This window comes from Drosophila sechellia, chromosome 3R (genome assembly GCF_004382195.2).
Source record: "Drosophila sechellia strain sech25 chromosome 3R, ASM438219v1, whole genome shotgun sequence".
In the NCBI taxonomy this organism is placed as follows: Eukaryota; Metazoa; Arthropoda; class Insecta; order Diptera; family Drosophilidae; genus Drosophila; species Drosophila sechellia.
In genome coordinates, this window is record NC_045952.1 from 11830460 (window position 1) to 12385481 (window position 555022).

Sequence of the window (555022 nt, forward strand, 5' to 3'; positions counted from 1 at the left end):
GTTCATGGATCTTGTTTTGGAAATAGTGTAGATAAAGAATTTAGATTTAATGAAAAACATATGCCTTTTACAAAAAGGGGTCTTGGGTGTTAATTATGGGTAACGCGCCATAAGCCCAGTCACTACATAAATTATTTAATGCATATACTCTACTTACACCAAGCATACATTTGTATCCCAATAGAGCCTGATATATGTAATGAGTACTTCCAAAGAATCGTGGCATATATCAGAGCATGTGTTTAGTATTAAGTCCATTCAATAGATTAATATATTCACATTCGAGGCATAAATTTCCACTTGCTAATGTCGCTGGCAAAAATATTAATTAACGAATGCCATTTTGCGCAAATTGATTTCATGCCTCGTCGCAGAAAAGATTGGGGTTAGGGTTCGAAAAAGGGAGATTCGAGATGTGGCCATGCAATTGGCAGCATAGCCACGTATGCGGATATGTTGCAGAACGCCTTTAATTAAATTTAATTAATGCGCCAACAACTCAAAAGATTATGATAATAAGCGCACACATAACGACGCCATTTTCGGCACGCCCACATGTGCGTACAGGACGAAGGACGACCACACGAACAAGGGGGACAGGCGGGACTGGGTACAAATCCTAGCCCGTCGAAGGAAGTTGTGGCCAGACGATACACCCATCCTGTTTTTGAAGCTGCGACAGCGTAATGGCAGCGTCAACGAGCTGAGTCCTCGACGGCGGAAACGGAAGCCCCGGCAACCAAATGGCTCATGTATGCAATAAAAGAAACTTTCCAAAACGTCAGAATGGCGTTCCAAAGATTTCCCCAATTCGGGTTCGTTCTGGGTTGCTTATTGGGTTCACGGCGGAACTCTCCATTCCGAGCACGTAGACGGGCCGGGCATAAGTTCACATTTGGATGCTGTTATTGGAAAAGTTTCCTGCGTCGCTCAAACTGCCCCAAAAGGCGATCATCGACGCGATAAGGCAGCGCGTGATATATATATTTTATGTCATATGCGCTGCCAAAACCATTTAAAGCAAACTGTCCCCTGATTAATAAATATATATTTAATACATAGAGCAAAGGAATAAAACAACCTGATTGGATCAATCAAAATGTAACTATTTCATGGCAATTCATACATTATTAAGGAAATCATCTACCTTAAAATGGACCCAATTGATATACTTTTGTTTATATATTTATGTTTTGTAATCACACAGATGTCTGCTCCCACCAATCCATGATCTAAACTCAACATGTTTTATTCATATTGTACAACTGTATATCCGCCACTACGCGAATCGCCAAAACCGCGGATGGCTTTAGTCGGCCCTGTAATTCTAATGCCAAATCGCACATAAACTCTTCCAGTTTATAGCATTCAAATTCGTTAGCGAACCGAGCCCGGCCGAAAAAAATTACAATATTTTGACAGGGCAAACAAAGCCGCAAACGCCCTGATCCTACTTTAAATTCCGTCCCAGCCCCGCGACTCGAATTGTGGATGCTGCGGCATATGCGAAGCCTAATTACAGCTCATCGCAGATGTTGCCATCCGCGTCCTGGATTTCAGGGTTTCTGGCTTTCAGCCCGACAAAATGGCGGCCAATTACGGAGTGCGTTGCGTTTAATTGAAACATAATTTTGCATAAATAAAACAACGCATAAAACACCCCGTTTCGATGACGTCCCCACCCCGGGAATCCATTGCGAAGGGTGTTTTTGTTTAACATGTGCAAAAAGGGTCCCAATCCCAAAACCAATCCGAGTCAGATGCGTTGGTATCTTTAACCATCCCCACTCCACAGATGTCACATCTCCCAGCTCACTGCTCACAGCTCATTGCGAATGCACAGGTTGATTTTATCCCCTGGAACTTTTTCATGCCTCCGCCGGAAAAAATTGGCCATGTATCCGGGTAGGCCTTTATGGACATGGCGAATGCCTCTGCCGCTGTTGTCTTCTCTCCACCTTTATCTCTTGTTGCAAAATTTCACATCCCGCCGCGCTGCTACATCATAATTTATTAACACTGCGAAATGAGTTTTTGCCTGCTTTTTTCACTCGACGCTCGCCTAACGCTGCTTTAAAGCCCAGGGACTCATTTATCACAATTTTCCCTTTCAATTTCAGTTTAAAGTGCGGCAGGGGAATCTGAAAGTGAAGTTTCAATTCAATTGATTAAAAATGGTAGACGGCGAGCAAAATGGACGCTTTTCCAAAAGGTTTCAGGTATTGGCATTCAGAACATTTTAATTGCAAAAATATTGAATACAAGTATAAACAAAAGTCAAGGAAGCTCCATAGTCTAGTGCCGCGACTATTCGATTCCCGGTACTCAGATAGTTCAGTGCTAGATTGATTTAAATATTATAAATTAGATATCAAGGCTAGAAATAGAATCTAATCAAGGCAATGTTATTACCTTGAAAACAGGCATAAATGTTCACAAAATTGTTCTACCCTACGCAAAAAATGAAAGAAGTCGACAGTATACAATCCAGAAGGCAGAAACTGTGAATAAACGCCATTTGCCCCGCCATTTTGCCGCTCTTATTGCGCTCATAAGACCCCATTGGCATTAACACTAAATTTCAACTAAGCGATCTTCAATATATTATAATAATCCGCCAAGAAACCAACCGACAAATGTGCACCGCATTCAAATGGAACACAATCTTTTTAATACGAGTACCCCAGAGCCGAAAACAACCCAGTCCCGTAGACATCCACCCAACCTTCCACCCCGAGGTTGGTAGTTTCAGCACGGCTACTTAGTGCTCCCTCGGATGCCGGGGACAAGGGCTGAAGGACCGACTAGGACTAGAACTGAGACTGAAACACGTTGCCAACATTGCAAATTTTTGTTGATTTAATAAAATTGCACCCACGAGACTAATTTATATGGAATGTTGGAAGTGGAGGAGAGAGGTCGAATTGGTTTCAGGTACAACGCAGCCATCCTTGTTGGCTGCACAGTGGTGTTTAACCAGGCTTTTTGGGAAAACTAATATTATACATATATTTAGAAATATTGTTATATGAATATCAAAGAAATTTAGCATTTCTAACTTATATACTTTTAAATAAATTTTGATTGAGTTAATCTTCCAAACATTTACATTTTATAAAGTAAATATATGCAAAGATTTTAGCGTAATAACACATCGAATATCAAAAGCTTGCTACATATAAAACAGGTTATATTTTCCTAGTCAAAAAGATTCGAATCACAAAGAACTTCAGGTTCCTTTAGGGATATTTATTTCCTTCCTTAATATTTCAAAAATATTTGTAGGAGACGTCCTCCGAAAATTTTCGTTTAAAAATATGGTTTTTGGCCTTGACAACCCGCCCAACTGACCAATTAAATGGCTGTCCTTGATGGCCTTAAAATAACCCATATCATAACCCACCGAGCAGCATGTGACCGCCAGGCGGAACCACTGTGCGGGCAATGGTGCCCAGAAGTCGGCTTTGTTTCCCTTCGTTTTCACGGTGGCTTGTTACATTTTCGGAACTTCTGTTATCATTTCGAATTAAAGTTGCCATCCCCGCCGGCCGAGGCCTTCACCTTGCCTTATCCGCTGGGTGGATTTGGCCACCAGCCACCATTTTGGGCGGGTGGGAGTTAGAGTGTCGCTGCCATTTGCTGATTTATATTGCATAATATTGCTGAGCTGAAAATGGCCCCGGTTATCGCCATCTCGACATCATTGGAGGAGCAGGGAGCGCAATTTGCCAACTGCTCTTGCAATAAACATTTCGTCCTGCACCGACTCCAATTGTTTTGATCTGAAGCAATTTACGAGGCGTTTTCAGGGAAACGCTTGCCCCTCCATATCTACAACCAAGGGAGTTGTTATCGATTCTGTTGTGCCAACTAACCGTTCTCATAATTTTTATGCGATGCAATGGCCCTTTTGAAAGCGACCGCTCTCCTTTGCCAGCCACTTGAACAGATGTCAGCGCAAATTTTCTGACTTTCACCCAATACAATCATATTTAATAAGGAGTTTTCGGGACAGGCTGTGAGATATTCGTTTACCTGAGCGGAAAAGATACGAGGAGCGGCCGTGACGTATCTGTCAGATTAAGGAAAAGTCGTAAAGTGTGGTGAGCGAGGATGACAACAAGACGCGGCCATTGTGCTGCCTTCCACACAAACATGGCAGTTGGTTGCATCCTCCACCCTTCTATCTTGCCACTGCCACTACCCCCACTCCTCGGCTGTGATCTCTGACCCACCACTGGTTATAATTTTAATTGTCTGCCGTGGGCATTTTACATTTGAAATTGTATGGTATACAAATATCGGCCGACTGGCTGGCAATTGAACGGCATTTACGACTGTAAACAGAAGATAAACTGTCGCCCATCCATCGGCAGTGCTTCCTTGGGAACGCAACGCCTCTCGAATTTGATCCTGGCCAGCTTCTGTTTCTGTTCCTGGGCGAAGATTTCGGTCGGCACCTCAGCAGTCGGCACCTCGGCAATTTCCGCTATTTCCCAGCGCCAGCCATCACTGGCGACAGTTATGACTGCGGACGGCACATTAAACTGACTTTTACGGCGGTAAACAGTTCATAAAACGAACTCTTACGGCCAGATACGCGTATGAGCTCCTTGAAGATGCTCCTATGTCCGGGGATTTCATGAGCGAAGCGTGTGCCCTGAAGAAATTACGCCATCGAAGTGCAATTTATAAAATGAATCATTAGGAAGAGAGCTAATTTGGTAATCCCATCAGTTGGGTCCAATAACATGCAAATTGGAATTGTGCTATGTTTTATTTAAAAATGGTGTAAGTCTGGTTCAAAACTAGTTCAAAAACTTAAACTCATTTTTTAAAAGCACGATGTCCTCGTTCCGACCCTTAATAAATTGTTAAAATGTAAATGTATATTCAATGTACATTTCTAATTCCTCGTTCCTTGCATCACTTAATGCATATCATAAATACTATTAAACAATTGATATGTTGATTAAATAAGTAATAAATTAAATATCCCAATTACGAAGCTCATAAACGCTCTTTATACCTTCAAAACACATCTCCAAATTAAATTTTATCAGTGTTTATTTTCACTGCATTGTATTTATTTGATATGTAGATTACCTTTAAAAATGATACAATGAAAAGCACTAAACGGGACAGATATGGCGGCAGATATTGCCCAGTTTCTATGAGCCGATGAAGCCGATATAGGAGGTATGCATATGCATAGTGGTCGGATAGCTCTTTCACCCGAATCAATAGAAGGTTGATTTCAGTTTAGAGATAGAGTCACACCAAATTCCACGCATAGGTGGGATCTGCTCGGATTACTGGGCTCTCTCAGCGGAGTCCCTTGCAATTCGAGCCGAGAATCTCCCGCATTTTGTTCCAAAGTCGGCCATCATGTGCATATTTTTATGTATCCAAGTCGGGGCCTCTCTACCTGTGCGTGTGATCCCAAAGATGCAATTTATCTTATTTGTAGCCCCTTTATGGGCCATCTTGCTTTTGGCCATTGTCTCGTCCGCTGGGGTCTTTTGTATTCCGTTTCCTCCGTCCCTCCCCATTCCATTATTCCACTATTTCTGACTGTGCGCCTCCGCGTTCGGTATCGGTTTTAATTTAAAACGAAATGGAGATTCCGAAGATACGAGACCGCAGCGTAGACTCATACCACATGCTCACACTGGAAAAAGTTAATGTTGTCAAGATCTATAGCAAATTCAATGCTTTTAAATTAAAAAATCGAGTCGAACCTACCTACTAGGTACCAAATATATATGATATATTAAAAAACGAAGTGATCTTTTTTTATAGCAATGTAATGTTAGTGATTTCAATTTAATTTTTGTTAAAACTCTTTTATAAGGGTCTTCATTATTCCGATAGTTAATGTATGACAGAAATCACTTTGGTTCGCCCAGTTTTTCCAGGTGCACTGCGCCTAAGCCTTCCCAATTCCCGAGTCCCGGTCCCCATCCGTTTACCCCTCCCCAATCGTGGGTCTCCGCCTCTGACTATGCGCGCTTCACTCGAAATGGAACGAATGACTTTGTCTGTGATAATTTATGGCCACAAGCCGAAAACTTGCACCACAAACTGAGACCCAGACTCAACTTTGTGTCACTGCTGTCTCAGAAACCCTGCTCTTTTCAGTCCGTCTCCTGGCCGTCCTTTGTAGATACATATATAAATATATATATGTATATAAACAGAGGTATGGGAGTGTGTTGCCACAAAAGTTTTTGCGTTGCGGTTTCGGATTACAGTTCTTAACCCTTTCACAGAGGAAGGCACCGGGCTGGTATGGCTCATTTTCGAAATTCTGGGGAAAAGTTTTCCTGCGCTCGGCGCTCGAACTAATTAAAATTTTAAATCGCGTCTGTAACTGTTCCTGACGCGTCCGTGTTTCTGTTGTTTTTGTGAGGCTGTATTCAATTCGGATTAAATTTAATTCAATTCCATATGCAAATGTCGCGCATGTTAGCTTGATTATGTGTTAATCTCATTGGGCCCCAAAGCCCCTGCCCCTGCCCCACGATTTCGATCCGATTCCGATTCTCTGCATCGTTTTTATGGACCGCAAGATGTCGTAGGCACAAATTTATCGCTGCCATTAATTGTAACATAAATTTATTTTATTTTAACATTTCGCATTGGCGTTGTCGTTGTCGTCGTCTTTATCGAAGGCGCATTATACTTATAAGTCGGCATTTAGCCAGACTCGGACCGAAACAGAAACACAGACTCGAACTGCAAGGCCTGGTTCCAATTGTAAGCTTGTTTCCGAGCCGACAACACCAAAAACCGTTGGCGGCTTTTATTTCAGCCAAACCGCCAATTGAATCATTTTTATGGAGCTCATTTAAAGCACTGAAATACTCGCTCCACATCCCAGCTGTCGTCTCGATTGGCCGTTGTAACTTAGCATCCGACAGATACAAATGGAGGGAGCGGAGCGGTCGAGTTTGGTAACAGAAACATTCGAAGAAAGCAAAATGTCGTAGGAGCCATTAGCCCTATCTGCCCAGATAAGCCAAACTTGTTTGCATCTCGGCGGGCTTTGTCTTTCAACTTGTGATTCCGCACTTCAAATGCTTTATAGTTATATGCGGGAATAACTTATTTTAACAATTTATCAATCAAACCTATGAAACGGTTTCGTTAATAAATTCCATTTAAATTGCATACGTTAATGTTGAAATTCTATTTATTTTGAAATACATATAACTACCTTATTTATTTACACATGTACTGAAAGTTTGAATATTTTATTAGTAAAATAACTTGATGTGACACATTATCTACAAATTAATTAGCACAACAAAGAAAACTTTTTAAACTTGATACCAATACCGTTGAATAATCAAAATATTATTTATTTGCTTGCCTAATTTATTTAGTTGTACTTTGCTTTTATCGATGGGATCGCTTTATCCATATCTAAAGGCGAAATATAAATATTCATATCGCGATAGAACCAGTTCCAGATGAAACAAGACATTGTATACATGGGTACTGAATGGGAAATAAACAATTTAAACTGACATAACTTATTGAGGTACAAATTAAGTCGCAAAATTGAGCGAATACAGTTCGCGCATTTTCAAGATACAATCAGCAAAGCAATTCAAATGATTTTATTTCGCAACTCCATATGGGTTTTATTTATATTTTATGCATACCGAGGTTATAATCGGACACATAAAGTGCACGTTTTGATGAGCTGATACATAATTCGGAAATATTAAAGGAGATGAGTGTACAACTAATTAACTCCTTTTGGCAAAGGGAGTGGCTCATCCAAAATTTAATTCCAAAGTAACTTTTTGAAAACACGAGTAATTTTTAAGTGATGATAACGAAGGCCCTAAAAAGATTATTTACTGTTACATTTTCAACTTACTTTTAAAAAGAACTGTCATACATAAAGCGTTTTAATATTCAAAATCTCACATATTGTGTTAAAGATTTCAAATTAGGTGTAGTCACCTTAATACCGATATATAAACTTAATAACTGTGTTGAAATCAACTGCGTTTGTCCAAATAAAATTAAATAATTATGTGACTAGAAACAAGCAGTTGTTCACACTATGCGAGATGTAGATGTCGCCTTTAAGGTCACCGCGCCCCTTTCGGCAGGTAGCTCAAGAGCTTAATCCTCGAATGGTTATGCCACCGATCGCGAGAGGGCGCACACAAGCAGGATGGTGGAACAAATATCTGCATACTTTCAGGCATGCTGGGGTCCTTGAAGAGTAAAAAACTGCAGCCTATTCTTAGGAGGCATTCGATGGGACAACAGTTTTACACTCACTACAAATGTATTCCATGATTTTTAATTTTATAATGACATGGTTCGGGTACTCGCTCGACTTCGGTAATGAGCACACCTGACAATTGCTGATTGTTATAGGTTTGATTATTGATTAAAGTCGAACATGTGTAGAAATATTATTGGCAACTCTAGACATCGGTAGAAATCAAGTTGGCAACATCTGAAGCATACCTCTCTCCCTAAAAGTCCGTTATCTTAAAAATTAGATGTAGAAAATTTACATTTTCAGACATTGCATAGTTATTTTTTTTAGTTAAAGGGAATATCTATTAATGTAGGTATATTACTATTGATTAAATGTTGTTGGTATGGGTACGGAATCACGAAAGTGTTAAGAAAGGCTGTAATCCAATGCAAATGGATGGATGGAAATATCTACAATGTAACATTCACTTTTTATTGGAGATATTCACTTATTTTAATATAGCAAAAGTCATCCGACTGCTGTTAATTACCTTGAAGATGAGAACCTTCCGCCCACTCAGAAATGTAGATACGAAGCAGATGGGCGACGGTTAACCTGCTCGATCCGACGATAAATTCAGTAGTCAACTTAATCATCGCGATGTCGGAGTGGTTTCTACCTGAACTAATGAACACAACACGGCCACTTCAACAGCACCGACAACAATGTCGCTGACACGTTGCAATGCTCGAAATTAATTATGGCGCGGATGGGTTTTAAAAATGTCGCTGTCGCGATGTTCTGTGTTAATTACCACCTTTTGTCGTTTCCAGTGCCGGTTACCAAATAAACTCACAACGGCTAACTAATGGCCCGAATTCTGCATTGGTCCAGCTCCAGGTGGCCAACGGACGATCGGAGGTGTGGCCCAAACGAGTTTGCTTCTCTCAGCCGCCTCAGCTGTCTTTACTTTTAGGTCGTAAATCCATTTTACGATCCTCCGAATGGCGTCTTTGATCATGGGTTCTCTTTGAGCCATATTTGTTCGATTTCGGACTAATGTTGCTTGGCTTGACTCAGTATCTTCGACCACCCGGGAGTGAAATTTAAATAATATTGTATTGATTAGCCAATTTGGATATCAAATTATATACAACTAATTGTAAATGTAGAGCACAGTTCGATCATAAATGAAATAAATAAAATTATCTCAGCCCTTAGTGATTCTTATAATATTTACAGCATTTGCCTTGCAACCGATTCAAAATATTAAAGGGGAAATTCAGCGAAAGGATGATTCTCATTTTAATTGGTCTCTGAATTGCACAATCGCCAGGGCATTAAAATGCCACCAAAAAAGAATCAACACGACATTTGCGCCACTTGAAAGCTGGGATGCTCCTGTGGTCTTCTGACTCTTTGGCCGGTGAACCCCAGCTGGATCTTGATTAGAATTCTCAAATATTTATAAAAAACAGAGTGGAGGGCCACACCCACCTTGCCACCATCGCCATCGCGAAGGCCGTACGTGAGCTCTGGGAATTTACATAGAACACAAATAAATGAAACTACAGTTAGTCGGGCACGATTCGGGTTATGAAATTAACATTTTGAGCAGCCTGCCACCCACATGGCGGCACCCACTTGCCACCATCGCCCATTGCTGCTGAGGCAGCACTTTCCACTTGGCCGCAACTAAAAATGCGAAAAGTCGACAAAAAGTCTAAAAAGTTTTCGTCCACATTCGGAGCTGCTGCGGAGCGGATCTCTCTGGCCAAACGAAATGAAATTTTCAGTTGAGTTGCCACGAGCCCTTCTCCCCCCAAAAATCGAAATGAGGATGGGGAATTCTGCTGAGTTGCCTCTGCCTTTGCCTTTGCCAGGGACAGTGCAGTGGAGCCTGAAACTGGGAGCAACTGGGAGCTGAAAGCAGCAGAAAGGAGCTGAACACGACGACGACGACAGTCGACAGTCGACGGTCGACACATTTAACGATTATTGCCGGCCATTAAAAATAACAAGCAAAACTTTTGCGCATAAAGCCGCTTCGGGGATTCATTCAACGGCGGGCGAAGCTCTTTTGCCGAATCCTTTCTCGATTGCAATTGTTGATCCTTTCGCAACTGCTGGGACCTCGATTCGCTTTCGGTGCGCCTTTCGCCCGCAGTTTGCACTCCAATCGCAAAAGTTTAAATTCAATTGGAGGAGTGAGCGAGTGCGAATTTTCCTAATCAAAAAGGTTTTCCGAAATAAGCCTGAGCCAAATCTTGGTCCAACCTACTGGAAAGTTTGGGTAATGTAAAAAAGGCCTGTACAGATCGATTATTTTAAAGGAAATTGTTTAAAAGACCATCTATAACATATTATATGTATAGAATTTTACTTTATAGGCTTGTTCTTATAAATAACATGTGACATGTGCCTTTCATTTCCGACTTGTTTTAAAATGTCCATTGGCCAAAAATGATTGACATATACCAAATATTATTAAGCGTTTGTAATTATAATAAGGTAATACATTACAATACGCAAACTTACTATCTGCTATCTAAGATACAAAACTATTTAAAAAGTAATCAAGATGCCAGGTTTTTGGATCTGTTCGAAAGCCTTTAACTTTCCCATATGTTCCGCGGATGGCTTCTCCCTTTTGAAGCCCTTCCTCGAAGGTTCATGTTCGATAAATGGCCCCAGGCACTTGGCAATCGAATCACGTATCGTTCATGTTTGGTGATTATAAAGTTTTAATGAATACGCACCACTTGTCCCACATGGCAACTGCCACGCCCAACAGGAGCTCCTCAGTTGCCACATGAGTCGCACTGCCCCCGAATACCCTTCTCCTGAAAATCAACTGCAATGGCATTTTATTTTTACAATGGTGCCGTGCCGGGTTGCGTGCGACTCAAGGATATTAACACGTACGCAGGGTGTTCCATCGAAGCTGATGTGCGAGCATCCGATGTCCTGGCCAGGCATAAATATGAATGCCTTGCTCCGACTCCACCTTCCCAAAAAGGGCAGGAATCTCAGGCATTTCGCTTCTTTCTTTCTTTCTACCGCTCGATTGGCTTGCGTGTGGCGCTTTTCCAAATTTCCCAAATGCTTCGGAGTTCTTGGTTCTCATGGACTTGGAGGCGGTTACAAAAACGAGCTGCCGCCCTTAAAAAATATATTTAAGATATATTCTTTACATATTCCTTTTAATACAGTGGAATAGCTAGAATAGGCAGATCATATATAACACATTGGCACACAATCGGGAATATCGAATCTTGAATCAATTTTTGAACTTTAGTGCACTCTACTTTCCAACTTTTAATCGGCTGCAGACTCAAATTTTCAATTTGCGCACGAACATTTTTCCAACTGTACGCAATTTTAAATATTCCACTCCGTAATTATATTTATGCAAATGCGCAGCGCACATGTGGGCGGGCAGTGGGTGGTCGGAGATATTGGTTTGAATATGCGTGCTTGGCAGCAGCTTCTGGCAGAATATAATTTGCACTTTTAATATTCTTTTGCATGCACGGAGTTTGTACATTAAATTTATTTATTGCCGCAAATATTGGATCGGATGCCGATGGCTCGGGTCTCTTTCCATTTGCATTATGGCGGCTCCTTTGCTCTGTCGCACACAGATGCATGCACATGAATTTTTCCGATATATGTATTAATATTTATATATACGCATATGAATGGGGCTGGAGTTTTCTCATAGACCTCGTATCCTACAATAATGAGAGTTAATGATCGGAAATAGTAAACCATTAACATTAAAATAGCTAAATGAGAATACAGTTCCTCACTATTGTACAAGAATTTAGAAAAAGTATCTTAAGGTTGACTTTGTAAAAGACAGTAAAGAATCGGACTTAAGTAACCAACTTAAAGCATGGAAGCGGTTCCACTTGTTCCGATTCGAAGCCTCCTTTTCTGCGGGAGGGGGTGGGGTTGCGTGGGAGGATTTGCCTGTTGTTTGCTCAAATGGAATTTCCAAAGTCGTTTAGCTCCTTATTTTTCTCGTTTCGCTCTTCTTAAATGCCATTTTTTTCCATTTCGTGCGTTCGCATCCAGAGGCAGCTGCCGCCAACTCCGAGAAACTTCCTGGGGTGGCTATGCGGAATTCCTGAGTGCCGGGGCACGATGGCGCACGAGAAGATGGCTGGCTGCCATCGCAGGAATGGCAACCCACCCTTAAAGGCGCCTTCCTCGCCTTGGCCGATTGTTTGCTTTTTGCCGCATTTCTTGGCAGCCAACTGTTTCTACACGGACAAAAAACCATACAGGATTCAATAAATATGCATTTTACTGAAAACCTACTACGGACTTAATACTCGAATAACACTTTTTTAAATTCCATGAACCCAGGCTAAGATTCTTTAGTATCACATTGAAGATCTCAGTTATTAATAATTTATTTGTTTTTGCAATCTAATCCGTTACAGAAAATGTATACATTATAAACCGAAAAGCATCAAATATGTTGTTTAAAAATGTTGTTTAAAACATATTTTTTTTGTCCTGTGCAGCTTGTCGGGAGCAGCATCGTCTTAGGGTCTGAGATGCCATTCGGATAGTTTGCTTAGGTTCATTTTCCGTGGGCGAGCAAGTGGGTGGTGCGGGCGGTGGGTTGGTGTGCCAGAGGGTGGTGGAACAGCCATTGTTGCCAGAGTGTGCGCTCGTAAAGAAGATTTATTGGGAAGACGCGCGCGCTTCTTGGGGCGCACGTAGCCAGCGGATTCCATTTAGCCGGGAAGGAAATTGGGTTTGCTCTTCCATATCCCCACCCCTCCTGTGTGGCTTTCCGCCCGCTCCCCTTCCCCAATCCACGACCTCGGCCCAGCAGCTTACTAAATTGCTTTTTCTGCTGGGGTGTCTCAAGAAAAATTACTTGCCCGCTCGCACTTGTCCTATCTGAGGTGTGGGTTGGATATATATACATTCCTATATCACATTTCTCACATCTGAGACTAATGCTATTGCGTTTTTGAGAGTTTTTCTAATTTGCATTTAATTTTTGCAGCTGTTACAGTTTCTCTGGGATGGACTTGTCTAATTTCAGCGTCTTCAAGTGGTTGGAAATTCAGAACGCGTTTGCCTTTATTTTAACGACGCTCCATATTAAAAGATAAACATTTGAGAGGCAGGATTTAGCTTGTGGCACTTCATATGCAACAGGATGTTGTCCCTAACATGCGAACCCATTAAAAAGTTCCTTTAAAGGAGGTAAGAAGAACTTTTAGTCATAAACTAACTAAAAACGACAAAATCTTGACATTGGATTGGAATAGGTATTACAAACACTTTCTGGCACTTAACTTCCTTTTTAATTAATCATAATCATTTTTAAGTGTAATATTTAATATAATATAAATTAGTGGATGAAGGTCATATTTTGGCTAAAATCGCTGAAAAGTACAGCACTTGTGTTCCAAAAAATCCGAACTCAAATCGGTAATGTGAAACCAAGGACAATTCATTGTAATGTGCATTTATTCTTTTTGCAAGGTGCTCACTTTTTTGCACTTACTAACCCACCGCAACGGATGCGGCCAGTAAAAATTCGACCAAGGTTAATTGCCAGGGCATAAAAAGAGAACGAAGTACTTGCAGATTTCATATTTCACGGTTATTATCACCAGCTTTGAAATTTGCACTTGGAACGGCAAAAACCAAACAGGTACGAGATGCAGCTCTAAAGGAAGGTCCTGTCTCGAAGGTTAAGTCGAAATCCTTGAGTATCGGCTGAGTATAAAAAATACACACGAGTTCGGGAGGAGGATGTAAAGAGATGCACGAAATTATTCTTGGCATTTCCCACAAGACCAATACAAGAAAATCGAATCTGAGGAGCAAGGAGCAAGTACCTGGCCCGGTTCCACTAGCTTGGCTTAGAACTGCTCTTTTTTGTTGCTTTTTTTCGGTTGCCAGCAGCGTTCTTAATCTCGTTTATGACCTCGTATATCCTTGGCAGGGAGCGCAGCTCCCAAAAAGCCGGATGGGGACGGGTCCTTCGTCCTGCGGCGCCGGTACAACGGCCATTACAATAAACAACGAGGCGCTGGCGTCGCCATGCCGGGAGGCTGAGGGCTGGGGGCTGGGCGCTGGAGGTCCTTCCTCCCATATCGCAAATCCCAAATCCCGCCCCCCGAATCGCGTATCGTGCCCGTATCTTCGGATGTCCCTTCGCCATTTCCGTTCGCTGGGATCGGCGAAAAAAGGGCGATTTCTAGGGGGTTCGTGTACTTTTTTCGCCGCCTTATCCTTTTGGGATTTTGCACCATTAACGTGAATTGCTTTTTGGCCAAATTATGTATACCCCGTACACAGCAGCAGCACAGCGCCAGGAGCTTTAATGTTTTGTAAATTCACATAAGGAAACCATTATCACCTGAAATATGAAAGCAATTTTCATGCATCCTTTTGAGCGCCTGCGTTTCTCCCCCTTTTTTCCCATGGGTCCTTTATCATTAGGCTTCCATGTGCGTTGGTTCGATCGATTTGATCTGGAGATTAGAACATTTTCATAACCTTTTCGGCAGTTTTCATCAATGAATTATGATAATTCATGATAGTATGAATTGTTCATTGAAGCCAATTTACTACAACAAATGCTCTCATTATCTTAAGCGTATGTCTAAAAATGGATTGGCAAAACACTTAATTAAGCCCAAGTTGTAATCTGTTCTCCCATTTAATTTAAATATTTGTGGTTCAACAAGAAATTAGCCATCGCCCGACGGCAACTTTGAACAAAAGAAATTTGAGATGAGTATTTGGCTGCCAGTCTGAGCTTTTTCCCATCCACAAACTTGGCCAAGAATGCTGTTGCTAGCTTCTGGTTCAGCTTCTTTGGTGGCCACAAGCCGAAGACGATGACGATATCGTCTCAGTCTCAGACTCGTTCTTGGCAATTGCTGGGAGCATCGTTTGGAGCCATTTCGGTGGCCATAACAATTCTCGTAATACTTCGGGCATCGCCGACTAAACGATAATCGCGCGTAAATGCGCCACTAAAATCAATACGACGACTTGCCTTTGCCGTCGAGCTGGAGCCACGTTCGTGGATTTCAACTCCAGTTTCACCTTCGTTGGCTGCGAGTTTTGGCCATCTTGCCATCCTTTTCGCAGGAGCACAGCCAAGGAAAAGTCGGCACCCACGCAAATGGGCGGTTATGCACATGCGCTTCTTAGTGGCAGCTTCTTGTTGGCTTCTTTTTTTACTTAGCCCCCCTTCCAGGGGTTTCCACTTGGCCAGCATCTCAGGGCGAAATGAAGTTGGTCCGCACACAAATTAAGTGTATTTCAGGGTTTATCAGATGCTGATTTATACATTCGCATATAAGCAATTGTATGTGCAAATCCAAAGCGGTTCTTCAAATGGCTTTAAAAGGTGCAAATAGATCACTGATCTATAACCAATACCTGACAATTCAAAAAAATAATCTTGGTAATTGAAAAAATATTTTGATTCCTAACTTGGCCGAAGAAAAACTTTAAACTTTAATATGGGAAGCATTTTGATTTAATTTCAAATATTTGACACATGCGAGCTTAAACTGTCATTTCAATTAGCGAATGCAGCTCATTACAATTCAATTCGGACTGCCTTTGTTCGAAGCGCACATTCGAATAATTAATTTTCCATTTCACTTTAAGAAATTATACATTTAAATGTTCCCCAGTTGTGCATAATTAACTGCCGAGAAACCCAAGACAGGCCGAGCTGAACATTTTAATCAGCCTCTGGGACTGGGAGCACATGGCGGAGTCCTCCACTAATTTACGATTCGGCGGCATGGCGATCCGAGATCGGAGATCGGAAGATCCCAGCGGGCAGGTAAGCAAAATGAGAAATTTATCAAATTTATTGAGGGGAATGAATTGAGATATAATTCAGGGGAATTGGACTTACAAAGACCCAGGACCAGCCACCAAAATGGAGGCTTAAAACCCCAATAAATAAGCCAGGAAGAAGTCCGGGAAAGACAAAGGCCAGAAGGCTCAGCCATTATATTTTTTTCTGTCCGGCGACCGCACGCTGTGTCCGTAATTAAAAGTCGTAAACTATTTTTATGGTGCCTCGTATTTTTGCCGCAAAATGTCAACCCCGATTTGCATGCGCCGCTCGTGGGAATGTAAATACTTATGCGGTGGACAGGTGAGCGGGGTATTCGGGTCGATTTGAATTCAATTTAATTAATTGCGGATAGATAAATCGAGATGATCGCAGAGTACCACTGCGAATCGGCCCACTTACCATCCATACCAATGCCGCACATCGAGACGAAGTATGTCGGCCATCGCAGCTCCTTCTCTGCCATTTATCTCAATGAGGCACCCAGTTGCAGTGGCTCATTAATTGGACTTTATGGCCGTCTAAATCATGTGGCAAAATGCAAATTAATATTTATACTCGCACCAGAACGCCAGTGGAACCCGATCCCAGTTTGTGTTTGCCTTGGCGCAGCTTTCAGCACACACAGCGCATAAATTCATAAATGTGCCAGCACCGCCAATGAATTTACAGTGCAAAACATAACTTTTAATTACGCGCGCAAGGAAAAGTGCACAAAACAGAAAATGTCGCCACACAAGTGGCATAAATAAGTAAATGCTTAGTAATGATTAAGACAATGTAGTAAGAAATATGACACGAAGTACAGCAAATATATATATAATCTCATAAATTTGCTTATAAGCGCCATAAATAAGTAAATGCTTAGTATTGATTAATACAATGTACTAACAAATATGGCACGAAGAACAGCAAATAGATATATATTCTCATTAATTTGCTAATAGCACTAATATATTACTCATTCATCTTTATCAGAAGCGATACATCACGAACAGCAAAAGTGCTTCCCTCATTGGGTTTAACCCATTACATTTAATTTAATGTTTTTATACCTTGATTACTAAGTTATTGACCATTTGCAAGTATCACTTGGATTTCTTTGATATCTCAAACACTAAGCGTCCGAGGAGTCGCTGCTGGATGTGAATGTGATCACTGCCGGCCGGTTCATGAACCCGCCCATTCTTTGTTGGATCTTGGCCGAGGAGAGTTTCTTGGTCTCCGGGATGTAGATCAGCGAGAAGAGCAGGATGAGCGAAGCGATGATGGCGAACAGCAGGAACAGGTAAGGCTGGCACTTGACCCCGTGGCTGCCAAACCAGCAGATGACAAAGAAGGCGGTCAGCCAGTTGAAGGCACAAACAATAGAACAGCCCAATGGTCGCATGGGCCTCACAAGGAGCTCCGCATTGAGCACCCAGGTGAGCGAACCCACTCCGGCGGTGTAGCAGCCCACAAAAATAGCTATGCAGAAGAGTGCAATCCAGGACATGACGGTCAAGCCCATCTTCATCCATACCTTAAAGTGCAATCCAAGGTAGATGGACACAAAAAAGATTCCGGCCGATGAAAAGATCAGCAGCGGTCGACGGCCCAACCGATCTACGAGAAAAAAGCAAGCCAAAAAACCTAGAACCACTCCCAGACATAAGACCAATGCAAACTCTCGCCCAATCCTTAGACAATCCATCATATCAAGGCCATAGAAGATAAAGATCAGGGCACCACACAGCTTTTGGAGCAAGGCAATCGCCAAGGATCGCGCCAGACTTCTTCGAACTTTCTTGTACTTGAAGCCCAGCAGCGGTCCTTGGCGCACTTCCCGCTCACTTTCTGTGGGATCCCGTGTGAGAAGGTCGATCTCTCTCCTGGTATCATACTCCTGGCCACGCAAAAATCTCAGAGAGTCCTCCGCCTCTGGAATGTTATCATGATCCACAAAGTACGCCGGCGACTCCGGCATGAGAATCTGCAAAGGGCCCAGTGCAACCAGGCCCAAATTCACGTAGTTAATGGTTCGCAGTTCAAGGAAAAGGGACATTGTGAAGCTATAGATCACCCCACAAATGCAGGCCCCTTCGAATACTACGCCCATGGCTCCTCGTTTTTTAATGGGGCTGATCTCGGCGTTGTAGATGGGCACCACCACGCAATGGGCTCCGCCGCACATTCCAAGGAAAAAGCGGCCGGCATAGAGCATCGGAACACTTCGGGCGAAGACCGTGAGGAACCATCCCAGGAAATTCGGCAGTAGCTGGATGAGGATGGTACGCCTGCAGCCCCAGAGTCGCACCATCATCCCCATGGGCAGACACCAGAGAGCCGCCCCGAGTGTCAGCAATATGCAAACTCCGCTCCATTGCAACGACGTGGGTTGAAAGCTGTAGGAGTGCTGCTCCATCACACACCTCTCCGCAGTTCCTGACCAGCCCACTGCTATGCCGAAGAAAAAGGACCCTATGTTGCTGTACAAGGTTGCCTTGTAGAGACCCACGTTGTTTATTTTTTGGCGGACCGGAGCTGGCTCTACATGTCCTGGCGGCGGTTCAGACGGCGTTTTCGCAAACCAAGCGCCACCCTTCGTCGAAGATTGGCGGGGATCGACCGGTTCCGCATCTTGATTTCCCCCTTTCCTCATTTGTATTAAAAATAAGAATACAACTACTTTAGAATCCAATTTTCCAAATTTAAGGACAATTTCGTTTGGGCTACTACGGTGTAAAATTTCCTAAATTGATTCTTCGCAATTCGCTAAAAGTAAATTTTAGTCGTTTATCAATGATGTTAACTTGAGGAGTCAAAATAAAATGTTGAACACGATCACTTTAGGCCGGGTAATATATGGGCGAAATATGCCTTGAATGTGCAAAATGGGCTTAAGAGCACTTTCCAAACATTTGGTTAACCTGAAAGCACGCCCAGTAATTATATGATATATGATCATTATGATATTCCCAGCCAAAATATCCCAGTATAAAGCCCAAAGCAATGAGGGGATTGTGGGCAAGCAATTTACAATATTGCATTTCCAAATCCTCGTACCGCCCAACTGAGCTGAAAAGGGACATCGAGTCGTCCATAAACTGGCATCTGCAAATATTTGTTCGCTCCCAACCCATGGGCACATGTACAACCGGACTTTGGGTGGGTGGGTATTTATTCCGAACTCGCATCCGAGGCTGTGTTTTGAATTTGCACGGGTATCTGTCCGGGTGTACTTCTGGCAAAGTGCAGATATTTATGCGTATTTGATAGCACTAATGGGCCATTAAATGCGTACGCAAATACACACACGTACCCGTTCGTATACGTATATGAAGCGGGGATCGTGTGTGGGTGCCAGGATGAAAATGTACCTAAGCGAATCTAAATGGCATCGGGGGCACCGAACATGCAAAATCATGTACTCGTAAATCTCCTTAATGCCATCGGCCTCCGGACAAACTGAGACACCCGGGAAATGGCAGGAAAAGCAGAGGAGCAGGTGGCGGGGATGAGGATGGGGATGAGGATTCTGGGGGCACACTGGGGCGGTGTGGGGTTAAGCTGTTCCACACATCGCATGTGCACGCATGGTGGATGCTTGCTTTGCCCCCAAGTGGAAAATGTGGAAAGCGGGAAGGGGATTTTCCGTAATGGAACTCGATATATATGTATATGGCCTGGTATTTGTGTGTGGGTGTGGGTGGGGTGTAAGGTGCTTTCGAATACGTATTACGTAACTAACGAAAATTAACGTTAATAGCCCTGAGTATCAAAATAATGGCACTCGCCTGTTGGTTGCCCTCTCCACGAGGCCGCATTTCGGATTGGATGGCTCCCTTCCCTCCACCCGGAACCCAAAATAAATTTCAAAAACTCATTCCCGGACTTGGGAAAAACGTGAAAATATTGTTACGACCTCCTTCGGGTGCAAGGTTTCTTTGGTGTGCGAAAAAATCATGGGGAAGCAAGCTTCCTTTGCCTTATGGAACATTTCCCATCGAACTAAATTAGATTTTAGTCTCAGACTTACGATACTACAGCGGCTAATTGAGAAAAGTGAAGCAGCGATTTTTAATGATGTTCTGATTTCGGGTGGTGATGTCGTTGAAAAAGTCATGCTTATATGGTTTGGGTAATGGGATCTTAAAGCTATGTGTGTGCACAGAGTGTATAGAGTAACTTAGTATATTAGTGAATTATTAGAAAGTATGTTATAGTTTTTAGGAAACTTGAACGTAAGCTATCTGCAAAAACTTAAAGCTATGTCCTTTTTCATTTTAAGCATTCACCTAAAAACGTAGGAGTGTGGAAACCTCTTGACAGCGCAATTCAGTTTTCAACGAAATTGAAATTTCGAACCAACCACCAAGCCAAAAAAAAAACACAGAAAAAATAAGATACTTTATATAAAGGCCAACATTTCGTGAACTGGGTATGCGTGTATCGTTAATTTTTATTATATGGCGAGCTCTCGAGATCCCCTTTCGCATTGAAATCGAATGAAATTCAGTTGTTGGTCCTTGTTTGCTTGTTGCTGGCACTCATATCCGGACCCCAATGGCTGCCCGTGCTGGGGGTTTGGATGGGAAGGACGAAAACGCAATAAGCAGTTAAAAAATACTCGTAATTGCAGCGGGAGTCAAAGCCCCGGAGACGGGCTTGCTGCATGCCTCATATGAGATGCCATTGTTGCTTTTTTGTGGAACATGCGCATCTCATCGACTCGATTTCGATTGCGCCCCTCTTTCCGATTGAGGACAACGGCGGGAATGACACTCAGTGGACTCGTTCCGCCGGAAATTCATGAATAAGAAGATGAAATTGCTTGTACTACAGCGGCCTCCTTTTAGCATTTTCGCCCGATGTGCCCAATCACAAGTTTTTCTCGAGTTTGCCTATCTTAAAAAATTTTAAAGAACAAAGCTAGCACCTGTTCATCTTATGTCCGATATGCGTTTGTTTGATTTCAGAAAAAGCCCACTCAAAGGTCGACCATCGAGGATGGCTTTTCCTTCCGCGGACCTTACCGCGTTTTCTAGTTTTCCTTTTGTCCGTCTCGTTATTGCCGTAATATCGCTCTGCCGGCGAGGGCGTCGCCTGTTGTTGCTGCTGCCGTCGCCCTTGTTTTTGTAGTTATAATGGACACGGACTACTGGCATTGTGGACGCTCGGCAGCGGCAAAAATGTTTCACAAATGGGTTCATATTTTGACGTTTAATGTAGCGAAAATGAAGCGGGGATTTATGGAATGTGCACGTTGCCCTCGCGACGGTTCGTCTGCCCTCTTTCCCAGTTCCCCTCTGTCCCGGCGGCCAATTTCGAAATGGAGAGTGCAAATCAAGAATCAATTGCATTATTAGAGGCGATTCGGAATCACCGGGGCGTAGAGCGTGGATACGCCGTCTGGACATCTTTGTCTGGAAAATATATCAAGGAGGAACTTAAACGGGCCCCCTCTTTAAGATTAAAACTCTGGCATATTTTGTACCAAGCTCATAACCTGCCACCGGTGTCCTTAATGGCCAATAGCGGATGATGAAAACGCCATCGCTTGCGGCCCGAAGTTTGCCTAAAACGGCTAATCGACTGGCTCGGGCACTTGAGGCCAGCAGTTACCAGGAGCAGTCCCGGCCACCCCTCCATAGATCCAGGACGCACGCCGGGGATCAAGTAAATTGCGAAAACTATGTGCAAGATGGCCTGTTATTGCAGCCGAAGCGCTTGTAATGATGACTCTAAGTGTCGTTTCCTTAAGTGTATTACCTATAAAAAATTTATACAAACATGCTGCCGAATTCGTTCCCATTTTCCCATCTTCCCACCACCGAAGAGGGGAGGAACTCGGCTCCGGCCTCATCTGCCTTGGATGCGATAAGGTGAGGGAACCAGAGCGTCTTGGCGATAAAATGCAACATTAAGTTGCTGATTTCAGCCAACCGCCCCTTTTCCGTGCCACGGACCTATCTTTTGGCCTCGAGTGGCGGCAGTTCATTAGGGTAACATTGCAATTGGGTACGAAAAGGTTATCGAACGTGCCCGGGGTGTCGGTGTCCCAGTCGCAAACACCGAGTTGGTAAATATTAATTGGTCATTATGCATGCAAATGTACCAAACAAATTCCTGAAAGGCCAAGTCAGCAGTCAAATGAAATATGTTTAGGGAATGGATTCGTAGATGGCATCTTAAATTACTGGATTTAATCTCATGAATAATCTTTTCATATATAGAACTATTGAGTTAATAAATATCAATTCAATATTAAGAATATTTTAATAAGTATTATTTTATCTCAAATTTAATATTTTAAAATTTGCTTACAATCTGAAAATATTTCTTTTTAAGGTCTTGATTCAAAATAAATTTCAATGTACTCCATATAAGCGTTTAATTAAAAGCTTAACTCGAACGTATTAAAATGAGAAATTATAAATGCTCGGTATATTGGAATATATAATGGCATAAATTCCGCAGAACGAGCTGGTGTCCCGGTGTCCTGTCTGTGTATCCTGCTGCGTGAAATCACCATCTCGCGAAAAGGACGACCGCTCCCTTGGCGCTCGTAGTTTATGTTTACGTAGAAATTAAAATAAACGCCGCAATGAGATTTATTCAATGTTTGTATTAAGCTGCGCTGTCCAGGAAACGGGGAGCACAAGGAGCACCATGGGCAAAACCACCCGCCTGGAACGATGCCCCATCCAGGACGGCTGAAACCGGAGTTCCCGGCCATTCGGGGTGATATCCTTAATGGCCTAGCGAGTCGCGTCCTTTGTACTCGCTCTTGTGCGAGAGCAGGGTTGCTGGCTGGGTGGTGAGTGCTTGGTGGGTGGATTGGTGGGTGGTTTTGCCCTGCCACCGGATTTAAATTCTAATCTAACGGGGACAGCGCCGCTTGGAGCGCTAGCGTTCTGCGCCGACTGCGCACTTATCCGGCATGGCGGTAATAGCTTTATCTGCCAGCTGAATTATGGCCATTCGGCTGATTCATGATCCCTCGCCAGGACCTCAGATCGAAAAGGGGTGTTTGGGTGTTTGAGTCGCGCAGGAAGTCGCTGTGTAGGAATTGTTGAGCTTTGCTGTAGATTTCAATAGAGTGATAGGCACTGCCTATAGGAGGCTGCCTTTCAGCATTCGTATCTGTATCTACACGGCCGGCGGGCAGAAGAGGAAATCCTGTTCGCCATGCTAGAGACTCCACGGAGCAGCATGGAAAATCGATGCCAACATGGCGGTCCATGGTGGCAGCAGCCACCCCGGAAAAATCCGGGCTCAGCTGGGGATGTTTGTTTAATTTGCCGCAGTGCAAGTGATGAAAATCTATTGAATGTGCGGCTAAAACTCCCGAATTCCCGTTGGCGTCCTGTGAAAATATTTATTCAGTGCAGCGCAGAGTGAAACGGAAGTGCGATTGCCAGGCGACGACTGACTTCGATCCTAACTTCCAATCTCAACACAGGCGATTGGAGGGGGATGATGGGCAGGACAGGCCGTGAATGACACGCACTCGCTTAAATTGACATTTAATGCCAATACAATGACAGTTATTTTAATTGTGTTTGGGTGCTGCGGCAATTTATGTTATGGCTGTAATTGTTATGGCCAAAGCGAAGTGTTTGGGGAGAGCATCTCCATGATTTGGCATTGTATCTGCTCAAGGGCTGTGAGGGTATTTTTGGTTCCACCAGTTGAACTTGTATAATTCTACCAATTTAATTAAATTTTTAAGTCAAGTCCTGGGATAACTTTTTATTTTTTGTAAAAAAAAAACATGCCTTAAATTAAGGAATCAGTAATTGAAGAATCTTATATCTCACTCTTTTTCTTCTTTTTACTTTGCTTCATTGACCATATTGTAATTTTCCAAATTTGACTCATTTCAGGAAACTGAGAATTATCGGATCAGCAGACATATATGTATATTGTCTTAGTTATTGAGATGGCTCCAACTATTTATTCCCTAATCAGACAGAAGATCAATGTTCTTATATATGAATATATTGTTTTACTATAAAAATGTATAGAAATAAAGATAATCATTAAAGTGAACCAAAAATTGCTATATTTTAAGATTTCATTCTTGTGATTTTGGCTAGAATTCGGGGCCCCTAACCCGTTTCAACAGGAACTTCGCTCCCGAACCGAAAACAGGTTTTCCTGGCCATGGCAGATAGGCAGGTTTCGCGGTCTGGCCGGAAAGTGAAGGGGTTCGCCGGGCTAAGGAGGGCGTGGTCCGCCCCATCGCGCCGCAGTGCGTCCACATGCCGCTAGATGGCGCGCGGGTCAATTTAGTGGAATTAATGGAATTGGAATTCATGGCGCGGAAATTGAATTTATGGCTACGAAGGAGGTCGTCCAATCGGCGCAAGCAAAATCCAGGGTCAGAGGGAATAGGGTAGAGGCAATCGACTTTTAATGCGCCATTGAACGCTTCGAAACTGTTTGCGATTCCCAGCCATTGGCAAGTGCAACCAGAAATTCCACAGTTTTCCGAGTTCGGGAAAACTTTTTCCGGCTAAAAGGCAAGTTTACAACGGATAATGTCGCCCGTAAATAGCGAAGGGGGCTCCGTAGTACGAGTAATTAAAAACACGTTTTGTCCTTTTGGGCCATTAAGGCAAAAGGGAAACCGACCGCATTTCTCGCATGCCGCTGCCTGGGAAAAGTTCGAAATAAACTTCTGCGGCGAAACAAAAGGCCAAAAGCACATACATACATATTCGTTACTCCGTGATGTCAACTTTCGTGTTTGGTTTCGCATTCCCATTTCTCCACCTCTTGTTTTCGGCTTTTTGTTCCCATACGGCTAACATCACCGGACTCACCTTTCCAGCCAGTTGATTAACGCAGACGAATCACGAAACGGGCTCCTTTTATTTTTGGCCTGCCGTTAGTCATTTCGTTGCTGCCGGCGAACAAAAGGATTCGGAACTGGGATTTCAGGAGGGCAGAGATCGATAGACGGGGAATGTGAATTGGCGGAGTCATTGGAGGGTTAGGCTTTAAGGCATCCAGTTGAGCTTTAACGGTTACGGTAAAGTCCTAATTAATGTGCTCAGAAACTGAGCTCCCAAAAGAGGTTTTATTAATATTTTTGAAAACTATAATCCATTATCACTATCTCAGTAAGTATGTATAATTAAATTTGCATCGCTAAGCAATACATTTTTTTAAATGATAATGACTTTAATGGCAAATTATTTTATCCGGGGAAAAGTTTCTCAATTTCTTTGCCAATTTCGTTAATTTTAAGTGACCTCTTGCTCTGGACATGTAAATTTATGGCGGAAACTTGGCCAAGAAAATGATATTTGGCCAAGTGTCCCATCCTCTTCGGTCAGAAACCGCCTCTTTTTCGTTTCTGGAGCCGGGCCAAATCGTGCAAAGTTGCGAAACTTTGCTGAATTAATTTGTTAAACTCTGTTGAAATATGTATTTGTTCAGAGGACAACCACAGGACCGCTAAGACCGCAATAATGCCACATAAGCCACGGGCTGGCGAGGCTGAAATCCAATCTCGCAAATCAGGTTGATAAAGCGCCGGCACGCAACCCTGCGAATTGAACCCTTTTTCAGCAGACCATCAAGTCATATATGGCCACCGTAAGCCGGCTTTAATTACGCTCCACCGAGTCACTGAACCCACTCCTGGACCACCAGCATCAGAAACATGCGACACAATTAAGCATTCATGGCTACTGGTGAGCTTAAATTTTGACATTTTCCTGTTTGCTTACGGATGCGGCTGGGTATGGGCCCAAGGACCAAGGACCAAAGAACGAAATGGACGGACGAAAGGACAACTGGGTCCGTAATCAGACACACGTCCTGTCCCTTTTCGCTGATCCCGGCGACCATTTTATAATGTGTGTATAGCAGCTTAGGGCACCCGTGAGACCCATTGCCAGCGGCACTAAACAATTTTATCATTTTTAATCATCAGAGTGGATTTGGGGTTGTCGCCATGTGCAGGACGACAGACCGGGATTAAAAACTCATATTAAGTTATTATCGGGATGGCAGATATGATACTTCCACCCACCGCCAAAGCAAAATTCATGACTCCCTGACAAATGCCAGAGAAAACCTGCTGGCCAATAAAAATTCATTCCAACCAGACGATGTTTAAAACATTGTCTGCACTGCGGCAACAAAGGATTGCTGCCAAATTGGTCTTGAGCAGCAGAAAGCGGGTTCCAGGCTCATGTTTAATGCATGATTTAATGCAACTCGGACCGTCTCACACGCATTCTACAGTCGCCGGCCAATTTGGCAGCGCATCAACACGCCATTTGGGAACTGGAATGGTCACACAGCGAGAAATAGTTGTGGTTAAGGCGTAGCTTATGATCAATTTGGGCTTTGTCGTAATTGCAAGACTGATGAGAAAATAACAATAAAATATTTTATTAACTCAAATCTTCCAACTACTACTAGTAACACAAGCAATTTTATAGTTTCATCTATAATTTTTTTCTGTGCACTCCAAAACATGGATCCCACTGCAGCATCCCGACATCGACCCGGCCCCTGCACATGTTTCCATTAATGGCCTTTCGCATCCTTGGTGGCAAATTGGAGGCAGCCTCGATGGCCATAACTCTGCTGCTTAGCTGCCATTTATGGCCTGTCGAGAGTTGGCGGCGGAGATGCTCCATTGTTTCTGTTCCTCTTAAGTGAATTGCCGGTTTTCCCCGCGAGGTTTCAGCCATTTAATGAGCTGCTATTGCACGGCAATGTGCCTCGTCAGCAGTTCAATGACGTAATGAATATCGGCATTACTAAACGGACTGAAATCGGCTGGTAAATAGGTAATCAGTCGTAAGTTAGAGATTCATTAAATTGTAGGGGGAAAATCAAATAAACAGGCCTGCCAGGGGTGTTGTGGTGTGCTACAATATCCATGTACTCCTTAAATTACAATACAATTATTTGCTTTTCATAATTTCAGTATTACATTTTAAATATTCCGGTGCTTCAGTACTTGAGAAGTTTGATAATGCTCGATTCCACGGAACTAGCTACGATTCAATCCTCCGGTGTTTCTTAACCGCAGCCGGATAAATAGGATTTGAAAATGTCCTCTTCCTGCAGCAACCGCAATCTGCATACGTGTAAAGTGAGCTCAAGTTTTGCTCATCCAATTGCCCATTCTGCAGGCAAAGTAAAAGTTTTAAACTCGAATGCCGTAATTGCTACACGTATGAAATGGTATATGCCGGTCCGGAACAAAGCCAAAGCCATTAGGTGAGCACACTCCGGTCCGCAGAAGAAGTGCCTCCGCCTGTTGTGAGTCACAATTTTAGAATTAAAACCCGAAATGCATAAATTGCCGTTAACCGCAAGAAACTTTAGCCTTGGCTCGACTCCATGCTCCCAGCTTCGCCGCCTGCCCCTCCATCGTCATCTCCATGCTCATCCACGTCCACAGCCTCGCAGGCGGACAGAGGAGCTGCTCCTCTGGGGAGAGCACAAAAAGTTGCTTAATTTAATGTTATTTGCGCTTTAGCATATAAAGAATTTTGTGTCTTAATCTTTTGACTCTGCGGCGAGCACGACAGCCTCTGGAGGCTTTGAATATGCTAGTGCTATTTATGCCCGAGACGTGAGTCCAATCTCCTTCCACGAAATGTATTTGTGCAGAGTGAAAAAAGTACGAAAATAATCACAGCGTTCCGAATATACCATATCAGAAGAAACCTATGTCTTCCCTATAAAATCTATATACATTTTCCGATACTTCGGATTAAGTTGTTTTTCCAGATTTTCTTCATGGGCAAAATAAATGTTTATATAAAATAAAGTTGAAAGCATATTTCCTTTTCTAGATGTTTACAATAAGTATAAGCATTTATACAACATGTTTAAGCTGTAAGTATTACAATATTATAAACAACTTATAGGAACCGAAACAAACATTTTTTTCTGTGTATAAACTGATTGCAGCACACATAGGAACGCAAATGCTGCATCGGTGTGCGAGTGTGTGATGATCTCCAAAAGGGATGCAAATTTATTTCTTCATTTGCATATTTTAAGGAGCTCTCTGCGAAATATATTTTTCGCCATCTTCGCCGCCGTCGTCTTTCCGACTTTCCGATATTCATGCTCCTTGTGTGGACCCGGCCTAAAACCCTTTCTGCCTTTCTGCCTTAGTCTGATGAAACTTTATGAACTTTGGCTTTGCGCTGCGAGTGAACTATAAATTCGCAAGGCTCCTCTGATTGCTATTGTTGTTTTTCCGTATGGCTGCATGTAAATCGCATCTGTATCTCCTGCAATTGTGCGCAATCAGCAAAATTGTAACGCAGCTCGTTTTTCAGACAGCTTCAATCCGGCAACCGATCCGCAGATGATCCCGCCTCAAAGGCGTCGTAAATTCACCACCATCCGCCATCAGCTCGAAAATGTTTTAATTAAATATCCGCTGTGCCGATACGCCGGGCATTCGTTTCTGGATTGTCATCTCTCCGTGTGGGAGTTGGCCTTAAAAATAATGTAATGAATATTTATCTCAGAGGCGAAACGACATTTCTGCCTGGCTTAACAATGGAAAACATCAGCATCTTATTATTCATTTGGATGAGGCGTTTTAATAACGAGCTTCAACATGTGTTCTTGAAAATATTCAGTTTGATTTGAATTTAAAAACATATATATATTTAGATTCATGGGCTGAAACAAGAAAATGGCCTCTATTACTCTATCTGTTTTATTATTGGCAATCTTACCACATCATCCACACTTAATTATAAGCTGAATCTGTGCAATAATACTTGCAAATTAGTAATCAGATAGCATTAGTTGCACTTTTAGATGCAATCATCGTGTGCTCATAAGTAATAACAGCTGGCAGTAATGCCTCAAGCAATCGCAATAGCAACTAGAATTGCATAAGTACATACATTTGTATCTTTGAGTTAGCTTTGGAAGTAAGGTGGCCGGTTACTCTGTCTGATCTGTTATTATCTGCGAAATCAATTTAAGAAGTCGAGATCTACACCTAAAATATCACAAGGTTGGGCCCGTTCTTACCCCTCAATTATTATTGTTTTCTTTTCCACCGATTTCCAGGAAAAATAAGGCACAACTATTTAAAGCTAAAAATGGCCGTATCATTTACCATGGTCCTGCAATATTTCACCCTGATTTCGGATAAATTACCAATCCCATAACACTTCCGTCGCTCCCTTGGTTTCCCAATTTTAAATTCTTTTATTCCCATTCAGCGAAATAAAAAACGAATCAGAATTGGAATAAAATTATGCGACAATCTGCCCAGGTTCTGGGATCCGTTCGACCATAAATCGCATTAGAATGCAGAGCAGATCCTTATTGATTCACTAATCGAATCGGCAATGGCGGGCGGAATGGCGGGCGACTGGCGACCCCCTCGCAAATAACTCATTTAAGGCGCGGGCCGTGCGAGGAATCGAAAGCGATTATGCAAATGGGAACGCGGACGCCATGGGCATGGGTGGCGATTTTTTCTGTGTCTGGGGGATCCAGAAGAGGCCGCCACTAGGGGGAGACAACGCGTCACGCGCCGCATAAATATCTGCAAAATGTTTCTAATAATAGTCGCCCAGACGGATATTAAGGAGGCTAAAGCATCAGCTGCACGGGAAGGAAAAATGCAAAATGGAAATGGATATCCAATGGATTTTTAATTTGTCTGACAGAATTTATTTAACACTCATGGCTGGCTCGAATCCCCCACACACCTCGTTTTGCTCCTGCAATTGTGTCAAGGATTATTTATGAATGGCGCATCAAACATTTCACACAGGCAGAAAATAACAAGAAATAACACAAAAACAAGATGGAAATTTTCAAATAATCACTTAATATTGTTATTGTAGGATCATGTAGTATTACGTATTTTTTTTTTCCATTTTAACATAGCCACACAGTTGAAAAATATTTTATAGATATACCTACGTTTATAATTTGAAATTATTTAATCCAGCTATTTGCTCTTTTTTCTGTGCAGCATGTGGGTCTGGAAAATTGAAACTCCACTTTGGTTTTAATTTCAGTTATGTTTCGCCCTTTATTTTTTTGCGTCGAAAAGACCATAAATAATAAAATTACTCATCCGCATTGCAATCTACTGATAAAAATATTTAATTGGCTTTTACTCGCACGGCAGCCGCTGCAGCTGAAAAATCGAATCCGAATCGCATTTTTGCTACCGCGCATAAATCGCGGCTGCGGCGATGCAAAGAGTCTGATAAATAATTTAATCGAAATTTTTCCACGGCGCGGACACAGTGCAGTGCAGCGCGATAGGAGCGAAAATGGAAAATGAAAAGCACGCACTTCATTTATTTTTAATTTACTAAGACGCCGCTCCATGTCGGAGCCGGGGCGAGTTCTAGCCAAAACCTGGGGATCCGGCCATTACAGGCGATCTCATCTTACAGCGCTGTTGCAGTTATTTTTATAACTAAATTATATACGCCTGTCTTGGCAGCCCACGGCCACTAGCTCCTTGCTCCTTGCTTGCTGGCCCAGAAACAGAATCGAGTCGGAACCAGAGGACCATGTTCAGAATATCAGCTCCAGAGCTTGGCAACCAGGGCGTCTCCTCCTTTTCCTGCTCGATTTATGGCGCACAAGGAGCGCGAAACCATAAACAGCTTTTATGGCGTTCTACTGGATTATTGCCAGCGAGTCGGTCCAGGCCAAGCCCTAGAGTCCGGGCCAATCCCCAGATCCTTTTGATTTAGCCAGGCCAATAAATTGCTTGCCCCACATACAATTGTTTCTCCATCTTAAGGCCTCTCTTCAATTACCGGAGTACTCGGCTTGGACCATTCGCAAAACGTGTTGCAAATATTTGATCGTTCGATGCTCAAGATGAAGTGCGGAAAATTAAGGGATCTCGTGGATAAATCTCTAGCTAAGTATCAGCTGCACTTATTTTCAATCAATTGCCTTACGCTCTACTTTATTTATTTTGTAAACAAAAACTGGATCTACTTTTGTATATACATACCATGAAAGGATACCTTACAGCTCAGTTCTCACCATTAAAAAACTTATGAATATTTCAAAAATCAGCTTCTAAGAAGAACTCTGTTTGAAAGTAGTCCCCAACGGATTTCTATTTCAATCAACTTAAAACAAGTTAAGGCGTTTATTTATGTGCCTTCTAATAAATAAATGTATGAGTTAATCGATATTTGCTTTTGTTTCAGGCCCAAAGTATTTCCTTATGTAAACGGAATTAATTTATTGGGAACATTTGAGTTGCCCCGAGGAGCGGAGAAACTTTTTTTGCCAAAGTTGTGGCGGGCCAGTCTGTGGCGACATTGTTGTTGTTGGTGTTGGCGGTATTGTTGGAGCTGTTCCTTGGCCACCACCACCCCCCTGGGGTTTATTCATGACGCATAAATCTCGGCGGCAACACTTTATGCGAACTCACAACCACACCAGCGGAAAAGTCGGCAACCACACGCCATGTACTCCTCGTAAATTTCGTGAATAACTTTTTTACGAAATTAAATCTTGTAACAACAACAGCCTACAACAGCATGTATACATATATTTTTATTTATATGTAGGTATATTTTTTTCGTATTCATGTAATGGAGTTGGTTGCGCCGTTTGGTCAGCACACGGAGAGAAAAAAAATGAAATGTAAAAAGAAATTAATTTTTGGCATCAAGCTAAAGCACTTCATAAACACATTAAACTTCAAATAGTTCTAATATTTATATCACAACGATCGTTTGCGAAGGCGGCTACAATCTATGCCTTCGTAAAATATCGATTTACGCTTCGTCCAAAGACACTAGAATAATTCTATTATTATTATTATTCTAGTGTCTTTGCTTCGTCGCTATGTGAACTTAAGTTCTTCATTTTGCTGGAATTGGGTCTTCAATTTTTCCCTGTGGATCTAAGGCCAGTGATTTTGGCGGGCCAAATCTGAAGCTGGACAAACGGGGCTTCAAGGTGGGCGTCGTGGTTGTTGGTGGTGCTCCGGGTGTTGTCTGTGGTGCGTCCGTCGGTGGGTGGGGCGCTGTCGTGGGCCAATGCGTGTTTATTGCCCTGCAGCCGGGGGCCAGAGATTTACAGGCCAGGCAGCCGGGCCGCATAAATCTGTCCACTCAGTTGTCCTGCTGCCGGCCAGAAGGGAATTGGAAAGGAGTGGAACTTGGAGCTGTGGAATTGTGGAATTGTGGGCGGACTGCCGGAGATACGAGGCTGCCTAGGAGGATCAGGTTACCGGGGATGGATGGGTGTACGGGGCTCGAAATGGGAGGTCACGCTGCAGAGGAGCCCAATGGATGCGGTCAGCTAATTGTTAATGCACTCGCCATTATGGCCGACCACTGGGCGAAAAGCAGCACGTGAATGTAAAATGCATTTTAATTACCCGCCATATATTTCACTTTGAGCATTTCAATGCAAATTGCCCGGCAATGCAGCGCAGACCGGGGAGGAGTCGTATTAAATGTAATTATTTGGCACAAATTGCGTGTTTAGGATTAATTATGATATGAATAGGCTAATAAAGCGGGCCGAAGTGCAAAAAACACATTTTCAAATTATGCGCCGTCGCTCTAAATGAGCTTTGATTGGTGGCCATCGGATAGGGTATCGCATTAAAGTTAATACCACGCACCTAAATAATGCAGTCACCATATGTGAAAATGGGTGTGCGTGTTGAGAATTTAATGTAAACCGCCTTGTTTTATTAGATTTAAAGTGTTGGCGACATAAAATGGTTTTGGGGCTTTTAAAGCCGTGTTTATTAGCCAAATTAGGAGCAAAAATATTTAATTTTTCTGCATCCCTGTGCACAGTAGAAAACACTGTAAATAAACGCTATTCTGTTATTTAATTAGTCTCTTGCTTAAACCTATCAGAACCAGAGACTTAATAAGCTTCCCTAAAGTGAAGGCTTAAATTCTCTTGTGCAGTTCTGCCAAATTTGTAGTCAATGAATTTGTGTGAAAGCTAGATGTTCTCCCATTCCATTAAACATGACACTACATAAAACAAATTTAATTACGCAAATGTTTTCATGTTCGTGTAAATATTCGTGTTCGTGCAACGCCTGTTCGAAATGGCAGACATCCCGAATTTCGCAGGACGACATAGGGGAGGTTATTGAAATCTGTGGAGGGTCTAAATGCAGCTGGGACTGAGCCAAGTTAAGGGGGGTCTAAACAAATTGAATAAAAAACCTTGGAGAATGCTCAAGGTGATTTAGGATATTTCCCTTGAAAATGTTTTAGCAGGTTGCGTCATTTTACAGGATATAAGAAAATATGAAACAATCATAATTTTTTGCCATGGCTAATAAAAAACTGCGTCCAAGGTTAGGTCAGGTTCCTCATTGAAAACATACAAGTGCAGCTGCTAATGAGCGATCTTTTACCGCGGTATCTATTCCTGTCTCTTTTAGCCCTCATAAAGGTGAGCGAAGGCACCTTTTTTAATGGCCGACGGCTGTTTTGACCTTGGTGCGAATTTTTAAGCGGAAAAAGGCAACACACATTTTTTATGGCGCATTCCCGTTGCGTGGCGAACCGTTTCGGATTTGGTTTTTTACCAACAGCCTTTGGAAATTTATGATTTATGACCCTGGCCGTGTCCAAATCCGTCCGAATGCCCACATCCGTGACCCTTTTGCATGCGGTCCAGGATCCGTGCCTGTTTTAGGATCCTCAGGGATCGGCGGCTGATGTTTTGTAAACACTCAGTATGAGTTCCAGTTCCCGGGTGCTTGGACGTTGCGGATCGGCTTAAAAAACGCATCGGAAGCGAGAATATTCTGCTTGCCAGCAATTCGAAATGAGTTAAAATGTGTGCAAAATATGATAAAAATATATGCCATAAATGTCATATGGGCTGCTATCCATGAAAAAGTGTTAAGTGTAGTGTGTCCTATGGTCCTAAATAGGTCCATGTGTTAAAGATGTGCTTGCCAAATAAAAAAACCAAAAAGTAGAGGGGGTTAATGATAATTCTCTAACCGAATTGGATAAAGGATTCTACGGTAAGATTTCTACACATCTTTTTAGAACAACATGTAAGTGCTTCTGTAACGGAATATATTCTTTTTCTGAAATGTATGTTCAGTTGGTACATTAAAAAGCATTTATTTTTTAATATATTTTCTAAGGCATTTATTTTGGTTATTCTTATATAAGCATATAGTTACATATCGCATATTTTCTAATTTTTATTTCAACCGCAATGATTTTAACGGCCATTTTGCTATTCAAATATCACTTCAAACTATAGTTCTTCGCAACCATCTTCCAATTAATTGTGTTCGAAGGAAGCTCACAAGCCTTCTTAAGACACCAACACAACGGGGGAATTCAAGAAGGGACTAAGAAACGGTGAAGATAAATCACAGACGACGAAAACGCAGACATGCCTGGGCATCTCATCTGGGTAGCATTTCACGCGTCCCTATCGCTCCCCAGATTTTTCTCAGCGTTTTGAGTAATTCCGCGGAATAAGCAACGAAGCTCCGTCCGAATGGCCCCAACCCCTGAAAAACAAAAATACTGAAAAATAAACCCGCTCCAGGTATAAAAACAACGAGATCGGGCTGCGACAAATCTTGAGAGAGCAATAAACAACATGGTTGACAATCTTAAATCTTAAGACTTGCAGGCCATCCCACACAGATACAGATACAGACAGATACGGATACAACCGCACAGATACGAATGCGAATGAATGTCGCAGCCATTATGAAACCTCTTCTTTTTTTTGTTGTTGCCTCCTTTGTGTTGTTTTTCTTGGCTCGCTTCTTTTCCAAACGACCAACACTATCGACCAACACACAATCCCAATGCCAGTTTTCAGATTCAGACCCAGTAAATGTTGCGGTCATTGCTATGCCGGAATGCAACAACAGCAGCACCGCCAACGGCAACAGAGCAGGGTTCAGGCCGCTCTAAAGGCTTGGCCTGTTCTGCCCCGATACGGCCCATAGCTAGGTAGAAGAAGCCAAGGCACCCCTGCTCCCAATACAAGTTACTATGGGTCACGTACGAAGAGTCTTGTGTCGATGTCTAATGTGAAGAAAATGAAACACAGAAATGTTAAATCCTTGAAAAATATTTTGTAAGCTTTTGATTCCTCCTTTGCTATTACATTACAAATAATTACACACAACAGTTTTGAAAGTTCTCCCACACTTCACCACTAGCTTGTAATTTATATATTTTAAAATGATTTTCTTTTCAGTTCAAGAACATTTTTAACCACTTATTGTGTGTTACCTTCCACTGTAAAAGCATTGGCTTGGACCAAGTCAGCAGTTGGCCTTTTGGCTTCGCGTTGAGTCTTTTTGGCCGCTTGGCCTGTTTGTTGTTTGTCTCCTTTATGGCTTCTTCTCGTACCCTTTATCGCTATCTCCGATTGCAGTCGGATTTTTCCTTGCTTTTTTATATAATTTTTTCTTTGGGGTCAAATTTTCATGCTTTGCAGGTAAGAGAAGCAAACGAAAACCCTTTTCTCTGGTTATGGTCGTTGTCGTTCAAGATTCCTTTGCGGAATCCACATCCATAGCTTGGATATCAAGTGTCTGCTAAACATTCAACTTTAAGGTAAAGCTCAACAAGACTTTTACTTGGAAAATAACCACTTAATATTTGAGCCCGTAAATCATCCCAGAACTGGTTAACGACATTTTAAACACCCGGGAAATCAGGGTACGACATAAAGATTCAATGAACAGCCAAGATATAAAAACCACAGACAACAAGCTCGAACAGAAGCGTTTGGCATTTGATGTTTATTTAATTTGCCGCAATTCATAACAATTCCGTTTACGACATTTTTACTACTCGACAAATGCCGTAAACAAAACAAAGCGTCGATTTGCTCGAAGCCCTCCTCTCCTTTTGGCCCCTGGCAAACGCTCAGGTTTTATGGCTTGGTGTCCGTGGACTTGGATCAGCTCTTCGGCAATTAAACGCCATCATCATCGAGTTGATTCGAAGGCGAAAGTGCAGTCAGCACCCCAGCGATTTACGGTCGTTTTATAGATCGTAAAAGCCGCTCTAACAGCCGGCCAGATGATTTTACGACGTGTTGAAATGCCACCAGGACGAGATGTTCTACGACACCGCTATTTGGGCCGGACTGGATCGCATCGGATGTGGTTCAAGTGCAGTGCGTCGTAAAAACTTCCTCCGTACTCCCGTGACTACTTGAAAGAGCCGTAAAAGGGCTATAAACAAAAGTGGCGCCGCAGGAGACACCGCAGGTTGGCCAGACCTACGTGTCGTTATCCGGGCGGATTGTGTGAGGGATTCGATTCTGATTTGATAAGGATAATTATGTCTGATCGCCATAAAAAGACAATCAAGCCAAGAAGGTGGAATGAGCATATGCCCAGTAATTGGTCTATTTAGGACAGGAAATTAACAAAGGTCTGAAATTGGATTATTCCTATATAAAAACGGAACCAAACGCGTTTAAAGTTTGTTGTATATTAAGTAGACACATACCAACTCTACTTCCTAAAGTTAATTAAGTTTATATTGGGCAATAAACTTAAGTAAATGAATAAATTATTTATTTGTTATTATTTTTCAAAATCCAGAAATGAGCAGCGAAAAATATGCATTAAATAATAAATTAAAACCATTTTATATTGCTTTTCTGCTGTTTCAACTTTCAACAGATGTATGAGCATTCATTTGGTCGCGAGTCCTTATCTAAAAACCCAAAAAAAAAACAAGTGCACTTGCGGCTAATTGAAGTCTGCTAAAGACAACAAAGAGCCCCCTTAACCGCGCTATATAGCTTATCCATATCGTGCGTGGTATCCATTATTAAGCCAACCGAAGACGTGTTGAAGCACTGGGCCAGGAACCAGACACTTCAGTCATTTCAGACGGGTCGGACAATGCAAAGCCAAAGACAGAGGCCCACGGACAATGAAAAGCGAACAATTGAGCTAATGACGTGACTATGGACACTCGGTGCTCTGGTCGGTCATTTGGCAACCGAAAAAAAGCAGACCCATTCCGATTTGGATGACCATTCCTAACCAGCCCGTCCCACAAAAGTGCCCGTCTGGCAGTGGTTCATTGTTATCATTCGAAATGGCAACGTCCAAACTTATGCATCGACAGTGTTGTTAAATTACGCCAAATTGCTTAATTTCAATAATGAAACGAACCGATGGGTCGGTAACCACTCAATGAAATTATAAATTTTCGGACCAAATGATATGCAAAGAGCACTGAAAGGGCGGAATGATCCGTGATCGTGATGTCTCCTCCTTGAGTTTCTTATTTCGAATACGATTTCAAGTGTGTTTCCCCAATTCCAACACACAGAACAAAATGTATTACTATTTTGAGACGTGGGCATGTGCTGCTTAGTTTTTAAGAAAGGAGAAATTTTTCAGAACTATTGTATTTATATTCTAAACAACTCATTTATCATGACTTTTTGCACTTCTGCTAATAATTAATTTTTTTTTCTGTGCATATTTACTCGATTCCGTCCAGACGGCGGCTCGACTCTTCCAATTTAATGGCCCTATTGAATCGCTCGTTAATGTTGCTTTTTATTTGGCCTTTTATTCGGTCCTCTGTGTTGCTGCTTTATTTTCCTCTGTTTTAGTCTCTTTTTATTCGCTTATTGTTGCTGCAGACTTACTCAATTGTGTTATTGTTTATTTATGCAAGCTTAAGTAATGCGCTGCAATTCAAATTTCAAAAGATAATTTCAAATTTACTGTCAAATAATTTATTAGATGAATGCCTCTCCACTGGGGAGCTACTTCGACTGGAGCTTTATGGGCTTCTTTGTTTGTTTTTTTTGGATGTTTGTGTTCTTCGCCAACAAAAACACTTCCACATTTTTGTGTGTTTTGAAAAGATAAAAGCGAAGCCGCAACGAAAAGTTTTTATAAAGTTTTACGTATTATTTATGGCTTGGCTGTCGTGGGCGTATACGTAATATTTCATTATTCCCGAGTCAGGGGACAGAAACTAGTTGAACCGAATGACTTGTGATTTGACACGACAGACAGTTTTGATGGTCCATTGATACCACTTTAATGCGTCAAACGTCCCCTTAATCAGTTTTAATCTTTTACAGCTTTTATGATTAGTGAATAGAAGAATGGGAGGTGTTCAATTGGATTAACTTCAGATTGCAGAGATATAGCGGACAAAACAGATAAAACTGATTGAATATGAATAGTTGGTAATAATTGTAATATTACAAAATGTGCATAAATAAAGTAACCTAGCTATTCGTAGGGCAATCATTTCGTAATTTTTATAAAAATGGTAGAGCTTTTATTGCTATCATCAAACCAATACCTGTAAATCGAATCAATAAACCTAACGAGTTTTTCGATATCCCACTTCTTTTCAGCCAATATATATCCCTAGTTTATCATTATAAATTATGGCCAATTTTGGCTGACGCCATCGTAGTCGTTTTACTGAATGCAGAATCGGCGGCTCACGTCCTTCGTGGGCTGGTGTCTACTGTGTCGAGTATATAGATATAGTAGTTCCTGCTAGATCGAGAGACATTGCCCCGATGAAGGCGTTCAACCCAGAGCGCTCCATGGCATGGAAATTGCGAGTGGACTGGTGACGTTTGTTGGCACTTTATCATGGCCGTGCATCATAATTTAGGCAGCCGTTCCACCCACACTGCCTCGGCTAACAAAGAGGCATACATACTGACAGAGGTTGCGAATAATAAATTCGTTGACATTCGCTGAGCGCTGACTAAGCAACCAAAAGGCCGAGGACGTGTGCAAACCTGGCCAAGATGGGCAAGAGCGATAGCCACAAAACGCTGACCACGCCCACCCATCAGACCTGGCCCTGCAGCTCAGGGCCATTTCCTGCGACAACTTTTTGTGCTTAAACACTAGTATTAAGTATTAAGTATGAGCATATAATGGTTCTGTTTTCATTTTGCGACCCAAAAAATGTAAGCACAGTGCTCGGGCCCCATTGATTAAGTGAATCGATTGGCCAGCCAACCTAGCTATCAGCTCTTGGCCCAAAACACTGAAATTAGTTGGCATTTTAACACGAACACCTGACACTCCAGTCCGGCCAAAAGCAGCAGCTTCCTTTCGTGATGTGGTGGGGCTCTAGTTTCTCTTTAGTCAAATGGATTATATTACAATCGGAGGGGTGCGGAGGTCTGGACGTGCAGTACGTGGTCCACCATTATCAATGAGGCCTGACGCAGCAGCAAAACAAAATCACACTTTAAAAAAAAAAAATTTTAGGTGACATGAAAAGTGAAAGACTTTTAAATTGTTTTATTTAATGGTAATGCAATGTTACGTAATGTAAATATTGAAAATATTTTTGTCTTGTGCTTCAGTGACAGTGACTTTAAAGTTTAGTTTTTCTCAAGTGTACCAATGGGTTATTGATCGATAATTCCATTTAAGCAAATGTTCGCGCTGAGCACCAGAATCGGCCAAATTATATGTGTGTGGCCTCTGCACCGAGTATGAATTAAAAAAATGCCCAAGTTTCTTTAAAATCAACTCATTTTACCAAAACGCTGCTAATAACAGAGTCACCCGAGGGATCGGGATCTGGGAATCCGGGAATCGGGCAGTCTCTCACTGCCGAGTGCGTTTGTCGCTGGTGGATGTCGGTGCCGCCAACTCATCAGAACCCAACCCATCTTCATCTACATCCCATCCGCTTTCCAAGCGGATCCCCAGCATCATCCGCATGCACATGCACATCCAGAAGATGTATTTTCACTTAAACGTTTTACTCGACGAATAATGGCTTTAATGACTTTAATGGCGTTCGGATAATTTGGCCTCCGGGCAGCTGCCCGGACTTCATCTCCATCTCCATTTGCGTCCGAACTGCTCCTTCGTAATTGACGAAAGTAGATGGCCGCCGGTGAGATCCACATGCACATCCTGGATGCCAATGCGAAATGTATATAATTTGTAATTGTTGTTCCTCTTTAAAATGCACTCGACTGCGGACCGAATAATTGCAATGAGCAGTTGCAAAGTGATCAAAAATGAAATGAATGCAATTAAATGGGTTTTCTCCATGGCTTTCAAAAATTAAAAGCAATGCTTTTTTTTGTGGACTTTCTCGCAATATATAAAAATATATATATATTTTAGTGAAGAAAGAAAATTTATAGCCCCTTTTTTTTTAATAAATTGTACTTGCCAAAATACACAAACTTAGATTCCTTGATTCATCTATGTAACTTACTTGCTTTGCAATTAAATTATAAAGGGAATTGTCGCAACTTAAGATCTTGGTTGACTTTTACATTATTTTCTTAAAATTCCTTGATTATTTCTGGATATAAAGCTATTAGGCCCTTGCTTAAAAATTAAACAAAGCCATTTAAAAAATCGTAATGAATCGCTTTTCTCAACTTCTTTATTATATCCTTGACATTCGATTTTGCCAATAGATAGCACCGGTACGCGTCATTCACCCGCCGCGATTGACCTTGAGCCAACAAAAAAATCCATTGAAGCAATTCGTAAAAAATACATAAAGAATACAGGTATGGCCAAAAATTACAGGCAACCTCGTCACATGGCTATACAAATCAAAAGGTGAAGCATAAAAAGTGGCATTGGGAAAACAGATAATTAAGGAAAGGAGAAAGAGGGGCAAGTGGAAAACGGGATGTCTGACCTGAGAAAAGGAGGGGTGGAAATGATGCTGTCGAATGACAAGTCGCACATTTTCAAAGAAATTACCAACGAAAAAATTGGAATAGACAAGAAAGAAAACATTGGAAAAGTCTCATAAATTTACCGGGACACATCCACAAGCGGACCAGAATGGAGGAGTATCTGGAGAGCCGAACAGCTGCCGGGGTAAAATGGGATTGCGATTGGAGAAGCGTTGATGGAGGGCCGGGAAATGAAAGGAAAAATATACAAAATTAGTCAAACCGGGCGAGTCAATTAAATCAAATGGGATGCCAGGCAGACGAAATATATCGGATCGCTCATGGCGGAGCTGCTACTTAAAAACGCATTTTCCCGAAAGAAAATATTTTCTTAATATTTGTTTACAAAGAGATTCTGAAATGTCGCCTTGCTGAATTAACAACCGGCGTTCCCCATGCGACTTTTTAATGAAAATTCCGAGTGCATTCAACGTCAAAAAATGCTTTCATTATTTTAATTACCCATTTTGGACTTGGATGGTCCCGCGGCACTCAATATTAATTTCATAAAAATAACTTGCCGCCATTCTTTCTGCTGCTTCTGTTCATTATTGTCTCTCTTTCAAAACGTGTCTTTTCTTTGTTTTCCCGCCAGCTGGGTCCCAAAACAAATACCCCAAAAAAGACCCAACTGTTTTTTTCACAAAAAGAACACCAAAACAAAATAAAGCGCCAAACATTCAGAGGATAGATACGCATTTGTCCGACGTTCGATAAACATTTATTGGGCAATCCAATCACGGAACTCACGTCCCCAAACCGTGACAGTTTCGTTAAATGCTTTTTCTTTATCTGACTTATTTCTCTTCTTTCGGTTTTATGCTGCCAGCTTGTCGAATTCCACAAGAATTATGTTTGCCTTATGAAAACGAAATAAATAAACTATTTTTGTATGCGAAAGTTATATCAATACCTTTGCAATGAAACTGAAACTGAATCGCAAAATTTATGGAGTTTTTTAATATGCCGATACGCTTTTTTAAACAGTTTGTGGAAATTATTTTCGTGAATAAGCCAATGAGAGTAACTCGAAAATTTCTTTTAAAATATTTATGCCTGGAAAACTATGGTCTGCTTATCAGGAAGTCCATATTAATATTAAGAAAAAGTTGTATATTTAAAATAATTATTTTTATTCATAACAATGTAAGACTACAAAATATTATTAAATAACTCATAAATACATTCGATTTTAAAATAATAATGAAAGCATTTTATTAAAATAAAATATGACTTTTAAGAATAGCAGGTTTTAAATTCATAAATACATTGTGGAATTCGGCTTACAGAACTGTTTCATAAAGCATATGCAACCTAGGATAAAAAATAAATTTTTCATCCAAAAATTGTCAATTTCAAAATAATGATATCTTTTTAAAAGCTTTCCCAAATTAATATTTAAAACCAGATTTTTTTGAGGCATCATGCATGACCACCCCCTAACATCCAAAGAGTGCATCCAAAGTTAGCCAACTGAACAACAATATAAAGGCGGTGATAAGGTCCATAATCTTCTGTTGCCGGAGCAATTTGTCACCGCAAGGCACTGGGCCACTAAAATCACTTAATGCGAAATAAAAATATTTTTTACGGCCCTTTTATAGTTGTTGCAACAATCTAATAACAATCCAAATAATTATCCAAACAAGCGACGGCAAATGTCAAAGAAGGAACCCTACAAAATCCAAAACACGAATACAAGCCCGAAAAAGAAGAAGAAGCGGCGGAAGAACGCACTCAAAATCCGAAAATGAGCCATAAAACCCCAGTGCGAAATGCTACTGCTCTCTAGGCCACGCCCCCTTCACACGGAAGCCATTACGGCAGAACCAAAGTGCCGATAACTCAAAAAGAGAGAGGGCTATTCCAAGTCTGACGTGCGTACGAGCGAGATACAGATAGGACTGCGCGCACCATAATGGCTGCGCCGTAAAGAGAGAGCGGTCAGAGCGAGATGGCTGTCCGTACCTCTCCCTCTCTCCGCAGTCGCGGCGCAGTCGCTGCCTCTGCGGCTCCGTCGCCATAACTGTCGTTCGTAATGGCCGTTTTAAGTGCGACTGAGATGGCCTCATAATCGTTTGCTGAATCTGAATGGTTTGGCTCAATTGTTTGGCGCTCTCTTTTGCCTTGCTCTTTCTTCTCTCTCGCTGGTTGTGTTTGCCCATGTTTGCTTATTAATTAGTATTGATTTAATTGCCAGTGAAAATTTGGCAGCTTGCAAAAGCCGCTACGAAAAGCTCTCGCTTGGGGCTCTCTCCAACTCGTATTTTTTTTTTGCTAGAGCGAGAGAGCAGCGTAAAAAGAGCGCGCGCATCTCTCCATACCGCACGGCTGTTAGAAGGGGACATAAAATGTGCCAGGCAGTTAAAATGTAGATTTAAGTAAGTGGAAACGAGATCGTTACGTTGGCGCATAAAAATAAAAATCATTGTGCTCGGGAACTGATTGAAAAAAAAACACGAGAGAAGAAGCGGAAAACGAAAGAGAGCGCCAAGGCAACAGGCGAAGTTCCACTCAAAGGGAAAGCCAACGGAAAAGCGAGTGGAAAAGCCAGAGCAGCAAACATGTTGCGAGTGCTTTACCATATCAATCAGGAATCACCTTAAACTTGTTTTTCCTCCTCCTCCTCGTCGTTCTCTCTCGAAATTCATCGCTTCTTGTTGCTCGCTGCTTTTTAAGATTCTTTTCATTTTCGTTTTATGGTTTTTATGGTTTTTATGGTTTTTATGCGGGTCTTTATGACTTTTATGGGGTTTAGTGCGTGCCAAAAACAAGGGAAAAAAAACCAAGCCCCCACAACAGCAACAATTTTTAATTGAATAATGCCGGCATCGGTTGTTTGTTGTTTCTGTAGCTTAAAGGCGTCGGTAATTAGCCAGAGATAAACATTTAATTGGCAAATTCAAAATTGAAATTACCGATATGCCCATTTTTAAATTTCCATCGGCCACATGCATTCTAATTGGGTCAAAGAACTCGAAATATGATTGGGTTCCTTCTTAGCGAGTTGATACTTGGGTGGCGCCGTTTAGGGTTAACTTTTCGGATCTGTTTAAAATATATAATTCAAAAGTAATATGAATATTGTTTTTTAACTAAAAATATATTGAAAGCTAGTTTTAACGTAACTTTTTCGTTTCATTATATTTCCCTTATTAACCGAATACATTGAAATGTACCATAATTTATCGAACGAAGGGTACCTTAATGGAAAAGCCGCTTACTTATCACCCCAATTATTCTTTTCAAGAGTCCGATTAAAATAATGCACTTGCTAGTTTTGCGGACGCGGAAAAGGTAAAATGATTAATTATAAAAAAGAAACTTAATAATATAAATAAGAGGAGCCGCAACCTGTCGCATCGACTCACAACTCTCGCGGTAATTGGCAAACTGGAGGCACTGGCCGTACTTAATTGCAGTTTTTAATATCCTGACCCTCTTTGCTGGATTTTTTAAGGGGCATGGGAGGGAGCTATTGGGAAGTGAGTGTAAACACGACATGAAATGTTGCACGGCCACTTGGCCACCTCGGAGTGGCTCGAATGGAGGCCCAGACCCCCCGTAGCACGCTACTCCTTTTGCTTTTCCCGGCAAAGGACTGAATTTATGACTGTGGGAGAGGGTTTGTGTAATTGCCACGCAAAGCTGCATCCGCATCCGCACACAATTTTCAATTTACAAAAATTAAAAATAAAAAGAAAATATGAGACGTACGCCGGAGGGAAAACAAACAAGGTGCCGAGGTGTCCCTTTGGCACGACACGTCCTTTCGACCGGACACATGTGGATGTGGAATGTCCTTTTAATGGACTCTGCACTCTCACACTGTCTTGCATCCTTTCGCCGCGTGTGCCGCGCTGTTTGATTGCCGTGAATAGCTGCCTGCAGGATTCCGATCCTTTTCTTTCTCTTCCTCATCGCCCTTTGTTCCATCATCGCAGATGTCATATATTTCGCGTAGTCAAGCAATTATGGCATGGTAAAAGCACTCGCACAACAGTTGACCAGCTGGGAGACCTCCTACGGTCGAACTGAAATAAATTTTTAGGGAGTTTTGTGCTCACAATCGATTCTTAGGATTAAAATATGATATTTTAATTTAAATTTCCTGTAATGAGTACCACTAATTTACTTTTATTTGGCTTATACACATCAATAATATGTATCTTATTAATTATTGCTACAGCCATAAATAATTGTTATGTTTATAGGTTTTGTTGAACACTAAGCGAAAAAATAATCTTATATAAGCTTTAAAAACTCCTCCTCTGAAATCAATAGAATTTCTTTAATAACTTTATATATTAGGACATAAACTACGTAACTGCTGGATCTACGATATTGCCTTAGCTTTGCCCTATAAATATTCACATAGCATGCTAAAATGTCACATAAAAGTCGCCAGAAGTTGTCTTGAAAAAGAGGAGAAGAGCGTAATGCTGCCTTTAAAGTGCCATGGATGATGCATGGTACAGTTAGGCCAAGAGGTCGAGAGTGGCTCTGGAGGACCAAGTGTCAGTGGTGCCCCCGGAAACCCCAAGTGGAGTCCATTGCTCCACAGATGCGATGGCGTGGCGTCAAATGTGACGCTGAATTTATTACGGGGGGCTATATTTATGCGCTTATCTCGTTGGCAGTGCTGGCCTTAGCACGTTGTCAAGTGTTTATCTTGGCCTCGGACCCGAGACCCAGCCCCAATACTACGTCCCCAGTGCCGACCCGTATCCCCAAAGTCGGAACCCAAAACCAGATCCCCGGCCAGACCGAAATGAAATACCAAAAAGCTTAAAATTGAATTTATGACTGCACCTAAATCATGCGTCGAAAAAAAAACTCAAGTTACGAATATATGCGAGTGTTTTGGGCGCGAGAGTTTGTTGTTTTTGAATGAGCCTGTCGCATGATTTAGGGCCACCGACTCGCTGTCGAAAAATTTAAATAATAAATATTCCATAGTTACACGAGCGCACAAAGCCAGCAAATGGTGGCTCAAACCCAATTTCGATTCAGATTCAGAAGATGCGACCAATTCGTAAAATATTCAAAGCGGGCGCGACTAAATCAAAACGTTGTCGAAATAAAACGTTTGAAAATTGAATTTGGTTCGGGCGAAATTGAAAAGCATTTGTAACGGAAATGAAAATCGTTTGAGGGTGGAAACGAACCAAACTCAATTCACTCTGACTCTGAATTTAAATTAAGAAATTTATCTTTTCAATGGCCTTTGTGTGTGTGCGCCTTTGTTGTTAGGCCAAAGTAATTTTTTCCAGCATCTCCCACCTTTTTGAGATCATAAAATTAAATGAATTCAATTCCTTTGTTTTGGCAAGCGTTTTCGCTTCGACTTCAAAGATTGCTGAAAGTTGATATTCAATACGCTGTTGGTTTGTTTTTATTAAATTCTAAATTTATTTGCGCTGAAAACGAGTCTCATGAAGTTATTAAAATTAGTCGGGGAGATATATTAAATCGCGCCGTTTTGCACCTCTTCTAACAATTTGTACTCGAGTGGAGGGCAACCATTTCGAGCGGTTCGAAATGGCTTTTATGGCCGACTTCATGGCTAATAAAAATTTGCATTGTTCGGCCGGGTAGTATATTGTCGATTCTGTTGGTCGAAACCAGATCGGTTGTGGCCATGCCTGCCGCTTTCATAAATTAGCAAGCCAACTGCCATGGGAATTAGCATACGAAATTACGCTTCTTAAAGATAAATACCTTAAATTGGTTGTTATTTAGAAGTCCATAACATAAATTTGAAAAGCAAATAATGCCATTTATCAATGGGATTATGAATTTGGGGATGCAATAAGTTCACAGTTTTATTGTTCTCTGAGCATCTCAAATGAATCGATCGACAATTTGTCGTTAAACATATTGCAATCATGTGTTAATGAGTAATCCCTTATTTTATATGAATTTTATGAGTGGGTTGTAGCTTTTTGAGTTATATTTATATTTAGGAGAAGTAGTTTTAAATTTTTCGAAAACTGTTATCATAATCAAACATAAATATACTTATGGAATGTGAATTTAGTTCACTTATAATAGGTTCATTAATTCCCGAGCCCATTTAACACTTTCCATTTAATTTTCAATTACAGAGCACTCACACAGCCAATAAATTGTCCGGCCGCCCGATTGCCGCTCCAGGATACCAAATATTACACAACTCCAGAGGACTGTTCTCCATTTTGGGCACATTTAAAATTCAGAACGCGTATTATATGTGTGTTGTACATTATTTATGGGAGCTTCGGAGTCCGTAATCAAAACTGGGTTTCAGATGCTGGTGATATGCGAGCCGAGAAATTGTGTCAGTGGGCCTGTGAAGGAAAGGGTGGCTAAAGGATACATTTGAGCCAGTTGGACAAGGGCGAAGCCCTCGGCCAATTTGTGCCATGTGTGTGCGACGTGTCCCTTTCGCCGCTCAAGTGGCACAAATGAAAGGGGCCAAAGCAGAGGGCAAAAAACCAGATACCCAGATACACCGTTTCAGAACTGACCGAACTGACCGCCGGCCAATGACCGGACTCTAAAGGGCCTGAATTCCAGCTCAAGTAGCTCATTTGCATTTTCGGGAGCGAAGGCAGAGAAAGTGTTTTCAAATTGTCCCCGTATGTCCTGTATTTTGGTCTTTGTGAGTTTTTTTTTTAAATTTCAGTTTGCCAGTTGGTTTGCTGGTTTTTCTAATTAACGAAGGAATTTTCCATTTTGTAAATTTCATTCTCTTTGGGTGTTATTTATCTTTTTTAATACCGCCCGACCTTTTCACCTCATCGCGGTTCGCAGGGGTTGGGAGAGTATCGTCCATTGGTGGATGAATTATGCCCAAACAGCGATAGTCATCTAATTAAATGAGTTATGGCGCCGGCATAATGCCGAGTATCTTGCTTTCGGATAAGCGCTTGCCGCCTAATCCCGCCCCGTGGCCAAAACCAAAGCCCAAATCGGCACCACAGATAGTGAAATAGTCTGACTTGGGCTCAGGGGATTTACGAGCATGCATTTTGCATAGTTTGAAATGGCACCAGGCCCAACTTGAACACAATTCATTTTCCGGGCCTCAAATCTCTCGTTTTGCATTTGGCGGCCATTAATCATGACTAAAAGGGGAGTTGGTTTGGTGGAAAGGCTGTTTTTAAAATTTATTTAATTCTTTAAAAGCGTATTGGGTAAAGCTCAAAATTTTAAGTTTTTTATTAAGTTTTATATTATATGGTAAGTGCTTCAGATGTTACAACCTTAGTCTATTTACTCTTTCATAACTTTACATTTATCAAAGAATCCTATGCGTATTATTACATCTTTTCTGTCGAAATATTTGAGATAGGCACCTAAGAATATGTCACAATCGCCAGTTTAAGGACTGGCCAATAAATAAAATGTACCCACTGTACTTTCAGTTTGACCCGATAAATGCAAAGGCTTCTCCTGGACGGGGAGAAACGTCCACATTTTATTGACCAGCTCAGAGGGAAAAAGCGGACCAGAGTTGGGAGCTGTTTGCTGGGCCAACAGCATGTCCAAAAGTGTTTTATGGCCGTTGTGGGCGCTCGAGTGGCCATTTTGGGTCGATCCGGGGATATGGGTATATAACCGGGCACCCACATGCACTCTGGACTTGTCCGACAAGCACTTCTTCCCGAGGAGATGGGCAGATGAGGAGTTGAGCAGACTGGGGCCCTGAATGTAGATGAGCGTGGCTCTGATGAGTGTTGTACTAAATACTAAACACCCGCCAGAATTCAGTATTGCACCACAGTTAGCACTGATTTATGGCAGTCGAATAGGGTTTTAAGTGGGCTTTAAGCTAAGCCAGCAATTGGAATTAGTTTAAGTAGCCGGCGGCAAGTCAACGACCTGCGACAGTGCAGTTCAAAGTCAAAAAGTCAATTATACGGATACCTAAAAATACACCAGCGGGTGGAGTGGGAAATCTCGTTAAAAGCCAATAACAGACGCCATTAAATGTGCATGAAAATTAAATGAAAACGGCTTGATGATGAGGTTGCCTGCGGGAGGAGGAACTCGTAGCAGCCACGCGACCACTTGAACTTGGGCGGGAATATCAGTATTTGTGTGCAGTAATTTGAACTGACCTCGTCGAGCGTTCAGATCCAATTGGAGGGCAAGTTCAATGGCATTGGGGATTCCAGGGGGACTGGGGATCGAGGGCCGCAGCGAGATAAGGGAACTCCGATAAGTTTAATTTATTCAACCGCACTGCCATCTGTTGCGATACAACCAACACTTATTTAATCAACGCGATAGGAATAGGCTCGTGCTGTAATTACAAATCGGATTTAAAAGCATCGAACATGGAGGCTCAATTCAGAAGGAGGTAAATGAAAAGCGAGAATGGGTATTTTCATTTTATACGGGACCTAATTGATGTACTCAAAAAATTTAATAGAAAATTAAACAGCCTGCATGAATTTCTTTTAATACAGCTTGCATAATTAATAAACTTAGTGAGTGCAGGGAAGTCAAATTGTAGTTAATTTCTAAAGAATGCTGAGACTTAAAAGTCAAATTTAACTTCTGTATTTGATTCGATCGTCTCAAAAAAAATTTATTCATTTCTGTCCTACAAATTCAACAGGGAAGTCAGCTTAATATCAGTCGCAAGCCAAAAAAAAAATAGTTAATAATCTACACTTGAAATAATGAATCGCATTCTCGAGAAGGTGATTCACCAGAATGGAACCATCGTGGATCGCATTCTATCGGAACATACTATTGGGTATGTGGTGTCCGATAACACAGCCAATGCGGTGGCCGAAACGTCCTTCGATAACACAAGTGCTCAGGCGATCCTGAAGCACTTACATGGACTCCTGGTGAGCACCTGCCAAAGCGTAGTCCGGGACATTGACCCGTCCAACAAACTCTGCTTCATGCGCCTGGCCACTCGCAAGTTCGAGTATCTCGTGGCCCCCGAGGAGTACTTCACTATTACCGTGGTTCAATAAAATGACATGACTCTAATGCTACAGAGGATTCATGCGAGTTGAACGATTTCGGAAGAAACACAAAGTTATTGCTGCAAAACCTAAAATTAAACTAGACATTTTAGGAGCGATTTCCTACAACTGGGTTAAGTTTTTAGAAAATTGGTTCCTAAAATCTGAAGGTATTTCAAAACATACACGAATCTACAAGGAATGTAATGTTACGAAGACAGCATACAAATATCAACAAAAACAAAAATATAAGATAATCTTAGCAAATTAACTTTTACTTGGTTTTTTATTCTAATTTTTTATTTTAATATTAATATACGGACAATTAACATTTGATAGTAAAATGTCGATCAACATTAAAACATTCAAAATGGGGTGGCCAAGATCTTGAACCCTTTCAAATGCAAAGCAAACACAGGAATAATTCTTAAATCAACAGGGCTGCCCGAAAATCCTTTATAATGCCCCAGCGACGTTCCGATCCTGATTATTTATGATATGGCTTCATCGGGCCGGGAATCTATCTGTGAGAATGCGGCATCTAATGCGATAATTCAAGAGATTTACTTCTGTCAACATGACCATTTTGTCCGCTGGATTGGGTTTTCAGGGTGGAATTGTATGGCCTTTGACCTTTTTCCTTTCGCCTCGACCATCTTGCTGCCACAATGGAGGCTGCCTGCTATTTTAATTTAAAATGGCAGGACTCGTAACTCATTTTTACGACGCACCCTCCGGGCAGATGAATGTGTGTGCGAGTGTATCTATATCTTGTCCTATTTTTACGAATCCCTTGCAGGGGTTGCAACAATAACTTATCTGCCCTTTTTTTACCCGGCTTTCAACCCGAGTTCATAATCACCACGAGACGCTCCTGGGGGGCTTTGTGCCCCGGCAGCTATCTTTAAGCAGTTTCCATTGTCTGGCGTCGTTTTGTGGTGCTGGGTAAATATGAAATTGTACAAATTTGTACTGAAACTTGATTCAACTATGTCTCGGGGCACAATGGACCAACATCGATGGTGGCAAGGTTGAGCGATGCTTTCCCCCCAGAACTGCGCACTTCATTTGAGGCAGCGTGAAATGAAATTACTCCACGGTCTATTCCCGGTGACGACTTTATTCGTGCGAAATTATCAATGCCCGGGCCAATTTGAAACACTTTGAATTAAATTCGAATAAAACGTTTTCCAAGCCATTGTAAAGAGGATGTCCACGGCCAACTGCTCATACATCACATTTTATGAACTCGTCAAGCGGCTACCGTTCCCATATCATGGTGTTCACCGTACGGGTGTGCCAACACGCTCTATGAATTCAATTAAGTTGTGCCGCAAACCTGAAAGTGAAGTTGCAACACGACGAAGGCATCGAGTGTGATGAATACTCAAGCGCAACATCTGTCAATTACATTTGAATATCTACTGAGTTGTTATAAACTTAAGGTCATGAGTCAGTTCGGTTTTTATTTAAAGATAAATTTGAAAACTACGAAACAAAATTTAAATCATCTTTTTCTATTAGCATTTGTAAAACAGTAATATTCTATTTGACAAATTGGTTCACAAATTGAAAATTGGCTGCCTTTACAAAATTCATTCATTACAAATTCGGCCACCTTATATGTTGTTAGTGTACTGCTGATTTTAAAATTACCATTTCCAAGAAAATACACATTCTTAAAAGTAGATTAATAGCTTATACATATACATGATTTAATTTCAATATTTTTCAGTAAAAACCTTTTTATATTAAAGAAAGAAGTATTTTGTAAGTTCTCGTGCCATTTCTTACATTTTGCGCCGACTGGCTATCAAAATAAAAAGAGTGAGAGGAACCTGAAGAATCGGAATCGAGGAGAATGAGTGCCTCGAAATACTCACTCAAACAAAAAGGCCAAGCCCATTTTCTTGCTGGTGGTGGTGATGAAATGCTGGATTTTTTCTGGCTCGTTCAACCACCGCGCCACATTTCCAGTTTCGATTTGCTCCGGCGCAGACGTCGCTTGAGGGGCGGATGAGCGATATCTGACAAAAAGGCCAAAGACAAACAAAAGCAGAGGCTAGTAAACCAAAAAAAATATTGGAAATATTTCAAAATTAGATCAGTGAAAATTTGTAAAATATGAAATAATCGGAAGAAGATAAATCTACAAAGCTGCTAGATATAACTTCATTTAAATATTAACGGAAAATAGGTGGGAGCTGCAGATTTCTTACGTCAGATGGCGGCACTGAGTCGCATGCGCCATCTATGGATTCGGTTTTCATAGTTTTGGAATCATATTGTTCGTCCAGTTTTAGAGCCACTGTTACTCCTTTGAAGTTGTTCTATGTTACATAACATAAATATGTTAAATGAAATGTTAGAATTAAAAAAGGAGGGCGAAAATTTGCGCGTTCAGCTTGTTACGTCCTTTCTTAAACATAAAAAAATTACCAAAAAAAATCCTTTAAGAAACGATTATAAAAGACTTTCTAATATCTTTAACCACCTTTTGATGATTTATACAGCATATAAATGGAATTTTTGGAATAGTACTTTACCCCAATGAAAACTTTAATGTAAAACCCTTTAATTTAAGTCATATAAAATTATTTCCATTTCATGATTTTTTTTGGCAATGAATTCAACTTAATTCTCATACTTACTTCCGTTCCAACCAACCATGTTTATTTTTAAATTAAATTGTTAACTTTTAAATTAGAAATTCCAGTATTTTCGTGATACTGCCTATTCGCCCATTTTCCGCTCCGGTTTACGATCGACTGGCAACTTGTTTAGGGGTCAACGGAGCATATTGCCAATCAAAGACTTCAATTCAATTTCCCCGACTTGCCAGAGACGATAATGGCAATGGGACATAAAGCCAAGTGCGGGTGTTGCAGTGCAAACGATTCCATTCAAAATCGGGGCAATCAAAGCATCAAGATGTCAGTAAATGCGGTTAAGACAACAAAATCACTTTGAGCATCGTTAGGGCCACGATTCCAGCTCAAAACTGGTGGAGCACTGGACACGCTGAGGGGGGAAAACATGAAAATCATCTTTCAACGCTATGCGCTTTCGACATTCGCAGCATACAGCCATCGCCATCCGCTAAAACGGCTAAAACAGAACACCAATCGCAATCAGGGGAAGTGGGCGGTGGGGCTGCAAACTGGAGTTGTTGGCTTCGAGTTGCACATGTGGTGGGCAGAAAATAAAGTAAAAAATAAAGAAAGATCCAAGCCATAACAGAGACAGCCAGCAAGTGCAGAGAAAGGAACCAGAGGAGGCAGCGACTGCTTTTCATTTGGCTGCCGGCAATGTCCATCCAGTCGGGCACCAACTGGTTTCTTTGGAGCGTATCTTCCCACCTCCAGCACCCATCATTTGAAACTCGACCCATCATCAGGGCTCCCAGACTCGGCAAAGTGTAGTGAAAACCAATAAAAGCTGACTTTTTAAAAACCCCTGATTCTAATGCGTAATAAGCAAATCACCTATTTATTTATTTTATCTTTCTTCACTTCGAACAGTTCTTCAATTCTAACTGGAACGTGTGTTAGTGACTGTTTAAAATTTGCCTGCCACATTGACTATTTAGGACGAAATTGTGTTTGTTTTGGGGCTCTCACTGCCCATCATGCAATAGAGTACTCACTCCACACTGACCCCTGCACCACCGCCCCGAAATCCTGCTCCCTATATCCATGGATTCAACTTCATCTAAGCTGATGCAACACCGATACAGAAACGGTTCCATCGCTCCTCGGTCCACAGTTGTCGTCTCTGTCTCTGCTCGTGTTGCTGTCCCTTTCTCCGTCTCATTGCTCGTCTTTTACACTTCTGATTTTTAGTGGCCGTAAAATAATCGTAAATGTCGTGGTTATTGCGACCGAAAGTGCCCATTTTGAGTGCTCCCCTTCCAACGCTGCCCCTCTAACTGATATTTTCGCTCAGTGCAGCTTGTCGATGTCGGTTGGGACGTGCTGCCACTGCACAAACAGCCCGAATGCCCGCCAGTGCAGCCAAGTGTTAGTCTAAAGCCAGATCAAAATTATTTCCAAAAAGAAACTCTAAACGCATTCTGTATTAAATTTGTTAATTATTTTTATTAGATTAAATATATTTAAATACTGTTAGAGAAGTTATTAAGATAGTTGTAACGCAAAATAACATCAAACAGAATAACATTAATGGTATAGAAAGTCAAGAAAATAAATCAAAAAACTACATATGTATTACTGTTATATTATCAAATTATTTAATTTATTTTTTATGAAAACCGAGATGAACAAAGTTGAAATTTCTTAAATTCTTTATAACCATAATTAAATTGTTGACGGCAATCAACCTAATATAAAAATTTGCGCATTTCACCCAAAACCCTTTTAGTTACAGATTTGGATAGGTACCTAACTTGGCATCACCGATACCCTCCGTTTCTTTCCTCTTCCCCCTTTTCACCAACCGTTTTGACCAACTCGCTAAGCAAGCTGCACTTGTTGTTTTTAATAAGTTTCTGGTTGTTGGCTGTTGGTTGTTGTAGCTCTGGCTGGCTTTCTTCCTTTGATGTTTCGATTAAGTTCGGAGTTCGCGTTGCCGAACTGGTTGGTTAGGTCCCCGCTCCGTCCTCTCACCCCCTTCTGGGAACCATTCCCCTCAGTGGGAGCATTTTGGCTTAAGTTTATGGACATTTCGTTCGTTTCACTGTCTTTGCTTTTTGGCGCTGCTCCTCGTTGGCTTCATTTTCTTGAGCATTTCACCCATTTGCCATTTACCTTTGCTTATTTGGGCTTGTGCTGGAAATTTTCTCACATCGCCGCTCTGACGCAACTGGTTGCCGATTGGCCCGCTCCACTTCACTCCCCTTCGTTCCGACCAACTCCCTATCAGCCTATCCACCCACCGCTCGCAAATTTCGAATTTGATTTTATTGTTATGATTTCAATTGTTTTCGCAACGTAAACACTAGAGATTTCCAAAGCAGACCATGTCGAGTTGTCGGTTAAATAATTTTCAATTTTTATTGCCCTCCGCCAGAGAGGTTTTGCACTTAGCGCATAGTGTTGGAGTGACTCAGAACAAGAGGCTCTGCAAATATGAAACCGCAGTTAGGTATACCAACTCTCAAAGGAAAAATCAAAATCTACGTTTTTTAAGTAATCGCATATTGTGTTATTGAAAAACTTAAAAAAATTTCTCCGAGAAGTGTACTGATTCGATTATTTGCTTGCATAATTAGTAGCCATCTTATTAGCATTCGCAGACAGTTTGCCACAAACAAGTCACATTAGGACGCCCAATTTCACGAGAACAATTATGACCTGGCACCGCCGAAGGTGATCCTAATAATTGCACCAATATGCTTCGGTAATCGTTTTGAGGCCAGACTCTCCCAGGACTCGAAGGCCGCCTATCCGAAACTACAAAAAAGGTATAGATTGTGAGGAAGAAACCCAAAGTCGAAACCAAATCAATTCATAAATCATAAAAATGTGTCATAAAAAATATTGCTGCCATAAATGGGAATGGTAATGCTGCCTTTCAACATGTCCTCGACAGCGTAAAAAAATGCCAAGCGAACGATACTTTTTGGCTGACCTTAGGAGATTTGTTTTGACTCGTTGTTATCGCATCTCCGCCAAGCGCAAAAAGGACACCCAGGTATTGTCTATTCGATTATAGCCGCCTTGGTAATAAATCATAAAAATATGCCTCAGATGCCGCCCAGAACTGGAATGGGCCTCGTTACACGGTGGATTCGTAATTCCCCTGTAAAATTGGTGGTGCCCCTCAGTAGGTACTACGTGTATATGTATGTTCCGTATTCGGATGATCGCGCCTTCGAGGATATGATAACAAAACCACCGGCATGGCCAAATGCCCAGGCAAACAAAAGGGCCAGAAACTTTCTCTTTTGCGCCAGCCGATTCGGGCCGCATTCATCCTTGCCAAATATGAGAATTTTGATTTATTTCCCAAAAACATATTCCAGCAGAGGTTGTGTTTGTTTGGCTGTCAGTAAGAGGCGCCTGAAACTATTTTCTTGTATCTGCATTGCCCTTCTTGAGTGTCTTATTGTGTAAGGAATTCTTTGTATTTAAATGTATGAAATTAACTTCATTTACTTAATCGTTCTTCTTTTACACTAAAGCACATTATCACTTTTCATTGGACCGAGATGACTTCATTTTCGTGCCATATGCCTGTGCCGGTGCTGTACTTGTGGTTCCACCCGCTCCTCTTAAGTCGCGGCCATGATTTACTACAAGCAGATGATTTAATATAACCGCATATCTGGATATAGAAATACGCACACACCCGGCCAGAGTGCACTTCAGATGCATTCAACTGTATTCGACTGCACTGGAAACAGGAACCCGTTCAACTGGGCCACAAACAGAGGCAGACACCCCACACATGTTGTCAGTGAAGCGTCCGTTTTAGAGGAAAAACGGGACGACTGTTGAAGGTCCTCCATCTTGAAAACTGACGCCTCTAAGAGGCGGCTCCGCAAGACGATAACTCAATTGAATATTTAAACAAAAAGGAAATTGTAAATAACTTAATACTTTAAACTATGGTAACTAAAGGGTAATTTCAATATTATTATTAGATTGTGTGATCGGTTAGAATTTAAAATATTTCCTTTATTTATTAACATTGTATTATGATCAAGAAAATATTTAATAAATGACTTCTCCTGGCTTAAAACCACAAAAATTCGATATTACATTGTTTCGATTTCCTCGGCTATCAACCAAGTTGGGGAAAAATTTTCTACATTTGGTTGGCATATAGGTTGAAATTGGCTTTAAAAACTAATACAACTACTAAATATAGAGCCATCAAAATGAACTTCTGGCAGTGCGTAAATCTAGGCGTCGACGAGCTGCGACCCTACCGAAGGGCTCATCAAGATGCTGGCCAAATCCGACGTCAAAACAAATCGTTAAAAGGCCATAAAAACCGTAGCCATATGCAATCACTGAGCCCCGGCGAAGCCAAATGCATTCGAATAAAATTTTACCGCCATTTCCTCGGGCATCATCAGCGTCATGAGGAGCATCTCATCACATCACATCAAACCAACGGCGGCAGCTTCCGAGGCACCTCGTAAAAGTAATGATGTCTATGGGCCATCAGCATTTGTATCTACACGAAGGGGATATCACAATAATTATGGCATACGTCACGGAACTTGGGTTTTATGTCTCTTATATTGATTGTCATCGTGTCACACTAACAGATCGTAAAAAGGTCGTAAAGTCCGCCGACTCAAACTCGAAACTCACTCACGCCGAAAATGAAAGCAAACGCACATCCCCTGAGGCACTCAGGATCACAAAGGACACTCGAACCAACTGGGTTGGATGCTGAGGATGTTCGGATCGCTTTGAGTGCGTTTCAGAAGACAATTTTTACCATAGGATTTCAGCCACTCAAGTGGCGGTGGCGTCAAGTCGTAAAAAGAACATAAAACTTCGGCCTGTGTTTTGGTATTAACCGCAATTTGTTTATATAGTTGTTAAAATGCCATTCTATCTTGTTCCGCTCTGTTCTGCTTAGCATTTAATTGCCGACTGCCGGTTTTTCTTTTTACGAGCCAATAAAATTTATTTTACGACAATTTAAATGGTTTCATTCTCTATTTGGTGGTAAGACATAGGTACGAGGGCTAAAAGCAGCAACAGGTTCTATCGCATCTTGTCACACTACTTCAATGTTTGCTTTTTTATTAGCCAGCCCTAAGACTCACTAATCCCAGACATATGTCAGTCACAAACGATTCGTTGTGAGTGGTTCTGAATAGTTCAGATAGTATAATCTACTTCAAAAAATCTACTTTGCGAAGTTTTATGCATAAGCTAATCAAAGTAAGATCTGCCTTTATGCTATCCCTGTATATATAATAAATATAAATTCTCAATGACTCAAGTTGCAATTCACTGATATTTAAGAAACAAATACCCAATTTATTCTGTTTATATTTTCCATTCAGCTATATTTTAAGCAAGATGTCCGTGCCATCCCCAGCACGATTCCGGTCATAATTCTTCTGGGTTGATGACCGCATTCCCACCTCCAAAACAAACGGCTAAGGCGCCGCGGTAAAAATTTGTTTGCGACTTGATGGCTTAATCCACCGCAAAGTGGCTCAGTGGTGCCTGGAATGGGCTCATTACGGGTCAGAAATCAATCGCTGTGAACCAAAGCAACTGCTTATGCAAAGCATGCCATCCAAACAGAGCAAAACAATGGAGAGCGAAAGAGACCAGGTCAAAGAAAATCCTCGGACACAATGAAGACATTTGCTGCGGACCATACTACCTACTAATCCTGGCAATGAACCCTTGACTTCTGGCCGCAATTCATCAAACAATTGGTCGAGCATTTGCATGCGGTTGTTGGCAGCTCTTCATTTTCAAACTCCCTTTGCCGTATCTGCATCCTAATCCGGAGGACTGAGGATTGCGGATTGAGGGCGACTAATTGAGCACTTTTGTTTGAGTGCGGTGCTGCGCGGACTTCGCCTACTTGTTAGTTGCTGCCCAAAAACATCGCTCTCCTTCCTCATGCACTGCGGAAAGGATATTTGATTTTCAATAAATCCTCTCAATTAATTGTATCCAAAAAATAAACGAAAATGCTAATACAATATATTGTGTTTATAGATTACTTAATTTAATAGAACTTAATTTATATCCAAAGGATCTATGCAAGTAGTGTAGAGTAATCAAAGTTTTCTTTTTCAGTGCACCATTATTAACTGGGGCGGTGTAAGCCTGAGCGAAATCCTTTTTCACTTTCCACGGCCTGCGAAAACGTGCAAAGTGGGTGTAAACGGATCGAAATGATGATTGTTTATTGTAATTTTTATGACTGCTTTGCACACAAACACGCCAAGGCGCCGATGATTGCACTCCAGGGGTAGGAAGGCCAAAAGCCGGCTGCCTTTGGCCCGAACTAGTGGGCCACATCCAGCGACTGGCCAACTTTAAGGGTGTGGGTGGAGCGGAGGCATCAGACCCAACCATGTCCTGCGGATAGACCAGCGAACGAAGTCTTCAGCGACGACAACTTGAACACTTGAAAACTTTCTAATTAAGCCATTTGCCAGATAGTTATTGATGGTGGAAAGTAATGTGAATGGGCGGACCCAATGACAGTAATATGAACATCAAAATTACAATTGCACTTCATCGCTAAAAATATTGTGTTTTAAAATGAAGCAATTCGAGTAGAAAGAAGGAAATAAGTTAGTAGATAAGTAAGTGTAAGTGTACGGTTTAAATTTTATTTATAATGATCTTGGGAAATTAAACGATTAGCAATATTTTCAAACACAAAATACTTGTGAGTCCCATAAAGTAAACAACAGCTTATGGAAGCGAATAAAGTGCATTGTCTGATCTCATATATTCTTCATCCATATACATTATATTTATTTGAACGATCGGAGCAAATGACCCTTAATATCACGTCTTTGAGATCTGATTAAATATTTTGCATGCTTAAAGTTGGCGAATCAATGGCGGCTTATCAATTTCAATCAATTTCCCCCGAGATAATTTACTTCTTAGACACACGTTACGAATCCATCAGGCCGATCTGCCAATCAAGTCCATATTGTACGAGTTTCTATCGTGAGTGTGGCCATAACATGCATACGGATGACCAGATGGGTGGCACTCCACCTGGCCGCAGCATCGGATGGTAATGGATATCGGGTTCCGGCTGGCGGGGTGCCATAACACTAATACGCAACTATTACCTGGGACTGGTTTGCTTTATGGCCAGAATCGCTGCGGCCGTTTTTCCCGGCCCACCGATGGGGAATAAATTAAGCCAGCGTTTATGGAATGGCGCTGGGGGCGGTTATGATGCATTTTTAATTGACGTTCATTTGAAGAAACGCGAAGAGCGCTTCGATTCAATTATGCGCTGCTGCCTCGCCGCTCAACAAGCGGTTCCAAGTCGTCAGTTGGCAGTTGGCTGTTGCCGGTTGCAGCTCCGTCTGCAGCTATGTACGTCTCTGATTGTATAGACCATAAAAGGCGCTCGCAACGGTTTTGGGCCCAATTGCCACTTTGTGTGCAAATTTGAATTGTGGAAATGCTGCGCATAAAATGGAAAATCGCGCGCCTCGCTATTGTTCAGCCATCCCAGGTACACCCAGAAAAAAAGGTCTTCTTGATACTTACCATACTTTGCAAGCCACAATTCATATTGTTTGAGTATAGTACGGATGTGTTAGGAAGTTGGTAATTCAATTAAATCGTTGGCCTTATAGAAAAAAAGGATTATTTTTAACCTATGAAATTAAAAAAGATATTTATATATACATGAGGGCACTTACCAGAAATGAAGCAATTGTGCTGCAAATATATTTTTTTGCTTTAGTCTATTCAAATCCTTTTTTCTGCGTGCTTGTCCTGGCATTCGTATCTCGCGAATGCAATCTGCAAACATTTTAAGCGTTGCAAGCTGCAATGGCAATGGCAGCCACTCCCCCACCCACACACGCCTCAATTACCACCGGCACCGCCAACGTTGGTGGCACTCGCTAACGAATATGCACGCCCAATTGTTGCACATTGCGGCTGAAGCTGCCCCTGCAACTGCCCCTTGGGTGTGCATTGGGTCGCATTTGACAGCCGGCGGTGGATCGTCAGTCGGTGGCACGTCAACTTAATCATTAATTCATCAAATCGAAGGAGCTCGCTTTGGAATCCCCTCACGATTTATTCGTACTAACGCAATCGCTTTGGCAGTCGTCGTCGATAGTCTTAATTGGCTTCGTTTCGATTCGATTGTATAAAATAATCGTTAGGAAACGTGTTCTGCTTAATTGGAAAATTTGTATGTCTTGTCCGTAGGCCGGGCTTTTTGCGTTCATTGATTTTTCAACGGACTCGAGCTGGAAAATGCATCGAGTTGTCTGTCCAGGTCGCGAGTAGTCCTATAAATTCACCTAACGGTGGAACGACATTCAAATGAGACTTAATGGTTGCCTAAATGACATTAGCTTCAAGGATATTTAACTTCAGTATTTCAGTTGAAAATATAACTTTTATCTGTTTAATTCTATGCAAGACAAAGAAATATAACTTCTTTAATCAATAACAAGATAATTTTACACGCGATTTCAAGTTTAACGCTTTTTATTCTTTGTTTTTCTGTTTAATATTCATATTTAATATTTATTTAAATTCCTTTAAAAAATATACTTAACAAAGTGAAATTAACCAGAAGTAGAGCGAAATTCTAAAGTTTTTTCTTTCGATTTTTCGATTAGAATAAACGCTATTAGCCGAAATTCAAATTCCCATTGATTTTGCTAACTCAACTGCAGTTTTCTGTTCGATTTTCGCCTTGCACTGACACATGTTTAATTTTAAGCGGGCTTAAATAGAATGAATGGTTGTGCCCGCAATGAATGGGCACTAAATATTCAACTTTGTGCACCGCATTTCTCCCTCCAATCGATTCACCTGAATTTGACGACACTTGCACACAAATAGGCCTTAAGTTTAAATCCGCAAATATTTATAATTCCGTATTAAATTCATAATGCAGAATGCTTAATGCATAAATACATAATAAAATTTTACGACTTTTACCTTATCTTGTCAGGCAAAAACAATAATAAACTTTCATTTAAAAATGAAAGAGGAAAATTTTTTCCGTTGCTTCTGCAGCGGTCGGCTCAATTTTACGAGTATTTTATTTGTGCACGTTGCATTTGCCGTTGCTGGCTGTGCTGCTACTGCAGTTGCAGTTCCAGTTGCAACTTGCAACTGGCAACACACGTGCAAAAGGGCAGGCGCCACATGCAAGCGCCAAACAATTTGTCATTTTTTGCCATTCGAGTGGGAGTTGGAGGCGATGATCAATGCTTTGAATTATGATGAGGATTTATGCTTGACACTGTCGCAATGTGGCAGATAGTGCCGGACAGCCGGACATCAGATGGATGAATGGATGAATGGGTGGATGGATGGACAAGCATTTACGGCCCTTTCCCGGTTTAGCTCGGTTCGGTTCGGTCCGCCGGCGCTAGTTTTATGGCCACCATTTCCCCTCCAGAGGCCGACGAAGCGTCGTCAATGGAATGAAAACGAGCTCCAGGGGCGGCTGGAACCATCCTGCACCACCCACCTCCAGCCGCCCTCCTATGATTTATTAAGTGTTAATAAAGAACTTAAATCCGTTGGATTGCATTGCGCATTCGGACCTCTGTTTGTGCTCTTATTCGCATCTCTGTTTGCCATGGCCCTTGCTTTCGGGTCAACTGCCACTCCCCAAGCCAAACCGAAAACGCGCCCAAAAAAACCCGCTGTATGGCCCTCAGGATTTCCTTATCAATGCGTTCCATATTCGCGGCGCGCCGATTTCATTTTGCGCTCCCGCCAATTTCGCAATAAAATTTCGCCAGCCTGCAAATTAAAATTGCAATGTAATTGGTTAATCCATGCGTACATTATGACCATTGTAGCCGGGGCCATTCAAATTTGCAGAGGAAGTGCGCCCGGTAGTTTCATTTCTGTTCGCTCCTTGGTCCATTCGTTCACTCATTGTTTCTGGCTCATTTTTTTTTAGATTACATTTTTCATTAAATTTTTCGGAAAAGCGTCGGTGTGGGAGGTCGCACTATATGGGTAGCTCTGATTGTTTGGGGGCGGGGCTTTATTTCAAATTTCTCAGGCTTTAGTTTGGCTTATTTCAAAAATAATTCTTGGCATAAATATTTACAAAGTTTGTAGGCCCCAATTAAAAATAATATCAGTAAGGATAACATAAAAGAATTCGAAGAAAATTAGAGGTTGTATTGTTTTATTATTAAAAATTTATTGTATTTTATAAAAACGACATCAAAATATTGATTTAAGAAAACGCACTAAGGTTGCGCAATCTAATTAGTGGTACTAATCAGTAGCAACATGAGAAATTTGAACACCAAATGCATCAAATTCTGCCATTTGTTGGCCCATTAACTTGTCGACACCACGTGGTTCGCGATCATTTGGCTTCGGTCTCATCAAAGACCGAGAATCGACGGCGAAGCGTATTGACTTTGAAAATTCTGAACGATTGGGGTGATAAATTTGGAGGGCGTTGAGATAGGCCCCTTCAAAGTACCACCCAAATTTACACAGAAAAAAGTAAGAAACAGTAAAGTTATTCAACTAAAATGGATATTTAGTTTTAAAAAGCAGTTATTAAAATCGAATTCAGTTAATAACTACATATTAAAGCAAGATCTAATCAATCTCTAAATAATACTTCACTCTAGCTACGGCCTTTTTCATGTATTTTTTCCCAGTGCACCATCTAACAGGTGCCGCGCCGCATCGAACAGAAAAATGCCGAAAGACACAGCCGACATCCTTATAGACAATACGTAAACAAGTCGGAGAGTGCAGGCAGTATTTTGTTGAACATTTCTGTGTAAATAAACCTCGGGGCCACGAAAACTTTGATCTCGAATGGAGGAGGGCAACTAGTATACTCTGGTACTGGCCGTTTGATGTTTCTGGACTGGCGTCAGCGCCGGCGCTTCCAGCTGCCAAATTGCTGCTTTATTAGCTGCGTAAGTGGCTCCCCCCGATTTTCCTCCTTTCCACCTGAAGCAAATGTATCTGTTTGGGACTATGATTAGATTGGGTGCGCCCATCGCACGCATACGGATGGCATCGCTCGATTTGAGCGATTGTGGCCAATAAAACAGCGGGTGAGGAGGCAAACGAGCTGCCAAGGTGGCAATTAAACGGCTTGTCTAATTGCCCCGCACCAGTTCTCAACAGCGAACGGTGAACGGAGATGGAGGCCATCAATCAAGGTGTTGGTGTGAAGGAGGAGTCAGGTTTTGGCCACGGATTGGGCCGCCTCGGGGCTAATTGGCCACATTTAGCATTGTCCATATCCACTGGGCAACTGGGCAACCTCAGGCTACTTGGACAGGTGTGAGCTTTGCACTTAATACCCCTTTTCGCGAAACGGAAGCTCTCGTAAATTGCTGCAACAAGCTACCGATGACAGTGAAGCGGGGGCGCTGGTGGTGGCCATATGAAAATGAGATCGCTTTGTATGCAAATGCTTGGGAATCGAATTGCGAATCGGGAATCGCACAATCTCATTGCGACTTTATGCCAAGACAATCGAAGCCTCCCTTTTCGGGCTGTGTGGGCGTGGTGGGGCTTCCATTGCTAAAACGTGTTTACACATCCAGAAGAGAGAAATAAATAAATGCTGCTGTTATAGAGAACGTTAATAGTTTCTAAGTAAAAAGTTCTTTTAATCTTAATCGTAATTTTTAAATTAATAGGATTTGTGAAAACTCTCCAACAAAAACGCTTACACTTTCTGAAAGAAATACATCAATTCATAATCGAGCAGTAACTACAAGCACTCCTCTTATTTCAGCCAACTCGAGAATGCAGAACGGAGGAAAAAACAATCATCGATGTCGAACAAAAACAAAACTGCGGGTTCCAACTTTCTGCAGGAGGAGTCGCTCCTGCAGGAGGTAAGAGCAACGAGAGGAGCAGGAGCCACAGAGGGGAGCTGGCGCTGCCCATTGCATACCCCATAACGTAGCAAGTTTGAATATACTCGTACCCGTAAGATTCCCGAGTATATTAGGTAGCAAAATTTTTACGAGCTCATTATGGCTCATTTCGGCGATTGTTGTGATCCTTTTATGCGCCTTCGAATGGCTTCAAATGGTTATGAGGCTATTTCTCTGTCATCCCCGCGAGTCCTTCGCACTCGTGTCCTTCCCCTGGGTCCCAAATGCGGGATAGCGAGTTTCTGGGTCCTGGATTCCCGACTCACGATATTTAGTTTGCAGTTGCGACTGCGATTTTTACTTTACTTTTGCTTTGCTCTGGGTCTTCTCGCCTTTTGGCTTCGCTTTTCCTTGGGCTTTTGGAAAATGTCGCCGCGTCTCCGAATGTGATTCAAGTGTTTGTCAGAGTGTGTATGTGGTGGTGTGTATCTGTGTTCTGTGCAAGTTTTTGTATCTTTCGCTTGTTGTTGATTTTTAAGACTTGGCACCGAAAATTTGGGCGGTGGAAAATGGCGCTGGCAGGGGTTGGAAAAGTAGAAAAGTAAATTTCTTCTTATAATAAGTTTATTTTGCAAACACTTGTGGCAAGCAACTTTGTTTGTTCGCCGTCGGTTTCTGGCTTAATCTACGAGCCGTTTGTGCGAATGTGGAAACTTTGACAAATATTTGCGAAACTTTCGCGAATGGCGCGGCGTTCTCGGTCTGCAAGACCCCGATCTATTTGCATTATGCATATGAATTTATTAGCATCAATTCCCACCATATTTACATTGACATTAATATCCCATTGAAAGTATTGGCGAACGGATTGAACATTTGGATTCGAATGCGAATTTTAATTTGAATAGGAAAAGGAAAACCGCAGCACACAAATTTTCCGGATCCCTGGCTTGTATTATCGTACACTGCCGAGTTGGGGTTGACTTATCATTAATAAACTAATGCCAAACACGGGAATTTTTTTTACAAAAATTATTTCTTTATTAATATATTATAATTCGCTTTTAAAGACCTAATTGCTAAGTGCTAAGTATCCTTTATTTATTTATATACATTTCCTTTTAAGTATCCTATACAAATTGGATTAGCCTTGTAGGTTGTTTTTTACCTCCATAGAAATAAAATTAATAATTGCAATAATTGCAGTACTACTCTTTTAAAAACAAATTTTAAAACAAAAACTTTGAAAAGACAACATGTTTAATATTTGTTCTTGTGCGCTTCACACAAATAAACATTGACGACTTGAGTTCAAAATATTTCCTAAAATATTGAAAAATTAAAAAATGGGCGGCTTAAATTGAAAAGAAATAGTTATAAATATTTTGCGTAAGCCATATTCTAGCACAAAGACAGGGAACTGAAATTGTATTCATGAGTGCGCTAAAACCGAGCAAAAACGGGATGCGCATCGTTTGGCGTGCAACTGGCAACTGGCGGGCAGCCCGTCGTCGAGCGTTTTTTCGCCACTCAGTTGAAGGAAAATCAGCCCTCCTCCATGATGAATTTCCCGCGGCGAGCGCATTTTCCTTCCTCGCGAATGAATGAACGAGAGGCGCCCACCCCGATAAACTTGAACTGAGCACTCAAGAGAGAGCGCAAGAGCGCTCAAAAACAATCTGGTTTTGAGCGTTTCGCTGGCTCTCTGTTTCTGTTTTCCACTCGTTTTTAGGCCGAGTCGAGTGAGTTGAGTCGGAAGAGCAAAGTCAAAACACTGGCAACTGCGATTTGGTGCCACATTCGTTCGATGGCAACGGATTGGATAACAGGCGCGCGCTTTGTTTTATTATCCACATTATCAGCGGCATTATTGTTATTATTGGCCCTCAGCGCTTTACCGCTCGCCCACGCGTCCGCCCGTGAATGCCGCGCGGAAAAGTCGCTTTCCACTAGATTGGCGTCCAGATTCGAGGAAATCCGTCAGCAGACGCATTCGCGCCCGTTCGGTCAGCACTAAGGCTAATAACCGTTCAAATCGTTCAAATCGTTAAAACCATAAAAATAATAATAATAATTGCAATAACAATAAACATAGTAATAATCGTAACGCTTACGAGCCTTTGATAGTGCCAAGGCAAGCGCAATCCAAGTATTCAAATTCGAATTCAATTAACAGCAAAGTGCAATTGGCTAAAAACCGAAACCAAAACGCAACAAAGTATACGAAACACTTGTGAAATCGTACAAACAATTGTGGAAAAATATTTAAGATTATTAAGATTGAAGTCTCAATAAACATTAGTGCTTAAATAAATTTTAAAACCACACGCGTGGAGAGTGCAATAAAAATATTAACTTTTGAAATAAATATTTACCAAGCAGAAAAATATTTTATAAATATTTAAATAAATGAAAAACAAATTGGTTACTTAAAAACAAAGAAAATTCAAATTGGTGCTAAAACAAACGAGAAAAATTTTCAAGAATATTTCAAAAATAATAAGACATAATTAACTATAAAAAACAAAAATTAATCAACAAAGACTTGGAGTGAAAATACTAATTAAATCTTAAAAAAAAGTTTAACAAAATTTGTTTAAATCCAAAGAAGGCAAAGGAACATCACAGAAAGCGACTAAAGTGAGGAAACACTCAAATAAAATCCGCCAAAAATCGCAGATCCCTGGAAACCAATTCGTGTGAAATCGGTCAAGCCCCCAACGACTTTTAGCCCGTCTCAGACGGAGCACCGCCAAGATTCTCACCGCCAGCAGCGCAATGAACTCGTACTTCGAGCAGGCCTCCGGCTTTTATGGCCATCCGCACCAGGCCACCGGAATGGCGATGGGCAGCGGTGGCCACCACGACCAGACGGCCAGTGCAGCGGCGGCCGCGTACAGGGGATTCCCCCTCTCGCTGGGCATGAGTCCCTATGCCAACCACCATCTGCAACGCACCACCCAGGACTCGCCCTACGATGCCAGCATCACGGCCGCCTGCAACAAGATATACGGCGATGGAGCCGGAGCCTACAAACAGGACTGCCTGAATATCAAGGCGGATGCGGTGAATGGCTACAAGGACATTTGGAACACGGGCGGCTCGAATGGCGGCGGGGGTGGCGGCGGAGGTGGTGGTGGCGGCGGAGCGGGCGGAACAGGTGGAGCCGGCAATGCCAATGGCGGTAATTCGGCCAATGCAAACGGACAGAACAATCCGGCGGGCGGCATGCCCGTTAGACCCTCCGCCTGCACCCCAGATTCCCGAGTGGGCGGCTACTTGGACACGTCGGGCGGCAGTCCCGTTAGCCATCGCGGCGGCAGTGCCGGCGGTAATGTGAGTGTCAGCGGCGGCAACGGCAACGCCGGGGGCGTACAGAGCGGCGTGGGCGTGGCCGGAGCGGGCACAGCCTGGAATGCCAATTGCACCATCTCGGGCGCCGCTGCCCAAACGGCGGCCGCCAGCAGTTTACACCAGGCCAGCAATCACACATTCTACCCCTGGATGGCTATCGCAGGTGAGTGTCCTGAAGATCCGACCAAAAGTGAGTGTCCACTGCAGCACAAGTCCACTGAAAGTCCCCCGAAATCCCATCCCTTCTCTACTCATCCCTGCAGTGCCAACCAAAGCTTTGTTGTTTTCCCAGTTGTTATCAAGCTCAACAGATTGCAGCTATGGCAACAAAAGTCATCCTGTGACTAATTGCCGTCTCTGCTCCGATTAACAGACAAGTCAACATGTAAAGCAATTTAATGATGAAGCTCGAATCGATCATGGGAAAAACAGATAACAACTTGTAATGTAAGACATATGAAAGCAGGCAGAACAGGCCTTTTAATGGGATGTACCTAGGAGTATTGTACACCTTATTGGCAATCAAAAACTTTCCATTGAAAAAACTAAAATAGAAACTAAAAATTTATTATAGATTTAGGATGCAAAAAATAAAGTCCCAGCTAATATTGTGTATATTCAAATTGGCTAAAAAGTTCCGAAAAAATATGTTATTATACTTGGTAAACACATTAAAAATTAAAAAAAAAAAAATAGTCAAAATATATTCTTGAGAGGAAGAAAATTAGGAGGTACATTTTTGGTTTAACCAAGTGTTAAAAAGTCAAAAACCCCCTTTGGCTAACTCTAAATTATATTCCAATCATTTTATTTAAAGGCAGCCTTTGGGGTGGCCGATCCGACCATAGTTTACTCGCTGCCCGCCAATTTCAGCGATTTAATCACTCTAAGCAAGATCACAGCCATAAAGAAGAGCCATGAGTAGCTAAAAAAAAAAAAAGAAAAAACCAGCTCAGACCCTCCGATTTCACCTGCTCCACTCCGCGACACCTTGCAGCGCTACGTCTGCCTCATAATTTTCAACACTTTGTTTACTAATTTTTGTCACCTTTGCTTTTAATGATGCTCGGCGGTAATTGTTGCAGCGCTGGCAGCCCAAGTGAGCTGCAATTTGTGCAACAAGAGAGCGGCAACGAGCAGCGTGAGTTATGGCATGCGGCTTAAAAAGAGCTGCAAAATAGCAACGGAGAAGGCTAGAAATAGCAAAAGGCAGCAAAGGCAGCCACAGGAGTCGGCGAGAAAGGGCAAGAATCCTTTCAGGACACACACTGCGCGCAGAAGTCGCGCTTATTACGGTTAACTACGCCATTATGTAATTACGTTCAGCACCTCACCGCCCGACTTTTCCACGGGTTTCAGCCACCAGCCGAGCGAGGCGAACGGCTTGCGTCTGGGCCGAGATTGCCGTTTGGGCCAAGAACAAAGCCAAGAGTAGGTCAGCCGAAGGAGGTCTAGGTGCTCGAAGATCGAACATAAACTGCACTCAAGTTGGCACTAAAGAAATAGGGAAAATAGAGAGCTTACAAGTTATTATTTTCAAAATAAGTTAACAATTTAAACTTAAAAATTATTAAATTTTCTTAATTGTTTGGAAGGCTCAAATTATTATTTGCCTAAAAATTTTTATCCGTGTATGAAAGTGAGCTTGAAAAATACCCTTCAAAAATCAATCAAATTTCACTTATAGCCAACGCGAAGAGCTGGTTAAAAAACAATTAAAGTTGAACTAAATTCGCGAGCCTTGCGACAGGTTTTCCCTCGGATCGATCCGATCTGCAAGATGATCAGGGTAATGAAATTTATGCGCAGAGCCTGACCAGTCTGAAGTGTCGGTGATGAATTGGCCAGGCCAAGACCACAGAAACACCATTTCCGAAAACCCTTCATACAGGGTGTCTTGTATAACACTTCCAGTGTGTCAGACAATCTCTGCGCGATATAACACCTTAAGTGGAACATTCCCTCTAAGAAATTCAAATGCTTTCTTACCTGAAGATGGTCGGACACGTTTATCTGAAACTTCCATCTTAATTTGTTTCTTATAAGAAAACGAGACGAGCTGGCAGTTACGATATTCAGACTGAATGAATTTTTTGAACTTGAGACCTGGAATTCAAAATATATTATATGTATATGTATATGGCCTTATCTCTAATTCACTAGATCCGCATTATTGCCATTTGTCACTGTTATCGCCGATTTGATTTACTCCAAAACATATAATGCGAATATAATTTAATTTTAAGCGACTTGCTCTGAGCGAACTGATTAAATCTGATGATCGCAACGGAAAATCAAGTCATAAATAAATCGGCGCACACTTCCAGCGATCATCGATCATTTGCCGCTGATCCGAGGCCCCAAATGCAAACCAAATTCAATTTTATCGTATCTAAACATGGCTTCACATTTGAAAAACCCGCATCAGAGTTTTCTGGCCTTTGGAGTCGCAGTTGGCGTTGCTATGTTGTTCTTGGGCCGCTGTTTGTTGTATGTGCGAACACGGCGAGCGGCGGGCGGAGGGCATTAAATCATTGTCCTGAAGGCTTTTAAGTCATTATCGATAAATTTCAACATAAATTCGTAAATTTGCTTTATTTGCCCGGGCCGGTGTGTGAGGTTCACGTCGGCGAAGTGGTTTATGGCCGAGTTCTGCGGCTGTTCGAAATTTGTCGGTCGCCTAATTTCGAACGTGGCACAGGAAGAAAATTATAAAACGAACTACGAAGTTTTACAGGGAAAATCATTGCAGCTGTATTTAACAAATTTTACAAAAACTAATTTATTAAAAATGATGTGCAATGTGTGATTTTGGCAAAGCAAAGCCAATAATTTTGAACTTACATATCACTTATGAACGAACTTAAACATAAATCAAAATCTAAGATATCTCTTTTGAATATTAAAAATTATTTCCATACATTGTGTAATAAAGTCGCATGCTAATTGATGTTAGTGCTAAGTGATGTTAGTTTTTCCCAGTGTAAACACAGTTCGAACTCATAAATAGATTTTGTTGCGGCTTGTTACTTTTTTTTTGTCCACAATGACCTTGAGAATAGCTGGGCGGCTGGGCAATTGACACGTTTCGGTGCAATCATAATTCATATTTGCCGCAGTTCCCGAGGAAAGAACTCTCACGCTGTGACGTAATTATCAGGATGCCTGGTATTCCGGCATATACACTTACATACATATCTACCTGCAATTGTCGGGAACACGTAGGGCCGAGGAGGGCACGTCATATCCCTCCAAGGTTAATGGGCTGTGGGCTGCAGGAGACACACCAAAATTGTGCAGTTCAAATGTCGGGCAACAGTTGCCGTTGCAACATGCAATTAATTGCCAGGGGAAGTGCGTCGATGATGCCGCTGATTATGTAAATGGCGAAGTGCAAGCGAACGCACACAGGAAAACCTTTCAACGCGCGCTTTTAATCATTTTTTCGCGGAGCGCAGAATGCAAAATTCAGCAAGATCAGAAACAAATCAAAGCGCCTGTGAGCATCGCAATTTCTGTGGCGGATGCTAGGGATGCGGATGCCCCCTTGCCAGTCTCTCCCCGTTCTGGGGCATCGATTCTCCTTTTTCGGGGATTGGTTTTCGGGTTCTGGGGCAGCTTCTTACATTTTTTAATGTATTTTTAAATAAGGAATTTAATAAGCACCTTGGCGGTCCTCAGTCCTCAAGTCGTTGGACTCGAACTGCGACTGCGACTGGCGGTCGAGGAGACCAAAGTTGCAAGACTTCGACGTCGCCAACGACGACAACACAAAGTGGCCCAGACACATGGCCCAACAACAACAGCAGCAACAACAACGGTCACTACGTGGAGCTGCAGGGCGAGGAGCAATTTTGGCTTTTCCCTCGTATTTTTTGAGGCACTCGTCGTTGCACTGGGCAGATGCTAAGTTTTTTGATTCAAAAAATTGATACCATGAGCATAATAAAATTAAAATACATAAAAAACGTTACTCTCCAGAACAGTTAAACTACGAATAACTAAAAATTTGAATCCGGGAAATATATTTATATAAAAGTACATAAATGATTAAATTATATATATTGTTTTATAATATAGTTAATTAATTAGAACGCAAGTGTGAACGCTGAAACATATAAAATAAATTTTAACAACACAATTTACGGCGCTAAGTTGTTAAACTTATTACAATCCAAAGTATCAATTCAAAATCATTCGCTCTCCCCCAAATAACCCCATTAAAAATGATTAGGTGCTGTATTTTTTATAATAATTTCGTGATCAATAACTATTATACATGTAGAACCGATTGCAGATAAGCAATAATTGTTATAGTATATGTACAGTGAGTTTCTTCCGTATGGTGACATTGGCAATTTTTCGTTATCGATCATCATCTTTGACATACAAATGCCATGTGCACAAGCCGTTATTATTCATATTTGTGGGCCCACTGTGCGGACGTCTTCCCGTGGCAGTTGCCAAATCATGTTTTAAGGTGTTTTTGATACCTAATAAAAACAACAACACACGGCCCGGCCAAAAATCACATGCAAAGGGGTGAAAGAGAGATGGATAGAGCGCAGCCATGCCAGAAGGGAAAGGGACAAGGGTCGAGAATATGGGGATATGTATGTGTACATACGGGGGAGTATGGGAACATACATACAAACATATAGCAGACGTTAGTGACCGAAGCAGAAGACCCCCACCATTAACCCTTTGGTGGCTACGTCATAACCATATCGCCACTTGGAAGACGCCAACATTGCTCGACGCTCGCCGTGTTTATTATAAAACAACAAATCATTCATTATAACCACTTGTGTGTCTGTATGGGAAAGTGGCGTAAACATGAAAAGAAACAAATACACACGCACGCGTACACAAAACGCTCCATGTTGTTTCCGATAATATGCATATTTGCGTATTATTTTGATTTTAATAATGATTTATTTATTATTAATAATTCATTGGTGGTGGCCTCTTGCCGGGATTTCGGCCTGATTGCGATCTGATCCCCACGATCCAACGGCCCCAAGTTCTCCGAGTGCAAAAGCTGCCCACCAGTCTCCCAGTCGCCCAATCTCCATCTCGTTTGAATATCGCCTGTCTTCGGGTTGTGTAACAGAAGTTGGGCTACCAGCAAACAAACACGCCGCATCGTAGGAAACGCATATTATAATGAGCTTCAATTAAGATAGAAATCTCCAAGACTAAAAAGACAAAGATTAATGGGTTCACAATTGTCCAGTCGAGCGGCTTCAGGTGGCTCGGCCAATGGAACTGGACAGAAAAAATTTAGCTTTATAAATTAAAAACTAAAACTCACTTTCTAAAGAAGCCCTTAAAACTAGAAGCAAATATTGAAACAAACTATATTTTCCAGTGTAGACACACGTTAAAAAACCACATGCTCACAAGCTTGACGATCATTAAGCATAAATACTTCTTTCGTTTGTTCACGCCATTTAAAATATGTAAGAATATTTTATATGAATAAAGAAGTTAATCAGAGGCATTCAACGTTTTAATAAGGAAACCCCCGTGTTTTCCAAACTAGATTCCCCTGCCCACTCTGCGGAAAAAATGAGGGCATTTCGGATTCGTTGATACCTTTTCTCAAGAGCCTGTTTGGCCAGCTCTTCATGATTTACGAGATTTGCCTTGGCCAAAAATGTGGGTAACTGTTATGGCAGCTTGGAATATATTTTTTCGTTGTTGGGTCATCGATTGCTTCGAAGCATTCTCCAAACATTTGCTTTTACACTATAATTTATAGATTTTTATTTTGATTTATCTGAACTAGAACTGTGGTCAGAACTTTCGGCTCCTCCGGCTGAGTCCTTCGCCTCCTCCGTTTGGAACCACATTAATGTCAATTTAATGTTTCCTTAATGACTTCTTCTGGCTGCAACTTCTCAAACTTGTTGTTGCCGGCCAGTTGTTATCAGTTTGCTGGTCAAACTGGGAAAGTGTTTATGCTAAATAGCTAACGAGTTTTCCACTCGAAAGTGAATCGTTCGGATGTTCAAGTTGCATTCTGTTGAGTTTGATGGTCTGCTCAAAGTTCTCCATGCCACATGCTCTTGGCGTCTATTTATTTGGGTCGGCAATTAAGATTTATATCAGACCTTTTGATGGGCAATAAAAGGCCAAAGACGCCGCAAGCTGCAGCCGGAAAATGAGAGCATTTTCCCGCAGATCTCTCTCTCTCTCTCGCTCATTTATGCGACTGGCGGCTAATCCGCCACAAAAACTAAGCGTGCGCCGCCTTAAAGAGTCATAAAAAATCAGTTTCTCCCGTTGAAAAGGTGTGAAAAAGAAAGGTTCTGGGGGGAGGAGCAAGAGCTCAGTTTTCAGGGGGCAAGACCGCAAACTAAATGTTTAATTTTTACAAGTCGCGTCGCATGTAAACAGCACTCAGCATCCCCCCTTTTGCCAGCCATTTGTTTGAATTTGTCTAAAGTGGCGGCTGGCCGTTTTCCTCTTTTTTTTCCTTCATAATTCCCATTTTCATTTACAGAAAGAATGAAAAAAAAAAAAACAGAGAGGAAAGCGAGGCGTTTGTCAAATGTAATACCCTTTACCCCCCCTCATAGTTTTTGGCCGTTTTCTTGTTCTTTTTTTAATTTAATATTTTCTTTGTTGTTTCTTTGCGTCTGGATGGCCACATAGTAGCAGTATCTGTGTGCGGCACTCGGCTGTCTCTGTGTCTGTTAGCTGGAAATTACGTTTACTCAGGCGCCAGGCGCGCATATTTAAATACACACGTGTTTTATCGCTGCCATTAAATCATATTTTTATACTTTTACCTTTTACCTCCACGGCAAGCTGCCGACGCCCCCTCATCGACCCTTTTCGAGGCGTTGGCATTTCGGATTGTTTACATTTTGCACTTTCATGGCATAAACAAAGCTGAGGCGACGCTAAATATCGTGAAAAAGGCGAGACATCCAGCAAACTGCGATAGAAACAGGCGATAATGCCGCGATTGATAGCCCTAGTTCAAACTTTGAAAGACTCTCGTAGTGCCAGACGAGATATCATGAGCTATGAAGTGCACTTTGAGTGGCTTAGAAACAACACCCTTCTTGAAACTGACTATTAAATGGGATATTCGAAGGAATGTAGTTATAGTTTACACCTGGGAGAATGGCTTATTGATTGTTTTCTAATTTATATTTTTATACAAATAATTAAACAATTAAAATAGATCTATTGACTTTGATTTAATATTGCTATAATACAATAATCCGCGTGCCTCTAATTGATTCCAATTATCATTTATCTTTTTGTACCTTTTCATATTTCTCTAGTCAGTAGCCAATATTCCATCGACAACAACAAAGCTTCGGTTGGCAAATCTTAACCGGCTCCGCAACACGTGCGGCTGCTTAACCCTACGATCCCCTGCCCCCTAGATCCCCACGTACCCCCATATAGTCCAAAGACCATCCATCTGCATCTCGAGATCTCTTGAGAGCAAACAATTTTGATTCCACATTTTTTAAACGTTTTCTTCTCTCCGCTTTGCTTGCATTTTCAGGTAAGATAAGATCTGATTTAACACAATACGGCGGCATATCAACAGACATGGGTAAGAAAATTTCCACTTTTATTTCGTTACATTATTCGCTCTTAAGTTTTCCGAAAAATAGAGTATAGAGTATAGAGTGTAGAGCAGGTCCACTAACAAACCGTAGAGAACTAATCCCATTATGGTGTTGGTGGCTAAAATATTGTAGTATTCCTCTTTTAGGTGGGCAAAATTCATGAATCAATGGGGCGGGGCTGTGGGTGGACCGGGAAAACCTGGGGGCCGCGTGTGGAAATGATTGATTCACTGTCCCATGATTACGCTCCAGCCGAGGGAGCTCGCCATGTTCGAGCTGCTTGCTCCGCTGGCAATTAATATTAAACATGGCAATTCAATTGGCCAACAAACGCGGCCAACACGCACGGTGGATGGGCAGGGGGAGAAGAAATCCAGATCTTGGCCCGGTTGGAAGCCTGGTTTGAGCGGCTCCCTTTTCCCTAAAGTACCTCGTGCTATCGACTCTTGTTCCCGCCGACGATCAAGTAGCCGAATTGCGTGTTTTCCCTGCATACCCTACACTTTGAGTGTTAATTTCGTTAATTAACAGCTTTCCAGATAAAATATGAATTTGAATACATTTTTTTTGTTTAATTATTCATTGTCTGAGTTTGCTAGAGCATTCAAATGATTATATGAATTTATTAATTTAATTATAATATAAAAACGTAACAAACATTCCGACCTTCTTAAGTAATAGATGTAATTCTATAAAGCTGGTCGACTGCAGTTTACAGCTGGATTAATTATTCTCAAATAATGCATACAGCGATTAAAGATAATGCAAGTTAATAATGGAATTTTCATTTCTTTTTCCATATTTAATTCGCTGGAATATTTGCATCCCTTTTTATTTCAGTGTATCACAAATTCGTCTATATCTGATCCTCTTAAGATATTCGCTGCCGAACGCGAACATCAAAGCCCCAGAGCCACTGAAGGCGTTTATTTCAGCCTGTTGTTTGGGACCTTTTGATGTGAGGTTATCAATCAGTCTTGTCTCGCGCAGCTACTTCTTAAAATCCAATTACACACGTGAACAAGGGAAAAGTCGGGGACTCGGGCATGGATGCCTCCCTCTGATCAGCGCGGGTCTTGAGTTTTTTTGGTTTTTTGCGGGCAGGCCACTCAAATTACATACATTGTTGCCGGGGCATTGGGGCGAAAAATTGCCGGGCCATCAGTAAAGCTAAGCCACCCAGATTGCTGCTCAGTCAGCTACTTCGCTCCCACTTATTATTTATATTCAATTGATAATCTCGTGCAAATCGGTAGCTAAATGTTGGCACAGGCGCAACAAGTGGACAGCTACTTGGGAATCTGCGATCAACTATCCCCGATTCAAGATCCACCAACTGTGCACGGAGAGAAAAGTGTGTTGCTAAACAACGTGTTTTGATCGAATCCAAAACATTAGTGTAAATAGAAAATGATTAGCTTGCAAGAATACATAAACTGGTTTTAAGTAACCCTATTATATATTTTACATGACAAAATAGAGAATATAGAATTTGATTTCCACTTTTCCCCGTGTGGCATCACTTTTGACTCTCGCAGATAAGCACCGATAAGCCGCACAGCTTCTGGCTGTGGATTATGCCCAGCACTTAAGCGGCAACTTGTGGGGGAGGGGTCCTTCGACCCAACAGGGAAACCACTCTCTTCCGGCTTCTCTGACATTGAAAGCAGCGATTTGGGTCCGTAGCCGCAAGAGATAATTAAATAGCGGCCTTAATAGAATTAAATGCCGTGTTTGCATTTCAAAATCCGCAACGTGCCAAAATGCAATGGCCAACGGGCTGACGCCCCCAACTCTAAAATGCATGTGCGTCCACCTGGCTGGCCGGGAAAAAATGTCATTTTGGACAAGTTTTGATAATTGCTGGTCCCCCTAGTTACTCCATATGTTTGTGTGTGTGTTGCTACTGTGCGGCGCGTTGCAGGTTGCATGTGGCCATGTTGCATGTAGAATGTTGCAGTTAATAATTATTGAAATGTGCGGCCTGACAGGAGTCGTGCCATGCTCCTTGTGCTTCCTGCGCGGCTTCCTCCATCTGAATGTCCGTATAGCTGTCCGTTTGTCCGTTTATCCGTCAGTGGCTGCATGCTTCGTTACCTTTTAGCCTGGCCAAAAGGCTAACAATGCTTGCATTTTCCCACCTTTTTCACATAACTTTTTTTCGCCTCCCCGGCTTTGTTTTGTTTTCAGCGTGGTTGTTTTTGTTCTGTTTTTTTTTTGTCTGTTTTTCGCCTTGTGTGTTTGCTGGTGGCAGGGTAAACAAGTCGGCCACTTGGCCAACTCGTTACTTCCCGCTAAAACCCTCCCCTCACATGTCGGTTGGCGATGTCGAAGTTGTTACCACTTTGGACGCGCGGTTCGGCCTCCGTCGGCCGGCACCCCTGTAATAAATTCATATTCAAATTGTTAATTGAATATTATTTGTTAAATTTGCAAGCATTAAATGTAAATGTCAGCGGCGGATGTCCGACGCAGGGGGCGTGGCCCATGGGGGCGAACGAGAGCTCCTTATTTTTTATTCGTTTGTATAATATTGGAATCGCCAGAGCCGGTGTTCGATTTAATTGAATTTATGTGGGATTTTTTCGAAGTGCGGGATTAACGCATTTTATTTATTAGAATTCTGGTAGCTAGACATTCAAATTAAGCAAGGATTCTTGATCATCCTACATAGTTAGCAAATGTTAGGTCCAACCTTTAAAAGGGATCGAATCCATAAAAAAAAACCAAACTCGGTCACTGTACCAACGACCTCAAAAATCGCCTGCAAACATGCGGAAGCACCGCCCCCAAAAATCAACAAAAAACCCTCCCAGGAGAGTTTTAAAATTCGCGAACGAATGACAAAAAATGGGCAACAAAAAATTGTGCCAAATGCGACTGTGAGTATTTTGAATACTCAGGCTCTTGTTCGCTGGTCGTTGTCCTTGTCGTTGTGGCGCTGCAATTTCCATAATTCATATTCATAGACATTACACAATAACAGCCAGTAGAGAAAGGAGAAATGGAGAAAGGGAACGAGAAGTAGACCCAGTCCAGACAAACAAACGACAGCACCTGCAATACGGACAAATGTCCGTCCTGGCACAGCCAACAAAAAGTAGACAATAAAAGAATGTGCAGAGTGCGAAAATATGCCACATATGCTGGAAACGAAAAAGAAAGTCCAAAAACTGTCGCACCACGCTCATGCATAAATTATTCAAGCAGCAAAGCTCAAAGAAGAATTCTGCCACTAATTTGATGGGCTTCAAATCACTGGCAAATTAGCCCAACACACAGCACCCATGTTATCCGACAGATACTCCGCTCACACATCCGCATTCGCAACGTGCTGGCAATTTGATTTTACACACTTCGAAATTATTAACTGGGGAGCACTTTGTGTGTGGCAAGTGTAAGTGTTGTACTCTTTCCAACGGAGCAGAAACAGTTCATAAAATGGCAACAGGGCACTTTCGTTTTTACCGTTGGCATTTGCAGCATCTGCAGGACGGGCAGGACGAAAAGGGGGTGGCCCTGGCAAGGACATCGTGGCGTGTGTCGCCAACGAGCAAAGAGCCAATGGACATCTGGCCTGGCCTGGTCAACACCGGACTGAGGCAGGTTTCAATTAATGAATTAGTAATTTTGGCCTCATTGCCGTAATAAACACTTTGGGGAGATTTAAATGAACTGGCAAAGTATGTGCTAAATATTGGTACGGAAGTTCAGAAAATAATAATAATAATTTTAAATTATTAGAAACATAGAATGTTGTTTATCACAATGATAAAATTCGTATAAAACAGGCCTAAATAATACATTGAAATATTATAAATAGCTTGTTTTATAAAAATTTCCCGTTTAAATATCTTCTTTTTCCCCAGAGCAACTTTGTTTGCTTCAAAATCTCCCAAAACACACGTGTATTTAATATTAAGTCAATAAGCACTCCTCAAACAGCGCAAAACACTTTAAGCTCCTTTTAGGAGCCGTGATTACAGGCCACAGCTAATAGCATTTACACTGGCGTAATTTACCATATCATTGTGTCATTAAAACGTGCATTTGAATCTTTGATCCAAAGTGAACACACGTTGGAATTGCAGTTTGTTTTTCTAAGCCACACTTAATGAACGGTTGGAACTCGAAAAACAGATACATCGTAGATGGAACCACCTCTTTGGGGAGTAGTGACCATATTTGCTCGCGATGAGCCACTAGCTTCAAATGTCCGGGAATCCGTCTTATCGCGGAATTTACATCCGTATCTTTTCGGCTGCTCTCTTTCGATTCACTTTTATTGCCATTCTGTTTGCTTCGCTGTGGGTATGCAATTAGTCAATTAATTTGAAAATTTATTAACCGCCAAAAACCAATTTGCCCCAGATCAGCAAAAACACACGAGAAACGAAACGAACGGGGGGAGAACGAAAACAAAAGAACGCGCTGCGAAGATCGCGAAATGCCGGCGGTAAACTGGCCTCGATCTTGGTCAAGATCACGGCTGCGAAAGCTGTAAGATCCGTTCAAGGCGTTGGTCAGCGTACAAATGAAGGGTCTTTAGTTTGCAGGACTTTCAGCGAGTTAGGGATTTGAAATCGGAGCCCCTAAAGGAGTTTGGTCCCCCCTGTTCAAGTTTCAAATTTGTAGAAATGTAGTGCATATAATTTATGGGTTCGGCGGCAGCGGAAGTGCGTGTGTATCTGGGAGATACGAATCGAAATCGCAGCGGCTACCGATGATTTTCTAGGTCAAAAAGCAGAGTCCGCGAAATAAATGACTTTTGTGCATGTCGCGGACTGCTTGCCGTCGGCTTGGCTTCAAGCCATAAATTTTGTGGTATTTGAAAAGCGTTTGTTGTCTTTCCCACTCACTCTGTTGGAGGTGCGCTCTCTTTCCTCTTTCGGCTTATGATTAATAATGCTCGGTTGAGCTGAAAACCTGCTTTTGGCGGCCATCATGATCAGCTGATCGCGCAGACCCGAAAAAAGAGCAAACGTCTTGACAATGTCCGCGTCCGTTGGGCAAATGAAATGAACCTGGTGGTGATCGCTCATAGAAACAAGTGACTGATCGCCCATAGGGACAAGTGTGCTGGTGTGCGTGCATGAACCCATTTTGGAAATGTCAGATGGCTGGAAATCTTCAGTGATCTTCACCTGATGCACAGCATAAGTTGCTTGCTCACCGCACAGGTATGCGCTCGTTCTTTCTCCCTCGGCTTCTTATTCATCTGCTCTCTTTGCGCGTTCTCTCTATTTATCTGGCTCCTCTCTTTCGCTCACCTGGTGATCGATCATCATTTCGCTCAGCCGGTTTAGTGGTTGCTTTGGGAATAAATTTATCTGCTCTCGGCGGAATGAATCTCAATCTCACCTTTATTCGAATTGGAACAATACAGGTGACCGTAGACCGTTTACGATATTCGCAGCTGTCAATGGGAGTCCGCAGAGGTGAGATAATTCTTCTGATTAGACCAAGGTTAGAGCTGCAAAGAAGATTGTTATACCAGTTAAGATTACCTGGAGATGTTAGGGGATCTTGGTTGGATTTACCTGTATCTTATAGATGTTAGCTTTTGAAAGACATTAGAAGTTATGAACAATTATAATGATGCCGCTTTCATATTAAAAGATTTTATTTTTAAACTTTGGTTCGGAAAATTGATTAAAATGCTAAATATATTTTGAAATCAACATGAAAAGTTTTAATTATTTTCAAAACGTAGTTGGTTTTACTGCGGTCTTGTTTTAGTGGAAATATACCAATCACGCCCCGCCCTTTTACCAACCCCCACCGAACTGACAACAAAATCACGTTCCCCCGATTTCATGAGAATTTTGTAGGGAGACAGACCCACCGCAGTAGGACCGACCCAGAATCGAGCGTTTCCCTGTAATCTCAATCGATGATCTATTAACGAGTGTCCATAAAAATTATGCAACTTTCCGCTGCAGCAACAAAATGGATGTGCACAACAACAGCAACGACAATTGAGCCAGAATGCCATTTCCTTTGTCAGCTGGGGCCATAAATCTTGAGCATATTAACATGGACGTGCGATGAAAGTGCCAGCCAAATATGTCATTGTCAGTTGGGTTTTGGTCAGGAAGAAGGGGGATTGGAACGGATTGGATTGGATGGGATGGTATCGGATAGATTGGGATTGGATTGGAGTAGGAGGCCAAGACGCCTCTGCGGCTGCCGGAGGCGAGTGTATTGACACCTGAGCAGCCCAAACATTCGAACTAGAGGATGGAAGAGAAAGTTAGGGACTGTTAGGGCCTCAGATCAATAGAACAGGTAGTTTTCTGTTTTGGGAATACTTTCGGCAGTAAATCACCGAGCCAAACTGAAACTGATAACTGGCCAAAAGTCGTATGCCAAGTATTTTGGGCCCTGTTTATCGCACTCGATGCATTTGGAATTGGTCAGAGTATTTTTACGTATTTATGCGCAAGTTTGTTGTGTTGTGTCTGTGACACAAACACAAAACATGACAAAATTTTTGGGCGTGAGCTGGATTGAAGAGCGAGAGAGAGAGAGGGATAGATAGAGAGCAGCAGAGAGAGAGAGGGCATACTGACAGCGCCCATAAATCTTTGTAACATGACACTTTTGGCAATGGAAATAAAATATGGGATTCGGCGCACCAAAATGTCGCACCAGGCTCCCTCGATTTTTGTTCTGTTCCTTTTATATTTTTGGCATTGCCCCCGACATTTTTGGCCCACTGTGCCATGCGACACTCAGCATTCAGCTAATTACAAATGAAATTACAATGGTCAGATTGAGCCCCCGCCCACCGCCATGGCGATCCTCTGAGCTGCTGTTACTGCTGCCGGCCAAGTGTCACTTGCCGCTGTCATTTTCGTTTCGTTTTCATGTGTCACTTGGCAGGCCTTCGCTCCGAGCCCCTCTTTACTCCTTTTACCCCTTTTGGGCCCAGTCCTTGTCCTTGTAATAAAGCAAAACGGCTGCGCATGCGCGCAAGTCACTCAGCAACGATGCACTGCGGGAAAATGGTTTAGTGACCATTTAACTATAAAATCCTTAAAAAAATTGATTTGAATAATTCGGTATAAATTATTCCAAGCTTCATCACACGTGCTTATTTCGCTTTTAAAATGAAGATGAAATATTGGAAAACCCATTTTAAACCATTTTTCTAAGTGCAACAACAAAACAACTCGGTAAAGCCGCTGCCTCTGTCAGATTTTGTGAGTGTCACTTGGGCTGCTTTGTTGCTGGGACCCGGGTTTTGCTCGGATCCCGAGCCAGACTCTTGGGTGTTATCTGTCCCGTCGACCGTCTTCAGTTTCGCTGCGGTTGCATCTCGACGACCGGCGAGCGTCCGGTGACCGTCTTCGAATCTGTATCTGTATCTGAATTCCTGCGGAAACACGCGAAATGCGCGCCTCGGCGTATAAAACTGTTAACTAACTCAATTTTGTAGCTGTCAGTTGGCCAAGGGGGCTGCAGAGTTCAGCATGGGTTAATGAGTTGTTGTTGGTCGTTGCCGGCGTGCCGCTTACACATGTCACAACAAATTGCCAGCCGTTGAGGTTCGGCTTGCCCATAAACAAATCACTTGACCTGTGAGGCGAAATTTCGCCAGGCTTTTTTTTACATTATGATGAATCCAGATCTGGTTAATATATAGGATTACCGTGGATGTGGAGCAGGTAAACCGGCGGCTTAGAGCACGTGTGTCAAGCAGCAAACTCACGGATGCACGCCGCGCACATGTCTGTCACACAAATGTCACTTAGAGTTGCAAACGCCGCGGACGCTTAACAATTTCATAATTGGGTGGAGAAACGAGGGGGCTTTCTGGAACAGATGACATTGGCCGAGGAGAATCGGGAATGCGAAAAGCGAGTCCGGATATTTAGTATTCACCGCGCATTTGAGCAGCCAAGTGACCAACAAGAAGCAAAGATTTCTGCACGAAAAAATGTTTATATAATTGGGAATATAAAAGTATCTATTATTATTAAATGACATAGAAATTTCATATTTTTTTGAGCAACTTTAGGATTCAATAATTATTTTTGATTATATTCAAACTTTAGGTCATCGTTTCCAAAAGATTTTCAACAAGAAATAGTTTGTTTTTGGTAAAAGAAATGTTTTTTGTGCAATGTAAGCCCCTTTGGCACCCGCTTATTCCCAAAAGGAAGCAAAGTTGACAATTTAATCATTGTGGGTTCTTGGCCGACCGGAGGCGCCATTGCAGCTGGAATTGCCGGGCGCTTAATATATAGAAAATAGTTAGTTGTATGTTTGTGTCACTTGGCAGCTTCGGTGTTGGGGAAATGAAAGGAAAATAGGAATGGGGACGGGAAAAAGGGGGCACGTTGACAACGGCAACAATTGCAGCCACAACAGTAAAAGGGGGACAAAAGGCGCACCACGCGGCAATTCTGCCCAGAAAGAGTTTTGCTCATGGTCTAGTGTGCTGGTGTGTGTGAGCCAACAAAACTTGGGGCCATAAATTTGTAGCGGATCACATAAATCACATTCAAGTGAAGCTTAACACACGCGCCCAAGTAGACGACACACACACTAACTCGTTCTTGCAAGTCCCTGCCTTGGTGTGCAGAAAAACACTTTTTCCAGTTCTGGTAGAAGAAAAACCGTTGTAATGGGAACTCGCAGGGTGCAAAGTGTCCCCAAGGGTCAACAAAGGTCAACGCGAATGCACATTCTAAAAGGTGTGTAGCTTATCTTACCTTGAAATTTATTAGCTCAGATAAATTAAGATGTATCAAATGGTAGACACATAAACGAAAGTATTAAGCAAACTAAATTAAAATGCTTTGTGCTTGTGTTGAAATAATAATAAAAACAAAAACGGCTTAACAAGTAAAAAAGCCGTCTTTTGAAACACTAAAACCCCTACTATCTAGAGTAAAATGCCAAATTCCAAACATATTGTTGTGGCCAACTCTCCATTAGGCTACATATCCGAAATTACCCCCAGGATGGCAAAACTTTCAAGCCAAATTAACTAAACGGTTAAAGCAACAATTGCAAATTGGCAACAAATTCACAGATCATAAAGTGCAGCCGAGGTGGGACAACAATTCCAGTTGCACTTCCGTCTGCAAACTCCGGTTTCCAGTTCCCGGCACCCAGCATCATTTCATTTGAAGAACTTTGCCATTTGAACTTGACATTTAGCACACGGTTCGAGGGGACTTCTTTGCAAAACAATTGCAGGCCAACGGAGAAAGAGAGGGAGAGAGAGAGCGAGAGCGTGAGAGGTGGTTGCGGCGAGAAAGAGAAGGGAAGTGCACTTTTGGCATTCCTCGACTGCCAGGGAATGCCATCACACAAGCACACGAACCCACTCACACACACACACATGTGCAGGCTGTCAGGACGAAAGGAAACAGTTGCAAGGGTGCGAAGGGATGGGCCAAGCCACCCCCTGCCGACAGAAAGAGAGGGGTAGATGGTGACAGGGAGGGGCGAGTCCGCATCAGACGGGCGGCCATTGCAGCACCTGTCGGCCATGCGGCTGAGTCGCGTGCTCGTCTCTTTATTTGCTTCCCGGATTTTGCGCCATTAAAAATATGGTTAGAACCTTCCCCTTATTGGTCACCTCTTTACTTAACATATAGATTGCATTGAACGCAATCAAGAAAAACTTAAAATCAAAAGTGGTGTTTTCCTCTTCATGTTTTTTTAATAAGTAATAGTATTGGTGTTTTTTTTTTATTTAAATGTTAAAAGTATTACAAGTGATAAAGTTTTGGTACTCACTTATAGATAATCTATCTAGTTACAAAACCACCAGCTTCGCACCTCAGCCAGTCCCTTGGAAAACTGGTGAAATGGGGAAACGCCGTGCAGTTGCTTATAAATTAACCCATTGGCGAAATGAAAATATTGTCTGTTAATTGATCAATGTGTATGCAACGGGAGTGCAGTTGTGCCATTTGGCATGTACTCAGATGTTTGGGGCGTGCGTAGTGCAGCTAAAATTTAATTAGATTCCGTATTAGCTGCTGCGCCAAATGTTCTGGTCCTACAGGCTTTATCAGCTGCACACAATTGCATGGAACCCAAACTCACACACACCAGCGCACTTTATGTGGTACGGGCAGATTTATTGTTATTGAAATACAATTGCAAAATTAACTGTCAAAGTGTGCGACCCATCGTCAATGTACTCGCAAAATGCCATATGTTTTCCTATTCAGTTTGTGTGGGGCAAGTACCACCCATTTATTCAGCCAGCTTTCGGGATAAAAAACTGGTATAACCACATTAATTCAAATTAAAAATGGGAAAAATAGCTACAAAAAATATGATAAATCTATAAGATATCAATTCAGATTTGAATATACATTTAAAATTTAATCATTTCGTAAGCGGTCGTCAAAATACATATTTTTATTACCATTTCATGGCAGTTTCAAAATTAAGTTTTAATGATCTCTAACGCTCAGTGTACTTTTGTCATGGTCATGATTAAAGACACGCTTATGCACTCGTAGGGGCTTTATTTTGAATCCATTTCTTTGGCCAGCACCAAAAGTTGCCAGTACTCTAAATCAGTGGCTAAAACTCGCCCAAGAACCCCCTTAGAACCTCCCTCCACACCTCCCCGAATAAACCCCCAACTGTTTGCGCTAAACGAGCTTTGCATATTTACTGTACTAGCAGCAGACATTTTACGATATATTGAGAGTTATTTGCAATATATTTTGCAACGGGCAACAGCAGCAGCAACAAGGACGACAAATGTTCCACCGACGGCGGCGGCAACAACAAGTGCAGTGTGTTCGGTGTTCAGTGGAAATGCAGGCAGAGAAAGCTTCTAATTCCGGCACTGAAACCATAAGTCTTTGTCGCATTGTACACACACACACACTCAGATACCCACTCGCAAATACACTCGCAATGGGGAAAGGGATGGGGGGTTGTATTTGTATGGGTGGTCCTGGCATTTCAGGAGGTCCTGCGAGGTCTAGGCCTGAAGTTGCGTCCATTACTTAGGTTCGATACACAAGTTTCGCCTATAAATTCGAAACTTATTTTTCTGTCTTCAAAGATTTTGTTTAATTTAGGTAAATTTGCATAAGATACAATTGTGCACACCCCATAGGATATGCAGAGTCCTGTTTGCCTTTTGCAGTCTCTAAATTTGTGCGAAAATTGAGCCAAAGTTCAGTTTGGCTCTGAAAGAGGAGCAACAATCGATTCTTTCAATTTCTCTTTTTTTTGCACATTTTATTGCCCCGGCCTGGTCTAAATTTGAATTCAGCTCAAATTGAAAGTTCACAACGCACATATACACTTGTAGCCAGATCTGGCGGGGATTCAAACATACAAACGTGCATACATACATTCATATGTATGTACATACATACACTCGGGGAGACACACCGATATTTATGCGTTTTCGAATGCAGCTCAACTCAGCTTTAATTTAAATGGATTTCTCTGGCTGGCAACCCTGGCAGACATATGGCAGCATTTGCAATTTGCAGCAGAAAGGGGGTTAAAAGGGGCTAAACGGGGGTCCAAATGGATGGGAGGTCGCACTCCCTGGATGGCCGACTCCACTGACTGCTGAGGATTGATTGTGCTTGTTGATATTTTGTCAAATAACGCAAATAAATACACAATTACACACTCAAGTGAATCCGTTGCGTGAATGGGATGTTTTCGAGCGGGGGGCCAGGGGGTTCCGGTGTTGCCAGGGGTTCCTGGAGTCATGGGGTTAACCCGAGCATGGACGTGCTCTCTCTGTGTTATCCTCGTTTAAAGGATTTTCATTTGTTTAAATGTGCTTTATCGAAAATGGCCAAAAGGCCGCTGGCGGTTGCTACTGTTGTTGTTGCCTCAACCCCCTGTCCCTTGTTGGCACGTGAAATTTATTCTCAGCGGACAGTGGTTACAAAACTACTGGGTCATTTTAGAATCTTATGAACGAAATCAAAACATTAAATAATTTTGTTAACAAATTACTTGTGATAATAAAAATACTGCCATAAATTGTCAAATTCTAACTAATTTCTTTAAATTTTTTTTGTTCTATTTAAAATGCTTTGGAATTGTTATTTGAAACTAATACAGTTTCAATATATTTTGTTATATAAATTTCAATCAATAATCCCACTAATATGTACCACTGTTCCGCAACTTTTGACTTTGTCACTGTTTGTTTTTGCCTTTGGCATTGTTTTTGTTGGGGCTTTTTTCGGCGCACGCCCGTAAATTCCAATGTAAAATGTTGCATTTATCTTGTAAAAATAATAAATCCGGGCAAAGGGACTTTACTCTCTCACGCTTGGCGGCACATCCAGTAACAGATTGCGCCGCCCATCTGAGGGATGCAATCGGAAGGGTTCGAGATGGTATGAGATTGGATTGCGGGCTGCGGGATCTGGGCTTTCGGTTTTGGGGATGGTCATTGTTAATGGCCGAATGGGTAAAGAGACGTAAATTTGGCTAATTTTATTAACCGTCAATAGAGCAGAGGCAACGACAAAGGACATAACAACGGGGAAGTGGCGACAAAAAATTAGTCAACACTCGGCCATTAATTTAACTTATTTATTGGCTGCTGCGCATTTATTCCAATTCGGAAAATCCTGAACTGCTGGCGCGATAAATTTAGTCGAATGTGAAAATGGTGCTGCTGCATTTCCACTGCATTCACCATGCACATGTCGCGGATTTTCATTATAAAATATTGCGGAGGGCAGCGGGCAACGGGCACAGGCGACTGTCGCAAAAGAGTTTGCAATTTATTTTAAAATAAAAGTATCTAAAAGCATGACAAATAGTGTGAGATATGTTTTTGCGCACTGCAGCAGGCCGAAACCCTCGTCCAACCCCCCCGATCCGGAGACATATGATGGGGCGCCGCTGATTTATTTGCATACAACAGCGCGGCAGACAGAGCGAAAATACAAAATTCCTCGGCCTGATTCCTCCCGTGGCTGATTTTATTTCTCATTTTTTCTGAGCTACGCCCATTTTTGACGCCAACAGAGACGCGCCAATTGAGTTGGCTGCAGTTGCCAACTTTCGAGGGGGGTGCAAAAAGGGGGCTGTTGGGGGGATGTTGGGATACCGACGGAGTTCATGAAAAAACCATTCAAAGTCAAAAACCAAAATACCAGCAAGCTACAATGAAGGTGGATTGTCACCATGGCAGAGAACATATTATCAAATGGGTTTCATTGCACCCAAAATGATTCGTTGTTGAGCTCCAGTAAATGTGTCACATTGCTTATTCAGCTAATCATTGTTAACATAACCAAAAAAATAAAGAAATATGATATCTTATCAGATCATATCATAAAAAGTTCTCTATTTAAATATATTTAAACTGCTTTATAATTGGTTTCAAGCATATAAATAATGTTACTAAATATTTTAAACCAAGCTGGCATCAGCATCTTTTCATTTTATTCCTTCGTTTTATGACTCATCGTAAAAAGTTGAAGTACAACCTGGTTATTAAGAGATTTCAGCTTTTCCTGTATCTTTATCTGGCTTAAAATTACCCTGTGTGTTTGCCTTCCCTGTCTACTGCTCAATTCATCATTTGGCAACATTTTGCCCAGCGCCAAGTTGCATTTAGTTGTTATTTATGCAAATTTTACATGCTTCAACTTTTCGCCAAGTGCGTCTTGTCGTTTTCGATTATTTAAAACTTTGTACGGAATTTACTAGGTTGCTAGGGATGGAGGAGGTCTCCTTTTTAATGCGCACACCTGACGCGCTCCAACGTCTTCCGCCGGGAACACGGTTACCTCCGGGCGGAGGATTAGGGTCTGCCCTCCGTGCATAATTTTGTGCGCTGCTGTTGAGGCAAATAAATTCTTGAGACGGCTAAAGTTATTAGATTAGCATTAGAGAGCGCTGCGAGATGGGACAACAGTCCCCGGGCTGAGCTTAGAATTATGATTTACCTGGGGTTATTTACATGCGCATAAACGAAATTCCTACGGCATCCTCAAATTTATGAAAAACTCTCTGTTTAGCGAGTCATGTGGCTTTTATAGTTTCTCAAACGGCGCGGCAATTTAAACATTATTATTTTTTTACATTTTACAACCAAAGTGGAAGTTTTCAACCTTAATATGCAAAATTATCTGTTTGCCATATCGTTGTATTCCAATTCTTATATATGTGCGCTAATATTTTTATATTTGCTTTCTGTCTTAATAAAATAAAGTGTTCCTTATAATATTATATTTATTTATATCTTTTAAACCCAATATTTTTAAATGTCTTTTAAGTTTCCTACTAATATAAACAATTCTAATATACCTTAATTTAAAAATTGAACTTACTTTAAGATTAAATTTGTTAAGTGTATAATTATATTAATTTATGTATTAATATTGCTATTTTTTGATTTTTTATCTTTTGTATTTATATTTATTACGTTTTTTTATATTAACTCTGCTTCAATTAATTTACTAACATGTGAGGCAATATTGCGTTCCTGGACCTTTATAAACTTTTTCTCTCTATTTTTTCCAGGTAAGAGATACTCAGAATCTCTTGCGGGCTCACTTCTACCAGACTGGCTAGGTAAGTCGAAGTTTTGTTATATTTTTTGTAACCCCTTAGCCTATAGTTTTGCCTATGATTTAATTAGAATTTTTTGTGAGAAATCCCATTTTGAATTTTCACATATATTTTTTTTCACTTATTCGATATGCGTTGCAAAGCCATTTTTCTTTTTTGTGGAACATCTCTCTTTTGATTTTGAGATTGCCAATTCCCGAAATCCAAGACAAAAACATGCATTTCGAAAGCAACATATACACAAAACATACAAAACAAACCAAACCGAAACCCGTCCACTCCATAATGTCCAGCATTTTTCCGAAATTCTCCATAAACTCCGGATCCATTGAACCGAGCTTCTTTGAATTTTGCGTTGATTTTTTGAGTTTGGTTGTTGTTGCTGTTGTTGGTGTTGCAACATCATCACATCACCATCATCCAGATCATCCCGTTTGTCTTCATTTCGTGTCAGTCAAAAGGAAGCGTCTCCTGCCAGAGTTCGAGAGGTAAAGCGATACTTTCAAATTCCAATAAATCTAGTAAGTTCTGTGTTGTGTGCATATCCTCTAATATCCATATCCACTATACCCCTAGATTCCCAATGTACATACATACCTATCTGTATCTCAGTGTCTGTCATAGTTCAGCATGTGCATGCCTCCAAAAATAGGTGTTGGCCCAATAAATTATGCAACTCTGTACGTATAATATGTGAAATTATCAGCTCGTAAAATTTGCCCAAAATAATTGCCAATTATTCAGTTTGTCAACTCGGGCCAAAGCACACACACATATGTACAATACATACCAGTGTAACTACCAAAAACACTGCACACACAGAGACACATTTTCCTTGCTCTTGGTGTGCAATTAAAGCCACCCACCGCCCAATGAGGAAAATCGGGTAAAAGTATCACTTGGCACGCAAAGAAAATCAGCGAGAAAAATGGTGATGGCTGACTGCGAATTTTACAAGCGTATCATTTTGTTAGCAGTTTTTCAGCAGGCTGCACTTGACAAGAATCGCCCCGGGGCACGAAATACCAAGTGGCACTGTAGTGCAGCAGTCACACAGTGTAGTACAGTGGCACCTCCCCCGCACAGCCAATTAAACACACATTTAATTTACTTTGCCCGTTTAGGCACTCGAAAGGCTGTTAATTCCTGTTTTTAGTTATGTTAACCAAACACTCGACAGACGGCCAACCAGCAACCTCTGCAGTTTCCTATATGTTTATGGGCAATTTATACAATAGCATAAATTACCAGCACAAACATAAACAAAACATCCTTCCACCGAGTGCCATTTGCCAATCGTAATCAATTCCTGTCCATAAAAAAACAGAGACACAGCCCGGAGAGTCCTGTCGCCGACAGTGGCAACAACAAGTACGTTTCCAAGTTCGTATCTATATCCTCATAGCTACTCAACCTACCAACCTACCAGCCAACCCAACCCCACGCATAAATATTTATCTGAAATGTTGAAATCTTCAACTGCAGAAAACGTAAAATCCATTAGAAAATTAATAAAGTCTATGGCGGGAAATGTATTCCTACGAATGCGGTTTTCCACTCTCTCTTTGTCCCACTCCGCATTTTCCTGACTTATTTTTTGTCATATAGGGAAAATTTGTGGCTGTTTTTTGAGGGGCCAAATGTATATTATGCCGACGCTAATAGAATAAAGTCCAATCGATTACAATAATGCTTCTTTGTCTGGATAATGTTTCCGTCTGAGTTTCGGAGGGAGGAGTTTCTGGAGCGGTTGTTGTCAGCCATTTAAGGATATAATCCATTAGACCAGTTCAAGGCAGATGTTGCAGGGGATGGGCGGCAAGGATGTTTACGTTTATAAATGAGAGGTAATAGTTGTTGGAAATATTTTAGTGATTTATTACACATGATAAATTACTAATTTTACAAGTCAGCTGCATTAAATTAGGACACTTGTTATAGAAGATACATTAATATATACTAATACAAGATACATTTTCCTTAGATAGATTTTTTGTCATCCGTTTTTATTTTATAATCAATTACAATTTAAAATCATTTTTCCTAATATAATAATAGCCACCTTTGTAGATCCTCAATTGCTTTGATTAAGATAGCCATACAAATTCCTATATTAGATCAATTATATTGTTATTGATATTAAAGATGTTATTAAAGATACATTTTTATTCCCAGTAACTAAGCAAATATACAAGATTTGTACACGAGATATGTAAATTCCCCGATGTGTGCGGCTTTGATCGTTTTGTTGGCCAGATGTTTGCACACACTTTGGAGTAGGCTTCATTATCATTCGGGCGGGGTCTATTTATAACCGGGGGGAACATGAATGGAGCAAATGTCTTAATGTCTCGACAAGATCGACGCGTCGGCGCCCTCTTCTCCCTTCCCCTCCCGAAACGAAAGCAAATGGCACGCAATTCACAATAATAACATAATAATGTGCAATAAAGTATCTTAATTTGTTGAATTGTTGATAAACTTTGGCGCCACTTCGCGGATAAACATGAAACGAAGCAATTGGAAAATTCTGGCCCCCAATCCGCCTATGAACTGTTCCATTTGGTGAACGTAATTCGGCAGGTTGGAAATACTTTTACTTTGGGTTTGCTTATCCCACACCAATTACTTGCCTCATGACAAACAGAAAGTTCTCCCTTTGTCATTTCCGGTATTTCGATCCACTTTGTTCTATTGCAATTATCAGTTCGCTTGACTTCTGACACGGCCAGGTGAGCGGGGCAGGTAAACTCTGAGATGGGGACAAATTCCAACTGCAACAAGTTGAATTATCTGCAAGTGCCTCACGTGGGTATATATATATATATATGTACATGTTTGGTGGGCCAGTATGAGTGCACTTCCCTATCTGGTCGTTGGTCGTGTCCTCTTAATTGACCCTCAGAGAGAGACTTGGCAAATTAGTTAATTGGCGGACAGCTCACTTTGAACTGCTCCACGGCCACTGGCCAACAACGTATCTCGGAGATGCAGATACTGTGGAAGTCCCCAGATATATTCTACTTCTTACTTCTATAGGGATAAACCTGTGTCGTTAAATCATTTTAATTAATTTGCCAAGTAGTACCCATACATAGAAAAAATACACGAGTTCCTATTACACTGAATTTGAAACATTTTTTAATGAAATTAGCTTAAACACATGTACAACACATCTCTCTGAACAAGATCCATTTTCATAGGGTCAAATACCAAAATTCGACATGAAAACACAAATAAATAATCAGCTTTCCTGTTCTCTCTCTTCAAACGTCCTTTGATAATGCCGCATTCTCAACGTATTATTATTAACACTTATTATACTTGTGTATATATCTTTGTATACCTACATGTATATATTTTCTGTTACCGGTTATTTGAACTTTTTTTTACCTTTTTCTCTTCTTGACTTTAAAGTAGTGTATTTTTCGACAGTAATTACTGGTTATAGTCAAATTATATTCTTATATGAAAGGTTTCAGATACTTTAGAATGACATTTCAAAATAAACAAGAAAAAAAAAAACAAGATTTCAGGGTTAGAGCCAATACAAAATAATACCCAATAAAATATCAATGTTTATTATTTGTTTGTAAGCATTAAAATTAAAATATGAAAGCATCTAACTCTATAATAGCGCATTCGCACTTTGTTGTTGGCTAATAAAGCCCGCCTGCAAATGCTAATTTAATCGCTCTCTCTTAATCTCCTTAGATGAATGATAAATGGCCGCCGAATTTGAATAAAAATGTTTACAATTAACAACGGAATTAATATTTGAATGCCGTTCGTTTTCAACTCGCAATTAAAACACTCGTTCGTCAGGTGAACAGAAATAAAACCAAGTGGCTGTTCTCCTTTTATCGATTTTTGGTGGCCATTAGCTTTCGCACAGTTACCCATATTTTCCGCCATTCGGAAAACTCCCCCAAAAATGGGAAATGCGAGCATTTTCAGCTCCACCCTCGCCGCAGGCAATGTGGCAGATATTTTTCTCGTTCTTTTGCCAGCTCAGCAGATGAATGCGTATAATTTTCGGTTTGATTTATGGCCATTGACCCTGCTTTGGGCCACCTTTAGTCGCACACATGGCTAACATCCGACAGCCAACCTCAGATTTTCTATGGCTTCTGATGCTGCTCCTTCGGTTTTATCGCTGCGAATGCTAAACGCAGGCCATCCATTTGTGGGAATCCAGGGATCGAGCTTTTGGGAGGGTGGGCTTTATTACATTAGGCGTTCGTAAAGTAAAAATTGTGCCACTTTCTCAAAAACACGCACAGCACAATAAGTGGGTGTGTGCGTATTTGCCACTGGCGTTCAACCTGCTGTGGCAAACAACCAAAAAAAAGCCCGGAAAATGCCAAAAGATACAGGACCCAAATGTGCTTGCCTGTACGCTTTTGTTTGGGCTCACTGCGTTTCCTTTCGCTTACATAATCAGTCATGTTATCCTTGTTTCGCCGCCCGCCACCCAAACACATTAGGATACACAACGCGACAGAAACAGGCAAAAAATAAGAAATATTATTTATTTATGTCGCTGGCCTTAGCCAGATATTTTTTTATTTCCATTGCGTGCGACTAGGGTGGTTTCAAATTCGGTCAACCTTTGCGTCGAATTCGTGCGACTGTATAGGAATGTCGAATATTTGCAATGGAGTTTAGGAATTTTCCTAGAACTTGATATACAAATCATTATTTTTTAATGAAAAACACATTTAGTTGTTGAGCAGTGACATTATAGCTCGATGTATTAAAAGCCTTGATCTAAAAAGTCCATTTAATTTCACTCGCATCTTGACCGTGTGTTTGCTCGCATTTCCATTTCCCCAGCTTTTCCCAGGACAAAAACTGGGTTTTTGGCCTTCCGCACCGAATTCCTTTTGCAGTTGATAAATGGCTTTCTACTCGGAGCTTGTTGGTTTTATTGCTCTCCGGGTTCTGGTTTCTGGGCCTTCTATGCTCTGCTCTCGCGCTTTTGGCCATTTGTCCTTTTCGCATTCGCCGACGGCGAAATTTTTGTTTGTTTCCACTTGCCTTGCGCCGGCTTTCTCCTTGAGTTCCTTTTTTTCTGCTTGCTCAACGGAATCTGTGCTATTTATTCACCCAATTTCTATTTTTTCTTTGCCTTTTGCTTTGCACATTTATCATTGTGCCTTCAAATGCACACACACACATTCGCAGGGTAGCACCCACCAACTTGTACACTTGCGAAAACCACCGAGTTAATAGTCGGTGACCTTCTTTTCTCTGCATCCATTTTGGGCTCTTGACATTTCCCAAAGAGTCTCAAGTCTATAATCTACCATATTTTATTAATCATAATTGCCATTACGTTTTTGTGCCTTTCGGTGACTTCGAATCGAAGCCAAATAGGTGAAACCCAAAAGAGAGAGGTGCGGCCAATGCTTATTTTGTTTGTATTTCCCACCAAGAGTATATCATACTAGGAACCAGCGAGTTCTCTAACTCAAATTCCACATATTATAACATATTTGATGCATAAAACCATCGTTAAGAGGTTATACAAAAAAATATATAAAATGAACACATTAATGCGATAAATGAATGTACCGCTCCATATCACAATATTTTGTAATTTTCCTAAAACTATATCAAATAAATTAACAACTTTAGGGATTTTTATTAATTGTCAGCAATTTGTGACAGTTAAAATCTAAATCTTTATAAACAATAAGATAACCCATTACCAATGCTATATGTGTTTCCACCTCAGCGAACTCATAAATAAACTTCCAGCGTCGGCGGATATATGCGATTTCTGTTTTTTCTTATTGGTTTGGTGATACGCATGTTGAGCCCCGCTTGCCCCGCCAACTGGTGATGATGACACTCTTGTGCGTGTTGGAAACCCAAAAACCAAAATGAGCTTCTAAGGCTTGGCCGTCGCTACAAACATACAAACACACTTATACAACTTTTGGGTTTCTGGGAAGATAAGGCGATGAACGAATTAACCCATTATTTATTAAAAAACTAGGTTCTTTAATTGCAAGCCATTTATATTATTGCTGTGGTAGAATACCTGTTTGATGGCTTATATTTTTTGAGTATAGACAAGTTGCCAATTTTTTTCTAAGTGCCTGTGCAAAGGTATTTAGAGGGTTAAGAACGGCGAGCCATCTGTCGGCCATCCCGGGTACCTGGAAAGGGCAAAAGGCAAAGCTTTCGGCTCAAAAGACGAGCTTACGGGATCGCTGGCTTAACACTGGGCTACAAAAATCGAGTTCCGCGGGCACATCCTCTGGATTTCGAATTAAAATGCATTGCATGCAGCAACGCGTGGGTGGAAAAACACTCGTTTTGATGAGGTGTCGGCTGTAATTTAAACAACAACACAGGCCAGAAACTGAATTTCAATTGCCGATTATATAATTGACTATTGCTCGCTCTCTCTAGCTCTTTCTCCTTGGCACTCCTTCTCCTCTCAGCCTATTCCCAGTGGAATGACCCATATACGAATTTGAATTCCAAAACCTAGCCGATAATGATGGAATGTGAGTACGAGTGCTTTATGGCAACTCAAGTTGCTCTCTTTTCACATCTCGAGTCGTTTTCTCGAATAAATAAATCGATGAGCACTCGAGTTTTTTTTTTTAATTCTTCATTCTATTGATTTGTTGCCCATTTGTATTTGTTTGTTTACCTCTTAATGAGTGTTTTTGTTGTAATTCCAGCTGGTTAATAAAGTTTAGTTTATTTTTATTGTATGAAAGTCTCTTTCAAACTCTCTCTCTTTCTCTCTATCTCTCTCTCTTTAACAATTTAATGACCATAAATTGTGCAGCCCTCGTAAAACATGCGACTATTGCAGCTGAGTAATTTCCATCGTTTTTATTTTGCGGAACATGCGCAAAAGCATAGGAAAAGATAAAGAAGAAGAAAAACTAGCCGCCGCGTCGCGTGTGTAGAAAATAAAATTAATTTATTATATTTAAAAGTAGCAGGTTGACTACTCAAAAAAAGTGAGAATAAACAGCCAAGAAATACGATTCTCACATAAATCGTTCAGCTAAAGACGTGCGTAATACTTTTTATGTGTATTCCTAGACACTTGGCAAACAAAGGAAATGGTTTATGACCCGAAAAAATTGAGTTATTGTTGCTACACCGCTGAAAAAGCGAAGTGAATCTAAAATCTTGGGTTAAAACCGTATTACTTTACCTGTACCGCGTTAATTTACTTGTGAATTGTTGTTCAAAAATAATATTTATTAATTCCTCAAGCGACAAAGAGCGAGAAACGAGAGTGTGAGCACTTCCCCTCCACACACACACGCAAAAACACATACACGGCACCTACTCAACGGCTGCTGATTTATTTCACATAAGTCAAAACAGGCGAGCATATAAGCGCGCCGCGCCAGAGCGAGACAGCAGCAAGCGAGAGAGAACGGGGCTGGGTTATTTGTCTTGCGGCAACCGCCATTATTCATTTGGCTCTTTCGCTCTCGCGTGTTCATTTCTATTTTCACTGGACGCGCTCGCTCTTTGAGCGAGTGCGCTCTCGCTCTCTCACTGTGATTTTAATGGCCGCTCTGAAGTGTTTATCGTTGGCACACAATATTCGCAAAGTGGCATTTCTTATGGCCGTCTCTCTCCGCTCCTCTTTTCCGCCCCTTTTTCTCTTGCTTGCTCTCTCTCTATCGTTTTTGTTGCTGTTTTCCATGGCTTTTCCTGTTGCACTGCACTTGGCGTTTTCCAGAGGCAAACTCTTTGCTTTTCTTCTTGGCAGCAGCTGAAAAACCGCGCAAGGTTCCGCTGCCTTCTCTCTTTCTTGGCAAAAAGAGTTGTTTTAAAAATTATTTACGACCGCTTCGCTGAAGCTGTTTTTTTCCCCCGTGCACTGAGAAAATTGTATATCATGAGCTATTTAGCTAAATAGTTAATAGGATTATTAAATCGTCATTGAAATAGAAATATTTATTTTAGATTATACAATCTGGAAATTGTGGTAATCAAACCGAAATAAGTGTAAGAAACATTACTCTCAAAAAAGGCGATAATTATAAACGCGATTATTTTGTTGCTGTGTGGGAAAACTCTAACTCACTTCCATCCTTATTCGCTCTTCCTCTTCGTGCTGGCCCTGATTAATAGTTTTATTTATTTTTAGCGCTCATCTTGCAAGTCCAAAGTCGTTTTGTCGCTTTTGTTGTCGTCGCCAGCGGAATTTATGAGTCTTTATTAAAACGCTGTATTTCTTCTCTTCCGTCCTTATACATTTATCCCCCCGTCGTTGCTTTTTTTGTTTTACCCTCTCCGGCATTATCAGTTAAACCAAAATTTTTGTTTTTATCAAATTTCTGTCACATTTCGCTGATTTATTAGGCCCCCTAATTTATTGTTCAATGTTTTCCCAAAGACTTTAATGAAGTGGCCGGCGGGGAAAATAAATTACCAATACTATTCATGGCCCTGCCAGAAGTGATAATTGGTCCGGGAGAATATATTTATGGATTCAAGGTTTGATGAATGGTGTGAGTTCATAAGGTATGAAAGAATTTTTCTATATCATTAGAATTGGAGAAGGGATTATCATTATAAGATTTAATAAGAACGGGTGAACTTTTTATTTTGTGAAGAGTAGAATAGAGTAAGAAGAAAGAAAAGAGTAGAATAGAAAACTAATATAGTTTAAAACAGTATTAAACGCTTGCTATGGAATGTAAATGTTGTTACAAGTTTTTTTTACTTTATCTTCATGGTTAACTTTTAAATAACCTGAACCTTATATTTTTTTTTTATTTCGGGTATACGTTGAAACACTTTTTTATCTTTGGATGTTGACAGAGTCGAGTGTTTGGCCTTAAAAAAAGATCATCCAAAAAAGGAGACACGACCACGACTGCTAACTTCCAACTGACCTCGCTGACCCTTTTGGGCCAACATGTGAGAACTCTGCAGCTCCAGCTGGGCATCCGATCGTGTGGCTCCGTGTCCTCGAAGAGATCATGACAAGATTTTCGTGCCCGCGCAGGAGGATGAGAAATGTGGCGCGGGACACGATATTTCTCGGCGAATTTCGGCGGGAAATCGTTATAAATTCTCAGGCGGCACGAATTCGAACTCGACGGAATCGCAAATAACAATCGTTAGAGTTATCCTTGACTTATGCATTGTCTTCTGGTCGTTTGGTTTTTTAGGGAACCGTGTTTTATGTGCGCTTCTGAGCAACACATGAGAAACATTAAAAAATCGTTCCAGAGCCGATGGTGATCATTAACTTTTTGACGCCGCCTTCAAGGTCGGTGTTTTTCCCCGAAAATTATTCCACACAGCCTTCAAATCGGCGAGAAATGTGTGCAGTTTTTTTACGAGGCCATAAAAAGTGCAATGTTAAGTGCCGGTCGTCGTAAACAAAACGCGCGCCTTGCAGCGGAGGCAGCGCTGCTAATTTGGCCTTCCGTTGAAAATTCAGGATGCAGGATGCTGCGAGACAGCCCAGCGGACATGGCCAGGACACACGCTGTCCTACGACCTCTGCCCTCGCGATCCGGAGCCCAATCCTCTGCCATTTAGGTAGATGGGCCAGTGCATTTGGCAGTTTTTTATGGGCCCACCGGCAGTTGGCAGCCGTCGCAGTGGCGGAAAAAAGAATAACAAGAAGCCGAAAAGTCAAAAAGTAGATAGCAGCAGGTAAATGCGGCAAATTGCATCCAGAGTCGCAGGAGGTTCACCTGATGAGTGGCGAGAGTTTCGGAAATTTAAACAAAGTCACAGGAGGTTCAGTCCCTAACGGTATTGGAATGTCGTCGATATAAATTTCTTTAAATAATAAGGTGGAAGTTAAATAACTTTAACAGTATAATCCTGCACAATAAAGAGCGACCTAATGAATTCACATAAATGAACATAACCATATGTAAGTTGCCCCTTCCTTAAGTAACTCGTCAAACTTTTGAGATTATTAAAAGATATAAAATGAAGAGAATTTGAATATATTTAGATTTACATTTTAAGACTTTCAAAATAAATCCTTTGTCTTTAATGTTTTTTTGAGAAGCCAAACATTAAATTAAAACATGCAAACTTAGCAAATTATACGAAATACTTTCTACATGTAACCAGGAATAGAAAACGGGCCGAAAAAGGGATCATGTGGCCAAGAACAAGTCGAGGCGTAGCGAAAAAAAGCAAATTAACTAAGGCGCAATTCGAGTGGAAGTCTTATCAGATTTCTAATTAATTTAATTCTGCCTCGTCGGCCCAACCACTCCCTGCCGCCCCCTAAAACCTGAGTCGACAAAAACAGCGCACAGGTCAGTTGGCGGAAAAGGGAAAAATAGGGGGAAAACTGGGAAACCTGTGGAGGGGTGGGGAGGGGGGAAGGGGGGGAGGGGGGTTGTAAGCGGAATGAGGGACGCCGGACGGTTGACTTCCTGACTCTTGTCAAAGTTTGCTGATTAAATCAGTCATAGAAATGTCGAAAGGAGAACGGAGAACGGCGGGATACACGGCGACAAATGAAAAACTTTTAGACCAAATCAAATATTTGCCTTGGCCAGGACGGCCGTCCAGCCATTTAACCGTTAGTTTTGTGGTCGTATTATGCAAAAAAAAGAAACGAAATAGTGGATAAAAACTATACAAAGACCACCAGCAGTTGGAATCCATGACACGGAGGGGGAAAAAAGCTGGTTAAAACCAAACACGAAACAGTTAAGAGGGAGGCAGGAAAAAGCCATCGTCATCGGCAATTCAAACATATGCACGCCTCTGCTTGTGCCGCAGTCGACGGCGCTGTCGACTGCTTAGTTAGCCTCATTTAGAAAACGTTTGTTATGCAATGCCAACATTTGTATTCGAAAATGTTTTTTATTCAGTTGTTGACTTTTTTCCCGTTCGCCGTTGAGTTGGCGCGGCCTAAATGGCCGACTTGGGGTCTTTTGGGCCTGAGAACGTCGAGGAGATGGCCGAAACGATGGCGACATGGCTTTGTGCCGACTTCAGCCGTTTGTTTTTTCCTTCTTGGTCTCGCTTTTTTCCTTATGTTGTTTTTTTTTTGTGGTTTTTTGCTTTTCGTCCCGCGCTTGAGTTTGAATTTTAAATGCAATCATTTCCTTTGCCGCAGTTGGCAACCCGTGGAGTAAGGACTTCGTGATTTTCGCTATGATTGTTTAAAATGTTAAACGGGTTAACTAACGAACCGCAGAGAAACGGCACCCATATACAACAAGAAACACTAAAAACCATGCAAATTCGCTCAGTGTACGAACGGTGATTTCAATCGCTGCACGCCCGCAGAATTTCCACAAAAATTCGAAAACAAAAGTTCGTTTGATTTATGCGTCGAGCGATTTATAAAGATGTCGACTGAAAGTTTTTTTTTTATAAATTTTTATTTCTGTTTTGATACATCTCCGTATGCTTTGAAACACAAGTATATAAGTATTTCGTCGGGGTCCACGTTTTCGTATACTACCTGAAACCCTCCATCAGCTGAATAAGATAAAAATTTCGTTTTTTTTCGTGTCCGTCGGTCGCTGTCAACCCAATTCAAATTGTGTACAAAATCGTGAGTCGCATAATTAAAATTTATTCGTTATAATCATGGCAGGAATCCGGCAATTGAGTTGTTCGCGGTAATGTCTGAGTATCGATAAGCAGTTTAAACGAGAAATTATAAAACAGTAAGCCCGATACTCCTTTATTTTCAAACAATTTAATTGAAGTGCGATAAATTAGGTATTTAAATTAAATTAAATACCTAACAAACCGAGCAATTTTTTTTTAAATATTGCATATTATTGTCGATCTTCGCTCTTCAGGAGTAATAAAAAAGACGCATTTTTCCAGCAATGTGATACGTATATAATGCCTAGGTATCTGCTTAAATTAATTATTGTTCATTCTGTACAATCTAAGTGTGATTAGACATTTTGCCAGTCATGGCAAGACATTTAACCTAACGATCTCTCTGAAGGCAAGTGGAGCAATGTGGAGCCTATTTATAGACAACCAATCGATCAGCAGCCACGGCAAAAATCATGGCGCCAGTTAGGCAGTACTGAAAAGCGGTGAAAATCGCGACGAAAAGCCGCCAATCTGTCGCAGCCACTTGAGTCAAGTGGTCAGGGCCGCTGCCATTTTTGGTTGCGATGCGAAAAACTTTACAATGGCAATTAAAAGCAATTACCCAGGCCATTAACGCAGCAGCCACTGCAGCGCAGATACTAAAAATGGAAAAACGCCGGCTAAAAGCTAAGAAAAGAGCCAGTCAAACCACAAAAAAAAAAAAAAATTGAGAAAAAGGAAAAAGAGTGCACGTAATTTATTTGTCATCAATCGGCTGGCAATAAGTCAGACAATCACAAAAATGCTGTCAACATTAAGACATGTGAATACGAATACATTTTGCTGCAGCAACAGCGGCAACATTGTGGTTGCATTTTGCTGAGACGATGGCGACGACGTCGCCAGCATTTCAAGATTTATGGGCGTGTAACCTGTTTCTTTAATTGCACATTTGCAGCCCCAAACGACGTCAATAGCGGCAGCAAAAGCAGCAAGAAACGTGAAAAATGAATTAAATAAAACTGCATACAAAGCAAACGGAACGATTTGAAAATGAACTGAAAAACAGTAGCAAAAACACTCCGATGCAAACAAAAGCTGCGACCACAAAAAGCACTCATTTAATTCGTTTTTTTTTTGCAGTCAGTTCCTCTTGTGTTTTTTACATGCCTTTGCTTGGCTGAACTGCATCAAATCTGGAGGCTGACGATGCAAAGAGAAAAGGTTGCCATTCGTCAGCGAGGCACATTCGCCATTTTTGGCCTACAGATTTTCCTTTTTGGCGACATTGCAGCTGCAACATCGTTAGCGATTCGCCAAATACGTGAATGCAATCCATCATTAAATTCTATTACCAGCAGCCGTTTAGGCGATTTCGACTTTAAAATCTACTGAACGACACACTAGCTGGATTAAAATCACTTCAACTTGAATTTAAGTGAAGCATGGCTTAAGGAATCGTACATCATGATTTTTAATGAAAAAACCTTTAAGCCTCTGTTCAAACAGCAAACTAGCATTGCAATCGAAAATTCATATTATGAATTATTTATATTATTCAAATAATTGGTCTTATTTTAGTACTAATCAATCATCTTATGTGAAACAACCGATATAAAAATTTAACGATTGCCCATTGAAGAAAAGTCGAGTCAAAGTTTGGGCATCCAAATTAATACAAGCATGCATCAGCTAATTTTATAATTCCTTTGAAATATAAGCACCCCTGCATAAGAGCCGCATCCTTGGGCATTGGCAAATACAAACACACAGCCGAAACTCAATGAAAACTTGCAGGCAAACAACATCCCAATAACTGTTTTGAGTTTCATGTTTTTGTCGAATTAAAATTTGCTACAAGGCACGTCTCGGCGAGAGCGCCAAACTTTGCCGCTGCCGCTGATCCTGTGGAGCACACAGAAAAAGGACGAGGACAAGCACAAGGACCCTGCCCCTTGTGCCAGTGCAATCCTTTTGCCGGCTTGCTTAGTTATTCATGTACATTTGTATCCTGCGCATAAAATTGCGGCTGCGGCTGCTGTGCGGAAAGGCAGCAGACAAATAGTAATGAAAACTCTTCTCGACTGCTAGGACACTATTTCTTCCGCTCGTATCGCCATGGTATCGCCCCATTGTTGCAACAACGGACGGCAGCGGCAACATTTCGACATAATGTAAACTAATTAAAATTCAAAAGCCATAAACAGATTTTGCCAATAAAACTTTGCCAGCTAAATATTTTTTGCACACACACTCACACAAACACCGAGTGGTTGGAGGGGCTTTCTTTTCCTCCCTCCGCAGGGAAAACAAAGAAAACTTCAGACAGGATTTTTGGCTTCAAGTTGTTGGCCTGTTATTCGCATTTTCTTGTCTTGCCGCCTTAGGGCCAGAAATCTCGGGTTAAAGGCAGCTTTAAAGTTTGCAGTTCGCATCTCCAAGATACATTCCTACTTGTGTTTGTTGCCATTGTGCATTGTTGTATCTGCGGAGATGTATAGATACGGCTGCAGATAGATGTGCACATACTCTATAGATTGTATGGAGATTGTGTATGTGCGGAGTGTGTGTGTGCCGGTGGAGGAGGAGGATGCAGCTCAGCTCGAGTCGAGTGCAGGAAGTGAAACGTAGGAAGTGTGGCCAACAACATTTTATACTCGAGCGCATAATATTCATATGCAGGCCATAAAAAACTTTGGCAGCTCAACGAGAGATCTTCTTCCGACGTACCGACAACCCCCTCCAGGTTTTACCTCCCTCGGAGACACGAACAGTGGGCTTTAAAGTCCGGGAATCTGGTTCTTCAAGGGCTTAAAAGGGTTAAAAATCTACTGAAGTTTATTCTATTTCTTGATGCTTAAATGTGCCGAAATCTAAGAAATTTCAATGACTTTTGGGCATTTCTTAACGCTTATACTTTGCAAGAAATAAAAAATAGAAACAAATTTCAAAAATTTTATAAGTATATAGGACATAAAAGTGTAAAAGTGAAACGCAATGAAAAAAATTAGATGTCGAAATTATTCATAATTATACATCGAATTTGATTTATTTTAATCAATTGGCTTAGTTTCGGTGAACTCTTTAGCAATAATTTCCCATAGTGGCTCATAATGCAACGCTCGATAGTTGGGCAGACATTTGTGCAATATACGAGAGTCGAGTCGAGTTGAGAGCCAAGCCGCCCCCTCGGCCTGCCCCTTTGACCCCTCGTGTCCCGATTGTTTGTGTTGGCTGCTGAACAATTGAAGTTCGCCGGCGCAAATATAAAAAGTGAGCAAGAGCCAGAGATATATGCACATTTATATCCACGTATACATCCAGCGGGGCAGAAAGAGAGAGGGAGAGAGAGCTAGCTGAGACTCAGCTGATGGTTGTTTTTGTTGGCGGTGGTGGCGGCAGTGGCGGTGGTGCAACGCCTCCATTTGCAAGCTGTGGGCCAAAGTTGGAAAACGGGAGCGGCAGGAGCTTAACTTAACTTTGCTTTTACTGCGATAAAATGAAAATTGCACACGCGCCATAAATAAGGATTCTCACAAGGATAATTTATAAAACTTTGCTCACAAGCGTTTTACTTATGAGAAGCGAGCGACGCCAGACAACGTACTCCACACCTAAAAGGACGAAAACGGGGGAAAAGTCCCTGCACTGAGGGAAAAAAAGAGTGAGATATTTGAAACACACAGTCGAAATGATTATGTCAAATTAATGCGATAATAAATTCTTTACAAATAACCTTAAGACAACTTTTTTGCCCGCTTGAAATTAAAAAAGACTCTTGACCATGAAAAACCAAAACTAGACTCAAAATAAGTTTTATTTAACTGTATTGGTTTTCACCGTGTACTTGGTTTGCATTTTCCCCAACCATTCGTCCTGCCGCAAGTGAAGTTTGTAAATTCCACGGGAGTTGGGACCATGACGTATGCACCAGTACCTGACCCGCCGTTGGCACAAGCCCCAACCCGCAGACCTCCCCCGCCAATGGTGACCCCGCCACCTCTGCAAATGGCCGAAATATCCGTAATGGCCAAAACCCCGGAATCTGTCGGCCTGGGACGCACTCCGGCATTGTAATCGATGTGCGAAATAAACAAAAGCGGACATAATTATCGAGTTATCGCGCGGCGCCTTGCTGCGGGTGTGCCTATCCCCCACTGACCCCATCGTGTGACAACGTCGCAGGCCCGCCACCCCCTTTTGTAGCCCTCGGGGCCGCTCGGATTGAATGGAACTAAGCCCGCACCGAAAATGTTCGTTACGACGGCAACGCATCGATATTTATGATGTCATGGATTTTATTGTTGCCTGCTGCAAAATATTCATATGCACACTGTGCCGGCCAAGAGTCCTTGCCGGCCCAAACCCCGCCCTCCGCCCCCCGCTCCACTCCGCCTCACACGGAAACAGTAAAATGACCATCAGCAGTACAGGATGTAAATTTTGCAGTAAAACGAGACAACGCACAAGGATATGAACGGGCTGAAAGAGTGGCGAGTGTAGGGATAGTGGGTGGTTTTTGGGGGCACTTCAGTGGGTGGTTATTGACGTCGGCGATAAGGCGGAAAACGGAGGAGGAGCGAGAGATTGCGATAGTCCGGCAGGATGTTCGGAGTCAAATTTGAGCAGGTCGTGGCCCCCTGACCACCCCCTCTAGGTCAGAGGGCAATAAAATGTTGCCGATATTATTTCGCTGTTGCTGCTGTTCTATTTTTCCATCCGATTTTTCCCCTTTTTCTTGTTTTGGCCTTCCTTTGTTTGCCGAGAGGTGTGTGTGTGTGTGTGTGTATGCCTATTGCCCAGTTTGATGGGGTCCAGCATCAGTTAAGCGCCCAGCAGCAACAGCAACATCGGAAGTTGCACATATGCCTCTCGGACCCGGTCCAATGATGCGGGCTCGTTGGTGTTGCTGCACTTGAGTTATGCGCATAGATTGAAAATCGTCGATAACCGAAAAAGAATCGCACGAAATGCAGCAACAAACACGCGCTTTGCAATTGTTTGCCGGACGGGTATGCCTCATCCCATCCTACCCGAAAGGAGGCGTGTCCACACGAAGTTTGCGGCGCGTGATGCAACACGCCATTATAAAGTTATTAAAAGGGAACACAGCCGGCTAAAAGATACGAAAACAAGCCGTGAAACAGGTAGGAAAATTAGGTGGGTCGGTCCAAAAGTTGTGCGAATATTTGTGGGACAATGGGGCAGGTGCATTAATGTTGGTTAGACCACCTTAATTAGCCAAAAAGTTGGCTACAAAATAGAAAATAGTTTTCAATAGTATCTCTAGGAAATGGATAAAAAATAATACTTAATTATTTCTATGAATCTACAGTATGTCAAAAATAGTGGTCTAAAAAAATTAATTTTGCTTTTCCTTACACTACTGTGTTTTTTTCTAACAATTTCCATTGAAGCCGTGTTTTTTATTTGGTTACAAAATATTCTGCCTGCCGTCTGCTGACAATCAACAATGCCAAAAAGTCTAGGAAGGAGAGCGAATTTGCAACAATGCAGAAATTGTTTATGAGATTAAGCCCATAAACTGCGAAAATGCATTTTAATTGAAGTGCAGCTTTGGGACTTAATAATATTTCGATTTTTGCCCTTTTTGCAACCACAGTGGCCGATAGTAAATTTTCCAATATCAGGACGCGAAAGGAGTCGGTTTAAAATAAAGCGAGAGGTCCGGACAATGGTGTTGATTGTTTGAACTCTGCCCGGCGCTTCGATGCATGTTTTTCCCATCATTTTTTTCATCTCGCAATAAATTGGCAATAAGCATAAATTGTGGGGATTTATGTGCGGCGCTCACATGTGAAAAATAAATTGTTATTTTTTTTTTCAACAACCATCAAATAGAGAAAAGAGATTAATTAACAGTGGCGATGAAGCAGAGATAGTTAGTAATTTGCACATCCCAAACGGATGCGGATACAGCACTCGAGATGGAAAGGAAACGCTTTCAGACAAGGCGCTAATTGTCCTGCGTCCTTGAAGGGGACCTCATAAATACTCAATGTTTTGCATGAATTCGAAATGAAATGTTGTCTGAGCCGAAACAGGGCATTTAATTTGTATGGAATCCATCAGCGATCCTTTGTCTTGTTTAGCACAACGTGAAACCGAAAAAAGCACGAAATAAAATAGGGGAAAGCCAGAGAAGAGGAAACCTCCAGCTAGCCAACTCCTTTGCCGCTTTCATGGCTTTGTTCAAAATTACCATCAAGTTGACAGTTCTATGGCGCGATGACAGTTCACACAGATACACGAACACACGGACACACAGATGCACATATGTAAATGTCGCCAACTCGTTGGCTCATTCTTGTGGAAAATGTTTTTCTGCACCGCAAAACGGAAGGATCGGAAGGAACTACTGGGCAAACGAAACGAAACGAAATAAAGAATGTGAATGTGGAAAAAAAAATAGGAAAAGGGTGGAAAATGCGATAGCCATGCTTTCCCTCGACTTGAAAATGCAAATAAATGTAAGGTTTTGTCATTTTTTAGTCCTTCCACGTCACGAATTCGTCACCGTCCACGTGAGGTATACCCCATCTCCACCTTCGTCCAAGTTTTTTTTTTTCACATTGTTTTTGTATCCACCGCAGTCGGGCACTATTTTTGTCGCTGGCATTTTAAGTATCACATTTAAATGGGATTTTTATTCGGTCCTAGCCACGCAAATGTGTGAATTTTTGTCGCGCCTCGGTTGGAATTTTAAAATGGGCTCCCACCTTCCCGCTTTTAACTCGCCTTTCATATGCAGTGGCCGCGGATAAAAGTCACTCAGGTGCTAAAATACAACGGCACTCACTGAAGGGGTTATTTATGCGGCTTCAGCAAGGAAATATATTTTCAGATTTATAAATTCGAACAAATCCAAATATGCCTAATTACATATATCTGTATTCAAAACTAATCGCTTGTAAAATGATGTGGGAAAATATCCGTTAAGCCTATTTTAATTGAACATTTCAAGTTTCCGGCGAAGCATATTCCTGGGGGGAACCAAATCTTAGGTTACAAACCAACTCCTAAATACAACGTGTCTCCCCTAGATTTAAAATGTGTATCCCCCTTCAAGGAGCAGATCGCTTCTTGACAACGGGAAACTGATAAACCTCAAGAGACTCGGAAAATGCCATGTCTTATCGCTAGAGATAATTGTCAGGCCATAAGAGTCATTCGAACTCCAATTACAAGCACTGTGCTATCTGCCTCCTTTGCTTTTCGTTAAAAAAAGGAAAAATGGAAACATCCTTGATCCTTGTCTTTTGGGAAACATGGCAGCCATTACTCAAGGGCCGCACACAAATGTCGCTATTTTTGGTCGATTTCGATGTTCGAGTACTTCCCACCACTTCTCCGCTTTCTCCGCCTTTCTCCTGCTCTTTCTCCCGCTGCACTGAATGTCTCACTAACTAGCGCATATGCGCACATTTCCCACACACATACACACACTCACAGGGCTATGGACTAAGTACCCTTGAGCCAGCTACAACATGTTCCAATCATAAATCATAATTCAATATGGAGTACTCCCCCAACTCCGAAATATACATATATATTCAGAGTGCCCGAACACGCATTACACCCATTCAAATGAAATATGCATTAAAATTGCCTACCAATTGGTGAAATAAAACCCGATCGGTTCTGGGGGCTATGCCGGAAAATTAACGGAAAAGTTGGGAGCTATATTTTTTCCTAGAAATTCAACTGACACTGCATTGTTGTATTCCATTTAAAATGGGAACCCAGACGTGGTAATGTGCTAATTGCCTTAAATCACATGAGGATTTCGTTTGTCTGGCAAGTACACGTTGTGTGGTTACTTAAATTTTAGAGTTCTAAGCAAATCCCACAGTATCTTTGGCAGTGTTCGAGGTATTAGCTAAACATTGGCCAACTAAAAACCCAAAAGCTCCCATAAATTGCCATTGTGATCCTGGTTTTGGCATACGAGTCGAGCCAAAAGATTGTCCAAACATCAGGGGGAGATTAGGTCGAGGATTAAGAGACTGCTCACATGGTTATGCAATATGCACTTCAGTACTCTTCGATCAATTCCCAGGTACCATAAAGATACTTGTCCATAGTTCGATGACATCGCGGCAAGCTGCAAGTTTGTTGCACAAGAAGGGAGAGCGGCTGGTCAAAGATTTAAAAGTAAAAATAGCTTCTTATTCATTTTCGATACGAGGGGCAGCTCGAAAGGAAGTGAAACTGGGGACTGCATGCCCCTATAACCATTCCAGTTCCCAATCCCAGCCGCAGTCCAAAGCCATTTCCATTCCTATTCCCGGAACGTGCAATGGCAACTCGCATGTTGCATGTTGCACTTTGCATGTTGCGCCGCGTGTTGCTTTATTTGCATACGAGGACGCAGACAGATGGTGGAGATTGTTTTTGGGGGTAGGTGAATACATGCCGAATGCAAATCACAAGACAGCCAGAAGCTGCAATTCAAGTTTCATTAAGGAGTGAGAGGGAAGTATTGAGATATTCTCTTCACATATAAGTAGTATAAAGTATAAATTATGAATCTTAATAGCGTTTAATACAATCTCTTAAAATACAAACAAAACTAAGGAGATATGAACCATAAACTATTCCTCTTTCTATCTTTTAATCTTAATTTAAAAGTCAGAAGTGCAAATATTTAAAATACCACCCTACTCCTTGTAACCAACGAACTAAATTAATGTTTCAGTCTCAAGTGCAATAGCGTTAAAGATGTAGGCCATGGTTTCGGCCTTTTATATCCTCATATATACGGACAAAAGATACATACACATGTGAACTCCATCTTCAATCGGTTCTCCCTCAATTCCAGAGTTCGAATCGCTGTCGGACTTGGCAAAAGATTGGCTTTTGAGATATGCCCACAATAAAACACACAAATAAAGCTTGCAAACCTGCAGCAACTGCGACTCACCTTTGCCTGCCCCATGCCCCTTGCCCCATGCTCCTTGCCGCTCCTCCCCTTTAGCCCCTTTTTCCTCCTTTTTGGCCTGAGTGTTTTGGCTTCTTGGTTGCGTTTTCTTCTTCTGCTCCTCTGTTGGCGGCAAACCTTTTGTTTATTTTATTATCTTTGGCTATTTGGCTGCTCCATGTGCTGTGCTGCCCCCTCACCCCCTGCCCCGTATCCCCCTGCAGCTGCTCTTCTTTTGTATATGGAGTGTGGCGAAAACGCTTAAAACAAAATTTATTTAGTCGGCCCAAACGGAGGTCTCGCGAGATTCGCAATGCGACAAAAATGCGACTAAAAATAAAGCAAATAACGACACAAAGTGAGCAGAAAATGCCAGGGGGAAACTAAAAATAAAAATAGCAATAGAAAGGCGTTTCTAAAAATTAATTTGATGTGTGTGTGTGTTTTAAGTAAGCAATTTTTCGCGAGGGATCTAAAATAGCCCCCAAATCGGATTCGGAATCAAAATCTCAATCCGAACCAGAATCAGAATCAGCTGCCAAATCCAATTTTATAATGGCGCGCAGGCATTTGCATAAATGTTTTTGGTGGCGCGATAGGGACGGCATCTGTGCCGTGCGAAAGAGATAGGCATATGGCCTACAACAACGCAGCATGTGGCAGCCTTGTTGATGTTGTCCATTCGCGAGGGGGTTTTTGGGTGGCAGATAGATCCAATACATTGGGAGCCGGACATTGGACATCGGACATGACATCGCATTGCATTGCATGTTCGCCGTGTTTCGCAATTCTCGCATGCAACAGCAAACAGCACGCGAAGACAGATTAGAAACGGACTAGCACCGAACTGCAGGGGGTTAAGGGGTGCCCCAGGGGGGTTGGTGGGGTGCACCAAGTGGGGACTATGGGAGCCGTCTGTTATCATTGCAAAAACACAGCGGGCAGCTGCAGTCGCGAAACCGAGAAGCATCAACTGCATCTGGGCTACGAACTGAATGCTGTGGCACAGAACCCAAAGATCCAATCCGATCTGTCCTGACTAAGTGCAAAATGAGTTTAGAATGCCAACTAGAGTTTTAAAAGATACACCTCAGCAATATAATATAATATCAAATATCTATAAAACGTCTTCAAATACACCAAGGAACATTTCTGTAAATATGTAAGTAGGTAAAATATTTAAAGATATTTGTGGCACTTAGCCAATTTAAGTTTCGCCATAAACCAACAAAACTTTTCGGTAGCGCAACATTAAATCACAAGTCAGTAAATGTTGGCTATTCAAAACGGGGGGCTTTTGCTGAAATATTTGCTCAAGTAAAGGCAATGAACAGCGGAGCATATTCTTTAAGGAGTATCTTCATTACTCTATCCTGTATTTGCGCCGCCAACCCTTTTTTCTGGCCCGTTCGCAAGTTTAGCTGCATTCTGGTAAAAAATTTGCATATGCCGCCTGTCGACGTCGAGGCAAAAACTTCTTAGCATTTCTGCTCCTTTTGTTTGGTTTTCAGTTTTCCGCATTTCAGCTTTGTTTTGTTTTGCTCCACTTGCTCCTCCTTGCTGTTGTTTTCCCAGTCGCAACTGTTGGCATTTTCCATTTCGAGGGGGCATGGGAAAGCTGGAATGGAAATACGAGCCAGCAATTTCTTTAATTTTCTAAACGATTTTAAATTTATTGCCACGTCTTGCGAGGCTCCTTCAATTATATTCGAGATCGGCCGCAGGTTGGAGTCTCACTCTCCCTCGTTTTATTGTGTATTCTCTGGGCTTGTTAGTTAAAGCTGCAGAAATTGCAATAATGTTAATTTCTTGCAGCCAGCCGCCATGTTGCCATGTTGCTGCAATAGCGGCAGCGGCAGCAGCAGCCGCCGAAAAGGGTTTAATTTCATTTCGAGTTTTCAGGCTGCGCCCCTCCACCTCTCAGGGGGGCATCCCCTTAACCCCTAAGTGTGTGCTTATGCAGGAGCAGACCTCGTTCGCTGTGGCTCTGTTATCTGCGAAACTCCATTAGAAAGGCAAAGGAAGCAAATGGCAGCTAACGAAGGCGAACACAAAGGAGTCTGGTGAGGGGAAAACTGGCAGCAGGACGGCAGACGGATCGAAAAATACAAAAAGAAGAAGGAAAAAACCATCCACGAACGAGCGACGTCGCTTAACGACTTTAAAGAAAAATTAAAAACATCCCAAAAGGAATACATCTTCGCCCTGCCGCATACATCGGCGATACATGGCCACTTTGGAATGGGTAACTGAGAACTGAGAGCTGGGCACCGGGAATCGGGAGTCGGGGACCCCGATGTTGCCCCGACTGTTCTGTTGCATGTTGTCCATCCAACATCCAGCATCCCATCCGATGGTCCGTCCTTCCGTCCGTCCGTCTGTCCGCTCAACATTGTTAGTGGCTCTCGAATTTATTTTAACGAACTAGTTTGGTCACTTCATACAACATTTTTTGCTCGCGCGGATTCCGCAGTGCTGGCTGCATTTGCTCCGGGTTATAAAATATATTCGCCTTATATAAATAAATAAATTGGTAAATGGCGTTTCATTTGGAGCTCCATCCTACATCCTCCGACGTTGCTGATGCGATGATAAATGCGACAAAAACCTGTCGCAGTCCCCTCTGACCAGCAGCAAATTGAATTTATTTGCTCGCAAATGTCGCAAGATGGAGTTAAGGCCAAAACGGGAACAACAGAAAAGGTAACAAAAAAAAAAGTAAAAGGCGAAATGCAGACAACAGCAGGGAAGAAATCTAAAGAGAGGTTGCCTTTTATGGCTTACAGCGGTTTAGTTTGGTTCGATTTGGGCTTGTCTGATTGCCAGCAATGTCGAGTATTTGGCGGATGCTGGCAGCTCGATGGGAAAACTGGAGGATGTGGGGGAATCGAATCCGAATCCGAGATCATTGTCTGCTCCGCCGCCTGGGGAATTGTCAATCATCGGGCATCGAGCATGCGGGCCAATCTTAGGTCACTCAAGAAACCACGCACAAAAAGAATGATATGATTTGATTCCCTAGAAGCAAAAGTAGAAAGTATATGTATTTAAATAATAAATACTTCATTTTAATGGCTACAGTGCATACTTGCTATAATACGTCTCCATCTGACTTTATCAATCTCTTACTCACTCCTCGAGAATTCGAAAGCATCTCCGCATAAAGTGTTTTATATAATGCACCCAAAACATGAGATAAACGAAACGGAACCACTTTTCATTCTTTTCTTTCCCTTTATCCCTTATTTTTATTTTTATTTTTTTTTTTTTGGGAGCTGCATGATGAGCAACATCAGCAGCAGCAAATAAAAAGCAACAAACTCGCACCCAAAATGCTTAACGAGCAGAGCAGGCACTTGCAAAATGCTCAAAAGCAAAAGCGAACAGCTAAGAATTATTTACTTCAAATTCCAAGTGCAACATAGAATTCGTGCAGCGGCAGCAACATGCAATGCACAGCAGCAACATGTTACCAAAAGGAGCAGAATGCAGTGTTGGCGTTGTGAGAGGGGGTTTTCAAGGGGGATTTTTTTTTTGTTTCTTGGGAGGGGGCAGCTACAGCAGCGGCAGCTAAAACGCCGATAAAAGCAACGATGGCAGTTCAGCTTCGTTTGCTGCTCAGGCGGCCATGTTGCTGATTGCCATTGCCGTTGCTGTTGCTGTTGCTGTTGCTGTTGCTGTTGCTGCTGTTGCTGCTGTTGCTGCTGTTGCTGCTACTGCTGCTGCAGCGGCAACTCATTGCAAATGCTACCCAACTGCGCGCCTTTCTCAAGACTCCGTTTCGGCGACGTTCGGCCAGCATCATTACTTCCATTCAAGCTGTTTGGCTTGGCGTGTACATAAAAAAATGCAAAAAAAAAGCCAAGGTATACGGAAAAGTAAAAAGGCCAGCAAAAAAAGAACGCTGCATGCCGGCGCTGCTGATGCTGCTGCTGCTGCGTTGCCGTTGCCCCAACCTCAAGTACTTTGGACAATGCGACTGGGCAGCAGGAATTGTTGCCATTGCATGTTGCTGCTGCTGCAGCTCCCAAATAAAGCAAACGCATTGCGAATTCCTCGTGGCTGGCTTTTTTTCGCCGCTGCCTTTTAATGATTTAAAATTCCATTTTAAGAATTTTATACTTAATGATGTGTTTTGCGTTGTATAGCATCGTTGTCCAAGGCAGATGCCCCCGCCACCGACCACCCCCTTGGTCCTGCGCCCCTGGCAAATGGCGATTGTCGTCGTCGTCGTCGTCGACTTCGCTTTTGATCTAAACGCTGCGTGCTTTTCGTAAATTGCTTTTCGTTGTCGTCGTTTGGGTCTCTTGGGCTCTTACCTTTTGTGGAAGCCGCATGAAATGTGTGCGAGTTTCGTCTGCTTTTCTCTTTTTTTTTTTGTTTTGTTGGTCCGAAAAAAAATGGTCGGCAGAATTAAATGCAATTGCAATTTACAGGCATGAAATCGTAGCGACCAAAATATTTGGGACGAGATTTATGGTCCATGCGGCAGTTGTAAATCAAATTTCGATTTTTTGGCAACTGTTGCGAAATTTCCCAAATTCTATTGACGCATGCAAATTTCACGGCGCACCGCCCGCTGGCTTTGTTTTTGTCATTCTATAACAGCAGGTATGGAAAATTTCCCGGCCAAGTGCGTGCGGAAATATGAATTTTCATAATTTTCGCACAGTCTGCGGTTGGCAAAAAAAAGGTCGACTTCTGGACGGTCATAAAACAGCTGCAGCGAATTTTTCATATCGTTTTTGTGTGTCCCCCGAACTGATAAAAAGGCGGCTGACAATGGAAAAGGCAAAAGGTTTTCCTCCGACTTCTTTTGAGATGTTTGGAAAGTGCGTTACATGCTTTGCCAGGAAATTGGCACATGACCCTGTGATTTATGGCGGCAGAAATTGATTCCGGTGACTGTAGGTCACAGTTGAGAGTGCACAGTACCGATTGCACCTTTCGCTGCGACACTTGGAACTCCGATTGTGGAGCTCTCGAGTTGGGGACATAAAAATTCAATTATCACTTAATAACAAGGGAAAATGAAAATTGCGTGCGGCGCTGCACAGTTGCACAGTTGCAGTTGCACATTGTTATTGCCACCGTGGGGCAGTTGCAGGTGGTCAGCAGCAACATTTGCACTTTGCGTTATTAACAGAAAGGTCGTTAAGGTATTTTAACTTACTTTACACCTTTACACGGGCGTATTTTCATTTTAATTATTTCATTTTGTGCAATTACACAAAAGTTGCGAATGAAAACTTGCAATAATTATGTTTGAAATCTTCTTTGCTGATAAATGGCTTTGCAACTAATTGAAACGGTAAAACTTGAGATTTTCTTATGTAAATATGCATGTCCTCTTTTAGTGCTCACAGTTTGCCTAAAACTAATCAAACTATTTTCTTCTCTTTTCTAGGTAAGTGTCAAATATTTAATACACCCTTAAACCAAAAACAAAAACATTGACAAAGTGAGTAAATAAGTATAATAATAAAAAGAACGCCTCAACCAGTTAAAGCAGCGAGTGGAGAAAAACAATTTTCCGGATTAGCACAAGATGTGAAACAAAAATTGGAAAAATTACTCATGCGTGCTGGGCCAAAGCCCAAGAGCAGAAAAACTTGCAAATTTCAACAACCCCTCGAAATCCCCGGGCCAACTCAACTCAACGCCCCCATTTAAATTTATTTGCCCAAGTTTACTTTCCCATAGCCCGAAATCAAATCCAATCAATAAGTATCTTAAATAAATTCATGGCGCCCACACACCCCTGCCATCCACATCCATGCGGCATCCCTTCTGGTTTCTTGTTTCTCGATTTTTTTTCTTTGCCAGCCAGCCACTTAGCTACCTCATTTTTTGCAATGCTAAATAAATTTATTTGCTAATGTAGTTTCTCAGCTTTTTTCCTCCGGAGAAGTGCAGCGGAGCAGAGAGGGCGGGATAAAAAAAGGAGCAAGAGCGCAAGCCAAACGAAATGAAAAAGAAACGCTGGTACTTGTTAGTTTTATCTGCATATCATTGAGATAAATTTGGTGCCGATCAACTGTCTGTCTCCGTCCCTTTTCCGCTCCTTTGCCGCCCCTCTGCCCACTCTTTCCCTCGAACGGCGACTGTCGGCTGCCGTGTGGCACAGCGGCACAGAAAAAAAGTCCGCAGAAAAGCCGCTGATTTGCATACGAAAGTAATTTGATGTCTTGCGAGCAAAACACACTCGCACACACATACACACACCGCATCCGGAAAAACAGGGGGCGGTGGGTGGCAAATAAGCCGTAGGACACGTCATGAGTTACATTTCCTAGTCATCGATAAGCGGGAAAAATCGGCGGTTGGCAGCTGAAAAAGGAGAAGCGGTTTTCCAAATTAAAATAAACCGATTTGTATATTTATTCCGGCAGCCATGCTTAACACTTAAATTTATAAATTTTAAAACGTATTAGAATTAGAATTTAGAAATATCCCAAGGAAAATCGTAATTCGAATCTTATTAAGCTCAAATGGAAATACTTTTACGATGAATAACATCGCGTATACATATAGGAAAATGTTTAGAAAAAGTTAACAGAATCTTGTTTAGGTAACAAGATCAAACAAAGGCCGACAAATAAATACGACTGAGTTCAATTTCCACGCCATATTCCAATTACTCATTGACCGAACTGAGGCAGAATCATCATGGCAAGATTAATGTGTGTGCGCCGATTGAATTTATCCCTTGACCATTTTTTCCTCGTATCGCCGTGTTAGTTTTCCGGCGTTCCCTAATTTGATTTCTGGAAAATTTTCAATTAACCGTTTGTCAGCTTAGCCAACCCCCAGGCCGACTCATATGGATTCTCCGTTTTGGGGGTGGGAACCATTTTGCGAGGCCATAATAGTCGCGGTCATTGCAAAATGGCCGCCACAGAGGGAAAATTTAAATTGAAAATTTCCCGAAATACAAACCACCACCCACCCCCATCCCAGTGCGGAGCGGAGCTGGTGCTCACATAGTTTTATAGTTGTTTGGTCAGTGGACAGTAGTCGGTGCATATGTAGATTTTCAGCTGACCTGACAAAAGGCAATGTCAACCCATCTGGCCCACGCCCCATTTTTGGCCTACTGAACCCACCGCACAATTTATGGTCCTGCAAAATTCCTGACACTTAATTGTCTGCGTTTAATGAATGAATAAATGCCGGGGCCACATTGTCACCCACTCGGATGTCCTGCCGAATCCCCCGCGTCTGCCCGAATCCCTGGTACATGCAGAGCATATTTATCGCTCGGTCCAGGCGGTGCCATTAACTCTCGATTATTATTAGTTTTGATTCGATTTTTCCACTTTTGATTCGCAGTTTTTAATTGAATTTTAATGAATTTAATGTGCCGTGCGCCGCATGCACTTCGTATTTATGCTGGCCATTTAAATACACATAATGCTCGGTCGGAGTTAATCAAAGTGCGCTTGATTATTTTTGCTAAATTAAATTTTATAATATTTCGTTGGGAATTTATTTTGCACACTAGTTTAATTAGTTTACACAGCTCTACAAATTTTCGGAAGCTGCCTACCCCCAAAAGAAAAAAAAAGGAAAAAGAACGACGAGGACGACAAACGTTTTATTTTCGTTATCTTTTTGCCGCAGGCAGCTGCAAATGCCACGCAAATTAAACAAGCTACCTTTTCACTTTTTTTTATTTGTCCTTGGTCGGTCCTTTTTTGTTGTTGCCTTGCCTACTGATTTTTTACCTTTTGCTGGGTGACAAAGTGGGCTCTCTCTTTTTTACAACCTGCTTCTTTTTTCGGTGGGCTTGCCGCGGGAGCAGGGGGCGGAGTGGGAGGCATCCGGTTATTAAACACCCACTTATTACCTCTTTTTATTTACATATTCATGCCGAGCACTCCGCGCTCCCGGCCTTAATTGGCAGCCTTCTTATTTGGCCACGTAAATTTGCCGGTTCCGCAACTCCTTGCAACCTGAGCTGCTGCCCCTGACTCTTGCTAATCGCATCATAAATATTCAGTGTGCCTCGGTTTGGTTTTTGATTCCAGTTTTCACACCCCCGGGCTTTCGGGGCGTTTAACGTGTTTTATGTCTGGCCAAACAGAAATTGTTGCATACTGCGCGGCGCACGCATGTGAAAAAGGGTTTTTCGGGCTCGCCCGATGCTGTGTCGCGGTATTGGTGGATCCGGGACATAAATTATTTCACTAAATTACGCCACATGAAGCTGCAAACGGTGGCAAGGCATTGCTGCCTGTAAATAATTTTTCAAGCCCAAAGTTTGTTGAACTTCACTTCCCCGCGGCGGCTGCGGGTCCCGCTGCTCGGAAATTAATTGCTTAATTAGTTACGGCCAAACACTTTGAAATATGGCCGACATCGGTCGACTGTTCACGACTCTCAACTGCTCATAATTGCTCTATTAAATGGGCTCAGTGTTATTTTTTTTTTTTTCTTGCTTTATTTTTTATTCCTCAGATTTTTCGGGGGCTGGCCAGCCTGCACTAATGGCCTTAAAGCGAAAGCCCTTTTCCCTTCGGCCTGTGCTGAGTTATTCGATGGCTTTGCCATTAGCCGGGCCATATATTCTATATGGTTCCATAGTCCATGGCCGCTGCAACAAAAACATGTTTTATGTCGCCCCTAATGACCCCGGAGTCTCCAGATCCGAGATCCGAGATGCGAGTTGCTAGTTGCTAGTTGCGAGACTGGAGACACTTAATCGCTTTGAATTGCAAAAGCAAATAATGTGCAAAAAAGCATAAGGATAAAGGATAAACCAAAGCGTCGCCAGTCGGAGAGTGTGTGTGTGTGTGTGCGAATGTCCTGGCGGATCCTTGTGGCGTCTTTGTCGGCTCACCGCCCCCGAAATGCCAATCCCCTTATTTTGGGCTCCAATCCGAAAGCCAAGCAGCAATCCACTGCGGCGACCACTGCAGAATGACGCCATTATTTTGACAAATTTTTTGGCAATCCCGATGTTGTTGTTGGTTGGCTTTTAGCTGCGACTGCTGTCAGCTTTTGTTGGTTTTTAAATTGCATGCAATAATTCAATTTTATATTTCCGCAAAAAACTTTATCATTTTTATTGGCGAGCGAAGTTTTCCCCCTCATCGCATGGATTAGCGTCGGGGGAGGTCAAGAATTCGTTGGCAAGGATTTTGCATAGCTGGCGGGGCCAATAAATTTATTAATAAATAAATATTTGCACAGGCCATAAGAGCTGCAAAATTATAGCGGGATAAGGGACATCAAAATGCATAAGCTTTTGGAAAATGGATAAAATAGTAAGATTATAATATAATTCTTTGCTAAATAAGAAATGCAATAGATGAAATATGATAAATTTGAGATTCAAATGACTGGTTGCCTATTATTCTGTATCTGTAAATGAAGCTTGACATTTGCGTTTTGAAAGTTGAATAAATGTTAAAGTTGAGCAAACAACACAAATGCTTATTTCGAATTTTTCTGCTCACAAAAATTGTTTTGCCATTCGAGTTTCGAACAAATGAAAACAATTTCAACTATTCGGAGTTTATGGCAAACTTTGCTCAATGGAGAAAAAATATTCCGAGTTGCCGGTGGCGCCACAAAACTGTCCCCCTTTGTTGGGGAAGCTGCCTGTTTGGCTTTCAGCTTACGGCTTTCGGCTTGTGGCAGGCAGATAACAAATATTTGCAGGAAACCCCGAGACCCTTAATTAGTGTAAAGCAGCCCCGCACCTCTGAACCACATAAAATGCGAGCAAGGAAGCAATTTATCAAAGTTTTGTTGCTTAATTGTCGTTTGTGCGGGTGTTTTGGTGTTTGGCCAGTGAAAGTTTAGAGGGTGTTGGGCTGGAAAGGCTGGAAAACCCGTAGGTTGGTCCGTCCGTGGGCGTGCTCTGTTCATTTGGCCCCGCAATCAAGGACTACGGACCAAGGACGAGTGTAATTATCCTGGTAAATGCGGTGCAGATCCCCATCATCATTATCGATTTCACTCGCCCCACCCCTCCCCCAGGCAGGCCGTGCAGTTCTCGAGATATTTTCCACATCATAAATATATAAGTACGCAAAGTGCGGCACAGGCGGTTGGCTGAGTAAACACACGGGTCCGGGCTGCGTCGCCCATCACATTTATAACAATTTAAAATTGCTCGAAAAAATGGCAATAAAATCCCACAGACAAACGAAATTACGTGACCAATGTGTTTTATTACGATTTTATTGCGAAAATGCCAAGAAGAAGTCAGGTTCGTGCGGGGATTTGGCGGGGAGCAACCGCAAATATGAGACTGCGTCTGGGTGGAGCGGCATCAGATTATTTATCTTTCGGCTGAAATCGGCACAGAAGCGCAAGCAGGCAAAAACAGGAGCAGCACGGCGGATGAAGAAGCTGGAGCTCAGTTCGGTAGATGAGGGTGGCACGTGAGTGGCCGAGGGTGGCTCGCAAAGTTTCCCGCGATTTATGGCCATTCTTCACGGCGCTACGCCGCATCAGGTTAATGCACAATTTATGAGGAAAAACACGGTTCGGGCACACGAAAAAAAAACTAGAGTTTAATTGGATACGTGGTGGAAAAGTGGGTTTCAGCTGCCTCAGCAGGTCCATCATATCCAAAGGCCATCCCTTCCTGACTTCGGGGTGGACAATCGAAGGGGTTGTGTACCCTGTCTAAACCATAAATGGCCAAATACTAACGCCCCTGGTCTCGCATTGGTCTATTGAAAATGTATTTTGTTGTCGACAACATTTTATTAAGTAATTTGCATAAATTTCCATGGCCATATGCTGCACAAGCGCCTGAAAGGGGTAATTAATGTTGAACAATAAAAAATCGAAACAAAAAGTGAGATAACTGAACCTGGAGAATGCAATCACAATGATAAGTAATGCTATTTGCAAGTCCCAGGAGATGTAAAAAAGTGACTCCAAATCCAAACCTTGAACTATCAACCAGCAATTACAGGTCCGAGCTTAGACTCACCAATCTTGATGGCTTGATCTAATGGCTTTCAATATTTTTGATTGGTGCGCTCCAATTCCGGACTTTCGGACCGTCCATCCATCTACCTTGATACCCCCTGTACTTTCGTAGCCCTTCACAGCAATCCATCTTGGATAATAGTTAGTGCCATACTGTCCGTACCCCCAGTTGCCCATATTGCGCATATTGATTAAAGGTAGGGGAAATAAATTGCGGCTCTGGCGAGCGGGCAGCGGTTATGTATAAAATGTAATTTTCAACAAATTATAGCAATTTTTATGCTTATAGAAAAGCGCACTCAGCTCGCAATTTGCTGCACTCGCTAACCCTAAAGGGTAAAGAGCGATTACTTTTATTATTCCAACGGACCATGGACGTCGCTGCACTTTTCAGACGGAGGGGCTCGGTTCGGTTCGGATAGGCAGGGAGCACGGACAGAGGTCAATTCCTTTAAAATCGCTCCATGATTGATGGGTGTCTGTCTAGGCAAAATATATATATCTATATATATGTAGATGTTTCGTAAATTGCGCACAGATATTATTATAATGCAAACTGTATGATTACGAGCGTGGAATGTCCTCCCGCTCGCTCTTTCTGCTGCTCTTTCTGGCTCGGCGGCATCCGAACATTTCTGGTTTTTCTCCTTTTTCTGGTCTGCTCGTAAATCGGCCGAAACTGTCCACAGTTCTTAACTCATTTGGCCTGGCCAGGCGATGAAAGAGCCAGGGCATAACGCGCGACGTTTATTGGCTGCGTCTGGCCATTTATTTCACTCCTATGATCGCTGGCGGAAGCCATTAAAGCCGCCACCGAGCCGGCTTGGCTTCTTATTTTACCTGCCCTGTGCAAACCGGTTAGTGGCACTCGGTGCCCTGGCAACCATTTAGCCATTTCGCTGGCAATTCATCAGCTGCATCTTTTGGCGACCCATTAGAGCGTCGCCCTCCATTCAATCCACGTGGTCTTCTTAGCCGGCAGGTTAATCATATGCGCGCCAAGTGCCAAAAGCCGATCTTAGCCGGTTTGGCCAGTTGTTTGCAGTCTGTGTGTGGTCTCGGCCATGTCTATGAGGCATCTGGAATCCCCTCCCATAAAGCCGAGCCGCCGAAGATCGGACCTAAGCACAGTCATTAGTTTAATTGCACTGTTTATGGAGGAGCAATGTCGAACAGGTTGGGGTTCCTCGGTCGCTTATTACCATTTCGCATGTTGCGCGTCCATTGCGATCATGTTGTTTGGGCTATGTTGTTTTAAATTAAATTAAATTTAACATCGGTTAATAGAAAATGTATGCGAATCAGTGGTGGGCAAGGCCGGGAATAAGTGCTGCTTTAACTTAAATAGTGGGCTGCACTGAATGGGAAAATTGAAGAAAGTTCTGCAGCATTAAGAGGTTGCGATGCATTAGTAAGGAATGCAGTTGGGAAAATATGTATCATGGATTAATATTATTATTATCATAAGATAACATGGAAAACCCAATGCTTTAGGATAAAAATCATAATAAATTCAAATAAATTGATTCAATTTCAGCTAACTAATCCGCAATAGAGCCGCTTAACATCTTTGTAATCTCCGGTGAAAATCAAAAGAAATCCAACAAATTGCACTTAATGTTAACAATCAATTTGGCCATCTTATCACGACAAAATCGACAAGTGCAGCTGCGACGAATGCGGCAGCAAAACATTTAGAAGCAAATAATTTCCAAACGTACTTAAAATCAATTTACTTAATAACCGGGCAATTTGAAGGGTTGGCCAGGGAGCAGGGGTAAGACCACTGCAACTACAACTGAAACGCATGTGTAAGGGGGGGCAACTAAACATGTTGCATGCACCGCAAAAACTTCTGCTGCGTCCGCCGGCTGCTCAATTCATTTTGGCATGCGAATAATAATTTCCAGCCAAAGCAGAACAATGGCCGCAAAGCGTTGCACTTGTAAAAAAAGCAGAGCAACAACAACGACAACAGCAGGAACAACCACATTGTGCCGGCCAAGTTAATAATAGTTGTTCCAACACATACCAAAAAGCGAGCCTCCTAGCCGGCGGGTAATCGTTTTACTCACCCGGCAAACTGGCAACGAGCAATTTGAAAGCACACAACGGCAACAGCAACACGGCGAAAGAGCGCGGCAACAACCGGCCAAAACAAATCAACAGCAACCTGCTGACCAGTCCCAGTCGCCCTCTTTTCCCAAATGCACTGGGGAAAATATGAAGAAGTGGGTCCTGCATTTCAGGAGGGACCCATTTTCATGCCATTGCAACTCAGCATTTGACATATTGATGGTCAGTTCTTAGTGTAGTGATATCAGGGAATAAACATTAGACTATCATAATCCTCTTATTAAAGCAATAAGCATTCAAATATGAATGCAAAGCAACGATGTGAAGTGTTTACCATTTATCATTAACAATTTATAATGATTTCTCGCCGTGTGTTCGTCAGCATTGCGATGGTCATCGGGTTTCGTTCCTTTTTTCACGCGCCCAGGAGCGTGTCCCTGTGCCGCCTGTCCATGTCCACGTTCACGTCCACGTCCACGTCCATTGCCATGGTCCGTGCTCGCATGCGAAGGAAGCGGGAATATGCAATGTCGGGGTAAATTGTCCGAGGTACCGCCAGACCCAGACCCAGTCGCAATCCCACAATCCCTATACCCGCACCGAATCTCCCCGGCCAAGTCCAATCAACTTTGGCTGCCTCTCGGCGTGCATAATTCGCTGTAGCTGGTGCTTGTTGCTTAAATTGCAAATTTATAATAAATAGAAGTCTGCTTCCCCCCCTTTCCGCTCCTGCCTGGCTGCGTTCAATCATCTGGGCGGTGGATTAGCCATTTGGGTGGGTGAATAACAAGCATTTCATTTCAGTTAAAGACTTTAGCATCGGCATTCGTTCTGCTTTTTAAGCACTCAATCTGGTTATTTATTTAATCGCAAGGCGCAAAAAAGGTGGGCTTTTCGTTTAGAAGTTTTGTAATTAAATGCTCGCCTACCTCTAAATCAAAAGTACCGATAAAATTCCATTAAGTAACGCTATCAAAAATGGTATTAAGATCTTTGTGAAACTAAAGACTTATTCAGAATTGCCTTTCATTGAAGGATTGCAAATTAAGTTGTTGCTTGCACATATAGTATTTTCCAGCAGGTATCTTTGGCCATCTGACAGATTATCAGCATGGGCCATAAATTAAATTCAGACTGTTTGCCATTTATAATCACATAAGCCCGATCTGAAAAGAACATTACATTTAATATCGAATAAATTGCTCTGCTTTTCCCAGTCCTCTTGACCATTGAAATAATGGCTTTTGCCCTCAGCCTCGAACGCTCAACTAATTAAAACTAAGCTCAAATGGCCGCCTGTGCGTGCGAATTATTTTTGCCAACTTATTTGTCAAATCCACTTGGCCATGGTCAAGTTTTTGCTGCTGCCAGATAGTGGTATCTACACCCAGTGTGTTTGTTTGTGCTCTCCAGTTAGTTTTTCTGCCGAAGCATCCGGCATTTTGGGGCACGGTTTGTTTTGTGACCATTATATTGCATATATTTTGTATAATACCAGCGAGGGCAAGAACAACAACAGCAACAGCAGCATAAATGCCAAAAAATATATACGTTTATATGTTATACGTTGTATGTATGTATGTGCTGCTAGCTGACTGCAGAAATTTGTGTGTGCAGAGATAAAAGTGCCAGGGCAACTTGTCATAATAAATTGTGCAGCTAGAGCTGGCTTTTGCCTTTTTTATTTATGCGCTTTTCATAAAACACAATAGCTTTTGTTTAATAACGCTGCGATTTATTTTTTTTAAATAACGCCGGGTGCAACAACATCAACATCAACATCGACAACCAACCAACCTTAATGAAGCCCGAACAGACAATTTCATGGGCTTCGATTTTCGAGTATATTTTTTGCGAGCGATTTTTGCAATTAATAATTTGCATAAATTTATGTGCGCTTTAATAATCTGTTAACTATGAAAACAAAGCCGGTGCGCGCTCGCATGCAACCAGGGAAAATGTGGAAAGTCGGAGCAAAAAGTTTATCATTGACTGCACAGGCCCACAAACAACCATCGTCCACGATGCAAATAAACTGCAACACTGTTTAGAGACTGCACTGCAGTCCCCCGCTCCCCCGCCTGAAAACAATGTGCAGCATTCAAATGATTAAAACCGCTCCGAAATGCTGCAGCCACAGCCCAGTTTAGCTCGGTTTGGTTCTGGCCAGGCCGAACCCAAACACAATCCAGTATCCAGTATCCAGAATACGCCATACACCAACCAGCGGCCACAACAACTGGCTCCCTGCATGCATGTGAGTGTGTGCGCCACGTTAATCTTTGAAAATCCGAGTGCTGTATGCGGTATTATGCGAAAATTTATCTGATTTAACACCTAATATACAATAACTTAATATGCAGTGTGCTCCGGCACTTGCACGAGCGGCGGCCCAGGCCAGGCCTGCAGTCATCCACCAAAGCCAAAGCCGGCATCCAGACTACTACTCCTACTCCGATTTCGACTCCGACCCCACTCTGACTCCTCTGGCCCAGCGCCATCCCATCTGCCAGGCTTTGATCTCGGCCAGGCACTGTGGGATATTCATCCGATTGGGAAGCCATCAATTTACAGCATCAGAGGCTACAATAGATAAGTCACTATCTATTTTTCAAAACAAACTATCTTAACTAGTTTCTTCCTAGTATTCATTTATTTTTAATGAGCAAATGAAAAACATATTTAGCACGCTTGACATATTTTAGATAGATTTAAAATTGTTGCAAATGCAATATCTTGGTATAAATAATAAATTATTATAATAATACTCATTAGTTATTCCGCAAAATATAAATATTTTATTATATTAAGTATGCCTTTCTATTTCAAAGATTAGTTTAGATTAGGACATTTTTAAATGTTGTAAAATCTAATCGGGTTTTTCTTTATATAGTTAATTATTTGACCGCAAAACCCGTTTCTCACCCACTGTACCAAAACCTTAACAGCAACAAAAACTGCAAACTGCAATGCTCAGCGCCCATTTTGCGCCCAAAAAAGCTCCAACAATTGCGGCTGGACTTACTCTCCCCACTAAACGCACACACACACACATGTAGGCTGGCCTGGCGAACACATATGCACATTGCAGTGTCCGTGTTGGACCCTGTCCATGCCCCTGCCCCTGCCCCAAACCCCCCAGCTCCCCTGCAACCCTGCACCCGTGTGCGTTTCGAATGCTGGGTCTTTGGTATGCGGCGTTTGGAAAATGTGAATATGAACTGCATAAATCTTCCAGGGCGGCACTCTTTGCCACTGCGCCTAAACCCCATCGTGGCCCAGCCCCTCGGAAAAGCCCCCATCCGAAACTCTCGAGGCAAAGGCTTTACGGCTTTTCGGCTTCGTACTCGGCGTTGACTCGCTCAAAATGCAAACGGACAAAAAAATATCAGGCGGCCCGCTGGCGCTGAAGCGAGTCGGTGCTAGTCCTAGTCCTTGTGGTACACTCAGAGAAACTGGGCTGACAATGAGCACATTAAAGATTCATTTAAATACAAGAGCAGGATGTTTTCTCAATTTTGTATAAATATTTTTAAGTAACTTGATCTTACATACATTTTTATAATATTTCTTGAAACTTCTTTCAACATTTTTTCGCAGTGCACAGCACACATATTCCTGGGCCGGCCGACTAAGATATATGGCTATAGGTAGTTGGAGCGCAAATGCGAATAGAATGTGGCGGCATCAAAGTTCAGCACACTTACTCACCCGGCGATGATGGCCGGGAATGGGGGATTTTGGGGGTGCTGAAGGACTTTAGTTTGCTGCAGTTTTATGCGCCGATTTAGGAGGCAGGGGAGCGGACTGGACGACGGGGTCTGGCCGGGTCATAACTCTCGTATTATTATGCATTCATATCGCCATTTTAATCACACTCACACACGCATCGGAGGATGGGAAAGCTGTGAGCGATATGGGATTACGGGGATTGCCCTTCGATTGACCAATGGAGCCACACGACTTACAAGCTGTGAATGGAGAAGGCCAAAAGTCCTTGTTTAGCTAAAAAAAAAAACAATTGATCAAAAGTGTGCATATAACATGTTTAGCACCTGTAAAGAAATACAACGAATTTATTTCGATTTTAATTAACTACCATCATTTGAATCGCACTTTCCCGCAAAGTCAATTTTCTCCGGTTATAATAAAGCCAATCAGTTTTCCACGCCATTTCCACCAACGGCATATGTCGCAGTGTGTTGCAAAATCTATATAATTTGTAGCTAAACAAATTCCAACTGTGTACATTGTGGAAGTAACACATTGAGGCCCCCCAATGATTTATTGCCCAATTTTACTGCCATGTTTTCTTAATTTCGCATTCGACATTTTTCCCTTGCACCTCCGTTCGGTGGCGGCCATGCGCACAGCACCACCCCATCCACGACCGCCCGACCGCCCAAAACACCCCCGCCCACTGAACCGGCGAGCACCACCCTTCGAGGGGGCGGAAGGGAAAAGCGTGTACCGTTAGATGGTGGATTGTAACTCAACGAAATAAAATAAAACACGCACCAAAGCACATTCATCCCTCGAGAAATATCGCTTATTTGGTCGGTAATAATTCTTGGCCTGTGTGCCAGGCCCGAAAAACCCACCCACCCACGGGTAAAACAAAAGGCAGCATCTTTGGCTGCTGCTCTCTTCTTCCTCCGCCTCTCGTGCTACGTGCGTGAGACGGTGGCGAGAGGCGTGGCAGGACGCCCTGAAGGAAAAGAGAAAGTTTTGTGCCAGCAACTTGAGCAAGACGCATGGCCCAGGAAAATTCTGGTAGGAAACTCTGGCCAAAAAAGGTGAAGTCGCCGTAGGAAAAACGTGCGTTGGGCAAGGGGGATGGGAAGGTCTTTGTCGCGGGGAAGGGCGGCGAAACGAGCAGAAAGAGAGCAAATTTTTCTCTCGTAGACACTTTTTACGAAATATTTCATCGAAATGTGTCCCTGGTGTAACATTTAATATTAAAGGTGGGCGGATGCGGTGGCCAGACGGGCGGAATAACTCGGAGGAGGCGGACTCCTTATAAATTAGCCTTATTCTCCAAGACATTTTGTTGCGAATAAAGCAGGCAGGAGAAAGTTTACAAAATGAACCACCGGACGGGGGGACAAATGCAGGATAAAGTGGAAAAGGATAAAAGGAATAAAAGGAAAATTCCTGCGAAAGAATAAAACCAATGGCATGAATAGAAAATAAAAGAAAAGTAAATGAAGCGGACCCGCAGACGCAGCAGAGACCGCTAAAAACTTAAACCAATAAATCACAAGTTAATTACAGGCGCGTATTAACTCAAGGCACTGCAACCGCATTGCCACCACCCACAAGGGCGCCCATCCCCGCGCCATCAAGTGCGGAAATCTCCCTCCGCTGAGAGCTACAAATTCCATAATTATATTTTATGCGATTTATTTGCTCCTCGTTGTCATGTCTGTTTGCCGAAAGATAATGCCAAGCTGCCACTGGCTTCTTCTCTCTTCGAGTTTCACCCCTCCTCCAATCCAATTGGCGTCATGTGCTTCACCATTTTAATTGCCCAACTTTTCTTTGGGGGAGCGGGAACTGCCAATGCGGGCTCTGGAGAACCCAGTGAATCTCTCGAACCCAAATACCGAACCCGAACCCTCCTATCCACGATTAATGCTCAGCAAATATTATTGCGCCCCTCGCAACGGCAAACAAATCATATTAATTGTGATTATTAATTATGATTGTTCATTTTATTAGCTACCCATCTGCAACTGAGTAGGGTGCTCTTGCCACTCTTCTTAAATAACTTTAATCCGGAGTTTTTATAAGATCTATTCAAGAGCTGTATTCATTCATTATTGCCATATATAAATACGAATTATTGTATACAGTTATTTAAACTGGCGTATGAATACAAATTTCATTCATTTTAAAAACTGCCAGTAACAGATGACTATAAAATATTCACCAGCAAATCCGGCTTAATTTTCTCTGCTTGTTAAATGAATATGGAAACAATTTCCACCCCAACTTCAGCGCAATCACCCCCCCAATTATAAAAGTATATATTTAATTTGATGGTCTATTTACCATATTCATGATGTCACTTCTATGGCATCACTCTCATAACTTGAAAACTTTTCGTAAGTTTTCTTTTTTTTTTTTGTAAAAGTTTCGCTTTTGCCCAATTCCGCTGGGCGAGCATTGGCAGCTGCTCAAGACGAATCGGGGCGGAATTTTCACTTTGTAAGCTAAAGTTTTCATTGCCCTCCCAAGATTGCGTGTGGCAATGTTTCTTTTTCTTCTGTCTTCTCCATTTCCATTCGATTCGATTCGCCGCTCTGCAATGTTTACTGTTTTTATTTACCTTGGTGGGCTTTTTGCAAACTCATTTGCATTTTTCCAGCCCACACCACACAATCCATCTAAGGCCCTAGCCATTTATTCATTAATTCCAAGTCCTGCGACATAAATTAGTTAACTTGGACTCGCAGTTCGCAATTGGCGGGTGTTTCGCCCAAGAATTTTAATGTGGATTCCCGCGGGGAACTGACATTTTATTTGCCTATTTTTTGGTAAGCAGAGGGGTAGCATAAGCTGCGGTTTCTTTCGCCAGTTGTGCCGAAGTGCATGTTTTCCTGGGGAAAAGCAAAAGGAAAAGCACTGGCAGAGGAAAGCGTACAGCAATTGAAACGCCAACGAGGGCGTCGGTGCCAAGTCAAGTAGAAAAATACTCGTACAATGCAATAATACAACAAAAAACAGACAGCAAAAACACTGAAAAGCAAACCAAACCCATCTGAAAAAGCAAGTGGGAAAGGTGGAAATTTAAATGCTCTTAAATGGAATTAATTTGTGCAATAATTCCATTGTGAAATGATATCTTCTTAAATGATAAACAAATTAATTAAACAGAGCTGATAAAAAAATGAGATAAATGTGCTAGAATATGTGGATATAATATAAAGCTTCTAAATGGTTCTTAACTCTGTATTGGTTTGCTGTTAAGATCTGATTCTACCTACAAACATCGAATCAATCGCAATACACCCTTTGTAAGGGTATAAAGAGGCAACATTGTAAAATGAAACAACGGGCGTGAGCATGGAAAAGCGAACGGCATGGGTTGGTTGGGCAAAGTTTTCCTTTGCCACGTTTTTTTCCGCTCTCCGGTTTGTTTGGGCCTGCAACAATCTTGAACATTTTGGCGCTGTCTTTTGCCGGCCCAACATTGGGATTGGGAATGGGTAGCTGGAGCTGAAGCTGGAGCTGGAGCTGGAGCTGGAAACTGGGGACTGGAACTGAGACTGGGGACTGAGCAGTGGGAATGGAGAATGTGGGCCGCAGGCGGAAACACCCAATACAAGTCACAGCTGGATTTATGTCATGCCTTTAATTGGCTGCTGTGCCGATGTCGAACTCTCGAGCGCGGAGTACCGGCCCAGTCTTTATCCTCATTCCCATTCTCGGTTTGCAGTATCAGTGCGAGTACCAGTCCTGGTCTGCTCTGGTCTGGTCTGGTCCTGCTCTTCCGAAAGCAACAATTCTGCCTTCATCCATTAGCTGGAAAATCGAGTTTTTTTTATTCAGGTCTCTTTTTCGACTTCCTCGAGCTTGGCCCGAAAAAAACACAAGTGGCAATATTTCTGCTCGAGTCTCGGTCTCGGCGATCCGGCGGGATTCCGGGGCAGCAATTAAAACGAAATTTTTCTACCCGCCGCCATCTTCGGGATTTTGCGATGGCAATTAAAAACGAATTTTGCGCGGCTTCATTAGGCGATTTCGAATGGCGGCTGGTAAATTTTGAAGGCGGTGGCTGCCTGCCAGCTTAAATATTCATATGATCCAGGCTTTCGGCTCTAAAGGCGGAATGAGAAACGATGTGCGGATGTACAGATGCAGATACGGATGGAGTAGCAGATTACATTTAGATACAGATACAGATACTGACACTGATAGTGAGCACCCATCAAGTGCCAGCTGTTGCGGGGCCATTGGGCGCATTCAAATTAAATTCAATAAATTTTTCACCCATATTTTTTATCCGCACTTTTTGTCGCCTCGCACTTGCAGAAGTCAAACGACCATCGAACGAAATATCAACACTTGGCCTGGTCTCCCGGTCCTGATCCATCTGGATGAGATTGGTGTGGGGGTTTCTGGGGGAGTGGCAAAGGGTTAGGGCGGCTCTTGAGGCCCAGAAACCGTCTGCGCCCCACTTGCAATTTATGCGCTCCTGCGACAACATATGGTCACGTAAATTCATGCGACAATATACGATATGATGTCACACACACATGACTCGGTGCTTTATTTTTTATGCAAAACGTTGTTGGGATTTTTTCTCTGTTTTGGTTTTGCTCTGCTTATTTTTAATATGTGAGAAGAGACTTGAAACGCCGCCCGGGAAAATGTCGCACTTTGGGTGGGGGATTGGGGGATAAATCCAGGCGAGCAGGCGCATTGGAGTGGGCTGAGGGGTCTGATTTACGACAGACAGCCGGCCGTCATTCGCTTAAGTTAATAAGCGTGCCTGGTGGAAGGAGCTCCATTCATTCAGAAAGGAAAGCTTATCTGGCAGTTATTATCGGCGATAAAATGGAGGGATAGTCTAGAAAAATGCCTTCTTTCAAATACCAATTTAATACAAATATGCGCCTTGAAGAAAACATAAACAATCAGGCTGCTTGAACTATTATTCACAAACATATGCCAATTTTCTGGAGAGTGCATTTTTCACCTCGACTGCTTTCTATAAACTGCAAGAAATGTCACAATATTTTCCCCAAATTCGGACCCTCAGCACACCTCTCATTCCTAAGCAGGCTATTGGCCAAAAGTTATGTTCCGCCCTGCAGCGTTTGGCAGAGTGTGAAATTGGCAAAGGGCGAAATGAAAAACTTTTGCCCAGACTGGGGGACGGGTGGGGAAAGTTTGCAGTTGTGGACAGGCAGTCAGCCATCCAGCAGCCTGCCAAGTTCATAATTTCCCAAGAAGATTTCGCAAAATATTAGTTAAACAAAACATAAACCAAAACCCTGCAGACGTTTGTGCATACAAACGTGGGCTAAATCACCTAAAAGCATGCAACATAATTCACCCGACGCCAGCTCCTTGGAACCCAACAATCTCACACACACACACTCACGCAATAGAGGGGGAATCCCAAGAAGCGACGAAGCTCAACGTGTCCGTTTCCTCAAGCAGCACTCCAAACATCCTCCCACACAACGCCCACTTTTAATGGCCCTGAGTTCAGTTTTCGGCAGTTTGGGGATCGTCTTTTGCATGTGCAAGCTACAAGAATCGGGTGGGCAGTGTGGAAAAAGACAGGGACAAGGACTTTCCTCCGAGGAGCACGCATGCGAGGACAACAGAATGGGTGGCTGGGACGGAAACAACAAGCCGGGTTGACATTAGCGGGCACGGCGCACAACGAAACCCAATTAGAACGGAGATATACGACACCAGAGTGAGGCGACGAAACAACACGGAAAATGGAGACCCTCGATGCCAGCGGAACCATCTTCCATTTCCAGGGGCGTAGAGTCGGGGGTCCAGAGAACGTAATGTGCATCATTATAAATTGTATTCATTTAATATACAGTGAATACTTCCTACTTCTATTGCTGATTTTTAATCATTATTAAAGTTTACAAAAGGGAAACTTTTAGCAGTGTCCAATTTCAATTTTTGTATGAATACTTTGCATATTTAGCCCCCTCTTAAACTATTTCGCTGCACGTCCATGGCAATCTTGGGAGCTCCTTTCTGAACCTGCGCCCTTTCAACAATGAAGCGTGTAATTACAAGCGTAAACGCTGTGTGGGTGGTGGACCAAAAATCACACGACAGGAGACATTTTTTGAAAAGGGTTGCGCTGACTTATGGCGGTGGTGGTGAAAGTGGAAGTGGAAGTGCCGGCTCTCCGGTTTCTCCGGTGGGGCAAGGTGGCACATACACACTCGTACGGATGCGTCGCAGCGCATAATTACTTTACAAGTTCATTATAAACCATCATAAATCTATGAAGGAGCATAGAGCCTGGCGACGACTCACAATGGAAATGAAAATTTTCAACCTTAGCACTTTCTTTCTTTGCGCCTTCCCGTTTTCACTTGATCCCCACCCCCTCTTTTCCATCTTCCCGCTCCAGGTTGAGCCGTAAATTCTTTGTCTGAGGGATGGGCAAAACAATGGCGAGTAATTCACTTGCGAAAATGTTATTGATTACGAAACAGGACGGCAACAACTGCGGCACCCGGCATCGACCAACTGCATCCCCAGTGCGAGGTACAATGGGATGAAATGATAAGTGGGGAGAGAAAATTTTCAGGGTTTTTTATACCACCCTAGAATTTTGGGAGAATATCTTATATGAAACTGGTTTTAAATTCAACCAACACAAATTTAAAATCTTTAAATGTTAGGATCAACTGTATTGCTATATTTACTTAACCCACTGTATTCACTAGCCCTCTGCACCTTTGGATGTTTTTGTCGATTTTGCGCAAAAGCAATTTGAGCATAAATCTTCCCAACGACAAACTCGCCGCCTCACACACACACACACCCACTAACACACACACACAACAGAGTGCAACTCTCGCAATGGACGAGGCAGGAATCGAAATCGGAATCGGAATAGGAATAGGTGCGGGGTAAGGATCCAGGACTCCGGGATGTGGAATGCTGGATGTGGGCAACTGCAACTTTGAAATTAACTGTTAGTTTCACACGTTCTAGCAGCGAGGACTTGAAAAACAACAATACGGGGGGCAAAAAGAAAGAAATTGTTGCTCTTAACTTTCACTTTTTTCTGTCAGACGGTGGAAAAGAAAGAACAAGCAGCCGGGGAGCAGCTGGTGTGACCCCAAAAGGCCGAACCCAAAACCCGAATTCGACACCACGCCGAATGGCATCACCATGTTCATCTCCGTCTCTCTTCCCCCAATCCAGCCATCTCACTTGCACAGTTTTTGGACCATAAGTTTGTAGTTTAGTTGGGGGGCAAATAAAAATAAAAACTTCAAGTGCCAATTATGTGTGAAATTCCGACACTTTTCGCTTGTTTTCTTTTATGCGCCCTTAATGAAGTTTCTTCTGCTCCACCTGACCTTTCTCCCCTTTCATAGACACATATGTGTAGGTTAGTGTGCGTGAGTGGGTGAAGGGGCGTGATTTTGGGCGTGTAATGCGAATCGAAAAGGTGTTGGGCGAAACCGGAATCTGCGATAATTAATTAGGCAAAGGTAAGCTGCGGAAATTTGACTAGACGAAGACGAACCTCGTGGTATCCTTAATGAACACACTCTTGTTATGAGGTTATATGTGATATTAACTATAAATGTAAATTACTCCAATCAGATCCTTAGAAATCAAGGATATATTTACAGAAAACAGCAGTAACTCACAGAATAATCTTTCATGAATAAAAATAGGACTTTTTTATATCCCACCAACAAGATATATATTATGGGGCATAAAATACACCCCTAACTGATTACGAAAAAATGCAATTAAAAACGCATTCGAGGCGATTTCTCAACCGATATCGAAGAAGAAAGAGGCCGCCCAAAGCAGAATCGCAAACGAGAGGGCGTGTCGGATCAGAATGGCGCACTCTCGCGCAATTAAAAGATACTCAGATACATAAATGGCGCTGCAGCCGTCGTCCGATTTGTATCTTGAAGAACCTTCCGCCTGCCCCACCACCCCAAAAAAAGAAAAAAAACGAAGCATAAACAATCCGAGTCTTATCGGGGTTGGCAGCCATTTTCCCTATTTGGGAGTCATTATTTAGATTTGACACTTGGCGCCGATTTTTATTGGCCCGTTTTTCGGGTGAGTAGCGGAAATGTTGCACATTTCCGTTCCAGAAGCAGCGCCATAACTCCCATCGATAATTATCGGGGACTCGCGGTGACGTCAGATGAGTGGCTCTATGCGAATATTGTGAGTTGTGCGTTTTTAGTTTTCGTCTAATGAGCTCTGAAATCGGGAATATATTGCCGGGCAGAACCATGTTCTCCGCAGATATGAAACAGCTTGACATCGTGCCACTTATTTATTTATTCGACGTCCAAGACTGTTGTTTGTCGGCTGACTTGGGATTTTGCCGGACTGAAACTGAATCGAAATCCCCCATTGAACAGCTTCATCTTCGTGGTCACGCTTTGCTCGCATCTTCCACAAATGCCTGTGCTTGTGCTTCGCATTTGAACTGTTAAAATTTGGTCTGAGTATTCGTATCTCTATCCCTCAATCCCCATCGATGCGTTCCGCTAGCTGTCGCTGCTTTGTATCTGTATCCGTATCTGTCTGTCTATGAAGATGAAACTGGAAATGGAAATAGAACTTGAAACGGAGCCAAAATAGAGTCGTTGATTATTTTAATGATGACGCCGAGGTTAAAGCACGATGGGAAGGCGTTCCGCACTCACACACACTTGGCTGGGGTATATACGTACGTACGTATATATCTAGCAGGCCCTAGATGGTTCGGGTCTATGTAAATATGGAAATGGCGTGTCGCGTTCACATATATTTTCCCTCTTTTTTGGAGGGGCAACGGGCTAAAGGGGTGCCGCGGCGTTCACATCGCTCATTAATTGAGCTATTAAGATAAACCCACATCAAATTCCGCGTTCAGCTTCGACGCGCCATGGGTTTTTGAGCCGCAGACGGCTTGCTTGGGGCACTGGGTCACTCAGCCATCTTTTGGTTTGATTCGGTGTGCCAATGATGATGGCATTATTATACAACTAACATACTGAATAGAGACAATAAACAGTCGAATGTATTCATTCATACACAAATTGGCTTTTAATTGCCATGACATGCCGGCCCACAAGTAACGCCTAGCTATAACGTGAAAGGGAAAGCCCTAATTAGGGAGACTCTTCAAAATACACAGTAGCTTAGTAGATGAATTATGTATGATAATAGATAGAGAAATATAACTCCTCTTAATACAAAATGTTATTTACTTACTTATTTATTTATAACCGTTTAAAAAATTTGGTACACCAGCTTTCGTCACTAGTCCAAGCTCCCTCTTTGGCCTGCATTTTCCCCCGAAACGAAGGCTGTCCCTGCTAAATTGCAAGCTCAACAGGCCCAGTCGTAACTCAAAACCGGGAAGATGCCACGGTCGGGGATCGGAATATGGATTGCTGGTCAGTGGCCCTGAGTCGAGGCGACCTGCTACCTGTTGCACCGGCAGCTACCGCGAGCAACTTGCAATGAATTATTTTAATGACGAGAGAGATGCCCCTTTCGTTTGATCCTGGGCATGCGTAAAAAGATACGCCGCCATGCCCGGATCCCGTGCGAGTGGAACCAGTTTCCCAGGCCGTTCCACTTCTCAGATCATCAGGCGGCCATTGAGAGTTGCGCTTGCAAGCCAAAATTACCGAGATAAAGGGAAGCAAAAATTGAAAAACAAAAATAAAACCAAAAAGGTGCGTGAGGCATAAGGCCTTGCGTTAAGCGGATTTTATCGGCGATTCGCCAAAAATTTCACCAGAGGTACCTTTTCTTTTTGGCCACAATTACGCCACGGCATCGCAATTTTGTAGGCTGTACGCGCCACAAATTCCGCGATCCGTATCGAAGCGATCCCAACGGCACTTGGCACATCATTTTTCGGCAAGAGCCCAGGGAAAATCTCAATTACCAGCAACTAGGAGTTGCAAATGCAGATTCAGTCTTGGCACAAGCCTATCCTTACCCACCGAAAAGCAATTAAAAACTCTGATTGCCTTGTGAGTTTGGATTTGGGTTTTTGGAAAAAAATTGAAAATTCAGTTCCTGGCTGCGACAGCCATAAGATACTGGGCCAAGTTGGGGGTGCACACACCCTAAACGTGTATCTCAAAATTTGATAACCGCACCGCACCGGCAGCTGCAGTTGCAAGTATCTGCAACCTGCAACTTGCTGCTTGCTGCTTGCAACTTGGATTGCGTTCGTGTTTGTGCTGGCAATTGCAACTCAATTGCGCATTTGCCACCGCAAGCATCAATATGTGGCATAGGCGTAGTCATTCGATGGGGGCCATAATCACGTCTGAACACCGAGCGATCCAAGGCAGCCACGCCCCTATTCCCATTCCAGTCCCCAGAGCCTCGTACTCCCTGCGGCCAATTTAATTGACAGATTTAGTGGTGCTCGATTGGCAGTGCGGAAAATTAGTTTTCCGTCTCGCAGTCAACCTCAGCCGGAGCTGAGACGCATTTAATTGTTTTATAGACACTCGAATTCGAATCCGGGGAGAATCTATGTACTGACCCCCCCCACCCACCTTCCCACCTATATATCTGGCAGCTGTCGGTGGGTGGGTGTGTGGGTTGTGTGTGTGGGTTCGTACATCATATAAGCAAGGTGGAACACGCCCCTGACAAACACGCACGAAAATAGATTTAATTAAATTGCGAATAAAATGCGTGCCATAGAACGGAACGGAGTGGGTGGGGCGACACATGTGTGCCAAGCCATCCAATTAATCGATGTCCAATCGATGGCTCTTCCCGCCTTTTGGCCATTTTTCCCTCCAAAAAGGGTTCCGTGTCCTTACGGCTTGTTGCTGGGAAAAAATAGAGGCAATTAATTTCCGGTTGGACCTGAGACGTTATAAATGGCAGCAGTGAGTCCCATTTCTTCAACGATTCCCCGTAATCTTAGTATTATATCGATGAGATACCAGGAATGTCCCCATCCGAGTTCCAGCTTATCAGACCCGAGGACAGCTCCCCAATTTCTGGTAAAATCTCAACTCAGATAGCACGTGACGATGACAAAAACAAAGCATAAATTAGAAAGAGTAAGAGTAAGATAAGGCCGAAAAACAAAATCGAATTAAGTATAAGCAGTGTATGTAGTAGTGTGGCGTGTATCCGCATCTGTGTATATAAATAGTTATAATAGAAGCATAGATCACACGATGTGCCGCATGCAACATGGAGTCGCCGTCACCTGGAGATTTATGGCCGCTAGCAACGCTCCGACTCCGGGGGTGAGTCACTCCCCCTTGGGCGGAAAGAGACGGATATATGCGGCGAGAACGGGACGGGCATAGATATCGCTCCGTTTCGTTTCGGTTCAAAGTTCGCTGCAAATGGGAAACACGTAAACTGTCAAAACTTTAAATCCCTGAGGAATTTAAGTTAAAAAATATAACACGTACTGGGGACCCAGGCGCAGCTGTGCTGCACCAAAAAAAAAGTAAAAAAAGAAAAAAAAACACACGAAGACGTAGTCGACAAAACCTTGAAAATGTATCTTCGGGGCGGCCGAGGAAAAGCCATGGAAAGGCCCCATGGAAAACCGACTGGAACCGAATAAATATTCTGAAAAAAGATTTCCTAGACTCACACCCCCACTCCACTCCACTTCACCCACCGCCCTCGTTTAAATTATCTACAAGAAATTTCGCGCCTTGCCATACCAAGTTTTATTGTGCCACCCCCTCGCCCGCACATACCAGCATTTAAATTATGTACTTAGAAATACACAAAAATTTTCCAAAAGTCTACAAAAGAAAATGGCACAGCACAGCAGGACGCAGATGAAGAAGAAGCAAAGAAGCGAGCCAGCAAAATGAATTTCGCACTTTTTCGCATAATAAATTTGGAAACTTGGCCAGTACTGGAAAAAATTCTAAAACGGGTGAGAAAAACTCGGAGGGGTGGTTGGGAAAAAATATCGCGGCAAAGCAAAGTTTCGTAAAAAGTTTATTTTTGCATATACATACGCGTACGTAGGGCTCCCTTTTTTTGTGGGGCTGTAAGTTGCGATAAAATAGTCGGTCGCCGAGTGACAAATTCCATTTAGAATTGCCGAGCAAAGCTCACGTACTCCTCAAGCAAAATCTCCTACTTCGCCGGCAAGTCCTAAATAAAATGAAACTTTTGCTAAACCTCGGCGTGATGTATTTTCCAGGCCAAGAAGCTGGCACGACGACTGCCGGGGATTTAAGTTAATCAGCAAACAGGTTTAGAGCCAAATAAATTTATTTACGAGTATATTTTTGGCTTTTGCGCCGCTTATTTGGCCGCGAATCGAGGGGAAATTACTTGGGAATACTTCGACGAGTGGGGGCTTCTTTGTTTAATTGAAATTCCAACAGTACTTTAAACAAATAATCTGCGCGGATTTACCAAAATAGGTTGCTGTATTTTTGCTACCATTTCGTTAAGTCCTTCTGAGAGATATGGCCGACAAATTGCCATAAACTGACGCATCGCAAATCTTGTGACCTGTCACTGGCCAATTTTCTGGCACATTAAATGGGTCTTCATAATTCTCGCAAGGCAGTTTAAAAATAAAGCCACATTAAGAAAATTTATCAGCATGCATGAGCGAGCCCATATAGATGATAATTTTCTTTGTTGCATCCTGGCCATTTTATTTCCATATCATTTTTATTGTCTATAAAATTTTTTCGCCATTTATTTCCAACACCCACACAATTGCACTCGCTACGTACGCTGCACATGTGTGTGTGAGTGAAAGATAAATGCGTTTTCACTTTATGACTTTCGTGTCGGCATAAATTTGTTAATACCTTTAGGCCAAATTTATAACATAATAAATGCTCATAATATTTAACTTAACATTGTGCTCGGGCCCAGGAGAAAGACCTGGTCTCCAAATTGCCAAGTTAACATGGTCGAATGGGTGGGTTGGTTGGTTGGTTGGTTGGTATGGTATGGTTTGGTTTGGTATGGGTTGATTTCGATAATATCAGACATTGTCTGGGCCGCTTCTTCGATGGGAGATGGGCCAGAGACAGCTGCAGTGCATTTACACACACACGAAATTGAGTTATTGCACTTGAAGGCAAATTAAACTTCATAAATATTTAAAATCAGAGATTAAACACGGCATTGTGCTGGCCTGTTGATGCGACTTCTGGCTCCCCCGGCTCCTCTGGATACCCCTGCTCCTCCTGCCCCATCCCCACTCTCAGGTTGCCAATTAAACGGGCATTATCTGGCATAACTGCAATTTAAGTAGCCACATTCGCCATATCCCCAGTGCAATGCCACAACCGAGTGCTCGCACGTTTCTCCTTTTCATTTTAATGTGGCTGCATCTGCGCATCTGTGTATTTTTGTATCTGAGCAACTGTGGAACTGTGGAACTGCGGATCTGGATGCAATGACAGCACGGCAGCAACATCGGCGGTGCAGCGGCAAACGATCAATTTAAAGTAACGATCGCGGCGGAGAAACAAAAACCGCAACTGCAAACTGGCAAACTGGCAAATACTCGGCGATACTCGTAAAGATGAAATGTATTTTTTGCGCTGAGATCCCCTTTCCTTTCGATTTGGCCCCTTTGCTTGCAATTGCGGCCTACGTTCGAGCTGCTTGATGATCGCTGGCAAAAAGCAGAATTTATATTTACGACTTGGCCAAACAACAACGGCGAACAGCAAACAAATGTTGAGCTGCTTGTTGCAATTTTTCAATTTGATTTGCCCGATGAAAGGCCAAAACATAAATACCCGAAAACACTCTGTCACTGCTGCTCAATATGACTCAAATTTTGAGGCAATTTTATTAATAATGTGAATCATGTGCTCTTAAACGTTAATACAACCAATTAAATCACTTTTGTGGCGACTTATATAAATAATTAGGCCAATAAATCGATAAAAATATATATTTACTTAGTCACTTTGTCAATGTTTCCCTAACACACATCTGCATTTGTTTTGGAGCTGCTGTTATAAGACAGATATATTTGACTGCAAATGTATTTGGTCGATGCAGATCCAAAATGAATAATATTAAAAGTATAATATTCTGGTTACTTACCAATGCTTTCCCATTCCGATCTGCAGGTACAAATGGTCTGCGAAGACGCGGCCGACAGACATACACCCGCTACCAGACGCTCGAGCTGGAGAAGGAGTTCCACACGAATCACTATCTGACCCGCAGACGGAGAATCGAGATGGCGCACGCGCTGTGCCTGACGGAGCGGCAGATCAAGATCTGGTTCCAGAACCGGCGGATGAAGCTGAAGAAGGAGATCCAGGCGATCAAGGAGCTGAACGAGCAGGAGAAGCAGGCGCAGGCCCAGAAGGCGGCGGCGGCAGCGGCTGCGGCGGCGGCGGTCCAAGGAGGACACTTAGATCAGTAGATCCTTAGATCCGTAGATCCTTAGATCCGTAGGGTGTATGTGGGATTGGGCGTACTGACGCGGAGACAGATACAAAGCAACTATATTGTAACAAATGAACTATTTACTTAAATGAATAATATTTAAATATTTTGATGGTACTTGTGCGAATACGAAACTTAACCTAAATCGAACCTAATGGAATTATTTCAAGCGTTTGAGCAGCAACCGAAAATACGTAAATGAAACAAAACTACAAACTAATTAACTAGGCTAAGTAAATAAAAAGTAGTAGTGGAAAGAGCGCAGATTATAAAACTACTTAGAATTAAATGAGCAAAACAAACAATTTTAATTTAGTTCCAAACGAAATAATTCAAGAGGATTCGCTCGAAATGGAAACCTCTGTCCTGCCTCTTTGTTGCTTACTGCTATGTTTAAATTAATTTCGCGAAAAATACTCAAAAATTGAAACACAAAGAAAAGAAAAAAATGAATGTATACCATTATAATGTTGAATGCGAGCAAAATTCTGTTGATATTAATTTTTTGGTAAAAACATGTTCTAAACCAATTTAAGATAAGTAACGAAGGTTACAAAAACAATATGAAAACTATTAAACTTTAACTTAAATATAAATAGAATTTGTTAGCCAAGTAAACATATTACGACACGAAGAACAAACGTTTTCGGGAGTATCGAATATTTGAATGTGTATAGTTTGTGCTTATTAAATAAAATAATGCAATTTTAGTTAACTCTGTTTATTTGTAAACGAATTTGTTTAGTTCTCCCCCAAACGACTAGAGTGAAGCTGTTTCTTTAAGTAATGTGTAGTGTGTTTACCTTTTAAATTAAATTAATGCCTAATTTTATTATTATTATGTTTAGTTTAATGACAAGCGTTTATGAGATTATCCGACAGAAGCGGCGAGATGAGGAGTGCGACAAACCGTTTGCCCCGGCAAACGCAAATAAATTATTGGTTTTGAAAAAATCTAAAGAATACAAAAAAAAAACAATGAGAAATCGAATTCGATTGTTGTGTTATTATTTTAGTTCTGCCATTGGATTTTCCGTTCTCCCAGTGTAATTAGAGCCTGAGTTGTTTGAGAAAGAGTTCGCGGACTGCCCGCTTGCATGCGAAATTGCTTTTGATCTCGTTTCGATCCGTTAATTGATCGTGAGTTGAACGCTCTATAGAGATACCCATACCGATTAGCTATAACGATACCATACCGATACCGATACCATATATATAGTTTAGTGGATCCAACGAGCTGTGCTCGACTCAAGCCACAAGGCGCTCCGTGTGTGTGTCCCGCAAATTGATCCTTCAGTTGAGTTTCCATGGTGGTCCCAGTTGGGGCCGTTCGAAACGAGGTCCTGCAGAAGATGTATACGTACTACCGCCTAAGATTCGATTATAGATATATTATATTTATAAATCTTGATATATATTTATGTACTTATGTATGTAGGGATCGAGTCGAAATGGAAAAACAATAAGAGAGTAATTCTGCGGCACGGAACGGAGGCAGATGCAAATACATACGTAAATAAGAATAAGTTAAATGTTATAGATTTTAAACGCATATGCGTGGATCGAATGGGGTGTCCCCGCCACCGCAAACCAAGAATAGACGCTAAAATACAATACATAAATATTTAAACGTGGATTATCGTAGCAACAGATATACGTAAAAGGTGGAGTCTTGCATACAGTACTGCATCCTACCACTTACCTACTTACTTACCAGTGCATTCGTAGTAAATAGTTAAATAATCGCTACTTACTTGTACATTTGCTAGTGGCTTTTACTTTAAACTCTCTGACCCTCGGCCGAGCAGGCCTATCCATAAGAGACTACTACTTTTCCTATATACCTACTTCATCCGATCAGATCAGACCTACAGATACTTTGCGGTTACATTTTCTACTTGTAATTTCCCCTCCCCGCGATCGACGATTGGACCCGCAGGCTCCCTTCATACTTAATCGATGTAACTCTAATTTAATGCCATTCTATGTTAGCTCCGTAAGTTGTAAATTATCAATATAAACTACACGTAAAAGGAACAAACACAAAACAAACAGCAACCAGTGAGAATGTGGAAAATGAAACAAATAAATTAAACAAAACGATTTAAATAATTTAAAAGCTGTCTTTGGATTGTTAATGTAAAATAGTTGGTTTTGGAATTGTAGGTAATTCGTAAGGGTGGAACTCTTAAAATCGCAGACCCACATTTTAAATTCTTAATAACAATATTCTTCATTTGGCACTAAACTTCTTTGGCTTAAGAAGTATCTTGTTCCAAGATAGTCCATAAAAATTAACATTTTTTCTTGCCGTGCTATCCAGGAATACAATTTTTAGTGCAAATTCAAACCATACAAATGTACAAGTAAAATTTACACAGATGAAATGTAGACTTCGCATATTCTACATTGTACGCTACGCGTAGAACTGATGGAAATGAATACGATCTGAAATATACGTTGGATTATGGGGAAGCTATAAATAATAACTATTTTCGAAGATCTGGCAGCACTAGCGTCAAAAAATTTAATTTGCAAAAAATTTGAGTACTTTTAGACTTTAAAAAAACGTACACAGTTTTTTATTGGGTATTTATAAGAAGGTCATTTTTATTTAACCGTTTTTATTAATTGATTTAATTTTTACGAATTTCATTTATTTGTCTGTTTTCTACATTTAGAAAACTACTTCTTTAAAAATATAAGAAATTGATTTTCCTAGTTAGTTTCCTTAAAATCTTTCAAAAGAATTAGGCGAAACCCCTATTTCTAACATGGACTCAAGCCAGTACAGCAAAAAGAATCCAGAATGAATTTGCTAAAAGTTTGACAACAGAGAGAATGCTATAGTCGACTTCCCCGACTATCAGATACCCGTTAATCAGCTAGTGGAAATGCGAACACGAAATTTCATATATCATTTTTCTGCGATATCGATAGATATTGGTGAATAAAATGAGATATAAATACTACACTCACTCGACTTCTATTATGAACTGAAGCTCTTAGCACTCTAATCGATACTGATGAGGTGCTCTTAAAACGTGTTTTCAGATTGGTATAAGATTCGGCTTGAACACTTTGGAGCTCAGTTCGCTTTGTAAGCTCGGTCGGACTCGTTCTTAGCTCGGCGACAAGTGCTTTCCAGACGACTTTAATCAGCACGCACTTGATTTAAGCATACCTATGTGATTGCCTTGTGCACCTGGATCGAGTGCATAATAGTGCATCAGAAATAAGGATTATGCAACTAATATCGTTTTTATCAAATCCATTGTTCCTCTGCGCGCTTTTATTGAGATTCAGAACAAGTGAGTAAAGTTCAAAATGATAATACAAATGGAACGAAAATAAACATTTTCTGTACATATTTAAATGCGTTGTTCTCACAGAGAGATTCTCAGAACTCGATTTGAGCCGGTTCATCTTGAAATCGCGATCTGTTTATCTCTGTTGATTTTTAGTTTGTTCAGTACACTCCAGGGAACTGACTAAGTGTGAAGGGTAAGAGATTGTGTACGGAAATAAATAATAAAAAACGCGGTAATTTAGTTTAGCTGCCGGCAGTTTTTACAGGCAGTTTAATCCACTCAAATGCTAGGAAAAATATATATACAGCATTACACAATCGCATTATTTAAATGGTGTAAATAAAATAAAGAAAATTAAAACGAAGCCGATTTGCATAAGTTGTAAAAGTGGGGATCTTGGAATTATCATTAAATTTAAAATGTGGTTTATATATAAAGTATATACGAGTAACACAACTCTTACTGTGATAAAAGTGCTATAAATTAATGAAACCTGATTCCAATATATGTGGTTACGCAGTCAGAACAATTAAGTAAAGGAACACACCGTTATCCTTATAATATATTAATCGAAAGGATCCTTTTTAAAGTATTTGCGGCATGTGACAGCTCGCAGTTTGAGTGCGACAACGGCAGCTGCATTTCGCAGTACGATGTCTGCAATGGCGAGAAGAACTGCCCCGATGGATCCGATGAGACGGCGTTGACCTGTGTCTCCCAGCGGCAGCACTGCACCAAGCCCTATTTCCAGTGCACCTATGGAGCATGTGTGATCGGAACAGCTGGGTGCAATGGAGTCAATGAGTGCGCAGATGGTTCCGATGAGACCAGGTTGAGATGCGGCAACGAGGACGATATACGGCAGCACGACCGACGGCTTCAAGGCAATTGCCAGTGAGTACTAAAATGTGGAATGTAGATAACAGGATGACTAGGAATGGATACATTAATTGCTTCTCTTCCCCTTTAGGGAAAATGAGTTCAAATGCCCATCCGGAATTTGCCTGGACAAGAGCAACTTTCTGTGCGACGGCAAGGACGACTGTGCGGATGGAACGGGCTTTGACGAGTCGGTGGAGCTGTGCGGCCACATGGAGTGTCCAGCGTACTCCTTCAAGTGCGGAACAGGTGGCTGCATCTCGGGGTCATTGTCATGCAATGGGGAAAACGACTGCTACGACGGATCCGATGAGGCCCCACTGCTATGCAACACCACCAAGAAGGTGACCACACCCGTTGTGACTGAGACTCCGCTGGAGCTGCTTGGATGCCCCTTGCCACTTGGCGACGAAAGGCCCATCCTGACGGGTGACGGCAGCCGCGTCCTCACTGGACCCATTACCCGGGGAACAGTGCGATTCTCCTGCAAGCAGGGATATGTGCTGGAGGGAGAGGAGAGCAGCTACTGCGCCAAAAAAAAGTGGAGTACTTCCACAATCCCGAAATGCGTGAGTGAGTGACTGTGTTTTGGCCGTTCCCTGGTAGTAATTTCTCACATGTACTCCTTGTTTTTCCGTAGAATACTGCAGCACTGCCGGAGAATTCGATGGCTACTCCACGAAGGCCTTGTGCACCCACAATGGACAGCAAGTGGACTGCCGCAAACCATTCCATCCGCCCGGCACCGAAGTGAAGTTTGTCTGCTCCACCGGATTCAAGACCCTGAGCCCACTGCCAGAAATGCGGTGCATGAAGGGAGGATACTGGAACCGCGGACGCCAGCGATGCGAGCAGGACTGCGGCCAGCTAGCCACGCCCATAAAAAGCTTCTCGTCCGGCGGTTATACGATCAACAACACGGTTGTGCCCTGGCATGTGGGACTGTAAGTCAGCTAACTATCCATCCCGATGATTTCATTGATATTCCCTGTGCAGATATGTGTGGCACAACGAGAAGGACTACCACTTTCAGTGCGGGGGATCGCTACTCACCCCGGACCTAGTCATAACCGCCGCACATTGCGTATACGACGAGGGTACTCGACTGCCCTACAGCTACGACACCTTCCGGGTGATTGCGGCCAAGTTCTACCGCAATTACGGAGAAACTTCTCCGGATGAAAAGCGACGGGATGTGAGGCTCATAGAAATAGCACCGTAAGTAAAAAGAAACTGGCTCCTTCACGTTTCTTACCACTGGTTTATTACTTTCAGTGGCTACAAAGGAAGGACGGAAAACTATTACCAGGATCTGGCCCTTCTGACCCTCGACGAGCCCTTCGAGCTGAGCCACGTAATCCGGCCCATTTGCGTTACCTTCGCCAGCTTTGCAGAGAAGGAGAGCGTCACGGATGAGGTGCAGGGCAAGTTCGCTGGCTGGAACATCGAGAACAAGCACGAACTCCAGTTTGTGCCGGCCGTGTCCAAGTCGAATTCCGTGTGCCGTCAGAATCTGCGGGACATCCAGGCAGACAAGTTCTGCATCTTCACGCAGGGCAAGTCGCTCGCCTGCCAGGGTGACAGTGGCGGTGGGTTCACCTCCGAGCTGTCGACCAACGCCTTCTCCACCTGGAACAACCCCCGTCACTTCCTCTTCGGGGTGATCAGCAATGCACCCAATGCAGATCAGTGTGCCCACAGCCTGACCGTGATGACCAACATCCAGCACTTCGAGGATATGATCCTGAATGCGATGAACAGGAGCGTGGAAACCAGGTCCTGAGTCCGGGCACTTATTGTGATTAGAATAGATTTATTTGAAGAGATTTTATTTAAGTCGCCCAACCTATTTTCAATCGAAACATTGCAAAGGGTGAATCTCAAAGGGCAATTGTGTATTAGGTTATTCCAAGTCAGTTCTTTGTAAAGGACAATTACCAATTGCTACACAAAGCTATTTACCCTGTAATCCTCAACATCATGCTTATTGATACCACATCAGTTTTGAAATATACGCAGTGTTTTTAAGTGAATTTGGATTTAGATTTTGAAAAGTTACTATTTCAAATTTTGAGCGGCTGACAAAAATCGAACTTAATTTCTATCGATATGTCGGAAACTCAGGCCCTCCACTGCAATCGTATTTAATCAATTATTATGACTAATCAGCTGATAATGAGTCAAGCGACCGGCAATTTCACTTGGTTGGCCAATTGAATGATGTAAACATGTCTGAATATTACTGCGGCTACAATCCGCCGCCGCCGAACTTCAAAATTGAATTGAATGATATAAACATGTCTGAATATTACTGCGGCTACAACCCGCCGCCGCCGAACTTCAAAACCTTTTTTCCGGAAAAATACAAGGACCGACTCCAGCGACTACCCAATTTTGGAAAATTGCGATCATCGTGGGAGATCCACAGGCGACCGACCCTCGTAGTTCTTCATGTGTTTGCGGATGATATCGGAGCGCTGGAGAAATGGATAGATATGGTATACCGACTAGCTGCCCTTGGGCTTCTTGGCGGCGAGATGGACTTCTGCGTGGACGATGTGTGGCAGTCGTTCATCTTCAATGAGGATGACTTCAGCTTCTCTCGGAGTGACGAAGGATGTACAGTGGACTCATTTCCCCTGATATACGCCGCAAATTCGACTGGAAAGGTATTCTTCTTTGGGGATTTCACTGGGCCTAAACTGCCCGACCTGGAGAGTCTCAGGGATTTCTGCGATCAGGTGATTAAGGGGATAGCCGAGGAGCCCACTGCTAGAGATCCCAACGTTGAGAATTTAAGCCTTGATAGCTGGAACGAACTTATGTACGCCTTTGATAATGATATAGCGCTTTGCTTCTACAACTCCTTGCAAAATGGCGCGGAAGTCAATAGGAGTCTAATGGCAAATCTGGATTGGCTGGCCGATAAACTGAAACAGGAGTCAGTGCTTCTGTACAAGATGGATATACATGGAGCTAGTGTCCCAAAAAAGTTCCTCGTAGAGTCCCCACCCGCCTTCTTCATCCTAAAGGGAAACCAAAAGCATACTCCCCTGAGATGTAAATATAAGCTGGACATGTGGACAATGTTGAGATTAATAGCCAAAAATTCCAGCGAGGAGCTTTGCTACTACAACCGTCGTGGAAATCGAAGACTCCATGCTGATTTGTTAATCCATATAAAGGATTATTTTAATTTAAGCAGGAATAAGACCCGTTATTAGTAGTGGGTATAACTCTAAAACTATATACTATTTAAGGTTTATTTAACTGTCGATTTAGACGTCAGTTTTTAATGAATATCGTTAATAATAAAAAATCAATACCGTCGGTATTCAATTATTTTATATTTTTGTAATATTTCGCGCCCTGGAAAAACTATCGATAGACGCAGTGATGATATTCAGATAAACATTTCAATTACGGAAATGTTAAAATTGCAAAAGAAAACTGAAGATTCGAAATTTGCAGTGTTCTTGGACCACAGGAAACTGATAAACGAATCATATGGCGAATTTAAGATCAAGTCCGAACTGTTCCAGTTCCATGCCAAAAAGACTGACCAAGGAAATGAGGAAGCCAAGACCAGGAAGCGCAAAAGGAAAGCCGGCGTAGAAGATCCGTCGTCCTTGGAGGATTTACACTTAGTGAATGGATATCTAGAACTTCTGAGCATGCCCCCTGAACTGGGGGACAGTCCACCGATAGAGAGGCACTGGGAGGATGACTACAACGTGCCGCAGTTGCATGGTGCCAACGAAAGTGGACGGATGCAGCGGTTCCTGGGAGTTGATGGATCCCGTGGCGTGTACTTGATTCCCAATCAATCCCGATTTTTCAACCACAATGTGGACAATCTGCCAGCACTGCTGCACCAACTTCTGCCCGCCTACGATCTCATCGTGCTGGATCCTCCGTGGCGGAATAAGTACATCCGCAGGATAAAGCGGGCCAAGCCGGAGCTGGGATACTCGATGCTGAGCAATGAGCAACTGTCGCACATACCGCTCTCCCAGCTCACGCACTCACGGTCACTGGTGGCCATCTGGTGCACCAATTCGACGCTGCATCAGTTGGCCCTGGAGCAGCAGCTCTTGCCCAGATGGAATCTGCGCTTGCTCCACAAGCTCCGATGGTACAAACTAAACATAGACCATGAACTGATTGCTCCTCCGCAGTCGGATCTCACCCAGAAGCAGCCATACGAGATGCTCTACGTGGCCTGTCGCTCCGATGCTTCTGAGAACTATGGAAATGATATCCAGCAGACCGAGCTGCTCTTCAGCGTGCCCAGCATTGTGCATTCCCACAAGCCACCACTGCTGTCTTGGCTGAGGGAGTACCTTCTGTTGGATGAGGACCAGAAGGAACCAAACTGCCTGGAGCTTTTTGCCCGATATCTGCATCCCCACTTCACTTCAATTGGCTTAGAAGTGCTCAAACTAATGGACGAAAGGCTATATGAAGTAGAACATTGCAACCAGGAGGTAAATTAGCTACGCCTAATTATTGTATTTAATTTTTACAAGTACCTCATTAAATAAGGGATTTATAAGCATTTATGAGTTTTAACAATTTTATTTGTGTACTGTTAATGAGAGCAAATGCATTTGAATTTGTGTGTAGGCGGCCGGCGGATGTGTTTCCTCCTTCCAGAGAAGCCAGCAATGCCTGGCTGAAGCTAAATGTTAAACATTTGGGGTGGCGTGTATGGGATTTTGTTTTTTCTTTCTTTTTAGTGTTAAATTAAGTATTAAAGGATAGTAAGCATTATTAATACACGTGGTTGATCGCAGGCTACTACTCCTGACCCTGGGCCATGGCCGCCGGGTTGGTGGGCTCGTTGCCGCCGCGTTTCTTTGATCCAGAGACGATGTCGTCAATGCGCAGCAGCAGGATGGCCGTCTCCACGGCGGTCTTGTAGGTCTGAAGCTTGACGGCCAGCGGCTCCCAAATGTTCTTCACGTTCATGTCGACGATTTCGCCGGACTCGCCGTCGATGCCCCAGGCGCAGACGCCATCGCCGGTGTGGGAAGCGTGCTTGGCGCGGAGAGCGGTCAGGGCACGGATCGTGTTGGCGCCGCAATTCTGAGCCAGTGTGCGCGGTATGATCTCCAGGGCATGGGCCACCGCCGTGTATGGTCCCTTAACCTGCTTGCGCGTGAGCAGCTGGGAGACAGCCATCTCAACGGCTCCGCCGCCAGCTACCAGGCGTGGCTCCAGCACCAAGTTGCGGGCCACGTGCAGGGCGTCCTGCAGATTGCGCTCCGTTTCGTTCAGGATGTCCTTGCTGGCACCACGCAGCAGGATGGTGCAGGCCTTGGGCTCCTTGCACTCCGTCACGAAAGTGAAGTACTCATCGCCGATCTTTTTGACTTCGAACAGTCCAGCTCCGGTGCCCACATCCTTCTCGGTCAGCTCCTCGGTGCGGTTCACGATGGTGGCACCGCAGGCGCGAGCGATGCGCAGATTGTCAGTCTTACGCAGCCGACGGATGGCCGTGATGCCAGCCTTCAGCAAATAGTGCTGGGCGAGATCGGAGACGCCCTTCTCAGTGAATACCAAATCCGGTTTCACGGCAATGATGTCGGCGCAAATGCGCTGCACAAACTCCTCCTCGATCTGCAGCATGCGGGTGAAGTCTTGCTCCCCGATGATCTCCACGTTGGTTTGGCTCTCGCCCTTCTTGTACTCCAGCGAGCAGTCAAGCAGCACGATGCGGGGATTCTCGATGAGGCGTCGCATCTTGGGATGCGTCACGTCCTTGTTGATCATCACGCCCTTAAGAACACACGACTCCTCGATGGCGCCACCGGGGATCTTCTCCACCTTGGCATAGCTGTGAAAGTAACAAAGTTAATTATTATTCAAAAATTTAGAAATTTGCATAACAAATTTTTATCTGCCAATCATTCTTACCGTTTAATATCTACCTCCAAACGGCCATTCTCATTCAGCGTCACCGTCTCGACGGCGTCCAGGGCAATCTTGACGGCAAGGTCGGACCACTTGCCAATGAACTTGGTGCCCACACAGGCCTTGACCACATCGGCCATCTTGGCCTTATCCTTGACGTCCAACTGGATGCTTAGCTGGGACTGCAGGTGGCCGACAATGTCCTCGAGGGCCTCGCGGTAGGCGCGAATGATAACAGTGGGGTGGATCTGTTGCTGGAGGAAGGGCTCGGCGGCGGCCAGCATCTCGCCGGCCAGGACGATGACCGATGTGGTACCATCGCCAACCTCCTCGTCCTGTGTGCGGGCAATTTCAATCATGCTCTTGGCCGCCGGGTGCTGCACGGTGATTTCACGCAGGATGGCGTTGCCATCGTTGGTCATCACGATGCCGCCCATGGGGTCCATCAGCATCTTCAGCATGGCCTGGGGCCCCAGACATGTGCGTATCACATCAGCGATGGCCTGGAAAAAGGCGTTTCAATCAGCAGATGGTCAGAAAACGCGAGAACACAATAACCCAAGACCCAGACATGTGAGTCACGCATACCTTTCCGGCTTGGATGTTCTCCAACTGCACTTTGCGGCCCGATTCTCTCTTTGTGTTTTGACCTGCCGGCGGGTAATTCGATTGCAATTGGGCTCTACGACGTGCAAATTTCATACTCACTCAACACGAGTATTGGCTGCTGTCCACCGAACATCTTTCTGGCTGTTTAATTTATTTCTGCGTGAAAACAATTGAACTCGTGCTGGCGCTGCCGCTGTTTGAAAGAGAATGAGTGAGGTTAGACCCGCCGATGACACATTATTCGAGAAGGTTCGATAGGAAATTGAGCGGACCGTCTTTTTAGTTACTTCTGCCAATTCCTTCTTCCAATTCCATTTCTTTTCTCACTTACTGCTAACAGAAGTTTGCGATCGCTTACAAGTTTAATTCAAATTCTTTACAATTCGAAGCAGAAGCTCTCTTAAGAATCGATATCGAGAAACAGTATGCTTACACTATGCAACTTTTGTTATCGATGTCGCAGAATTGCATTCGCACTAACTGCGATTCTTAAAAAGCGGCCAAATTGGTTTTAAATTTTCCACCTTGGGGCTTACGCGAAATGAAAACATTTAAACATATGAAAATAAATAATATTTTCTACGGTGTAAGTGTTACTGAAAATCAATTGATAATATAAAAATTTTAATTTTATTTTACATTTCTATCATATCATAGTTCAAATGTTAATTCTTTTAGTTTAAAGTTAATCAGCCATGTGGCAATTTTGAAGCCTGCGAAGCCTTACCAATTAAACTTATAAGAAGTTAACAAATAATTGATGGAAATTTTATCATCTTTGAAAAAGCAAACGTTGTAGGACTTTCTGAATATAACGTGGGGAAGAGCGATTATTTGGAATGATGAGTTACATAAACAGCGTCAAATTTTTTAATATTGTGACGATCTTGTACTATTTTTGTTTTTAATATAACTGCTAAAATTGGATTTAAATTTACTTCATAGTAGTTTTAACGTTATAAATGGGAAAATAAATTATTTTATGAAATACTACAAAAGTGTAGTGTAAGCGTTTCATAAATTAAATCAATTATCGATAACGATAACAAACCGCGAGTCAGCTGTGGCCTGTTTGTTTACGATCCATTTCGGCTTCAAATTGTTTTTAATAGTTATTCATTTATTAACTAGATAACAGTAGTAATTCATGGAGGCCAAGAAGATATCTTTTGGCTTTAGTAAGTTGTCCAAGAAACCAAACATTCTGCCTAGCAAGCATCCGAAAGAGGAAAGCAAGGTGGAGTTGATAAAATGTTTGGAAGGAAACGAAATCATGCCAGTCGCGTAAGTTAAAATATCTTGAAATAGTTTTATACTCATATGTAACTTTTAGCGAAAAGGTGGAAGCTGCTCCTCTTACCATCAAAATGATCGGCATGCAGAAGACTTCGTCCGCTTTGGCGAGCCTGATTAGGAGGCGGGCAGTTCTGCTTGGCGAGGAGGAACCGGATCCAGAGGAGGTGACTCCTGTGGCCCAGTCTATAGCAGAAGTCACCGCAGGTGGTCCAACAGAGAGTCTGGAACAGAGAGCAGCTCGGGAATTAATATCTGCCATCCAAAATAACGGTGCCGAAGGCCTAGATGACCAGAAACTTGTCCTACCCGCCCTTAAGGCAGATGAACTGCCTCTCGATGGTGCCAAGGAAGCTACATTAGATGACTATGACAACATACCTATACAACAATTTGGCTTAGCTATGCTGCGCGGCATGGGCTGGGTTGATCCACCACCAAAAAAGAAGGGCTCAGGACCTATCGATGATGCCCCCTTTCTGCGACCCAAAGGCATGGGTCTGGGAGCAGATAAGGCGCTCAAACCTAAAGCTCTACTGGTCCAGCCGGAAAAAAACGAGGTACTAGAGATCAAGAAGCAGGCCTACGTGCGCATCCTGGGCGGCAAGCAGAAGGATCAATATGGCCAAATCCAAGGTTTCGATGACCATGCAGGGCGAGTTATTGTCAAATTGGCAATTGGAGGAGCCAAAGAGGCGTTCAACGAGTTCCTTTGTCAGCCCGTATCCCGCAAGGAGTACTCTCAGTATGGCAAGTGCATAAGTAAGTAGAGCCTGGAAAATTCAAATCCTTTAAATTTGTGACATGCTAACATTTTTTTAACAATTACTTTCAGACACTGCCAAATACGAAGAATTCAAAAAACATGAAAACGAGCATGGCCAGATTATTGTGAAGCAGGAAAATCAGTCAGGGAGAAGGGACAGAGACCGCAGGGAAGAAATTAGATCAGACCGGGATGAAGCTCGAGATCAAAAGAGTTCAAAGTCAGAGCACCAGAGATCTAGTAAAGAAGACTATCGCATGAGCTACAAGGAAGAAGATAAAAGGTCTTACAAATATGAAGACAAGAAAACGTACAAGGACGAACATCGCAGGACGTACAAGGACGAGAGAAAATCGTACAAAGAAGCCAAATCTTACAAAGAGGAGGTGGATCGAGAAAAGAAGTATGTGCAAGACCTACGGAGTAGTAGCTCCTCTGTATCTAAACGCGAGGAACGTGAGCGTCGTCGTTCGCCGAGTCCCAGAGGGAGAAGCCCATCTAAGCCGAAGCGGGAGGACCGTGACCGAAAGCGTTCGCATAGTCCCCGGAGCACCAGAAGAACAAAGAGTAGTTCAGACGAGGCAGACGATACGGGAGAGTCCACCGAGAGCGACTCCGACTCTGCATATGAACGTAGGAAGCACAAGAAGAAATCATCCAGCCACAAGTCAAGAAAACACTCAAAGAAGTCCAAAAACAAATCGAGAAAGGTGGACCACGACTCCAGCTCAGAGAGCGATGACAGCCTCGATGAAAACCATCGTCGGCACCCCAGCAAGCATAAAAAGAAGACCAAGAGGAGCAAGCACGTCAGGTCCCGCACGCGATCTAGGTCAAGAGACCGTCAGTGATTGATCTATTCAGTTGAAATCTTTATTTAAATATAGTTCATTAGACGCTTAAGTTCCTTTTTTTCCCAAGATTATCATAAATTTCAATTAACTCACAAAATAATCACAAAAATGCCATGTCTTTTGTTGCGCGTTCTTTTTCTCTCTCCGTACGCCTCGTTTCGAGAATCCTTCTGTCTTACATGTTACAAACTTATAGTAGGAGATGTGATGGGGCCAGAACCACGGATTTGCTAGTTTTCCGATGAGAATAGTCTGTATGCGCTGCTCTTATCTTTTAGGATATTTATAGTTTCAAATTCAATGCGCCTAATGTGTGATTTAGTGATGCGATGTGTGCATAATGGCAAGTATATGACTTAGGCATGTTTTATATTTTTGGTCAAATGGTGATGAGTTTATCTGGTTGTTTGAGATGAGGATTCCTTTACTGCAGCTTCCTCTTGTCGCACTGGATCTTCTCGTTGATGATCTTCGAGGCCCTTTGGGTGACGGCCTTAAAAATGTCCTTGTTCTGTAGTCCTGGCCACATGACGATGAGTAGGGTGGCCAGGTACATGAGCAGTAGATTGTTGATGGTGGCTCCTATCCATGCCATAGCCAAAAGACCCAAGCTCATGACAATTACAAACTGGAATCAAAACGAATGAATGTGAGACGAAATAATAATAGAACCCGAGGTTTTAATTTACACATGCAGAAGAAGATCTACTGCATATACTGAGCCATGAAACTGCTGTTTTGTTTTAATATACATATACACACTGGGTCTCTACCGCTTCTACTCACCACTGTGGACTTCTGCTCGTTGAAGAGGTACTCGTACCAGACCACCACGCTGCTCTTGACGGCGCACACTTGGCCGCACACGTCCTCGAACTTGGCCTCCTGGTCGCCATCCCAGTTGACTCCGCCAAAGATCAGGCGCGACACCTTGGGGAATGCGTAGTTCAGCAAAATGCTAATGACACCGAACAGCGACAGCAGGGTAATCAGCGACAGGTCCAGGTACCACAGCACCAGGTACAGGACGCTGATGACGCCGAACACCACTCCGGCGTAGTACTGCTTCTCCCAGGTTAGCACGCCGTACGCTCCCACGATGGCTGTCCGGAAGGGCTCCAAGTCGTGCTTCAACTTGTTGAGGGCTCGTTTCTGGAAAATGCCGGAAAATTAGGAATTATTATGATATTAGCTCACGGGGCTTCAATGGCGACGCCGTTTTCCGGCCGGAAAGCTTTCGGCAGTTCCGCCCTTCGCTCACCTGGTCGACCTGCGATGCTGCCATGCTGGCTTTTCTTTGTTTCCTAGCGGTGCGAGTTCAATTCCGAGAAATGTATTTGATGACCAAAGGTGTTGCTTTCGGTTTGAGCGAAAAATCAATTTTCTTGGGTGCTTTTTAAGTCGCCAAAGTCGCAGTGTGACCGTTGTTCCACGTTTTGAAATGACTGATTCAGGGGTTGTTTTATTCAAACACCGATTGCACTTTCCCTCGAAATATATCGATGTTTTCCCTTTACAACTCTGTTTTAAATGTTTGTATTAAAAATCTTGTATTGATTTGGCTAAAATCTGATGCTAAATTCTAATGCTACTTTTTATTACAATGACATTTGGGCTTACATTTTTGTTTAAAATCTTGACAGCATGCTATCTTAAAATATTGATTTACTATTTCATGATTTTCATAAACATAAATGCGTGCGAGGAGGAATCATATAAAACAGCAGCCAATATAAACCAATAAATGCATTTAACATAGTGTTGCGGCAGTATTATTCAAATTGAAACTACAAAAATGGAAAGCAAAGCATCATTTTGGCTTTTGCTAGTTAATCAAGGAAATCAACACCGGCTTACTTAGATTATGAACTCAAAGCCAGCAATAATATAGACCTTAAATTATTATATCAATATTGATATGCATAGCACTGGATGAGCTTTAGTTCATTTCTAAAGAAATTTGTATTTAACGATAGTCCATAATAGACTTTAATGAAACTACGGAAATAAATATATTTATAAATACGTTTGCACAAAATGAAGAGTTTCCATCTCGAGGAAATTCTAATTGATGGTTATTCCCCGGGTAATTGGACTGAAATATTTCATTGTTTCGGTCAATACAATTGTGTAATTGTTGTGTGGATTGGAGGATCCAATACATCATTCTGCTGACCAAATAAATTCTTTTGTTTGAACAAGTGATTGCATTTTGACCTAATTAATATATGGACAGCGTCGTGGGACTGAAGATACATACCAACCAGCGGAAATGTGTCCTTCCCTCAGCCTTGCAACTTATTGCCGATTTCCCAATAAAGCTGCTGGCATTTTCCGACTTTTCTTTTTATTACCAAGATAAATTCCCAGTTGAACCTTAGGTTTATTCAGTCAAAATTAACTTGTAAGGAGCCGTTTTTATTAATAGTAGATCAGTAGACAGAGATGTGATGAGGAATACATTGAAACAAAAGCAAGTCCGATTTCGACTAGTTACTCATAAATCAAAGTATAATCTACCTATCTGCGGAGTACAATTATAAAAAAATAGGCTCCTTATCTAAATTCGCCTCCGAATAATCAGTAATTTCAGTCGCATCTTCATATTTTTTCACAAAAATTAATCGTGTTACTCGAGATATTCTTTACATATATCTAAAATTGTCATAATGAATAATTAGATGCACATAATGATAATGTAATGGATGGTTATGTTCAGGTGTTTTTCTTTGAAATACTGAACATCTTGTAAGCTGTCATTCGGGTTTGGATTGTCTATGTTCCTTAGGGTTTGCCTTTTGTCATTTTCATGTTATTACTTCGTGGTGGATTTGTTGTTGCGACCGTTTATAACAGTTATTTCTTAATTATATAAATTCTATTTATATTATAATGAGAATGCATCTTCGCTTGCACGATCCCGTTTGTTGTTTTTGTTATTGTTCACTCATACCCGAGTGAAATGTCTGATATTATGCGTAACCAATGAGATCAATATTGTTTTCGTCGCTATCTATATTGGTTTCAGTGTCTAAGAGCGTCGGTGTCCCCACGAATCAATGTTTCCGTTTTGGTTTCCGCCAGTTCCAAGCTCGAAACCGTCCCTATTATCTGGACCTCCAGGTCCAGCCATTGGTGAATTGTTGCTGTTGTTCCCAAATACTTCAAAAGGGGACTCAAAGCGGTCGAAGCCAAAGTTACTGCCAACGAATCCCTCCTGCTGATCGAGGATCAAGTTGAGTTTATGGGCCTGCGCTAGCAAATCGCTCTCCTGCTGACGGGCTCGCATGTCCTCCTCATGGTGCAGCAATTGGCTCTGATAACGACGCATGTGTTCCTCTTCGCGCTTTCGAATCTCCTCGGCTTGTTTCTCACGCATCTCCCACTCCAGTTTCATGCGCTCGTTGTCCAACTCGCGCTTCCTCAGCTCCTGGCGCAGCAGTTCGGTCTCCTGTTCGTAGCGAGCGTACTCCATCTGGGCCTCCAGCTTGTCCTCCTCCATTTTCAACTCACGCTTGAGGGCGTCCTGTTTGCTCTTAAAGAGATCGTGCAATTGCTTCCAGCGTGATCCATACTCGTGCTCAAACGAATTTAGACTAGCGAAACGCGGTCCGACACTACGCTCATGGTTGAATTCCGGCGACTTTTTGTTTAACGTCTTGTCCGGCATGCCGTCATTGTCATTGTTCACTTCCATCGGTTCCACCAGGCACGGACGCAATGAAGCAGTCAAGAAGAAGCACTTTTCATTGCAAAGGCGCAGACAGGCGCTGGCCGAGGACTTTTTGGCGAACTCAACAATGCCTTCGCCGGTATGCTTACCGCGATCGTCTACGCAGATGACGGCGCGCTCGATGGGTCCAAAGATTTCAAAGGACTGGTGCAGCAGCTCATTGGAGACGAACTGGTTGAGATTGCTCACACGCACAATAGCGTTGGGCGCAAAGCGGACGCGCAGCACGCGTCCCTTGCGCATGGAGCCATCCAAAGCGCGCTTGGCCTTCTCAGCATTTTGGTAGTAGTCTAGCCGCAGGAATGTGAAGTTCTTCTCCGGGTTCGAGAAGATCTCGCTGATCTCGCCGTATGGCTTGAACATCTCGCGCAGGTCGTCATCGGTTGTGTCGCTGGTGAGGTTGCCAACATACAAGCGGTTGCGTCCGACGAATTTGTTATCGGTGGGTAACTCAACGGGCGGCAACTCATGGGTGGGTCCACTAATGCTGCGCAGTCGTTGGGCAATGAAAAAGTCTTCGCTGCGCTGACCAGCGCCGCCCATTAATGAGTAGTTCATGCCTCCAGATCCTCCAGAGCGCCTGGAGCGGTTTCCACGCTGGTGGCTTCCACCTCCAGCTCCGCGGTGGCCCTGTCCTCCTTGATTGTGTTCTTGGTTGCCGTGATTTCCATAGCTATGCTCCTGGTTGGCATTCTGATTCGGCTGGGTTTGGCCACCACCACGACCTCTGAAACTCGATCCTTGGTTTCCCTGTTCTCCTTGATCGCCATGGTTACCCTGGCCGTTGTCACTCTGATTCGGATGGTTTTCGCCACCTCCGCGTCCTTTGAACCCCTGTCCGCCTTGATCACCTGGACCTTCCTGACTAGCATTCTGATACTGCTGGTTCTGGCCATTGCCACGACCACGGAAGTTCTGTCCTCCTTGGTTGCCCTGACCCTGGTTGTTAGTACGGTTGGACGGACTACGGTTGCCAGCTAAGGGTTCATTGTTCTTTGCGGGTACATTGCCCACAGCTGGCTTCGGCGATTCGTTAATCTGCTTTTGGTGTGCATTCTTTGCCCCTTGGAAACCCTGCCGGTTTTGATTTTGTTTGCCGCCTCGATTGCGATTTCCGGAAAATCCAACGCCGCCAGTACCACCACCACCACCACCGCCGGCAATGCCGCCGCCACCAGCTACTCCGCCACCGTTCTGGATGTTTCCTCCTAATTTTGCCTTTTTCTCGGCAGGATTACCGTCGCTGGCGGCATTTTGCTTCGGGGGCGTGTGCTTGCCCAGGTTCATATTGGTCAGATTGCCCCTCTGCTGGCGTTGTGGCAAGGGGGAAGCGTTCAAACTGTTTTGCTTAACAGCGCCTTCCATTTGCAAACGAAAATTGCCTTTTCCCAAAATGAACGTTCTCTGCCAAAAAACACCGACTGGAATAGTTGTCAGTTATGAAAAAGAATGTTACCAGGCACTGAAAGGAGCTTTACCCCAAATGCGTCAATCCCCTAAAATATCCGGGTTGAAAAGATACAATTCAAAATAGTTAGTTACACTTATCGATAATGTTGGTGGTGTAACACTTTTCAGAATAGGAAAAACAGGAAAATCGACTTTTTCACGCAACTATCGATGTTTTAATGGTTCTAATATTGGGTAAGTAAACATTCGAGCGGAGTTTTTAAATTGAAAAAGATTCAAGTTTGTTAAGGGTATCCACGGAATAAAGTCCATACTGTGACGAGGATCTATAAATTAAATAGCAATAAGCAACATTCCCTGTGCTATTTATTTTATAATATGTACTATTGTTACTCCAAAATTTTGCAGGAAAGTCGCTTTGTACTTGTGAAACTTTTAAAGTTAAACTATTTATTTCCGGTTCCACACCCAGCATAACCCATGATTAAGTGCAAAAAAGACGGTCGATTTATTTATAGTTAGTTTTAATGTTTTATTATTCGCTCAAGCTTGCTGAAGATTCTCGGTTGACATTCGGTTTTCTAGTACATGTAATAATTAGTTTAACTAATGCTAAATATAATCTGTCTGTTCTTTACGAGTAATTTAAATGGATTCGGTTTATTTGTAAAAAGCGCTTGTCGTAAAATAAAATGGAATAATATTTTTTTGCACTCCAGTTTTCCATAGTTTGCTTGGTTTCGCATATTGTATATATTTGAATCATATATTTCAGTGTCTAACGCTTGCTTAGAAACTCAATAGCTAATATACATCAATTGTATGTGATTCAAATTCCACTTGTTAGGTTCTTGCGTTTTACAGTAAATAAACTACATATTACATATACGTTATATTATTCTGACAATTAAATATATGAAAAATATGCATTTCTCGATTTGTTTGGTGTATTTGGTGTAAATAGCGTGTGGCGCAATATCATTTGTAGTTATACTTGTATTCTTGGGGTGTAACTCCGTATATATATCTGGGTATCATTCGAAGCGGAACGTATGCTTGGGGTACAAGTATGTTTTGAGTAAATTTGTATAAAGGTTAAGGTAATGCGTTTATCTTTAGTAAGGCACTAGTTACACGTTAAGACGCCGCTTAACATGTAACTACTGACTACGACACAAATTGCAATGCGATTGCAATGCGGTTCTCCCTCCTCTAAGTTCTCCGATCCGCGCTCCTCCAGCAATTCTTTAAAGCTTACTTGTACAATTCATTAGCGTATTCATTATTCATTTCTGATTTCTGATCATTCCGTGCGATTTCGATCTCGTGTTCATCTTCATTTCATACAATTTTACTTAGCTGCTACGGCACCTCACGGCTCCAAATGAAACTAAACCACCTATACTAAAGATAAGACTTCCGGAAAGGATCGGTTCGAATCGGGAATTAGCAACTACGTGAAGCGACTGCCACAACTGGGTTTTTGATTTCGAGTTCGAGTTCGACTGAGTTCCTAAGTGGGTGGTGGTGGTGGTGAGAGTTGAGACAGTGTACTGGTAGGCTGATAGTTATTCATTTGGGGATAGTACAATTCTGTGTTACTGTTCGACTTAACACGCGGGTTTAACGCACTGGGTTGATTACAATAGTTACAATGTCTAACCTATAAGTACATAGCATTAGGGGGAGAGACAGAGAGAAATAGAAAGAAAGTTGGTATATAGTTAGCAATTGGGTTGTTCTACGTCGGACTAAAAACTAGTTTTAAACTACGTACAAAGTTTGAAATGCAACTGCTCGGCCGAGGGAGAATTTGGTTCAATATCTCTTCACGTTGTCTAGTTCTTGTTTTTGGTTGTATGCAAGTTAAAATCGGTATCAAAATCCATTCAATGATGACATGTAGTTGTGTACCGTGAGTGATTTAGATTACAGGGAGTTGTATGTATGCTGTATAGTTTTCGTAGTTGTCGGCATTTTCGAAACTTGTACATTGGACTAACCTAGTTGCAGTGGCTACTCTCGCTCCAAGTGGCTGGTGTGTGTGGGCGAATGGGTTTTTCGGGAGGTTCACATGCATAGCGGGCTAGTAACTAAGTGCAGGATGGCATATCATATAATTGGGTTTGTTGGTTGCACATTTCTTGTCCGACACTGATATAGTTCTAGGCCTACAGGGGTCACGCGATTGGTTCGAGACAAGATTGCTGTCGCTCTTAATAGTAAGGTTCAAATGAAAAACTTTCAGTTTATTATAAAATTTCACACTTTCAAATCTTACAATGACTTTGTTTCGTTACATGTTGTATGTATTTATGGATAGGAGTAGGGGGAATGTGTGGGCGCTCGAGTATGAGTGTGTGATGCGCGTATTGCTTATGCTTCGCTTCTTCGTTTTCGAGATGTACAATGAGATTCGCATTCTACTTAAGATAACTCATTTCATATATCATAAATTAGACCATTAACTAAAACAAGCAATTCACAAAAAATGTACACTTAAAATCATAAACACAATCAGTTGTTCCATGGTACGATACCAATGTCAGTGTGGGTCTAAACTTAAAACATAGCGAGCTGATGAACGTAAGCTACCAGTATAGGTCGAACATAAAATTAAAATGTTTTACAGAAAGTTTCATATTCAATATTATACATAAGGCCGTTTGAGGGAAAATCGAGTTTAATACTTAAACATAGAGGGTTCTTCGACTTTAACCTAGTCTTTCTTGCCAGCTATTTTGGGAGAAGCTGTCGATGCAAAAGCAAATTTAGCAGGCAGTTTTCTGCATGCGTTTTTTTCTGAGTGTGTGTGTGGGTATGTAGATGGCGTGGACGTGGGCATGTTGGGTTTGAATGATGATCGTTCCTTGTGACGCATATATTACAGATACTGTTTGGGTTGCTTGTGGTTTTCGGTCGGTATCAACAAACTGGTGCTGATTATTTAGATCCATGTGGATGTTAAGTTAGTCTGATACTGAGTGTTGTTGGTTCTTGTTCTGTAGACGACTGTTGTTGTTGTTGTGTTTGATTTGCATTTGCTTTGGATTGGATGCATTTAGTTCAAGAACTTTGCTACTGTTATCATTATGAGGTTGGCCAAGATGATGCAAATGCTTGATTCTGGCAAATAGCTACCTCCGGCCACGACCACATCCTTTTCCTCCAGGAGTGGGTAGTCGATGACGTGGATGATTCCGTTGGTGCACTCCACATCGGGCCGGTATACGTTGATCTTCTTGTAGTTCCAGATGATCACATAGCCTGCAAATGGAAGTAATCGTTGTTAATAACCACTAGACAATAGGTATTGGTATGCAATCGATGGGTGGTTAATGCTAGTGGATTGCCCAATGAGCGAGCTATGGGTGGACATGGCCAGGTCAAGGATTTTGTTGTGGGCGGTGCGATGTGGGTTTGAAAAACGACAGCACTCACCAGTCCATTCGTGACTAGCATACTCATCATGGAGATCTTTCGATTGGACAACGATTAGATTTAGTTAAGCAGAAAGCGAGAAATTTAGTTTGAGAGTTGTAGAAAAACAGGTACGGTTAGTAATGCAGCACGGTAGGGGAGGACCAATAGAATCAATCAAATTAGGTGAAACGAATCGACTTGAATTGAAAGGAGAAGCAACTGAGCCCTTGGCATCCAATGTGGTATACTTACGTCCAGCTTCCTCCTCCACGCGGATACTCAAAGAGTCGCGGAACGTGGGTAGGATAACGCTGCCCGATTCTTGCGAAAACTTAACCAGATCCTTCATGGTGTACTCCTTATCCGAAATAGCCAAATGACGCTCCAGAATGGACTTGGACTGCGGTTACAAAACATTTTGAGTATAAAAGAAAACAGGCTTAGGGTTAAAAACCTACATGATAGGAAAAGTCGGCCATAAAAAGCTTCTTGTGAGCCGATGGGTAATCCAGCTCGGTCTTCTGCCAGCCCTTGTCCCTGGGCACAAAGTATGTGAAGCGGCGTTGTGTGTTGTTCAGCTGGTCATTAAAGTGCGAGAATTTTCCCATCTTATAGGTGTCACTTGAGGAATACGTTAACATTTAAACAGCGTACTAATAAAGCTTTAAAATTGAACATACCTCATCATGGGATCGGATTCAAGTTTGCCAAGAACTGTAGTGTAAGGCACGCCCAGCACGTGGTCGATGATATGAACATAACCATTAGTCTGGGCCACATCAGCCTGGATAACGGTGGCATTCACGCCGCCTCCCTCAACTGTTATCACGGTATCCGCTCCCTCACCACGAACGTTGAAGTACAGGAAAGTGTTGTTGTTGACAGTGGGCACCTGGGCAATCTTTTCAAAAGAATGGTTATTTGTAAAAAATTTCCATTTGAATATAAGCTCATGTAAAGCTCACCAAATTAGCATTTTTCTGCCTGATCTTGTCCACATTTAAGCGGTCCTTGATGATATGCATGTTCAGGATCTGCCTCATCTTGTTCCGGTCTCTGTAAGATGTATTTATTTATTATTATGAAGTTTTAATATTATCTACCCGATTTGAGCAACATTACCGCAAAACATTGTTGATGTTCGAGGAGTTCCAAGCCTCATTGCTGGGAGCCAAAATGGTAACTTCCGTCAGGCTATTGATGTCGTCCAGAACTGCTCCACCATTGTCCATTATAACTTCGTAGAATTTGCGCAGAGCTCCGTTCTCAGCATTCTCCTTCAAGATATATTGCAAAATTAATAAAATGAACAAACATCATAATGCTATTTAAAGTATTTAAAAACAAAATATAACTAAATAATAGGGTGAATGGAAGAGGGGTACGCATAAGCTTATAAATTGTTTTTTTTTTTAGTTCTTTTGGTAGAATACAAACAATAACGAAAATAAAACAACAAGTGGAAATATATCCGATTATAATGTAAGCCATACACATATTGGGTGGGGGAATGGATGGCTGGCCAATTAAGTCGTGAATCAACGGGAATGCTCGCTTAATGACTCACTTAACACAGCTGAATTTATGTGATTTAATGGCGGAAAATCTACGGAATCATTGAATTGTTTGCACGGTGGTTGGGTTGGATGGCAATTTGATAGCAAAGCGTTGCACTGATGACTGTTGTGGTTTTTGTTCTTGTTCTGCTGTTGTGATGTTTACTTACGTTCATAAACTAAATCAGTTTTGAAAACGGAGTGGTAGTGGTAGCAGAAATAGTTCAATATTCATTCGAAGTGATTTGGTGAAGACAAGATTCGAATAAAATTGAATTTAAACATTTAAATATTGTTTAATATGGGATTGGGTTCCACGCAGATTGCCCGTGTTGTTCCGCCACAAACGAACGTTTGAAATGAAGCACAAGGGAATTATATTTAATCTTTCATTGTTCTAGGCATTATTAAGAGCAGGCAAACGGTTTGGCTCCATTATGTACAATGTTACTGAATTACGTGCACTTTTCAACAATTTACAGCGAATCATAATATTTTCCATTAATATGATTTAAAAAATAAAACAAGGATATAAAAGCTCCGACAAAAAATAGAAGGTTACCTTAAGTAATTAGGTAATATTTCTGTAAATTCATCACGATAAATACTCTTTAACTTTAAAGTACCTGTGCACTTGCGTCATTTGCAAATTTAAACTAGTGCTATACATCCTATACATACTATTTGTGAATAAAAATCAGAAAAAATATTCTTAAACCCTTAACAACGCGACTTTGACAACCAATGGACTAATTTTACAAAAAAGTCTACACATTTTTTGTAATAAACTCATGCATAGCTAAAATAGCAGGGGATGCAAAACAAAATGCAAATCAAAAGAAACCGAACAACTTAAAGTTAAAATCGGATTTTGAGTCTGTTGTTTACCTTGAACGACTGAACGTTTTGGTTTTTGTTTCAATATTTCGGTGCACCGATTCAATTTAGAGCGATATGTGGTTGGGTTGGATTGTGTTTTGTAGTTTTAAGTACAATTATTCGGCATGTGACGAGAAACAAAGGATAGAGGTATGGATCAGTAAATAGCAAAAGGAGAGTATCACACGTAATTACAACAAAACTAGTTTGAAAATTTCGAAAACGATAGCACGATATGAAGGCGCTTACGATTCGAGCGGTCGAATATGATATAGCCGTTTTACAGTGCGGACTCAAAACTGTTCGGCGCATTTTGCCTCACAGTTTCGAAACGCACTGTTTCTAATGTATATGCCTATGAGGAAGGGAACTATTTATGGGTGGTATGTTATTAGTTTATGCTTGGAGTATACATATGCAGCTACGGTTACGTTGATGATCAAAGCATGCCGGCTGATGGCGAGCGATCGATGACTGATCTTTGGATATGCACGGCGGTCGAGGGATCGAAGAACGTTAGCCAATCAATGATGGGAAAAGTTTATACACTTGCTTAGTTCATGACGCCATTAAAGTACCAATACATTCAATATAGAACAATGGGAGTTTTTGTGAATGAAGTTTTGGTCGATTTCGGTCAGATCGAGCAAAGCGCAGCCTAAGCAACTTTTTTCAGTGTTTGCCAATTGGTGACTAAATCACGTATTGAATTTCGAGGGCCAATTGTGAGCGCGTTGCTCTACTGAGTTAGTTTATTGCAATTACAATGCAAATAACTGCTTGTGAAATGCATATTGATACGAAAATCTGATTCATTGAAAAATTTACATGAAATACATTGCTTTAAGATTTGTTTTTTGGTTTTTCAGCTTTTTGGCAATACTTACATTACACCCAAAATTTTTTTAAAATAAAATTTATATTTTAAAAATTATTTTAAAATAAAATTTTGCTTTTGATTTTACATAGAACCGAATTGGAATACAGACTTTTGAGCAAATTCCTTTGTTGGGGGAATTTTGCATCAAGATTGGCAAGAATTCAGTTCCAGATAAAATCAGTCTTTTGGGTTTTCATTTGTATTAGTTAGGTATATCTAGGGGATACTGAAAACTAGTGTCTGCATTGATCTTATTTATACTGTATGTGTTTAGGCAGTGGTTTCTGGGTGCAAGATTATTTGGTTTTGGCTTTGCCCTCAGTTGAGCCGCAAGGAAACTTCAACCTTGGGAATATTTTTTATCCCTTTAGCGCCACTTTGGAGGAGCTGCTCACTTAGGGCAAAGAAAAGCCGAGTGTCAGCGTGTATGTTTCAATGTGTTTAGCTCATGTGTTTGTAGCATTCGCTGGGGCAGCAGACAAGCGATTTAATTGGTTTCCCAGTCCCATCGGGTCTGCCGCCAGCGCTATCTTTCAGTGCGTGCCGAGCCAATCAAAATGCCAAGCCTTATCACAAGCCACAGGCACTATCATTGTTTCTATGTGTGTGTGTCTTGGACTGTCTGTGTCGTGTCTGTGTGTCTACAATTGCACTGGATGCCTGTCTCCAACACCCTACATACCTGCAGGAATTGGGTGACCGTCGTATCGATGATCATCAGCGGGCGATGGATCAGATGGACTACTCCGTTGCTCACTGGGATGTTCGCCTTCACGATCTCGGCCAGAACCACGCCCACGCGGTGTTTGGCATCACCCACAATGGTGTTTGACTTGACGTACACTGCAAGCAAAATTATATTAATGATACAATCGTTCCTAAACCTTTAGTAAAATGGTATGTCATTAGTGCAATCTTACTTTTGCCGTTCTTCTGCTTGAAGAAACTGACGGTGACCTTAAGTAGGTCCTCAAAAGCGCCGGAAGCCTTGGGATCGTCATGCTGGGCAGCGGCAGTGAAGATTACAGTGTTTGGTATCACATGGCCATCAATGACCTTTCCGTCCACGAGGCTGCTGCGAGCAGATAGCTGGAGTCATAAAGGAACAGTTAGATTATAATGCGAAACAAATAATGCAATTAAACTAGAAAAGCACCTTGAAGCCTTCATCGACGGGAACCAGGAAGGTGTGCTGTCCGGCGGCATCGTAGACCGACTCTTTCTTGGCCATCGTCACCTGGCTGCGGTACGTGCGCACGCCGATGTTGTCCACGTTGAACTCCTCGGCGTTCTTCAGGAACTTGAGAGCATTCGGATTGTTGGGGGTATCCGAATGGCCAGCCTTGACTGTGAGCGGTTCCAGTACCTCGTCGATGATGTGCATGATCTGTCGGTGAGTAAGGAAGGGAGTTGCTCAATGACTCTATGGTATGCAACATATGCATATATGGGGCCACTGACCTGCCGCTTGCCATCGCTGTTTGTCTCCACACTGAGCGAGGGTATGATCCGGGCATTGTTCACAAAGATATCGCCGTTCGAGTTCTTTGTGATGTACAGCGGTGGATTGCCGGCCATGTCCGATGACACGGTATTCGGCAGTCGTTTCTGGGTGTACGCCTCAGTGGCTGCAAAGAGTTATCAGAGGGTGGAGTCATGTTATTTTGATTTTTATTATTTTTAATCAGCCTGATTGAAACTGAACTCACTAATGTGATAGAGCACATGGGTGGTTTTGCTCTTGTAGCGCTGGAAGGCTTCATTGGTGGGCACAAAGATCGTGCAGCTGCGCAGCGAAAGCGTTGAGTTGGCAATTTGATTGCTCTCCAGCAGGCTGTAGAACTGCAAAGATAAACGGGTTCGTTACACTCATTCGCGTCGCTCTATTGCCAATATCTTATCGAACCGAGTGGGGGGGAGTATTGGGTGGTGGATCTAGGGTGGAGCGGGTGCCTTAAGGGATGGTTCGCAGACGGTTGCTGGGCGGTTTTGGCAAAACGGCAACCGGCCAGCACCATGGCAACGTCTAACAAACTAATAAAATGAGGAACAACTTTATGCATGTCCTGGTGGGGATGGCAGGGCGGCGTACTAGAAAAAAAGGTTTATTGAACCAATTACGTAAGCCTCGGGGTGGGTTACGCCGCCCAAGTGGATTGTGTGTCATTCGATTAAGAGCGGGATGTGAAAATGCATTTTCCAGCCACCCCAAAACGCCAGCCACTGACCCTAAACCGGGCCCAGAGTCAGTTGCTCGGGCGGGCCAGGCCACCTGCCCCTGCCGCATGAGGCCACATGCAACCGCACACTCTGCGGCTTCCCGGCGGAGAACCACTGGCCGCCACGCCCCGCTGCACATTCCCACTCGGCTTTATGAGGTCCTGCGGACATATCTGTGTCTTGGTGTGCCTGTGTGGGTGCGTGTCCTGCCGAGGACAACACCTTTTTCCGTGCCCTCCTTTAAAACGGTCGTGTGACTCTCGTGTTTTCGTTGCTGCCCAGCATGAGTCATGGCAATTTGGGTTTAAAAGTCCGTCCTTTCCCTTTTCCTTTTCCATTCCCATTTCGCCTGCCTGCTGCACATATCTATGCTCTGGCATCGCCAATACACACGCATGTACACAGAAAAAAAGTGGCTAACCCTAGAAATAGGTGCTTCACGTCAATCAATTCAGTTCATAATTGGGAATATATGCTTAAATTTAATTTGCAAGTGGGATCCTCACTTGTAATCAATAATCCTGACTACTAATTTTGATATGCCTTTGAATTCTTTCCAAACCTCAAATTGAAACACTCTTTGTTTGAGGAATTTTCGTTCTTTTTCCCGAGTGTAAATACACTTTATCCTCGCTCTGCATTCATTTTATTTTTGGTAATTTGAAACCGTCAGTTGTCGGGGCCGTTAGCGCTGTTGTTGTCCTGGTCGTGGACATTCGAGTCGCCAGCGTGCTTTGTTCTTACACCGTCTTCTTGGCCAGCTTGGTCAGAACTGCTTGCCGGTGTCTATATCGCTTTCGAAATGTTTTCGCTTATCTGGCCAGGAGAGTGCCCTCCCGTTAAGTGGGGTCCTAGGGACTGGCTGTGGCATATGTCACAGTGTCACAGGTTGATATGGGATACGTTCAGGTATAATGGCCAATGGAGTACAGAGAAGTTTTAATGAATAGACGATGATATTGTTTGCGACACTTTCTCTTGGCCGCCATTTTCCAATGGCCATCTGTCAGCATCCTTACCAAATTCAACCCCCTTGGGTTCTGGCTGGAAGCCTTTGACAATTAGATGCAATTACTTTCATAAATTTCCGTTATCGAATGTTTTGCATTTGATGAAAGGCCGGGCCGGAAGGGAGCAGATCTTAATGAGTTTCCGGCTCTTTTGGCACATCATCGCGATAAGGCCATCTCTTCCCCGGGGAGTCCTTTTTTGGAAGCCCGAAAATTTGCTACAATTGTTAGAGTATTATGCTGTCATCGAAAAACAGTTTCCCTTTCGGTCTGGGGCGTCTCATTTACTATGCAAACACCACTCGCCGCCCAACCGCCAAAAGTGCTCCCAAGGGGGAGGGTTTATTCAAAAGCGCATTTTGATTTTCCCGAGTGCCAAGCCAATGACCCTGGGGCCACAGACGAACCACGAACATCAGGGGTGAGAGTCAGACGGCGGAGCAAACAATAATTTGGCCAATGGCCCGATGAGTACGGGTTGGTTAACTAAATTAAGCCGAAAACATGTGAGTTGTACATTTACAATGTCTTTTGAGTTTGTTCCAAATTTACAATAGCTTAATTGTGTTCGTGTGTTTCTGTTTGGTTTTTGGAATTGCAGCTTACCCTAACTGGCATAAGGCGCCTCAAGGATTTGGCAGTGCTCTGAAAGAGATAGAGAGAGAAAGAAAGAAAGAAAAAGAGAGAGAACCGCTGGCAGTTCAAATTTGTTCTGTTTTCTTTCGATTTGTAGCCAAAAATTGTAATAATTCCTATACCAAAAACAACTACAATCATGAGAGGGCAAGCCTGTTTGGAGGAAATTCAATTTCCATCATCTAATGGAGCCATTAAAACTAATTAGCCAAGAGAGCGAGCCAAGCTTCGTATTTTGGACTAGGGACTGAAATCGGAGCAGGAGGGTTAGGTTGTTTCCTTCTGGGCGAGTGCATGTTGTATAAATAAATTTAATTGGTACAAATTATGTATGCATATGTCGGTTGTTCAGTATATTTTCTTTTCGATAATTGCAGCGGCAGCAGAAACAGAAAACAGAAGCAAAAGCGAAAGCGATCTCAACCCCCGACATCGGATTCCGGTTCGGAATCGAGAGATTCGGGCACAGCATTTCTCTTTTAATTGGCGGGGCAGCAGTGGAAAGGGGATCGAAGAGGAGGTCTACACTGGCATCACTCCGAGGCCATTCCGCCCCCACGCCATGGATCGTAAAACTGTGCACATCCATCCAGTGCTCCGACGGACAGAGATCCGTCTATGAGCATCTGTATCCATTAAGGTCAGTCGTGGCTCATTCATCGCCTCGCCTGTAATGGAGCTCGTCGCATATCAAATAACGCGCCTTGGCATCGCATTGAAATCTTAAATTAAATTTAATTGAATTCGATGATGCTGCGAGTGTGGACTGTTCTGTGCCATGAGCCATACGAGTGAGTGTTCCTAGACAGAGTTCAGCCAGCCCCGCCGTTGTCAACCCAAGCTGTCCACACCCCCACACCCGGTTAACTGCAATTGCATCAGTCAAAGGTTAAAAATTAAAATTAATAAAACGCGCAAGACGTTGCCTGACGCACGACAGGAAGTGGGGGTCAATCGCAGGAGGTCAGCTCGTTCCTCGGACCCGCACATGGTCACTGTTCTCTTTCATGAGTGTACTTTCATTTCGGCTGTCCAGAGATTTGAATATGAAAATCAGATCGCGTGGCTCAATTAGTTTCATCCAATGAGATATTTATAGTGCTGGAACAAGCAGGGACTACGATATCTGCTAATTTCGAAACTCTCTCCTAAACTCGGTGGTTTGCCAAGCAAAACCACAAGCCGTAAGCCGCAAACCAAAACAGGCAACCTATATTTATCTAAGCCATCAGCATGTAATGAGAAGTGCAGGCACCAGAGTAAAGAAGCCCGACTTCGACTTTGGAAGATGGAGATACCCTTTTGAACCAGTTTTGTCTAAATTATAAATACAACTGAGAAAATATATAAATCGGATTTGAGTAAGGGGATTGAATTGAAAGCAGCTACCTGCCATATTAGTTCATAGACTTAAGAAGTAACTTTAAAAGGGATTTCCCAAGCCTGACTTTTTGATCCTTTAGTTTTACGGCACTTAATTTACATAAGTGCCCGAAGATTACTTTCCGCCCTTACTTTTTTATGGCGACCAAATGGACCCACCCTCATGTGCAGCAGTACTCCAGATATGAGGCCGGAAATGCTTTGCTCCGAAAGTGGCAAACTTCTGGGCAAAGTTACAATACCCTAAAGCAAGGGTGCAAGTGAGCAAGCCAAGTCCCCCTGCTCGTTTTTATTTTTTTAGCTGTACGCTCTGTTTCGCCTATTGTAACTCGAAAAGGTTGTGTTTTCTGTGTGGATGCAACTACTTCCCTGAGACACTTGCTGCAACAATTACAGTCTGTCACACGCTTTCTTTTTTACTTGGAAGTCTAATTTACTTTTAAAGCAGCGTGTATTTTGGGTGTTAAATGCTAGGCAGACTAGAAAATTAGGAGGGGACTCAAGTTAGTTACTTTAAAACGGGTATTCAACTACTACTTCACCTACTATATAAGCTAAAATCAATTATAATAGACGAACTGTTACTATTTTCTACGCAAGTCAATTCTATTTGTTGAGTGTAAGTTATGTGGCTTAACATATTAACGGAAAAGATATTTCTCCTGGTGTAATGTTATTACCCCTTCTGGTGACTGAACCCCCGCCTTTGAATTCATTACACATGTTGTTCTTGTTATTTCAGCCGCGCACCTTTGTTGGCTTCTGAGTTTTTTACACATTAATGTGTTTTTTTTTTCTATGTACTTTGTGTGTGAGTTGGCCTGTGAAGGTGTAAAAAGGCAAAACTAAATATAAAACTGTTATGCTCAGTGGACGTCAACGGCCGGCGTTTTTTCTACCATTTGCCTTTTGCTGGGGAGAGCCAATTCTGCAGACCTGGGCTTAATTTATGTGGCTTTTCATTTTTACATAACGAACTCCGCCACGCATACGAAATGTGGCCAAGTGGAGCTTAGCGGTCGGCTGGACCTGAACTGCCGCCAGGGATTTCAGGCAGCATCATCGATTTTCCGCAGTCCAACAACAAGTGAGATGGCTAAAGGTCAAGGACGATGCTGCCGGAACGAAGGCTACGCTACCTGTGCCCGAAATGCGGGTGCCTAAGCCATCTGTGCGTCCCTCTTGCGCAGGCTCCTTTTTCCCGCCCGATCTGCCCCGCCTCCTCGCACACTCCACCAAGGCTTTTCCTTTCAAGGCCAACGAAATGGGGCGGCGTTTGTGGGTGGTGGCACAATTACAGCCGAACTTTGATAAGTTGCCACTATTAGGTGGCACGGTAAATTTATTGACGTCGCAAAAGCCAAGTCAGGCATAATACAAATTGATTTTAATATTGCATTAAGGTTTCTGACCATGAGATGTATTTAAGGCATCACAGAAATATATCAAACAATATGTTTGATAAATGCGCATAAATGTCTGCTAAAAATAGTTCGTTTTCTGCTCACACAAAAGTTATTTCAATTTTGGCAGTTACCCTGGCTATAGAAAAGTGCGACTGATTACTGTAAATAAAATACTGTAATAAAATTCCCTAAAGGGTGTAAATCCTGCGCATAAGGATACCTAAAATAGTTTTTTTTTTCGTGTTGAGACAAATTTCCAGTTTATATCCTCCCAATAATTAAATTTGTTGCAAAGATAGAAAAAGACTAAAAATAGTTCATTGTAGGCAATGCCTACTGTACCCAGGGATAAGCCAAGGTGAGCGGGGGGCGCGGCTTTTGGTGGGTGGTAATCGACTACGGACAAGTGTTTCGGTTATTTGCACCAACTGTTTCTGCTGCTACTGCTTTTCTTCGTGTTCTTACTCTACCACCTCCTTTCTCCTCCTCCTCAACGTTCTCGTTCTTCGCTTCTTCTTCTTCTTTTTCTGACTCACCTGAGAGAGTTCCGAATCATCGCGCAATTTGTCCGCCAAATCGGCGGCGGCGGCTGCGTTCGCGGCGCAGAGCAGCGCCAAAAGCAGCGCTGCAGCGTTCAGCATTTTAGCGGACGAGCAGCAGCAGCAACAACAACCACAACAGCACTTGTTTATGCGCTGGCAGTGTACGTCGTTTGTGAGTGTGGCTGTGTGTGCTGTTTTGCGGGGGGCGTGTGCTGGTGTGAGTGCTGCTCTACGATTAAGATCTGCAATTCAAAGGCAAACAACAGTTAGCCGACGACAAACAGCATTTCCTCGGAAAAGAAAATATTAATTCACAGATATATGCTTGGTATGCTTTTTTTTTCCTCCTTGGTATTTTCTTTGTTCGTTTTTGCCCAGAGTTCCGTTATGTCACATAGAACAACAAGCGAAAAACGGACCACCGAGGAATCGGCAAAACAAACAAACAAACAAAGCTGCGCTTATTGGGTATTATTTTTTCTTCGTTCCGCCGCTATGTGTTTAATTATTATGCGCCTTCGCATTTCGCTGCTGCGGCACTTTTTTCTGTTTTCGATTTTATAGTTTCCTCTCTGGTCTTTACTCTGCGTAATTCTCGGAATCTCGGGCTGCAGGAATTAACATTAACGGCCGCCGCAGAAATTATGCAATGTCCACGGACCAAACTAGGAAAACACACAAATTCTTTAAGTAGCACACACAAACGAACGCAGCGCGGTGGTAAATCAATAGCAAGAGCACCGAAATGGGCCGTGCAGCTATTTTAGAGTTATGCCCTATGCACAGTATAGATTTTCCAAAGGGTTTCAATATAAAAGGGGAGCGTACCAGTCGGAGGAATCGCAACGTGCGCCACGCTCGAACGTTTTTTTCGAATTAAAACGAAAAGCGGAGAACAGGTTTAAGCCGAGCGTGTGGTGACGATAACGATTGTTATCGATAGCTGTCGATGTTTCAAATCGCAACACTGTGCACTGTTATTAAAACGCTCAACATTTATATTTATGTGTGCATGTTGTTGGTGGTGACTTTTGATGCTACGTTCAAATGATATGCACAAGATTCTTTAAAATGTCCTTCAAATACTTGCTTGTCTGCAAAAAACAATTAATTTAAAATCCTAACATATCTATATTTAGTAGATTATTATTTATTCCTTTATTTTATTTTTATAGAAAACATATATCAGATTTATATTCATGTTTGTTTATCCAATCTTATAATTACATAAATCAGGTGTTCACATCATCACAACAAACCATTTTTAATTCAAAAGAATATAAGAAAAGAAGACTGCTTCAAATTTTTTTTTTTGCCTTAGAAGCGTAAATGTTAATTTTAACCGTTTCGCAAAAGGTGGCAACGACAAACTGGGGTGGATAACTCCGCTAAGCAGAGTCTCTGCTGTTTGAACGATTTCATTCCAAATTAAACCGGTTATAATTTTCAAGCAATTATTGTATATTGTTTTTATAAACTTTTCTAAAGAGATAACATTAAATTTTATTAAGCAGTGGTTATTTGGTTCTTCTTACTTTAAGCTGAAGGTAAAAGTCTTCGATTAACCACGCCGTTACCAAGCAACTTGCCACCAGCAACGTTTGTTTACTATTGAAATCAAATTAATATCTTTATCAGTTTTGAGAATACCATTGCAAAGACCGAATTCAGCAAGTCAATAACGATGGCTGACCTAAGCGAGCTGGATCAGTTGGCAACTGCCGAGCTGCAGAGGCTGCAGCGCCAGCATCGGGGTCTCCAGCTGGACCTTCGCGGTCTCCTCGAGGAGAAGGCCAAGCGCCTGAAGAAGCAGAATCACATGATCAACGTACTGCAAGTGGAGCACCAGAAGTTGAAGGAGGAGATCAAGACTCTAGAAGGAGGCACTCATGCGCGAAAAAACACCAATGTAGATATTCACTTAATGGACTAGTCAGCCACATATAAAAGGTTTACATCGGTTTTAGAGGGAGAAGCGCCTGGGCACTTTGCAGGAACAGCAGGCGGATTTGCAGAGGGTGCTCCAGAATGAGCGAACCAATCTCTGGGAACTGGAGGGCCACATCAGGAAAATGGAAAAGGAGATTGATGCCCTGCGGCGAAACGAAGTGCCCGACAACTGCTACAAGGACACCATCTGCAAGGTGCAGAAGAGCGTGGTCAAGTTGGAGAACCGTCTGGATGTCGTCAACAAAAAATGCAGCGATGTGCTCACTGAAAACAGCAAGATGAGGGACGCCATAAATCACATGTTGCAGGATCGGTGAGCATTTCTCACTAAATATATACAATCTATAGAATAGAAGATACACACTAGGTTTGTTAAAAGTCAACTAGGTGCTCTCCATTTTATTAGGTTTTTATATCGAATTGAGCTAATGCGTTTCGACTCCACTCCAGGGCAAACTTCAATGACATGTGGCAGTCGATGGTGACCCAGTTCAACGAGGGCAAGAAGTTCATCATGGATCTCATAGACCAGTCGACCCTGGCCTTCGACCAGCGAGAAGAGCTGTGCAACAAGCTGACCGTCCTCAAGGATCGCAATGAGAACGACAAGGTGATGCACATCCAGGAGATGCGCGAGATGCAACGCCGCCTGGAGCACGACGCCAAGCTGCAGAAGTTCTTCGACATCAAGGGACAAAAGCGCCTTAATCCGGAGCTGGAGCAGCGCGAGCTGGACAAGAAGCAGAGCCAGAAGGAGACCTACGAGAGGCAGCTTCTGGAGTACAAGGAGATCATCGAGAAGATCAAATTGCTCTACGGCGAGGAGGACGCGGACCGACTGGTGGCCCAGTTCAAGCGCCAGGAGGACGAGAACTTTGCCCTCTTTAACTATGTTAACGAACTGAGTCACGAGGTGGAAGTACTCAACGATTCCACTCAGGAGCTTCAGGATGAAATAGGTGTGTTGGTGGATTCTAAATTAGGCTATATATCCTGTGACTTTATACTAATCCAAACAGAGCGCCAGAAATCGGAGCAGACCGAGAAGGAGTTGAAGCTTAAGACCGAGGCACTCGACTATCTAAATGCCGAGAAGGAGCGGATCGAGCAGCTGGCGGAGGAGACCAGAGAAAGGAAGCGAACCCTGAGCATCAGATTAGAACAGCTTCTCAAGGGCATCGAGGATATATTCAGGTGCAATCTGGGATAATATTTCCTAACTATTGTATGGCTACCAAACTGCATTTTCCTTTTAGACAATTGGCCTGTGACGATGCTCCCATCCTAAATGTGCTCAGTACCAAAACCTTTCTGACAGTCCACAATGTGAAGCTTTTCATTGGCGTTATTGAACGCCGGGTCAACCTGATCATCAGCGCCATCAACATCGAGGATAACTCCAACAAAATACTGGCCCGAAAGGATCGTGTTCCCAAATTCAACATACGGGAGTCGGCAAAAACTAAAAACTAAGAATTAGTAGGTATTCATTTTTCTCCAAAATATTAAATGACAACCAAAGTATCTACACATAGCGGTAAAACTTATATACTAATCCTTTAAATATATGAAATACTTGCTGCCGAGTTTACTATATGAACAAGCTAGTTAAATGGTTCTTTCTTTCCGATTGGTTCTTCGATCTTTAAATTTTCCGTTTATTGCTTAAACCTATAAACTACAGTCTATTCAATGAACACCCAAGGTTTTATTTAGTTCGAGTTCTGATTAAGCACATTATTTAAATGAACAACCTGACAAGATTCCACAATAGGAAGCCAGCTATGATGCAGAGTAGGGTCATAAAGCTGTAGTGCAGGATCTTCAATCTAAAAATGTATATGATATAGTTTTATGCAAATATATAACATCTTTCCACAAGAACATACCGATATAAGAGTCGCCGACCCTTCTCGAGAGATTCCCGCGTTGGAGGTTCCTTGGCCAGGTAAAGTCGCATGCCGAAGAGTGCCTTCCGGAAGTACTTTTTCCAGTCCAAGGCCTCCATATCGAAGTTGTACAATCGCCGATCCTCCGGAGACATTATCAATCTCAGCCGATCCGTGCTCTTCGTCTCAAAGTGCCAACTGTTGTGGAAAAAGTGCTCTAGTACCGCAATGTTGGCATGTATACTTCTGTACAGCTTCACCAGACGAGGCTTTCTTCCCGTGAGTTTCAGGGCTAGATCATAGAAATAGCCTGGTAAAGTGTGATAGAAGAAGGCGGCAAATGGGAAAAGTCGCGGATTTGAGACGCTGTGCATGAACGGGTACCATATCATCTTGGTAAGTGGAAAATCCTCCCGCACGATCAGTGAGTGGTTTATGAAGTCCGTGTTGCCTAGTAGATTATTTTCACTGGGAGCTAAGGTGTAGATGGCGGGCTGGGATCTGGCATTTCGTTGGGACTTCTCTTTGGATGTTTGACATATGCTAGCCAGAGCCGCATTTGCACAGTAGTCCACGGGCACCAAGCTGGCAAGGCCATCTTTGTCGAAGGTGGTCAGGCGGATGACTCCATGTCCCGCGCCGTACAAGAGAGCAATGGGTCCGTAGAGATTATCGATCCAGCCGGAAACAGGCTCCTCATGGGTCGCAATTACTGTGATGAAAGTATGTTTATCAGGATTCCTTTCCCTTTGAACCACATTGAATACTCACTGACTGATGGTCGGAAGACACTCAGGGGAAGATCGCCGGACTCCCGTAGGACTACATCCTCCGCCAGGGCTTTGGTGTAGGTGTAGGTGTTGGGAAAGTCCCCAACTAGAGTGGGCGTCAGTTTGTCCATCATTTGCTCACTCAGTAGCTCACTCATGGCCAGAACCGAATTCGAGTCGCAGGTTAGGTGTTCGGGATAAAATTTCTCCTCGATGCGAAAAATAACGCAGTTGGAGAACGCCGTTGAAATGTGCAAATAGGCCTCCAGGTGCTGCATCTCTTTGGCCAACTGGAGCATCAGTCTGGTGGCACGTGTATTGATGGCCAGTGCCACATGAAGTGCTTCATTGAAACGCACCGTGGCTGCTCCATGGATGACTATCTGCACCTCAGAAACTAGGAGCTTGCGATCTGACCTATTGATGCCCAGATCGGCATCCAGACAGTCGCCTGCGATGACAAAGATTCGCTTCAGTGCATCTGGCTTTGCCTTTAGCAGTACTTCAAAAAGCTTGAAAAGTGAAAGCAAATCCTATGAGGGGCTCTACCCTGTTGTAACTTTTGACTTACTGGGTCCTTCTGCCATATGGCAAGACGTTCCTGAATATCCTTTCCCCTTTTGGGTCTCATCATAGCGTAGATACGTTTTAGTTCCGTCGTTCGCAAGAGCTTCTCAATAATCACTAGGAAAATGTAGATGAAATACAACCAGTTCTCGTGGATTCCTTTCCTCGGCTCATACCCTTTCCCAGAAACCCGGTGGCGCCTGTTAGAAACACCACCTTGTCTTTATAAAATCCTTGGATGCCGTCGTCCATTTTCGTTCTGGATACGATATTGTTCGGCGTCGTTCTGAACGAATTCCAATAGGAAATCAATTGGGTATGGTCGCGCTTTTTATATTTTTTTGCGACGGTAGACGCAGTGCCATTTGTACAGTGACCCGGCCAATCGTATGCTAAATTATATCAAATACACCTGAAACACCTAATGAATAGTCACAGCTATGCTTGGATTGCATTTCTCGGTTCTCGGCTGGCGCTGAAACATTTGATAACTGCACTGTCATCCATGCTCGTTTGTTTTAATTTAAACACTTTTGCAGCACAATTGGAAATTTTGTTAAATATTTAAAGTTCTTGCTCCGCGCCATTTTGATTAGCTTTACTCAGAAATGAAATCCAGATCTTACGACAAATCTTCTTCCTGGTTTTACTTTAAGAAAAGGTTAGCAGAGACTCAAAAATATTTGTTATGTTTGTTAATTTTTTCTATCAGCTTTTGGGATCCAAACTTGCCAATTTCCAATTCCCCTTTTAGCAAATAATTTACATATTTAAAAATGTAAATGTAAAATCAGCATACGAATTACACAAAGAAATATAGATTTATAGATGGTTATAAAATAAATTTGTAATAAATAAATTGGTTACTGGCATATATTTTCAACGAACGCAAACCTTTTAAAATTTGTTGAAAAAGACCAAAAATTCGGATACCTTAAAAATTATTTTATTTTTCAAAGCATACTTTTAGGCATCCACCTAAAAAGAAAAATGTAAAGGTTTTACAATATATGTTTGCCTTGTACGGAATTTTTTAGTTGCTTACATTGGCTGAGTAGCTTAATCAAGTAATACAAATGTGCTATGATCAAGTGATCCAGCAATCAAGAGGTGGAGAATAAGCCAAAAAGATCGCATCCCAAAGACTTTGATGGCAAGGATTTATAAATAACACAAACTGTATTTATGACACTAGATTTTTCGTTTTAATATTTTATTTTTGATTATAAATTTAAGCATAAAACTTTAAAATACCTCAAAATATCATGTCTTATCGTTAGGTCTGTTGAGGACATCTAACCCCTCTGCGGAAATTAAACTACAAGTCTGGCCAGCGAATACAGGACGTAACCAGCTAAAGAAACCAGCGAGGATGCGAATGCATAGTGCAGGACCTTCAGGCTGCCAAAATGTTATGTTAATAAAAACGATTGGAAAGTGTCACTTTGAAACTCACCGCATCCTCAGCCTCAGACCCTTGGCAATTGACTCCGCTGTGGGTTTCTCCTTGCCAATATATAGACGCATTCCATACATGGCGGCCTTGAAGTAGTCATCCCAATCCAACTGGGCCATGTCGAAGTCGTAAAGGTTGCGGTCCTGCTTGGACATCGCTTCCCTTAGCTCCTTTGTGTTGGTCATGTCAAAGTTCCAGGTGGTGCTGGAGAAGGGACCCAGAACGGCGATGTTCTTGTGAATCTTCCGATACAGATCGACGAGTATGGGCTTCCGGCCCTTGAGACGCAGCAGCATATCGAAGAAGTAACCGGGAAGGGTGTGTAGGAAGAAGGCGGCCAGCGGAAATAGGGATGTGGTGGAGATGCACAGGACGAAGGGATACCACAGCATCTTGGTCAGGGGTATGATGTCCCGATACATAATAGTTGATTTGACAAAGCTGCCGTAGCTCAGCAGGTTATTCTCGCTGGGTGCAAACGCGTAAATGGGGGGCGTTGTGACCTTTCCACTCTGTACGGATTTCTCCGCCGTTTTCCACGCGCAAGCCAATGCAACATTTACGCAGTAGTCAGCGGGAACCATGCTGATCTTGGCAGTTGGGTCCACCGTGGTGACCCGCATTATACCGCGAGCTCCGCCGAAGCAGAGGGCCAGTGGTCCGAATAGGTTGTCCACCCATCCAACCAGGGGCTCCTTGTAAGCGGACATTACTGGGAATATTTAAGTTGCAGATTTTGAAGGTTATTCCATTTACTATGGTGCACTTACTGATCGCCGGTCGGAAGATGCACAATGGCAGGATGCCCGCCTCCCGCAGGATCACATCCTCGGCCAGGGCTTTGGTGTAGGTGTACGTGTTGGGAAAGGAGCCAACAAGACTCGGTTCCATCGCGTCCAGTAATTTATTGCTTACCAGTTCACCCACGGCCAGGATCTTATCCGAACTGCAGTTCAAGTGCTCCGGATAGAAGCGCTCTTCGATGTCGTGCACCACGCAGTTGGAGTAGGCAGTGGATACGTGCACGTAGGACACCAGCTGGGTCATCTGCTTGGCCAGCTGAAGCATCAGACGGGTGGCACGCACATTTATGGCCAGGGAGAGGTGTAAAGCCTCGTCGAATCGCACGGTGGCGGCTCCATGGATTACAATCTGCACCTCGGTGGTCAGGATCCGCCGATCCGATGGGCTTATACCCAGATCCGGATCCAGGCAGTCGCCCGCGATGGGACAAACCCGCTGCAAGGCATCTGGCTTCATCCTTAGGAGCACCTCAAACACCTTCAAAACACGAGGGGTCAGGACACATCTGTCACTCTACCACTGAATATCACTCACCGGATCCTTCGCCCAGGTCGTGATTCGGTCCTGGATGGGAACTCCACGCTTAGGTCTAATTAAGGAGTAAATCCGATTGACTTCCGTGGTCCTCAGTAGTTTCTCAGTGATCACTGAAAAGCACACTCCATGAGCTTGCGAAAAGATTCGAAGAGTGGGGTACCTTTTCCCAGAAATCCAGTGCCACCCGTGAGGAACACGGTCTTGTTCTTAAAGAATCCTTGCATCTCACTATCCATTTTGTTCCGAGTAAGGTACTTGAACGCGTCGCGAGCCAGTGAACTGAAAAGTGATTCCAAACTAGCGCTTCTATTTATTTGGGAATCTATAAGTTACACCCAACAAAGGTCGAGTTCAGCATATTCAAGACACCCAATGGACTCCCGTTTTAGGGAGGAGCTCGTGCTCCACACGCAGCGAAAGTGTATTTTTTGGGTATAGCTAATTATTTGGGTTGTTTCGCTCAAAGGCGTGGTTGTATTTATTAATTATATTTTTGTTTATGAATGAAACCACCCATGGTGCATTTAATTTGAAATTTTAAAGTAAGTTAGTATCGAGCTGCCATCTCTTGTGCGAAATTCAAATGAGCATATGTATGAATGGTAAAAAAGAATGGTAAATGATAAAGTGCATGCGATGACTTTGAATTTCCGCGTATATAAATATTTTATGGGCACGTATAAGAAGTTTCCGATCAGTTGTTACATAATCGCATATATGTATCCACTCGTGACTACGACACCGTATAAGTGCTCGACCATGTCTTCTGTATAGGAACCCCTCATATACATGTTATATCATACCACTTACCAATTTATGGCCTATTTATTTTAATAAGGTTTAATCAATGGAATAGCAGAGAGCGAATTCAATTAAGAAAAATATTACACTATACTAAGGGCATACTATATACAGCTGCGGTTAAAATAATAGCACTACTGCAGGTGGAAAGTTGATTTCCTAAAAAAAGGTATTGGATGTTTATTTTTTTTAAAGTCTGATTGCATGAATAATAAGTACCATATATTGTCTCTCTATGCAAGAAATTTTTAGTCTCTCAATGTAACGGTTCATTTTGTTTTTGGGCACTTTCTGCAAAATCGCGCTAAATGAGGCGGTAACAAAAATAGCACTGACCACGTTTTTGCTGAATAAAATTAATAGGAGTGATTGCTTTGGGTTTTTTTTCGACAAATTTTGAAAAAAGGAGTTGCATTAAAGGTTTTTATTGAATTTTTTTCGAAAGAAGACCAAAAATTTTCTAGTTATGGGTCGGGGAAAGCATTCTATCGTCGAAAAAAGGAATTTGATGAAAAACATGATCTCTGAAGGTAAAACCTACGCTAAAATGGGACGGTTTGTTGGTTTTTCAAACAAAATGATCCGCAACGCACTTCTGTTTGTCGAAAATAACGAAAAACGTGGGAGAAAGCCCTCTATGTCCAACGTGGAGATCAAGCGCTTGGTTCGGCAAAGCAAGAAGGAGCCTTTTAAGCCGGCGACGGAACTGAAGAAGGAGCTCCAGATAGCTGCAAGCGTGGAAACAGTTCGCAAACACTTAAGACAAAACAACCTTAATGTGTGCAGTCCCAGAAAAGTCCCGCTTCTGACTGCTAAGCACGTGGCAAAGCGAATCGAATATGCCAAGATACGCAAGGACTGGCCTGTGGAAAAGGGGCGCCACATTTTGTGGTCAGATGAGAGCAAAATTTTTTTTTTTTTTGTTTGGGAAGGCTCTCGGTCTTATGTTCGGCGTCCACCATGAGCTGAATATAATCCTCGCTTCACATTTAAGACGGTAAAGCACGGGGGATCACACATCATGGTATGGGCGTGCTTTTCATACTATGGAGTAGATCCGATTCATATGATTCAAGGCATCATGGATCAGCACATTTACAAAGATATCCTGGAAAATGTGATGGCACTATATGCCGAGGATGAAATGCCGTTTTTTGGACATTTCAACAGGATAACGACCCAAAACACACGAGCAAGAGAGCTCGAAAGTGGTTTGAGCAGAAATCGATCCGATTTCAGAAAATAGAGAAACGATGGGGCAAATACCGCAACTGTATGTATATAACCTCTTGATGTAACCAGTTGCCTAGACTTTATGCAATCGATTGTGTCATTCAGTGCACTTATTTAGATCGACTTGTGAGGGAAAAACCTTATAGCTACCATTCAAGTAATGAAACAAAAGACATGTCATACGCTAAATTCTATGTGTTGAATATATTTATTTAATTCCATGACGCAATTACGCGGGTGAGTCGGTAGGTAGCCCATGTACTTCTGAATCAGACTAGGATGCTTACCAACGACCACAGTGCTAGTAGTGCCACAAAACAGAGGACACCTTGCAGGATATGATGGAGTAGCTTCAAACTAAAATACAAATAATATAAATTATACTTTAAGAAATAGTAAAGACAATGGAAATTACCGCTTAATGAGCTTCTTGCCCTGTGCAATGGACTCTGGAGTGGGTGCCTCGTTTCCCAGGAACTGCCTCATGCCGCGCAGAGCTTGAAGGAAGTATTCCTTCCAGTTGAGGCTGACCATATCGAAGTAGTATATCCTTCGATCCTCCTCCGACATCTGCTGCCTCAAGTGATCCGTATTCCGCATGTCGAAGCGCCAGCTCTTGCAGGCGAATGGTCCCAGGATGCCGAGAGTCTTGTGGATCTTCTGGTAAACCTTTACTAGTCTGGGCTTCCGACCACTCAGCCAGAGAGCCAGGTCAAAGAAGTACGCTGGCAGGGTGTGATAGAAGAAAGCTACCAGAGGGAAGAGCCTCGGCACTGTGATGCAGTGGATGAAGGGATACCATATCATCTTGGTCAGCGGGCAGTTTGTACGTCCATCGAGAGCGTGTCGAATGAACTCCCCGTGGGTGATCTTGTTCTGCTCAATGGGCGCCAATTGGTAGATGACAGGAGTTTCCTGTGTTCCCATCCCGTTGCCTTCGTCAATGGTCTTCCAGGTGCAGGCCAGAGTCAAATTGGCACAGTAGTCCACGGGCACCAGGCTTGCCTCGGCATTGTGATCGATGGTTGCAATGCGCAGTACTCCACGGGCCACCCCGAAAAGAATGGCCATTGGTCCGTACATGTTGTCTATCCAGCCGGAAATGGGTTCCTTGTGGGCCGCAATAACTGGGTAAGGGAAACATCTTAGCCAAGACAAGACGTAGACGGGTTACGTAAGAAGGATCACTTACTGACTGCCGGTCGAAAGATGCAAAGTGGCAAGCCGCCCGCTTCCTTCAGGATCACATCCTCGGCCAGTGCTTTGGTGTACGTGTACGTGTTGGGAAACGAGCCAAGGAGCGCTGACTCCATGTTGTCCAGAAGCTCGTCACTCATCAGCTCGGCCATGGCGAGCACCTTATCGGAACTGCAGTTCAGATGCTCGGGGTAGAAATTTTCCTTGATGTTGTAGATAACGCAGTTGGAGAAGGCTGTCGATACATGAACGAAGGCCTCCAGCTGTCTCATCTCCTTGGCCAGTTGAATCATCAGCTTGGTGGCCCTTGTGTTGATGGCCAGGGCCACGTGAAGCGGCTCATTGAATCGCACGGTGGCTGCTCCATGGATGACAATCTGTACCTCGGAGGCCAGAAGTCTTCGATCATTCTCGCTGATTCCCAAATCAAAGTCGAGGCAATCCCCAGCGATGGGACATACTCTTCGAAGTGCCTCCGGCTTGGACTTCAGCAGCAGTTCAAATACCTTTTCAAAACCTTTCGAGTGAGTATACCTTTTGGATTTCCTATCCCCTTACTTACCGCGTCTTTTGACCAGGTGATAATCCGATCCTTAATCTCAACTCCTCGCTTTGGTCTAATCAACACATAAATGCGTTTCACCTCCGTGGTCCGCAAAAGTTTCTCAATAACGACTTTTCCCAAGAAGCCGGTGGCTCCCGTTAGGAACATCGTTTTACTCCGGAAGCATCTTTGAATATCCGTATCCATTTTTAGAAGTATGGTTTACGCTTTAATTGGCGGCGATAAGTCTATCCGATAGAAGCAAATGTTGCATTCGTTTTTAACAAAGAACGGCTTTAATGTAAATCACCTTGAATTCACTGCGGATATTTATACAAAATTTTCGACCGTGCGGTGAACTGAAGACCCAGGGCTGGTAATCACGAATAATATTATAGAACTTACTTACGCATCTGGTTTCCAATTTTATTGTATGCCAGGGTAAGGGCTCCCGAAAGTAGTTAACGTTGTGAGCTATTTAAATAAATTGTTAAGTGTACTTTATTACTGCATTCCTGTCTTATTTCCCTATATGTTCATTTCCATATTCTTTTAATCGAGTATAGCCTATTTGCTAACCAAATGCGCTACAAAGGAGGTCTAAGTACGGATTTCAAGTAAGTTTATGAAATGCGAACCATTTCTTGTTTGTAGCATTAAATGGCTGTCAGTGTCGTTTCCTATTAAAAAAATTAATTGTGATTAATATAAACAAATTTAAAGATTAAACAAAAGGATGTTTTGTGATAAAAATGATTGAAGACTTTAGATTAGTTGACGATAATAGCTGATATACCTTTATCAAAAATATTAATGAATATTTTTAAATACTTATTTGCTAATAACATAAATATGTTACGCTTTACCTTTGTTTTGAAACTGTGAATATTCTAAATTTATCAACTTACGATGTTTTCCCGCCAAAGTAGTAATAATTGTAAAAAATTTATATTTGCAATTGCCTACATTTGAAATAAGAAACTAACTGGATTTGTTTTAAAACGTCATGGCAGCCTAGACGAAAGATGGTCTGCAGCTAACATTTTATGTCACAGAAAAAAAAATAAAATAAAATAATAATTTTGAGCATTGCGTATGTCATGTAGAAAAAGTCTTAACGCGCCCATCACCCATCGCTAGAGCCAACTATCGATATACATAGTATCGATTTTCCTATTGACAATCAGAATCAGCTGTCTAGTTGTATAATTTTTGATGTGAGGTGAGGAAATGGCATGCGCCAAGAAATTGCTTTCTCGCGTTTTCCTGAATAACTCTTTGACGGCGAACCGCACAATCACCATGTCCGCCGCGCGACGTGCCGAGGAGGCTATCGAGAAGCTGAAGGAGGACAATCCCTACTACTCCAAGTACGCGAGCAAGATTGCCAAGTTGCAGCAGACGTCGGCTGAGGAGTTCCTGGATCGCGTGGAGCGTGTGTTGAATCCCATTAAAGATGGCCAGAGCCAGGCCAGGTATGCTCATATTTCGGGCACGAAAGAATCCAAAGCTTATCCCTTGCTAATTCCAGGTCCTACTCCGAGCTCCTTAATCCCAAGCAAAAACTGCAGGCTGAGCAGGCGGCTGAACTGCCCCACAAGAAGCTCACTGATATCATGAAACTGGAATTGATTGAGGACAAGACCGCCGAAGAGGTTTCTCAGATCTGGCTGGAGTACCATAAGACCAAGGAGGTCCTGGCCGCCACTCTAAGCACATCTCAGTACGAGAACCTCATGGCGCGCGCCAAGGAGCACCCCGTCTTTCTGCTGCCGCTTCCCCGCAGTGAGGGATTCGAGTTCGTCATGCTGCAGTTCGCCGCCAACACCGTGCACTTCACTCCGCTTTTGGCGTACCAGGTGCACCATGAGAACGCTCCGGAGTGTCTCACACTGGTTCACTATACCGAGGTCCAAGACAAGGGTGTGGTTCTCATGCGCGGCGAATACGACACTAAGGTACTCACAGCCCAGGAGGCTCAGTGTCTGGCCAATGAATTGCAGATGTTCTACCTGAAGCCCGACGAGGGTAAGCTGCGCTTACTGGAGACTTTTACCCGCAAGCCGGACGAGTTCAAGCACATGGATCTAATTAAGGAAGTTGAGAACATACAGCTGGTCTAGGCCCTGCGATTTTAATCAAAATAAACAGAACAAACACGACAGGGATATATTAAACACGAAACAGTATTCGTTTTGCAAAATTTAAGTCTTCATAGCCAATGCACACAAGATGGAGCACTTTGATGCGGTGATGGAAGATATTGGTAAATATTCAAACGTCAAGAAACGCTTGGCATGCACAAGCATAGCTCACGCCCACAGGTTTCGGAAGGGTCCATCTCTTTGCCACTCTGACGCTCGGTCTCCTGCAGATGCTCACCATCCAAGAAACAATGGGCATGGGTATTATTGGTCCGGCGGCCGTCTGCGACCTCCGCATGAATGAGGCACAGTTGGCCTCGCTAACAGCGGCCGGCTTTATGGGCATTATATGCTCCTCCTACTTCTGGGGCTACATCACTGACAAGAAAGGTCGTCGCTGGACGCTTTTGCGGACCATTACTATAAGCAACTTGTGTTCAGTGGCTTCCATGTTCACGGTAACATTCACTGGCTTCTTTGTGATGCGCTTCATCACATGTATTTTGTGAGTACCATGAGGAGATCGAAGACCACAGTGTACACTTAGAATTACGCTTTCCTTCAGTGTGGCCGGACCAAGCTTCGTGGCAGCCACCTACCTAAGTGAGTTCTGTTCGCACCGGATTATGGTCCGTTCCATTACTCACTTGTACATGTTTACTGGTTTTGCCATGATCTCGTGCCCGGCGTGGGCTACACTCTTTCTCAGCTCGGGCCTAATAGAGTTTGAGGAGGAGTTAATGGGCTCCTTGACACTAAGACCTTGGCGCATTTTGGGTTGTTTGTACATTCTTCCGGGCGTGGTTGCCTTTCTGCTGTTGCTCCTTTTGCCGGAAAGCCCCAAGTTTTTGCTCATGATTGGCGAGACGAAAAGAGGTTTAGATACTATGGAGTGGATATCCCGAAAGAACACTGGACGTACTCTTAGCGAAGATCAAGTGAAACGTTTACTCACCTACCAGGAACACGTTCAGGTCAAGCGGCGGAAGGAGCACCAGAACTTCTTTCGCTCCATGCTCGACGATGCGATGCCCCTCGTTCGGAAGCCCTATGGCGGTTATTTCACGTGCGTTTGCATGGTTATGTTCGTCCTAGGGCTGCTGTAAGTATCGGTTAGTGGCTAGGGTTGTTATCCTTTGTTTATTCCAATAATTCCCAGGACACACGGCCTGGGTATTTGGTATACGGCCATGCGAAACCGTTGTAATATGAGGCAAGGGAACACGAATGGCATGACCTTCTGCGGGGTACTTTTTGTTCCAGAAACGGGCTCGTTTATTGAAACTGAATCGGACTTGGACGTGGTAAGCCAAGGAACCTCCGCTAACTAGTCTGCCAATGTTTTAAATACGAACTTCATAATTTACTAGGTCTGCAGTGACTCCTTTAAGGGCTTCAACGATTCCTTTATTCTGGGATCTGTCTTTGTATTGCTGTACAACATATCATGGGCATCGCTATTCTGCGTGCACAAGAAGGTGATGTTCGTCTTTTCCCTGGTGGCCTCCTCGACATTTGGATTCCTGCTTATCTTTTCCACCAACCACATGTTGCAGCTCTTTTCGCTCGTGTTCCTAATCGCTTTTCCTGGCATCATAATTGGGCTGCTCGGTGGTTCCCTATTGGTATTCGTGCCCACCTACCTGCGCGGCAAGGCCCTCTGCATCAGCTTGATGTGGTGCAGATGCGGAGCGGCGTTTGGAGCCATGTTGGTGGGCTCCAAGATCCAGTACAACTGCGAACTCTCCCTGTTGGCGATCTCAATACTACCATTGAGTAAGATGCAATGCCACTGATCCTTAAATATTGTTTATCCCATTTATAATTGCTTTACCTACAGTTGCCGCTTGTATGGAGGGGTACTTGCCATTGTGACTTCGAGGGATATGTAAGATATGAGGTGCTATGAATTCACTTAATGTGTATTTACTGAAGTAATTGCTCTTAAGCCATGTTATCCAAATTAAAGAGAGGCCCAAAAGTAGGCAAGTATGTAATGTCTTTGGGTTTTCATAAGAGATACTTGTAGTATACTTGAGGTAGCAAATTGTAAATTTGGGTTTGATCTTAATTATGTTGCTAAAGTGAAAACCACCAATTGATCTTTGCACCCTTTATTTAAGTATTAACATCGATTATTGGGGTAATTCATTTATTTAACCGACATCAAGACTAGAGTAAATACTTAATTCTGTAGCTGCAACTACATTTTCTTTCCTAGCACGTTAAACTATTGCCCCGAAAAACAATTGAAATTAAAATACGTATGCTAATAACTATAATCATGAGTTAGTGACGTTGCCATGGTCGCCTAGAGTGGATTTAGAATATCTCCTCCTCATTAAAACCGCGCACCTGTAACATAGATCTATAATTTTGCGCCCAAAAGTCAGTTATTTCTCGCTTACCAATTCTCCTCCGTTGTTAACATTTTTTCCCAGATTTATGTTGTCCATCTCGTGATTCCTCAGGATTTCCATCAGCGACCCGCGCTTTCCGAACCGAACGCGGGCTCTGTCCCCGTAGTAGGTGTCCAGATCCTGCAGGAACTTATAGGCATCGGCCATGGTGTTGACATCGTTCTTCCGTGGGGGTCTGGAGTTGGACGCCTCCACTCGGCAGCCGGCGGCGAGGAGAGCGAGGGCCACACAGGCAACCAGGATGCAACGCATTGTTTGGCACATAGTTCTATGAATGGTCAATGTAGGTTTATGTAGGATACTTTGTGAATCATTTTAGAGCTATAAATTATCTTAACTCAGTTAAGCATAATTTTTTTATCACTGTTTTTTTTTAGTAATTTGTCATGAGAAACCAAAAGGCAAGCTAACATTTCGATACTTCGCAAAGTTAGGGAAGGTCGCAAAAAATTAGCAATAGCTTATAAAAGCGAATGTTTCGCTTGTTCACTAAATTTCGGTTATTTTCTGTGAGTCTTTTTGATTTATAATTTTATGTGCACACATATTACCGATGGAAATTTATAATAGTTTTTTTTACAGAATCGATAAAAATGAATAGTTTAGTAAAACACGTGAGCGTAACAATGTTTGTTTATAATTAGATGGTGTTTTTCCATTTACAATAATCGATGACAGGGTAGAAAAACCTTAGAATTAACTACCAATATTAAGTAATTTAGATCTCGTATCGCTCGGGGACCTATTTAGGGGTCTGGATCTTTGGAGGGCCTCACGTAATAGCGGGCAATCTAGTATGCTAATTGACTAAAACTCGGCTATAACTCGGTTAAGTGATCGTACAAGCTTACTGGCGTCACTTATGGTCCCTCAATGATTTTTGGGCGGGACTGAAACAAGCTGCTCATACTTCGGCCCGGAAAAAAGCAAATAAAGCCGATAATTACGAGAATTACGAGAATTATAAGGCACTTAGCCTCTAGTTAGGGCCAACTTGCGCCCACCGAAAGGATGTGGCTATGAATCACAGTTTTACGGCCTATTCGTACTAAAGAGCACATAAAATAGTTCTAAGAAAGCGCTTTTACTTGTCATACCTGCTCTAAATGACAGCTCATTGTTTGACTATATTATTTGATAAATTTATCTACCATAAGTGTCTAAGTGATTTACGGGGCAGCGGGCCTGGGTGTTGTTCCGTTTGAAAACCCTTACCTGGTTCAACTGGGAGTTTGAGTATTGGAAAGCGCAGCGGTGTCACAATGCAATTGTTCGTCGGACTGTGTGACTGTGTAATCAGCGGACGCGACCGTGAATAAATGTTGGCCGAAAGCCATTGGCAACAGGTATTTATAGGAGTCCCCGGCTGGAGGATGTGCCCGGCTTATCATCGCCGACCAGCCCACTCTCCAACCTCCAATCCAGATCCCGAGCAGAAGCGAACGGAAGTTGGCCAAACGATTCGAAACGAAACGAACACCGTGCGAAACCTCTAAAATGTTTTCATATGCAGGCTAATTATGTGGCTGCTGTCGCGTTCAAACTTTCGCAGCAGCTGGAACGGAAGAGCCACCGGGAGTGGGAGTGGCAAGCGAAGTGGGTGGGCGGTATGGAAATGGGAGCGTTGAATGCAGAATGGAAAATGGAGAACGGAGAACAGAGAACGGAGATTGGCGGGCGCTAACAAATAGTGACAGTTGGCTAACGAGATATCTGGAAACGTGGCTATCAGGAGCAGAATTACGCATAACTGAATAAATGACAAATTTTCGATAAGCAGGATTATAGTGCCTGCCACTACCCCACCTGAATTCGTTCTCGTTTGGGTTCTCTGATTTATGTGCTCACGTCCTGGCTGACTAGCTGCCTAGCTGACTGGGTGCCTAGCTGCAATCCTCCTTCCGCCTTCGCTGGCGTCAGCGAGCTGCGGCTCTGTATCATTAATTATAGTATTTTGATTATTGTTTAATAACTGTTGGCTTAGACGGCGACGCTGATTGCGATACGATACGATACGCAACCCACCCGTCCCGATGAGGTATTAAGTGCGCTGCTCGACTTCCCATTGCTATTTAATTTGGGGTCAGGCGGTTAAGTCATTTCAATAGCGATTCAATCGGACAATCAGTGCTGTAATCTGCTTGCCAGTGGTTACGGTGCGTATACGTAATATGCTTTCGCTTGTGGTATCACAACAACGTGACATCATGAAGCGGGTTCTCTGGCTCTTCTGGATGGTTATTAACTTAATATTTGTTATAAGCGTTCTGACTAATTAACGCTCTTGCCATTACTTACTTACCTGCGTTTTTCTTTTTCATTTTTGTATCCGTTCTCTTACCCTTCTACTATCGATGTGATTACCGCTCCAATTAAACTCGTTAGATATTCATTTGCGACGGGCGGCAGCGTTTTATATTTAAATCTAATTGGCATCCAACATTGTTGGTTCCTCATTGTTCGTCTGAGAGTTTAGATCCAGTTCCAGTTCCATTACCCACCGGCAATATAGAGCACTAGCCTTTTGCTAATAATCGGAGCCAAGATAGGCGGTTACATACGGTAGCGGTGGCTACTGGAAAATCTCTGCCGTATGTTTACCTTGCGATCGACATTCATTACAGCATACGCGATGCGGACAATGTCTGGCCGAAGTCCCCTGAACCTTCCTGCACTTTTTATTATATTACTATTATCATTACTCCACGTGGAGAAAAGTGCAATAAATTATAAATATTAATATATATATATAATAATGTGTCTGTCCTTTGTGGGTATAAATAATTTATTAGAATGTTTTTAGTTCGATTAGTAGTTATATTACCCAATAAAGAACACCTGTTGAGATACATTTTCAAACAATTATCTGAGATTTACACTTTCTTAAAACATTTTGTTTCCAAAATAATAGATAACACCTCACTTATAGTTATTCTCGCTTTCTGGTCTCGCGACGGCAATAAACATCTTATTTGATCAAAATCTAAAAGGTCGACATTTACACAACCACTAATTAGTTTTATAACGTTCTGAAAATGCAATTTTGGGTATAATTATATTTGTTTTGTGACTCAGCTTAGTATTAAGATATATTTTCTAAGTGCTGACCGATTGTCAAATGATTTATATATAAGTTTTAAAGCCTTAGGAATATGCATGTTATTCAAAGGATCAAAACCACTATCGTTATTAACACTACAACATCGTAGCATCTGTTCCTTTGGGATACTTTCAGATACACCTTAGTCATCAAGCAGTATTTACTTAGGTATTAATATTTACATACACTTAACAAGAGTTAGTATGGGTTAACCTATTCGCAGTAAGTAGCTGCAACAGTTTCCTACTGTGCAAGTTAGTAGTTAGCCGGGGAACCCCTGCACTGGTTCAAGGACATCTGCAGTCGAATGTTCCGCATTGGAACGTGTTCCAGTCGAGTCTGGCTGTCTTTCGGGTTTTCCCAGCACCGCCTATATGCACTTCATTGTTCTGCTGGCTGCGACTTTGCAGGGCTTTTGTCACCTTCCCTGTGCTAAATCGCCAGCGTCACTGTGCCGGTAAGTGGCTCAGACAAAACTTGTGGCTGATGCGGCGCAGCAATTACGACAAAGTGCCTTGTTTCATACAGTTATAATCTTTAAGTTGTGGCCTGCGTTTTTCGCATCTCAGACGGAGGAGCTACCCACTTTCCGACTTTCCCAGGCCCATTTCGTGTCAGTTTTGTAGTGGGCACAGTGCACATATTATATGGCACGCCAGCCCCCAATTTGGGAGGAACAGTTCCGAGATGTCAGTTCCCTGACGTAGATGCTAATAATTCCGTTCCGATGATCCGACCCGCCCCTTCCAGCTCGTTGGAAACTACTGGGGGTAATTGAGCGCCTAATGTATGCGAGGCAGTGTTTTAGTGGGGACTATGGGCAAATAAATCGCCTGCTCAGCGATCACATCCGATGGGGGTCGAGCTTTTTGGGGTTTTCCTCGCCTTGAGGATGGTCGCCAATGGGGAGATTGGCATTTAGACGGTCGCCAAACAATAGTCTCATTGGCAGCCAAATGATAATTGTAGCTAAAATTTCGCAGCTTAATAACAAAGTTTGCATCTATTTGTGTGTGTGTGTGTTTTTGTTTGGTTTTCTAATCTGGCAAATATTGATCTACATCCAAAGGGTTAGTCAGATCCGTGGTATCCCACGTGAATTTTCCATTGGGACAGAGGAGTTTTAGGGGTCAGTTGTCGAGCGTCACAGGGAGTTCTAAGAAATTAAAATAGAAACGGTTTTCATCGTTTTTAATTTGCTCTCAACAGGTATGGGAATTTATTATTAAGACATTACATATAATTGGTTCGCATACATTAAAAAATATTTTTTCATTCATTTATTATCTAGTTTGTTCAGCAAGTTTGTGTATTTAAGAGTTTATATGCAAGAGAGTCATAAAAGTCTATGTTTAGGTCAGCGAACTGGTGTTTTTTATAAATTGTAAATAAAATTAGCTTCAAATTTTCAATAAAATTAATTAATCCCAGAAAACGCGTGCGCGATAAAATCTTTATAGCTCTTAGTGAAATCTTATAAACATTGCTGGCTGAAAAAAGGTTTCTTCACACCTATTTTGTGGGGTAAATGAATTTATGAGGTTGAATAAGAAACTTGTTTTCTTTAATTATATATTTATGAGATAGTCCATTATAGATTTATGACAGGTAGGCGCTTAGGGGGCGAAACCTAAAATAGGTTACAGGCCAATAGAATTATTAAATAAAGCGTTTATGCAATTATTTTAAGGAGTATTGGTATTATCTATTCGCAGATTGCGAGCCAACAGGTTTATTAAATAACTAATTATGCAATCCTGCGGAAAAGGAACGGTTTTCTTTATCCAGGACTCAAAAGTTTTCTCTGACGAGCTTTTATTGCGAACACAACCTAGAACTCGTGGAACTTTTTTGGGGAAAGCATAAAAGCGCCCATTTGAAAATGGGACTTTGGGATGCCCCCAATGCCATAATTGTGCCCCGCGATGCCATAAGCACAAACAACAATTAACCGGGTAACAACAGCCGTCCGGCAAATCGGTGGCAAATTGCGACACACATGTCATATGGTAGTTAGGAGGGAGCTCATTGTCTATTATTCGGGATCAGATCACCTAAGCGGTCGGCGCGGTGCCAATAGTCCGAAGAACCCCAAACACAATGTCGGGCAATAAAGCTAACAAAATGGAAATTCTCAGACAAATGTCTGGCGGGCTGAGCACGTGAAAAGGCTATTTTTCAAGAGGGTCAGAGAGAATACTGCGAAGTGAAATAGGTCACGTTATAATATGGAAATCGGAAAACTCGATTGTCCGGCTAACTGTTCTTAGTCAGCGCGATCGGATCAATCGCATGGGCATGCCACCGATCTGTCATAAATATCGAACTAAATAGCGAGCGAACGGACAATTATCAGAACAGCCAGTTAATAGCTAATCGTTATTGGCTGCTAAGAATCAGAACTGGATGTAATTGCGTCAAGAAATGGCTTTTAATTGCGGCTAAACTTCATGCATATTTATGGCCGGCAGCGAAAAGGGCACGAGCACGTGTGCGTGTCTGGTGTGCCCAAGATAGAGACCACACCGCCGGATTAAATAGAGTCATTTGAGCCATTAAATTTATGAGAAGGCAATTGCGGCTAAGCGTTCCCCGTTGACAATGGCTAACCCATCTCAACCTGCGCCGATCCCCCGATGATCGTTCTAACCCCAGGGGGGTTTTTCGAGGGTTGGGTGCTGGGCGTTGGATGTTGGATCTTCGCATTCGCCCAGGGGGTTCATAGCCCCGAACCAAAAAAAGTGACTTAATGCTGCTCGGGCTTTTCGTTTTGGCCAACGAGCGTGTGCGAATGTGCGGCGCTTTAGCCGAGCGCGAAGCCCGAGCAGAGGCTTGAATATGGACCGGTTGTAGAAAGGTTGAGATGCTAGTGCTAGCCAACTGCTAGCTGCTAGCTGCTAACTGCTAACTGCTAGCTGTTAGCCGATCCGATCTCCGGCAGACACTCGGAACTCGATCGGTCGAGAGATCGGGGAACGGCCCAAGAGTCCATATAAAGGTCCCCGCTGCAGTCGAGATCGCCGCATTAAGTTGTCAAAATTTGTGAGAATAGGAAGTGCGCGACAGTTCAGTACGATTCGAGACAAAGCAGCGAGACTCCAGCCCAGCCTAGCCATCAGATCCAGCTCAGAGATATAGCCACAATCAGCAGCAGAATCAGAATCAGAATTAGAATCTGGCCATAGAATCATCTAACGCCCAGATCGGATCACGTCGGAGCGGGACTCTCGGGTGGACAATCGACAGGAATCAAGCACTCGACCTATTCATTTAAATGGAAGCCCATATCAAAACAAATTAAACTACTGCGGTTACCATGCAAATTTATCCGATCGTAATCGGAATTTCAATCACTATCACAATCCGTAACGCGACCGACCTGTTAATAGTTTAATTTGCTGTCATAAATAACAACACAAGAATTAATTGATTTTCGTAATAAATCAATAAATAACTAACCAACCAACTAGCCAGCCGTTCAATCAAGTGCAACCCGTTGAAAGGAGGGGGATACAAAATCCAAATCAGATCGCGCCGGAGCTAAAATTTTTTAGGTGCTGAAAATGAAACTGTTTACCAACAAAAACCAGCGCAATGCAAGTGAGTATGAAGTATGCGACCAGTGCGCTTAATTAAGCCATGTGGAGACCATTGTCCGCATTGGTCAAAGCCAAAGGCCCATAAAAGTTAATTCGAACCGCCGTTTTGCCGCCAAGGGAGCTGCTGCCCTCCCCACGCGATCGTAAAAACGTCAACAAAGATCTCTTGCACAAAACTGAGCCGACGAAGTCGACCAAAAAGTCGGCTAAAATCGCTGAAATGTAGTAGGGGAATGGTGCAATGGATTTTAAAACGCTCGTGCATGCTAATCAACGCAATATAAAATGGTGTCGAAATTTCCCATTCGCGTTCCTGGCGAAAATTAGAATGCTAATTACCGAATTACTGACAGCTGGCGGCACGCGTAAATATTTCTTTTTAATTTATTGCAAATATCTGGATAGGATACCAGTTCTAAAGTCCGTAGATATTTGGCGGCACGACAGCTGTGAGCTAAAATTAGCAGCGAATTGAAAACGATACGGGCTGGGAAGAGAGATTAACTTAAAATTGTATTAATTATTGCTTTCTAGGGTTATACGCTTTATTTGTTTGTTTTTTTTTTGGGCTCTCGGCCAAAGCAAACATATATCCAAAGACGAATTAAAAGGGGCAAGCCATCGGATCGGCCGATTTGCATAACGACAAATGAGAAACCAAGGGCGTAGGGTTCTATACATTGTAGGTCAGATGTGTGTAGGGTCACTCGAGATTAATTGTAAGCAGCTTGTAGCTTGTACATATGTGTACATAGTACAATGTGGAGCTCCACATATCCAGTAACGCCGTATCTCCAGTTTTGGCAAAGTCATCCGCTAGCTAAATCTTCGGAAGCGTACATACGTATGTGTGTATTAACCGATCTGAGCGGTAGTGCAATTAAGTTTGCATAAATTAAGATTTGAAATGAAATCGGTTGTGACTGAAAATGTCACGTATTACCTTACCGATGATTCGAAGTTCGATGATTTCAATCAGCATATACATATGCGCTGGGAAAACTGAAGGTGAACGCGATGATTGCCCAGCCCGGGTCAGATTGGCCCCATGATAAATGTAGGCGATATCGCTCGACAAGATGCTGACAGATTCACCTGGCTCCGAATCTCAAGCCGAATCGGAGTCGCTGCCATGACTTGCAGAGATCGCCGAGAACACTTTGATCCAAGCCAACTAATTTGACGCAGTGCGCCATAAATCAATACGATATACAGCTCAATGCCCGCTAAACAATGCAAATAGCAGCCATTGTCCGGGCATTAGCAATAACAATATCATCGCCCGTGTAAAGTATCCGTTCGCAGGCCAATACAAATCGGATCAGCATCGTTATGAGCATGAGCATGAGCATGAGAACGGGAATGGGAATGAGAATGAGCATCAGCATCACATTGGCGACATATGAGCATCACCTGCGAATCGGGGAAGTTGTAAACCTGGCGAGCTACATATTTACTTTTCCTTATTGGTGGGCATCTAATTGCCGCGAGACTTTGACTGCGACTATTTAAGGGTTTTGGGTTTTTTGGTTTTGGCGATGATTAAAAGCAAATAGCGACAGATCTGGGATTAATCACTAGCCAAACACAGGCAAACACAAACATCGTCATAACAGCTATTCGACTATTAGTCGATCGCCACATGCTGCTAAGCAGAAAAATCACGGCTCGGCTGTATCTCTATTTGTATCTTGTGGATACCCGAGTGCGAATCTCGGCGTCGAGCTACAGAGCTATAGCTATAGTTTACGGCTATAGCATACGGCTATTTGCCTAATTTATTGTCGTTTGACGGAAGTCGCACACACACAGACGCACACCAACACACCTGTCAACCGGCGAAGGTGTTCCGTCAGAAACAAAACAAATTCATTCTTGACTTCAGTGGGTCAGCACTGCTGCTCCGATGTGACGCTTTTAGTGGTCAAAAAAATTATATATATACATGTACATATATGTGTGTGTGTATTTTTTATTTAATTTTTTCCAGCACCGCAGCGTGCACTTGGGTTTATTTTCAGGTTTTTAATGCTGGCCGGCGAATTGCACCGAACTTGAACTTCAGACCGCTGCAGAGGCAGTAGAGGTGGCAGTCGCCAGCCGTCAAGCGCATACTTACTAACTGATATATCCGATCCCGTCTGATACTGATATTGAGCCGATTGCTGCTGCTGTTTTGCTGTTTTTCTGTCGCAAACAAGTTCACAGCTGCTGCGATCGAGACAAGCGCACAAGCGTCTTTCATTCATGATGCCGTCCGTGTCTTGTGTGTTTTGGCCCGCCAATCTTTCTATCGTCATCGACGATTTGGCAGCGGACTTTGGCTTTTGCCTCGCCGGTGCAATTGTTGCGCAATGCAAGCTGGCTAGTTAGCCAGCCAGCTTGTGGAGATTTTCGTGTCGTTTGGCCACTTTGCGTGTCCATTTTGGCATTGGTCATTCCATTGCAGCAGAATAATTTTGGAGCGCTTTGTGTGCGGCCTAATTTATGGGTGGGCCCTAAGTTCGGGAATTTCGGCTGTCACATTCAAGGCAAGGATATGCATGAGTATCAGCGCACACTGCGAGAAAACATAGGTCATTAAATAGATATATTTACTTAGTTTGAGGGGGAACGCAAAGATTGCAAGACCCATATATACCTAACAACCTGGATTTTAAGAGAATTCTATACTATTGAATCGTTACATTTAACAACACAAAACCTCCTCACTTTTAAAGAACATATTCTGTCAATATTTGTACACACAATATTCAAAACGAGTTCTAGGAATTAACACGACAAAAGGAGTGGAGGAGTATACATTATTCTTACTGTCACATAAACACAAGATATAAAAACTTGATATATTTATGAACCTTTTCCATGAAGAACACGTCATTGTTTTTGCTCCAAAAATAATATTTTGTATAATATTCATTAAAATGTAATTTTTTCCTGTGCACATGCGTATTTCCTATGAATGGGAAATATGTTTGGATTTCTGGTTTCATCGGAGCCATGCATAATTTGTCATGTATCATTGCGGTTTGTTTTGATTGTGAAGTCTTGAACCTATTTATGACACCAAAGTTGACACCAAAACGAAATTGTTAATGAGTTTATGCTGTTTGCTTTTCGATCTCAGCCGCGGATCGCAGACGCTGTGGGATCGTGCCATTTTGGAGCGAGTTAGGGGCGTGCTAGCCAGTTCATTGATCTTGCCAGGTGTGCCTATCTATCTACCTACCTATCTATGTATGTATCTTCCGCCGCTTTCGGTTTCTACTACTTCTATTTCTACAGTTGGGAACTTTTCTACTTTTGTTTTTTTTTTTTTTTTGTGAGAACTCGCTAAACGATTTGTACCGATAAATGGGCTACGATAGTGTGTTTGATTTATAACAGCCTACAATACCCAATGTGATTCTTCATGAAGCGGCCATGATCGCTGGAAATCGGTCACAGGAGAATTGGGTGCGGCCACGCTGACTTCCTTTTAATTTCCGGCCAATTTTTCGAGTGCGGAAGTGAATTTCACCGGGGCAAAGACAATAATCTTAGCGCAAGGTGAGAACAAACGTGTTTCGGTCGTAAAATAAGTGATTTTACTTGAAATGAATATGAGGAGAATTGCAGCCTAGATTGATATGCTTCGATTGCCTTTCCCATCTTCCGTACTTTTAATCAATATTCCAAACAAGGTCAGTGGAACTGGATTTCATCGACTTTTCTAGGAGCGGCCTTCTTATCCAATTGGTGTAAACAAAACACAAAATCAGTTGAAATTCACTTCTCAGCCTAGTAAATTCCATTGCCTTAAAAAAGATTAAAAGCAAGCCAGTGACAGTGGGAAATAAACTATTCCTATATTTAAGGTGTAACCATAAATTAAACAAATGTTTTTTGTTTACCCTTATGCCAAAAAGTCGGCGACTTTGCAAAAAAAAACCTGTTGGTAGCTGTAGGTGTTTGCTAATGCCGTTTATAAACGAATAATATTTAGACAATATATTTAAATTACCGGAAAAAATTTCCCAGAGCAAGGGCACTTAAGTAGAATTATTGGCATTTTTGGTGTGTTATAAATTGTTTTCTTTTTTTGAGTGCACGTATCACCTTCCGCCGCATCTGTGATTATAAAATCGAAGAACGTTCATTGAACCGCCAAACCGCCGAATTCGGGCATCGTCATCGTCTGCCGGTTGTCATCGTTTTGTTTATTAATTTTTTTGGCCTGGAGCCGCTGTTCCTGCTCCTGCCATTGAGGCAGGTCGCGGATCTCGGCCAACCCTATCCGTTTCGATCCGCCGCCAAGGTCAATGGCACGATGGACACGATGATGGGGGGCGCACGCTATCGACAAACTGGAACCGCTCCAAAAACCAGTTCAACTTCAGCTGACATGACCATAACTCACCCGCTGATCTATTTTATTGCAGAGCTGTTGCGCAGCGCCGCCCTCGGGATGACCCTGCTGTTCTTCGGTTCCCTGGTGATAATCTCGGATCCTCTTCAGAGCATCCTGGACACGGTAAGAACAATGCCTTTTGGAGCTGTTTTAAATAGTAAAGTGCTGCTGGGGTATATGAGTAAAATCGGTTTGTTATTGTCGTGTCAATTAGTGACTTTAATCACTTAATTGTAAGCGTTGTGCCAATAAAAATGGAACTTTTATTCTGACTACCGATATGAATACTAGTAGATGTCATTTAAATAAAACTACGATCTACAAGCGTCTATAAATACATTCAAGATATCCGGTATAATCGTTGATCTTTTGATTCATAAGGAAAATATGATTTAATTTGGATTTCTTTATTGTAGTATTTTTTCCGAAATAGAATTTTTTACTCTTTTAAATTTTCCATTACAAACTGCTTAAAAATGCAAAAGTAACATATGGCTTTGTATCTTATGAATAGAAAATGGTGTTCATTGACGAATCCAATCCAATTTATTGTCCAAATTCAAGATCGAAAACTAAACAATAGGTCTTTCTGTAGGCCAAACATTGGCATTCGATGGAATTTCAATGCTGCCACGGTTCTTTAGAAGAAGTAATATTAAACCACATTTTAAAGTATCTAGAATAAATATTTGTTATCTTTTATCTTGCAGCAATTGAGCTTGAAGCCCGGCGCCCTGCTCCATCGACTTTGGCTTCTGCCACCGTTGAACGTTTACATCAATGTATACATGTTCAACTACACCAATGTGGATGAGTTCACGTCGGGCAGAGCATCCAAGTTGCAGGTCCAAGAGGTGGGTCCTTATGTCTACAAGGAGGTCTTGAGCAACCACAATGTCACCTACAATGAGTCCAACAATACCATCACGTATTCGCCGAAACGCGAGTATGTCTTTGCACCGGAAAGATCTGTGGGTGATCCCAAGATCGATCGCATCCGGGCGCCAAACATCCCACTGATGGGAGTGACTACTCTGGCCTCCAGTCTATCGATGTTTGCCGCCCTGGGTCTGAGTGCCATTGCCAGGCAGCTGAACTCGCAGCCCATGCTGGAGATGAGTGTACACGACTACATGTGGGGCTATGAGGATCACCTGGTGGAGCTGGCCTCTCGGTTCGTGCCCAATTGGATTGACTTCTCTAGCTTTGGCATTATGGAGAAGGTGAGGTCTTATAATAAATGTCTTAAAAACATTTTTAACTAATATCTATATATTCAGCTCTTCCGAGAGGGAAATGAGAGCAATGTGTTCAACATGAACTTGCCGGAACCCAAGGACAAGTATGGAATGAGGATGACGGATGCTCCGCGTGGTTATACCGTGGATAGCATCAATGGCGAACGTGGTTTCAAGGGTTGGCAGTACAATGAGGAGACCAAGTAATTACTTCACATCTATCCCTTTTGAGTGAATTGTCTATAGCTCTACCTATCCTTTAGCGGAACCATGTGCAACCGCATCTGGGGCAGTCATGATGCCACGCTCTTTCCGCTGGACATGGATGAGAACGACGAGTTCTTTCTGTACAGGCGAACCTTCTGCCGCAGGTTGCCGGTGAAATTCAATCGCACCACCACCTATAATGGCCTCGATGCCTTTGAGTTCGTAATGGAGCCGGACTCCTTCGACAGCGAGGTGGACAATGCCAACTCCTCGTGCTACTGTAAGAACAATCGCTGCCTCAAGAAGGGTGTTGGCAACGTGTCACCCTGTTACTACAGTGAGTACCGATGACCTTAATCAACATTAGACTGTGTATTTACTAGGCCCTCACTCAATTCCAGACATTCCTTTAGCCATTACGTATCCGCATTTCATGCATGCCGATCCCAGTCTGCTGGAGCCATTCGACGGACTGCAGCCGAATGAGTCGCGCTTCACCTCCATCTTCGTGGTGCAACCGGTAAGTTGAATCGAAAGTGGTCCCAGTTGGTCAATTCAATAATACTTTATGGGTTTCAGCAACTTGGAGCTCCGATGCAGGGCACCCACCTGCGATTGCAGGCCAACCAGGTGGTGGGGAAGGTGAACTTCAACCGGATGATGACGCCCTTCGAGAACATGATCCTGCCGCTGCTGTGGGTGGACCTGAACATAGATGTACTGTGCCTGAGCCTGCGTCTGCTCATCCATGGCATCAAGTGGGGCTTCCCGCTGCTGCAGTGGAGCGCTGCCTTGGGAATGCTGCTGGCCGGCGTTTACCAGCTGTGCAGCGCCCTGTTGCTTTGCTTTTGGCCAACAGCGAAGCAGTTCCCGAAGGTGGATCAAGTGGAACGCGGCACGGCGGTTCAGGTGATTGGAGTTGGACTCGGTTTGGCCACCGGACTGCGAAAACCCTCGCTTCATTTGGACCCTGAGGAGCAGCACCATCTGCTCCTCGGCGGCGGCAGCTTCATTCCCAAGATGGCCAAGACGTAACCCAGCGGAGGATCGGAATGCATACCCCAACTTAAGATGGGGCAACACTGTGATATTTAGGCTTAAGATTCGGTGTAAATTATTGTGCTCATCGGAAACAACTTAGGGAACGTCCTTGCCTACGTACTAGTTAACGATAACTATAAGCTAGGGCTACAGTTAGAGTGGTAACAGTAAGCAATATACAGCTGAGCTTGCACTCGATAAATACAGGTCGATAGCTATGTAAACAACGTATCCTTGATTCAGTGGGTGGCGATCGTGTCCTCGATCCACTTCATGTAGTACGAGGTGCGGGTGTAGACGTCCGGAAAGCCCTCCAGGGCACAGCCCGATCCGAAGGAGGTGACTCCCACCAGTATCCAGGGTCCGTCGCGGCTCAAGCGGCACTGCAGCGGTCCGCCGGAGTCGCCCACGCAGGTGCCGCCCTCCCCGTTCAGCTTGCCGGCGCACAGGTGACCACCATGGATGTTGACGAAGCTGCCGTAGGCATCCCTGCATCTGCAAAAAGGTAAAAGTAAACGATTATTAAATTTAAAGGGTACACAGGCTTAAGACGTCACTCACCTGCCATTCTGGTGCAGTGGCACCTGTGTTTTCAGCAGCTGATTGGAGAGATCACCACTGATGTTGGCCTTGCCCCATCCCGTGGCCACGCAGTCCACAAAGGCCATCTCCTTTGGCTCATCACTGACTTTTGGGTGCTTCTGCTCAGCAGAATCATCCGAATCCCGGCGAGGACCCAGCTTCATTAGCTTATCGTTGCGTCTTCGCGAACGCTTGTGGCTGCGCGGGGAGCGTTGCGCCAGCGCTTGACGCATCCTGCTGAGGATCTTCATGTTCATCAGCTCCTTCATGCTGGGGGCCGTGACATTTCGATAGCGCCGACGGCTCTGGACGCTGCGCAGAAAGTTGTCGATCTTTTCGGGCACATCCTCTAGCTCCAGCTGCTGGATTAACACATCCTCATCGGCTGACGAAGCTGGAGGCACTGCCTCTGACTGGGCCTGATCCGGCGATTCGGCTAGGAGAAAGGGCAAACAGATCCGCCGGATATTGGAGGCCCTGGTGAGATCCGCTGGCTTTGAAAGCTTCATCAGCACCACGTCGTGCTTGAAGTTGTGGTAGCGGTGGTGCATCACGATCTTCTCGACGGGAATACGCTGCTCGTTGCCCGACTCCACATCGCGATCGTGTTCGCCTAAAACCACCGTCCACAGCGGTGGAATGGGCAGGTTAAAGAGATCGCTGGGTAAGGTATTGCACATATTAAAATCCAGTTTATGGGGTTTCTGTTGATCCGACTTACTTGTGAACACAGTGGGCGGCTGAGAGGATCCAGTACTGGTGGATCAGCACCGCCCCGCACCAGTGGCCCAGGAATCCGAGCGAGGGGTGCAGCAGCTCCAGGGAGGCCTGCCAGGGGAACTGGCCCTCATTCGTGGCAGCTCCAGCAATGATCCTCGGGCCTCTACGCGCCGGACGACATCCACAGTCTGTGATAAAATGGGAATCACCATGATCGTTTAAACATATTGTCGGTAAGCTTTTAACAAATTATTCAGAATTTTATACCATTTGGTTCTCGTTAAAATCAATTTACAGGTTTATTTGGCTCGTACGAGTAGACTACTAAAAAGGTGATTAATAGTTTCATCACCTTTCAAAGTAATAACTTAGTTACGAGGTGTTGAAATACGAATGGAGATCGATCAATCTAGTTTACGATTTTATTTATTTTTATGAGCATACTTCTTCCGATATAAAACACATTTGTATAAAATACGCGCAAAAGTTATGGACATTAGTTATGGAACTAAATTAATTTATTAAACTTCGTGTTCTAACATACTGATCAGCAAATATGCAATTTGATTATAGATGGCATTTTGCAGAATGAAAAGTTAGTCTAAATAACGCAATCCACTTGCTAAAACCGTTTTTTGTAATCCAGTGAAATTATTCCATTTTCGTTATGGTTCTATAGTTTTTTACCCACCCGTTTCGAACTGCCTGGAAGAGGGCAGCAGCAGGAGAAGACACAGCCAGCTCAAGGTCGTGGTGCTTGTCGCCGGGATCTGCCAGTGGCATTGCGAGTGTGACCGCGACTGTGACCGCGACTGTGGCCGCGACTGTGATTGCGACTGCGAATGCAATTGCGATTGTGATGGCATCATCATCTTGGTGGCCGCTCCTCGGGCAGCTGGCGCAGCTCAGCTGCTCATCGCGCGCATGACTGACCCACAGTGGCCGTTTACGGATCGTATCTCTATAGAGTATCTGTAAATCTATCTGTATCTGCAGCTTTGTCCTGCTGCTGATGACCAGTTGCTTTTCACTTTCACGCTGCCATTCAAATGGGCGGTCGAGGGTTTTTCTTTTTCCGGGCGGACTGGCTCTGGGATCGGGAACTGGGATCGGAGGCGGATCGCGTCTCGCGGCCCAAGCGCTTTTTTCGGCCTTAAGTATTATAATTTACGAGATCTCCCAACTTCGCTTTACTTTACTTTTCTTTCCACGAACTCGCATTAATTAGTCCGCTGGCTGGGCGGCGACGACTTGGCGAATTGTGTGCAGAAGCTGGGCTTTCGGTTTTTCTTCTTCTTTTATTGCCAGAAACTCGGGCTCTACAGTTTCCACTCTAGATTATATAACAACTTTAGATGCTGACTGCGCCTGCGGCTCGACGATAATAACGGTCACTTTGACTGCTTTTCGTTTTCGATTTCGTTTAGCGCGCGTGCGCATGCGCGACAACCAGCAAGGTTCGGTGTTTTGACGGCTTTTGATTTGGCTTTGGCGCCAGATGTGCGAGAGTGCGAATCGCTGGGGACGAGCGCCAAAATGCAACTGTGCTATGCTCGGGTTTGCCAGCAAACATTTACCGTTTCGACGGCAGAGCGGCGCAGACGTCGCCGTCGACTGCGATGTGGCATGCCCCCGCTCCACCACTAACAACACCAACAACAACAACAACAGCCACAACAACACCTATACCAACACGAACGAAAGTGAAAAGACAGCGGGACGCTGGGGGGCAATCAAAAGCCACATAGATGATGATGGCCAGCTGAGATGGCGTTGGGAGAAAAAAGGGTAAGTTGGGCCTGCTCAACCCACGGAAATCATTTACCGTGGAAAGCGGCAATACAAGGGAATAAATTAGGCAGCAAATAGTGATTATTTCGCTTTATTTGGGCAATGAATGCAGCACATAATGAATACCCCTGAAGATTTCATAACTTCAAGTTTATTTGCATATTCATCCATGGTTTTGTATAATAACGATGAACGGCGATGAACTACGTAGTTTTGATATTTATTTCCTGATTAAGCTCTAACTTTTTACTTATTCAATGGTTTAACATTGGTTTTATATTTAAAGTGTTCTACTTTTATATTTGATTAATGTTTTTGTATCGTAGCTCGTTGAGGAAATTTTTATTAGCATTAAATAAAAACGTTGAACGAACACGATAGGTGATTAATAAAAATTGACGATTAATTGGAAGTTATGCTAATTAATTGTTTTTCAGCGTCTGAAGTGGCTAAACTATCACTTTAGACAAAGAACTCGGTCAATATCATAATTTATTTATTCGATAATTGTATAGAACACAAGATACGGGGCCAAAAAAACATCCGAAGAATAGTTAAAAACTAAATGAATATGTGTACGCTAAAGTCGTCATTTAGCATATTGTGAAACTGGTAAAATTCCCATTAGTTGTTTTCGCAGTTTTCTTGATCACAATCCCTTGAACGGATAACAAATTAACCCAGTATCAAAAACAAGTCGCGAGTTTGAAGTGCTGATTGCATGCGAGCAGGGCATTGTATCTGCCAAGTAAATGTAAAACTGTAGTAATTGCTAAATTAAGTCATACAAGTGGGTCATTACCATAATTATTTATTTATTTCTATTTTCGTTTTAGCATGCTTATAAGCCGATTCTGCTGTGAGGGAAATATTGATGACTATGAATTCGTTTTCGAGTAATAAGTATGTTAGATAAGAGAGCGCAACCATTTGATCTCACATTCGTGTCGCTGCCCGAACGATTCCATCAATTATCTAATCTATTTTAAATGCGAACTACGGCACACATAGGTCGTGCAACATTGGATTGTCTCCGATATATACATAGGTTACATATAGGACCCGCCCGGTCTGATCGATCTGTTTTGCTACCCATTAATTGGCGCCCGAATGCCATTTTGTGTCATTGCGGCATTCGGAGTGCATTTTTTCCCTACTCCCGGCTGGTTATGTGTGCCATTTAAGTGAGTAATTAGCGGTCAGCTATTCAACGCCTGTTTCAATGTAAGATGTCAAGTGATTAGTTTAATTGCGATTAGTATAAAATATGCGCATAATTCCGGTCTGCCCCCAACCGGCCAGAGAGTGAATGATGTGGCGTGTGGCTGCCCGATCCGGTGGGCAAGTGAGTGTCTCTATGTGAGTGCGATTTACTTTCGTTTTCATTACGCGACGAAGGCAACTGCAGCAACAGCAACATGAACAGCAACAGCAACAGCAGCAGCAGCAATAGCATCAGCAGCAACATCAGCAGCAGCAGCAGCAGCAGCAGCAGCTCCAACTACTACGACTCGAATTCCGTGTTGATGCACAAACTCATAAGTCATGTTGCTTGTTGCTGCACCACGGCAACATACACAAAGCCAATGGGGAAGTTGTTAATGCAACACTGACAGCAGCAGCAACAGCAACAACCAAGTGCAACAACAACAACCAAGTGCAACAACAACAACCAAGTGCAACAGCAACTGCAGCGGCTGTGGAAGTTTTGTTTGTGCAGCCGATTGATCATTTAAGCCAAGACGCTGCCTGTCAATTTGTAGTGGTGGGCGTTGGCATTTGTTCGGCATTTTCGGTTGTTGTTCAATTAAGAGGCGCCTTTTGACGGCGCTGACTTGTCTTGCGAAGCGGCAGCAGCAGCAGCAGTACCCGCCGGATAATCAAAATCAGAAACTTGAAATCCCAAAATCGCTTGCCCAATCGAAGACAATTTGAAGAAAAGTTCCCCACCGCTCGGCGACTGTCTGGTGGGAACTTTCCCGTCGTATTGCGAAAATAATAACAATAATGGCTGTGTGCTTTGGCATTTAATTGAAATCGTAAAGCAGTCGGTTGGCAGAAAAAATAAGTTTTTACGCATGCCTCTGAACCCCGCGATGCGATGACAATCGGCGGAAGCCTTGCGGGTCAAGACGGCAACGCTCGGTACCAATTGGTCAGGCCAGACAAACTGGGCACGTAGATCAGCTGGAAACCAAGTTGGATTCGCAGTCGTCGTCGGAGTCGGGAGAAATCGCGGTTCGGGACCTTGAATGTGGCTGATGCAGAGGACGCAATTTCTCTCTCTGCTGCATTTGCCGCTTGTTATTCAATTGGCCGTTGCATCATCACTGTGGCAACACACACACACATCCGTGTGTGCCCCTCGAACGGCGGATGCTCTGCAAGAGTTCGAGAAACTCGACAATTAGACAAATGGTAGGCCGGACAACTCAACTGATCAATATCGGGCAGCATTTGCATGCCAGCAGCGGCAGCAGCAGCAGCAACTACAATGTCTTAAAGATGCGCGCATCACATTACCAACAACCAACGGGCGCTTTCCACCCGACCGGCGATCAGATGAAAACGAAAGTGCTTCAAGTGGTTGGCCAGCTGTTGCTGCTGCGGCTGCTGCTGCTGCTGATGTTGCTCCTACCAATGTTGCTGCTGCTGAAATTTATCTACTGCCTTGGCTTGGTTGCTGTGTGTTTCCTGTATCTCCAAGTTTATGTATGCTGCTCTCATGTAGCTGCTGCTGCTGTTGCTGTGTTGCATTGGGTTTTATGCCGCTGTTGCCACTGAAATTGCAGCTTCAATGGCAATGGCATGCCACACGCTTGCCGCATGCATTTGCAAACTGTTTTGCATGGCTTTTGTCAAACAAAGAGACTCTGCAGACAGGCAATTTGACTTTGTCGATGCCCATATAATTAATTGTTTTATTGTTATTTCATCTCGAGTTGAGTAACTGCCAGGGGTTACAGCTATCGACGTCTATATCAGCCATTTTCGCCTACGTTTGCGTAACAAACTGGCAACAGCATAAGCAGTAGCAGAAGCTCAAGGGTAATTAGTTTGACAAACTTTGAAAGCAAATGTTGCTGTTTCGGAGTCTGTCTAGGGTTAATGTACTTGTCATGCGGGTCTCACTTTGGCCACCCATCTGGAACCGAAAGTTCTCTCAACTGATTTTTGCGAATTCCGAGCCAAGCTAGTTGAGTTTGTACTTAAATAGTACATGTTGGTTGTAGGTGCTGTAATGTTTGTTTTTACTTTTCAAACATACACTTATACTTTTTCGCTAATTACCACTTTTATGGGGTTATTACTCGTTGTGATTTTAAATACAGCTTCAACGAAATTTAGCACAAAACGTCATCATTGATTTTAAAACTATAATTTAACTAAAAGCAAATAAGTTTTAAACAATTTATAAGTGGAAATATAAAAATTAAGGTCTTTGAGCAAAACTCTTCAATTGCAAACTTTAAGTATTATTAAGAGCAAGTAGAAAACTAATAAAAGTTAATTGAAAAAATTTAAAATTTAATGTAGGCATTGTAGGCCCACTTTGGTTTCAACAACATGTCAGTTAATTTTGGCTGCTCCATTTAAAAAATGAACATTTATGCTTTATGCCAGGGTCTTTCGTCAAACATAATCGTTGTTTTATGAGCTTGTGCTGGCCGTGTTTGCGCGTGTTTGTTAGATTGCCGGCTACTTAAACAATTAGTGGGCTGTTAATGCAATAAATTTGAATTAACGTGCATCTGTATATATGGCTTGGAATCGAGGCAAATCGTGCGGAGCTTGCCCCGCGAAATTCCGAATTCCGAATACCAAACACCGAATGCCGTCCGATCAACAGGTGTGGGAAGCCCCATAAAAACATAATCACAGATGAGCTCCCATTTGGCTAACCAGCTTTCCTCTCTTTTCGCCCAGACAATGGGACTGCGACTGGATCGGACTGCGCTGACTTTCCACATCTGGGCTAACAAGATTGCAGCAGTGGCTAAGGGCCCATTGTGTACGGGCCTTGGTGCGGGTTTTTGGCCATTCCGATCGGCCGGAGTGCTTTCCATCCAACAGGCCACACAAGACGCCAAGATGTGGAGATGCCGCCTAATAGCGTCTCACCTGCAGAGGCAGCGGCAGTGTTAGTCGCACTGGAAGCTGTTTCTTTTTATTAATAGCAATTAGTTGGATGGCGAAAAAAAGGCAACAAATGTATGTATGTGTATCCACGCTGCCTGGAAGTTGCGGCCTCTTGTTTGTTTTCGGTTTTCTTGCTGGATTTTTGTTGTATTTTTTGATTTGGTTTATCCGCGTTTTTCCTCGCTTTTCTTCTAGCGGTTGTTTTATGTGGCGCAAAATTTGCGGTTTCCATGTGGCGCTGATGCGAAATCGCTGTAAATGAACCACCACTCGACTCGACTGTGTGAGCGGAGATATATGCTTGTCAAGTCGAAAATTATTCGTACCGGCATTCGGACGGCTTGAACTCGATTGAACCCAAAGCGAATTGCGAGTACGTATCAGCAGCGACTCCCCCGGAGATTGTCAAATATCAAGGTGAGTTGATATAAAATACGAAAATTATGTCATGCTGGTCCGAGATTATGGCGCACTGCAGATGGCACAGTCAGATAAAGCCAATTATCCAGCACACAAACAAGTAAGACGGGCAAAGAAAAGCAATAACAGTGAGACTGCACAATTACTAATTGCATTTTAGATTGAGGCCTGTCAAAAGCCAAGGCAATTGCAGCAAATTTGATTTTCAAATGAGCCTGCAATCAGTGGATCAGCAGCCGCTCGATGACGTCCACTTACGCGGGGGTCTGATAACAGAGAAGCCCCTTTTACTTATCACTCCAGTCAGCGAAGAAGCCCCCATGGCCAACCATTGCTCTTATCTGGCAAACATTTCGTTGTGAAAGTGACGCAGTCTCAGATACAAATGCGGCAATTGCCCTGCTTTACAAAAAAAAAAACCAAAACGGAGCAAGACAACCGCAGTTTTTGTTTACCCAAAATTCTTTGGCAATGCTTGGCCAGGCCATGTCATAACCTTAGCCTAGACCTCACACATCACCCAGTCACCCAGCTACCCTATCCCCTAATCACCCACTCATCCACATATCCCTGCCCTCCGAAAAAGGACACCCACTCAGTGGCAGGCGAGGTCGTCGGAGATATAAATTACCATAGTCAAGTGGAACGGTCTGGTTTGGCCTGCCGCTTGCAACATTTTTGGCCCAGAAGTCGAGACCCACTGCTGACTGCTGACTGCTGGCTTTTTCATGGCTTCCGTCGCCACAGTCGTTGCCAAAATCAATGAAATTTTCAACTTCCGCTGTCATTGCGCCCATCCCGCCCGACATTCGAGCCAAGTGGGGATTGTAAAATTGGGCCGGCGAGGCAATAATTGTTATTATACCATCCGTTTGTCTGGTATTTATTTTGCATATGTGCTTGCATACGGGTATTGGCCAAATTTTAAGGCAAAATCGTTAGGCAGATGGGCTTGTCATTACTCTGAACTGTTTGCTGAACTGTTTACATATTGCAAATAATGCTCCGAATTCCTTTTGGTAACAATTTTTTTTTTTAGCCTTAGAGAGGCCTCTCAATTTCACAGAAAGTATGCAAATGCTCGCATGATGAGAGAAATGCCTTAATTTCACACTTTATATTCATTTTTTTCAAAAACGTTCGAACATGACAATACAATATCCAGTTTGTTTCAATGTTGATTTTAATTGCTTGGAAAAGCTTTACTTCCTTCAAATACGCGATTTGTTAAAGAAATAAAGTTTATGCAGTCAATTTGTTATAAGAAATTCCATTTTAAAATATTTGAACTCTACATGTATTTCAACATTGGTTTATTAATTAATGACTATTTATAGCTTTGTTTCATGGCCAAGATTTGTCATTTAAATAGCTTCTCAAACATAAGATACTGGCCTGCAAATAAGTCTGGCACTATCTTTGCGAATTGTCAAGTACATATCACATCAGCTGACTGGGAGATAGCAGATATTGTTTAATGTTTACATAGGCCTACGATATCCAGCAAAATCGTTCTTTTTATAGAGCATTGCCGTTCCACTGAGGCCCAATTTCTAAATTCTCATGTATTTAGTATTTTGTTTGCACTGCTTCCTGACTGTAAGCAAAAAAGAATTTCGAATGCCTTTGGAAGGTCAGCTGGGCCAAAAAAGTGGGCCTAGTGGCGGTGGACAGGCTTTTGGCGAGTCAAATTAAAATTCATTTTATGTGGTCTGGAGAGTGGAAAGCTGAGGGCGTTATGTAAGCCTTTGTTTTGTGGGTGGGAAATGTAATAATTCCGCAATGACCCTCAAAGCAGGTGGAAATAATTGCGCAAGCGTTTCCACCGGGCCGGCGGTAAATTGAATTTGGCCCGCCTGAAAGGAAATCTGCAACTGCAGCGAAAATCTCGGGTCATCAATTCGCTATTCGGCATGACTGCAAGGATGCGAAGGACCTGGGTCTGGGCATTCCAGTGCTGCGACTAAACTACACGAGACACATTCCGTTTGGCAAAACATAAATCTGGCAGCCAGCACACACAAGTGTGCCCTCCCAAAAAGAAAACCCTGGCTTGCCCCCCAAAAAAGAAAACAAACACACAAACAGTGAAATGAGAGAACAAACAAATAGTCAGAGATGCGATTGCGACTACACATGCAGATACAGATACTGGTGCAGATGCGGATACAGATACAGACACGGATCCAGATACTCCTGCTGCAATCGCATGCAGAAATGCTGAAAACATTGGAGGACATGTGTAATTTCTCACGTGCAACTGCGGGGTCTCTCTCTTTGTTGATTCCCATCCCGCCACTTTACCACTTCTTCACACAATTGGGGGAGAAATGGCGGAAGGACGCCCAGCTGAAGACAAACAAAATGCCAAATGAAACAAACAATAAAAATGTTTGTATGTACGTAGGTAGCAGCAGCGGCGAGCATAAAAGCAAAGTGCTTAAAAAATAATAGTAAATTACACAGACAAGCACCGGGTGCCCGGCCACGACACGCCCCCTTTTTGCAACATACAGCCATGCATGACAAGCTTGCGTTATTTTGGGGCAAGCTGATTTAATCCCGGGCAGCAGGAGCTGCACAAGCAGCAAGGACGAAGGCGGTGGCACCTCGTGCCCAGACGGCCGTTGGGCGGGGGGGCGTTGAAGGGTTAACGCTTTGCTCACCTGTCGTGGCCCAAAACGCCGCGATTTGCAACGCCCCACCTGGTGAAATCAGTGGGCGGAGGACCTTTGGCTGGGAGATGGAAATTAGGAGGGGTCAACGGATTGCCCTAACGTTTTTTCGGCTGCTCGCCTTTCGCGGCACATTTAAATTCAAAGGGAATTCCACTTTCGGCGGATTATATGCAATTTCCTTCGCCGAAACACTCAAATTGTTTTACTCACCATTTGCGATATGAGAATTCATGGCACATGGTACAAGTTTTCCGCTTCTGATTATGCCAAATGAGATGATTCCGTCGAAACGGCAGTGAGTGCTGCTGCAATGGAGGTAAATGCAATTTGGTTTAAGTTGCCCATGATGGCACACGAGATTTGCATTCGGCATCAGCCAGCTCTATTATATGAAAATACTGCTGAGCGTGTGCTTGATTTTTTACGGAGCTTATCTCGGTGGCATCCACTGGGTGCAAATGGAATTTTATATATGATTCATAAACTTTTCGCTGCTCCAAGATAAATGATTTATTTTCTTCTATTTTTCTTTCCATAGAGTCCAGAGCCAGAGACTCATCCTCGGCTGGGATACAAATGTTTTCATTAAATTCGGTTTGTTTGGTGGTTTCTTTTGTGACCCGCTTTGTTCTCAGTCGCCATTATGGGGTCCATTGCTGCCATTTGCTACCGGCGGAAGGCCACCCATCTGCCACCACCCACTTTTGTTGCCAAGCTGGAACACTAAACAATACAGCAAAATTACTTAATTTCATGTTGGTCTAATCAAGTTGCCATTGCCGAGCAGGTAAGCGACGAGTGTGTGGCTGGCTGGCACGGAACGTCCTCCGCACAAAGGTGGCCAGCGGGAGCTGGAGCAGCAGAACCATCTGCTGCGGGGGAGGAGGGCAGCTGAGGGTCCTCGGTGGCAGCCCTGCTGTACTCAAATAATTTGCCGTTACCGTGCACCTTTAATGTGCCTACACTTCAAGGATTTTGTAATTACCATTAAAAATGTTATTAAGTTTTCAAGTTATAATTTACGTATTTTACTTTTACTACTAAGAGGAAGGAAAGAAACTTTCCTGTTGATTTGGAATGGTATTTAAGATAAGGATTTAAGATAAGGAAACGTAACGTTGTATTTATTGATTTTTAAGCCACATTGATTTTTACTCCCATACAATTTGATCCATAATCATATATCCCTTTCCTGTTGTTTTGCTAGTTGATTGACTGGGTTTTTGGAGCAACTACATGCTTTTCTCAGTGTACCTCGTCCGCTCGTGTGTGAGCCACAACGGAACGTTTAGTGGTCCCACTTATGCGGCGGAGCAAAATGAAGGGAAGAGGCGATGCAGCAGACGTGGAATGGAAGCCCAAAAACAAAAAAAAACATGAAATAGGTGGACAGCTAAACGCTGTGAAATGGGGCCAAACGCTAGAAGGCATTCAAGATTTTAGTGGGTCTTTGGCCAGGCTCATGTTAATTTCAAACTGTGTCAATGTCGGCTTCCGTTTCCTGCACACACACCCCCACACGCACACACACAGGACGTAGCCTTTGGCCACTTGAGATGCAAACAGGTAAAAAGGCCACAAATTTAAACATTTGCCTACTCCAACACGCACCGTCGCTCCCCCACACACACACACACACTTACAAAAAGAAAGCAAGGTGGCTGGAACGAAACATTGGTAAAACGGTCATCTGCAATAAGCATCAGCTGCTGCTGGAACAGCGTGAAAGTGGAACAGGCAGAGGCTGCAGGACACCCGCTGGGTGAGAAGCACAGGATGTGGGCCAAAAAGGCACGGGGAGCCTGCTCCTGAGGCGCTTGATAAATTGGTAGCGACATTTCAGCCGAAACTTGACAATTAACAGCTGAAATACATGAGCTGTATATGTCTGCTTTGTGTAATTAAAAGCCCAGCAGACAGCCTGGAAATTGCTTGCCAAAATGCTTTCATTTTTTTTTCGGTTCTAGCCACTTTTGTCCGTTGGTGGTCCACTCTTGGCCAAGATTGAATGCGCCACCAGAAATTATGCCGCCAAGTGTGCCTTATATTGCTGCTACTGCTACTGCTGCTCTTGCAGCAGCTGTTTTGGCTGCCGTCTTCTTTGGGCCAAATTAACTTTAGCCAAGTTGAGCCCACAGCCACAGCCTTCTTTAAAGGGAGTGCATGCCTGTGTGAGTGCTTCAGTTTATTGTGTGTGTGTCAAGGCTATGCTAAAAATTTGTCCAGAACATTTGCACATTTTGATTTGTTATGTTGTGGTGCACTGCAAACAATGTCGATGTTTTTAGGTGGATGCTGTACGAGTATTATGTTTTATTTACATCATAGTGATCATAATGTGCTGTTAACAAAACTCAATTTCTTATAAATCCTTTGGGATTTATTTGCCAAGTTTTAATTAATGAAAATATTATCCAGAAGAACTTATGTTAATTAAACTTCGAGTATACTTTACTGTTTTATGGATAACTTGCAATAGTTTATTGGTAAATTGGTAAGTTTTATTAAATAATAGATTGGCTACTTTTTGGCTTTTTCGTTGTTTTTGTGCAGCTTAGACTTTACTCCTTCAATGGAACCAAGTTTTGCGATAAAAGGGCGATCAACTTTTAAAGTTGGCTTAGGAGAAGCTCTAGTATAGTTCTAATTTTTGATAGTAACTAACCCAGAAAGCCAGCACACATCCCTCAGTGTGTTTTTGCCCACCCGAGGTCGTAACCCCTGAGCCCAACATTGTATGCGAATGCCGCCCCGATAAGACGTGCCATTTAATTACCAAAATATAAAGTGCATTCCGGCTAGCAGAGCGCCCAGCATGGAGTTTTCTGCGAGTGTCAAATCCCAAAACAAACCCACGAGCAAATATGCCGCATGCTGATGACGACGGCGATGCCGATGTTCGGCTCGTAACAGTGCACGTGGTGGCCAAAAAGCACGCTACATGCACTACATCTACTCACTCATACACTTACTCACACACGTACGCTCACACACACACACGAGACTCGTGTCGGGTGCAGCACTCACTCACACCATGACGAGTGCAGAGGCGTCGGCAGAGTCGACCGAGACGGCGACTGCGATAAGATAAAGCCCCTGCGATGACATAGAGCACCCAGAGCGCCCGAGTTCTGCCGACGCTGGCAGAGATGGCGGCGCAGACGGGTAGCGCATATAAAGGCCGCTGGCTCGATGGCAACGAGCATCACAAGACGGCCAACCGCGCTGCCGAGCAGACGAGTCCAGTTCGAGAGGGTTCCAAAATCCAATCAGAAAGTGTAGAGTCAGTTCAGAAGCAACGGTAAAGTTAACGTCTATCTCTCCATGTGTGTGTGTGTGTGTGTGCGAGTGCACCTGTGTTTGTGCTGAGAGTTTCCGCTACAAGAATAATAATGCCGCAACATTTTTCGAAAAAGCCCATTTCCAAAACCGACAAAAGAACAAGCCAAAAGTAACGAGCACAAGTGGGCGGCTCAAAGAGCTGCGAGGCTCAACAGGAACCAGAGCCCCAGTTTTCCTTGAGTGGGCAGATAGTTTGTGAAAGAAAGGTGGGGGTAGGGTGTGCTGGAGGTACTTTTGCAAAAAAAACACAACCAACCTCTCGACAATTTAACAACTGGAAGAATATTCTTACTTCGCCCCACCTTGGTCAGGGCCATAATGAATTCATTGAAAGCGTGGCCAAAGTTTTGCTCTGGCCAAGCCAAGGAGAAGCGAGCGCTGCCGCTCCAAGGATCCTCGTCCTGTGTCAGTCAGCTAGCCTGTGTCTGTTTTTCGGTCCTGTTGTTTGGCCAGGCATGCGTCGGTGGCCTTAGGCCGCGCATTGTGAGCTCCTTGGCTCCACAGCTCCTCGGTGGCTGCAAATTAAATGTAAATTAATGCAAATTACACGAAATTACTGCGAACCGGACAATGCAACAAAAGGCAAATAGTGGACGCGGAATACGGCGGACAGTGGACAGCGGACCACGGACAATTCCCGGAGCTGCATCAGCAGATAAAGAGCAAACGACGACGCCACTTGCATTGTCTATTATTTTAAATTGGCTGCGCAAATTTACGGCAGCGCAAAAGTAATTAGCGACGGTTGAAAACTGTGCCATCGTCCAACCCGAATTGAGAATGAAGATGGGTGAGAATTGGAAAAGCGATTGGGTCATCTGGTCAGCGGGGGGATTAAGCTGCCGCTGGGATCAGCAATCCGAGTTGTAGATTCCCTGCCAAATGTCCACTGTCCAATTTGCATGCTGATGCAATCAAAACTATTACAATTTGTCCACAAAATCGATCAATCGCATGTCTGACGGAGTGTAGCATACTTTTCAGCACTGCCTAACATTTGTCAGCAATCTGCATTTTTTTCGGACCCCATCCCACACTTTATTCTCTAATAATTTATGAGCTTCCTGCCTGCCCTCGCCTGCCGGGAATTCAGATTTTGCATAATAAACACATTGCAGGCTAAACCAAAAAAACAAGAACCAGTTTATGCAAATCAAATTGTGTTGATAAACGAGTGGTAGGGTGTTCTCTAATTTGATTGCCCAATAAATTGCTGTATCGAATGAGACCATTTCGCATCTCGCGCGCCGACACTAAAAATGCAATTAAAGCATTGATGTCTTCATATTGAAATTTATAACTTCACAGATGGCTATTTATTGCCGCAGAGGAGATAAAAGTCTCGCAATTTCCACCATATTTCCATTATTAGAAACTCGTTGAGCTGCATGGCCCGAAAAATGAAAGCGAAACTCAAACAGAACCCAATTAACAAGCCTTCGGCGGTGATGTTGGTTAATGTGGTTGCCTCGTGCCACAAAAGCCGACGCAGTTTTGTGGCAAGCAGCGCGTGGCTTTTATGCATTGGCGCATGAGTATTAGTAATTAATGGGAAGGCGGCGGCACAAATGACCGTGCCACAGCGACAAACAAACTTCCGCACCACACGGCGTATGCGTAATGTGCTCGCCGACCTACAAAGCGGAACGCAGCGGAAAACTGAGAAACAAATGGCATCGATGAATTCAATTTGCGCGCATATTTAATTATTATATGCTATTAAAAGGCTTTAAATTTCCACGGCCATCGAAAGTGCTACTGAAATGAGATTTCGCTGCATTGCAATGCAATGGCAAGCAGGTTCGTAGATTATCCAGGGGGACTTAATCCGGTTACCAATTGGCCTAGAACAAGCAGACCGTTTATATCACCCTTGTACATATATATATAAACATATAAAGATATATGCTAGAAGAGAATATATCAGAATATAACTAAACCAAATAGTATGACTATTTTGGGATGAATATTATTGGCTCCGAACTGTTGTATGAAAATGGTTTCATTTGTCTTAAACGACGAACAAATTTCACAAGTGGTCTCATATTGATTCGTATTTTCTCGTATAAAAACATTAATTTCCTTATGCCCCTGGCTACGTGATTGTATTTCAGTTGAAAAGCACTTTTCATTCCCTTCTGGAAAGAAACTCACGCAATTGCAATTGCCAATGGAGATGGAAAGGGCGCCAAATTGAATTTTACACTTTTTGTGTACTTTTAGCCAGTTGAGATGTGGATTATTTTTTCAGCATTCATTTTTTATTTCAACCAACATACTACCACTCCGATTTCACCTGATGTTAATTGAGGCGCACGTGGGGAATTAATGAACTGTGACAGTCTGATTTTTACGCGCAAATGTGTGTGCATTAAATGCTAAATGAAGTTGACATCGACTGCCACATTGTTTGCGGCCATTGTTAATTTATTAATTAAACAAGCGATTTAACCTATTGCAATAATTGTCAAAATTAACCTTTATGACAGCGAAATTTGTAAATTTAATTAACATTACCCGAATCAGCTTTGCACAAGATTAATCGTTCTAAGGGAAAATGGGAGGAGGGCTTATTAGCTTTTGCATATTTGCAATATACAGCATTATGAATTCTCGGCCAGATTACTTTTTGAATTATTTTGACTCTGACCTTTTGACCTTGCTATGACGTAGTTTTAAATATAATGTGGATAATATTGTTGATTTTATTCCGTTGTTCATAATTTGTAATTGAACAGCTCTATTCCACTTTTGGGCCACCACTCACCTGCACTTCAGATGCCCGAAGGCAATAGAACCAATATTGATAATTCTTCTATTGGAATAACAATTTCAGCTCCACCATTTTCTTGCATGTTTCCACCTTGACTTGGCTTGCAGACGGCAACCTTTTCGCCATAATAATATAATAATATTATCTTTAGTAAGAGTCAAATTTACGCGTACTTGACCAGAAACCTTTACGCCGTTCCTGGATCAGATGTCTTATTTGAATTTGCCGCTCAGGAGCTTATCGAATTGGCGACTCGGAGATATTCCATTTAATTCCATTTCCGAGACAAACTGCATTTTTGCCAAACGGAAGTGGTCCGCTTTTAGCCATCAGCCATCAGGCATCAGCCGTTGGCCATCGACGCTGTCTTGGCCATCCCGGCATCCTCGTTGCCGTTGTCATGTTCATTGCATTCCACTTTCCACTTGACATCCTCGCTGCAATTTCCCTCTGTTGTGGAATTATGCTTTGGCTACCTTAGCGGCTCCGAGCTGAGCGGAACAAAATCCAGATTCTTTGGCGAGGGTTACCCGAAATGAACTAAGGCAAATATTTACTGAGCTTGTGCAATGACTTAAGTCTTTACCAAATAAAGGTAGTGAACATGAACGATGAGATTTGTTCTGCCTTTAAATTATATTTAAGAGATGTATTTTATTTATTTTATTTTCCTTCAATCCAATAGGGTTCTGGTACAGCACTCGGCACTCGATTTAAAGTCCCTTGAGACTCGCGTAACACCACCCATAAACGCTGTGAATATGACGTTCTCGTTTAGAGGCAGTTAATGCAAACACGAAGGCTTTCACAGGCTTTCAGCTTTGAGCGCTGGCAATGGGCCGGTCTGGTCTTTTGATGTTTGGGCGCCTGTTTAGTGCATCTGTACTGCCAAGATACATTCCGCAATGCATGCATGCATATATAGTTCTGTCTAATTTAGCACATGGCCCTGCCTTGCAACTGGCTTCTGATTGAAGGTTAAATGAGCCATGAGCCCCACAAACACACACATAAGCACACACTCGCACGCTCGCAAAGGGGGCGGGGCCGGGGGCAGTCTGAGGCAAAGCCATTGCATTTGTGTCGCTTTTAGCTCGGCACTCGACCCGCCTCTTTTCCCCCAGGATGCATTTGCATTGCGCACAGCAGCGCTTTCGCTCTTTTCGCATCCTTAGACAGTCCTGTTTTATTTCCTTTGCCCGAATTAGCTGGCATAAACCAAGCCAGTCAACTAGAGCAAACCCAATCCGTTTTCCTGCTGCCCCTGGTTCTATTCTGCTAGTTTTGGTTTTACTATTTTTCTCTTCCTAGACTTTTATATTTACGAGGCAGCACCACCCCTAATTGAGAGAGAACTTTAAATTTAAACGCAGCCTTGTTTCCGAATACTCTTCATTTGTCATTATCTGCCAACGACGATGTCCGTTTAATTGTGTTTTTCGTTGTCATTGCAGTTCCCCATTTCCGGTTGCAACTGTGCAGAGCCAATATAAGCTCAATAAAGAAAACAACCAGCGGTAAATCAAACACACAAAAAAAAAACCAACACAATAATGTCGATCTCCGATTTCCGCAAAAAGAAGCTGCTTTTTCTGTTCAATGTGTTCTTTGGTGAGTATTTATCAGAATGAAGAATGACCGATGTGGAAAAAAAGGAGTTGCAAATCGCAAACCGCACGTGACGTCCATTTTAAGGGGAAAATCCCAGTCCTGGGACGGTAAAACTTTGATTAGATTGGAGACGAGGTGGAGGAATCGGCTTTAATAGGAGTATAAAACACGGCCAAGATATTATGAGAATTCCTATAATAAAATCGTAACGTGAATGACAGACATAAGCATGACGATCGCTTTCGATTTAAGCACCACCATATGTGCTGTGAAAACAGCGCGTATACGTAATGTGGTACTCTTGCATCGCATATACGTAAGTGCTCGAAATCCACTTAAATACGTGGAGTGTATTCCGTTCCATGTTTAATGCACAGGAGTGTTTGCCTGTCAGGGAAGTCAAACAAAACTTGCCAATTTAAAATTGAATTAAACGCAATGCAAATGTCGAAGGAACAACTTTCGTGGAGAGCTCACGAAAGTAGGCAACACTGTGTGTGATAAAGCTTAAGTGCATTTCAATTATGACTAATTCACCGGTGCGGTGCGGTTCGCTCATCCCTTGGTTCCCATCCACAAAATGCTCTCTGCTAACTTGGCTCACTGCCCGCCTTTCGGCGGCAGCTGGTCAGGATATAACAAAAGAGCAGCGCCGAAAAAAGGGCATAAAACGCAAACGCCAAACACTTGACACTGGCACTGAAGTGGCCGTTTGCACACCGTTGCGAATGATAATGGTACGCCCGCATGGCCAAAAGCCAAACGTAGAGCACTCAAAGAAATGGTCACTAAAATAAACAAAAAATTAATCTAGCGTGGCTTAGGGGGTTTATTTTAATGACTTTAGGGACTATTTTGCCAGTAGTTTCTTAGGTGCTAAAATCAATAATCGAAGACTTTAGATAACTGAATGGCTTAAACGAAATGAAAGCTTGCCTAAATATAATTAGGGAAATTTAGTTTTATTTAAACTCATTAGTAAATATGATAATTGGTAGACAGTCAGGCATTATTCGAATTGATATGCTGAAATTAGGATAGTGTGATCAAAAAAGATTAACTAATATTTATTTTCTCATTTGTGAATTATGGGTAAGAGCGATTTCAGTCTGGTTTAATTAGAAATCTATAAATGCACTGACAGTAGAAAGTAATTTTGTAAATAAAGAAGGACAAAAAGAAATACATTTTACAGCTCCCAATTAAGATAATTAAGACGAGCGATTCCTTAATACCCGTAATCCTTTTCTCTGAGTGTTGTAAGGACTTCCGTGTGGCGGCTGGGTGACAGTTGGGCTGTGCAATTTTGTCGATGTTCGCACTACCGCCGACCGGAACTTGGTCGCTGTGTGCCAAAAAATCCGTACATTGTTCATTCCTCTATTCGCATTCTTTTCGGCTCTTCTCGCCTGCGCTGTTTGGATCTGGATTTTGGGCCGCACTGACCAATGCAAACAATGCGGGACCAACAACATGCAATTTACGCTGACTGCCCCCAAAATAACAACAATGCCGCATAATGCGTGCCGCAACAGATGTGAACCAAAGCGGCGAAATCGACGTTAAGGACTTCGAGCTGGCCATCGAGGTAAGTGGAGCGGAAATGGTGCTAGCAAAAAAGAAAGCAAGCCAAAAATTTGAATAAATTGTGAAGAGTGCATGCGAGAAATGCTGGTGCTTGCATATGAACTACTCGTTCATACATCAACAAAAGAGCTGCGCAAATGTTTTCCAGTTTTTGTGTTTTGTGTTTTGTCTTTTACTGTGTTTTTTTTTGCCCATTTGCATGCACTGTTTTTGCCAATATCAACTGATAACTCAATTTGGAGGGTGCCATGCTGACTGTTATTGTTTCTGCCAATTGCAGCGCGTTTGCCAACTGCGCGGCTGGCAGAAGGACACGCCGAAGAACAAGGAGACCTACGACCTGATGATGGAAATCTGGACTGGACTGCGCTCCAAGGCCGACAAGGACAACGATGGACAGGTGAGTTCCATTCCTCCCACCTTCTTTCTACCTTCCACCACCCCGCTGAGTTGCAAAGGCAATGCAACTAACTACATGTCAAGTGATTCGGGTTTTTGTGCGGCTCCATTGTCAGTGCCAAAAGTGCTGAAATCCATGGACTGCACTCGATGCCATTGTGGCAGCAGCTGACAAGTGTGCAGGACACCCCAGAAACACACACACACACATACAGATGTGGGTATGTCCTTTGCACAGACAAACGCAAAAAACGGAAGAGAAATTCCGTTAATAAATTTGCCTTTTTATTGGTGCGGAATGCCGAGGGGGGTAAACAAATTCCCTGCCAGCGGGCGGAAATTGAATTGTGACTTATTTGAGCAACCCGATTCGAATTCCAGCCGAGAACTTGCCGACTTGCCACCAACTTTTTTCTCATTACCAGGTCGAACTTTCTGTCTCCTAGACTGCGGGATGCAGGTTTCCCCATTTTGCAACACAATGGCCCTGCCATAATCGCACCATCGCCAGTGCAGCAAATTAAATTATAATCCGGGCCGGCGGAGCATAGTTCAATATCAACACAAACGACGACCAAAACCCGCAACAATTCGATACAAAGCGAACAGAAATTGAAATGTCAGACCGACAAAACCTCGGCTTAATTCTATTGGCGCATTCCAAGGGTTACGGTTTTACTGGTTTACGGGCACTTTGTGCGCAACTGAACTCGATGTAGTCAACTGGAGGTAGTGGAACTTCGACTGCTATGAAGCCACAAAAGTTCTGGCCACCGTCCAGGGAACTTGATGGAGTTTTCTGCCAAAATATGCCAAATCCCCAGCTATTGTTGGTCCGCCTTTGTGGCAGTCAGCTTAAGATTTATCGTTCACTTTCCGCAGCAATCCAAGTCGGAGCACGTGCCGTGACACGGCCCCAAATTAGCCGGAAAAGGAGCTGCAGTCGAGGCCAGAGGACGCATCTCTTTTATTTTCGGCGACACAGCGGAGGAGGGTCAAGGATCTGGGGCAAATTCAGTCGGCGGCCATAAACATTGAAATATGCAGTCTGTTCGAATTGCTGTTTAGAGTTCATTTCTGGAAGGGGTGAAGTGCCAATTGGCATAACAAGTGGTCTTGGTCAGACACAACCCTCGCGTTTATTTATGGTCGTATTAAAACATGCCAAAACGTAACGGCTGGCCACAATTAATGGAATGGGGTGCCGGCCCTAGGAACTGGTACCCTTACTGCTTTCGGTATCGGTACGGTTTTGGGCAACGCCGTGGAAGGTGGTCAGCCAAGTTGGTCAAGGCGATGTTGCGGTAATTGCCTGGCTCGTTCGGTATTGGCAGGCAGAAAATGTTAATATCGCATCACTAGATGGCATAAATTACGCCCCCAGAGCAACCATAACGTGTTTTATGGGGAATCTCCGCCCGAGGCGATACCCACTAATGGTCTTTTCAGCACGGGGCGGGATGCATGCATAAATGTGGGGGTCCGGAGGCACTGCCTAATACGCAATCTCAACGCTTCATCCCATTATGGCTCTTCCAGGTCAGCGTGGACGAGTGGTGCAACATGTGGGACGCCTATGCCAAGGATCCCAGCAGCGTGATGGACTGGCAGAATGCCTACATGAACTTCATGTTCGACCTGGAGGACGCCTCGCACGATGGAGGCATCGATGTGACCGAGTTCACGCTGGTCTGCTCCAGCTATGGCCTGGAGAAGACCGAGTGCGAGGAAGCCTTTGGGAAGATGGCTCAGGGGCAGAGCGAGGTCACCCGGGAGCAGTTCGCCGCCTTGTGGAAGGAGTACTTCGCCGCCGAGGATGTGAATGCGCCTGGCAACTACATTTTTGGAAAGACCAGTTTCTAAGACCCAGCCAAAGAACAACAGCTCCGATACTGGACATACTGAACAAATGCAACAAGTGAAATTATTATTAAAATTAATATAATATATCTATTGTCGACAAGGGAGGCAGATCTCAACCCTCCCGACTTGATGATCCGTCGTTGTTAGTTGAGTGTTGTTTTCTCTCCAAGAATCTCAAGTTTTGCCCAATTCAATGTTCTAATTTAGTAGCGTAATCTGTCTGCAAACTATTTATATTTTATATACCAAGGCTTCGAGTAATGTGCAAGCTGCAGTATCTCTACACATACACATATATGCAAAAGTGTACCTTTACGAACTACGACTATATCTAGCGATGATATCAATTACGAGGTAGGATCTCCCACAGATCCGTATCAATGTGGTGCGTAAATTAAATCAATTAAACTGTCAAATTGTTATGTGTGTGTAGTCGTCGTTTATCGTCTCGGATCTATGGCGTATAAATTTAAATGTAAATGTAAAGTGTTCCAAGAAATTACAATAATAAAATCAAAGTATCTATACAAAACTCGGCTATCAATCGTTGCGGTCCTTGCATTTTCGACTTCCTTAGTGGGTGTGGCGGGTGTGTAAATACGCTTTGAAGCTCAGCATATTCCGCATCAGGTGCGATACAATCAACATATGCATGACAGACAATTTATGAAAATTATGGATAAGTGCTCTTAGCTGGACAGCGTCATGGAGAGATACTTTGATTCTCTTTCCATAACCCCTTATGCCAAAATGAGTAAATTTGTTGTGGCAATTGTTCATTGCGTAGTGGAATGCCTTTAAAGAAGCATAACCTTACAATAAACTTGAAAAAACTTATTTATTAATGCCCTTTTATATTTATTCGTATTATATTTTAAAGCAGGTAACGCCCGAAAAATAAAGATTTTCTCCAGGAGTATCGCATAATAAACAAAAGGCCTTGTTTTATACATCTTACATCTACATATGTCAGTTTGAACTGTTTACGTTTGTCGCGCAGAAGTGGCGACACCTGGTGCAGAAGTTGCAAATGTACTTGTATTTTTACATTTTACGTGAGTGCTGTTCACACTGCGGATTAATTTCCAAACTACTATTCCAATTACTCGACCAGTTGCTTATATATTTACTGCATCGTGTCAACGTAATATCCATTCTTAGCACATATAAGCATAAGCATTAAGATATTTTAATATTTGAGTGTTGATATAGATTGGTAAGATACGTACCCATAAAAATATTTGTAGAAAAATATCGATGTATTGATATTTTTACATATTTATCACATCCCTAACTCAAAAAATGTAAACACATTTTGGAATATATTTCATAGAACATGAATAATATTGTGCAGTATATTGTAGTCCGCAGCGACTTGCGTTCCGCCCTTAGTTGGCCCTTGGGGGCGGTGATCGCCCAGAGTTGTCATGCCACAGCCGCCGTCATTCACCTGAATTCGGAGGACGCCGACACTGTGGCCTACTTGAACGATCTGGATAATATGCACAAAGTTGTGCTGGAGGTAATGAAATGGGTTTATCTTTTAACTAATGTGTATCATACGACTTCTGCAACACTTTATTTCCCGTTCAAAATCTTAATAGTTGTATTTTCAATCAAACGGATACAATTAAAGTCTTTCACCTTTTCAGGCCAAAGATGAGAGTGCTCTGGTCAAGCTCAGCGAAAAGTTGAAGGAGAACGAGATTAAACACAAGTTGTGGATCGAACAGCCCGAAAATATCCCAACCTGCATCGCCTTGAAACCCTATGTTAAGGACACGGTTCATAAATATGTCAAGCACCTAAAGCTTTTAAAAGAGTAATACATTATTGTTGTATATGTTGTATATTGATACTAAAAATGTAAGAAAGAGGCGTTGTTTTGCTATGGGTAGTATATATGTATTTATTATATTTTGGCGGTGGAGTTAACAATATTACAAAATGGACAATTTATTCCATAAGCTCAACGGGTCGAATATAAAGTTAGTTGATACAAATTGATACAAATGCAAAGTCTGCACTTCTTAGGAATGATATAAAAACATTGTTGTTGAGTTGACCCTAAAAGACTACTTGAAGCTTAGGATTCCCTTTCAGGATCTCGGTTAATTGTCGTGAGTCTGCCAAGCGGTTTCGTCAACTTCGCAACGTTCTCATTGGATAGATCGCGCGAGCCAGTCAGGTCCAGAAACTCCAAGGCAGTGAATTTTTGCAATCCCATTAGGTGTACCGGTGTAAAGTTTAGATTATGTAATATTAGGGTCCGCAGTTCTTTAAGTTAAGTTAAGAATCTATAATCTCCAGATGGCGCAGCGAATACGATTCCGCGATCGACGTAAGCAGCAAGTTATTCATATGGTCGCCAAACCCTTCGGCAGACGGAATGACCAAGGTGTGGAGACGAGACAGACCGCCCAGCTGTATCTTCTGCATAATGTCGGTAACCTCGAGAACCTCGAGCATTGGACAGTAATGTGCGAACCGTTTGTACAGCTCATTTTTCGCACACTTGGAAGTGCCAGATCAGCGCAGTTCGCGGAGATGCGACAGGGACGCAAGATTGATAAGATGCTTGGGCAGCAGTCTGTCGCATTTTGAAACATTTAAAATCTCCAAGGAAATTGGCAGAGATTTTAAACTTTCGCCCTTAATGAAATAGTTCTGTACGATGTCCAGACTCTTTAGTTTAGATAGCATCTGCAAGCAGTAAATGTGAGTATCTGCCAAGTCACAACACCTCAAGGATATGGTGGTGATATTATTTAAGCCATTGGCACCATCAAACAGGTGAGTCATGTGGTCTAGGCTGACTGAAACTTAGCTCTATTGTAGAAACTTAGCTCTGCTAGATTTGGACAGCTTACACCCAATAGCTGCACGAACTCCGACATAAGCGGCCGATGAAGCGGGCCACCTTTTACACAATGAATGTGTTTTCCGGATAGCCGCAGTCGTCCAGTGTGCAAACATCCCTCATATTAAGAACACGATTGTTACGATGCGACTCCAATTCGTAGATTGTCTTGAATCTTTTACAACTGGCGGCAAAGTTGAGACGGGATTTTAGTGGAAGATATTCGAGCACTTTATACCAAACGTCATCGACAACGGGTGTATCGTAGGCAGAAATAGTTTCTGATTCCTTCACCGGCGGTTCGCGCCTGGAGGTGCTGGGCTGCAAATAAAGAACATGGCCATACAAATAGTGTTTAGTCAACACCAAAACCCTTGCCGCTTGGGAAGCCTCTTGAAAAAGAACCGATCCCACTCTCTTATTCTTTTTTTCATTGGAGATCCTCCACAGTTCCAAAACTCGAGAAGTGCTTCCAGAGTTGGCTCTTCGAAAAGTGCCACTTCGCAGAGATCGTCACCAGTCGCACAACCTTGCGATCTTCGGTGTACGCCAAACCATTTTCAAAGTAAAAATTTCCAAAATTTTCCCCCAAGCGGAACATTGCTTTTGATTTGGGTTTAATTCGATTTCAGAATGATTTTGGATTGACTGATTTCTCAGAGGTATCATGTTTTTATAGGACGTGCTTGTAAGTCCCATTCCATATAAAAACATTTCTTTAATTTTATCGATTTTTATTTTTCGTTTTAAATAGTGTTTTTTTTTTTTTTGTAAAAAAAGGTGGTTTCATTTCTGGCTTAAGGTATTCGAAATAGCTGTTAGTGGATACAATTTATATAGTAGTAGGTAAGGTAAGCCTATAGTTAAAGGTTGCGACATCGAGGGGCCGGGAACGCCGAACTGGAGGCAACCTGGAGCAATTTGGCACAGATGCAGATACAGATTATACAGTGCTTATGATAGGATGTTTTTATGCAATGGATGTAGCAGCTATAACTCTGTTTGATGTCTACATTTAACAATAACAAGTTACTAAAATTATAACCAAAGCGCTTAGATGGATGTGGATATTGCCGGGCCACGCCTGTGCTGCAGCCGCCGAGGGGTGATCGCTGGCAATCAGTTTTTTGAGCGCGGATGCTGCAGCGCATTTAGTTCGTCCTTGAGCCAGGCCTGCCAGTTTTCCTGCTAGGGGCGAGACAGAAGTTCAGCCAGAAACGGCCGCATTTGGATGAGCGAATTTGAGCGAGAGTGATAGAGATGGTTCTAATGGTAGAGAGAGCCAGGACCCGTCACCAAGCTAAGCCAGCGTGTGTGTTAGCCAAACCAAAGGATAATAGTGTGCGTGCGCGTGTGCGTGAGGCAGTGGGAGTGAGTGAGGAATAGGGTTAAGGACAGAGATAGAGTATGCTAATAGCATCTACTTTGCAGAACCGTTAGACGCAGCAGCCACTTGGCATTTGTTAGCGCTAATTGCAAATGTCAACAGAGCGAAACAGAGCCAGGACTCGCAGCGGAAATCGGAAATGCTTAACTAGTCGTCTGTGTCGGTGTGCGTGAGCCTGCCTCTGTGCCAGTCCAAGCGCCTGTGTGTTGGTGTCTCTGCTGTGGGTGGTGTGTGGTGGTAGGTGGGAAGGACGTTGGTTCTTAGGGTCTGTTCGCCTTTATGCGCCTGTGTTTGCCATTTACTGGGCTGGCTGACTGCTTCCTTTTCTCACTCATTGTTATGCAAATTATCCTGATATTCATCATATTCGTTTTCATTATCCTCCGCCTGTTCGTCCTCCTCCTCCTCCTCCTGCTCGTAATCGCTGGTGTTGCTTTCCGGCTGCGTTACATCGGGCAAATAATCCTTGTGCACGGGCGTCGAGATGATTGGCTCCTGTGTTAGGTATTCGTGTGTTTTTGTGTGTTCGTGGGTGTGCGAGTGTGTATCCCAGTGTGTTGGTGTTAGTGAGAGTGTGAGTGTTTGTGCGAAAGCAAAAGTTAGTTAACCAACTTGGACAACAACAAGATACTCTACCAAGTAGATGGAGGCCACGAGTGGTGCATGCAAAAGTCCCAACGATCAACTTTCCGACAGCCAATTGGGGTTGCACAGAAAAAAAGTATGTATTGCTTAAAGGCATTTGTAATCTTTCAGGTGCTATTTAAATCTTAGGCCATTTATGTGGGCAAATCAATAGTTCATTTTCTCAAGGAAGCACTAAGGCGAGAGGATATAATAGATATCCCACTTTTAATCTTTTATAAAAGAAAATTCTGTTCTTAAAAAAACTACCAAGATATGCGTGGGATTTATTCCACCAGCTCTATAAAAATAGGTGTTTCAGTTCAAGTAAAAGTTACAATTTAAAACTCGAGACTATGTTAGATATATTCCCGATTTATAATTTTTTTTCTGTGCAAAGTTGGAGTTAGGGAATGGGGATTTTCGATGACTCTTAGTCGATAACGAATAACGCATGCTAACCTTTGGCGGCCGCCATCCGCAGCCGGGCAGCGGCAGCCCATCGGCGCCGAGGGGGCAGGGGGCGTCCAGTCCGGGCACGCCCTGCTCGCCCTTGTCGCCGCGATCTCCTTTCCGTCCCCGCTTGCCGGGCGGGCCGGCATCCCCTCTGGAGCCCTGCTCCCCGCGTGGCCCCTCCTGCCCGGGAATGCCATCCGTGCCCTTTTGTTTCGATTATCCGGAGGTGTGTTCGAGTATTTAACGGGGTGAATGGGGGGAGGGTGGTGTTGTCAGGGGGTCAGAGGTCAAAAGTGGTTGAGGGGTGTTCGAGAGTTGTGCATATAGGTAGTGAACGACGCCAAGAAAGAGAGATACGCATGCAAACAGAGGTAAAAACAATAAAAATGGAGAAAGAGAATACACAAAATTAGCGACCACACGGAGTAGAAGAGCACTTTCTACGGAAATATCCTACGGGCAGTTAATTCCTGCAGTTGCTTACCGGCAGTCCCGGATCCCCGCGCTCCCCCTTGTGTCCCGTCTCGCCCTGGGCGCCCTGCGAACACAGAAAACAGATCGGTTATTACCATATTGTTTTCACATCAGCGGCTGTTTCGGGAAAAATACCTTCATGCCATCCAAGCCCGGAGGACCCTGCAGCAAATGAAAGAAAAACAAGAGAATGGGAAAAGCGTGTGGTTAGCTCGGCGGCGTGAAGTGGAAATTCTGCCTCGAAAATAAGCATTAGATGTCCTGCGGACATTGTTTTAGTAAAAAACCATCACTTTATTGGAAATGCATAATTAATTCGAAAATTATGTTAGTTTCGTTTAGCCATTTTACAATTCGGTCATTCTAGTCATTCCATCGAACGTTCGCACATGCCAGAATTCACATTCGTTTCAATTTTATTCGAATCATACATTTGAAATGCAGCAGCACGGATAAAAATATTTCATTTTGTGTTTGTTCTGGGATAATGCACTCGAACATCGACATTTTGATATATGCATGAATATAGACATAAATACACGTAAATATATATTTATTTGTATATTTTTTGTTCGTTTGCAAACTCCTCATGTTTATTGGGTAATTAACAAATGTACACTTAAAATTAGCGGCTTATTTGGGGTTTAACCTTTCGTTCGTCTACCCATATACGATATAGATATTTATTGAGTTAATGTTAGGTTTTAATCGCAAAAACACAATTCATTATTCTAGCCTATTGATCGAGAAAGTTGAGTTTGTAGTTATTAAGTGAGAGAATCTAGAGATAGTACAGATGACAAGTATCTATATAAAGAGAGAGCTAGATGCAAGTAAACACGTTGAGAGGTCAAAAGGGATAGAAAAAATTAATAATTAATTACGATTAAGTTACGTTCTTTACCGTTACCGCTTATGTACACATTTGGGGTTGTTTGACATTTAGTGGATTAAATGAAAATTGACATGCAATTTGCCTGTGTATTTTGTTTTCCATTTGGGATTATTACAACAACGAGACACATCTAATTGAAAACAAATTGACACATTCTTTCTGATTTTCGATGCCGTTTGAGTAAACATTAAAGCTGCAAACATTTCCATTTGCCATTTGCATATTCGATAATTCGCATTCAACATTTATGCGAAAATATGCAGGGCTGAGGCCGTCAAATGGCAGTATATATACTCGTATATATACTTTTATTATCATACTTCCATGGCATTATTTCATTTGCATTGATTATGTTTGATTTTCAGGGCGTTTTATTCGTCCTTTGCCTAGTTTGAGCGTTGAAATTGAAAATGCTGCAGTTACTCGTAAATTTTAATTTATGCATTCATTTTTGTTGTTGTATAAATAGAATTGTTTTGCGTTACATTGTTTGAGATGTCCATGAAACCAATAGGATACATACTTGTGGTAAGATTATGTATTTATTGTTTTTTATTTCGCATTTCAGGAGAGAATCTCCAGCTTCGAAGCTTTTTCAAGCTTGGTTCTCAATTGAAAAGCATCAGCTATCGACTATAGAATTCATCTTTCGCCTAACTAGTTTCTGCACATTTGCTTGTTTATTGAAGTTGTATTCATTAACACTGAAAAATATGCACAATTGGTTTGGATAGCTCTTTGTTATCGATATTAGAGTACGTTGCCGTGTATGTATAAACATCTTTTATGTGGATTTTGTGTGCCTGTACTTATTAATTGTAGACATCAAGAGAGTTCTGAATGAAAATATCTTACAATTCTTTTGTTTCGACACCTTTAATTAGCACAATTCCTTATTTAAACACACACTTATGGGATTTCTCTGCCCTTAGCCTTGTGTTTCACATTGAAGCTTTGGCAATAATGCTTTGTATGAACGAGTTCTATTCGAATATTCAGACATAGCCCATGGACGGCACCTAAGACAATGCAAAATGCAGCAGGAGCAGACGCAGCATAAGTGGAAAGGACTCATTCGGTTCAACTGTTAAGAATAATCTGATTAAGCAAGTAATTAAGTCACTTGTGGCTAATTGCCGATGATTGCGACTTGGCCTTGTAATAATCCAGAAATTATTGCTTTGCACTCGGGGAATCACTTGAAATTCAGTACATCCCATCGCATGATATTTTCACGTACCACGGTGCGTATGATTTATGCATTTTCAAGCGGCTTTCCTGCTCCTGCTGCAATTGCTTCGCATAGAACGGCGGCGAATGAAATGCAATTAAAATATTTGCATTGCATACTTGTTAGTTGGTTTGTTGTACAACTGTTTGATGTGTGTGTGTGTTGGTGGCAGTGTAAGTGGGAGTGAGTGTGCATGCTAGTGTGGGTTTGGGTTCAAAGTGTGTGTTAGTTGATTCGATTGATTGATGTTTGTAAATACGCTTTTGTAGACGCACGTTTGTTTGCGCTATTTTATTGTATACATAAATACTTATTTGACTCTTGGGGCATTTTAAATGATATGAATATTAATTTTTTTCTCATGCGGCTTGAGTGGAGGGGGCTCGTTCAGTTTCGGTTCTTTGCCTTGTGCAACTTATTGATTTGCTTACTCGGCACTGACATGCTGCTATTTCAAATTTGATTTTCTGTACATGGGTGCGTTTTGTACAAATTGATATACATATAGTAGTACGCCTGTCATATACAAATTTATATATATCTATGCATAGACGTTAACTGAGCACATTTGACAAGCGTTGCGCGGCCTCTTAACTTTGAACATTGTTTTGCTTTGATTAAATTGAGTTTTTCAACTTAAGGACTTTCTGTTCGTTTGTGTGTGAGTGTATGAGTGTGTTTTGGTGTGGGTGTGCGTGTGCGTGAGTTTTGAATGGTTTTATTTCAAGTCGCATTTCATATCGACTTTGGCGCAATGAGTGCTGGTTATATTTTTTAATAGGGACTGCCTTTTAACTAGTATTAGTAGTCGCCCCACACCTGTTTCAAGTAGAAAAAGAAAGAGAGATGAGAACACATAATTGGGTTAGTCAAAACGTTTAGTAACGAGATCCACGAGTACGAAAGTAACAAAAGCCAGGAGGGTTACGACTAGCTAAGCGGGATAATAGCCCCAATTTTGGTGATGTAACAAAATAAATACAAAACCGCACGGGTTTCCAGTGTTCAATTGAAATTTACCGGTATGCCAGCCTTTCCAGAGGGCCCAGAAGGTCCTGACTCGCCTCTCATGCCCATCGGACCCTGCAATTATATCATTTCATTATAATTACGGGCTAAACTTTGGGCTATTTTGCCACTTACCGGCAGTCCCATAGGTCCCTGATCTCCCTTGTGTCCCTTTTCACCCTGCCAACGAGATTTAAAGCAGATTTAGAGATGCATATCTAGAGATATCTGGCCTATTGACTCTTACCGCATCCCCCTTGCGACCGTCCAAGCCGCGTTCTCCCTGACTGCCGGTGTGTCCTGGTGGACCCATCGGTCCTGGAGGTCCCGGGGGGCCATATAACTGCGAAGGAAATTACATCAGGTTGGATAAATCCACAAGGTGGTGGGTGAAATACTGTGGCTTACATATTCGATGGTGGGCATGTGGGGGGCATCGGACATCCCGTCATCCTGGCGACGACGCATTTTGCGGTACTGTAAGGGAGTTGGGATTATTAATGCTCAAAATAGGATTATATATAGGTATAAGGTCACGATAGCTAGATAGCATACATCCTTAAAGAACTGAACTCAGACTGTACTTACCGAGTCACCACGATCGCCCTTGTCCCCCTTGACGCCAGGGTAACCTGGAGGACCTGGTAAGCCCGGGGGACCCATCAATCCAGGTGGGCCAATATCCCCGCGATCTCCCTTTTCTCCTGGTGGACCCTGGTATCCCGGCAGTCCCGGTGGTCCTTCGATGCCCGGCTCACCGGGCAGTCCGTCCAATCCTCGTGGACCCAAAGATCCGGGCTCTCCTGGCTCACCAGGTTCTCCCTTACTGCCGTCCCGTCCATCGCGTCCATCCTTTCCAGCGATTCCTGGCGGTCCAGGTGGACCTCGCAGCAGTGTCACCGGCGGATCGTCGTAGTCTTCGTCTATTTTGGTGCCTCCGGGTCCAAATATCTGCGCGCATTACAAGTGCGTGTGTGAGTGCAAGGGTTGGAGAAGAGAAGATGGCAAATTTAGTGGGAAGATTAATTTATGCCACGTGGCACCGCCCGAGGCGTTGCACGCGCTCGTTTTACACGCTTTGATGGGGAAAACAAAAGCGGCGCGTAATTCGCAGGTAAGGAAAAAAAGTTCGCCCACAGGAGAGGATTGGGATTTGGATGGGGCGGTTTTCGTGGTGGTGCGGCGTGTTCTGGTGGCTGTTCCGCAGCGAAAGTCTTTTGTGTGCCACGAAATTGTGTTAAGTGCAAGTTGGAGCATCCGTGCCATCGCACCAACACCACCACCACCACCTCCCCGTCGCCCACACTTCGCATCCCGTTGAGACAATGGCTGCATAGAAAATCTTTAAGCCCGTGGAGCTCTGGTGGGTGAGCCGGGCTGGTACGGGGCCTTACGAGAGTCGAAAATAAAGTCAAGTCAGCGACAGCGACTTCTCTACGTGCTTCGAGTGCCTATGTGTGAGTGCCCCCCGTTCGAGTGTGTGGGTGCTCTTTGGCCCTTGCCATTGTGTGCGCGCATGTGTTTGTAAGTGAGTGAGTGCATTGCGAAAGACAATTAATTCTTTTTTTTTAGCCGTGTTTTTTTGGTGGGTTAATGTGCACGCTTCGGGGCAAATTTGTTAGGCACAGACAACCAGGCAAGCCCCAAAAAATACATAAAGTCCAAAGTTTCGATGGGGCTTAAACGTGCACTGCTCAGGGTAAAGCATTTCGAAATAAATGTATTAAGTCGGGATTTAGTCTGAGCAGTCAGAAGATAAAGGTTGCAAAAGTTTAAAGGTTGCAGTTTTATTATAATTTTTTATAACTAATGAAGAATGGTAAGGCACCTAAAATAGCTATGCCTTATTAAAGTCTTTCATTGTAAAGGCTTTCTTGTCTATGAAGTGCTTTTCTTCAGTGCATTGTGGCTGGCGGGAAATTACCAAAAGTTTTGGAAGGCGGGGGCTTTCAGACCGCATTGCACCCAAACAAAAACCCCTATTAGGCGAATGCTAAGCGACATAAAAGGCAAACTCCCGCTAAAACAACGAGTGAATATGTTAAGGAGCCATGGAAAATGGCTAGAATAAAGGCAAATAGGGAAAACCACTTACACATGTGGCTCAAGTAAATAGACACACTTGTCGTTTGCTAAGATATTCAATCGCATTTGGGCCCAAATCCAGTTGGATATAAAGTGGGCCTCAGCTCGGTATTAAAGCTGAGTCCTTCGTTGAATTTAGAAAACTTGCTCCCCTAGTAATAATGCAGGAAATCAGATTGAGAGTATCCGTTTAGTCCTTTGATTGTGCATATGTATTACGTTCAGTTGTTCAACTCTATCCGGGCATTACGCAATTGATCCTGTATCTGTATCTGCAACTGTACTTGCATATGTATCTGTGTCTATATCTTTGTCCCTGCGGAAGTGTAATTTCCTTGCGGCATGCCCGGGCATGTGCAACAATTACATTTTCTTCTGTCACAGGAAGTGGCGTACTTACAGTTATTAAAACCCGGCAACAACAGCAAAACAGCATAAGGACAACGGCATCAGCGAGAAGGCATAACAATGTAAGCGCTTAACGCACACTTATACGGACAGGATGTGGCTTGGCATATGCACAAGTTGTTCGTCCTGAGAAATGGCGACAGACAAAAGGACGAGGCGGCAAAGATAACTGTGGTCTAAGGACGGTGAGGCAGAAGTCCCTTCCTTTTCGCCGCAAATGCACTTCCCAATTTCAACTTTTTCCCTCTTGCCATTTTCTTTTTGCCCCAGGAGCTCTGATCTGCATGTGGCTCCTGAGCAGGTGTGTTCCTCCTGCGTGTGTGTGTGTGTGTGCAAGGATGCCAGCTTCTGCGTCAGTTGGCGCTTTGTTAGCAACTTTGGCACATTATTCCTAATGCGGAATAGGGGGAATCCGCCAGGGTTTCCTTCTCCGTTCTGCCTTGGCCATTTGTAGAGCAATTAAAGCGATTTGAATTAAAGCCGAGTGCTTAACGATGATCGCAAAACCCAGTAACGCAAGTTGCCAAAGGAAAGCGGCAGTCGGGGTTTAAAGGCTTTTAAAGCCAACATAAATAACATAAATAAGAGATACGGATACAGATACAGATACAGATGCGGAAAGCGGCAAGTGAATTGAGCAGATGTTTGTGGGGCCCGGCTCGCAAGGACGAATGTTGGCTCAGCTGTCTAACTGCGATATCCGATGGAAAAAAACATCAGAATGAAAACGCACTGTGTTTCAGGATCTGCCTTTTCGAGAGCCCAAAAACCAATCGGCTTGCGGGGGCGTAAGTATGTGTGTATAAGGAAATTCATTAGAATGTATCAATATTTGTGCGGGCGAGCGCCTCGGGTAGAATTTAATTTTCAAAGCACCCAAACACCGTCACATACGAGCATATGTGTATATATCTATTTGCGTGGGAAGGTCCTCTTAAATTATGCGTAAATATCGAAAATATTTGCACAAACGCCTTCCAATTTAACGCACAAATGACGAGGCAAATGAATTTTCCAATTCCGCAGTCATGGCGTTTTTTAACTGCATGCTATCGGGCGCACCACCTTTTTTTGCGTACGTTTTAGTTGTCAATGTAAATTGTAATTGTAAATTAATTGCCCCATCTCTGATGGTATGTCGTTACGTGTGGATTTCTCCCAGTATGCATCCGGCGAAGTTTTTACATTTAAAGCTGGCAGAAAACCGGAGAAGGAAAACAGACAAATGGCCGCACGTAAACGCGTTAAATTGAAAATCATTTTGATCTCCACGCGACCTTTTGCGGATGTCGCTGAATGCGAACCAGATAGAACGGCGAATGGCAGGATGGCGACCAGAAGGACCAAGGCGTAGTACCAGGGGCAGAAGGACGGGACCTCATCGGGATACTCGCCTTCAAGTACAACATGTGCCGCTGGTGCCCTGCGTGCGCGCATATTTTTCACAATTTTTCATTTTTCCCGGCAGTTTTTCCCTTCTTTGAAATTTCATATTTTTCCCGAGCCATAACAACAGCCAGTGGGAGCGGGAAATGGCGGAAAAAAGCGCACTGAACGACCAAGCGTCCCGTTCCGCCCATCATCCCATCGGCCCATCGCCCCATCCGCCCACCACCTGAGGTGAAAGTTTTGCAGCCCGTTTCCGGCTCACATACACCCACATATTCCGTGTACTCCGTGAACTCCGGCCAAAATCCCGGCACTTCATGGCGTGTAATGCGTTGCGCGTTTGCCGCAAAAGTTTACAAAATATTCGACGGTGGCCGAGGGGAAGTTCCTTGGAAGTACGCGAGCGCATTAAATTCGTAATACGTTCCGCCTCGCATTGATACCGATTACAATGGGCGATTTGGGCGATAGAAGGCGGAACTATAAACAATCTGAGATGATTGCTTTCGTTATGCAACACAGTCTTTATAGAGTAGATAAACTATAAAACTATCATAAAAATTACAAATACGGAAGCGATTACAGTTTTCGATCTCCCAACTCTAATAGCCCTATTAAAATAAAGTTTTTTTGATTTCCAAGTTATGAAATAAGTACTGATAAACTTTGTTACTCAAGCTCAAGAATAAAAACCAGCTAAAAATACTGTAAGAAATTGCAAGACTGCAAAAATCATGAGCTAAACTATCATAACTCCATCAGCACGAAAAGTAAAATGCCCAATTACATTTTCCCTTTGACATTCATAAATGAATACTTTTCAGTTTATAATTGGCATTTCGAAGTACAGAAAGGAAGTAAACTATTATAACGAAAAGTAGATTACCCAATTACCTTCCTTCCACCTCTGTCATTCATAAAAGCTTTAATTTTCAGTTTATAAGCGTCGCTTTCAAAATAAAATCCTTACATATATTCTCGTCTTTTGAGAATATATTTTATTTATAGAAAATTCAGTGGGGTGTAGAATTCTATTCGCAACACCCACTGTGCCAAAATCTCAAGAGGAGGAAGTCAAGTCCTCTTGTAAAAATTTCGCGTGATTTCGTTTCGCCCCTAACAATGTAGCTGCGGTTTCTCCGGTTGCCGTGATATTGTAATATGTATGAAATTCGGAAGTATTTAGGGAAATCGTTGTTAAAGATTTCGTCGTTTTGCCTCCGCTGCTGCTGCTGCTCCTGCTGCTGCTGCTCCTGCTGCTGCTGCTCCTTGCCATCGTATTCGACGACAACAGTTCCACATCAATGCCAAGATGGCAGCAGTTGGCATTTGTGTGGTTGGTTGTTTGGTTTTTAGGTTGGCAGAGCGCGTTGGTTTCGTATAATTTTGCTACTTTTGCATGCACAGCTCCCCTTTCCACTTTCTTCATCTCATTCCGCATTCTTCTCTGCCTGACCCAAACCCCCACAAACACCCCATCTTGAATTTCCAGCTCTGGCGACCCCAAACCCACGTCAATGTAACACGCGTGCCTATAAATTTCTATGAGGCCGACTAACTTGGTTGAAACTGGAAGTGGGAGTTGGCAAAGGAAAGGAAGTTCAGTGGGCGGGGCATTGGGGGTTCTGACCCCCATTGTCGTCGCGTTACTGATTCCGTGGGTGAGCCCGGATTTCTTTATTCAATCGCTTTTGTGACTCCCGCAACGCTCTCATCATCAGCGGCCATAAAATAAAAGTTACGCACACCCTTGGGGCCAGGACATTACCCGCACACCCACATGCATGCATGTACATGTGTACATCTATGTGTGTGTACCCACCCACGCGTGTCCTGCGGCGTGTCCCACGCTTGACCGGGTTTTTTTCCGGCTTTTCAGACCCGTACACAATCGGGCCTTCTCTCGCATTCAATATAAGATATATGGACGCTGACCGCAAATAATTGCCGCAGACAAGGAAAATTGGAAAATTGCGCACAAAGAAGGCGAAATTTGCATGCGGCACATATTTCAATGAACAATGACGTAAGCACACATCCACATTGCTGGCTAGCCATTTGGGCTGGATGGCGCTTATCAAATCGGAAAATCAGAAAATCGGGTAAAATCGGCCAAGGAACGGAGAAAGAGAAAGTCGTCTCCACTCAAGCTGAAGCAATGAAAATCCAGGCAATGAGCCCAGGATCCGGAGTTCGGTGGTGAAAGTGCTAAGCTTATTGCGTCGTTTAGGCAACACCCGACAACCAACGAATTGGCCAAGTGGCAGCCACAGCGATGAACCCTTTGAGTGGCAGACATGAAGATATGTGTATGGATGTACAAACATACATAAATATGTACATACGTGCAGGATACAGACACACACTTGCATGAAAAGGTCCTGGCCCATTTGGATTTCCGTGTAAGCAACCTTAAGTCTTTGATTTGCCGAGGAAAGTGTGCCAAGCTCTCCTTCTGCAACGTTTCTGGGATCGCATTTCCATCGGGGCGGAGACAGTGTGACGTGTAGCGAATTGACAAGTTTTCCTCTTTTCTTTTTTTTTTAGCGACTTTCGCAATTTTTATGACTCCATTTACTTAGACGAAGTCGCAGCCGGCTCGGGAAAACTTTTTGGTTGATAAGCAAAGCGAAGGAAAGCCGGTGCGGGTGGGGTGTTAAATTTATGCTGATGTGAAGGGCCCAAAAAGACAACAAACTTGACATGGGCCTTGGCTGAGCAACGATTGTAAAATACATTAGCATAAATTTGACATAAACGCTTCACAAACAGTTTCTTCTGGCTGAGATTGCTGTCAACTAACCCACATCCACATCTCCATCCCCCCAACTGACTTATCGTTTCAACTTTATTAAACCGGGATATATGGATGCGGAAAGTGCAAATCTGCAACTGCTAAATCGAGCCATGACACAGTCGCTTTAATATTAATTTAAATTTTTAATACGATGCCCGCTCGTAAAACTCGTGTTTGTGCTGCGGGCAGAAATCTTTTTTTTTTTTGGATACCCTATAGCCAAGGGGCATATAGCTTTCGTAGCTGGCCGGATTATTCATGGATTTTTCTGACAGCTGACTTACTTTGCATTTGTCACTGGGCTTAGTTTGCCCATTGCCCATTGGTTTTCGCTCTGAATATAGGGCACACAATCATCGGCTCCTTGTACATTGCTGCCTCACGCCTCACTACACACATCGAATTCATTTCATATGCCAACCCGTCATCAGAATCCCCCCTCGTCTTGCCCCCACACCTTGCCCCTGGCATGTGGCAATCTATACGAGCATTTTATTCTGACGAGGCGACGAAAATAACATGTCAAATTTATAATGCCAGCAATTGCGTTATGCTTTTTTTATGACGCCGACGGCTAGGCAATAATACCCCAAAAAAAAAACTCTAGGAGGAAAAATGGAAAAATGATTTTAGCCAAAGCCAGATGCTGTTGACGAGCAATGGATATATGTTTTTCAAAAATAGGCCAGACACTTTTTACGATTTGCTGAACTAATTATGGTAGAGCTTTTCACCTCCCAATGGGCCAAATTTGGGAAATGCAGGCACACAATTCCCACCGATGCAGCTCCAGCTACTCACATAATTATCATTATTTTCATAGGCTTTTCTTTTCGCAGGGAAATCGATCGATGAAAAATCAACTAGCTGCCTGGAAGGCGTCACGTTTCCACCGAAGTCGACGGCAATTGTTGCAAATCATTTTTTATGCCTTGCACTGCCTGCGGTGCGGCGCATGAGTGCGAATATATAGTTATATCTGTTGTTGCCGAAACTTTTGTTTGTTTTCCAAAGAAGTCGGCCCACAGGCAGAAGCCGTTTGCTTATGACTTTCATTTGTTTTGACATCACGTTGCTGCAGCTCGCTGGATTGGGGAACTTTCCAGTGTGCGGGGGGCTGGGGGCTCAATATAATCGGCTCATTGAAACTCGCTAGCCGCCTGGCAGCTGGGTAAGATCGAAAAGTTTTATGAAATGCTTAATAAGTTTTCTTATTTCGAAAAACTATTTTCAATTGGACAAAAAATGCATTCCAAATTTTTGTCTGCAAGCGTGTAGCTTTCGCAACTGGACTGGAATTTAAATATTCTTACTAAAACATGTGCACAACTCTTTAAATGAATTTAATGCCAACGTGCTTGTGAAATATTATGTATATACATTCATTTGAAAGCTTGACATTTTTGCCTTCTGTTATGTGGTGGAATTATTGCAGATTTTCATTGTTTAAAACTTTGAAAATTTGTTTATTCGGATTATCCGCAGGATGTACATTTAATATATAAAGTCAGCAGAGTTTATTCATGAAAATGAAATTAATATTCCTACCATAGGTATTTCTGTAGATAACGCTTTTATTTCCAGCTCGATGTCTTTAATGTCTTTTTGTTTCTCATCTCATTATCTGGTGAGCTTTTCTTTGCCATCAAGTGCTGAATCTACCCTCGCTGGCTTTGAACCCATAAAAGAAGTTCAGCACGTTGCCGCCGCGTTTTCCGTTTGTTGTTTCGCTGCTGGGCGTATTGGAAGTCGGTTTGTATTGGCCAAATGCCTGCAGCCGTTTCTTTTTGGCATTACGCGTTATTAGAAAAGCAACAACAACGGAGGCAACAGCGGCTGCCGTGACTTTGACTTTGCTGCACAATAATCAGAACGCTTTCCTTGGAACCCCCCATCGACCAGTTGTCTACGTGAAAATGGGCAAAATGCGCAAATGTTTGCGCACTGGTTGAGCAGCATAATACATAAACACAGAACGGAGCGGAACAGACAGAACAGAACGGAACCCGAAGCCAAACCCCCAGCTGGATGCGAGGAAACTCATCCGTGGCGTAGCATCTTCGCCGGCGGCGCTTATGCATTTTTCATGGCGCACACAAACACGTGCTGGCCACACATATTCATATATGCGCAAAAAAGAAAGGCAGCGAAATGAAATGAAAATTCCATCCGCCATCGCCCCGAAGAATCGCGCATCCATCAACACGTCAAAAGGGCGGCAACAGCTGCCGCCACTTGGAGTGCCAATAAAAATGTTAAGTATCTTAGGAACTGTTGACATTTTCTTGGGGGGCAGAACCATAACGACGAGATAGTACTAGATAAATGCCTTCGATATGGCACAAGTATTTCCAGGGAGGCGCCGCCAAAAATCCGAAGAGACCAGATTAGCAGGCGAAATACATAGTTTTTTGGGGGGTGTTGTTGCCAGAAGTATAAGTATCTGACAGATACTTTTATTTTTCGTATCTCCCTTTGGCAGCTCGTCAAAGTTTCGCTCCACACAAAACTGGTAACTGTATCGCAGGCAGGACTCGCACTTGCTGTAATGAGTTAAGTAACACGTTCTCCGCAGCCGTGTAAACATGCTCATTACACCGACTGCCAACATGCAGGTGAAGCCATGCGGAAGGACAAGTTTTGGGTTTACCCTTCTACTATGTTGGTATATTATGTAGGCATATATATGTGGATATTTACACCCGCGGCGTCACTAGTATTTACAGATTAGCATAAAATTAACGCACACGCCCACGCATTTGTACAGAAGTAATTTACATGATAATACACTTCTTGTTTTCGAACTCAATTTATGGCCTGCGCCGTTGAGTTTCTAATTAAAAATCGAGTGGAATCAGGTTTTTTTTCGATTTTTTTTTCCTGTTTTGTTCAGCTTTTTGTGGCGTGTTGATTACTCACCCGCTTGCCTCGCTTGCCGCGCGGTCCTTTCTCGCCGGGAGGTCCTGCTGGTCCAATGGGTCCCGGTTCTCCTCGAGCTCCCGGTTCTCCAGGCGGACCTGTTCACAAAATGTTAATTTCAGCGAATCGCTTCTAGTGACAGATTTCAAAATGCGAGCAAACACTGCCATGAATATATTCGGTTACACAGATACACAGATCCCATATATATATATATAGAAGTACAGACACAGATACAGATACAGATTCGGATGCGCCCGCAAGTGTTGTGCAAACAGTGGGCGTGGCCTTTGTAATTATAGAGCACCGAGAGCTCAATAATGCCGCCTTTCCGCTACACCCCTTATGCCCGATTTTGTTGGTTTTGGTCAGCAATTTGTTCAACTGGTTGATGATAAGGGACGGACAGGCTTTTGATGGTTTAACGATGGTCGGGGCTTAGTTGGCAATGCAAATTGTTTATCGCCAGCGAATGAAATGCCCCGAGTTCACAGTGGTCGCAAGTCAATGGTAAATGGTCGTCGGTGGCAAATAGTTCAAGGCCCCAGCTTCATCCTATGCTAATGACGGCAACGACTTGACCCACTTAATAGTATTCTATGTACATATACCAATGTATATATATAACATTGCCATAAATTTCCCTTCGACGTCACTCCGATACAATTGAAATTGGAATGCAAACAGAAGCAGAATAACAATTTAATATGCATAAGCTGCACTTTTGCTGGCAGCTGCAGAAACAGACCTTATTTATTCCACCGCCAAGGACTCGCATTCTTCGGCAGAAATTGGATCTGTGTATATGGAGCAAATACCCCAGATCCGGCTTGCAGCAAATCTAATATGCGCTCATCATAAGATCCCGTCCTGAGAATTTACAATCTAGCTAAACGCGAGGCCATTCGCTCAATTTGCGTGCTTTGTTCCTAAGCCGAGATGGCTAAATTCTGACCTTTGGCCCACTGTGCGGCCGACGACCAACCTGTTTAGTTAGAATAATGAGAAATTGCCTTTTTTTTGGGTTTGTTTGGCATGACCATGAAACCAGACCATTTGCGCAGCCAACAGCAAAGGGAAGGGAGGGGTCTCATATCGTAGATAAATCCAATTGTGCGGCTTGTCAAAATGGGCGAGGGCATGAAAGATATAGTGAATTTATTAAGTTCGTAAAATTGCTGTTCAACGCAAAAGGACCTCGTCCTGCGGAGAGCATAAATTTACCGGTTCTGCCAGCACAGAGAGATCCTCCGATGTCGCCTCCCATTTGTTTGTAAAGCATTTGTCCGCAAGCCCCATTGTCTGGCCTGAAGTTTTCTATTTATGCATGCATAATTCAACGTTAAGCATTTCAGTCGACAATTGCAACAAACATTATAAAAACTATATACACAGACTATGGCCAGCCAAAGCAGTCAGGATCCAAGCTGAATTTTGGATTTATTGTGTCCAGGATATTGGATTGCCGGTCGGGCGGCTTAGTGTTTATTTTGTTTGCGCTGGCAGATGAAATGCCCGAGATAAGTTTTAATTTCATAGAACGGAAGCTGCCGCCCGAAGACGCAATGCAATCAGGCAAAAAACCAAATGAAATGAAATTCAAATAAATCATGAAATAAATTGAATTTTTTATATTAGAGCTGGGTCTATAGCTTTTGTTTTCTGCCAGCCAGCTCTGCTGCCCGCACTGAGATTTTCCGAGACGAGATGGACCGGCATTTTCCGCCTGAAGGCGACACATCCAATTGCCCAGGGCTGCCAAGTCCACACACAAAGAAAGCTTAACTAATTACGGGCCCGATAAGATAAGCCAGGCCAAACTGAGCAGAGCCGTCGAGACCAGACGCTGGGAATGCCGGAAACAAATGACGTTCCATTTATTCAAATCAAGCCGAAGTTGTGTCCCCTGGGTAGCCCGGTTCTTTCAGCTGAATTTGGGGAAAAATAAATTGCAATTTCGTGTCCATCAACGCACCAGGGAAAAGTGGATGGAGTTCGAGCCTACAGCTCGGCGGAAGTAATCGAATGCAACTGAAGCTGCAATTGCTACTGCCGACAGATATCGCAGCATCAGATCTTCCAGCAAGAACTCCAGCAACAATGGGCCGGCAACACGAGCATCGTCATCGCAATCACATCGAAATGCCACTGCGACATCGAAGCACTTTGATGCCAGCCACTGATAAGTTGGTGGAAAGGAGGGACAGTGGACGAGGGGTAAGTGGCACGGGGAGGTGGCACACGCGGGAGGGTGGATGGGCGGAGGGGCAGATGGGCGTGGGTACTCGTAATGATGCGGGCTGCTCAAACCGCAGCAAAGCGCTTAATTGATGGCGTTGCTTGCTGGCCTACGAATTCTCAAAGGCACTAGGGGCACTCAATCACGGAAAAGTTAAATAATAAGTAAAGTATAATTCACATTCAGACCTTCACACCTTTTGTATACATTATAATTAATGAATTTGGTGTAAACAATTAAATTAAAATATTTAATGTCCTAGTTGTTCTAGTTCTTGTATATTAGAGTAACTTAATCCATGATTCCCAACAGGTATCTCAACACGGATAAGTCCATAAAGCAATGCGAGACATCATATACTTTTATGTAATTTAAAATAAATTAATTTAAGACTTTATTGCTGGATTTTAAAGCCAATTTGGTTAATGGACATTCAATGTTGTGTTAAACGTAATTTCAAGTGGGCGTAATTGCGGGGCATTAAAGTGAGAATACCAGAACCGAAATTGAATTAAAATTCTATTCTCCCAATAAAACCTCAGCGACGGATCATCAACACCATCAATCCGCAATCCATCATTGGGTTAAAGAAATTTCCAGTGTCATCCGGACAACAATTTTATGGGCCATCAATCCATCTACCGCATCCATCAGCCTGAACTCGTACGATTGCTTATTTATTGGACGCACTGAGTGCCCCTAGTAAAACAATAGTACAAGCTGTCCCACTGAGATCGGGAACTAACCCAATCCAACCCACTCCATCGCATCCAATCCCATATTGTTGTACTCCAACTCGATGGTAGTCATGCTAATGAGCCGCTAAAAGCAACATAAATGACATAAAGTTGCATTTTTACGACTGCGGCCAGTGCCACAAGTTCTCGGGGTCTACAAATTTTTACGAGAATCACTAGATTTGTATTTGATTCCCGTGCTCGTTTCAACTATTTTGGAACGGCATGTTTTTGGGTCTATTTTCGTGTATTAAATTCGTATAAAGTGCAGAAATGTGTTGGGGCCGGATCATAAAAGTGAGCCGAATGGAAATTCCATTGTTGTTGTGGGCGGAATGCCAAACTCCCAACATTTCTATGCGCATTTAATTGACGTTGAAGTCCGAACTGGGCGAACAGCAAAGGTCGTAAAAGTTATAGCAAAATGCAGCAGCGGAAAATGAAATTTTAAAATTTCCAAATATGGCAGAGTCATCGAATAAAATATTTAAAATATGTGTGAGGTCATAAAAAACCGAGGGGAAATATGTGAAGAGCGAGCGATGCCGCTCTGATTTCCATTTAGGCGAGTCGACCAAAAATAAAGGCACAACTAATGGGACACTGCGCTAGTCAATGGCTCAATTAATCGAGGATGGGGGCATTGGGTCTATATTTCGTGTTCCATGTGACCATACTCTGTGTGAGCTGTGAGAGCATTTCCCAGTTGCGGATGACAATAAATTAGGCGACCCGCAGCCGCGTGGCCACACTTCAAAAACTCATCGAACGATCCATCGATTCGATGCCCGAGCTGTACAACAAGTATCTTTGTATCTAAATCTGTGTATCTGTATATCCGAATGCGTTAAGTGGCTGTTGGATGATGCAAGCACAAACAAACACACGCGCCTTCAGCTGGCACTTACCAGGTGGTCCCGCTGGTCCCGGCGGACCCTCGATGATGCCAGTGGGGAACTCGTCACCCTTGATGGTTGTGGTTAGTCCACGATCGCCTCGATCGCCCTTGTCGCCCTGGAAAGAAGTCAGCCGCCAGAGGGTGAGTGAGTCATTGTGGAAATTAAGTGGAAAACCGAGAGTCAGACAGCCTTAATGCATAAATAAACGATAAATACTGCGGAAAACCCGAGACCCGCACCCAACATAACGACATCAAGTAAATGGGAAAGTCGACAGAACAAAAGAGGACGACCCGACCCGACAGGATGACAGCGAATCACTGGGCGTCACTTAAGTCGTAGCCGTGTTTATCCAACAGATACAAATAATGCATTAATCCTGGTGACATCTTCCTCCCCAGAATCTCGTTATTGTTATGGGTGTGTGCGTCCTTATCTGCGCCTTTTGTTTCGGTTTTCTTCTTTGCTCTCATGTACGCTATTTTCGGTGAATCACCGGCAAAAACTCACCTTCGTGCCAGGTGCACCGGCCACGCCGGGCGGTCCTGCGACTCCTGGCTGTCCGGCCTCGCCCTGCGGTCCTTGCGCTCCGGTTTCGCCCGGTGGTCCTCGCTCGCCCGGCACACCCGGCTGGCCCGCTTCGCCCGGAGGTCCTGGCGGACCCGGCTCACCGGGCTCTCCCTGTGAGGACGAGGAAACATGTTTATTAGCTCAGGATCTCCCGTCGAGTTGACCGAGGGTGGGGCTCGTGCAGGATATAAACTAAACACAGGACATGCTGAGACAAAGGAGGTGCAAGACAACTCACCTTCAGCTGAATGACTGTGGAAGCGGATACATTGACGCCTGCTTCTTGCAAGTCCTTACAGCGTCAACCATACCAACCAAAACAACAAGTTTTAATGTAAACATAAAAATATATTAAAAAACCAAATGGGTTATTCAAAAACAATGGTTAATAAATCATCAAAATAAAGTTAGTTTCAGCTGCTGCAAAAGCTAGATAAGCCAAATTAAAAGCAAATAATGTAAATTAAATGTTCTTAAAGGGTAACTCAAAACTACGAAACAAATAGGATGGAAATTCCATTAAAAACTACCAAGGGATCTGTCCGAACACTTGCCGCTGCCAAAGGAAAAGAAAGAGGGAAGGGAAAGTCTACCAAACTACGATGTTGCAACAAATTTATGGCGCAGTTTAAACAAAAGAGCCAAGGCAGCAGCACAACAGGACAACAGACAGGAGACAACTTAAAAGCATTACAAACGAGAATGAAGCGAGACAATAAACACAACTCTACACAACTAAGTAAAAGAACGAGAGGACTACGATGACTGGACCAGAAGGACAAATCCAGAGACCGAGCGACTCAGCCAAGGACAACAAGTTGCAAATAATTTGTTGTATGCTACGGGCTGCCATCTCTGGGCCATCTGCATTTGGCCCCTGAAAAATGGTCTTGACCATGCCAACGTCTAAAGTGTAACGAGGAAAGGGGAGCCCAAGTGGCAAAGAGTACGGTTGATGAGTGGGTGGTGGCAATACCTTAACAGCAACTATCTCCGCATAGCCCAGCGTGCCGCCATGCAGCGTTGTCACCGATCTCTTCAGACCCTAGGAATGCAAAGCAATTTGGATCTGGTTAGACTCTATTTAATTTGTAGCCAAGAATTGCAGCAGCCTTAGCGGATTTCGAGAGCTGAAAGTGGCGACGGAGCTGGGACTCCGACTTACCTTCACGGTTTGGAAGACATCCATGCCGGGGTGGCCGACATCGCCCTTCTGGCCCTTGTCTCCGGGCTTGCCCGCCGCTCCCTTCTCCCCACTGATGCCATTTAGGCCCTGGATAACGAGAAATGTTTAATGGTTAACTTAAATAATAAAACCATCTTCAGCTTCTACACATTTGGTTTAAATTTTTCCCATTGCAATGCTCGGAATTGCAACTTCATTAGAAGATGTTTAGTACCATTATACCAGTTACATAAGAACGTGTTTTTAGTTCAAGTTTAGTTAGGTCGACCTATTGTGTCTTTAAATATGAATCATTTACTTAGTATCAACACGAAGAAAGCATATCTGAAGTTACCGATTAATTTTTTAGTCATGTACAATTTGTTTAATATGTTTCGAATCAGAGTGTCAACTTCCAATTGGAAGTTCCTTGAGCACATGGACTCCATTTCCTGTTCTCAACTGCTACTTACCGGATCGCCCTTCTCGCCGCTATCTCCTTTCTTGCCGCGCTTCCCTCGTTTTCCCGGTGGACCGGGCGGACCTGGAGGACCTGCAATGGAAAGTTTCGAAGTTAGTAGTGAAAAGCAATCTAAAGGTCGCCTCATTAGTTGCCCATTGAACTTGCCGCTGACCCACAGGAAACTGGTTGGCGACGACCAGTGGCAAGCCATTTCCTTGGGTCACATCTCTATGCCCCTCTCGCGAATTCCCCAATTTCCGTTTTCCAGTTAAGCTACTTTTTTGGGCGTTGTTTTTTGCGCAGTTGGCGCAAATTCATTTAGCTGAAAAATGACTTTTCGCAGCATTTTGTCACGCTGCGGGCTGAGAAGCTGCTGCTGCTGGCGAATGGCGGGCACAAAATATTTACAACCACTTTTGCTGCTATTATTTCGGTGCTGCAAGGAAACTTTATCTACCCAAAGGATCCAAAGGAGCAGCAAGGAGCAGGACAAAGCTGCAGTCGATGCTTTTCAATTATTTCGCATGCAATTTTCCATGGCATAAAACTCCGAGCCGAGGTCCTTTGTGTCTTGTAATTTTCCACTGCTGCTGCTGCCAGTCTGCCCATGGCAATTATTTTTATTAGAGCCGACTCGCTGCACTTGTTGTTTTTTGCATCCACGGAACAGGAAATTAACACCTAAAATTCCAAGACAAAGGCACCAAATGGCTGTTATATGGTCCAATGTATCAGTCGGAAGGTGTGAAAATGTTTAATTAAATTAACAGACAACAGCAGCAGCAGGTCGCCTACAGCAAACCCCATCCCCACCCCCCCTCACTGGGAAGTTTTTAGGGCCGTTCCATATAATAATTGTTGTAATTAAGTAATTTCGTTTTTCTACTTCTACGCTGAAAAAGAAGAAGTAAAAGCAGCAGGGTCTTCGAAAGGAGGAAGCTGCCCTTAATGCAGGAAACGCCGGCAAACAATTTAAATTCATTTCGCGCTAAAATGGCGCCGCAAACTACCAAAGGCACGCGCGCCTCCTGTCGGTGGGTGGTAACATGGGTCGGGGCGTCGCCCGTGGGCGTGGCCTTGTTGCAGACTATGTTGAAGGTGCGAAGTGAGGCAGGCAGCATGACTGCGATGCCGGTGCCTCTGATGCCCCCTACACCTAATCCACGGATGCTTATTTAATTAAAAAAAGATTTCTCTGTTCACGCACCCGGGAACAAGAAAGTATGGAGGCAAATAAAAAGCAAAATATCCCAGATATTCCAGAATATTTACAAGAAATGTAAAGTAAATGTTTGTAGATTACCTGGTGGAAATTTTCGATAAAAACCAACTTTGGACCATTTCCCAAAATTATACATTTTATTATGAATAAAATGAAATTCCTTCTATGAAGTATTTCGAAGATTATTTAATCAACTCCGTCGTATATTATTTATCACTTCAGTGCACAATTTCTGCATAAATAAATAAGATAAATAGACTATTACTTTTTGTCGAGCGTCTGTCGTCTTGTGCTATCCTAATTAATAGATCTGCTAAGAAACCCCAGGAACTGCTTCGTTAAGCCATCCATGAAATTTGCCTAATCTTCGAGTTGGCCCACTGTTCCTCGTCGTCGCAAATTATGCGCTTGCAGCACTTGCCAAGTAATAAAAGCCAACCAATTAAGCGTGGCTAAGACCCGGGCCAGAAACAATGAAGGAGTAACTCTGTCCGGCGGGGTGTGCCAAAGTTAGAACTTACACAGATGGGATGGGGATGGCGATTAAAGGAGGGACTTGGGCCTCAAGTGTCGTAAGCCAAAGCCAAACGGAAGGCGTTGACGCACGAAAAAAAAATAGAATGTAAGCAACGGAAAATGCGGGGGAGGTGAGCGGGAAAATGAGTCCTGGAAAAGGGCGAGCGGAAGGCCTTTGTGAGCGAGCGGAAAAAGTTAAAATTGCTCTTAATCTAATAGCAACATAATAATCATAATCATAACATCGTTTGCCTTCACATGGGTGCCCTCTGTCTCATTCTTATCCGCGTTTCCCGGGTTTCCCGGCTTTCACCGCTCGCCACCCCGCCCTATTCTATCATCGTTGCCATTAACGCCGCATTTTCCGTATTATTTTCGCGTTGATGGCGCCATTTTGGCTTACAGTTTGTTGGCTGCTAATGGCATTTATTTGTTGTGTTTTCCCCGCTCCTGTTGATACTGCCGCTTAATGCGCTAAGAAATCTTATTGTGAGCACATACAAAAATATATACTCGCTTATATATACATATATATAGGCTGTCAGCTAAACTAAGTGCGCAGCCAGCTGATGAAGTTGTTAAGTCGCAACTTGTTCTCTTCTGCCCAACTTGCTGGCAGTCCTGTCGACTCCAATGTATTTTGCCGCCTCTCCTGATCCTGACGACGATGATAATGATGATGGTGCTGGCAATTGAACGTACTCGCACACACATACGTGACAACGGGGTTATAAATCTATATCGATGGCATTAGTTCAAGTGCTGCATCAGCTCAGTCAGCATCAGCCTGCCACCCACTTCGCCCAAGAAAAGGGGAATTATGTCAAGTTGTGAGCGTAATAAATACTCGACTTGGCATCGTTTACGTGCGTACAACACGACGACAACACGTACAACAAACAACGGCTAAACAGTTGGCAAACACCCCAGAGAGCAGAAAATGCTGGGCAAACTCAAGGATCCGGAGTCCAACTTCATCCCCCATTTCCCAGGACAACCAAAATGGGTCCGCACCTGATCGGGGAATTGAAGTTTCGCCGGCTGCAACATCAACTAACTTTGCCGCCACACTTGGGTCTTGTTCATTCTCCCAGAGATTCATCTAATTTGCCAACTTGCCGGAGTTTTGCAGTTCAGAATTGCAAAAACAGCAGGGCAAGCTGGCATTTCGGGGTTCAAAGACTCGGTTACTCGGTTCAGTTTGTGGTCAAAGCTCAATTGAATTTTTACTGAAAGACTAAATCTTTTGGGCTCGATTGGAATGATTGACTGATTGGGTGGGCGTTGGAAAGGATTGAGCTGAAATGATTCACTTGGAATTTGGCCAAGCGATTTGATTGATCAGGTAGGCAGGAAACCAAAATGACAGTTAACAAGTTAAAGTTCGTTTCGTTTTCCTTTAATTTAAAGTATTAATAATGCAGAAAGTTTTCCCATATTAGATCTAGCTCAATTTTAAGACATGATTCACGCCCACTTTATTATTAATATTGTGCTGCGAAGCATATTTCAGCCATAATAATCTCGAGAAACTTTTATTTATAAGCGCACCTGCTGCTTGTCTTTGAGCTGTGCGAAAAGTTTTGCGGGCTAAAATCAAATTCCTGAGCTTTAAGACAGCCACTCAGCATTTTCATTAGCTGTGCTTAAAGCGAACGCATAAGAGGAAAATTAAATTTTCATTTAAAGTAGTGCATAAAAGTGCGGAAACAGCCAGTGCAGCTGGCCCGCAATCATCCCTGTCATCCTGTCAAGGACGTCTATGCGCAGCGCAAAATGAACTGCCAGCCAGGAGTGAAACTTGAAATGCAAACATTGATGGCAAACTTTTAACTTTTGCCGTGACGTGTGTCGTCCTTGTGCTCGGCTGCTCGTCTGCGCGCCGGCTTGGCTCCCCGGTGTCCTTCGTACGTGCGTCAGCGACAGGCAAATGCAGGATTCAGGATGCAGTTTGCAGTTTGCTGAATGCTGAATGCTGAATGCAGTCAAATACAAAATGGTAAGCATACTTAAAGCATTTGCTCGATGTGCTCCTTCCTGTTGCGCACATAACTGCAAAAGTTTTCCCAACCAGCCTGCCATTCCCCAAAGGAGTCACGCATTTGCCAGCTTCCTCCGCCTCATTTTCCCACCTCTTTTCCAATGCAAATGAAATTACGTAGCCAGCAGCGATGGGTGGTGGCAAGCATTGAAACAAAGGACGAGGGAAATATGCGAGCTGCTCAAATGCCAAAAGGCGGGCCGAATGTTGTGTTGTTTGTCTGCGAGTTGCCACTATAAATCTTTAATAAATGCGTCTTGCAGCACAGGGACAATAGCGGAATGCGCATGGGAAGCCCAGGAAAATGCGGCGCTACATTACATCCGAACAAAAAGGACGGCGACTCTCGTCCTGGCTCGCTATCCTCGTCCTTGTCGTCTGCTGATATGCGATACTTTCCATGCGAAATAACTCTTCTTCCATCGCCTTGCTCTGTTGTTGTTTTTCTGCAGCTTGTCGTCTTTGCCAGCGGTGTTTTGTTCGCAAAAGTGTCTCATGTTGTCCCTGGGACTCGGGAGTAAACACACTCTCCATTCTGGGTGACTGTAATTGTAGAGCGATTCGCTTACTTCCTGGAAACCCACTTTATGCCCCAGACAACGAGAAGAGCAGCAGAAAAAAAGATAAGAATCCCTTGGCTGAATATGATTTGGTGATTATCAGATGGGCGAACCCGTTTGGGTTTCTCTGATTTATGCCTGCTCATTAGGAGAAAAACCTGTTCTGCATATACATATGTATGTGTACACATGTATGTAAATGTGTAAGCAATAAATCAAGAGACTGAGACAAGTTTCCCTATCAACAGGTCAAATTAAATTTAGGTGGCCAATTTAATGGGCAATCTTCGCTCTACACTATAAATCAATTGCAGTGGTGGTAACTATGAACATAACTAATTATTTCGCCCGAGTGGACACAAATGCCCCTTAATTGACTTATGTACGTCTTATGTGCAACATGCGTAACCATAACCTCGCAAATGGCAGCATCAAATGGCCAGATCATTATAGCTGGCACATAATCAACAATGGCCAGGACCAAATTAGTTGCCCTCGGGCGTTGTCTGAAGTTCGACAAATGCATTATGACAAACTTTTATTGGCACTGCGTGTCTGCATGTCTGCATGTCTGTATGTCTGTGCGTCTGTGTGTGTGTGTGTGTGTTTGAGTGAGGGGAAACGGAAGTAGAAAGACGGGAAGAAGTTACTTGGGTCCTGGGATCCGCCTGGTTTTATTTACAGGCAAACACATTTGCACGAGGTAAATGCCTGGCGGTTTGGCAAAGAGAGAAAACCAGACAGCTAACACACGCACACAGATGACAAGTGCAAATGTTTGGCAGCTGGCTGTTTGCGTGTGTGTTTGTTGCCATGGCCAGAAGGCAAATGTCTGACAAATCTGTTGCATTATGGAATAGCAGCAATATGCTGCCAATCCTGAACAATCCTGCTCTCGCATATCGATTTGTCCACGCGTCCTTGCCATTATTTCCTCACTAATTAAACGCCCGAAATGCTGATTAGTGGCAAATCCTTCGATTCTTCTGACGACCGCCAACACGGCGTATACGTAATTAGAGTGTGTGTGTGTGTGTGCAGCAACAGGTGGCTCTTATGGCGCAATTAATTAGCGCAGCCACGCCCACGAACTTACTCGCACAGCCAGCCCGCCCAGCAATTACACATGTAAATGCAACGCTCGACAAATGTTTTGCGGTTTGGCCATAAATATTATAGGTAATTGCCACCGGAGGGGCTGGCAAAAAACCATTCTTTGGTTAATTGTAATTTGCATTCACTATCCGTACACGGTTTTCAATTCGCTTTTGCTATCTGATTGAGTGACGGCTTCATGGCTTTGTGGTCTCGTTGGCATCTGGCTGACCCAATCCTAGTTCCCAATCCGAATCCGAAACTGAATCCCAATCCCAATGCCACCCACTCAATGAAATTCAACAAGCTGACAAATTAGCTTCACATTTGTTTGTCATTTCACTTCGGTTTGCTGCTGCCACCGGAAAATTGTTTTTTGCGGCTTATTGCTTATTGCTCCTTTTTGTTCTTTACTGTTTGTTATTTATTTTTTGGTTTTTAATGCAAATTGCATAATTTATTGCAGTTCCTGCTTTGATTTATCGGCACATCGTTTTTTATTTGCTTAAAATTAATGTTTTATTGTTATATGAATTTATGTGGAATTTTTATGATTTAAATGGCATTTTACGATGCGTAATGTGATTTTAATAGAGCAGCGGGGAATTGAATTCACTTTGATATTTATGAGAGGGCAGTGTTTTTCGGAGCTGCTTTTGTTAAGCGTTAATAAAATAATTCATTTTCTCTGCCGTTCGCGCGCTTTCATTTCCCCAACCAGAGATTTGCATTTCGCTTTTCTTTGCGACACTTGGCTTTTCCCCGCTTTGCATTTTAAATGCAATTTGATTAAACCACATTTCGAGTGGGTGTCTGGCTATAATTTGCATTGTGACAACTAGGACATCCGGCAGTCAACTTGTTTTGAATCGTCATTGAAAAGCTTTGCAATGCGAATATCTGATTAAATTTAACAAATACCAAGGACTTATCACATCTGAAGTCCCTTCTCTGCGCAAACACTCGATTTGAGACGTTTGTCACAAACTTTAGGTCATTTGATTTGATGGTAATGTTGTCACTTATTTTCAGAAGTCCTTAAAGTCCAGTTTATTAAAACGCCTGTCTGTTGATGCGGACAGCAAGCGAAAAGTGGGAAAACCCAAACGAAACAAAAACGGAAAAACACGAACGGTGAAAAACACTTGTAAATCCCCCGGGGTTTTACCTTATGTTTAAGTAATTGGTAAACGGTATTTCGGATAAGGCAAACTTGTGTATGCCAACCCTTTTTTCCGGCATTCGCCTTCAGTGGCCTCCAGATTTTAATGCTTTGGCTTCTTTTTTCTCCGTTTGTGTTTTATTTTCGCACACAAATAAATAGAAAACAAATACGGGACTAATAGAAAATCCAAAGGATAATCCCTGGCAAGTTGTTGTTTTGTTATTTCTGGTCCAAAATAAGCAATGGAGTATCTGCAAAACGCCAAAACGCGATCCAATGAACAGAGGCAAAATCTAAAACAATTTAAACGAAAAACCCCGTGGAAAACAGCACAGAAAAGGAGGAACGATAATCCCCTAGAAAAATACGTGGGCGTGTGGGTAGGGTAAAGCCCTCTCAACAATAGAAAGTGTTTGGCGCTTATAAGTGAACAAAAAAAGGAAAAATGAAAATAAGAATTTCATTTCACTTTCCGCGCGTCTGACACGCTGTTGACTGATGGCTCCCCCCGCCAGCGTCCCGCTGATCGAATGGCATTAGCATATTTTCCCAGTGGCTCTTCAATGCTACGCGGTACTTTCAATACGCTTCCAAGCAATTGCACAGTTGGATATAAAACGGCGAGACCGCAGAGGGGAATTGGAGCCGTCTTGGTGGAGGAGCAACGGCTGCCAGGGACAACGGCTGAAGAACAAAGCAACACTCATTCTCGATGCTCGGGAGTATTCGCATGTAAATGTATGTGCCGCGGGTAAATCAAGAAATTAATCCCTTCAGCAGCTGCGACAGCTCCAAACAAGTAATGAAAGATATTTTCCCATTTCTGAGCGCCTTATAAACACAACAATGAATGGGCGAATCAAGCTGATGAAGAATGATATAATAACAATAATAATAATAATAGCGGATCTGAATCCTCCTGTCCGTCCCTACTCCAGATGAGCCATAAAAAATCACAGCACCCACGGCGGCGGGCAATAACAATAAAAAATGTGACAAGTGATACAAAGTAAATACATGCGAATATGAAACAGGCAGAGGAGCAATGAATGGCAATATGTATCCCTATCTGTATGCATGGGCAGCCGTATCTGTATCTGTATCTGAATCTGTGCATTTTTTGTCAACCGCCTTCGAATGGTTTATTTGGTCGGCTGACGCCTTTTCCTGTTGCAGCTCGTGTGTGGCATTTGTACGGATTTCTGCACTGTTCTCCGCTGTGTATTTATTATTTTTTTGTTTTTTGGTTTTCGGGCACCATCGATGGGGGTAAGCCTCTTTTTATGGCCGTAATGGAATGTAACCGAGCCACTGGCACAATACAAAATGCAGCTCACATATTGCCATTGCCCGATGAGTTATGGCTTAATTGTGATGTCAGCGTTGGCGGATGAGGTGGCTGACCAACCAGCCATACAACTTGTTTGACAGTCCTGCAAATTGCAGTTCCTTTGCTCGCTACCGATTGCGTTATACCCTTTATCTTAGTCCGCAAAGTGTGATGCCTCAGCCAGAACAACCAATTTCCTCTATATATTTCCAAGTACATTTACACCGAAGATAAACTAGCAACGGTTATTCATCACTCAAAAAATACTATAGCCAGCTCAAACATTATAAAATCATATATATAAAATTTTCCAATCAAGATGAAATGATATTGGAACAGCACTTATAATAATATATATAATCCAGCAGAGATTGAACATAAAAAGACCTTATTGCTAAATAGTTTCAGACATTTTCACAAGATATTTTCTTAATAACTCATTAAATAGCTTAATTTCTTTGAGTGCAAAAGCAAACTATCAGATCACGCTTCAGTAGTTACTTCTTATGACGAGCTATACCCGACGAGTTTGCAATATTCCCAATAAATAAAGGAAGAGGGAACACAGTCCCTCTTGCTGACACCTCAGCTTCCACTTGGGGATACGATGGGATGAGATGAAGTGACATTTACACAATGGTTATGTTGCCGATATGCGCGATATGTTGGAGCCATCACTCATCTGACGATGTCTCCTCCGTTACGCGAGCACTGATGATATGAATGAATTATGTGGGTGGTATAGAGTTGCAGGAATGAGATGGCATGGCATGGGATGGGATGGAATGGGATGCGTTGGATGTGGGGTGTATGGGGATGGGTCTGTGTCGACATGCGTTTAACTTGCGGCAATTTTGTAACATGGAATCTGTAGACGAGCAGCTGACGATGGGCGACAATGTTGGAAACATTGTTGCAGTGGCAGCATCGGCCACAACAACAACAACAACAACAACTGGAGCAGAGCAGCAGAACAGGAAGATGGGCAACCTGCAGCTGACGCTTTTTGTGGCATATGTGCCGGCTTGAAGCTCTTGTGGCATTGTTCGTGTGGCATAATTTAAATAATTGAAAGTTTTACGCTTACGCGCATAATGCAATGCACTGGCAGCAACAGCTGAATATCCGGATGCCCTGATGTGGGAACATCCACATGCACATGCACATCCATATCCACATCCACGTTCATCCATCCTGCATCCAGTATCCTGCTGCATCCGGTTGGCAGCTGTCCTGGCGCTTTAATGAGCAAATTACAGGCGAACCACCGCCGCCCGGTTCTGCGGCAGCTACATGGGAATGAAATTAACCAATTTCACTCGCAAATGCAAATCAGCAGCGGCTAAAATATACCACGACTACATGTACATTTAAATGGTCCACTCGCATCTGTATGCGCGTCCTGCGTTGTTTAATTTTTTGCCGTCGGCCATGTCAGACGCGAATTCAAATTAAATGATCACACTGCGCCCAGCGCAAGTTCAAATAGACAAATGCGCCGCTGCCCGGGGCACAGATACATTTACGCAGATATAGATGCGGATACCGGCAACCCTTTGTGCCACGACATCCTGCTCCCCTTTTGGGCGCGTCTATATGTATATGCCCCCATTGGTACGTGAGTGCAAACTGCTTACGTTCGTATCATACAAATCATGCAGCTGCCATAAATTCTAAATTGCCAGCCATTTTAGCAGACACACAGCCCCACCAGAGAACGGAGTAGATGGATTCTCGGGCGGAGGGACAATGGCTTGGACATTGCCGCAGGTGGACTGATAAAAACGATGACCCGGCCGCCGCCGATGGAGCGAAAGCTGGCGATTGCCACAGTGGTCCTACGGCTGTTTAAACGCCAATTTATAATAAAGCCTTCACATTTGCTGATAAGCATGTAAATAATTGCCACAACGAGGCAGTAAACTCGTTTTGTAATGGGCTTTATGCTCGAATTCGAGTTATTACGTTTCCCTTTACGCAGATGTAAGACTCTGGCCATATTTTTAAGCTGATTACTGCATACAAACGATTCTGTTTGGCTTTGGTTTGACCAAATTCATTCTTCAGGTCAAGGGCTTAAGGTTTTTGGCCATTTTAAAGCACATTACAGCACACCAAGCAATCAGTTTTGGGGTACATTTTTAACAATCACAAAAAATATCGAAAAAGAAACATATTCAGATTTTCCTAAGCACTGTGCCAATGAAAGTGGTTGGTTACTCGAATTGTGAAACATAATGAGACTTGACATGTTATTTGCCCATTGAAGGGCCAGTGAGTGTGTGATCGAGTGTGAATGGGTTGGATGCCGATGGTGTTTGTCTCAATTCCCATTTCGCCGCAAAATGTTTGATGTTTTCTGTGCTGAATTTCGCAGAGCAGCAGTGATTGTGATTGCTTAAATACAGATACAGTGAAATTTTCTACTGATGGTGCCACGCCCTTGACTTGACTCCTCGTAATTTTATATGTTTCGCTACAACTGCCACAGAGCGAATCTGTGATGGAGGGACCCGTTTTGTAAATAAATTGAGAATGTGCCACATGCATATACATTTGCAGACACATAAACGCATTCCCAGTCTCGTATGCAAAAGTCTATTTATTCTGGAGTCAAAATATGCAGCGAAATATGCACACAAAGTAGCAGCAGCGAAAGCAGCAGCAGCAGCAGCAGCTTTCTATTATTTTAACTTTTTTATATTTTTCATGCGCTGCTCAGCTCCTTTTTTATGGCACACTCTGAACCCGTCGACGCCATTGTTGCTGCTGTTGTTGCTGGACTGTCTCTGGCTTCATTATTTTTATTGGATTTTCCTCGGGCCCTCAGAAACGGGGAATATGATAATGTGGGCACTTCAAACGGGTTCAATAGAACCGTTCCGTTCCCGGTTCCTTGGAGCATCTCGTGGCTAATCCGGGCTTTCTCGCACCCACACGAGCTCTCGCAGATTGCTAGTCATGTTGTAACCACAGGCTGGAGAACACACAACCAGTACACCACACACACACACACACACACTCTCTGGGGCTGTCATGTTGGATTGGACTGCATCTAATGGCATAGCATGGCATATTACACATACGCCCCGTGGCGCATTGTCTAATAAATACAAATTTAGACAGCATGATTTGCCAGCAGGGCTGGGCATCTCGAGTGCAATGCACTTGGCTTCGACTTGGAAACATGAACCTGGGCCTGCACACACACATAATGCATACCTATTATATTTATTGGCGCTCCATCCGCGCGCGTGTGTATGTGTGTGTGTGCGGGGGGGCTGACCTTTCGGCCTGCATCCTTCTAGATGGCAAGGCCCATCCGACTGGCCCTAATGTGATGTGGCCGTGTCTAACAGGGTCATTAGGCACAAGTGCCAGTGCGCTAATTATGCAGCTTCAAGTGGCCAGTGGAGTAGTAGTAGCAGCAGGATCTGGTGCAGAAACAGGAGCAGCAGCTGCATAAATCTCCGACTAGGCCAATTATGCACTTTATGGTACGACCGGAGCGGCATAACTGCCCGGAACACTTGCCCCACAGAACGGGTCACATAAATCCCAATCCCGACTGTGGCCACGACATGACCCCAAGCCACTGCTAGTCGCATTATGACAAGGCCTGCCAAGTCGAATAAAAAGTGCCCACAGGCCACAATGGGTTGCAGCTGAAAGATAACCGATCGCATTTGGGCCACTCCACAGACCAGCAATTTGGGGAGAAAGAAATATGTGCAACCGCCGACCGAATGACTGCAGTTGTGCAGCCTAGGAAAAGCTTGACTTTGCCGCTTTTGAATAAATTGAATTCTCATGCCTCATGTTTTCTCGAATGAATTAGTAAAGCAATGGCAATGTTTGCACTAATTAAGAATTCATTTATTATTTAATGTCAAATAAATTTCACACCCACGTATTAGATCTTAATTGAACATCTTCTGCTCTGCTGCTATGAATATTGCAATTTATTTGTTGTCTGAAAAAAAGAACTCATTTACCCACCACCACTGTGACTCAACGGTTGAAAACATATTTTCTTAACCAAAGGTATTCAAGTCCTTTGACTTAAATATTTTGTTTTGGCAAATACTTCCACGCCATGCTGCAACAAATATTTGAGGTGTGGAATTTACTTAACGGCTTAAGACATAAAACAAGTAGTTTGTATTTCTTATTCGTTCAGAGTAAATAAAAAGTTGTTTAAATAACACAAAATACCCAGAAATTGACTGAATTAAAAGAAATTTAAAAATGTTAAAAACTAACTTGACAATTGAGCGCATTTTGTTTTGTACCATCCGAATTTAAATGCTTTCTGTTTCTAGGCCTCGGGTAATAAGCTCTATTATTTTTGGGTCCAAGCTGCTGAACATTTTATGTGCCGCATCAACACGTTGTAAGAGATAAATGTGGTGCGCTGGTCCTGCGATGACTGGGCCACCGTTGAGTGGCCAAATTTCAAATTAAAATTAACATTATGCAAATTTCGCCAATTGCCATTATACTCGACATTGTCGCGGGTCGCTGCCGCAGTCAAACAGTACCGACGCCCACAAAGGATCGGCGGACCAAAGACCTAAGACGTCCTGTAGCCCTGGGTTGCCCTGCTCCCCAAATCCCCGTGGCTAGGATGGCTAGGATACGAACTTGGGAGTAGTCCTGCTCGGGTGGCAAACTTTTTATGCAAATTAAATGTCTGCGACTGACGCGCGTGCGTTTTGTTTGCTCTAAGGCGGCGACTGGGCGAAAAACAGCGACCCCCACAGCAATTCGGAGCGTTTTCCGCGCTGTTTTAGTCGCCAGCAAGTGGGGGAGAACTTTGTTTTAATGAATTTTTTAGCCGCAACGCTGAGCATTCTCAATGTTTGCTTAATTAAAGCGAATGTGTGTGTGCGTGCGCGTGTGTGAGGAAGCAGCTGCAGCTCAACCGCTGTTTATTTGCCTTTCAACATGCTGCGCTTCATCATCATTAACCAAATACTAGCGCCGCCAACAAAAGGAGCCTGCTAAATCAAAATAAATACAACTCAGACCCGTGGAGGCAGCAGAAACTACGCGAAGCTGTCGACTGATGTGGCAAACGAGAAGTTCAAGATTCCCTATATCATCTTTTGATCTAGAAAATCTATACTTTTCAAGTACGAATCTAGTGCACATATAGTTGTCACTTTATGGTAACAACAAATAACAAATTTATTAAACGTGTGTTAGAAGTAGTAGTAGAATGTATCTGACCCAATATAAAACATTTCATTGTTTCCCCTTAGCAATTTTCTATATATTCATTTCCAGCTATAACTTCTAACATAACAACAAGACCAATTTAATTAAATAGTTTTACGCAATCCTCTTGGCAAACATTTTGTTGGCACTTCAATTGATATACAACGCTAGTTTTTACTGCCGGAGAACTTTAAACTTTTACCAAGGCAGCGGGACAGTGATTATAATTTCTTTAGTCTAGGCTTCTGTATTTTTTCAGCTTTTGTTTGTTGTTGCTGCGGTGGAAGCTGGTGAAATTTATGCGCCTTGTTGTTATTATTTTTCCTGCTTCCGCTGCGCCTACCAGACAAAAAAAAAAAGAAGAAAGAAACACAAAGTCTAGAGTAGAGTAACTACAACAATGTTGCACCACGCTGTGGCAAGCTGGAGCAGCAACAGGCCGAAAGGGGTGGTGGTGGATTATGGTGCGAGCTGGCCGGGACTTGGGCCCGAAGAAGTGGTCTTCACTTGGACTCAACTAGCGCCAGAGCTCGCCAATCCCCAAACTTCTGGCCCTGTTCTCGAGTGCACTCGCAGTTGTTGCCGCTGCCGCTGAGCGCTGAAGTTGCTGCCACTTCAGATGGTTGTTGCTAGTGGCGCTGTGTGTTTGTGCTGCATTTAATTTGATTGCATTTTATTTACTTTTTCCATATCTAAAATAAAAGATGCTGAAAGAGGCGCCTCGACTGCGACTGCGGTCCATGAGTTAAATTAATTCCACTTGATACACAATTTTTATCCCGATCCCTACTGCTGCTTGCAACATTCTGTGTAGCAGCTGGTGCATGTGGCCAGTGTTTGCTTGGTTTTGTTTTGCTCTTCGCTTGGCCCAGAAGTTGATTAAGCGCCAATTTATTAGTTATTCCATAGCAGGACTAGGCCAGCCTTTGCTTTCATCGCTGCCATGAAATATTTTCCATTTTTCGCGCGCTCTCTATTTTCATCGAGCTCGGAATAAAAAAAATCTGGAGGGGAAAAACAAACAGCATTTGGCACACTCATGAATCGCTCCGCTCGAACTGTGAGTTATTCACCAGTAGTCCGCAATAGATATAGACAAGAATCGGGGGCGGTGCAGTCATTTGCAATGGCGCGGAAAGTTATGGGACCGTTTTGTGGGCATATATATGGCTCATATAATTCCTTGTTTCGGTTCCAATTGATTTACGGCAGCAATTTGTTATTGTAGATTCTGCTGTGCTTTGCGGTGAAAAATGCCAGAAACTAATTAGTGGGAAATGCTCGCATGCCACATTTTGCGCGAACTTATGATTAAAGCTGCTATTCAAGTTTTTAGCATAATTAATACGCAGCAAAGGATGTTGAATATGGTATTTATATCCTTGGAATCGGTATAGTTTTCATTCGCATGTAAGCTGATTTCTTTTGGAACTTCTCGCTATTTGCATTTTACCAGCTTGGTTATCCAAATAAGACATTTTCCCAACGTACAGAAGATAGATGTTGTAATGCAAATTCAGTGGCAGAAGCAAATCTATTTGAGCACGTAACTTTATCTGTTTGAGCTGAAATATTTTATGGCCAACTCACGCAAACACACACACACACTCCTTTCTTTCTCTTTTTCGCAACATGGTATCTGTATCTTAACCTCATTTGACTTCGACAGCCAAACAAATCTTACGGAACCAGCAAAAAATGAATCCCAAACTGATTGCTTCGTACAAAAAAAGTTTCGCAAATAATTACTGAAGTGGGATGAGCTTCTCTTTACGGAAAAATCAAAGCCGGATAAATGAAAAAAGGGGTGGAGAGTAAGCTGTTAGCAGTAGTTAATCACTGGGCAAACAAAGTAACCAGGAAGGAAGTACGAAAAGTAAGCAAAGCAGAGAAAGCCAAAGAAAAATGAGAGTTGCTCTGGGCCCCAAGATTTCCCACTGACCCTGTAGGAGGTCACTTTTCCCGGAATAAAAACAAAATAGAGAAGGGCTTGCAACTGTTTGCTTAGCACATATCGAAAACGCTGCAGCTCACTGCACTAATTGCAGCCACAAAAGAGAGAGGGACAACAAGTGAGGGAGCGAGAGGGTGGCAGTTGGGGGTGGGGCCAAGCCATCAATGTTTTTCGACGACCGGCGTCAAAATCAATTAAATGGTCAACAAGCGAACGGTAATTGCAGCTTACAAACTCCCAACGGAGCTGGTCAATGGGATATTTTTTAGTCATATATAACCGTAAACTAATAAGATATAAAGCAAGTGCAATTAGTGCTCGACATCTTAGCATTTGAATTTTAAGTAATTTACATAAAATTTCACAAATATTGCGTTCTAAACGTGAAAATCCCTGGAACGTTGGAGAAAAAAATATTTGTAATACAACACGAATTGTGTAATATTTTTGTATAAATATTATTTATATTATATATACAATTTATTTATTGATTTGGCATCACTGGCACCCGTTCCCATTTTCTCCTGCCTACACCCACGTCATCGAAGTACAGTGAAGCACTTTGCGTTAATTGCACGCAGACCTCTTCATCCGCATTCGATGCTCGCTGCTGAGTGGCCCCGTCGAATGGCAAATAAAAACAGAAATTAAACAAAGTAAATAGAAATTCATCAACGTCATCGACGACGCTTGGCCTTCGTCTCGGTCTCATTCTCTTGGGCTTTACTTTCGGATGCAGCCTCAGCATCCGACTCATCTGACTTATACAACTCATCCCGGCAATGCCGCCATACCGCCATATCGCCACAATAAAATCCACAAACATTTGCCGTACTTTAAGTACGCCGACGTCGTCGCTGGTTTCTGTTATTCTTGCGCTACAATTCCTTCACGCAAAAGATGGGTGTGTGTGTTTTTTGCGGGGCAGACATGAAAGCAAACAAAACAATTGCAGTCGGGTCAGCAGACGAGATGGATGGCTGGACAAATGGATGGCTGGATGGATGGATGGAGAGCCGGTTGGATGGACAGATGGATGGACTGCAACACGACGCCAGCGAGCGCATTCAATCCAATGCCGTTGTGGATCATTTTTAGTGTGCAATAAAAAGCAACCGCAAGTCGGTTTATGGGCACGCACAGTTATGTCCAGCGTTTATAAACTTTTTCATTTTATTTATTTAAGTAATTCCTGGACATGGTATTTCCAAATAGTTTACAAGAACGCAGCAAATCAAGAGCATACCAACTATATTTAATTGGTATGAAGTGACTTGTTCAGAATTTTTTTATTCCGAATGAAAATACTATTCTTAAAACCAATTTCCATGTTCTTCATATTTTAAAACGATAGATTCGAAATCGTATTAGCTGACCCATTTTCTTGCCCGCGTTTGTCTGAAGCAGATTGCAAGGCCCATTCAATTGATTGGCAAACAAATTCATGTTCTTCTTGGATTGTATTTTTTGGGGTCACCACCTCCACGGGCCACATGGCGCGTGGCATGCACCTCAACTTTGATGTTGCCACAGATCTGATCGCTTCTCTCCCCCCCTCCACCCCCAACAAACTAGCTTTGAATCTGTTGTTCTTGTGCTTGTCGTTTTTCAATCGTTTGCATCCATTAATCAATTTTTGTTTTTCCCCCCAACCATCTGTCGATATTCGTGTTTCTTGCCTCTTTGCCTGCCAACGGCTTGAGCAGCAGCTTGAGGTCCTCTTCTCCATTATCTCTGGCCACTTTTGTATCTTTTTCAGCTTTGTGTATCTTAAGTGGACATCAAGTAGCTCCAATCTATTCGGATCGTATCCAAGTGGTCAATGCAACGGAGCTTATCTAGTGCCGAACAGTTGCCACTTTGTTGTTTGTTGTCTCGAATTTTGTTGGCCGCCCTATTAGCCGAATGGTATCTCAGCCCCCATCGTTCGCTTCCTTTGGCGCTGCGGACGTTATGTTGGCCCAGTTCCCCCGAGGGCAACAAGGACCCTTTGTCCATTCCCCCTACCTTTGCACTTCATTCCTCTCCCCTCCTGCACTGAGCGAAAATTTTGTCTGAGGGCCATTTCGGTGTAGCCATTTACTGCGGCTAGAAGTTTTACATAGTTCATTGTCTTGTTGTTCATCAACTTTTTGTGTTGTTTCGTTATTTCCATCCAATATAGCCCGCTGGGATCAGAAAGCCAACACCACTGCCCCCCACATGAACGTAACTTGGCCAAAAAAAATTGGTAGAAATGGAATTTTATTCCAATGTTGTGTTGCCAGAAGGGCAAACTACTCTATGCGGTAGATACTTGTTGTATCAACGAGTGGAGTTAAATGATGACCCAAGGAAACTTTTATTTCAATAAAAACTTACTCAATTTAATGGGAGTGTTTTAGAAATTATCACCGACCAAATAACATACCTGCAAATAAAAAGAAAATATATATTATTATATATGGTTAAGAGTCGTATATAAAAAATCTATATTATTATGGTTTCCATTTCTTCAATGATAGATACGCAGATGAATTCGGGAAATTTGTTTGTTTGAATTAAATATCATATCTAATACGTTTTAGATTTTGACCAATTACTGGTAGCGCATAGAAAGGCCATATCTGCCCAAACTTTTGCTAATTCCTCTGCTGTTGTACTTATTTATCCAAACACACTGATTACTGCGACTGGTAATTAAACTTTTGAACTCTCCACGGAGCTGTCATTGACGTGTCACCCGGGACCCCGTCCGCAGTCCGTAGTACTGGGTCCAGAATCCGGAATCCAGAATCCAAGACCAGCCATCCGCATAATCAGATAAGCAATAACAAAAACAGCAGCGGGTATGAAATGAAGCGGCCACGCCCACGACCGCCTACGCCCCGGAATGAGATTCATGACAGGCATAGACAAAGTTGAAGAAGGGCAGACATCGCCGGGGTTCCGGACCCCTTGGCCATAAGCAGTGGCCACTTAATTGTATAAGAAATGAGCCAAATGGTCCCACAAAACCCTGAGCCGAAAGGGAAGGGAAACACGCAAAAGAAAACAGCAATGCGGCCCTGCCCCACTTACACTTTGTCTATGGCCTGGGCGTTAATTACATTTTTATTATTTTCATTCGGTTTTTGGCGCAAAGGCACGGCCTTCCCCCATCGAGACTCGGTCTGCCCTAAACCCCTAACCCCAAGTCGATTTCAATTCGAATTTCCCAAATTTCAGCTGAAGTGAATTAATGATGCACAGCAGCCCAAAAGTCAATTCGGGTCGTGATTGAGCTGGAGGTTGTGGTTTGTGCACTGAAGGTTAGAGAAGGTTGCTGGCTAGTGGGTGGGGGGAAAATCAGGATGAGGCCCCTGCAGCGACTGCTTCGACTTCATTTTTCATGCCACTGAGTGCTCCGCCTTGGGTTGCAGGTCACGTGATGCTGTTAATTGCACGCCCAAAGCCGCAGAAACCCAATGCGCTGTCTCTGCAGTTCCCAGTTTCTTGGTTTCTTAGTCTTCCCGCTTCCCAGTTTCCCAGTAATTCCGGACCGTTGTCTATGTAACTTTGCCCTAACCTGCGTCGGCTAATTGAAAAATATCTTGCATTTGCCACTAATTGAAGCTACTTCAGGTAGATCCAACTTGAGCAATTGCTTTGGGCGGAAAAAAAACTGCTCAACTGGTTGGAGAAATACACCGAATGGTAATAGAAAACTTTCACACCCTGGCCGGATTGAAGAGCACTTGACGAGCCACACACACATCTTCCATCTCCATCAGCATTCATTCTGGGCACTTTCCATCATCATTATACCATAGTAGCCATATATCTTCAAGGTTACTATTGTAGGCTACAAACTGACATTCGAAACTCGGTAAGAGCGGCCTACGAAAATCCAGTCGGCTCATGATTATAATTATTATTGTTGTTTGCACAGGCACAAAAAAGGAGAACATAAAACCATTAGCAATTCATCTTCACGACTGCCTGCAATTAGAGGAGGCGAAACGTACTCATATTGGGGCGGAGTTGCTCGGCTCGACTTCATTGCGGTCCCTTTTGGCCCCGAACCGAGTCAAGTTCCTTAACACTTTGACAGCAATTTGCGAAATATGTTGCCGGCAATCAGCAGGGAAGTGAGAAGAGAACAACAACAGCACAGGCAGGCAGGACAAACAGGACCAGGCACAGAAGACCAAGTTTACAAGTCGCATAAACAGAGGCGCGCACAAAAGTATGCTACAAAATGGCAATGGCTTACGTTGTGTGGATGCTTAGTGTGGTCTATGTATGAGTGTGTGTGCGCCTGTGTGTCTGTGTGCGCGTTTGGGCCTTTTGTGCACAATCTTACTGACTTCCTTCCGGTCGAACAGACCGGGTTTTGTTGCTGGGGCCAAAAGTGTTTTTCGGTTTTTTGTCAGACTCACTTTTTGGCAATTAATTAAAGAGGCCAAAACAAAAAGGGACCTCCGGGCTGTTTTTGCTCAAATGTAAAGCATGCCACTTATGTAGCATTTTCCACAATTCGTGTTATATCGTTGTTGTCCGTCTGTATGTATGTCTGTATGCCCGGTTGTCAGTCCAATTTCTGTGCTGGTTTTTCGGCCACCTAAAAGTTATTTTTCCTCTTTCGCTTTCTTGCCCAAATAAAACCTGCAGGCGCAGCAGTTTGTTGTTTAAATACAGCAACAACAATGGCCAACAAGGCCCAAAAAAGAGCAGCGGCACAACAATGACAACAGCAACAGCTACAACAACAAAGGCCACAACAATGGGCTGGCAAGTTGATATTCGTGGGGTTTTCCGGCGAACGTTTCCTCCCTTTTCCAGTTCGCTCTCGTTTTTCACTTTATTTTTCTGCTCGGCTGCGACTTACAATTTCGTTATTTATGACCGTGTCTTGTGATTGTTGCTATTGCTGTTGACTGTCTTCATTTCTAGGTTACACGTGCAAAATTGCAGAGAGCAAATCAATAAGGACTACCATTTTTGGACCGCCTTTCGCCCTCCGTAAGTTAACTTTGGTTTGCCGTTGGGCGATATTTAACTAGTTTTACGAATTTCCCATGCCACGTGATTGTTGAAAAAGTCCAGAAAAGTACGTTAAATATTTATCAACTTGTTTTTCTACCGAAAAATACAACAAAATAAAATGCAACAGTCAACCAACCCATTTTGTTGGCCAAACTTTTTTTGTCAACTTTTTGTGTGTCATTTTGTGCGGTTTTCTGGGTTCTGGCGCTGAAGAGCGCCCTTATCCGCCAGGTAAATTGCTCTATTATAGTTATTAACTTAATTTGCCAGCTAGTCGGGTGAAGTTTAAGTGGGGCCTGCTTTAAAACAATACCTTACCCCTTTTTTGAATGGATCAATTCGCAATCGTTTCCACTCGTTCGTGCTTTTCCACTTCAATTATTCAGACGTTTTCCAATCAAACCAACAGCCAGCCCCCAGCAAACAAACAATATTGAAATATAGTTTCACCTTGATGTCGGCGAAATTTATTTCGTTAATTGGTAGCAAAAAGTTTTTCGGTGGAAAAAGATGCCAAAGCAAACCGAACACAGAACCGCTGCCACACCCACAAACAACACACTGAATCACACGGTATAAAAATGGTTTGATTTTTTGTTTAAATTATTTTGGTACTTCATGTGCCAATCGTAAAAGTTTAATTAAATCAATTAGATTTTTAATTCCCAACATATAGGGTTTAATGGAAATTATAATCCATTTATTGAAGTTCATTTATTATAAATTAAACAAAATTAAATATTTACCGCCAATAGATAGAACGGGAATATATACTCTTACTAGTTTTAGAATATTTTTGCATTATGAACTCCTGTCAAATTTCTATGAATATTTGTTATGCAGTGATGGTGACTCATGCATTGACTGGTATTGAGAATATTTTTTGCAGTGCCTACACATGAACAGGTTGCAAGTTCAAAGGCGCCACAGCGGCGTAAAGTTGTAAAGGAATTGGTTTTGCCGTGAACTCCGTTTTAATTAGGGTTCACTAGTCAGTGGCGAGGAGCCTCGATGTTTCGGCAGCTCTTCTCGATGCTGCAATCAATAATTAGCTGTGCAACTCTGCCTCCGTGGCATTTGCGTTTAGCAGATGGTAAACCAAGGACATTTGCATACTCTCGAAACCGTACGCTCGTCCATGTGGCATATCTAATGGGCCTTCAGTGCGTGCGGATTGATATGTTGGCTCGGTTGAGTGCATGACTCATTGAAGGAGCCGCCGACAGCGCGGCGCACAACACGCCTAATTACGCTCAACGGGTTTTTATGACAGCCTCCGGCAGCGAAAACTGCTCTTTTCCTGCTTCTGTTTTCTTGGTAAGCCGACACCTTCGGTTCCGTCACACTCGAGCTGTTGCTGCCGCACATGCAGATGCATTTTCCATTCCCCCCAGATACTTGCGGCGTGCAGCATTCAACTGATCGCACTAATGGACCAGTGCAGTGGTCCAAAGGCTGCAATGCCAAACGCTCCTTCAAATGACAACAAAACACCCGAGGCCGTTAGTCAAACAAAAACGCTGATAACAATGGAGCACCAAGGGAACTGAGGAGTAAACATACACAATGGACCCAGAGTACCAAACTGGAAAATGTGCTGCAACAATGACTGCACCCATTATGCAATTTCACGCTATTAGCCACGGTTAATTCCGAATAATATCTTAAAATTAAAGCAGCCAACGCTCAAAATATTTGTAAATTCGTAAATTGTTCATACATTAACGAAAACATTAAATCCATATGTGTGCACACATTTATTTTAACCTCTTCTAATCTTATAGGTATAAGCTAATTGGCTAATTAGGCATGAAATTGAGTTTGGAAATTTAATCAGCTTTTATGAAATTTCAAGCAATTAGTTACGATTTAATATAGTTTTAATTAATATTTCTAAATGTAGAGCCACGCACATATTGTATTTGAAAGATATAAAAAAATATATTACAAGTTCTGACTGCCCTTGATATGATTTTGTTGTTATATGTGTTCTATATGAAAGCAATATTCCGAAAAATATACATTTAAAAGTCTGAAATTAGACTAAAACCCTCTCAGTTGGCACGCACACACACATGCAATAAAATCGGCTTTACATTTTTTATCCTCTTTATATTGCCAAATTTGATAGCCTTGAAATTGGTTATTTGATAAAGCCAAACTTTCATTATGTTTGAACAGCAAAATTCGGGATATTCTTCCTAGAATTGTAATCCTCGCTGTACTGGCCTCCTCGCTGTACTGGCAAAAAGATTGACAAAAACACTCACTGAGTAGCTAGCTACTATATGCCAATCGATATTTGCTTCGATTCTGGATTACACCCTGCAGTCAGACATGCGGAATTCGAAAAACCAAAACTGACACATGGCGATGACGATGGGATGTGAAAAGGCGGAGGTCACAAATGGCAAATGTTGGCTGCTAGGCAGCCGGGCTTAGAGCTCATAACAATGCAGCTTAATAATACAATAAATGCAATCAAAATAACAATAAACATGCAGCATTGCCCGCAAATGGCAACAAAATAAAAGGGAATAACTGAACTGAACCCCGAGCTCAGCCGACTAAACGGATGAGGAGCATGGAACTGTGTGCCTGGGCAGAAATTATGACAATATGCAAACGAGTTTTCACAAAGGCGGCGGTTCCACAACGGAGCACAGACAGGAGGCGCTGGTGGAACACAAATCGCAGACAAAAGGCGAAAGGCGAAGCCACGTTAAATGCGGTGGGCTGGCCGGAAAGGAGCTATGAGGCGCTACCAGCGAAAGGGAGACGGTGCACGGAAAAAACCACACTCCAAATCAAGATCTTGTTCGGGGGATTATAAAAAAAGGTATTACCCCAGGTAACAGAAAAACAAAATGCACCTTTCTTCGAGTAATTGAAGAAAGTGCAAGAAGAAGAACAATTATAATACAATAAGTTGCTTGTGAAATGATTTATTTCTTGGTCAAGAGTAAACATAATCTTTTTGGTAATACTCCTTGGTCTCAATTGAGATTTCAGTTCGAATAGCAAAGAGCTACATTTCACTGGGATTTTTCTTCGAGTGCAAAGAATGCAGACGCAGACTGGAGATGCAGGGCGATCGTCTGCTCACAGCTTAGACCCGCTGACATGTAAAGAGCATCGACAAAGACTGGCGAAAAAGCAGGGACAGGTAAGCCGGAGGGTTTGGGCGACTGAGGAAAATATGGAGAGCCGGCTTAGCAGGAAAGGCAAACAGAGTTAATGCCGCACCAAACCGATTCCGATAGAGATCGAACAAGGTTCTAATAACCATTCGAGACGGGGCATAGAGACCAGATGAGGAGTGCTGGGCATGAGGAGCTTGTTACTCGGAACAAGGGGCAATTAGGAGCAGAGCCATGCAGTTCCAGTGCGAAAACGTGTTTACACGTGGGATTAGTCATGTGATGAGGGTTGCAGCCAGGCAAATATTTTCCGGTCAGTTGCTCAACTGTCAGCGGGTCGATTAACTTAACTCCTTTTCCAACTGCATTAAGTTGAATGTGGAATTAAAGTAAGTAGACCGTGCAGTTAGTCGTTAAATGACAGCCTTTAATAAATATTGATCTGGCTGCCAAAAGATTATTTCTCAAACCGCAAACACGGACCGAAAGATATAATTATTTACTATTAAACGCACTCCAGTTTGCAATAAGATTACTGCCACTACGTGAAATTTAACATAAATTTCATTTCAAATATAATATGATGACACGGGAAATTTACATATTATTAGCTTGTTGATTAACTCTCTAGAAAAAAAAATCCCAGGTTGAAGTTGATTAAAAATATTCGTTATTCCCACTCGAAATCTTCTAGCTCCCTTATAACTGTATACACCATCTAGTAGGGTCAACACACCGAAAGATTCAATCAAGTGATATCGATTCCGCCCGAGCACTCCTGATTTATCTGCTAATCACGATCGGCCCACGCATAAACATAGTGTTTACTCAATCCCAGAGCTTAGTGGCAACTTGCCAGCTTGCGCAACTCGTTTGCCCCCGGCTAAATACAAATTATCTGAATTTTGAGTGGGTTTGATGCCTGCAAAGCAGCAATAGAGATGCAGATGCAGTTGCACTTCCCGACCAATGACGATGCTGAGCCGCATCGCAGAGTCTTAAGTCTTAGGTCTTATGAAAAAGGTGCGAGGTTTATGTTGAAAACGTTTTGTTAACAACAGCCCGCCACAAAAAGGCCAACTGAATGGAACGATGGAGTGAGAAAAATTACAATAAATTATATAAAGTGTTAAATGTGTCTAGCAGCTGGCGGGAGATCAGTGAACTGAAGCCGGGTACAAAACGTTTTCGAAGAGATCGCCCATTTTTCGGGACAAACCCTTTAGATTTATGGCGTTTAATCAAGCCGGGTGTGTGAATAGAACCCCGAATCTTAATCCGAACAGACTGGAACCTTTACCCCATATATACATATATATGTATATATAGCAGCCCCAACCAATTTGTAGTGACAACTTTAAGCTGCATTTCGTAGCGCCATAAAAACGTATCTTTGTATCTCGGTAACTGAATCTGGAACCCGACATTCACGGGTTGAAGGTGTTGGAGCATTGACGCCATCGGGGGTCTGTTAAACATAATAAATGTGATTCTCAGTGTTTGTTTTTAGGTTCTCGCTTGTCTTTCTTTCCTATTTTTCCCCTGCTTTTCCCTCGCCCTAGAGATGAGTCAACTCTGTTTTCTTGATAAGGCGGGAATCGATGTCGTCGTTGTTATGGCTCCATAATCGCCGTTGTTGCAGCTCCGTTCTAGTGTTGACTTTAATTGACAACTCTCTGGCGTTGTTGGCACAGTGGAGTGAAGTCAGCCGCACAGTGGAACGTCGTGGATCAGGATCGGCTATGTGTGCTCACCCGCTCTCTGTTGTTCTTACTGTTTGCATAAACATTTCACTTGCACGAAATGCATTTGCTGATGCTTAATGTGTATAACTATGTAAATGCTGCCCTGTTTATGCCCAAAGTGTGCTCAGCTCTTCAGAGAGATGCTAAAACGTTTCTTCACACAAAGGCCGCGAGGTGAAAAGGCCAAAAATAAATAAATATGAGAGCGCCATGCATGAGTGCACTGGGCGGAGGTGTTAAGTGAGCAGGCGGCCATCCCATTGACTTGAGCACATTCAAATGGGCCCCACTGTGCCGGAACATCGCTACCACCACTACCACTGTGCAGCTCCGAGATGCTCCAGAATGCAGCGCTCGTCTTGCATACGAAATGAGTGAATAACTGGAATCCGAAAGCGATGCGTATGTAGTTATGAATGGTCCGCTGCCAACAACGTCACAATGTCTCCGTCAAGTGGAGCATAGAAAATGCTGCACTCGGAAAAAAAATTGTTTTTTGTTATTTGTAAAATAAAACAGCTGCATTCAAAACAAATCACTATGAACAAAAAGAATGTTGACTTCAATATCAATCATATTCGCATTATTACAATAATTTTCATTACTTGGCCACGAAAAATTAAAATAATGTTTTACTAACTTCATTATTTTATTTTCTCAGTGTTGCCCACATTTACATCTTAACAAAGCACCATTAAATTTGATCATTGATTCATTAATATTGTTAATTCGGTTGAAAGCGAGTTGAATATGATTTGTTTTTGGCTGTGCAAGTCCCAAGTATTCAGAGCCGCCGCTTAAAGCTGATTAAATTTGTAAGCTGCTCCGCCGACTGGTTGACAAACTGGTCGTGGCATCGATGGGTGCCACAGGAGTGGCCAAGGGATTCCGGGGACTCCAGACCGACAGCTCCACGCAAGCCGAACCAACTCCCAAAAGCGTTGCGCATGCGTTCTGCGTCGACCTCCGTCCAAAATGCAATTCCAATGAAATTGACGTGACAACGTCCGTCGAAGATGAGTGTGACAAAAGGCCCAGACAGGCGGACGCGAAACCGCAAAGCCCCACCAAAAGACAACGACTCTGCCTCTGGAGAGTCGCCAAACCAGACGGCCCAAAAATCCAACCAGGGAACCCAATAGCAGTTTTGACTGCAGTCACCGCTAGGCAAATGCAGCGAAAACAAGAATGATTGGATGCATTTCACCAAGTCGAGGCAATAAATACTCTAGGAGAGTGAAGGTAATAGTTGGTAAGAGTGAAGGTAATAGTTCTTAAATGTGAAGCTTATCAGCTCCATTGTACGTGTTAAGATCTATCTGAGAGCACATTAGTCGTCATTATATGTATGTTCAAAGTTTCATACAATTACGACTTCTGAGCATTGATTCTGAGCAATGCTTAGTATAAGCACTTTCCGGATCCACTCTTTTCCCAATGGAAGAGTATCACTGTACAGTGGTCAATGCGACACGGATGACAGGGACTCCAGCGACAAGCGGCAGCAACGAGCATGTCAAAAGGTGTTGTCTGCCATGCACTTGAAAAACGTGTTGCAGCAGTTGTTTCTGCTGTTGCCGTCGGTAATTTGAATGGCGAAACGGCGACCGATCGGCCTACGTACCCACTATGTATATATATATATATATAGATGGTATATAACCGCGACCGAGGTGTGAGCCCGTGGAAAAGAGCTTAAACGAGTGGGTATTTTGCGGGGCAGCGGCGAGGACCGGGTGCGAAAGAAAGGCGTTAGTGATTGGTAAACAGGCGACAAGAGACAACAGCAACTGCGACGACAAGCCAGGCGCACTTTGATTAGATTTAGGAACGCTTTGGAAGCGCTCCAATTGTGCGGCAGAGGCCGCGGATGCGGTGGTCTAACCACGTTGCATGCCAGCCAGAAACGCGTTTCGGGCCAAAATGCAAATGCGAATGGAGACGAGACAGGGCGCGTCGCGACGGGGCTAGACAGTCAAAAAGGAAAAACCCACAGAGCCAAGCTCGACTTAATTGCACTAGCCCGGAAAAGGGCGAAAAGGGCGCGGCAAAAGTGGGTAAAAAGGGAAATAGATGGGCCAACAACACTTTGACAAACGGCGACACTTTTGATTGAGTTTCGCCACGAATCCTTCGGCCCGGATAGCGATGACAAAAGAACACCCCAAAGGTAATTGTTGCCACTCCATTAGAAAATCCAAAAAGGGTTGACACTGCGATTGGAAAACGCTCCTCTCTTTGATGCGGTTCACTCAGCCGAAACAGGAGGCATCAGATAATTGAGTTTCCCATCGAATCGATTCCCCCAGCAGAAGCATAGTTTTATTTCTCCGCTTTCACTTCAGAAATTAGATCCCAACGGAGGAGTCTTATCTGCCCGAGATTGCCCGGATCGAATTTCAATTGAAGCCAAAGCAACCATGAAAATTTGAGATAAAGACCGAGACACCTTGGTAGTTATGTTCCCAGCATATGTACTATATGCAAAAAAAAAAGGAAACCAAAACCTCGTCCCTCACTATTTATAGAACATAATTTATCAACATCAACTGCAAGAAACCAGTTCGCCTGTCCACTTCGATGCAGTCCAGCCAGCTCCTTTTGGTTGTCACCCTACTCCAGAGCCCCATTCCCATTCCCATTGCCATTGCCATCCACATCCCCATCCCTTTGCCGATGGCCAATTACTCATGCCCCAGCCATCACGCACAGTAGCATTGAAATGGTTATTGACTTTAAGGCACCCCACACCAAATCCCGACCAGGGAATCGATGCTCAGTCGATTTTATTGAATTTTCTGGGAAAAGAGGAAAATTTAATTATAACCAACAAGCATTGGACCATGCACAAGCAGGGCGAACCCAAAACGGGGCGAGTGAGTTTCTTTTCTCCAAAGATTAATATATATAGGTTTCTGTTGTTACGTTTGGACATTCGACAATGATCGATTGTGATTTGTAAGAATGTCGACGCCACCAAATCGGTTTGAGCAATTAATTTCTAAGCAGGCGAATCACCAATGAAGAAAATCCAAGCCAACGGGAATAAAAAACCAGTGTCCAGAAAAGGTGGAGCTGAGGGAAACGCTTGAAATGGATACGATTGACCGCTTCTTGGTCAAGATTGATTTTGGCTTTCCCATTGGCATACAGAAGAAGATAAAGGAGAGGGAAATCATTACAAGCAGATTGTGTTACCAGATTGTAAAACACTCCAAATGGGCCAGCAGAGGCAAACGACTTGCCAGCGACCCCGTGACATTGATGGGGGTTTCGATTTTCCTTTTCATTTCTCGTCTGATTGAAACATTAAAAATATCAAAAATAAAGCCAAAACGAACGACAGCGCGCAGATAAACGAGACGGGCCAATGCGGCGTGGAAATCTCATGCGGCCTAATGAGCCGTACTTGGGCCTCGCCATGGGGCGTATGAGTGATATTTTGCGCTTCAACGAGCATAAAAAAAGAAAATGATGACATTTTCGGCTTTTATGCATACTGATCTCTTTTGGTTCATTTGCATAAATAGTCGAAAATTGAAAATGAATAACTCGGTTGCTGGTTGGTTGGTTGTCTGGGAAAAATGTTAATGAATGCAGCATAAAAGGCAACCAAATTATTTAGCTATAAAATCCACAGGGACACACACACATACATATACAATAAATTCAGGGAGTGCCTATCATTATTTGGGTGGCATATTAAAATTTCAAATGATGCAATAAACTTTTGCGTTTAACATTATTGCCAGCGGATTTTCAGTCGATTTCAGCAGTAGGAAAAGGCAAAAAATGCATGATAAATCGAGGGAAATTCTATTTATAAGCGTAATTGCTAATCCCATACTGAAAACATAATCCACCCACTTGGCCACGCGAACTTGAAGACTGTAGATTGCCAGCGCCCGAAACCGTCATATATCATCTTTATCGGCCGTCCGCCCCGCCCCCCGTTTCTACCACCTAATTTTCCGGCTCCACCTCGGGCGGAAGCCGGGGCTTCATCAACAGCGACAGCATCATGGAAAGGAAAAGCGGAAAAACGTAAACAAAGACAAAGACAATGCCAAAGCCAGCGGAGACACAATGGCAGTGGGAAAAACAAATGAAGGCAGACTATTTGTCAACGCGAATGAAGCCATTTATTATCCATCATAAAACTTGTATTTATCGCTAAATGTGGACTGTGAGGACATGTCGTGCCATCGAATGTCCCAACAAATCCTGGGCGCCTACGAATAGTGCCAGTTTTGCCCGCACCCATCCAGTGTCTGTTTGTATTGCGGATAGTCAGTCGGACAAACAAAGAGATGGCTTAAATAAACGTTGGCCGGCGGTTAAGGAGGAGGAGGAATGAAGGGGAGAAGGAGTAGGAATGAGGAGGCCGCTCTGGAAACACAGAGGCAGCATCACGCAGGCAGTGTCAAGGCAATAAATCATAAAGCAGCCACAGCTCCCCGATCCCCAATCCCCAGGCTCCCGGGTGGAGTTCTTGCTGCGTACGTGAGTTTCGGCTGAAATTGGAGCATGTGCGTCGTCATTGCTGTTGTCGTTGTCGCCGTACTCGCTGAATCGTCGTTGAAAATCACGTAAATGTATAAAAATGAAATCTGTCTGCCAGTCCAAGTGCTCCACTGTATCGCAGGCCAGCCCAGCCAAGAGTCGAATAAATTTCAGATTGCCGCTGAAATATTTACGCAGCCGCTCTCAATTGGGTTTTGCAGGAATGGCTTTTCAGCGAATCAGCAAGGAAAATTGTAGCATATGCGGCTGGCTAATAAACCAAACGAAGTCAAACCGAATGGAGTCGGGCCAAAAAAGCAATGCAGACACTTGCCGATCCGGTCGCAGCTGCAAAGCCATACAAATACAACCTATATTTCGGCAGTAGTATCTATACAGAAGCATCTGTATCTGTATCTGTATCTGTAACTGTATCTGAATCTGTACCTGAACCCTTGGCATTTTGGATGGTTGATTGAACTCAATCGCACACAACTAGATGCGGAGGAACAGGAAGACAGACAGGGACATGGACTGTCAGATTGGACGGCGCTGGGATTCCACGTGATTGATTACATGTCCCAGCAGCGGCAGCTCCACCCATCGAATCGCTCTTTTTCGAAGTTTTGTTACCTAATTAGCAAGTTATTTTTTGGCCAACAGCTAGCTAGCTGTGTTTTAGCCAACGCAAAAAAAATGGAAGTGAAATCGTCAAATTAATGCCACTGGCAGCTTTACTCGAAGACAAATTTGCGATGCTAAAAGTGGCTTGCTAATGGGAAATTAGAGTGTGGATATAGACAATTAGTGAGGAAATTTAAGCTAAGTGGTTGAATAATGAAAAACCAAGCGGACTTGTGTGTGTGTGCTTGCTGAATTACATGGTAAATGTTCCTAATTTTCCATCCAGCCACACTTTCCCATTTAATAAATTAATTTATCGCCCCCTTAATTAAGTTATCACCAATTTGAAAACAAGCTGATAAAGTCTCAAATAAATTAATTCGTTTTCAAATTTATAATTTCCACTGACAGATGTGGAGCGTGGAGTGTTCGGCCTTAAAAGCCATAAAATTTATATGGGGATAATCCACAACTGAAGTCAATTTTTACTTTGATAAATTGTGTCAGCTTGGAATGCTTCTTGGGCATTTAATTTATTGGATTTTAAAATGGTCAATGACAGCATCTTTTAAATGCATAAGAGCATTGCAAAATACGTTTTTAATAACTTAAAAATAACAGATTAAAATTGTTAGCTGTATTAACATACACTACTAAATACGTTTTAAATACAATATGTTTATCGAATTCGCTTTAAATATGCTCCATAAAATCCAATAAAAATCACTCCTTAGCTCTCAGCCACGGATCGATGGCTTTTCACAATTTAACACCAATTCCCACACCCTTCCACATACCACTGGACACCGATTTCGTTAGCAATATTTCCAGTCGCGTTCGCCATAAAAATATAACTTTTGAGCGCTCTTGAATTTAAATGAACTCACCCAGCTAACAGGCTTAAAAGATTCCAGGCAGACAAATTACATTTTGGGCTCATTAAAATGATCTCAGTGCTATGGAAAAAATAGCGTTACGTGCCAAAAATAAAAGTCAGACGCACCACATCCACATCCTCGTAAATCTGCAGCGCAATCAGATGAAATTTATGAAATTCCTTTTTTCCTGGGTAATTCATTCCTGTGCTTTCATTTTTTCCCTTCTTTCTTAGTGTGTGTTTGTGAGCGTGTGTGTGTGTGTTTGTGTGGTTTTGCCAATGAATTTACTTTGCCTTATTTTATTTCTCTTTTAGTTTGTCCGCCTGGGCTCTTGTGATATTTTTAATAGCATTTTTCCCCACCAAGGAATGCCGAGCAACGCACATCGATGAGATGGCTGGGACCACAAATAAAACAAAAGTGGAGGGGCAATCTGCGGACGGGGGCGTGTCAGCATGGCACACGACAAATAAATTTGTCAACAAATGTGGCATCCGCTGGCCAACGATGTTGCTGTTGTTGTTGTTGCTGCTGTGCGTGCGTGTGTGTGTGGGTGGGTATTTTTATTCGGTGGGTGGGGTGTGGGGAAGAACACACACAACAAACCATATCCGCCACCAATGTCCACAGATCCTGTGGATGGGGCAGGAGTAATGATGACAGTTGCGCATTAATTTTTTCTCACTAATTAATAAATGTTGCTGTTGTTGGCGCTGGTTTCGGTTGCCGCTGTGTTGCTGATATCTTTTGTGCAGCGAAATGGTTTATTGGCCTATTAGCGCAGCATTTAAATGGCAATCAAGGCGTGGTGGCCAGCGCAGGTAAGCCAAAAGTCACGCAAAGTCACAAATTACCAGCCAGTCAGCCAGTCAGCCGGCCGAAACAAGCCCGAACACACAAAAAAAATACAATAGCAAACCCAAACCCAAACCCGAGCCCAAGGAGCACAAACTGAAATGTCCGTGGCAAATTGAAAACGAAAACGAAGGAAATCAATTGAGGTGCAGGGACAATCGATACTGGACGAAGTGGGCTTCAATCGAGGTGTGGTGCGATGGTGCTCGGTGGGTCTGAGCCCGAAAACCGCACAAGCCTCTGTGGCCACGCTCGAAGGACCTGGCAATGGGTGGTTTTGTCACTCGGCCACATCGACACGCCCTAAAGGACCACACACACACAGGCACATGTGCACAGAGAAAGAAGCATTTTCTCGTATCAAATTTGCACACCTTGTCAATGAAAGGGGTTTATTTCAAAAGTAACAATAAATATGGGCTTATCCAGCAACAAATAATATGTGCTTATAATAAATAAGCAACTTTCGGTGCAACATTTAGTAAGTCTTTAGTTAGTCTTTACCTTTGCAAAGATCTCAGAGTTCTAACACAAGTGACACGGTGCACGTTTAACCATGATTTATCATTTAATATCCTTTTTCTTTTTTCTCTGTGCACTGACAGCCAGCTGAAAAAAATGAAAGACGATGAGGGAGGAGTTGGCAGGTGCTACCAAACAGCATATGCAGAGAAAGGCCGGGAATCAGGAGAGCATAGCTGATATATGGAGTATATCCACTCGGTGTTATGCCCGGCAACGTGATTGAAATTTATGACTGGCAAATAAACGCAACAGACACACACAGGGGATGTAGCTGGCTGGAAGTAGCTAGCCAGAATCTGAATCGTGAGTTGAATTCCAGGAGTAGAACCCCAAACACATGCCCATCCTCAGCCTCATCCTTCAGCTTGTGGCAGTCTGGGGGTTCAGTGAGAAATTGCAGTGAATAAAAAGCACTTGTACGCATTAAAACCTAATTGGGAATTTCCATAGTTCATATGCCATTTTCCTAACTGCTGCTTTGAGTGAGCATGTGAGTGAGTAGCTACGTGAGTGCGACTGTTCCTGGCTGGATTTGTGTGTCCTCGACTATCTGGGTGTGTCTCTGTGGCATGTTTTACATATTTTGGCTTTGCAAAATGTCACACGCAGCCAACGATGTCGCTGGCCCAGCTGCTAAAGTGGATTTTGCGCTCGGCTATGATAAATTGAGGGTTTTCAGCTGGACAACGAGACTGGCAGCATACCAAACCGAACCGAACTGGACCGGACCAGACCGTAGACCCGTGTATCGTTACCTAAACTCGGATGCTTCAACCCTTAACCTCGCCACCAGCAGCAGCATCACGAGGAACCCGGAACCTGGAACTCGATACTCATCCCCTTGAAAGCGGATGATGCAACAGCAGTTTCGGGAATGGGATGGCAGCTAAGGATGCGAGTGGATGAGAAGTGGCCAAATGTCATTTGCAGTTTGACAAGCCCAGCCAGCCATGTCCCTGTGTGTTTGTGGTGGCACCATGGGACCCTCATAAATTTCGAATGCTAAAATTTAGAATGCTCATAAAAAATGAGATGTGCAAAGCGCCCAACTTTCAGCTGGTTTCGCTGCAGTTGCCGCAGTAAAATCACACTCCGCTGGGAAATAAATTTAAATTATTTTTATTCTGTCCCGCTAATCAATTGAATTAGCTCTTTAAAGCGCGATGTGGCAGGAAATTAGCTTTAAGCTGGCTTTGTTACAAATGCATCTATATACAATTATGTTTTTTTGATGTTCGAATAATTCCTACTAATTTATTCAAGCTCTTAATTTCCATAGAAATGCACGTTAATCTGACATATATTCTGCTGACACTTATTTGAAATGATATATAAATTTATAGCAAATATTTGAATTTAAAAACTCAAATTGAGATAGTCAGCGAATAGTTATGCACTTTTAAGCAACTAGGTAATCGGCTTTAGTTTTGTAAGATACAAGATAAGATACACAAGTTCTTCCACTGCTCACTTACTTCCGTTTCGCTTACCAAAATGTGGGATTGCTTTTAATGCTTCCTCGAATGCCATAGTACTCGACTGCCAACTGCTGTCGCACTAATTTTATCAATTTTGCAATCCTGCAAAACGGAGGGGGAAAACGTCGATGAAACCCAAAAGTAATCGACTTAATCGGAATGCGGCAGTCTCTCTGGCTTATCTTTTTTCTTTTTTTTGTTTGCCAGCAACTGCAATGTCCTTGACGTGAACTTCGCAGGCAATCGAGAGATCCTGAACGGCAGATTGGGTATTCGGTAGTCCTGGCCTGCATATATGCAGGGATACAACTTGGCTTAAGCGATGATGACTTTGCCGCATCGTCTACGCCTCAGATAAGCAAGTGACAAGTCCTTCAGCCTTTGGCAGCCGCCCCTCCCCGCTGTTGCTTTGATTTATTGTGCGGGGATTAAAGTTGTGAAAAGGCTGTGTCCTGGCGCCTGGCACGCGCTTATCGAGGATCCTTCTTTAGCAGGGAGTGTCTCTTTGTCTTTCCCTCTCGCTTTGAGTGGGTGAAATTTATTTATATGCAGTGACTTTGAAAAGAAACTTCGACCGTTGCCAGGCGGGCGAAACTTTCGACCTGCCAGCGCATCGATTATAAAACTTTTGGTCCTATCTCGTCTGCAGCTTCCTTCGCTGGAATTGGCAAAGTTGTTAAATAATTGCGACGAGCGTTTACTGGCCTGTTGGCCCTGGCCCTGGTTCTGGTTCTGGTTCTTGCCCCCCCTGCCGGCCCACGTTGCGTATGCGTCATATGCTCAATGCATGGCAGCGGGAATCTGAATCAGTGGGATTAGCCACAAAGTTTGTCCAGCAGCTTAGCGGCTGAGTTAATTGTGCGAATGTCAAGACAAATTGCGTTAATACAAGCAGACTTCTGGCACAGAGCAGTTTCAGAATGGAATCGAAACAAGGAGCTGCAGCTACCCCGCACAATCGAGAGAAGGTCAGGGAGCGGGAGCTTATCCCGCCGCGTGAGTGTCGCAAAAGTTTTCAAAAAGTATTTTAAGCAAAATTTATGCAAACCACAAGGCAAACTGGCACTCTCCAAGTGCTTATTTATGCATGTGAGTGTGCGTCTGTGTCTCTGGGAGTGGGTGTGTGTGTGTGCGTCGGGGAGTGCTCTGCTAATCCCCGAGTAATCAAAGTTTCGGTAATGTCACCAGAGACAGGCAAAGGAAAAAAGCTGTGGAAAAAACGTATATGAGAAAATTGGGAAAAACTGAAGACCACCATTTCTACTCCCCAATTTTCCCTTTAAGGTTGTGTGTGTGTGGGGAAAACACTTTTCCAATTAATGAAATCTCTAAACTGTCATAAATTTGGCCCGGACGCAAATAATTAAATTTCATGGACAACACGAACACGCACAATAGGCTCACACAGACTGGCCCAACGACTTGTTGACTTACAGCTGTATGGGTGTAGCTGTGACAGTGTGCGTGTGTGTGTCTGACATTTCTGACCAATTGCGCGCTGACCGCAAATGTAGGCGGTTCATGTTCATGGCCAACATTGTGGCTGCCATATTGACAAGACACGCCAATGTAAAGGGATGGCTGCTTTATTAAAGAGGTAGAAGCGTTTAAAGAAATCACTAGTTGGTTAACCGAAATGTTGAACATAAGAACTAAGATTTACATAGCTAATTGTTAACACCTATCAGATTTTTGGTAGTCAGCTTATTGATTCCTACAAATCAAGTATATATTATATTTTTAGCTCACCTGGCTGACACTGGCACTGCCCACCTCCAGATCCTCCCTCTCCGCTGGCCGCTGCTGCCGCCGCCTCTGCGGCCTGGCGTCGCTGCTGGCGTCTCGTGAGCTGCAGATGCGAAACATCCCGTCGCAGGCGATGCAGCTCGCGTCGCACGTGCAACTCGAGGTGCTGGCTGCCGTTGTTGCTATTGCCACTGTCTCTGTCACTGGGATGGCTGGCCAGGACCTGGGTCTGTTCGGCGGGCCAGTGGAGCAGCTGCTGCTGCTCCAGTCGTAGCTCCAGCTCCACGATGCGGGCGTCCAGCTGTTGGAGGCGCTGCATCCGTTGCTCCAGCCGCGTCTGCCGCACATTGCCGTAGAGGGCGAAGCTGAAGGCGCACAGGCACAGCACGTAGCTGGCCACGTGCAGCAGGGATATGAACCGGACTGTGGGGCGAGGTCGCTCCTTGCTGCTGCTGCTGTTGCAGCTGTTGTTGCTGCTGTTGCTGTTGTTGTTGCTGTTGTTAATGGGATGCTGACAGGGGGGCGGGGCCAGGCGACTAGCTACTGCTGCTGCGGAGGCATCCGCTGCATTGTGGCCCAGTAGCAGGCTCTGCTGTGGGGCTTCCACGGATGCGGCTGCTGCTGCTGTTGCTGCGGGTGATTCCCCGTTGCCACCCGATGGCTCCGATTGCGAATTGTCCTGGGCCATTGTCCTTGGACTGCCGCTGGGCGGCGCTTTGTGTTTGCGCATACTGCTGCGTCTTAGTTGGAAGGCTCTCCACGAACGAAAAACTCGCGTATGTTGCTGTCACTTGAAGTGTCCTTGTGGCATCACAGAAAAAAAGCACAGCGATAGCACATATGCTGCACCGCAGTGGTTATCCGTTTTTTTTTTGTTTCTGTTCGTCTCTACTTCTTTTTTTACGCTTTTTATTTGGGCAAGGCCTTCGAGTGATTTTCTATTCTTCGACTGCGGTAGTGGGCCAAAACATTGCGCCCCGTTGCTGCTGCAGTTTTCCGGGGGCCATGGAACGGAAAAACAACGCTAAACTTTTGCTGCTCGTGCCACTCGAGCGGGAAGTCCTCTCAGCTAGTTGGGCTTTGTTTTTGTCCTGTCAATCGCTGCTGTGGCAGCTGGTCCTGCCAGTCGCCGACAAGTCCTGTTCCTCGGTTCGCACTTGTCTTTTCAGGGCTCTTCACATTGCAACTTATTTAGCTCTGCGTTCAATTTTCAACTGCAGCGACATGGAATGAGAAGAAAAGTGAAAAATAAAGTTGGGCGAAACTTTTCTTAAGGGTACGATGCTACTCGTATATACATATATACATTTTTTACCCCATGAATTATGTGCAAACTGGACCGTCAACGGTGTCGCCACATTTTCAATAATCAGCCAGGCTCGGCGACCGGATGATGTCCCACCGCCGACTTGGCTTCACCGAAGTTCAACCAGGCGGACCCAACGCGCAGCCACGGCAACTGAGTTCAGTTCCAAGCACCTCGCAAGACTCGGGCAACCGAAAGTTTTCGCACAAAACATTTTTCTAGCTCAAGTAGCAGTAACAGCCACTGACAAAAAAATTCGACAAAAAAAAAAACAGCGACGACGAGCATTAAAAAAGAAATACGCAAAGAACATGAAACAAATAAAAAAAAAACATCCGAAGCAGCAGCGACAAGACGTGAAGGGGCATTTGACCCATGGACTTGTCGTGTCAAAAACATTTGTTGCCTTCAACTCTGCCCCACATGCCAGCGCCAGCAGAAGAGATATTGGCGGGGAATGGGGGCGTTTGGCAATACAAAAGTCATAAAGTGGAAATTATTGCGATGAGGATTGCCGGAGGGGAAGACAACGAAACTGTAATGCTCTTTAGAGAAATGAAATGAGCTTGGGAACTTTTTAACAAGTTTTCCATATAAAAGAACCAAAAAAAAAGAATGCAACCGCTTTAAAAGTATGCCAAAGTTGACCAATATGGTGACCCCTGGCAGAAGTTTTCGAAAAAGTTGAAAACTATAACTCAAGAATAATTAAAAGAATTTCTTAATGACATATAAGTGATATAGCAGAGGTGGGAAAATAAAGATCAGTATGTGCATTTTAAACTCCATTTCTATCAATCTTATTTTCTCAGACAAATCCAAATGTGTCAACTATTTCTTTTCCCAACTCGCTGATTCATTAGGCGGGCTAAATTGCTGATTAAACATTTCCACACCCACACAGGCCAGTCTTTCGCACATACATACATATTTAATCATCTAATATTACGTATTTTCTGTGCGTTGGCATTGCGCAATCATGCGCTTAACAACCCAAACAATAATAAGAGGAGCCCCAATAAAACTCAAAAAACAATCGTGCCATTGAAAAGGCCCCGCACCATCATCACCAAAAAGGCAGGAGCCGCCGCAACCGCAAAAAGCGAAAATTGCGCCAAACCCGAAAAAAGCATAAAAGTCAAAAGGCCAATATCAAACAGAAGCAGCATCGGCATCGGCATCGGGTCGAAAACAACAATGGATATCCAAAGCCAAAGCCAGCCACCTCCGCCCGCCGAAAACCCCCTTGATTTCGAGTCAATGGAATGTTTGGAACACACTAATAAAACTAATTGAAAGTCTTGTGCGCTCCGGAGCCAATAATGGCAAATGAAGACGACGATGATGAGAATGAGTATGAGAATCATCATCATTATGATGATGATGATGATGACGCCGCTGGCCGGGAAACAACAATAACAACTGCAAGGCGATGGAGAAGCTTTTAATTTAACAAATAAGAGCATATGTGGTTGTTCATTGTTCGTTCAGTGGCTGAGCTGAGTTTTCCAGCTGACACTGCAATTGGCTGGCTAGTGAAATAACCCAGCCCAGCATCTCTGCCATATCGATTTCGATTTTACACACAATGTAGCTGGCAAAGGTTAATGCTATTCCGGCATTCCCCGTTCTGGTGGACAGCTAACTCAATTTAAAATAAATTGATTTCAAATTTCGAGGAGCTCCATGGAGCGCAGCTTTTGTCAATTACATGGTGAGTTTGAAGATTCGAATCGGTCAAGCAGCTCTAAAAAGTATGCTATGCATTTGTGCGCCCTGCCAAGCCAAATTGAATTACACTGGTGTGTGTGTGCGGCCACTTAGCACACACATACCACTGATAGGCGTGTGTGTGAGCTCGTGGGTGGGTGGGCGAGTGCGTCCAGCTGCCAATTGAAAAATTTGATTTGGAATTGAAATGCAAATCAAGACGGAATTGAAATGGTTTTAGCCGGACTCCTAAAACGTAGTGGAATCCTGGCCAAGAGGCAAAAGCTTTCTAAGCCATCCAACAATGTTGAGTTAAGTGCCACACGTACGTGTGTTTGTGTGCCTGTGTGTGTGTGTTTGCGTGTGATTTGTGTCCCTATTGGTGGGCGGGTTACAGTCAATGGCTGTAAAAAGCTCAATTGCAATGCATTCAAAGGGATTATTGTCCTTATTTATATGGGCAAATTTATTCGTTACGCACAAATGCGCAAACCAAACCCAAATAACCCGAATAAGAACATGGCCACGGGTCCGGTTCGGTCGTGGCAAATAAAAACATGAAATGAAACGATGATGGCAACAGCACGCAAAGCTGAGAGCAAAGAGGGCCAAATCAAAGTAAATAAACAATAAAAATAATCGGGCCGTTAGCAACACATGTGCATTTTTCATCATCATCATCACCATGACCATCAGCATAGCCCAAGACCAACCCTAATATACAACGTCATCATCGTGGTAGCCAACTTTCAAAGCAATACACTTAGAAAAAATATATGAAATTAAACGAAAGTATGTAGAATTGCTAAGTAGAAACTCCTTACAAATGAACCTAGCTTTTAGTTTTAGTTTGCAAATTTTAAAATTTTCGAAATTTTTATTAATCTCTTAACGCATAATTTCATTAATCTCACGCATATGGAAAATAATTTTAGGACTTCGTTTGCAATATTTTCCATTTCTTGAGGTGTAAGTTGTTCCTGCCGCCGGCAATATCAAAGAACTTTCTTGATGCCACTACAGAAGTAAGCAACAGCAACAACAACAAGGCGACAAGAAGCCCAACAACACATCTCTGACAGCTTCGTCTGGATTTTTGGGCGAGGCAATAAATAGTTGTCGTGCCATAAGAAAAATGCAAGAAGTGTTTAAGTTCCCTCGTTTCCCTTTCCCAGTTTTTCTTCACTTCTTTTTTTTTTTTTTGGCAGCCAGGACCCGTAACCCCCAACCCCTTTGGCTCAGCAGTGTGAAGCGTCATTTCCTCTGCCGTTCTTGCTCCCCCTTTTTTCCTTCTCCATCATTTAAATTGAAAAATATTGAGGAAGCTGAAGTAGGGAAGTTTCTTGAAGTTAACTGAAATAGGGCCAAGAAAGGACGACAATGTTGCAAGTAAGGTGGGCGGTGGGCAGTGGGCGGTGGGCGGTGGGTGCGGGGTGGTGATGGAATGAATTGGCAAACTTTCGATTTTGGAAGACAGCTACCATAGAAAGTGTTGAACCATTTCGATTTTGATTAAGGATCCGCTGGCAGGAACCCAAGAAAAGAGTTGCAAGCCAGCTGGCTGGCTGTTGGTGAGGAATTTGAATATTTTTAGCAGGGTATTTAAAAGGAATGAGTTGTGGTTAATGAACTTTTAACAATTAAAAACCTTTTTGCGAGAAAGCGACTTATACTTGTTTAAGGAGAATAAGATTACCCTAAACAAAACCATTTAATTCTATGTATTTCCTAGGAATGCCATCCCGGAAAAGTTCGGAGCTGCTTAGAGCCTCATAAAACAAGCATACTTTATAACATTTTACGTCCTGCCTACATTCAATGGTTCCACCATTCAACTGGTCTTTTGAGATATTCCTGCACTTTTTTATGTCAGCTCTCTAGTTTAGGATTAAACGATGCGAGTCACCAGATACACTGGGTATCTTGGTGTTAGCTTTAATGTCCGTAACAAAATACTCATGTGTGCGTCGTTTGCTATTTCCCTATAATTTTTACAGCTTGTTCTCATGTAGATGCGGTTGCTGCTACTCCAAACAGTTTGGGGATTTTCTTTTTATGTGCCTGCTTTTACAACAGGCAGCTTTTACACACAAACTATTAGTGCAATTCATTGGCAAGCCTTGTTGTTGCTATTGTTTATTTTACTGTTTGCGTTGTTGCCGCGTTGGGGGCGTTCTTTGCAACACTGCTGGGCGTGGCCAGCTCGGAAAGCGTGTGTGTGTGTCCGTCCACATTTGGTAAAGATTTCGAGCTGAAGTCGCCCTTGGGAGAAATTACTTAATTTTGGAATTTCAATTTAGCACTTAGACAGGAAACATGGCACCAAGGAATGGACCCAGACGGAAGACGAATACAAAGGGGTGGGTGGGTTGAACTGAGAGTGTAGTGGTGCGGTTTAGTAAGTGAGTGTGTGTGTCTACTTGTAAAAACCCAGCTTACACATGCTGTGACTCTTAAAAATTTCCGGAATTTTGGCACGCAATGTTTGCTTTTGTTTACTTGGCTACCCGACTTCCGTCACTCCTTTTTTTCAACTGCCAGCACTTCAGGATTTTTTCCAACCTCATCTCTTCTATTGCACAGGTATTCCCTTTTTATGGCCACCATTCACTTTATTTGATTTCATTTGAGGCAGCTAGGTGCTTAACAACCTTAACAGGAATCGTAATTAACTCTTGGCCAACACACTCCTGCAAATGGTTTGTTTAACCAACTCTAATAAATGTCCTTTTGCTTACTGAAAAAATTCAGTAGCAATAAAAGTGAATTGTATCATTTGCAGCAATATTTTTGTCATTCAAGTTAAATTAAATAGGAACAAATATAGTAAATAAATCAGTTTGTTATTCTACTAATATTTTTGTTATATTTGAATTCATTCAATATAGTAATTTAAATTTTTTTTGGTGTACCTCTTTATATTTGCAGCTGGCACACACACGACAAAGTCACACTTATTCAGTGAGGTAAAAGTCGCCTACTGCCAACCGGTCATCCCTCCCATTTCACATTTTCCATTTCCACTCCGTTGTTAACCCTTTCTAGTACTCCTTTCAGGAACTCCTTTGACTCACTGTGCGGTGAGTGAGCGAGTTTGTTAAACAGTGTAAAGTTACACGCAACTAAGCACTTAACTGCATAAAAGCTCGAGCACAGAAGGCGAGTGCAAGGTGGGTTATATTAAAAGGTGGGGTGGTGGACCATGGGGTCTGGTGGTCAGGAGGAGGAGAAGGAAAAACCACAGGCGGGGCAACCTTCAACTTGCAACGCTTGACTTTGCGTGCGTTTTTATGAATGAGTTGGCGCCGAGAAAAGCAACAAATGTAAATCCGCGACCCCGTTGAAAGGTCGTCCAACGGACTGCCCGAGCCCGCAGGGCCACCACCGCCTCCACCCGCTCGTCTGAGGCGCAAATTGAAGCACAAACCGGGACGAGGAGAACATAAAACGTTGTCCAGACGGGTTGCTAAAGAGCTGTGGCTATGTAAACAGACACAGCTGGACATTCGCCAGGGGACCAGGCGTTCTTGGTCTCCGACTCCGACTCCGTCTCCTCCACAGTCTGGCCAAATGCCCAGTCCTTCTCTTTGAGTCCGCTCCTCTGGTTTTGCCCATTTCATTCTCTGTGTGGCATTGTCATGTTGCGGCTAAGGCGGGTTAAAGGCTCTGATCTGTTGGCCATCAATTGCGCTCTGATCTGGCTCTGAAGGCACAGGAAAGCGCTTAACTTCTGCACTGAAGGCGCACGAGTTGCCAATGAGAATGCAACCTGAGCTGGAAAAAGGCCTCACATCGTGGGAAATGGCCAAGAGACAGAGAGTACATGGAGGTGAATGAGATGTGATAAGTTAGATGGATGGTCGATAAATCTAGCTGGCTTCTGGTGCACACTAAAATAGATTCAAAGGGGCTATGAATTCTAGCATTCTGTTTAGATCGAAAGCAGTTATTTTTCTGGCAATTACCTCATATTCTCAAACAAATTTCTCAAGAAATGATTTACTTAAAAACCAGGCAGAGATAATCTGTCCCAAGACTTAAAGTATCGTTAATCCAGGAATTAAACTGACCATTTTGATCCGACAGATTAAATGATGGAAAGGATACATTCAGTGTTATATGATCTCTGAAAAGGTCTTTCATTATAGATAACACATTCCTTTTCAATCATTAATAAGAACTAACTACTTTAGGAACTAACATCACAACAATGTCGCAAAATTGTAATGGGAACCGAATGAACTGGATGGTCCATAAAATGTTGTCTCATTTCTCACCCAGCCTCGTATCGTATGTGCCACCAGTTCGTTGCGGCCAAAAGTGCAAGGTAACCGCAAAGGGAAAGAGTTTCCAACGGAGTTTCCCCCATCGCCCGCCTGCATCCGTCTGCGTCCCTTGCCAATTTAAATTTTCACATAAGTTTTTGCACAGACTTTTCGGCTTGGCATTTAAGTAATTTGTTGCCTGCAACCTGTGGGCTTCCACCAGCCACCCATTCGGTCCCTTTTCCTTCTTTCCTCTCTCACATCCACATACATCCTCATCCACGTCCACGTCCAAATCCGTCTCCTCTTTCCGTCTGCATACGGCTGCTGTCGCCGTCATTGGTTGGTAATTTTTCACTGGCTGACAAGATGTCGCCTTTCCGTCGACGTGGTCGCTGCCGTTGCATAATTGCTTTGTGGTTAAAGGATTATTTACTTTTTTCCAGCAACGCCCATTACCATGAGTCGGCGGTCTTCGTCCTGCTCCCGGATGCCTGCTGACTCACTTAAGACACAGTTTGTCCTCGTCACTAAGCCGACGGCTTGCGCTGATTTGGGCTTAAATGCATTCAGCTCATTTAATTTGCAATGCACCGCATAAACCCGCAGAGCCCGCTTATTCGTATACCCTCCCATACCAGCAAAAGGTATCTTTACTTTGCAAATGAGTTTTTATGGTCTTTCTTTATACGTTTTAAAGCAGGAATATTAGAATAATGGCCAAATTACTTTCCTTCTTTCAATGAGGTTGTGCTCATTTCAAATCCCGATTTTCCAGGTATTATTTTATATTTGGATAGATTATATGTTTGACTACTTGCATGAACAATAATTTGAACATATCATCTTCTGAAGACGATCTTTATCGTTACCCTGAGCTACTTTTCAAACCGGTATAAATAAATATACTGCCGAATAGAAGCAAAAATTATGAATAACTAAATAAAGAAAACATGCATTATATATTGCATATGTCCATAGATTTCTAAATGAAATAATAAGGGTGTTTAAACCAACCTAAAGAAGATACTTTTAATAGTTTTTCATGTAAATTGTTTATACATATTGAACAATATAATTAAAATAACCTTTTTACACAACAAGTTCTCCATTTTAAATATTGAAAAACAAACATATACATTTTTAAGGGCATATCAACTTCAGTGTTTTAAATCTAACGAACTTTGTCATGTTTCCTTTTTAGTTGGTCTGCCTGTCTCCCTTTTTTAGCGCTGATGTCTCACAAATTATATAATTAAGTTAAAGTGAGCGGCGGCGGGCAATTTACGAACAGCTCCATCGGCTCCCAGCCGGCAGCTCCAACTCGCCACTCGATGCCTGGATGGGATGGGGCATGGGGCATCCGACTGGGTAATGGGTAATGGGTAATGGTTAGAGGGTACTGGATAGTGGATACTGGGTGTACGCTAATTTCTTAATTCTCACCTTCCGCTCGCAGGGCGGACGTGGACCATTCCCGTGTGAAGGCAGTGGCTGCCCCAAAAATAGCATTTCCGTATTGCCATGTCTATCATGACTTTTATTGTTGAATGAACCCTCCGGACTGGCGGCTGGCACGCCAGCAATAGTCCGAGTGCCCATCCGATTCCCGGTCGGTCCAGGTCCAGAGCCATGCCCACCAGTCCCTTCACCCGCCCCCTTTTTCACCGAATCCCCCATTTCGGCTGATTGCTGTTCATTCGCGCGTTAAATGTGGACGGTTCGAAGCGGAGTGGATGCTGCTGCTGTTGCTTTTGAAAGTGAATCCCCCATCCCCATCCCGCTGCCATTCCAGTCCAGTCCAGTCCCGTCCAACCCCTTTTCGCCCCCGAACTCAACTACTGATGTATTTTCCTGGACTATTCTTTGACTCTACTATATATCTCTCGCCCCGGCTCACTGGGCGTTTAGTGTTCAATTTAGCGTCATAATTTCGTTTATTGCATGGCCTGCTGCTCCCCAGTTCCAAAATCTTCGGCTCTGTTGTCAAGTGTTTTTGTTGAGTTCATCAAAATTGTCGCTGGCCAACGATGACATCCACTTAACGCAATTTTCAGCGCTGAAAAGAGGCGAGAGCATCACTGCCACTGGCAGCTCCACTTGAGAGTCATTCATTCATTCGTTCAAGCCGCTCCTAAGCATCCATTCATGCCGTCATTCAGCCATTCGCTCACTCGCTCATTTCACACCATTTACAGTTACAATTAATGTTTGTGTTTGCCTGTCTCCCGCATTTTTTGCCACCCACCCTCACCCAACCGAAGACGAAAAGTAAGAACATCAAAGGGCTCGCCCAAAACGAGGATAAGTCACCCATCAAATGCCACCCAATCTTATCTTAAAGCTGCAAAAGCTTGCATATTTAATAATTGCTCAGCTGAAGTTCATAAAACCGGGTAAGAGCACCCCCCAGGGATTTTGGCCAAAAGGTGCCCCAGGGGGAATGAATGCCCCCGAATGGAAAAGGGTCGAGGGATAGCAGCCAAAAGCGCAACCTTAGCCCGCTCATAAATGAATGTTTCTGCTACAGAATTTACACCTCCACTTTGGAGGACGGGGCAGCTGGAGCATCGTGCGGCATGACCTGCGTGCCTCTGGCCCACCTGCGGCATTCCCATAAAGTATCTTGAATATTTCAGGTGTGCTAGCAATTTAAGGGCCTGCGTCGCATTCAGCTGCGGGTTCATTAGATGTCCACTGCAACTTCATTTGCAGGGGAGCAAAAAAAAGAAGGCACAAATCTTGACCGCCTTTTACCCTGCCAGCTGGTTGGTTGCCAATTTAATGTCGGTATACCTTGGATTTCAGGGTATATAAATGGGCAAAGGTAAATAGGGATATAAGAATACCCCTCAAAGATGTTTAGTCACATTATAGAACACGTTCATATCACACATAAGCTAATCCAATTAGTGAATGTATCGTGCTTAAGTCTTAAGCTATCGAGCTTCATGTTAACAACTCACAAAACTCCTTATAAAAGCAACTATATATGGTTCTTGACCTCAAATGCTTCTGAGATGTTTAAATAAACTCAAAAGGTTAAAAATATTTGGAAATAATTAGATTTAAATATTACCAAACTTTATATAGTTCAATATCTTTTGAAAGAAGTATATCCTTGATAATTTGTTGGTTGTCATAATTAAATTAAGATAATATTGTATAAAGGTGCATAGAAATTCAAAATACACCCTTGGCAATATTTTATGTTTTTAGGACCAAGAGATCAGCAAACAGGTGCGTAGGAATCTACTTACAAAATTTAATTGAATATTATGGCACCCAAAATGCTCAAATGTTTTTGACGCAAAGCCTAATGAAATCCAAGTACCCGGTATCCCAATAACCATAGCACCCAACTTTTGGCATCCCAACTTGTTGTTATGGTTTTTTATGCTGCTGTTATTTTTTTTTTTTTTTGGCTGCAGAGGCTTAGCCTGTGACGACGTCAGAATTTCAATGTTTTTCAGTTCTGTTTTGTTTCTGCCAAGCCTGTTAATCTATTTTTTATGCGCTTTGCGAGGGCATTCGCCTAAAAGCTAGCCGACCATTTTTTTCTCGTGTTTTTGTTCCCTTCGGCGGCCTGTTGGTTTTCTGCTTTTGATTTGATTTCGTTTTCGTTTCGCATTGTGGCTATGTTTTCCCTCTCTGCATGTGCACATGTATGTGTGTGTGTGGTTTGCTTTTGGAAGCAGCCCCGAAAAAAAAAGGTTTTTGTTTTCTTTTGTCCTCCGGACCAGCCACCCTAATTTGTTGTTGTTTTTTGTTTGTCAACCTTTTTGCATACAAAGCGCACGCACACGTCTTAAATGCGATTTAATGCACCCCGCTTATTATAATCAAACAGTTTGTTTCGTTCACCTCCTACGTACCATACTCTTTTTCCACTTTTTGTGCTCCGCTAACTCTTTATGTTTGCCTCTTGCACGCTTGCTGTTTCGTGCCGCTTCCTTTTCACTGCACCTTCTTCTTTTACTGATTTGGGGCACTTAACATAATTTAATTTCGGCAACTATAAATTACAACTCCTTGCACTTGGCACACATTCAACACACTGAAGTTGTTTTTGTTGCTCAAAACATTCTGCTTCTTCTTTCTACTTTCTTCTATCGCCCGCTTATCCTTATGTAAAGGACAACGGAAAGGTGCGGGGTAAAAACACACGCCCGGAGGATAGGAGCCCGCGACCCTCAGAAATGCGAATTTTCACGAATTCCCGAATATTTTCTCCGACACGCAAACACGTCCGCACTGGGCAACATATACAACGCTTTTGGCGTCGCTGTTTTGGTTTTGAATTTGGTTTCGGCTCGAGCGGGCTCATGTTCGAAGCGAGCCGGTTCGAGTTCGAATCGAACTTAAGAGAGCAAACTAAAAGAGTGGGTGAAGAGTTTGAAGAACAGTTTCTATACGTTATATTTCTAATTGGAAATTCATGTGCACCAATTGATTAAACCAATTAGAAATATAAATTTGTAACTTCTAGAAAAAACTACTAAATTTGTTACAAATAATTATTGTTGTAAGGTAAAAAAAAGACGGAGGACGGTGAAAGCAGCAACAAAAACACGATCAACCGGTGGGAGTAAGTTTACTGCACTTACAGAAATGAGCTCAGAATTACGAAGTTATAGTGTTTAAATTACTTAATTACTACAAGTACAAGCAGAAGCACTAATTGCGAGCTTTGTAAATAAACTGCTAGATTTCAATATGCTCATGCATATGCAGTTTACAAATTATGTTATTGTTTATGTACTAATACGAGTAATTTATGTAAATTAAACTGTTTTAATGTAGTTTCCTTTCCGGTTAATAAAAAAGTTATTGAACACCTTTAGGTGTCAAATTTCACTGTACATATTTACTGCTTTAAAAAGATAAGCAACAGGAATACATAAATTTCAGGTGAAACGTTGCATTGTTATTGCATAAAAGTGCGTCTGATAAATCATTTCGTTTTGAGCATTCAGCAGCAAGTGCATTTTCGGAATCCCGCCCCAATAAATCTCTCCTTTCTCTTCACCTTTTCGAGCTGCAAGATAAGAGCAGATTTCAGGTCACTGGAGGGGCAACAGCTGCTTTCGGTGGAAGTAGTGGCCAAGGCCCCTCGAGAATCAAAGGCGATTGTTCTCATTCTGAAAAGCCGGCTAAACAACTTTCCTGCTCCCCCACTCACTGTTTTTTGTTTTTTTTTTCCTCTTCAGCTGACAGAAATATTGATGTCGCTAATTGTAATTACATATCAATTATAATTGGCATCCAATCAGGGGTCGAAGGAGCAGCTTTATTAATTAGCCGCAATTGTTGTTATGCGCCACAAGTTTCCAGCTCTCTCTTATGTTTCTCTCTTAAGCGCTGAGGTACATTTTTTGGCTGCACCGCAACACAAGTTTTTCTTATATGGTTCCAATTTGAAGTAAAATAACTTAAATAACTTAGCTTTGACTTATTGTTTTTATTTCATTACACACACAAATTACTAAATCGCATGGAACTTTCTCTCAGTCTGCGGTACACTTCATAACGGTACTCCTTCGACTTTAGGACGCCATACTCATTTCCGGTTTCCGTTACTTTGTGTGCGTGAAAATTTGAATTGCGTGGCAAAGTTTGCCGCCCATTGCCGCTTTTTTGCGCATCTGAATTTTATTGAAAACACATTAAGAAATTCCCAGTAGCAGCGACACTTTCGCCGGAAGTTGCCAATTTCCCTGACGAGCGCCCCCTTTTGTGGGCGTGACCCGTCGGGGAAATCAAATTGTCTGGTGCAATGGCAAAGGGAATTGTATTTCGCTACCAATAAACGTAACTTCCCCTCGAGCAGGCTAATCAACGTTGGGCAAGAGCCCGAAAAATACCGCGGCGAGCGAGAGAAGATTCCACCCCAGCAAGCTCAGGCTGATAAGACGGCTGCATTGATTAGATAAGATGTTAGGCGAACGGGAGCGAGACCTTTTTTTCCGTTTGATATGTGAAAACTTCTAATCGCGCTTAGTCACAGGTTGCTGCCAAAGCGCGCGGACGGTCAGAAATGGACGACACGGACTTCTCGCTCTTCGGGCAGAAGAACAAGCATAAGAAGGACAAGGCGGATGCCACCCAGATCGCCCAGACGCCCACCTCGGAGCTGGACCTCAAGAGGATCATAATCTCGCGCCCCACGAACGAGGATACATACGAGAATTGCGCGCGGGCGGGCATTGCGCTGATCCTGAACCACAAGGATGTCAAGGGACAGAAGCAGCGCGTGGGCACCGAACGGGATCGCGATGACATGGAGGCGACGCTGCAGGGATTCGGATTCGATGTACGCACCTTCGACGATCTTACCTTCTCCGAGATCAACGACACGCTCAAAGAGGGTGAGTTTTCCACGAGCTCTACTGTTGCAACAAATTGCTAAAAAGAAATATATGTATACACCTCAAGTTTTTATCTACCAACGGAATCAAGTTTATTTTTATATTCCACTGTTAAATACGAGGTAATGTCTTTATTCACGAGTAGTTAATTATATTTACTCCCTTTCAAGTGTTAAACAAAACAGAGAACATTTAATATGCAACTTAACAATCACTGTGATAGTCATCGAATTCTAGCTGCACTCAATCTTGTCCATCGAAACTGGTGACATATTTCAAACACATATGTATATCTTATCATTATCAAAACAAAGTCACTATTTTTACGACTGCAATAATTATGAGATAAAGACAGTAATCGGTTGGTCTGATCAATCCGAAGCCAGCAAAAAACTATAAATATGTATATATTGAAAAGTTTATCGTGCATTGATTATTGTAAAATTTTATTTGAAGAGAAGAGAGTTTTTAAGCTATTTCAAGGTCTCGGATTTTACTATTATTAACTACTTACTAAAGCTGCGAATCTACCTCATTTCAGTTGCTCGCGAGGATCACAGTCAAAACGACTGCTTTGTGTTGGCGGTGATGTCACACGGCACCGAAGGCAAGGTCTACGCGAAGGACATGGCATATCCTGTGGAGCGCCTGTGGAATCCCTTCCTCGGCGACAACTGCAAGACGCTCAAGAACAAACCCAAACTCTTCTTCATCCAGGCCTGTCGCGGAGCCAACCTGGAAAAGGCCGTCGAGTTCTCCAGCTTCGCGGTGATGACCAGGGAACTGGTGCCGGAACCCGCTGCCGCCGTTCAACCCATCACCTATGCCATTCCCAGCACGGCGGACATGCTCGTCTTCTACTCCACATTCGACAGTGAGTGTGCGCAAAAGTATTAATCATTTTTAGTTTCACAATTAATTGAAACTTGTCAAGGCTTAAAAAAGCTTTGGGCGTCAATCAATTCGGGTTATTTCTGGGTTGAAAAGGATTGTGTTCCTTTCAATGAATTAGAATACTTAAGGCATACTTAAACCACTGCTTTGGAAGATACTTAATCCAAAAGATAGATAATGTTTGTAAATTATCCTTATCTTGCTATTAAGTTTCCATTTCAAATATTTCCTGATTGTATCTTTTTCCTCCTCCTTTCAGAATTCTTCTCATTCCGTAACGTTGACGATGGCTCCTGGTTCATCCAGAGCCTGTGCCGCGTCCTCGACCAGGCCGCCGCCAACGAAGCTGCCACGCCCGAAGGCGTCGAGCTGCTCCGCCTCCTGACCGCAGTGAATCGAAAGGTGGCCTACGAGTACCAGTCGAATACGAAGAACGAGGCCCTCAACCAGATGAAGGAAATGCCCAACTTTATGTCGACGCTGACCAAAACGTTCCAGCTGCGTGTTAAGCCCAAGTCCTGAGATCCGGTCACGGAATCAGCGACAATCCAATCGGGACTGTGAGTCAGTCCGCGGGTCAAGAACGAGGGACGCCACAACTCTTTCATTTAATCGTAATGTTTGCAATTTGTTAATAGAAATACATATCGATGGCACTTATCTAGAATTGGCTTAGTGCCTTTGGGACTGCGATAGCGAGCTGGCTGACAAGTAAATAGATAGAAGTCGCGCTGCCGGGAGGTCAGTTGCCCGGAAAATGTCGCGATTTCCGCATGTCTGCGGTCTATGTTTGCTGCTCAAATATTGGCAGATTTTGGCCTTGGCCCCGTTTCGGACTTCCGGGCCAATGGTCGCCAGGTGCCAGCGATGGGTGACCTTGATTGCGGTCTTCAGATGGCTACTACTCACATCAATGGCGCCCTTTGTTCTGTGGAAAAGTGCTGCCATGTATGAGGCCACTAATGTGCGGCACTCGATGGTCTTTAAGACAATCGCTTTGGCCACCATGACGGGTGATGTCTGCATTTCACTAGCTCTGTTGGGCAACCACCTCTGGAATCGCCGGGAGTTGGCCAATTTGTTAAATGACTTGGCCAGATTGCATCGTCGGAGAAGACTGAGCTGGTGGTCCACCTTGTTCCTCTGGCTGAAGTTGCTACTCTCCCTTTACGACCTGCTATGTAGTGTGCCATTCCTCAAAGGAGCAGGTGGTCGTCTGCCGTGGTCCCAACTCGTGGCCTATGGAGTCCAACTCTACTTTCAGCACGTGGCCAGTGTCTATGGAAACGGAATATTCGGTGGAATACTTTTGATGCTAGAATGCTACAACCAATTGGAGCGCGAGGAACCCAACCTGGCTAGACTCTTGCAAAAGGAAGGCAGCTGGCTGAGACTGACCCGCAGATTCGTAAAGGTCTTTCAACTGGGCATCTTTCTGCTGGTCTTTGGCAGCTTCGTTAATATAATGGTCAATATATACGCATTTATGTCCTACTATGTATCGCTGCACGGAGTTCCCCTGACCATATCCAATAACTGCCTAGTCCTGGCAATCCAACTACATGCAGTCATTTTGGCTGCTCATCTTTGCCAGGTGAGGTCTGCTAAATTGAGAAAAAAATGCTCGCAACTGGAGCATGTGCCCGAAGGATTGACACAGGAGCAGGTGGGTTAATCTAATCACATTTAAGGGGACTAATTTTCGTTGCTATTTTCTCAGGCCATGGCTTCGAATCCATTTCCTTTGCTCACGCCCACTAGCAATGTCAAGTTTCATATTTTGGGCATTTTCGTTCTGGACAACTCGTTTTGGCTTTTCTTGGTCTCGTATGCGATGAACTTCATAGTGGTTATCCTGCAGACCAGCTTTGAGCATATAAATCATGGTGAAATCTAAGAATCAAAATCAAAAAATCAAATCTACTTATCTACAGTTCCTATTTTAATACGCTTATATGTTATAAATGCGTTTGTTGAATCAAAACAAATAATTTAAAAATCATGAAATCTGTTTTTTATTTATTTGAAGCATTTGAACCTTTATTAATTTAATTCTTTATTAATTTAATTCATTTTTTAAATATTTCTCAGTGTAAGTAACAGTGGCGCCAAAAAGCAAGTAGTGGTGGTGGTTTCGGGAAGTAATTTTTTTTAGATAGGTGGCGCTTTTGTAGTTCCAAAAACAGACAATGCAGTGAAGATGGAGCTTTTGACACAAATTTATGGGCTGGCAGTTTCAAATGTGTCTTTTGTCCATGTCGATTTCAATGAATACATTATATTATCTGTTGTGGTTTTAGCAATCGCATGAATAAAAGACAAAATAAATCAAAGCGTCACAATTTGTTTGAAGTTGCGTTTGGACTACATTTTTGCCATTTTCATACATTTTAAACTTAATAAATTTAAGTAGAGCAGGTGGTCTTGACTAAGCATTCGGTGTAATCTTGATTTTATCAAACAAAAATTGATGGACATAAACTCCATTGAATACATTTTTGTCGCTTTTGCTTGCGCGATCAGACGACGCATTTGTGAATTTTGATATGATATTTGTGAAATGCTTTTGTCACTTGACTAGCCATTGCGTAAACTGGAAATGAAAGTCGGAGCCAGCAAATCCCAAAAACTAGTTGAAATAGATTTGCAGTCAAAAAACATGAAATCGTTTATCTTTGCCACCAAACTGCAGATTATGATGTCTATAATTGATCATTAATTGCCATTGGCTTAGGCCAAAAAAAACAGAAAGTTACATAACGTGGGTAGTGTAAGGCAGCGGCTTAAAAAGAAAAGAAGGAATGTTAAATGCAAATGTACAATTTAATTTGTTATGTTTTGAAATCCCTTTAACCCAACGATGCATGCCCAATTTGCTGCTTGCCTCACTTCGAATCCAATGACTGATGTGTAATCTGATATGGCGGCTGAGCTGAACGATTAGCATATCGACTTACCCACCGTCTGTCTTCCTGCTTTCACTCGCCGACTTCTCGAACAGCCCTCGCTGATTAGCATTGATTCTTCCAGCGAAGAGCTGTGCCTAACCACAAGCGGGCCCAGAAACCAGGAGCATTCGCACGCGCCAATTTTCCAAGCCGCTGACTCGATCGGTTTGGTACACTGCAAGAGATACTTTCAACCTTTTTCTATCTTTCATATTAATTTTTTTGAAAGCGTTTAATTTACTTTCTATCGCACACTTTAGATTAGATACTTCCACTCAAAATTATAGTCCGACTTCTCTTAACAGTTATCTATTACTCTGTATTAGTAACAACTTTATGCACTTTTTAATTGATCTCTAAAAATGCTTACGATTTAACGCCTCATCTAGGATAATTTCCATTTTATTAGTTTAAATTGATTGAATATTATTAATACCACCTGGGCAACAACTTTTTTTCTCAGTGCATGGGCTTGCGTAGGTTGTTGTGGGCTGTCGGTCAGTCGCAGCTAGTGCTTTTGCTCCGACGCCGTTCGTCTCCACTCAGGTGTTATGTAAAGCTATTAAACCGCATAATGCAAACGCTGCTCAGTCTTTCAGCCTATCCGTCTTCTTTGGCCTTTCTTCGCGGCTGTCTTGTTAGCATTTTTCCACTGCCTATGGGCTCTCCCTTGGTTCTTTTGTTCTTGGCAGCGGCGCATCGGCTCAAACTTGGATATAAGCAAGAACCGTTAAGACGCTTTTATTGCAACTGCAGCGGTTTCCATTCGATTCATATTGGATCCACTGCGGATTAACACTATATTGTCCATATTGTGTCTGATTTTTGACTTGCTCACTCGGGCTTTCCATTGCGGCACCTTGGTCAACATCAACATCACCATCTCCATCTCCATCTCCATCTCCATCATGGGGCATCATCACCATCAAAAGTGCCTAGGGCTACCGGCCCCAGCGAACTGCATGTTTATGCTTTATGTTAATCACTTTTGTTGTTTATACTTTTACGGCTGGCTTTTGAGCTATTGGACCTTCCTTCCTTGTTTCTCGCTTTCTGGCTGGCTTTCATTCATCCACTGGGCCTGGCTTTTGTCTTTCAGTCAGCACGCAACGCACTGAAGAAATAACTAATAGTACATAGTAGCGCAACGGTTTCTGAGCGAGTCTACAGAGCCAAGGATACGCAGACCCAGTATTCAGTTGTTGTTGGCGGCACTCCACACCCCTGCCACATTTCACTCCCAGCGCTTTTCCTCAGCCACTTGTCGTGGCTTTTCTTGTTTTCTTGTGTGTGAAAAACTAGTCTCATCGCTAGTCTCGGCTTTCAGCCTGCAGTTGGAAAGATAGCTTCAGTTGGTCACGAGGTGTTAGCGTTGTCGGTTGTTTCGGTTGCAAGCGCGATGCGAGCGTATGGATAGTGAATCATATCCAAGGAAAAGTTCAGTGAAAATATCGCAAAAGAAGCAGGCCAGTCAGGATATGGCAGTCATATGTGTTTGGGCTATGCCCCTAGCAGTTTTTGGGCTAATCGCAATAGGCCAAGCTGCGAAAACGGGACAAGTGCAAGGCAAGTTGCAAGTGGTCAAAAGCCGTTATGGCCTTTTTAAGTTGGCGGGATATGTTCATAAATCTCCCGGCTAATGTGTGTGTCTCCAGCTCTCAATCTCTCTGCTTGAGTGCTAATGTGTGTTTGTTCGCGTAAATCAAGTGCTGGACGCTGTTTGTCGCCTAAGTCTTTCGTTTACTCGACCCCTTCCCCTTCGCATGCAACTTGTTTGGCTCGTTTGCAGACCGTTAAATAACCCAAATTTCGAATTTAAATGCTGGTGCGACAGCTTTTCCTCAGGCGCTGGCGTAAAATGTGCAAGGAAATCGATTTGTTTTTTTTAAGGCTATTATCTCCATGCTGCAAGCAACCTGTCAATTGGTTTATGCAATGCCTGACAGCTGACCCACTTTACCGTCCATCCATTCATCCATCTACTCCCGAACTGACCCATATCGGTAACCTGCTCCTCCACCTTCTTCCACCAGCCAAGTTAGTAAATCTCCGACCGCGACCTCCCCACCGTGAACTCAATAACCCGACTTGGGAACCCAAGTGTCGCTGGCGTAGTGAGTGTGTGGCAATGTTCTAATTAAAACTTAATTTGTTTGTGTTACTTGGAATGACCGCCTGAGCTTAATGTTCTAGATGATGGCTAAACTCGGAGCCAAGTATGAATGGGTAAAGTGTTGCTAGTCAACAAGTGCTAAAGCGTTCGGGCCGCATGTGAATGGTGGATATGAATTACATATAATTTCTGTTTTATGAGAACAATGGGAATGACATTTATGTTGTGGGAAATGAGTTGAAGAACCGTTACGAAAAGTCTTGAAAGTGTTAAGTGCAATCGGAATAGAACTGCATAATTAATTAATAGAATGTGACTCCATATGGATTTAATTTAACTGGAATATCACAAGAAAATGGCGAAGCGAATGGATAACAAGAAGGAACTTATTTTGGAATACATTGTTAATTATTTCATTATTTTGATAAAAAGAGGTTGTAAACATTGAATTATATAAAATAATTAGAAACTTGATAGCAATTATAGTTCCTGTGGCGCCTCACAATATTCAAGAGCACCTTTTTCCTATTTATTTTGTATTATTTTTAGTGAAACCCATTCGTTATTATTTTAATAAAAATCACAAATTCAACACTGATTAATAATTTCTTAGTCAAATTTCGGTTTCTGCTGCACATATCTGCCCAGGGAAACCCTGCAACGCAAACCGTTCACACCAAAGTGAGCCAGAAACTGCAAGTAAATAATAGAAATTGCAGCTCAAATTACAACTGCGGCAATAGCAAGAAGCAGCTACAGCGAAAATGGAATAAAACTAAGCCACAAATAAAACAATAAAACAGCAATGCCTACAACGACAAGGGAAGACCCACAAAGTCGCTGGCCGCAGTAGAAGATACTTGACGATGGCCAAGATTTCACTGCATCTGCATCTGAAAGCAACAATGATAATTTCCCGCTGCAGGAGATCTTCCGAAAAATAGTTATAAAAAAAAAAAATAAAAACAAGAAAGAAAATGAAGCGCGGAGAAATGTCAGCGAGTCAGACGACGATGTGGTGAGATTGTCTTCTTGTCACTCGGAACGCATTTGGCTGGGATGCCTATTGGGCCAAAAGCCAGCCGAGCCGTAGGCAAACAAAAAATGCTTAATTATGTCATGAGGGTGGGAACTAAGGCAGCAGAAAATAATTTGCACAGGCTGATTGCAGCCAGGCCGTGAGCAACATGGAGACCTCCATCTGAGATGGCGAGAATCCGAGACAGGGAGACAGCTGAATGCATGTGGAAAAGTGTTGCAACTGCACATGAAAACCGCAGCTGAATGGGCCACGCGACAAACGTAGAAAGTTTTTGGTTAGCTGGCGCCAGTTCTGCCACGCCCCCCTTTGCCACAAATGCCGCCCCTTGAGAGCCCCACAATTTGGTCCGCACGTCGCTGTGCGGTGATTTTCCAATTGTTTTTCCCGGGCACCTTTCCGTTTTCGGTTCTCAGAGTGTGCGAAAAAATTTGCATGCCCAAATAAAAAACAACAGCGACAATTTGTCAAAGTTTTACTTTTCTTCTACATGCCCCACACAACATATATAGTAATCTGTAATCTCGTGCCCCACTTTTCAGCCAGCTCCGGCAGTTGTGCGTTTCACACGCTCGACGGCGTCGCCGCCGAAAGCGAAGGTGTGCGCTTCATCCGACTGCGCGAAGACGCCCAGGTGGGCAAGGAGATCCTCCGGCTGCAGGCCTATCCACGCTCCACGGCCGCCCTCAAAGGCGCCGATGCCAGCGGAGACCACAAGTACTTCAACCTCACGGAGCACAATGCCACCACGCTGGTGGTCAGCCTGGCGCGCTCGCTGGAACGACTGGTGGACCGGGATGTGCCGCGGAACTTACTGAAGTTCCGGATACTGTGCGCAGGCAAGCAGGAGAAGCTCGAGGAGGTGGGTACTTCAGATGGGTTAGCACTGTATTTCAAATCTTCCATCCTCCATATTTTACAAAAATATTTTAAAAAGTGTTTTAATACATAGCTAACGCCCTTACTTTACTTTCTGCTTCCAGGGTAGCTATCTGTCCATCACTGTGTACATCGAAGATGTGAACGACAATGCACCGGAGTTCCTCAACGTACCCTACGTTGTGGATGTGGATGAGAACACCTCCATTGAGAGCATCATCTTTGAGGGAGTGCAGGCCTTCGATCGCGACAAGCCCAATACACCGAACTCCGAGGTGCACTTCAGTATGTCTACGGTGCCAGAGCAACTTTCGGCCGATGGAAGTCCATACTTTGCCCTCAAGAGTCCTCATCGGCCACTGTTGATTTTAAAGAGGGAGCTGGACTTTGATAATGGTATCAGGCAATTCAAGCTGCCGATATTCGCCTGGGATCGAGGCACTCCAGCCAACCAGGCCAATACCACGATCACGATAAACGTGCGAGATGTGGACGATTTGCCACCAAAGTTCACCGAAGGCGTCTATCGCACCAGGATCAATGAGTTCTATCCGATGACAGGGGTGCCCATAAGAATACCTCTATACTTTGCTCCACCCATAATGGCCTTCGATCAGGATTCGCTGAACGCTTCACTAGTTTATGACATTATTTCTGGTAATGAGCGACAGCTTTTCCGGGTGAATCCCCACAATGGAGTCATGTATCTGCAGAAGGAAATTGATCTGGAAGAGGAGAGTCTGCCGGGCAATACTTTTGTGCTTCAGCTAGAGGCACGACAAAAGGATAATCCCCTCAAGAAAGCTCTTGCACGGTTTGTAAAACAGTAATCAAATAGCAAATTTTTCTTTATTATCTGAATTATTATCAACAGCATCGAAGTGGAGGTTTTGGATCTGAATGACAATGTTCCTGAATTTGAGGCCGACTTTTACAATATTTCCATAGTGGAAAATCTACCCACTGGCTTTAGTGTACTACAGGTTAATGCTGTCGATCGGGATCAGGGCGAAAACTCGGAGTTCCTGTACAATCTAGTTGAGACCAAGGATGCGGCAGGTGCTTTTCGAATCGACTCCCGAACTGGATGGATTACAGTGCGTGACGATCGCCTACTAGATCGCGAACAGCGTAGATCTGTTCAGCTGAATGTGGAGGCCTTGGAGCGGAATCCTTCGTACCTGGATGATAAGCATCTGAAGAAACCAGGGCCAAGTAAAGTTCAAGTGGAAATCACGCTGCTAGACACGAACGACAACACGCCAAAGTTTGAGCATGGAAATCTTTACGAATTCAAGGTTCCCATTAACGCACCCACGGGCTATGTGATAGGTCAGGTGGTCGCCCACGATCCAGATGAGGGTCCAAATGGCCATTTGCTCTACGAACTGCAACGACCCAAGGGTAGTGGGTACATCCCATTTCGACTGGACAACAAGAATGGCACTATTTATGTGGGTGGACCACTTCGGAGGGGACGCATTGCAGTCTTCGTGGAGGCCACTGATCAGCCTACTAATCCCTCGGAGCGGCGATTCTCCTTAGCAGTGATCACCATTGAAGTGTATGCCACCATTGATGACCAGGCCATTGATTTCGTGGGTGCTCCATACGAGTTTTGGGTGGGAGCGAACACTCCGTTGGGGACCTCAGTGGGCCAAGTGCGAACCACTCTGATTTACGAAGGTGGCGATGAAATAATGTATGATCTTCTGCACACTTACTCGGAAGGGGTGCCTTTCGCCATCGAGGAGCGATCCGGCATTATCACTGTCATTCGGGAGTTATCTGATTTTAAACGGAAAGTCTACCAATTCGAAGCGGTGGCCAATTATGTAAGTTCACCTCATTATCATTGAAATCTTGGATTTCTGTGAGTTTCCATTATTGTTTGTTTAATGCTTTCAGCTATTTGCCAACTCCTCCCAGTCACTTGTCATGTCGCGAAGTTCATCTCCACTGACCACAATAGCCTCGCCCGCTGAACTCAGCGATGAAGGTGTACTCATCACCAATCTCACCATCCACATAGTCAACAAGCCGGAGCAAAAGGTGCCCTTAAGACCTGTCATAGAGTAAGTATTGTTTTTACTTTTATCAAATAATAATATTTTAATGTTTTCACCACTTAATTTTTTTGATATTTGCATAATTTCAGAGAGATCAACATGAACGTAATCAATTTCCACGTGGAGGAGAACGTTGTGGGTGGCATCATTGGACAGCTGCTGTACAAGAATGGCATCAATCTGGTCAACAACGAACTGGGAACTTACCGGGAAATGCCATCGGAGCCAACTGGTCGCAATCTCACCATGGGCAGTAGGTTCCGCAGCCGAAACAGGAGTCGCAGTTCCAAATCGAAGCGTCGATTGCCACGACGTCTGGTGGGCGATGCGAATATAAAGCTTCGCTACATCATTGCCAACCAGCAAGAGGTGGTGAACAAGATCTCCATCACGGAGGATGGCACCTTGCTCACCTTGACCGGACTGGATCGGGAGCAGCAGCCCAGCTACGAGCTAACTGTGATAGTGGAGTACAGCACTGGGCTGGTGAGTGGAGCTGGGATCTACCAGGTGAACATAAAGGTGGACGATGTCAACGACAATGCTCCGAAGTTCAATGCGCTTACCTATGTGGGTTTGATCAACGAAAACTGTGTTGTGGGCACGGAAATGTCCATGAATCATGCCATACTCATCCAGGATGCTGATGAGGGACCCAATGCCGAGTTTAGAGTACAACTCCAAGGCGACTATAGTGACGAGTTCAGCATAGAATACGTAAATGGAACATCCTCGGAAAACTCTACTCATCATAAAATGCCACCCACTACTGGGGCATTTAATATCTTCAACCTGACGGATCAATGGAACGATGAATTCAAATACCAGGAACTGCACACCACTTTTATGCAGACGAACTTTAAGCTCAGTTCGGGTCCGTATTTCCGTATCTCCTATACGGGAAAGAGGGGTTTGGATCGCGAGAAACAGCAGCTGTACAATCTGAAGATCATAGCCGCGGATACTGGTGGTCTCTCGGGATATGCCCATCTCACAATCCTAGTGGCAGATGTCAATGACAATGCTCCGATGTTTGAACGCATCTCCGTGTTCAAGGACTCGCGTTTGGAGATCCGTGAATACACCACCGATATGGAGATCTACTTCGTAGAGAGTTCAAGTGGAATGACAGCTCCTCAGGCAACGGCAGCCATGATGCTAGCCCCACCTCCATATCACATTCCCGGATCACCGAGATTCAATCTGGATAGAGAGAGATCCGTGGGTGCTGGACTGGGAGTGGTAGCTAGAGCTAAGTCACGGCGGAGAATGGTTCGTGCTTTGACAACCAAATGTCCTTTGTTTGCAATTTACGAGGATACTCCAGTGGGTACGAAAGTCCTCCAACTGAGCGCAAGTGATGAAGACTTCGGAAAGAACGCCCAACTGCACTACGAGCTCCAAGGGGAGCAGGTGGAACGGACACCCGGAATGCCCATGTTGCGGGTTCAGGGAGTGAAGTATTTTGCAATAGACAAACTCAGCGGGGAGCTGTCGGTCAACTATCCACTGTCGGCAAACATTGAAATTATGTTAAATCTGACAGTGACGGATATAGATGGTCTAAAGGATTCCACATGCCTGCGATTCACTGTGATGGATGTCAACAATCATGCGCCGACGTTTAAGAAGTCTTGGTATAGCTTCGATACCCCAGAAGGGGAGTATAAGGACAGTGTGCTGGGTCAGCTAACCGCCATAGACATGGACTTTGGAGAGAATGCCAATATAACGTATACACTCAGTGATTCCCATTTGCCATTTACCATCAAACCTGCCTCGGGAGTTCTGAAGATCAGCGGGCAGCTCGACCGGGAGCTAAAGGACAAGTACAGCTTCCAAGTGATAGCCACGGACAATGCCCCTGTGATGCAGCGTATGTCCAGCAGCGTGGATGTGGAAGTTAATGTCCTGGACGTCAACGATAATCGGCCGGAGTTCATTGGCTACGACGATCAAACGAAGGCGGTGAAGTTCATCCCAAGTGTGGCAGATCGCACGTTGATGTTGCCGGTGTATAAGGCATATCTGGATCGAAGTACTCAGCCGGGCACATTTGTGAGGCAACTCACGGCCATTGATAAGGATAATGTGGGCAATGGCAATGGACTGGTTTTGTACTCCATTCGTCATCAGGAAATGCAAGCACCACTCTTCCAAATCGATTCCAGGGATGGTACCATCTCCACAATATCCCGTATTAATGGCTATAATGACTATGAGCATCTGAATGTGTCTGTGATTGCCTCAGATGTGGGCAGTCCAGCTTTATCCGCCACAGCCGTTGTAATTGTGAATCTCCAGGGGCAGGCAGTTACGGATCCGCCAAAATCGACGCCCAAACCAGAACCTCCAGCAAATGTTACCGTATTCCAGCACGCCTATTATGAGGTTAAGCTCACGGAGAACAACGAAGCACCCATTGAGGTGATGCGCTTGAATCTAAGCGCTGGCCTTAATCCCGAGAACTACCGGTGGTCTCTGTGGCTGGAGGAGGGCTTGGATGAAACGGATGCCCATCCGCCGTTCGAATACGATGCCAAGAATATGCTGTTGTATGCCCTCAAGCCCTTCGATCGGGAGCACATATCCCGATACCAACTGAGGATTCGAGCGGATCGATTGAGTCGGGAAGCTAGAAACTACGCCAGGGTCTCGTACCCCGTGGTAGATGAACGAATAGAGGGTCTGTCGCTGAACGAGTGCCGAATTCTGGTCCACATTGCGGATGAAAACGATAATGCACCCAAGTTCCGAGGCAATGGACAACCGATTGTAGCGGTTCTACCGCAGAGCGCCAGCTTTGGATACCCCGTGACCCGAGTGGAGGCCAACGATCTGGATGAGGGGCTAAATGCCGAGATACGCTATCGACTTCTAAACGAGCCCTCTCGCTTGTTTGGCATCGATGAGCTATCGGGCAATATTCGCCTGCTTGGAGAACTTTCCCGCACCGAACACATCTACGGATTCGATGTGAAGGCCACGGATCGAATGGGTGCAGACGATGGCAGAAGTGGCATCGTCAACGTGTTCGTCTATATCATCGATGAGGCCAAGCAAGTGCGTCTGGTGGTGGCCGGAATGCCCGTCGAGGTGGAGCGTCGCATTGAGGGCCTAATGGAGGCACTCAGCGATGCCATTGGCAAGGATGTACGTGTCAGACTTTTGGAGCCGTATTCTGGAGGGCTGGAGCCTGCGTAAGTAACCTTATTATCCATTGTAGTTTTGATAAAACAATACTCCAATTAATTATAATCTGCCAGACCATAAACAGATTTATTTCTAATCAACGTCTTCATAAGATCACCACCAATTTAAATGGCAATGTGGATAGATAGTTAGATGCAGATTAATGAATCGATAACTTGACAACAATCCGTTCATGCTTTTGAACCAATTATTTTAAGTGCCAGATACAGATACAACTTATAGGTATTTCGCTACATTTTAAACTATCATACTTAATTAATATGTGCAGTTTTTGACCGCATTGCATAACATAATTGGCCATTAGTTGCAATCTAAACACTTCAGTGTCATCATCTAACAGGTTCTCTACCCTCTCCATTTGCAGCACCAATGCCTACATCTACGCCGTCGATCCGCACACGAATTCCATTATGGAAATGGAGCAACTGCAGGAGTAAGTTTTCCCCAGATTCCCCACACCGACTCCCTTCCCGCCCCGGGCTGCATCTAAAATCGATTGACCCAGAACTGTCATGCGAATTAATGGCCTTGAATTGCTTCTTTCAGCGCCCTGGCTGGCCTCCAACTGGACGCACTGCAACTGCAGCAGCAGAAACTCGACGGCGGCAAGCCCATGCCCCGCATCATCGAGCTGGCCGAGTTCGGACAGTTGGCCCGACCTGCACACGCCTCCGCGTCCAGTTTCATGGGAGGATTGGAGTTTGTGACGGTGGTTCTGCTTGCACTGATCAGCCTGGGTGCACTGATAGCCGCCTGCTGCTACGTGTGCATGCGCCAAAAACGGTATGAATGACGAGTGCACGAGTGTCATGCAAGTGCAACTGCAACCGAAAGACTGCTTACTACTGGGCGCTCATGTAGCTCATAGATGCATTTCATGTTAGCCATAGTTTTAGCCTAAGCTAAAGGCCCGATAATAAATCTTAAGTCAATTGCAAATGTTGTTGTTGCTGCCGCTGCTGCTGCTGTTGGTGTGTTTGTTGCTGCTGCTGCTACTGCTAATGGCCATGATCGTGGCCAAGTTGCTTGATGCCACTGAGCCTCTGCATAAACCGGCTGGCATTGGGCCTTTCCTGTCCGATTAAATTATAACGGTAAAAAGCAACAAACACAACATCAAATGCAACAATGCAGCAATAGCAACATGAGGCAATTAGATGAAGATCGTGTGACATCGCTGCAACTGCATCCCAAATGGGAAAGCCAATCAAATGGGATGTCATCTCATCAGCTCAGCTCATCCTGCACAGAGAAAAATGAATGATATGTTCGAAGCAATACTATGAGTTAGTTACACTGAAAGAAACTACGATCAGGTTTAAGATCGACCATTTTAACTATAAATTTACATAGGGAAAGTATACTAGAGCTTAATGATGATTTAAGTCATTTATATAAGCTGTCCAAAACTTCTACAATTTCTTCCCATGTCTCATTGCAGACGTCTCTGGTCGCAGCGTGATTTCTCCGCCTCCGATGCCGGTCTCACCTATACCATCGCAGGCATCGGATCTGATCGTGGCCAGAAGCAGCGCCGTCAGCGGCAGCAGCGGCATACACAGCGCTGCAGCAAGGGCAGCACCGGCAGCCAACGACCCACCAGTGCCTTCATGCCCGAGTCCGTCTGCTCCTCCGCCCAAACGCAGTCTACGGCCACCGCCACCGAGAAACTGGAGCAGCAGCTGCACCATCACCACCAGCAGCAGGCGATGGCCACGCAGCAGCAGCATCATCAGTACCTGAACGAGTGAGTGAATGGCCATGGCCCAGACCGCGTCTAGTCAAACGTGTTTCCATTCTGGACACTAATTGCCATCATCCCCGACACAGGCAACAGCGACAGCAGCAGCGCGAGTACATAGACGTTCCTCTTCCCAAGTCCATTGCCAAGGCTGTGGCGGCGACGAGTGGGGTCGATGGAGCTGTGGGCGTCGGGAGCACTCCGTTCGTGCTCAAGTACAATGCCTGTCAGCCCGTTAACAATCTGTAAGTCTATACAATATATTTAATATGGTTTCAAATTTGGCACAATTGTTATGAGCTAGACCTAACACACTAAACTGGATTCCCTTATCCCAACAGTAACAATTATGAAACATCGCTGTTCTCACTCCACTCGACGGGCCAGGACTCCGGTGTGGAGTTCCTGAGCAGCCGCGAGCTGTACGAGACCTCGCCGGATTCCTTTCAGCACGGTGGCTCCAAGCGCGGCAACAACACGGAAGTTCTATGCCCCAGACATGCGAAGGCCCACTTGGAGCTGCGTCAGCCGCATCCAAATACGGACAGCAGGTGGGTGGAAGAGTGACCTTCAGTCCGGATTGCCTCCATAATATATGAAATCCCTTTGCAACAGTGACACCTATGAGGACTCGCTAAAGACGGACGAGCCACTGGTGGCGCACAACTGTCGCAGTGCCAACTGTGAGCACCGCCAACACCAGCAGCACCCCAGTCACCATCCCCACTACCAGAACACGCGGTTCGAGAAGCGCTCCTGCGTGCGCCACTCCTTCTCCGGGGTCAAGGACGACCTCATGCAGCAGTCGCCGCAGATTTCACTGCGCCCCCGAGGCCACGCCCTCCGCAACTCGATGAATGACCTGGAGCAGCGGCTCCACAACCTGGAGCAGTCTTTTCGCCGCCCGCTCGAATTTAGCAAATCAAATTCATTGTTTTAGTTCATTTCTTAGCTAGACAAAACGCAGTGCAATTTTTAGTTTAGTCAACATAGAATAGACTTTAGATATTAAGAAACAAGTGCAATAAATTTGAGAGATGTTACAATTAATATTGCCTACAATTCTGAAAAAGAAACTGATATATTTGAAATCCGGGAAAAACAATTGAGCAGTAGAAAAGCTTGAAAGAAAAGTTCAAATCGAGAGAAAAGTCTACGAGCATTGAGCTTTGATTATCTTCCAGTATAAACCCATCGAAGTTAGTATATAGATATAGAAATATATTATATTATAGAAATACACTCTGATCATATACTAGCTTATGGATTTGAAAGGTAAAATCATATTGAACTTATTATCTGTTATTATTAATATTATTTCCAATCAGTTTAAGACTAGGATGGATTACTAGTCGCTGGGCGACACAACCTGAAGTTCATCTTTCTATTGAACAAATGAATAAAATTATATTCAAGCTTCGTGTCACGACTAAGACTTATCGATATCTGGCGCCAGTGTCACTAGTATTTGGACCATCACTAACCTTGGTCATAAAAATAAAAGCTAGCGTTCCATTTATTTTTCCCGAGCGCTGTTCCCAATCCATTAACACGTCTCAATCCTGGGAATGCACAACAACCGGTGAGGCGACTACCAAAAACAGATAGTCCGCCGCTGGGTGTGGGTGAATAAACAGTGTAGAAGCAAAGAGTCCAAAGGATACAACCGCAACCCACTTGCCAAACTGCACACTTTGAGTCCAACGTTCGAGGAGGAGCCGCCATGAATGCCCTGCGGCAGTTCTACCTGGAGATTCCGGTGGTCACACGGGCCTACACCACGGTCTGCGTGCTGACCACCTTGGCGGTGGTAAGTGCATCCCAGAATGCGTTCTAAATCATGGATGACGTGTACGTGTATTATCTTGGATTATAATTTGCCAACTTTCAAGCACCTTGATCTGGTGTCGCCGCTGCAGCTCTACTTCAATCCCACGCTGATCGTGCGCAAGTTCCAGATCTGGCGCTTGGCCACCACATTCCTGTACTTTGGCACTATAGGCATCAGCTTCTTTTTCAATATGGTGTTTACATATCGCTATTGTCGTATGCTGGAGGACGGCTCTTTCCGCGGACGCAGCTCCGACTTTGTCATGATGTTCATCTTTGGCGGCGTGCTAATGACCTTCTTCGGAATCTTCGTCAACCTGTTGTTCCTGGGCCAGGCCTTCACATTAATGCTGGTCTATGTGTGGTCACGACGCAATCCACTGGTGCCAATGAATTTCTTCGGGGTGCTCAACTTCCAGGCGCCGTACCTGCCGTGGGTGCTCCTCTGCTGCTCCATGATTCTGGGAAACACCGTGTGGGTGGATGTCATCGGCATGGGTGTTGGCCACATCTACTACGTGCTGGAGGACGTCTATCCCACACTGTCCAACGGCTACAGACTGATCAAAACCCCCTACTTTTTGTGAGTTCAATTCGAATTGGTATATAACTTTTGCAATAACGACTTTTTGTCATTAGGAAACGTCTCTTCAATGAGCACATCGAACGCAACTTCCAGGCGGCTGCTGAGGATCGACCTGGCGGTTTTCCTTGGGGCGGCGAGGGTCAGCCCCTGCTACCGGAAGACATTGCGGCTGATGGACAGGATGAGGAGCCAGCGAATCCAGCGGCGCCTGTTGCTGCCGCGCCGCAATAGCAAAACTAGAAAATTGTTAAACGTTCTTCTGTTCAAAACGACGACGATGACAACAATGTTGTGTACCCTCCGCCACCTTCTGTTTGGTGCTTGGTGTAATTAGGCGTATAGTATTGAGAGAAAGGCGTGCAATAGTTAGCCAAAGTTGGTGCAGAGCGTGTGTGAATGTCATTTATTGGTTAGTTTTCTGATGCAGAGCCCATTTTCCATCCGAGATATTCTTTAATTTATAATTTTTATAATTTACCCCCAAGGGATGAATCCACGACAGATTGAACCTACACTGCACATGTGATTATATATATACAAACATGCCACAAATAAATCATTATGTAAAAAGAACTCTGCAGTTTTAAAATGCATGAAATCGCTTCGGGATCGATAATGTCAATGCAGTCTCCAATCACCATTTGTTGGTACAGGGGGACAGAGTTAGTTGATTTGGTTTGCGGAAGTATGGCTCTATTCGAAGTGCCTAACTTAAATATAGTATAAAAATAGCATTGAACTTTTTAAGGTGGCACTTCAAAGGCGCGCCAAACTTTTGATACGTTGCCACCTGCCAACTCAATTTGACGTTAGCCAACACTGGCTGCTACAAAACAGTTGTTATTCGCTCATATTTATTTTTTAGCCGGCTGCTTAATAGTATAGTATTAGCATGTTATATATGATTTAAACTCAGGATGTCTAGAATTTTGATTAGCCAACTGACACACCCGCAGCGCGTCCGACTGCTGTACAAAACAATCTTGCGACTGCACAGAGGTACGATGAAAGATTCCCTATTACTATAAATTGCATGCATTTCAAATAAGTCGTCTGTACTCCGTAGGACTTCCAGCCGAACTACGTGCCCTGGGCGATAACTATGTGCGGGACGAGTTCCGGCGACACCTCAAGTGCAATCCCATGGAGGCACAGCTCTTTATGACAGAGTGGGCCGTACGTTTTACGTAATAAACAAAAAGCGCCATACTAAGCAAATCTCTTATTGCAGCGATATGCGTCCACAATCACCCAACAACTAGGGATTCGGGGCAAGCCCAAGGGAGAGCTGGGCGAAGAGATTGACCCCAAGACTGTGGAAATGCTGAAAGACGACCAAGCAGTCCAACTATACGAGCTGATGCTGGCGGCCAAGGGAGTAGAAGATGAGCAAGGCAAATAAATTAGTGGATTATTTTATTATGACTGTTTCTCCAAAACCTTGTACTCGAATTTGATGCCATTCTCCTCCTGCACACCCAGTGGCATGTCGGAATCAGGCGCGACCTCTCGAAAGCTGTCAGGGATCGCGGGGAAAAAGGTGTCGCAATCGAACTTCTGCATTATTTTGGTAATGTACAGACGGTGACATCTTGGCGAGGCCATGGCCTCCTCGTAGACTCCACTACCGCCCACAATCCAAATGTTCTCCACTTCGTTCTGCTCCTGGAGGATCTTCATGGCCGTCTCGAGATTGGGGCACAAGAGTACTCCCTTGGGCAAATCACTCTCCTGAAGTGTGGTGCTCAGCACTATGTTCAGCCTATCGGGAAGAGGCCTCTTGCTTTCCGGCACTCCGAAGTAGGTTTTCCTGCCCATCACAACGGCATTGTGCTTGGTGGGATCACTTGTTCGCTTGGTGGTGCGGCTGAAGTACTTCAGTTCAGATCTGCGGGTACGAAACCTTTAGCTGCGGTGCAATCCTTGTTACCAACTCACTTAATGCGCCATGGTAGATCGCCTTTGATGCCGATTCCGAAATTCTCGCAAACTGCCACAATTAAATTAAAGCGAAGCATCCTTAATCCTTACTGAGAAGTTTATTTATTTTTATAAACTTGAAAATTATCTTCCGAGCTATACAATCAAAACAGCTGATCAAGGCAACGCTGGAACCGATTTCGATCGCATCGATTACTTACATATTATCGAAAGGGACACTCTTATAACGATCTTAGTCAGATTACAGGTTGGTTGCGACCCATTCCCACGTAAACAGTATTTATATTACTCAATGTGTATTGAATTTATTTTTCTATTAATCCACTTTTATTTTACAGGGGTTTCGTTTACTTTTACCAAAAGGTCCTGTGCCAAAATATTAGATATAAGAGTTTTTCGAGCCTGATTATTTCCAAAAGGTTACAAATATGTTTTTTATATTTCAATACCATAGGGGTGATATTTTTGAGTTGTTCCGCTGGATTATCGAAGACAAACATATCTCCAGTTTTACTCTGGTCCCTCCAAAAGCCAGTAGGTCTCCATCTCGCCCTTGCCCTTGACCTTGACGAATCCTCGCGCTTCAACCTTATAGCCTACCTTTTGCACCTTCAGCGCTGTGTAGTTGGACAGCTGGATCATCCAGGGATCGCTGCTGCTCTCCATTCGCGAGGCGGTGTTAACGGTGTCTCCAAAGAGGCAGTATCGAGGAACCTTCATCCCAACCACTCCGGCGACGACGGGTCCCGAGTTGATGCCCACCCGTATAGCCACTCCGGGAAGTGCATGGGCTTTGACCTTCTTCATCACCGTCAAGGCCAAGTCGCAGGCGTGCTCGGCGTGAAGGGGATTCACGTCAGGCGCTCCCGAAACAGCCATGTAAACCATGCCCACAGTCTCCACTTTGTAAACGAACGGGGAAATGATCTCTTCATCCAATGCCGAAAACACTTTGTTTAAGGTGGTCACCGCCTGCATGGCATCCTGGATGTTGTTGGACCCACTGTCATAGCTATTCATCACCTCGATAAAGATGACGGATACCTCCTCGAAACTCTGACACACGTGCTCCTCGCTCTTCCTCATTCGCTCGGCAATGGGTCGCGGAATCATGGAGTACAGTAGCTCATCTCCCTGCCTTTTCCAGGAATCTGCCAGTTCCAGCGACTTTTCCAGCTCATCCGATCGCTGCTCCTCCTTCTCGAACATGATCTCCAGCTTGGAGCAGTGCTGCCATCCCGCCATCACAAGCTCTCTACTCAGACCATGCGGATTAAGATCGTTCAAATAGAGACCGATTCCATGCAGCTCATCGAGATTTTCTATTAGAGGACTGCACAGGAAGATCAGCGAGTCCACATCTTTGATATAGAACATTTGACCCTTCAACAGGATGGATCGGAGGCCCACCGAATGGCGTCTCTGTCCCGTGGCGGGATCGATTTCGTCCTTGGAGGTGGCAGCTGCAGCTGCCTCTTCCTTGGCGTTCTCCGCACTGAACTCCTTGGCACTGGCCAAAGCCATGGCCTGCGCCTCGTTCAGGCTGCTGGCTTCATCAAAGTTTTCAAAGTCAAAGTTCAAGGCCGCATCATAAGCGGCACGGTTGTGACCGGTGCGGATGAGCTCGAACTCGAAGAGTACCGTTCGCATCTGCAGAATGGTCTCCCATTGGATTTGAGTGTCCTTGGGACGGCGGCACTTAAACCGCTCCAATATGTGACTGCCAATGAAGGTCTTTGGGTTCACCCCAGGATTATGCAGAATCCACGTCTCGACAATCTTCTCGCCCGCAAGTGTAATTTTCATGTCGTGATCCAGCACAATGGTGAAGGGAAACAGTTCGAGGAACACATTCAGGTCCACCGACGGCATCTTGAGCTGCGAAGGATGAGCAATGACATTGACCCGCTTGGCCATATAATCACGATTATCGAAGTCCAGCCGATACTTTACAATCACGGTCAGAGGACCCTCCGTAAGCTTGATGGGACCGGCTGTGCCACCGCAGATGTCATTTTGGCTCTCCAGGACGTAGGCAGTCATGTCTAGGCCATAGAACTCCTTGGCCACCTCGGTCATCTGGCCAATCAGGTACTTGGACATGCCAGTTCGGCCGCTGCGGTACAGGATCACAGCCCCATCGTCATCCATGTTGGTCAACTGCATGCTGGGCGACTTCATCTTGGGATAGGTGAAGCGCATCTGCACGTGGATGTTGTCGATGGACTGCAGGAAGTCGCAAAAGTATCGACCAGTGGAGCGGATCATCTTGTCGTAGCCAAAGTTGCTGAAGAACCGCACAAAACAGCGCCCGAAGAAGTTCATGCAGAAGTCGAAGGACTCGCCCGTGCTGGCGGACAGGGCTGCCGCAAAGTCCGGCATCAGCTTGTCCGGATAGATCTGATGCGTCTTGAAGCTCTGGTGCTTGCAGTCGACAATCTGACAGACCTTCCGCCAGGTCTCCATGCCGTACTCCTGCTGGATGTAGTGCTGCACGCTCTCGTACAGCATTCCGTACATGATGGGGCAGGATGTGAATGTCCTTGGTCCTGTGAAGTCCTGCCTATCGTCGAAATTGCCTTCGTAAAAGTTTATCCTGTAACGAAACAAAGTTGGCAGTCACATAATCAGGGGTGAGGTTAGACAAAGTTTTTCCATCGCTCTGAGCTGGTAATTAGGTAAACTGTGTTCGTACCCCGGAGGATTTGGGGCAATTTCGTTGCGTTGGGTCAGGGATTAGGACAACAAACTCGTACGCAACTCAAGTGATTTATAGTAGGTTAGGAAAAAATCTTGCGCGAATTTAGTTTTTAGTAACTACTTAGGGGGAAAGTAAAATTGTACCCAGTCACTCTTCTTATGAGTGAAATCTATTTCCTATTTTTAGAGACATGCATTTAAAATCCATTTAACAAGTAATTAATGTGAGGTGACATATGTATGTTTTAGCCGTCAGAGGATATCCTCTTATCTAGCCGTCAACAACATCGAAGGAAAACCAGCTTTTTAGCATTTGATTTATTGCCCCGACAGTTTAATTTGAGTTCATGTGGCAGACACGCGGAGGCAATCCTCCTACTTACCACCTCAAGGTCCTTGAAGCCTGTCACGTTCTTGGCGAAAGGAACATAGCTCATTGTACTTAACTTATTTCCGTTTCCTATTGCCGGTAATTCGCTGGTGGCAATGCCGGTTTTTCATTTTTTTTCTACTCAGACTAACTAACTGAGCAATAAATTCTCGAACATCTTTCCCGAGTTTGAGTGTATTTAATTTTGACAAAAACATGCAAATTTCCGACAAGTCCAAGGTCGTAAAACGTGGATAAAAATGCTGTTTGAATATGCTAACGTTTGATTAATGGTTAGGGAATCCACATAGTCAAAATAAACATAAAGGCAATGCTTAACTTCTGCTCCTTTATACTTAAGTTAGATTTAATCGCTCGTAATTTATGGTAGCTAGAAAGTGGCAGGGAGAACCCTAATCTATATAAATTGATAAATAATGGATTGGATGCTAAAGTTAAATGGACTATGGTGTAATAATTTGTGGCCAACTCAATTGCTACTTTAACTATAAGTTTTACCTCTGTTTCTCATATTGCTTCCTAATCCTTTAAAGAACTGCCTTCTTCGGATGTATGAAAATCCCCTTATTTCTCTTTATATATCTTTTTGATTAGTGAACCGTGAAATTATCTTATTATATCCCCGGCAATCCCTTCACCTTATATTGCGTTCCGCCTAGTTCCAATCCAGATGATGAATCACATGAAGTTCTATAGCATCGGAGCCGCTTGTCGTTTGTCTGTGCCTCAGAAAGAGTTTTAATTATATCCACGCGGCATTTGCCAGTCGCTTATTTATAATTTAAGGAAGGCATATACGCCTGCACACGCACAGCATCCCCGGATGCGTAAAGTCGGGGTACATATATATACGCGCACTCCACGGCGAACTCTCACTTTTCCGGACTCCGTGTTGCGTCGTCGGCAGTTGCTATTGTTACACTAAATTTGTTTTGCCGCCTGTCGCTGCTTCCTTGGCTTCTGGCTGCCTGATTTGCTTTTGCTTCATGATTTCCTCTGACGGACGAGCTTCGTGAGTCTGTCGGCTCTTTGGCATCCGTCGGTTCCGTCGGTTTCCCCTGGAGCTTTCCCTTTTAGCCGGGACGATGTCGGTCGACTGAAGCGTGCCTCTGTGGCGGTCAGGCCTTTTATAGCCCACCCACTAGCCAAGTTGCAGTTGGAGCTGTATTTCCGGCCCACTTAGGACCTACGTGCCTGCGCCTCGACACGCACTTCTCTGTTTGACCATCGTGATCATCATCATCATCATCGGTATTATTACAGACCAGGAACATCGGCAGTCAATGCTCTTTGCCACAATTGCCACTTTCACTCCTTCCGATAGAGATAAACATTGTCACACAACCACCGAAGGAGTCATTTTTCTCCCCGTTCATTTCCTTTTATGGCCTCACTCCCCCACATCGATGTATACATGTATGTATGGGTGCGGTGTCCTGGGAATGTATTGTCCTTTGGGTCTTTACCAGGGCTGAATAACACTAACTAATAGACTGTTACGAGTTAGTCAGTTATAACAGAAATGTGGCTTATACAAATGTTAAATTTGAACTTTTAGTTTCCTTGAGATAATTACTTTCCAACTAAATTCTCTTTTTAAAACGCTGTTCTCATTTTCTGAACCATTTCTTACAATTTTAAAAATACTAGAGTACTTTAAAAGTGTATCCCAAGCCCTGAAGTATCGAAAACCGTCTGTCAAATGTATCATTGTAACCGAGTTTTTCGCTTTGGCCGTTTGCCATTTCCCCGATGGAGGAATGGTTTTGTGGCTCTGTGCTTAATGCTTTTCCATTTTCACGCACTTATATATACAAATACAAGTAGATGTACATACATATGTTAGCCTGAATCCTGCACATATTTGATGTGTTGTTTTAAAGCAATTTAAAAGGGATTTCACAGCATCGAACAAAAAGCCTTTGTCCCACTTAAACGAAACGGATTTTAGGGCTAGTCTATTAAATAAAAGTTGACAATTTTATGGACAGACCATTATTCTACCGAGAGGACGATAATATGCCTGGTTGAATAAAAGAAGGAGATACTTCTGCCACTCAAAAAGCCATCAATTACAGATGCGACAGGCACGCGTTGCATAACGACAAAAATATTATATTTATGTCCATGGGCTCCCCAAGAAAATAACTTGATATAATCAAACAAAAACAGCTCTTAACGGGGTTAAAACTAATGACGATGGCACCTCAACACACGAATGTTCTGATATCAACTTTTGTGACGAAAATAATTTTTGTTTTAAGCTATGAAAATACAAGAATATTTTCCAAATGTTTATTTTTATTTTTTTCTTGAACCGTATAATTTTTTTAAATATTCCTTTATTTTTGCGTTACCTGCCGAACATGAAAACTAAAACAACATAAGATCGAGAGTACTTTTTCCTGTGTAGTTACTATCAATATTGCACCGGAATTAAATGTCCAACGTCCAGGCATTTGAGCTAAGGACACGCAGAGTGACTTAATTTAATTTATATAAGGAACAGGCGAACGGAGGTTACTAGATGCTCGAATGGTCCGTCGTGGGTTGGAGATGATGGTGTGCAAAGTGACACGCAAACCGCCCATAAAAGTTATTAAAAATGGATTTTCCGAGATGAGAGTTGTCTGCGGGAAATGGCAGGAGCGGGTAGCAAATTAAGTTGGTAATTGAAGAGGCAGGATGGAGGATATTAGAAGAACTTGAGCTTATAAGGGGTGTATTCAATAAGGCTCTATTGTTTACTTAGATAGCTGGTATTATTAGACAAATTAAGTTTGTCCAAGCACTAGCAAGAAAATTCAAAAAAAGTCAGAGGAGCAGAGCTAAATTCTCTTTTATTGCAACAAATTAAGAAAGCCACAGGTGCCGTACAATCCTTCAGTGCATGGTGCTAAAATTAAAGATACATTTAATATTTTATATGCCTAGCCTTCGGGACCCTCCAGCAGCCAGTAGGTCTCCATGTCGCCCTTGCCCTTGACCTTGACCGTGCCACGCGACTCCACTTTGTAGCCCACTTGGCGCACCTTATCGCCGGTGTACTTCGATAGCTGGATCTTCCAGGGATCGCTGCTGCTCTCCATTCGCGAGGCGGTGTTAACGGTGTCCCCAAACAGACAGTATCGAGGAACCTTTTGGCCCACAACGCCGGCCACCACAGGTCCCGAATTGATGCCAACCCGAATGGCAACGTCCCCCAGGTCGTGAGCCTTGAACTTTTTCATCACCCTCAAGGCCAAGTCGCAGGCGTGCTCGGCGTGCAGGGGATTCACATCAGGAGCACCCGAAACTGCCATGTATACCATGCCCACGGTCTCCACTTTGTAAACGAATGGGGAAATGATCTCCTCATCCAGAGCCGAAAATACTTTGTTCAAAGTGTTCACCGCCTGCATGGCGCCCTGAATGCTGTTCAATCCTTCGTCATAGACGTTCATCACCTCGAGGAAGATGACGGACACCTCCTCGAAACTCTGGCAGACCTGCTCCTGGCTGAGTCGCATTCTTTCGGCTATGGGCCGCGGAATCATGGAGTACAGCAGCTCATCACCCTGCCGCTTCCAGGAATCTGCCAGTTCCAGCGACTTTTCAAGCTCATCCGATCGCTGCTCCTCCTTCTCGAACATGATCTCCAGCTTGGAGCAGTGCTGCCATCCCGCCATCACAAGCTCTCTGCTCAGCCCATGCGGATTGAGATCGTTCAAATAGAGACCGATTCCATGCAGCTCATCGAGATTTTCGATTAGAGGACTGCACAGAAAGATCAGCGAGTCCACATCTTTGATGTAGAACATCTGACCCTTTAAAAGGATGGACCTCAAGCCCTGGGAGGATCGACGTTCCCCAGTGGCAGGGTCGATCTCATCCTCGCCCGCAGCTTCATCATCATCCAACGGATGGGATTCACTGAACTCTTGGGCCTTGGCCAGCGCCATAGTCTGGGCTTCGTTTAGGTCCATCTCGTCGTAGTTTTCAAAGTCCATATTCAAGACAGCATCGTAGGCAGCGCGGTTGTGACCCGTGCGAATCAACTCGAATTCAAAGAGCACGGCTCTCATCTGGATCAGGGTATCCCAGTCGATGGTGGTGTCTTTCGGACGACGGCATTGGAACAGGTCCATTACGTGGGTGCCAATGAAGCTCTTTGGATTGGCCCCTGGATTGTGCATAATCCAGGTCTCAACGATCTTCTCACCAGCATGCGTGATCTTCATGTCGTGGTTCAGCACAAATGTGAAGGGAAAAAGATCGAGGAACACATCCAGTTTCACGGTGGGCATTTTGAGCTGCGAGGGATGGGCCTCCGTATTGACGCGCTTAGCCATGTACTCCCGGTTATCAAAGTCCAGACGATACTTCACAATCACGGTTAAGGGACCCTCCGTGAGCTTGATGGGACCAGCAGTGCCTCCACTGATGTCATTCTGGCTCTCAATCACGTAAGCCTTGATCTCCAGGCCGTAAAACTCTCGCGCCACCTCGGTCATCTGCCCAATTAGGTACTTGGACATTCCAGTGCGACTGCTTCTGTACAGGATCACAGCTCCGTTGTCATCCATATTGGTCAACTGCATGCTGGGCGACTTCATCTTGGGATAGGTGAAGCGCATAATCAAGTGAATGTTGTCGATGGACTGCAGGAAGTCGCAGAAGTATCGCCCTGTGGAGCGGATCATCTTGTCGTAGCCAAAGTTGCTGAAGAACCGCACAAAACAGCGCCCGAAGAAGTTCATGCAGAAGTCGAAGGACTCGCCCGTGCAGGCGGACAAAGCCTCGGCGATGTCCGGCATCAGCTTGTCCGGATAGATCTGGTGCGTCTTGAAGCTATTGTGCTTGCAGTCGATGATGTGACACACCTTCCGCCAAATGTCCACGCCGTACTCCTCCTGCACGTAGTGCTGCACACTCTCGTACAGCATTCCATACATGGTTGAAGTTTCTGAAAAAATTCAAATGTTTAAACAAGAAAAACACGATATTATTATTTAAAGTGAAAAACAACATAGGTACATTTTTCTGCATTAATTGCTTATTATTTTGTATACTTTATATACAAGTAATATTTTTGGAACATATAAAGTAAATAATTATAAAATTTTTCTTAAGTTTTTCTAAGTGAAGTAAATTTTTTTCTATCGCTATTTTTTCTAAGTGCAGATAAATTTTAAACAAATTAAAAACATGATTTTAAAATAATCTCTCTTAGTAGTTGAAATTATTTCACACCGCAATACTTTTCTTCAAATTGCACTTACTTTGCTCAACAGGTTTCGTTGGTTAAGTTTCACTTTAAAATCTCCGTTTAATATTTATTCGCCGCCTTGTCAGTTCGTAAATTTTCTTATTCCGCGTTGCTTGTAATTCACTTCCTTAAAATTCAATAGATTCCCACACAATCTGATAGCGCACATATGCTGTCTACAGTTCCCAAGGCACTAAACGCACGCACTATCACTCAGAGAATAGGTTTTCCATTGCTATTACTTTGATTTTTATTGGACGGATACGCACAAGGATGATGCTGCCATGGTGTCCCTCGGCTTTGACTTTGTGTATCGCGATTGGGAAGCTTTCTAGCTGGCATCCAGGACGCGAATGAAGCGCCTGTCGTTCGTCGCCGCGACTTTTATAGCACCTCGGCAATCGTTTTAGACTCCTCCTTCCCATTCGCCAGCGGAGGGTCTAACCGCATTTGGCAGTGTTACATTTCATGACAATGCTCCTTGTTGATGCCAGATGACGGTTACTTTTCGATATAATATCTGAAAATGAAAGTTTTATTGCTTTACCACCAATAACTTACACGCACAAAAGCAGCCCTCGTTGGGTTTGTCACGTAAATCTTTATAAAGGTTCTCGTTTGCGTACTCCAAGTGCGTTAATATTTCTTCTTATTTTGTTTATCTCCCTTTTTGATGTGGGATGTGTGGACTTGCGCCACAATTTACATTTACATTTAAGAGGATTTAAAAATTCCACAGAATAAATCCGGCACAGGCACACAAATGTTGACATTTTAATGGGCATTCCTTGCAGGAGTGATGATAACGGTAAAACAGGACTTGTATTTGCCTTGGCGCCCCCTTTTTTTTGGTACCTCACAGCGGCGATAAACGTGACAACGTATTTAATTAGCGCCCTTCGCAAGCGGCCCCCTTCTTGTCCCTTCAAATTGATTGGGCCACGTGCTGGAAGGGCGTTGACATCTCACTTGTAGCTCTCGCTCCCAGGAGCAGACAGTAGACTGCAGGGAAACCCTAGAGCCCATGGGCAAACACGCAATCAAGGAATAAAAGTTGTAAAATGAACCAAACGATGAAAATAATGAAACCATTTGATTGATGAGAGGGACGCATTTGCGGCTTGGCTTGTATAGCTAACCAGGCTCTGTAATATTTACTTTAAAAATCCCAAAGCAATTAGGGAATGTTTCAGTCGGTGGGCTTCGGTTGTTGCTTTGAGACCGGTTCGGGTTACATAATTCTAAACCAATTGAAATACCCAAGCATCTCATTTTCCACAATGTTTTATCGATGTGGGAAATATACTTCGCAGTGCCGAATTATTTTATATTCTATAAAAAAAGTTTGTTTATCTGAAAGAATAGCTGTTTTCCGAAATAGCGAACAAAAGTTGCAACTTTTACTATGCCTTCTGTCGTCTAATAAGCATTAAAGGGAACGACAAAATAATTTATTTCTCTACAAAAAAAGAGAACCTATATTAAAAGTAAAAAGAGTTTTAGATTTTTTTCTTCAGCCTATCAGGCAGTTTTATAATTTCCTTTTTCTTTTGTATAAGCTTGACTTACTTAAAATATTTCCCAGGGAAATGGTTAATAAATCGCCAGGTTGCAAAGAAAATTCACAATGCATTTTAAAATTCATTGCGAACTGTAGTCTTGAACTATTTGCCCAGTCCGACCTTGTTGAAAAGTTTGTCCTTAACGATCTGAGCCATCAAGCCGTGTATCAGTTCAATGGTGGAGCGGCTGCAGTCTCGCGTGGCCTTGGACAGCTTATCCTCTGAACGCTTCTCGTTGACATCGGTTCCTGTGGATATTAAAGCGGGTAAATGATGTGCACAACTCTTAAATCGACCCATTATGTACCGCGACCTAAAAAGTTCTCACTCTGCTCCAGCTTCTCGGAGAGATCCATGATCTGACCGGTGGTGTACTCTGTGTTGGTGAGCAGACCCGAGCTGCCCAGTGTGTTTACCCAGTATTTGTTCCACAGAGAGTCGAGGAGCCTGCGGTCCAGAGCAGACTTGAAGTAGCTAATTTCCAAGGGATAGTACTGCTTGCAGTGGACTCCAAAGTCTTCGATCTTATTCAGCGGGATGGTCTGATACTCCGAGGGCTCCTCGTTTGGTGGCTTATAACCCTTTGGATAGGTGCGGAATGCACCCAGACACACCTTGCCAGCGGATACAGTGCGCACCGGATCAACCACAATGGCCACGAATGGCTCCTGGTATGTCTGGTTGAGCATCTGGGTGGACACATCGATACCGGACAACCAGCAACCGTAACCGGGATGGCTGTGATACCATCCCACGGCGTGTTCCATGCGTCCCACCTCTTTGGCCGCCTCCATGTAGGCGGTCATGTACTCGTACGCTTGTGCCTGGGCATTGACGCGGGTTTCAGTGCCCTCCACTGGTAGTGCAAACGCATCCATGACAATCTGCAAGGGAAAGACTTATTAATTGAGGACCATTTCCCATTCAATAACTCACCATTGTGTTGTCCTCGACCTTGCCAAGCATTAGACCCATCACCTCCAAAGTACCGCCAGAGCGAGCGTGCATCACCATCTTTAGAAGCGCCAGTGCCGAGATCTTTATGTCCTTAAAGAAGTGGGGATCCTTCTCCCAGGGCTTCGCATCGATGATCTGCCGCTGCTGTTCTGCGTCGTAGCGAAAGATCTCGTCACAACTGGGCAACGTCTGGATGTTGTTCTCCAGCTCCCAGGTCTTTTGTGCGGCGTCGGAGTCCATTGCGATTGTACTTATGCCAAAAATTTTATTCTTTTGTTAAAAGTTTTTGTTTTCCGGCTCAATTCTAGGGATGACACTTGTCGGTACCATATGTACAATCAATTTCATGAAGGTACAATCGATATTTTTTGTAAATCGATTATTATAAGTTATGAACTTAAAATAAATATTAAATAAATTGCAAATTTATTAACATTACCAATTTATTTGTTTAATAAATAAAACGTATTTTTAATCGTTAATATTTTACCAAGGAACGTTTTCTAATTTAATTTTTCTGTTTACGAGACGCATTTACAGCACTGCAAAAAAAAATTTAAAACCTTATTTCACCTTATATTTTTTATTTGACAAAGAGATTCACCTAATACAGATTTCTTTTCACTTCTTGAGATTAACCAACATTAATAACCACAAAATATAAACCACTTTTAATTTAAGTAAGTTGTCAGTTTCTGCGCCCAGAATTTTAAATGTAACGCATAAGCCGGCGCATTAGAAACGAGTTGGCAAGGCTTGCGCGTCCATTGCAAAAAAAAAAATTCCTTCACAGAGTTTTCGTTACAATTAACTATGACAAGCTCGTGATGTCAGCCGTAAAAACAGTGTCTGTAGGAAAAGTGTGAAAGAAATCAGTGAATAGTTTGTGGGTGTTTTGTGTACGTGCATTTACCGTATTATTTCCAATAGCTTTGCGGCTTTTCAAAGTGCTCGCTTCGGTATTCGTTTTCCCCGCACCCAAGCCGCATTTGCGACGCCGCTTGGAAAATGTCGCTGGATGGCGGCAGGTTGCGCTACGAGGACGAAAATGGTAAAACCGTGGTTCTGGCAGCTAAAGGACGCACCTTCCAGGTGGGCTCCTACTACAATTGCGACCTCATCCTGGAGGGGCCAGAGGAGGAGCGTCTAATTTGCGAGATTAACTGCGATGCCTTCGGCAGGGTGAGTCTGGAAGGCAGGAGTCGCCTTTTACCGCCTTAACATACTGCTTTTTCCGCACTTAGGTCATCATATACAACAAGTCCAGCGGAGATCCCATTCATCTCAACGACGTGGCCATCCATGCTTCAGGCAAGCGTCCTTTGCTACACGGTGGCAAGATTACCATTCGAGAGAAGGTCTACACTTGGGAGTTCCCGAAGTGCTCCGAGGTGCAGGAAGCCCCATGCACCCCAGAACGCCTATTGCCCAAAGAACAAGCGTCAAACTCTTGCCCTTCATTGAAGGTAATAGCCGCCATCTGCTCCATCTAGTACAGTATTCCAAGACCTACAATTTTCCTATTTTTATTTGATTTAGCAATCGCATCGTCTACAAGCCGAAAAACGCCTGACAGTTCACAAGTAAGTGAAAACAGCAGGCAGACCCCTAACCGACTACCTGGCCAACCCCTAAAATGTCTTTGGGCAACAACAATAGGAAAAAGTTCCTACTGCAAGCATGTGTTGCCTGCCTGTTAATAGTCCCTATAAAACCTCATCTCTGCTTATACCTTTTCAGTTTTCACTATAGCATCAATTCGGACGACGAAGGAAATACTTCTATAGAGTCTCGTGATCAGAGTGAGTCTCACTTGGAGGATGTCTCACTGAATGAATCCATTCAACACAGCACAGAGAAGAATGCTTACGAGTCCCCCAAAGTAAATCTTCTAGAGGCTACGCAGAATAAGGAGAATACCGCAACGCCACCAGGTAGCCACCAGAAGCTACTAAAGCTGTGCGCCATCTCCGACGTGGTTATTACCTCTTATTCGCCGCGCGAGACTGGCGTTAAGACCGAGAAATCCTTTTCATGTGTGCGAAAACCTGGCTACACCACGACGTCTCTGGCAGTTTCCACGCCTAAGAGCATATACAGCACCCCCAAGGGCAATGTGCTCTCTGAACTAAACGAAGACAGCTGCAGCCGAGATCTAATGGACTTTAGCACGCCATCCACCTCAAAGAAGACCAAGCGGGATTCGTCTATGTTCCTGATAGACCTGACCACCCCATCAAAGCTACGACAAACACCCAAACATTCGCATGCATTCAAGCTCACACCCAAACAGACGCCTATCAGTGTAGACAGCACCGACGAATCATCAGATGCATCCCCATTAGTCATTGACATAACTAACTCTGACACACCGCCATCCCCAAGCCCTTCGCAACGGTATAAAACTCCTCAGCGTCCGGCTGGTATCACCACACCCAATAGAACGCCCCATTCCCTGATGAAACGAGCTATGCTTACCAGCATTAAAAAGCAGATCGCCGCCAACCAACCAGATAAGAATAGCCCCATAGTTACCCCCAAGCGGACATCTCTTCTGGAGGCTCGTCGCCACTGCCTGACTACGCCTCGGCGTTTGCCATTCCATCCACATCGGCGTACGCCAGTCCAGCGAGAAGGGCATACGAGAGGAAACGCACCCAAGACCTCGCCACGCAAACGTATGTCACTAATGGAGTCTCCCAGAGAGAACAAGGTCTCCCAGCTCAGAAAGTCGTTTGCGGCTGCCAAGCGTAGTCCCGGCGTTGACAAGAGCAACAAGCTCGTAGCCAAGGCACGTCGTTCGCTTAACTCGCCGAAAAGTGGCTCCCCTAAGCCTGGATCATCTAAGCCGTCATCGCCATGTCAAAAAAAAACAATCGATGTGTCCCAGATCAAGAGCTCCACTCCGGAAAAACCGGACGATTCTCAGGATGAGCTGAGCCGCACGTTCACTATAATGCATGATACCCAAGGAAATGATCAGAGTGGCGCAGCAATGGCAATTGAAGCGGTTACTGTTCTCATCACTGGGGAAGTAGATGATGTATCCTTTCAGCTGAGTTCCCTAATTGAAAAGAGGCTTCCGTCAGTGAACTCAGAAGCGCCCACACCTATCCGAGACAAAGTTGAGCCGATCGGGACAGAATCAGATGTGAAAGGCAAGTTAAAATCTGCACAAGAAGATGTGAATCCTAAGCCAGATGCGGCCATACTCGACGAGAATGAACGTGACAAACATGAATTTGAAACCGGCAAAAATGAAGACGAATGTAAAGAAAAAGATGAACTTCCAGTCGGCAAACAACTAGAGAATGCTATTATTGAGGATAGCATTTGCGAAGAGGTTCATGCGAATATTCCTCAACAAACTAAGAATTGTAAGTATCTATAATATAAAATAAATATTATGAAATCTAATGTTCCGAAACCGAAACAGCTAATTCTGAGAAAATAATCGAGGAAAGTATTTGCGAAGAGCTGCCATTGGAGAGTACTACTGGTAATTCAAATTCAACTGGTAAGCAATTTAAATTTGGAAATTCCCAAAATACATTTTTATTTTATTGCGACAGGAGGGACATCTCAAAAAGAAAACCAACCATCTCCAAATGCAGAAACCCCCGTGGTTCGCAGGAGCTTGCGCCGTCATTCTGTTGAGCAGAGGGTAGCGTCAACAACGCCACGGAGAAGCACTCGGCGATCCTCGATGGAGGCCAGCAGTAAGACATTACCCGAGAAGGACAACAAGCGTTCTCGCCGTGCATCCTGTTCAGCAATGGACAGCCAAGTCGCTGTTACTCCCCGCCGCAAGCGGCGATTTACGCAAGAAATGTCCACACCAACGCGCCAATCGTTGCGTATTTTGAACACACCCAAGAGGGAACTTCAGATGGATGAATCTGTGGGCGATATGGGAGTCATATTGGAAGAAGTTGGTTCCGAAGATGGTAAGCTTATTCATAAGCATTTATTAAATGGAATGGCTTATTTGATTTAAATTATATTTTTTATATTTATTACAGATAGTAAATCTGTCATCGCTGACGACGAAAATTATGGCACCGAGCTGCCAGTTGATGATATCGACAAGGTAGATTTTCACGGCCTACGGGATTTATTGAAAACACCAAAAAGCTGCAGCACACCACGCTTTAAAGGGCTAAGGGAACTGATGCGAACTCCGAAAATTCCTGCCTCACCAATTATAGGAAATATGGCAGAACTATTAGAAACCTCTGTTGGTAGGACTCCTTTCCACGATAGAAGAAGCACTGCAGTATCCCGCATGGAGCAAGAAAAGCCTCTGGAAAATGCTCTGAAGACGCCCAGTGCCCGGAATATCATGGTGCCAAATGAACCAGCTAGCGCAGTGTTAAAGTCTCGCAAGGATTCTCTGGCGGCAGCCACAGAATATGATCTGAATGTGACGAACAATACATTGCATTTGGACAAGATTTTTGAGGACGTGCCCGAAACGACTGGGGCCAATATGGAAGACACGGAAGAGATAAATGTGACAGCGATTAGCACAGCGACTGGAGTTGATCCTCTGGATTCAATAATTCAGAACAAAACAGTGGCATCAGAGGCACTGATGAATGTCGGGCATACAGCCACAGCGAGCGCTTCACTAAAGGATCCTCTGACAAGCACCACCTACAAAGCTACCCTGCATGCCAATCCCAATCTTAGTGCCTTTGCAGATTGCGGCTTCAGGTCTATTTCACCCAACACAAACGAGATGAGTGGAATTCAGTTGTTGGACCAGACGTCGGACTCAATTTTCTCCGAAGCACTAGTAGTTTCGGGCGTAGAGTCGTGCGAAGTCACCGTGGATGAGAGGAGGCCTTTAGGCCAGACCAATCCACCTATTGATAACATTGAGGATCGCTCAGATACAGACTCAAATGTCGGCCTTACTGAGCCCTTGGTATTTAGTGATGATGAGGAGGAGCCAAAGAAATCGGAAGCAACTCCCAAACAGTCTGACGGTGCTCAGGAACCATCTATAGCCTACAAGCTTGAAGAATCTGTCAATCTGACGGAACACAACACTGTCGATGAGAATTCAAGGAAAGTCGAAACGGGTGCTATCAGTGAAATTTCACTAATTGAAGTGGAAGATACCACAATTGAGGGAAGTACTTGCGACCAAAATCTCGAAGGTGGCAAACTTCAAGAAGAGAAAAGTCTAGATATCCCATCAGTTAATTCTGATGAAAATATTGAATCTGCAGTGGTGGAATTGACGATGGTAGAGTCAGAGATATTTCCTTTAGACACAACAGCGGATAGTTCGATCAATTCTACTAATGTCATTGACAGTAGTGTGGAAGAAACTATACCTGACCAAAATCTCGAAAGTGGCAAACTTCAAGAAGAGAAAAGTCTAGATATCCCATCAGTTAATTCTGATGAAAATATTGAATCTGCATTGGTGGAATTGACGATCGTAGAGTCAGAGATATTTCCTTTAGACACAACAGCGGATAGTTCGATCAATTCTACTAATGTCATTGACAGTAGTGTGGAAGAAACTATACCTGACCAAAATCTCGAAGGTGACAAACTTCAAGAAGAGAAAAGTCTAGATATCCTACCAGTTAATTCTGATGAAAATATTGAATCTGCAGGGGTGGAATTGACGATTCTAGAGTCAGAGATTTTTCCTTTAGACACAACAGCGGATAGTTCGATTAATTCTACTAATGTCATTGACTGTAGTGTGGAAAAAACTATACCTGACCATAATCTTAATCAAGAAGATGCCAAGTCCACAAACGATGCCCAAGACACTTCAGTTACAGATGAAAAATCCTCCACTGACTTATATGGTTCAGTTGGCGAAGTATCACCTTCCAATAAAAGTGAGGTGCATACTGATGAACCACCAATCGTAATATCACCTTCTAAAGAACTGGCAAAAGAGGCAAAATCTGGTGATGAGCCCACCGACAAAGACACCTCCAAACCATCTATTGAGCGCTCTGAAGAACTTTCCGAAGAAACCAAACCAGATAAGGTTTCGAGTGCTGCAGAACCGGATCGACCAGCCACAGAAACTTTGCCGACTCAAAAAGATACACAAACACCACAACCCGAAAAGGGAGCCCCTGGCGCAGAGTCTAAGCAACCGTTGCATGAATCACATTCCGATGAACTTGTAAGAGAAACCAACTCCAATGAGGTCTCAATTGATGGCGAAGTCATTCAACCAGCCATTGAGACTTTGCCTTTTATGGAACAAAAACAACCTGATGTTTCTACTGATGCGGAATCTAATCAACATTGCATCGAAAGTTCGCCTCTCAAAGAACTTTCAGAGGAAACCCAACCTCAGAAGGTACACTCTTTAGATAATACTAAACAAGAAGTAAAACCGTATCCCGTCAAGGATGTTTTAAAGGAAACAAAAACTGATGAATCTATCCAACCCGTCACCAACATATATCCAACCGAGGAACTTCAAGAAGAAGCTAAACCTGATGAATCACCTACTGAAATTGTTCAAGGATCCAACGAGACGAAAACTGATACTATTAAACCAATAATCGAAACATCACCTGAAAGAGAACCTCCAGTAGAGGCACATCCTGATGAGTTGCCTTCTTCTAGTGAAAAGGATCAAGTAATTGTCGAAAAGCCATCTGCTGAAACTAGGACAGGTGACGAGCTACTTTCAGAAGCAGGAACTGATGAAGTGCCTGATTTAAGTCAAATCGATCAACTAATAACTGAAAAGTCACCCGCCGAAGAACCGACTGAGAAAGCAAAACCTGATGAGACTCAGGAAGTCATCGAAACATCATCCGGGGAGAAAGATCCAAAGGAAGCCAGTACTAAAGAGGATCCATCTGTTAGTAAAATGGATAATGTAGTTGTGGAAACTAATCCTCAAACGGATGAGCCAATTCCATCGGATGAAATTAAAAACTGCGGGCCGGTAGTTATGTGCATCGATGAGGTCCCTTTAAGCAATTCCAGTCCAGCATTTGAGATCGAACACTCTGAAAAAGTCGCGATGACTTCTTTAGACTTAGATACTTCCGATATAAGTAAAGAAAAGGGAAATATGGAAGCTTTGCCGAATGACGTCGCTTGTGTTAAGCAGTCTTCTATAGCGAGCGATCTTGCTAATGTAAGCTCATTAGAAGTATCAACGAACTTATCTCCCAATACTCGTCTATGTGGGACATCAATGTCACAGGATGAAAGCGCTCAAATTGATGAACAGAATGAAAACGATTACGTCGAAGAACACGTCGCAATGGAGACATCATCAATTGAAATTATCGCTGCTCATAAAGAGAGTGATGAGAAATTTGAAGACAATATACCTGACGATGCCTTGAGCGTTGTTGAACAAAGTTTACCAGATGAAAATGCACTAATTGATCAATCTCTAACGGACCAGAATAAAGAGGTTTCTATTCTAGAGGAATCCGAAGCTGTTCTTTCAGAGGAACCTAAGGAAAGCCAACCAAATCAGGATTTCAAAACAGAGGTGATTCAGTTAGATGCCTCCATAATTGTTGAGCAAGATACACTAGATGAAGGTACATCAGTTGGAGAGGATAAAGATCAATCCACAGAAATGTCTATGCTTAAAGAACAAACTAATGCCGACCAAATAATAGATGTTAACTCGATGGACAAAAAAGAATCCACAGATTGTAACCCCAAAAAGGATTCTGACGAAAAGGACAATGACGATGAAGTTATTCAATTAGATGCCTCGAGCTTAGACGAAAGTTACACAGAACCATCCGTCTTAGTCGAAAAACATTCAGATATGGAGTTGAACGCTAAGGAAACGGAGAAATGCAATCAAAATCAATCTGACGATGAGGTGATTTCGTTAGATTCCTCAGGCATTGCTGAGCAATGTCCTTTAAAAGAAGATTCAATAATTGAAGATCCAAACGATGATTCCATTATAGAGGGTATCGTAATAGAAGACAATGATGTAAAAGAAGGTGTGTCTGAAGAGTCATCTAACCAAAATGAAGTCACTGAACCAGCAAATCATATTTCAATTATAACTGAAGAGCCATCCGAAAAAGAAATCTGCCCTAAGATATCAACTGTAAACGCTGCAATCTCTTCACCACACCAAGTGGAATCACAAAAAATGTACGAACAAATAAATCAGGTAGAAACTCTCATAGGGTGTAACACATCTGTACCCGCAGTAATAATAAATTCATCAAGTCCCAATGGGGAACTTCTTAATGCTTCTTCGGAACGTGACATTGAGCTTCTTATTCCAAAAGTGGAAGACGTATCTGATGCAATGCCAGATTTTCAATGTGCTCAAGATGGCGGTGAAGTAGAAAAGGTTGATATTATGTCAGAAGACATTGCCAAAGACCAGCAACCTCAGCCAGGAGACCCAGCTAATTCTAGCTCTACAGGCCACGGACCTGAATCGACAGTACCTCACGATGATGCCGTTGATAAAATAGAACCTGACCCATTCAATTCTACTAATTCTTCTGTGGTACCTTCAGAAAACGAGCCACAAGAAGTAGTCAGTATTAAAGAATCTGCCGACTTCACAAAATCAAGTGAAGGTGGAGACGCTACGGATAATATACAAGAAAAATGCAATTTACCATCGGAACGAGATCAAGAGCAAGAAGATGGAACACATATCAAGCCAGTATCTGAAGATAAATCTCTAACAAAAGCAGAGTCCACTTCTGCAGTTGATTCGGATCAGGAAATGTTAACCGTTAAAGATGATGCTGGGTGTAGCCAGGAAAAACCATCTGAGAAGTCTATTCATAGTACTTCAACAGATTCCAAAAAGAAAGATCGAACCGACATTATAGTTTCCAAACAAACAATATCCCCCGAGCCCACGGAGATGTCCGGACTTATCAGCAAGCCTTCAAAACAAGAAGAAAAGTTGACGCACGAAGATGCATCTAAGCCAGTAAAAAGAGTGACCAGAAAGGGATCTACTTCCGCGGATAGTGCGACTGAGGTTGAACGTCCAAAAAGAGTGACGAGGAAACCATCTGCTGAGGTTTTGGAAATAGAAGACCGTGGAAGCGATACTAAGCAAGAAGATGATCTCAGCATTAAATCTAGGGGACGAGGTAGAAAACCATCATCAGATGTAAATGAGGACAAAAAGGAAGCTATTACAGAAAAAAGAGGACGAGTACGCACTCCATCCGTAGAAGTTTCTGAAACCACAGCAAATGTCGAACAGAAAGAAATCGCGGAGCATAAATCTGATGAAGCTCTTAAACCCATCCTAGAAGAAGAACCAGAGCCAGAAGTTGAGAAAAGAATCGAGTCAAATGCAGAACAGGCGATCATCATAGACAAACCCAAAAAACAATTAAGGAAGGCATCTTCAAAGGAATCGGATACTCCATTGGATAATAAAGAAAAAATTAATACGAACTTGGAAGTTGCCAACGAACCTGGAAGTACTCATACGGATAACAGCGAGCAACGAGATGTTCCAGAGCCTTTTGTATCGACAACTAAATCAGAGGTGGAAGGCGATTTAGAAGGTAAAATAGAAGTGCAGGAAACCAACCAGAAACAGACCACTAAAGAACGACCCAAAAGACGCGGAAGAAAGGCATATGCTAATGAAACGGACGACGCATCCGAGAAAATTGAAAAAGCTGAAGATCATTTGAAGGCCATTAACAAAGATGGAAAGTTAGCAGTTGTTTTACCTACTACAAGCAATGAAATAGAGAACACAAATACAGAGATTGTAGCAGACTTAGAGCTAAAGCCAAAAAGACGAGTGCGGAAAGCATCTGCAAAGGAAACAAACACGACGTCGGACAAAAAGGAAAAGACTGTAGATATTTTAGCACCAGTCATAGAAGTGGAAACCTCGCTGTCCAGTAAAAAGAATTCGGGTCACTCGGAATCAAAGGGGCCTGCACCGGTTGCTACTTTGAATGTATCCAAGGAAGAACAAGATCCCGATAATGTGCCAAATGTCTCATCGGAAAATAGGGCGCCTAAGAAGTCAAAGAAGCAGGAAGATGTGTCCAAAGAGACAGGTAATACTCGCGCGGAGAGACCAAAGCGAAGACTTCGCAAAGCATCCGAAGATATAGTAGAAGTCAACGCAGCAAATGACGCACATAATCCTGAAACGGAGGAGGCTTTGGCTTCCGTCCAAGAGGATCACTTAAATCTAGCTGATCAAGAATTGCCGAAAAAACGTGCACGAAAATCAGCAGAATTTATGGTCGCAAATGTAGAGGAGCATGCTAAGGAAGAACACGTTGAAAGACCGAAGCGTAGAGGACGCAAGCCTTCTCAAGACATGGATCATGTTTCCCAAGATGTTCTGGAAAAACCAATGCGGAGGGGTAAAACACCAGCAGATCGTGAAACTCACCCTCTGGGCGATGAAAAGCAGGAGCCATCTTTGCCAGTTGTAGAGCCTGCGAAGAAGACCAGACGTAATGCACGCAAAGCTTCTGCGGAAACTGTTGAAGCCGTTTCAACTAGCGGCGAAGAGCATCTTGCGCAAATAAGAGAAGAGGCGACCGAGCCAGTCACAGAATCAGAACCGGCACCAACTGAATTACTTCCAGATGAGGGTGAGGTAAACAAGACCCAGCGACGCGGTCGTAAGCCCACTTTGGATACGGATGAGGGGATTAAAAAGACACCACCAGAGGATCCAGCTCCGCTTCCCTCTCATTCACGCAGGCGTGGACGCAAAGCCACCGAGGATGAGGCCTTACCAACTGCAGATCTGGCTGTGCCGAAAACAAAGCTTCGTGGACGCAGGGCGTCCATGGAGCCAGAACATAAGGACGAGCTCCCAGCGGAGTCTAGTTCCGATGTCATGGAACTGCCAGCGGCCAAGACAACGCGCCGCGGTAGAAAGCCAAGTGTAGATATGGAAGCGACCACATCGGAGAAGAAACCACCATCTCGACGTGGGCGCAAGGCATCAGCGAGTGTCGATGAGGAACAGCCAGTGGCCAAGAAAACGGCAATACGTCGGGGTCGTAAAAACGAAGCTCAAGACGAGGAAAGAGAACAGATCGACTTGCAGGACTTGCCTACCGAAATTGCTTCGGCGCTCGTGGACACATCGGGATCCCCTTCGAAGGCTTCCGATGCCGAAGAACTTACTCCACGCCGCCGAGAGGGACGCAACTTGCCACGTAAAAACTACGAGGAGGCACCGGACGATGAGAAGCCGCATTCAGGACTGCGACGGGCACGCAAGCCACCAGCGGCAAGCAAGGCCCTGGCCAACAAGGCGTCAGAGCCAGATCCAGTTACACCTTTGCCCGTAACCAATCAACCACCCGTGAAAGCAGACGATACACCCGACAACGCAGCTTCTCTTCCGGAACCCACAACATCACAGCGACGCGAAGGACGAAACCTACCGCGCAAGAACTACACGGAAGATCTGGACGACGAAAAGCCTACACCGGCTCGTAGTCGCCGCGTACGCAACCTGACTGCAAAGGCGCTGGAATTAATTGTGGACTCTTCACCGCGGCCAGCGACTCCGAAAAGGCCGAAGGGCAAGGCAGCCAACTCTGAGGAGCCACCGGCAAAGAAGGCCACCCCGGAAATTCCATCAACAACAGAAGCGTCTGGGCCAGAGCATGAGCCGATCCCAGCAACCAAGGGGCGTGGAACTCGTCGAAAGGCTGACGAAAGCGATTTGGAGAAGCCGGATGTCAAAACAGCCAAAAAGACCGTACGCGGCGCGGGAGGCAAAACCAAAGTCGAGACTGAAACGGAGAAGCAACCACCCATCAAAAAGCCGCGAGGCGGAGCTCGTGCCAAAACACCATCGGAGGAGGCTCCTCAGGAGGAGGAACAGGCAAAGAAGCCTGCCCCTCGCAGTCGAGCAAAAGGCGCCAAGGCAGTAGAACCGGAGCAGCCCGCCGAGGATCCCCAAGTCGAAGCCGGCTCCTCCACATCGACGGCGGCAGTTCGAGGTGGCCGAGGCCGGAAGGTACACTTTGAGACCGCGCCGGAGACCTCTGCTGTTGAGGGTGCGCCACAGCGCGCAACTCGGTCACGACGAAAGTAATATCACATCTATTTCATTCATAAGCTTTGTACTAATCTGTATAATTTTTTGATTGTTTTTAATCTAAAATTTAAATGAAGTAATTTTACGTTAACTTGTGTAAAAAAAAATTCATTTATATATTAATTAATGAAGGCGTGTTATTTTTTAATTTCTCTTGTTAATCAACCCATTTCGGTGGGATATCGTTGGAATGGCTCCCCTCGCTCAGAACAAAAACTAACCTTAATAGATTTAAGGCATTTAAAAATATTAATACATATAAATACATAGTTTATCACTTAAGGCATTATCAGAACTCCCCAAAAATAATAAAGTTTCGTAAACCAATTTGAAAAAGAAAAACACATTATTGAAGAGGTGTATGAACTTAAATCAATCGTTGCAATCATTTTATTTTCTTTTACAATCACAATAAAATGTAGTTTTTATTAATTCTGGTTTTTGGTATAGACATACACATATAATGCTGGTAAACACTTTGTAGGGATTTCATGGATTACATTCGGGTAACAAGGGGAATTGAGGAAAGCTTGTTGTATGTATATACAGCATCCAAAAATCATACGCCATATAAGGCATATGATTGTGTTGAGTACATAGTAGAAATATTGTACATCATACAAACTTTGAGAACATTTTCGTATAAAATACAGAAGTCATTAAACAAAATAAAACCATAAATAACAACATAAATAAATTAAGACGTCAATAAAATGAATAAAAGCTTCAGCTAAACAGAAGTAAAGCACATAAACTAACTAAACTATATCTTCCATTTCACTGGTACCGGTAAAGCTTGGGATAATACTTTCTAAAGCTTCTACAAAAACACATGCGTACTTAAGTTTGTCTTAAGGGCTAAGCTCTGCCAGCTAAATGCAAACAGTTTGTGTATGTGTGTGCGTCGATCGAAGTCGTTATCGTTCGTTTAAATCCTCAAGGACCCTTAGGCTTTCATAAGTAGATGCGGCTCTGACCGCAACGAGTCTGTTAGGTACTGGATCTTCATGGTCTTTTGGAAGTATCTTTTCTCGTTGGGTGAGTTAACCATATAGACTATTGGACGGACGCCCACGTTGCGCCAAAGATCGGCAATGTGACTGGAAAATAAATACGAAACACCAAATGTCTAATAAATAATGTCTAATAATAATTACAATTATATTAGCTTACAAATTGATCTCATCTTTGCTGAGAAAAACAACGCTTATTCCTATCACGGGTGCAATTATGTTGCGAAAAATAGCGCCATAGATTGAGGTAATAAGTGTAGAGGACTTGAGGATGGCCAGTGACAAGTAGGTCTCGTGCCAAAGGCCGCAAATAATTTCTGGCTTAAGTTTTCGTAGCTGAAAGAATGGGATGAGTAAAAATCAAAGAAAAGAATACAAAACAATTTTTTCCACCTGGTAAATAGCTATTGGTGATCGACTGATGACAATTGTGCGCTGAGTGAACGACTCGTCGGCAGTCATAAACTTCTGCAGTTGGTTTATCATCCTGGCGCTGTTGTCGTGAATTCGCAAAAACACTGTGGTCTCAGCAGCCTCCGCCTCCAGGAAATCGGACAATTGCCTGAGGGGAGCCACCGTTTCCTCTTCGTACTGCGACCTGTGTGCGATGATTTATAAAGATTTAAAGGAATTTCCAGTTCATTAATTGACTTACCCCATTGGGTGTTGCTCCGTGATGTTTAGCTTTTGCAACTCCACCAGCGGCTGTGCAACGTTTATTTTTGTGGGGTTAGCCACGACTATTTCACCGCAGGACGTGAGGCCGGCATCCAGAAGCACGTTCCGATATCCACGTGCGAGGCACTGTTTTTAAGGGGGTGGAAAAGGGGATGTTATTGATTTTCGTGCTGCCAACCACCCGGCTCGTGACGTCACTCACCTTCTTAATGGCTGCCTTGGAGTTTTCGGGCGCATCAAAGCCGGCCGCCCGGTTGGCGATTGGCCAATAACTGGGCCATTCCTCTGGAGAACTAAGAAGACTTAAGAGTCGCTTCTCATTGGGACTTCGTTGCAGCTTGACGAACTTGGAGGCGATGCACACAACGAGCAAGGTGAGAGTGCACCACGGGATGGCCAGGTTGCAAAAGAGCCAGAATACGTTGAAGCAGAAGAAGATCAGGCTCACGGAGCAGCACAGCAGCTGGTAAATCATTTTGAGCGCCAGCCACAACAAACGCCAATAGGACATTCAGCAGAGAACTATGTATGTGGAGCAAATATATATATGGACATAAAGGTTGCTGCTCAAAGGTGTCTCGTGCCTATGTGTCCACTCAGATGCACTTACCCTAAATAGAATGCGTGCCGCCACCACCACCCGTTAGTGCACCACTTGCCACTCCCTCCTTGGATACTTTCGATTATGCACTGTTTCTTTGACTATGTTGAAACTTTCTATTCCGTGCAGTCGGCTTTGATTTCTTTATAGCAAAGGGCCACTGTTCTAATAGATTCTTTCAATAATAGCCGTCGAAAACACAAATCAAATTTTGCAAAGAAGGAGCGTACATTTTCTCAGCCAGTTTTCTATCGCTGCTTGGGCTTATCACGTATCGTTATCGTCTTTCAGCCCCAATCAGCTGTTCGAGTATCGATGGAGTTTGGTGGCTAAAGCGCGCTTTTTTGAATTAAGAAAGAGAAAGCATAAAGAGTAGCAATATTATATATTATTATTATAGGGCAGTTATAATCCCTAAAAAGTAATCAAGGTCAAAGAAAATAAAATTTAATTCAAAAATACATCAACCAATTTATGCAGCAATCTTTTAATGTATAAGTTCCATTTAATCAGCTAAAAATCTACAACTTTGTGAGCAGGCGTATCCAACGGCGAATAGTAGGATGGGCCAGGCGGGTGTAAACTCCTGGATAGTACGGATCCGCGCAGCCAACTCCCCAGGATACGATTCCGATGAGGGTTCCCTGTGCGCTGATCGGACCTCCGCTGTCGCCTGAAAAGCGACGAGGTTTACTGTGTCATTATCAACCTGCCGATTAAACGTAATTGTAATTAGTTGGGCTCACCTTGACATGCGTCTGTGTTTCTGGCGGCCGCGCAAAACATTCTGAAAGATAATGTTAATTGGGAATTAATTGGCTTTGTCTTACCAAAAAACACTTGAGAACAATAAATAGAGATCTATCTTCAAAACCAACTCCCTTTTAAAATTTTTTAAAGATAAACTGTTCATTTGTTCAATGTAAAAGGCATAATATGTAGGGGATAGTTTCTTGGTAAAACAGATATGAAACAAGGAACATGATTCCCCTGCTTACGCTTCGGTGACGCCTCCATGATGGCGCAGATCGTTGTGGCACTTCTCCTGGTTGACTGTCAGCACCGTAGTGCTCTTGAGTACCGAAGACAGGACGGGATTGGAGGTGCTCATGTGTCCCCAGCCAGAGACGACGGCGGGCATGCTTTCCGAGATGGCCTCGCCAACGGTGGGCAATCGAATGGGCGCCACTTTGCCCAACGGCAGGCTGAGGGCTCCGTCCGCTGTTCGTAGAAGGGCCACGTCGAAGTTCATGTCCGCCCGATCGTAGGCCGGATGCTTGTAGATGGCCTTCACCGGCTGAACAGTGCCGCCCGAGGTACGCATTACGCTGCCCTGGCGGAGGGTGAATTCTCGCGGCTGCTGCTCATGCCCGTCGATGCAATGAGCGGCAGTGATGGCCCAGTTACTGGACAGGATCGAGGCGCCGCAGATGTGTACCGTTTGGCGTCGCAGCGAGAGTTGGTATGGAAACTGGCCTTCGGTGGCTTCGCGCCCGTTTACAATCCGACTGTCCGGCTGCCGAGGGACGGCAGCCTCTGTGTGGTATGCTTCCAGGATCACAAGGATCCCAGCTATGAGAAGAAACAGAAACGGAGCTCGGCACTTTTGCATGATGCTGTGAACGAGTGGAAACTAACCAGCATTGGGAATCCGTAAGTCGATATATTCAATGGCGCTTTATCAATCACGGCCGTTATCTAGTGGGGTACACGATTTCTGTAGAAGCTGCTCCGTTGCCCGTAATTAGCCATTGTCGCTCGGGTTTTTTCGTTGCCTATCTTCCAGATTCTCTGATTTTATTACTGTTTACAGCGGTGACGACGGCAATGAACTTCCGCAAGAGCATCGGGGATACGCAAAAAGGGTTAACCCATTTTGATAAAAAAAAGAAAGGTAGTTTTTATCTTTTCATTCTCATGGGAAGAAAAAATCCAAGTATAAATGAATGTATGATGCATATTTAAATGGTCTTTTGTGTAAGTCAGTTCTATTTATTAAATGATTCGGATTTTTGAACAATTGAAAACATAGTTATAATAATAGCACTTAAAACTAGTTAAAATTATAAGAAACTATAAGAAATACTAAAAGTCATTTATGCTGTAACATGACAGCTTAGAATAATAGTTATGTTAATTTTTAAGGAATTATTTGTAATATTTTTAATGTGTAAAAATTGTTGTAAAAAATACTGAACCACTTGACCAATATCGATAGTTCTATACAAGTGTCGATGTTTCAATAAAAGGGCCACACAGTGGAATACTCGCCTAACTCAGCTGCGGGCACACTTAGTCTGCAATTTTCAAGAATTACACACGCGCGGATATTTTTCGGCTCGTCCTAAGAAACATCAAATTGCAACGCAAAGAGTAGCTTAAAATCGCGAATTGACCTTACGCACGCTTAATAGTAAAAATAAATAGTTTACATCGTACACGATTCTCATTTATCGGCACAACTGGTGCGATAGCGACAACAATAGCAGGCCGAGTGCAGCAGTACGATTGCAGCGAAGCGAAGGAAAAAACCAAAGAAGTTATTAGTTTCGGAGTGGTGCTCTGAAAGCGGCTTAAAAACACAAATAAACCATATACTTCGTTAAAGTTATGGCAGCCTGGAAGGGCTAACAAAAAACTATACGGGAAGGGAGTTTTCGGCCCCGCGTAAGAACAGCAACAACAACAGACACTGGAAGAACAAGACTGCGACGGCCACTCCTTTTGTGTCCGACTTCGAGATGTGTGCGTGTTCGTGTCCGCGTCCGCCTTTGTGTGTTGAGCAATTGAAAACTGGTGATTGCTGAATAAATTAAGGTAGCTAAATTAATAATTAGCAAAGCAAGTGGGGCCAATAAAAAGTGAAAATCTTCTGCGTTTTCGTAAAGCGAAAGAAACTACAGCTACAGTTAGAGATAAGAAGAGCTCTCGCACACATACACAAAGCGCAGGCCGAACGAGCGAGTGTGCGTGCTTGTGCATGTGTTTATGACTCACGGCTGGTTCAGTGAGAGAGAGAAAGAGAGCGAGAGTGGTGGCTTGAGTAACAGTAACATTAACAATACCGAACGCAAAACAACAACAAATCCGCCGAGCGTTTAGAATTTCCCAAGTCGAGCGTAACTAAACGCATTGAAGAAAATCCCCCCGCACACACACACACTCTTATACAATAAAGAGAGAGAAAGCCGCTGAAAAATGAGCTTCACCAAGTGGTTCAAGAAGAAGGGCGGAGATGGGGGATCGATCTCCGAGATCGGTGCACCCACAAACTTCCAACGGCACTTCCATGTCTCGCGTAACCAGGAAACCGGCGACCTGGAGGGGCTTCCAGCTCCATGGGTGCGCCTAATGAACTCACAGATCACTCGCGATGAGCAGGACAAGAATCCAGATGCTGCCTACCATGCCGTTAAGTACTACAACTATTCGATTAAGAAGAAAGAGAACGAGGTCTTCAAGCCCTTCATCACCGAAGATGTGATCCACGAGGAGTCCAAGGAGATAGAGAATTATGTCAACTACAAAAACAAGCACAAATCTCAGGATCCCGAAAAGTCCGACGACGATGGCAGTTCGACGGCCACGGAGACGGAAAGCAGCAGCGGTTGTGGCTCCTCGGCAGGTAATAGCAACAGCAGCAGCATCAACGACAGCAGCCAGCAGTCGACGGTGCCGCTGGACGCCCTAGAGGAAGTGTTCAAGGAGCTCAAGACCAATCTGGAGCACCGCGAAACGCTGAAGGCCGTGCCGCAAGAGCCTCCACCAGTACCGCCCAAGAAATCGCCCCACACCATACCGCCCAAACCGCTAATCAAGCCCAAGCCTCGTGTAACACAGAAGTTCTCACGCACTTCGGATATACGTCGAGATGAGGACTCCGACAACCAGCACAAGGTCAACACGGACACAATCATCATCAAGCCAGCCGGCGGTGCCCAGGATGCGGATGATAATCCCGACGAGACGATACTGCGCCGCTCCAAGGAGAAGAGGGCCCAGAAAACTGATGCCGAGATCTACGTTGAGCTGCGGGCAATTTGCAATTCAGATGACCCAAGGGAACGCTACAAGACCACTCAGGAGGTGGGCAAAGGAGCTTCTGGCATAGTTTTCATAGCCGCCGATCTACAGAACGAATCGCAGGTGGCCGTCAAGACCATCGATATGAAGAACCAGTCCTCAAAGGATCTCATACTCACAGAAATTCGTGTGCTTAAGGACTTCAACCACAAGAATCTGGTGAACTTCCTGGATGCCTACCTTCTGGAGCCCGAGGACCAACTGTGGGTAGTCATGGAGTACATGGATGGCGGCCCATTGACTGACGTCGTTACCGAGACTGTGATGAAGGAGCGCCAGATTGCCTGCGTCTGCCGCGAGACGCTCTACGCTATTAGTTTTCTGCATGCTAAGGGCATTATCCACCGGGACATCAAGTCAGACAACGTACTGCTGGGCATGGATGGCAGTGTTAAGGTGACGGACTTTGGGTTCTGCGCCAACATCGAGGGCGATGAGAAGCGCCAGACAATGGTCGGAACGCCGTACTGGATGGCGCCCGAAGTGGTCACGCGCAAGAAGTACGGCAAGAAGGTGGACATCTGGTCTATCGGCATCATGGCCATCGAGATGATCGAGGGCCAGCCACCCTACCTATACGAGACTCCGCTCCGCGCCCTCTACCTGATCGCCGCCAACGGTCGGCCGGACATAAAGAGCTGGGATAAGCTGAGTCCCAACCTCCAAGACTTTCTCGATCGCTGCCTCCAGGTGGAGGTGGACCGAAGGGCCACCGCCGACGAGTTGCTCAGCCATCCGTTCCTCAACGATTGCAGCGAGGTCAAGGCCCTCGTGCCCAACATCAAGGCGGCCAAGAAAGTGCTCCGACGCAACGTATAGTTGCTATGCAATCACCGGACGGCCAGGCTGCTCTACGCGTGATCGGAAGCGGAATCGGGATCGGGTTCGGGATCTGCCCCGTGTGTATAATGAGTTTTCAATGTAAATTTGTTTTGTGTGGACGAAACCGGAAATGGAACTGGAATAGAATGCTGCTGACCGTAGTCTTTGTAGTGTGTACAACCGTAGAAATGGCGAGAGCAGGACTAGGACCCGGCAACTCCCCTTCGAAAACAGGTAAGTCCCAGGTAGCCCATCTGGCCGAGCTCATTATTCAAGCGAAACGATATACATTTCAACGGAAACCTTTTCGCAATCGCACATGTGGAAACAGAGGCTGTCGGTTTATTGGCCGATGGGTTAGTTTCTCTTCGCTGTCTAAATTTTGTCAAAGACCTAGACCCAAAACAGCGATAGTTGGCTATCTTGAGACTTTTAATCAGTAACTGGCTTCGGTTTGAACAACAGATTAAATTCGATCAAGGTTGCGAAGTGCACGAGGCTTTTGTCTCTGATTAGTTTTCTTTCTTTTATACCTGGGAAAGGGAATCTTTAACGCGGTCAATTGCTTGCAACGCCCTATAGAGCAAATATGTTATGGTGCCAAGACAGCTTAATATAATTTAGAAAGTCATCCATCAGAGAAATGGACTGGGACCAGTGGTTGGATTTAATCCAAAAATGATTCACTTCTATGAACAGTTATACTTAAAACTCATGTTTTATTCATATGATTCAAACATGACTTGAAAAAACAAGTTATTATTTGATAACTTAATGCTTTATTATGAAAGACACATTTCTTCACACTAAAAGAATTCTTTCGATAGATATAAATTTGGCATTTCCATAAAGATCTTTCCCCTTATAATCAAGTTTGGGATTTTCCTACATGAGAGCACACACCGTTACTTGGCTAGCGCTGCAATGGTTTATGTCTCATTCGTTACGTATGCTACGTACAGGGTTTTTGCACAAATCATCCCATTGAAAACCGACAATGGACAAAAAAGCAGCAAGAAAAAGAAAGAAGCCGCTCCGGCAGTAACAACAAACAACAACTGAGTACGCAATTTAACACGCTCGTTCGCATTTCCTGTTTGGAATATCGCTTTGTCTGGCCAAAAAATATTCATACATCATAATAAAGAAAACTTTAATTCAGGCACACAGACAGCGAAAACACCTACGCGCAGCGAAATGCATTTGTATTGGCCTTATCAGGCGCGTACAACATGCTGTATAAGTGCTATTGTAATTCCCCCCAAACTGAGCGGAATTTATCAAATTCTTGGAAAAATTTTCGTCCATTTCCAATGTGATAAGCAAAGCTAAAAAATAGATCGTGAAAGTTCTACGAGAGAGAGTTTTAGAGAGGGGGCGGCGAGAGAGCGAAAGTGGAGTCAAAGTCAAACTGAGTGTGTGTAACACAAAGAATGAGAGTGTGTATAATTGATTCTGATGGCGGTTCTCCGGCCTCTTCCTCCCTCTCACACTCTTCTTTAGTTCTTCTGCATCTTTGGTCGCCCTCCCACTTACTCAACTTAATTGCTTCTGTGGCAGGAGCAAGCGAGAGGGGGGATGGCGACGTCGCGACTCGGCTGCGCTATTTTTACTCTCTCCCACTCCCACTTTGACTTGTCTCTTCGCCTGCATTGTGATGCACTGGCTCTGCATTTTCCAGGGACGGATCTGGAGGCTAATTTTTCAGTGGGTTTAAATATTTTAATGTGGTGACAACTGATGGTATAATTAATATATACTTTCATAAGCTAAGTTTAATTACTAAAACATTAGGGGAATATCCCTTGCAAAGCACATCTGGATCCGCCCCTGTTTTCTTCTCCAACTTCTACCGGATCTCTAGGCTCTTTATTTGTTTATATTACTGGCGCATACTTTTGCTTTCCGTTTTGCGGGAGAGTGAGGGAGAGATAGCGATGGTTATTCTCGCGGATATTGAAATCTTGAATTCTGCAAGTACTGGAAGCAGGGAGAAAGGAGGGATACGCTCAGGAATTTCGCAAAAACTGAAACATTTTCTTCGTTTTCCATTCTGGCTTCTGGGCGTGGAACCTCGATCTTGGGGCAAAGTACAGCTGGCTACACTGAAAAAATACTAGCTTTACCTTTGAATAATCCCTAATAAAAATACTTTTGAGAATCTGCAAAACATGCTAAGTTCCTACATAAAAAACGCATTATTGTACGTTAGCGTTGAAAGTATGTTCCACTGTTATCTATTCCACATTTAAAAACAAACTAATGGTTTTTCTCTGCGCATCCAGTTGTGCGTTAGTGAGTGAGTTTGAAAATGGTCTAGCGACGCCCCAAGACCCAGAAATAATGACTAAACCACTCACACATAGTTCGATTTGAAATGGCGCCGTCGAATGATAATTTCACCTTGCTCGAAAGGTTTTTCGGCTGTTTGCCTGCGTGTGTGAGTGAGTGTTTTTTCGTTTACTGAACTGAACCACACACACAAGTTGTTGTTTGGTAGCTATGCGGAATTTTAGATGATTCATTCATTACTTTGCGCCCATCGACCGCTGAGGGGGGATGATTTAGTAAACGACCCCACCTCCCCCCGCGCTGATCACGCAAACCAACAATGCTAAAACTGTGTATTATAATGAATCCGATCCGAATCCACTGGCTTTAGTAGCATTTGCCAACGAATGTTTTGTCAGAGTCTCCAATGCCTGCGACATACTCATCCACTCACACACACGTACTCAGTGCAAGTACACTCGCAATAAAATTATATATATTTTTGCGGAGCCACTCAGTGGATTGCAATGTAATGTTCGCAGGCATTGGTACACGATCCACACGTGAACTTCTTTCGGCCCTCTTTGCATCTGGAACACGCTCTTATTAGCTCGACAAGACAACTGCAGGATGCACAGCAAGAAATTGTTGTATCAGCATTAGATATGGTTACTGAAAACTAATATTTATTTTATAATATGAAATTTCTAATACCTAAAATGTATTTTTGAGCTGGGCATTAAGATTTTCTCATCTCTGATTTCGTTAAAGGAAAATTGTGGGGAAAACTGAAAAAGCTCGACAGTCCGCGTTTCATTGAAATCGAAGCGTGACTTTGGAGCGGGTGCCGCTTCACATGCTGATAAATATAACCAATTATTGTGCTGATAATTGACGTGCTCCGCTCTCCCATGGCACAACAATAGTTCTTTTCAGCAACAGAGATATCTGGGCGGGGAGGCGGTCGAACAAAACGGGCGAATGACGCCAAAAGATTATGCAGATGCCCCCCAAAATAACGCATCCAAAGGGGCGCCATAAAATGGGATTGATAATGCATTATTATTAATAATGTGCAGTTCACCTGGCCTCGACCCCCCTTACCCAAGGTCCTTTCACCTGTCGTGAGTGTAGCGATCTATTTTTAACGACTTCTTTGGCCAGCTATCAGCTGGTTGTATCAAATGCGGTGATAAGGAGCCCGCCGATAACGAAAAAGTTGTTTGATTAGCTCATTTGACTTACGCTTCCCGAACAAATTGTGTGTTCGACCTCATATTAAAAACTTGGCATTTAACAATATCATAACCATGAGCTTGCTAGCATTAACTATTATAAATGCAAATTAATGACGTTACATGAAATAATTATGTGAGATGTATATTTATATAATCGCAACTGCAAGAACCACTTAAATGTGTTAAATTAACAAACTTTGTATTCGTGGCACATTTTAGTGCTAGCATCGAAATCTATAATTTTCGAGTCCATTTATATATTTCAGTGCACATAATTGTACATTCTTGGGGCCCATAAACGAATTTCAGGGTGATTACAATTATTAGAGGTCGATGTGTTAATTATTCGCCATCCCGTTCCCTGTTTGCCCCTTTGCTCTTCTGCAATGCAGTAAACCGAGCTGAATACCTAACAACAATAAGTAACCATAGGATTGTATCTCTTTTCTTGCAGCACCAGTCAGCGAGGGCAGAGAGATGAGCAGAGACCGGAAAACTCGTAGGAAACCGTTGCCAAACCGTGGATCCATATCGCATCGCTCGAGCAGTTCATCGATGGCAGGGGGGCGGGGTTATCGCTTAGATTAGATTGTCCTATGGCAAATTAGCTTACTTCAACAACGCACACAAACACGCACATATGATATACATAGATACTGTATTATTAAATGTAGGGACATAAGTTTGATTACTCTTTATATACCCGTATATATACATAATTGTGATTTAAGCGATTTTATCAAATCAGCATTATGCGACTCTTTATAAAATTCGTCGTAGTCAGTAAGTTCAAAACGAACCCTAACAGAGAACATGCAATACTTGTTGTAAATTACCAAAAAACAAAAAAAAAACGAAGGCGATAAATATAGCAAGTCGAAATGAGTGTAACAAGTGCCATTAGGACTAGAGCTAGCAGCAGCAAGCGACACACCAGCAACAGCAAGATTATCTCCACAATTTATGCATTTCCCATAGAATACAGATATCAATGCAACAGATAACTAATTAGAGACAGCTAGCCAGAGCTTGTATGTATATTAGCTGATATTCGCAGTGTGGACGGGATTGAGGGATAAATGTTTTATATTCCATTTTAATTAGTACAAACGTAAGACTAACCAAGCGCCACAAAAGAACAGATTAAAGTAGTTCCCTCCCTTCCCTCCCAGGCCCCTATCACAATAGAGATGTTATTTAACGCCGTAATGTGTGTGTCAAAGCTAAAGTGAAATATTGAAACGAAGAATGTCCCTAGAGGGATAATATACATAGATCATATAGAAGTGGTATACGTACACTAAACCTAGTCCCAACGGGAATCATAAGCAATGCCAATTGGCGAAGGGAATATATTGAAGAAGAACATGGTTTTAACTAACTATTTTTCCATTATCCTCTTAGTTCGATATTTTATGCTATTTCCCACCACCACAAGATCTATTCGGAAAGTAATCTGTGGCTAGTCGCCAGATATACTTTAATAAATCACAACGAAGGCGAATGAAAAAAGGAGTGCATTCAAGGCTCTTCCGCCAGCCGGTGTTAGCTTTCTTTATCTGTTATATATACACTTACCGATAGGGATTATATTTTACTTGCAATTTTGATATTAATAGGGAAAATGGATTGCTGCTGCTGCAGATCGGTTCATAGTTAAATTTTATATACGAAATGATATCCCAATATTTGGCCTACAATTATGCATTCATAATTTTTAAAGAGCTTAATTATTAATCGAAAATATACTTGATTTTCTTAGTTTAGCTTAAATGAGTATTAGGCAAGGCAACGAACGGATAGTATTTAGGGGCAGTAGAAACGGGGTTAGATGGCCTTTTTGAAAACCGAAACATACCCGACATTACATATTCGCAAACGCATTTAAGACGAACGCAAAACTTGCAATTAAAAACGTAAATGTAAAATGGAACTTAAGTCTTGAAACCAAACAAAGAACAACAAAAAGTAGCATAATTTTTTATACGCAACTTTTATTGCAAATGTAAAGGGACGAATAGGAGAAAGAAGAAGCTGACATCAATTTTGATCGATTCGTAATTATATTAGTATACACTAAAAGAATTGGCTCTATTTCAAATAAACTTAAACGTAGATAAAATACAAAATGCATATTATTTTGCAAGGTCAACACGACTTGCCAAAATAAACGTAAACAGTATAAAAAATAAAAAGATCTAGATATTTAGAGAAGCGGAGAAACAATAACGATACATTAGCGCTTTACCAATCGCTTAAATTCAAAGAGCAAACCCCACTATACGTTTTATGTTCTATGTGCGCACGTTTAGTTTTTTTGAAACCTAAGTCGTAATCTATATTCTACCATTATTTAGATTTATTTTGCAATTTACCACTTAAGTCAACCTTATACACAGACCCAAATCCATTTAGTACTCGTAGTACACATCCACTTCGATCGTTGAAGATGGCCCTCACAATTGTATGTATTTAGTTTACCTTGCACTGTAATTTTTATTTTGTGTTGTTAAATATATCGTTATTTACTTATTCGACCAAAGCTTTCTGTTTTATAATTATTTACATTAAGGCTGCAGTCAAAATAATAGCAATTGAATTACAAACATCTGAGTGCAAATACTTCATACATTAGTTTCTCAAATGTGCAGGTGGAAGTGGTTTCTTTGCTTCACTTATTTTCAATTGTTAAAATAAACGATCTTAACCGTACATAAAAAACAACAAACACTAAAAATAACACAAATTACTAATATATTAAGGTATTTATAGGACTTAATTAGTGAAGCTTTTATTTTGACTGCACCTTAGACTTGTCCATTACAGCCAAACATCCTCGCGGTATTTGCCCTGTTTCCTCAGTGTATTTAACAGCTGCGAAGCTTCTTCCTCCGTGAGATGCATAGCCTTCTGCAGGCACCGACATAAGCCACTTGCAATGGATCGCGAAATCTTGGCGCCATCGGCACAAATGTACAACACAGTCTCTGACTTCATCAGGAACTCGACCAGATCTTTACAGTCCTCCTCCAACATTTGTTGCACGTAGCTAGGGGACTCACCTCGCGAGTAACACATCCGTAGGCGCTCGAGCAACGAGGATTCCTGCCAGGCCATTAGTTTTTCACGCCTAAGAACGGCATCTGTGGTCTTGGCACCAATGTAAAGCCAGGATTGTCCGCTTGCCTGTTGCGGCTGCAGTTTTAAAAGCTCTTCCTTGTGGGCTAAGAATCCAAGAAAAGGCGCCAGACCTGTGCCAACAGCAATAAGTATTTGGTTTCTGCCCACATCCCGCTCTGTGTAACGGAATAGGTTGCTTATTCGTGGGTAGATAACCACCTTTTTGGTATGCTCTGGGCTGCTTTCCTGTGTAGCTGCCTCCAACATGCTGGTTGTGACTCCAGGTTTGAGGCAGAGCAGCGAGTAGATAACGCGAAGTTCGCGATTACCAGCCTCCAAAGGACTGTTGGCAATGGAGTACGGTCGTGGCAGCAGCCGTGGCAAGTGCTCTGCCAGGAAGGCCAGTGGTGGTCGGCAGTTGACGCACAGTTCAAGAATGTCCATGAAAAGCAAGCCTTGTTCTAAGATCAGCGATTGGTAGTACTCGGTGGCCTGTTTAGAGGACAGACAGGACAGGAAACAACGCTCTTTGTCATCGCTTGTAAATCCGGCCAGAGCGCTAAGAAGCTGCTTCTGCGGAGCAAAGTTTAGGGACAGGCAGTGGGTAAGGATCTCCCGGGGAGTAGTAGTTGCTGGAATGTGGGCGGGTAGCTTAGCATTCTTATTGGCGCAGTTGAACACCAACTTTAGGTGGCAGGTGGTGTCGGCCTGGTCTAACAGTTCCAGCCGATTGAGCATACTTTCCACTTGTTCGAGTTTATTAGTAGGCAAAATTCCAATGGTGTCCCCAGGCTGGTAGTCGAACGTGGACTCCAGAGTCAGCTCCACCACGCGTTTCGTCTCTGTGGCCTTATCAGCAGCCACGAGCACCTTACTCTCCTTTATCTCCACTGAACTTGGCTGGATATCAGTGCGGGCGAATGGGAACCTCAAAATATCGCCGCATTTAAGTTGGCCGCAGGTTTCAGTCTGTCTCTACAAAGATAAGCTTGAAAAGGCTATTCCCACGGTAGCTCCTAACTCACCTGCTCTCCGTCCGTAAAGCACACCTCAAGATTACCAACCAGCGGCTTGGCGGGGATGTATTCACTCAATTTATAAGCTCCTATGTCCATTTTTTCTGTATTTACCATACCAGTTCGCATGGCCAGCAGTCAAAGCGTCAAAGCAGTAGTGTTGGAAAGAGTTTATCTGTCCGAAGTAATCAAGGGATGCTCTAAAACTTTAAATGTTTACTTTAAATTGGTTTCAAACTTTGCCAAATACAACAGGATTATCCTTAAAATATTTGTTTTAAAAATGATATGTGCCTAACAGGTATTTTTTAGCTTGCTGAAGGTACCTAAACAGAAACTGACCTTTCTCAACACTGTACGACATCGGTGCTATCGATAGACAAAATTATCGTTAGCATGTGAAGCTTTATTTGTTGCTGAACAACAAACCGAAACCTTCAGTAAATTCCGTAAGGATCAATTTCCAATAGAATGGCAGGCCACACCAACAGTGACGACGAGTTCCAGGACGCGATCGGGGAGGAGATAACCGAAAAAGAGGCCACCAGCACGCGGCAGAGCGAAAAGGACGTGGATGAGATCGTGGAGAAGCAAAACCAGCTGGCGTTGGATGACGAAGCGGAGCAGGGCGCGGCTGGCGGAGATTCCATCGCGACACCATTAACAGTGGACTCTGAGCTAACCATTGAGGAGTTGCGCGAACGGGAAAAGGATCTCAGCCCAGAGCAGCTGGCAGCTAACAAAGAAAAGTCCGATAGGCTGAAACTTGAGGGCAACGAGTTGTTCAAAAATGAAGACGCCGAAGGCGCCGCCAAGTCCTATACAGAAGCTCTAGACATTTGCCCCTCGGCCAGCTCCAAGGAGCGAGCAGTTCTCTACGGAAACAGGGCTGCTGCCAAGATTAAGCTGGAGGCCAACAAAGCGGCCATCGACGACTGCACAAAGGCTTTAGAACTGTGGCCTGAGTATGTGAGGGTGCTTTTAAGGTCAATATTTCAATATCTCCTTGAAACTTCGTATTCTTAAGTCTAATTATAACTTACAGGCGCGCCAAGCTTTATGAGCAAGACGACAAGCCCGACGAGGCACTGGAGGACTACAAAAAAGTTACTGAGTTCGATCCCGGGCAGCAGGAGGCTTGTGAGGCTCAGATTCGCCTGCCGCCCATTATAAACGAGCGCAACGAGAAGCTCAAAAACGAGATGATGTCCAACTTAAAGGAACTGGGCAACATGATACTAAAACCGTTCGGACTGTCTACACAAAATTTCCAAATGCAACGTGATCCCAGCACGGGATCGTATTCCATAAACTTTAACCAAAAACCTAGCTAGTAAATGCTCTGCAGATGAACAAATAAAGCTATATTCGTGGATGATGTGTATAATAATAGTCAAGCTGTAGCAAATCGTGACAAATTCAGTTCTCTTACATTTTACACCTCTGTAGAATATGCAAATGTCAATGCATTTCCATAACAAACAGATTACCAAACTGTTAATTATAATTAATGTAGGATGCATGGTGTAATATGCTATTAATATATGCTTGTTCCGCATTTGACTGTCTTGTTCACTAAATATGTTTTTCAAAATTAAAACGGTTTTTTAAGAGGACATTTGCGCGATTTTTAAAAGTCGTGATCTAGTCGCAGTTCTCATGCAATCACAACAAAATAGCCATTTGTCATCTCTGGTACTTCGATACCGATAACCATTAATTTGGGCAGAAGCAACAGCTGACTGTGACACTTGTGTTCCCCGTGAAGAAGAAGAGAAATTTGTTGGAAAAAATCGCCATTCGCAAATTACAAAATTAGATTCGTGCAATCGCAGGTATTAGGTGCCCCCTTATTGTGGGCCAACCCAGTGGCGTGACCGTGAGCAGTAGTGCATGCAAATATCCGAGAGAACAGCGCTCCCGCATTCCCTACCCTGATATGAGAGCAGTCAGGCGGATCGTGGCCAGTTGATTCCATCCTAGTTGCCAGCATGTTCCGGAGTCGCAGCTGGTTCGGCGGACCCTGGGGCGGCCGGCCCAAGAACCGCCTGTCGCTGGAGCACCTGAAGTACCTGTACAGCATTCTGGAGAAGAACACCACAGTGTCGGAAAGTAATCGTGGCCTGCTGGTGGAGTCTCTGCGCTGCATCGCAGAGATCCTGATTTGGGGCGACCAGCATGACTCGCTGGTGTTTGAGTGAGTAATATGAATCTCAATGTAATAAACCTTAATCTAATTATTTGCAACAGCTTCTTTTTGGAGAAGAATATGCTATCGTATTTCCTGCACATAATGCGACAAAAGAGTGGAGGCTCGAGTTTCGTCTGCGTGCAGCTCCTTCAGACTCTCAACATCCTCTTTGAGAACATACGCAACGAGACGTCCCTGTGTAAGTACAATTTTCAACAGTTTTTATAATACACTCGACGTAATCATTCCTATAACGTTGCAGATTATCTGTTGAGCAACAACCATGTAAATTCTATAATGGTGCACAAGTTTGACTTCTCCGACGAGGATGTGATGGGTTATTACATTCTTTTTCTAAAGACGCTAAGTCTAAAGTTAAACACCCACACAATACACTTCTTTTACAATGAGGTTTGCACTGTCTAAAACACATCTTTATATCCATTCAATGTGATATAATTCCTTTCAGCACACAAATGACTTTCCCTTGTACACAGAGGCTATAAAGTTCTTTAATCATCCCGAGTCAATGGTGAGAATTGCAGTGCGCACCATTTCTTTAAATGTCTACAAGGTTCAAAACCCAAGCATGTTGCGTTTTATTCGAGACAAGTACGTCCTTTGCCTTCAGTCCCATGAGCTCCATTAAACTTTTCTTTTCGCCCTAGAACGGCTGCTCCATATTTCAGTAATCTGGTCTGGTTTATCGGCAAACACATTCTGGAACTAGACACTTGTGTTCGCACAGATATAGAGTAAGAGTTATTGTAATATAGTCCCTCCTTTTATATTACTGACTTCTTAATTCATCCGCAGCCATCAATCGAATCAAAAATTGTCCAATTTGGTTGCCGAGCATCTGGATCATTTGCATTATTTGAGCGACATTCTCCTGCTGGAAATCAAGGATCTGAACGCGGTGTTAACCGAGCACTTGCTGCATAAGCTATTCGTGCCTCTGTACATATTCTCACTTACACCAGCTCCGCCCCCGCCCTCACTGGCAGTGGTTACCCAGAATCTAGCTGCTGTGCTTAATCGCAATGTTGACATCGACATACAGGAGATGCACAATCCGCGAGTGAGCTCCATCGTGGCCCTTTTCCTGCTCTCATTGGTCTTCCTGGTGGTTTCGCATGCCCCGCTGGTGCACGCTCTGGCCTGGGTTATCCTCAATGGCGACCACAGCGTCTTTAAGGAGGGTGCTGCCGAGATTCTTAATTCATACGTTGAGCACCGCGAAGTGGTTGTACCTGGCTTCGGCGAGCCCAATGAGAGTCTCGAGCAAGCCTTGGATACCGTCACCGGTCAGTCTAGCTCATCCAGCTATGCACTCAGCGAGGACAGTGGCGTGGAGTCCTCATCCCCAGCCACCACAGAACTGGATTCTCAAGCAGATGCGGTTGAAGCGGAGCAGATAAAACTGCGCAACATAACTGACGAGGAAAAGCAGCTGCTGCAGAAGTCATCTTCCTCAACGAAGGCTGATTTTGCTGAGATGGCCAAGCCGTTTTTAGACACGGTCCTGCATGCTTTGGACTGTACCGAAAACGATTACCTTGCCCTGCTGTCGTTGTGCCTCATATATGCTATGTCGCACAATCGAGGTAAGATTCATGAAGATGTCCCTTAACTTCATTAGACGTTTTTTTTGGCTAATGTTGTGTAACTTTCCATTGCTCTGATCACCCCATTTCTGCTTCATTCTAATTACTTTCTTTGTGTGTAATGAAAATGTCACATTCTGGTACATGTCCCAATCCGTTCAGATGGTATGTAACTCGTCCACCTCCCGTACTAATCAATCGTATGCATCCATCATGGTCTAGTTAACAAATATTCTTGTGTACCTTTCCACATAGGTATCAAGAATGAGTGGTTCGAGCAGTTTCTGGCAAAATCAACCCGTGGCGCCTTTAGTTATAAGACAGCCTTGATTGAGCATCTGTTAAACATCATCACCCAGTCCAGTCAGCCATGTATGTACAACTGGTCGAATTCCGGTTATCATTAGATCTTTAATAATTCCATTTGTATTCCCTACAGCGTCCCGCATTCGTTTGATTACCGTTGAGATTGCTTTGGAGTTACTGGTCACTTTCACCCGTCCCAGCTCTGATGATTCGCGCTGCATTACCGTCGCTCAACAGGATCTGCTCTTCAGCGCCCGCAATCAGTCGATGGTGGTGCTTCGTAACTTCTACAGGTCCGAGGACATCTTCCTAGACCTGTTCGAAGACGAATATAACGAGATGCGAAAGGCGCAACTGAACGTAGAATTTCTGTGTATGGACTCCACCATTCTACTGCCTCCTACGGGAACGCCCCTTACGGGAATAAACTTTACGCGACGACTCCCCTGCGGGGAGGTGGAAAAGGCCCGCCGAGCCATTCGCGTGTACTTCCTGCTGCGTCGCACGTGCCAAAAGTTTTTGAATGAGAAGGAATCACTATTACCGCTTACAAATGTAGTCAATCTGGTCCAGGTGGAGAACGTACTTGATCTGAGTAAGTATTCCCCTAAGATGATGTATATATTAAGGCTAACCATTATCAATCTAAATAGACAATAGTGACCTAATAGCCTGCACCGTTGTGGCCAAGGACAGCAGCAAGCAAAGACGCTTTCTGGTCATTGACGCATTGCAGCTAATTCTCGTCGAGCCGGATGCAAAGCTGCTGGGCTGGGGTGTGGCAAAGTTTGTTGGCTTTCTGCAGGACGTAGAGGTGCAGGGCGATAAGGATGACTCGCGCTGCTTGCACATCACCGTGCACCGGGGCGGAGTCACACACAACCGCACTCCGTTGCTCTCGGCCAAGTTCCTGTTCGACGATCACATCCGTTGCATGGCTGCCAAGCAGAGGTTGACAAAGGGTCGCAGCAAGGCGCGACAAAAGAAGATGTACCAGATTGCGCAGCTCATCGAGATTCCTGGACAGATGGACTCTCCCGTCTACGCTGTTGGTGGCACAATGGTCGCATCCAGTAGCGGCGGAAGTGGTAACAGCAGTGGGAGCAGTTCGCGCAGTAGTCACCACCGTCCCATGTTCTCCACGGCCAATCGAGTGCCGGGATTTGCAGCAGTGCTGCGTGGAAGCAATAGCGCTGGGGTTAGTCGAACCCAGATGGCCCCGAATCGTTCCATCGAAGGGTAAGTTCAAGTCTCGGTGTGTCCTCACGTTCCTCCTTTCCATCCTCATCTGTGCGTTTTCCCGCAGAATTAGAAATGAAAGCGCTGGCCGCTCCCGACGCCGCAGTCCCAGCTCAACTTCGGGCTCGAATCTTAGGGCCGATCACTCAGATCGGGAGCGATCGCCCAGTGTTAGCATGGGCAGCCACAGCTCCTCGCAGTCGCGGGAAAACTCCCAGCCCAGAAGTACTGGAAATCGGTCGCGGGAGAGCAGCCCTAGAATGCCCAGGCCGCGGTAACAATGAAACATTTTCGTTAGCTCTGTTGTCTTAGAATGGTTTTTGTTATAATTGAGATTTGTAAAGTATTGCAGTATTCTAAACTAGTCTTTCTTTTTTTTTAATTGGATTACGTTCAAAACATCAAAAAGTTCCATTTATCTAGCTGTTTACATGATTCTCGAAATTTGATGCATATTTTGGCTCTTGGCCTGTTAAATTTCATTAAGATACACTTAACAAAATCTGTTAGATTGACTAAGTTTGCTTGTAATACCACCTTGTATAATTATGTATAGAGATATCGTTTGTCGTATATTTTTATATTTATTTGCGTATTATTTTGACAAATAAATAACGAATAGCATGCTTTAAAGCTCTCCATTTTTATCTGTCCTCGTTATGTCATTATGTTTTATGCTGAGGTATTTTTTTCGTTCTTGTTAATTATAAAATTAACTAATAACCTAATCGAGTTATAAATAAATGTGTAATATTTTTTCGTTCTAGGTCGGAGGAGATTCCTCTCGAGGATTTCCAGCACTCACGCAACAACAGTCCGCACTCTCGGGGAAATCCCTCGCCTGCCTCCCGCTCCCAAACACCCATCCGCGTGCTCCACTACGATCAGCTATCCGGACACAGCGGCTCACCACGTGAAGCGTCCCTGGGGGGAACTAACGCCCTTCTAAGCCAGTTAAATGGCCTGGCCCGTGAAGTGCCCCCAACACAGAGCTCCGAGGAGACTTCTTTTATCGGGAGCGACGGAAACGAGCCCACTGGCGGATCGGAGGGCAGGCGACGGGGGGCCATAGAGACGGTCTAAGTGAGACTAGAAATTTTAGTATTACATTGGGAGGAGCCTTATGCTTAGATTGTTGCTAAAGTTTTGTTATTCCAGTTGATTAATAAGGTGGTACATACTCTAATTCCTTTTCATTTTAAATAAAAACTAACTTGACGAATTTGAGCTCAAGTCTCTCTATATATATTAGTAAAGAAGTACGTTTTTGAATCTCAGATAATGGAAGCCATGCGTCATTCTGTTATTCAAACAAAAATTGGTTTTCTTTTTTTATATTTATCTTATTTAATGATATGTTCTATAATAATCTTAAAAGTGACGGTTAATACATGTTTGCAATTTAAGGAATGCCCTTAATATCGGCCTTTTGTGTGAATGGCAACTGCACTTGGAAATCAGCTGTCGCTTGTTTTTGTTTCGTGACATAACCGCAATTTAGAAACTCTTAAATTATTTCATGAAAAGAATAGCAAACTAATATTAACTATGTCCCACAAGTACACGGAGCTGATTAAGCTCGGCACGCAGTATGCTCGCCGGATGAACTACCTCTCAAATCGCATTTTTGGCGAAGTGGCTCGCACCACAAACGAGAAGTCCATGAAGGTATGTTCCCGAAATAAATTTATTAATAAAAATGTAAACATGCTTTTATTCGACCGTCCCTAGGTGGTTCGCATGTTCTCGGAAGAACCAATTCACAAACGGGATTACGTGGTCAACTGGTATCCGCGGCACGTGGAGACGCACCTGCTGATGAAGAACCTGCGCGACTACGGACTGTTCCGCGATGAGCACCAGGACTTCAAGGAGGAGATGAAGCGTCTGCGCAAGCTGCGCGGCAAGGCGCCTCCCAAGAAGGGCGAGGGCAAGCGGGCCTCTAAGAAGTAGTTCAATAAATATTCTAAAATCCATTTTTATTGAACCAATCAATGCTAGTCTTTTTGGTTGCGTGTCAGCAACTTGGCGCTGCCGGCGAAAACCACCTCGTTGTTCTGCCGTATGTCGTACTCCACGGTGGAAATCTTTCGAGATTGTAGCAGACGTACGGTCACCAGGGTGTCGGTCTCAATGCGACAGGGTTTCAGGAACTTGAAATTCTGCTCTAGAACCACGGTGCCCGGACCTGGGAGCTGGGTACCCATTATACCCGCCACCACCGCGTTGAGCAGGGCTCCGTGGACGCGGCGATCCTCGGTGGGTGTTTCCAGGCTATGGATGTAGTTGTGGTCGCCGGTGAACTGGGCAAACTGCTCCAAATCGCTTTGGGAAAACCGCTTAACCACTTGCACCTGCTTCAGTGCTTTGGTGCTCAGCTGTCGGAACGTTTGGGTAAGCATTTTGCAGCTGGACAATCTCGGTGCGTGTTGCGAAATCTTGCAGCAGCAACTGACAAAGTTTAACGATGCGTTCATCGTGTGCCTTGACCCGCCACTCTTGCACCGTCCTTAGCACCGAAGGACTCAGAAGTAAATCCCTATCAGCCAACTCCCCAATTTCCAGTAATTGGTAAAAGAGCGCCAGGCTGTGAAGTACTATTTCCGGGTGATCAGTGCGCACAAAGAGACCGGTTATCACTTTTAGCTGCTCTCTGATAAATTTGGCAGCCGTTTTGTCTGTAATAAGACTATGATGAACAACAAGATAGATTCTAGAATCAGATTTTTACGTACCCAGGCAAAGATTACACAATGCCGCAATTCCGTGGACTTTTAAAAGCTGATCCTGGGTCTCCAGCGATGCCAGGAATACATCTAGGGCGTCCGCCTCCAGGAGATGTGACCAGTTGATGGGATCGTATGCAAAATTGGCCAAATTAGCAGTCACCTGCTGCTGGGCCTCTAAAAACAAAAATCAAAAATGAATTCACACCAGAAAAAGACGTAAATTAAAACTTTACCGATGTTGGTTGTTATGTAATACTCATCGACCAGGTGACCGATGTACTCCCGGCGGTCAATGCCCTGGGCAGGCGTCCTACGCTTCAATGTCCTGTGGCTGGAGAACATAAAAAGGATGCGAAACCAAAGCCGGGATTTCAAATCAGTCCCAAAATGCCATTCGCAACGCAAAATATTCCTATTTTACCATTCACATATAAACGTGCTCAAACACAATAGGGGGCGATATAATAGCTTTCGGTTTTAAAGGCATAGTTATAAAATTTATTTGTTTCATCTTATTTACAAAATTAGCAAGTGGGTCACTGTTAAAAATCACATATAAATTTATTTGAAAACATAATAATTTTATTTCGAAAATATCTGACATAAATATTGTTTAGAAAACTTTAAACATTCATACAAGAAGCGAAAAATACAATATTTCAAAGATTAATTTATTAAAGCAAATTTAGATCTTTAAAGGTAAACCACAATCCAACGAAAGCTCCTCATTGAGCAGCCTCCTCCTATCCTGAAGCCTTAACTCTCCTCCTTGCTGGGACTGTCCTCCTTGCTGGGACTGTCCTTTCCCGAGAACTCTGTGTCATTGGAATTGCTGAAGTGGCTCCTGGCAGCTGCAACGGACTTTGGTGGGACGTTAAACAGTGGGTGGGTGGGCAGTAGCTCGTTAATGGTGTCGCCCAGAACCTGGGGGCTATTGGCGCACTCCGAGTGCTGGGCAATGGAAACGCCACTGAGGGTATAGCAGGTGTGGTAGAGATCCTGCGGTCTGAAAAAATGGGTTTCACATCAAAAAACATCACAAAGTTGGTGTTAATCCCTTACTTTCCGGGTTTGTCGATAAGCCCGCCGCTCTGCTTTTGGCAGCAGAGCAGGATATACTCCTGCAGGGCCTCAACATCGAAAAGGGTGTGCTCCATTTGCTTGTCGACGCCGGATAGCGTAGCCTGCGTAATGGGAATGGTGGCGCCTACCCAGAAGGAGTAGCAGCCATCAACCAGTTTGTTGGTCCTGCCTTGGAAGCCGCCTTCGTAGCGCATCTGACGGCGCAGTGTCCACTTGAGCAGAGCCTGCCTGTCACACTTATCAGCCTCGTTGAGCAGCGCCAAGCCAGCGATTCCGCAGAAGGTGTATCCACCATGGGCCTCTAGACCAGGGGCTCCGCCAAATCCACCCTCGTATGTCTGACACTGTGCTATCCAGTCGCCAGTGCCGGCAAACAGCTCCTTGATCACTGGCTCGGGAAGATTTAGCAGCTTTGCGCAGGAGATGGCGCAGTAGGCGCCACGCACATCCGTCTCACCATCCACGTGGAGCCGGAAGGAGCCGTCCGAGTCACGCACACTAAAGAGGAACTGGACCAAAGTCGGTCGGTCGATGGCACGGTACGCCTGCTCGCTTCCGATGATGCACAGACTGTTCACTGCTGCATAGGTGGGCGCCAGATGGGCATACTGTCCAGGTCCTCCTCCAAAACCCCCAGTCGGCGTACGGCATCTATGAAAGAGTGACTGCAGCATTAAGGATGCCTATTAGAGAAATATCCCCCAAAGACGCACTTGCTTAGAAACTGGACCACGTGGTCCAATGTCTGGTCGTCGAAGTTAAAGCTAAGTAGCTGGGCCGCCTGCAGGATCCAGTAAACGCACCACGCACGACTGCTGTCCAGGCATTCGTAATTGGAGGGCAGCCGCCTTAGCATCGCGTCCATGTAGTACTGGTGCTCCAGCCGGAAGATCTGGGTGAGGCGCGGGTCGGTGAACATCATCTGCTCAAAGCGGTCGAAGCATTTCTCCACCGAGCTCTCCGTCTTTTGCTGCAAGTATTCATCGGTTCTTATCTTTTCCTGGCCGACATTTGGGGCTTACTCACCTGCTCGCGGGATGTGGTGGTGGACACCTTCTCGTCGTCGAAGATGTATCTCTTTAGGCGCTGGAAGTTGCGGAACAGCAGCTCCTCCTCGGTTCCCATTTTTACTCCAAGCCGGTTAAATTAAATTAAATAAACTAAAAAGATTTACCGAGGAATTATAAGTGAATGGTTTTTGTTTGTGTGATGAAAGTTCGACTTGCAACACTGCTTTTTATTTGATAAGGGTATTCCCTACACAAAAACTCGATTTCTTTTCTTTTGACTAGATATTACGTTTATTTTACTTTATTGTGTAACATTTTAACAATGCATTAATATTCAATTAAATTTTTTATAAAAAGACCATAATATCACATTTAAAGTTCTTAAATCTCGGTTATCGATGTGACATCAAACTTTCTGTGGTCACGAGATTAAAGGCTGTGGATTGAGAACTGGAGTCTAACATAAAAATCTCGGGTGCATCGTCACTAGTCCAAAAGCCATACAGTTCCATGAATCCATAGACAAATAGGCACACTATAAAATAGGCCGTCAGAGTGGCGAAAACCTGAAACACAATTAGCAATAAGATCTGCAATAATTGTATAATATCAATTTACATTGTTTGTGCACCGACATCACAAACTCACGAAAAAGCTTCCTCTGAGAATCAGGAACAACCAGCCCCTCCAATCCAGCTTGCCGATCCACGTGATGAGGGGTTCCGATCCCGATGATACATTTTGTGGACTGGGATCACCTATGGCACCGATTTTTCCGTCTTCGCCCCAGTTATCGCTCCTTAAAGGAAGATACCAGTCGTAATAGAGCTGTGTTAGCATGGGCACCTCGAATGGCGACTTTTTCTTGATTTTCTTCTCGATTGTGGGTTCAACTACGAGCGGCCTGGGCTGACCATCCTGCAAATGCTGAAAGCAGTCGTTAAAGTCGGCCAGGGTTAGCTTACGCGAATTGTCGCAATCATCTGACTTCTCATGCTTGGAATGGACAAAGTGCCTTGTTGGTCTGGTTAGTTTCCTGTTATTTTTCTTGTAAGGAAGCGCCTTGTTGGCTTTTTGCTCATGCAGCTAAAACGTGAATTAAGAAAGTATAGTAAGTTTAGTTTGGAATGATATATGAAAATAAAAGATTAATAGAAATAGAAAATATAATAGAAAAAATATTACTGGCACACTCAAATCGTGTTCCAATAGGCCCCGGCGAGATTCGAACTCACGATCTCCTGTTTACTAGACAGGCGCTTTAACCAACTAAGCCACGGCGCCATGTCCACGCATGTGGCAAGACCTTAGTTTAGTGGTGTCTCAACAACAAAATGTACACACGCACGCACTGCTTGACCGCATTGTTGCGATGCAAGCAGTGTACGAGTTTCAAGCCAAATACGTGAGATGGCGCCACGCAGATTTACAATGTTTTACAAAAGGTAAAAAGAAATACAGTTATTGGTAGTAAGAATATTTACCGATGGTGGCCCCCGCAAATCCAAAAAATTGAAGTCGAACTTCCCTTGCTTAATGAGGTCCAGCTCCTCCTCGGACACGAAATTGCCAGGATCGACGCGCTCGTTGCTGAAGATGTCATAGTACTCGCCTGGACCCGAGCAATCAGTTACCGATTCGCACTGTTCCGTTTCCTTGTTGAAATAGCTACGTTTCCCAAAGTATCGCTCCTCGCAGTTCAGCGGTGTGCAGTTGCGCAGGTAATCCTTGTCCCAGTTGCGGCAGTTCTTGTAATCCTTCCGCCGGCGCAGCTTGTTGGTCTGCGGATCCAGTGTCTCGAAGCGGGTGTCGAAGTGCAGCAGCTGCCTTGCGGTTGCCACTGCATCCGTAGCGTGGGCACTCGTGGCTGAGATCAGAATGGGGCAGCTGCCCACTCGATTGTACAGAGACTGTGAGCAAATGTGGAATGTGCAATATCATGTGCCAATATGTCAATATGCAAGTGTAAATCTATAAGAATCAATGAACTTTGTACCTACCACAGTGGGCCAGACCAGGGAGACAGTTTCACTCTTGCCCGGTTCGACGGAACCGAAATCCCCGCCATAGATCCTTCCCATCCCGTGCACCTGCTCCCCATGGGTCGTGTTCACAGTGCATTCCCCATTCGAGACGACATTGAAGTCCAGCGTCTCCCTTTTGTCACTCCTGATGCGATTGGTGACGGTCAGATCTGTTGGAATCTGATTCTCAATCGGAGGATCATAGCGAATCGCAATTGCAACTCACCGAAGATCAAGCCAATGTCCTTGTCGCGAGGCACGCGCACTATGAACTTTGTGGCACACAGGCTGCCTTCGGTGCGGCGTCTGAAGAGCAGAACGAAGCAAACCAGCAGGTATTGTAACATTTTGTGACTGAATTTGCTGGGTTACTAAAATAACAGAGTTTTTATATACATTGAATAATATTTATACTGATTAATATGATTGATATTCTTGAGCCATTAGATGATCCAAAAGATGTGTGTGATAGCTTTGCCAAGTCTTTTTTGGAATTACGAGCCTTTACAATTTTTTCTGACATCCTGATTAATTTTGTGGCCAGACCCTGAATAAGTTGATAGTCCCCATATAAAATTCCTCGAATACTCCAACCCTTTGAGCGCCCTTCTCCACTCACTTTTGCGCGAGGGGCTCGTCACGATGTGGATCCTTAATGGGTTGTTGTTTAATTAAGTGTAATTTTAGTGCCAGGCAACCCTAACACCGGCTCCTTTCCATATCCTGGCTTACACTTTGCTCGTCCTGGGCACACGTAGTCGCAGTATCCGCGGCCACGTTTACTGCATCCATTGCAATTTATGTTTTAATCATCAAACGCGACCCAATTAATCAACGTTGCTGGCCTTAATTTATGCGGCGGAACAATGTTTTGAAGTAACCCAACGCGACATCGCACGACAGGTGACATTTGGCGGCGATAGGGAAACCTGAGTGCAATGCATATTCATAGCGAGCCGCTCGTAATTTATGCCGAAACTCAAAACTAATTTGACAGGAAATAATTAATTTGGCATCGAAAGAGTCCAAAATAAAAGTGCTGCCAGCCAGTGCCAATTAAAATTATTTCGCTTTCATTACCCAATGGAGCAGCCGTAATAAAAGTCTTACCCAAAGCCCAAAGCCCGAAAAAAGAAACCCCCAGCCTCTGTCCAATCCCGGAGACAAAGACAGCGAGGAAAAGGCAAAAACTAAGCAAACCAAAAAAAAGTTTAAATAATGAAATCACTTCGCACCATCTCGAAATTGCTCATTAACATTTTGTGTTTGCGATATCAACTTGTGAAAATCACAGGGCCCAGCAGACTCTCCGCTGTGGCTGGGCTGGAGTGGAGTCCGGACTCCAGGCCATACTCCCAACCGAACTCCAAAAGACCAGGCAGACCAAATGCAGACCCAGACTCCGAGGCAGCAGCAGCTACTTGGCTTTTATTTATTATGCCATGTTGTTGTTGTCGCCGTTGAGAGGTGTTGCAGTTGCTGTTTTCTCCTCTTTTTTTCTTTTTTGTGAAGCTGACTCTTATTAGTTGGGTCAGTCCGTCTTACTTTATTTTTTTGGTTTTTTTCTGTGTGGAGGAGGTGTGAAATCGGTTGCAATCCCCTCTTGACCGTCCCCTACAACTAGATGGCCGGCTGGCTTCCTCCGCGGGTCGTGATTTGTCTGCAAAAGACACAAACAACTCCTCGGACTTCAACAATTTTTCTAAAGGTCGTTTGCTTTACCTTTGCATTTGCCTTTACTCAATGAAATTCGCTCAGCGCACCGAAACACATGGAAAAATTTAGTATTTTACATATATCATGAAGCTTAGAACAAGTCATTGTCTATTAAAATCTATAAATATTGCCTTAATACAAAGTTAAAATTTGTAACTTACAAGGAAGTAATAACTATTCAATAAATAACTTTAGAAAACGTGTCACAATACTATACTTTCGGTAATGTGTTATATTCGTTTCAGAAAATGTAATAATGTCATATTTTATAAAAATCTTGTATTTAATTATATAAATATAATATATAAATTAAATATAACCGATTTGTTTTATGTCTAAAATTTTATTTGATTTATATGTTTCATGATTTGTTATATTTTCTTTACCGCCCTCCAACGTGGCGTATACTTGTTTTCGGCATTGGCCACCTCTTTTCTTCGGGTGCAGTGCATCACACACATCCCAGCAGCCAGGAGAACTGCAGTCAAAGTCAGGAGATAAGACGACTGGCTAACTGACTGGCTAACTGACTGGCAAACTGACTGGCTGACTGGGTGTATTTCAGTAGCCATTCGATTTATGTTAAATAAGCTGAACGCGAGCTCTGTTTGTTGTAAAATACCAATTGCCAGGCTCATCCGCACGGAGCAACAGAGACGGATGGAGCTGAAATGCTGGACTTGAGGTGGGAGTGAGATTCCTCTGTGATTCACGTTTCTGCATCATTTTATTTCTTTTCGATTTTTTTGTTCATTCCATGTGTCGTTGTTTTGCGGCTGCTGGTGTTGTTGTCGTCGGACTGCATCAGATTTCTTAATTTAATTGGCTTTATGCAAGAGGTTCTCATTTTCTGGTCGGGGGAGAACTTTATAGACAAACTGTCTGCAGGTCCTGTTCCTCCTGCTTCTCCGGCTCCTCCTGCAGGCCATCTCCAATCTGCGAGGCTGAAAGAATCGTGGGAATCGTCTATCTGGGCGCGTGTGTACTCGCTGCAAATGCAAAACAGCTTAACCCAATTTTTTTGTTTTTACGCCTCAGTGCAAAAATAAAAAGAAAAAAAAAAAACGAAAAATCAATAAGAAACAAAAGAAAATGCTGCACGTAATTCTAAGTTATGAGCAACAGCCGCCGCAGTCAAAACAAGAAAAACAACGGACAGAATAAAATGGAAATCGTTGAGGTTTTCCATCATCGCGTGCAGGTTGGCAGCGTTTTAAGAACAATTGCAGCGCATTTAAGCATAAATGCTAGCGAAAAATCCGCGCTCTCACACTTAGAGAAATATCTCCTGCATTTTGTGGCTAAAACCATTTGGGAATTACAAGGGAAAGGTTGTTTAAACGATAACGATAAAAGGCTTATACGTTTTTCTATAAATGTTGAACTTTGCATTCTGAACGCTAGTTTGTTGAAAAAACGTTATAAGATGGTTATTTCAATAATTTTAACATTAGTAAGCTGATTTTAAATTTTTAGTGTGCTGTGCATGCAATTGTATTAGTACGTATTGGCATAGGCGACTGTGAGGGTGTGCGGCACTTAATCATCAGCGTGAAATGCAGAAAATGAAATGGCCAAGTTGAGGCCAACTGCGCACTTGGCTCTTCTTTCCTCGCTCACGAGGAGTGTACATATATAATTAAGCCATAAATTCTGTTTTTATGATTTTCCACAAAGTTATGAATTTATGGCAGCCCACAAAGCACTCAAAGCCAGACACACACACACACACAGTCACAATAATTTGCGGCAAAAACGGAAGTGAATTTAAATGCGCGCGCATGCGAAATGGAAGCGAATCCCCCCTTCCGCCCTCTCGCACAAAACCAGAAAGAAAATGAAAAACCGACTTGAGTTTCCAAAAGAGAAGACCAATCGTAGAGTTGGCCCGGCCATGTTTGGCCCGTAAATGTGTCGAGCACTTTGTGCAGACCTCGTAAATTTAACGCTTTTAAGTTTTATTTCTTTCACTTTTTTCGCCCGGTCTCGCTGTTCATTTCGCTGATGGATGTTGGCCGAGGGGCGCAATGAAATTTAAATATTTATTGTACTCTATATTTTGTTGCCATGCAAATTTGGCCGAGGCCCTACATTTTTTATATGGAGCAAGCAGCTCGTAGGGTGTCCATTTTAGATGACATTTCGGCTACAAAAAAGTACACCGAATTTGCGGCATTAATTGCATAAAATTGCGCCCTGTCGCTGGATAAGAGTCCCTTTACAAAGAGCCACTGCTCACTGGGTCAATTAGCATAATCGCTTTTGAAATTGCAACCTGAACTCAAGTTGCAACAACTTGGGGCAACAACTTGGTCGACGCGTATCTTCAAGTGGCTGGCTAATCGCCCTCGATGCCATCGATCGTCGGGGTTGTCAAAATCGCCAGTACTCAAGAGCCGCTGGAGTGGGGGGGAAAATGAATACTATAATTAGCGTAATTACGCGAAATGCTCATAACTGCCCGTGTCATGGCTGCTTCCTAATGCGAAAATAACGTTATTAATTTCGAGCCAAGTGGGCAGGCACTTTGCCGCAAGGGCCACTTGATCTAGGCAGCGTTACCAAGTTTAAAAAGCCACCCCTGGGGAGAAATTAACTACATATTACATTGCAATTATAAAAACACTCGAAATACTCTATTTCGATGGGGGAAACTGAAAGGTAGGTCGTATTTTATAGGTATGAACATGATCAAGAGTTACATCCAAATAAACTTTCATAATGGAGTTGCTACTAAGAATATGGATACATCCCACCATATCTTTTTAATAATAAACTTTAGGATTTAGATGTTAAATAGTTTTACCTTTTTAAATCAGGTATTGCATGGTATATATATGAACAATGGTAAAGATTATAATCACGATTAAAATAGCCATATTATTTTACACCCACTTTCAAAAGAGTATTGGCTAGTCTTCTCAAGGCAAGTGCTTGCTCGCATTATCCTTCGAAAGTATCCTTTTCAAGCGGACCCTGGACAGGAATATTCAAAATGACTTGTCACTAGCGCGGCGTGCGCTAAATGGGCAGGTGCAATTGAGTCCGGCGACTGGGAGACGCGGCCCTTTCGGCGAGCGATGTTCTTGTTTTCATAAAATTGCAATATTAATGCGGAAAATCTTTGGGGCAGGGGCACGGAGCGAGGAGCACAGGGACAAGGTGTGCAGCAGGCCATCATTTGGTGCAACCCGGCGTGTTTTTGTGCCTCGAAAGCCGCTCCACATGCTTGACATTGATGCAATTTCGATTGCCGGCAGCTGACTGCAAGTAATCCCCCTTCTGGCCGACATATCCGCACTTAGTCGCAGCAATTAAACGAGATTAAATCGCCGGTGCAAAGCTGCTCCAAGTGGAAATATGCGCCCATGTCCATGTCCATATTCATGCCCAACGCGAGGCGCAATTATATTTGAAAATGCAATAAAATATGGCTGGAGGAGCTGCAACAAAGCGCAGCTTGATTTGCATAAATATTTTTTGTTGCACAGAACCAGCGAGCAATTTCATTGTTGGCACTCACTCGAAATGCGGCCAGAAGATGGAGAACTGTGGGGCATAAATTATACTCATGGTGGGGCAGCGAGTTTAGGAGAAAGAGTGCTTATCTCGGAAGGAAATTAGCTGATAATATGCAAAACACGCCGCCAAATTGCAGCCTGAGCCAAATTTCAAATTGTTACCCTGCGCAAATAAACACGAGCATGCTCATGAGCAGTGGAGCCCATTCAAAACCCATTTCGTTCTGAAATGCAACCACTAATTCGTTCTATATAGATGCATTTCTTGGCTAGTTCTATGCAATTTATTAAGTTTTAAGTTTTTCATTTAACAATTAATCGTTACCTTTCATAGGCCGTTTCACTGTACTTGCCCCAAATATCCTTACGTTTTTGAATAAATATTCTCGAACTCGTACAAGCAAATGAAATTTTGATTCGCTGTGGTTTTACGACGATATAAAGTAAAAGTAAAAAGGTGCAAGCAAAACATATGGAGGTGTGCATAAATTCCGATGAATTTGAGATCAGCATTAGCAATTTTATTTCTCCGTACTTGACCGATGTTGTAAAATCACGTAATTCATGTAAATCAACATTAAAGAAAAAGTCCAAAACATTCAAGAGAACTTCGTTCTTTGTTTAGTTCTTTAAAAAGCGCCTAACAAATACTTTTCCAATAAACTTATGCATATAAGTAATAAGTTATTGTATCTAAATATAGATGATAATATATTTAGATTAGATTCGCCCTTATCAACATTTTGAAATCGCGTCAGGGCAATATTTTAAGTGGAAGTTGTAAGTATCTATTTCCGTTGCTGTATCATCTATTATCACAAAGCTTGTTAAAGTTTGGAAGTATCTATGGACAACATTTAATTATCTTAAGTAGAAATCATGAATAGTGCTATACTTTTTAAGATATGGTACCTCATAAAGTACTTCTGAAAAATGAAAAACATATGGGCGCCGTGGCTTAGTTGGTTAAAGCGCCTGTCTAGTAAACAGGAGATCGTGAGTTCGAATCTCGCCGGGGCCTATCACAATTCGGTGATTGCAATATTTTTTTTATTTCCATCCTTCCATTATTAAATATTTATAATTTAGATGCCAACATATACTAATGGCCTGTAGCATCCTTAATAAAAAACTATCTATTAGTAATCTTCGGTTGTTAGATAAGATGTAGCCTGACCTCGAAGTTTATACACTGTACAACATTGTATTCATTCTTGTTTAATATAATCTACAACAGTTTTCCATTGCAACCATTTAAGCGCCTACAAATTGTCTCATTTAAACATTGAAACGCTTCTGATTTCACAATTGCAACGTCAATGGCAATTTGCTGTGTTGTCAGCTTGTGGAATTGAGATTCTAATGAGTTGATTGAAGGCTGTACGAGCAGATTGCAGTGGGGCGGAGGCCCAAGTCTGGATCTCCCAGGCTATTTGATTAGTAGACCCCAACTGACCAGAATCCACTCCGGCGCAATGTGAAATGCAACTGAAAACGGCAAACAGAAAACGGCAGCGGCGGCAAATGTCCATCAAATGTCACGATCTGCTGCCTGTGCAGATCAATCGTTCGATCGATCGATGGATCGATTGCTCTGGGTAGGATAATTACCCGGATCACGCAACTGGAGTGGTGGTGCTGCTGCAATTGCAATCGTCTAGCCTAGAAGCGTCGGGTGACCTTGCAACCGCATTTCCCACACCGCCCCTGGGAATTATGACTGAAAATGAAATTGGCCACTTGGCCAGCTGTTTGTCGGTCCTCTGTCCGTATCCCTGTATTCCTGGCCCTGATCCTCCTGTCAGTGTCAAAGTCGTCGCTTATCCAGGATTAACTTTCTACGTATCCAGCACATGGCTGAGCGGCTCAGGTGCACTAAAGGAAAACTAAAACCGAAAAAAATACTTTTTTAAAAAGGTATGCTGCTAAGTATTCTTTTGAAAAAGAAACCAATCTTAATTCGATACAAATTAGCTAGAGATTTTAGAATCAACAACTATGCGACTTTAGCCTTATAGATTATGATAAGTTCAAATAAATAGAATAGATCACGACATTTCTTCCAGTGTCTGGGGCGGAAGCACCTCGAGGGGCCTAACATGTGCATCTCTCGGATGCGAAGGTACATTGACAGGCTTGGGCTGCAAAAATTATGTTGCCAGCGTTCTGAGCGAAGTCTCCTGCCGATGTCGGCAATTATTTATTATCCTGTGTGTGCCCGCAGCCATTGCCACTCTTGTCCTGTCCCTTCCAAGCTCCTTCTCCCTGAAAACCCCTACCCCTTTGTGGGCTCAACCCCTTCTGTTGTTCAAAATCAGTGCCGCCACTTCGTCGTCGTCGCCATTTAAGTTTGCTTTTCTGATTTTTTTTTTGTTGTTTGTTGCTTCCCTCCACTTTTGTGTTTCATAAATTGTCGTGGTTGATTTTTGGTTTTTTCTTGTTGTTTTTGTTGTTGCCCAGGGCGACGCCTTGCCTTTTGTTGTTGCTGCCACCGCCTGCTGTGACTGAGATTCCTTGTCTCCGCGAGAACGAGATGGATATACGGCCCAGAGCGAGAGGCAACGAGGTGTCTCCACCCATATTCCAGATTCCAGTGGCTCACTTCCACTCGCTTTCGGATTTGAGTGGCAATTTGAGTGAGACTGCGACTGCTGCAGTCATGGGTCTTTCATGCGAGGCATTTGATTTTTCGATTGGATAACATGCGAATGAATGTTTCCAATTGATAAGAGATAAAGTGCAGTGATTGTGGTGATTTAATAGTTCAATTATACCACAGCAATTGGAGCAAATTCGTCGAAAAGTTTTCTATTTAGTATTTTATAGGTATCGCGAACGATAAAAAATAAATCATTTTTAATTCTGTATTCTACGTTTATAACAGATACTAAAGATATAAATGAAAACTTATTACAGTATATACTTTTACTTTATATGAACATTTAAAGGATTAAAGTTAGGAAAGTTGGGGTTATATTACTGCTTTTGTGAGTTATTTTACATCACATAAATTTTTCTAAAGCCCCTGAATTGCTTTTTAAATTTGATGGATTCTACACAACCCATATTTAGAGTGCAAATTACTTTTGATTTCACAGGCCTGAAGACAATTCCTTCATAATTCCCATCTTGCAACTTAGCAGTTTGAATCATCTTCTATCTTCTGTTTTGCTTCCAGCACTTTCGCATCATATAACATACGCGGCGACCTGCCCCCATTTATTTTCATATAACAGCTCCATAATTTTCTTAATGAACGATTTTCTGTGTGAAGGTTGCCATTGTCATTGCGTTGCAATGTAAAGGGGTCACCAGGGGGGAGTTTGAGAAGTAGATGGGGGGTTAGGATCCCCCCTTTTCAAACAGAACCTTTTAACGTTAGTTTGTTGCGTTGATTTCGAAGCAAATGACAGAATATTGCGGTTGTTGCCAATTACTCACGCACACCAACGTTCTCGAATGCATTGGCCGACACGTACACATGTATATTCATGGAGTGTAAGCCCTACCCCACCGCCACCCGCCCTTCGCCCTGCGATCTTTCCTTTTGTTGAATGCATTTTCAATGGCATTTGTGATTCGCAATTGGCTTGTAATTGCTATATTTAGCTTAATGGCAGTCAAGAACCCCCAGCATTATGTATTACGGAAAAAGTATCTAAGGCCAAACCGTCCACGCTCACCCGTACAGTGAAGCCCACACGAACAGGTGGGCTCTTCCTCTTGGGACTTTCGGTTTTCATATCATTAAAGCGGAAACCCCTTAGCAAAACTGGGTTACATTCCTAAGATTCGCATGAGCATGGACTGCAGCCATTAACCTCTAGTTTGAGCTCGAATCTGTTGGCCATAAATCACACTCTTCGACAAATATTTGTGCCAAAATCCATAAGTTTTCAGAGAATGGTATCAAAAAAGTATAAAAACACAAATCCATTGGCTGCAGGAACCTGTTGTCCCTCGAAAGCTGCGCCTTCAAAGCTTGACAACAGCTTCTGGGCAAGAAGAAAGCAATGTTGGGAACTTCAATAACGAATATTCTATACTCTACATTATTCCAAACGTTAACCAATTTAAACCATCTTCTTTATGTTTTTTTTTTCTTATACCGAATCTTACCAAGATTTCTCGGTTAATTATGCAATAAAGTTTAGTTTCGGATGCCTTTCACTTTAGGTTTTTAACTGTGCCATTTTGCTATCTTCATAACAGTTAATTAGATATGCTTAATGATTTTGATTATCAGCAATTTGAATACTACTTAATCTAATTGTGTGCACATTAGCCAACTTGGTAAAGATTGATCTACAGCCCGAACATGTGTACAAAGTGTGTGTGTAAGCCGAGCTCAGATGCCCATTCGCAGTGCTAAGGGCATCGCAAACAACAAATACTCAACACATGTCCTGTGCCTCCGAACAGTGGGATTGGTAATGCTCTTGGATTGGAGTGGGAGCGGATGGGATGGGATTACGATTGCCGGGCCAACAAGCGCCAGTCCCCAGTGGAGTTGCGCCTGGGACACTGGCGCGGCTTTTCGCCTTGTTTACGCTAAGATGGCGTATTGTATAACATCATTATGTGGACTTCGTTCATGTTCATGTCATAATTTTGCACAGTTCAGGCCGAGGAGTCAGCACCAAAGTCAGCAGTGCATTCCAAGCGCCAGTCCCGCTCCCCCTGCCCTGTCCCCATCCGCAATCTTCTTGTCCAGGCGCAGTCTCATCTCCAGCCGCGTCCTCGGTCTCCAGATTTGCAGGCCACAGGCTGCAGGCTATAGGATTGAAGCTCGGATTCGTGAATAGAATCGGCATCGTTCTGGGTATTGGCATCAGAATGTGGCGGTCGCTGTTTGTGTCATGTTTGGGGCTGCGTAATTAAAAATAAATTTTTGCCCTCCGAGGATCCAGGAGCGGATTTATTAATATTGAATCGTGGGTATATACTACAATCATTTTTCATTAATATACTCTTGCCAATTTATACTCCTTTTTTAAAAAATCTCTTCAAGATACAATTAAACCATAGTTAAATATTATTCCATTTATTCTACTTATTTTTTAGATTAGATACAAGATATGTTTTACTTGGTAAGATCATTTTTTTGCCATATTATACTGAAATAACAACAAAGTGAAATATAAGAAATAACTAAAAATATTTCTAGCTTTAAATTAAATTATAAAATTAAATGCTTTTTCAGACCCTCTCAGCTGCGCTCCTGTCCGCCAGCGGCTGCTACAACACTTTTCGTTACTTTTTTAATTTAATGAATATTGTGGGACAATTTATTAGCGAACATATTGATTTCAGCGTTTGCCGTGTTCCACCGATGTCTCGTGTGCATGTGTTGTTGTTGCTAAGTTTATACGGTAGTTACCAACATAAATAGCAGCAATTTGGCCAGACACCAACAGCAGAGGCATAGCGTCCCATATGGAGGATCAGTACAATCTGTACGATTTGGCCGATCTGTGGCACTGGATTCGATCCGGACGCAGTCGCCGCTTGCTGAACAAGCGTACAATTAATATGCCCAGGCTGCCGCCGTCGCCGCCCTCGCCACAGGAGGTCCCCCGCAGCTGGGGCACAGGTCCCCAGTTCTCCCCACATGTCCCCACGGTTACCCGCGGATGCCTGCAGATCCCGATCCTGGCGAGAGACTCGGCGACTTTCCGAAAACGCTCCGATTCGAGCCCAAACTCTGGGGGAGCCCTGCCACATCCCTGTGTGTTTTTCGGTTCGCTGTATTTGACTTTCGCAACGGCCGAAAGCTGCTGCTGAGTGCGATTTATAGCTCTTAACAAATTGTTAATAAATATTTTATTTATATTGATGAGACAACACGAAATTATTCACAATTTACTCATTCGAGTTTTGTACGTACCGGCGATCGAGTGTGTGCGTGCTTCAAGCCTCTGGAATGCCTCCCGCAACTTTTGAGCTGCTCCTGATCTTTAAAGTGTTGTGCCCATTAATTTAAAAAAATCGTTGTATTTATTTTGGAGTAAGAACAGCTGAATTTTATAATTATATTCAATATTTCCGATTTTAAGGCATTAAATTAAATTTATTGATTGTATATTATTGTATGGGATTGTATATCTTAATGTATGAATCAAGGCTTAACCACCCTTGATTTCATTTCTAGCATGATTTTATAGTTTAAAGGCTCCCATTAAAATTCCAAGAATATATTACATATCATTTTGTAGTCGATCAGCATTTTACCATATATTCCCGTTAATCTTCGTGGCGCTCAGTGTTGATGAAATAATTTCAGTGTTCATCTGCGCATTTGTTTCAATTACCGCGCAGATCCCCATATGATTGATCTGTGTCCAGTCCTCATCTTCCGATGGCACCCTGTAATTAGCGCGTGAAATGTATTCGCTCCATTACTGTTGCTTATTTTTTTCGGCCAATTGAAATGGAATTTAAATGAGTTTGGTTGCGGGCAGTCGTGTGGGAGCAGGAGTGAGTGGTAGTAGTGCACATCCCACACCCCCGCCATCCACCAGCCACCATCCAACATCCAACATCCCATATCCACTATCATGGTCAGCAGCTGTCAATCACAATGATTTATGTCGCCGCCTGTTGCGAGCGAGAGCATCTGAGCGATCCAACAGATCGCTGTGCATTTGCCTACATCAGCGAGTCAATTTATCTTTCCGCAGTTGCAGCGACGAAGCTCATCAAGCGTCGGCTTCTTTCTTCCATAATCGCTCACCTCCCCAGCCCCTTTCCAATTCCTTGCCCCCACCCTTTTGGCACCACCCCCCCTCCACTCGAACTGGCGCTTATAAATTTTTTCATTTGAATTTCATTTCAGTTCATTGCTTAATTGTCGCCGCTTTTGATGAATTGTTTGTTTGGATTTGCCGCGACATTTGTTCAGTTTCTCAAAAACGACAAACTTTCTTTCTTCCCTCCGGAATGTAAGTCTTTAAACCATATGGGATGGGTCGTAATCCTGAAAAATAAGAAAAGAATTCTACTAAATATTGTAATATAAAAATTTCATTAATATTTCATTTAATTAATTTCATTTAATTTCAATTAAATAGCGTGAAAACTGAAGGAGAAGTTTGCGTATAAACGGACGGACACGCGGACAAGGGTATATCAACTCGGAAGTTGGTACAGATAAAGATAATCTATTTGGCTTTTAAATAGGGTATTAATATTATGTATGTATGTAATAGTTTTAGTCATTGTGCTAAGTGTGCTTGAACTACTTCTGCGTTTCGTTATGAAATTATTACAGTTCCAATATTTCCTATAAGAGTACTTTTGCTAGAGGGGATCTCACAAAGTGATGGGAAACCCTGGCCGGGAATCGTACAAAACTCAGCCTGGGGGGCCTCTTTCTCTTTCGGCCGATGTGGCAGATGTTTCCCCTGTAATTTGGCATTGTTAGCCGTCTGGCGTTTGGCCCGATCCATTCGTGCCGCAGCCGCTCGATCGGCGGCCATCTTGGCCACCTACTGGAGCCATTTACATTCGTCTGGGACCGAGTGGATGGCTAAGACCGACCGGGGGACATTATCTTGGCTGTGGCATCACAATTTACCAATCAAATAACAAATGCGCCACCAAAGATGCTTATTAATGGCGGCCAACGGTTGAGACGCGGCTCCGTCAAACTGCAACTTCTACTTCAACTGTGTACACCCATCCACATCCACATCCACATCGACATCCATTCCCAGCTCCAACTCGCTCCGAATCCGCTTTCAGTCCCAGCCGCACATAATTTCCACGAACTCTCCATTGTCGATAATAATTGATTTGATTGATGCTTCGACGGCTGCCGATGCTGCTGCCTCAGCCTCTGATCTTTCCACCGCTGATTGGTCCCCGCAGCTCCTGCCCCCTCCTTCACGCAGCCTCTGTTTTTGTTTGGGGAGCAATTATGGGGATCTTCAGCGTCGTTTTTTATAGGGTCTCGGGAAAATGGCGTTCTTAATGGAACTACAGATATTCCTTCAAGATTTCGCGCTAACCATAAAGTAGTAATTTTTATTTATTTATTTGTATCTCAATTATTGCAACATATTTTGTATTTAAATTTGATTTGCTTATGGTTTGCTTATTACAATAAGTATTAAATAGACATAAAGAACAAATGGGAGATCTGGAGATCTTAATAATACAAACAGGTAGATATGCCATCAGCTTGTGTGCTCTTCACTATTGAAATTTGAAGATTTAATTTATTAAGCCCAACATTATCTCTCCCTAGATCGCAGATCTTGGCACCCTTTCCACATGCTCATCCCATTCCCCTTTTCCCTTGGCTTGTTAACAAATTACCCCCAAAACAAAAGGCCAAAGGGGAATTTGCATGCCCATCACGACGACGCCGGGCTCAGATTACGATCGACATAGCCGCCAGCTGACCTTAACTCATGTCCAACGGTTTCGGGGGATCTGGGGGATTTAAGGAGACAAGTGTAAAGCGTTTCGGGCAAATTGTGCTAGTCAAACAGGACGACATATCGAGTGTGAAGGAGGTATATTGGGGACCCACCATCCGTATCTCGATCGGATAGCCATCGCAGGCATTGCTTAGTTCCTGGGTTCGGCAAGAAACAAAAGCGATGCTGAAATTCCGCTTAAGCACAACTCTGATGCCTTTCAAAACTAAATTAATCTTCATTGGAAGCCATCGACAGCCGGAGGAAAAGATGCGGAGGAGCTGAAATGAGGGCTCCGTTTGGATTGAAGCCGCCAAGAAAAATTAGCGCAAATGATTGACAGCCTAAATGGGAATTTAATGGTAAACTTTAGTTGAATTTTGCTTTTTCTGCCAGAGCATCGTTCTGAAGACCCCGAACCCAGAGTTCGCTATAATTTGCCGCAGAAATAACCCTGAAGGATCGGTTGAAATCGCTCGCTGTAAAAAGTAAAAGCTAAATTGTTTCCACAAGCAAAATTGATACCAAATTGATGTATCTTTTTCTTATTCTGTTGATGTTTTGCAGAAACGATTTAAAAGGAAGAAAAGAGGCTGCAGAACCGTTATAAGAGCAATTCTTCCCGCTCAGGTGAATTGAACTTGAATTCTTTAAAGTACACATTTTTGGTGGGTATCGGAGTACTATATACCCTAGGATATATTTTGATATAATATGTAAGCAGATCATAACTTTACATTAAATTCAGTCACTCAAGTTTTAATATATAAACTTATAACTCACTTATAAAAAGAAATTTATGCATGCATGTTACATATTAAATTTGATGTATTTTAGTACATATTCTGAGTCAGAATTTCCGAATCGGTTGATCCTGAAGCTCCAGTCACCCTTTTACCTCGACTCCGTCCAGACACTCTCCCTATCTGTGGGCATTTGAAATGCTTTATTTGCATTTTGATGCGACGAGAGGCCCGAACAAGGACGACCAAGGGGGTCGTGGAAGGGAGGGGGCTGGAGGGATGGGAGACAGAAGTGCATTTTTGCACGCAATCCTTGCACCTACTGCAACTGCTGACTGACCTGACGTCACTTGGCGGCAGCGGACAATTTATGCGCCTCTGCGGGCTGCCTTTTGCCTTTTGCCTTAAACCCCCTCAACAGCCCCGACAACCTCGATCCCCCGCCCTTGGTTGGGGACTCCATCCTCCCGCCCCGCCCTCCACTGCCCTGTCAGTCAGTTATCGATATGTCTGGGCAGCGACTTGGCCTGCTGGGTTCCATATGCGTGTCATCAAGTTGGTCTAAAGTGACAGTCGCGATTTAATGGCGCAGAGTCGGTCAGCGAAGGCGTTCCCACCAGACCCTCCCCTTTCCACACCTTCCATCGACCATCGGACCATCAGACCATCTACTCCATATCCATCCAAATGGACTGAGTACATATACCGAGTGAATAATCAATCGATTTCAGTTCAATTAGCACCTTTTAGTGTGCAAAATAGCGCGAACGAGGCCCAACTCGGCCCACTCGAAAGTTCCTGCGATTGCAACTCCTGTTCGCTGTCAATTTCGCTGTCGGCGATTGTCAAAAGTTAAGTGCTCCCCTCGAAAGTCGGCGGTTTGCAGCCGACTCAATGTCAGAGCTATATAAACTCATAACTGCAAATTATATTTGCCATTGTAAGGCTGTTTTTTTTTTTTTGTGTTTGATAGCGCCGCGCACAACCTTCACATAGAAAATCTCTCAACAAGAAAATTACAGACAAGCGGCACAAAAGTTATATAAGCAGGGGAAAAAGAGGACTGAGGCGCTCACCAAAGTGGGCAGTGCAAGTTATTTTCTATCTTTATAATATTTATAAAAGGGTCTTCGACCATCTATCTCTTTCTAAGTAGGGGATTACCTTGGTTCTGCTCAATTTTCGGTTAAGGGAAAAGGGAAACGAAACGAAACGAAATGAGGCGAAATAAAAATTGAAAATTATGATTGGCTTGAAGTCGAATTTTCTGTGTAATTATCCACACCGAAATTGAGGTCCTATCGGGGGTTTTCGAATAGGACTTAACCGTCAATATTTTGCGGTTTCCGCTATAGAAGACAAAATGAGAGGGCTAAAAAGTCAGCTGCGCTGTCACTCAAACTCAGCTCATTAATTCCCATAATTCTTGGTCGAAACCTCTACAAGTTCCCCCATGAAATTCCTTCTACTGGCGCCACAACAAGTCCACTGGTAATACTCTAATCAGAGACTTATTAATAAACATTAATGTTGCGATGGCTGCCGTTTAATTATTAATTATGCTATTTACATAACTAATTTAAATGAGTTGTCGGCAACATGTTTCATTAGATCCATCTCTTCATATCCCACTGATCCCCTTCCCAGTCTGTCTTGGCCAACAGACAATTTTATAAGCTCTTTTTTGACTAACTCAGGTGGCAACTAAAGCAGAAAACCGGAATTAATCAGCAAATTTGTTATAACGACTATTGGAATACCCTACAAGCGCAGGTGTACGCGAGTAAAGTAATTCGGATGTCGTTCGGCCACATGTTTAAGATAAGAATTATGAATAGTTAGGTCTCGAATTCTTAAATTTATTATTAATTCTATTAACTATTCCGACTATATCGTTGCCATAATACCTAAATAATAAAGAGCCATAAAGACCTAAATAATAGAACTAAGTTCCCCCCGTTTATCCCAGCCTCCAACTAATAAGTGGAGCACCACCATTGGCTAATTAGGAAAACTGTTGGGTAAGATTTGCCAGTCGGGCGTCGGCTAATTGCAATTAATTATTGCTGTAATCCATCATACATACTCAGAGCCGTTTTCGAGTGTGAGTTTTTCAGTTTGGGCCGACTTGCCATCAACGTAGAGTCGCCTGCATGGCGACGGCGGCGGCTTCTTTTTGGCAACGAAAATAATGGAGGCGGAAAACTTTGGAGGGCCAAACACGCGAATGTCGTATAAGCAATTGTTTTTCCCTTAATTTGTTCTTGGGCTGGTTGCTTTTATAATGCAAAATGCAAATTAGAGCAGCCAACGAGCGACAGCTGAAGGAGAATAAGCGCCATAAAATTCGGGCAAAGTCATATTGGATTAGGGATTGCATCATGGAGGAAACTCGGCACGGCAAGATAAGAAATGACCGGGAAATATACATAATTCACTTAGAGTACTTGTAAAGTAATTTTACCATTAAGTAATAAAGTGTTTAAAAGATTCGGCTGTTAGTAGATGATTCATTTAAGTATGCATACCATGATTTTTAATGGCAATCGATATTCCCACGCCCGAAATGAAAATACATAGGGCAGCACCTTAATTTTGAACTATGCGTGTCTTTCCCATTGAAGTTCAAAGTTTTTACGAACTTGTGAAAAGTGCGGACCCGAAATGAAATGTTATTTAATGTTGTGACGTGTACTTAAGTCCGAAAGAGAAGCAAAAAGCGAAAAACGCACCGAACGCCGCCGATGATGAAGATTAACAATTGTGTGCGACAATTGTCAACTTTAATTATTTACTAATTGTGTCTGAATTATGAAGAACTGTGGCGGCCGCTTAATTGTCGGGTAATTAAGCAGCAACAACAAACGGTTGGCTTCACTTTTTTCGGTTAAAAAAGTGAAAAAACCTCGTACTTTACCTCAAAGGGAAAAGCTAGGCTCCGCCCACAAAGTCGTTACTTTTGCAAGCGTGAGCGAGTGAGTGAGTGAGCGAATGAAACAACATGGCGTTGTTCCAGTTCCCACTTTTTCCATCCACTGGAAGTTGAGTGGAACCCATCCACTCACTCTCGCACTCACACTCATAGAAGTTGAGTGGACCAAAACAATGCAACTTCAACGCCTCGCAAAGTGCAGACACCGCAGAAGAATGGAACAAAGGTAACAATTGCAATTGCACATCAACAGCAAGAACAGAGTGTGAGTACCTGTGTTCCCTGTTCCACAGTTATTAATTATTCTAGTTTGCTTCCCCCACAAATGCTCTCCGAGTGTAAACACATTTAACCACGTCAAAGGGTCCGAGAACTTGGGCTATTACGGGAATCGGGGAACAGAAAGCCCTGCATCTTGATAAGGAAATGCCACTGCGAAACATTGGGCTCTTGCTGCTTAATGCAGCGCAAATTGCTGGTGTTACCTGGACGAAAACGGGGACAATGGGATGGGATACAGGATAATAAGTAGGAATACAAGATACCAGGATCCAACAATTCATACTGCCAAATTCACTTTAGGTGTATATTCTTAACAAGTTCTATTGAATTTATGATGGTTCTTAAAATGAAAGAAAACTACATGAAATGGTCAAATGTCTGTAAGATGTAAGTTAAAAGCAACCTTTTAAATTTTTAAAGCCTTTTAAACACTAAAGTTAGTTTTCATAAGTTTAACCATATTAAGGATAATGACATTAACCGTAGAAATAGTTTATAACAAGTATGTATGACAACCAAAGCAGAACTGTCTTCAAAATGTTCACTGAAATTGGGAAACTCGAAAGACAAAGTTATCATAAAATACAATTGCCAGGGCGGACAAGTATTAATTCAAAAAAGAATTCCATCACTTATTTATTTAGTAATTTTGAGAATTTGTCAGGTCTTGGAACTTGTTCTATTCAAATAATATTTCATTTTAATTAATATAATTTGTTTACGATAATTGGTCAACAGACTAAAGTGTTTTATGGATCAATTGGAAATTTGCGTGCCAGTTTTGGTAACAGTTTAGTTAATGGCTTTATTGATTTGGCTAAGAGTGTGGGGAGGGCCCTAAAGCTAGGATAGGGGTGTTTTTTGTGAACACACTTTTCCTTTCCCTTCTCGGCTGTTGTAGTATAAACTAAATTTTTATTTAACATGCATTTTGCATTTGCATATGTAATGAGAGAACTGACTTATAAATTTATTTATTGCGGCTATTCTGCGAGACAATTAAAACATAATAAAGTACTATGCATTATACAATTTTAAATTATTTTTATAGGGAGACTCACCTGAAACTCGAGGCACACCTCTTCTGGCTAACACTCATCGTCAGTAAATAATATTCGCATCAAAATGTGCAAATAAAAAAGTGAAAAAGAAGAAGATGAAGAAAAGGAGGGAAAATGTTTAAAAATAAAGTCATAATTTCTGGAATGATTTATGAATTGCGCCGCGGAGGGAACAGGCCAGCAGATAGGTGAAGAGGAGGAGGTTGGGGAGGACTTTGGACCCAACGGGGTCTCTCTCCATTATTACACATTTTATTTAATTTCTTTTTGTGGCCCGCTCTTATTGCAACGCTTTTTAAATTAATTTCTTCGCTGAATTGCATTTTTTAGCTCCAATTCGAGTTGGCTTCAATTCGCATTTCTCAGTCGTCGGACAGGGGGAGGAGTGTGTGAAAGGGGGGAAATCGGGGATCTCAGATCGGCATTAGCATAACCCGACACGCATGCCGTCTGCTGTCTGCCCGAGGGCAGGGTTGCCAGGGGGTGGGGTGGATTCTCCTACCCAGAGAGCTTGTTAAATTTCGACATGGCCTCTTATGATTAGCTGAATTATGCTTTTAAAATTTGCATTGCGATAAGATCGAGCTTAGCGCCTAGCCAGCTCCGATGCCTCCGACGCAGCGGCATTATCATTTGAATGGGATATGCATAAAGAAGCTTGTGAGAGGGCCAATGGCTTGGCAAAGGGTTGGCCTGATAATCAAACCATTAAGCTGTCTTAAAATGCTCCGACTAATTGCAGACCGCAGGGTTTCTCAGCCCTGTCTAAAATACCAACCCCGTTCAGTCGGAGTTTGATAGTGAAAACACGATCCTAATCTATGCAAAGTTATTAAAAGGTGCTTAAGCACTGAAATAATAAAGTTCCTTAAACTATTTATTAGTTCTGCACATTCAAATGCAATTCAGTTTGCGTATTGCGAATATAACAAATAGATGGCTAAACAAATGCTAGCCTTTCATATCTATTTATGTACTAGAGTTATTCAAGTGGATCCATCAATGCATCTTACCTTATTTATTAGACCTCATATTGTATTGGAAATGCTTAGGTTGAAAATCAACCAAGTGGGCCAAGTGGCCTGGACTTATCTGTGGATATTAATTTTTTTTTAACTTGGCAATTGCAAATGCAAAACCATTTCTGTTGCCGACTGACCACCATGGCCAACTTCTCATCCATGTTCCCCTGCAGCTGAGGTGGCAATTAAGCGAGTTAAAATACTTCTTTCTTTTGGCTTTCAACGGTAATGCGATGACCATGGAGCAGGGGAAAGAAGTCGTACTACTACGCCCCGGCTTGCATGCTGAAATTTGCATTTTAAGTTGTGTTTAAATATAATTTTTTCCTCTGTTTCTTGGCGCAATTATTTATTGCTGAAAGTGCAACTAGGCGTATGCTTAACTTTGTTGATAATTGGAGTGAGAATAAATTTATAATTTATAATTCATATGTTGTTTTTCAGCTGCCGCTCGCAATTTGAAGTGCACAAAACATGAACGCTAATTAATGTGATTTTTAAGCGTTGAAAAATTGCAGTCATTTGTATGTACTTTTCTCTCTCCCTCTCCCTCTCTCTCTCTCTCGCTCAGTTTTTCTATTGCCGTTTCGCTGCTGTTTTTTAGCTATTTAGTTTTTTGTAACTCCGTTTTTTGCCTAAACGATTTTCTTTGACCGATTGTGGGCGCCAAAAAGGCGTGACAGACGGTGGCCAGCAGACCCCATGATTAGGGGCATTCAAATCGCCGGCTAATGGCCATCATCAGGGCAACCAACCACCCTGCATTGCCACCCTTCGACCATTTTGGAATCGTTCGCAATTTGCCATTTGTCAGCTATTTTGCATTCAAGTCAACCCCACGGCAAAGTGATTCACTTTCCTTGCCCCCTTCCTCTCTATGTCACTCACAAATGACAACGTGTGTGGGCGTCGAATATATCGGTTACTTCGCACCCAGCCAGCCAAACCAAAGCAAACCAAGCCAAACCGAACCGATCCTATACGATACGATACGATACGATCCGAAACCATGTAGTGGCTGACAGCGGGCGACAGCCAGACCGCAGAACTCCAACTCAAAATTCAATGCTCGGGGGACAACTTGCTAATCGGTTAAATTAGCCGTAAAAGAATGCACAAGTCATCGGGTTACGTACTCCCTCGCAACGTGAGAACCTCGGCCACTGTCAGGTGAAGTCCACTTGCGGCGAGTTGCGGCATTGAGGCACTTGCTCCTGACTTTTGCTAGACGTGTGCCATGGCCTCAGAGCGAAAAAAGCAAGGCGGCAGAGGCGTAGTTTCGGGATTAATCCTTATCTGAAATATATATATAATTATATATATACTTGTTAGTGATAGTTCGAGTTTAATTATGACAGCTCTAATTTGTATTAGGATGCCCCTTGAAATGTTTTAATGATTTCTTAACTACCTAGCTTATGTGTAGTTTCTTTCAACAATCTAATTTATTATCAATAATTTTATTTAAATTACCCATTGAAGATGCAAATACTTGTATGAAGGAACCTTTTAAAGCTATAATCAATAACAATTTCGAATGAACTCTTGTTGAAATAATCAGCTTATTAAGGGGTGAATCATTCAGAAGAGCACACCATACAGATCCCAGCTTTATCTGATCGGTAGCTGCCCCCGATCGCACTACGCACCTGCAGTGGAGCCAAAAACAGGGGCTACATACGAACGTGATGGAAGGAGGGGAGCAGCAATAGCGATACCAATATCAATACCATTACCCATACCAAACCAATATCAATGGCCATATCAATGTCAACAGGTTTCTGCCTGGCCAGCGCCTCTTTCTTGCGAGGATCTTGGCGATGTGAAGCGATGCGTTGTGGAGCGTTCCCGATACGATCTCGAGTTTCGCGCGACGCAGCCGCCGGCGAGCTTGACTCACACTCTCAACTTTTTTCGGAATCCCATGGGATGGTATTGGATGGGATCGAATCGAATCGAATGGGTCGGGTTGGATACGATGCGGGGATCCTTTGGCGACTTAATCATTGTTATTTAGAGCCATTAGCCACAACGCTTTGGCTGCTGGTGTTTTCCATCAGCGGCAATTTTGATGACAATTCGGGGTCCTTCTAAAACAGATTACAGAACTGGGGTTATCATTAAGAGCAGTTTATTGAATACGTATTTTCCTTTTTGTTAGCCCTGATTAATGGTTGCTGCTCAGGCGCGACAGGTGGCCAAGGGCCAAGAGATTGGGGCCACGAACAGGAAGCAGAATACTTAGGCCCAATAAACGTCGCCCCAGAACGCATCGAATAAATTCTCAATTATCGCCCACGCCTGCTCTCGACTCGTTTTCCGGACCCAGGCAATTTGTATTGGCCCCCATCTGGAGAATAAATACAATCGTGTACCTCTACTCCCTGGCTATTTAGACATCACAGCTCAAACTGCACAGCCAGAAATGCCATGCGAGTGGAGGTATCTTGGGGCCAGTCTGGTCGAGATACTTCTCTCAGTGCAGCGATGGAATCGTTTAGAACCTTAAATACTTCCATAATATAGAGCTACAATATCATTCTGCGGCCCTGCGGCTGCTGCCATTGATCAGGATGCAGCAGGGCAGGGCGGAGGATAAATATGTTGGCTAAAGCAACAGCCACACAATCCAGAGCCAGGAAAATGCGGAAACGTGCCAGGCGATTCACATCGCACTCGGTGGACCCTTCGAACTGCGGTTCCTCAGTGTTTGCCTCGAATTGAATAGGGGATTTCGCGGGATACCCTGCACTTTTCAGTTGAAAAAGTATATACATACTTATACTCTTTGAAGTTATGCTGTTTTGAATGAGTTGTGTTAGGAAGTAGCTTCATTTCTATAGTATAAACAAATATCACAAGCCACTTAAGCAGTCCTTTTTCCTGTTTTATGTACGGTATTCTGTTTTTGATGCCTAGAGTTTAACTTATAATTGCAGTTAAGATATTTTGTTCTATTTTTTATTATTGAGGTGCAAACGTGGTTACTCCAAAGTCGATCCTTATTTCGAAGGCTTTCATTCGCTTGCACATTTTTGAGCAACAAATCCATCAAGGAGCAGGCAGCGCCATCTAGTGTTTGGATTAGCCTTGGGGCGGTCCGGGGTATTAGAGTCCCCTTCGTTCCGACCCCTCCTCGCACTCCGTCTGGCCGTGGCTTGTGTAAACACCCACTAAACTGCTCGAGTCGCAGTCTCCAATGGATCATAAATCATCGCGATAACAAATTACCGCTGCTGGATGCTGGCAAAGGGTTGGCGCGGGGGGCAGATCGGGGAAGCGTTCGAAAAGCAGCATGGAAGTTACAAAAGATCAATCTTATTTGCGCCCCGAAAATAGCCAAAGTTGTGGCCGTTTGGCTGTGCTTGGCTCAAAAGAGGCGCTTCGCAATGGAATGGAGCTCTCGAGTTTCGAGTTTCAAGTTTGGAGTTCGGAGTCCGGTCGATTAATTTGGCCTGTTCGATGCCTGCGAACATCTCTCTTTCTTTACGCTGCATTATTATTATTATTGTTATTGCACTGGCCCCTCCCCTCCCCTTACTTGGCCTGCTCCTCCAGCTAAACAAACTTACAATTTAGATTGAATTTATTTGAGCGCATTGCCTAGACGAGGAGCAGCCAGCCGGGCCAACTCGGCCAGCCCATTGAGATCTTCATTTGCTGATCTTTCTGGGAACATCTCGGCGGCGTTGACCCCAAAGGCAGCACCGCTCTTGCTCCAGCTACAGCTAAACCACAAAGCCCGAGATGCAGCCAAATCCTACGAGCATAGTTCGCGACTGGGACTGGACTTGCGTATCTGGCACTGACCAGCTAGCAGGCGATGCCTTTCGCTTTGCGCTGTGCGTTCTTGCTTTTTGAACTCTATTAAACTCAACGGATTTATTAATTTTGCTGCCGATTAACTGTTTCAGATACCGCTTGACCAAACCATACCGTACCATACCATTGCCGTCCATTGCATCCGATGCGGAATTGAACCGAACTGGCTCTTCAGCCGGGATCCGTCTCGTATCCGTTAGCCGGATCGCTTCATAAATCACATTTTGTTTGGTCTCTTGTGGCAGTCGAATAGGAAATCGCACCGGTACAATCGGAAAAGTCTTAAAACGCCGACAAAGATTGACATTCGCATAATTAGACAGTCCGGGATAGGACCTGGCGATACGATGGGTCAGGAATGGGGCACAGCTTTGGCATTAGCTCTAATGACAGTGTCAAATACGCGACACGAATGTGCCCATATAGCCACCACACAAAAAGGCCATATTATCAACTACAGCTATGTGTATATATGTACATGTGTGTATCTCCATACAAACAATAGTCCAGTCAGCGAGATACGAAATTGAAATGCTCTACGAAAGCGTTAAGTGCCAACTCGAATAATAAAAAGCAGTAAATAGAACGTGAACAATCATTAGGTTTAAATATATAAATGGGAATAACGGTAATAAAAAATATTATAAACAAGCTTGAAATATTTTAAATGTATTACAATTAATAACCTAAGTTCCGAAATCCCTCGAAAATGAAATGTTTTCGAAAATTAAAAACTTTACGAATAATCTTAAATTTACTTTTTACTAGCTTAACGTTAAATAATAAAAATTGCATAAGTCAAATTATAAAATTATAAAATTAAGCTTTAGCCCAAAACTTGTTGGATGTTTAAGAGGTGCCCTTTGATGGATTTTGCCACCAGCACATTAGTTTTTAGTTTAATCGAAAATCCTTTTCTTCTTTCTAGAGTAGGATGGCATTCCTCCTTGTCAAGCTAACTGATTTCAGCCACCAACAGTTTTCCAAAAAAGGGTGTGGATGGAAACTCAATCTGAAATATGTCAGCGATGCAAGGGCACCAAAGGGGCGGTGCAGTGGGTGGTGGCAGGGAGTCGTTTGGGTTGGCCGCCCTTCCCTTTGGTGGTGGTGCGGTGGCCGAGGTGGTGTTGGTGATGTTGGTGGTGGTGCTGTGGTGCTGTCGTGGTGGTGGCGGAGTTGTCCACTTATCTCGCGCAATTGATCGCGGGTTGTTATAGCCGCTGCTACTGCTGGCGGCCATTGTTTGCATTTTTCAGCTTTTTTTTTTGTTGTTTCGTGTAGTGAGTTCTGTGTTCTGTCTAAAATGACATTTTTGTTTCTGCCCGTTTGTTTGTCATGTTGATAGTGTGTACGAGTTTTTTTTCAGCTTGGACAAAGGCAGCCATTTTTGGGCCGCCACAAACGGCAATTATAATTGCGGCTACTTATCGGGCGCAAGGTGGGCGGGGGTATAAGGGGTGGAGAAACGGTTGGTCAGTTGCATTTTTCAAAAAAGGTAAACATTGTTCTATATTCCGTTGAAGCTGATTGTTTTGGCCGTGCTAGTTTAGATATAACGAATTGGTAAATACTTTGCTTTTAATCATTATGCCATTAGAATCTTTAAATTGATATATGTAGATATTTTCTTGGACATCTTCAGATATAAAGAGACTCTTGATGTTCGTTTTTTTTGTATATTTTTACTTTTAAAAAGTTATGAATACAGTTGTGGGAATACTTATTCTTTTAAAATTGCGAACAAATAATGAACAAGGGGAAACATCTTCAATTTTCTTTCTGTCCTAATGCCTTTTGTCGTCTGATACTCCCTGCTTTACTCTAATCAAGAGGTATGCCCAGATTGCACTTTGTTTACATTTATACTTTATGGCTTTACCTTGTTTTAAGCTTACCGCTGTTGTTTATGTACACAGAATAATTATATTTAATTGGCGCCGCCAATGGATCGGAGTAAACATTATGGGGAAATGCATAATGGTCTTCCCTTCTTTCTGTGGAATTTTGTATATGACCCTTTGGCTGGTTAGCAGCGGAGCTGCACAAAAAAAAACGTTTGTATCTTTTCTGTTCGGTTGTTTTTTTATCGTTTTGCGGCTTTTGTGTCCCGCTAATGTTGTCGGTCTGATATATCGGGGAGGGTTATCCCCTACTTAATTGGCAAATTATATAGATCTATATAGAGTGCTTGTCTAGATGTGATCAGCAGTGACATTGATGTGACCAGGCAGCTGCCGAGCAAAGGCAGCGAGCAAAAACAAGTTAATAAGAAACTTGTTACGAAATTAGGCAAAACGAGGGGTAGATTGCGAAGTTTGGGCCCAGAGTGGAAAGTCGCATTAAGGATGCCGGCGAAAAGCATACATAAGTCCTCATCGAGGTAACGACGTCATCGCGAAATTGTCGGACGAGCGAGCAATCAGCAAAGAAACAACAACAAAATATATTTACCATGTAGAGTGAAAATTTGTATTTTTTGTATGTATTTTTAAGTTAATTATGAGAAAATAATTATTAAACACATTTAAAAAAGCCCTCAATGTTAATATATCAAGTGAGTACTGTACTTTAAAGCGTAAAGCGTGTAATGCAAAAAGGAGCAAGGCAGTCCAAATAAGAATATGTAGGGGAGGTGGGAATAGCACCTGCACTGCGCACTCCTCTTACGAAGTGGAAGCGTAAATTGATAAGCTGCAAGCTGGGAAAAGTTGCAACGCACCAAAACTGGTTGCAAGCCCTTCCACTTTGCTACACTCCACTCCACTCCACTCGGCTCAGCTCACTTATTAGTGCCACCGATTGACATGCGCTGCCTTCCGTTTTGCTCATTCTTCGGAGTGGATCCTCTTCTGATTCTTTCGATTCTTCTGATCCTGCTGTCTTTGGAGCTGCTGTTGTCCTTAGTTTACGCAGCGGGATTTGAGTGAGACACCAGACTGCTGGAGATTCTAGCTAAGGAAATATTGTTTTCTTCAGCCTTCTGACTTGGCATTGAATAGTTGCACGCAATACAAATACAGTGCCAACAATTTCGTACATGGCTGACGTCACAATAAAAGAAAAATACATTTTCAAAATTGAAGGCATTCTACAGTGGTCATTCGATAATTATAATGTTTTCTTAGAGTGGACGTAAGTAATCAAATTAAGAAACTACATAAATGAACTACAATGGGCTGCATAATTGAAAGGGTTTGAATATTGTGGCTTTTTAGCGCCACCAAGTATGCAACACTTTTTCAAAAGAAAAAGTTAGTAACGTAACATTTTGCCAATTTTTAAAAGGAAACATATTTTTTCCGTAAATAACAGTATTCATATTAATTACAAAATGTATAGCCCATTAATGATTGTTATTAAAGTTAATTAAAATTATTTATTAAAAACTTCTTTAAGAGTGCCAACTGTACCTTTGACGAGTGCATCTCCATCGCCATCTGTGACATGCGGTCAAAGGCGGACGCAGCATATGGGCCATGGGATAAAGGGGTCTTGTACACTATCCAATCGGGTTCTGGGCACGGACATTTTGCCCGTCTAGGTGTAGGAATATGATTTCTGGTTTTGTTCTGGGCAGCGGTGTGCATTTCGTTCTCCTTGTTCTTTTGCGGTTGTCAGGTGGCACATGTGAATAAATCATTCGCGATAAGCGCGAAGTGAGTGCTCATGTTTATGGCCTTAATGGCTTTAGTCACACCAAATAAAATTTGCATTTCAGTGGCAAAACGAAGTAAAATCCGGCTCAGATACGTTCGGAATAGGAGAAGAGTATGGCGGATAGATGCCATTGAGCGATAGCACTGATAGCTCTTAATTACCGCCTAATTAATTAAGAGATGAGCGATGTGCCCCGAATTTCAATTTCCAGTTGGAAGTGCGCTGGAAAGAGTCGGCGCTACTAGGCTGTGAGTGTGAGTATGTGTGTGCAAACACGCCCCCTATAACGAAACTACAGGGTGCGAACGAGATAGCTGCAGCACTTCCAAGACCGACTTGGTTGGTCGCTCTTCCAGTCGCACGTATGGCGACGCTGGAACGGTTGGTAGTGGAACATCGTTCGCTCTGTCTCACTCCCACGCGACCGCGTCGCTTGGCGATCGCTCGTTGCCAGGACGACTGGAAGTGGCCCCAAACACGCCGCGCGCGTGTTCCATTGCCAGTGCGTTCCGCCAGGACTGGTTTTTCCATTCGTTTCGTGGCGCCGCTCAGTTCTTGTTGGAATCTCAAAGCGTTTACGTGGCCGCAGCGCAGCAGAGTCACGTTTGAAAGAGTGCGAGTGAGAGATAGCGACTTAGAGCACCGCGCCGAGTGCGAGTGAGAGAGCGCGCTCCATCGCCTTTGTGCCTCGTTTCAAATGCCCGTTTGTCCGTTTTTTTGGCACTGTTGTTCATTCATTCACTCGCTTCTGGCGCTCGCGTGCAGTTGCAGTCGCTGCTCCCTCCTAACGGTTGTTTCGCCGTCGCCAGAACCCCGCAAAAAGGTGCGTGCGTGTTTGTGTGTGCGTGAGTGTCCCCCTAAAAAGGCAATACAACAACAATAGAGGCGAAAACAGAAACAAAAGCGAAACGCAGCACGCGATACCCTGTAACTGGAGGTTCTGTTAAGGCTTCGAGGAGTCACGTGTGTGAATTGCAGACCGCCGGCGGTCATTCACTTCTATCTATTTTACTATTCCAACACACCCACGCAAGTGTGTGTGTGTGTGCGTGCCTGAAAAATGTCACTTTGACAACTCGCCTCTGGTTGCTCTGCCGGCTGCGCTGCCGGCGGATCTGCCGACGTCGACGTCGATCGTGCCGCAAAATGAAAATGATTTGCGTGCCGTTCTTGCGTTAGCGCTTTTGGTTCCGTGCCGATTTTGATTTCCTCTGTTGCATGCGTCGTCATCGCAAACATCGCCCATTGATAAACCGGAGCCCACGAGCAACAACACCACCAACACAAACAGCAAAAGTGCAAGTGAAAAAGCAAAAGTGTTGCCACGAAAGAACCAAAACAATAACCTGCAAATCGCAGCCACTCGAATCAAAACAAAACATCACAAACAACAACTCGTTTTTGAAAGCAATTGAAAAAGGATTGAGGGATTGTCACAGTTTTTCTGACAAGAAGAAATGAATTTTCTAACAACACAAACTAATGCAAACTTCTGGCAAAATAAGCATATATAATTAATAATAATAATAATTAATATTATTGGTTGACTCTGATGTTTAATAACTTGCTAACATAATCTGTTATATTTTTTCATAACGCGTAATCTGTTTTCTTTACAATAAGAAGAATCAAACTTCTTTAGAAAAAGCTTAAGTGCCAAATTTTTCTATATTTCTAAGCATTTAGTACTTTGTAATAAAAAAATAAAACAATTTTAAATATATTTCCTTTATGTATAATATATTTTCAAGATTTATCAAAATATAATTTTCAAAATAAAGTAAATAGCTTAAAAGTATATTATACCTTTCTACAATATAAAGCAAAATCAAATCGTATTAGACATCGGCTTCATGACATTGCCAAATTAACTTAATTGGATTTATTTTAGATAAACTGAAATCATTCTCCGTCGGGACTAATTACTAAATAAATCTATTAGGTTGAACCAAAGTCATAGCCTTAGAAAATCATACAACCCACAATCAAATGCAATAAAAATCAAAATTCCCAGCCTTTCTCAATTGCTGAATCACAGTTTCGCATTAAATCCCTCATTTAGCTCCAACCAACTGAAACTACAGTGCAATATACACAAAATCAAAATAAAAAAAACAAAAGGAGCGCGAGAAATGAAAAAGCAAACAAAATGTAAGCGTGATGATAATTAAAAATAAATACAAAGAAGAAAAAACGAAATTTACGCGTGGCTACAACTCCGAAAGCGAAAACCGCAGCAGGATCTCAGCGGATCTGATCGCACTCAGCTCCTGGCTGTGTCTGTGTGCGAGTCCGTGTGTGTGAGAGTGTGTACGCAGAGCAAGCCAAATCAATAAATAAAAACCAATTACAAAAGGAAAAAAGCGAAATAAGAAAGCCACGACGAGGAAACAACCTGTACGACAGACGAACAGAAGGCAGCAGAAGACAACAGCGAAATATTGATACGAAAAATAATAAGAGTTAAAATCATTCACGACGGCGACCATAACGAACTCCGCCCTAGCAATGAGCCAGCTGGGCACCGTCTACGCCACCAAGCGAAGGCGACGCAACGGCAAGAGGTGAGTCCAAGCCCCAGTCCAATCCCAGAACCAGAACCAATACCGATCCGAATCCCAAGATACGGATACAGATTCAGATATAAATGCGCAGCGGGAGGCGAATTGTTTGTGGAGCGGGTTGTTGGGTGCTCTGTTATTACTGAAAGATTTCAATCAATGCGATTGGCTGCACTTGCCACTTACCAGCTTGCCACCTTGTGGCGCCACCCGCTGACGATCCATCAATCTCCGTTGCTACTGGTCTTGAATCCCCCAGATTCGATTATTAATCATCCGCTGCTGGCCACTTTGTTGACAAATTGCCATCGCCATTGACTTTTGACTTGGCCTTCGGATGAAATGAAGGGCGGTGAATCCCCCTTTTGCCGACCGATAGCCTCAAATTGATTTGCATTATGCATGTCGGGGCAGGTTACCGTGAAATTACAGTAGCCAAACAGTTGATGGAGATGATGATGATGATGAACGGTCATGCTGATGATGATGACGATGACGGCGGCCCCTCCGGCTGTTCGCTGGGGGAGATCGGAATCTGCCTGTCCCAAGGTGCACATAATTTCTGATAATTTTGTGTACTTAGCTGCTGCAGCCGCACAAAGCATAATGTTTTCAATATAAATATACGAGAACTCACGCATTATCATGAGCAGCGCTGCTAAATATGCAGAAGGCGAGGAGCGGCAACTGCAGCCCGGCCACGCCCCCTCGCCAAGTGCAGACCACCGATCGCTAATGTTGCGACCCCCATAATCAAGAGCCACTGATCAGCTTCAGCGCCTTAGTCTTCAGAAAGGGCGAAGAACGGGCAGCTCAGGTCTGCGTAGATTATCTTCGGAAAAGCGAAGAACCAGGATCTATTTAGGAAAAGCAGTTGATAGATTGTTTATCCAACTCATCTAATATAGCGTTTAATGTTCGTCTACTTAGTTGAAGTCGGATTAGTAAACCATTTATTAACAGTATAGTTCCGATTCAAAAAGTATCTTTCGGGGAATATTTACTACAATATTAACCGTTTAGCTTTAATGTTAAAATCATACATTATATTGTTTAAAAGATTTCGAAATAGGCCTTATTGATAATAATAACCTAACATGTTGTTATGCTATTATTTCTATTAAAACTCTACCAACTTAAACTAAAACATTTGTTTGTTCAAGGCGTTGTGCACTTCAGAGTAAGTTCCTTGTGTGCAATTTAATTCCCCTTCTCCCTAAATTTTATTTTTATTAAAGTTCCCGGCTACGCCGTAAAACTTCAACTTAATACGTTTCACCAACGACAGGCAGTCGCGTATTCTTGCTAGTCTGATAAAAAAGGAAAAAAAAAAACAATTACGCTTTACTGCAGTTGGCAAAAGAAAAAAAAAACAGCAGGGCCTTCGAAGTGCCACCCCGTGGACCTGGCTGTGGGCCTGGCTCAAAGCTGACACCGACTCTGACTCGCTCGAGTGACGCAAAATTGTCACCTTGCCTCTCCCTGCTGCAATGCACACCTGCAATTATTCGAGTGGCAGGTCGAGAGCCTCACTCTTTTAGGGTTTTGCGCCGAGCGTTGCATTTGCCCCTCGATCATAGTTTTTATTTTTTTTAATGCCTTTAATGAACTGATCAAAATGTGCTCGCCTTAGCTTCAAGCGACTCCGTTTTTAGTGCAATTTAATTGAGCTCCCAAGTGCTGGGAGGCAGCTGCCCTTTGAATTGGGTTGCTAACCCCTAGGTTCTAGCGAATATTACGCATACGACGCATAGGCTTACTGCACATTTGGCCAAGTTCGCTGTTTGCGTGCAGCTATTTTATTAGGAACTTATCTATTCAATTGAATTTCAGCACTACAAAGTTCGTGGCAGGTAAAAGAAAGTTCCAAAATAGATATATTTGTATATATTTTAATAAGTATTTATTACAATGTTTATTCTCTCTATGTTTATATCTCCTTCACTTCAATCAAACTTAATATTTGCTGTGCAATTTATTATCTGGCTGATCTAGGAATTCGCGGTATTTTACTTTCCTTCCGTTCTTCCTTTTACCCCAAATGCAGCGACTTCAGTGCACAGTTTAATTGGAAGCCATTGCATCCGTTTCTGAGAGTTGTTGGCCATTACCACAAGTATTTAAAGTTGTGAGCTGCCCCTAACCCCTAAAACGGTGCCCCATCCTGCCGCCTGGAATCGCTGTGCCCCTCGCTGTTGGTGCTTCCACTTGTTGGTTGTTATGGATATATCAGTCCTGCTTTTGCTTTATTGATTATCAGCTAGTTGTTTATGCTCTCTATGTGAGCTTATTGTTGTTCTGGTTGCAGCTATGTACAGGAGGGGTGTGCGAGGGTATCCTCGTTATTGATTGCAGCAGCTGGTGTATCCTTTGAAATGCTCCTTTAAGCTGCAGTTGTGGCGCGATGGTAATTAGCCAAGTTGCAGTTGCGATTGTTGGTGTTGCAGCGGTTTAAAGTTCAAGCAGTCGCTTTTCAGGCACTTTCATTGAGTTGGTAGGTTTAAAGTGGGGGTAAAAGAAATTTGTTTTCATACTCAAAGCTTGCCCAAAGGTTCTATAATGTTTCATTTGCATGCTGAAATGTTTAAGCATTTGTTTTCATTTATATATGCCCATAAATATATGTTTTAACTTTTCTATTTTATAATAGGGATCTATTTCCTCTGCCGCCGTCCTAAATTAATTATTATTTTTGTGTAACTGAACCTTCAGCCCAGCCACATTTAGTTTCCCACTCCGCTTGCGGCAAATTAAATTCGTGAAAATTTTGTTGAATTACACTTCGTAGCATATATGGAATGTTTCATTCCCACATGCCAGGAGATCGTTGAGTGGAAAACCGCAGCGCACTGCGACATATGTTTTGGCCGCTTCAGTCGGAGCACGGCTTTCAGGGTCCCTATCCGACGACCATATGGCCAGGACCTCTTTTCGCGTAGGGCACATTCATTTGGAAGTCGCAGCTCAATTTAATGTTGGTCAAACGGGCTGACCAGCCGGCGGGCGATGAATGGGTGGGTGGGGGAGACACCACATGGCTTACGGTGGTGGGTTGCTCATTAGTTGCGCCTGCGCCCTCCACACAAAACCCGGTTCACATGGGGTTAAAAGTAGCTCGGCTTGAAAGCCGGCCGACTGGCGGGTTATTCTATTTAGTTAATTACAAAGGAATGGGGGTGTCGGAGATCGGCAGATATACGTGTATGTGGGTTGAATGACATATGCCGAAGGATATCCTTAAAAAATACTTTTAAAATGTCTTGTCTGCATTTACAAACAAGTCTCCGATTCATTTAAAACAAAAACCTTGCCTTTTTTATGGACGATTTTCTATCGGGGACGCCGTGGCTAAAGCGGCTTTAAATGCTTTTGCTACCGTCTTTGGTTAACCGTTTTCCACTGCCAGTTCGCTTCAGTTGCTTGCCGGCGATTATCCGTCTGGCAGTGTGTGTGCCCGAGTATCTAAGTATATGGGTATCCAAGTATTAAAGTATCCATATCTATAGTATTTGTAGCTCTCCTACTCGCCGGGTGCCTAGTGTCCGTGTGTTAGTAATTAACACCATTGCGTAATGCAGCGTATCGAAGCCTAAATAGTGCTGCTCCATATGCCAAACTGGGCGGCAGTGGGCCAGAGATTTGGCCAGGAGAAAGGGGTACGCCGATATCAGCCATTAAACGAGTGCCTCGAGTGTCTCTTTCTGTCTTCTGTCTCATTTGGGGCAGCTACTTTGTTGCCATTTATTCGGGCTGACTTCCCATGCCACTGCATCAGTCATGTTGGAAGGTGTTGAAGCGCTTACGGCCTTACAAGCGATTTAGTTGGTCTAAAACCATCGATTTGTCGGATTTTCCGTCTGGCCAGCGGATCAGGATCTCCGTGAAGGGATCGCCTTAGTGTCAGTGAACTGGGGAACTGATTGGAAGCGATGTGATAGTCCACCATCCACTAATCCATAATACCCGGCTGACCACCTGCATTTGGCCAACCCCGAGCCTAGCCCAGGTTAGTCAGCGAAAGCAAAACAAAAGAATTTTGTATTAACCCAAAGCGTTCCATTAAAATCCACCACCGAAGTGCGGCCGGCAGTAAAAGTTCCAACAGCAGCAGCAGGAGGAATAGGACTAGCAGCAGGACCACAACCAGGACGCACTGTTGCCTTCTGCATATTTCTCTGTAGTTTTTGTGTTTTTCAGCTTTTTCGAGTGTGCGCTGAAGTGGAGCGCCCAAGGGGCTGGCCAGGAGCAGCGGGGTTGGGCAGGGTGTCGCTTGGGCTGCAGTCGGCGAGGAGGTGGTATCTGGCCCGGGCAGGTGATACTTTTAGTTACCTTTTCCCTTGCCCAGAACCCTGGGCCCAAAAGGGATCGTTTAACTCTGGCAGTGAGCTTACAAAAGGCACTTTTGTTGTCGAAAATGGGGCTGAACGGAATTTTACGAAAATGTTAGCTTTATTCAGCTGCTCGAACAAATCAAATTATCATTGATGAAACTAAACCGTTCATTTGTTATTACTAGACTGGATTTGTTGATAAAATGTATTCTTAAATGTACCGTTGTTACTAGAAAAATTAATAGGCTTTCTTCCCTATATCGAATTAAACTATATTATTATATTATTTTCGTATTATTGTATTACTCTTCTGTATATTTCAAGGAACTTTCGATTTATATACTGAAATATAAACTTATTTATAATATTAAGCTGGATGCTAAAGCTTTAAGATAATTTTGCGACGGCTCCTATTGCCTAATTAAGAAGTTCGACATGTGTTAGTTTATTACATTTTATTTATGTGGTCGAAGGTCCAAGAAAACCCGAAATCAGATACAAATTTTAATAATTATTCGTTTTTGCTGGGTGATAAATGATTAAGGCCGAAATGCCAAATGCGCATCATTAGCGCACAGTAGCCCCTTTTTACCATTCTTGGCCCAATCCTGCGCCCCACTAAATCCAAAGGCCGCGCCCACCGTAGAGGGCAGGGTGGGACCCGCCCCTTCGTCTTTGCCCTCTTCTTCTTATTCTTCTCCCGCTCCTTCTTCCTGTTCCTAATTCGCCCACTACCACTCCTCTTCCCTTCCACCATCCCTGGCCGCCTTCCTTTTTGGCGTTCGCAGCTGTCAAAAGGTTTTCAAAGTTGCCTTTGCCCGGCGCTTTGATGTCGCCCCCGAGTGATTGTATGTGTGCGAGTGTGTGTATCTGTATATTAGCTACCCAAGTGTATGTTTGTGTGTGTGTGTCAGTAGTAGATACATTTTTTCCCAAAAGCCCACATGGCCTGGCTTTGGAGCTCCTTTTGGTGAGAGACCAAAAGAGATTCCGCTGCGCGAATCGCAAAAATGTTTAATCGATAAAATAAATGAGTTGCCTTTGCCACAGTTTAGCCGCTGTTGTTGTTACTGTTGCTACTGCTACTGTTGTTCCTGTAGTTTCAGTTCCCCCGACTGGCACAGTTGACGTTATTCTTGTGCGGAACTTTTGCCGCCCCATAGAACATCTACAACTAAAAGTATACCGAGAAGCAAGAAAGGAACCGAGCTTGACACAGGGGTAATCATAAAACTAAAAACGGCCGCACACTCACACTGTCCGTCGTTATAACCGTAGTTTTATGTACTCACTGCAAGAATGTATCTGGTAGATACAAATTGCTTTTGGCCGGGTAGATCATAAACTGAAAACCGAACTGAAGCGAAACTTTGGCGATGGGAAAACTGTCGCTTTGGCCCATAGATCAAACGCGATTGTCGGCCTCTCCAAAGCCATCGATAACATTTATCACTTCATTAAGCGAACGGAACGAACATTCCTCCGTCTCTGTTTGTACAATTAATATGCAAATGAGTCCCGAGGGCCTCGGGGTGGAGGAGATGTACTGCTTGTGGCATCTTAATGTGTCATCACCGCATTCGAAATATGCAAATAATGCGTTTAACAACTTAATTCGGTTCAGAATCCATTCAAGAAGTGTTTGTGCCCCTCTGACGATTAGCGCGGGCCGTGAACCTGAGCCTGCGACCGATTCTTCCGAGATTCTCAGTCGCAGGCTTCGTTCAGATACACTGTAAACAAATGAGATGGATCTGACACGTATATTGAGGCTACAGTCTTAATTAAGTTTACACTAAATAATTAAATTATAAATTAACCAATTGAACATCAGGCAAATGAAACGTCTTGTGTTTAATGATAAGCTAGTATTATTGTTATTGGTTAGATTATTGAAAATAAGTATTTTTATATTTTTCTGTGTAACACTCTTCCGACTTGGTCTCCTCCAAATCCGATCCACCTTTTCTCCTCTTTTCGCCGCCTTGTTATCTTGACAGAGTTGCGCGATCGTTTTGTAGTCGCTTTTGGTTTCAGCTACTGCCTCTCGATTCACTTTTCTCGCATTCGGGTTGACAAAATTAATGAGTTGGCCAAGCTGTGAAGCTCCCCTCGCCACCACTGACTACGTGTGCTCCTCGTTAATTTTAACAGCTTTGGGATGCTGAGCCTTGAAATTTATGCGTGAATTTGGCGCAGATCCATTAAGTGGTCCATAGATTAGGAGGATCCTTTTGTGGCCAGATTCTGCTGGCTGTTGGGGCTAAGTGACTGGACCAAAGTTGCAGCACGGTAGCAGAGTGGCATGTTCCTCAGTTGACAGCTTCCCTAAATGGCGCTTAAATTCGAGCCTCGCTCTTATAAGCCCCTCTTTGTTTTGACATTTTTATATGCAGAAATGTAAATTCAATTAATTGTGACATTTTCAAGGAATACCACTGTGACAGGTCAGATACGAGTATGTCTGGCGTTTTTATAGTCTGGATGTAGATGTATTCTCTATATTCTCTATCAACAAGTGGGTGGTTGTTTAAGAGTATGTAAAATCAAATTAGTTGCAGTAAAAGTAAGCTGTGACGACCCACAATATGCTGGTGTTGTTTAGAGTTTTTCGGTTTTGGACACGCTACTTGGCGTTTTTATAGGTGCCGAAAGGGTTGCCGCCGATTTGGTGGCAAGGGGGCACATCTATCAGGTGCAGTGGCGGCACGCAGCTCTCGACCAACACGCATAGGCCAAAGTCAAAAGAGCTACCAACTGATGAATGAATGAATGAGTGTCTGGTTTGGTCTGGTCTGCGTGAGTATATGAGTGTGCCAGTTGCTAACGGTTTGCTGCGATTTTGGCGCCAAATTGAGCGTGTTATGATCAACAACGGCAGCGGTAGCAAAAGCCACCTGAACACGCTGCGTATGCGTAATGCTTTGCATGCAAGCCGGCCGAGGAAGCGTACCGAAGGCGTAGACAGCTGAGCTGGATGCCGTGAACTCACGTGCCCCCCAAAGGATTGCGTGTCATTTGTTTATAAACATATCACAAAGGCACGAGGAAGCGGGACTTTTGAAGCGGGGGTGCCGGCTGAACTCTGCCGTATGCAAATCCAAGCCAGAGGTCGAGGGTCGTCGTGGGGATTAAGCAACAATCGACACTTGCAAATGGGAACATATTCGAAAGGAAAGTTTTCGCTTACTTGCCAAATTTTGCAAATTAAAACAGCTTGTGGGTTCACACACCCACATAACTTTGTATTATTTGTAAGTTGATCCGTTTTGGGGTTTCCCCTTGTTATTTTGTGCAATATACAACAAATGCTAAGTAAATGCACTCCACGGCTTAAATATATACATATATATTACTAGGTCATTTCATCCGATGACCAGGTTGATAAGCTACCTTGGACTAAGGGACTAAGTTTAGAGACTGTTATCAATTATTCAGATGCCTCGTTATAGTTTATATAATTTACATATGTCCTGGCATATTTATATATATTTCAATTTGTGATTTGAAGATAGTACGTATAAATACCACAGTCTTTAATTAGTTTTTGCGATTAAGCCTAATAAATTTGCTTCAAGCTTTTTAATATATCTACCGCTCTGGACAACAGTGGGTGTGGTGCGTCGGGATTTAGGGCTTATATCGTATCTGCTAGATCTCTGGACTTTGCTTTGGCGTTTTGTGGGCGAGACGACAGCCTTGGAACTTGCAATTTGTGTCAACCCAATCGAGACACACATATACCACCACCACCACGGTCCGCAATCCCTGGGCTCCTCCCACCGATCCGGCCAACGAAACCCCAATCCCAAAAGTCGTCCGCATTGTAATTTCTTTAAAAGCAATTCATTTCATAATGGGAAAAGGAAAGAAGAAATGTGAAGAAGAATGCCGAATGGGTGGGATGGGTGGCAAAGCAGGGAAGCAACGCAAATGGCAAAAATAATACATGAGGAAAAATGTATAGAAAGGACGAGGACGACGATGTCGACAAAGCTGAAGGAGAATAAAAATGGCTTTTTGGGGCTGAAAGTTCGCAAGGAACGTAGAGCATACAGATACACACACACACCTCTGCAGATATCCTTTGTTCGCTAGGATTCCTCTCTAAACTCTCTCTGTGTTTCTCCTGCTTGACGTTTTTATGGCTCCCAGACAAAAGGTTGAGCCACCTTTTACCTTTCCACCGCCGCCGCCGCCGAAAGTTCTTTACTTTTTGGAAAGTTGTTTATGGAATTAATTTTATTTCCAGTACTTGCCGTCCTACCTCTGATCCTTTGCCGTTGCCTTTGCCGTTGCCCTTGCCATTTGGCTTCCTTTTCATTCCCTCGCCATATAGATAATAAGAAAATTATACATTTTATGCCTCGCAAACTGAGAGCAAGAGGGGCGCAAAAAAATAATACACCGCATTGCCCCCAATTTGGCAGGGGCCTCAATTTGGCCTGGCTTGGAAATTATTTCTATGTCGATTCCCTTTGCTAATTCGCAGCCTTGACTGGCGTCCTCCAGTGCATTCCGATGCGTCTAACGGTTTCGTTCATCAATATAATCATGCCGCCGAAGTCCAGCTATAAGTTCACTCGTTTATCCTTTTTTGTGCCCAGACACTGATCATTTTCAAATTTCTTCGTAATTGGCCATTTCATTAAATGCGTTCGTCGATTTGAATTGATTTGATGAGAGTTCTTCGGGTCAAAGAATACCACATTTAGCGTCGATTTGCGTAGCCACTGGAATCCTAAAGGGTCTCTGCAGGAATTGCTATCTACGATCTCTTTATCCTTGGCTGCCGGGCGACAAGTTGGCATTCCTTCTCCTGCAGGACAACACCTTGGTGGCACGATAATAGGATTGGGATTGGGACTGTTCCGATATCAGCAGTGGGGATTATCCGGCCAGCGACAATTTGAGGCAACATGTCGTCGTCCAGTTTTGTGACACCAAACGGACATGCCACTGACAATTACCCGGGAACCTGCTGCTGCTGCTGCAGCAAAAAAAAAAGTACAGGACGAGGTCCGTCAGCCAATTAACTTAACGCGACAATATCCTGCAACAGTCCGCGTCCTTTTTTCCGCCACTCGTGTGTGTGTGTGTGTGTGCAGTCGAGCAAAAAGTTTTCCAAATAAAAACAGCACACACAAAAACTCAAACGGCAAACAAAGCATCTAAAAAATTTCAAACAGTGACAAAAAAGCCACGCAAACGCGAAGGGAAAAGGGTTGGAACGGCCATGAAGGGGGTCGTCTCATAAATTACAACAATAATTATATTTAATTACCGCAATTACCCATGTAATAATGTCAATGAAAATGATGAGACAAAAAACAATTAAAAAAAGAACACAGTGCAACACACAAAGTGGAGCCAGAGATGGAGGTAACTCCGAGAACTCAGCTTATAAAGACAATCCGGCAGAACTGTTCCACTTATCCGCTTACGGGCAAAGATAATGATGAATTAGCGGCAAAGCTCTTGAATCCCAGTCCAACCACGAGCTAATCCAGATTGCCACCACTCAAGCCCGATTCTTGATTCCTGATTCTTGATTCCCCATTTCCCATTCTCCGTGCCCCATCATAAACGGATTTTGCATTTATGAGTTCTGCGGCTCCATTCCCGCACAACCCCATGATAATAATATCACATACTGCATTTGGCTTTACAATGGTATTTTTGACTCGTCCTCGGTTTGGTTTGGGTTGGGTTTGCTGGGTCCTCGAACATTTTATGACATTTAATTGGAGTGGCTTCAGATTGCGGTCCGACTTCTGATTTGTGGGCATATTCCCGTTTATGATTTGATTCATGGAAACTTTTAGAGGTGGAGCCGGGTAATGGGCCCGATTAACTTTCTTGAATTGCAATCAAGGGATGGGACTTAAAATGTGGAAATATAATAAGTTAATTCATAGGAAGAAGTCGATCGATTAGTTCAATTATGTTTGATATAGGTATCCATTTAGGAAAAATGAGCCTTTCCTAATAAAGTAAGGAATATGTACAAATATGTAAATGATATAATATATTTACATTTATTTATTTTCCTTAACTGTGCATTATTCATTTATGATTCAACTTATAAACAAAAGTAGAGTCAACAGCACATTTTCTCGCATTAACCGAAAAGCGATTTAAAAGTGAAATGTGCCTGTCATTAAAGGTATCCTTATCACGCACTGCAAATACAAAGGGGATCGATTGTGCAATTCACCCACTTCTTGCGGATCGACTAATCAGAGAACCAAGTGGGCATAGCTAATCGAACCCACCCACCCTTGATTGAGTGTCCGTTTTATGGTTGTAATCCTCGAGGGCCGTTGAAACATCTGGGGGAGGATATATCGAGGTCCATTGTGCGACTGTTATTATGTAGTTTCGGGTAACTGATAAGTGCAATTAATATTTTTTGACCTTTTCAAGTTCACGCCACCGTCGTCGCCAGCTGACGCGGCCGAGGCCTCATACGCTCTAGTTTCAGTTCTATTTAGGGAGCCACTTTCCATTTATGCATGAAAATTGTTTTGAATTTCCCTTTCACTCACTTCCTCAATTTTCATTTCACCCCCAGCCTGAAGCCGCCGCCCAAGGATGGCGTCACAAAGAGCAATCCATCAAAGCGGCATCGGGAGCGCCTCAACGCCGAGCTGGATCTGCTGGCCTCGCTGCTCCCCTTCGAGCAGAACATCTTGAGCAAACTGGATCGACTGAGCATTCTAAGGCTGTCTGTTAGTTATTTAAGAACCAAAAGTTATTTTCAAGGTGAGTGCTAGTCCGCTATATAGTATATGGGGAAAACACCCTCTCAACATGCGGCGCGTAGCAATTTCGGCCTATTAAATCGATTATGCCCGGCCGGAGGAACTCCCCGTTCTGGGTTTGGTTGGTCAGACTGCGGCCCAGACCCTAAACAACATGACTCATAAATGATTCAAAACTAATTTCAACGCCGCGCCAGGAGGTCCTCTCCTCCCGAAAGGTGAAAAGGACCAACCGACCAAGCGACCGACAGACAGACAAACACACGCACGTGCTGTTGACGGATTAAAGAACAGGAAGAAAGCAGCCAGCAGCGTGGGGCGGTCTAGAACAAAGCGACTAGGGGCTAAAAAGCACACGGAAAATTCGGAAAAATTTAGATCTTAAAATCATACTACAAAGGTGTGCGGAAAACAAAACTTGCAACATTCAGTTCTTAAAACAGAATCTTTCATGGAACTTCATAGCCATTTTGCATAAAAAACAATAAGTTCATTAATATTTCAGTTGCTAAATAATAAGAAAGCATAACTTATTTTCCTCAGTGCGTTTGATAATTTCCGCAGCTTTGTCAGTCGGGAGCGGAATTAGGAAACAACCAGGAGCTGGAGGAACTAGCATATGTATCTACTTCTCTCAGGGGTGCTTTAGACTTACTTGACCTAGGGGTAGTTGACCAGTTGGGATGGAGAGGGACTCCGCGGGGTCAGCATATTTGGATAATTTAAATTAATTAAAACAAATGCAATAAACTCTCGGGCCTTGATGGCTTGATTAACGATTCTCCCGTCCGTCCGAGTTCGTTGGCATTTCGCGTTTGTTTTAATGACCAACACAAAAAAATGAAAATAAAGAAAATATTTAATTGCTTCATTCGCTTTCATTTGCGATAAATGCGGAGGGGAGATGGGCATATACATATGTATGGCACGACAGCTTTAATGGTGTTTCAGTGCAGAAATAAAGCGCCTTTGAGACCAAAACACTGATCCTGCCCCCATCTAATGTGTATGCCCACGTGGCAAAATCGAAATCGAAGAGTGAACGGGAAAAGGTACCAGAACTTTAGTAAATATTTTGACAATTAGCGGTCAAGCGAAGTTCAGCGTTAATTGCACTGGCAACTTGTTGGCTTAGAGGACATGTACACGAAGAAAAAAGGAGCAACCGTCCAACCGGCCACGTGCCGCATTGTGCATTGTGAAAAGTCAATATAAACATTAGTTTCCTTTGCCAGCGGTGGCATCCCCCGAAAGGACTCTTTCGGGGAACCTCGCAGGACACTCCAAGTTGTAGCTACAACGACAACGACGACGGGTTAATGGACCAGAACCGTTGCGGCGTGTGCCCCGGTGAGTGGACCCTGCCCCCGACCCCTGTTTATTATCCTGCCAGGGGTTGTCACACAACACGGCGCGAGGTCAACGCTTTTGTTTCCATTTCGGTTTCGTTTGTTTGCCCAGATAGATGTTCTCGGATATTATCGGGATCATTTAATTTACAATTAGTGTTTGTTTGCCATCGAACGCTCAAACCTGGGAATGGGAATCGGTTTAGGTTGCTGGCCATCCAAATGTCCGAATGCGACGTGTGCCCCTCATGGATTACCAGCGGAAGCACTCAAGACGATTAAAATTGATTAGATGGTAGCTGGGTGGAGGAAGGAGGATGCTGCCTTGGCCATGTATTCGCCAGACAATGTATATAGATGTATATATATAGGTATGTATATATCTGTTTTTGGGGGTGTTGGAGCCCATCTGCAGTTGCTTGACCCTGACTTGCGCAAAAAACTTTTGCTACCCGAAACCGAAAACAATACGGAAAGCGAGACAGCAAAACCAAACTGGAAATGTTCTCTATACGGGAGAAAAAAAATATAAGCGGCATTTGCTTTTGCATTTGTTGTACTATTTTTTGGGCGACCACGCCCCCTCAGCCCGACCGCCCCACTCCCGATGATTTAGTCTCTTTCTTTCTGCCGTATTTTCGTGCTTTTCTGTGCGCTTTTTCCTCTATCTCTGGGTTTGGTTTTGGCCGCAAACTAAATAATTAAAGCGCGCTGCTAATGGGCCATTGTCTTGGCCCGAATCCAATAGGGGGTGGGATGGAACTAGTAGGGGGTAACTGTCCATAATTGCCAGGGCCACCTTTCGGCTTCTAGCCATAATTGTTAAGACTCGCAATTTCTTCATATTTAATGCCCGGTGCTCGGTGTTAAGACTCCTGTCTCTGGGTTCGACGTCTGCCTAATTGATGAGTTGCGTAATTAAGTGGCAAGGGGAGATGTTGAAACAATTGCTGAAACAACATTAGTTCTTATGACCCTTTTGATATTGATTGCTTCTGTTTTAACGATTATTATTCATTCTATTCCATTTTCTGCGCGCAGCACGCTAGGCTTTAAACGCAGTTTTCTCCTGTCCAAAGCGAACCCCCACCTGGCGTACTAATGCCATTAAAATGGTAGTAAAAAGCGGACCATAAGCAAATTAAGTTCCCAAGAAACGCCGCCAAGTGCTCAGCTATCCCATTGAGCAGCTACTTCAAAGATTTGGTAACTTGAGATGGGAACGCGTTTACATTTGCATTGGCGTTTCGCCAAGCCAACAAGTTCCCACACACTATTAAAAATGCACTGGAAAAAAAATAGCTTCGATCTAAAAATTCGTAAAAATACAGTTCCTCCTTTACAAAACCAAATCAGAATTAAATTTTCCAGTGGGCTTAGTGGGCTTTCGAAAAATTTGTCATTACCTCACTGATATTACATAGAAAACAAAAATAACTAGGACTTATTAATATAAATTTTCATATTATATCAGCTTGAAGTATCTCTATCCCACATTTCTTCGCATAGATTTGCTGGCGAATCATGTCGCCATTACTTATGACTTGGCCTTCGGCGCTCTTTTAACTGGTTCTTGGGGGCTCGTGGGAAGCGGCAGTGCTGTGGAAACCTGGTGGGCATATTGTGAATGAATCTGCATCGCTGGCATTCAGGCACCTGAAGCATGGGACAACTAAGCTGGGAGGCGTACGAGTCACCCACCGATTATTGGCCACGACAAGGTCACTTGGTCAGCCCGTCTGGCCCGTGGGTCTCTTTTCGCCCCATTTCTCCTGCAGCAAGGCATTTATGTTATTATCAAAATTGCCTACAGGCTGCTGCTCCCAATTGGCTTAAAAAGTCAGCATGGTGCATGCGAGGGGGATGGGATGAGGCCAAGGCTCAGTTCTTAACCTATAAACATAGTAAAGCCAGTTCCAGCGGCATTTGGCCAATTTTTCGTACATTGTAACATGACTTTCGTGCGTTGCTCCAGTTAAGGCCCAATCCAGCCCCCTTAACCCTCTGCTGCCGACTGGGCTCAAAACCAGACAATGAATGGGTCGCAGGCGGACATGCAATCAGTCAGGCGATGGCGATGGTGATGGTGATGGTGATGGCGATGCACTTGCCTATCAGCTCCAAGTAGGTGTTGTTTCTGTTGGTTTCGGTTTGGCTGGCTAGCTTGTTCTTACTCTAAGGCGTCGCATTGTCACGCCGGCCAATGCTCAGCTGTTTCCATATGCCGCACACAAGTGTAGCTTAAACTAGTATATAATGTATATGCACTGCTCGGGGGAGACAACATTGCGTGACTTACGTAGGTCGCCACCCCCTCTAGTTCCTCCTTACCGTCGGGTAAAAAGATACCATGTCTAAAGGCCTAGTTCAATTTAAAGTCCAATAAACGATGTGGCTACTTTAAAATGGTTCTTTCTGTAATTGCGTACGTTCTTTAACACCTAAAAACTTCAACAGACGAAATGGATTGTTTATGGGATTTAAAAGCCTTGCATAGCGCAGGTTTTTAACAAAGACACTAGTTAATGTCTTTGGTTTTACCAAGTTTAATAAAAGATGTTCTTTAAGTTCCTTAAGCAATAACATTATATACGAGTATATTTAGGGTGAACGATATGCAAATTTGTTATTATACCACAATAGCTGCAATAAACTTATATATAATCGGCCACTTTTTACTTTTACAATATGTTTGGAAAAGCAGTTCATTTTAATTCCTACAATAAGCACTGGTAATAGAATGTGTCTATTATTTCCATATACACATCCTTATGCCAATCTATCCTGGCGAAGCAGACAGCTTATTTATCGGCTCCTATTTAATATTCCCCTTACCAAACGATATTTCACACACCCTTTGCACCTGAAAACCAACTTCCCCGCCCACCAGTTAACCTTTTTCCTTTGACCCAAAACGGCGGTGGTGTGCATCCAAAAAGCGCTGTCACTCCGGACGGCTGCCAATGGTTGCTTGTGGTGCCGCTGCGGATCTCTGGGTGGATGGCTATGGATACCTGGGGATATATATACTACCAACACTGTGTCTGTCAGTTTTCCAATCAAATCCGCTGATGAGTTTGACATTTCCATGACATATTTGCTTCTGTCGGCACGGAAAATGTTTGCCAAAATGTCAGAAAATTTAAACTTTATTTATTATTCTGCACCAAGCCGTGCCACCAGACCCACCGGACACGCCCAGTTCCAGCTCCATCTCCAGCTCCAGCCTAAGCATAATTGACGCCACCTTTGGAAAAGCGGAGGAAATGCGGGGAAAATGTCCGAGAGTTGGAGGTGCCGTCAGTGCAACGTCATTAGGGCGAGAATCTTTCGGGTCTTCTTCGATCGCTGCGCACGCTTTTCCTCTGCCATTTCCCAACTTGTTTCCACATTGGTCTTTCTCTCTGTCTGGCTTTTCTCTTTGGCCATTTGGGTGGGGTTTTCAAACGCCGCCATTTTTATGTGTGTACATCATCGAGCGGTGCGGAGAGTTTGTGACCTGCATGCCCCACCCTGATAGCCGAGATTTTGCGCTTTTCCGGTCGTTCGCAGCGCAAGATTTTCATCCACCGCCGGCGGTTCACGGTGGATGGTCGTTTAACGACTCTTGGGGGGTGGGTTCCTTCAAAAGATGGAAGCGCCGGCTCAGAGAAAATGGGGGAAAACAGCTGCGGAAAATACGGAGAATTTGTCGTAAATTTGGTTTATACGCCATGTAATAATACAATGTTAGTGCAATAACGGGCGCCATGACAGATTTTGTAACCCGAAACTCCGGACGGAAAAGCCAACCCAACCCAAATCTCTCCATCCCCCTGGCAGAAATTAATTAAATGAGTTTATGCACGTACAAAAAAATTAAAATATTCCACCAGAAATAATAAAAAGCAGCGACAAGCAAAGAAATGAATGTAAACTGAGCCTAATTAAATTATGAATAATTACGACCGCGTCCTAGGCCAAGTGGCTGTAAAGGATCACGCCAGGATTACACGCACATGATGCAATTTGTTTGGGCCACATTAGGCGATGGTGGGAGGGGCCGCTATTTGTTTTATCGCACTCTCGCTAAAATGAACAATCTTTCTCCTGAGTGGGAGCGAGTCACTTTTGTTAATTTGATAAAAAGGTCAAAAAGGCCGAGATTAAAGTCAGGCGACAAGGAGCTCCAGTTTGCGGTCAGCCGGGTAAACCTGGTCAGAATGGCCAGGAAAATGTGGTTGGCAGTGTGCGGGGAGTGGGGCTTGGAATGCTAACCTGCTAATTGAAATTGAAGCCAAACTCCAAGAGTTTTTTCACGTGCTTAAGAGTTGCACTTGGGTGAAAGTTCGGGGGAAATTTTCCCCGAGGCTTGCCATGCGTAAATTAACTTTGCCTTTGTTTTTATTTAAGCCGTTGTTTTATTTCTCTTCAACGTTTTTTATTTCACCCATTTGCGTTGATAAAAATCATAATTTATGACATCAGCTGGCGTGGCATAATTTTTGGCCAGGACAACACTCTTAGCTTAACCACCCTCTTCCCCGAAATGAACCCCGCGCCCGAAAACATTTTACTAATATTGTGAAAATATATGAAGTTTCATTTCTTTTATCGTTTATCGCACATAAATCAATTTTTGTGACAAATTTATTATAAAAACCCGCTTGGCTCCCACAAAATAAAACTCCGCCGCCAAGAAATAAATAAACAAAAGTAATGGATGGGGGAAAATAAAATGAAATTTTCCTAGGCAAAATGGCGGCCTAGTCGTCGGTGCTAGGGGTGAATAGTTCAAGGATTCAACGGAGTGGGGGTCCAAAGGGGGGCGAAAGTTCTCATAAAATATTACAATGACACCATAAACAATTTTTAGTACTTTGCCAAAGCCGTAAATATTTATTGTACGAGAATTTTCGGGGAGCTGAGACAGGCCCACATACCCATCACTGGTATATATATCTATGATATATTGGGTTTTTATGAAGTTACTATGGTTATGCCAGCCCGTCTCCTCCTCTAGGAAGGTGGGTTTGTAAAACAATTGAGTGGCTTATTTATGGCCAAGAAATTTCCTCGAATTTATTCCGTCTTTTAAGTGAATATCAAATATTTATGGTTAATAAAATATCCCAGAATGCTGACGTTTGTAAAATATATATATATTTCTCTATACTTCTCGACTTCCAGTTGTTATGCATAAGGATAAGGAGGATAACGGAGTCCTGCCCCACATACACGCACATGACGGCTACAGGACACGAGAACTGGGCGCCTTCGAGCACGGCCTGTTGGATGGTGATATGTTCCTCCAGGTGAGTCCCGAGTCGTGAGTCCAGCTAAAAGAACCCCTTCCCCATCAACTCCTCTCAATCGCCCCGATTTGTCTTCATCAGTGTTTTGTTTGATGGCTTCATTGGCCAGGATACGTGGTGTGTATTGCTGACTGGGTGGGGGTTAAGGGGAATAATCAATCAGCGTCTGGTTAGCCGAGAGAGTTTCCATTGATAAATACTGGGCGAATGTCGGTGGTGAAGGTCTGGGAAAATCCACTTCCTTCACTAATATTCTGTCATTTGTAATTGTCTGCAATTAATAAGTTCTGGAATTGATTAAACTAATTGAAAATTGGTCATGCACTAACCGGGAAAGCAGATCAATTTAATGAAGTGAAATGTTTTGAAGGCCCCATTAAAATTAGTCAAATAGAATAATAATCAATTACTGAAGGCATACCTACTTATATATCTAAATTGGAATAGAAATAGACCATTGTTATGTCTTAAATTAAACCGAAATTGTTTACACGGCGCATTCAATCAACAAAGTAATAGCCAATTCATTAAATTAATTCGAGCATTTTCACGACCATGTATGCAAACACAATACGAATAATTTTTGATTTACGATTTCAGTACAATTAATTAGTAGTTATCATGTTGAAGTGCAACAGCTGCACCGAAGTGGAGCACACATAAAAAATTATGCATTTCAAGTTTATGTGCCAAAATACTCCAATTAAATTGTCGCACAGCACACTCCTCCCCCCCGTTAGCCGCTGCACTCCATAGTCGCCGCCTTGGGGCAGTTGCATGTTTTTGCTGAATTAAAAGTGCATGTGTGCCGCCTCGGTGTGTATTTGTTTGTTGCACTGTCCGAGGCGCCAACATATGCACTTGTCACAGTCATGACAGTTTAATTTAATGCGCACATAGCTCACCGGGCATTGGAGCAGGCGGCCACCGGGCGAGTGGTGCTGCCACAGCTGACACTGCCCCCTGACCCCCATAGCACCACTGCAGCACTCCACCAACCATCACTCCGCCCAGACAGACACACGCAATTGTGCAACATGCACTTGCAGCGGCAACAACCTCCTTTTTTATCGCACATGCCGCTTTTTTCGGCTGCACTCCACACACACAATTCAATGTCAAAGTCCACCAAAGTAACCACCCGCCCGAGTGCGCGGTATGCACCACATATACATATGTATGCATGCGGCACAAGTGGGGCAATGCACGTTGCAGTTTCGTGTTCACCCGCATTACGTATACGCAGGGTGGCCCGCGAGCGAGCGGCGAATTTGAATGCAAGCCAAAAAAAAAAGAAAAGCACTCGACTGCACCACCCTTTTCCTGGCTGCAGCTAATTGTCGAGCTCAAAACTGCACAATTGTGCATTTCCGTGCATATTTTTAGTCTGTCTCACAGCGAGAGAGTCCTTTTGGCCAAAAAGGGGGCCGTTGTGAGGTGTGCATATTTAGTTTTAATACCTCGGGTATTTGTTACCTGTTGCCCGCGAAGTTTTACTTTTTGCTGCAGCTTTTGCTATTCCTGTTTATTATGGGTCACATATTATCATTAGAAAATGGCATTTTGTCACGCAGCTTAGTTGAGGGCTAGCACTCACACACACACATACACACTGGCGCAACATTTAATTGTCTTCCGTTTTCACTGAAAGTAAAACACTTTCAACACTTTGCTTGCAAACATGATATGAACACTAAACTTTCCATGCAACACTGTTTGGCGGCAGATTCGCCGAAGATATTAACTGGCAAGGCACTTGGCGGGGGTTTGCCTCTATCGCTGGGGGTGGGCTTTATTAAGTAATTATCTAGACAAGCTTGGGCAAATTGGCCAAACTAGAAAGGCGCCTCCCCTCCGAATAAAAAACCCCGCCCTTCAAAAGTCTTTCCTGCATCTGGCTAGGAAATGATAGAATAATCGCTGCCAACTTATCAAATCTCACAACAGAAATGCCAGATTTGCCCACACACACACACATGACCATATGCCCGCTCACAGCCTCTATACTCCGGATCCCCCACTATAAAGACGGGCGGGTATTATTAAAATCGAATTAGAAGACGCCGCAGACGAGCTTGTCTAAATTGTAGCTGCGGGAGCAACAGAGAGGCCTCGATGCGCCGTCAGGTGGGAAAGGGATGGGGCGCAGAAACAATTAGACTGTGGGGAGAAATCTTTCTTGGCCGTATAAAAAGGTAAAATGCCGCAAGAAATGAAAAGAGATGAGCACAAAAAAAAAACAGTGTACAAAAAGAAAACAACAACCCGTTAGCAGGACTCATATATAATATTTCAGATACACTTTCTTAATAGGACACTTAAATTTTATAGAATATATAGTTCTTTATAGGGTATCTATGCGTTAAAAAACGGTCTGAAATATCTCTTAACCGAGCGAAAAGCTAAAAAATATGAATATGGACTTTGATAAAGATGATATGCAATCCACACATGGCTATAGAGTATCCGTAGTCTTAGTAACCTCTCTGAATCCATATCTGTTCGCTGACTGGCTACCGTTGGAGATCTTTATGACGATTATTGATGCCCGGACCAGTCCGCGTGGCCTGATGACAATCCATGCTGCATCTATATGTATGTTATGCCATGGCAGCATCACATCCTTGCGGGCTGTTGATGCGTTTTAAATGATGACGCCACTTAGCATTTATGTCGGCTAATGCCAACTCTCGCAAGAAGTGGCTTGGCTACCCGCTGTTAGGCCCGATCTTCGGCCAGATTCCAGGTTCCAGATTCCAAGATCCCTCGGCTCCTCTGCGGTCAATCCTGCGCCTGCTGCTGCTGCTGCTCTGTAATTAGCAGCAATCGCGCACATTTTTCTCCGACTCAAAATGGGGGGACCGCTTCCTTTCGCTGGAGCTCGATATGGTGGCTGCAAATTGATATTTAAATACGCCCGTATTAATTACGCGCCGTATTTGTTGTATGTGCGGTGCTGTTGTTTTTTTTTTTCAGTTCGGTTATATTAATTTCGACCGCACCGCCACGGAGGCACTAATGGAGCATTGGCAAATTTGTCTTTTCGAGCGGCCAGTGGTGGTTCAGTTTCAGTTTTCCTTCTCATTTTCACTTCACACGTTGCTCGGACGGATTGGGCCGTCTAAATAACGGTTAGTTCCAGTCGAGATCGGCCGAGAATCGCATGCGTCGCCGCCATTAGCAGTTCATAAAATCCGACTTTAAAATGCAATCAAAAACAATAATGCGCCAAATAACAAACAAAACAATGAAGCGTCGTATTAAAAACTTTTGCATGATTTTTGTGCTGCTTTTTTACTTCACATTTCATTTTCTTGTTAGCAGCGCGAAGTCTTGAAGGCGCATATCCGAATAGATAATGACAATGGCTCATCTGGGGATTTGGAGGGCAGGGTACTGGAATGGAAACCTGCAATTACTCCAAAATCCACCGCCATCCCCTCCCCGCCCTCTTACTCCATCTCTTTCTCTCGGTTCAGTTGAAACTCATTGATTTAATTGCAAGCCATTTCCTGGTTGTGTTTGATGTGGAACTCCAGATCCGACTGGGATCGGGACTGGGCATACACATACATGTGGCTGGGATGAAATAAGCCGCTTAGGCACTGATTACACTTTGGCCGCAACTAAGCGCCGACATCGTGGCTCCCATTCAAGCAGCTCCTGATGTGGTCAAAACAGAGTTCATTCAAAGGGGCGGGCCATGTACGGGTCAATGGAAGAACGCTGAGAATAATATTGTAACACTATCCTTAAAGACAAGGATTATAAATAAGAGATTGGTCAGTCTGCTGTAACTATTATGTTTACTTTATTTTATTTAAAATGCTAATTTCTGATCTTTCACACATTTTTTAGTATTTATTAGGAAGAACTTATATAAAATTCCGCTCTAGCTTGAATGTAGTTTGCTTTCAGTGTATCAAAGTGCCTTCGGCTGCCTCGATCAATAACATTTCATTCACCAAATATGACGAGCCGTGGCAGCTACTGTAATTACACCTTTGCCAACCCATCACATATCATCTCCAAGATTCATTCATCTAGCTTTGATTCTTGTATCTATCCACTTGTCTGAGTGGCACACCGTAAATCGACCAAAAAGAAGAAAACATATATTTAATTCATATTCATAGTTTTGATTTAATTTTGACCCGTCAAACATTTCTCTTTGAATTTCTTTGCAGGCCCTAAATGGATTTCTAATGATACTGACATGCGAAGGCGAAGTCTTCTTTGCCACGCACAGCATCGAGAGCTATTTGGGTTTTCATCAGGTAAGTGCCACCAGCCTCTAGCCCCTCAGACTATCCTATCCGCTCTCTCTCGCCCCCTTTTTTTTTTTTTATTTGATTGATTTTAATTGCCGACGGTTTTCATACAGACCCCTGTCCGTCTGTTTTTTGGGTCAATCTTTGAATTGCGGAAGCGGTCCGAGAAAAGGAAAACACTTTGGCCCAGAATCACCAGCGGGACAAAAATAGATATCATTAACCAAATGTGTTGTATTAGTTTAATGGTAAATTTCACCTAAACATATTATGATTCTCTTAAAATCAGAGCAGAAAAAGAACAAACAAAACAAGTTCATGTAAAGAGATAAATTGAAAAGGAGTTAGGTAACCTGATTGTCGGTCCGTCTGACCCAAATCCAGAGCTTCAATTGAGGCTTTGGTCCTCGGCCAAGTTGTCTGCGCTGGCCATTCTCAGAGGGTACGGACCTGAATCGATTCGCGGGACCGACAGATCGTAAATTAAAATCAGATTGCGCAATCGCTGGGAATCTCCCCTTGAAGCCGCAGCTGCAGTAGCGGGGCGTGGCCAGATTGATTCCGATGCGGGCAATCCGATTTGAATTCGGGCTCCTTCGGCAGCATGTTTGGGGTACACCTTCATTGTAGTTTTTTGCCTACTTTATTGTCGAATGGAAATTGAAATTGTAGTTAGCATCCGCCCGAGTTTGTTTTCTCTTTCTTTTTTTTCATTTTGTTTTTATTTTCCATTGAATTTAGTTGTAAATGTGTAAAGCGGCACATGCCACGCCCCGTTTGGCAGCTCAATTAAAAGCGTAGCCCGGCTTAACGTTCGAGAAAATCAGTTGGGTTTGTTTGCTTTCCTGGTGTTCGCAGAAAAAAAAGGCAGCCGAATGGGAGGGACGGGGAGAATCCCTTGTAGCCCCCGTCAGGCGAACCTTCCTGCTCCTGGCGCGTGCAGAATTTATGTCTCAATTTGTGGCCAACATGGGGCGCATTTTCAATTTGCGCGCATTTTGATTTATACGCCCCAAAAACCCCGGGCGAATAAGAGAGCGCATGAGATGCGAGAAGCGGCGTGAGAGCGAGAGCTGAATCAATAAGAATCCCCAGGTGACTGACCCCTGACCAATATATATATCAATACTCCACAGTCGGACATCGTCCACCAGTCGGTGTACGAACTGGTGCACTCGGAGGACCGCGAGGAGCTGCAGCGCCAGCTGCTGTGGAACAGTTTCCTGCCCGCCGACATGTCCAGCATGCAGCTGGCGGAGACCCTGGCGCCGGACAAGGCGCTATACCTGGAGCGCAGCTTCACCGTCCGCTTCCGCTGCCTACTGGACAACACAAGCGGCTTCCTGCGCCTGGACATCCGTGGCCGCATCAAGGTCCTGCATGGCCAGAACCGCAAGACGGAGGAGCCACCGCTGGCCCTCTTCGCCTACTGTACGCCCTTCGGGCCGCCCAGCCTGCTGGAAATTCCGCACAAGGAGAACATGTTCAAGTCCAAGCACAAGCTGGACTTCTCCCTGGTATCAATGGACCAGCGCGGCAAGCACATCCTGGGCTACGCGGACGCCGAGTTGGTCAACATGGGCGGCTACGATCTGGTGCACTACGATGACCTCGCCTATGTGGCCAGCGCCCATCAGGAGCGTAAGTATACAGTTCAGCAAGTCAGTTGAATATAAAGTAAACTTCTGTTTTCTGATTTTCTATAGTCCTGAAAACGGGTGCCTCTGGCATGATCGCCTACCGTTACCAAAAGAAGGATGGCGAGTGGCAGTGGCTGCAGACGAGCTCGCGTCTGGTCTACAAGAACTCCAAGCCGGACTTTGTGATCTGTACGCACCGCCAGCTGATGGACGAGGAGGGCCATGATCTGCTGGGCAAGCGCACCATGGACTTCAAGGTTAGCTACCTGGACACGGGACTGGCGTCCACCTACTTCTCCGAGGCTGACCAGCTGGTAGTGCCACCCAGCACCTCCCCCACGGCCCACGCCCTGCCGCCGCCGGTGACGCCAACGCGTCCAAATCGCCGCTACAAGACGCAGTTGCGCGACTTCCTCTCCACTTGTCGCAGCAAACGCAAGCTGCAGCAGCAGCAGAACCAACCGCAGACGCAGCAAACCTCACCACTTGGTGGTCAGGTGGGGTCCCCTGCTCCGGCTGTAGCCGTGGAGTACTTGCCCGATCCGGCAGCTGCAGTGGCCGCGGCCTACTCCAACCTAAATCCAATGTACACAACCTCGCCGTATGCCAGTGCCGCAGACAATCTCTACATGGGCAGCTCTATGCCGGCCAACGCCTTCTACCCAGTCAGCGAGAACCTCTTCCATCAGTACCGGCTGCAGGGCGCCGTCGGTGGCTACTACACGGATTATCCGCACTCCGGCGCTCCAGCCTCAGCTTACGTTGCTAATGGATTTCTTTCTTACGACGGATACGCCATTGCCTCCAAAGCGGACGAAAAGTGGCAAGAGACTGGCAAGTACTACAGTGGCTACAGCAGCGGCTATGGAAGTCCAACATCTACGCCACAGGTACGAAAAGTCAGTAACATTACCATAACCGATAAAAACTTTAAAGATAGCATTAACTTTGCATCGGAGTACGAAGCTGCAACCATTGACTAATTCGACTTCCTCTTACAGCAAATTCCTCTAAAGACGCCGAAATCTTCACCCCAGGTGATGGAGGTGATATCTTGCTCCTCGGACGGGCCATCACCTGTGGGCGGAGCCACGCCCAACGGAGTCGGAAGCGTTACGCCCAAAGTTGAGTTGGCCGGAACAACGGCGGCAGCAGCAGCGGGACAAGATCCCTACGAGCGTCAAACAGTGCTGATGTGGGGCACCACGCACTCGAGTGGGGTACCGCTAAATAGTCTTCATGGCGGACGAAGTGGAGCCGGAAACCCTGCTTCACCACAGCGATCCACTCATCTGGCCAACGGATTGGGCTACGCAAGCGCCAATAATAACAACAACGATCTTGAACCTGCAACGGCTGCCAAGTGGAACGGAACAAAGGATCTGCCGGGCAAGTCGGGAAGTGCCAGTACGCCGGAGAGCTACCAGATGCAGCATGATGACTCCGGCCTATACTCCGCATCTTCGCACACAACCTCTCCGCAGCAGCAGCAACAGCAACAGCTCCAGCAATCGCAGCGAGGAGTTGGTTCCAATGTTAGCGCTCCCAGCAGCTCACTCACTAGCACGGGCACAGATCAGCAGGCGGTGCACCCATCCAGTTGCCACCAACAACAGCAGCAGCAGCAGCAACAACACCATCACGCCCACCCGCATCCGCACTCGCATCATCACCACCATCATCACCATCACCATGAGACGGCGCATCAGCACAGCAGCGAGGTATGGACGCCCGCCTCCTACACGCAGTACTCGCAGTACTTCACGTACCATCATCCGCATCCGCACCCACACCATCCGTCAGCTGGCGGCGGTGGCCATGTTCCGGCCCAGTCGCATCACCTGCACCACGGCCACCGCTAGAAGACGAATAGATTGCACCAGTAATGAAGCACCCGCACTCTCTGTACTCACCCACAACCACTCACCTTCTTCTGAAACCAATAGAAACCCACTTCAGTGCACCCAAGTGTGCTCTCTCGCCTGACTACTAACCATAACGATCCTCCCTAGATCATTCTCACCACCCATCATCAGCAACAGTCGCAGCAGCAGCAGCAATCGCTCGCTGGCTACCCGCTGCACCATCAGCTGGTGGGAGTTGGATCAGGATCACCGCCGCCGCCGCCGCCAGTCGCATTGTGCCGCTCGCCCACGGCCTTGCCGGCGGTCAGCAGCCTGCTAAATGGATCGGCTTCATCAGGAGGAGCATCGGATATTCCATACCAGCAATTGGCCATTGTGTCCGCTCCTCTGGTGATTTGCGCCGAGGAGGTGGGTGGAGGCGTCAGCGGCATTGGCCGCAAGTCGTCCAAGCAGCAACAGTCCCTGCAACACCTGCAGCAGCAACAGTCGCTGCAACAGCAGCAACATGCACTTTACCAGCAGCAACATCACCACTCGCAGCATCATCCGCATCATCAGCTGCTCTATCCGGCGAACATTACGGCGCACACCGCGCTGGCTTATGCCCCGCCCACGGCCGGAGGCGCATATGCCGACGGCAGTCCGCTGCTCTCCTTCTCCGAAGTGACCAACACGCTGCTGAACCAGTGAATGTGGAGAGAGGAGGCGGGGAAGGGAACCGTTCAACAGTTTTGCCAAAATGTGGACTATGACTATCGTATCTTCCATAATCTGAACCAGCAACGAATGGATATAGCCAGCGCACGCCATTCGTCCACCCACTCCTTGGTTGATTCTCAGAAAACTGCAGCAGCCGCAGCAGAAATAATTTCTATTTATTTTACTGTGATAATTTATAGATACATTGTATTGTATGTGAAACTAGGTTTGCCCATCAACAAATCCAAAACAGCCGTAATAGCCGTATCCAATCTTCCAGGGAATCGGGTATGGGTACTGCAACCTTAATCAGCACAAAGTTACGAAGCCAATCCCCGTTGATCCCAGGCAATCATGGGTAGATGGCGGTTAGCATGGACATTCAATTTCAGTTGTAGTTACAACCAAAGATTTCTCTAACTTATACTTATCGTTTTAGCATAATACGATCCATCCAATTGGCTTCGGTTTGTAGCGCCAAACTTTAGTTACATTTTAGTTACACTCGTGATCGGAGTGAGAAATAAATGCCTAAACAGTTGCGATTAAGAGTGCTTAAGTAGCATTTAAGTGAATAACAGATGCTTGTATCCATATTTAATTGAACTTTAGACGTAACGAGTAATGCAAGATAAAGTAATTTTCATGATTCCTATCGTTTAGCAAGTAACTAAATTAATCCGTAAGCGGATATACCCGCATACATATATTGTATTGTATGTTTAAAGTTTTCTTGAAATTTCTAGTCGCCCGCATAAAAACATTTACTTATAAACTAAAAAAATATCATGAGATACCCTTTGATGGTATAAATATTTTGCAATTCGGCAGGCATTACTGTAGGTAGTCTGTACTACCGACTATTGGTAACCAGCAATGTATGAGCTATCCAACATTACAGCTTAAGCATTGATGAATGATTATGTATTCGAAAATATATATTTAAATTGTAGATAATCTGTCAGCTAATAAACGAAACATTTATTAAAATCTCAATTATAAATTTATAAAAGAATCCCGAGTGCACGTAAAGCGCGCCTATCCAAAACAATCAGATCGAAATAAATCTAGAAAATAATCGAATTACTTAATGGTCTTTTAATTCAAAGTCCTTGATCAAAACCAGTTGTCATGTAGCTCGTAACCATTTTTAGGTACCTTAAAGGTACAACCGATTCTTTTGCCCATTTTGCCCATGAGTATGCCACAAATATGGCATGTATGAAGTAGCCCCAAAAATATGCCACGAATGTCTGGTAACAGAAATAACGTTGAATCGAAGTCTATAATATACTATACAATTTTGATTCCTGTTGCAGCATTTTTATTTTATAAAAGTAAATCCTAGTAAATTCGTCTTCTTTTTTATTTGCATTTAAAAAAACTGAAATTATATATATAAAGCAAGATAAAATGCATAGCGGGTTTTTGAGTCCAGTGAAAATGACTACCATCAGGAATTGATGCAAACTTTCACTAATTGTTTGAAGCTTTCAATAATTGGTAATCGGTTACGTAAAATAGGGCCTCATACAATATAATCCGTTTAGTAGTTAGATGTCTGACGTCAACCCGATCTGTAAGCACTTGGTTTTCCAAGGCGCAACAATAGTAAATCACCATTTTCCATGGAGCAATTGCCATTCAACCGCAAGCCATTACCATCTCCAAACTTAATTGGAGGATTTACTGCCTTTAATTGACGACGACAACGTGGCACACACACGCGACACACAAAAGTTATGATTGACACCTAACAATCATATTTTCCTGGCAATATGGATAATGGAAAGCATTCAACAGATGCTGGGCGCAGATTTAAAGACTAAATAAGAAGTACAAAGGCATAATCATCCGGCGAAGCGGGAGCGCCCCAAACTCGACTTGAATACCAAGCAATCCGATGTGGGCTGCGTTGTTTACGCTCGATATTAAATGAATTATTCTGCAGCCATACTCATTCGCATTATCCCAAGACCAAACATATCCAGTGTGTGTTTTGGGCCTCGAAAGCAAACCAATTAATCACTCACACCAGTTCCTATGTGCGATACAATTGAACCGTTGAACCAAATTCACATTGAAGATATTTGTCGATCTGATGGCTTCATTGTTGAAGAGGCTGCCGAGCACTTGACTTGTCTTTCTTGTGTGCCCTCCGGGCAACCTGAGGCTTGGAGCTGCTCCTCCGCCATTGCCAAGTGAAGGTCGCGCTTATGTAGTTTACCAGCCGCAATGGGAAACAATGGATGTGTATGCTACCTTTTTGGCATTTCAGAACAACCCCTACCCTCACAGAAGTCGAGGCAGCAAGTGAATGGCAGTTGGCCAACAAATTGCCGATGCTCATGCTCTGCTTGGGAAATTTGAAGAGGCGCCCAAAGTGTCAATATGATTTCAAAAATAGCCGACCCAAGTCCGCCATCCCCCTAAGTTAGGGTATATGACTATTCAAATATACTGCTTGTTAACCATGGTCGTTACGGTCATTTTACTGTTTGGTGGCCAGTTCGTGTGTTGAGTCTTTCGATTGACGCATCTTTTGAGATCATTCTTTAATAGATTGCAGCCAAAGCAGAAAAAGAAACTCGAACCGAAATAGAAATAAATTCAACAATTAACAAAGTGCGCCTTTTGTTTACTTTGATTTACTTAACGTTTTTTTAATTTTTTCTCTTTTTGTTTCATCTTTGTGCTGCCGATGCTGCTTGCACTGCTGGAGCATGACCTTTAATTGTCGTGCTGTACATTGTGCCATGGGCGTCTTGGTAGGTCCGTCGCATATCGAGATGGAGATCGAATTGGAGAGTGGAGTCGAGGAAGCTGGACCATCGAGCATCAGAAATGCCTGCAATTGAACTTCAAATCCGATTTGGCGGCTGCCTGTGTAAGTGCAATAAAATGCTGCCAAAGGTGATAATCTTGGCTTATTCATTGCTCTTGATACTCGTCACTTAAGGTCAATGATATGGCAGAGCTGACCGCACGCCGGACGCGAACGTGATCATCATCGCTCAGTAGACTCTGCGAACTCCGCTGGCCTTGCTGCATTGTTGGCTTGACAAATTTGTAGCAACTAGCAGCTAGTCGACGAGTTTTCCATTTTGCTTGTGACCACCGGATGCGGCTATCATTCGAGTTACTTCTTTGGTCGTTTGGGGCACAGATGTTTACCTTTCCTCTTAGCACTTTGCACGTTGAACTTGTGCGTATACGCAATAATTTCCATATGACTCGCCCGTTATCAATTATGTGCGCTAAGCTGCTTCACTTTCGATTTCAATTCGCAGCACGACGAACAAACTTTTAATAAACGTGTGAATCTGCCCCCACGGGCTGCCTTTATTTGCTCAGTCGTTAAGCTCTTCACTGGAACCAAAAACCGGGGACCTTGTCAAATAATCAGCTCTACGAGAGGAGAACCACCTGAGTAACGACTCCGACTATTGGCATGAATTATGTGGAATTGCACCAATTTGGCAATTAAACATGTGTAGTCCCCGAGTGGGTGGAAAGCAGGGGGTTTTTAAGTCAAACAGAGACAGAAAGAGAGAGAGAGAGAGAGAGAGAGAGAGAGAGAGAGAGAGAGAGAGAGAGACAGAGGCAGAGAAGATTCAGTGAGCATAAATGGCAGATACAAATGTTTGTAGCCGCTATAGAGGCTCACCGACCTTCAATGGAATCACAGCCCGAGATGATGATGATGACACACCTATGTACATACGTATTTTGGTGTGTAAATTCTGCTGTGGGTCCCACACCTTCTCACTGTTCTTTTTGCCATGACTGGAGTGAACCCCTTTGACATCGCGGCTAATTGCACAAACGAGCAGAGCAGGGCAGCTGAGAATAGAATTCCAAGTTCGTGATATGTAAGAATTAAAAGTCAAAGAATGTCGATCACGGGTACCCAGAACTCCCACCCCGACTTCGAATTAATTTTTGGCGGCTCTACAATGCATTATCATCTCATCAAGTAGTCGTTAGTCACAATGTCTTGCAAACCTCTGCGCTGCGAAACTTTAGTTGTTATTAAAATTGTTGTGTTAATAATTTAGTTGTGAGCAAAGTATAGTTTTGAGAACTTTAATTCATTGTGATTTATTACTCAATTTAGTTCAGTGAACGAAGGAACAAAGCTTTTGGAATTTCAATTTAAGTAGATCCAGTATACTTAATTTTAAATAAATAAAAATAATTATGATTTTTAATTTAACCATAGCTTTGAATGATGATTATTAGAAATACCGCGGAGTACATGCTTTTATTAACTACACGTGACAATAAAACTCATCAATGACTTGTTTTTGTTTTGTCAGCATAGAAAATGGTTTGATTTGGCTCCCGTTATTTACAATTTAAATAAGAGCTTTTGCATTTTTTTGCCGCAAACCTTGCTCGCGCCATCAGCGCTGATTGCGAGTCTTCAGCTGTGGTCGAGTGTTGTTGGCGCTAAGATTGACCTTAAAATCGGATATTTTTTTGGTAGGGATGGTGTGTCAAATGGACCTCCAGCTGTCCGCTGGCTAGCTACCGAGTGATGATACTGCTGGTACGGTAATGCTGCTTCTGTGGCATCGGCAAGTCATTGCTCACCCAATTTCAAAATATTAATAAATCACACAATGGTGCACGAAAAAATGGGGAAAATATGAGTAAAAAAGCTTGCATTAAATCCGCTCTAAGACAATTCCATTGTCATTCAGCGTGTGGCTCAAATTTCACTAATCACCGAACCTTCCTCAATCACTGCCCCCTCTGTGGGATCAATCATCCGATCGATCGAATTCGGGTTTCGAATGCCGCACTGAAGGTCGCCCTCCATCGATTCGTCTTCGGCAGCTCGAAGATGAATTACATTTACATTTCGTTACTGTAATTGCTAACGAATTGCAGGCAGGAACCCACATGATGTATTACAAACACACACACACAACACACGATCAAAATATCTCCTTGAGGTAAAGGTCATATTCAAGTGACATTGTCTAAAACGAATTTTGAGTCAGTTACTACTTTCCCACATACACGGGAGGTTATCAGAACTTTTCGAACAACTGAAAAATCGGAAGTCTTGAACTCAACTAGAAATTTTCGAGGCAGTTGTAGTAATTACTTTAGTTTAGGGAGAGCTAGAAACTTTCAAGCACCAACACCATGGACACCAACACCATCAACCCTGAGGACGACTGTAGTAACATCTCCAACAAGGATGTGGAGACCGATCCGGACCAGGAGCTCCAGACCTCATCCGAAATCCAGACTCCGGAAACACCGCAGACAGGACAGCGCAAGCGGATGGACACGCCCATTCGGGTGCGAGACATGATCAACCTTTACAACTTTGCCACTCAAAAGAACCAGGAACTGGAGATGGCCAAGTCCCTTTACTTTGGCGCCATGTCAGAGGAAGCCCAGAGGACGGATCTAGAGGGCGGTAGCAGCCTTTGCAACATGTCCATGTCGGAGGACAAGGAAAAAGAAAAGTGAGAGTTTGGGCGCGCCTTTTATACTGCCTTGACTAATCAGTCAATCTAACTACAGTGAGAGTGTGCTTCGAGTGTCCAAGGAGTCTGTAGTCTTCCAATCGGCCAATGACGAGCTTCCGTCTGATCCGAATACAGTAGAAAGGTCCTATCAAAGCAAAACCACAATTCGACACACTAATCAAGGTGGGTAAACTATAAAATAATTATATATAACTTATACTACTTGCATTCCTTTACACGTTTGGCTTAGAGATTATTTTTTTTAAATAATAATATTTCCTCCCAAAGGCGTTCGGATAATCATCGACATATTTTTTGATAAAAAAGATAGCGAGATAGACATTGTGGGCAGCCGCGTGGAGACGGACATCCCCGAGAGCCGCATCCTGTCCGATTTCCAGCAGCATTCGCTGGACATGCAGAACCAGGAGCAAAAGCCGGAGATCCAGGATGGGACCAGTGCCCCCAAATCCACTTAGACTAGCCCCAGGTACCCAGGAGATAACTCACTAAATTCCAGGTTACAAGGTCTACAAATAGTTTTTATGTATGTGTTATTTTCTTTATTTTTGAAAATATTAAAGCAAAAAAAAATAGGAAAAAAAACTACAATATAAACCATCGATTGACTCCCGACACTCTCGACTTTAGCTTCCTCTCAGTTCCATCACGAAAATGAAAATGGCTAAAGTGGGAAAGGTGAAGGGGAAAGGAGGAAGGGGATTGGATGGGTGAAACCCAACGCCCATCGAAAATGAAATCCAGCATCTGAATGGGGCAACACACGACTGCGATGAAAACCTCAGTGCCCCAAACCGCCTAGTCTGTTTTTCTGGCTTTTCCGCGACAAAAGGGCTTTGAGGAGTAAATAAACGACTTGAATTGAAAAACGAAGATGAAAATGGAAATCTTCGCTTACAAAACCCAGCCGCCAGAAATCTGACAACGATGCCGCCAAAAAAGCCAGCCGAATCGAGCGAATCTGAGATGGGGAAAATGATTTCACAATTTGGCGCCCAATCTTGTGCAGATCTCTTTTAGCCCTGCTCGATTGCTCTATTTAGCCCACTTCTTTTGCCCCCTCACCCATCTGGCAAAGTGGCTTTAACGTAAACGTTCCAATAAATTAGACAAATAAACACCGGTGGGTGAAGGGTTGCCCTAAACGGTGGCATTGCAAATGCTAATAACGTGCAATGAAAATGAAAACGTAGCTGTTAACGGTAAATTGAAACTGAGAATCTAGCTGAAAAGCTGAACAACTGAAAAACCGAAAATGAAGCTGCAATGCAAACGCTTCGCTGGCTGAGGGGCTCAAAAAACCCGATTGAACTTCGTTAACTGGCCGAGAAGATTTAGCACAGTGGCATCAAACGAACCAACTTATACAGCCTCATAAATAATATGCTTTAATATGGTTTAATACCTAACAACCGCTGCTAAATTCCAAACTTACATCATTTGGCAAGCTTATTTGCCCGCATCTGAAAGTATTTGCATAGATTTCTTTACAAATGAACAGAATTTTCTCTCACGCATGTGGGCGTCTGGATCGCCCACTGTGCGCCGATGACGAAGCTCCGCTTGGCGCTTCTCCAGCGGAGACCTGGTCTGTAGCGGGCGGCCTAATGGGAATCTTAAACCGAGCTGGGTGCACTCGGAGTCTTCAGTTCAAGACGCGACTTCGAACGAAGCGGTTGTGTTGTACCGGGCGAATTGCGAACCCTCAGATACAAGATACAAACTTGGATACGTTTTATAGGCGCGCTCCATTCGAAAAGGACTGTGAAATGATGTGCTAAAGTGTTGATGGCATGTCTGTATAGTATCAAAGCAAATAATTTATGCGAACCAATTCGGTTGCTGGCGGTGTGCGATTGCTCTTGACTTTGTTTCCAAGCCAGTGCAATTGCATTAGCAATCTGAGCTTGATGCACTCCGAGTGCTGCTGACATTTGATCTTTGCAAAGATCACATCGCACTGAATCACCAACTCGCATCGGATGTGTGAAGAGGTCCGCGACCATATGGAATATATTTTAGCACACCACCTACGGCGACAATTAGTTTGTACAATTTAAGATACTCCGTCAACTGGAGACGCGGGCGAAGGTGAGCCCGCCGCCGATCGGTTGGAGTCGACATCGGATTCGACATCGGCATCTCGAGCCCAACATCTAAGATCTTGTGCTTGCATCTTAATAACTTCCTCTTCTCCATCCAGTCGGGGGGTCCAATCGAAAACAATTAGAAAAATGCCAACTATGGCTGGGCGAAATATCTTGAGTCTGGCCCTGCCGTAATCGTAATCAACCTGTAATGCCAACTAATTGGCATAATTGTTGCTGCATCTCGGCTATTATTTGCCGTTTGAGCATCTTCGAGTTAGATTCGCAATGCTCTTTCAATGGAAATGGCTGGCAAAAATGTCAAATAGGCTTCGCCTTACTGGCCACAAGGCAACTTAGAAAAAATTGATGAAAAAAAACGCGAAAAAAGCAACCAAGAAATAAAACTGCAACCAGCATCACGAGTTCAACCCGAGGAGGATAAAGCGGTAAATATTTTCCGTTGTCAAAAAGGTCAAGACAGGGAAAAACCGCCAAACTAGATGCCAGTTCAGTATTGTTCGCTTTTGGTTTTTAGCCATTTTCCTGCTGCCACTGCTGCTGCTGCTGCTGCCACACGCACTTGGCTCGAATGACTGCTGGCCACAACTTGCCACAAATGTTGCGGTTAGCATTGAGCCAGATGATCTCGTTAGCTGAAAAGTATGAGATTTTATTGGGCAATTGAACTTTGCAGCTCAGCGATATGATGTTCCTCAGACCCGCTAACCTAATAAATTATACGACGCCTGTTATGGGCAAATTATGGCTATGCCTCTAAAAAAAACATTTCAATTACCCGTAAACTTAATTGCAAAAGTATACTTAAAAGTTAGTTTAAATGGCGGAGCGAATGTATTAATGTTAATACCTTATTTATAGTCAGACGTTCATTTGATGCATTTAAATCGCGAGATATATTGCCCATTATTATTTTATTTCGAAATCGATATATTTTTTTTTCGTTAACTAAGAAACTATACAATTCCTTTTGTTTTGGTTTTAAATACAATTAAAAATAATCATGGAGAAGTCATTTATGCAAACTTTCCTCTAATCAGCTAAGTAGGTTTTTAATTAAAATCACATTTTTTACATAAACAGTGTGGGTGAATGCAAAGTGAAACAAAAAGAAGTCATAAAAATGTGTAGCCTGGCATAAAAAGTAAAGTTTATTGCCTAATGTTTTGATCGTTAGAACGCATTAGCGCAACATAAAAATCCAATTCTTTTTATAACAAATTCCCTCCTCAGAGTCTTTTTCCAGCAATCTGCTAGCTTCTACTTGATCATTATCAGTATTTCTTATGTTGCACTTGTGTCAAAAACAAGTGATGACGCAGATAATAAATATCAACAACATTAAATCAAGGACTTGGGAAACTTTAGATGTGTCTACACCGCAAGACAAGTCTCGAAGTGAGACTCAAATTAGTTCTAGGCATAAAACTTGTTCACCATACTTGGAACAGCATTATAAACCTACGGAAGACGTTCTTGACCCAAGCGGATATTCATAAAGTTAAGAGCCTTTGCTGGACAAGCCAATTTCGACCAATTTGGTTACTATAAACGGTCATAAAGTGCAGTTTCCATTTTGGAGCTTTGTTTGCAACTGCGATTGACAGTTTTATCGGTGTGACTACATGTTGTTGTATTTCTTTTTTTTGGCTAGGAGCGGAGTGGCAAGTGGCAAGGTCGCACAATTGAACTGTAGGTGGAGATCGAGGCAGAAACGGGGGAAGAGCCAGCGACAGCGTTGCAAATTCTGTCAGTCAATAAAGCGGCATCAACTGCAGAAGTTAATGTTTTTTAAATTACACATACAATTCATTACGAAAGCGTTGAATCGAACAAACAGCTTGAAGGCAAAGAAAATTTTCAAATGGTCTCTTCGTAGTGACAAAAAAAAAAATAAACCGACCAGCAGATACATTGTTATCACTCATAGGTGATTACCTATGAGGAGATATTTTTGGGAAAGTTATTACTAAAGTAAACAGAGCCCGGTTACGCAAAGATTGGCAACAAAAGACGCATTACTATTATATGTATATGGCTATGGGTGGATGGTGGAAAGGAATGGGTATTAAGATGCGAGCCGCTATTGTGTAAGGCAATTAGCGCCAACTTATATGCCCTGCCTGCACTTTCCCATCAATTGTGACCAGCGACCATTCAATAACATATTAATAACTTTCAGTTTCAGTTTTTTAGCCCTCCATCGTGAGATCCCTCCCCTCCCAGCAACCCCCGGAGCCACAGAGAACAATCGGCGAAATGTTGGCACAAACACAAATTATCCCAACGCCATGGCGACTTTTGACCCTGGCTTTGTTCTGCTCATCTTTATTTTTGGCCAGTGAGGTAAGTCCGACTTATACCCTTAGTCGGGCTCAATCGGGGAATTCGAAAGATATGCCAGCGGAGATTCCGTTGGCGAATGCGATGTGCACGTGAGAGAGCATTGAAATGCAAATCGCGGAATTGTATAAATATTTAAACGCCGTATTTGTTCAACGTGGAAGGTGCTTATTATCTTCCTTCCGAAGATTGCAATAATTAATAGCTAAAATATCGTAAACATATCGTACAATCAATGCTAATGAAGCTCGCCTGAAGTGTATTTAGCGAAATTTAATATACAATAATTCTCACCTGCCCCTCAACAATAAAACCATCCACAGAAATGTTAATCCGTTAAGACTGTGACTATCATTATCATTCAAGGCGTGACCCTTCAATTGAGTTTCAGTTGTGTAAATCAAAAGTGGTTGGGAAATTCTTTCCATTACTATTGCCTGCCCATCAAAAACTTTTACAAATTTTAAAATATTGAATATCAACCGAACTTGGAGTTTCTTAAATCAAATTCTAATTACGTTTATTCAATAAATACTACATTTTTGTATACAATGTGAAGACAATTACTAAGTATTTGATCGTATCTTAATAATTGGAAATTAAAAGGCAAGTCAAGAAAGCAAGTTACCAGTTTTAATTAAAATATTTTGACCGATTCGTTGATGAGCTTACATAAATCTATTTTAACAAGAACTCTTATTCATAAATTAAATAGAAAATGTACCCCAACAAACATTTGAAATTAATCTTTAAAGAAATGAATTATGACTACAAAACTTAAATCAAGGTATTCAAATTTATGTATATTAACTAGTTAATCTGATTACAATGTGTAAATCCTATAGAATAGATTGATGACAAATTAATTACACGACTTGAAAAGTGCGAAGCAATGGGGTGCCATAGCCATGGAATACATAGTACAAATTACCATAAAATACTGTCAATTAATTTGTTTAATATTTTATCTTTGACACTGTCATTCTGGGGAGTAATAATATTATTCATTAGAAGTTAACGCTTACCAGATTTTAATTTGAGGGCTTTCATTCTGCAACACAAGATCCCCTGTGGAGGCACCACCGACAAATGTTCGTTGTGTTTGCCACCGAATCTTCCGAGCTTCCCAAGTCACTTCTTTGAGCAACGGCGGAAAATGTTGTAATTTTGCGCTCTTTACGCTTTGTTTCATTTTTAATTTATTCTATGTGTGTACGAGTGCATCCAATCCACAATTCACACACAGGCCGGCAAAGATACACATGATTCAGAGAAGCAAAGGTCTCGAGACAAATACGAGTGTATATCAAAGACAAAAGACTCCGCTGACCAAGTGACCTTTTTTCCAACTCGTCTGACACTTTTGCAGAAATGGAACACACACTGCCAGCCAAACAACAAAAAACCAAAAACAAAAACTGAGGGAGAATAGTATGTTGATTGTTTTCGCCATTTGCATACAAGAAATTAAAACGAAACCCAAGTCGAGGATGAAGTTGTGGCTGTTATGTAACGGACGAGTGGGCAACTGGGCGCAGAATGTGTGTTTTAGTGCGGCCCGTAAATATGCCTGAAATGAAATTGAAGAGCGTTTCAAATTATGGCAAATTGCCCGAAATGAGAAACACAAACAGCTCCGTCTCGTGAAATGGAAATCTTGACTGGGCCTTGGATTGTGCCTTGTGCCTGTCTAGGGGATTGCACAATCGGGTTTCCTTAAGTGATTCCCTGTCGTATTAGGAATGATTACCCTCCAGATAGTTCCCCTCAACTCCTGCACTTTGTGGAGCTATTGAGCTTTCCATCTAAGGGAAATATCAATTGGGCTTAAAGAGCTTCAAGTATGAGGGGACCATCTCTCCTTATAAGTAACCCATTCAAACCCAACTACTTAAATTGACTTCAATTTATTTAGGGACAATACAATTACCGATCTTCGTATGTGTATTTAAAAGACCCGATTACCTAAACGTTTTTTATAGCCTATTACGAGGAATGAAAATTAAATGAAGAGACCTTAAATCTTATTTCCAATAGCTTTGTTAATTAGATATAATGGTTTTATACTTTCAGTCCCTTGCCGTTTTACTTGCTTAATTAAATAATTATGTACTATAAACAAACAAACATAAGTTACTAAACTTTGACAGAGTAAAAGGAACTCGCATCTATGATATATATTTGGGAGATAAGAAGGCTTCCGAGTATAATCTGTAATCGGCCACTTTTAATGGAGGCTTTCGCAGTCCCAAGACTTTCGGAGTAGCCAAATAAATGACACAAAGATCGATATCAACGAGTACTCGTGCCCAGCATGTGTGAATGTGAATGTGAATGGGAATGTGAGTGCTGTAAGCATAAGGTGTACATTTTGGGCTTCAGGCTGGGAGTTGGGGTCCCAGGCCGCAGGTTGGATTCGGATGCTGCCCTGACTTGGCCCAAAGTGATGAATTGACGCGATGTCATAACTTGGCACATGGTGCCACGGCTTCTTGCATCAGTCGACCTGTGCTGCTGTGTGAAATGTCAACTTTATTTGTAGTCGGTTTTTGTGGAAATTGTTGTTGTTTCCCTGTGATGTGTCTAAGTATAATGAAAAAATTTCACGTCGACAGTAGCAAATTATAGCCCAATGACTTATCGAAATCTGCCACTGGATCTACACCTATGTACGTGTGCAGAAGCTTCCGCCCAGTCCGTGAAAAACATTTTCCCAGCATTCCGAACAATCTATGAAATCATGGATCTCTCAACAAAAAAGGTTGTGTAAGGTCTACTGGACAACCCAAATAGAAATCCAAAATTACTCGCTGCCAATGGAAGTTTCTGTTGAGACTTACTGACCAGAATGTTTTGCTTAAGAATAGAACCCTATGTTCCATTCTTAGTATTTATAACCACATGTATAATTAAGAAATTAATTAAATTTTGTGGTAATTAAATAAAAATATTATCTAATTGAAATAATTATGATTATTACAATTCCCTGCAGGCTCAAAATGCCATCCCAAAAACGAATCCTGCCTCGCTGCTGATGCAGAAGACATCCTTCTCCTGCGCCGGACGTCCAGCCGGATATTATGCGGATGTGGAGACGGGCTGCCAGGTGTACCACATGTGCGATGGCCTGGGTCGCCAGTTTAGCTACACGTGCCCAAACACGACACTTTTCCAGCAGCGAATGCTAATCTGCGATCACTGGTATATGGTGAACTGCTCCAAGGCGGAAAGCAACTATGCTGCCAATCTCCTAATTGGTTTGTATTATATCATAAGGAATCATATGAGATTTGACCTCAAAATATATTTCACAGGTCAGCGGGACAAGCCCTTCGTAAACGACGAGGAAAACAGCTTGCGCACTCCAAGACCCGATCTTCTGGATCGTCCTTATGCGCCCGACTATTCCGGCGAGTCCTTTAGAAGCCAATATAAGGTGATGGTTTTATATTTAAGTGTAGTTGGAAATTATATTGTTTTTTAATATTTATACTGGCGTGTTCTTGCAGCAGTTCACTTCCAACCAGAATCAGATACGTGATGAGTCCGTCAAAGGAGCCGGTGCGGGAAAATTGGATCCACAGATATCGCAGACGCGTTGGCGCATTCCACCACCCAGCCGGACGATTCTACCACCGGCCTATGAACCGCAAATCGAGCTGCCCAGTGCCCAACCAGCCAAGCCCAGGATACCCATTATCACTAGCACCACCACAACCACTCGAGCGACCACCACCACCCGACCAACAACCACAACTCGTGCCACCACCACAACAACAACCACTCGAAGACCTCCGGTAACCGTCAGGCGGACGGAGGCCTTGCACAACAGGCGACCAAGTTTCCAGGAGCATGATATGGATGACTTGGGCACCAGCCACAGCACACGGTACAACACCTCGGCAGACTTCAACTCGGCGGAGTCGCCGGTCCGTGAAACGAAACAGTCCAGCACCAAGCTGACCAAGTTCATCAAGCCGCCGTCCAAGATCTATGAGCCACCCTACGTGTACCCCATCTACAATCTAGAAGAGTCCCAGACCCAGAACGCGGCAGTCTCCACCACACTGCGCACATCAACGGCGGCTCCCTTCAGTTCTGTTCCAAGTCGCAAGGAGGTCAGCACTACAACTCCACGCCCACTGAGTCGACCAACGACCTTGGCCGGTGTACCCTTCTCCTCAGCCACACACCCAACCACGGTTACGACGGTTGGCGTACCGCCACGTAGCGATAATCGGACTCCAGCTCCGGCTCAGAGCTTCCGCCTGGCCACGCCCACCAGCACTGCAGCACCGCCATCGCGCCCGGCACAGTTGCCCTTCAACGATTTACTGCCGCCGTTCGTGGACTTTGTGCCCCACGATATAGCTACCACCCAGGGACCCCCTATCTACTACGAATGGAAGGTGCCCTCGAACGGTCTTGAGCCTCCCAAACTAGACCCACCCATTGGTGTGGATGGACGTGAATATCCGGAAACCACTGGAGACTATGGGGTTACCAGCAAGCAGGATGTATTCAACACCCGACTGAACGATATTGGAAGCCATCAAAAGAAGCCAGTCCAGATAACCTCGCCGCTCCAACAGTCGAGCACCAGCCACCGGTTGGCCATCTCGAGATCCATTAAGCCCAAAGAGGAGGAGAAACTGCAGTCGGAACCGGCACAGCGGCGATCCGATGTGGTGGCCAGCTCTACGGATATAAGCCATCTACGCAAGCAACTGCTCATTCCGGAGTACGCCTTCCCGCTGGAAACCATTGGGCGCACGGGCTATGGTCCTGGTGCAGGAGCAGCGGCTGGGGGCTCTGGATCCAGCACCGGCGATCTTTACAACTCGTTCCAGCTGAAGATCCCCGAGCAGCGCGCCAAGTGGTTCGGAGAGAACCCCAAGTGCCCGGAGTGCCATCCTTCGTTCGTCCTGCCGGGCACCTGCGAGCCCTGCCTGCGCAGATAGTCCTACTCCCATATCCATTTCCGTCTCCGTCCGTCCCATCGCCCATTATCCGCATCCGCATCTGCTACTAGCCCTAGTATTAGCCTCCGCTGAGAAGTCCTGGAGTGAAGCATCCACGCATTTAAGTGTTAATGTTATTGTATATCCGCAGATTAATTATTAAACTACACAAATATGTTTGTGAATGATTTATTTCGCCTGTGGTGGTTCATATGTGTAATTTTATATGCAAAGAATAACTTTTATTAGTTTAGCTAAGAGATTTCAAGGGGTACCCTAAAAAATTTTTTTAATAACTCTTGAAAGCCAATTTTTCACAGTTGTTAAAATTTAGGCACTACTGAAACTTTAGAGCTCGAAATTTTGGCAGTCACAACGTAATGATATTTCTGTCTTTATGGTTTTTAGATCCATTTTTCGGTTTTTTCAAAATTTATTCAGATCAGTAAAGTACAGTATTATGGGGGACTGCGCAGATGCAAAATTAGTTAGTCAAGTTACGGTGCCACCAATACCGAAACTTGGCGACATGCACATGTACTGGGTTTGGCGAATGCTGATTAAATCATATCTGAATGCTATAGGTCTTTGGTCTGGAAATCACCCCAAGGAGGTAATCGGCATACTTTTAATAAATATGGTGTTTAAATCTGCACAATTCGTTATTTTAAGAGCGCCCACACAAAGTTTGTGCTGCTGAGCACGTTGGAAATATGGGTTGTAAGAAAGGAGTACGATGACATGAGCAGCAGGTCCATTTTCGAAGATCTCGAGGAACGATATGCTGTCAGTAACAATAACAAACGAGGTCAGTTGGCAGTGGATGATAGCCTTAATTAAAATCAATAACATGTGTTTTTATTAGATTCTATGTACAGTTTTTAATTGCTGCCTGGATTACTACTGTAGTGTAATAAATTTCAAATTCCATAAATATTTAAATATATTTATACATTTGGTGAAAATTGTCGATCTCGGACGGTGGGATATTATATTCATTTAAAATTTGTCATGGTAAGCATGCATAAAATTGTACAAATCACATCACATTAGCTTAAATCTACTTTCAATGAAATTACATTTTAAATATCAACCGAAATCCCGGCAAATATACCAGTTCTGCTCATTTTGAGCACACCAGTGCTGCCCATCGATTACCACGCGTTAGTGCCTTTGCGCATCTAACGCGTTAGTGTCATTCAACTTTTGACACATCGTTCAATAAAAACAAATCAACTTCGACTGCTCGAAAAGCAGCAGGAATATTTAATACAACGCTGAAACAACTTAAATTTACTATTCCCAAAAGTAGAAGTGTATCCAAATTGTAGCTATTTTGAGTCGAGAACCAAGAAGGAGCCTTAAAAATGACACGTAAGTAGGGGCATCATGAAGCCATTTTGTTAATACTGCACAATGTATAAAATGTGCATGTAGATCCACATACATATTCGTCTAAATAACAAATGAACTAGGATTACCTCCAGTGTCATGCAAATTCGTAATCTCTAGTATATGATAAGGGAATTAGTATTTCAACCCGAAAGTAATCCTGGGTTTTCGCATATAGAGTAGGCAAAAATCGATGGCAGAGGACATGTGAGCGCCTCTAACCTCTCATAGATCACATTTAGCACGCGCCACTAACCAGCTGCCACGTATTAACCAATTATAATAACATCAACTTAATAGGCGGCAACCAACGAGACCTGGCCCGCCAGAAGAACCAGAAGAAGCAGGCGGATTTGACCAAGGGAAAGCGAACCGATAACCTCACCGTGGAGCAGAGGAAGGCCAGGTGAGTGATTTACAATATAAATGGATAATGTATAAGATATAATATTATTAATATACCATCCCATAACGTAGGGACGCTGAGTTAATGCGTGAGAAGCAGAAAAGGAAGGAAGAGGCCGCTGCGGCGGGCACAAGCAAATAGTCAACCCACTGGCTTGATAGAGATCTGGACAACCGGATGCATTTCCGGACAGGTTAGGCTTATAGTCAGTCGTTCGTCAGCCAAGACCCCGATTCGCCCAAGGACCTAGGATAGTTGACCATGTGGTTAGGATGTACATAAAGCAAACATACATAATTCACGAGAATTGTATACAACTGCGGATAGATATTACCGGGCTGTACAGCAGGCGACATAGCAATAGCAATAGCAAGTGCCACCCAAGGACTTCGTTTCTGTTCCGGTTTTCGTTCATTTTCGTTTGCAGTGCTGCTGTACGATAATTAAGTAATCTTACATTTTATTTCTCCACCTACCTGACTAAATTATTTACTGTAATGTATATATATAAATTTTCAAATAAAACATAATATGCAGCCGACAGAAAGACTCAATTATGTGTTATTGTGTTTGACAAAAATATATATATAGATTATGGCACTCGATAACGGTCGATTGCCTACGAAAATTAACATTAAACATTAACTAATGAATCCCTTTTCTAGCAAATATGGGCTCATTTAGGCATGCCCTAATGAGGTATTAAATTTGCCTTGAGTCATGCTGAAATTTGCATACAATGGATTATGGATACTTGGAAATGGCACGATTTGATAAATATGAAAGTAGCTGCATGCCACAGCTTGGCCCACAAAACTATCGCCTAGATGCCAATAAGTCGAATGCTAGCGTTTACCTTTTACGGAATAAATGACCAAAAACCTGGCCACTAACGACTGGCAGATGCACACAGAAAAACATGCTGCTAAATAAAATTTCAGTTTTAGTTTAATTTTATTTTATTTAAGTATAAGAAAAGATTGAAAATAGCAACAAAGAATTAAGCGCAAGACTGGTAAACTAAGTCATTGGAACTTAAATACTTTGAATTTTATCTGTTGGAATACCTATCTGTTTTCAAATAGATCTTCATACATTGTGCCACTGTGTACTATCTTATTCATGACCAATAAAGGCAGATGGGGTCATGGCGTGCGGATGTATCTTCGGCTGGAATCTCGAGCTCCTTCAACGAGGAAAACAACACGGATGTAATGAGAACGTTCACTGATTTGTTTGGCTTGGCTAGTGCAATGCGCTGTAGAAGATCGCCCCACCATTGTTTGACCAAGTGCTTGATATCTTCATGCCGGAACAGCAGAGCAGCGAGGGCCATCCAATCGCCTAACTGGTTTCTGCTGTTTCTGTTTCGGAGAAAGCTCCTTGCCGGCCACGCAAAAGCTGTCTTAACTAAAAACAGCGTCCAAGTTTTGAGAACTTTTCAGGCAGCTAGCCGAGAACGAGCGGAAAAATCAACAAACGCTCGCAGATGTGAAAAATCGCGATCGTGAGTCGGCTCTCACGTTGGCGGCAGCAGCCCGCGTTTTCAGTCGCTCCGTGAAACCCGTCGCACTCACATCGAAATCGCGCGCAAGTCGTCGGATCCAAATCGCCTTGAAACGCTACGCACTTGGTGGCAAATATCAAATATATGAGAATAATTAGTTACGAGGCACCCGAATCAGCGGAATCAAATCGATTTCCCTCGACTGCATTTAGCAGTGCCGCACCATCAAATCAAAAATAAATAAGAAAGTGTAAGTGAATATATGGCTGGCTGCCAGGAGACTGACTGACATTATCAGCGGAGAAATGCAGGCAGTTGGCAGCCGATTGGGCGGATCGGGAGATCAATCGATCGCCGTCGCATGCAAATCGAGTGATAAACGATCGCCTCGAAATTGAAATAACAGGCGAGCAGCTGGCCGCCGGAGGTGGATACATATGCATATGTGTGATCAAACAGAAGTGTTTCTCGGGGAAGGGCGGCGTGAGGAGTGGAAGGAGTAGGTAGCCCCCAGTAGCCATATACTCGTATACCTATCTATACTATACAGCCAGTTACCCGACTTGAGGCGCGCTCGTCTGCCTTGCGGTTGTGTGTGCTTATTTATACAAAATATATTCAATTTCATTAAGCTGTTGCTGCTGGCCGTCCAGTAATTTCAATATTCAAATGATCGCTGATAGCTGAACCCCCTGACTTTTTACTTTTCTGAGCGCCCGCAAAAGCTGCGGTAAAATTGAGAAAACCGCAGCGTATAAATAATTGGAAAACAATAATGCCACTGTTTGTTTGCATTTAGTGATCGCTGACCCAAATTGGCTGAGAAAATGAATGCATCTGAATGAATACAAAGTCAGTCTGTTTGCTGCAGGCAAAGCGATCTATATAGTCGATGCACTCGGTGATGTCAGAATGGTGAACTGACATTGAAAGTCTGCGATCGGCGACAACCTGAAAGCCTTCTCCTTTGCCTTTCTTGGTGATCTCAAGTTGAACACGTTGCGAGTTTAGGGATAAGTGGGCCATACAGCCCAGAGTTCAGGTGTGCGGGGGCGTATACGTAATATGCGCGTCTGGCATATATTTCAACTGAGCCACATTTTGGCTATTCTCCTCAGTCGCGAACCATAAAAATCACATCAAAGCCCCAAATGAAAGCGTCGTTCATTGAATCTTAAGTGGCCACTCCTCCTGGGAAGTAATTATGAAGGTAAATAAACGTTCTTCAAGACAAAACCGTTTCCAAATCCCACATTTGGCGAAGTTCAGTGACGCGCATCCACTTGGAAGCAGTGAAAAGTGAACAATGTGAAGGTTACTCAATTTACAAGGCAACAGATAACGCCACCAAATTGTATTTGTCAAAAAATATTCTGGCAGAACAAGCCAAGGCGTTCGCACACCTACGCCATACGAAATGGCACATGGGCGTAGAATTCTCGACGAACAGGTGCTACAAAATCATAAGGTAGAGTTCCATTCCTGACCCCAGACAGCCACTGATCAGAGATTGTGAGAGCTGTTCCAAAAGTTCCACTGCTTTTGTCGACTCTCTAGATTTCTAGATGCTCGCGACCTTGTTGTGATCTATTAATAAGTGTTTCGTGTTTTTATATATGAATCATTTTGATGGGCGATCTGTTTATGAGTTAACTTTCGTTTGGCTGGGAAAACGAAAGCCCAAAATACGAAAGATCCCCGAAAATTGAGTTTTTGATCGCGTCCAATGTCGCGGCTTCATTGACCCTGAAAACTATGTAGTGTCGACAGAACGAAAAGTATCTCATGGATGCGCGCACATTTGTATCTTTCGTCTAAGAGACGCCGCTGCCACTAGTAATTACAAAATCTTGTTCGGCAAATGAAAACTTCAAAGGCTGCAATTGAGTTTGCAGCTGCAACGGTTTTAATTGATTTATATGGCAAGTCGAGTAATGTTAAAAAGCCGCGGAAAAAAGCCAATTTGACAAAAAATCAAAGACAAAAAGTCAAGTGGGAGCTGGAATAGCAGAAACCAAAAAAATAAAACAAGCTAACATGCCGCGTGCTTTGGACCTGTCAAATTTGGTAGAACGATTTCTACCGGTTTCAAATGGACCTAAATAAATGAAAAAAAAAAACCAGACCCGGCCACTCAAGTGAGCTCCCACTTTCTGTCGAAGATTGTAGATTGTGCAATTTCCAACCACATACAAAATGCCTTTGTCTTTTCGATATCTTTTGTGCCTGGCGCAAAAAGTAGCGCAGAAAAATGTCAAACTTAATTACGCGTTGAAGCGCAAACTAATTGCCGAGTGGATTTGCGGGGTTCAGCGGGCAGCGGGGTCACAAAAGTTCGAATGGCGATAAAGTCGACAACAGCCAAAGCCGAGAATAATTGGCTTTGGCTTCGTTTTGCGGCCCACGACAACAGATGATAGCCGCAAACAAAAAAGTATCTGTCAGATACATATATGTAAAAGCTGGACACGCGCTCATTGCACACGAAAATTAGCATTTACTTGTGGATTGAAACCATTTTCCACAAGCATAAAGGCAATGGCAATTGAAATGATTTATATGAACATTATTTTCACTTCGCTGTACTAGACAAATGGGTCAGCTTATGGTTAATGGCATACGATAAATGGTTATGATTGTGTTTTTATAATTTGAATTTTATTGTAGATACTTGAAGTTAAAATAATTTTTATTATCAATTTTTATTGATGGTTGTTATCTCATATAAATTTCAATATGACTATATTTTTTGGTGTTCTGAACCATAAGTTTTGGATTATTAGCGTGCGGTAAATGTTTTTTGTTTTTCTTTTTCTGGCTTGCATTTTCTAAAGCCACTTTCTATTTAAAATAAATATAAAATAATGATGTATTCCATGAAAAACGTCAAAATTTCATGCTTGAGTAAGTGCATTCCCAATGCCTTTTAATTTGCTTGTCGACAAACTTTACCTTTCACAAAACCGGCAGCATCCGCCACACTTTTACTCCCACACCATCACACTTCAGACCCAAAGCAACTCCATCCATCTACGTAGTGCACGTCCAACTGCCCAGTTGCACTTGTCAAGTCAGAAGACTTTCCAAGACTCCAAGCCTATGTCAAGTGGAGGCACGAATTCCTCGGAATGAGTCGCCTACGCCATGACTTGAACTTGACTCCAAAAGCTGCGAGTCACGCCTATATATACACATAGCAAAACCACTGAGCGGAAGTCAACGTCAGCATTAGATGAGTTCATTGCGAATATTAACGCCAATGAATAAATGAGTGGGCTGATCGCTTCCATATCGAGGTTGTCTACCCCTTTCCACTGATATGAAGAAGTGTCTAATGGTTCGCCGAGGTCTAACGTGTCTTAGCTTTACTTGGTTTGGTTCTTCTAACCAGGTCAAAACAGCGATATCGCACAGCCGCAGAAAGTAACCCAAGACGTCTGTCTGAGTTGCAGAAACCAGACAAATGCTTTCTGCTCGGATTTGTATCCAATTGAGGTACCATTTATAAGCAGACGCAAACGTGGAGATCGCCTGAGTTGAAAACCCGTGCGAAACGCGTGAAAACGGCAGGTTAATGCGCCATATGTCCGGTTTATCAGCCCCGCCGCCATTATAAAAAAAAGTTTTCGAACTGCTATAATTTAAAGAATGCGATGTGATCTTTGGCACGCTCCCTCTCCGCCGCCCCTGATAATTGCGCAATTTGTATAACACTTCTGTTGCCCAGATTGTTCGCATCTCTTCGCTGTGTTGTAGATCGTTTGAGGTGTGAAACTCAACGGAAATGGGCTTTACATACAAATGGTATCTGTATCTGTATCTGTATCCGTTGGCTGAACTTTAGCTGTTTGCCCAAGGCATTTCCCAGCCAGCCTTTCTATAATGACTCAAAGCGTTTCCATGTAAGACAAGACATTTTGGCATGTGATTATCTCATCCGAGACCGCCGTGAGGCACATGCATACATCAGATATATCACATGGATACACAAGTGCCCGCATCCAATGGTTGCAGACCAGCTGCAGCGGCATTTGCAAGTGCCAACATGCGCCACATCAATCTGCAGCCGGGTCCGAGGCACGTTAAGCGTTTGATTAATTTAATGACAATGCCCGGTGGCGCTATTTCGCTATCTGGATAGATGGGTGCAACCCACATATACCAGTTCCGTCGATCGTGTGCGCATGCGCCGATGATATAAACTTTCCCAAGCTCGCCATCTCTACTGCCATTCCAGCTCGAATCCCTGCAGGAATAGTACGATTGATTAGTCATTCGTGTCGTTTATTTATTTTAAAGCTTCCATAAATATAAAGCTTACGTCTTTCAAGTATTTCACGCTTTCTGTCCATTGTTTTCTTCGTTCCTTCTATTTTTAAAGCACATTTGTTTAATAAACATTTGTATTCGTGTGCTTGACGTCACAACTGGTCAAACTGTGGGATTTTAATGTTGTATTATTGGTTGTCTTTGCTTTTGCAATATTTAGGATATTTCAATTGAGTTTACAAAACATATCTATGGGGCATTACCTAGAACTTACTCACTACCAAAAAGCACAGAATATTAAAGACTGCTGGGTTGTTATACTTTAAGGTTCTTATGAGCTCAAAATGATTGATAATTGTATTTCTTAATATTTTCAGCTGGTAATCATCACATTATAGATTTGCCAAAATGCCGAAGCCCCTGCTAAATTCGTGCTGTCTGTGCCAATCGACCCGGAATGGCTCCGTTATGTCGGGCATACTGGCGATAGTCCTGTCGATCATCACCATCGTGGTGATCTTCACGACGCGGGTGCACTTCAAGACGATAATCTTTGACTTCATCCCCAATGACATTGTGAAGATAATTCTAGTCATCAATTTGTGCATGACGATCTTGATATCGCTGCTCATGATCATAGGTGCCCTGAAGGTGTGTACTTAGCTAATTTAATTGAATGCATAGAATAAGAATCTCTGTTTATGTTCCAGCGAAACCACTTCCTGATGGTTCCATGGGTGGTCCTCGGCATTATGATTGCCATCGGTCTGCTGATCTCCGTCATCTACACGGGCATCGTCTTCTTCATCGACGGCTACGTGCTGACGGGCGTCCTCTGGCTGATCTTCGGCCTAATTGTCTCCGGTAAGTGCACTCCCTCTTGGTTGGTGGAAAATAGGGGGCTTGCTACTTCTCCATGTGCGGTTTTTAGCACCGGATGGCGGTTATTGCGAGCCGTTTTTAATTTATAGACGCATTTATCATGCCATGATTGCCCGTGCGCTGAAAACAGAAGTGCCCGGCGCACTTGCCGGGTGGTGCAAGCAAATGAAGCGCAAAGTGGCTTGTTGAAGCCATTTGTAGAAATGTCTGCTGCAGCACTTTGATAGGAGTTTATTGGTGAAGCTTTAAGAGTGTTTAATACGATTATTAAATTAATTAAACAAATTAAAATGTATTCATTCAGCGGTATTAAAGTTGAAGAAACGAATGACATTGTGAATGCTTCAGGCTTAGACATATATTCCTCGTTTTTTTTACCTTTGAAAAATGATATTAGGTCTCGGAAATAAAAGAAATAATATATAAATATACTAATTTATATACATTTATATACGTTTAGTAAAAATAAAGCCTTTACCTTAGTATATGTTCTGCCGAAGCAAGAACCAAAGAGCCTTTACCAAAAATGAACCATATACGAGTTAAAAGTCAATTTACATTACACCGTGTAAAATGGGATATATGTAGAATATAAAATGACAGCATTCTTTTGCGCGCACATGCCATAACCCAATGTTCCTCCTGCATCTTTCAGCGATCATGACCTACTGCTGGTGCGTGGTCTATAGTGAATACGCCAACCTGTCTGAGGAGAACGAGCGCGGTCGTTACAACAAGCAGCCGTACCGTCGCTAGGATCTCCAGGAGCACTATTCATCAGAAATTGCATTCTAGAAGCAGAATCCACCACCCACACATCTTCATCCTAGCTTCTTATGTTCGTTTTTAGTGATTATGTCTAACTAATAATTTTAATTTAGTTGGGGCGAGCCAGCCCTTCGCTCACATCGAATTTACGCGGCCCGTGGCATTAAGTGCAATGGAATTATGTATTTAACATTTAAATAAAACTTTAATCCAGATATTATGTGAATTTCTGTTGTAATTTGTACGTAATACTTGTAATTGTGAAAGAGGAGTTCAAGAACCGAAAACTAATAACAAAAATAAAAACAAAAACTGTTTATTTATCAACCGTTTGAGAGCACGAGGTCTTGTGTGTTTGTTGTTTTTTATTTCAAAATATAGGTTTTATCATTAGGCATATATAGTTATATTCAATTCTCTCAAAGTCTATAAAAATTGTAAATTAACTAAAAATATGGATGTGTAGGGGGCGTTTCATGTGGTTGTTGTTTTAGCTAAGTGGGCGTGTTCCATGTAACTACACAAGTAACTGACTGAGCTCTACAGCTCGCTGCGCGAGTACTTGGGCTTCAGCTCCTCGATGCGCTTGATGAAGTCGCCCTTCTCCAGGCAACCATCACAGCTCTCGTCCCAGTCGTTGAGGATTTTCTTCAGGTCGCGTACCTTCAGCTTCTTCAGGTCCACGCTGTTCAGATCGATCTGTTTCTCTGCAATAAATAATCCACATAAATATATGTGGAAGTATATTTAGGCGAAGGACAGCGACAGGAAAACTAAATGTTAAGTCAAGTTAAGAGTTTATGTTTCTAATCGACACTCTTAGTAAAAGATGAAAAATCTGATAAAATGTTTAAATTTATGATAGTTACCACAAAATAATTTAACAAGCTATGCTTTAATAATAAAGCATACATACAAAATTGAATTCCTGAATTCAGATTCTTTTCTTTTGCTAAGAAATGCTAAATGCTTCATACAGAATTCTGTATACCCACACTGTATATAGTCACTAACTAAAATATTTACCATAGCGAAGGTCGCAGATTTGCGCGTCCTTCTTCTTCAGTTTCTCGCAGATCTTCTCAGCTGGCATGGACCAACTGAGGGGTTTGCTCAGCTCGTTGAGGATGCCCGTGGCGGATTCTTCCAGACCGCCGAGGTAGTAGCACTACAAAGAAACGCATACGTGTATCATTTTTCCCAAAGAATAGGAAGTGTGGGTGAGGGGCGGCACTTGTTTGCCGGCTACTCACGAATCTGTGTTCCTTGTTTTTCTGCGTTTTACAGAACTTTTTGAAGACCGTTTCGATCTGTTTGTAGTCCTTCTTGGTGGAGTCGTCCAGAGAATCCGCAAACCGCCTAACCGTCTTGACGCAAACTGCGGAACGAAAGAATAGAGCCCGGTGAAAATCTGTTCGAGAACATCTCAACCACTTACGTGGCCAACCACATACCTTCGCAGTCCTCCTCTTTCAGGGCCAGCGACGTTTGGGCCAACGTCGCCAGGAAGCCGATCACTACCACCATGTGCCACGTCTTCATTTTGTTATTACTTTGACTGTGCTTGAGCGTACTTTAATTTACTAAACTTAATTCTCTGCTTGCAATTTGATTTTGTCCCCGAATTGTTAGCGTTAGGTGGCCGTAGATATGGGTATTTAGCGATAGGCAAGGCATCGATAAAAGTACTCATTTATCGGCGGGGCAGCGCCACGTTTTCAAATTGGGAAACCACCGATATGGTCATACTATCGGGGTCCGGAATTTACTGGCTAACAGGTGTGGGGATCGCTCAGCTGCTCCGTTTTGCGCAGAGGCATTCCTGCTCAGTTTTCAATCACGCGCGTAAGCGAACGGAACTGCCCGTATTTAAATTAGTTAAAGCGGAACAAATATGCTCGGACGCACTTTGCCCGTGACGTCGTCTTGGACTTAATCCTCTTCCAGTTCCCTTAAAATAGCCCCGTATCTGTGTAACCGCCAACAGTATTGACCAAGTCGTCCAAGTGCTAACTACTCCCCCGGCTATTTGGAGTTATTGTAACCGTTGGCAACTGCCACAGCAAACGTATTTACAATTATCCGGATATAATTTGCAATTACACACCTTGCTATAAATAAAACGGAAAAGAAGCAGCGCATCATAATAAAGCGTTTAAAATGCCTGATGTAAAGTTCTTTGCCGTGCTGCCCACCAATGCCAGTACCTCGGATCGAGTAACCCGTTTGTCCGTCAGCGGCAACTTGCTCCAGGATCCCCAGCAGTGAGTCCTTTGATATTTTGCTATTAAATTCCGAGAACTTTAAAAAATCGATTAGCCACTTCCCGCGAACTGAGGTGGAGAAATTGCCTCTTTGCGTGCTGAAAATATAAATATAGTGCCCTAAAAATCGTTTACGTATGTGACCCGATTAGACGAAATACTCACAAAACTCGCGAACAATTTATGGCGCACACAAAAAACATGCAAATGGGCTAATGAATTTAAATAATTTATACATCTTCTGCCAGATGATGTTTTTTTTTTAGAAATTCCAAAGACCTCTTATGAGTTTATGATCTATTAGAGTGATAAGGCAGGTGGTGATGGGACCATAAAGCAATCTCCGCCAGATGTATACGTAGTAGTCGTCTGGTTTTACTGTATCAAGTCCATCGTATATGACATCACCAGACTAAAATTGAATCAGACACGCGCTGAAGATGCCGGCTACGAAGAACACAACAAAGCAGTTGGATGGCAAAGAAGAATACCATGAATTATGCATGCTTGAGGGTGGGAGGTTGTTAATCAGCTTATGAATGAATGGTCAAATTATCTCCATTAATCAGAACCATCAGTTACATCACTCAAGAATACGGGTCTCTAATTGAACAAATTCAACGCAATTGGTAAATCAAAACAATACATTTCTTATCTGTTCCTTAGATCGATAAGGTTCTAGTGATAGCTTCCTAAATGTGTCATGATAGTATTCCGTGAAACAAGTAGTTCTTGTACTTCGATAAGGGGAATATTTTACTGGAAATACCATAGCTTGACTAACGGATTTTTAACAATAAATCGCTGAAAATTCCAATTCCGTTCCTTGAATGCGCTGCACGTTTTCGCGCCAACTCACACTCACTATTAATGTCTGGGAGCTCCGGTCCCCAAAAATGAAAAAAAAAACTCACCGAACCAGCATGTGCCATTCAAACAATTATGATGACTAAGCGCTTGAAATGGGGGGTCAAACATTCAAATAACGACGTCATTAGCACCAATACGTGATAAGTTATAGCGCTTTAAGCGAGGGAACTATTAGTGTTAGTGGTTTTATTATGCATATTATATTAGTTCATTCATACATTGCTATTCACCGCCTTTGATTAAATACATAGTGTGTATTATGTCGCTAGTCACGTATTAAGTTATTTCTTATAAATGGACTTTAAAATAAGCGTAGAAGTGATAAGACATACACACCAGATTTTTTTAACAAACATATGTATGTTTACCTCCGCCACAGATTCTCGGTGAACTTTGTCAACAGTCCGGACTGCACGGACAACATCACATACCACTTCAAGGTCGTGATTCCCACACAGACGATTATCGAGAACTATAAGCGGAACGGCGAGTGGAGCAGCCTGCACCAGGAGAAGTACCTGAACATCTTCGACGGTACAGGAGCTAGCGATAAGAACCCCAATATGACAGAGAGCTTTGCCCGCATTATAACCGAAATTGACGAGGCGCTCCAACTTTCATCCACAGAGTCCTCATTTTGCCTTGAGTTCGCCTTCGACTACGCAAATTCCATGATGCGGGTGTACCAGGGTAGGGATTCGGGCCACAATTTCATAACCGAGTACGAGACCCTCTTCTCCCTGTCCGACATCCAGGCGGTACAGGTGTGGGGCGATGTACAGAAGGTCAACCAGTTTGCCCTGAGCTACAACTGATTGGGAGAAGAATCCCAAAGATCCCATGATCCCCAAGGTAGTTCTCTTATTGAATGCATTCTTTCTTCAATCGCATAGATTCAAGTTCGGTGGCGGGCGTCTTTAGTCCTAACACCGCACGACCCTAATCCCCTCACCTGTAGTTTTAATTAGTTTGTTGGATTCCGCACCCATCTAAATCACTTCGCTGCAGTGGCAACACGCAACTACTTCGTTTGTTAATGCGTTGAGTATCATTATAATTTGACTACAAGTTCTTGTTGAACGTGGGCTTTAGAAACATTTTCCCATCAAGATGATTGTGGTTTTTAAACAGTATTAAACCAATATTTATTTATTTGTTAAAATCTCAAAAATATAATTGAAACACACTTGTTTTTTTTATGTTCTATGTTAATTGTTTACAACTTTAAAAATACTCAAATTTTAAATGGCATTTAAATAGAATTTTTTTCTTTAACATAAGGCAATATCGTTTTCAATAGTATTGCTAAAGTGCTGCTTCTTCCACTTATATCTTTATGATGCCGTAAGAGTTTGATAATATTCCATTGTTTGATAAGCCAAATAAGCATTAACAAACCACACATTCACGGAATACTTACATGTATATCAGTCACATATCACTCACCTCGGTGCTATCTGTCTTATGACGTCACTAGCTCTGCTATGTCCTATTGCTATCCTTTGCAGTTGCTAATTGTTTCTTTGTTTGTAGTTGATAGCAATTGTATTTGTAAGGCCAAAGAATTTTATGTATAATACACCTCGAGTGTCTGTTTCGCGCTTGCTGAAGTCTTCCATTCAAATTGTAAACCTACACTGTAAGTGTTAGCTTTTCCTGTAATACCTATAATAATACAGGCCACGCCAAGTATTAAAAATCGCCTGACAAGTGGATTTTCCACAAATTAAATGCGTAAACACAAAATTCATTGGAATTGGTATTCTTAAATGCTAATAAATTTGGATTCGGAAACCGATGGGAAACATGCTTGCATTTGTTTTTCGTTTGTTCGCATGGTAGATTTAGATTACGAAATCTGGCCGACCCCTGGAATAAAATAACCGTCTGATATTCATACTTTCAGCGAGAAGAGTCTTACCAAAAATATTTGCGTAAACATTGGGGCCTGCCATCTGCTATATAGCGCTACAAAACTGAAGGCTCCTATGCAATACCAAACGAAATACACATTAATTTTTTGCCATAAATTATACATTATATTTATTTTTGCAATGGAATCATTTTGTTCACCCAAAAAAGGTATTTTACCATTGTTTACAGCTTGTACATACATACATAATAGATACACAGATATTTACAATGCTTACAATTATCCTTAAAATAGGAATCTTTACACAAACGCTCTAGGGACTTATGCTAATAAAACTTTTGCGATTTACTGATAAAAAAAATAACGCATATAAAACTAAAATAAGTTAAGGTAATAAATGAAACGTGTAAACGCGCTTCAAAATTTGCTATAAATAATATTGCACAAAGAAAATGAAGAGGAAAACTATACAATACAAGGAACTGGCGACCAGATGTTGGAATAGACCGCGGACTAGGATACGAGGTAAGGTGGATTCACTTCTCGAGCTTAACAACTAATTACTTTGCGGCTGATGCGCTGGGATTCTGGAACTGAGAAAAGCCGAGCTGCACGTAATTGGCCAGAGATGCGGGCATATTGGAGTCGGGAGCTTGTGTGATCGTTATTGTGTTTCCGGCCAGATCCTGGGTAGTCACAACATGCATTACCTGGGCCGGCTGCTGCTGTGTTTGCGCCTGCTGAGGACGCTGAGCAGAATGTTCTTGCTTGATTTCGAAAACCGCCTTGGATGGGATGTGAAGTCGGATTAGCACTTTTATAATGTGAATAGTGTTACGAACTTACCTTATTGGGCACCTGACCATTGCTACGGACGTGAGTGAGCGCAGGTGCTGCTGCAGGCGGTGCAGCTGCACCCGGAGTCGCGCTTTCCGGTCGAATTTTCTTATGCATCTCCCGATGCTTCTCGTAGTGCAACTTGGTGGCGAAGTTTTTGTTGCAAACATCGCAACAGTATAAAGTTTCGGTTGATGTCTGCGTGTGAATTCTGAAAGAAAAGATATATATTAACCTCTGTTGAATTTAACTCGAAGTATTTAAATGCTGACCGCCTATGCTTATTGAGGTTATCCTTTCGCGAGAAGGGCTTTTTGCACACCTCGCACGTGTACATCTTTTGTCCAGAATGGGATACTAAGTGCCGGGACAGATGTTCTTTGCGGCTGAAGGTCTTGTCGCAACCCTCTTCCGAACACTTAAAGGGTCGCAGGCCCGCGTGCAGCTTAACGTGTTGGGTGAGGTGTTCTTTCTTTTTAAATTCACGCTTACAGGTGGGGCATATGAGGCCAGAAGTTGTGGACGCTTCGCTCCCAGAAGGAGTCGCGTTCTGTCCTTCCTGCTGTGGAGAAGGAAGGATCTGCTGCGGTGGTCGCGATGCTTTAACTTTCTGCCCTGACATTTCCTGGTCCTCAGGAGGCTTGCGTACGATCTTTTTGTGCTGCGCCGCAAGCGGTGGTGGTTGTGCTTGGCTGAGGGCGGGAACGGACACAGGAATCGGCTGTGAAGCAGGAGTTGGCGCTGTAGTAGAGGGCTTACTTTGCGGCTTTGGCGCTGTCTGCATTGAGATTCGACTGATTGTAATATTCTGTTTGTTCAGCATGGGCAGTTTGGCGGGATTGGATGTGGGAGCTGGTGCTGGCAAAGAAGCAGGCTGCTTGGGCACCTTGGTAATCGTTGTATTCGAGGAGAGCCGCTGCATGGCTGCCTGATTTGCTGACGTCGCTTTCGGGGCGCCTGAAGCAGAGAGTCCTGCGGCCTGCTGTTGCTTCACCTGCGGTTGTGGCTTTGTCTGGGTTATCAATCGCTTGAACTCGTTTGTGGACGGACCATTGCTTCCACCTGAGGGCGGGCCCACAGTATTTTTGCTCTTTGGCGATGGCATCGGTTTTTGCTTTGGTGAAGGCGTCTTAAAAGTGGGGGCTTCCTTGCTGCTGGTGGGCGTGGTGGGAGTCGTTGGAATATTGGTCACATTTCGTATCACCAACTGCGAATTGGTGGTGCTGGTATGTGGAGATCTAATGATTTGCTGAGAGGTCACTTGTGCCGTATTTGGTAGTTGGGTAAGCGGTTGTTGCTGTGGCGGTTGCTGCGGCGCCAGAAATTGGTTTTGCGCCACCGTCGTGCCCTGGAAGGCGCTTCCTGGATTGCCCAGCGTCTGCGGTGTCAGTTGCAGAGTAGCCGGAATTGATGTTGGAGTCAGCTGCATGATTGGCTGCCCATCGGCAGTGGCCAGCTGAGGCTGAAGTTTCATCTGTACTTGGTATGTCGTGGGCAACACTAAGTTCTTGGTGTCTATGTGCGCCACGATCTGCTGATCCGAATTCTCGTCCCGAATGGTGATGGGCAGAAAGCACTTATTTGGTGACAGCAGATTGGTAGTAGACTGCGGACCAGCCAGGCTGGAGAGTAGGGCAGCGGCATTTAACTGCGTCTGGGCAGGAACTGTCCCTGCACTTGTCACTCCCCCGCTACCTGGCATCAACTGCAGCTGTATTTGCGGCTGACTGCCACCGAATTGCGGCATCGAAGTGGTGAACTGGGGCGCTGTAGGCGAAGAGAGCACAAAGTTCAACTTTGGCTTTTTGCTGTCGCCAGAACTGGACGTATCATCCTGGGCGACAGAGTACTGAGTGGTAGCCTGCAGCTGGTTGGTCAGTTGCTGTAGCTGTTGCTGAAGCTGAAGTTGTTGAATCTGCTGCCACAGAGGCTGCAGTTGCTCGCCTAGCTGCGGTTGTAACTGCAACTGACTAGGGTTTATTGCAGGTGTTACCGTCTGCGACTGCAGAGAATGTTGCTGCTGGGGCTTGGCAGGCGTTATGGGCTCCTTTTTCCCCAGCGGCGTTATCTTGATGTCCGGCTTGAGGCGTATAAACTCTTCCAAAGCACTAAATGGATAGAAAGTTTTTGAGATGATCTTCATGAAATGGATTACCCACTCACGTCTGTCTTTCGCTTTTTATTTGAACTTCCGGCATAGCTTGATGCTGCTGCTGCTGCTGTACCCCGTTGTCCATCGTAATGGTGTACTGCTGCTGGGGCTGCATGTTTACCGCCTGGATTATGCTGTTCAAGAGATTTCCGGACTGCTGAGCTCCATTTGGAACTTGTGGAGCTGCCTGCGCCACACTGAGGCTTTTCCCAGTTTCATCGACCGCATCCCGAATGTATAGCTTGTCGCTGCTTGGTGCCGGGCGAATATTGAGACAGTTGTTCAGCATGGTCTGTGAGTTACGGCAAGTGGCGCGAAGTCCGTGGATTTGCTCCACCAACTGCACACACTGGGCGCACACCACCTTGGGCAAGCGATCCTTTTCATCGATCTGCAAGAAGTATGGGTTTGTTAGTCAAAAGGAATGGGAGATTGGTGCACTATCACGACCTGCAGTGAGAGACACTCGAGTATCTTTTGGCTCAGATTCTTGGCGCGTCCCTCGGGTGAATAGATGTTCGTCTTGTGATCGGTGCTGTCCGTGCAGATGCGACAAAGGTCGTAGTAGTTAATGCAGCGAACGTTGCTTCCGGCCGCAGCCATTTTTCCGGTGGCTTAGTGGTTTTCCAAATGCTATTTATGTTTAGTGTATTGCACATGCAAATATTTGTTGTCTTTTCTTCGTCTGAACGACGCTTAGTGGTGACACTGCACGAATACATTGCAGCTCGGCGTGATTGGCAATAACTATCGGTTTGTTATAATATAAAAGAAAGGAACGACAAAATGTTTCCCCGCCTTTAACCCTTTAAGCCAGAAGCTGCTTGGCGCAGCTTCTTAATTTATTTCCTTCGAAGGTTAACTCTAACTCCAACTTATCGTAGTAAGTACTTACAGGGTAGCTATCGATATGAGCAACGAAACTTCCACCTATAGTTTCGTATCAACGCTACAATTATCGATAACTACTGTCCACCCAAGGTATTTCCCCAACTCGAACCAACGGTCATACTGCGTCGGCCATTTGTCATTGCGAGCGTGACAAAAATAAGTTCTCTGAAAATCGAAATAGTTTGAAGCGTCTGATTTAAACTGGAGAAAATGGGATCACGCAACGAGTGCCGTATTTATGTGGGCAACCTTCCGCCGGATATACGCACCAAGGATATCCAGGACTTGTTCCACAAGTTCGGCAAAGTTACTTTCGTCGATCTGAAAAATCGGCGTGGGCCGCCATTTGCTTTTGTTGAGTTCGAAGATGCGCGGTGAGTAATGCGAATACACACAGCTGGCCCAGCGCCCCGGCGAAGACACCCAACTAATTCGCAACAACTGCTTCTCTTCCTCTGTCTGCCCCTTCGCCCAATTCAGCGATGCCGACGATGCGGTGAAGGCGCGCGACGGCTACGACTACGATGGGTATCGTCTGCGAGTGGAGTTCCCGCGGGGCGGTGGTCCTGGAAGTTACCGCGGCGGCAACCGCAACGACCGCAGCCGCGACGGTGGCGGACGCATGGGCGGGCGCGGACCGCCAGCCAAGCGCTCGCAGTACCGCGTCATGGTTACTGGACTGCCCGCCTCCGGATCGTGGCAAGATCTCAAGGATCACATGCGCGAGGCCGGCGACGTCTGCTTCGCAGACACATACAAGGATGGTTCCGGCGTTGTTGAGTTCTTGCGCCACGAGGACATGAAGTACGCAATCAAGAAATTGGACGACTCTCGCTTCCGTTCGCATGAGGTATGTAAATTGGCGAGTTCCAACTTTGTAAAATTCAAATGTATTCGGGTTTCAAGGTAGAGAATTTACCTTTGCATTTATTTTGACAGCATACATTATTCACAAGCTGGAATAATTAAATGCAATTTCAGGAATGACATTAAGTTATATTTGTTTAGCTGCATACATATAGTTTGCAATTCTTCTTGCGTTTTGAAAAATAGTAATAAGTCGACACTTTTCAAATTATATTAATATTTTTATTGTCTTTAGGGCGAGGTTGCCTACATTCGCGTACGCGAGGATAGCGGCGATAACGACAGAGGTGGTGGTGGTGGCGGCAGCGGTGGAGGTGGTGGCGGCAGCGGCGGAGGTGGAAGCCGTGACTACCGCGACAGGTAAACCAATTATTACCACAGTTTATTGTTTAATATTTACTCTATGAATCCACCCAACAGATCCCGTTCGCGCTCATTCTCGTCGAGGCCGCGCCGTCGTGGTACTCCCACATACTCCCCAGTGCGACGTCAATCCTATTCCAGGTCTCGCTCACGTTCTAACTATTAAACACAACTAAGCATTATCCATTAATCTATAATATTTCAACGAGCAGGAAACAGGAAAAGCAAGCTATATTAGGAAATACCAATCAATATTTGTTCAAGACCCCTCAAATACCCCAATTGTAAATTTATTTGTAAATTGAAATCAACGACCAATCAAGTTTGTTCAGTCAAGTTGCGAACTCTCACCGAAGCCAACATATTTAAAAAAAACACTTGCTTTTCCAATTTATCACACGTTCTAAGAAGCAGAAATGTTCTCTTAAGCTATAATCCACCGGGCAAAATTTGACAAAAACACTCCTAAAATGACAACTGTAAACCAAGGAATTCTCTTTGGCCACAAGCGCTCGGCATTCCTTGATTTGCTTTTGTTTTATTTCGAGCCTTTGCTCAGTCTGCTTCCTACATATTATATTATAAATCTTATTTTGGCTGCACGTTTTCCAAGATAATTTATTAGAATTTACCTTAACGAAAACAAGAAACATCGATACAGAATAAATATGTTTGTAATGAGAGAAAGAAATGAAACAGAAATCCGAACACAACGCAATGTCAACCACATTGATGAGAAAACTATTAATACTTTAATTTTTATTTTCTTCTCTTCCCCATTTTGCGCGTTTATGTTTGGAGAGTGATGAGGATTAATGGATGTGGAGGAGGAGAAGGATATTTTGATGTTGATTTTGGCGTGGATTGGATAAATTTGGATTGAATTTAGTGGAGGCAGGACCTGTCTATAGATCTTATAAATATGAAAATATTTATTCGATTGTAATCAGGATTGGATTTGGATTTAGGATTGTCCTGAGCCCTTCGCTAGGACAACGTGGGATGCAGTGTCCCATGGCTAACTCGCACCTCGGAGGAGGAGGAGGAGACAGGAATTTCGCATTGTTGAAGGATTTTATGTGTGAACTTTGGTCGTGTTCAGGTTAACGGATGTTTGGAGGAGGAGAATGTCGATGGCATCGGTTACGGTGAGGAACACTTGCGTTGCCCTTGGACAGGACTAAAGCATACAGTTTCGGACTCGGCCGCATCTCTTCGAGCCTCGCCCCTTCTTCGGCATCTGCCTAACGGTCGGGATTAGGATTCGCTTGGACAGGCTCACACGCTTTGTTGTCGCCTTCTTTGGATCGCACTTCAGACACTAGCTCACCCAGGGAACCGCGTATTTCTTGGCCTTCGCGCCCCTGTCGTTGTCATTTCACGGATTTGCTGTGCATCATCCAACGTTGACTTGCGCCCAACGCTGGATAGTGGATAGTGATTCTTGGTCTGGTCCGATCCGATACGTTCCGGTCTCCCTCTGTCTCGCCTCTCAGTGGTATGTTAGATTGCCACATCAATTTTTACTTTTAATTTGCGTTATTTAGTTTATAATTTATATATTCTTTACCCAAATCTTTCGTCTCCATTGATGTTGTTGCCTCCGAAATGTGGCGATTGTCGCGTGTGCGTTTTGTTTTCCATTTTTTGACTAGAAGGGCGAAAATTCATAAGCCCCGACTATAGCCCACACCCGAATCATTTGCATGAACTTTCGTTAACCTAATAAAATGTAATACCACAGTAATTTTGGAACAGAGCAGTTCTCTCGTTCTCCTTGCTTATCGATCAACCTATAAGCCATAGTCCTAACATATTTTTGAAATGAAATCCACATTTACAATAAATATTCATAAAAATTAAGAAAATATGATTCTTTTAATACTACATTATAAGATGGGTGCATATGGAGATTACATATTAAGTTTGGTTGTATTATCTGCGGGATAGGCTTGTGATCAGATAGTCTAGATTTCACAACCTTTGCCGCATCCAATTTTAAACTTCCCGCCCATGTATTTTTACAGAGGACTGTTATTAGGGAAATGCTGCACGCCTTGTTTCAACGCAAAATCCCACATGTCTCTGCGCAAAAAACGATATTTGGTCATTTGGCAGCACGGCCACACTGGCAAACAAACTATATAAGCAACACGCGCATTTTTTTGTTCGGTTTTTCAAAAAATATTCGCCAGCTGTTCGGACGCGCGTGGGAACTGCGCTGTGTTTGTTGTTTTTTATAATTTCGAACGGAACGAACTGCTCGCACACGGATTATAATTTATATTTACGCACTAAACTAACGCGCGCTAACAAAATAAAAGTCACGGCGAATTTCTAAAATCAACCATCTGACACGAGAAAAGTGCGCCAAAAGTTCGGGAAAACCTTAGAAAACCCTGTGGAAAGTACGACTTGCATACCAAATTGCTTACCCACTTAAATAATAAATAACAAATAATTCGGAAAGTGCAATTTCGTGGGCAGTCATTCGACAGCTGAAGGAGAAGATATCCGACGGTCGTGGGATTCAATACAGTGCTTCACCAGATCGGCGGCCCTTCGTTTATGAATTGTGTTTTCCGGCGGTGTATCCAGCTTATCTCCGCCTTTTTCGGCTCCAGTTTTATTGAACTCTACCGATCGGACGTACTACCTATCTGCGGCTTGTCAGTGGGACTGAGGAAGCTATTAATCGATCGCGATTGTACAACCAATTACCGGGTTTATCATCTAATTCGAAGCCGCTCGGCACGACGCGAACTATAAATAGAAGCTGAAGTGTCCAAATAATCGGTAGACAGCGTTCTTGATCACAATCGCAATAGTGTGTTAAAACTACAGATATATATAGGTATATATAGCCTGAGGTAAGAAGTGCATTTTATGGATGTTTTGCAAGCCCACGGAACTGCTGAGATCATTAAAGTTGGCTATTGAAAGCGCAGCATCAGCGAATTCCCCCTAGGAGTCATTGTTCTCGCTTGAAACTTAAAAGGTTTTTTTATTGATCATAACTTGAAATTAGTTTTACGGTGGAAGATCGACTGATCCAAACAAATCTTGCGATACTAGTCGTTTATGGTACTCATGAGGCATCATCGCATCTTGTTTGGTCTTTGTTCTACCGACTCAACAGCACTTCCTCAATATTCCTGAGTGAAAGTAAGGCTTGGCTTCGATCGCTTGACATTGGTAATGTGACCCACTTAGGAGTAGGGTGCTTCTTCGGTAACTCGATCTGCCAAGCCAAAGGTGTTGCCTTGTGGCTACTACCTAACTAACTGCTTGCAATACAACCTGCGTAGGGTCTTCAAGGTCTCCGCCCCGTCGGTTTCCTGTTCATCTAAGCAAACACTGTGAGAAAACTTGAGCTATCTGTAGGAGTACCTAGCATCCATATACAATTATGTGCGTAACATAAGCATCCACATTCAGCAGTAGTTTTTAGAATTCAGTTTAATTGTTTTAATAGTAAACAATGTATCTATAGTTCCATTCCGCTTATTTTGTATATTTCTTGCTAGTTATTTGTAGCAGTGCATATTTGTGCAGGCAGCTCGTTTGAATACCTTGTGCGTCTCTAATCGGAGACCTGTCCATATGACCGGGCTCCGCTCTTTGTCCTCCCCGGCGTGTTAATCTTTTGTTGTGATGAGATGCTTATCACACCTACCGCCGCCTTGCGACAGGTGCATTCTGAAGTTTCCGCTGGAGCTGTAAGAAAAGGCGAACCGCAACTGGAAACTGGCAACTGGTAGCCGTGGAAATGGGAAACCCTTTTCGCTCGACCATTCAAGTACCGCTGTTCGTTTGCCCGAATGATTGACGGGCGGCAACTGTGACCCCTTAACCCCTTGTTGCCGGCACTCAATGGGCCGCATCGCGTAACAATTTATGTTAATTGTTGTTTGCCTGTTGTGCCTTGCCTTTCCGACCGGGTCCATTCACTAATCGCTTGGAGGAAATTTTATTAAATGCGTATAACGAAACCACCCTTAATATTTACCTATTGCTGACTAATTGTGGGAATTTTTTAATAATACCGGATACCCAATAGCCCAATAGCGTGAGTTTTGATGCCAGACAACTTTTTGCCTTAACTGGAAGTTCGCAGTAAAACAAAAGATTTGTTTGCTAGATGATATGATAAAGTCGCAACATCAAGAGATAAGATAATTTTTGTTTACATAGAAGAAATAATATCTCTGCAATTCTGCAAAAAATGGTGTCCTATAGTTTCAGGGCATTCATTTCAAAAGTTTCAAAAATACGTTACACACTCAGAACTTTTGAATTTAATGGTATGTTTAAAGGGTATGTCGGGTTCGTACAGCTTTGTTTGCATTCAAGCCCGTCGTATTTTCCGAAGCCAGTCTGGACAAGCATTAATTTAGACACTTTTTACTTTTCCCAGCACAAGACACAAACTTTTATCCGCGGCGACAACAAGTTGAAGACGCGAGTCTGGCCCGTCCGTCTAATTGTTTTGACTGTGGCAATTTCTCCTGGTCTTTTTAGAGTTGCAGTCCGAGCTGGAGTGTGGCGGCCAGGCGGCCAGGAACTGGTTTGCCCGCTCCACGCAATCCCAGAGCTTTAATTCGGTCAATTCAGCGGGAGCGGCTAAGGCTCATGATGATGATGACGATGACTAACGCTGGCCCCAAGGCATCGACCAGGGCAACGAGAACGGTCCAATTTGGCCTTTTACCGCAATCAGGTTTTAGTTTTCGGTTTTGGTCCGCTCGATACGATACGTCAACGGGCCGACCGTATGGACGAATGAATGAATGCCCAGCTGAATGAGCGATTGGTGGCTGAGTTATTCAGTTGGCCGGCAATCCATCATGCTGTCCTCGGAACTGGTTGACCAACACCACTTAATGAGTGGACAAGGCGTCTCCGGCATTTCCCATTTGCATCCCCATTCCCCGACGATTCTTTCGATTCCCGATCCCCATCCCCATCCCCATCCCCATGCGGAGTCATTAGCCAGCCGCAAACTATGCCTATATGGGCTGATACCCCGTCAAACATGGCTCGCATTAAATACAGCCATAAAATCGGCCAGGAGGCGTGTTCCATGGGGCACGCGTTTGGGGCGCCGTTTAATTGCGGTGCGCGATTTGCAAGCGTTTTTAAACGCCTCAATTTGCATTTGCATACTCACTGTCTTCGCTCTATGAATGGAAAATGAAACGCCCAATGGAGCAGTTGGTTATGCATTTCACTATTATATAGGCAAGTGCAAATTAACACATGCACTCGGGCATCAATTTCAATTATTCATTGTCCCTCTGAAAACTGATAAGGATAATGGGTGACGAACTCTCACTATCTTGGGTTAATTGAGTAGTGAATTAAGTTTTATTGAAATGTTTTAGAAACTATTACAGATAGGAAACTGGAAGCAGATCGGTGGTGGGACATTCAAATAGAGCATGCTAAATATTAGTTGTTTCGGCTAGACTATATGTCTAAGAAATTATATACTATATATGTATATTTTACATCAAAATAACTAAATTAAAAGCCTGCATAGTTCGGGGTATTTGCGATTGGATTTATTTTTAGCTCTGCTCTGCTAGACGCACCATTAACTTATCGTGCACCATCGGTTTGTAGTCCTATTTTACGACTTGGCCGTCTGTCTGGCCGCAAGGCGCGTTTAAAAACGCCAGTGAAAAGCCAGCAAATCGCGTCAAACATTAAAAACATTACCCTGAACCGAGAGGGTTGGCCCTGGTAATTGTAAGCGGCTATTAAAATAATTTAACGCGCCTCTGTTTGCGGGCTAAACGCGACAAGGACGGGGCAGAAAGCATTACCCAGCCAGCCCGAAGGGATTAACATAATTTTTGCTAATATTGTGAGCTTGGCTCGCAGCACATAATGCGCTTAGAAATATGGAATGAATAAAGACTGCATTAACCTGAATGGTGGCCACGGCAGCAGGAGCAGCTTCAGCAGCTGCAGGATGGATTGCGGCCACGGATTGTGGAATGGTGCACGCAGGCTGAGCTGAGCCCAAAACTTAAGGGTGACGAGGAGGCAGGCGGCGGAAAAAGGAGCATTATCCATGATGAGCTGTGCGGCAGGAATGCGCCAAAAGGCAGCGACGCCGACTGCATTAAAGTGGAAAATCCTGTCTGACAACATTTAAACCGAAAAGAAATATATATGTACACAAACCTATAGTAAATATGTGCAAAATAAAGCCTACAACAAAAAACCACAAACAACACATAATAAGCGTGAAAAAAAAGGCAAAATGAGAGCAAAACCAACCCAGTCCAATTCCCAGACTTGGCTCCACTCCGGGCCAGAAAGGATAAAGTGGGCAATGAATAGGGAGTGTGGCTAGGAGAGCAAACCGCCAACAAACAAAGGAAAGAAAACAAAACGAGAAAATTATCTTCAACTGCTAGACGGAATGAAATGATACCCTAGAAAAAGTAAACAATTTAAAAATTTTGTCGTTTCCAAGAAAGAAAATCCACATTTACACAAACTGAACATTCTGAAAAGGTAGTGATGTGGATCAATATTTACACTGTAGTTCATGATTCAAAACGAACATAAGACCAAATATTTTATAAACATGCAACCAAAGTAACAATTACTAAGCCGTTGTCATGTTTTATAGATCTATACTCTATCTATGCATGGCATTTAGTAAATCATCCAACAGATTACCCTAAAATTCATAAATGTTCAAAAGAATTAAAACATCATGCGATTATGATTAAGCAATTGCTGAAAATATTTTGGACACCTGATCCGCAGGCACACTCAGCACTAAAAGCATTCCGATTTGCATATTTTCCGCGATTTCGTTTCCAAAGAAGGACGGCGCTAAGAACCGCATTTATAACATCAATAAAAGTTCGTGTTTGTTTACGTGCAAAACAAATTAATAATGGAAAATCACATGTGGCTTTCCACAAACCAAAAACAAGTCGAATAATTCTTCCACTCGCACAAATACATATACGAAGAAAAGCAATTAAAATCGCAAAAAAAAAAAACACTAAATTGGTCAGATTTCGATTTTCCAGATCAAAATAGGATGTTAAAGGCCAAATGGTATCCCTGCTAAATGAGCTTCAAACTACCACAATTGATGATTAATGATTCCTTGGTGAAGGCATATATTAATGTTTATGAATAATTTGTTCATATTAAACAGAACTCCACGATGTTTAATAATTGCAAGCGAGTGCTAATTGAAAACGTTTCCAGGAATTCCAAGTGTGTTTCGTTCAAGCCATTTGTTTTGCTGTCAACATATGCGCGTTCAATTTATCAGGTAGTTTGTGTGAGGAGTCCACTGGCATTGGTGGATTTCGTTTCGTTGAAAGTGTTTTCTGGTGAACCCATTCTTCGATATGAGGAACCACTCACTCCATCGTGTCATTTCCGTTCAAATTTCTACATTGACGAATTGACAAAAATATATCATGGCATTGTTTCCTGCAAATGTTATAGCCCTCATTTTGTCAAAGTCCACGGCAGACAAAAAGGTAAGAAAAAAAGGGTCCGACCCAAAAGCTCTTTCTTGGCCTAAACATGTTTGTTCTTTGCCCTTTTTCGGGCCAACACTCTACCGGGAAAATTAACGACAACTGACACGCGCAGAACAAAGGATAGTGAACATAAGTCAACCAATTCAGTTCCAGTATCCATAAAAGTATCTCGCTGCCCAGAGCGCTCAATCAATTGTTAACTTGCTGAATAATTGATTCGGTTACAATGCTCTGCGCGGTAATCAATTAAAAGTCGCTCTCAAGAATGCAATGGAAAAACATTATTACAGCTATAAAAAATGAATTAACAATCGCAATAATAATAATTCCTAATTGTGATTTGCATGCGCCATTTCGAATTCAATCAAAACTCAACTCTGACCGCGGGCGTTTATTACATTTTTCTGCGTGCGATTCGATATATGATGTGAACGAATATACATACTATATGCCAGTTTGCTTGTAGCATTGTTTATTGTTCAATATTATTTATTTTTGCCATATAAACATTTTTTATTCGATTTATGACAGGCCATTTGATGGTGGGCTTTAATTGAAATAGTGCTTGATAATGGGTTGCGCTAATGTCTATAATTGTTAGATGCCTCGAATGCTATGTGAATAATTCCATATGGAACACATTTTTTACCCACATCAGTTGGAATGCTTTCCCGCAATCTGCCAACTGATGTTAATTGGTGCGTAACTTCCAGCCTTTCTTACCTTTGATATTCAATGAAGCGTTACCAAAAGCATTATTGTCTGCATTGATTGTCTATTTGCATTGTTCATTTGGCTCCATGAAATCATCAACATGCAACTACCTGTTTTCCGTAATTTTTCTACACAGGGAAAAACTCTGTTACCACTTTGAAAATTATTTTAAATATTAGTTTAACCGAACTATAATTTGTGGCAAGTAAGGGTGCATCCAAGTTCTTGTTCTTATCAATTACAAACTACTAATTGTTGTTGAATTTTATTGATATGATTTCCTGAGTGCGTTTCTGGGTCCAAATGCGCAATAGTCCGTCACAAGTATCCAAGTGTAAAGTCGCCAAGATCAATGACACCAGCAAACGGAGTTTGGTGGTGCGAAGCGGGTTCTGGGCGCTTATCAAAAGTTCTGGTCTTTTGATAAACAAGCGGCATGATAAATGGACAGCAATCAATAACGTAGAGTTGGGTGCTTCCTTGGCCAGCCAGTTAGTCAGTGGGTCGGTTTGTTTACCTGCAATCAAAACAGTTTATGTTTTTCCCTTTCATTCTGTTTGCCTGTCTCGCATGTAAATAAGTCCGTAAATACGCGGACCGGATAGGCAGGCAAATAAACCGTAGAATGTATTCCCCCCTTCACTTCTGTCGCACTTTGTTTGCCCTCCTATTTGCGAACGCTGCGTATACGCAATGTGTGCAGTTGTTAGTTCGATCGCACGGTATTAGACTTAATTTAAATGCGATCAAGGTTGTGCTGGTAAAAAGTTAGCGCAAAGGTCCTGGTTGCATGTCAGAAAGGTGTTGCTGATAACACAAAAAAAAGGAACCACCAAAAACTGGGTTAAAAGTTAACTTCTTAAGGGGGCGGTGTGCATTGCGCATACGCAACGTGGCGGCAGTAAAGTCGTAAAAACGAGAAAACAACTGCTCAACTGAAGTCAGTTAAGCGGCAGCTGTTTGTTCAATAAAAGCCAAACAAGCTTGCCTTAACTCGAAAGCAACTTGGGAGAATTGAACGAAGTGGCTATACACTACTTGAAAGTCACTTTGCCTGCTACGTCCATCAGCTGAAAGCCTATTAATCCGCATTTACATTCGCACTGCAGTCTCTTTTTCCATTGAGCTTATTTTTATTTTGCACTCAATTAAAATGCCAAGTTCAGCGCCTGCCAACTTTCAAAACTGACAGCTGACAGATGGAAATTGCCCGGCTAAGGAAAACTCCTGGCCGGGTCACGGACTCGTCACTCATTCCATGGGCCAACTATCAATCATTCCGCTCATTTGCCTGTGAGGCAGGTGCAAATGTGTCAGTTGTAAATGAGCAGAAAGTTCACGACGGTCTTTGCAGTTGGCTTCTTGAAAGTGTCGCCGGTCTTGAGTGGGGAACACGGACTGTTTTAATTGAGATGAATAAATGATAAGACTTTCCAGCTGTCTTTCTCCTTCATTGCTACAATATTTCCTATCTCTTTCAAGGTGTTAATATTTTAATTCGGGTTTCTTTGAATTGCAGGAATACTGGCAGAGGCAAAAGGCAGTCGAAAATATTGAAAACCAGGGTGAGTCTTAAGCTAAAAATAAATTCCTTAATTTACACCAACCACCTCAGTGTAGAAAAATTACGCGCCTTACCCTCGAGCAGGTAATTATCCAAAGCTGCGGTCCATAAAATCCGTTTCTTCGCACTTCGTGAATGCAGTTGGCTTGTCCATTGAGTTCCTTTTGGCTGGCTCCTCTTGAATCCGATGTACTGCCTGGCGGTTTGAACTCTCACCCCACGAAATTCTGGGGTGAAATGGCCGCGAAGGGGGTTGCGCGTAATTAATGTGCAGAATCACGCGTCTGCATTTAATTCACTTTGGGGCATGGGAAATCGCCGAATCGAGAAAGCCACTCGAGCGACGTGGCAACATTGCTGCACGCACTTGGTCGATGCGATTGGGCAACCAATGGATTCCCAGCTTGGTTCGCTTCGTCTATTTAAGGGCATCGCCAGCTTTTTCCCAGTGATTGCGGAACACGCTGCTTTTGCTGCTGGCAATTGTCCTTTATTGCCATTCCTTCATTAGGCTGCCGAGTCTGGTATGGCATTTTAATGCAATTTTTATGCGCATTTTTGTGCGCTGTAAAGGGCTTGTTCCCTACAACTCGACTTCCCCGTTGCCGATGGATGTGTCACTTGTAGGATCATTTGAATTGTAATTCATATAATTCGCCGTATTGTTGTCTGGATGGGCCTCTGTGACCGGCGGCGTAAGTGCCTGACTTTCGTTTCTGTTGAGTGCATCGTTGCCACAATTCACTCGAGCCTCAATTTGTTGGCCATTGAAATGATATATTCATTTTGTATGTCTAAGTTCAACTGCTAAATACATTGTTCACAAGTGTATCCTCATACCAAGAATTCAAATTACAGCTGCTCCTTTCGGCCAAAATGTTTAATTGGGCATGAAACAAAATTTATCCAAGGAAGTGCATTAAAAACGCATAAACCGCCGGCGAGAAGTTAAACAAACATGTTCGGCATTCGGGCGAACACCACAAAAGCGCCATCAAAGTGTCAAAAATGGAACACATGTGGGGATTAGAAGCGCGCAGAGCTAGCGGAGACATAAATTAGCCCATAATAAAGTTCTAAATAAAGTCTGCTAGCCGCAGGGCATATATAAATAGTATCCAGTGGCTCACCGAAGGAGGAATTAACCGCATTAAAAATTTGAGAAGACATAAATATGTTTCAATGTCTAGAAAAAATGGCAATGCAGTCGCCGAATGCATTTACTCCTCATGCGGAAGTTAAATCGTAGAAAAACAAGAGAGAAATCTGAAGTCGAGCTCCTCGACTACCAGATACCTTCTATCTGCTACTTACTGTTTTACTCGTATCAGTAACTTCCAAATTGCCTTCCAATATTTGTAAAATGTTTGCAATATTTAAAAACTAATTCATCGGTTTATTTGAGGTCAACAGTTTATTGGACCAACAATAAATAGAAGCCACCTAGTAGGCCATGACGTCGTGCACCCGGCGGAAGCGTTTGCCTGCCTGTCTTAGCGTCAATCCTCGGGTCTCTGGCATTAGAACGGCAAAAGCCACGAGGCCTATTACCATAATAATTCCGACAGCGACAAAGTACGTGTAAAAGGACTCGGCTGTGGGAACAAACTTGACGATCACAATGATGTGGATCACCTGCTCTAGACACACAATCAGGCCGATCAAGAAGGGTTTCACTCTCATCGGAAAGGCCTCGCCCAGATAAGCGGATGAGCTGCAGATGAAGAAACCGGCGAAGAACTGGAATGCCATGCCCAGACGGCACACCTGCCACATAAAGTAATAGTCGAAGATGTGCACGTAGTCCCCGTAGACTCCGGCCATGCCCAGCATTAATCCAGCCATGCACATGAGTCCAAGCAGTGAAACAAATTTCCGGCCCACGGTGTCCAGAACGGCGAAGGTGATCAGGGCACCGATGAGGCGTAGAAGTCCAAATATAATCGTGGGCCAGGAGTACTGGGTGCCCTCCACCAGTTCCGTGGTTGTCAATATTGAATACGACAGTGGCACCGAGAAGGTGAAAGCAACGAAGCAGCGGAAAAGCAGCAGCTTAAGGAAGGGCATCATGGACTCTCCCAGCTGCTCGCCTACTCCCTGGGCGCTGCCCTCCACTACGTATAGCTTGGCCTCGTCGTAGGCTCGATCTCCAGCCTCTCGAGTCCAATAGGATCCCATTAGCTGCTTCACACTGGCACGTGCCTTCTGCTCCTGGTTCTGGCGGATATAGAAGATCGGCGAGTCGATCGTGATGGCTACACTTCCCAGCGCAATGGCCGAAAAAACGATTCCAAAGATTCCGTGCACTCGGTTGATGGTCATGCCCAATCCCTGAGCCCACTGTGAGTCGTAGATTACTTGAATGGCCACTCCCAATGCCAGACCATATTGCTCCAATGCACAGCAGGTTCCTCTGTTGGTACTCGAAGCAATCTCTGCGCTGTGGATTAGGAATGGCACAGTGATTAACCCTATGCCCACTCCTCCCACATATCGGGCGGCCAGGATCGACTCGTACTCATATGGAGCACTCACAAAGATAATGGCGTCAATTAGGTTCATCACACCACCCAGACCCTGCGAATTTACATAGATATTAGTCTAGGAAATCTAAAGCTACCATTTTCCACTCACATAAAATACTATTTTGGGCAGAAATGCTGATGTAATGGCGGACACCACAGCTCCGATTATAACGCCAATAAACCAACTGTACTGGAACTCCAGGGTGTTGGCGGAAACGGCAGTCAAGTTCCAACCAAGACCTTGGGCCATGTCCATACCAGCATACACAAAGAGAAGGGTAGCTGTTTTTGAAGTATATTTTGGTTATTCATAAAATTATTTCTTAGTTCTGCTGATCCTACCTGCTGTCCCGGATTGCGTTTGAGAAGGGGTTGCCCAGCGGCTGTTCGATTGGGTGGTGATGACCACCGTGGTTGGTGGAGGGGGCGGTGGCGGTTGTTGCTGGCGTCCATTGGTAATATATGTGGTCTGCTGGGGTCCAGTGGTTATGTAGGTGGTTTGCTGGACGGGCACTGGACCCGCGGTGACATATGTGGTCGTCATAGTTTGCCTTATATAATAAAAAGCGGTCAAAATGTACCTTGACTTGCAAGGAGCTGGATCGATTCGTTCGGATTGGTGGCCACTGGCTGACTGGGCGAGCTTTTATGAAATATTTCCGCGTAAGTAGTAGCTATCAGCAAAAAAGATATCTGACAATTGATATATTTTATCAGCTGGTAGATACTCGCGTTCTCCACTTTACGGTAGGCCTGTCGCTGGCCGTGATTCATTTGAAGTAAGCCTCGATAAGTCGTGATAAAGTCACAGAAATATTCAAGGGCCATGGGTCCAGTGTTGTTACTCACCCCCATTGTGGTGTCCTGGCTGACTTGTTCTAATGGATCGGTTGGCGGGCACAAAGTTCAGCATGAGACATCGTTTAGGGGTATACCCACAAAAAATAAGAGACCTTCTGAAATAGTTAATTTGCACTGGATAAGCGGATGACGTGTTGGAGATACTTTGAAATGTGTTATCAATCCCATTTAATTGATTGATTTGATTAACAAATGTCAAAGATAACTTTTCGAGTGAAGTGCTGTTCGGTCTTGTACCAACCAAAAAATTTTATTTGTAAACAAAAGTTCCTATTTTTACTCTCAATTAGTTTAAGCAAAGTCAAATTTATAGCAAATTAATTTTTCTGAATTTATTAAAGGGGTTTCTTTATATTTATTAACTTAATTTTCAGAATAATCGTATGTTCTGCAATCGCTGGAATCGCTTGGTAGCTTCCCGTAGTGTTGTTTTCCTTGTTTCTGGAATTACGATCCCAAAGAAAACCACTCCAACAAGGAGAATGATTCCCACTGACAGATAGTAATGGTAAAAGAAATTCTCGTAACCCTTGTTGTATCCGACAATATTAATGATGTGGATCGTTTGTTCGAAACCTATAATGTATCCCACAAAGAAGGGCTTCACTTTTATGGGAAACGCCTCGCCCAGATAGACGGATGAGCTGCAAACGAAGAGTCCTGCGAATGCCTGAAAAGCCACTCCCAGTCTCCAAACCTGGTACATGTAGTAGGTCATTAGTGCATTCGCCGGATTTGCATACGAGGCAGCCATGCAGATCATCAGGATGGCCATGCAGAGTAGACCCACGAGTGAGATTAGCTTGCGCCCCAACTTGTCCATAGATCCTTGGGCTACTAGGGCTCCTAGCAAACGCACTAATCCCCACAGAGTCACTGGCCAACAGGAAATGAATCCTTCGGTCAGGAGAGCACTCTTGATAAGGGATTCGGAGAGGGGTAGGGAAAACGAGAATGCGACGAATCCGCGGTAAAGCAACAGTTTTATAAAGGGCACCACTGAGATCCATAGCTCCTGACAAAACGTCCTCTTCTGGCTCTCCGCTACATAAAGCTGAATCTCCTCGAATTCCTGATCCACTGAGTGGTTAAAGCTTCCCAATAGTTTCTCGTGGCATTTGCGAGCCTTCTCCTTCTGTTTGATTCGCAAATAGTAAATGGGCGACTCAATCGAGAGGGCTGTCATTCCAAGACCAATAATAGAGAACACAATTCCTATTATGCCATGAACCTGGTTAACAGATGCTTCCTTGTCATCCACCCATTGAGTGTCATAGATAACCTGAAAGATTATTAGCACACTTTATACGTTTCTTTATAAGAAGTCTAATAAATTAGAAACCTGGATGGCAATACCCAAGGCCAGACCACACTGCTCCATTGATCCGCTAACCCCGCGATGGTTGTCCGTCGCCACTTCGGCACTATGAATAAGAAACGGTACAGTGATTAATCCGATTCCTGCTCCGGCCACGTAACGAGCAGCCAGAAGACATCCGTAATCAAAGGGTTTACACGTGAATATAATTGCTCCAGTCAATTGCATTAGACCGCCAAGAACCTGCATAATATTCGTATTGCATGTGTCTTAACTGGTATCATTTCACTCACATAAAAAGGCAACTTTGGTAAGAAGGTCATGGTTAAGGAGGCCAAGGCTGCTCCAGCCAGAACTCCAATGAACCAACTGCATTTAAAAACTTGCGTGGCCGTGGTGTTTAATGTCTGGTTCCAACCTGCACTGTGGGCAAAGTCCATGCCGCCGTAGACATACAGAAAAAACACTGACAAAAGGAGAAAATTAACATCCTTTAAATGCAAAATCTTCATTTGCAATACCAACCTGCACAGGCCACGTTAAGTTGCTCGTTGATTTGCCTTCCGGATGCTGGATTGCTGGCGGATGAATTTATTTGGATCGGTGGATCCCGAGAAGGTGAATTTGGCTTGAATCCTTCGGCGTAGTCCCTGGTGGGAGAAGTATCCGGGCCAGCCGTAACGTATGCGATAGTCATGCTTCCTTCTTTCTTATAACTTTACGGGATGATGGCTTTTCTTCGATCCGCTCAACTTGATGGACAAGTGTGAACTACATGAATTCTAAAAACCAATTGTAGTGCCGTACACATTTCCTGAGGGATTAAAGTACAATCTTATAAGCTTTTAAATATAGTCTTATGGCTCTTTAAAGTAGTTCCGACAGTAAAAGTAAAACCCAATGAGGGTCGATAAAAATGTTGACTTTTCATTTGACAAACTGCTGAAGAAAGTTTCGCCAATAACAGATTCTTGGCGTAAATAAGCTAACTAGGATTTATCAATTGAATTATTTGTTGCTCGTTTATATTATTATATTTCTGTATCGAAAGCTTCTCGGGTTTTTTTATGTTTACAAAACTACGAAAAACTATTTATCTGTTAATTCTTTCTTTCTTATTCCAATTAAATGCTTTGCTATAATGAGTATCACAGAAAGACACTTTAAAAATATGTTTACGAATCTTATTTTATTAACTTAAATTAGTAAGAAAGTAAATGGCAATTTAAACAAATATGAGTTTGGAGTCTTAGACCTAGTACATCTGTAGGTCGTACCACTTCTGAAAACGTTGGCCAGCCTTCCTCAGCGTCATCTTCTTTGTCTCCGGCATAGACACGGTAAAGAAGACCATGCCCACCAGCATGATAATGCCAACGGCCAAAAAATACTGGAAGAAGAAGTCCTGGCTATGCACAGAGCTTACGCAGGCAATTAGCACGATATGGACGATCTGCTCAATGATGACAATCACTCCGACCAGGAACGACTTGACCCGCATGGGAAAAGCCTCGCCCATGTATGCGGATGAGCTGCACACGAAGAGTCCGGCGAATACCTGGAAGGCCAATCCGATATTGCAGGCTGCCGTCATTAAGTTAAAGCTAATTAAGTTGGTCACGTTGGCATATAGACCCGCCAGCCCGAGCATTAGTCCGGCCATAACGAGCAGACCCACCAAGGACACCGCCTTGCGACCCAAAGTGTCCAGGAATAAGAAAGCCACCATGACTCCAATCCCACGAAGAACGCCAAATAGGTAGATTGGCCAAAGACTGAGGCCCTTCTCCGCTACTGCGGTGCTCGAGATGATCGACATGGTCAATGGCAGTGAGAAGGAGAATGCCACGAAGCAGCGAAAGAGTAGCATTTTCAAGAAGGGCATCACCGAGGCCACCAGCTCCTCGCCCAGGGTCCGGTTGTCGCTTTCCGCCACGTACCTTCTGGCCTCCTTGAGAGCTGCATTAACGCCACCGGGATTATGGCTCAAAAGTTTCTCCTGGCTCTGCTTTGCCCTGTTTTCCATATTTCGACGTAGAAAGAAGATTGGCGACTCTATCACCAGGGCAGTCATCGCCAAACCAAACAATGAGACTATGATCCCTAGGATGCCATGGATCTCGTTTGGGTTTGAGTCAATTAATGAAGTCCACTCCGTAGTAAAAATAACTTGAAAGCAAATTCCGAGGGCTAGACCGCACTGCTCCATTCCGCCGTTGACTCCTCGTAAGTTGCTAGATGCCACCTCAGCGTTGTGAATGAGGAAGGGCACCGTAATGAGGCCAATCCCTAACCCGGCCAAATAGCGGGCGGCCAGGCAGGCCGAATAGTCTGCAGGTGCAGCCGTAAATATAATGGATCCAGTTAGTTGCATCAGAGCACCAAAAACCTAAAGATTGTTTTAAGAAAACACATAAATATACATATTTCTATACATACTGAGCATTCTCGCGTCTTCAACTTACATAGTAGACCAGCTTGGGCAGAAAAGTCATGGTAAGAGTGGCGGCCAGTGCTCCAATGATGACACCTACAAACCAACAGTACGAGTACTCCGTAAACAGGAGGACGCTGTAGGGTTGACTCCAGCCCAAGCTGGCTGCTAGGTCCATGCCACCATAGATGAATAGGAAGAAAACTGGAAGGAGAGTGTCGATAAAGACATGCACTTCTCGACTATGTAGTCCCATTTTCTCACCTGCATAGGACGCATAATTCTGTTTATTGATGCGGGTAAAGTATCCTCTGTTATTAGTGGTCACAGCCGGTTTTCTGGGCTCAGGTGGTGGTGCGGCGGTGGAAATGATGATGGTTTCCGTTGGGGGGCTGGGTACTGGGTCCACAGTTGTGGTTTGCATACTCATTCTTACAAAGTCGATATTTTTCGTTCGGTAGCTCGGTCGTTACTGGGGACCACTACAAGTCCACAATCGTGCTTAAATCGGACAAAAGGTGTTCCGAACTTGGCGATACTGATATCTTGCTGATAAGTAAATGACATTATAATCAGTTTATAGATACTAGTGTCTTCACCGATTTTACTCGATTCGATTCAATTCAATTGGGCGTTTGGCCTTGAATATGATTCATGATCAGGGAAAATGGGGACTTTTCGGGTGGTCAACACGGTGGGGTAAACTAAAAATAATTTTTATATATCATTGGCCTTTATTGTTGACTGATAACACATGTGCTTCTTTTATTTCCCACGTGTGGGAAATGCCATAAAAAAAGCGTTGCTATTTTTTCGAATTTTTTTATGACAGTAAATCACTGATCTATCCTCAAACTATCCCAGACCTGGATGGATGCAGCCATGTGTTGCATGATGACTCCCCAGCGCCTGTTCATCGTTTTCATTATGTTTGGCATTATAATTCCAGAGAGCAAGACAGCGACAAACTCATCAGGCTTAAAATAATAATCGTAATCATAATCATCCCAGTGGCGGCCACACTCGAGTGTTTGCTTGAGTTGTCTCAAATTGCGTAATGTCTGCATTGCCATTTCCATCCACACCCAACTTCAGTCCGGCCAGCCCAGCATCTTTGCGAGTCAATCTATCTTGTTGCGCCTCAAGCTGTCAAATTGCGCCACATGTCCACGGATTCGAGTGGTGGGGCATCGGGGAGACAGACTGTTGTCTTTTCCCTGTCATTTGACGCTGCTCGACAAATTAGCCAAACGCCTCGCCAAGGCATCCCAGCTCCAGATCCAGGCACATCAGCAGTGCCATCTCCATTTCGTTTCGAGGGATTCAAGTACATTTTAATGAGTTTATGCACAAAGTTGTCTAATGGCGTAAAAATTATGAGCGCCAACATGTGGCTACGGATATACGAGTGTGGGTAGGGGTGGGGTATGAGTATGGTTATGTCTGTAGATGGAGATAGATCTGGAGTGGCACATGGCTCCTAAGCACTTTGCATAAATTTCTGTACTGCTGCTTTCGGGTGGAACGCGGCGACGTCTGCCAGCCCACTAATGGAGTCTAATTACTCTAGCCGACAGCCTGACTCGAATCTCTTGGCTAATAAAAACGTATTAAGACAGCGCACAGACGTTCTCCAACTGTTGTTTATTCATCGGCTTCCTCGCAGCTCCTACAAATGAGACATATAGGAATCGTCATATGACCATCAAGTGAGTGCTTCTCCTCGGCTCTGCGATCCCACTTGTGCATTTACCGTCTGCATCTGGGCCAACTGGCTCTTAAAGGCCATCTCCAGGCACCTCTGGCTAAACTTCACAATCATCATTAAGTATACGCACTTCATCGAGAGGAACAGCAACCGCTTCCAGTTGAGGTAGGTGCGACTCCAGGACGAAGATTCTGGCATGCCGCTGATCTAGGGGAGGTTTGCCAGAGGAGACCTTAAACCGAACAATTTGAGCACTACAGGGGACTGATAAAGTGACACATAACTCAGATAACAGAATAAATATATTTAAATTATACAGGCAAAATAATTTTAGGAAATGCATTAAAATAAATATTTTCCTATGTTTCCGCCCGGGATTGAACCGGGGGCCTTCCGCGTGTTAGGCGGATGTGATAACCACTACACCACGGAAACACGTGATGGGGTGGATTCACAGCTTTTCGGTTTTGAGGGTGATTAAAGTAATTTTAAAAAAGATTTGGATAAAGTTCACATTGAACTATCAGATCGCTCAAATATTAAAAAGTCTTAGTTTTTACGGCATGTGTTGTGTTATGCCCTGAAATTATTCCAGAATGTATATATTTTTTTTTATGTGAGTTCTGCTTTATTTGTGCAAAAATTAATATTGCCGAAACCCGGGATTGAACCGGGGACCTTTAGATCTTCAGTCTAACGCTCTCCCAACTGAGCTATTTCGGCTATTGGCAAAGACTGATTTCCAAAAAATAGATTTTAAAAAATATGACTTAAATTAAAAAATTAAAGAATGTCTTATTGTTGTTTCCGCCCGGGATTGAACCGGGGGCCTTCCGCGTGTTAGGCGGATGTGATAACCACTACACCACGGAAACAGATGTTTGGGTGGTTTGAAAACTTTTGAATTTTAAATTTCATAAATTGCATATTATTTTAAAATGGTCAAGCTACCTTAAATTATTCATCAGAAAAAAAGTATTATTGCAAAATAATATTTTGCCGAAACCCGGGATTGAACCGGGGACCTTTAGATCTTCAGTCTAACGCTCTCCCAACTGAGCTATTTCGGCCACTGGATTCTTCACATCAAAGTTGTGAATTTCGCGTACTTTGCCAGTATATTTAAACCTTCCCTGTTTAAGAGTACAGGCATTACTTTTCAGTACATCTTATTTTTAAAGCGCATTTATGAAGACATACAAATAAATCTCTGAATACATTTTACTTTTGCATTTTTAGCCTGTCACAAGCACTGACAGTTGCAAAAATGTATGTTGACACTTGCATGTCTTAAAGTCCACATCAATTTTACAAAGACTTATTGCAGCTGCCGGGTTTGGCCAGCTGAAATTTCTCTCTATAGGTGTGCTGAATACAAAATAAATGTCGTAGCGAGAAGAGTGTAATTATTACCTTAATATCTTTTTGAATTTCAATTTTATTACGTTATGGTACAAACATGACAATCCAAACAAGTATAATAATACGTTTTAGTACCGCGACGATGAGAACGAGGCGTATGCGTCACATGGCAAGGCTACATTATTTTGGCAAAATTTCAGAAACAATATTGTGATCTTTAAACTTTTATCAAGCTTAAAATAAAAACAAGTGGAAACTAATAAACAAGTCAATATACAGACAAAGCTCTTTTGTCGTAATGTATATATTAAAAAATTTATTGGTAATAGAAAATTAAGATGGAAACTTGCTCTAAATAACCAGGTTCCCTATGCTCTTTTTATTTTGCTATCAAATTTGAAGTCCGCTGTCCAGAGAACTCGTGTCGCTGATGGCATACAACCTGATCCTCTGTATGGTACAAACATATATGTATGTATATTTAATACATATGTGGAGGAGCACCTTCCAGCTTGAGCCTTCGGGAGTGTGCAACTAATGCGGCTTCCGTTTGACGAACGGCGCTGAAAGCTGAGCCCCAGTTGAAGTCCACTGAGTCAGCCGTCGTCTTCATCATCGTTCGCTGCTGCTATCCTGTCGTTTTTTTTTAATGATTCACATTTTTGAAAGTAGTTTCTTTGAAAGAGAATCCGAGTCAGAGCAGAGCAGAGCCTTGCCCCACGCCTTCGCCCCGCCCTGACATTGTTTATGATTTATCGCCTGACCACAAGCCTTATATTTTGTGTGTTTTTGACAACTGTCCGTTTTTTTTTTCGTTTCCCCCGCATTATTATTATTATTTTAATTATTCGTTGTTCTGTGTGTCATCACTTTAGAATTCTGTGCTGGCCGCCTGGAGGCCTTTCTGTTGCAAACTATTTGCGAATCGAAGCACACATTCTTTTCATATGTCAAGAGAATGTTTAACATTTTCGCTAGAATTTCTATTTTTGGTGCTATTCATTTTGGGACCAGACCTTGACGGCAATAAGAACTGGGAAGATTAGAGCAATTGTGAAGGGAAAGCGCAATTTATATTGTTTGCGTGTTTAAATTGCTGAAAATATTATAGTTTTTGGGCATGTACATGTGTAGGTCTTTTAACTGATAACCAGCTTTAGTGATAAGAAAGAAAGAGTGTAAAAAATCGATTTGCAAGCACATCGTGGAAAAAGGCTACCCTCAAAAGGTATCTCTTATATGCAAATGTCAGGCAACAATTTTCCTTCGTGAAACTCCTAATAGCCATGCGTTTGGACGAGTGAAGTTGCCGCTGTTAGCTGACTTTTTGCAGGCAGTGTGAGTGTGTGTTGCAGTGGAATACGGCTAAGTGGGTCACAATTAGATTTGATTTGTTTATGCCACAGCGACAGGACTTGTTTCAGCCAGTCCCCTTTGACTTGCGAAGGGGCAGGACGTTGTGTGACAGCTTTAATATAGCAATTGTAGGATATTTTCAACCCACTTACATATAATGCTAGCTGAGCTTGTTCAATCGCTTTTAACCTTTGCTGGCGATTTCGAATTGCATTTGCCGAGTGGTTTGGGCCTTCTGACCATAACTTGTAATTGAGTTAATTTCATAAATTCTTGTTTTTATGACTTTTTTTGTGCCAGCAGCAGCTGCAAAATAAGTTGCTAAAATGTGTGTAAAACAAATTGCAAGCGATTTCATTACAAAATAACTGCAGATATGTGCGCTTGAGTTAAAAACTAATTTGGCTGCTACTTTATTAAAAAGGAATAAATATTCATTTGGTAATGCGGCACGGCCATAAAGCCAATTGAAACCTTTAAAACGGAGCCCCGCCCAGGGCGTTGCCCTCTTGGGAATGAACCATTAATCGAGCTAAACGTGAATCTCGACACTTGGCTGGTGTCACTCTCCCTGTTATAATTCTGACAAAATGACAAACAGACATGCAAAAGTACAAAAAAAAACCCAAAAGATTTATTTGCTGTAGTTTCACAAACAATTTGTTGCCATTGAAATTTATTGTTGCGCCGGCGAAACACGATTTAAATATGTTCCGCTACAAGCACTCACTCACGACATTTGGTTTTTATTTCCATTAACAAATCGTTCCTAACCCACTCCGATCCGTTGGGATCTTTCGCATATATATTTATATATGTACACATGTATTTTGTTTATTTTTTCGGCTTCCTCGTCTAACACTTGTCGTCTGACTGACCGCATTCGGAACGTGCCTCAAAGTCATTCACATTGTGCTCTTTTTTTGCACATTATCTTGCCTTTCTCGCGTTTAATTTTCATACGAAAAAGTATTATTTAAATGGATTAAAGTGTGCGCATAAGTTCATAATTTTCCGTCCCGAGTGCTGAATGATATCTTAACTTTGTCAAATAGATTCGAAGAGCACTTTAGCCATCCTGAATAATAAACTCCTTCGCTTTAGTTTGATGATTCCCCTTAATATCACCTGCTCAAGTGTCAGGCCAAAGCGGACTTAAATATTTCAAGTCCATTACAAAACTGTCACAACATGTAGGGGTTTTGCGGAGTTGAGTAAGCCAAAAACGCAAATTGGCTTACCGCAAGTCGACCCCAGCCACGCCCCCTTTAAGTGACACTTGCCACACGTTCTTGCCCCGACTGTGGATGTACAAAATAATGTAGGCGTTTTGGTTTAGCTTTTGGGGTCCCTATTAAATATGCATAAATCGAACCGGAAAAGCCGCAAGTAACGAAGACGCTGCTGCTGCACTCGGATGCGAGTGGGAGTTGCTCCGAGCTCCACGTTCCATGTTCCATGATGCATTCGCCACAGCGGAGCATGAGTTAGCTTTTAAATAGTTAGTTAAGCGTTAAATTGACTCGGCAAAAGGCATCAACTGGTCACATGTCAGACCCAATCCCTAGCCGCCTGGCTGCCTTGTTAATTGCATAATTAAGCGCAAAGTTGGACTTGGCAGGGGGCTCAGCCTACGCAGCCGCTGCTCCACATTTGTAGGCCCGGGTCTCCGGACTCTAGACTCTGCAGTCCAAACTCCCTACTCCCGACTTCCCTGCTCGCCAACTTTGGCCCACTTGAGTCTCGCTGACACGCCGGCTAATGAGTCGCCGCTCCAATCCGCAGTCATTACCAGGAACTGGGCTGATAACGAGGAATTTATAATTTGTTTGCCTGGCCGTCAGATTACTCAACATCACTATCTTTTTGCTTATTCATAAGGAGCATGAGTCTGCAGCTACTGTAACTCCACACTCTCAAATGGACTTTGACTCTAAGATTTGTGTAATTGAATGCTTCCTTGTCGCATCTGGAGATTTATCTGATGGCTTTCCCTTTCCTGCCTGCTTTGGTTTTCCCGCCCGACTTCTTTTCACGTCGACTGTGTAATCATTTTGTACGCTGGATAAGAGCCTTCGCCTTATTTGATATGCAATTGGATTGACACGTCTTACAGAGGTTTCGAAATTAATTAATTTTATTGGACTGGACTTGCCATGACAAGACAACTTTGAAAATCTGGCGTAGAATAAGATGCAGATTGGGAATCGCTTTAAAATGCGCTACTTCTTTTTGCTGTTGATCTAGCATTTTTAGGGCTTGGCTTGCTTTTCAGTTTCTTTTAATATCTACAGAGATTTTTTCCAAATCAACTTGTGCCTACAAATGTTGGTAATAAAATTTTATGATCACCTAGCAACAGGCACGATTTGAGATTGCAGAAAATGGAATTGAGGTGGGATTGTCTGAAGAATCGGGGAGTAAAGGAGAAGGACACAAGACCAAAGTCATGAAATTCATGAATGAATCAGGAAATCGTGTTGGCTTTCATCCTCCCTGCATGCCGTCAATCTCTCGACTCCTTCGGCTGAGTTTGGTGAGACAAGTTTGCTGGTGTTGCCAAGTCGGGAACACGTTCACTGTGGTCCAGACCGAAGAGGCCGCCCGCTCCCAACCGGCTGTCCCTGCCTCCTGCTCCAAGCATCCCCATCCCCATACCGATGCGATCTGAGCATGCGTGACGTCTGTCAGCAGGCGACAGGAAGATGCCGCACAAAAAGAACGAGAATCGGGCTCTTTCGGCCGCGTCTGTTTGCCGAGAAACATGTTTCCTTTTTTAGGGCCGGAGTTGTTGGGTCAGGCCTGACCCAAACTTGTTTCTATCTTGGCTGCTTGGGGCTGCACATGGGCCAGCCATCAAACCGTCCGAAAGCAGCCTTGGAGAAATAAGGAAGTTTCTTCAGTCAAGTGGATGAGGGTTTCCAGCTGCTTTCACAATGGATGCACTTCAGTTGGCTTTCCTTCGTTCTACTCAAGCTGGCCTGCAATTGCGATGGCAAATCTGCTACATTTAGATTGCGATTGGAAAGGGAAGAACGAAACATAATTGAGCATGAATAAATAAAATGCCTGGCAAAATATTGCATTTGCAATTGGGAAGGCGGTGGAGTGGGGGTGCTTTCTCTATTGTGCCACTCTCAAGTGGCTCATTGAGTTGGCTTCCAGCCATCCATATACCAATTCATCTTGCATCCACCGCCGGATGTTCGGCATCTCCATCTATCAGCTATTTGTGTTGCAACCTGCGTTGTATCGTTGCTGCCAGTTTTATTTTCTGTTGGCCTTATTTGTGTTGCATATTTAACTACAGTTTGGTTTTTTTTCGGAGCATGTCAAATTCAAACTCCACTCCCAAAACTTTTTGCAGGAAGTTATTGTGGTTGTGCAACAGTTTAGTTGGGACTGAGCTTGAAGTGAAAAATTGCAGATTGGACAGGGCGACTTGGGACTGTATAGCAGAATGTGTATTAAAGTTCTTGCCAAATGGAGAGAATTCCTTGAAATATATTGAACTTATTGCAGTATATCATTACACTTTTGAGAAGCGCCGAGAACGGCTCTATTGGCAGAGAGTTCGTCACAGACCTTAAAGTTCAGCCTCGAAAGCTAAGACTATCTTGAAGAGCGATCTTTTTCTTTTGTTGTTGAATCGCTTAGCACACATCAAGGTCGAGTCAAAGCGTTAAGTGGCCTGCCGAATGCAGAAGGTCTTGACTTTCATGGTGTTCGAATCTTAAAGAAGCGGCTAAAGTGGAAGCCTAGTTCCTTTGGTGGAACTTGCAATGCAACAAACAGCGGCACTGCGACCACATAAATCACACTTAAACGGCCCCAGTAAACCTCTTTATTTACCCCGCACTAGACTAAGTAGTGCGAGCAGGTTGGGCAGGTTGAGTGGGTGGTGGATTGCTTGGATTTTGGGATGGCAGCTCATTGCCAAGCAGGCATAAACTGCACAAGGAAATTTACGTGAATGTGCCGCAGGATAAGGGAAAAGGTACTGCGAATGCAGTTTTCACTTAACGGCAAGTGGCACATAAATTTCACCAAGGACGAAAATACACTTCACCAGAAACCAGGCGGTAGGTGAGTGGGTGGTTGTAAGGGCCTGGCAGTAACCGACATTCGGTGATAAGTGGACAAAATGTGCATCGCTCTGATTTGCCGCTCTTGGACAAACAATCTTGGCAAATATTTGGTACCAAGGGCACTCGGGTAGAGGTCAACTGGTGCATGAAATTTCGAGACAGGCAAAGCAGCTGCAGATTGCAAAGCAGCTGCAAAACCGGCAGCCAAAATCAGGTCCAAAAAAGATGCATGAGTTGGCTTGAATCGCGGGAAAGAATATCTCTGAAGCCAAATTATTTCCACACCGTGGTTAAGCAAATGTTGCACCTTTAATGCCGCAAAGAGGTTAAAAGTTATATTCTACCATTCTCTTTACAGGATACAAAAACATGAAGCAGTTTTTAGGTGAATCGCTGGCGTTTTGAGCGCGGCTGCAGAGGCGCTAGAATAGCGCCCGTGACTTGAAGCCTTGCGTTTATTCCCACCTGCAACGATGATGCGGCACTCCAGTTTACGCCTTATAATTGGCGGCCTGATACTCCTCCTCTTCGTGTTTCATGTCTTCAGCAAGGAACAGGGATCTCATTCCCACAAACGCAGCCATTCGGCGAAGAGATTCTCGCGGGACTCGAACTCCGCACGTGAGAGACGCCCAAACATAATCCTCATTCTGACCGATGACCAGGATGTGGAGCTGGGCTCCCTAAACTTCATGCCGCGCACGATGCGGCTTCTTAGAGATGGAGGAGCCGAATTCCGACACGCCTATACCACCACACCCATGTGTTGTCCGGCGAGATCCTCCCTGCTGACTGGGATGTACGTCCACAACCACATGGTGTTTACCAACAATGACAACTGCTCCAGCCCACAGTGGCAGGCCACTCATGAGACGCGATCCTATGCCACATACCTCTCGAATGCAGGCTATCGCACCGGCTATTTTGGGAAGTATCTAAACAAGTACAATGGATCCTATATCCCACCAGGTTGGCGGGAGTGGGGAGGACTGATCATGAACTCCAAGTACTACAACTACAGCATCAACCTGAATGGACAAAAAATCAAGCACGGTTTTGACTACGCTAAGGACTACTATCCGGATCTGATAGCCAATGACTCGATTGCCTTCCTCCGCTCCTCAAAGCAACAGAACCAGCGGAAGCCTGTGCTGCTCACCATGAGTTTTCCTGCACCACATGGCCCCGAGGATTCGGCTCCTCAGTATAGTCATCTCTTCTTTAATGTGACAACCCATCAGTAAGTAAATGCCTTAACTACTAACAAATAAGTAACATGTTGAAATTAGCGTTTCCTGGAATATAAAGTACGTATATTATTGATCAGGTCTGCTTGTCCGTGTGCCCATCCGTATGAGATCTTTAAAACTATACCATCTATAAAGTTAAGATTAAGCATACGCTTTTAAAAACTATTTGGATTTCTGTTTTTTCATTTGTTTCGGTTTGGCAAGTTTTTTTCTTTAAATATGCAAACAAATTTCGCCCCTGAACTCCAACTATATTGTTCTTTCTTGTTGTCAATAGCTTTTAACATTTACTTTGCACTTATAGCACTCCATCGTATGATCACGCCCCAAATCCAGACAAGCAATGGATCCTGAGGGTCACGGAACCCATGCAGCCTGTTCACAAAAGGTTCACCAATCTTCTCATGACGAAGCGCCTGCAAACGCTCCAAAGTGTCGACGTTGCCGTGGAGCGGGTTTATAACGAGCTGAAAGAACTCGGAGAGCTGGACAACACGTACATAGTTTACACTTCCGATCATGGTTATCATCTGGGTCAGTTTGGACTTATAAAGGGAAAAAGTTTTCCGTTTGAGTTCGATGTCCGTGTGCCGTTCCTTATCCGTGGTCCAGGGATTCAGGCCTCCAAGGTGTAAGTAATTTGACTTTATCGAGGTATTGAAGCTAATGATAAATTCTCCGGCAGGGTCAATGAGATTGTTTTGAATGTGGACCTGGCCCCCACTTTCCTGGACATGGGTGGTGTGCCAACGCCTCAGCACATGGATGGGCGCAGCATACTGCCACTGCTTCTGAGCAGAAATCGCGCTGTCCGAGACAACTGGCCAGATAGCTTCCTCATTGAAAGTTCCGGCAGGAGGGAGACAGCTGAGCAGATAGCCGAATCTCGTGCCCGCCTTCAAATCGAAAGGCGAAACATGAAACTGGTCAACAGTTCGCTGCTTGAAGATTTCCTTGAAGGAGCAGGCGAAAGTACCACCATTGTTTCGAGCAGCAGCACCGCTGCCACATTGATTAGCTCAACCGCTCAGCAGCCGGAGGATGGGGAAGAGGAAGTGGAAACGGACAACGAAGAAGATGATGTAGACGGTGATGGTGCCATGGACAGCTCAGCAGCAGCACTGGAAGACGATGACCTCGACGATGCCGCCTTCGAGGAGGGTGATGAAGAGCTTGATCAGGAGTTTCAACAAAACAACGATCTTCCACTGGCTCCCTATATAACCAAGATGATGCGCCTTAACTCGGAGTGCTCTGACCCGGCGCTACTCAAAAACTGTCTACCTGGGCAAAAATGGAAGTGCGTCAATGAGGAGGGACGTTGGCGGAAGCACAAGTGCAAATTCCATGTAAGTATTGATATAAAGTATTTTGAATGGTACACCTTTTTATATTCAAATGTATACTTTATTTCAGCTTCAGTTAGAGCATCAGTTGGCTGCGATGCCCCGGAAGCAATATCAACGTAATTGTGCCTGTTTCACTCCCGACGGGGTAGTCTATACCAAGATTCGAGCCCCATCTGCTGGATTGCATCGCGTCAACAAGCGCACACATCACGGCCCAGGAAGGCGTCGAAACAAGCGGGAGGTGTTCCACACAGAGTTACCTGACGAGATGGAGGAGCTGTTGGATCTCCATCAGGTGGTAGATCAACTTGTTGATCATACGCATCGCAGCAAGCGTTATTTACCAGCAAGCAGCAACGAGACTATTGCCCAGGTCATTCAGCAGATACAAAGCACCCTGGAGATCTTGGAGCTTAAATTCAACGAGCACGAGCTACACGCATCCAACTCTAGTGGCAACTCATATGAGCGAGGAGAAAAATACCCAAAATCTGGTGGCCATCGGTGCTTCGTGGATGCCACCACGGCTAAAGTGAACTGCTCAAATGTGATATACGACGACGAAAAAACGTGGCGTACTTCACGTACCCAAATTGATATGCTGATCAAACTTCTAAAGGACAAGATTGGCAAGCTGAAGGAGATGAAGAAGCAGTTGAGGGAAAGCAATAAACAGGCCTTGGCGGCTGGCAGAAGAAATGATAACCGACGGCGTAATGATCGCAATGTGTTGGATAGCGGAGCCGGATCAGAATTCAACATGAGCTACTTTACTGAGATCAGCAGCACGCCAAGATCGAACGTGGTAGGTCAAAAGGAAGTATTCCGAGGATATGAAGGTGCAAACGTATTCGATTCATCGGAGCCAACGCAGTCGCATCGGTTTACACCGCAAGCAGAATGCTATTGCGAACCAGATGTAGGCGAGAAGTAAGTAGATCAATTGAATTGGATAATTCGGCCAATCTCACATATTATTTTCCACCTTTAGCCATGCAGACTCTAAGGAAATGGCGCGTGAGGCACGCCGGAAGCTTAAAGAGGAGCGACAGCGCAAGAAGGAAAGGAAGCGCATTAAGAAGGCTCGTTTGGAAAAGGAGTGTCTGTCCGAGAAGATGAACTGCTTCTCGCACGACAATCAGCACTGGCGAACGGCTCCCCTCTGGAACGACAGTCCATTTTGCTTCTGTATGAACGCCAATAATAACACCTACTCCTGCCTAAGGACCATTAATGGCACCCACAACTTTTTGTACTGCGAGTTTACCACAGGCCTTATAACCTTCTATAACCTGACCATTGGTAAGAGGCCACCATCAAGAAATTCAAAAATGAACGAATAATATTTATGCATTGATTTTCGTCCCAATTAGATCGCTTTGAAACGATAAACCGTGCAGCAGGTTTAACGCCTGGAGAGAGATCCCACATGCACGATGCTTTAGATCAGTTGAAGGGCTGTCGAGGACGCAGTTGCACCATCCGGCGACACCAGAATCACCTGGACGGCGGATCCAGTGCTCCACTACTACCTATCAATCAAGTGCACCGCAACAACAAACGAAAGCACTGTAAGCCTCTTAACTGAACATATTGACAAATGATTTGTTATTTCCTGTTCCTCCTTGTTTCAGCTCCTCTCGCGGGTGCAGTTGGCAACTATGCCTTCGTAGGCCCACGACTGGATATGGAAGGACTGCCTCCGATAAAGCGGCGAAAGCTGTCTAAATACAACAGGTAAGTGGTGTCGACTAGAGTTAACAGAACACGAGTGCATCCTGTTATTCATACTGTTTCAGATTGACTGGCTCGCAGCAGTCGCACATGAAGCGGCGTCCCTGGAAGCAGACGCCCCTTCAGCAGTCCCCCAGATTCTTGCGCACGCATTCTGTGACACCAGCCCAGGCCTAAAGATTTGGCTGGACCTAGACAGCACACATATCCAATGCGACTGTGTGTAGTACAGTCCTTGCTACATTTGGCTTGCAATATTTATAGTTAGAGCTACATTTTTGACTAGCTCCTAGGCCACCAATTTGTACATAAATTTAGTACCGAAATTTTACGTAAACTAAATAAATTATTTAGCGATATGGTTAAAAGTTAAATTAGTTGAGCATACGTAGCAAAGATTTTATAAATTAAAGCGAACCCAAATGAAATTGTATTTATTGGCCAATGCTAACTGAAAATGTTATTGTGTATTAGAGAACTAAAACCATATTTATGTCGGACTAGATACGTTCTAATTGTTAAGTACCCTACCCGAATTCCTAAAGACGTTTTGTAGCAGTCCAGCTTAAAATCGAACAAATATATGGTAATTGCCACGTTATAAATGTCATCAAATTAACTCAAGATTAATAGATTAAATTAATTATTAAAGAACGATCAAATAAAACTGCAAAGAATTAACTTTTATCACGAACAAACTTAGTACCATTATTTTTTGTGGTGTTGGGGAAAAGTGAACATACTTTTAGGCATAGCCGACCTTTATTTCGCATCGTAAGCAGTATAATTTTTGTAGAATTCCATACACGAATAAGTAATTTTTAAGCAAGTATTCTTAGTAGTTCTTGAAAAATGAGTGCATATAAATAAATTAGTTTTTAATGACCAACTCTCTAACTAATAAGTGTGATCTTAACGCATATAAAACGAAAGTTCAATTTCGGAAATAACGTTTACTCACTACCGGTTATCAGAATCTCAATCAGAACATACAAGTTATATTTTTTTTGCTCACATCTTGTTTTTAGGCTATCGCATACCCCTGTTTTATATGATTTACTGGCGGCACTCCTTTGTATATATGGTTCAAGAGCTCGAGTTCAAATGATAATATTGCCTATCAGCCAAGAATATTAGAGATTAGTGGTTCCGTTTGCCGTTAAGCCTTTGGCCCCACGATTTTGCCACACTTCATTGTGTGTGCACTCCGCTGAGATAGTCTTGATAACATCTGGGAGGCGGATAGCGGAGGAGAAGAGAGAGTGATGCGCACCCGATAAGGTGATTTCCGTTGGATACAGCGGGGTGGGGTTGAGTTCCCAATAAGCTGAGCATCTTTGACATCGTCATTGGCAACAGCACAGATGTAAATAAGATCACCCGATGGCGCTAATTGAGCCACCAAGATGTTTTCATCGACAGCCGATGTTTACCACCTGGCAAATTCACACTTGACACTTGACGCGCTAATTTCCGCTGCAGCCCGGACATTTGGTGATCGAGGGGGGGGCATGATGTTGGGCTCCAGCGGAGAACATGCGCTTATCGCAGTTATCAAAAAACAGAGAGATAGCGTTCCGTCTGGTGAGAAACAGCAGCGGGGCCAACTCGGAAACCGGTCTGTTGCGAGTTTTGTGGAGATATCGTGTAAAAAATGTACGCAAGCAACGAAGCTATCAGCTGAAAAATTGTATTTATTATGGCCAATGCGACAAAACAAGACGATCACATGACAAACATATACCTGGCAACAAGGCCTCGTTCACAAATCCAAGCCACTTTACGATTCGCAAACTGTAGAGCAGTAGAGATATCGTGCTGAAATTTCACAATGCCGAGAATCGCACTCCCAAACGGGGCCTGCCGGCAATCTGATGGTGGAACTTTATGCCCAGGCACGTACTTCGGTTTATAGCGGATATTCTCGAAAAAAATCGTAAAAGCAATCAAACTTCAGAATTCAACCCAATTTGAAATGTCTGAAATATTTTTTTAGAGCACGTATAAACCGCTTACTCAGCTAATTAAGATACTATTAGGCCAAATTTTGAAATTAAACATACCTTAGCCTTATTGACATATTTTATTAATCAATCGATTCGGATCTGCTAATGAATTTTTCAATCTGATCGATTGACTCAAAAACAAGTCACTTTGTTACACGTAAGCGCTAACCACTGAATATGGGCAAATTTGATTTTCAGTTAATATGAAACCTAATATACGACTAATCATTAATGTCGAATCTCTAATTATCTTTATTGTTTAGAAGGAAAAACTTTTAAAAGCTACCTGAACATTAGAAAATATTAATAATATTTTATAATATTTTATGTAGTTTCCTTGTTGCATTTTCTGGTTTCAACTATAAGTTCACAGAAATAAATGATTTGTTTCTCTAAACTTGTGTATGTTATGTAGTATGACATCTATGTTATAAAACTCATAAAATGCTGTGAAGGCCACAACTGACGGACATAGATAAGAGTTCTACTTCTCTTATGCGTTTACTACTTTTTGACCCACTTTAGCAATTGCATTTAATGTCAGGAATTAATCGATTCAGTTTTTTAATAATATATATTTTGTTTCTACTTTCACTATTTTTACACAGTACAAATATATAATACACATAAATACATATACATTTAGTATACCAAGGTTCTGCTGAACAGGGTACAATCTAGGCGTCCTTCTTGGGGTGTGCTTCAAGCAGTTTTTGGGTCACCTGCCGCAGGAGCTGCAGCTGCTGTTCATAGTTGTGAACCGTGGCCAGCTCCTCAGCGTGGTTGTGGTGGTGTGGATGATCATGGTCGTGCTCGTGGCCATGGGTGTGGCCCGATGCCGACTTGGTCTCAGTCTCAGTCTCTTGGTGGTTGTGTGTGTGTGTGTCCGACGAGGAGCAACTGCTGTGGCTGTGGCTATGGCTATGTCCGCCGGAAGCTGTAAGCGGTACGGAAGGTTAGTTACACGTTCTAGGGTTGAACAATATATGCTGTTAAGAATGCCAATCCTTATCGGGTAGACCCTATTTCCTCATGGTGATTTACACACTTCTCTCTTGATTGCTTAACATTTTTTCGTCATGGTAGCATGGGAATTCAATTCCAACAGCCCACTTCCAAGAAATGATTTATGAGCGTTTTGTCCTGCCTTATCTGGCCCTAGACCATATAAAAACCTATCCGACTTTCGGTTAATCACATATTTGCGGGCTAAACTTCTCGTCTGATTTTTTATCCCGTGCTCATCAATACAAATGCGAGTGCGGTTTTCACGGTGCTTTTTCACATGGGCAACCCCCTAATTTTTGCGAGATGACTTCATGGTAGGGACGGGATTTTTATTTCACATGTACTCTAGGTACACAGACTGACACACCGTCTTGTATATGAGTATGCAAAATAAATCGCAGCAAGGTCTGTTACAAGGTCAACCACGCAGCATTTAGCAGATCAGCTATATAGAACCAGTTCCCCATTCCCCCGAATCGATTCCGGTTAAAGAATGTCATCTGACGCACCCGGCAACGATCATACTAAACACCGTTAAGCCTGGTTATTAATAAGTATCAGCGATTAAAGGATTAATGATTAAAGCTGCAGGCTCTAAAGTCTAATGTGTCTATGCAATTCATAGAAATCAATGTAAGTGAACAACCTGTACAGTACAAAACAATATTTCTGGTTAAGTAGCAAAATTTAAACTAATCATCATTGGATGTAAATTTACGTAATAAAAAGCAATATATAATTAATTGCAAACTGCCTTAAGTGACAAGACCGAGTCGTATTTTACATCGCAAATTTCTGTCTCACTAAATTTGCACTACGCTTTGCATATTCAAAGGCCCCAACAAGTAATATTATTTAAATGTGATACTTACTCAGCTGCTGCAGGCCAAACATGACAAGGAAGCCCACGAAGAGGGCCAAATAGGCGCGAAGACCAGATCGATTTTTCGAGAGTATCTCGAAGAACACCACGTATATGAGCGTGCCACAGGCGAATCCCTGCAGAATGGCGGAGACCAAACTGGGTCCGGATGTCTCCTGGCCGTGATTTATCAAAATCCCGATTCCGATGCCCAGCGGGCTAACCACCGCAAAGGTCAGCACATAGAGAACGGCCAGTAACATCCGGGTCCTGGCCACGATCAGCTCGACGCCCACGCAGAAGGCCAGGACCAATTTGTGTGCGGAAACGGCGCCGAACATAAACCACACCGAACTGGCGGAACCCTCCAGGCCAATGGCCATGCCCTCAAAGAGTTCGTGCAGCGACAGAGCGGAAACGATGAAGAGTCCTCGCAGAGATGAAGCCAACATGTCCCCCGCATCGGCATCGTCTGCGATTACTGGTAGATGGCTATGTCCATGTCCATGCCCATGGCTGTGTCCGTGTCCATTAGCTTGTTGCTGTGGCTTGGTAGCAAACTTTTGCTGCTCCAGATCGTTCTGCAGGAGATTCTGCACCGATAGTGTTCCAAGTTCAGCGGTGCCAGCCAAAGGCGCCGGCGGGGCAGTGGGTGTGGTAGCATTGCCTTCGGTGGGTTTCAGCAGGTGGCTGTTTCGGATGCTGTGACCCCGTTCGAAGGCGGCGCCAGCCTCATCCTTCTGATGATGATGGACATACGTGTGCATGGCCTCCTCGATGAAGTACATGAGGAAGAAGCCACAGCACATGAGCAGCTCGGCCAGCGGAAAAGTGAGCTCCCCGATGATCTCGCACTCCTGCAGCTCTTCGACGACCTCCTGAACTTCGGGCAAGAGATGGAGAAAGGTGGTGGCCAGAAGGACGCCGCCTCCAAAGTACAGCAGGCACTTGACCACAATGGCGGATCGTGCATTCGTCTGGTTTTCCGTCCAGCGATAGCAACGGTTGAGCAAGAAGGGAATGGATCCGCAGATAGCGCTGGCGCAAAATAGCACCACCATGGCTGTGACCTTGGCAACCAGAACGCCACTCTCGTCGTCCTCGTCATGATCATGATTATGATCATGGTCGTTATGATCGTGATCCTCCCCGTCGTGACGTGATGTCCAACGGTTGGACGGCTCATCGATTTGCAGGAAGCACTTGAGGAAATTATTCACTTGCGTTTGATTCATGTTGCTTTTGTTTTCTGTTTGTTTTGTTTCGATTTTACTTGGTTTGTTTGGTTTTCCACAGATCTCCCGAACCAGCTAAAAGACTCTGGGCTCCGGCTCTCCTCTCTGACCACTTGTGGTCGAAAACAAGCAGCTCTCTTGGCTAAAACTGTTATTCCAGCACCAGCAGCATGTGTCGCGTTTTGAATCTCAATCGACTGGGTTGTGGGTTGGGCTCATCTGGTTGGGCTGGGTTCTGCACTTGCATGCCGCTTTTCACTTTTTCAGTCACTTTTCTTTCACTTCGTTTGAGTAACGAGCCTGTGCTTATTGGTAGTACTGATTGGGTTGGATTGGTATTTAGGTAGGTTTCTGTTTTTTTCTAGCTGCGCACAGGTGTTGAGCGCTTGAGGCGACCTCGCAGACTGACGGAGTCGGGATTTGGTAGTTCACTTGAATATCTTGCGCGGGCTCGACGCTCCCGTGCTCCAATGCTCCAACGCTCTTTCCGATTCTCCCACTAACGAAGACCAGACATGAGCAGCAAGTTAAGCAGGTAAGTAGCAAGAAAACTGCTTTTAAAGCTCGCTCTCCCACTCGCGAACGTTCACCTGTGCGCCGCTGTTTCATTTGGCAATAGCGCTAATTGTCTTGGGCCCAGCATAAATATATACATATATATACACATACACATATTGATATATACAGACAATGCACAAAGGCCAGAGTAATTGAGTAATTGCATCCGTTCACTTTGGGCAGCATTAAAAGGCGCCTGACCTTAGCCAAGATGTAGGATCGCGACTTTTACTTTGGCGCTATTAAGATGGCCGGAAGCAAAAGCTCTGCTTTGCGGTCTGGGTTTGCGTCCCGGCTAGTTGGTAGCACATGTAACTAACGGTTAGCAAAGTAAGCCTTAATTAGGGTTGCCACCTCTAAAGCAGAAAGAGTCTTTCCATCTTGATTAAATGAGGCAATGAAAATACCATTTGTATCAACTAAAAAGATGTATTGTAGAAGGTAACTTAGGTATTTGTGAAATTAAAATCAATTGTTTTTTGTAACGGTTATAACGGAAATAAAGGCTACCTGAAAAACTACAATTTAATCGTGTTTGTGAAATGAGTCGGTAAAACCAGATGGGAGCGTGGACAGATCGTGAGGTATCTGTTAAAAACCCATGATCTATTAATTAATATAATCAAGCACACCGTAATTGGTCTAATTCTTTTGTTTTTTTGTTGCACAGCTTATCATTTATAGTAATTTGCTGAACAAAAATTGCATAAATTAATAAAGCAGCTCCATTTATGGCCAAAAAAACACAAACTTTTTGTAATAATTTTTCATTTATTTTGGTTTTAATTTTTTCTTGGTTTTTTTTAATTTTCATATTTTTTTCGTTCTTTTGTTGGTTGTTTTTCTTGGTTTGCTTACATTGTTTTAAGTTACCATTTGTGTTTGCTGTTATACTTATACATTAATAATAAACCATTTTTACACAATAATTCTGTTGTTATTTTACTTTATTCGCGTTCGCAAACGATATAATGCCTACAACATTCCTGTTGGAAAATATTTCTGAGTACGTCTTCGTTCGCTTTCTTTTTATTATTATTTAGCTCTATTATAATTAAATTGTTTCGCTTTACTTTTGTGTTAAAACTGCTTTGCCGCAGTTAACAATGTTAACTGCTATACCTGCAAATAGCAAAAGGCCTGCGTGCACTGCTTGCTTGCCAACCATTAAACGCTTTTTGTTATCTTTGATCTGCTCCGCACTCTGTCCTTTTTGAGTCGTAAATATGTAAATTTCCGTACTTGAATACATTAATCAATGCATGGGTTATTTTTCATCTGGTTTTGGTTTTGTTTTTCAACATTTAAAGTCAATTATGTATGTATATTTTTTATAATTTACTTTATATAAACTAGTGCGGTTTTGTTGTTTTTCGGATTCCATTTTCGTCATAGAAATATTAATTTTAGCGTAATTTGTTTGTGTATCTTTAATATTTCATATATAATACAAATGAGTTTTTTAACTATACAGGAAATTTTGGTTAATTGTTTATGCAATGTTATTCATGTAAAATATGAAATTTGATTTGCTGGTTTTCAATGTTTTTCCTGCTTTTATATACTTGAAAGACTGCAAAAAAAACACGAAAAATTTGCATTGTCCTTGTATAGTTAATGCTATATTTGTTTTCCTCGTTATATGTATATTTGTAATAAGTATAAAAAATTTGTTTAAAATATATATTTCCACATACAATTTATTGATTTTAGCTTTACTTTTCGCGTTTCATGGAGAAGTGTAGAGAAAAATCAAATTCGTTCAGAGTCGGAGATGTGTGTTTTTGGGAAGTGGGTATTAGCTGCAGGCAACTTTTTAGTAGTTTAGTACTCATATCACGTAATATCAAAGAAATGGCTCAGTACATTAGTATTTACCTATCAAGTGATTGATCTGTGCGGAAACTTGGTAAGTTTCCTAACAATTTATTCCGCTAACTTCGCACATCATAAACAAGGAATTATCTAGGAAACAATCCAAAATTAAATGCTCCAAATTAATTCGACTACCAAAAGCGATTTCTACATTTTGATTTATCCGATACATAGATGTGTATATATATCAAAATACTTGTGTATATATATGTACATATTAGGTATAGAAAAGTGCATTCAAAACAGAGCTAAACCAAGCTGCCTATTGATTCATACTGTATATCTAGTACATCATATAGCTATATACATATAACCATTATCAGACAAATAGCGAATGTTTTGATCAATAAATAAACGGGTATTATTTTTCCGAGACGATTGGTACTCACAATAGATTGACAGGGATATTTAGAACTTTTTAAAACCATTTTACTTATAAAAAACCATAAAATTGGATCGTTTAAGTACTTAAAACATGTGTTTCTTTTTAGAACAGTAAAAGTATATCACATCAACAAACCATTTTTATTTGGTATTTGTTTTCGGAAAACAAGTGTCCCCTTCAGGATCTGAAAACAAAACCGATTAGCCAATGTCTTTCCACCAAGCTAATCTTTGAAATCACTTTTATTCTCTCCAAATTAAATTTCTTTAAATGGGAAGCCCATTAATCGAATTGTGTGTTATATATATATTTTTTTTTATTATTTGGTTGGGCACGGAAGTATTAACTATTGATTTCTTTTGTTTGCAAAATAATGACTTCCATATTTTCGCTTTTTATTTTTCCCCTAGCGAAAATTTTGGATTTCTCTGAAAATATTAATTTTTAGTCTCCAGACTATTCTATTCTCAACATTCTCAAACAAAAGTCAATCGAAGAAGAATGCTAGAATATGGCGAAAGGTGGTATACGAATTCCATTAACACTGCATTGAATTCAATATACGACCTTTAAGCCTATTTATCTGACGATGGTACACGTATAACGGCTAAGGTGATTTCATATGGCTTCATACATATACATACATATATTAAGTTGAATAGTTTTAAAAAATTACGTTTATTTTCGCTTTCTTTTCTTTCATTATAATTTACAAGTTTGTTGGTTGCGTATAAATATGTTCTTCTTTCTCTCATTAAATGATGCTGCACTAGTTTTGTTTTTGTCTCTTTTAATATGTATATAATATATAAATATGCTTTAAGTGGTGTTTGTGTGTTTAAGTTTCCTTCAGTTAAGAGCAATAGGGTTCTGAGGGGTATTGATAGTGGTAGTGGTTTTGGGGAGCTTTCTTTCCGATTCCCTTCACAAGACACCGACGGGAGGAGCTGCCCTGGCTGTGAGTGATTCTGGCTTGAGTCGCCGTGTCGATTCTAGTCGTTTTGAATTACGTTTGAATTTTGTTTTCTTTTTTATTTATAATAGCATTAATTAATAATATAATTAATAATTATAATAATTTATATAATAAACGCAAAATTGGTAAATAATAAAAATAATAATAAAATACAATCATTACAATAATTAATCAAAATTGGTTGCATTTTGTTTGTTTTTACTGTTTTTTAGTGTATTTAATGTATACGGGGTTCATTTGTTTTGTTTTGTTGGGTTTCGTTTAATATTTTTTTGTTGCTTTCTGCATTTTGCATCTGGCTTTATATTTATATAAATTACAACGGAAGTGTCGGTGTGTTTGTAGTTGGTGTTGGCGTCAACATCGACGCGGATGGAGGATAACGCAACGTATGCTGCGACGTTGCCTGCTGGATATAATCCTGACTCGGATTATTCAATACGCTATCCCGTGAGTTTGAATGTGAAGTGGCACGCAGCAGGGTGACTGCCTCGCGTTCTGGACTACATTGTACACCGTCTAGTCATTTTTGGCGCGTCGATTTCTTCTTCTTTCGTTTAAAGAAACAACAACATCTGGAATATAAGGAACCACTGGAGACAGTTAACCAAGGGACAGAAACGAGACGGATTCGGATTCGGATACGGATTCATAGAGGGAGACGTAGGCATAGGCAGAGGCAGTGGATTGGTCGGGGGAGAAAGAGAAAGAGAGAACGGAAAACGGAAGTTGCACATTAAAAACGACAAAGCAAAAAATTCTTTAAATATCTTGTGGATCTGTTAATCAATGTATCGATATATTCAGAAAGACCGCTTTCCAAAGCAAACGTATTATTTTTGGTTTGTTGCTGGCATTACATCGTCTAAAACAAATAACACACCCCCAAAAGATATGGTATGCAATTACTTTAATTTACATGTAATACGCAACAACCGTGCCTCTAAAATTCCCCATTCTTTTATATCTGAGTATCTATAAACAAGTTTATTTTGTACAATGTTTTCTCTATACAAAGGTCAATCTGTCCCGCAACACATCTATCTATACCGTGCCTCTAAAATTCCCCATTCTTTTATATCTGAGTATCTATAAACAAGTTTATTTTGTACAATGTTTTCTCTATACAAAGGTCAATCTGTCCCACAACACATCTATCATTAAGCTACATATCGATATACCGATTAATTGACCGCCTGAGTAAACACATACTTTGTTTCATCGACCACTTCGACTTCCGGCTGCTGTGTGATGGGCGTGTTTGAGTGTCCGGCCGTGGGATCGTCCGGATTTAGTTCGCCATTCGTCGAACTCACAACCTGCAAAGGAATGTTAAAGAGAAAAGAAAAGGAATACAATTGTAACATTAATTTCCATTCGTTTTTAACTTTTGTACTAAACATATAGAACGAGTATGTACAATAAGAAGTGATTATACATAATATAACGATTTAAACCGCTTTTTTAAATTACTAATCAAAAAAGAACCAGTTTAAGTACAGTCGATTTAAAAGTATCGATTGGATTGGCAGTACAGACATCACACAGAACAAAACTGTTATACAAACAACGACTTTCTTGGCAGCACTACAAAGCCAAGTAGACTACGAATGAAAAATTTTTATTTTGCACTTTCAATACCTTTAACGGTTTGGAAAGGATTAATAAATATGAAGACCTATATCGGAGATTGCCTGGATTGTCAGGACGTTTGGCAGATCATACATTTAGATGATGAATGGGCACAGCACAAGATCAGAGGACTAGGACAGACAAGTTATATTTCAAATACCTTGGAAAGCCCATTTAAAAGGAAAGTAAACAGGGTTTGTCTTGTCTTATGTCGTTAAAATTTAAAAAGAAGCAGTAGATGTGGTATTTGGGAGAATAGTAGAAGTGTTGGTGGTTCGTTGGTGTCCTATTTCTTAGGGTCGTCTTCGGGATCGCTTTTCTCATAATAAGCATCAAAGGGGCTATCATCATCCGAGCTTGAATCTTCAGGCAATCTCTGTAATAAGTTGTGTTTTGGTTTCGAATTTGATTCGATGCATCAAAAGTGGTCTTTTCGGATCGAAATAAATGCCAATGATTTCACTTTATGAAAAATGAATTTCCTCCAGCCGAATCTATTTATTGTTATAACTCTGCGGATATGTAAAGTGATCCATGCGTCTCTAGAATAGTGTTATGTATTGTGTGGCATGCAGTCAATAACATATACCGCTAAATTGTGTTGGTTAATGCATTGCTAAAACTTGCATTAGTACCGTGCACAAGTAGAGAAAGGCTACGTTTCTTCTTTGTTATTCATGCAGATTTTATAAGGATCCTCTAGCATCAATCTTTTCAATGAAGGAATACTCTAGGTTCAAAAATAAGAGGAAGATCCGAGAAAAACACCCAAGAAGAAACTAACAAAACGTGTTGGAAAAATCAAATCAAACGTAACGGAAGTGAAATAAACTATAGTGGAGAGGAGTAGGAATAACACACGTTGGGAGGAGAGATTATTGTTCAGTACCTTGTTGAGCTAATGTAGAGTAAATCAAGTGAAAACATTAGAATTGAAAAGGCCAAAAATATAACAGTCTGCGATAGATAATGTTTCGTTGTAATAGTTATAGAAAATATATTTAGGCAATTATGTACAGAATCACAGTCGAACAAGAATTCAATAACGTAATGAGGCGAATACAAATGTCTTTTATTTATATGTATGCTATGTCTTGCCAAGGAGCTGAAGTTTGCTAAGTTTAGATTATGTATGCACAAATACAGACTGTAGACTGAGCGGGCGAACGAGCGACATAACAGAAATAAAACGGAAACGGAAGAAAAGAAAAATCTTTTGTACAACACTGGCCGGTTGTCGCAACTTACCTGTACTGAACCATGCCGATCGGCCGGCGTTAGATTGCCCAGTGTTGCCCCCGGCTTTGGCACATCAGGCCACGCAGCAACACCTCCTTTGGCATTTGTCTGTGGTTGGGTTATGGTGGTGGTGGTTGAAGTGGTGGTGAAGGATTTGGACAGTTGGTTTTGAATATTTTTGTTCGGTACAGTTCAGTTCGGTTTGCGATCAGGCAATTGGTGGAAACGGATTTATGCAATTTGTTCAATAATTAATTTCAAGTTCAAAAAAAGTTGTATTTCTGTACAACATAGAGACAGACAGCTCTTATATTATATGCTATTTATAATTTAGGGATTGAGAGTGAGTCTAAGTAAAACTAAAGCAAGTCAAGAATGTGCTACAATAAAACCATAAAAAAATGTAGTCCATACAACAATCAAAGGCGAATTTAATTATAGTAAACAAGGGTTAAGTTAATAGCAAAGATTTAAGCAAATTATAATAAAAATAATTTACAAACACCGTTCACCGATCGATTGAAGCATTTCTGTGCATTTTTAAAACTAGGTTAGTCGAGCATCTCTACCATCAGCTTTTCAATATTCTATATATTTCAAGCAGATATTTTAAGGCTTTCCTTTTTCAACATCCTAGCCTAGTATTCGCATTTTTCTCACTAAGAAAATGAGAATTAAACCCAAAGCATTTATAAACCTAGCAATGTAATCTACAACCAGGCGTATATGTATGCTTAAAAGGAGTAGAAGAGCACTTTATTTCACACTAACCATTACAGAGATAATTTTCAAGTCTACAACGTCTAACCTGGAGTATTATATATTCTTCATTCTCATCATCAACTTCGTCATCAAAATCAAAATAAGAAACATCCTAAGTTTTATATCAAATGTGTGTTGGGAAGAAAAGTAGGATCAAAACAAAAGCGTTGAGCATAAGTATAGAAAGAAGAGCAGTGAATAACGAATGTTAGAAGTAAAGAACTGAGTAACCAAAGTGAAAAAAGTTTGTTAAAGCTAGTATAATCAAGGATAACTGTTTATATCTTATAAACATATAAAATAATCAATTTAAATTTTGTCTGTGATCGAGAGCACAAATTTGATTCCTTTTCGGACTACTTTAGAAAAATGTTACTATATACATTACCTTAGCCGTAACATTATGACGATCTTTATTTGGTGAAATGATGACTTCATGGCCAGTTTGCAGAGATCCGACGGGTGTTGACTGTATTATGTCAGTGATGTGAATGCATGTATTAAATTTAACATGTTTATATATAGATGATTCAGTAGGTTTTATTAACACACAGAGTTAGACGCACATGAAACGGTGGTGACAACCGAAAAAGAGAAGAGATCAAGGAGAGAAGAAAAGTGCTGTTATAAATGGCTTCACTTGGTTCCTTAAGTTTGTGTCATTAATTGTTTGTACTTAACATACGATAGCTTAACCACCTAAAGCAACGAGCTTACACACTGACACAACAAGCTTTGTCCTGCACTGAAAGTGATCATCGAGCGTCATACGTAACTATGCAGTACTGATTTAGCTATAGAATTCAACGATATATCTTGCCATTTGGGTTTCTTTTTTGTACCTTGTCAGACTTATTTTTGGCCAAATGCGATGGCGGTGCATTCTTTATGACTTTCATTTGGTCCAGCTGTTCCTTGGTCTTAAAATCGAAACAGGAAAGGGCTTTAATATCAATACCGCTAAATTTTGGGGAAACACTTTTAAATATTAAAACAGCATTTTTCGGAGTTGATTATGTGTCTTTACTGTTTATATTGCGCTTTAATTTAAGATTCTATCTTGAATGTGGGTAAAGGCACTTTATAAAAATATATATTTCATTCAATTCGGTGAAGGCGGTAAAGATAACACATGTCGTTGGGAACAGGAATCAAACTAAGAACAAACTGAGCCCAATCTTCTTTGCAGCAGCGGCGGGTGGCGGAAAACTGATAGCGCGACAGCAAGGATCCTGCCATGTTAGTAGTTTGTTACATTGACGTCATACAAACCGATAATTCCATGCGGCTTTCATTCATTTTTGGGTGAATTAAAATCATTCTTAGTGGGTTTGAAGGGCAATGGCGGCGGTTGGCTCAGTCAATCGATTTTTGATATCATGCTTGATACTTCCATCATTAGAAATGATTGTTCAGTTACATGACTATTAACTTAAAATATTTTGAGATTTCGAGACGTTATGGATATCAATTTATATATTTCTAAGTGCTTGCAATTCACTATGTCTCCTATGAATTAGATTAGGGGTCACGTTTTAGAATTCGGTGGAATGTTTTTTAAGAGTCTTAATGTTTAAGAACGTGTAATTTAAATGGGGTAGACGAATATATAGCTCACCATTGTCTTCCCTGTCCAGTCGAACTCGCCCTCGTCGGTGTAACCCTTACGATCGAATAAGTCTTGAAACAGTCTTCGCAGAAAATCATAGTCGGGAGTTTCGAAAAAATCTAACCGCCGTACATAACGCAAATATGTCGCAAACTCTTCCGGATGTCCATCACAAAGCACCTGCGTGTTGGAAATAAGACGTTAGTTCGAGGTTTATTGAGATTAGAGGAATTTTTGGGATATATTTCACCTCGATGGGCGTTGCTCGTTTCGTATCACCGATTTTTTGATATCTCTCCTTGAGTGTATCAGCCTTTAGGCCTTGCCACGGCAGTGAACCCCTTAAGAAATACATAAACATATGTCCCAATGCCTCCAGATCATCGCGTCTCGACTGCTCACGCCCCATGTGCGTGTTGATTGACATATAACGTGCTGTTCCAGTTAGGGATTTATGCTCCCGATATGGTATATGCCTATTTGTATCTAAATCAATGTATTCTTTGGCCAAACCGAAATCTGTTGATGATATTATGTTTAAATTTGCAGTACACGTTTAAAATTTCATCTAAGATCTTACCAATTATATGTATAATTTTTTCACGTTTTGTTGACGTTCTGCCAATGAGAAAGTTCTCTGGTTTCACATCCCTATATATTAAGTGCCGACTATGAACATATTCGATCCGGTGGAGCTATATTTTTATATGTGGACGGGTTTTTTGGGAAAATATTGAAAGAAAAATTAGTTAATTGTGCAAATTTTAAAAAGAGCATTATATAGGCATTTTTGCTTATGAAATGCTCTTTTTAGCTTTTAATTTATAAAATAAAATTCTATTTGAACATTTTTCTGTAGTGTCTCAACTAGCTGTTTATGTTTTTCACTGTAAATTTGTTCGGATTTTATTATTAATTGCTGTTAAATCATAAATATAAAAAACTCAGAAATATCTATATTGAGCTACAAATTGATGTGTGCATGCAAATTTATTTTAATTACAATGAACGTTTGTTTTCTTCCTGTTTAGCTAATTTTTGTTATTTTAAAATATAAGATTATTTTCGGTAAGGAAGTATTTTTTTAGTGAATAATGCCTCGTAATGAATGCAAAAGTTACAAATAAAACCTCAACCAGGCAGCTATGATTTTGACAGAAAGAGTGAGTCGGAGAGAGTCAAAATAGGGAGGCAGCGACCTATTGGTTTCTTGTTAGTAATGAACATTAAATAAATAGTAAATAAAAAGAGTTAAAACTATAAGCTAGTAACCAAGCAACTCTAATAAAAACGCATATACACACCCCAACCCACACACACGCAAAACAAACAAAAGGTGTTTCGATCTTGATCTTAGCACTAGTGTTGGTTAATTTGGACCTCGGCTACCAGTGTTGTAAATGTGATTATGTGCAGAATTATGCGCGTGCTTAAGGAAAACTTTGCGATTGCAATATCTGTTGTTTTATGCTTCGTTGTTTAACTTTGTTTTGGTGGATTTTTTTGTGGTAGTACTTACTAATTGTATAGCTATCAGAAGTACGCTCTTCAAAGTGAAACGTCTGCCGCAAATATCGAATAAATCTTCAAGTGATGGACCAAGCAACTCCATAACAAGAGCATTGTATTTGCCGCAGGGGCCGAAGTAATATACTTCTGGTACACCCTCTGCTATCGATTGATCGATCGATTAATTGATTGATTGGTCGATTTTATTGTTGATTGTTCGGTTGGGTCGACATAGAATTTTGTTTGGAGGAAGCGAGCGAGTGTTATTATTTATACGAGTGTTGGACAACGCACAAAAGATTTTTGGTTGATCGATTTGTTGTTTGTTGTTGTTTTTGTTGTATTTTTGCAAACAATTCGTGAGCAAGAGATAAAAAGAGAGATGGGAGAGAGAAGAAAAAAAGATGAGAGATACAAACTTGGTTTTTTTTTTTTTTTAAATAACAAGTCCTTGTTCTTTAAAGCTGCATTTCAATTGATATGACGGTTCGGGCACAAAAGAAGGAAAGAAACAGAGTGGGAAAGTGATGTGTAGAGAGCGATGGATTTGGCTCTTGTTCTGGAGGTTAGTGTAGCGCGTCTTACGATATTACCACCTTTCATTTGACAAAAATCGAGCGAATGTATAAATACTTATTCGGGCAACTGTGCTAAACACAACAAGAACAACAAAAATAGAGATTCTCGAAGCATATACACAAGGAAATGACTGCCGGAAGACCAACCTGGAGACGGGAACTCACCTACCAACTCATCCTCCTCCTCCGAACTTCATTTGACCTAACCAGTAGAAACGTCAACTCGGATATAACAGAGTTTTGTGTGTGCTTACGAATAATCTTAAAACTAAAATAGTTTCCATGGCGGTGTGTGTGGTGTGTATAACAGGTTTGGTATTCTCTGAATTCTGATAAACAGTTCGATAGATCTTTTTGCAACTGTGTTAGTAGTTTTGGTTAAATTATATACATTGCACTTTTATGTCAAAGAGAAAAGAGAGACTACAAAAGTCAGTTTTGATAAATGATAAATTAAAAAAAGTTAAGTGTTAACAAGTTCGACAATGAAATTGTTATACTAATGACTTAATTTCAGTTGTTTTTAACTTGAAAACACTATGGAATAAAGGATTCCACTTGGGTTTATGTACAATTAGGTGTTTGATTAAATAATTAATTTTTAAACGACGCATTACATGCTTTAAAGGGATTGCTTTTTAGTGTTATAAGTTCATTGCAGATCCGTTAAACGATATTGAAAGTTGCAACATAAAAGTATTATTACCTTTACTACAGTTTCAACATATCTACAGTAAACTAAAAAGTTGACTAACGTTCATTGCATAGACTCTAAAACGTACTAAATCAAGAAAACAAAAATAAAACCTATATATTAGCCGTTGAGACACTTTTGATTCAAAATTAAAAAAAAAAATTGGTTCATGGACGAGATGCTGGCGGATTTCACAAGATATGACTGTTATACAGGACACTTCAAAATGTAATAGTTAATTTAAATTCCTGGCAATAAGATTTATAAGAGAGGCAGAAACGTAAACTGCCGTTCTTTGTAAAAATCTAGCATTTTACAACTTCCCTGGAATAGCAAATTTTTTTCCCCACGCAATATTATTATTATTTTTTTAATCAAGTGAAACCCGCTTTACTTTCGTCTACAACACCTTTTTGGTGATCTTTCCGTTCGTGGTGGATGCCACACTTACAAGTTGTTTCGCTATCATCAATACAGTCTTAAGTGAAAATTTACGGGCGCAAATATTGAAGAGATCTTCTAATGATAATCCCAATAACTCTAAAACCATGGCATTGTAACGGCCACCGCAAGTGCCCAAATGATAAATGCGTGGTATGCCATCTGGGGCGTTATCGGCTGCATTTCGATATTGATTCCGATGTAGCATTTATTTGTATTTTGTTCAGGATCAGACAAAATCCCATTCCAATTCCGATTTGGGGTCCAATTTAGTGGTGGGGATGGTGGTGAGGGGTTGGTTCATAGCATTATATTATAGCAACATAGCATCACAATGTATTATGCAACAGTTGATTGTTGTTGGTTGGTTGAAGGTTGGTTCAATTCAGTTCATAATCGAGTTGGTTGTAATGTTGTGGTAGATTGCAGCAGACACGTGGAGAAATATATAGATAGATAGAGAGCAGCGCATGATGATTCGGATTCGGGTTTAAATTTTAATTTAGCGGTGTTTTTGTTCAATAATTCATAGTAAACATTTGGGGTATTCGGTGTTGTAGTAGTTGATGAATAATGGAGTAACAGAGAGCAAGATATTTAAATAAACAACAAATAAGATTAAGCAACAGAAAACAGAGGAATTTAGAACAAAAAAAAAATTAATGCAAGTTGGGCAATAGTTGAGAAATCTATATATATATATATATATATATATATTAATATAATATAATATATATTAATACATATATATGTATAGAGATTTAATTGATTTTCGAGCTGTTTTACATTGGCGGTAATAATAGTAGTTGGAGTTGTAGCCTGAGCTGTTTTACTACTGAAGTACAATAGACAAGGGACGTGGTGTTTTTACAGTTCTTGTTTTAAATAATTTTTTAATTTTTCACTTCACGCACCGACCGACCTCCGAAAATATGCTTGAGAAAATCTATTCATGTTTTTCTTTTCGTCGTATTCTTTCATCGCAGTGCGTTTACCACTAGCGAGGTACCAGAAGTGTTTTACAAAAATTATAAATATATTCGTTTACATATGAATCTAATAAAATGGTGGTAACGGTGCAAAACTTTACTTTCAGTAATTAGTTTGTTAGTAAAATATACGGGGAGGGAAGGGGAGTAATAAAATGTGACTAGGAAAATAGAGACCGGCTTCGATAATCATGTACAAATCGTACGTCTTCAGAGCAATTGGAATTTTATTCCCTATAGAGGTCGTTGGACATTTGTTGTTAGTTTATTATTTTGTGTTAAGTGGGACGACAGCTTTGGAAGAAGTTATGGATCGTAGAACAGACGAGTTGTAAAGCGATAGATTACATACCATGTGATCCTAAAAGTTTATAAAACCTATACTCTAAGTGTAGTTGCGGAGCCTTTGACTTCATAGGCTCCATTTTTATTGCTACATGTTCATTGTTGTAAAGGTTTTTGCCTGAAATAAAAGAAAAATTGCCATTAATTATATGTTTCTAAAGTAAGTTAAATAAATAAAACAACATTAATTTCAAATCTTCAACTCCAACACAAATGCCAAATAAGAAAAGAGACTTGTACGCACATGTGGCTTTACATGCCTAAGACTATCGCCAAGCACATGCATTCAACGCGTTTACCTGCCCCACCGTTATCAGTAGTGCCACGCCCATTACGCCCTCCGACACCACCACCAAAGCAACACATTCGCCGACCTAGCCAAATGGGGGAAAAATAATAGTAAGAAATACATGAAATATTTTACAGCAGTCCCCTTGTTCTCAACCCGAACTTCAATACTCAGAGGATTTATTTTAAAACTATTGGTCGTCGTTTTGTACTTTATTAAATTGTTACTATTAAAAAATAATGTTGTATTTTCTGGCTAAGAACCTTTCCAAAATATACGAATTGTAATGTGAAATTAAAACAAATCGTCCGGAAGCGAATTTGAGAACAAGAATTCGAGAATTGCATTTTAGATACCACGACATGACGGAGCCTCAGACAGAAGCTGAGAGAAAATGTCAACAACGAACAGTGCGCTCATGTGCGAAATTATGTCATGAGAAAGTCGGTGAGAGAGCCCGCCAAGAATGTGTGGGTGGCTTGGGTTTGGCTTTTATGAGTTCGCTGGGTGAGTGGATGGGTGGGACAGACGTTGCTTATCAACAGACACAACATTGAAACGCTGATGATAGAGTAAGTCGTCGCACACACATACGCATATACACATAGATACAACAAAATCGGCGATAGGAAGCCGCATGATTTCGATTACATGCTAGAAAGTACCGCCAGCAATGCCTTTTATCCATCCATCCGCCCGCCTGGCCCCCTAGAAATGTTTTGTTTGCTGAATTCTTAGAACCCTCACTAAAAACATGCGAGCAAAGAGTCAAAAATGCAAAATTAACAATTTGTTGGTCTGGAATTTTTTGTCTACGCAGACAAAAAAAAGGTTTCTGGTCGATCGAAAACAATGTTAAATTTCTTTTGAAAGTGTGCACAGCAGATGTCAAACTTTAAATTTCAGAAGTCTCCTTTATAGAGGATATTGTAAATTACATTAAATAAGTGAGGACTATTGAAAGTCGTGATCATTGGATACAAGTGTGTACCCAAAAATCAAAAATTTCTAGACCCAAGCTCAATGTATACGAGTATCATCCACAAATACCGTGACCTAACGCAATATAAAATATTTATCATTGTAAAACTGCAAAAAATGGAAAATAAACTTCCAGAGATTCGTTGAAATAAACAATAAAATAGCTCACAGAAGCTAAAACAATGAGAGAGAAACAATTTATATAAAGGGCGTGCTACGCTAAACAAAAATAAAGCGAAAGTTCCCAAATTAAATGAGAAACGCCCACGCAAGGCGTTTATATGCGCCAATGAGCCAAGAAAATGGGCGGAAAAGTATTTAGGTTGGTCAACGTTCTGGTTTCCCAAATGCTTTTACATTCATACTTATTCTTTGGGTTTGAAATGGGTAAATAACAAAAGAAACAGGCCTCCTAAAAATCAAAACAAAATTATGTCATTGGGACCGCAGATTGCAAGAAAATGCCCAAAATGTAAATTCCCTTTTATTTAAACGTCAGCACTTAACTAATTTAACAACAAAAGAAATTAGACAAGCAAACACACACTTTGCGAAGGGTATTTATAGACCACAAATAATAAAAATGATATCATAAGCGAAACGAAATTGGCTGTGCAACGTCATAGAAACGTATTTAATTTTAATTGAACATAAGCAACCAGTACATTTCAAACTGTGCGATTATCATAATTTGAATAGGCAATTAAACCAGCCAATTAAACACAGCTTTTAAGTGATTATTTTTGCTTTTTGTCACCGCTTCGGCCTAATGAGTCAACCCCACAACAACAACCCCACAAAACAAATGCAACAAAAAGTCTCGAGATGCTGAGGTGGAAACAAAGAAAGAGCATGTGGCTCAGACCGTCGGAAAGAGAAAGAATGAATGGCTAAGAAAGAGACAGTCTGATAAGTCTGAGAAGGAGACCTCGTGATAATTACAGTTTGAGCGGCATAGCCCACTACAACCGACTAAGAATTAGCTAGACTTTATAGTACTACCTGTTGGCAATGTGACAACAAATGCACAAAAGGAAGTGGAAGGCCCCAAAAAAATAAACAACGGCCGAAGGGGCGGGGCCGGTTTGAAACAACTTTATAAAAGCGCATTTAGCAAACAAAGCCAAAATGACGACAACGACGACGATGCCAAGAAAACAGATGGCGGAATGGAATGGCGTTTTGTGTTGTATTGTGCACTCTTCGCCGACAGTGAAAAGGAGCGGGGAACCACTGTTCCCATTGTGGTTAACAGACCTGGAAAGGAATGCCCGTCGAAAGGAAGTGGCCAACGAAAAAAAGGTGCAAGAAAAATAAAACACCGAAGGTCCCAAACGCGACATTATTTGCATGCCAACAGGCAAAAATTCGGGGAGAGAATGGGTCAATGGGGTGGCGGACGGTACGCAGCTTGGGGCTTTGAATCTTAAAAAAAAATTCGAATTATTTAAGCGGAAGTCTTTTCTCAAACGTAATGTGTTTTGGATCCTCTGGAATTTAAAATGATTTTTCAATACTCGGCGCTTGCAAACTTTGCAATGATAGCTGAAGAAACGTGAAATACAATCAGCATAACATTTTTTAAACGATTTTTTTTTATTATAAATCGTCAATATCATATGCCCAATATCATGTGCCCAGAAAACCATTTGAAAACGTTTATACAAGTGTTATCATAATAAACTAATGATTGATTATTAGTGAATGTGTAATTTATTTAGACTTACCTAAACGCAATTCGCCAAAATTACCACAGCCAATTTTTTTACCGACACGAAAATTTGGTCCGACCATAAGTACACCGGTCGTGGTGCTTACAGATTGGCGGGTGGAATACATGTTATTGCTTGAGCTTTTACCACCGGCTAGGGCTGTGGTGGCATTTGCCACATTACCAGCGGATGGACCGGCAGTTGTCGTTTGTGGGCCACCGCCACTGCAAGGAAACAGAACGGAAATCGATTAGTAACAAGTTGATTTGCAATAAAAATAAACATTTTACAGCGATGCAGACGCAGCGCAACAGCCACCTGATGTTGGCTTTAAGGGTCTTTAGCAGCATATGCTTAAAGTCGGGCACAATTTAAGTCCTAGTGTGCCCAACACTAAATGTCAAGATACTTAAATGCAAAAACGACGAGAAATTCGTTCTTAATTCGCTATATTCTTTGGTACAGTAAGCTAAATGATTGTTAAGAGCTACGATATTAATACGTACTTTTCCGCCTTGATGTTTGTTTTTTGTATGTATATATATTTGCGCAACATTTAATTTTGAACGACCAAAAAGCCCCGGGTAGATAGGATCTAAACTATTGACACACGGAAATCAAGGTAGTAAAGTTCAAAAACCTGCCCGACCGAAACAGATATTGTGTTATTGTTATAGGTGGGCGTTACTATCGACTCATAAATAAGTTTTTATTATTGTCCCAGTAAGAAAAAAAGAACCCAGGACAATGACACAGAAACTTTTTGCATTTTCAAGTGGCCCTGCACAGCGAAGAAAAATCGTTTCGAATCGAGTTGTGTAGGCCAGATGAGTTTCTGTTTACCTAAACGCTTGCAAGAGGGAATAGAGACCTAGCTGCTGGTTATGGCCACATGTCCAGAGAGCTCGCTCAGGCGTAACCATTCATGGGCAGAGCAGGGCAGTTGGGGGCAGAGAATTCGAATCGACTCCAGTCGAGTCGAGTGGATTGTAGTGGAGTGACTCATGGCCACCAGACAAGGGAAATATGTTTGATTAAGACAAAAGGTTTTGCTTTGTTGCAGCTCGGGTGGGTGTGGCCCCTGTAAGATCTCATATTTTCCCATGCTTTTCATTGTTGCCAAATTTAGTTCAATGTCGTCGGTTTAATCGGTACTTCAACTAGGCAGCAGTTGCTTAATTAAGTTAAGGGTAACACGTGGGCTTCTGTAATTGCGAGTCACGTTTACCAAAGATAATGTAAACCAAATGAGTCACCCGAGAATGGAGACAATGTGACAAATATGACGGACACAATCAAAAGCAAATATAATATAAACAAAAAAAAAATAAGGTGCTTCTTCATGCATTGGCGAATTTTTGAAAGTTGGGCAGGGTATTTCCCATATTATAAAACTTTATTTGCTCAAAATACATAGTTACGAAAATTTAAAAAACTCAAATTACTAATCGCGCCACTGGATCAGCAAAGTAAATAGAAGACTCTTTTAATTTCAAGTTACAACATCTGATTGGCCGGCATTTAAGTTAATAACGCTGATCACATACAATACCGAATAGCACACGGCCGTATTAAATTGGTTAACTGGTGGAAAGGAAAGCCTGAATCTTGGTTACCGTTCCGCCCAAGACGATTAACAGGAAATAATTAGGTATTCCCACTCGTTTTGCGGTCGGGTTCACTCTCCTCTCCATTACCCTTTGCCTTAATTTCTACATTCATCTAATATCAGTCTGCCCGCCCGTCTGTCTTCGATTGCTTGCCAGCTGCGAACGGGAGTCGGAAAATGTTATCTACCCACTAGTTTTTTTTCGCCAACGACAAACGAGAAAGCAAAACAACATACACACAACCGATAGTTGTACCGTTAGCCGGGACTGTAAAAAAAAATCACAAAGACTAAAAACCGCCGATAACAATTAAAGAGTATATTGCTGTGGGCAAAAGCAAAGACGACGAAATGATTCAGAAACAAGTTCGAGTTCGAGTTCTACTCCGATTACAAGTTCCTTCGGTATCCCCCAACATCACCTCATCTCTAGATAACAGAACCACTTGCCTATGTTAAATGCACACCACGAAAATCGTCCACCAAACGGTTGTTTCACTTGGTCAAGTTAAAGAAAAGAAACTTTAATAAATCGACGAGAAGAATGCTTATGCTGATCAAGATTTTAATTATAAACATCCAGTAGTTCTCTTCATGATACATTTTCCTTGTAAAATGAAAACAAAACGTATCTCTTCCATCAATAGCTAATTGGTCTGGTATTTCTAGTTGGTTGGCTTTCCTAGGGTATTTCATTGCCTCGGCAAGTCCCATTTTTCATGCTTTTCTTGTTAATGCTTTGACTGTATTATGGCTTAATATCCTGGGGGTAAAACTGGTTCATACACACACCAATATCTGTATCTCTGTGTACATATGGACGGGAATTAACGTATAAATGGCTGAATGTCCACCGATCGATCTCCGTTTGACTCTACTTCTTCGGTGTTTCTGGCTCCCCACTTAAACCCATTTGTATTTGGTTGGACTCCGCGTACTGTTTTTTTTTTTTCTTTTTTGTTTTTATTACTTTTTGGTGTCGGTTTGGTTTCTTAGCTTTCTACGCCTTTTGCTTCTGGCCTGGTATGAAAACGGGTTCGCATTTTGTCGCTCCCGGTTGTTCTTAAAGATAGCCTGTTTTTTCATGAATCAGAATGTAACAATGGCTCTTAGCTGGATATTGCACCTGGGGTTTTACACAAGGTTTCCGAATGGCCATGGGTTAAAAAGTAAGCACAACACTCGCTTATTGAAATTATGTATTCAAGATTTAAAATTATTCCAAGACTGTAAGATGTAGTCGTACGGCATAATTGTTGTTAGAATTGGTCAAAATATCTGAGTTTTTAAAGACCACCAAGGGAACTGTTATAAACAATTTATTTTCATTAATGAAAGTTGGGAGCGAAAGTTCGCATTTCTGTGTGATAAAACAGTGTGACATAACATTCAACAAATTCACACTTGTTGCAAAACCAAATGGGTTTCCTGATTAATAAAACGACAATAAACCCGTTTTTAAGAAAAGTGATAGAGAAAATAAAAAAAAAACACACATGTTCCTAATATTCTATATTTTGTTTGTTGCGTTTGAAAGCAGGGAAAAACAAAATCGATAATTAAAAATAAACCAAACGCTATAAATAAAATTATGCTCAAGGTGGGTTGACCAAACTCACTCATCAACACTACCACACGGAAAGGCATGTGTGTGTGTGTGCAAGACAATTTTATCTGTAGCTGTGTGTAGCTCATAAATAAATCAAGTGTAAATTGAACACAAATCCGAATATAAGAAGAAAGGGCGAGGAAAGGAGAGAATTGGAGCAGAGGACAGCGAATAGGAAAAATAGAGAACTAGCGTTGATGACGGCAATAGTAAAAACAGCAAAAAGCGGAAAATCCCAATTAGAATCCACAACATTAGTGACAACAATCACAACACAGAAAAAAAAAGGTGGGAACAATGTGCATGTTCTATAAGTTTAAAACACATTTGAATTTACAAAAATCAAAATATTTAAAAAACCTTTTTTAGCTCTAAAAGTTGAATATGAACTAATATAATGTATACAAAATTCCTATTGCTATACAGGTTTGCCTTTGTTACTGTGTATCCCTGCCCGAAACAGCAAGATGAAACCGCAAAAGAATTCCTCCTAATTGGACGGAATATTGATTGGAAATCAAGGTGACACAGTGATTTCTAAACTGTGACTAACTCATATAATTGCAAATTTAATTAAAGCCCAAAAAACCAACTTATACAGGAAGCCCCATAAAGCCCATAGGTGGTCACCAAAAATGAGGGAAATTACCTAAGCAATCAAAGAAAACAAACGGCGCTTAAAATAAACAATGATAAGGAAACTCGAGTGATAAGTGCGTGTGTCTATACTTGTTACTTGTGTGTTTGTTGGGTGACTTATCAGCTGGAGATTTGTGAGTTGTTTGTATGTATTTCACTTTTTTCCTCTTGAAGTGCATTACAATATATTTGTTGCTAAAATTTCTATTTATAAAAAGAAACAATTTCATTACAGTTTCCAGAACGAACAATTGAATTCCAATTATGCAAATCAATTGAAAGGCTAACATACAAACATCTGCAACGGTTATGCCGTTGAATATTGTATTTATATTTAGATAAAAATTAGGGTTTCAACTTTGTTCGATTTATATTTCAGTGTTTAAAAAAATTTTTTTTTTTAATTATCATCTAATTTTTTATCATTTTCCAGTTTTGCCAGTGGCCAATTTAACTCCTTACATCAGAATCATTTATCAAATAATATTGGAAGTGTACATTAATTGCCGATGTGGATAAGTCAGCTCAATTGACAATATGCTATTAATGTGATTTTTGTTGTTGGCAATCAAGTCGTAATTGAATTGCTATTACGCCCAGCATAACGACATAGCGTAACATGTCAATATCCGTTTTCATTGGCATTTGACGCTTTGACAGGCAAAGTGGCAGTCTGAAGCACAACAAATACATACAACTAAAACTTAATACAATGGCTGCAGCATTCGCATATATTCACGAAACATAAATGAGCGCACAGTGGCGCTTTCTTCTTCTAGGTCTCCCCTCTGCCATTCTCTCCATGCATCACACCAAATGACCTATCACACTGATAACCGGAGAGAGCGCGAGAGCCTTGCACACATACACACACACAGATCAAAACCACTCGAGAGCCCCCACACACATACACACCAAAGTTGGCTAGATAAGCGCGCCTTGATTAGCAGCGACGTCAGACAATAGCGAGTCGAAATGAACGAGTGACAAGTGTGTAAAAGGAGAGTGGGAAGTAGGCGCTGCACATCTAAAAATGCGAGGTCAGCTCAAATGGGGAGGCAGGGAAAACGGGAAAGAGATGGAAATAGTTACGAATAGAGAGATGCAGGCGCCACTGCACCTTGCACAGTGGGCGGCATCACGGAATTAATTAATTTTTTAAGTCAGAGCTCTGTGTCTTTGATGTGCATAACCAATTATCTGTCTATGCCAATAGTTATAGTTACTAACGCTTACCAACACTTAAGTTGTTGGATTCGATTAGTTACGGATGTCATTCTAGATCATTATGAACAGCTGAGTATATGTAGCTAGGACTGTCTGTCCTTCCGTCCGGCCGTTTCTAAGCCAACTAGTATATTAGCTGTAAACCTATCTGCATAGAACTTCTCAAGTCTTCATTTTATAAGTCAGAACGGGGCGGAACGTTGTTTTTGATCATAAAAATTATTATTATTATATTTTATATCATAAATGCAAGGGTATACTAGCTTCGGCTCGACGAAGTAAGTTTTCTTGTTTTATTGTTTATTTGCCAATGTACCCCCCTGCTGCGTTCAATTTAGGGCTGGGCTAGCACGTCACCCATCCCACTTCCACATCCAAAGCAGAGACAACAATTCCATTGACGACGTAGTCTATCAACGCCACAGCCTCTAACTGAAATTGCACAATGATGTCCGTTACGTTTGTGTGTATGTGAGTGGATGTGTGTATGTATTTATGGGGGCGCCTCAATGGCCGATTGACCTTTGCATGTTAGATTAACATTGAATATGAAATCGAATACACCACACTCCCCTCCCTCCCACCTACTCACACATATCCTGTTTGTGGGGCATCTGCCCCGTGTATCGGCCTGTGAGCTTCTGTGGCGAGTGCTTTAATTAGTTTAGCCTCAGCTGGAACACGTACAAAAGCCAAGAGCTATGCAAATGGGTTCTACAGAGGTCAAATGGTATCCACTTTCTCTGGTAAGCATAGAAGCTAGCAACAAAATCAACTGTTTAAACAACATATTCGGGTTGAATAATAGCACAAAAGATGTAATATGCGATTGATTTCTTGTGAAATTTATTTGTACGCATTTATTCCCGCTTTTCGTACAAATTTTTTTAATCGCCCCAATGAATTGGCTTTCCCCAATTAATTTCGCCAAAGGCTTAAGGCGATCCTCTTTCCAATATACGCAATACATTTGCTTTTACCTTAAGCTCTCTTAATGTTATTTACTTAAGTGCAAGTGATTTTTCTGTCACTTTACGATGAGGAAATGTAAAACATTCTGGTTTAAAGAATATTAAGTTTATTAATTTCCTATTAAAGCATTGCTTAAAAACCCCAAGCTATTTTTAACGTAGAGGCAACAACGTGAATTAATACTTAATAAAAAATTGTAACAGAATCTTATCTATAATTTGTACATTATAGCGAAAATATAAAAACCAACCTGATCCGACGGTTATTATCTACACCTCAACCGTATGGAAATTGCCGGTAATTTGCTTTCTAGTTTTTTCTTCCGGCATGCCTCAACCTTTCGGATTATTTAGAAGGGGTGAGAGTGACCCCGAGATAACCCCAATCCCAGTGATTCTCCTTCACCCGGACAGCCCCCTACGTCATTTACGCTTGATTCCTTCCTTCCGCCTTTGGTGGTCGTTTGGGAATTGACGTGGGCGTGGCTTTTCGACATTGAAAAACCTCACGTGCGTTTGCGTTGCCAACAGAAGTTTTGTTTCCTTCGGTTTTTATTTTTACTGTTTTTTTTTTTTTTTTTTTTTTGGTGCAATGTTTGCAGCTTCTTGGCGAGTTCAATGTCGTGGCCAATGCAATTTGAGCAATGGCATTTTCACGTTTTTTCTTATTTATCTTTAATCGGCAGGTCTGTCAGTCGATTGCCGAATTGAAGGCCGGGAAAAGTCAATACAGTGCGGCCCTGTATAATAACCATCAGCTAAATTCGGCGTTAAAGACTTTCGCACTTTCTCATCGACTGCGTATCATCAATAAGTAAGAAACGTAGGTTATCTAACATATTTTTGCTACGCACATAAACTTTAGACTTAATTAAGTAATGGAAATTCAAAGTTATAACAGAGTGGAAAATATTCATCTCAGTTTGCAAATAATTGCTTTTCAAATATGGCTCTTTATTTTATTTATTTACGGACTTGCTAAAACGGATGGCGAATAAACAAATACAGATTTGCTAGCATAAGCGTTAAAGTTGATTATTAAGTAACACAGCTGACAGTTTGAATCTTCTCTTTTACTGATATGAAAATAAAGTTAGATCTATGTCTACATATATTGCTTTCTTCGGGTACTGGTTCGGTTCATCGGTTCAGCGACGTTTTCTGAGAGCAATATCTGATTATCACTGAATAAGTTGTACTGATGCCCACGTACTTATAATAGGCCACACAACTTTTAAAATACTCTGGTTACTGACAGTATTTCCTACGATAAACAAGATTGTGGTCACACTGCTGCAGTGTATCTGAAATAGTTTCCCACAACCCTTCTGTTGCATGTCATTCGAAACTGAGCCCTTAACATGTGTTTAACACAAGTGGACGATGTTTGGCAGACTCAGCAAGGAACAAACGAAAAAGTAATAAAAAATAAAATATATGAAAACTAACCCGGTGGACTCCGTGGAACGGTACTTTCAGTGGGAACGAGATGGCGAGAAGGGCCTCATGCATGGAATCCCGTGAAAGACGAAGAAGCAGAGCGTCGCGGGGGATCGCCGACGCCCAATGACTGTAAAACTGCAAGCAGCTGTTGTTGACTTTGAGGCCGTTCACTCTTCGTTGTTGTGTTTGTTGTATTTGTTGCTGCTGCTGTTGATTTAATGCTGTTGCGTTTGAGAACGTGTTTTAATTTTTATTGCCTTTGTTATAATTGTTTAGTTGGCAGCTTGGCTTGGATTTTTCACAATTTTAGCACTTTTATTGCACATCTGGTTGCCTTGAAAATTAACAAATAAACATTAATTTTATTTTGGCTTTGCAACCATATTTTTCAATAATTTTTCAGCTTTCTTCTCTTTACACTCTACACATTTCGGTATCAAAATTTTTATTACAAGTATTTTTGTGTTTGCTCATTTCGTACTATTATTAAATCCCAACTGGAAAATGTTTTTAATTTGCCATATCCGCTGCGCTTTGTCTTTCTATATGCATGTGTGTGCGATCGGGAAAGGGAGAGAAGTATGAAAGGAAGGGAACGATCAGAAAATATGCAGCAATGTATGAGAAATCCGCTCAGCTTTCGCCACATTACGAAATTAATGCCAAGCCGGAGACCCAAGCGCCCCCAACAAACTGATTTTAAACACTTTTTTGTTTAGTTACTTTTCTTTTGCAGGTCAAAAGTCTGAAAACAAAGGAGTGCGAGAGGGAGAGAGTGAGAGAGAAAGAGGGAGAAGGCCGCAGCAGATACAGATACCAAAAAGGCAGGCAAAATAAATTGTGGAAAAAAGTCATAAATAACTCGAAAAACCAGTTTATGTTGCCGGTGTACAAACAGGCAGCTCCAAAGCAGCAAAAGAAACAGCAACAGTAAACAAAGTGTGCAGCAAAACGAAGAAAAGTGCGAGCGAGCTAAGAATAGTACTGAACGAAAAAAAACATTAACAGGAAGGGGGAAAACCAAACTCGTTAAAGCTGTGCAGGAGATGGAAAAATAAAGCACAGACAGCTGACTCAAAAAACTAGAAGATACACAAACACACACATACATAACAGAGCGAGAAGAGAGGATAGATAATTTTCCAGTTGTGGGCAGACTGTCAAGTCAAAGAAGATTGAGATAAGAGGTGTTTAGCAACAGTTTGACAGCCACAACTCTTTTCTGTTATGTTCCAGGCCATTATTTATTTTATTCTCCAACTTTTGACACACACTCACGCATCAGAGCGCAACAAGAGCGAATAAAAAACGTGGCTACACTGCATTGAAATTTATTTCGAAAGGAAACTGGAGCAAACACAATTTATTCAACGTCACAGCGATAAAGCGATTAACGCGTATAACACACACCACAAGTTCTCACAAGTATATGTACTGCACACCCGCAGCGCACCGTCAGATTTGCGAGAGAGCTGCGATTGCGAAAACAATGATACGGCGGAGGAGGAGACGGAATGACAACTGCCGCGCCGAGCGATCGAAAATCAAGTGAGCTCCGGCGCAAAGAACACACGATGCCGAAGCCAGCGGAAGAGAAGGAGAGAGCGTAAAATTAAACACACACGTAGAGAAATTATGGTAGATCATGAAGATCAATTGAGAGATTATAACATTCTCAGTAACAAAGTAAATGGATTCTTTTCTTTTGTAATCGGTTGTATGAAATGAAAATATTCATTTTTATTTGAAAGGTTCATAAGCTTCTGATTAGTACCTTGACTACGTTATTAGGCTGAATTTTTCTCTGTGTTGGGAGAAGAGAGATACAAAAGCTTGTGATTGAGAGAGCGGACTAAAACACTTGTGAGCGTGTGAAAATGCGGCAATTGAGCAGTTTGTATTTGTATGTAATTATTGTTCATGCCGCTGCTGGTTGATGTTGTTGTTTCTGTTCTTGTCCCTGTACAGGGAGAAAAGCAACAACAACAGCCAGCTGCGAGAGCGAGCGACAAACTGATAATGACGTGCGACAGAGACAGATAGCGTTCATGCGTCAGAGGCCGAGAAACTATCGCGAGCAAACTCGTTACACAAACAAAACGCACCTGTCAAACACACAGAGACCCCAAAATGAGTTGGAGAATTGAGCACGGCGAACAGAGAACGAAAATCGGAATAAGTGAACCAAGCCGGTAAGAGAGGGTATGGTCTCCGGCTTTGGCTCAATGGGATTTCTTTGAAGCGCAGTCGCAACTGTGAAGTTTTTTACCATCGAGAGCGAGTCAGAGAAAAGGGGTGTGAGTGAGGGAGTGACTCATACAGCAGTGCCATGCCTGAACAGCGATAAGCTGTATGCCTGGCTGCCGTAACAGAGTCTGTTAGCAGAAGTCGCCTGAAATAGCCACAGTGGACTCGATAAGGTTGAACGCATTTATCCATGTAAATTCGTTTATATCATATCTACACATCGTATTAACGAACTAGTTATTTCTTAATAATTAGCATTACATTTCAACATAACATCTCCAAAATTTAAAGGAAACGCTCTAAAAATCTGGAAAAACCAATTACAGATTTATTTTTAAAGCGTACACGAGTAAACGTACACCACTATCTTGCTATACTAGATATCGATTCCGCCGCCGGTAATAATTAAATGATTAAATATTTAGTTAAGGCTCTCAAGAGACTTAACCTTCAATCAAATAATTTTCTTTAAACTGCATGTCGATATACCCAGCTGGTGGTGTAATTATCAAAATGAAACTGCAAAAACAAAACTCGAGCAACAACATCGACTTTGGGTTAATTGAGCTCCCTCTCTCCGATTCTTTGTCTCGCTCAGAGGTTGCTGCAGTTGATATGCGACAACGCATTTGACCCCAATTGCAGAGGAGCGACAGAGGCGGCGATAGCTGGGGATGTCTGTAAAATTAACAGTGCGTTTCTGTGAGTTTTACTGTTGCTTTTGGATTTCTTTTGGTGTCCAGCAATTAATTAATTAAAATGTAATTTATGTTTGCTGTTTCAACGACATTTATTTGTTTTCGAAAATTAAAAACAATTATGAGTGGAAACCCAAGAGGCGAATACAAGAACAAAATCAATGGCACAAGGAAAAACCAGTTGGTGCTTAATTATCAGTAGACATGAGTGTAAAGTAGACGAATTACACACATGACTGACAATCTTGCGGCGAAGGAGAAGGACAAAGAGAGAGGGGAAAAGAGTTCAAAGCCACCTCTTAGAGTTCATTGAAAATGACTGAAATCATTCTTTGACACACATCTTACTGTGGTAAATACCTACAGCACAGAAAATTATTACGTGTACGGGATTTTGACTGCAGAACATCAGTTTCAGTTTCGAAGTTTTAATTGATGAATATTAAAAAATTAAATACTTTTATAAATACAAATATGAACCTTATTCGGAATACTTGTATATTCAAATATAGATATACCTTTTAATATTACGAAGACTATGAGTACACAAAAGTTTCCATTCGTTATACCCCCAGACACTTGACAAATACTCGGCAAGAATCACAGAACAGAACGCAATGAGAGTGGTGGAGACAAAAGGAACTCAAACAAAACCCAGACTTGACCTGAGCATCTTTCTAGGCTCCTCTCCAAAGCCACGTCTAATCTGTTTGTCCGCTTTTCCTTCCACCCTAGGAATTCCACGACTCCAGACACCGCGATATATACAGAGATGAAAAATTAACGCAAGTAGAAAGGGAGAGGGGCGGAGATTCAAGGGGTGGCACCGAGGAAGATAAAAGCGAACTTAAGCCAGCTGAGTTAGTTGAACAGCACTTGTCCCTTTTCATTTTCTTCATGGTGCTGCTCTTGAAATTTCAAGAGCTGGAGCAAGAAATTTGACAAGAATTTGTAGGGTTTTATTTTAAAAGACTTTTTAATCGTATTATAAAGTTTAGACTGCAATCAAAGATCGCATTTGCTTGTTTTTTTTTACTCTGTTTATATCGAGTTTTTAAACCGTGTGTGCTTTTGTGCAACTTTAATCTTTACCCCTTTTGTCATAATTTAAAAAATCCCTGTAATCTACCATCTGACAATTACTTGATGATTCATTGACAAAGGCTTAAAACGCTCCAACCGCAAGTCTGGGAAAAATAAAAAAGGAAAAAGAGGCACCGTTAAAGCTTAGTGTCAGCTGTTTGTATGTGAAATCCTATCGATTTGTTTGACAGGCTTTTACTTTCGCCCACGTGCACTCCCTCACCTTTCATTTCCCTCGTTTCCCTTACGGAAATCGAGAATCTAATTTAATTAGAAGAAATTTTCGCAATATTGGTTTTTCTGTTTTCCTGCTTTTTGCTGACGTTGCTCTTCATGCATTTCAGTAGTAGTTTTTTTTTCTTGTTTTAGCATTCATCTAAGACACAGGTAAACCAGCCAAGTGAAAAGCATTTCCTTGAGCACAACAAAAGAGAGTTACTACAGCTTCATCTGATATTTTTTTATAAGTCTTTAACAGAGCTTACGATTATTTTAATAGTTGATAAGTGAAATTAAAAAACACTTAGCACTTACGTTAATGAAGTACACTAATCTAATTATTTATCATTTTGGTTATTTCGATACTCTTATAAAATATTTAAGGGAAATGTGATAAAACAAAGTCTGAAATTAAACCGGTTTTTATTAATTACTAAAAGAAATTAATTTGTAAAGGCTATAGACTATTTAATTTTGTACCACCCAGTTTTCTTTCACTATGAGCAATATGTGCGGGCTTTTCAATAGCTCACAGGGAGAGAGAGAAAGAGAAAGAGAAAGAGAGAGAGCGAGAGAGAATGAAACACCCCCCCGCAGTCTCAACCACTCACTCACTTGTGGAGCAAAATACATAAAAACAAAAACCAAGCGATTGACAGTCGACAACTGCCTAATGACGTCACCTGTAAATAGTGCGTGATGTGTGTGTGCAAATGTTTGGTCACTTGTGCTTTGCTTTTTTACTTCGCCGTGTTCGCCTTTACATTCACAATAATTCTGCTAAATCCGCAATTTGTCCTTGCTTTTATGGGGCACCACAGCTGCCGCTCACTGGTCACCCAGTCCATCGCCATTATCCTCTTGCTTTCGTTCGCTTTTCATCAGCGTTTTTCTTGTATTATTATTGGAGCTACTTTTCGCCACACGCAACTCGCTTTCTTTCTTTTTGCTGTTCTACAGTAAAGCTACCCTAGATTAAACTCTAAAATAAATCGTAAAATGATTTCAGAGGTAGGTTTCTAAAGTAAAAAAGTAAAAAAAAAGTAAAGAACAAAAAAAAAAAAAAAAAAAAAAAAAAAAAAAAAAAAAAAAAAAACTAGAGATTCTTTTCCCCGTAATTTCTACTATAAGGCTGACTAATTTAAAAATATATGTTACCTATTTCAGCGTAGATATGGACTGGAAGGCGTCCTTATTTTAATTTTAAATCATGTTTAAAAAAATGTTGATACTAAACCAACAACGCTAGTTTGTGCTGTACGAATGACTGGTGGAAAGACTGGCGTGGCCTACGTTATGTTGGTTGTGTTCTCGTTTTTAGCTGAGAATTTAGGTTATCCCCGTCGCCCCTGCACCGTTCACTTGTCATAACAGCTCGGCTATTAAATAATAAATAGTAATACAAAAAGTTTATTTTTTATTACATTCGCTGTCTCCAACTAAAATGTGTGGAAATGTGAATATCTAGATGGGTGTGAGTAAGTTTGTTTTGTTGGCTAGCAACAAAATTACGTTAGTCTAGCAGGGTTAGTTGCTTTCCGTTTTCTTGTATTATGCACCGCCGGTGGAGTGGAAAATAAATGTTGTAACATGATTTCTGTTTAGCTTTTTCATACATTTCGTTGAGTAAACGTTGAAGAGAAAAGGCTCAATCACCACCAGTTGTTACTTAACCTAAATCTATTAAAACGGGTCATCAAACAGTTTTTTAAGGTTCGTAGGACCAGAATCTACGTCTTCTGACTTCCTAGTTCACCATTTCTCATATACCTAACTCCCAGAGGTCAACTAGTAAATCCCCGATAAAGTGCACCCTGAAGTCCCCGTTTCGTAGCCATCATGATGAGCGACAAGCAAACAAGTGCTTTGTGTGAGTAAATATAGCTGGAAGACCCGAAAATGCAGACAGCAAACATTGGGAAGACCCAATGGCAAACATATGCGCGTATGTATGTACATACATATGTATAAAGAACTATAAAAAACCAAAACATATATACACAGACACAGGAAGACTTGGGCCGGACAAGAACCTAGAAATGTCAATAAGCGAACACGAGGTAAAATCGTCAGCAACGAAAGCTTTGAACCCACATTCAAGGCTAAAACGGCGGCTCTTCCGTCGGCCTGACACAAGGAGGCCGATCAACTAAAATACCTATAAAATATTTACAATGTGCGTGAGTTGTGTGCACTTCGTTTCCCGCTCTCCTACACAAAGACCGGTGCTATCTATCACGCACCCACATATGTATGTGGGTATTATGTATTGCATTGGAAACCCATTTCATTCACCCATGGTTCTTCTTCTTAGTTTGGCTGGCGTGCCAGAGGCGAGAAAACGCAGACGCCATAAGCCAAAAGCAACAAAAACACTTGCGAAAATAAAATAAAATCAAACACACAAGTTTAAATAGAAACATCTCTTTGCTAAAAATAAAATCGTTTGGGAAAAAAGGCAGCTACAACTAAATCTGTTGCTTGAACTTTTGACAGTGTACAGTATTCGCTAGGAAATTAAAAGGAATTAGCTTTAAGGAAATTGATTTATGTTTATGTTGAACGTTAGAGATAAACGAAATAAAATTATTTAAAACCAGACTTATTTTCGTTAATAATTTTAAAAGTTTTATAAGTGGAAAAAGCTAGTTTTATTGGTTGACTAAACCAACAAAATCAAAAGTTTTTAGTTTTAAAACCTGCAAACACGCGTTTACCGACACATTCATAATCTTATCGCTATCAAAATATCCAACCGCTTCTACGCCTGATAACAGTGTACTATAGTACCGAATATGGAACATTTGTGAGAACAGGCGTCGCTTCCGTAGATAGAGGCAATGGTTTTCTAGCACGGCTTATTAATGCAAAATTATAAAAAATGTTGTAACATGTCGCAAGCCTATGGTCTCCACTCAAAATTTAGAGTACCGCTTGGACTTGGAAGGTAAAGCTCTGGGGCGCACAAAAGATTCAGATTCAAAAGCAGGGTTAAAGCCAGAGGGATAGATTCGCGTATCTTGATTTTCGATTGACAATAGAAAACCAAGAATGGGTTTCAATGCTGTAGCCAAAAGCAATGCCAACATAAACGGTAGGATTAATTTTTAATTTTTATGCATTTGGAGGATAATCGATATACAATGAGACAATCATAACTCACCTTGCTTGCCGTTCTCGTCGCTGCATTTCGCCTAGCTAATCTCGCTTGAATTTTGATCGCTTTTCCGTAATTTTGATAATGATTTTTTATCGGCTGCCGCTGCTGCTTTTGTTTTTGTTTCTAACGTTGCTGACAGGCAATTGGTTTGATCCGAAATGCTGACTCTGTTTGACGAACAAACTGGAGGATCTGCAGGATCTGTGGGATGCGTGCGAATTAAGCGAATTATCCTCACCGCCCACACTCACACGCATTCGAGCACTCACTCGCACTCACTTAGCGTCCGCGCATGTCGCGCATGCGAACAACACACACGGGAGATCCGTCGCTCTCTTTTGCTCTTTCCCCCGCTGGACGACAGGTGTGTGTACAGAGATTGCCTCTCTCCCTCTGTTCCCTAGCTTACAGTTATTCCAGTTGTTCCTTTTCCTTCTCTTTCAGCTGTTGTTGTTGTTGTTGCTATGGGGCGTCGTTGTTTGACATCAAGTATGAAATTTGAGCAGCATCTCCTTGAAATTTTAGCTTTAGTGCTATACTTTCCGAATTTATTTTATGTTTTTGGTGAGCTGTGTTGTGGTAGTTTAGTTGTGTTCATATGTCAAAAGGCGGGCTATTTGTCGTAGGACTATTTTCCTATTATTAATCGGCTTCAGTTTCCAGTGAAAATTAGCCAAGGCGAGTGTGTTATGTTGTTAAGAATTAAGGAAAACAGCCTCGTGCTACGCTGAACAACTATGTAAACAAATAATTTTGGCTAAACAATTTGACAAACACACTTTCGCACATTTTATCCAACAATTTTTGTGACAACAAATCTGAATCTCCGAATTCATTCAGATTGTTGCTATGATTTTTTTCCTCCCAGTTTTTGATGACATTTTAGGCAAAAGTGACTATGCTGCTGTTTAAATATGTAGTTAAATTTCAGTTAAGGTAAATTTAACCGGTCAGTATCACGCCTAATCTTTTAATGCTCACGATCGTGGAAATCAAAGCAATCTGAAAAATAAGAAGTTAAAAATGACAAGTTAAATCAATCGTCAGAAAAGTAAAGCGCTGAATAAAATAAATTGTATTCGTAAAGGTCAGTTTTAATTCCAAGCTTTGTTTTGACTTGGCATGATCGAAATATCATACAATATCATACAAAATATAAAAAACTCGTATTACCGACGATTTAAACATTTTTCATTCTGTATGGATAATAAAAATAGTAAATAGACTAATGAATGTAAGAAACTGCGGTATTTCTTTTGGTATGTTAGGCCAACCATGCTGGTCACACTGAAAGCACTGATGAGAGCGCTAACTAACTTTGTTTTTTTTTTTTCAATTGATTTTCATTTAATTTCCTAAGTGTTACTATTGACTAACATAAAACTTTTAAAGTCATCGTCCTAGAAATGAAAGTTATTCTCTTCTAAATGGTACTGAATTAAAATTTAGAAAATTACAGAAAATTAGGCCAATTAGCTGCCGCGGCCACCGCGCCGTGTAAAATGTTGGAAAAATGTCTGGGGCCGCAAGGTCGAAGTAAATATTTCCGTACGTGATTTCGTTTATTTTTATAAATTTTCAAGTTTTGTTATTCGATGCAAAAAATGAGCCAAGGCGGCGATGGCCAAAAACCTAAAGAGAATAAGAGAGAGAAAAGCGAGAAAGGTAGAGGGGCAAAGAGGCAGAGAGGGTGTAACTACTCGACTTTTGGCCATATTTTTTTCAATGGGCCGCCTTTCTGCCAACGCATCATTTTATAAGGTTTGCTTTGATCTTTACGCAATTGAACGACTTGTGGGCTTTATTAATTAGTCCACTTTTAACTGGCGATTTACCTTTTATACAGTTTTGCACGCATTTTCATTACGCCGCATTTTTCACCCATCACTCTCACACGCACGCACGCACAGACACAGTTACACACGTTCGGACCGAATATTGAAATTTGCAAGTCGATTTGCTACTGTGCGCTCGTCAATTTATGGATAACTACTTAGTTCACTACTTTTAATATATTAAGCTGCGCTCGTGTTTAATTGATTTCCTACGAAACAATCCTCGAAAGACCAAAAAACGCACGCAAAAGAGCACGAGAAAAATGGTGCGATTTTTTCCCCTGCCTGCAAACACACACACACACGCTTATACATGGACTAAGACGGAGTAAGACCGTATAGAAAAAGGAGGGAAATACTGTAGGCTGATTTAATGCTGATTACAGGCCAAAGAAAATGGGATAATTAAATTGGTTTTTTCTGTTTATTTTAAATTGATAATTTATATACTTTTGGTAAAGGCAGAACTTACCCAAAGTCCTTTTTACATAAGATTATTTTGAACATATTTATGAAATAAAAATACTGTTTAAAATACTGTTTTTGGCGAAGCCAATTAGCCGGTAACTTTGTTTATCTACTCTTTATAACTTTAAGCCCACGGCCATATCTTTTGCGTTTTACTGATAATATGTTTTTATAATACGAGAAATTTTTATCTTATTTATTGGTCCTGGATCCAAGGATTTATCGGCAATTAGTATAGAGACTTACACTTCACATTGACTAAATCTGTTGGTTATTCAATAACTGTGTACCGTGCAATATATTATGCCCTAATTTATTTAGTGTATAATCCCTTTTCAATATTTTAATTATAATTACGTTCGATTTTTACACTTTGTTTTTGCGGCTGATTTGGGACTAAAAAACGATTCTGCCCACTTTTAGGGTGACCATCAAAAACCTATAATGAAATACCGAATTCTGAAATACCGCATCTGCAACACGTGCGAGTTTAGCTCTCTCTCCTGAAAGTAAATAAATTTCATATTATATGCGATTTGTACTAAGAAACATCATGCCAGGAAAGTTGGTAAGATTGTCTAGATCTATATGGAAAGTATTTGGCCTATAACTTACTTTGTTTAGGTGGGCTCCTCGGAGGAAGCCGCTCGAACAGGTACCCAAGCAAATGCACATGCCGAGGATCACAGCGACCTGGAGCACTCCGCTCCAAGTACAGACGATGGCTTTGATGAACCAAAACCCCCAATCGCCAAGAGTGTCCCACCGTCCACTGCCATACCAAAGAAGAATAACTTCAAGCAAAGGGGTAATACCAAGAATGTAAAGCCGCCCACTTTGGAGGAGATGAAGGAGTTGCGAGACACCCAAAACCTCTTCCACTCCAATCTCTTTAAGCTTCAAGTTAAGGAAATGCTGGAGGAGCTGCAGTTAAAGCAGAAATACACAGATTTCATTGAAAACTGGCTGGAATCCTTTACGGTCTTTACCCGACAGCTAAAGGATGGCTTGATGGAGCGAACCCACTTGGAAGTCCCAATGAAGCTTTCTGAAAAGCCGACCGGATTTGTTTTCTCCAAGCCCACCAGGGAACCTTATCTGATCGGAGCCGCTGCAACGGGCACATTGCTGGGTCCCAAAATTGTAGTGGATGTGGCCTTGGAGATGCCAAAAGAATCCCTGCACAAAGAAGATTACCTAAACCTTCGCTATGACCAGAAGCGAGCTTTGTATCTTACTTATGTGACGGAGAGGATGATGGAGTCCCCAGATTATGCACAAGATCAGTTTAATTTCAACTACTATGCTAACAACCCGCTTAAGCCGGTTCTGGAATTGATCCCAGTTACTAAGCAAGTAAACAAGCATCTGCAAGTGCGGCTGTTCATCACTGCCCCGTTAAGCAGTTTTAAGCCAGGCAGATTTGTTCCCTGGAACAACAATATTCGGCCCTCGTTTTACGGTGACGAATGGGACGAGCAAGATCCGCTGCCCTCCACTCAACACTACAACGCAAACGTACTATTTGATCTAACTTTGTCCGAGAACCAGGCTCAATTGGATAAGGCCTTTAAGAGCAGGCGTAATTTCCAGGACGGTCTGCTGCTCCTTAAAGTATGGTTGCGTCAGCGGCAACTGGATATAGGTTACAGTGGGTTTGGTGCCCACATCCTGGCCGCTTTCATTGTGTACCTAAATAAGCAGCGCATTCTGCATCAGTCAAGCAGCAGTTACCAAGTGGCACGCACTGTATGGAACCAATTGGCGAACACGGACTGGACGAAAGGCATTAGCCTGGCTGTTGATCCCATTCAAACGGAAGAATTAAACAAGTTTGCGGAACACTATGACGTTTGCTTTATAGACTTCACTGGCCAGCATAATCTATGCGCAAATATTCCGCTTTACCTGTATAAGAGAGTTCGAGAGGAGGCCAAACTGGCGGTGGAACTACTAAACGACATGAAGCTAAACAGTTTCCCGCTTATCTTTATGCAAAAGTGTCCACTGTACAGCAGGGTGGATAATATCTTAAAGTATGTGCAGCTAAAATGTTACTTATAATTATAAACTTAATCAATTATAAACTTTATTTTTTCCCCAGGATTTCCAATTATTCATGCATAAATCAAATGCTTACACTGCATTCCCAGCCTCGAATTAAGTACGATTTTGCTAATTATGGTTACCCGCAGCTGCTACATTTACTGACAGAGTGAGATAACTAAGCTATTCAGGCAACTTGCAAAGAAATAATAATCATAATTATAGGCTCCTTAAGAAGGGACTTGCTGAACGTGTCCACTCCATACTACCCCTAGAAACTGCGACAGCCGCCTGGCCTGTGGAAAACAAAGCGCCCGTTATAGGGAAGTATATTCAACTAGGCCTTATACTTCAGCCAGAGCACGCATACGAGGTGTTAAACAAAGGACCTGCTGCCAACGATGATCTTGCGGGAGCTGAAGAATTCCGACGGTTTTGGGGAGAGAAGTCAAACCTTCGTCGGTTTCAGGATGGCAGCATTACAGAAGCTGTGGTTTGGGGGACCGCCCAGGATTCACCCGCCAAGAAGCGACTAATTGTTCGCCATGTTGTGCTGCATCTACTGGAGCATCACCTACAACTGGACAGCAAGGAAGTACAATACATAGGCGGCGAGTTGGACCAAGTCTACAAGCTGTCTCCTTGGTTTAAGGTCAATAAGCTAAAGACTAAGCTGTCACTGGATCAAGACACCGATGCAGAGGCACTTAGTCCGCACGTCATCCGATGTTATGATGAGTTGGCACGTCAACTACACGGGCTGAATGATCTTCCTCTAGAGATAGTCTCCATATCAGGCGTCTCGCCCATTTTCCGATACTGCGAGCCGCAGCCCGTTCTCCCACAGGCGCTTCTGGTAGAAAACCGCATCCTGGCAAGCACCATTCAGCGTGTGGTTATCCAGCTCGGGCAAAGCGGCAAGTGGCCCACTGAACTTGGTGCACTGCGTGCTCTTAAGACTGCCTTCCTTATTGAAATTGGCGAAAAATTGGAGGCGCAGTGCCGGCTTCATTGGGTGATATCCGCCGACGGTCTTCTCGTACTCAAGCAAGGTTACTGCTTCCTTATAGAGCTGGCACACAACAAGGAGCTGGCCCTCCTGAAGCAGGAAGTTACTGAGCGTGGCATAACTACATATGTAGACAATGCAGCCAGTCGTTTCTTAGAGCGTCAACATTATATTCTACCCAAAGTAAGTGGGGCTTTACATTCGCTTCATCAAACTTACAGCGCATTTGGCTCCACTGTGCTGTTGGCCAAGCGCTGGCTGGCCACACAACTGCTGGACGATGGCTTGTGGCCTGATATGGCTACTGAGTTACTGGTGGCGCATCTCTTCCAGCAGCGATATGCACCACAGTCCATAGCGGCACCTCAAACTGGATTCATACGTTTCCTGCAGCTGCTTTCCCATAGCGATTTTAATGGAGAGCTCTTCCTGCTTAACTTCAACAATAGCTGGCAGGGTAAGTTCTTTGTCATCACTTAATAATGTTATAATATAATTAAACTTTACGTTCTCAAGAACAACAAATTGCCGATCTGGAGCACAACTATCGCAGCAACCGTCAGAGTTATCCTCCTTTGGCTGTGGCCACCTCCTACGATATGCAGCATGCCGGACGATTGTGGACGTCGGATCAGTCCCCCAGCCAACGGGTGCTTGGACATGTGACGCGACTGGCCCGTCGAGCGCTCGAGATTATCGAAACCAGCCTGATGTCGAAAGATCTGAGGTTTGTGCGGCCGGCCCAATTATTTCGAGCTTCCAACGAGGGCTACGATCTGGTTATACAATTCAAGCCAGATCTGGTGCCGAACTCCTTAAGCTACGATCTGGGGTCACCATTTGTTTCATTTAGCCAGCCAAACTTTAGCTTGCCCCGCGCGGGATCAGATTACATTGCCCGAATTGTGGGACTACTAAGAGTAAGATGTTATAAAGCAGAAAATTATTTGAAAATTCTCATTTCCCCTCTTCTTGCCGGTAGTCTGCATACTCCGACTTTGCTGCGTTCTTTTACAATCCGCACGGAGGCAAGGAACTGGCCATTGTATGGCGGCCCACAACGGAATTCGCTGCAAAGCCTTTCAAGGTCACAGAGCTGCAGGCATGCAGGCCTTGTGGTAATGGAAAGGTCCAAGTTCTCAAGGAAACGCTGCTCGAGGACTTCAAACTCTTACTGAAAGATTTCTACCTGCGCATCGCCACACCAGAGGAGCTCAAGCGGGAACAGCGCGAGCATCAGAAGCCCATGCGATACTTTGAAGCCAACCAGGCAGTGGAGGAGTCGAAACCAAAGCCGAAAAAGCATAGGAAACGCAAGGGCACCGGGAAAGAAGCACCACCCAAAAAGAAACGCCTAATAAAAAGCTCGACCCTTAAGGCCTTGAAATAGTTATAGAAATATGTAGCTAAAATATGTTACTAAGTTAAACAAAATAGCTTTAATTTTGGTTAAAAAAAACTGGCATATAGCAGCATAAGAAATTGCGAGAAACGGTGATATAAAAACAATAGCATTACTGATGTTTCTTGATGGACGCGTTTTGCCTGAAGCTTTTCGTGATCACAATTGAGATTCGTCCAACCCGTATGTTGGCTTCCTTATTGACTTGGAGACTTGAGCTCGCGGATATAGATTTTGTCCCAATGGTATCGTCCTATAGAAATGAGGTTCCTCAAAATTAGGACAATTATTAACCTGGGTGCAGGGATCAAAGCGGATATGTTTAGATGTGCAAGGATGCTCCTGTGGACGTACGGGCGACTGAACTTGAGGTTCCATTGGCACTATCAACGTCTGTTCCGTGCAGGTCTGTTGTGACTTACAGTGCTGACAGGGACAGGGACTAGTGCTTTCGGCCGATGAAGTGTAATAACATTCAGCTGATGTGTAGGACTCTGCTGAGGCCGTTTCAAATAGGTGGCTATATGTACCGCATCCGGTGGAGTTTGTGTTGCGCTGAGCCTGGCATCTCAAATTTACGGGTTCATTCTTTATATGGGTATTTGCACTGAGACAGCTCTGAGTTTGGCAACCCACATCCTGTGGCTCCTTCACAATAGAAGTTCTAGTTGCGGTGCCGGTGTCCTTCGTTTGGCAACTCGCATTCCGGTTTATCTCGCGCTCCAAAATTGTCTGCGTTTTGGCAAACATTTGAGTTTGACAGCTCGAGTGTTGCGTCTCGCACTTGGGGCAGTGCTGGCATCCAGTGTTTGTCATTAACCCGGATGTCGAGGTGCCCGCATCGTAGCAAAGTTGCAAACGGTGTTTAGAGTCTGACTTTTTCTTTGACCATTCCAATTGAGTAGACACACTTGCAACTGTCTTCAGCGGGTTCGAGGTTTCCCGTAGAAAAAGACATGTATCATTAGTCGACTTTGCAGGGTGCTTCACATCCTCATCGATGTCCATTTGCATACGGACCCTTTTGTCAGAAACATTGCGAAGAAGATCATCCAAAGTGCAGAAATGCGTGGGGTTTGGCGGGGGGACATAAACTGCACCTGGTGAAGAAGTGTCCAAGGGAATAAAATGTCCGTTGGGTCCTAGACGACTGTAGCTAATCAACCGTGTGTCTTCCACACGACGAATGTCCTGCTGGGTGAGAACAAAGATATCATTGCCCACCATTATGGGAACTTACCAAAGAAAAGTTAGTCAATACTCTGTATATTACAATAATCAATAACAATGCTCACTGTGCACAGCTGGTGCCATCTCCTCCGATACCTGCATCGCTTTTCTCGCGGTATAATTGTTCGCCATTGCCAAAAGATTACACAAATTTTGGGAAATATCAAATTCGATCTGAGAATTTAGCATTCGAATACAATTTTGTCTATAAAACTCAAAAGAAAAACGATACTTTGATTGGCCACAATTTTGATAATTTCGGAATCCGTTTAACAAATTGACGAATTTTATTTAGAATTATATTAAAATGTGTTTTACAAAGCCCATAATCTGCATTCTGGGTGCTTTTAGTAGGCTTAAAAATCTTTATTACCGTGCCAAAGATCACAATCACAAGTTTGGAAAAACTTATTGGCCCATGTTTATATTTGCTTAAGTTAAACATACAGTTTGAATCATAAACTAATCCAATTTTGAGGCAGTTTAAATAAAGGAATTATAATGTCGACTTCCACAGTAATGTTGTCCCAGTCTTAAAGAAGCGATTATACGAAACTCAGAAAAATACTTAATTTAACATTCAAATTAATTCCTATTAAACCACTAAGCTTTGTTTAAGGAAATGATTATGTTTCTTTTCATATATATAAACTACAGTCCCATCTTAAATTCGGGGTTCTCCGTGCCATTTTAACTGCGTACGGATTCCTCCTTAACATTGGGCGTAATACTGGCACCCGTCGTAACTGCGTCTTTGTCCTTGGTACCAAAATCCGGATACAGCTTGGCCACTTGACCCAACGGAGTGCAAAGGCGTCCCGAGAAATCCAATCGTTTGTTGGACTGACTTCGCTCTGCTGAGGATATAATATCTAGCAGGGATCTGGGGATAAATATCGGGTGAGTATTATTAAGGATTCTATTAAGAAATACAAAATACCTTTGCCCACAACTAGACATGCGACGCTTGCTCGCCTTGAGAAGGCTATTGGAGTTGCTGCTGCCACTAGCACCGACGCTACTGATGGGCTCGAGCCGTTCGGGAGAGAGTGGGGATTCCGTGAAAGAGCGCAGGAGACTTGCTCCAGGTTCCGACTTCAGCGGGGCATCGCCGTATGCGGCTCGCAAACTCTGTAGGCTTTCCAGCAGATTTTTATGGTGCATTGTGGTGGCATTTAGTTGGATAAGTTGCTCCAGTTCCCTATACAGCAAGCGGTACTGGTCTTTGGCCTTGGAAAGCTTTAGTCTAAAATGAGGTTTATAAATATAAAAAAATCGAAATATATAAAAGTTGTCTATAAATTGTTTACCTTGCTCCATTGGTGTGGGTAAATGGTAGAACATCGCCACGCGAGGCGCTTTTGTACAGCTCGTGAATGTGCTGTTGGCACCGCACCTCGTCCTGCTTATCCATGTCCTCCTTAACCAAAAGATGGAGAAAATGCGAAAGCCAACTGATGTGGCGCTGTAGGTGGAATAGAATCGAAGAGCTGGTAGTCAGGGGAAAGTAGCGAGGCAACCTGCGCGTCAAAGGCGGAGCAGATGGATCCTTAACCTTGAGCGGAACCATGCGCGACATCTTGATCAGTTGACCAAGTTCGGCGGTGCGATAGTCCGAGACACGTCCTCCAGGGCCATCAGTAATTGATGGAGCCTCATCCATGCAGGAGCGCGTGATGCACAGGGAGTGCACAAAGATCTCGCCACCGCGAGCAGACAGCATATGGCTGGTGGCCTTCGAGCCGGTCTTGCGCGGCATTTCCAGCAAGACTGACCGTCCGTTAAGCAGAAAGTTAATCAAGCAGGAACTGGGCCGCGAGGTGACGTCCACCGGTGTCACGAGGAACTGACCCAGGCAGGGCTGTAGATCTGCAGAGCCGCAACCGCGCGGTGTGCACCACTTAAGAGTCACTGTTTCGTATGTGGCACCTTGCTTGATGCTCGTGGGTAGACTGAAATCTGGGCCACAGGTGATGGAGTGGGCCCTGCGGCTGTGCAGGATTTCCACATCGTAGTTGGCGCTGGAGTTGGCGTTTTGCTCCTCCTTCATGGGTATGTTAGTCACCGTGGTACTAGCTAGGTCATAATGGTTCAGTATGAGGTGCGTCAGCTTATAGGAAATATCCGGGGCACTGACTGTGTGGATCTCGACATCCAGCAGCGGCGAGATCTTGAGCAGGCTGCGATTGGTGACCAACGATTCAACGCCCAGCGGCACAATGTTGAGGATAACTAAATGGCAATGGTCGATGATCAGTCCCTTCTTGGCGGGCGGCGCTGCTAGGGTGTTCTGCTGCACCAGCACTGTGTTAAAGATGTCCTCCAGGCTTTTCATGCTGGTATTGTCACGCGCTGAAGTGATGCAGATGACGCGACCCTTGTTGGGAATGCGCGATAGTTCGTCGGTCCCAAGGTCGGCCATCGCCGCCAACTGCTCATCTGTGGGCTCCGCCAGCGCTTCGATGGCGGCCCGAAGGCCATGGATTACCGAGTAGTCTGAAGATGTGGGTAAGTTGCGCGACGGCACGCCCACCATTACCATTGCGTTCATCACGTGCGACATATTTTGCGTGCTGGGACTCCAAGTGTTCACGATATGCGCCGCCGTGTCCGAGACAATAAACCGCACATGCTTTTTGCCGGGAAAGAGATCCCATACCACGCGGCAGTACTCGATGGAGGATTCGCAGGCGCATGTCCACAGGCTCTTGCTGAATTGGGATCCACCGCTGCCGGTTGCATTTCCCGCCGCTCCTGTTGCGCCGCCGTCTCCAGATGGTTTTCCCTTTAGGAAGTCCATCGAGATGTACTCCTCGCTGGCGATGCTAAAGTATCGGGTGTGGTCCAGCACAAAGATGGTCTTCTGGTTGCGTTCGAACATGGTGGACTCGTCTGGACAACTTAAATTGCCGGGAAATCAAACAAACGCAAACGTTGAATCCTAATTGTTTACAATCTTTGTTCACCACGAACAGCTGTTTTCGAATTCCAAATTCACCACTGCTAATTTTTTTATTTTATTTTTTAACTTACCAAAAAGTGCTGAAAAGCTCCTTTCATAAATTCAACAAAAAAGCACACATTTTTAAAAAATATATCGATGTATTTATAGCTTGATACCAATTTGTCCGTCTCCAACTTACCGAATCTGGCAACGCTGCACAGTAGTTAGAATCACGTTGTCAAGCGAAAGCTGTCTAAATTTCGTAATATTTTCTAGATTGTTTTTTTTTTCCCATACACTGAGTGAAAAGCGCGAGAAGCGCAAGCCAACGTATTAGGACAATGTCGTGGCTTTTGGGCAGGAACCGCCAACAGCCGCAGCCGGATCAGACCGCCGGCTTTTCGGATGGAGGAGGATCTGCCGATCCGGAGGGCAGGACGGCCGGCGAAAAGTCCGGTGATTCGCAACTGAGCCGGGCGGAGCGCAAAGCCATGGAAGCGTACCGCTTCGATTCGTCGGCGCTGGAACGTGCAGCGGATGCTGCCAAAACCCTGGAGCGTTCAAGTAAGCAAACAAAATTTTATTAGCCAATTGCATAACCGACATGCGCCACGCTATCACAGCGTGCGTATGCGTCAGAGTTCATGTCTATAACCCATGTTAATCTTGTGCAGAACACGCCCGGGAGGCCCTCGAGCTTTCCAAGATGCAGGAGGCCACCCGGCAAACGGAGTACAACACCAAGGTCAAGGAGTACGAGGCCCATATAGAGCAGGCCAAGGTCGAGCAGAAGCGCATCGACCACGAGGAGCGCCGCAAAACTCTCATCGAGGAGACCAAGCAGCAGCAGCAGCGTGCCCAGTACCAGGATCAGCTGTCCCGCAAGCGGTATGAGGATCAGCTGTTGCAGCAGCAGCGAGTACAGGAGGAAAACCTGCGCAAGCAGGAGGAGAGCGTCCAGCGCCAAGAGGCCATGCGGCGCCAGACCATCGAGCACGAGATCGAGATGAAGGAGAAGAACCGGCTTAAGCTTCTGGAACACGAGTTGCGGGCCAAGGCACGAGTGGATCGCGAGAACCGGGATATCAATTTGGAGAAGATCCGTCTCAAGGCGCAGGAGCATCGAACAACCGTACTGGAGGGCATCAAGTGAGTAATACCCCAAACTAGGCAAGATGAAATAACTGATTTTGTATTACTTATCCACAGAACCGCCGGTACTGTCATCGGTGCCGGTGCTGAGGCTATGCTCACCGACTGGGACAAGGTGCTGACCGCCGCCGGAGGACTTTCGTTGTTGGCCCTGGGTGTGTACACGGCCAAGGGCGCCACTGGAGTGGTCTCTCGATATGTGGAGGCGCGCATTGGTAAACCTACGTTAGTTGGCGAGACTTCCCGCTTCGCTTTCCTGGACGCCCTTAAGAACCCGCTGCACTACCTGAACAGGCTGCGCGCCAAGCCGACCGATGCCCTGCAGGGCGTTGTGCTAAATCCGAAGCTGGAGGAGCGGCTTCGTGACATTGCCATCGCCACAAAGAACACACGTATCAACAGGGGCTTGTACAGGAACGTTTTGATGCACGGCCCACCAGGAACGGGCAAGACCATGTTCGCCAAGAAGCTGGCCGAGCACTCTGGCATGGACTTTGCCATCATGACCGGTGGCGATGTGGCGCCCATGGGCAAGGAGGGCGTAACCGCCATCCACAAGGTGTTCGACTGGTCGCACACCTCACGCCGCGGACTGCTGCTCTTCGTGGACGAAGCGGATGCATTCTTACGCAAACGTTCTTCTGAGAAAATTTCGGAGGACCTGCGTGCTGCCCTGAACGCCTTCCTGTACCGCACTTCCGAGCAGAATCCCAAGTTCATGCTTGTGTTGGCCTCCAACACTCCCGAGCAGTTTGATTATGCCATCAACGATCGTCTGGACGAGATGGTGGAGTTCACGCTGCCTGGCCTGGAGGAACGGGAACGCCTCTTGCGCCTTTACTTCGACAAATATGTGCTGCAGCCTGCCGCTGCGGGTGCCAAGTGAGTATTGCAGGAGCTCTTGCAGTTGGAACATTTTGTAGCAATTGTTTACTACCTTTTATAATCGTCTAGGCGGTTCAAGCTGGACACCTTTGATTACGGAAAGACGTGTTCGAAGATGGCAGCTCTGTGCGAGGGTATGTCGGGTCGAGAAATCTCCAAGCTGGGCGTGTCCTGGCAGGCGGCAGTCTATGCCTCCGAGGATGGTCTGCTCACCGAGAAGATGGTCCTGGACAGGTGCTACTCCGCTGCCCAGCAGCATAAGCAGAAGGTGGGTTTGAAAATGTGTATAAACTTATGTGCTTTGGTAACCATGTATCCTTTGCAGATGGCCTGGCTTTCGGATCAGGAGCGTGCTGATCACAAATCCATCACAGGCACAGCTGCCCCACCCCTCACGCTAACTGCCAACAAACTATAAAGCGCGGAGGAGCCGATGCTGAAGTAGATGCAACCTGCATTCAAAACTTGTTTAGTTTTCTAATCACTTAACTTTAAGTTGGTACGCACAGGGCTTTATCTCACTAACGACCACCAACCAGCAGCCGAGACACCAAAATAGTGCATATCGATTACGTGTATGCATTTAACAGCCTGTACATAATCGTTGGCGGGAAGATGTGTTCGTCTATATATGCAATTAAGTTTGACCCACAGATAATTGTATTATAAGCCTACATTCACTGTCTCAGTAGAATATACAATAAGAGGTATATATTTTAACTGCTGTCGTTGCATTTCGTATGTTAAAGCTTTGGACGTAGACTGTAAATTGAATTCGGTCGCGCCAGCACTGTGAGAGATTTATATTAAACTTCTCGCTGGCTCTTCCACCAATTTCACTTGTCCGCAGTGTTTTCCTATATATGAGTATGAAGTAAATATATATAAATTACCTGTTACAAATTAAATTTTTATTTCGCTTTGACAAGCGGACGAATAATGTTTGGGAAATCGGTTATAAGAAAATCTTTCAATGCTCAAAAACACACTTGGTTTTATTCATTTTTTAAAATTTATTTTAGATTAAACCAAATTTAATGAAACCATCTCATGACTATTATTATTCGTTAAATTATCGCGCTACGATACGTAAAATTTTTGTTTACACCACCTAGCGGAGAGTAGGAGTAGTAAGGTCGAGTTGCCAACTATATTTGTCAGTGCCCAGTGAAGCGACATCTAAGGGCCAAAGCGCGCAACAGTTCTGTTAATGCAATGTCAACTTTCTGTTTGGCAATGTATGCGTACATACTGCAAATTCTCCTCAATAGGTGTCGCAAAGTCTGATTGCAATTAAACTATTAAGCGGAATCCACTTTATCAAATTTTATATCTTCAATAACATCAATTCCTTTACTATCAAAGGCGTTTGGTACTTTAAGAACAATAGCTTCGTTGTTTCACTAAAAGCACTTTGTACAAATTCTTGAAATTCATCATTTCCTGCATCGCAACTTAAAAGATTTCGAAATATGTATTTCTACCCCAAACGTCTGTCCAAATTTTAATCGATAATATAAAAGATTTTAAAAGCCCCAACAAAGTGTGACCCTTTATATGAGTGTAAGTTTATCCGGTGCATCCACTAGACAAGCAGTGTAAACTGCTTTGTACAGCAGAGACCCGACCCTAAAGAAATATTTTACACGTAACGGCCACACTAAAATGCAGGCTGGGAAAATTACGTTAAGGAAACGCTTTGTCTGGATTGGCGCGCAAAATTAAAATTTTTGCAGAGCGCGAAGGGAGAGAGAGCTCGAATTTTAATCATAGATGTGCGCGAATAAATCCTTTTCAGGATATGTTCAGCTGCAAAGAAAGTTTCCCAACCCAAAAATATGAAAGATATTGTACTTTTTTTTTAACAAATTCTTTATATTTGCTTGCGTTTTTAATTTTTTTGTTATTTTTGTGATTTTTTTCGGTTGTTTTTTCTTTTATAAAACTTTGTTTTAAGTTGTTCTTTTGTTTGTTGTTTTCTGCGGTTTTGTATATAAATAATAATACTTATGGCTAGTAATATAGTAAACGTTTTTCGATTTTTCATCAATTTCGCCTTGCAAGCCAAATGCTGCATCGTCTGTAGGCCACCAAAACATAAATTTTGTTAATTGATTTGGGCTTTGAAAAATTTCCAACGGCCTTTTGTTGTTCGATTTGATGCTATTGTTGTTCTTGTGTGGTGTTGAATCGAAAAACTGCAACAATTGCAACTAACAATGCTAAAGTTACGCTAATATAGAATTTTGTTTCGCTTCCGTTTCAAACTTACTTGGCTAGGAGTTCGCTGTTTTGCCTTAAGACTAACAATATTTACACTTAGAAAAATTTGCTAATAGTTTTGCTTGCTCATTTGTCATATTCATTGTTCTGCCATTTCTTCGATTTCTCTTAAGAATTTCATTAAAGATTGCAATTAATTTGTGTCCCCGATTGCTTGTGTGAAGGAAGGGAGAGGGGTATTTAGGACCATGAATATACATTTATATTCTCATGCACGTTCACAACCTGAGCACAATTAGCATTTAAGATCCCCTCAGCCCCTCCCCCATTTCGTCGATTCAATACTGCTTGGAATTGCTAGTGGGCGCCAGCAGGCGACGCGACCAGCACGCCGCCATCCGCTGGGGATCCGTCGCCGTCATCGTCTACAACTGATACTAACTGCCGACCATGATGTGGGCCGGGTGCTCCAGTTCGTTGTCATGCAGGCGCGAGGCTGTCACAACCTGACCGCCCAATCCGCTCTTGAACAGATCCTCGGAGCTGAGCTTACAGCTGGGTACCAGCTCCGTGAACTCCGACCCCAGTCCGAATTCCATGTCCAGGAATCCGTACTCCCAGGTATTGGCGCCCGCCGACACATTGGAGCTAATGCTGCTTACATAAGACGAGGTCAGCGAGTGGGTGGCCGAGGAGATGGTGGACAGGGTGGTGAATGTGGCGGTGGTGGAGCTGCTTCCGCAGGAACTGCTACTGCCGCCACTCGCTTGGACGGTGGTGAAGCTCCCACTGAATGCCAGCGTGGACCCCGAGGAGGAACTGGAACTGCTGGCTGGTACTGAAACTGGCACCGCTGTAGGTGTGGCCGCCGACGGAAGTATGCTAAACAAATCGTTGTTGTTGAGCGGATCCAGCGCCGATTGCGAACTGAGGCTCAGCACCGAACTCCAGTTGATGGATCGCGTGGAGTCGTCGTCCGCATAACCCGAATCGCTAGTATCGCAGTTGCTGCTGCTTGCGGTAGCTGCAACTGGCGTGGTGCCGTTGCTGCTCACAGTATTCCCACTACTGCTGCTCATCACCGTTGAGGAAGTGGTGTTGCTGCTAGTGCTGCTTGATGCGGGGGAACTGCTGATGTTGCTGCTCAGTGTTGTTGCTGCTCCTCCACTAGAAGCTGCTGCTGCTGCCGAAGCTGCTGCCGCTGCTGCTGTTGTGGTGGGGCAGGCCGGAAAGGGAGTTGCTCGACCAGATTGCGACTCCCGAAAGGGATAGTGATCGTAGGGGTGCAAACTACTGTTGCTGCTCACCGCCGTCGCTGAGGAATTGTTGCTGTTGCCGCTGGTATTGCTGCTACTTGCACCCGCTGATGTATCACAGTTGCTCGGCTGCGTGGCGAAGCTGCCCGCACCCGCTGCCACGCCCCTATAGGCGGGTTGGCTGTCCAAACGCTCGTGGTAGCCATGCGGTTGCGAAGGCTGCTGTTGCTGCTGGTGTTGGGGCTGGAAACTTAGTTGCTGGTAGTGATCCATGTTGGCCAAACGGGCACAGTTCAACACGGGCGCATAGTCCATCTGCTGCTGCGGATGCGGATGCAGAGGTGCTGGCGGGGATTGCTGCTGCTGCTGTTGGTAGGCAGGGTGGTACTGAGCCGCTTGTGCCGCCGCTGCTGCTGCTGCGGCTGCAGCTGCTGCCGCCTGTTGGTGGTGCTGTTGCGCCGCCTGGTGCAGCTCCTTGGCCTCTGCTTCGATCTCACGATCAATGCGCTTCAGCGTATTGCAAATGAGCACCGAGCGGTACAGCGACTGCTCGGAAACCTGCCGGAAACGGGAGAGTTTGAACATGGACAGATTGCGTATCTTCAGGCGCGTGTCCTTGTAGCAACTCCTGTTGGCACTGCACCAGCCACCGGGTCGTCCATCACAGCACCGTTTAAGGGGCAGGCCATGAAGAGGCAAGCCGGCGAACGGAACAACGGGCGCTGATGAGGGCGGCGGACTGATGGGCGATCCTCCAGCGTTTCCGGATGCGCCACTGCTGCAGCCCAGGTCCAGATAGGATTTGCCGTTCTCTGCACAACGAATAGTCTGCTGTGGCGCCGCTGGCGGGGCATAAGCTCCACCGTTGGTCGGCTCGTAGAACTGCTGGGGTCCCGATGAGGGATTGGCCGGACTGCTACCCGCTGTCGCCCACTGGGGTGGAGCGAAACCACGCGCCTGCTGCGGTGTCGGCGGTGATTGCGTCATGTGCTGCGGTCCTCCCGTCCGCGAGCAATTCTGCTGCGGGAAAGGCTCCGAGTAGTAGTTGGGTTGCCTGCTCCCATATCCGGGGGCATAGCTTCGCTGCTGCTGCGGATGTTGTTGCTGCTGCTGGGCGAGTTGCTGCTGCTGGGGATGTGGTTGTTGTTGGGAGAGCTGCTGCGGCTGCTGCTGGTGGGGATGGGACGGCAGCTGGTGCGGATGAGGGTGCGGATGCGGTACAAAGGGATGATAGCGCATGGGACAGTAGGTGGGTATGATGCTCTCCTCCTCCTCGTAGTCGTCCTCAAAATCATCATCATCGTCGTCCAGCTCATCGGCGCTGAGCAAAGTCGTGGCCAGAGTGGAGCGGGTGGCAATGCTACCCCAAGGATCACTGGGCACCGCGACGGCCTGTAGCTTGGAGATGCAATCCACAGGTTCCGCGGATGCAGCGGGTCCTGTCACCGCGGAAGGAGCAGTGGGCCCATTGCTCGTCCAGGGCTCACAAGGAACGGCTGAGGTGACCACCTCTAGCCTGGCGATACTGTCCTCCGGTATCGCCGCACTCGCTGTCGGCGGCAGTGGCACCTCCGCTTGACTTTTCATTGCTGCGACGGCGGTAGTAACTTCATGACCATTGCTAATACTTGGCTCCGTTGGCTTCAACGCATCCATGGATGCTTCTAAAACAATGTGGTTGTTGTTGGACTCAACAGCTGGCTCCGATGGCGATTGCTGCTGCTGTTGCTGCTCCTCGAGCGACTCCAGGTAGTTGTTGTTGCTGATGGCCCACTTGTTGGCCTTGACGGGGGGCGGGGCACAGTTGCCCGTGTAGGTGGTGTTGGCATCCTTGCTGTCGAAGGTCAGCTCATGCTTCCGCTTGGTAGCGGCTGTTGCTTGAAGACCCATCGCGGAATTCACCTGCAATAAGAGGGAATATAACATAAATTTAGTGATTTGCCGCCAAAATAAAAAGCACGCTGCCAACAGCATGGCAAGTAAACTTAGAGAAATAATTGTGATGGACAGGAAAGCTACAACTAAATATTTCTGAAGTAGACCACAGATCTTTAAGCTACAATCGTTCTCAAATAAATTTCTTTATTTATAAGTTTTCGGTTCGGTATTTTCCCTCTGTGCATCATAAATTTCCTCACGGTTCGCACGAGCCAACAAAGGACACACAGCCAGCTAAAAACTTATAAAGAAAATGGAAGTCAGGCAGGGACTTGAACTCCCCCTTTCGCCCACTCAACCAGCCACCGCACCACCCTCGTTCCTTCCACCCACTCGAGCCATGAAAATGGCATGGAAAATGCCAGGCGGCAACAACAACAGCAGCCAAGCCAGGCAAGTCGAGGCTGTCTTTCCGTCAGTCAGCCACCCTGCGCCTCACCCCAGCCACCCACTCTCCACTCTACACCACCCCAGCCACAGCCCCACCACCTCCGCCTCCTTTCGACTGATGGCATTGCTCATCGACGCTGCTCGAAATCTTCTTAAAATAAAACGCACAGAGACGAAAAGAGAGGGCGGAACCTCGAGAATCGTGTGGGCTGCCACGATTGCCGTAGTCTTCCCATTCTGAATGCTCTTCTTTTACTGACACTTTCCCATCAACTTCCGCCACATTTGCTGTGGGACTTTTTTCCGTTTCTTTTTTCTGTTTTGAAACTATTTTTAAGTTTTCGAGTTCTGCTCCAGTCAAGATTTTTGATCAACAGTGCAACCAAACAATGCTGGACAATACTTTCTCGGAAAAACTAAATATATATCCATTAACATACGTTTTATTTAAAGTTATAAAATTGTGGATAAAGTTTTTAGTTATCATATTGTATATATGTTATGTGGGGATCCCAATTACAAAAATCTAGATATAGTATATAGTAAATACTCCTGGGCTTATAAATATAAAAATCCATCTGACATTTAAATGATCTATCCCTTAAATTTTGAGCTTCAATAAGCTTCCTGTTTCCCCATAATGTCAGCACCCTTCTGTTTTAGACTATATCTATCGATCGCGGAGTCTGGCTGGGGATTTCCAACTCACATTGCCCATATTTAAGAGTTGCCACCCTTCAATTGCCGGCACTCTGTTCAATTTCCGTGCCCTTCTTCACCGAGACTTTCCCCACTGAGTTTTGAACATCTGTGCGTAGTACGTCGGCCGAGGAACGGCCTTTGTCATATCCATATATCCATAAGGGTTGCCATATGCTCGCATATTTGCCAGTGCTGTTGCTGCGGCCGTGCCACTGATGTTGCTGCTGCTGCAGTTCCCTTCAGTACTGGGGGAATATAATACGAGAACCCGATTTGGAGGGTGAGTTTTCGTTTCGTTTTCAGTCCGCTGTGCTGTGTGCGCTGTGTGTTATCGTCATCGAGGTCGGTCGCCGTCGTCGCTGAGTCGCATGTGTTTCGCATTTTTCTACCCCCGGCCCTGCCAATGCCCCGTTCCCCTGCCCTTGCCTCTGTCCCTGTCCCTGTCCCTGTGCTCTGCCCCGGTTTCCCTTGTTTGCCTGTCTGCCTCTGGGTTTGCCTTTGCCACTGCCGCATGTCTCATCATCGCATTTCATCCCTCGTCGTCGTACCGTTCTCGTTCGCGTCTGCAGCTGTATTTTCGGTGTTATTTTTGGTATAGGGGCTGGAGCGAGTCTAGACATGCTGGCCGTCCGGACTCCGGATGGTTCGCCCTTTTGGGAACGCACCAACCAAGCCAAGAACCATACAACGTCTTCTTTGGCGGCAGCGAGAAGTTCCCTTCTCGGAATTATTGGTTTTGCTCCACACTCATTGCCATTCCGCCTCGGCTGACTCATTCTTATCATCGCCGTCGTCGTTTTAAAGGCGAGGCGGCGTCCACTCATTGCTCATTGTTCTGTTGACAACTGGTCGTATGTGTAATGCTGCCGAAGCTCGTTGCGCATACGTCGTGTGCGCTTAAAAGCTGCGCCAAAAACCAATCAGCTAAAAGCTCACCCCCTCAATCGAATCAAACCCCATCAGCTGAGCTTCGCAACGGGAAAACCAAAGCGAGCATAAACAGCACACACAAAAAATAAAAAGAAAAAGAAAACTTTCTACGCTAATTTTCGTTCGAATGGAGAAATGCTGGCCATCATTATAAGCCGCAACAGAAAACAAAATTTATACAATGCTGGCCATCATCTTGGGACTGGCTGACTGCCTGCCTGCCTGCCTGGCTGGCTGGCTGATGATGATGATTTTCGAGCTGCGTTCGCTGGCTATGTTGCTGGAAGTTGAATTTTATTGCCACACCAACATCACTCAGGCAGTTTCAAGCGGCAACAGCAACCAAGCACAGCAGCAGCAACACAAAAGCCAGTCCCCGTCAAGCGTTCGTTGCTTTTTACCCACCAGCAACATCTACAGCAACACTAGCGCAGCAATAACAACAACGGCAGCAAGCAGCAGCAGCATTTTACGCTTCGACAGCAACTCGTTTCAGCTGGCACTGGCAGCGGACTGAAAACAGAAAACTGACTGAAAAGGCAGGAGGGGATTGGCGGAGCGCGGGGGTCTCCGGCTCCGGCTCCGACTTCGACTGGCTCCAAATTGACGGCCCGAGTCTAAAGCTCGCACGCAGCGTCGCTGCAGTTGTTGTTGCTGCCGCTGCAGTAACAACAACAACATCGTCGCTACCTTCAAATTCCACAATATTCAAGTTTCAGGTTATGAGCCAACCAAGCAGCCAGCGAACAGAAACCAACCCAACCTGAGAGCCGGAGCCAGTCATCGTCAGCAGCAACAGCAAAAGCAACACGAAACGAAATGTTTGGCCGAAAGGCCACAGTGGGCTAAAACTGACCCAAAAGTGCTGTCTAATAATTTAATATGAACTACTACATTTTAAATTTTTAGTACTATATCAGATCTTCTCTGTTTCTATTTAGGCTCTTTATCAATGAAGTTTAAAGTTTTAAAGCTTTATGGTCTAAATATAATAGTAATAGTCATGGTTTGGCATAGATCTGAGTATTTTAAGAAACGATCCTAAGCTTAGGCGAAGTCTGAAGTTTAGTTAACTAACAATTTAAACCCTTATCATAATTTATAGTACAGAAAATTTTGGTTGAAAATAATTTTTTTAAATTATATTGTATTTCATTTAAGACCCTAAATAATTTTTTTCCTATTCCGTCTCATTGTGCCCGTTCGAGAGTCGACTTCCAAGCATTTAAGTCGGTCGCCGTTGTCGTTGTTGCTACCTCCAGTGCCTGGGCTCTGAAACTCCGGCTTTAACTCTGGGCTGTGGGCTTTGGCTTTGGGTCTGGCTACGACTGTGGCTCTGGCCCGATCCACTACGGTCGGAGCGGGTCTGGTGCTCTGGTCTGGGGCCCCACTTTGAATTCTTCGGCTGGGGCGCACGGCACAACGTGCGATAGCTGCGAATCGAGTCGGGTCGAGTCGAGCCGAGAGCCGCACATAAAAAACAACGTCAAGAGAAAAAAATAACAAGTAGAAGCAAAAAAAAAGTCAAGTTTCGGCTTTCGAGCTGGGTTTGGGTTTAAGCCGCGATCTCCGCCAAAGCAATTTAGGTGTACGAGCCATAGAGGAAGAAGAAACTTTGGAAACATAAAAAGGAGCGCGCGGCCCGAAGACAACGACGATGGGGCATAATAAAAAAAATTACCAGCAAGCTGGGGTTCAACGGAGTTGAATAAGAAGAAGACGAAGACGCAGCGGCCGAGCGGTCTTCAGCTCATCATAATAAAAATGAATTGAATTGAAGACAGGGGCGAAGACGCACCACCCGCTCTCCCACTCTTCTTTCTCGAGCACAGCTCTCTTAGTTTCTTATGTTGGTGGATGTGGATCTGGATGTGGATGGGAAGCTCGAGATGACGCCGATATGGTGGCTGGCTAGTCGCTCGGAGTTTCCCATGCTGGCTTAGTTATTTTTCCCTCCCTCATGGTGAAAACTTTGAATGCAAACACCCACAACAATAACAGAGCGGGCGAACTATTTGCTTATAGCGGCACATGACGATGTGGGAACGGAAAGATTTTCGAGCCCGGCTTTTCCACTAACGTTGAACTTCCACAATCGGAGGTATAGCATTAGTAAAGTTAAAGTTTATACCAACTATACAATTAAAAGTTTATAAGGTTTAAAAAAATATGCAGTATAAGCTTTTCATATTTTTAGAGTAGAGTTATGCTTACGAAAATATCTAAAAATACCTTATTCTAACAAATATTTTGGACTACAAGTCAACTGTATCGATGAATATTTGTAAAATGGTTGGTCCACTCAATAGAAGTAAGACTGTTAACGCAAACATGAATCAAGGCTGTGCTCGAGCTATCTATGGTTGGGCTATGCTTTTTGGGGTGGTGGGGAGTTTGTGGGTTGCGTTGTATGAGGCAGACTTTTTTGATGTGCGCATATTTTGCGTCGGCCATTTCATGTTGCCGCACCACGGAGTTCGCCGCACGACTGACAGACACAAAACCCCCGATTCCGATTCCGATACCGAGTTTCGAGTGCGAGTCCGAGTCCCCGTGTCGATGTGGGGACGTCGATTGGCAGCAGAGGCGGAGGCAGCGGTCGCGACGGAGACAGGAAGCCACCGCGACGGCGGCGTCGTCGACCAAATCAGCTGTTTTTGGCGAATTAGAGCAATTTTCAATGCGCGCCGCTTGCTGTTTCTGCCTTCTTTTTTTTGCGGCTTTTTGTTGCGCTTCATGTCGAAGATTTATAAGCAGCGACGCCGGCAGCGAAGTTGGCGGCATCGCAATTGGTGACATTGAAAATTTGCAAGGCATCTCTCGCTCTTCCCACTTTGCGTACGTGAATGTGTATGGTGTATGTGATTTTGCGAAATGGGGGAACAGCTGACAGCATACATTACCCATACGAGAGGAGGCCAAGTGGGGGATGTGGGGGTTAAGAATGGTAACTTTTGGTCAATGAACCATACCTCCCAACCTCGCCTCCTTTCCGGCAAAGGCAACTCAGCTGTTAACGAGATGTGTACGGCAGAGTGAGGCATTTCGTGAAACGTGAGTCGAGACCCGAGACCCTCACAAATCCCAATACCAACCATCCAACCAACCCATATCATCCCATTCCATTGTAAGCCGCCCAAGGGTCGGGCGAGCATTTCTACCTAAGGTCGAGAAGCATAATCCCCGAAAAGGATGCAGGGCATTAGACACGCCAGTGGGTTCGGGCTCAATTTCGGTTTTCTAGGATTGCTGCACTCACTTTCTACCTGACCATCCCAAGCGATCCATCAATATGTCATTCCGACTGTCGAGACTTTAAGGACGAATTCGACTGTGATTGAACATTTGCCAAGTAGCGGGGCGACTCGAAATGGGAATTAAATTGCCAGGAAATCAACCTGTTGGTCGATTGATAGCCCAGCTAATAAGAAGTAGTCTGAGCAATACCTGTATGTTGGTGGGAACTTCCTTCGATAGGAATATTGACACCAACTTATTAGTTTTAAACTCAAATTTTATGATCATACAGATTCTGTAGCCAACTTTATGAAGTTATATGTTAATATTAATAATAATTTGAACCTTAAAAAGTAACTTTTATATAACATCCGCCAGTATTTTATTTTTATGCGAATCTTATGTCGAGAGATCTCAAAAATCAGGCATCCAATTTTAATATCTTAGTTGTATCTGTTCCTTAATTTCTCTACCACTCTTAAGCCTTGGAATGAAAAGGCAGAATAGTGATCCCCAGATGATGGTCTCACGAACCCAATAGCTTCTTCTCCACTGGGCAGATAGCCGATGATCATCGATCTGCATGCAAAAATTTTTGCCGCACGGCTCTTATCACACAGACCAGCTGATAAGACAAGAGAACGAGTAGAGCGAACAGAGCAAAAGAGCCAGGGCATTGCGTCAAGTGCGCTAATCGCTCCGAATCGGAACCAGGGCTACAGGCAACGAGCAACAACAATTGCCGTTAACAATTGTCGGAGCGACAGCACACTGCGCAAATTGCACGTCGCGCAGTGTACGAGGCAAAAACAGCTATCAAGGCGTACGTACGTACATTCACCAAGCCGCTTGGTAAACACAAAATTACAAAAACAAAAAATACCATGGAAAAAACTGTGGGTATATATGTTTGAATGTACATACAGCCCCAACCAACAAAGACTCCACTCCACATCCCATGCCTACATATGTACATCCACAGCTACATCCAATGTTGCTGACTCGACTCACCGCATACATACAGACGCTCCGTTCGTATATATGTAAAAACATGTCCAAGCGAACGAGCCGAACGACCGACACGAAGTACAGTCGCACAGTTAAAAATAAAGTGTGGGCCGGTGCAACGCTGAGGGGTAAAGGGAGATGACACGAGAGAGAAGGAAGGCAAAGAGAAGAAGAAGAGAGCGAGCGAGGGCAAAACAACAAAGCGAATGCTGGTAAATAATGATGATGGAACCAGTGTGCTGTATATGTATGCAGGCATGTGTTCGCATGCGTGTGTGTGTGTGTGTATACTGCACAGTAAAATTTCATGTATTAAAATCGCTTGTTCGTGTATATGCACTGTACAGGGTAAGAGCTGCCATCGCTGTGCTGTTGATAGCGAGGGACGTAATATCGCAACTTTTGCCGTTCCAAAAGCACGGAGCCAAGCGAACGTTCGTTCGTTCGTTCGTTCGCTGGTTCGTTCGAGTTTAATTTTGTAGTACGTAGCAGGAAAAAAAAGAAACGAAAAAATAAATGATGGCGGCAACAACAACGACAACAACAGCGACGACTCGTCGTCGACTGAGTTGGCAGTGTTGCGTTCCGATTTTCGTCGAAAATATTTTTGTTTCTTTTTGCGTTTCGAAAACACTCGAAGTGCCAAAGAAAGAAGAGTAGAACGGGGAAGAAGAAGACGAACAGGCAGAGGCTTACAGCGACCGTTTTTCTAGTGTGTTTCACTTAGAATGGCAAAAATCTCAAAGGGGACGAAGAATTCCACCCAAAAACCCCCCACTTTCAGTTGTAGTATGGTAAGTGGTAAGTACGGCGCGCTCGTTTTAGCGAAGGTTGCTAGCGTGGTGGGATAACGGATGTTGGATATTGTATTCGTCGGATGTCGGACAACGGCCGCAGCGTAGCGCGCGCAAATTCACGTAGTTTGAATCGGATTCGGATTTGGACTCGCCAGCGCAGCGCCACAAAGCTAACGGATCGAACCAAGGTTGCCCGCTGGCATTTTCCTACGGCATGAGGCAATCAAAATGCGAAGATACTGTCGAAGTACACGGAATGAAAAAGACTATAGAAAGGAGGAGAATTGTTCACAGCTTTTAAGAATATGGTCTACATTAAATAATATAGTAGTAGTTTTATAAGATATCTTAGCCGTTTTTAGTCGATAGTTTTAAGGTCGATATTGATCGTAAACAAATCCAAAAAATTAAGACTACTTTTTATGGCCATATTGATCTGATCGTATATTCCGATCAACGCTAAACATTCATAGCTACTTTCCTATCTCAGTTGATCTTGAAGTTTTAGATTTATCGCGGAACATAATCTGTGTGTCCTTTATTTTACGGTTCCATGGTTAACACTCTTTAAGGGCTGCCTTGCCGCTTTAACCCATGTCCGCCCACGAGCGCTCATCCGTGAGTATGACGCCAACTCCCGGACTCCCGCACTCGTATATTCCGGCTCTGCTTCGATACGGCCGCCCACACATACATACAACTCTCCCCCGATGTCAGTTCCCCCTTATAACACCATGGACTGTTTATAAAATAACCTTATTTTGCACATGTACACGGGTATTCGTTGTGCTGGTGTGTGTGTAAGCTCCATCAGCTCCACGTAGGGTTGGGTGAATCCTCCTCTTCCCGAGACACCCCCTCTCTGCTTCTCCGTCTCTCTCTTTCTGTCACTTTATGCCTGACATTATTATAATATTATATTCTTTATAATAATGGGTTGGCAGCACAGGCAGCCGAAAACCACCTACATCCATATACCAGCCGCCCAACCACCCATCCACCATCAGCCCTTCCATATCCTTCGCCTCATCCCAACCCCTCTCATCGAGTCGAGTTGGCGACCCTGCGCAGTAAAGTCGAGCCGGCTTTTCTCTATCGTACGACCCTACGCTCCATACTCCGACATCCCCCCTATAAAATCAACCCAAACCACCCACTCTGAATACTTCTCGTGTTGGGTGTGGTGAGATATACCGTGTGACGTATAAAAGCTAAAAACGTTGGCAAATATAATGAAATTGGGTGAAATGCTATGCCACCCACTGTACCTCCCATTAACCCCCAAGTTCTGGCATAATAAAGCCTACCAAACAGGACGAGAAATGCGCTGGGTTTTGGCTGGATTGATGGTGGTGGTGCTGCTGCTCTGCTGTCGGCGCTAGTGGTGGTGGTGGTTTTGGGCCATCCACTAGTATGAAAACCACTTTTCCAATTGCACGTACACCACTACATGGGCTGAGCAAAAGAGAAAGGGAGTGCGGAAGGGAGAAAGAGAGATGGAATGTTTCAAACCACTCCACTGCCTTCCCCTTTTTTGCCGTACTCAGTTGCTGCTGTTGTTGTTGTGTGGGTGGTGGGGCGGTTGTCAGAGAGAGAGCAGTGATAGAAATGAAAATGGAAGCGAGGACATGCGGAGGAGGCAGGACGATCAAATGTACACGGTGGAAAATTAAATTAAAGTGGAATATATGTTATGCGTAGGAAGATTTGTATTTTAAAGGATGCCTTAAAGCTCTGCAAATGCTATCTGCAGAAACAAAATGTAAATTAGTGAAGATACCTTTCAGTTAAACGTATTGTATGTACTATCCTGGAATTCATAATTGAGAATTGATTGACAAGCTTTGCTTTCGATTCTAGTGTCATATTTCCAGTATAACGATATTGGGTGCATTATTTTTGCCAGTGTGCTCGGGTGGGTGGGGAATTGGGGTGGACCATGGAGTGGTGAGCTGGGAGAGCCTTGCTCTGTCGCTGCTCTGCGTACGATAACTTTAATTTGGCTTAATGGAAATTTTCGCTGGCGCTCTCGTAGTACTGTTATCCTTAAGCAAACCCGTGAATGCTGCTCCTGTTTCGCTCTTCACCCCAGCCTCCGTCTCAGTTGCCCAACTGGCCATCGTCCATGGTCTATGGTCCGTGTGCTAAGTAGGTGACGCAACCGCAAATTTGCGGCTGGCGATTTAATAATGCTAATGGTGTGCGTGTGGAAGTGCATTGGTAGTTGGACATTGCACGTGTAGTGGCTTCTGTTGTTGTTGTTCGCGCCCTGGACCGTCTGACAGTCACGTCATCATCACACGGCCATCGTCGTCATCGTCGAGCCATTTACGTCGTCGCCAGCCGGTAATTCCCCGAACCCATAGCCATAGTCATAGCCATAGCCATAGCCATATAGCCACATCATCCCCCCCTCAGGTGGTGCAAACAAGTGCAAGTGATGCGCATTCATTGATAAGATTTCGTGCCACAACTCGCCGCTGCCAGCTGTCTTTGTATGTTGCCCGTGGATGTGTGGGCATACATTAAGCCAAGGCGAGCCAAGTTAAGACCGCGTTGCCATATACGCTCTGTGCGAGCAAATCTTTCAATCGGTCAACAGGGGACCTAAAGAGGCACAGTGATTGTTTTACAGTCAACTTGCCACGCTCTCTATTGTGGTTAAAAAACAGCTGTTAGCAACGGCACAACTTGCATGTCATCAGTGAGTGATAAGCACGAGCTCTAGAAACGCTAGTGATCCGCCTTCAAATCCCTCAACTAGCCAACCTGAAGTTTGTTGAACCCACCGCCTACGATAGCTCTTATCTAGGGATCTGAACTTAACCCTCGGCCCAATCGAAAGTCATTAACAAGGGGCTCGGTTTTATGGGGCTAATACAGCAACTGAAATATTAATTGGTGGACTACCGATAGTTATTAAAAGTGTGCAATGATAAAGCAATTCACAATGGGTCAAAGTTTAGGTATCACTGATTATATCTTAGTTGAGCGATACTCTCGTATAAGGCTTAAATTATTTCATGAAGGTTAAGAAACGAGTATTGAGATATTCTTGATACTTCGTACATTCCAGGTGTATCTAGCAGATCCATAACTTAGTTTGGATTTCTTTCCTGTTTCACCTGCGGGACGACAAAAGTCGTGACTGGGACTCAAATCGCTCATGCGACGCGGTGCCATCGCCCGTCCCCTTTCGTGGCAGTCTTTTGTTTACATTTTTAGAAGACTGGTAACACAACAAAAGAAGGGAACAAAAATAAAGAAACACCAACTCCTCCTTCTCTTATTTGATTATACATTCCTCATTGAGCAATTTGCGTTTTCGTGTTGCACTTGACCCAAGGAGCCGGCAACAAGTTAAGATGCGAGGGCAAATTAAGGGAGCCAGAGCATCCAAGGATAATGGTATTAATGGGGCACACTCACACACACACACACACGTACACCCTCCGTGGCGTGGTTGAAGCCCCCTGAAGGCATTTATTTTATGGCTGCCCCAGACACCAGACACATGTGTATGCGTATCCTTCGCTCCACTCACACACTCATGCAAATATAGCAGCGGCTATGTGGCTATATGTGCAACCAAAGCGTAACCAAAACCAAACCAACCAAGTCGCGATTTTCATTCATAAAATCGAAGAGCCAAAGAAAATGGGCAACGAAGGAAGCTGCTGCTGCTGGTGCTGGTGCTTGTGCTGCGCAGCCAACGTCGCTGCTACCAATAACTCAAAAGGCGCGCGCATTTCAGCGCACTTGTGTTAATGTATCTGAAAGTGAAATCACAATCACCAAAGGCGGCCGCCTCCTATATTCCATGTACACATCCGTGCCATGCCGGTCCGGCGCCAACTCCAAACTATTATTTGCCAGGCCCGTGCTTTTGCCTCTGCCTCTGCTGCTGCTGATGCCTCGGCCGCAGTCGCAGTCGCTGCCGCGGCTGACGGCGCTGCCTGCTCAATTAAGTGAATTAAGTCTCGTGCCGGAATTTGCACCACCCCAAAAAC

General features: G+C 43.2%; 66 protein-coding genes, 4 long non-coding RNA genes and 6 other non-coding genes across 144 annotated transcripts in view; 38 read left to right on the plus strand and 38 right to left on the minus strand.

The window, feature by feature from the left end:
* Positions 1 to 17061: 17061 nt before the first annotated feature.
* LOC6616833 (glucose transporter type 3) lies at positions 17062 to 18795 on the minus strand. The gene has a single exon (XM_002041133.2). It carries the CDS (start codon positions 18733 to 18735, stop codon positions 17212 to 17214), a length of 1524 nt encoding a protein of 507 aa, XP_002041169.1. The 5' UTR covers positions 18736 to 18795; the 3' UTR covers positions 17062 to 17211.
* A 30496-nt stretch (positions 18796 to 49291) lies between these two features.
* Positions 49292 to 50027, plus strand: LOC6616834 (dynein light chain roadblock-type 1). The gene has a single exon (XM_002041134.2). The coding sequence runs from the start codon at positions 49460 to 49462 to the stop codon at positions 49763 to 49765; it is 306 nt and encodes a 101-aa protein (XP_002041170.1). The 5' UTR covers positions 49292 to 49459; the 3' UTR covers positions 49766 to 50027.
* A 16033-nt stretch (positions 50028 to 66060) lies between these two features.
* On the plus strand, positions 66061 to 142122 carry LOC6616838 (homeotic protein ultrabithorax). Of its 4 annotated transcripts, none has more exons than XM_032721554.1 (4): positions 66061 to 67800; positions 75142 to 75192; positions 89711 to 89761; positions 141083 to 142122. In XM_032721554.1, exons 1-4 carry the CDS (start codon positions 67035 to 67037, stop codon positions 141382 to 141384), a joined length of 1170 nt encoding a protein of 389 aa, XP_032577445.1. In that variant the 5' UTR covers positions 66061 to 67034; the 3' UTR covers positions 141385 to 142122. The 4 variants fall into 4 exon arrangements, with proteins under 4 accessions (XP_032577445.1, XP_032577448.1, XP_032577446.1 ...); XM_032721555.1 differs by having other exon boundaries at positions 66062 to 67773; XM_032721556.1 differs by lacking the exon at positions 75142 to 75192 and having other exon boundaries at positions 66062 to 67773.
* Positions 142123 to 144494: 2372 nt separating this feature from the next.
* LOC6616840 (modular serine protease) lies at positions 144495 to 147630 on the plus strand. 3 transcript variants are annotated; one of them, XM_002041140.2, is made up of 6 exons: positions 144498 to 144718; positions 145309 to 145612; positions 145689 to 146170; positions 146238 to 146541; positions 146594 to 146815; positions 146873 to 147630. In XM_002041140.2, the coding sequence occupies exons 1-6, from the start codon at positions 144652 to 144654 to the stop codon at positions 147378 to 147380; spliced, it is 1887 nt and encodes a 628-aa protein (XP_002041176.1). In that variant the 5' UTR covers positions 144498 to 144651; the 3' UTR covers positions 147381 to 147630. The 3 variants fall into 3 exon arrangements, with proteins under 3 accessions (XP_032576647.1, XP_002041176.1, XP_032576646.1); XM_032720756.1 differs by lacking the exons at positions 146594 to 146815; positions 146873 to 147630 and having other exon boundaries at positions 144495 to 144718; positions 145689 to 146166; positions 146238 to 146446; XM_032720755.1 differs by lacking the exons at positions 144498 to 144718; positions 145309 to 145612 and having other exon boundaries at positions 146083 to 146166.
* A 100-nt stretch (positions 147631 to 147730) lies between these two features.
* LOC6616841 lies at positions 147731 to 148939 on the plus strand. Its single transcript, XM_002041141.2, has one exon. The coding sequence runs from the start codon at positions 147826 to 147828 to the stop codon at positions 148819 to 148821; it is 996 nt and encodes a 331-aa protein (XP_002041177.2). The 5' UTR covers positions 147731 to 147825; the 3' UTR covers positions 148822 to 148939.
* Positions 148940 to 148989: 50 nt separating this feature from the next.
* On the plus strand, positions 148990 to 150159 carry LOC6616842 (N(6)-adenine-specific DNA methyltransferase METTL4). The gene has a single exon (XM_002041142.2). The coding sequence runs from the start codon at positions 149026 to 149028 to the stop codon at positions 150091 to 150093; it is 1068 nt and encodes a 355-aa protein (XP_002041178.1). The 5' UTR covers positions 148990 to 149025; the 3' UTR covers positions 150094 to 150159.
* On the minus strand, positions 150156 to 152547 carry LOC6616843 (T-complex protein 1 subunit gamma). Its single transcript, XM_002041143.2, has 5 exons — positions 152454 to 152547; positions 152222 to 152315; positions 152102 to 152163; positions 151517 to 152016; positions 150156 to 151436 (listed from the first exon to the last, which is right to left on the minus strand). The coding sequence occupies exons 2-5, from the start codon at positions 152253 to 152255 to the stop codon at positions 150398 to 150400; spliced, it is 1635 nt and encodes a 544-aa protein (XP_002041179.1). The 5' UTR covers positions 152256 to 152315; positions 152454 to 152547; the 3' UTR covers positions 150156 to 150397.
* A 647-nt stretch (positions 152548 to 153194) lies between these two features.
* LOC6616844 (G-patch domain and KOW motifs-containing protein) lies at positions 153195 to 155135 on the plus strand. The gene is made up of 3 exons (XM_002041144.2): positions 153195 to 153406; positions 153456 to 154177; positions 154251 to 155135. The coding sequence occupies exons 1-3, from the start codon at positions 153270 to 153272 to the stop codon at positions 155030 to 155032; spliced, it is 1641 nt and encodes a 546-aa protein (XP_002041180.1). The 5' UTR covers positions 153195 to 153269; the 3' UTR covers positions 155033 to 155135.
* On the minus strand, positions 155041 to 156480 carry LOC6616845 (ARL-6-interacting protein 1 homolog). Its single transcript, XM_002041145.2, has 3 exons — positions 156297 to 156480; positions 155822 to 156187; positions 155041 to 155663 (listed from the first exon to the last, which is right to left on the minus strand). The coding sequence occupies exons 1-3, from the start codon at positions 156318 to 156320 to the stop codon at positions 155460 to 155462; spliced, it is 594 nt and encodes a 197-aa protein (XP_002041181.1). The 5' UTR covers positions 156321 to 156480; the 3' UTR covers positions 155041 to 155459.
* A 952-nt stretch (positions 156481 to 157432) lies between these two features.
* Positions 157433 to 160222, minus strand: LOC6616847 (protein no-on-transient A). Its single transcript, XM_032722134.1, has one exon. It carries the CDS (start codon positions 160131 to 160133, stop codon positions 158067 to 158069), a length of 2067 nt encoding a protein of 688 aa, XP_032578025.1. The 5' UTR covers positions 160134 to 160222; the 3' UTR covers positions 157433 to 158066.
* Positions 160223 to 160930: 708 nt separating this feature from the next.
* Positions 160931 to 175037, minus strand: LOC6616848 (fasciclin-1). 9 transcript variants are annotated; one of them, XM_032720720.1, is made up of 18 exons: positions 174942 to 175037; positions 174108 to 174355; positions 170753 to 170791; positions 168626 to 168758; positions 168378 to 168544; positions 168073 to 168303; positions 167837 to 168005; positions 167599 to 167759; positions 166046 to 166054; positions 165328 to 165336; positions 164724 to 164878; positions 164567 to 164657; positions 164282 to 164502; positions 164060 to 164222; positions 163854 to 164001; positions 163620 to 163655; positions 163320 to 163445; positions 160931 to 161841 (listed from the first exon to the last, which is right to left on the minus strand). In XM_032720720.1, the coding sequence occupies exons 2-18, from the start codon at positions 174210 to 174212 to the stop codon at positions 161837 to 161839; spliced, it is 1968 nt and encodes a 655-aa protein (XP_032576611.1). In that variant the 5' UTR covers positions 174213 to 174355; positions 174942 to 175037; the 3' UTR covers positions 160931 to 161836. The 9 variants fall into 9 exon arrangements, 8 of the variants coding, with proteins under 8 accessions (XP_032576611.1, XP_032576612.1, XP_032576610.1 ...); XM_032720721.1 differs by lacking the exon at positions 166046 to 166054; XR_004361993.1 differs by lacking the exons at positions 163620 to 163655; positions 165328 to 165336; positions 166046 to 166054 and having other exon boundaries at positions 161172 to 161841; positions 161956 to 163445.
* Positions 175038 to 175698: 661 nt separating this feature from the next.
* On the plus strand, positions 175699 to 177659 carry LOC6616850 (coiled-coil domain-containing protein 63). The gene is made up of 5 exons (XM_002041150.2): positions 175699 to 176022; positions 176081 to 176376; positions 176514 to 177022; positions 177083 to 177257; positions 177320 to 177659. The coding sequence occupies exons 1-5, from the start codon at positions 175798 to 175800 to the stop codon at positions 177534 to 177536; spliced, it is 1422 nt and encodes a 473-aa protein (XP_002041186.1). The 5' UTR covers positions 175699 to 175797; the 3' UTR covers positions 177537 to 177659.
* Positions 177660 to 177751: 92 nt separating this feature from the next.
* Positions 177752 to 179590, minus strand: LOC6616851 (fatty acyl-CoA reductase wat). The gene is made up of 5 exons (XM_002041151.2): positions 179466 to 179590; positions 179294 to 179406; positions 178724 to 179234; positions 177953 to 178664; positions 177752 to 177892 (listed from the first exon to the last, which is right to left on the minus strand). The coding sequence occupies exons 1-5, from the start codon at positions 179539 to 179541 to the stop codon at positions 177805 to 177807; spliced, it is 1500 nt and encodes a 499-aa protein (XP_002041187.2). The 5' UTR covers positions 179542 to 179590; the 3' UTR covers positions 177752 to 177804.
* Positions 179591 to 180503: 913 nt separating this feature from the next.
* Positions 180504 to 182374, minus strand: LOC6616852 (fatty acyl-CoA reductase wat). The gene is made up of 5 exons (XM_002041152.2): positions 182247 to 182374; positions 182084 to 182196; positions 181516 to 182026; positions 180746 to 181457; positions 180504 to 180690 (listed from the first exon to the last, which is right to left on the minus strand). The coding sequence occupies exons 1-5, from the start codon at positions 182320 to 182322 to the stop codon at positions 180603 to 180605; spliced, it is 1500 nt and encodes a 499-aa protein (XP_002041188.1). The 5' UTR covers positions 182323 to 182374; the 3' UTR covers positions 180504 to 180602.
* Positions 182375 to 184297: 1923 nt separating this feature from the next.
* LOC6616853 (fatty acyl-CoA reductase wat) lies at positions 184298 to 186245 on the minus strand. Its single transcript, XM_002041153.2, has 5 exons — positions 186172 to 186245; positions 185880 to 186109; positions 185313 to 185823; positions 184536 to 185247; positions 184298 to 184477 (listed from the first exon to the last, which is right to left on the minus strand). Exons 2-5 carry the CDS (start codon positions 186066 to 186068, stop codon positions 184390 to 184392), a joined length of 1500 nt encoding a protein of 499 aa, XP_002041189.1. The 5' UTR covers positions 186069 to 186109; positions 186172 to 186245; the 3' UTR covers positions 184298 to 184389.
* An 815-nt stretch (positions 186246 to 187060) lies between these two features.
* LOC6616854 (ATP synthase mitochondrial F1 complex assembly factor 1) lies at positions 187061 to 188045 on the plus strand. Its single transcript, XM_002041154.2, has 2 exons — positions 187061 to 187336; positions 187393 to 188045. Exons 1-2 carry the CDS (start codon positions 187092 to 187094, stop codon positions 187982 to 187984), a joined length of 837 nt encoding a protein of 278 aa, XP_002041190.2. The 5' UTR covers positions 187061 to 187091; the 3' UTR covers positions 187985 to 188045.
* On the plus strand, positions 188039 to 189989 carry LOC6616855 (synaptic vesicle glycoprotein 2A). Of its 3 annotated transcripts, none has more exons than XM_032721937.1 (6): positions 188039 to 188127; positions 188173 to 188510; positions 188571 to 189107; positions 189165 to 189309; positions 189376 to 189781; positions 189846 to 189989. In XM_032721937.1, the coding sequence occupies exons 2-6, from the start codon at positions 188236 to 188238 to the stop codon at positions 189878 to 189880; spliced, it is 1398 nt and encodes a 465-aa protein (XP_032577828.1). In that variant the 5' UTR covers positions 188039 to 188127; positions 188173 to 188235; the 3' UTR covers positions 189881 to 189989. The 3 variants fall into 3 exon arrangements, with proteins under 3 accessions (XP_032577828.1, XP_002041191.2, XP_032577829.1); XM_002041155.2 differs by having other exon boundaries at positions 188042 to 188127; positions 188186 to 188510; XM_032721938.1 differs by having other exon boundaries at positions 188079 to 188127; positions 188236 to 188510.
* Positions 189990 to 190103: 114 nt separating this feature from the next.
* Positions 190104 to 191755, minus strand: LOC6616856 (neuropeptide F). 2 transcript variants are annotated; one of them, XM_032722556.1, is made up of 3 exons: positions 191641 to 191755; positions 190414 to 190693; positions 190269 to 190360 (listed from the first exon to the last, which is right to left on the minus strand). In XM_032722556.1, exons 2-3 carry the CDS (start codon positions 190687 to 190689, stop codon positions 190328 to 190330), a joined length of 309 nt encoding a protein of 102 aa, XP_032578447.1. In that variant the 5' UTR covers positions 190690 to 190693; positions 191641 to 191755; the 3' UTR covers positions 190269 to 190327. The 2 variants fall into 2 exon arrangements, with proteins under 2 accessions (XP_002041192.2, XP_032578447.1); XM_002041156.2 differs by lacking the exon at positions 191641 to 191755 and having other exon boundaries at positions 190104 to 190360.
* A 4785-nt stretch (positions 191756 to 196540) lies between these two features.
* Positions 196541 to 204224, plus strand: LOC6616857 (lysosome membrane protein 2). The gene is made up of 7 exons (XM_002041157.2): positions 196541 to 197125; positions 201546 to 201637; positions 202225 to 202737; positions 202795 to 202955; positions 203016 to 203296; positions 203361 to 203479; positions 203539 to 204224. The coding sequence occupies exons 1-7, from the start codon at positions 197089 to 197091 to the stop codon at positions 203992 to 203994; spliced, it is 1659 nt and encodes a 552-aa protein (XP_002041193.1). The 5' UTR covers positions 196541 to 197088; the 3' UTR covers positions 203995 to 204224.
* Positions 204050 to 206842, minus strand: LOC6616858 (transmembrane protease serine 9). Its single transcript, XM_002041158.2, has 4 exons — positions 205994 to 206842; positions 205304 to 205490; positions 204562 to 205242; positions 204050 to 204495 (listed from the first exon to the last, which is right to left on the minus strand). Exons 1-4 carry the CDS (start codon positions 206172 to 206174, stop codon positions 204240 to 204242), a joined length of 1305 nt encoding a protein of 434 aa, XP_002041194.1. The 5' UTR covers positions 206175 to 206842; the 3' UTR covers positions 204050 to 204239.
* Positions 205446 to 205801, plus strand: LOC116801815. The gene is made up of 2 exons (XR_004362249.1): positions 205446 to 205535; positions 205600 to 205801. It is a non-coding gene; the product is annotated as an uncharacterized LOC116801815 (long non-coding RNA).
* A 4376-nt stretch (positions 206843 to 211218) lies between the features above and the next one.
* LOC116801814 lies at positions 211219 to 215349 on the plus strand. Of its 2 annotated transcripts, XR_004362248.1 has the most exons (5): positions 211219 to 211305; positions 211429 to 211650; positions 211712 to 211753; positions 211814 to 214647; positions 214870 to 215349. It is a non-coding gene; the product is annotated as an uncharacterized LOC116801814 (long non-coding RNA). The 2 variants fall into 2 exon arrangements; XR_004362247.1 differs by having other exon boundaries at positions 211712 to 214647.
* Positions 215350 to 217523: 2174 nt separating this feature from the next.
* On the plus strand, positions 217524 to 226328 carry LOC6616860 (calexcitin-2). The gene is made up of 5 exons (XM_002041160.2): positions 217524 to 217632; positions 221901 to 222057; positions 223593 to 223645; positions 223925 to 224044; positions 225583 to 226328. Exons 2-5 carry the CDS (start codon positions 222000 to 222002, stop codon positions 225904 to 225906), a joined length of 555 nt encoding a protein of 184 aa, XP_002041196.1. The 5' UTR covers positions 217524 to 217632; positions 221901 to 221999; the 3' UTR covers positions 225907 to 226328.
* Positions 226329 to 227194: 866 nt separating this feature from the next.
* Positions 227195 to 227782, plus strand: LOC6616861 (putative peptidyl-tRNA hydrolase PTRHD1). The gene is made up of 2 exons (XM_002041161.2): positions 227195 to 227428; positions 227559 to 227782. The coding sequence occupies exons 1-2, from the start codon at positions 227243 to 227245 to the stop codon at positions 227730 to 227732; spliced, it is 360 nt and encodes a 119-aa protein (XP_002041197.1). The 5' UTR covers positions 227195 to 227242; the 3' UTR covers positions 227733 to 227782.
* A 51-nt stretch (positions 227783 to 227833) lies between these two features.
* LOC6616862 lies at positions 227834 to 229376 on the minus strand. The gene is given in 5 exon segments (XM_032723620.1): positions 227834 to 228198; positions 228201 to 228729; positions 228732 to 228865; positions 228868 to 229201; positions 229203 to 229376. Coding segments are annotated over 5 exon segments (1368 nt in total). The 5' UTR covers positions 229368 to 229376; the 3' UTR covers positions 227834 to 227992.
* A 107-nt stretch (positions 229377 to 229483) lies between these two features.
* Positions 229484 to 297669, minus strand: LOC6616864 (collagen alpha chain CG42342). Of its 22 annotated transcripts, none has more exons than XM_032723604.1 (18): positions 297273 to 297669; positions 286120 to 287330; positions 250523 to 250602; positions 250050 to 250157; positions 249861 to 249929; positions 249123 to 249176; positions 248825 to 248995; positions 248324 to 248429; positions 244440 to 244537; positions 235430 to 235792; positions 235250 to 235318; positions 235089 to 235184; positions 234977 to 235021; positions 234854 to 234916; positions 231843 to 231869; positions 231718 to 231771; positions 231240 to 231437; positions 229484 to 229951 (listed from the first exon to the last, which is right to left on the minus strand). In XM_032723604.1, exons 2-18 carry the CDS (start codon positions 286844 to 286846, stop codon positions 229886 to 229888), a joined length of 2394 nt encoding a protein of 797 aa, XP_032579495.1. In that variant the 5' UTR covers positions 286847 to 287330; positions 297273 to 297669; the 3' UTR covers positions 229484 to 229885. The 22 variants fall into 22 exon arrangements, with proteins under 22 accessions (XP_032579495.1, XP_032579494.1, XP_032579488.1 ...); XM_032723603.1 differs by having other exon boundaries at positions 229484 to 229954; XM_032723597.1 differs by having other exon boundaries at positions 229484 to 230648.
* Positions 297670 to 299394: 1725 nt separating this feature from the next.
* On the plus strand, positions 299395 to 301319 carry LOC6616866 (caspase-3). Its single transcript, XM_002041166.2, has 3 exons — positions 299395 to 299765; positions 300307 to 300639; positions 300919 to 301319. Exons 1-3 carry the CDS (start codon positions 299435 to 299437, stop codon positions 301179 to 301181), a joined length of 927 nt encoding a protein of 308 aa, XP_002041202.1. The 5' UTR covers positions 299395 to 299434; the 3' UTR covers positions 301182 to 301319.
* A 73-nt stretch (positions 301320 to 301392) lies between these two features.
* Positions 301393 to 302666, plus strand: LOC6616867 (putative gustatory receptor 89a). The gene is made up of 2 exons (XM_002041167.2): positions 301393 to 302325; positions 302380 to 302666. The coding sequence occupies exons 1-2, from the start codon at positions 301417 to 301419 to the stop codon at positions 302554 to 302556; spliced, it is 1086 nt and encodes a 361-aa protein (XP_002041203.1). The 5' UTR covers positions 301393 to 301416; the 3' UTR covers positions 302557 to 302666.
* A 2315-nt stretch (positions 302667 to 304981) lies between these two features.
* LOC6616868 (cadherin-89D) lies at positions 304982 to 315709 on the plus strand. The gene is made up of 12 exons (XM_032723621.1): positions 304982 to 305173; positions 307302 to 307621; positions 307743 to 308452; positions 308513 to 309473; positions 309547 to 309713; positions 309797 to 312907; positions 313285 to 313353; positions 313467 to 313703; positions 314362 to 314667; positions 314751 to 314906; positions 315003 to 315212; positions 315277 to 315709. Exons 1-12 carry the CDS (start codon positions 305017 to 305019, stop codon positions 315599 to 315601), a joined length of 6729 nt encoding a protein of 2242 aa, XP_032579512.1. The 5' UTR covers positions 304982 to 305016; the 3' UTR covers positions 315602 to 315709.
* A 414-nt stretch (positions 315710 to 316123) lies between these two features.
* LOC6616869 (derlin-2) lies at positions 316124 to 317650 on the plus strand. The gene is made up of 3 exons (XM_002041169.2): positions 316124 to 316471; positions 316554 to 317074; positions 317131 to 317650. Exons 1-3 carry the CDS (start codon positions 316385 to 316387, stop codon positions 317306 to 317308), a joined length of 786 nt encoding a protein of 261 aa, XP_002041205.1. The 5' UTR covers positions 316124 to 316384; the 3' UTR covers positions 317309 to 317650.
* Positions 317651 to 317896: 246 nt separating this feature from the next.
* Positions 317897 to 318502, plus strand: LOC6616870 (succinate dehydrogenase assembly factor 3, mitochondrial). The gene is made up of 3 exons (XM_002041170.2): positions 317897 to 318076; positions 318144 to 318253; positions 318309 to 318502. The coding sequence occupies exons 1-3, from the start codon at positions 317995 to 317997 to the stop codon at positions 318477 to 318479; spliced, it is 363 nt and encodes a 120-aa protein (XP_002041206.1). The 5' UTR covers positions 317897 to 317994; the 3' UTR covers positions 318480 to 318502.
* On the minus strand, positions 318477 to 319181 carry LOC6616871 (dihydrofolate reductase). Its single transcript, XM_002041171.2, has 2 exons — positions 319016 to 319181; positions 318477 to 318965 (listed from the first exon to the last, which is right to left on the minus strand). Exons 1-2 carry the CDS (start codon positions 319093 to 319095, stop codon positions 318497 to 318499), a joined length of 549 nt encoding a protein of 182 aa, XP_002041207.1. The 5' UTR covers positions 319096 to 319181; the 3' UTR covers positions 318477 to 318496.
* Positions 319182 to 319303: 122 nt separating this feature from the next.
* LOC6616872 (soluble guanylate cyclase 89Db) lies at positions 319304 to 323256 on the minus strand. The gene is made up of 2 exons (XM_002041172.2): positions 322748 to 323256; positions 319304 to 321614 (listed from the first exon to the last, which is right to left on the minus strand). The coding sequence occupies exon 2, from the start codon at positions 321536 to 321538 to the stop codon at positions 319529 to 319531; it is 2010 nt and encodes a 669-aa protein (XP_002041208.1). The 5' UTR covers positions 321539 to 321614; positions 322748 to 323256; the 3' UTR covers positions 319304 to 319528.
* A 1667-nt stretch (positions 323257 to 324923) lies between these two features.
* LOC6616873 (soluble guanylate cyclase 89Da) lies at positions 324924 to 328023 on the minus strand. The gene is made up of 2 exons (XM_002041173.2): positions 327371 to 328023; positions 324924 to 327054 (listed from the first exon to the last, which is right to left on the minus strand). Exon 2 carries the CDS (start codon positions 327041 to 327043, stop codon positions 325040 to 325042), a length of 2004 nt encoding a protein of 667 aa, XP_002041209.1. The 5' UTR covers positions 327044 to 327054; positions 327371 to 328023; the 3' UTR covers positions 324924 to 325039.
* An 844-nt stretch (positions 328024 to 328867) lies between these two features.
* Positions 328868 to 330200, minus strand: LOC6616874 (COP9 signalosome complex subunit 5). Of its 2 annotated transcripts, none has more exons than XM_032723619.1 (3): positions 329856 to 330200; positions 329233 to 329803; positions 328868 to 329167 (listed from the first exon to the last, which is right to left on the minus strand). In XM_032723619.1, the coding sequence occupies exons 1-3, from the start codon at positions 330114 to 330116 to the stop codon at positions 329022 to 329024; spliced, it is 978 nt and encodes a 325-aa protein (XP_032579510.1). In that variant the 5' UTR covers positions 330117 to 330200; the 3' UTR covers positions 328868 to 329021. The 2 variants fall into 2 exon arrangements, with proteins under 2 accessions (XP_032579510.1, XP_002041210.1); XM_002041174.2 differs by having other exon boundaries at positions 328869 to 329167; positions 329227 to 329803; positions 329856 to 330199.
* Positions 330201 to 330721: 521 nt separating this feature from the next.
* Positions 330722 to 342261, plus strand: LOC6616875 (titin). Its single transcript, XM_032723596.1, has 7 exons — positions 330722 to 331058; positions 331121 to 331342; positions 331416 to 331459; positions 331617 to 333253; positions 333313 to 333393; positions 333449 to 333823; positions 333899 to 342261. The coding sequence occupies exons 1-7, from the start codon at positions 330885 to 330887 to the stop codon at positions 341929 to 341931; spliced, it is 10566 nt and encodes a 3521-aa protein (XP_032579487.1). The 5' UTR covers positions 330722 to 330884; the 3' UTR covers positions 341932 to 342261.
* Positions 342262 to 342292: 31 nt separating this feature from the next.
* Positions 342293 to 344496, minus strand: LOC6616878 (glycerophosphodiester phosphodiesterase 1). The gene is made up of 6 exons (XM_002041178.2): positions 344236 to 344496; positions 343828 to 344147; positions 343603 to 343751; positions 343341 to 343545; positions 343108 to 343283; positions 342293 to 343034 (listed from the first exon to the last, which is right to left on the minus strand). The coding sequence occupies exons 2-6, from the start codon at positions 344134 to 344136 to the stop codon at positions 342881 to 342883; spliced, it is 993 nt and encodes a 330-aa protein (XP_002041214.1). The 5' UTR covers positions 344137 to 344147; positions 344236 to 344496; the 3' UTR covers positions 342293 to 342880.
* A 181-nt stretch (positions 344497 to 344677) lies between these two features.
* Positions 344678 to 345855, minus strand: LOC6616879 (trypsin-4). Its single transcript, XM_002041179.2, has 3 exons — positions 345225 to 345855; positions 344973 to 345013; positions 344678 to 344899 (listed from the first exon to the last, which is right to left on the minus strand). Exons 1-3 carry the CDS (start codon positions 345836 to 345838, stop codon positions 344748 to 344750), a joined length of 807 nt encoding a protein of 268 aa, XP_002041215.1. The 5' UTR covers positions 345839 to 345855; the 3' UTR covers positions 344678 to 344747.
* Positions 345856 to 346523: 668 nt separating this feature from the next.
* Positions 346524 to 355182, plus strand: LOC6616880 (serine/threonine-protein kinase PAK 2). The gene is made up of 2 exons (XM_032722546.1): positions 346524 to 349365; positions 353095 to 355182. Exon 1 carries the CDS (start codon positions 347425 to 347427, stop codon positions 349126 to 349128), a length of 1704 nt encoding a protein of 567 aa, XP_032578437.1. The 5' UTR covers positions 346524 to 347424; the 3' UTR covers positions 349129 to 349365; positions 353095 to 355182.
* Positions 355117 to 357050, minus strand: LOC6616881 (methionine synthase reductase). The gene is made up of 2 exons (XM_002041181.2): positions 356786 to 357050; positions 355117 to 356735 (listed from the first exon to the last, which is right to left on the minus strand). Exons 1-2 carry the CDS (start codon positions 356903 to 356905, stop codon positions 355461 to 355463), a joined length of 1395 nt encoding a protein of 464 aa, XP_002041217.2. The 5' UTR covers positions 356906 to 357050; the 3' UTR covers positions 355117 to 355460.
* A 96-nt stretch (positions 357051 to 357146) lies between these two features.
* On the plus strand, positions 357147 to 358168 carry LOC6616882 (tetratricopeptide repeat protein 1). The gene is made up of 2 exons (XM_002041182.2): positions 357147 to 357762; positions 357822 to 358168. The coding sequence occupies exons 1-2, from the start codon at positions 357248 to 357250 to the stop codon at positions 358108 to 358110; spliced, it is 804 nt and encodes a 267-aa protein (XP_002041218.1). The 5' UTR covers positions 357147 to 357247; the 3' UTR covers positions 358111 to 358168.
* A 350-nt stretch (positions 358169 to 358518) lies between these two features.
* On the plus strand, positions 358519 to 363346 carry LOC6616883 (protein CLEC16A homolog). 2 transcript variants are annotated; one of them, XM_002041183.2, is made up of 11 exons: positions 358519 to 358973; positions 359027 to 359166; positions 359230 to 359378; positions 359437 to 359579; positions 359636 to 359722; positions 359784 to 360574; positions 360830 to 360946; positions 361014 to 361475; positions 361534 to 362119; positions 362187 to 362393; positions 362887 to 363346. In XM_002041183.2, the coding sequence occupies exons 1-11, from the start codon at positions 358768 to 358770 to the stop codon at positions 363200 to 363202; spliced, it is 3204 nt and encodes a 1067-aa protein (XP_002041219.2). In that variant the 5' UTR covers positions 358519 to 358767; the 3' UTR covers positions 363203 to 363346. The 2 variants fall into 2 exon arrangements, with proteins under 2 accessions (XP_002041219.2, XP_032578436.1); XM_032722545.1 differs by lacking the exon at positions 362187 to 362393.
* Positions 363347 to 363567: 221 nt separating this feature from the next.
* Positions 363568 to 364110, plus strand: LOC6616884 (28S ribosomal protein S33, mitochondrial). Its single transcript, XM_002041184.2, has 2 exons — positions 363568 to 363787; positions 363851 to 364110. Exons 1-2 carry the CDS (start codon positions 363668 to 363670, stop codon positions 364070 to 364072), a joined length of 342 nt encoding a protein of 113 aa, XP_002041220.1. The 5' UTR covers positions 363568 to 363667; the 3' UTR covers positions 364073 to 364110.
* LOC6616885 lies at positions 364082 to 365265 on the minus strand. The gene is made up of 4 exons (XM_002041185.2): positions 365082 to 365265; positions 364855 to 365022; positions 364586 to 364797; positions 364082 to 364497 (listed from the first exon to the last, which is right to left on the minus strand). Exons 1-4 carry the CDS (start codon positions 365188 to 365190, stop codon positions 364117 to 364119), a joined length of 870 nt encoding a protein of 289 aa, XP_002041221.1. The 5' UTR covers positions 365191 to 365265; the 3' UTR covers positions 364082 to 364116.
* A 233-nt stretch (positions 365266 to 365498) lies between these two features.
* On the minus strand, positions 365499 to 367155 carry LOC6616886 (protein farnesyltransferase subunit beta). Its single transcript, XM_002041186.2, has 4 exons — positions 366958 to 367155; positions 366645 to 366901; positions 365911 to 366582; positions 365499 to 365854 (listed from the first exon to the last, which is right to left on the minus strand). The coding sequence occupies exons 1-4, from the start codon at positions 367054 to 367056 to the stop codon at positions 365605 to 365607; spliced, it is 1278 nt and encodes a 425-aa protein (XP_002041222.1). The 5' UTR covers positions 367057 to 367155; the 3' UTR covers positions 365499 to 365604.
* A 150-nt stretch (positions 367156 to 367305) lies between these two features.
* Positions 367306 to 369321, minus strand: LOC6616887. 2 transcript variants are annotated; one of them, XM_032721647.1, is made up of 5 exons: positions 369192 to 369312; positions 368942 to 369135; positions 368426 to 368851; positions 367590 to 368027; positions 367306 to 367531 (listed from the first exon to the last, which is right to left on the minus strand). In XM_032721647.1, exons 1-5 carry the CDS (start codon positions 369310 to 369312, stop codon positions 367334 to 367336), a joined length of 1377 nt encoding a protein of 458 aa, XP_032577538.1. In that variant the 3' UTR covers positions 367306 to 367333. The 2 variants fall into 2 exon arrangements, with proteins under 2 accessions (XP_032577538.1, XP_032577537.1); XM_032721646.1 differs by having other exon boundaries at positions 367420 to 367507; positions 367560 to 368027; positions 369192 to 369321.
* On the minus strand, positions 368152 to 368225 carry Trnat-agu. Its single transcript has one exon. It is a non-coding gene; the product is annotated as a tRNA-Thr (tRNA).
* Positions 369322 to 375149: 5828 nt separating the features above from the next.
* Trnat-agu lies at positions 375150 to 375223 on the plus strand. The gene has a single exon. It is a non-coding gene; the product is annotated as a tRNA-Thr (tRNA).
* A 21487-nt stretch (positions 375224 to 396710) lies between these two features.
* Positions 396711 to 426001, plus strand: LOC6616892 (single-minded homolog 1). Of its 7 annotated transcripts, none has more exons than XM_032721382.1 (9): positions 396719 to 396989; positions 398207 to 398708; positions 409611 to 409801; positions 416319 to 416443; positions 420631 to 420720; positions 421851 to 422355; positions 422421 to 423253; positions 423356 to 424075; positions 424367 to 426001. In XM_032721382.1, exons 2-9 carry the CDS (start codon positions 398653 to 398655, stop codon positions 424907 to 424909), a joined length of 3063 nt encoding a protein of 1020 aa, XP_032577273.1. In that variant the 5' UTR covers positions 396719 to 396989; positions 398207 to 398652; the 3' UTR covers positions 424910 to 426001. The 7 variants fall into 7 exon arrangements, with proteins under 7 accessions (XP_032577278.1, XP_032577273.1, XP_032577274.1 ...); XM_032721383.1 differs by having other exon boundaries at positions 396719 to 396985; XM_032721381.1 differs by having other exon boundaries at positions 396719 to 396967.
* A 3888-nt stretch (positions 426002 to 429889) lies between these two features.
* On the plus strand, positions 429890 to 430976 carry LOC6616893. The gene is made up of 3 exons (XM_002041191.2): positions 429890 to 430404; positions 430463 to 430590; positions 430696 to 430976. The coding sequence occupies exons 1-3, from the start codon at positions 430076 to 430078 to the stop codon at positions 430884 to 430886; spliced, it is 648 nt and encodes a 215-aa protein (XP_002041227.1). The 5' UTR covers positions 429890 to 430075; the 3' UTR covers positions 430887 to 430976.
* A 1109-nt stretch (positions 430977 to 432085) lies between these two features.
* On the plus strand, positions 432086 to 440032 carry LOC6616894 (mucin-5AC). 4 transcript variants are annotated; one of them, XM_032722129.1, is made up of 5 exons: positions 432086 to 432519; positions 434719 to 434882; positions 437872 to 438136; positions 438194 to 438315; positions 438392 to 440032. In XM_032722129.1, exons 2-5 carry the CDS (start codon positions 434796 to 434798, stop codon positions 439838 to 439840), a joined length of 1923 nt encoding a protein of 640 aa, XP_032578020.1. In that variant the 5' UTR covers positions 432086 to 432519; positions 434719 to 434795; the 3' UTR covers positions 439841 to 440032. The 4 variants fall into 4 exon arrangements, with proteins under 4 accessions (XP_032578020.1, XP_032578018.1, XP_032578019.1 ...); XM_032722127.1 differs by having other exon boundaries at positions 438389 to 439840; XM_032722128.1 differs by having other exon boundaries at positions 434725 to 434882; positions 438389 to 439840.
* A 156-nt stretch (positions 440033 to 440188) lies between these two features.
* Positions 440189 to 440776, plus strand: LOC6616895. Its single transcript, XM_002041193.2, has 3 exons — positions 440189 to 440453; positions 440513 to 440648; positions 440706 to 440776. The coding sequence occupies exons 1-3, from the start codon at positions 440238 to 440240 to the stop codon at positions 440723 to 440725; spliced, it is 372 nt and encodes a 123-aa protein (XP_002041229.2). The 5' UTR covers positions 440189 to 440237; the 3' UTR covers positions 440726 to 440776.
* A 266-nt stretch (positions 440777 to 441042) lies between these two features.
* LOC6616896 (putative SERF-like protein) lies at positions 441043 to 442192 on the plus strand. Its single transcript, XM_002041194.2, has 3 exons — positions 441043 to 441214; positions 441533 to 441638; positions 441710 to 442192. The coding sequence occupies exons 1-3, from the start codon at positions 441208 to 441210 to the stop codon at positions 441777 to 441779; spliced, it is 183 nt and encodes a 60-aa protein (XP_002041230.1). The 5' UTR covers positions 441043 to 441207; the 3' UTR covers positions 441780 to 442192.
* A 987-nt stretch (positions 442193 to 443179) lies between these two features.
* On the plus strand, positions 443180 to 449391 carry LOC6616897 (lysosomal-associated transmembrane protein 4B). The gene is made up of 4 exons (XM_002041195.2): positions 443180 to 443395; positions 447792 to 448065; positions 448125 to 448278; positions 448952 to 449391. Exons 2-4 carry the CDS (start codon positions 447823 to 447825, stop codon positions 449050 to 449052), a joined length of 498 nt encoding a protein of 165 aa, XP_002041231.1. The 5' UTR covers positions 443180 to 443395; positions 447792 to 447822; the 3' UTR covers positions 449053 to 449391.
* Positions 449392 to 449411: 20 nt separating this feature from the next.
* LOC6616898 (mesencephalic astrocyte-derived neurotrophic factor homolog) lies at positions 449412 to 450714 on the minus strand. Its single transcript, XM_002041196.2, has 4 exons — positions 450519 to 450714; positions 450318 to 450442; positions 450091 to 450232; positions 449412 to 449771 (listed from the first exon to the last, which is right to left on the minus strand). Exons 1-4 carry the CDS (start codon positions 450604 to 450606, stop codon positions 449605 to 449607), a joined length of 522 nt encoding a protein of 173 aa, XP_002041232.1. The 5' UTR covers positions 450607 to 450714; the 3' UTR covers positions 449412 to 449604.
* Positions 450715 to 450872: 158 nt separating this feature from the next.
* On the plus strand, positions 450873 to 454244 carry LOC6616899. Of its 2 annotated transcripts, XM_002041197.2 has the most exons (4): positions 450876 to 451328; positions 452578 to 452732; positions 452826 to 453050; positions 454105 to 454244. In XM_002041197.2, exons 1-3 carry the CDS (start codon positions 451225 to 451227, stop codon positions 453011 to 453013), a joined length of 447 nt encoding a protein of 148 aa, XP_002041233.1. In that variant the 5' UTR covers positions 450876 to 451224; the 3' UTR covers positions 453014 to 453050; positions 454105 to 454244. The 2 variants fall into 2 exon arrangements, with proteins under 2 accessions (XP_032577926.1, XP_002041233.1); XM_032722035.1 differs by having other exon boundaries at positions 450873 to 451328; positions 452578 to 453050.
* LOC6616900 (transcription factor Sp2) lies at positions 454215 to 457769 on the minus strand. The gene is made up of 5 exons (XM_032722032.1): positions 457511 to 457769; positions 457072 to 457451; positions 455181 to 457016; positions 454918 to 455119; positions 454215 to 454856 (listed from the first exon to the last, which is right to left on the minus strand). The coding sequence occupies exons 1-5, from the start codon at positions 457661 to 457663 to the stop codon at positions 454632 to 454634; spliced, it is 2796 nt and encodes a 931-aa protein (XP_032577923.1). The 5' UTR covers positions 457664 to 457769; the 3' UTR covers positions 454215 to 454631.
* Positions 457770 to 458057: 288 nt separating this feature from the next.
* Positions 458058 to 459925, plus strand: LOC6616901 (serine/arginine-rich splicing factor 1B). The gene is made up of 4 exons (XM_002041199.2): positions 458058 to 458325; positions 458432 to 458801; positions 459054 to 459178; positions 459239 to 459925. Exons 1-4 carry the CDS (start codon positions 458162 to 458164, stop codon positions 459345 to 459347), a joined length of 768 nt encoding a protein of 255 aa, XP_002041235.1. The 5' UTR covers positions 458058 to 458161; the 3' UTR covers positions 459348 to 459925.
* A 360-nt stretch (positions 459926 to 460285) lies between these two features.
* On the plus strand, positions 460286 to 461040 carry LOC116801574. Its single transcript, XR_004362095.1, has 2 exons — positions 460286 to 460679; positions 460837 to 461040. It is a non-coding gene; the product is annotated as an uncharacterized LOC116801574 (long non-coding RNA).
* Positions 461041 to 461364: 324 nt separating this feature from the next.
* Positions 461365 to 489668, plus strand: LOC6616910 (extracellular sulfatase SULF-1 homolog). Its single transcript, XM_002041204.2, has 10 exons — positions 461365 to 462051; positions 468941 to 468986; positions 484996 to 485877; positions 486192 to 486518; positions 486573 to 487236; positions 487304 to 488166; positions 488228 to 488538; positions 488610 to 488807; positions 488871 to 488973; positions 489036 to 489668. Exons 3-10 carry the CDS (start codon positions 485111 to 485113, stop codon positions 489145 to 489147), a joined length of 3345 nt encoding a protein of 1114 aa, XP_002041240.1. The 5' UTR covers positions 461365 to 462051; positions 468941 to 468986; positions 484996 to 485110; the 3' UTR covers positions 489148 to 489668.
* LOC6616902 (D-xylose-proton symporter-like 1) lies at positions 470377 to 472145 on the minus strand. The gene is made up of 3 exons (XM_002041200.2): positions 471853 to 472145; positions 471620 to 471792; positions 470377 to 471562 (listed from the first exon to the last, which is right to left on the minus strand). The coding sequence occupies exons 1-3, from the start codon at positions 472052 to 472054 to the stop codon at positions 470429 to 470431; spliced, it is 1509 nt and encodes a 502-aa protein (XP_002041236.1). The 5' UTR covers positions 472055 to 472145; the 3' UTR covers positions 470377 to 470428.
* Positions 472682 to 474460, minus strand: LOC6616903 (probable polyol transporter 6). The gene is made up of 4 exons (XM_002041201.2): positions 474215 to 474460; positions 473983 to 474155; positions 473714 to 473932; positions 472682 to 473653 (listed from the first exon to the last, which is right to left on the minus strand). Exons 1-4 carry the CDS (start codon positions 474384 to 474386, stop codon positions 472742 to 472744), a joined length of 1476 nt encoding a protein of 491 aa, XP_002041237.1. The 5' UTR covers positions 474387 to 474460; the 3' UTR covers positions 472682 to 472741.
* Positions 474426 to 476633, minus strand: LOC6616904 (probable polyol transporter 6). Of its 2 annotated transcripts, XM_032722034.1 has the most exons (4): positions 476388 to 476633; positions 476155 to 476327; positions 474967 to 476078; positions 474426 to 474503 (listed from the first exon to the last, which is right to left on the minus strand). In XM_032722034.1, the coding sequence occupies exons 1-4, from the start codon at positions 476551 to 476553 to the stop codon at positions 474461 to 474463; spliced, it is 1494 nt and encodes a 497-aa protein (XP_032577925.1). In that variant the 5' UTR covers positions 476554 to 476633; the 3' UTR covers positions 474426 to 474460. The 2 variants fall into 2 exon arrangements, with proteins under 2 accessions (XP_032577925.1, XP_002041238.1); XM_002041202.2 differs by lacking the exon at positions 474426 to 474503 and having other exon boundaries at positions 474860 to 476078; positions 476388 to 476632.
* On the minus strand, positions 477749 to 478090 carry LOC6616905. Its single transcript, XM_002041203.2, has one exon. The coding sequence runs from the start codon at positions 478027 to 478029 to the stop codon at positions 477829 to 477831; it is 201 nt and encodes a 66-aa protein (XP_002041239.1). The 5' UTR covers positions 478030 to 478090; the 3' UTR covers positions 477749 to 477828.
* Trnav-aac lies at positions 478194 to 478266 on the minus strand. Its single transcript has one exon. It is a non-coding gene; the product is annotated as a tRNA-Val (tRNA).
* Positions 478482 to 478554, minus strand: Trnaf-gaa. The gene has a single exon. It is a non-coding gene; the product is annotated as a tRNA-Phe (tRNA).
* On the minus strand, positions 478634 to 478706 carry Trnav-aac. The gene has a single exon. It is a non-coding gene; the product is annotated as a tRNA-Val (tRNA).
* Trnaf-gaa lies at positions 478829 to 478901 on the minus strand. The gene has a single exon. It is a non-coding gene; the product is annotated as a tRNA-Phe (tRNA).
* A 1874-nt stretch (positions 489669 to 491542) lies between the features above and the next one.
* Positions 491543 to 494496, minus strand: LOC6616911 (zinc transporter ZIP1). Its single transcript, XM_002041205.2, has 2 exons — positions 492857 to 494496; positions 491543 to 491913 (listed from the first exon to the last, which is right to left on the minus strand). Exons 1-2 carry the CDS (start codon positions 494079 to 494081, stop codon positions 491654 to 491656), a joined length of 1485 nt encoding a protein of 494 aa, XP_002041241.2. The 5' UTR covers positions 494082 to 494496; the 3' UTR covers positions 491543 to 491653.
* Positions 494497 to 498006: 3510 nt separating this feature from the next.
* Positions 498007 to 527705, minus strand: LOC6616912 (casein kinase I). 15 transcript variants are annotated; one of them, XM_032722674.1, is made up of 15 exons: positions 527396 to 527705; positions 525564 to 526562; positions 518160 to 518487; positions 510671 to 510879; positions 507681 to 507791; positions 506350 to 506516; positions 503698 to 503812; positions 503368 to 503636; positions 503127 to 503297; positions 502351 to 502428; positions 501897 to 501977; positions 501555 to 501620; positions 500756 to 500854; positions 499088 to 499194; positions 498007 to 498468 (listed from the first exon to the last, which is right to left on the minus strand). In XM_032722674.1, exons 4-15 carry the CDS (start codon positions 510780 to 510782, stop codon positions 498399 to 498401), a joined length of 1446 nt encoding a protein of 481 aa, XP_032578565.1. In that variant the 5' UTR covers positions 510783 to 510879; positions 518160 to 518487; positions 525564 to 526562; positions 527396 to 527705; the 3' UTR covers positions 498007 to 498398. The 15 variants fall into 15 exon arrangements, with proteins under 15 accessions (XP_032578565.1, XP_032578566.1, XP_032578567.1 ...); XM_032722675.1 differs by lacking the exons at positions 525564 to 526562; positions 527396 to 527705 and adding an exon at positions 519564 to 519683; XM_032722676.1 differs by lacking the exons at positions 525564 to 526562; positions 527396 to 527705 and adding an exon at positions 519577 to 519680.
* On the plus strand, positions 523891 to 524492 carry LOC116801678. Of its 2 annotated transcripts, none has more exons than XR_004362163.1 (3): positions 523891 to 524113; positions 524182 to 524345; positions 524405 to 524492. It is a non-coding gene; the product is annotated as an uncharacterized LOC116801678 (long non-coding RNA). The 2 variants fall into 2 exon arrangements; XR_004362162.1 differs by having other exon boundaries at positions 524182 to 524349; positions 524405 to 524490.
* A 608-nt stretch (positions 527706 to 528313) lies between the features above and the next one.
* LOC6616913 (nucleolar protein 6) lies at positions 528314 to 532427 on the plus strand. The gene is made up of 6 exons (XM_002041207.2): positions 528314 to 528431; positions 528488 to 529899; positions 529968 to 530078; positions 530135 to 531375; positions 531435 to 531838; positions 531901 to 532427. Exons 1-6 carry the CDS (start codon positions 528393 to 528395, stop codon positions 532306 to 532308), a joined length of 3615 nt encoding a protein of 1204 aa, XP_002041243.2. The 5' UTR covers positions 528314 to 528392; the 3' UTR covers positions 532309 to 532427.
* Positions 532380 to 533783, minus strand: LOC6616914. Its single transcript, XM_002041208.2, has 2 exons — positions 533616 to 533783; positions 532380 to 533555 (listed from the first exon to the last, which is right to left on the minus strand). The coding sequence occupies exons 1-2, from the start codon at positions 533737 to 533739 to the stop codon at positions 532480 to 532482; spliced, it is 1200 nt and encodes a 399-aa protein (XP_002041244.2). The 5' UTR covers positions 533740 to 533783; the 3' UTR covers positions 532380 to 532479.
* A 75-nt stretch (positions 533784 to 533858) lies between these two features.
* Positions 533859 to 536520, minus strand: LOC6616915 (protein asunder). The gene is made up of 3 exons (XM_002041209.2): positions 534861 to 536520; positions 534491 to 534796; positions 533859 to 534433 (listed from the first exon to the last, which is right to left on the minus strand). Exons 1-3 carry the CDS (start codon positions 536429 to 536431, stop codon positions 534241 to 534243), a joined length of 2070 nt encoding a protein of 689 aa, XP_002041245.1. The 5' UTR covers positions 536432 to 536520; the 3' UTR covers positions 533859 to 534240.
* Positions 536521 to 536706: 186 nt separating this feature from the next.
* On the plus strand, positions 536707 to 539434 carry LOC6616916 (ATPase family AAA domain-containing protein 3A homolog). The gene is made up of 5 exons (XM_002041210.2): positions 536707 to 537058; positions 537169 to 537643; positions 537704 to 538528; positions 538601 to 538799; positions 538857 to 539434. Exons 1-5 carry the CDS (start codon positions 536836 to 536838, stop codon positions 538947 to 538949), a joined length of 1815 nt encoding a protein of 604 aa, XP_002041246.1. The 5' UTR covers positions 536707 to 536835; the 3' UTR covers positions 538950 to 539434.
* Positions 539435 to 540430: 996 nt separating this feature from the next.
* The window catches only part of LOC6616917, a 33807-nt gene continuing 19215 nt past the window's right edge, over positions 540431 to 555022 (minus strand). For both annotated transcript variants that reach the window (XM_032720634.1, XM_002041211.2), the window contains exon 2: positions 540431 to 543912. In XM_032720634.1, the coding sequence (XP_032576525.1) occupies positions 541192 to 543912 (2721 nt within the window). In that variant the 3' untranslated portion in view covers positions 540431 to 541191. The remainder of the gene's footprint in view (positions 543913 to 555022) is intronic.

Bases quoted from the DNA above. Each gene is read 5' to 3' on its own strand.
- LOC6616873 (XM_002041173.2), bottom strand. From the start codon at position 327,043: ATGTATGGAATGCTGTACGAGAGTGTGCAGCACTACGTGCAGGAGGAG.
- LOC6616894 (XM_032722127.1), top strand. From the start codon at position 434,796: ATGTTGGCACAAACACAAATTATCCCAACGCCATGGCGACTTTTGACC. The intron at 434,883-437,871 runs GTAAGTCCGACT...AATTCCCTGCAG, and splicing joins CTTTATTTTTGGCCAGTGAG to GCTCAAAATGCCATCCCAAA. The intron at 438,316-438,388 runs GTGATGGTTTTA...GTGTTCTTGCAG, and splicing joins CCTTTAGAAGCCAATATAAG to CAGTTCACTTCCAACCAGAA.
- LOC6616895 (XM_002041193.2), top strand. From the start codon at position 440,238: ATGGTTTTTAGATCCATTTTTCGGTTTTTTCAAAATTTATTCAGATCA. The intron at 440,454-440,512 runs GTAATCGGCATA...CGTTATTTTAAG, and splicing joins CTGGAAATCACCCCAAGGAG to AGCGCCCACACAAAGTTTGT. The intron at 440,649-440,705 runs GTCAGTTGGCAG...TGTTTTTATTAG, and splicing joins CAGTAACAATAACAAACGAG to ATTCTATGTACAGTTTTTAA.
- LOC6616855 (XM_002041155.2), top strand. From the start codon at position 188,094: ATGGAGCACTTTGATGCGGTGATGGAAGATATTG. The intron at 188,511-188,570 runs GTGAGTACCATG...GCTTTCCTTCAG, and splicing joins CGCTTCATCACATGTATTTT to TGTGGCCGGACCAAGCTTCG. The intron at 189,782-189,845 runs GTAAGATGCAAT...CTTTACCTACAG, and splicing joins GATCTCAATACTACCATTGA to TTGCCGCTTGTATGGAGGGG.
- LOC6616886 (XM_002041186.2), bottom strand. From the start codon at position 367,056: ATGGGAACCGAGGAGGAGCTGCTGTTCCGCAACTTCCAGCGCCTAAAG. The intron at 366,902-366,957 runs GTGAGTAAGCCC...GAATACTTGCAG, and splicing joins CCACCACATCCCGCGAGCAG to CAAAAGACGGAGAGCTCGGT. The intron at 365,855-365,910 runs GTAAGGGATTAA...CCATTTTTTCAG, and splicing joins CTTATCGACAAACCCGGAAA to ACCGCAGGATCTCTACCACA.
- LOC6616844 (XM_002041144.2), top strand. From the start codon at position 153,270: ATGGAGGCCAAGAAGATATCTTTTGGCTTTAGTAAGTTGTCCAAGAAA. The intron at 153,407-153,455 runs GTAAGTTAAAAT...TGTAACTTTTAG, and splicing joins AACGAAATCATGCCAGTCGC to CGAAAAGGTGGAAGCTGCTC. The intron at 154,178-154,250 runs GTAAGTAGAGCC...AATTACTTTCAG, and splicing joins TCAGTATGGCAAGTGCATAA to ACACTGCCAAATACGAAGAA.
- LOC6616867 (XM_002041167.2), top strand. From the start codon at position 301,417: ATGTCGCGATTTCCGCATGTCTGCGGTCTATGTTTGCTGCTCAAATAT. The intron at 302,326-302,379 runs GTGGGTTAATCT...CTATTTTCTCAG, and splicing joins AAGGATTGACACAGGAGCAG to GCCATGGCTTCGAATCCATT.
- LOC6616904 (XM_032722034.1), bottom strand. From the start codon at position 476,553: ATGAGTATGCAAACCACAACTGTGGACCCAGTACCCAGCCCCCCAACG. The intron at 476,328-476,387 runs GTGAGAAAATGG...CTCTCCTTCCAG, and splicing joins GAATTATGCGTCCTATGCAG to TTTTCTTCCTATTCATCTAT. The intron at 474,504-474,966 runs GTACGACCTACA...TTAATCCCTCAG, and splicing joins GGCCAACGTTTTCAGAAGTG to GAAATGTGTACGGCACTACA.
- LOC6616843 (XM_002041143.2), bottom strand. From the start codon at position 152,255: ATGTTCGGTGGACAGCAGCCAATACTCGTGTTGA. The intron at 152,164-152,221 runs GTGAGTATGAAA...ACCCGCCGGCAG, and splicing joins GCAGCCAATACTCGTGTTGA to GTCAAAACACAAAGAGAGAA. The intron at 152,017-152,101 runs GTATGCGTGACT...GCCTTTTTCCAG, and splicing joins AGAACATCCAAGCCGGAAAG to GCCATCGCTGATGTGATACG.
- LOC6616893 (XM_002041191.2), top strand. From the start codon at position 430,076: ATGGACACCAACACCATCAACCCTGAGGACGACTGTAGTAACATCTCC. The intron at 430,405-430,462 runs GTGAGAGTTTGG...ATCTAACTACAG, and splicing joins GAGGACAAGGAAAAAGAAAA to TGAGAGTGTGCTTCGAGTGT. The intron at 430,591-430,695 runs GTGGGTAAACTA...TTCCTCCCAAAG, and splicing joins AATTCGACACACTAATCAAG to GCGTTCGGATAATCATCGAC.
- LOC6616864 (XM_032723597.1), bottom strand. From the start codon at position 286,846: ATGCGCAAACACAAAGCGCCGCCCAGCGGCAGTCCAAGGACAATGGCC. The intron at 235,185-235,249 runs GTAAGCCACAGT...TTTCCTTCGCAG, and splicing joins ACATGCCCACCATCGAATAT to TTATATGGCCCCCCGGGACC. The intron at 230,649-231,239 runs GTTAGCATGCGT...TACCTAACACAG, and splicing joins GCGGATGGCGGCCGCCAAAG to GAGCCAATCATCTCGACGCC.
- LOC6616845 (XM_002041145.2), bottom strand. From the start codon at position 156,320: ATGGCAGCATCGCAGGTCGACCAG. The intron at 156,188-156,296 runs GTGAGCGAAGGG...GGCATTTTCCAG, and splicing joins CAGCATCGCAGGTCGACCAG to AAACGAGCCCTCAACAAGTT. The intron at 155,664-155,821 runs GTGAGTAGAAGC...TTTTGATTCCAG, and splicing joins ACGAGCAGAAGTCCACAGTG to TTTGTAATTGTCATGAGCTT.
- LOC6616892 (XM_032721382.1), top strand. From the start codon at position 398,653: ATGAGCCAGCTGGGCACCGTCTACGCCACCAAGCGAAGGCGACGCAAC. The intron at 423,254-423,355 runs GTCAGTAACATT...TTCCTCTTACAG, and splicing joins CTACGCCACAGGTACGAAAA to CAAATTCCTCTAAAGACGCC. The intron at 424,076-424,366 runs GTATGGACGCCC...GATCCTCCCTAG, and splicing joins CGCATCAGCACAGCAGCGAG to ATCATTCTCACCACCCATCA.
- LOC6616842 (XM_002041142.2), top strand. From the start codon at position 149,026: ATGTTAAAATTGCAAAAGAAAACTGAAGATTCGAAATTTGCAGTGTTC.
- LOC6616870 (XM_002041170.2), top strand. From the start codon at position 317,995: ATGTCTAGAATTTTGATTAGCCAACTGACACACCCGCAGCGCGTCCGA. The intron at 318,077-318,143 runs GTACGATGAAAG...TGTACTCCGTAG, and splicing joins AATCTTGCGACTGCACAGAG to GACTTCCAGCCGAACTACGT. The intron at 318,254-318,308 runs GTACGTTTTACG...CTCTTATTGCAG, and splicing joins TCTTTATGACAGAGTGGGCC to CGATATGCGTCCACAATCAC.
- LOC6616833 (XM_002041133.2), bottom strand. From the start codon at position 18,735: ATGAGGAAAGGGGGAAATCAAGATGCGGAACCGGTCGATCCCCGCCAA.
- LOC6616903 (XM_002041201.2), bottom strand. From the start codon at position 474,386: ATGACTATCGCATACGTTACGGCTGGCCCGGATACTTCTCCCACCAGG. The intron at 474,156-474,214 runs GTTGGTATTGCA...TCCTTTTGTCAG, and splicing joins ACTTAACGTGGCCTGTGCAG to TGTTTTTTCTGTATGTCTAC. The intron at 473,654-473,713 runs GTTTCTAATTTA...ATAATCTTTCAG, and splicing joins CCTTGGGTATTGCCATCCAG to GTTATCTATGACACTCAATG.
- LOC6616848 (XM_032720717.1), bottom strand. From the start codon at position 174,212: ATGCTGAACGCTGCAGCGCTGCTTTTGGCGCTGCTCTGCGCCGCGAAC. The intron at 168,759-170,752 runs GTAAGCTGCAAT...TTATCTTTGCAG, and splicing joins GGCGCCTTATGCCAGTTAGG to TTCTACAGCCTGCTGGAGAG. The intron at 164,658-164,723 runs GTAATGTTGCTC...TACATCTTACAG, and splicing joins AACATCAACAATGTTTTGCG to AGACCGGAACAAGATGAGGC.
- LOC6616854 (XM_002041154.2), top strand. From the start codon at position 187,092: ATGGCATGCGCCAAGAAATTGCTTTCTCGCGTTTTCCTGAATAACTCT. The intron at 187,337-187,392 runs GTATGCTCATAT...TGCTAATTCCAG, and splicing joins GATGGCCAGAGCCAGGCCAG to GTCCTACTCCGAGCTCCTTA.
- LOC6616852 (XM_002041152.2), bottom strand. From the start codon at position 182,322: ATGGATAGTGAGATGCAAGGATTCTTTAAGAACAAGACCGTGTTCCTC. The intron at 182,197-182,246 runs GTACCCCACTCT...TGTGCTTTTCAG, and splicing joins CACTGGATTTCTGGGAAAAG to TGATCACTGAGAAACTACTG. The intron at 182,027-182,083 runs GTGAGTGATATT...CGTGTTTTGAAG, and splicing joins CGACCTGGGCGAAGGATCCG to GTGTTTGAGGTGCTCCTAAG.
- LOC6616902 (XM_002041200.2), bottom strand. From the start codon at position 472,054: ATGACGACCACATATGTCACCGCGGGTCCAGTGCCCGTCCAGCAAACC. The intron at 471,793-471,852 runs GTAGGATCAGCA...CTTCAAAAACAG, and splicing joins AACGCAATCCGGGACAGCAG to CTACCCTTCTCTTTGTGTAT. The intron at 471,563-471,619 runs GTGAGTGGAAAA...GTAAATTCGCAG, and splicing joins TGCCCAAAATAGTATTTTAT to GGTCTGGGTGGTGTGATGAA.
- LOC6616878 (XM_002041178.2), bottom strand. From the start codon at position 344,136: ATGTCCTATTGGCGTTTGTTGTGGCTGGCGCTCAAAATGATTTACCAG. The intron at 343,546-343,602 runs GTAAGTCAATTA...CATCGCACACAG, and splicing joins ACGGAGCAACACCCAATGGG to GTCGCAGTACGAAGAGGAAA. The intron at 343,284-343,340 runs GTGGAAAAAATT...CCATTCTTTCAG, and splicing joins CACCAATAGCTATTTACCAG to CTACGAAAACTTAAGCCAGA.
- LOC6616898 (XM_002041196.2), bottom strand. From the start codon at position 450,606: ATGAAGACGTGGCACATGGTGGTAGTGATCGGCTTCCTGGCGACGTTG. The intron at 450,233-450,317 runs GTGAGTAGCCGG...GTTTCTTTGTAG, and splicing joins AAAACAAGGAACACAGATTC to TGCTACTACCTCGGCGGTCT. The intron at 449,772-450,090 runs GTAAATATTTTA...TATTTATTGCAG, and splicing joins AATCTGCGACCTTCGCTATG to AGAAACAGATCGATCTGAAC.
- LOC6616899 (XM_032722035.1), top strand. From the start codon at position 451,225: ATGCCTGATGTAAAGTTCTTTGCCGTGCTGCCCACCAATGCCAGTACC. The intron at 451,329-452,577 runs GTGAGTCCTTTG...CCTCCGCCACAG, and splicing joins TTGCTCCAGGATCCCCAGCA to ATTCTCGGTGAACTTTGTCA.
- LOC6616860 (XM_002041160.2), top strand. From the start codon at position 222,000: ATGTCGATCTCCGATTTCCGCAAAAAGAAGCTGCTTTTTCTGTTCAAT. The intron at 223,646-223,924 runs GTAAGTGGAGCG...TGCCAATTGCAG, and splicing joins ACTTCGAGCTGGCCATCGAG to CGCGTTTGCCAACTGCGCGG. The intron at 224,045-225,582 runs GTGAGTTCCATT...TGGCTCTTCCAG, and splicing joins ACAAGGACAACGATGGACAG to GTCAGCGTGGACGAGTGGTG.
- LOC6616885 (XM_002041185.2), bottom strand. From the start codon at position 365,190: ATGTTCTCCAGCCACAGGACATTGAAGCGTAGGACGCCTGCCCAGGGC. The intron at 365,023-365,081 runs GTAAAGTTTTAA...TTTTGTTTTTAG, and splicing joins TTACATAACAACCAACATCG to AGGCCCAGCAGCAGGTGACT. The intron at 364,498-364,585 runs GTTAAACTTTGT...ACGTTCCGACAG, and splicing joins AGGCACACGATGAACGCATC to CTGAGCACCAAAGCACTGAA.
- LOC6616913 (XM_002041207.2), top strand. From the start codon at position 528,393: ATGCGATTTGTACTAAGAAACATCATGCCAGGAAAGTTG. The intron at 530,079-530,134 runs GTGAGATAACTA...TCATAATTATAG, and splicing joins CTGCTACATTTACTGACAGA to GCTCCTTAAGAAGGGACTTG. The intron at 531,376-531,434 runs GTAAGTTCTTTG...TACGTTCTCAAG, and splicing joins CTTCAACAATAGCTGGCAGG to AACAACAAATTGCCGATCTG.
- LOC6616858 (XM_002041158.2), bottom strand. From the start codon at position 206,174: ATGATGATGCCATCACAATCGCAATTGCATTCGCAGTCGCAATCACAG. The intron at 205,491-205,993 runs GTGGGTAAAAAA...ATTTTATCACAG, and splicing joins TTCCAGGCAGTTCGAAACGG to ACTGTGGATGTCGTCCGGCG. The intron at 204,496-204,561 runs GTGAGTGACGTC...ACCTTTTTGCAG, and splicing joins CCACTGCACCAGAATGGCAG to ATGCAGGGATGCCTACGGCA.
- LOC6616911 (XM_002041205.2), bottom strand. From the start codon at position 494,081: ATGAATCAAACGCAAGTGAATAATTTCCTCAAGTGCTTCCTGCAAATC. The intron at 491,914-492,856 runs GTAAGTATCACA...TACCGCTTACAG, and splicing joins GTTTGGCCTGCAGCAGCTGA to CTTCCGGCGGACATAGCCAT.
- LOC6616875 (XM_032723596.1), top strand. From the start codon at position 330,885: ATGTCGCTGGATGGCGGCAGGTTGCGCTACGAGGACGAAAATGGTAAA. The intron at 331,343-331,415 runs GTAATAGCCGCC...TATTTGATTTAG, and splicing joins ACTCTTGCCCTTCATTGAAG to CAATCGCATCGTCTACAAGC. The intron at 333,394-333,448 runs GTAAGCAATTTA...TTATTGCGACAG, and splicing joins TGGTAATTCAAATTCAACTG to GAGGGACATCTCAAAAAGAA.
- LOC6616887 (XM_032721647.1), bottom strand. From the start codon at position 369,312: ATGTTACAATACCTGCTGGTTTGCTTCGTTCTGCTCTTCAGACGCCGC. The intron at 368,852-368,941 runs GTAGGTACAAAG...ATTTGCTCACAG, and splicing joins CCCTGGTCTGGCCCACTGTG to TCTCTGTACAATCGAGTGGG. The intron at 367,532-367,589 runs GTGAGTTTGTGA...CAATTATTGCAG, and splicing joins TTCTCAGAGGAAGCTTTTTC to ATCTTATTGCTAATTGTGTT.
- LOC6616869 (XM_002041169.2), top strand. From the start codon at position 316,385: ATGAATGCCCTGCGGCAGTTCTACCTGGAGATTCCGGTGGTCACACGG. The intron at 316,472-316,553 runs GTAAGTGCATCC...CCAACTTTCAAG, and splicing joins TGCTGACCACCTTGGCGGTG to CACCTTGATCTGGTGTCGCC. The intron at 317,075-317,130 runs GTGAGTTCAATT...TTTTGTCATTAG, and splicing joins ATCAAAACCCCCTACTTTTT to GAAACGTCTCTTCAATGAGC.
- LOC6616857 (XM_002041157.2), top strand. From the start codon at position 197,089: ATGAAACTGTTTACCAACAAAAACCAGCGCAATGCAA. The intron at 197,126-201,545 runs GTGAGTATGAAG...ATTTTATTGCAG, and splicing joins CAAAAACCAGCGCAATGCAA to AGCTGTTGCGCAGCGCCGCC. The intron at 203,297-203,360 runs GTGAGTACCGAT...ACTCAATTCCAG, and splicing joins CGTGTCACCCTGTTACTACA to ACATTCCTTTAGCCATTACG.
- LOC6616883 (XM_002041183.2), top strand. From the start codon at position 358,768: ATGTTCCGGAGTCGCAGCTGGTTCGGCGGACCCTGGGGCGGCCGGCCC. The intron at 362,120-362,186 runs GTAAGTTCAAGT...GTTTTCCCGCAG, and splicing joins CCGAATCGTTCCATCGAAGG to AATTAGAAATGAAAGCGCTG. The intron at 362,394-362,886 runs GTAACAATGAAA...TTTTCGTTCTAG, and splicing joins CCTAGAATGCCCAGGCCGCG to GTCGGAGGAGATTCCTCTCG.
- LOC6616901 (XM_002041199.2), top strand. From the start codon at position 458,162: ATGGGATCACGCAACGAGTGCCGTATTTATGTGGGCAACCTTCCGCCG. The intron at 458,326-458,431 runs GTGAGTAATGCG...CGCCCAATTCAG, and splicing joins GTTGAGTTCGAAGATGCGCG to CGATGCCGACGATGCGGTGA. The intron at 458,802-459,053 runs GTATGTAAATTG...TATTGTCTTTAG, and splicing joins CTCGCTTCCGTTCGCATGAG to GGCGAGGTTGCCTACATTCG.
- LOC6616861 (XM_002041161.2), top strand. From the start codon at position 227,243: ATGAATAATATTGTGCAGTATATTGTAGTCCGCAGCGACTTGCGTTCC. The intron at 227,429-227,558 runs GTAATGAAATGG...TCACCTTTTCAG, and splicing joins TGCACAAAGTTGTGCTGGAG to GCCAAAGATGAGAGTGCTCT.
- LOC6616881 (XM_002041181.2), bottom strand. From the start codon at position 356,905: ATGCGAACTGGTATGGTAAATACAGAAAAAATGGACATAGGAGCTTAT. The intron at 356,736-356,785 runs GTGAGTTAGGAG...TTATCTTTGTAG, and splicing joins GCTTTACGGACGGAGAGCAG to AGACAGACTGAAACCTGCGG.
- LOC6616866 (XM_002041166.2), top strand. From the start codon at position 299,435: ATGGACGACACGGACTTCTCGCTCTTCGGGCAGAAGAACAAGCATAAG. The intron at 299,766-300,306 runs GTGAGTTTTCCA...ACCTCATTTCAG, and splicing joins CAACGACACGCTCAAAGAGG to TTGCTCGCGAGGATCACAGT. The intron at 300,640-300,918 runs GTGAGTGTGCGC...TCCTCCTTTCAG, and splicing joins CTTCTACTCCACATTCGACA to AATTCTTCTCATTCCGTAAC.
- LOC6616912 (XM_032722668.1), bottom strand. From the start codon at position 511,211: ATGTTGCGCAAATATATATACATACAAAAAACAAACATCAAGGCGGAA. The intron at 506,517-507,680 runs GTATGTAATCTA...ATCGAAATGCAG, and splicing joins TAAACTTTTAGGATCACATG to CCGATAACGCCCCAGATGGC. The intron at 501,621-501,896 runs GTAATGTATATA...TATAAAACTTAG, and splicing joins GTCATAATGTTACGGCTAAG to GATGTTTCTTATTTTGATTT.
- LOC6616847 (XM_032722134.1), bottom strand. From the start codon at position 160,133: ATGGAAGGCGCTGTTAAGCAAAACAGTTTGAACGCTTCCCCCTTGCCA.
- LOC6616900 (XM_032722032.1), bottom strand. From the start codon at position 457,663: ATGGCTGCGGCCGGAAGCAACGTTCGCTGCATTAACTACTACGACCTT. The intron at 457,017-457,071 runs GTGAGTGGGTAA...CTATCCATTTAG, and splicing joins ATAAAAAGCGAAAGACAGAC to TGCTTTGGAAGAGTTTATAC. The intron at 454,857-454,917 runs GTAAGTTCGTAA...ATCCCATCCAAG, and splicing joins ATGGTCAGGTGCCCAATAAG to GCGGTTTTCGAAATCAAGCA.
- LOC6616868 (XM_032723621.1), top strand. From the start codon at position 305,017: ATGGATAGTGAATCATATCCAAGGAAAAGTTCAGTGAAAATATCGCAA. The intron at 305,174-307,301 runs GCAAGTTGCAAG...CCCACTTTTCAG, and splicing joins GAAAACGGGACAAGTGCAAG to CCAGCTCCGGCAGTTGTGCG. The intron at 307,622-307,742 runs GTGGGTACTTCA...TTCTGCTTCCAG, and splicing joins AGCAGGAGAAGCTCGAGGAG to GGTAGCTATCTGTCCATCAC.
- LOC6616916 (XM_002041210.2), top strand. From the start codon at position 536,836: ATGTCGTGGCTTTTGGGCAGGAACCGCCAACAGCCGCAGCCGGATCAG. The intron at 538,529-538,600 runs GTGAGTATTGCA...ATAATCGTCTAG, and splicing joins CCTGCCGCTGCGGGTGCCAA to GCGGTTCAAGCTGGACACCT. The intron at 538,800-538,856 runs GTGGGTTTGAAA...TATCCTTTGCAG, and splicing joins CCCAGCAGCATAAGCAGAAG to ATGGCCTGGCTTTCGGATCA.
- LOC6616874 (XM_002041174.2), bottom strand. From the start codon at position 330,116: ATGGACTCCGACGCCGCACAAAAGACCTGGGAGCTGGAGAACAACATC. The intron at 329,804-329,855 runs GTGAGTTATTGA...TTTCCCTTGCAG, and splicing joins AGGTCGAGGACAACACAATG to ATTGTCATGGATGCGTTTGC. The intron at 329,168-329,226 runs GTACATAATGGG...TAATATCCACAG, and splicing joins TGAGAACTTTTTAGGTCGCG to GAACCGATGTCAACGAGAAG.
- LOC6616871 (XM_002041171.2), bottom strand. From the start codon at position 319,095: ATGCTTCGCTTTAATTTAATTGTGGCAGTTTGCGAGAATTTCGGAATC. The intron at 318,966-319,015 runs GTGAGTTGGTAA...TCGTACCCGCAG, and splicing joins GATCTACCATGGCGCATTAA to ATCTGAACTGAAGTACTTCA.
- LOC6616840 (XM_002041140.2), top strand. From the start codon at position 144,652: ATGCAACTAATATCGTTTTTATCAAATCCATTGTTCCTCTGCGCGCTT. The intron at 145,613-145,688 runs GTGAGTACTAAA...CTTCCCCTTTAG, and splicing joins CGGCTTCAAGGCAATTGCCA to GGAAAATGAGTTCAAATGCC. The intron at 146,171-146,237 runs GTGAGTGACTGT...GTTTTTCCGTAG, and splicing joins CACAATCCCGAAATGCGTGA to AATACTGCAGCACTGCCGGA.
- LOC6616897 (XM_002041195.2), top strand. From the start codon at position 447,823: ATGCCGAAGCCCCTGCTAAATTCGTGCTGTCTGTGCCAATCGACCCGG. The intron at 448,066-448,124 runs GTGTGTACTTAG...TTTATGTTCCAG, and splicing joins TGATCATAGGTGCCCTGAAG to CGAAACCACTTCCTGATGGT. The intron at 448,279-448,951 runs GTAAGTGCACTC...TGCATCTTTCAG, and splicing joins CTTCGGCCTAATTGTCTCCG to CGATCATGACCTACTGCTGG.
- LOC6616882 (XM_002041182.2), top strand. From the start codon at position 357,248: ATGGCAGGCCACACCAACAGTGACGACGAGTTCCAGGACGCGATCGGG. The intron at 357,763-357,821 runs GTCAATATTTCA...TATAACTTACAG, and splicing joins TATGTGAGGGTGCTTTTAAG to GCGCGCCAAGCTTTATGAGC.
- LOC6616896 (XM_002041194.2), top strand. The intron at 441,639-441,709 runs GTGAGTGATTTA...CCCATAACGTAG, and splicing joins GTGGAGCAGAGGAAGGCCAG to GGACGCTGAGTTAATGCGTG.
- LOC6616879 (XM_002041179.2), bottom strand. From the start codon at position 345,838: ATGCAAAAGTGCCGAGCTCCGTTTCTGTTTCTTCTCATAGCTGGGATC. The intron at 345,014-345,224 runs GTAAGCAGGGGA...ATTATCTTTCAG, and splicing joins CATGGAGGCGTCACCGAAGC to AATGTTTTGCGCGGCCGCCA. The intron at 344,900-344,972 runs GTGAGCCCAACT...GTCGCTTTTCAG, and splicing joins AAACACAGACGCATGTCAAG to GCGACAGCGGAGGTCCGATC.
- LOC6616872 (XM_002041172.2), bottom strand. From the start codon at position 321,538: ATGTACGGAATGCTGTACGAGAGCGTGCAGCACTACATCCAGCAGGAG.
- LOC6616850 (XM_002041150.2), top strand. From the start codon at position 175,798: ATGGCTGACCTAAGCGAGCTGGATCAGTTGGCAACTGCCGAGCTGCAG. The intron at 176,023-176,080 runs GTAGATATTCAC...CATCGGTTTTAG, and splicing joins ATGCGCGAAAAAACACCAAT to AGGGAGAAGCGCCTGGGCAC. The intron at 177,023-177,082 runs GTGTGTTGGTGG...TAATCCAAACAG, and splicing joins GGAGCTTCAGGATGAAATAG to AGCGCCAGAAATCGGAGCAG.
- LOC6616838 (XM_032721554.1), top strand. From the start codon at position 67,035: ATGAACTCGTACTTCGAGCAGGCCTCCGGCTTTTATGGCCATCCGCAC. The intron at 67,801-75,141 runs GTGAGTGTCCAC...TTGCATTTTCAG, and splicing joins TCCTGAAGATCCGACCAAAA to GTAAGATAAGATCTGATTTA. The intron at 89,762-141,082 runs GTAAGTCGAAGT...TCCGATCTGCAG, and splicing joins ACTTCTACCAGACTGGCTAG to GTACAAATGGTCTGCGAAGA.
- LOC6616905 (XM_002041203.2), bottom strand. From the start codon at position 478,029: ATGCCAGAATCTTCGTCCTGGAGTCGCACCTACCTCAACTGGAAGCGG.
- LOC6616914 (XM_002041208.2), bottom strand. From the start codon at position 533,739: ATGCTAAATTCTCAGATCGAATTTGATATTTCCCAAAATTTGTGTAAT. The intron at 533,556-533,615 runs GTGAGCATTGTT...TTCTTTGGTAAG, and splicing joins GATGGCACCAGCTGTGCACA to TTCCCATAATGGTGGGCAAT.
- LOC6616853 (XM_002041153.2), bottom strand. From the start codon at position 186,068: ATGGATACGGATATTCAAAGATGCTTCCGGAGTAAAACGATGTTCCTA. The intron at 185,824-185,879 runs GTAAGTAAGGGG...GGTTTTGAAAAG, and splicing joins TCACCTGGTCAAAAGACGCG to GTATTTGAACTGCTGCTGAA. The intron at 184,478-184,535 runs GTAATTTCCATT...TTTGTATTTTAG, and splicing joins GGCAAGAAGCTCATTAAGCG to TTTGAAGCTACTCCATCATA.
- LOC6616884 (XM_002041184.2), top strand. From the start codon at position 363,668: ATGTCCCACAAGTACACGGAGCTGATTAAGCTCGGCACGCAGTATGCT. The intron at 363,788-363,850 runs GTATGTTCCCGA...GACCGTCCCTAG, and splicing joins CAAACGAGAAGTCCATGAAG to GTGGTTCGCATGTTCTCGGA.
- LOC6616841 (XM_002041141.2), top strand. From the start codon at position 147,826: ATGTCTGAATATTACTGCGGCTACAATCCGCCGCCGCCGAACTTCAAA.
- LOC6616915 (XM_002041209.2), bottom strand. From the start codon at position 536,431: ATGTTCGAACGCAACCAGAAGACCATCTTTGTGCTGGACCACACCCGA. The intron at 534,797-534,860 runs GTAAACAATTTA...ACCTCATTTTAG, and splicing joins ACCCACACCAATGGAGCAAG to ACTAAAGCTTTCCAAGGCCA. The intron at 534,434-534,490 runs GTATTTTGTATT...ATTTATCCCCAG, and splicing joins ATGTCTAGTTGTGGGCAAAG to ATCCCTGCTAGATATTATAT.
- LOC6616856 (XM_002041156.2), bottom strand. From the start codon at position 190,689: ATGTGCCAAACAATGCGTTGCATCCTGGTTGCCTGTGTGGCCCTCGCT. The intron at 190,361-190,413 runs GTAAGCGAGAAA...TCTATGTTACAG, and splicing joins TTAACAACGGAGGAGAATTG to GTGCGCGGTTTTAATGAGGA.
- LOC6616834 (XM_002041134.2), top strand. From the start codon at position 49,460: ATGAATCGCATTCTCGAGAAGGTGATTCACCAGAATGGAACCATCGTG.
- LOC6616910 (XM_002041204.2), top strand. From the start codon at position 485,111: ATGATGCGGCACTCCAGTTTACGCCTTATAATTGGCGGCCTGATACTC. The intron at 485,878-486,191 runs GTAAGTAAATGC...TTGCACTTATAG, and splicing joins TTTAATGTGACAACCCATCA to CACTCCATCGTATGATCACG. The intron at 488,167-488,227 runs GTAAGTAGATCA...TTCCACCTTTAG, and splicing joins GAACCAGATGTAGGCGAGAA to CCATGCAGACTCTAAGGAAA.
- LOC6616851 (XM_002041151.2), bottom strand. From the start codon at position 179,541: ATGGACGACGGCATCCAAGGATTTTATAAAGACAAGGTGGTGTTTCTA. The intron at 179,407-179,465 runs GTATGAGCCGAG...ACATTTTCCTAG, and splicing joins CACCGGGTTTCTGGGAAAGG to TGATTATTGAGAAGCTCTTG. The intron at 179,235-179,293 runs GTAAGTCAAAAG...TCACTTTTCAAG, and splicing joins CCATATGGCAGAAGGACCCA to CTTTTTGAAGTACTGCTAAA.
- LOC6616880 (XM_032722546.1), top strand. From the start codon at position 347,425: ATGAGCTTCACCAAGTGGTTCAAGAAGAAGGGCGGAGATGGGGGATCG.